At 40.8% G+C, this 576,716-nt stretch overlaps 1 protein-coding gene across 7 annotated transcripts; it reads right to left on the bottom strand.

Annotated features, from left to right (window-relative positions):
* Window positions 1–76,214: 76,214 nt before the first annotated feature.
* On the bottom strand, window positions 76,215–469,660 carry EBF1 (EBF transcription factor 1). 7 transcript variants are annotated; one of them, XM_059917603.1, is made up of 16 exons: window positions 469,497–469,660; window positions 467,167–467,323; window positions 466,540–466,603; window positions 465,861–465,916; window positions 455,122–455,195; window positions 445,576–445,644; window positions 218,419–218,500; window positions 201,524–201,641; window positions 174,180–174,310; window positions 155,360–155,486; window positions 109,827–109,915; window positions 93,213–93,278; window positions 92,077–92,254; window positions 91,233–91,412; window positions 87,244–87,438; window positions 76,215–78,600 (listed from the first exon to the last, which is right to left on the bottom strand). In XM_059917603.1, the coding sequence occupies exons 1-16, from the start codon at window positions 469,628–469,630 to the stop codon at window positions 78,569–78,571; spliced, it is 1,752 nt and encodes a 583-aa protein (XP_059773586.1). In that variant the 5' UTR covers window positions 469,631–469,660; the 3' UTR covers window positions 76,215–78,568. The 7 variants fall into 7 exon arrangements, with proteins under 7 accessions (XP_059773586.1, XP_059773585.1, XP_059773584.1 ...); XM_059917602.1 differs by having other exon boundaries at window positions 174,180–174,313; XM_059917601.1 differs by having other exon boundaries at window positions 201,500–201,641.
* Between the last annotated feature and the right edge of the window lie 107,056 nt (window positions 469,661–576,716).

Consider the following 576,716-nt stretch of genomic DNA (forward strand, 5'->3'; position numbering starts at 1 on the left):
GGTTACTTCTAAGTTCTGGCAGTTATGGGTAAATCTGCTATAAATATCTGTGTGCAGGTTTTTGTGTGGATATAAGTGTTCAACTTTTGGGGGTAAATAGCAAGGAGTTCAATTGCTGGATCCGCTGGGAAGAGTATGTTGAGTTTTGTAAGGCTGGTGGGCTTTATATCTTATGAACAATGTACATTATGTAACTGATTGCAGTTCCCTTTTTGCTTTGTCCACTTGGAAATTCAAAGCCGACTTTGAAGGCCAGCTTTAGTCAATGTGTACCGATGCGTGTTTTTCACTTCTGGCATTTTATAGTTCTTCCTTTTCTTGCCATGATGCTTTTTTATTTGTTTTACTCTTACTGCATTTTAACACGATGCTTTTTTATTTGTTTTAACTCTTAGCACATTTTAACATGCTATTACATTTTGCATGCTATCTTTAATTTTATTAATTGGAAATGAGAATCTAATAAATTATCCCAGTAGAGGCAAAGTTTTTGGGAGTGGTTAAGAGATTAAGACACCCTGGCTTCAAATGCCAGTTCTACTATATACTACTTGTATGACCTTGAGTAAGTTCCTGTACCTGAGTTTCTTCATCCATAAAGTATGATAGTGATAATTTCTACCTCAAAGAATTGTTGCCAGTATTAAAGGAGATAATCTATGTATGTTATTTTATTATTTTTTTGGTTTCAGCCCCACCCCACCCGCACTTCTCCTACCCAAATCCACTGACTTAATGCCCTGGAGAAGGTTCTCTCAACCTCCATACCACTGACATTTGGGGTCAGGTAATTCTGACCTATGGGGGTTGTTCTGTGCATTGTAGGATGTTTCGCCACCTTCATGGACTCTACCCACTAGATGCCACTAGCACCCCCTCAGTTGTGACAACCATAAAATGTCTCCAGACATTGCCACATATTCCGTGGGGAGCAGAATCATCCCTGAGATGATTGAGAACCTCTGCTTTAAAAGTCTCGTGCTGTCATTTGTTGTTTCGGACCACTTTTCCTCCAGTAATTCTCTATGTCAGATCACGTTTACCCAGACCAGTGCACATGTTGTTGGGTTCATTTATTTCTTAAATCCAAATTTAGTGGCCCACTTAGAATCCTGTTCTCCACTAATCATAGGGAAACATTTATTGAGCACCAGCAATGGACTTTGTCTTTGAGGAGACATCATCTGGGGAGGAAGTTGGGCCGTGTATGCAAACCACTGTGACACATCCCAGTGACTGCTGAGGCTGGTGACATGCAGACTCCCCAGGCCTACACCGGACTTTCAGAATGAAAATGCACGACACATGCTTTGACACAAGATTTTTTTTTTTTTTATTTTGGTTGACATTTCAATTTATGTAAAATATTATGAGTGTATACAAATAAAATAAGTAGGTAAAAGTTTAATGAGTCATCCCTTTGAAAGGAGCAATTACATGAAATTGGAAAGTGCTTGGAAAACTGGGCTATATGGCAGCTCTCTGAGGAGGGAGTGATTAATTTTTCTAGAAATAGGCAGATAGCCCAATTCATACTGAAGCAGTGATAATTGATAAGAGGTTAAAGTTATGTCCCTTCCTGATACCATTTACATTTTGATGTGGGGCTGGAATGTGCTAAGTGCAACTGTGAGTAATATGGAAATGACACTTATAGAAATGGAACCTGAACATATTTTGTAAACAAACTGAAAGCTATTGGGGGGATGGACTGGGCAGGGAATGTTCTTTTTAGCAAACAAAAACAAAGGAAAGCACACCTTGAAAACAAACAAATGGAAGCAAACAAACCAAAAAAAATTCTGGGTCCCTGATGATCTTGGGGATTTTTGCCATGACCAGCACTGGAGTGAAAGGAGCTTGGATAGAGTCAAATAAGATATGGAGGCGATTCCTAAGAATAAGGATGATGATAGGGAATGTATGAGTTAATGATAAATGGAAAAAAATTTTGGCAGTGTTCTTCTTAATTTTTATTAAAAAATAAATCAAGAAAGCGTGACTTTGGCAAAAACTTTCCTCCCTGCACTTTTCTCTTTGCATTCCTGGCTACTCACCATCACACAAATGAAACCACCCCTTAAGTGCATAGTAATATAGAAGTTTACTGAAACATCCTAGAATTCATTGTTTTTTTATCAAGCTTGGTGCTGCTAATCACCAAAAGTACTTAATTGTAAAAGTTTCCTCCTGACTATGACTGTGCTTTATAAATGCCTCATTTCCAAATTCAAGTATCTCCAAGTATATACTAAGTGCGTTGATGTGGATGTGTCTCTTCTTTCTGATTATCACTGAGGTTGTGGTCGGTTTTGAAGATGGAGGGAAAATGAGAACGAAGATGAAGTGCTTTCTGAGAAAGGGCTGAGTTTATGTTCTCACATCAGGCTGTACCACAGAAGTTACAAAGACCCCCCCCCCCCACCTGTGTACAAACCTATTTGCCTTCGAGCCTAAAGAGCCATATAATCCAATATAAGGACTAGGTGAGAAGGCACTAATACAAACCAGAAATTCATTCTCCATGTGTTTTCTGAAGCTCAACTTTGTACAGTCCCATGAAAAACAAAGATACTTGCCCAGTGTGTATAATAGGGTCATTTTAAGGACACATTTGTTGGACTTCACTCTTTTGGCATCTGTTCAGGACAGCTAACAAAAGTCAGTTGTCTCTTACCTTCTCATCACCCCCTCAGCGCTCCCCCTCCCCGCAACAAATCCCTAGCAAATTCCACTTGCTGAGTGTCCTCCTATTAGCATAATGGTGTGTGTTAATTTGGAGAAGAAGCATGTGTTTCCTATAAGAAAGTTGTTTTAGGTCTTTAAATGTCTCTGTCAAACACTTTCTTTTTGTTTGGAGAAATAATTACAGATCAGTACTGTTGAAACCAAAACATCAGAGAAATTGCCTGTCCCAATGTTTCTAATTTGGTGGATGTCTGCTTAGTGAATGACAAAAGTTTAGCTTGGCCATGCCAAGAAAAACACATCCAGTTTGACCATTGCAATTGCTGACTTGGTTATAAGGGATGACAGTCACTGCACTTTGGTTGTTTTCCTCACGTCCCAGTGAAAGAACTCTCCTTCTACAGGACAGATCTGTTCCTGTGACTCCAATAAAAACAGACAGCTGGTAAAATGGTGACGTGAACCATGGTTGCGTTTGGATACCATTTTTCCCCCTTTTTAAGGAGGCATCTTATGTTGGCCCATAAATACTCAGAACCACCACATTGATATCTTAGCTGATTTCTCTTCTCTGTAAACATTTCACCCTAGACTTTTTCCAATCCCAGACCTGGATGTGGTTTTGTCATAACTGTCATGGCTCTACTGGCTGAAGTGAGAAATATATCATTTTGAGAGACTTGTACAGCATAGCATTTAAATGGACGGTATATTCATGGGATAAAGGTGACAAGGATGTACACACGCACACACATACATATGTATGCATATAAAACTTTCTTTGGGGGCTTCCCTGGTGGCGCAGTGGTTGAGAATCTGCCTGCCAGTGCAGGGGATGCGGGTTCGAGCCCTGGTCTGGGAAGATCCCACATGCCGCGGAGCAACTCGGCCCGTGAGCCACAATTACTGAGCCTGCGTGTCTGGAGCCTGTGCTTGGCAATGAGAGGCCCGCGCACCGCTATGAAGAGTGGCCCCCGCTTGCCACAACTGGAGAAAGCCCTCGCACAGAAACGAAGACCCAACACAGCCATACATACATACATACATACATACATACATTAAAAAAAAGAATGTAAGCAGACAAGAATAGCATTAAAAAAAAAAAAAAAGAAAGAAAGAAAGCCCTAGAATTAATTATAAAAAAAAAAAAAAAAAAAAAACTTTCTTTGGGAAATAGAGAAAATTATAGAGCAGAAATAAAAATCAGTCACAATCATAGTGCTGAGTGTGTATTGGAGACAGTAGAGAGTGGGTCAAAGGGAAGTAATAGATGGTGATCCAGGCCTTCCACCCCTGCTCCTACCAGCACAGTTTCTCTCCTATTTGGTGTTTCGTATGATGGAATCCCACATGAGGTTTTGTATCAAAGAAAGTTTCTACTGCTGAAAAAGATAAAAGTTGAAAAACCACTTTCAAGTCGCACATGGAACAGTCTGCTGACCATAATTATGAACAACACACAACAACCTGGGTGAATCTCATAAGCGCAATATTGAGAAAAGAGGCCAGGCAAAATAGAGTATGAATTGTACGATTCCACTTATACAAAGTACAAAATCATGCAAACTAGTCTATGGTGTTAGAAGTTAGGACAGCGGTTAGAAGGGAGCATAAGTGGGCGTGCTGTAGGGTTCTGGAAATGCTCTGTTTCTTGATCTGAGTGCTGGTTTCATGGGTGTGTTCAGTTTATGAAAATTCATTGAACTGCACTTACATGTGCATTTTTCCTATGTATGTTTTACTTCAATAAAAAGATGAACACACATACACACAGCCAAAGCTTGGCTACTAAGGTAAGATAGTCATGTATTTTGGAAGTTTACTGAGACGAGGAAGGCTTCAGGAAGATCCACCGGGAAGAGGCAGGTGGAAAGAGAAACGCCGAGATGCGGTGGTCTTTAAAACAAATATGTGGCTCTCTAGGATAGATAGGGATGGGGCTGCCATGTCTGCCCTCCACACTGAGCCTCTGGTACAACCCAGTCTCTGAGGTTCACTCTCACCCATACTTCTGAATCCCAAACAGATGTTTACTGTGTTGACCCATGGCTGTATGCTGGACAGATAGGGCATTCAAATCGAAAAAAGATATATCCTCCTCTTAAAAATCTTGCATTAAAAAGTTTTGGTTTATGAAAGCAACAATTTGGAAATAGCCTAAATATCCAACAATAGGGGATTGTTTGATTCAATTACCTTAGATCCATACAGCCATATAGTAGCAGTCATTAGAATCAATGTTTCATAAGAATATTTAATATATTTTTATATTAAATGTTCTTTTATAGAGAACATCTAAAATGTTCTCTATATTTGTTGGGAGAAAATAGGTGAAAAAAACATATTTTATACTATGATAGCCAGATATGTACATGTAGCAAGAAAAACAAAAAAACAAACAAACAAAAACCTGGAAGGATATGCACCAAAATGTTATCATCTAGGCATGAGACAATGATGATTTTTATTTACCTTTCTTATATCAATTTGCTAAATTTGTCATCTGGAACATGTGTTGTTTTTGTAGTACAGAAAAATTATGTTTTTTAAAAATAAGAGTCATTCAGTTTAGGAAAGTTAGGCAAAATATAAATATTAAAAAAAGTAATTCAAATTCCAGGGAATAAATAAATGCCAGGCATAAGTATTGACATTAAATCTTGTGAGCACAAAGAGGGAGCAAATACTAAGAAGTCATCAGAGGCGGTGGGACTTCAGCTGAGCTTGAATTCTGATATCAGCGATGATAGATAGCATTCAGGCAATGCTTGCCCTCTGCTGAGAATTGCTTCATTAGGATTTTCCATACATTACCTCACAGTAACTTCATGATGTAAGTGATGGTATTTCTCCATTTTTTTAAGATGAGAAAACCATTTAGAACAGAGAAAATATCTCATAATCAGTCTCATCATAGAACAGAGAAAATTACCTGTCCTAGATCCCATGGCTAGTAAGTTTCACAGCCAGTGTTACTAGAATCTACTTTTGTCTAATTCAAAAGACTACTTTCCCCACCTTGCCTTGTTCCTTAGAAGGAGAAGCAAAACTCAAAAAGGTTACCTTTCTTTGTTTTCAGTCAGTGTGTATGTTTGGGGGTGGGGGAAAGTGATGGCGACAAAAAATGGAACCACTCAAGCAAATAGCATTTCCTCCACCTAATAGCCTTTCTGCCTGATAGTAAGTTATGGGTGAGGAAAAATGGGAAAGTTCTTTCTCTGTCTAATTCAGCATAGGAAATCATTATGCAGAGGCTCTGTTGCCTTTTTCAGAATAAAATGTAACATGATACTTTAGGTTTAACTTTGAGAAGTGTACAGCCAAACTTTCTGGGTTTGTTGATATATGTTGTCTTCCAAATTGTCTGCACTCCATTACCTGATTGGAGATGCTCTGCTCTCAGATGGCTTGGAGTTCGTCCTCCAAGTATCTGTAAGAACATCCTGGACCTATTTATCAGATTCCTTGCTAGTGCTACAAACAGAAGGATCTTTAAAAGGTGCAAAGATTTTATGCAGGTGGTAAATCTAAATCCATCAAAAATAAGTTCTCTACCTCTCTGATGAAATGGATATACAGAATGTGAGAGGTGTATGAAATGCATTTGCTCTTATGCACCGTCCACCTGGAGAAAAGAACTAAAATTCTGAGTATTCCTCTAAACGGATATGACAATATCATTTGATGTATACTAGACAAGTTTAGATGTTAGATCTTAATTTATATTTAAGAATAAGCTTTCAACTTTATTACATTTTTAAGGAACCCCTCATATATATAGTTTACCAAAACGTAGACTGGAATGACACTTTTTGTGTCTTTTGTTTACTAAATTGCAATGTCAGGATAATAAATGCTGAGGTTGGAGTATGTGTGTGTTTCATTTCTCTTAGGGAGTTCTGTACTTCAAGGGCTTTCCTCTTCAACATTGCAGATAAAACACTACATCACACTCTTTAGTGAAAGAGACACTTTCTCCTTCAAGATGCCTGTTCAGCTGTTCCACAGCTGAAGAGCTGGGGAGACTTAAAATTACATTCCTTTTCCTGCCATTAAAAGGGAATGGGGGGAGGAGTGAGGACAAGAAACTTGCATCTGGTTCAATTTCTTTGCCAAATTCTTCATTTAATTGTTTTGTAATTTGAAGAAAACCACAAGTGACAAGATGAAATTGCTAGGAATATAAATACGGAATTTAATTGTTCATGTCAGAATTTCAATTCCCAAACCATGGTAATCCAAGTCGCAGTTTTGGACCAACAAACAGGAAAAGCATTGGAGACTGTTGCTGAGTTTTCTGAGCCCCCATGATTCCACCTCCCACACCTCCCCACCCACACCAAGTTCATGTAAAGTCCTTCAATCAGGAAGAGAGAGGGGAGGAGGGAAGTTCACTCCTCTTACCTGTATGGATTTGATCCTAACAGCTGGGATCCAAGATTCCTCAAGAAAAGCCATCACATCGAGTCCATGATCCAAAATAAAACATCATCTAAGTGTTAAACACTTCATTGATAAAAGCCTATAAATTCAAAGAATCTTTGATAGTAATGAGGTTCTTCTAAAGGGGTGCCTTTATTTTGGTTTATGACATAAACTTCCCTGGACCAAGGGGCAATTTAACCCAGTTGGAGTTATTCTTGATTTTAAGTTAGGAAATGTATGTTACTCTCAGCCACCAAGCTGAGTTTGCTTCTCTTGTTCCACTGCCTGGAATAGCGTTACATTGGTAGTATATGCTCAATTCGTATTTGTTGACTAAATTTGTTTGATGAGCAAATGCACAGTAGAATGAGCCCTAGGGTTTTATAAAATAGTTGAGTAGACAAGTGTCTCAATTCTCTATGTTCTTTTCAAGTCTTATGAAGTCTCCAAATTCTAGCTTACCGGATCTGTATCACATTCCCTTAAAGCTCTGGTTTGGGCTCCATTAAAATCTAACAAAGTTATTGGGACTAAGATGCTATTGACTTAGAATGGTTTAATTTGCCATCTAACTCAGATTATTTTATTTTTATAAGCTTGATCTGTATTCAGAAATTGCAGGGTCTATTCTAGAGTCAAAGGGGGCTATGTTGGGGGTGGACGTACCTCTATGTGTCTACAGGCCAAATGATTTCTTTCTTTGAATCTGAACCTTGAAAGGAAAGATTAGTTCCTAATCTTAGCTCAGGGTACTATTTTATAAGATAGTTTGCGGGAGTGATTGGTTATGCTATACAGTGAAGCAATTTAAATCCCTTTTATGTAGACATATTCACAAATCATAGAACAAAAAAGTGAAAAGAGTCACAAGAGAGAAAAATCTAGAATTACTCGGGTCATGTACATGATTAAGAAAATATATTATAAAGGGACTTACTTATCCAGAAGATTCTTGTGAGATTTTAAAGGACAGTGAATTCTATATACGTACTTTAAAACACTTTCTTTCAACAACAGATAGTAGACATGACTCATTACTTGATGAGATATGGAAGAATCTTAAAATTTATATAGTTTTTGCTTCAAGAAAAGTACATTCATGATTTTCCCTCTTCCTGATAATAGTGGGAAAATCCAGGAAAATCTTAGTTATCCATCCCATGTAGTACATATTAGTGGCTCTCAATCTTGTTTACATTGAATCCCACCAACCTATCAAAAATCTTGGATTTATCATGACAGGGAAAAAATCTTTTTTTTTCCTAAGTAAGAAAAACTCTATTTCAACAGCAATCTTGTTATATTTTTAAGGATGTCAAATACTGTACTAAAAAGTACTGTCAGGAATGAGTTGTGTAGTTCTGGCTTTAATACTCAAATAAATGAAGACAATGGTGCATTGTTTCTTGAGTTGCATTATGATACTTATACCAAAGATTTTCTATAAAATTTCACCATATGGATTGTGTATGATGATAATAGTTTGGTAATTAAGGTAAGTCAAAAGTTGCAAACTTTGGTGAGTGACCACTTATTTGCTTCTCAATTCATCCCAATATACCATTATCTTGAAAATTAGTGCTATAAGAGGTGCTACAAACACCTCCTCCATGCAGCCTTTCCAGATTAGCTCCATTAACCATCTGAGAGGTTTTCAGATAGAGAGAGCTAATTGGTTTGTCTTGGGTGATATACTTCTCTGGTAGGGCAGTAGTCATCTTGAGGTATCTTTCTGACCACAGAGCCATCTACTTCCATGTTATTCTGGAAACTGCCTATTCCTTTCCTTCCTCCAAGAAGGACCCCAGCAGCCATTTCTGTAATGAACGACTATACCCTCACTGGCAAACTGGGCCAAAGCTGGCCATGACGCAAGCAGGGTCATGTGGTTCTCTTTCTTGGAAATCTATAACTAGGACCAAGAGAAGATAGAGTCAGCTTGTCTGTGTGGCTAGAAGTCAACATGTAGACTCAAATTGGGGGTGGCCAAATTCAGCCACATGTACCTGAGATGCAGAGATAGTGAAGAACAAAACAGAGACAAAGTTGAGAGAAAGGGAGAGATGGAGAGAGTTCCTTTCAACTTCCTAGTTCTATATCCTGAGATGCAAGCAATTCCTGCCCTTGATTTCTGTGAGACACCTTTTTATCTCATAGCAAATTCTCTTTCTTTTGCCTTAAACTGGCCAGGAATTAGCTCTTGTTACTTGCTGCTTTAGTGTCCCAGTGAATTCAGGTAATTTGCCCTTGGGAGGTTTTGAAAATATTGGCCTGACTTCTTCCATTTCACTTCATGGTCTCTAGGACCAGGTGTCAGGCATCCTGGGAGCATCTTCTGAATGCTCCAATAGCTTGCTTCAGGGATCTGTCTTCAGCCTGTGTTGCCATGAGGGGTGGGATGGAGTGGGGGTTAAAACAAAGGGATTTCTCCATAAGTCCTAATCTCGCTGGGAACCATCTCAGCTCTTCTGAGCTGCCTGGTCTTCTTGGAGGAGGATTCAAAAACTATGCTTTGCTTGATGTTCTCACGCTTCTCAGTAACAAGTTTATATATGAGTATATTATATATAATTTTGAACTAGGACATTGGTGGGAATCTTACGGCAGACATCTTCTGATGAATTCAGTGCCAGCTGCCAATTTTCAAAACTATGTTTTGAATAGATTTAGTTACACTTTGTGTAGAAGCCAATTTTCCTTTATTATATTTCATATTTTGTAGTTTGACTTTTAATTTGCTTCAAACTTATTTGGAGAAAATGCATCCTTGGCTTTAGAATGAAAGTCTTGCAATCTGCTTAATCTTGCTGCCACCACTTAATTTTTTTTTTTTTTTGGTTTTTTTCTTTTATTTAATTTTTATTTTTTGAATTTTATTTTATTTATCTTTTTATACAACAGGATTTTATTAGTTATCTATTTTATACATATTAATGTATATATGTTAATCCCAATCTCCCAATTCATCCCCCCCCCGCCGCTTTCCCCCCTTGGTGTCCATACATTTGTTCTCTACATCTCTGTCTCTATTTCTGCCTTGCAAACTGGTTAATCTGTACCATTTTTCTAGATATCACATACACGCATTAATATATGATATTTGTTTTTCTCTTTCTGACTTACTTCACTGTGTATGACAGTCCCTAGGTCCATCCATGTCTCTACAAATGACCCAATTTCCTTCCTTTTTATGACTGAGTAATATTCCATTGTATATTCTTTATCCATTCATCTGTTGATGGGCATTTAGGTTGCTTCCATGACCTGGCTATTGTAAATAGTGCTGCAGTGAACATTGGAGTGCATGTGTCTTTTTGAATTATGGTTTTCTCTGGGTATATGCCCAGTAGTGGAATTGCTGGGTCATAGGGTAATTCTATTTTTATTTTTTTAAGGAGCCTCCACACTGTTCTCCATATTGGCTGTATCAATTTACATTCACACCAACAGTGCAAGAGGGTTCCTTTTTCTCCACACCCTCTCCAGCATTTGTTGTTTGTAGATTTTCTGATGATGCCTATTCTAACTGGTGTGGGGTGATACCTCATTGTACTTTTGATTTGCATTTCTCTAATAATTAGTAATGTTGAGCAGCTTTTCATGTGCTTCTTGGCCATCTGTATGTCTTCTTTGGAGAAATGTCTATTTAGGTCTTCTGCCCATTTTTGGATTGGGTTGTTTGTTTCTTTAATATTGAGCTACATGAGCTGTTTATATATTTTGGAGATTAATCCTTTGTTGGTTTCTTCGTTTGTAAATATTTTCTCCCATTCTGAGGGTTGTCTTTTTGTCTTGTTTATAGTTTCCTTTGCTGTGCAAAAGCTTTTAATTTTCATTAGGTCCCATTTGTTTATTTTTGTTTTTATTTCCATTACTCTAAGAGGTGGGTCAAAAAAGATCTTGCTGTGATTTATGTCAGAGAGTGTTCTTCCTATGTTTTCCTCTAAGAGTTTTATAGTGTCCAGTCTTACATTTAGGCCTTTAATCCATTTTGAGTTTATTTTTGTGTATGGTGTTAAGGAGTGTTCTAATTTCATTCTTTTACATGTAGCTGTCCAGTTTTCCCAGCACCATTTATTGATGAGGCTGTCTTTTCTCCATTGTATATCCTTGCCTTCTTTGTCATAGATTAGTTGACCACAGGTGCATGGGTTTATCTCTGGGCTTTCTATCCTGTTCCATTGATCTATATTTCTGTTTTTGTGCCAGTACCATATTGTCTTGATTACTGTAGCTTTGTAGTATAGTCTAAAGTCAGGGAGTCTGATTCCTCCAGCTCTGTTTCTTTCCCTCAAGATGACTTTGGCTATTCGGGGTCTCTTGTGTCTCCATACAGATTTTAAGATTTTTTGTTCTAGTTCTGTAAAAAAATGCCATTGGTAATTTGATAGGGATTGCAATGAATTTGTAGATTGCTTTGGGTAGTGTAGTCGTTTTCACAATGTTGATTCTTCCGATTCGAGAACATGGTGTATCTCTCCATCTGTTTGTGTCATTTTTGATTTCTTTCATTAGTGTCTTATAGTTTTCTCAGTACAGGTCTTTTACCTCTTTAGGTAGGTTTATTCCTAGGTATTTTATTCTTTTTGTTGCAATGGTGAATGGGATTGTTTCCTTAATTTCTCTTTCTGATCTTTCATTGTTAGTGTATTGGAATGTAAGAGATTTCTGTGCATTAATTTTGTATCCTGCAACTTTACCAAATTCATTGATTAGCTCTAGTAGTTTTCTGGTGGCATTTAGGTTTCTCTATGTATAGTATTATACATAGAGTATACATACATAGTATATGGTATATGTATAGTATATAGAGTATACTATACATAGACATATAGTATGTCATCTGCAAACAGTGACAGTTTTACTTCTTCTTTTCCAGTGTGTATTCCTTTTATTTCTTTTTCTTCTCTGTCATGGCTAGGACTTCCAAAACTATGTTGAATAACAGTGGTGAGAGTGGACATCCTTGTCTTATTCCTGATCTTAGAGGAATTGCTTTCAGTTTTTCACCATTGAGAATGATGTTTGCTGTGGGTTTGTCATATATGGCCTTAATTATGTTGAGGTAGGTTCCCTCTATGCCCACTTTCTGGAGAGTTTTTATCATAAATAGATATTGAATTTTGTCAAAAGCTTTTTCTGCATCTATTGAGATGATCATGTGGTTTTTCTTCTTCAATTTGTTAATATAGTGTATCACATTGATTGATTTGCGTATACTGAAGAATCCTTGCAACCCTGGGATAAATCCCACTTGATCATGGTGTATGATCCTCTTAATGTGCTGTTGGATTCTGTTTGCTAGTATTTTGTTGAGGATTTTTGAATCTATATTCATCAGTGATATTGGTCTGTAATTTTCTTTTTTTGTAGTACCTTTGTCTGGTTTTGGTATCAGGGTGATGGTGGCCTTGAAGAATGAGTTTGGGAGTGTTCCTTCCTCTGAAATTTTTTGGAGAAGTTTGAGAAGGATGGGTGTTAGCTCTTCTCGAAATGTTTGATAGAATTCACCTGTGAAGCCATCTGGTCCTGGACTTTTGTTTGTTGGAAGATTTTTAATCACAGTTTCAATTTCATTACTTGTGATTGTTACGTTCATATTTTCTATTTCTTCCTGATTCAGTTTTGGAAGGTTATAGCTTTCTAAGAATTTGTCCATTTCTTCCAGGTTGTCCATTTTATTGGCATAGAGTTGCTTGTAGTAGTCTCTTAGGATGCTTTGTATTTCTGTGGTGTCTCTTTTAACTTCTTTTTCATTTCTAATTTTATTGTTTTGAGTCCTCTCCCTCTTTTTCTTGGTGAATCTGGCTAAGGGTTTATCAATTTTGTTTATCTTCTCAAAGAACCAGCTTTTATTATTATTTTATTGATAATTTGATTAATTATTTTTTTGATTAATTACTTTATTGATCTTTGCTATTGTTTTCTTTGTTTCTATTTCATTTATTTCTGCTCTGATTTTTATGATTTCTTTCCTTCTACTAACTTTGGTGTTTTTGTTTGTTCTTCTTTCTCTAGTTCCTTTAGGTGTAAGGTTAGATTGTTTATTTGAGATTTTTCTTGTTTCTTGAGGTAGGATTATATTACTATAAACCTCCCTCTTAGAACTGCTTTTGCTGCATCCCATAGGTTTTGGATCTTTGCGTTTTCATTGTGATTTGTCTCTAGGTATTTTTTTATTTCCTCTTTGATTTCTTAGTGATCTCTTGGTTATTTAGTAACGTATTGTTTAGCCTCCATGTGTTTGTGTTTTTTACATTTTTTCCCCTGTATCTGATTTCTAATCTCATAGCGTTGTGATCAGAAAAGATGCTTGATATGATTTCAGTTTTCTTAAATTTACTGAGGCTTGATTTGTGACCCAAGATGTGGTCTATCCTGGAGAATGTTCCATGTGCACTTGAGAAGTGTAATCTGCTGTTTTTGGACAGAATGTTCAAATTGTAATTATCAATTAAATCTATCTGGTCTATTGTGTCATTTAAAGCTTGTGTTTCCCTATTAATTTTCTCTCTGGATGATCTGTCCATTGGTGTAAGTGAGGTGTTAAAGTCCCCCACTATTATTGTGTTACTGTTGATTTCCTCTTTTATAGCTGTTAGCAGTTGCCTTATGTATTGTGGTGCTCCTATGTTGGGTGCATATATATTTATAATTGTTATATCTTCTTCTTGGATTGATCCCTTGATCATTATGTAGTGTCCTTCCTTGTCTCTTGTAACATTCTTTATTTTAAAGACTATTTTATCTGATATGAGTATTGCTACTCCAGCTTTCTTTTGATTTCCATATGCATGGAATATCTTTTTCCATCTCCTCACTTTCAGTCTGTATGTGTCTCTAAGTCTGAAGTGGGTCTCTTGTAGACAGCATATATATGGGTCTTGTTTTTGTATCCATTCAGCTAGTTCGTGTCTTTTGGTTGGGGCATTTAATCCATTCACATTTAAGGTGATTATCGATATGTATGTTCCTATTACCATTTTCTTAATTTTTTGGGTTTGTTTTTGTAGGTTCTTTTCTTCTCTTGTGTTTCCCACTTAGACAAGTTCCTTTAGCATTTGTTGTAAAGCTCGTTTGGTGGTGCTGAATTCTCTTAACTTTTGCTTGTCTGTAAAGGTTTTCATTTCTCTGTTGAATCTGAATGAGATCCTTGCTGGGTAGAGTAATCTTGGTTGTAGGTTCTTCCCTTTCATCACTTGAAATATTTGTGCCACTCCCTTCTGGCCTGTAGAGTTTCTGCTGAGAAATCAGCTGTTAACCTTATGGAGTTCCCTTGTATGTTAATTGTCGTTTTTCCCTTGTTGCTTTTAATAATTTTTCTTTGTCTTTAATTTTTGTCAATTTGATTACTATGTGTCTCGGCATGTCTCTCCTTGGGTTTATCCTGCCTGGGACTCTCTGCGCTTCCTGGACTTGGGTGGCTATTTCCTTTCCCATGTTAGGGAAGTTTTCGACTATAATCTCTTCAAATATTTTTTCGGGTCCTCTCTCTCTCTCTTCTCCTTCTGGGACCCCTATAATGCAAATGTTGGTGCATTTAATGTTGTCCCAAAGGTCTCTTAGGCTCTCTTCATTTCTTTTCATTCTTTTTTCTTTATTCTGTTCCATGGCAGTGAATTCCACCATTCTGTCTTCCAGATCACTAATCCGTTCTTCTGCCTCAGTTATTCTGCTATTGATTCCTTCTAGTAAATTTTTCATTTCAGTTATTGTATTGTTCATCTCTGTTTGTTTTTTCTTTAATTCTTCTAAGTGTTTGTTCTTTAATTCTTCTAGGTCTTTGTTAAATATTTCTTGCATCTTCTTGATCTTTGCCTCCATTCTTTTTCCGAGTTCCTGAATCAACTTCACTATCATTATTCTGAATTCTTTTTCTGGAAGGTTACCTATCTCCACTTCATTTAGTTTTATCTTGTTCTGGGGTTTTATCTTGTTCCTTCATCTGGTACATAGTCCTCTGCCTTTTCATTTTTTCTGTCTTTCTGTGAATGTGGTTTTTGTTCCACAGGCTGCAGGATTGTAGTTCCTCTTGCTTCTGCTGTCTGCCCTCTCACACCAATTGATTTTTGACCACTGTTTTTACAGTGATGGCTACCTTTTCTTCAGTGTCTTGGTGAATTGAGGATTATGAATCCTGGTTTTTTGGGGTTTTTTTTGGTTTTTTTTTTTTTTACTTGGCCCCATAATTTAAAATCTACTACTTCTCTCCTTAATGAACAGTTAGGTTGAGAGTCTAGATTAGTGGTCCTCAAATTGTAGAACATATCGAAATCACCTGAAGACCTTGTTAAAACACAAGTTGCTGGTTCCGACCCCAGAGTTTCTGATTCAGTATCTGGGATGGGTCCTAATAAATAGTGTTTCTAATATGTTTCAAATAGATGTATTGCTGCTAATCGGGACCACACGTTGAAAACCACTGTTTAGAGTATGAAAGGAAGACCTGCTCTTGGCTCTCCAAGATTTGTGTTACACAAATCACCAACTTTTGATTTTCTTTAGCCGCTAAACCAGTATCATCATACAAAACCCACCAGGCTAAATTTTATTGAAAATGCTTGGAATTACCATGGTGTAACTCAAGGGTATAAGAAGTTTTATTAGGATTATTCAGAGAAACAGAACCAATGGGATATTTATTAATTTTTATTAATAAACCAATAGGATATATACTTATTAATAAAAACTTATTATAAGGAATTGGCTCATGCAAATATGGAGGCTGAGAAGTCCAAAATCTGCAATTGGCAAGCCAGAGACCCAGGAAAACCAGTAGTATAGTTCCATTCTGGGTCCAAAAGCCTGAGAACCAGGAGAGCCGATTGGTGTAAGTTCCAGTCCAAGTGCAAGAGAAAACCAATGACCAGCTCAAACAGGCAGAATAATGTCCCTCTTACTCAACCTTTTTGTTCTATTCAGGTATTCAGTTGGTTGGATGAAGACTATCCACATTAGAGGGGCCAATCTGTTTGGTGTATGGATTCAAATTTTAATCTCTCCCAAAGCACCCTCACAGACACACTCAGAATACTGTTGGACCGTATGTCTAGGTACCCCGTGACCTAGTCGAATTGATACATAAAATTCACCATCACAGGAGCCATTGTTTTCATTTATTTGAATATTAAAACCAGAACTACATGATTCATTCTCAACAGTACTTACTACTGTAGCTCTTGGTATCATTAAAAATTAAAAGTCATGAAATATACAATAAGGTAGTTATCAAAATAGGAATCTTCATATTGAGAAAAAAGAAAGACTTATTTGTTTATATCATGGTAAAAGCCAAGACTTTTTATGTTTATTATAGACATTCTTATGTTGATTACAACCAGTTCAAAGCTGTTATGGTAACTCTATCACTATCCTTCATGTACAAAACTATATTTTCTTGAATAGGAAACAAAAGTGTGGAATTGCTTCTAGTTTATACCAAGAATTTCACTAACCCTCAACCTACTGTATTTATGACTTTTACTGATCCAGCTGTAGAATTGTGTCTATTTAAATGCTTCTACTTCCTCACACTCCTTTATTTTGTGGGGTGGAGAGGTTTTTGAGGGTCAAAATATGGCTAGCCCTCGGGAAAATGTGATGAGTGTGAACATCATGGGTATAGTGAGAGAAAAAAAGGCTGAGATCCACTGCCTCATGAGACCAATTGCCACTTTTCTCCCCTTGGATTTCACAAGCTTTTAATAGGAATCATTACTTATTCTGAATGATCAGTATGTTCCCATTGTGGACATGGCAGTGTTGCCAGGCAACATGAAAATACAAGTGATGGGTCTTAACACTGTCACAGATGATAAAGACATAGGAGTAGAAAGAGTCCCAAGTACTGCAATCTAGAACCATTGCCTTACCAAAGAGGTGATAGACCTGGGGGCTGGAGGCAAAGATGGAGGTGAGGGAGATGGAGGGCCAGGACTGTGAGTCAGAAGTTGCCAATATCCACATCATTTTAACTGACGCTGAGGAGCATGGGAGGCAGGATTCTAGGTCCAGCCATCCAGTTCTGAAGGGAGCAAGGATGACTTCAGTAGGCCTCATAATTCATTCATGCACTCCTTCCTTCCTTCCTTCAGTGAAGAAATATTGAGTCTTTTTTGTGTCAGGCACTATGCTGGGCCCTGGAGATCATGAGATAAACAATCCAGAGATGGTCCTGCCTACCCAGAACTTACACAGTAGCAGGGAAGACAAGTCAGGAAGGATTAATTATCCAGTAATTGATTTAATTCCATTTCTGCTGTTATTAATGAGAAATATGTACAGAAGTTTGGGCAGTCAGGAAAGGTTTCCAGGAAGAAGCAAAGCTGTTTAAGCTGAGGCTTAAAGGAATGAGAAGAAATTAATTAGTTTTAGAGGAAAGGGCTGCAAGGAAGAGGAAAATGATGGGAGAGTGTTCCAGGTAGAGGAAACAGCAGGTATGAAGTGCCTGAAGTGGGAAGGAGCCACCAGGTGTTGGTGCATGGATGCAGGGGCTGGATCTCACCCCCTTCGCCACAGTCCTTGTGCAGGTTGCAGTCTACAAACCTACAGTTACCTTGGTGCTATATTATGATGGCAGATTCTCTTTGCTTATTTTATTTGGCATCTCAGTTATATTTCCTACCAATTAACTGTTGCTTTCTTCTTGAAACACTTTCTTCCCCAGGTTCACATGACCCCACACTCCACTCGTCTTCCTTTTACCTCTGCTAGTGCTTCCTTCTCAGTCAGCCTCAGCATGATGGTGCATCCCAAGGTTCAGTCTTCAGACCTCCTCTCCTTTATATTGACATGCTCCACTGGGGCTCTTTCCTGGACCCAAGACTTTAAATCTCAGTATTGTGATGATGTCTTCATTATTATCTCTGCCCTGACTTCCCCTTGGAGCCCCACATTCTTGAGTCCAACTGCTTATGTGACATCTCTACTTATGTATCTAGTACACATCACCTCATACATAGCATGAATTAAACACATCTTCATTTCCCTTCAAACCTAACTTATGCCTTTCCTATATCCCTCCCATCTCAGGAAATGGCACTTAATTCATGCAGTTGTTTGGGTCAAAAACCTAGGTGTTATACTAGAATCCTCTGTCTCTCTCCTTTTTTTTTTTAATGCCACAGTAACTCCATCAGCAAGTCCCATCAACTCTACCTCTAAAATATATTCCAGATTTTTATCACTTCTCACTATCCCTACTTCTCTCATCTTAGCCAATGCCACCATGACCTTGTACCTGAACAGAGCAGCAGCCCTTCACTGGTCTCCCTGCTTCTACCTTGTCCTTTAAAATCTATACTCTATCAAGAGATTAGGAGACTGTTTCCTACAGTTATACAACTCTCTAATGGATTCTTATTTCAACCAAAATTGAATTTTTACCAACATCTACAAGGTCGTATTTGGTGTGTCCCCTGACTACCTGCCTACAGCTCTCAACTCCTCCTCCTATTCTTCTCACCCTCATTCTAGGATCAAGTCACACAGGGGTCTTTTTGTTTATTAAACTCATTGTGCTTATTCCCATCTCAGGGCCCTTGTACTTACTCTCTTCTCAAAGAACATGGTTCCCCAGATATGCTCACCCCTGTCTCATCTCATCACTCAGGCCACTGCTCAGGGAAGATGGTCTTCAGTAGCCTTTCCCTCCCCACAGTCATGAGCTCTCCCAGGACTTGCTCTTATTCTCTTCATAGGCTTAGCATAATTGGGAATTCTTATTTATGTTACTTGTTTGTTTCTCTGGACATCTTCCTCTAGTATATAAGATTCCTGAAGGCACATTCTTGGCCTAACTAGTAACTCCAGCACCTAGAATACTACCTGGCATACAATAGGTGGTCAATAAATAATTAGGAGTGAGTGAAGGATAGAATTTCTGCTACTTGAAATGATAACAATCAAGGGCCAATACATTAAATTCCCAGACAAATGGACAGATGAATGTCTGTATCATATCTAGATTGGAATGTATGGAAAAATAGGTAGTTTCTAGGCCTATGACCATACTTATATTGTAAACTTAGGCAGGGGTTGAGTGTACAGCATGTGGCTGATACTTACAGTTAGTAGCTCCTTGGAAGCGAGAATATTGAAAAAAAAAAAAAACAGGTTCTTTAGGTCAAGGGACCTGAATTTTAATTCTGTCTCCTATTTTTGCTATGCCAGCTTACAAATATTTCTTAAGCTATATCATCAACTATGCAATAGAAATCATACCACCTGACTTGCAAGTCTGTAGTAAGGATTAGCCACATGTACAAAAAGGCATAATATGAAATCTGGCACATGGTAGATGTTTAGTAAACCACATTGGGCCTGGCAGTGACATTGATATTATGGCTGTCATTTGACTGAAACAATGAGAGTACTGTGCCTAACCTAGTCAGTGTTTCCTCCTTGCCCTTGTATTCACTCTTTTTGATTTCTCTTTGCCCTTTCATGGCCCTCCTTTCCCTCAAAACTCTATTCCAGACTCTTCCATGTCCTTCATCCGTCAGTCTATCTGTCTCTACATTCTTATCACCTATGCATGGAGGTATACACTCATTTATTTGTCCATTCAGTATACTCATCAAATATTTATTGAGTGCTTACTTTATGCCAGATTTTAGGCTTTAGCAACAAACAGAAGCACTTGAAGTTATCATACTGGCTCAATAATTTAAGCTCTTACGTAATTAAGGGTCAAGATTAGTACATTTAAGGAGTAGGAGCCAAACCTTATGGCATAGTATCTGCACATAGCAAATACTAAGTAGATATTTAATGACTTTGAAGACTGCTTAGTGTAGTAGCAAGTATAGGGGATTTGGAACTAGATAGACCTGGGTTCAAATCCTAGCATTACCACTGGTTTTCTGTGTCACCTGAAATACATCTTCACTTTACATCTCTTCCCACCAGCACGGATGATGCCTTCCTTATGCTCTAAGGTTCAGCTCTGGGAAGCCTTCTCTGACCCATCTCACTCCAAGTTAGTCCCTCTCCTCTGGACTTCTGAAATTCTGGGTACCTCTGTTTTAGCATTTATCACATCTGGGTTGATGTGTCTATTTCCACATCACATTTTTAAGGTACTTAAGGAATAGAAAAATCATATTTGTGTTTCTATCTCATCTCTAACATAGCACACACAGTGATTTGCCCACTGTCCTTTTTACATTGCCCCACTCAGTTTGCACACTTCACTTGCCCTGGTGTGTTAGTTGTTTTGGAAATATTGCTGAGACATTACTTGAGTGTTTGACCTTCCTAACTAAAGTATCAGCTCTCCAAGGACAGGGCCCCATCTTCTCCACCTTGTTTATCACTCCTGCCGACCCATGCTCTGCTCTGGTCTGTGTAAATGTCCCCTGTCCATATTGTTGACCAAGTGTTGAGAAAGTAACTCTCCAAATGTTAAATCCTTTAAAGAGGTCAGCAGAATCCTTATTTTGCCATTTTCCTTGTTCTTTGATGACAAAAGAATCCCCCTAGAATTTCTTCTCTGCTGTTCACTTGCCATCAGCCCCAGATGACCTCCTCGAAGGCACAGCCTCTGTAGGTAAAAGGTATTTGTTCATCTTTATGAATGTCAGTCTCTTGACATTCATGGTAAATAGACAAGTTCTCAGTCTCTTGACATTCACAGCAAATAGACGAATCCTTCAGCAAATGACAGTGGTCCCCAGCATCTCATTAAAAACTCTTGGGGATAAACACTCAAGGGTAGTCGTTGTTCAGGCTCAACTTTCAAAGGCTTTGTAATGTGTTTACCTACAAAAAAAAATGTATACCGTCACCTGTTACAGCCTCAACAGCAGCATTTTTAGAGCCCTCATCTATATTTAAACTTGATCTTGCTTAGTCAGGAGCGGAGATGTTGCCTGCCAGCATTTCCAAACAGCAAGAAAGACACAGCAGCTTCCAGTATAACGAGCACAGCTCATGAGGGCTGCTTCTTTGGTATTCAGTACTGCATCGGTTTGCCAGATGATGCTGATCTTATGCCATTTTGATGACTTTCTCTCCAATCTTCAACAGACTCCAGGGCCTTGGGCTTCCCAGTGGGTCATTTAAGCAACAATCCATTCATTATTCGTTACTGAATTAACAAATATTTATTGAGTAGTTACTGTGACTTGAGCCCCACCTACTACTTTAGAAGGAGATTGTGTAATGGTTAAGAGCATGGGTTCTGAAAGCAAATTACATGGGTTCAAGACCCAGAATGTCCCACTTATTAGCTGTGGAACTTTGGGCAGCTTATTTAACCTCTCTGTACCACAGTTTTTCCATTAGTCAAAGGAGGATAATAATACCTTCTTCATGGGTTGTTGTGAAAATTAAGACTTAACATCTAAAGTGCTTAGAACTGGGTAATGATGGCTGTTGTTAGTTAGTATTACTATTATGTCTCTGGCCCTGAACAAGGCTCCTGGAATTACAATGATGAACAAATTTGTTAATGTTCTTGCTTAGAGTCCAATAAGAGAAATTAATAAAATAATGATGCTAATGATTGTATACAGTAATTAGGATAAGCATATATTGGAAAGGAATGTGAGGGCATAATCACAAATGAATCTGTCCCGAACTTGAGTATTAGGTCTATCTTCTACCTAATCTACAAGCAGTAAATTTGTGCTCTACATAGTCTACAAGCATTAGGTTTGTATTCTATGTAATCTGTAAGCATGTACCGAGGTTGCACAAGTGGAGACAGAGTGGTAGGCCAGGAAAGAGAGAAACAGAAGAGCTATAAAGGGTTTTTAAAGCCATGTTAAAGATTTTAGTCTTTATCCATTTGGGAATAGAAATTCACTGAAGGATTTTAAACAGGTGGGGACCTGGTGTTTCATTTGTGTTTGAAACTAGTATTCTGGCTACACCTTAGAAAATGGATTAGAGAGGTGCCCGAAAATAGATACGACGAGACTGCTTAAGTGACCATTTTAATGATCAAGGCAAAAGACCAGGGTAGCTTGGATTACAATGGTGTAGGTAGAGATGGTGATAAATATAGACTAGATCCTTCTCATGTTGCCTGGTATCTTCTACCCTTGGAATACCAGTTCTGCCTTTGCCGAAGGTGATGGAGTAGTTTACTTTTGTAAACCCTCTACTAGAATCTAAATATTACCAGGTCTCCTAATGGGAGGGACAGGCCACCAATCGATATTCAAATGTTCAGAAATTTTTTGTTCAGATGCATGGAATCTTCTGGTGGTGCTGAGAAGTCAAAAAAAATATGTATACATGTTCAGGGGAAGAGAAGGAGAAGACTGTTGAAAGAAATTATACATTCTCTTGTCATGCAATGAAAATAAAAGTGCTCCAAGGAAGTGTGTTAAATGACTTTTCTAAGAATGGATGAACTTTTTGGGAGGTGCACAGCCCTTTGGCACCTCCAATGGAAAAGCTCATCTCCCTGGATATGGCAAGACTTTGCTCTTGCATGAAAGCAGATTTTGGCTAACATTTCACAGGCCTGTGTTGACAGTTTTTAGATAGGAAATTTTCAGAGACAGAGGTTTGGAAAATGGGTCTTTAGCCAGAGAGCCTAATGGAGGAAGAAAACATTTGGAATTAGATTAGAACATCTCCATTTACTACCAAGAAATGGAGACAGGATAACAACTCTTATGGTACAGGACACTGACATGACAAGAGGGAGAAAGGATAAACAGCCTAAATCTTGTTGAGCACTATATGCTAGGTTCTTTGCTTACCTGGTGTTTATTTAATCTTCTTGACAACACTGGGATATTTAATGGTATCTTTTTTTTTTTTAATGAAGAAATTTAAGCTTAGAAAACTTAAATGACTTGTTCAGTGTGACTCATCTTGGACATATAGGTAAGACTTGAACCTTCTACCATCTGGTCATCAAATGCAGTCTCCTTTTACTACATGAGACCTCCGTGTTTATGACATTGTTTTCCCAATCTTCATTGGCTTAACTGGGCTTCTCTATAAGGACTTTCCCCCTCATTCCTCTCCTGAAAGTATAAATAGCTCCCTTTGTGGAAAGTGAGAGAGCAAGACAAGTAAGAGAGGAGAAATCAACAACTGTCCTACTTTTCTGTTTCTCCAGCACCAAAGCTTAATGCTGCATGACAAAATACTGGAAGAAGGAGGAGAAAGATATTTTTTAAGAAAGCAACGGTAAAACAGGTTGGAAACCTCATCATCCACCAATAATATTTCATAGCATTGAAATTGGCACCAGGTGCTACTTTATGGGGGTTTGATGGATTTGCTAAAGGGAACATTGGGATTAAAATGGGGTGCACCATTTCTTTTATTTCCATAGGGTCTCTACCTTGTGTCTCACACAGGCCCTCCAAGGCCCAGCCTCCTTTTGCTAAGGTTCTTGTCATCAGAATCATTAACAGTGGTCTCCTCACTGGGTTATTAGTTGGGTGATGTGGAGTACCAACATTCTCTGGAAGGAACTAACTGCTTGAGTCACAGGCAAATGCCATAATCAGATCTCTAACAGCTGTAGTGAGGATGTGTTGGCAAGTTATATTGAAATTCTAGGATAAATTAAAAAAATATAATTCCAGCCCATATGTCTGAGTCTCAACCTTGTACCCTTTTCTTGATCTTTTTCCTGTTCTACGTTAATGAGAAGATAGTTCTCTCCTCCTCTGCTTCTGTAAATCACATTCATAATTTTAGCCATTTCATTGCCTCATCTGTATTATTTGTGATTTTAAATCAACTTAATTTTTTATACTTAGTTTCATCCTAAACATATGAGACATGAGATCAGTAGTAGTTATATTTTTCTATATGCATTAGTATAAATGCATAACTATTTTCCCATTTACCATTCATGATAGCGTCCCGTTAAATGATCAGTGATATGTATACTATATTGGAGAAATTTCTTGTACAGTAAAAAGAGGTCAACTCTGCCACTTAAAGGCCATGTGGCTTCAGTCATGTTTTTTCCTTTCTTAACATCAGTCTCTCCCTCTGCAAAATAGGAAGGCTTCTACCTGCCATCTAAAGTTGGGAAGTTTCAGTGAAAGAATCAGTTATAGCTAAAATTTATTCAGTTCCTACCATGTACCAGAGACCATACCATGCCCTTGATGTGCATATTTTCCTATGTAATCCTGACCATGATCCTAAGAGAAAAGTACTACAATCATGTCCATTTTATAAATGAGGACTCTAAGGCTTTGGGCTGTTATGCAACATGCCCAAGGTTCTCCTTTCATTGAGTGGTACAGTGAGAATTTGTCCCCTGTTCTGCCTGATACAAAGCCCAGGCTCTATCCCATCAGTGTGTCTGGCACCGTGCTTGGCACCAATAAGTGCAGAATAACCGTGTACTCCTTTCCCATTGTGTGGCGATACCAACTCGTGTTGTTCCATCATGGGTGCTAGATTCTTGCTGGCCAGAGCTGCCTTCTTCTTCCCCCATGGCCACCAGTACTGTGTTACACAGAGTTGATGCTCAAGGGCTATTTGTGGATGACTTAACCGAAGGCTCTAGGATCCCAGTGGAATCACCTCTCACATTTGCCTTGAGGAAGATGATTTTCACATCTCTCTAGTGACTCTGGGATGGCATGGTTGTAAACAGAAATGACATAAGCCCAGAGCACTCACCAGCTGATGGAGTCTGAGAGTCTCGTTCCCTAGTTTTTCCCATTAGATGAAGACTTCAGTCTCCAAAAAGAAACTTTTTATAAACATTTTCTGTTATGTACATTTTTCAGAGAGAATTAGGAATCAAGATTAAGTTTTCATAGGGAAGTCAGGAAAGATTGCATTTGGGTGCTTGGTGTCTGAGGAAGGATAAAGGCCAGTGTGGGGATGAGGAAAGGGTATGCTCAGAGGAAAGAGACTTTGCTTCCTTTGTAATTCTGCATAGAACTCTTCCTCACTCTGGCTATCTTCACTCCCCTGTTATAACTAGTTATTAACTTTTTATATATTATGATCTGATCTGATGCAAGCTATTGGCCCTCTTCCTAGGAAAATGCAAGCCCGTGCATACACGAGTTTGTACACAGTTGCAGGGACTAAATGGACCCTCCTGAGAATCTGTGGACCTCCCCCCATGCAGGTTAATAATGCCACAAGTTCTGGAGACTTAATGAGGTAATCCCCTCAGGGAAAGATAACAATCCTTTTGGGGTATCTCCTATGATATAGAATACTTGGTGTTTGTTTCTTAGGAACTAGAGTTCTTAGGAAGCATTCCAAACAACAGTCTTCAGTTATGACATTTTCATTAAAAAAGAGTTACAATAACACTAGAATTTCTTGCTTTGGACAATATACCAATATCTTTTTGCAACATTTAAACAAGAAGAGAAGAAAGGATAACAAAAAGAGACAGAGAGATATGGCATATCATCTATTATAATTAAACATCAAAAATCTGACCATTTAAAAATAGTTTTCCTCTGTGTACATTGATGTTCAACATAGAAATGATGGCATTGTTGAAAGAAAAAACTCAACTAGCTCTTACAAAGTACTAGGCATTATTCCATGTGCTTTAACTAATATATTGATATATGATCTTTTTACCTCTTCCTCCATGAAATCTACCAGAAAAGGAAAATATTTTCTTATTCCTAGATGGACAGAATCCAGGGTGAAGGAGGATTTAAAAGACTCCATTAAAATGACAGAAGAGTTTGTATTACTTCATTGTTATGATACCTTATTATGTAAGTTTTTATATCTCTAGGGACTTAAAGGGATCTACTTAACTGGCCACTCAGCAGAGGGGTCCAAGAATTCCTAAGTCTCCGAAGTTCATCTTGGTGGCAGCAAGTGGGTTAACTTTTCCAAAGGCCCAAAGTCTCCTTTAGAGGAAACTTGTGAAACAGAATGCCTTGCTTACCCTTATTGTTCTCTAGGAAAACTCTTGTTTTCCACCTCGGTTGGTATTTTGCAAACACTTTATCCTGGAGACACTGGGGGCCATGGGGAATGGAATGTTGCCCATGAGCCAGATATTTGTAAACCTTAGCTCTGAAATGTGGCACAATACCACAAACTGTCAAGTTGTGTAAAAACTAAAGCAAAGACAAAAACAGAATGTAATATTTACCAGATGAGAGTTTTGTGTGTGTGTAATCTTGCTGGAATTTTGGGAGTATCCAACTCTCATACATTTCAAAATGAGCTTTGTGTCCCACCCCATCCCACCCTCACCCCCAGTTTTTCCCTCCCGCACAGGGAAGGAGAGTTGTGAAGTGAAAGGCTTCGTCCGAATAAACAGTGAGCTTGATATAGCCCTCTGCAGTTAGCTATATATTGAAAGATGAACAAGAGGGTTTTGGCCCCGTCGCAGAGGGAGGGTCCTGAAAATATTATTTCTGGAACAATTTTCAGAATTAATGCAAAACAATGGGATATTGTGTGTGTTGGCAATTTTCATTCAGCATAAGTGATTTAACTGTATGTTCATTAGCTTGTCCACAATTTTCATTGTACAAAATAAAACTACATTCAAAGGAGAATTTCCAGTCATGTGGAAGAAAATATTTTTTCCACATGACTACTGACATCATTACACTGTGTCATCTGACACAAGTGAACAGCCTAAAGAAACCAGTAGAAGATACCCATTTAAAGGAATTTAGTTTAAAAAGAATCAGAATGGGGAGAAATGGGAGAATTTTAAGTGCATTTGAAACACAAGCCTTCTGAAGAAGCATCAGGTTATTTGGGTTTTAATTTTGAAAGTAGTTTGAAGAGTTACATCGTGAGTTCCCACTACCAGCGGGTACTCTTTCTGTTGAGAGAGGAAGTGAGAAATTTGATTCAGTGGCTTCATTACGACATGTTTGTGAGTGCTGAGTCTAGGCCAGCAAGCTTGTACCATGTTACCTCTCCCCTACTACAGCTGGTTAGATCAGGGGTAGAGTCATGGCCCAGGGGATCTGGTCCATGGATTAGGTTATGACTAATCCAGTTCTGTCTTTCTTTTGAAGATCTGAACTAAGAGACCCAGTGCCTGAGATCAGACAATGACAGGTTCCTAAATTGAAAGGCCACATTCAGATGGGAAAGGGAAGAGAGGAGGCTTTTTCAGCCTGTTGCAAGCTAGAGGATTAGCAGAGAAAGCCAATCTGCCCAGAGAAGTGGGAAGTTTGATCAAGTGCACAGAGAAAAGGATATAAGATGACGTGTTCCCAGAAAGAGAAACATGGTAAACATAGATGGCTCGAAAATGGATGGTTTTCCATTTCTAGTCCATCTAAGACCCAGAAATAGGTCACTCTCCTTTGTTTAAGCTAGTTACGTAGGTGACTTTCTGTAACTAGAACTCATACAGGTCCTTCTTGTACAGATTTAAAATTTTTATATACAGTGGTGGGGATTTTTAAAAAATTGTTTACTTGGTTTATTTTTACAAAAGTCTCTTACACCTTTGGGTGACACTGAGGTGCAGCAGAGTCGGTGTAAGAAATGGGTTTGCTGGGGAAAGCGTAGTGGCTGTGCTTGGCAGAAATCTGTGTGTAATAATCGTGTATTGAGTGGAATTTGTACCATGACACAAGTAAGGTGAGAGTACGGTGGGCTGGCAATTGAAACTGCTAATAGCTACATTCCAATTCTACCATTAGATGGTTGATTTCAATTCTTTTTATCCAGCTGTGTTGAAGTAAGTGAAACTGTAAGTGTTAATAGCAAATTAAATGAAATAGATACCGTACGTGTGCATTATGGGAACCATAAACTCCGTAACCTTAGCAGAAGATTCTAGAGGAGGAGAAAAAGATCCCTGTGGTATGCTAGAGAATAATTTGAAAGAAACTACCTTACTTTCAAGTCCCCACTTCTGACTAATGGAGGCTCTGATGACAAAAGATCATGCTGCCGCTTTGGAAGGTCAAGATTCTAGTTTCAAATTGCGATTAAAATGGATTTCTGCATCACCAACCCCTCCCACACCTTACCTAGCACCTCCCTTCTCCCACCCGGTGCCTGGAGTTCTCATTTATCATGTGGCTTTCCCAAATACTGAGCTGAGAAGTAAGGGTTTTTTTGGTTTTGTTTTTTGTTTTTTGTTTTTCTTAACAACTTTAGCACACACATTAACAGTGAAGACTATTGGTTGACACATGTGCTGCGAACCTTGCTAAGCACTTCACATATATCTTATCTCTTTAAAAGTCACAGCAACCCCAGATGATGGGCATTTCCTGATCTCCTTTTGCAAGTGAGGAAAATGATGCTTCCAGAGGTCAGGTTACATGGCCAGAGTCACACAGCTCTAAGTGCCAGGGTTGGTATTTCCCCATATGTGACTGCACAGCTCCTGTTGTAAACAACTAAGCTCTTCAAATTACATAGTTGTGTGCTTGAATCTTGAAAGGCCCAATCTCAGGGTCACCTCTGATACTAGATATTTTCCCCTAAATGACCAAGAACCTAGATCAGAAAGCTATAGATTCTTCAGTTGAGAAAAGACTGGTTTTCAGTTTAAGTAGTATGGTTTTTCATGTGCTCGCTAACATGAAATGATCTTGAAAATTCTTTTCTGTATAAAAACAAAATTCACCCCTTATTGTATTATCTGTGGCAGCACATTGAGTCAACATATAATAAATGTTTTATACATTTTAACTACAAAGGTTATTCAACTTCGTATAAATTAATATACATACCTTTAGACTTCATGCTTTGAGACTGTCTTATTGTCAACTCCCATTTCAAGAGACCTAGAACAGATGCACCTCCTGCATAAATCTGTGTGGTAGCAAGGCTCAGGCAATAACATAACAAATGAACAGAATTCTTTGGATTTACCTGCTTTATTTCAGGAATTATTAGGAGAGATAGTTGATCTCTCTTAGGATAAATTGAGGCTATTTTTGGAGACCATTTTCCAGAAAAACACAAAGATCTCACATTCTGGTTTCCAGTTTGTTTTTAACCTTATACCAAATTTTCATCTTAAAGGTAACATCAGGATAGAATTTAATCTATAAAACATGTCAAAAATTTTCCCTGAAGGAATAAGGTAAGGGGCAGCAGGTGGTATGGTAGGGAAGGTTTCTAACTGGCAAGAGGACATTGGCCTTGGAGGGAACGATAATTGCTATTTACCCCACTGGCTGTTCTCCAGTAAGACATAAGGTCTTGCATACTATGTCCTTCTGAATTGAAAACTATTGGTTTTGTTGCTGTGCTAATACAGAAATGGGAGTCACAATTATGCAAATAAATATTTGCTTAATGTAACAAATTGTTCTATTTTGGCTCCTTTAACTGTATGGTGTGATTTTTTTTTCCTTTGAAAAATCAGCTGACATTGGAAATAAAGGAAATGTAATAATTACCACGGGAAATATAGTTTGAAGATGGCAAAGGAGCCAAAATAGCAGTTGTGGAAAAAGGGAATCAAAATCATTTGATGTTACCAACTGTACTATTAATAGGGCTCCAAGGAGAGGAAGGAGTGAGTGAGTTCCCAGAGCTATTAAGATTCCACCAGCCCTTCTCTTGCATTCAGCAGTCCCGCTGGATACCTTTGATTGTTGGCATGGATTCAAAGCATGGAAGTGTACTTCGCTTAGAAATTCTCTCTCACACATGCAAAGAAGAATGGGGGATTAATGACTACGACGCCTAAAAATGGAAGTCTCAATACAGCACTAAGCGAGTATAGCAAATTCGTTTACAACATTCCCCATACATATTTAACCCTATTGATCTCTTCTCTCCAGCCTCTTTTTTTCCTGTTTCTTATTTTCTTTCTTTTTTTTTTCTTTTCTTCTTTAAAGAGAAAACTTCATCTGATCTGGCAGAGAATGACAAACCTCCAAAGTAGGTAGTTTGTATTCTAATGACAAATGTTATCCTGGGGCAGCAAGCGGGGCCTGGATGTACACACAGAGAGAGTTATCTAGTTATAACTGGGACAATGCCTGGTAAGGGGAGAGCTTGGGAAAGGTCTTCCATCAATGGCTGGGTGCATTTTCTCTTCTGGGGAGAGTCCGAGTCAGCAGGTGGGATTCTCTCCTTGCCCACTACAAAGGTTCAGGGGCATTAGCTAAGATTGCAGACCTCACCCTTATCGGAGTGGTCAGAATACGGTAACATGAGGCCTTTCTTTCTCTTACCAAACACAAAAACCTGTCCCAAAGAAGGCAATAGGAATCCCTTTGTGATTTCCGTGCTTGGATGGAGTTTAAGATGCTTCTCTGAATTCATGGTACATTCCAGCTTGGAGCTACCCTACACTCAAGGCTGGCTTATGTTGGAGTGGGATTTAGGGCAGGGGCAGGACAGAGATTTAAGGCTCCTGCTAAAACTATTGGGAAGGGAAAGTTTTGCTTTTTATTTTGTTGTGTTTTCTTTGGTCCATCACTCCCTGAATGACCTTGGACATGGAGCACGGATTGGAAGAATAGGGGCTACTTGTTTAACTTTAGGAGACTGAAGAGTGGGATAGAATGGGCCATGAATCGTGGTTATATACACAGCCTCCTAAATGCTAACATGCAAACACATACATAGTATATCATGGGGGAAATAAAAATGGGCCATGATCTATGTGTATGATATCTCTTTCTTTTAAAAAAAATGCAAAATATATGTATTTTGAAAAAAAAATATGTTTGGAAGGTAGTAGACCAAAATGTTAACAGAGATTGCCTTAAAATCGGAGATTGGGGTAGTTTTACTTTTTTTTCTCTTTGCTTATTTATAGTCTCCCTTTTTTCCTAGCATGTTCAAGTGTATTATACATATATTTCCATTTAAAATTAAAAGCTAAAAATGTAAGACACCAAAGGAAAATAAAAATACATAGGGATTCCAAAGCTCAGGTCCTGCCCCTGCCTCATTCTGGCTGAGAACCTGTTTTCACATCCTCAGATCCACTTATAAAACAGTGATGGTAACTATACCCTCCTCACATTGTGGGCGTTTAATAATTTAATATCCACGGCAATGCTTTGTAAAGTATATACTAAGGAGTTGTGTTTACTAATATTTGGCATCCTTCTATTCGGGGAAGCCACGTCCTTCCTTAAGAACTGTCTGTGAGGCTCGTGTGTGGCTAAAGGGGTGGTGATTGTGTCCTGCCCCACGGGAAGGCCCACAGCCTCCAGGGCCCTGCCAGAGCCCGCTGGCTTCCATCTGGCCCTTCCTTCATCCTGGTGGGGGCAGTGGTATGGGTGTTTGGAGGGGGCGTGACTCCTGGATATCTAGTCAGAGAAAAATGGGAACCATGTAGAAACAGCTCCAAGATGGAATTGTGGCTGCAAAGGAGGTCAGACAGCCTGGAATTTAACCCTAACCAGCCTGAATCTCAGCTTCCTCATCTGAGAAGGAGAGACAGTGTAGTGGCTCACTCACCACATTAGCACAAGTAGTCAGAGTGAGAGAACGACCTTCAGCGCTTAGCAGAGAGCCTGGCGCAGAGGAGTGAGTGCTCGGTGAATGTCAGCTGTGCTGCTTTTTTTTTTTTTTTTTAACTTTTAATTTTGTATTGGAGCACAGTTTGATTAACAATGTTGTGTTAGTTTAAGGTGAACAGCAAAGTGATTCAGTTGCACATATACATGTATCTATTCTTTTTCAAATTCTTTTCCCATTTAGGTTATTATATAATATTGAGTAGAGTTTCCTGTGCTGTACAGTAGGTCCTTGTTGATTATCCATTTTTAATATAGCACTGTATACATGTCAATCCCACATTCCTAAATAACCCTCCCCCACACCCTCCCCCCTGGTAACCATAAGTTCGTTCTCTAAGCCTGTGAGTCTGTTTCTGTTTTGTAAATACGTTCATTTATATCATTTTTTTTTAGATTCCACATATAAGCGATATCATACAATATTTCTCTTTCTCTGTCTGACTTGCTTCACTCAGTATGACAATCTCTAGGTCCATCCATGTTGCTGAACATGGCATTATTTCGGTCTTTTTAATGGCTGAGTAATATTCCATTGTATATATGTACCACATCTTTATCCATTCCTCTATTTTTTTTTTAATTTATCTATTTAGTTATTTTTATTTTTGGCTGTATTGGGTCTTCATTTCTGTGCGAGGGCTTTCTCTAGTTGTGGCAAGCGGGGGTCACTCTTCATCGCGGTGCGCGGGCCTTTCACTGTTGCGGCCTCTCTTGTTGCGGGGCACAGGCTCCAGATGCGCAGGCTCAGTAGTTGTGGCTCACGGGCCCAGTTGCTCCGCGGCATGTGGGATCTTCCCAGACCAGGGCTCGAACCCGTGTCCCCTGCATTGGCAGGCAGATTCTCAACCACTGCGCCACCAGGGAAGCCCATCCATTCCTCTATTGATGGACATTTAGCTTACTTCCATGTCTTGGCTATTGTAAACAACAGTGCAGTGAACATTGGAGTGCATGTATCCGTTTGGATCATGTTTTTCTCCAGACACGTGCCCAGGACTGGGATTGCAGGATGATATGGAAGTTCTATTTTTAGTTTTTTAAGGAATCTCCATACTGTTCTCCATAGTGGCTGCACCAATTTACATTCCCACCAACAGTGTAGGAGGGTTCCCTTCTCTCCACACCCTCTCCAGCATTTACTGTTTGTGGATTTTTCAGCTGTGCTGCTTTTAATCCACTGAACAGTCTCTGCTAATGACAGTGCTGATGAGGGGGTACGCTTATTATTACAAGGTATTCACTAATAGTAAGAAGTATTGTAATGTGGAGCCAGGAATGCCTGGATGACATGAGAAGGTAATGCCCAACGTGCTGCATTCTTTTGATGTTAACTTTCCCATCTTACTGGTATTTGAAATGCAACAGGCTTGGTCCTCTGAGTGGCTTCAGGGTTTTATTATATTCTGCCCAAGAGTGTTTTCTTTGCCTGACTCAAGAGACTCGGGGAGCAAGTCAGAGAGGGTTGAGCTATTGCAGGAATGAATAAATAAAGCTGTAATCTGAACACTGTCCCCAACCGGTGCTGCAGGGCTTGCAACTCGTTCTACAACTTTGCCGTGACTGCCTAAGTCAGGGGTCCTGTCATTTCTTGGAATTCACTGTATACAGTGAGGCAGCATGGAGGTGGCAAGAGAGCCCCTTCCGAAGCCCTGGGATCTGTTTGGATCCTGGTTCCTCTGTCCCTTAGTGATATGTCCCTGTCCAACCTCTCAGCTGTTATAAGAATGAGAAATGATGCTTTTAAAGAGTGTAGCAAAATATCTACATATAATAGGCACTTAATGTATGTTTTGTTATTGTTAAAACCCCTCCTATTACAAAGCTGAATTAAGAAGGGAGGATAGTCCTGTCTATCCTGTGCTGTTCAGACAACCCCTAGTGTTGGGCTTTGCTCTGATCACCATCATGAGAGGGATCTAACACACTGGGTATAACACACTGGGTTCTGGAAAAGACCAAGGGGATGAGAGCAGCCAGTGCTGGGCCATATCATGGTAGTCTGATAAAAGGATACTTAGTCTAAAAGTGAGAAGACAAGAGACCTCTTTACAAAGAATAAGAGTAACAGTAACAATTAACATTATTGATCATTAATTATATGCCAGACCCTGTTCTAAATTCATTGCAAGCGGTAAATTTTTTAACCTTCAAAACAAAAACAAAACATTTGAAGCATAACATTATCACCATTTTTTTTTTTACAGATAAGGAAACTGGGTCGCAGGGAGGTTAAGAACTTGTCCAGAGTCACACAACTAGTAAATTTGGGAACTGAAATTCAAAGCTGGGCCATCTAGCTCCTCTGTCCATGTTGGGCCCCACTGTGCCAAATCCATTTCCATTATCTAGTGTGTTGTTAGGAGAAGAGAAATAAAACATCCTCTGCTACTCCAGGAGGTCAAAATAGGGCCAGTAGTAGAAACTTCAGGGAGAGAGATTTCATCCTAACCTAAGAAAGGTTAACAGTCAGCAGTAAGTCAAGGATTGGCTGCCACGTGAGGTAGTGAGTCTTCTGTTGCTAAAAGTATTCAAGTAGTTGTTGAACAGCCGTCCGGTATGGGTAAGCTTTGAGGGGAATTCTAGTATCTGGAAATGGCTTGCACTAAATTAAACCTAATTCTTCTTACAATGCTGAGATTCTCCTGGGCCTGGCCTAATACATTGCAGTCCTTTAATAAGAATTTCAGGAAATGAATAAGGTAAATGAATAAATGAATGAGTCCACTGATTTCATAAACATATCAGATCAAAGACTTACCTAATACTTGCACAGCAAAAATGACCTTTTCTTCCCGATGCCTAAAATGCTTAGTGACTTTAGATATTGTCAGTCAACAGTAAAGGTTATCCTCATATTGTAATTTTATATTTGACTGTTTTCTTTGCTATAATTGGATTTTAAAATCCTTGCCCACAGAGATAATGCCTTACCTAGTATAAAACAGAGCACATATTAGAGGCCCTAAATATGGTATTAAATGATGAAGTCAATAGAAATATGATTCAGTTCCAGGTAAATATTCTAGATGCTGCCAAGATGTCTTGGGTCAAAGATCCATTCTGAACCACTCCTTCATTCATTTACCAAAAGTTGATGATTTTGCTTACATTAACCTCTACTATGTGCCAAGAGCCGCACACAGAAGAATGAGAATGACCCTACCACCAAGGGAGGGCAAAGTGATAGATAAACTCATGGCGGAGAAAGCACAGGTGAGGTCCCAGGAGCCCAGATGAACTCAGCCTTGGAGGTAAGGAAAGCTCCAGAAAATTTCCAAGCCAAAGAAACTGGATGTTCAAACACCTGGAGGAGGAACACAGGAGGCATTTGATAGCTGATGTGTTCACTGAATATAGCTGATCTGTGGGGCTAGGTCACATAGACCAGTGGTTCTCAAAGCATGGTCCCCAGCCTAGCGGCTTCGGCATCATCCAGAAACTGGTTAGAAATGCAGATTCTCCGACTCCACCCAAGACCTGACTCAGAAACTCTGGGCGTGGAGACAAGCGCTCTGTGTTTTGACAAATCCACCAAGTCATTCTGGTGCACACTCAGGTTTTTTGTCCTCTTTAGAAACCAGGCACCTAAATAGGATTAAGCCAACTAAATCCCCCCCAACCCCTCCAGCACACATACACACATCTTGAATGAGATTATAGGTAAGGACTGGTAGAGTGTCACTTCTCAGAAAAGGCAAAGCTCTTCTGCCCATGGATCCTCCACAGCATTCTCTTGGTTGGGCAGAGCAGATGGTCCGAGGGGTCTGGAGCTGTAACGCACAATAAGAGGTTAGTACCTGCCGGCCCTGGCAGGCAGCCCTTGTGCCTGCTCTGATGACAGAACAACATGGAGAATTCCTCTTTGTTCTCACTGGGGTTAATGACGATCTGTGACTGATTTCACTGGGACCTTCAAAACTGGGGATCCAGGTCTGCTTCCTGGGTCTCCAAGGACAGCCCTAAGATTTGGGCTATAAGCCTCTGAAAAAACCAAAGAGACAGAAAGTGAAAACAAACATGGACATTTATTTTCCTAACTTGCCCATGGCAAACAGAATTTTGTTTAATAAACCATGAAATGATTCACAGAGGTCTGTGTATTATTCCATTGTGCAGCTGGCTAATGTAAAAGAATCTTTTCTCTTGGTCTTTCAAGCCATATACAATTCCCAGGCATGCCAATTTGTATTTATTTATTGGTAAGGCCCCTATCTGCCTTGTGAGTCCGTGGACTGGAATTTGCACTTTCAAGTGGACGTGGTAAACAAGAACCTGCAGGGCCAGATGAGCTGTTATTAACCTCAGACACTCAAGGCCCCCACCCCAGCCCAGGTCATCATCTGCATCAGTGGATAACTGCATCTCCAAGGTAGTCAATCTGAATATCAACATTAGTTCTCTCCAGTCTGACCTCCACACACAGCCAGAGTAAATTTTTTTTTAAATGCATATCTGATTATATCACCCACTTGCTCATAAGAATATCTTCACTGTATCTTCACTTGTATTCTTACAAGGACATCTTCCCACTGTAATTAGAATAAAACACATGCTTCTTATTAAGACCACCAGCCTTGCATGTGTGCCTTCCTACCTTTCATCTTCTGTCTCTGTGGCTCATTCTGCTCCAGCCACAATGACCTACCTCCTTGTTTTCAGTTCAGGGCAATTGCTTTGTTGTTTGCTGCCTCAGAACCTTTGCGTGTCTGTGGCCTCTGCTGTAAATGCCCTCACTTCTGCTCTTCACCCAGTTATGTTCAGTTCATTCTTGAAGTCTTATCTGAGCTGCACTTCCTCAGGAATTCCTTTCCCTCAACCCCACCGGACCTCTCAGACTAGGTCAGGCCCTTCTCTTACATATTCAAAACATTATCAATTGCAAGAAAGTAATTGTTTACTTGAATATCAACTATCCTCTTTCCTTGTGAGACAAAACTTCGTAAGAACAAAGACAACAATTGCTCTGTTCACTACTGCATTCCCAGCACTTGGCCCAGTGTGTAGCAAAGAGTAAGTTGTTAATCACTATTATTCAACATCATTGAATGACCCAATGAATGAACTAAGTCTTTAGAAGGATTTGGGATTTCTGAAGAAATTTAAAGGAAGGGAGATGTGTTAGACGTAGGGTGAAGACCATTCCAGCATAGGAGAAAGGTCAAATTCAAATTTCTAGGCAGAGGATTTGTAACTCAGAGGCCACAAAATGAAAAGTCATCATTTGAGAGTACCCACGTGTAGGCTCCCCTGTGCCCAGGAGCACAGCTTTGCAAACGGAAGGGAAGAAGTGGAGAACCCCGGCACAGTCATACAAGATGTGTCTTTTTACTAAAAGTTGGATGCGTTGTTGAAAACTCTTTATGGTTTTCCAAATCAACTCCGATTTTCAGAGTTTAGAAGCAAGAGCGTTTCCTCGTGCCATTAGCATTTAAAGGCCTTGATTCCCGTAATATTCTGCTTTCTAGAAACCTCTCTCCACAGACAATATCAAGTGTGGAGGCTCTGAGGACCTGGGCAGCTCTGGATTTAGAGTGAGGGGGTAGGGCAGTTGATGCAGCCTGTGATGTGGTTTCTCTCAGGTCTTTTGGAAGGGCCAGCTGTCTTATCTATTATTGCAGACTGTGCCAGTCAGGTGGAGACGTATATAAAGAAAGCCATCTACTTTCAAAGAAATATTAGTGTCTTGAGCTAAACAAAGTGTCAAAAACTCATCTTATCTCATTACACGCGCACACATGCACGTGCGCGCGCACACGCACAGTCCATAGGACTCCGTGTTGCAAGATGGCTTCCAGGCCGGACATGCCATCCACAAGGCACCTACATCACACAGTGTGATCCGGGTTTGACATATCCCTGTCTGAATCACTTGAGGGACGCCAGGCAGATATTCCATTTGTTTTCTCCCTTCCCAAATAGTTTTCTACTTGAAGCCTCAGTGTCTGAAATTCCTCCATCAGGTGGTCTTTCTTTGGGATAAAGTACTGCCCTTTCTGTGTAGTCTCTTTAAACAGCAAAGGCTTAAATTACATCAAATCAAGTATAAAATAGCCTGCCTAATATTCTGTATCTTGACAGTTTGAGTTACATAGATAGATGCCTCTGTCCAAAGTCAGTGAATATTCACTTAAGATTTGAGCATTTTATTTTTTGGAAAGCTTACATTAAAAGAAAAAGTAAACAGATATCATACTTTAGTTAATGGTATGCATGTGAAGTATTTAAGGGAAGTTGTACAGATGTCTGTAATTTACTTTGAAATATTTTTTTTAAATAAATAAATGGATGAATAGATAGAGGGACAGATATATGGCCAAAACCCCAAATAGTAAAACATTAATGGTATAATCTAGGTGATCTTTACATAGGTGTTCACTGTAAAATTATTTCAACTTTGCTGTATGAAAATTGTCATAATAAATTATTGAGGAAAAGAAAAGAAAAAAAAAAATAACCTGCTCAAGTTCCTATTAGAGAGCCTTGTATATACAAGTCACTCAGTAAATGGGAGCTGTTACGTGAGTAATGAGAGGACTAGGAGAGTGGTTTTCAACCTTGGCTGGTCTTTAGAATCAATGGGGAAGCTTTTCTAAAAAACAGATGCCTGGGCCCCCCTTCCCAACATTCTGACTTAATTGGTCTGGAGTGGAGCCCAGGCATCAGCATTCTTTAGTTTCACCCCAGGTGATCCTCCTAGGTGACAACGTTAAGAACAACCGTCACTCTGGCCTGCAGTGGTGACCGCACTGCTTTCCTCCTGAGGCTGATTTGCAGGGCACACTTTGCCTAGGATTGGGCCCAGACCCCCACAGAGAAAGGGAAGGGAGCGAGTTCCTCTAACAACCAAGGCCTGAGATCAGACCAGATCAGCCTATGTAATTCAAGAGTTCTGCCTTTGCCCTCTATCCGGGCTGTGGCTTCCCTGTTTATGACCCAAGTAGAACAAAAAAGGTAAAAATCACATCAATTATAAGGAGATCTTCTGTCGAGGTGAATGGCTAAAACAATCCTTATTACTTTTAACTTTGAAAAACAGACACAATAGCATCCATGAAGGGGAAGAATCTTTTCTGTTAACTTTTATTTGCCTTCATTTAATTTTTAAATATGTAGTAAACATGATTGTAGGGCTTCTCATTAACTGGGGTATCTTACAGTCATAATTTTTGATACACAACATTACTTACCAATTAGCCTGTCTTGTTCGTTTAAATTTCTTTGCTTATATTTTAATGGGAGCTAATGATGCCTTTGTTGACTTATTTAATGTTATGTAAATGTGGCTATAAACTGTGAAGGGTTTAAGCAGAAGCACTATTTTTGCTTACTCTTCAGATTTTGGAGTGTGTAGAATCCCCAGGAAACACACATATCAACACAATGAATGTAAGCTTACTGAGGAGACCAAATAATAATAATAATTTTTAAAACAAGCAGTGAAGGATGTTTAGAGCATGAGATTTTTACTTTCCTCTGGGTTAATTGTTTATTTGAGCATCAAAGGAATTTCAAAGTTAACTTCAACCAGTTTTTTTTCTTTTCTTTTTCTGCTCCCATAATCACTCAATATAGGCTAATCTTAAGACCATCTTCTAAGCTCAGGCAGGGAGAGCTGGGCTAGACAGGCTCTCTTGTTGAGTTTCATGAGCCTTGCTCTCAGTAGAACTCCATTTTCCCTTATGGCCAGCACATAAATATTTGAACGAAGACATGAATGAATGAATGGAAACTTTATAATTTCAACATACACATAGATGAAGCTTCCAAGATACTGGGTTCTCAATACTATGGCCTCTACTCCTCCAACAATCCTGTCCACTCCCCAGCCTCAACCACTCCCTTGTCATACCTGAGACTTTGTAACTAACAGTAACCAAACACCATCGTATTTCAATTTCACATGCTTTACTCTCTTCTTACTACTTTGTGACTTTCCAGCTTCCTTCCTCAAGTGCCCCAACTTCATCTTTCCACCCCACCAAGAACCCTGATCCGTTGATCCTAACACTTCTTCTCGGTCCCTTACCACCTTCAAGTTCTCTCTTCCCTCCTGCCCCAGCTTAAACTGCATAGTAAATCATAACAGTCACCGACTGGCATACATCCTTGAATTCCTTGCTGAACTTATCAGGTAAAAGCACAGGCCTGGTTAAACCTCATTCTCTTTCTACTCTGTACTTGCACTCGTGCTGCTGAACGTGGGTGGGGAAAATGGTCTCCCCAAGCTGAACGGACTCACTTTGGAGTTACGATCACAAATGTTATGTGGCTCCTTCTGCTGCCAGGCAAGCACAGTATACTTCTAGCCTGTCCTGCTCCCAGTGGGATTGAATTGTGTCATCCCCGCACCCCAAGTCATATGTTGCAGTTCTGATCCCCAGTACCTAAGAATGTGACTTTATCTGGGAATATTATTGCAGATGTCATTAGTAAGCTGAGATGAGGTCATGAGGGTGTGCCCTAATCCAACATGACAGATATCCTTATAAAAAAAGAAAAGTTGGACACAGACACATACACAGGGAGGGTGAAGATGAAGTTTAGAGATCAGGGTGATACTTCTACAAGCCAAGGAACACCAGAGATTGGCAGAAACTAACTGAGGAGAGAAGTGTGAAACAGATTCTCCCTCAGGGCCCTTAGAAAGAAACAAACCTGCTGACACCTTGATCTTGGACTTCTAGCCTCCAGAACTGTGAGACAATAAATTACAGTTGTTTAAGTCACCCAGTTTGTGGTACTTTGTTATGCAGACAGATATGTCCTTCTGTCACATCTTCTCTAACCTCAAATCGTCAGCATCTCTTCCCCGACCTCACTCTCCACCGATGACTGTTCTTTATTCTTCGCTGAGGAAAACAGAAGCCGTCAGGAAGCCCCACCTGCACAATACACTCAGCTATGCAGGAACATTAACTATGCACCTTTCTACTGAAAGCCACTTCGATGTACTACATGCCATCCTGCTGACCTCCTCAAGGGTATCACCCCAGCTAGTCTCTCCTCTTTGTCCTTTTCATCAACTTTTCCCGCTCGACTGGATCATTCTAATAGGAATACAAACATTCTGTATTTCTCCTATTTTTCTCTTAAAAGAAAAATCCTTCAAGAAAATGTCAAATCTCCTTTTGACTCCCACTTTCCTCCACCCATACTGCCTCATTTTGTTGCTCCCCTTTGCAACAAAGCTGCTGGAAGAAGTTACTCATATTCATTGTCTCCAGTTCCTCTCTCAGCTTCATAAATCCACTCCAACCAAGCTCGCATTGCACAGACATTTCTTTCTTCAGGTCACCAGTGACTTCCAGGCTAAATCCAAAGGTCACTTCATAGAACTCATCTTACTTGACTTAATGGCAGCATTTGACACAGCTGAGCAAACTTTCCTCCCAAAAACATTCTCTCCACTTGGTTTCTAGGGCAACACAAGACACTGTTGCTGCTTCTAGTCTCCTTTGCTGATTCTTCCTCTTCTACCTGATTTCCTCCTTCTAGGGTCCCCCGGGTCTCAGTCTTGGTTTTGCGTTTTGTCTCTACTACACTCATGCTCTTTTATCCTTAGCACAGTTCTCTATTCCAAACTTCAAACTCCAATGTTAGACTGCTAATTTAATGTCTCCGTTTGGATGTCTGATATGTCAAACTCAGTGCCTTTCAAAAATTAAATGACTCTTCTTCCTCTTCCTCTCACTTCTCCTTGTAGCCTTCCCCATCTCAGAAGGGATATAGATGTCCTTTCATTTTCTCAGGCCAAAAAACTTGGGGTCATCCTTGACTCTCCTCTTTCTCTCATATCTCATGTCCAGCCTCTCAGGAAATCCTGTTGGCTTCACCTTCACAATAGATTCAGAACCTGACCATTTATTACCACTTCCATGCCTACTGCTCTAGTTTGAACTTACCATCATCTCTTGATGGTGTAGTACTGCAATAGCCTAAATCTGTTCTTTTTAAAAATTGTTTAGCAGTTTTATTTTTTTGACGTATGGTTGATTTATAATGTGTTAGTTTTAGGTGTACAGCACAATGATTCAGCTATACATATATATTCTTTTTCAGATTCTTTCCCTTATAGGTCACCACAAAATGTTGAGTATAGCCTAAGTCTATTCTTAACACAGAAGCCAAACTGATTCTTTTAAAATATATGCGGTAGTGTCACTCCATGCAGAACCTAGCAACTCCATTTCGTGCAGATCAGAAATCAGAGTTCTTCCAATGGCTTACGAGGTCTTGCCTGGCCTGTCCCTCCTCTGCTTCTCTGGCCTCCCCTATTGCTCCCTCTGCTAATTTTTCTCTAGCCACATTCTTCTCAACAATCGTTCCTCAGTGTACCTGGAACCCTCCCACCCTAGGGCCTTCGTACCAATTGTCCCCTCTACCTGAAAAACCCTTCTTCCAAATATCTCTGTAGCTAATTCCCTTACTTTCATCAAGCCTTTGCTCAGATCTTCTCTTCCCAATCGAAGGCCCTTTTGAATATTGCAATCTGCTCTTCCAAAGCTCCTCATCACCTTTAGCATTCTCTTCGTTTACTTTTTTTCTGGAGTGCTTACCAACGTCTCTTATTAGATGTATTAGTTTGCTAGGGAAGCCATAACAAAATACCACAGACACGGTGGCTTAAACCACAGAAATTTATTTTCTCACAGTTCTGAAGGCTAGAAGTTCAAGATCAGGTGTCAGTAGGTTTGGTTTCTCTTGAGACCTCTCTCCTTGGCTTGCAGATGGCCACCTTTTGGCTGTGTCCTCACATGGTCCTTTCTCTGTGTTCACACCCCTGGTGTCTCTCCTTGTGTCCAAATTTCCTCTTCTTATAAGGACACCAAAGAGATTGGATGAAGGCCCATCCCAGCAGCCCCATTTTAACTTAATCCCCTTTTTAAAGGCTTATCTCCAAAACCACTCACTTTTCTCAGAATACTGGGGGTTAAGGCTTTAATATATAAATTTGGGGCAGAGAGGGAAACACAATTTAGCCTATAACACTAGGTAACTTACTTATTACATTTGTTCATTATTCTCTGTCTCAACTCCATAAGCCCCAAACATGGGAAGCTAAGTTCATGACCAGGAGCACCTTGTCTGTCTTGTTCCCTCCTGTGGCCTCTGCATCAGAAACAATACCTCATACAAAGTGGCCTCTTGATAAATATTTGTTGAATGAGTGAATGGATAGATGCAAGTCCAGGGTATTAAGAGTTAAGAAAAACAAGGGGAGGCTTTGTGGGTCACTTGGGTATAGGAGATCTAGGTTGTATTCCAGTTATGGGGTCTTGAGCAAGTAGCTTATTCTCCTAAGTTTTAACTTACTCATCTTCAAGAATGAGGGTTCTTATCTGCCTGTCTCACCACATGGTTTTGAGGTTCACATGTAAAAATGTATGTGGAAGTACTTTGGGATCCTCAATTCTCATTCATATATGAGTCATTTTATTTACCATGTGGCTAATAGTAATTATAATAGTAATAATGACAGCTGCCTTCTACTAAGTCCTTACTGTGTAACAGGCACTGTATTAAGTGTTTTACAGTCACTACCTTATTTAATCCTCATAGAAACCTTCAAGGTAGCTACTACCCTTTCCGTTTTTCTAACTAGGAAAACTGGATAATGGTCATGGAGCATTAAAAAGATGTGTTTGCTCTATGCTATTTGGCAGAAATTAACTTGACCGTTAGAACTTTAAAGAAGCGTGTGTGTGTGTGTGTGTGTGTGTGTGTGTGTGTGTGTGTTCATGTTAGTATTAGAAGTCTATCCTTCAGATGATTAACAGTAAAAATCAGAGATCTAGATTGGTGCTGTGTCTTATGACATTGTACTCTATAAGGTATTGTGGTGTCTAGGGCATTTCAAGAATGGCAGAGTCTCTGGTTTTTCATTCTTTTTCTTTCTTTTTTTTTTTAACTCTTAAAAAGGTAGCCACTAAACTAGAGAACTTAGACGCATTCTCCTCCTCTCTCTAGATAAATATAATCTACTGGCTGTCCTGACTACATATTTTTAATCTCTAAATGCCTCATTCCTTCTTGTTTGTCCAGCGTTGTAGCATGCTAAAGGTCTGCCGAGAGGGATTTGGCTAACCCTTGTCAGAACGAGAACCAGCCATTTGTGTGCAGTACAGTTAAAATTGCACCATTATACTTGAAACTAATATTATCCTAATGGGTTGAGATAGGGGAAGAAGGTTGCTTAGAAAAGATCGTAAGTGACTTAGCACTGGTTTCTCACTTCCAATGATAATGTTCTTCAGAACTGTGTTTTGAACACATTATTATAGATTTAAATATTTTAATATTCATTTATTCTAATTTTCCTTTTGATAGGTGCCATCTCCGTACTTGCATTTCATCAGCTCTGACTAGTGACACCACTCTGTTTAATATCTTCCTTGGTCAAATTTCTTGCGATTTGGGGACTAGATTTTAGCTTCTTAAGGAGGTTTCAGCAACTCCTTTGTGGTTCAACATTTAAAACTCAGATACTCATCTAAAATCCTTTCACAAGGAGTTACTCAATCTAGAGCTTATATAAATGTCCTGGGATACAGTCTATTGGAGATATTGTCAATATTTGCCCTCAATCACTACCTAGCTCCATTTTCAGTTGTGTTTGGAATTGAAATAGAAGTCTTTATTCTTTCTTAAGTGTCAGTTTGGAGTATATTCTAGGCAGTCAGTAATTTCTGCACAAGGGAGATGCCAGCCCTGAAAGGGAATATGAAACTCGCTATGCTGGCTAGTGTAGGTACCGTAAGATCCGTCTGCTCTAAAATACACCCCCACAGGCCCCCATGATGCCTGGGTCTCCTCATCTCTGCCATTTGTCTATAATCACGTTGCCTTTAGTGGGTCCCTGTGAAATGCAGATGGCTTCTGGAAGAGTAATTTATGCCCCTTACTCATGTTAGCACATATGTGTGACTGAGGAAATGGGACACAGAAAAGGCAAGTTTTGATGAAGAAAGAAAATCAGGAAAATAACAAGCCCAGAAGTCTTTCTGAAAAGGGTAGGACCCTGGATGGTTCCATAGGGACTGAAGGTACCAGTTAAGGGCACTGAGTTCCTGAGCATGAGGCATTCCTCGTAGACTCTGCGGAAGGGGAAAGGAGGAGAGATGAATTGATGTCCAGTTTTGTCTCTGCCATAATTATACAAAGGCCCAGTCTTCCTCACACACCCCTCTTACTCACAGATTTACTCCTTTACCCCAGGTCTTCACCTGACTGCCTTTTTATCAGCAGTCAGGTCCTACCTCGAATGTCAGCTTTTAAAAGAGACCCTCTCAGACTATCCAGTCTAAAACGGCAGTCCCCAAATTGTGTGTCTTATCTCAGGATGCCATAAAAAAAAAGTTCATACATTTATTTTCCCACAGATCTGGAGGCTGGAAGTCTGAGATAAGGATGTCAACATGGTTGGGCTCTGGTGAGGACTCTCTTCCTTTCTTCCAAGATGATTACCTTCCCGCTGTGTCCTCATGTGGTGGAGAGAGACAGAGAGAGAGAGAGAGAAAGCAAGCAGAGGTCACAGGCTTGGTGTGGGGTCCCAGAGCTAGTAAGTGTCAGAGATGGCATTTCAACCAGAGAAAATCTGTGTCCAGGACTCTTACCCTGAACTACTACACTCAATTCCCTCAATACCATGGAAGTTACAGAGACTGGGATCGAAAGAATGAATATGACTGAGTCTGTGAAGGATTGAATATTTAGCTCTTAGTTCTTTTAGAAAATTGAGAAGATTAGATAATATGGAGCAAGGGAGCAGAGGTATAAGGAGAGAAAGGAAAAGAGAAGTATGCCTGTAGTAGAGGGAGGGGGCAGCATTCATCTTCTGTGACATGCAAGGGGACTGTGCCAACATTTACCCTCACTTGGTGATGGTCAACACTGAGCTTCCTGAGCTTTCTGTCATGTGCAAAGCAGACAGCATGGTGTGGTGGGGAAAACATTTGTTTTGAAACTGGACAGATATAGGTTCTCATTGTGACATATGTAAGCCATGTGACCATGGGTGAGGTCTAAACTCACTGATCTTATCTTTTATCATCTATAAAATGTGGACAATGACATTTAAAAATTTGCTGCGAATGTTAAATTAAAGCACATGTGTATAGAGCTATCCTTGGTGTATGGTAGATGTTCAATAAATTCAGCCTCTCCCTTAACCCTATGGATTTTTTTAGGCACATTAATATACATTTCAAACACCTGTACCCTCTTAAAGCAAAACATAGAGAAGCCAATAAAAATAACAAAATAAATAAAAGCCAAACTTGGTTAACAGTAAACTCATAGGAACATTTATTTCTAGATCTTTCTTTTTCTTTTTTGTCTGAAAGTGACAGGTCGTTATACTAATGTTGCGGTTGTTTGTTACTTAAAGAAAATTTTAATAAGGATAAGGAAATTATACTTCACTTTTAGTTCTCTTTTGACATGTTTCCATGGATCTTTAGATTGAAGTAACAGTCTTATAGCTAGAAAATGGGCCTGCCAGTGACTCGATCTCCCTCCTTGAATTATTTTGTGATCTTAGGCACATCCATTACCTCTTCCCTGGCTGAGATCCTCCCACAAATTGGAAGACGGAAAATTTATGGGCATGTAATAGAAGTAGTAGAAATACTGAGTATAAAAATTCCTTGGAAAAATTATTCTGTACAATCGTATGTTGGGCAAGAACTCAGACACCTTTTGGTCCTGGGTCTCCTCCTGGATCCTGGCTCATCCTCCACACGTGTACACATTTGGAGGATGAGTTTGTCGTGCATCTGTGAGTGCTAAGGTGAGAGAGGCAGAGGTCTGAGGACGGAGGCAGAAAAATTAGAGGAAAGGAGAGGCAGTTTTTCAGTTCAGCAATTCTCGACTCTCCAGAGCTGCCGTCGGCCCCCAAACCGAGGAATCACCAGCCATCACTAAGCCTTCCCCGTTTCTTTTCCCCCATTCCAAGCTCATGTATCCTTGGCAGGGCCGTCAGGAGGAGGTGAGGCTTGCTTGACCCATGAGCCAGACACTTGACGCCAACACTCCTCACCTCCCAGCCTAGGATGCTCCTCTCACTCTTCATAGATTTGAGCTGGAACTCTGTGCCCCTCTGAAGCGATAGTAAAGTCATGTGTGTCTGTGTGCTCAGGGGCACTTTTTTGGCAAGAAAGTCAATTTCGCCTTCCTATCCTTCTGGGAGTTTATGACTCCAAAAGATCAAGGGCTCTAAATTTCTACTGATTTCCACTGCGTGATCTCTTACCCCCATGGTTTTAACCACCATCCTTAACTTAACTCTCAGATACTGTAAAGGTGTCTCCATCTGCACCTCAAAACTCAATAAGGCTTCTTCTCCTACACCAGATGTTCCTTGTCCCATATAACTTCCATGGTACTGCATTGTCCATCCTTCTGCGCCATCTTCCTCATTCCGACATCTGATCAATCACCAATCCTAGCAATTCTTTCTCTGAAGTTTTCCTTGAGCTGGTCCCTTTCTCTCTGCCTTGAACACCGTTTCCCTAGGGCAGGCCTTCACCACCTCTCACCCTGACAGGTACAACCGTCTCCCTCCTGGTCTTCTCTTTCTGCCCTAAATCTATCCTCCTTATTACAGCCAGACTCTACCATCTAAAACGTGGCCTGACCACATCACTACCCTGTTCGCACAACTTTCTGGGCCTTCTTGGACCAAGGCTTATTCCTATAAAGGTAAACAAGACCAGCCATCCTGCGTACCTCTTCATTTCCATTCTTCCCATGTCCCCAAGTACACATCACACTCAAGTCAAACAGCACAACTCACTGTGACCCCCGTGCACCAGCTGCTCCATGCCTTTTAGAACCCTGTCCTCTTCCCTTGGAATGCCTTGCCCTCTGTTCTTCATTCAAGAGTCTGTTTTTTCAAGTCACCTTCTCTCTGCCCAGACGGACCACACTTTGTGCTGCCAGAGCCCTCTTGGGTACCAGTATTACCTAGACCAACCATGGTATGTGTAGGAAGCTATCTGTTGCATGTTTGTGCCCCCATGAGACTGTAAACTCCTCAAGACCCTCATCCATCTTGAGCCCAGTGCCCATCACATGGCCCGCCCTTTCCCTGCTACTCAGCAGCACCTACTGAATTGAAGTTAGTTCAATGCAAAGAAGGTAGTTGTGCTTGTAAGTAATCATACTTCCATATTCAGCAGTGCAGAAAAGTGAAAACTAAAATAGTTGCCTACTTATCATTTTACTTTACTTACTCATGTTTAAAATGACCTGAAAGTTGCTTATTTTCTGTTTTCCTATTTCTTAATACCTGCACTAATATCTCCCATACATGCTAATAGGAAATAAAGAGCTATCTATTGAAAAAAACCTCTTTGATAAATACCAATCACACACATACCTAAGCAATCAGTGCCATTCCATGACATTGCTGGGGCCACAGTTTATCCCATGACACTTTATACTCTCCGTCAGAATCTGCTCACACAATTGATAGCAGTCTTCCAGAAATGATTGTCCACATTCATAGGTAAATGCCAGATTCTGAAGTCAGAGCAGAATTTGGCCGATGAAGAGTCCAGAGTTGTTCTATGATATGCACTCTGAAACCTGTATGACCAAGGCATTAGTGGCCCTGGACAAAGATCCACCATAGAACTCGACTTCTCACTGATGAATGAGCTTTTGGAGAGCCTGTGAGCCCTGAGATGAATGTGCAATTCTGTAAGTAGGGCCATTTCACAGGAGAAGATGCCCACAGCTTCTATCATATGCTCAAAGCGGCCCCTGAGACGCCAAAGTTCATGAAGAATTTAAGAAAGCTGTAGATCCTTTTCCTGTGATAACTTGTTCTGTTTATGAGTATTAATTCTGGGTGGTGGTGGGGATGGTGGTGAGTGGGTGGGGGATACAAAGTTGAAGCAATCTGTTCTTCATTGACCAACTTATGGCTCATAAGTGAGTAATCAGCATAATCTAAATACTCTAAAATGAACTATTCTTTTGGGCTCAACAAAATGCTTTTTAGGTTGAAACCAATCAGTAGGAAATGACTGGTGTTTGTTAGTGTTTGAGAGGAGAGACCAGATTCTTTGCACATTAGCATTCCAGTTGATGCCAACATAAACCTCCAGACCTCCAAGTCACAGAATGTGTTATTGTTTTCATATGAGTGAATCTGGGACTGCTTGTGAGTCCTGTTTCCATCCCGTACTTGAAAAATGGAGCTCCCTGTTTCCACAGACTCTGGTGACAGAAGTAACAAAACAATCCTTCTGAAGGTTAAACATGCAGAGAAGAACATTCTTCCTCAAGTTGGTGTAGTCCCGGCTCTTGTTTCCATTTAATCGTGGAGTTGAGAGAGGACAAACTCTGATTTGACAGCCATGTAAGCTAAAAAGCTTGACTCGTGGAACCCAGCCCACACGGCAAGGGGTCCTTCCTGCTCATGAAGGAAGCTCCCCCAGGAAGGACATGATAGTTTAGGTCTGTTTGGCATTTTTCTGAGAGTGCTGTAAGATATAATTTTCTAGTGTACTGCCTCTTATATAACACCAATTTTCCAGGACCTCAGAGCATGTTATTTCTGTGTGCAGAATCTTTGGATTCCTAGGCTAAGGAAAATAATGCCAGGGACTCTCCAAACACCACTGCACTTCCTGAAATGGGTCCGAAAGGAAGAGGGCCAAAACTGGAGGCATTTGTTTGCTGCCCCCCTTCAATTTTCTGTAGTAAATGTGGTGCTAAGATTCAAGCAGGGAAGTTCAATAAACCAGAGTTTGAGCCCCAATGACACTTACTAATTGTGCCCCTGAGGGTATTACCTAATCTCCTTCAGTCTTAGTTTCATAACCTGTAAAATGGTCTGACAATTATATGTGTCTCATAGGATTGGGGGGAGGATTAAATTCTCAAAAGGCATATTGAGTTGATATCAGCAACAATGGAGTAATAAATAAGTCTTAGGCTTCCAAAAATTATCTCCTCCACAAAAGCAATGAGAAAATGGGCAAAAATTGTCAGAATCAATTTTTTAGAACTTGGAAATTAATCAAAGGCTTACAACAATCCAAGGAGCATTTATTAAAGAATTGTAATTGCATCTCAGTAAGGACAGAGGCTTTTTGGCATTTTAGGTTGCCCTATTTCCATATCACTCCCACCCACCTTGAAAACCCACAGCCCATTAGAGTGGTGAAAACCATCAGCCAGGTAGAAACAAGGAGGTAATATGGTGTTGGAGCTCCTTCAAACCTCATTTCCATTCTTTGTTCTATATGGTGTTTCCTTGAAGACCTCACTTGGGAGGCTGTCTTTTTTTAACCTGACTCGGTGCTTGCCATGTAAAAAACCTTTTCCCAGGGAGCATTTGTATAAAAGAAATAGAGTCAATTGATTAACATCGCAGCTGCCTGAAGAGTTGGATAACAGAGTAAACAAAAGCTAGGGTCTAGCTCTCAAATACTGATGGTGGAACAGTAAATTGGTACAATCACTTCAGAAAACTATTCAGAAGTATCTATTAAAGCTGATTGTACCATGTTTATGACAAAGCAGTTCCGTTCCTAAGTATATATCCAACAAATAGGTTTATGTATATTCACACAAAGACATGTTCTCGAATATTCGTAGCAGCCCCGTTTATAGTAACCCCCAAATGAGAACTATACAAATCCCCATCAAAAGTAGACTGTATAAGTAAATTGTAGTATGTTCAGACAATGGAATATTCTACAACAATGAGAATGGGCAAACTCGAGCTAAATACAATAAATTGGATGTATCTTATAAACATGATGTTGCATGAGAGAAGCTAGATACAAAAGACTTTATACTGTATGATGTCATTTACATAAAATTCAAAACAAGCAAAACCATTCTATGCTTCTAGAAGTCATAATAATACAATTGGGAGAATTATCAGTGACTAGAAAAAGGAAAAAGAGGAATTCTGGAGGTACCAAAATATCCTATTTCTTGACTTGTATACATTTGTGTACTTCCTGAAAAATGCATCAAGCTATACATATGATGTGTGTACCTTTCTGTATGTATGTTATACATATATACTCCATTCAAAGATCTCTGAATACAAAGAAAAAGGCAAGGAATGAATAGCCATGGTCCCACTAACCCATTAACCCCAAATGATTATGGTTAGTATTATAGATTATGCTTTTCCATTCCATGTTTATGCATACTTGAGTACATGTGTTCTTTTTCCTACAAAAATTGTATTGTACTATATTCCCTACTTTATAATCTGATTTTTTTCTTAATAATATGCTACAACCGTCTTCCAGTGTCAATATGTAATATTATTGCTGGAACATATCCAATCTTACTAAACCAGTCCCCTATTGTTGGGCATGATGGTTGTTTGTAGACTTGACCTTTCATATGAATTGTTAAAATATATCATTGATGAGTCATCGTACTCATTTCTATTTTTTTTTTAACATAAGAGTAGAATTGCTGGTGAGGAGGAATGCAATTTTGAACTTTTTAAAAAGCCTTTAGTACGTGTTTTAAAATCATCCTCCAAAAAATACCGAAACTATACTCCAATCAAATTTTATGGAAGGAGCCATTCCTTTGCCAAGATTGGGGATTATGATTCTTTTTCATATTTTCCATTTTACTGGGCCAAAGAAATTATATTTTGATTTATTGTTTTTGTAATTTTTATTCCTGTAAGAAGTGAACATTGTTTGCATATGTGCATCAGCCATTTATATTTCTTCTTTTGTGAATTGCATATTATGTACTTTATACATGTTTAGAATATCAACCCTTTGTCCACTCTGTATTTCAAACATTATTTCCCAGTTTGTTGCTTGCTTGTTGGTTTCTTTATACCATTTTGGGGGTACAAGGCAAGTCTGTCATGATTTTCCTATAAATTATTTATTTAATCATCTTTTCTTAATTATTGTTTTATTTTTCACATTTCGTCTGTCTATAGTTTATAGAGTATGGTATGTGGAGTAAGATAAGAATATGACTTCTTGTTTTCCAGTAAATAACCATTTCTCTTCATTTACTGAATAATCCTTTCTAGAGCTGACATATTGTAGAAAGTATTTGCTTTTTATTCAAGGACTGAGGAAGAGAAATTTAAAAATCTTAACAAACCCTAAAATTCAAAGAAGTAGTTCTCTCTGAAGATTTAATATTTTATTTAACATCCTTGAAACAAAATTTTGCTTATCAGCATTGCAGGTTGGTTACTGACTCCTTAGTCCCTTTTGTCTTTATCTGTTTAGGATATTAACTCTTTGTTTTCTAATATATACATCAAACTATGTTTCAACCTACCTCTGTCCTCCTGCTTGAGAAATAATAAACTATTAGGAACATTCCTAGGATCTGATTATAGATAAATTTGAACATGCCAAAACAAATACAGGAAGTCCTGTTTATTTCCTTCATAAGTGGAATGCCAGCCATATGCCAGGTTCTTCATAATATATACGAAGTACTTAGAACAAAGTATACAAACTACTTAGAATCCGTAATTAATTACCACACAGCATAATGAATTTGTTGACCATCAGTTATTCATCAGACTTAGGAGTATGTTTGTTTGAGCACAGCCCTAAAAGTGATTGTGATTATTCTATGCATAGCTTTCTTATTTGTTGCTCATGAATCATAGTCACCATCTCTTTGTTCAAATCAAGCAATGTAACCACTGGTCTAGGCTCAGCTTCTTTACTATTAGGTTGCTAAGGGAAAAGAAGGAGGAGGAGGAGGAGGGAAGGGACTGGTAAGGAGGGGAGGGAAGGAAAAAGAAAAGAAAGAAAAGAAAAGAAAAAAGAAAACTTCAAACTAGATAAGCATAAAAGGTGGTTTATTTATTTATTTATTTATTATTATTATTTTTTAATTTATTTTTGGCCTTGTTGGGTCTTCGTTTCTGTGCGAGGGCTTTCTCCAGTTGCGGCGAGCGGGGGCCACTCTTCATCGCGGGGCGCGGGCCTCTCACTGTCGCGGCCTCTCCTGTTGCGGAGCACACGCTCCAGACGCGCAGGCTCAGTAGTTGTGGCACACGGGCTTAGTTGCTCCGCGGCACGTGGGATCTTCCCAGACCAGGTCTTGAACCTGTGTCCCCTGCATTGGCAGGCAGACTCTCAACCACTGCGCCACCAGGGAAGCCCAAAAGGTGGTTTATTAATGCACGTAGGTGAAAAGTTCATCCTGGTCAGACCAATGCATTCACATAATACCAAGAATCTGTCTCTTTATAGGCTTTAGCCCTGTTTTCTTCACCCTTGGCTTTTCTTTCAGATAAGACCTCACCAAATAGTAGCAAAGGTGGTATCAGCTGCTCTGGGGTTTTAGCCTCCTAGGTTAGCAATCTCCCCAGGAAACAAGAGCGCCTCTCTCCCACTAGCTCTGTCAAATGCCCCGGGTATGATTCTCATTGGCCCACCAAAGGTCCTATGCACATCCCTGAATCAATGACTATGGCTAGAAAAGAAAGGGGTGTACCTAGTGGTCACATCTGTGTCATGTGCCCATGATGTGGCCTAAGAGTAAAAGTGATATTGGTTCTATTGACAGTTTTGTTATCAGGAGGAGGATGCTTGCAGACAAAGCAGGTACCCTAGAACATTCTGAATAGTTGACTCGGGCATTTTTGCTTTCCTGTCCCCAAACTGCAAAGTACTGCCTATGGTAAAAATAAGAAGAGCTCTCTTACAAAGGGACTTTTGAGAGAGACTTCCTTTTAGCACTTAATTTCAAAGAGGAGAGACATGCCTTCCACATCCTCCTTAGCTACAAACATTGGAAAACTTATAACATTGTTTCCTTGCATTTTGTTTTGCCATGTGCCATTGACTGTCACATTTCACAAGTTAAGAAACATGTTATTTCTTTATTTTGTCAGTCTTTGGTATTCTCTGGAGAGAAATTATGCTTCTCTGTTTCAGTGGAATAGATTTAATCTTGTTTGTTTTGTCTCTAGACTCACCTAACTCCTTGTCTTTCACAGTCAAAGGTTTTCCTTTTTCCTCTCTTGGTGAAGAGGTGAATATGTCCCAGATTCTGGAAAATATGGATTTTTAAGTATATCACATTAAAGACTTTCCAGTGTAGAAGGAAGTTGCCCTAGAAATGTTATCTCTTGTTCTGGTATTGTTTGGAATTTGCTCTGTCAATACAATTATTCAAGAACTCTAAAGGAGGCATTGACCTTGTGCTTTGGACTTTTCTATCACTCTAGTCATACTTTGTCTGCAGATCTCTTGCTAATTCTCCCATATATTAAACATCCACCTTCTTATAACACAACTTACATTGTATATATATATATATATATATACATTATACACCTGAGGTTGAGGTTTGAGGCAAATCCTTAGAATGTTTGTCTTTCCAAGTAATTTGCCTGATTTTATGGGTGGGCTCTTGATCAATAATGGGGATCATTTGGGGAATCCTGGTTATGTTACAGAAGAGGAAAGCAGTGGACCAGCTGTGTGTTTTACTAAATGTATCCCTGGTGTGTTTTTATGAAGATATTTGCTTCCTATCACTTAAAGTGTAAGGAAGTTTAGTCGTTGTACATTAGGCTTAAGCTATTTTTATCTTCAAGCTGCCTTATTATTTATTTGCAGGTTATATCCTATATATTGCAAATTCTTCTCAGCCAACTATATATAAACACTGTATCCAGGTATATATTGTTTAGCACATTAAATTATCATCATTAATAATTACATACATTAAGGTCTTCACCAGCTGTCTTTGGCTTCTTGTTTCCCTTTTCCAAAGCTTTGTTCCCCAGTGCACCGTCCATGGAGCACGAGTTCTGGAAGATGCTAATGAGTGTTTCCAAAAAGGGGTTGGCGTTCCTTGCGCAAATATATTTGGAAAAGCCCAGATGAGACCCAGTGAAGCCTTTATTATGTCATTATTAGTAATACATTTTTACTCTCCAAACAGGTTACTCTGTGTGCTTCTTGCACTTATGGGAAAGAAGCAGGTCTGACCATCTCCTGAGTGAGACTAACGACCCATGAAATAAAACTTGGGAGGTGCGTTCTGGAGCTGTATAGCCAGTGTCATCGTTCCCTTGATTTCATCCTTACATTCTGACCTCTCTTCCTTCTGGAAGGGCTATGATTTGACCCTTCAGGATTCCCCAGAATGCTTCATGGAGGACATCAGTGGAGCAAAAATTGAGTCCCCTGATTCATAGCCTCAGAACTGCTCACCAGGAACTTACCTCTGTTTAGATTCCACTAAATTCCCCTGAACTTCATCTAAAAATATGAAAAGGTGAGGGCGTAGTCTGGTGGGTAAGAATTTATGGAACCTTTAAACCTCGCTGTCTATACAATTTGATCTAAATTAGTATATTGAAGCATTCTGAAGAAATTCAGTTCCTCTTTGTCTCACCTCTGAGTCACAGCCAACTGAAGGGACAAAATCAATTGTGAGATCTGCCACAGATATTTTGGCACTAGCACTCATGTTGTGGTGAGGTGTGCTTAGAATGTTGTCATAGAGTGAATTCTTAACCTTAGTAAGTGCGTATTGAGAATAATTTCTTATATGCCCTGAATTAAGTATTGGAAAAAAGAGAAAATATATGTAACATAATTCCTGCCCTCAAGGGGAAGGTAAGACTCACACAAATGAATGCTGTACAGTATAAAATGGTATGTTGTTAACAACCAAACTGAATATAGAATAGACGCTTGACATTCAAAAAGGGTAAGTCCAGAGACGTATGTGAATCCCCCAATATGTAAAATATTGTTATAAGATGCATGGGATAAGAACATTACTGAGCGAATGCTGATTAGAAGGGCTCCCACACAGGAGGAATGGCAGTTTAAAATCTCTGCCTCAGCCAAATGACCAGTAATTCTGAATTGGACGTTTTGGAAAGTTAGCAAATGGTTGAACAAGAATGTTAACTATGTGAATGCCAGCCATCTACTGTAATCATGCCAATACATATCTTATGCATGATAAATATTGTGAATAACTTAGAAGGGAAGATGATCATTTTGGGGGAGAAGTATCAGACTTCAATGATGAAAAATGGAAGTCAAAATAGACTCTGAAATATTAGTAGAATTAGGAAATCAGAACAACAGTATTCCCGGAGAGGACTGAAAGGAAATGAGGTAGGTCTGAACTCTATCCTAGGCTAGCAGTGGTCATTGGGAAAGCACTTGTAGTGTTACAGGTAATCCATATCCTCTTAAGCTGGTGCCCATCCTTTGACCTCAGACCACTATCTATCGTCTTCCCCTCCATTACAGCTAATCTCCCAAGGTCTGTGTCTCATCTTCCCACCCATATTTTGCCCCCAGGTCCACTGTCCCCCCGTATAGTTGTGCAGATTGCACACGATGTCATATCTAAGGGAACATAATTTACATAGTCGACATCACTAAGATTGGTAAAACTATTATGACAATTTTTCTTCAGATGACAGTAAAGTATCCACTTGGAGCAAAATTAGCGCATTACAGTCATTTTCTGACCCATGGAAATAAGGTATCTTGAAGGAAGAGGTGTCATTCTCTAATTTGCACCAAGGTACTCTATGGGCAATTGGCAGGCTTTGCTTGTTGAGCGGTCAGAATCTTGGACATATTTCCATGGGGTAGTAGTCTAGACTCTCCAGGTTTGTCAAAGAGCATGAAGAAAATAGAAAGCAGCCCTTTGCCTTTATGCACAGGTAAAGAATATTTCTCAGTTTTTGTGTTGTTCCCAAAAAAGCTTGGAAGATCAAGCATTGTGTGTAATCATCTGGGCCTAAATTGCTGTCTTATATCATAGATGAACAAGTATTATGTATTATCTTATTCATTACTATTTTCATGGTTTACAAGTTGTATCCCCGTGCACATTTTTTCTTCTTTTAAATTTAGTACAACTTTGGAATTCTTCTGTTCTTTGCCTAGCCGTGAAACCTCGTAGTGAGAGTGACTGCTAAAACGCAAAAGCATCTTGCTGTTTGTACACCTTTAAATGAGGTATTGCTTATCACCCCCACCCTGTGCCAGCCAGCTACATTCAACACAGTCCACTGTGCATTTGACGACCAGTGGGCAGACTCTAGGTCTATTTTCCAAACGCATATTCACCAGGTGACCAATCTGACAAGTTATCAAGTCACCAAATACTGTCAGACAAATGCCTTAAACCAGGTCTAAAAGACCAGCCGGACCCTTTTGCCACAGGCATTTGGCGGAAACCGGTCTAAGTCCATTATAGCCTATGTTGTCCTGTTGTTTGGTGCCTCTGAATCTTCAGAATGAAAACTTCTTTTCTATTTTAAATTAGGAGCACTGTGCATGTCGTGAGTCCAGATTTATATAAAAGAATGAGATTCCCTTCTAAGGATTTATTTGGGTCCAGTCTACTGAGTCTCCATCATCTTTTAGTTCAATGATTTGTTAAGCTAGCTTGAATAAATGTGTATTTTGTGTGGTTCAAATTTCAAAAGTCTCAACCATTCAGGCACAAAGGGTATCTATGCCTTTTAAATGCAGTTCTATGCTAATTTGCATCCTTTTTTTTTTTTTTTTGGTGGGCTTGATTTGTTTTCCAAATGGTGCCTTTACATGCATGTTGATTTTCACCAATCTGACAACTTTCCTAATTGCTGAAACTATAACTTTGAAAAAAACAAAAAAAATCCTTAAAGCCTTTAGATATTGGTTCATGCAGTATGAATTCTGTAAACTCTACAGTGTGACAAATTGGTTATTCAGAATTGCTCATTTGGCAAATTGGTCTATTTCCCATGAAGCAACTGTCCAGAGAGCTTCCCAGTAGCCCCTCAATGCCAATTCACACACATCCTAGTGCCCTCATATGAAAATGAGGCCCTTCCTGGTAAGAGCTCTGTTCTGCAGTGTAGGGGTGAGGGAGACAGCAGGACAGGCTGTGCCATCTCTGTTGCTGCAGCACGGGTCCCTTTGTCGCCACTGTGGCTCATCACTAATGTGCCCAACATCGGCGACACAGGTCTGCTTTCTTTCCTCTGCTTTCCTTGTGTCACTTCCAGCACCAGTCGTTGCCACGTGCTTCTCAGTTCTCAAAGTTTGAAGGGCCTCTACAGCTAGTCAGAGCTTCTTTATTTCACTTCAACCAGCCAACTTGTAGTGATGCTTTGAGGGTGATCCCCAATGTGTCCTTTAAAATACTTTTTATTTGCTGGATGTCCAAGGGCTGAGTTTTCTTTTGACTTTTGTTTCTTGTCTACTTGGGAGTTTGTACCTGTAACAAAGTAGCAACAAGAGTCCTAGTAATCTTGTCTCTATACCAACTAAAGAATTAATGTGCAGTAAAGCCCCTGATCTGGTGGTGTTAGAGTAATGCTCAATAATCTAGAATTCTGGCTATACTATAGTCATCATAACCATTACATATGGATTATCATTTTTCCGGGGCATAAAGAAACAACATGCAATTTCCTGGAAAATTAGATCAAATAATTGTACCTTTGGTAGCCCAGAGCATACTTTTAGAATTTATGAGGCTTCAAAATCCTTTTTACTTCCATCAATTTTGAGTTAACCATAAAAGTATGGAAATTGTTAAGGGAGAGGTTTAACTAATAGGATATTGAATGATAGAATTTGTGATGTGCTAATTTTCCTAAAAGTGTCTGATTCTTTAAGATCTCTAGTCTGTTTTGTTGGGGGCAGGGAGAGTGTGGGTAGTAGGGTAGAACTGGGGAAGAAAGAAAGAAATTGTAATTTCTAATCAGAGCATAAACATGATTACAGTTTCAGGGCCTTTGCTTTGCCCATCTGCGTCACATTCATAAGGGCAGTTATTCCACTGAATAAACTTGGGGCTTTTCCTCTCCTGTCTTCTGTTGGGGGAAGTTCAGCCATCTTTCTGGAGGAAGAGCCAGAGCTGAAGGAAGTGCCTGAGATCCTCTGGAAAAGCCCACACCGGGCAGGTTGTAACAATTAGTTCCTGGCTTACTTGGCCACAAGTTAATTTCTCTCTCCAGAGACTGAACTTCCCTGACCATTGACAGAAACCTCAGGACCCTCTGCCTAGCCCTTTGGTGCATTCCCAGCAAAGCTCAGGGTGCCTGCGTCTCCCAGTTGGCAATGTAGACTGTGTTGCTGTCAGAAATGGCTCAGAGGAAGATGGGGGTGTGATTAGCTCTAAATGAAGTTCTAAACCACTGGTACATGAAATGAAACTATTTTTTTTCTCTCTTTCTTCTTCCCCTTTCTTTAACCTGAGCTGCTGATGTAAGTGGCTCTAATTTACTTTCCCCCAGAAAACAAAGCAAAATAAAAGGCGGAATGGCAAAAAGATCCCTTTGCGAAGTGTAGCGCTTCTGCTCCTGATAAAAGGGAGTCATTTGCAGCTTTCATGGTGTCAGTATTAATTTCCAAGCAGTCAAAGCCACAGCTAATTTATTTACAGAACAATCTCCTTGCCCAGGAGCTGGGCTGGTGAGGCAGCGGTTTCTAGCCTCCAGCTTTGTTTGTTGACAGGCTGATTTCCCACAAGGCCGTTTCCACCTGTGTTTCTGTTGTTTTTAGTGCATGTCTCCCTTTCTTCTCCCCCTGCCACCGCCTCCCCGATGGCTGCTGAAGGGCCTTCTCATCTCCGGTCTCTCTCATCCACTTCCTCCCTCCAGCCCCAAGGCCTTCTGGCAGGGCTTTGCAGTCACTCTGCACTTACCCAGAGTCTCTGCTGGTGAAGTCCCAGGGGGCCCCGCATTTCTTTCTTTCTTTTTTCCCTTTTTTTGTTTCAAGGACAAGATTCAAAAGAGCCTGCTACACACAGGTTGTAGGGTGCACCTTCAGATGTGCCTTCAAATAGGGGCTGAGAAATTTGAATATTTGTGCTCCTGGAAATCAGCCTGTAAAATTGTCCCCCAAAGCCCATTAAATTCTGCAAAATCTCTCAGCTTTGAGGGCTTCGTTATGGAGTCCAAATGGGGACCCTGGCACCTCTCTGCCAAAGCATTCATCTCCAAAGATGCCTACAATTGAAATTATAGAGTGGCTTATTTGGCCTCAGCTCGTTGCATATCAAAGGGTGGGAGGGCAGGAGGGATATGCTTCCGCAGAGCAGTCGAGATGCTTGCTGCCTGCCAGACCCAGACAGGTAATAGATTGAGATGTTTAAAGCACATGTCTTGTGCATGCACGTGTGCCTGCCTCTGCCATTTTATAGCTCTGTCTGCAGGGCGGCATGAAAGAGGTGAGGCATGTTTTAAAGTTAGTGATGGTGTCACGTGGGCACGGAGTGGGAAATAGGTATTAGGTAGCCCATTTTCCAGACTACATATTTGCTATATCAATAAGGAATATTGAGACCCAAAGAGACATCGTCGTAGCTATATAACCTGCACCAAATGTTGCCACCTTGGACCCATGAGGCACTTACTGATTAAGAAATATCAGCGGAAAATGTGCCTTGCACTAATTTCTCAGCCTCTGCACAGTATACGCTACCTATTTTGTGCATCTTTCTTGCAATTGCTATTTTTCCAGATTTAGAGGTATTGATTAGTTGTTTGTGTTTACAGATGTTGTGTTTAAAATAGCCATTTATTTGCAAAAGGAAGGAAGCCAGAAGGAAAAGCACAAAGCTTTGTCCTTTTGGAACCATACATTTCATCTGGAAAATTATAAAGAGCTGGAGGCCTACCAAGGGGAATTTTGTTCTCTTCGGTGGTTGAACAGAAGAGTGTAAGAATAAAAGAACTGGCCTGTGGTTTCCATTCCCCCCCAGTAATTATGGAATCTAAACTAAAAAAGTTTCACTTTGCTAACAGAATCTACTTTACCTCCCTGCCCCCCTCAAACTCCTGCATCTTCTTTATTCAGATTATTTTCTCCCAAGTCTCAGATTTGTTTGCTTACAAGGGCTGTGGGATTCCTGGAGTCTGAAGGTTCAGCCATTTCTCACTTCTCATTCCTGAGCTCTCCGTGACCAAAAGCTCTTCTATTTATTTTGAAAGCGGAAACAATGTCATTTCATTCCCTGCATGCATAACTCCAAGATGCCTGAAAGAATTTTCTCAAACTTTCTACTCACTCATCTTTGGGCTGAGACTCATCTTTGGGCTAAACAGAAAGTTTGGGCCCCAGAGGACAATTTTTCCGAGAAGCTGGGAACAGGTAGAGGCAAAGTCGAGTGATGAAACTCATCTGACAATTGTCATCTCCCCTCTTTGTGTCTCTGGTCTCATTCCTCCCTGTCTCCTGGGGATGCCTTGCTTTTCTCTCCTCTCAATAATGTTAGCAGTTCCTCACTCCCTTCCCCTCGCCTTGTCCTCGGGGATGAAGCAAAGGCTTTAAACCTGTAAACTGTATAAATTTTCTCCAGAATCAACTTGAAACTCAGTTTAAATTGGATGGAGAGGCTTTGCTGATGGAAGTGGCAGCCACGTACCCACACATGTCTGATCCAGCACCCGTGCTGTCGGGGCTGCAGTCTGATCACGTGAGCTAGCAAGCTCCGATGTCTGCAGTCTGGAGTGTCTTGTGTATATTGTTATGAAGACTGTTCCCCTTGCAGACTGTGAGAATGCGGCAGGGTGCTAGGTTTTTCCTTCCTTACCCAGTGGATACTGTAGCTCAGGGTCCGTGTTGAGATGCTGAGTCTCCGATGCCGTAGATGATCAGAGGCCCTATGGAAATGGGCGTAGCTGATGCAGCTTGACGTCCATGCCCTCAGATGTACAAGAAACAGAACTCTTCCTTTTTCTAAACTAAGTTTTGGTTTCACAGACGATTCTACTGATGAGGCAGAAACCTAATCTCCGTCAAGTTGGGGTTTCCTTAGTCCCTCTTCCCCAAGGGTGAGCTTTAGGTCTAGGTGATCAGCATGGTTCCCAGAACTTAGGCAGGTCAGCTCAGCAGCGTTCTCAGCATCTTGTCTGAGTTGCTGTGGCCTGTGTGGTCCTCACTTGGAATCCAGGCTGGTTGCTGCTGAGGCATCCCTTGTTTTATTCAGTCTCATCCCCCAGCCCTTTCAATTCACGCGTCTGCTCCTGAGGACCGGAGTGCTGTTGGGTGACCAGGTTTCTCACTGAAGCATGGAAATCCCCACCAGGCTGTGTAGACCACCTGCCTCATGCCCCACTGCCCACTCTCTCTCCAGGGGTCTTGGGGCGCTCTGAGGAAGCAGAGAACAGAGCCCTTCTCTGGGAGCCCTCACATTTCTGCCTCGACACATCCCCTCCACCTCTCCTTTTCCTCAAGTCCAGAGGAACTTTCTGGTCTTCAGGGGAAGCCCAGTTCTTCTGGAGCCTCCTTGCTTTACTCATGATGGCTTTCCCAGACATTGTGTGAATGCCTAGAACCCTCTTTGTAAGGGCTTTTGAAACACAAAAGCCTGAAAGAAACTTCTTTTTTCTTTGCTTTGAATCCTGTCACCGTCATTTTAAGAACCTGCGACTTGGACTGTTGCGGGGGAATGATATGGAGAAGGGAAATCTGGAAGAAAAGAAAAATGTGCAGCCACTATAAACCAGCTATCCCCCCTTTTTTAATATTCCTTGCAGCTAATTAACCAGCTTAATTCACCTGTCCTTTGTTTAGAGACCGTTTAAATAACTTTTCTATCGTACCAAGAGCCAATGACAATAGTGTACATAGTTAATGCTGGTGACCAGGATCATCTTACTAAGTAGTTCCTTTTAACAGTCTTTCAGATCATTTACATGGCAGGTTATAGTCTTTGAATTAGCACTGTCATGAAGAACATGAGCTTTGGAATCAGACCCAGTACTGCACTTACCTAACAGGTCAGTGGCCTTATGCAAATAAAAGAACTTCTCTAAGCTTCCAGGTCCTTGGGTGAATTACATTAGTGTTATTAGGTGATGTAGATGAACTAAGATGTGCACAACACCTAGCACATAGTAAATATTTATTATTCATCTTCTATTTCTACACATTGCCACTGGAACAGATTACTTCTTATGAGAGCAGATCTGTAGCGTAAGAGCTCAGAATATGAAGTGAAATGGAATGAAGGTGGTAATTTATAGCCAAGATTAAAGGGTGGCAGAGAGAGAAATTCTTCTGGTCATCTCACTGGATGAACAGACTGATTGAGAGGAAGAACAGTAGATCAATTTTCTAAGTTAATTTTTCTTGAATTTATATCCCATCCGTTTAAAATTGGGAATGATAAGAATGTATTACATTGAGTAGGGGATGCTGTTTGTCAAATTTTGTGGTTGAAGTTTAAATTTTCTCCTGAGCTCCCTAGAAGCCAAAGTAAAAAGGGAAACACATTATATAGTCTACATTATTAGAAGGGAGAGGCATATAAAAATGTCATGAATGATATAAGGGAAATGAAAACTTCTTCCTCATCTTGACCTTATTTTTATTTTGTCAGTCTGTGGACTAGAGCGATTAAAAGAAGTTGGATAGGGAGAGGCATAGAAGATAGGTTACAGAATTAAATTTCTCTCTCTAAAATGAATAGAGGCCAACTCAGAAAAAAATTCTCCTTAGATCTAGAGCTATTTAAAATAAAAAGAAGAAGGAGGAGAAGGACAGACCGAGCCTCAGAAAGTCTCTCAAAAGCTTTGGAGGGCACTATGCTGCTTCATGAACTCCACAGGAGCCCTTTCTAGCATCTTTGCTTAGAGGTGCAGCCTCGGGGAAACCCCTGCCAATTATCATACAGTACCAGTAAATCCTGGGAAATCAAGTTTTAATTCTTGATCCACTTAGGCAAGTGCTGGGCCTCAGTTCTCTATGGAAAAATAGTAGTCATAACCTCTGTCCTTTTTTTATTCCCAGGGTAGGTTCTTTTCTACTCCCCCTAAAATACTTCCTGACACCTATATTGCACCAGGCACTGTAATATACACTGAGGATGCAATAGTGAGCATGACAGACATGGCTTCTGTCCTTGTGGTACCTACATTCTAATGGGAGAGACAAGCAAACAAGCAAACAGACAAATAAAATAATCGGAGCTCGGGCTAAGTACTGGAAGACTGAAACATAGGGCTTGAGGTAGGAGCTATCTGGACTGGAAAAGGGTTGAGATTTGGGAGATTCAGGGATAGTCCATTTGAGAAAGTGACATGTTAGCCAAGACCTTAAGGATAAGAAGATAGCAGATATACAAAGAGAAAGGAAAAAAAAAATCCTTCCAGACAGAGGAAAGAGCAAGTTCAAATGTCATATAGTGGGAAAGAGCATGGCATATCGCTAGAGCAAAATGAGCAAAGGGGAGACCTGTACGAGATATGTTTGGAGAGATAAACAGGGCTCCTATCCTGTAATGCTCAGTGGCCAGAAGAGGCAGGTGTTTCCTTCTAAGTGTGATGGGAAGCTATTGAAAGGTTTTAAGATGGAGAATTACATGGTCTGATTTGGGGTTTAAGCAGACCACACTTGCTGCTAATGGCAAGCAGAATAAGAAGAGATGCCGAGGGGCAGTCAGGAAGGGCCATGCTCTCTTGCCTTGAAATAGCCGCAAGCATTCCCTAGTGTCCAGACTCTACCAGGACAGCTTCTCTCATAGCTGGACCCAGTGCTGGGAAGGAGGAGCCTAGATTTGCCTGTTTGCTAATTAACTGCTCCTGATCCCTCCAGGGAATTCTGTCCGTATATTAGATCATTGGGTAGATCATTAAACTGACTTCAAAAATTAAGAATTACATGGGCTTTCTAAAATTGACTTATTTTAATATTTCTTGGATATTATTTTGTGAAAACCTCTCAATGAGAAGAGGACTTTTTAAATTCAGCTCTTCAGCTTTAAAAATTCCTGCGACAGGACTTCCCTGGTGGTCCAGTGGTTAAGACGCCACGTTTCCAATACGGGGTGCACAGGTTCCATCCCTGGTTGGGGAAGTTCCGCATGCCATGTGGCATGGCAAAAAAAAAAAAAAAAAAAAAAATGCCTGTGACAAATCTTTGTTCTCACTGCCCCGGAAACTAGGGGAGCACAAAAAGGGAGTGAGAACGACAACTCTCATACTAGGGTGGAGATGGGGGGGTCTGGGGCCAGCTCTGCCCTTGATATATGACTTTAGTCTGCCCCTTCCTGAGTCTCTTCGTCTTGTAAGGGCATTAGAAAAATTATCTCTAAGGCTATCCCTTCAGCTCATAAAGGTCTATGATTCTTTGGCCTTGGGTCAGAGCAAAGATCGAGGTTGATCATTAGCAACTGATTTTTCTGAGTGTGAAACTAGTAGCAAATAGCGGTCCTCTTACTGTGTTTCTTTGGTCCCTTTTTCTGACACCCCATTTTTGGGTTTAACATGTCCAGAATCTCCTTTGAAGGCAATTAATTTTCAATCCCTTCCTTCCCACCCCCTAATCCACCAAATAAAGGTGTTCAAAGGTGGTTATATGGGCGATAGTCTTTGCTTGGGCTGATATGTGAGAAACACACCCTGCGTGTGTTTCTGGGGCTTCACTTGCTGGTTTCTTCATTCTGCTGGACACCTTCTGCAAAATGTGATCCATGGCATGAGTTCTTTTGCCGTTCCCACTGCCCACAAATCAAGCTCTTAATAGCCCAATAAAATCATGAGATTTGGGATTTTAAAAAGTGATTGCATTGCTCGGATGCTAATGAGACACATATATCTGAAACAATTGATTAAAGACTGTGGAAAGAAGGTCTGGACACAACATGCAAGGTGGCTAATTTACAGAGGCGTGGAGCATTGCAGATAACAGAATGTCAGGCACCTTTACTTCAAAGAAATGTATTTAAAATAGCCTGCTTTTCCTTACGTATTTTCCCATGAACTATTGGGACACCAGTGGAGTGAGTACAAGCAAGAGGGCTAAGTGATTCTCCCATCAGGCTCCTTCTGTCTGCCAGGTTAAAGCCAACAAATGTACCAAGCTGGCAGGCCAAGTGTCTCCAGTATGTTTCTAGAATGTGTTGTGCAGTCGATAATAAATAACTCCTAAGTTGTGTGATTACATAATGATAGCCACGTTCATTCACCTGTCTATCAAAGGAACTATACTTGAGTTTGAGCTCCTTTCCCCTGGGCCCGTGAAGCGTTAGCTTGGAGTCTTTAAAATTCCTAGCAACCCTGGGCTAAGTGCGCTGGGGTGGAACGTAGTCCCTTTTGCTTAGTAATCCATTAGTTAATGGGTGTGAGCCCGTCAGCTTTCTATTTATTCCTTAAGCCATTAAGGTTCACCTGCTGTGCATGAGACTAGACTTGACAAAAAAGAGTGATAGTTGAAATAAAATAAATATCAAGCCTTACAAGATCTGATGGGTATTGTTTAAAACATAATGGGCTTCATGGAAAGGTAAAGGTGAACCAACCATTACGAGTTGACACGTAGCATCCTGGGCAAGATGCGGCAAACAGAACTCTTCCTTGGTTCTAGCCCAGAGGTGCTCACTAGTGGAGGAGAGTTATCAATATTTGAGAACTATCTTCCAAGTGCCCCCCAATATTTGTCTGCAATGTCTACCTAAGTCTCTTGGAAGCTGGTTGATAAATTTCTCAGTCAACCTTTCAATGGCTTTTTTCTTTTTCTAACAACCCTTTAGACAAAATCCAGACTCCTTACCACATGGCTCTTTGTGATCTGGGTCTTGCCATCTGTACAGCTTCATCTTTCACCTGTCTTTCCCTTGTTCCAGCCACAGTGATCTTTCTCAGGTCCTTTGCACATGATACTCATTCTTCCTGTAATGTTCTTTCTTGCCTTATTCATCCTTCAGGTCTCAGCTTGAACACCAGTTTTTCAGAGGAAGCTTTCCTTGATGGTTCAAAGAAAGTCGGTCTTTAGATGATCTCTTGGTTTCCTGTCCTCCTACATGGCCCCTAGAAGGGTTTAACATACTGCATTTAGTCACATATATATTTTACTAAGGTCTGCCTCTCTTACTAAATGGAAAGCTCCTTGAAGCAAAGACCATTTCTGGCTTAGCTCGCCATGGTTCTCCCAGCACCTAGCATACTGCCAGTTGAATAAAGAAACCAATTCAACCTTGAGAGATCTCCATGGACAAAAAATGCAGAGGTACATTGACAGCTATTGAGTAAGATAGCTTGACATTTCTTGGGTTTTATTCCTTACAGTTAAGGTTTATTTTGTGGTGCCTAGTTTTGACTTCATCAGTTTCCATCATTATCTCTAAAAATTATCACTTTGCCCTATATAGACAACTTTATCAGCAATTTAAGATGGATATACTGGAATTAACACCGTGGTCTTCTGCTCATCACAAGTCAGTCTAGAAGACTGTCTCCCAGATTACTTGTTCTCCTGAATCATTACTTGGAAATGATTCCACTTCCTGCTTTTGTCCAGAAATCACTAAATCAGAGTCCATACGATATGGGTATTCCCAATGAGTTATAACTATCTCTGATCAAAGATGCCCTTTAAACTAATGATACCAGTATTTTGAAGGGTTACTGAAGGCAAAAAACAATGTCTTCATAATATCCCCAGTGCAGTCTAAGCTTGTGAGAATTATAGGCTCTTTGAGAGAGAAAGGAACTTTAAATCAAAGGGCATCTATTCATCATTACTATGTGTCAGGCATAGTTCTAGGCACTCGAATATGAGGCAGTAAATAAAAATATTTACAAATAGACAAATATGTAAATGGGCTAATTCCAGAAAGAGAAAGGGGCTATGAAGAAAATAATAAGTGGTGATGTCAGAGAGGATGACTAAAAGCAGCTGCTTTAATTGGGTGTTCAGAGTCATTTAGGTTCATACGGTCCAAATTCTATGCAAGAGCAGGAATTGCTGTGTCAGCTCTTGCCACAATAATGCTGCCAGACCAGAGCCATCTGAGCATGCCCCATGGCTTCCATTTACATCATATCCATTGACATTCCATTGGTCCAAGCAAGTCATATGGCTAACCCAACATCAATGGGTTGGGGTACTATACTCCACCCACATTCTGCCTCCTTGAAGTAGATTCTTAGACAACTATTTTTTCCACAACTCTTGGCTCTGCCTTCAGGAGACCCTTTCTTTTTCATTTATTCTGTAGTCATTTCTGAAAGGGTTTTTCCTTCTCAGTAACTGAGAAACTTTCTCAGCCTGCTTCCTGCCTGTTAGAAATGTGAGTGACTCAGATGTCTTTTTACATCTCTAATGGCCACAATCTCTTCTAATCCAGCATGGCTACATTACTGCCAATACAACTGTCTCAAAAACTGAGTGGACTGTTTATGTATTGAATTCCACTGAATTCTGTTCACTGAAGCCATACTCATAATTCTTGTCAAAAATGCCTTTCTTTTTAGAGGTAATTGTGCTTCTTAATTTGGGCACCTCAGGCTTCTGTGTGATCTTTCTGGGAGGCTCTTCATCCAGCTGAAGGAATCTGCTTAATCTTTTCAGAGGTCTTAACAAAGACTATGGTGGCCACATTCTTGGTTTAGACTATGTTCCTGAGCTGTATCTTAATGGCTATGTCCCTGTTTTGGTCTTTTCCTTTAGGCTGTATTTTACTTAGAGGATATTTTACTGGATGAAGAGTCTAGAGATGAAAAACAGTATCATCTTCCAACACAGCATGTGCCCAGTTTTCTGAGTTCTCTGTATTCTTTCTTAATTGTGTTTGTAAACTGGACCATTTTTTTCTGAGCTCATCTCTTTCATGTAGCACCTTATCAAATGTGGCTACCTGCAGCCAGCTCAGGCTTTTAATATTTCATTTCCAAATCTCCTTACTCCACTCCCGGTCTCCTGTCTAGATTATCTCGGGTACTCCCTTTACTGCATGTTTTACTAAATTCTTACTAAATGTTTTCTCTGTTGTATAACACAGGTCGTGATTCTCCCAACCTCCCATTGGTTCCTCACCACCCACCACTGAGTTTTAAACTAATTTTTTTTTTTCAGTTTTTTCTTATAACTGCACCCACTTCTAGGCTTCTATTTCAGTGTCAATCAGCTATTGCCACAATAATGTCGCCTAACAAATCACTCCAAAGCTCAAGGGTTTACAACCACAGCAAGTTTTAATTCTCACCCTTGCAGATTTGCAGGGCAGTAGATCCAAGGAACAGCTGATATTGTCAGCATGGCTGGGTGACTCTGCTTCCGGCTGAGGGTCAGTGAAGCTCAGCTCTGAGATGTCAGTGGCCTCTGGTCTGTTCTGTGTGTAGACACTTCAGGATCCAGGTTGACATTTCAACAGCTTTCTGGAGGAAGCTGTCCTCCTGGCAGGTCTCTGGAGTGTAAGAACCTAGTCAGAATTCACAATCACATCTACGGCCTCTGCCTGTATCATGTCAGCTCATGTTCCATGGACCTCAGCAAGTCACATGTCCAAGCCCAACATCAGTAAGATGAGGAGGCAGACAGCATCCAGGCCAGTTTCCCTCACAGGGCTCTTCTCAACATGTAATTATATGTTTGCTTATTAATTTGCTTTTTTTGTGTGCTGAATTATTGCCCACATCCAACTGCTCTTACACTCATTTCCTAGCATAATGACTGGCACTTACATATTAGAGTGAGTGAGCAAAGAAGGGACAAGTGATTTCAAGAGATTTCTCGTTCTGAGTGCAGATAGGCTCCTAATAGTCCATTCCATAACTGTGTTAATCGTGTCTAAATTTCATCTAATTTCACCTAAGCCTGTTTCATTTATCTTTTTTGAACTATGAAAGGGCTTAGCAGGTTCACACGTCATGAAATGACTTATGGATGCCAACGTATAAGAAATATTTCTTTACTCTCTTCCTTGTGTCCCCGAGTTACCCATCTCAGCCTTTGTCTTGTCTCATCCTCAGCATCAGTGCTAGGTCCTTGCCCTGCAAATTTATTGCCCAGAGTCCCCTTCCTTTGACATATGACAGTATTCAGAATGATTCTTCTTCTTTCCTGTCTAGAGCTCACTGGTACCTACTGTGGTACCAAAGTATAATGATTTGGGGAATCTTTGTTTTTCTTGTACTTATGGCAAGCATCAGCCACAAATCATCTTCTGGTTTGATTTGGGATCTGTTGGGATAGTTTTTTCTTGTTAAAGGAGGAATCCTTTCTTGAGGTGGCCCTTTGGATGCCAGGGATACTATACTGTTAGCTTTTAAGTAGGAAGGACTTGCAAGAACTTTTTTAAAATCAAGCATATCCATCATAATGTTGCATATAATATCAAGAAATAGGAAACAACTTAATGTCTATCAGTTTGAAATCAGTTAAACATATTATGATATATCTATCTATCTGTCCATCCATAGACACACACACACACACACACACACACACACACACACACACAATGGAATCACAATGTCTAACATTGACAGACTGGCTAATATGTTCCAGGCACTGAATGATAACTCATTATGTGGCTTATTTAACATTATCTTCTTAGATACCTTTTAAGATAAATACTCCTATTATCAGTTCTTTTTTATAGATGAGAAGCTGAGGATTAGAAAATTTGAGTGACTTCTTTTTTTGAAGTCATTTTCAATATCTACTGATTATTGGGTTAATTCATTCCATAGACAGAGTAACTGTTGTGCCCATATGTCTTAAATAAATGGCCTTCAAGGTCCAGCAGGAACCCTCTGTCCTCATACAAAGTTGGTGAGTAATTCAGTTTTAGTTGAGGACAATTACACCCCTGTTTCATGACCGTTATGAGAATTTAATAAACATATTCCATAAAGTTAATAGAATATCACCTCATGTAAAAATAGGCCCCCAACAAGGGAATGCTAGGTGCCATTCATACCACCTCCCTGATTTTCCTGGACATGCGCTTGTGCCACAGTATACTGTGCTTGTGGGAAGAAATGGGAGCTCAGTGTTGGCCTTTTCAGTTGAGCACTTTGGGCTGTGGTGGTTTCTAGGGCATGAAGTGTAGGGTAGGAATGTTTACCTTTGAATTATAAAGAGCAATATTGGGGACCCCTAACCTTTCATCTGGTTTCAGCTGCTTTTAAAGGATTAAAGGAAATTTCACCACATCCCTAGAATCCCATGCAATAAATCCATGGGGCAAGGCAGGAGTAAAGGTAAAGAGAAGGAGAGAGTCTCCCCAGAGGTGTACCAGAATCAGTAAGGTAATGGCTCTGCTTGAAGAGCTACCAGTGAACCGAACACTGATCAGGACTGTTGCATAGACAGAGAGGAAGGAAACCATGTCGGAAGGCAGGAAAAAAGGACACGACAGAGGAGGGAGATGAACTGAGAAGGGGGAGCATTCTGTAGGAAAGGCTCGAATGGCACCAGTCCTCCACTGGGGGTGACCTGCGTCTGTTTGGAATGCTGTCTGCGCTGCCCCCAGCTCTGCCTGCTGACTCCTGCTCCTTCAGGTCTTTGCTCAAACAGGAGCAGATCCATGACTCTTGCTCTATGTGCTCATGGCTCCCTGTTCTTGCCCCTCAAAGTATAACACACCAAACATTATTAACAAGGAAGTGTTTATGGACTTTCCCCTCTCCCAGCTTGCCAAAGGAAATCATGCTTGGCCAGTCCAATATCTCCCCTTTCCCCGGCTCTGCTAAAGAAGAAAGATTTTCTTGCTGGAAGAAAGACTTAATGCAATGAGAGAAAGAAAATAATGCATTGAGAGAGATGGGGAAAGTGAGGAGGTAAAAAGAACAATCACGCAAACTCAGAATAGACTTTTGTCGGATGGATTGAGAACAATAGTGTCTGAGTAAGGTTAGGAGTAGGGAAAAGGATGGTAGAAGAAAGAGAATTTTAGTAGGTATTGCTGTGGACTTCACATTTAGGTTCTTTTTAATGGCCTTTAAGGGATTTGACTAAGGGATCCATTTCTTTTTAATTAAAGGTGGGTGTTGAAGTAGGCTTGAATGTGTGCAGAGATAGAGCCACATGCTTGCTCAGATATATTAGGGTTACAGCAGCATTTATCACAGTATGAAATGATGTTCCTGTGATTCTTTGCTTCATATCAAAGAATTCTCCTTAGGTAGTAATGGGGGAAGGAAATGGGTCTATTTAAGATACAGTCAAACCCCAGCCCTTAGCACAGTGCTTGACACAGGGAAGGTCCATGGTAAGAATACACTGAGTAGACAAATGTGTGAGAGAAGGCATGGCTATTGGTTCTAATTCATTTCTCCTTGCTCTCCCGCATTTTATGGCTGTGACTTTCCTGGAAGAATCCCACCCAAATCTATGTTATTGAATGAATCAACTTCAGTGGGACTCTCTCCTTTTTGTTGACATTTTGTTGACTTTTGTGGAGTACTGGATTCTCCTTATAGCATAATTCCCTGTGCAAGATATTTCCTGCAGAGGGTCAACTCTCAGGCCTGTGGTTCATTCCAGGGCTCGGAACGTTCCTTCTTAATATAGAATGTGGAAATTCTACAATCAGTGGGAAAAAAGTATGCCAAGTAGATAAAAATCAGTCCCACTGTAGCATAACTCTCCAGAGAGAAGAGAGAAAACTGCTTGATGCTTGAGTTAAAAAAAAAGTAGCAAAATATTTCCAGTTCCGGAAACTGAATTTCATTCCTAATGTAAATATAGAAGCCTCTGGAGAAGAGGATCATACTTGGAAGAGGGAAGGAAAGCAAAGGGAACAGTAGGAAGGGATTTCACCATCAAGCTCCGTAGCTCAATAGCAGGGAAACAGCCCAAATAGAGAAATCGACCATTTCTTTAATAGCGGTTGCCTCAGTCAGAAAACTGAGTTTTATCTTGACTTCTTCCTCTCCCTCAATCCCCACATTGCATCAGTCACCAAATCCTAGTGGTTCTATCCACTAAATATTTTTTTATTGGGATGTACTTGACGTTTACCATGGCATAAGTTTGAGGTATACACCACGTTAATTGCAATATGATTGCCACCATAGCACTAGCTAACACCTCCATCTCATCACATAATTATTTCATTTTGCGGTGAGAACATTTAAGACCTAGTCTCTTAGCAACTTTGAAGTATACAATACAGTATTGTTGACTATAATCACAATACTAAGTATGTCTAATCCTATCTATTTTCCTTCTTTCCATTTTTCTAGTCCAAGCTATGCATTTTTGCCTTGCCCATGGTAATGGCCTCCTAATTGTTCTCTCTTTCCCCTCTGCCTCTCTCCAATTCATTCTCTAGGTAGCTACAAGGATACTTGTAAAATATATGTTTGATCCCTTGTTTACAGTGTTTAAGACTCCCTCCCCACTATTCATCCTTGCAGCAAACATCTATTGTAATATGGATAATAAGAGAATAGAGATGAAGAAGAAGAGAAAGACACAGACACCTCTGTAGAGAAGACTTGCTATAAAACGGAGCAGAAGGATGATGGGCAGACTGAAAGCAAAGTGAGGTCAAAGAGTTTTTTCTTTTTCTTTAAGATGGGATAATATGTGTAGACTGATTAGATAGCAATATTGAGGAAGAGGAAATGGAGATGTTGGAGGGAGAGGATGATAATTCAGGAGCAACATTCTTGAGAATGTGAGTGATTTGGAGCCTGCTAGGACAGGCATGGCCATGAGCATGGTGTGCCAGAAAGAGTTTACTTCTCTGGACATCTATTTAAAAATGAACTTTTTGATGAGGGCGTTTTGGCAAGGCAAAAGGAGATTTTTCCAAAAAGTGATCTGTATATTTAACATTGACATGGCTGCTGTAGGATACAGAGTTTTTTCACAATTATATATTCCATTTCCCCAGATTCCTATTCCTTTTGATTAATTTAATGTTGTTTTTCTCCTACAGCCAGCTCCAGAGGCATTGAGCATGGCCTTCTATGCCCTGCTTTCCCTTACCTGCCTGGGGAGCGTCTATTTGCACCCCTCAGGCAGGCCCTTCTTTGCAGCCTTCCTTGACCTAGTTCTAGGACTTAGCAGTAGGACCCTCAAGTCAAGCTGGGTAAACATCTCCTTTAGTAACTTGTCTTTTGGCCAGATGTCCCAAACTGACATTCTTAGAGGCTCGTGGACTTTCTTTTTTTGCCCAATGCAGTGTTTTGAAAGCACCATTTTTGGATTAGATGACAACATTTAAAAAATGAGAATTTCACTGCAAAAAAAAAAAAAAATTCAATAATGTATCTGGCATTCTTGAAAAATGAAAGATGGGCGTCACTGGGGCCACATTCCCATGTGGGAACAACTGCCTGGAACAAGCGAGGAGTTCCTTGTCTGCTCTTACCCCAGCTCACCCACTTCATGGTTTGCCAGCAGGGTCCCTGTGGACAAATACGGGGCATTGAGTTTATGAGCTATGCTTGAGGCCCTGCAGGCCGGACCTGTGACTGGTTTGTCTAGTGCATCCTAGCACCTAGCGCAGTGCCAAGCACATAGTAGGTCCTCACTACGTGTTCTGAATTGAACTTCCCAAGCTCCACGGTGCCATCCTGCACATTTGCATACTCTACAGACACAGTCTTTCTGTTCCTGACTGGGCCATATCCACGCCCAAAGCCCAGATCCTTACCTCTGCCCTCATTCCCTCTGCTTAAGGTGCCCACGCCACCTGCTTACCTCATCCTTCACATATCATCTGAGGTGTCACTTTCTCTGGAAACCTTCCCCAACCCTACAGGTTAAATCAGATCCCACTGTAATATACTTTCAGAGCATTCTAGACTTTTTCTTCATCGCCATTATCGGTTTGTTAGTTTAGACTTGTACGGTGGCTTAATGTCTCCTTGCCTCGCTCAACTGTAAGATCCGTGAGGGCAAGATCGGTGTTGCTGTGCTTGTTATAGAATCCACCAGGCCTCACCTGGTGCCAGATGTACAATAAACCCTCAAGGTCTTCGTGAATGAATGGATGCTTCCAGGAAATAGGCCTTAAGGAAAGTAGAAACCAGTATGTAGAGGTGTGGATGTCTATTTTATTCTGTGGAGCATTATGACATGACTTTCTTGCCCTAAACATTCTAAACTGCTTTGAGTATAGATTTCTCTTGTCTGAGATTATGAGTGTCCTGCGGGCAGGGGCCTCTTGTTCATTTTTTTTTAATCTTCTGCATCTAGTACGGAGACCTGCGCCTGATACAGAATTCCAAAAATGTATATTGTATGACCAAACTAATCAACATAGATCTCTTTTAAAGAAGAAGATAGTAGCTTCTCTACTTATTAACTTATTCATTACACTCTTTCATTGCCTCAGATTGGGCTCTATCCAGAGCAAAAGTGTATCAGCAATGCACACTACAAATGATTGTGATGGTGGTTGTAGGACGACCTATTAGCTCTGGTCATCAAGTTTCTGTTGGTCCATGGCCTATTTGCTGAGTTTTCAAGGCATTTTACAAGCATCATTAACCTTATTCTGTCCAATAATTGCAAAAGTAGGGAAAGCATTGAATGTGCAACTGGAAAGGCTAATGATGATGATGGAACTTAAAGTGAAATCGTTTTACAGGAGCAGGGACCTATTGGGTGTTTGTAGAATGTTTGACTCCAGATAAATTTGGTTTTATCCAACAGGAAAAGTGTCTTATCCACATGGGGTTTAAAACTATAGATCATAGAAGGTTCTGTGTTCACACATGCCTCCTCATCAATGAGCCAGGGCACATAATTAATTGATTAATTAGCAGCTGTATGTGAAGAGCTTGGTTCAGACTTGTAGCACGGAGGATGGCTTTCCAGAGTGGCCAGATCCTGGATTCATAATTCAGTCACTTCCGGGGGATCTCATTGCTTGCCTAGTGTAATCCTTGGGGCTTTTGGCCTCTCCTTGGGCCAGTATGGGCACTGCGCGTCCAGCTGCTGCCAGCAGAGGGCAGCAATACGCTGTGTGTGTTCAATTTGCATCCCAGATTAGCAAATCCCCAAGGATTGACAAAGAGGGAAAGTGGGTGTCCCCAGACTACTCTTGCTGCTTTTCTCTGGGTGTCAGCACTGTCCTGAGTAACTGCAAACACAGACCTTTTACATTATGTTGGACTCGGACTCATCTGAAATAGAGAAATGAATACACAACTAGGAGCTGCCATCACAGACAGGAAGTAACTTTAATTAAATATTGTGAAAGTTGAAAAGTTTTTACAGCTTGAATGTTTGCAAAAAAAAAAAAAAAAATTATAACAATCTCTACAGTAGTTAGGTTCTCTAACAATTGAACTGTACAGTGTGTGTCTATTCCAAAAGTTTGATAAGAAGGTGAAAGGTTAGATTTAGAGATGACTTCATTAAGCTGCATCCTAGTACAATGTGAGGCCAGGGCATGTCCTGCAATCCAGTCATCCAGAAGCTGTATTCCCCCCCCACCCACCCCCCCCACCCCCGAACTGAAATCTTAATTGAATTCGCTATCTCATTTTCTTCTTAAAGCCATATTCTGTATTTAGGGTAACATCTTTTACTTGTAAAAAGTTCTGTGTAGAAGAGAGAGGGTCAGAGGGCCAGAACGTCTTTTCATCTAATCAATATCAATAGAGGCAACAAAACACAAATTATACACATTTTAAAGGCTCTTTGGACTTTCAAGAAAAGTTCTAACCACTACACATGGCTGACAGTGGGTGGCGTTTGTTGTCAAGGTCTGAGCCCGACACCTCACCGGCTGACCGGGGTCCTTCACAAACAGTTAAGGGGCTCACCAGACAAAATATGGCTTTAAATTATACACATCTTCAGGCCAGCGCTTAGCACACGAATTCGGACAACCTTTCTGAGTACCGAGAAGCAATGCGTCCACTTTGCTTACATTTTCCAGTTTTATTATTATTATTCATCAGTATTATTATTTCTCACCAAGAAAAATCAGCTTTGCTCCCCTCCCTTCCCTCCCGCAACACCCCTCCCCCACCCTCACCAACCCATAAAAATCGCACTCTGACAGTCTAGTGAAAACCATTGCAAAATCCATATGGGGGCATGCACAGTTGCAGCATTGTTGTAAATTTCTTGCTCTACTAGAAAAAGTTACATTGTCTTAAGGTAACAAAACAGTTCTTTTGTGCTTTTCGATTTCTTTGTTTTTTTTTTTTTTTCTTTTTTTTTCTTTTTCTTTTTTCTTAGAATGTTAGTGATGACTGACAGTTCTGGTGCACAGTTACAATGTACAAGTGAAATGAATATGATTTGCATTGTTAAGGCATCCAATCTGCTGGTTTATATTTATGTGAAAGACAGAGGAAATATACAAGCAGACTTAGGAAAGAAAGTATGTTCATTGATTTCTATGAAGTTTCTCCCCGGAATTTAATGCACAAAATGCGTCACTCCAAAGGGAGAGGTTCCATGCATATTAATAGAGTAAAACAGCATTAGGGTTTTTTTCTGTAAGCTTCCAAAGCAAAGGATACATTTTTTTTAATCTACAGAACTAAATGCTACAAGAATAATATGCTACTATTTTTTGCCATATATTGGAAAAAACTTCTTAACTTACAAATAATACAAAAATAGACAATGGCTTTTGGGTGAAAATTAAAAAAAAATTAAGCATGGTTTAAAACAATACTAAAAATAACTATAAATGAAATGTTTAAAAATCACATTGAAACAGCTAATATAACTATAGGTGGCCAAACAAATACGCACTTTTCACATAGCAAACATACACAATAAAATAAACTGGGAGTTGGAGGAAAAGCAGGAAGGGGAAAGCAATGTACAAATTCCAAAGATAAATACATTATTTATACGGATATCTTACAAAATCCCCTTTAAAACAAAAAGCCTTTTAATTAACTTTGCAAGTATGTGCAAGCTAAAGGTAGTGAGCTTTTTTTTTCTTTGCAAAATATGCAGTAAAATCTTTTTTTGTGATATTGAAAAACTGTCTTAAGACATTAAAATGTATAAATAGAACAACAACTTTGGCAAAAAATCACAAAAAATCTACAGTATTTATAACTACATACAAAACACAACAGCAAAGAAAAAAATATCAGGCAAATGCATCCTCAGAGCTTTGCTGCATCTTTGCTATTAATTCCTATTTTTAAGAACACTTCCCAGATAATGAGAGCAAAAATTCCCATCAAACAGAAAACCATGTTTTGGAGGTCTCAACCTTCTTCTCCTTTCTCCCAGTTTCCTTTTATTCTTAATTCCAAAGCACTTAACCTGTCGTTTCAATCTACTATGTTACAAATGGTAAGGGTCGACTGATAGAGGCGCTATCTCGAATGGGAAATCTGAAATACCTGCCATGTTGCTTTTGTCAGCTTTTGAAGGATTGGTATGAATTCAGCATTTAGGATGAGTAAACTTTAACCACGTAAATGGCGGAGTGTAAGTGGGCTTTTGGTTTGATAACTGGAGGGCATTATGTGGAATTCTGTGCCTGACCCTGTTCCATGAAGTCTCAGAGGAGATTCTCACACAGCACGTGTGCCACCAAGCTCTCGAGAGGCCATCGGCTTCCGAAGAAGTTGACATAAGCAAAAGAGAGAGAGTGCTGTCAGGTCTAAATATGCAGTTTTAAGATCTGTCTAGAGGCACTGGATTTTTGAGTAGAAGGGGAAAATGTGATCACTTACATCACTTTTTAACTTTCCAGGCTGCATTTATTTACACAGTTACTTAAGACAACAGTACAAAGGAGAGAAATAAGCTTGCACTGCTAAGGGGTGGCATGTTAAGTTAGATATTGGAAATGCACTGTCCGAGTAACTACCACTTGATATGCTTTAAGGCGCAAAAGCCGACCCTTAGTTTTCTAAAAAATCTAACTGGCATTCCTATTCTGTCCCATACAAGCTTTTTTTTTTTTTCTTTTTTTCTTTTTAAACTTTTTTGTAAATATCACCATTTCATTCTCCTTTTACACAGCTTTAAAAACATCATAAATTAAAACATGGAGTCTTATTTATAGTGTCCCTTGTATACAGCTTTATGGTTTATAAAAGACAAATGATTGCCGAGTTAAGCTTTAAAAAAAAGAGAGAGAGAGAGAAAGAAAAAGAGGATTTGCTTTTATCAACACAGAATAAATATATCCCCCCAAGGACTTGGGAGGTACAACTGTAACCAACACCCTGCATTAGCAGATCCCTTCCAATTTCAGTATTTGCAAGGTCGGTGATATTGTTTGTTTAAAAATCTGCAGTTATTGTGATTCCTCTTAAAAAGGCCTGAGTTAAAAGTTCCACTCTGGGACTTGTATCAGATTACTTTCTGTAGCAGAATCCAACCTCTTCATTAATAAAATTCTTCAAGGCAATTCTTTCACATGGGAGGAACAATCATGCCAGATATCGCTGTGAAAAGAGAAGACAAGAGTAAATGGTTTTGCATCCAAACTTCTCACTGAAAGAGAGAGAAAAAAAAAGATGGAAAAAAACACCCACACACCACTATGTTGGTTGAATATTAGCCACACATGTGCTTTCTCATCTTCCCTGGAAGGAGTTTTTGTTATAAAATATACATGTACTTTATTAAGAATGATAGTATGTCCGCATGTGTATGTGTCTTTAACAGAAAAGAAGATCCTAAGCAGCCCTCCAAATCTGATTTCAATTTTAAAACATAACTGGAAAGTCACATAGTTTGCATACTGCTGGGAAAGTTGCAGCCCAACGCTTGCAAAATAGTGAGAATTTTCGGTTTGTCACTCTTTTTTTCCCCCTCCCTTTCGCTTCCAAAATATACAATAAAAAACTGGTCCTTTGTGACAGCCAGTAGTTTCTACCACAACCCGTGGCTCTGCCTGTGCTCCGTGTCGGCACGAGGACGGAGGCCCAGAGCAGCGATCTCAGTGACTCCATTTAGGTCCTCAGGCCTGGGGGACGGGGATACTGGCTCCAGAAGGCGTTGTTCACTGGAGGATGCGGACGCAGGATGTCTTCTATGCCACTGCGTCACTCAGGGTTTCTGGAATGGTCTGACCATGTCCCTAGAAAACTGTAGCCTAGGAAAGCTAAAGAGAGCTCCTAGGCAAAGGGAAGGCCGTATGGGATAATCAAAAATCTTGCAAAGCCGAGAGTCAGGAGCCCACGCACAGCGGTATTTAGAAAAGCGTGGAGTCGGACGGCGTTCCACCCCTGGCTCTTCTGCCTGCTGAGTATGTCCCCCGAGCTAGCTGCTTGTCTCCTTGAACCTCTCTGCTTCCTCAGCTAGAAACGCAGTGTATCCGTATTTGCAAGGGCCGCGATGTTGTTAGGGTTGTTGGAGGTTTAAATAAAACAACCAGTGCGAAGTGCTTAGCCCGGATCAGCTCCTAGTTAGTTAATAGAGGTGGGCTGCTGTTATTTTTAACTTCTGCCGCTAAATGAGCTGTGTGACCCGTGCGAACTGCTTAACTTCTCTGGGCTTGTGTTTCCTCATAGCAACTAGGTACCATCCGATATGGAACACTTCACAGGATGGGTATGAGGAATAAAGGGATGAGTGCAGAGTTCCGGATGGCAGCTTTGAAATATGTGGAGATGAGAGCGGTGCTTACATTAGAAGCAAGAGGCAGCAGCCATCTTTGGCTCCCAACGATGGCTTAGCATCCTGTCAGGCAGGGAGAGGAAGTCATTGCTTTCTTTTTGTTGGCAATTCTAAATTTAAATGAGTGTCCTTGTCAGTGGTGACTGCATCTAGGAAGTGACCCTCTAAATTTCCCAACTCTAATGTCTGCGAGAATGTGCCTTTGTTTTTTTTTTATTCTTTTTATATTTTATTTTTGGCTGCGTTGGGTCTTCGTTTCTGTGCGAGGGCTCTCTCCAGTTGCGGCGAGCGGGGGCCACTCTTCATCGCGGTGCGCGGGCCTCTCACTATCGCGGCCCCTCCCGTTGCGGAGCACAGGCTCCAGACGCGCAGGCTCAGTAGTTGTGGCTCACGGGCCCAGTTGCTCAGCGGTATGTGGGATCTTCCCAGACCAGGGCTCGAACCCGCGTCCCCTGCATTGGCAGGCGGACTCTCAACCACTGCGCCACCAGGGAAGCCCTGTGCCTTTGTTTTTAAGCGAGCCCCAACTACTGCAAATCCTGCAGTAGACGTCGGAAGGCCAGGTGAGGCTCTGAGCCCCGTGCGCCCCACGTTCCTCTGCTGCCCCTACCCCAGCCCTGGCATTTTCAATTCAATTTAAAAAAAAAGTATTTTGCCAAACAAACACTTTTTCCGTTAATTTTTAAACCCATCTGTATTCACAAGGAAATTTAATCCACATGTTTCTGATTCATTTACACGTAAATCATCCAAATGTTGTTTTGCAAGAGCCGTTTCGCAGTCCAAAAGCTCCTGGAGTCTTTTGTGTAAGCCATCCTAAGCCATTTTTCTTAGAAACAGGAAGTGTCACTTGCCAAATGCAGACCAACTTAAACCCCCAAAGATTTGGGATCCATTGGAGATGCAGTCCCCTTAAGAGTCAAGTGAGCCCTGGATTTGACTGAAATGGGGAGCTGGGTATTTCAATCCAAGCCTTGAGAATTCAAGACGCTGTAGCTCCAAAGGCAAGGGGGAGGTAGCGGGGGTAAGAGGGTCTTTGCCGTGTGACATCTCAGCATGGTCCTGCCTCCCTAAGGATCTTTTCCTCCAGGCTGGAGGTGCGTCCAGGCACCTTTACTAAAGGCAGGCCTTTCCGTGGGAGTTCTAACCCTCTGGCAAAATATGTGTGTCTCCTTATGCCTTCCGCCAAAATCTACTCCGTGTGCCTGGCGTTAAAGGGCAGTCTCCTGTAGCATACATCAGGCAGCGTCAATAAGATACAAAGTAGAAAACTGACCAACTTCCTGCTATTTCAGTCAGTGGACCCAGCCAAAATGTATCAACTGGGCCCTGAAAACATCAGGATTTTTTTTTTTTTTTAATTAATTCTAGATGACCAGAATTTTTTTAAAAAAGAGCTACTCAGTGTTCTGGTACCTGAATGGTGTGTTAGATCAATTAGATTAAACTAATTCTATCAGGGCCAACATTAAAAGCTATAAAGCAAAGCTAAGTGATGGGCTGCCAATCCACAGATAACTGCTTCTTAGTCGGGAACACAGGAGTCAAAAACTCCAGCACCTTGAGAGCCCAGGCTGGGATCACAAGTGAGGAAGGTCCCCTCCGTGGGGACTGAGGTGGCTCAGCCCAGGTCTGCCTCCTACAGGGTGGGTGGCACGCTAAATGCTCCCCCCGTGCTGCCATTGCTGGAATGCTTGCTCACAGCCGCCCCAGCTTTCGAATTACTTCTAGAGAAGGTGGAGAGGTGGATTTTTTTAAAGATAAAATAGCCCAGTCTATATGTGTTAGCAAAAAGTTAAAATTAAAACCAAATAAACAAGCATACATATCTGGGGGTGTCTAGGGGTGGCTGTGGTCTGCCCCCAGTTTCCTACCTTTCCTTCGTTGGCCTTCAGATTCCTCTGGGGGGTCTAACAAAAGCCAGGGAACCTCTCTCCAGAAGAAGCCCCAGAGGTACTTAACACCCAGAGTTTTGCACGTAATATCAGGGGGTTACAGCTCCCTAAATCTCATCCGTCACTTCCTAAACTCCAGACGCGGAACCCTCACTGATGAGTAAATTTTGGGAAAGGAGCTCCCTTTGTGGCCTCTGAATTTAGGCGCCTCTAAAGTGGCCGTTTAATAAAGAAACCTCATTGCACGGCTGCAGGGAAGCTCCCGGAATGTTAGAAGCTGTTTTTCTTGTATCCGTGCTGTAACCCCCAAGATTACTTACATGGGTGAGAGGGATGGGTGTTTCAGGCTTAGAATGTTCCAGAAAGGCCACTGGCACACGCACTTGGCCCAGTGGGGCCCGTGAAGATTTCCATGAGGACACGACAGTCTCAGAGAGTAACATGTGCCAAAGACATCACAAGACGCGGGAGGCTCTGCCATTCCCCTGGCTGCTGGGTGAGCACGTGCCCTGACCAAAGCGCAGAAAACTACTGGCTTGAGAGGCAATGCATTTTTCAGTGTGATAAGAACAAAGACAAAACGGAAAGTTTTGCCGAGCTGGGAGAGTTTGGAGCGAGAGGGTGGAATGTGGTCTTCCTTGAACCACCATATGTGTAAGAAAGAATGAGGAGCTAATCAGGAACAGAATGGGGGGAAGAGCTTTTGCACAAACCGAACATGTGCGTGGAGCGAAAGACAATGCCAGGAGATTTGCTACCAGGCTGCAGAGAGTTGGGTGAGGCCGGCCAGCCTGCGCTTCAGGGAGGTGGGGAAAGAAAGCAGCACAGCGTGCGGACAATTTTTGTGAAATCACTCTGGCCTTTTTAATTCTTCACTGCGGAGGCTGTCTGGGACATGGTTAGGCTTTCAACTCCCCACGTTGGGGACAGGTCCAATGGCATGGTGACAGCATTCTTGGGGCTGCCTGTCTCTTGATTAGTGAAGTCCTTTGAGGCCTGAAATTGCATAGAATCCATGCTGTAGGGGCACAGCTTTAGGAGAAGGGAAAGGATGTCTCCAGGACGACAGCTGAGCGTACGAGGTGACTCAGGTCTTTGGGCTCTGAAAACAGACACACCTGGGGACTCTAAGATCAGGATTCATCAATGACGTTCTCTAGATAAGAATGGAAGGGGATTTCTCTGTGTTTTTATCTTTAACTTCAAAATATGTCTGCATTTTCCAAAGTTTTTCATGGGATGTTCACTGGTGTTAACATTCGGAAAAGTGTTCTGTGGGCAAAGAAGTGCAGAGAAGAAAATGGGAGACTCTTTTTTTTGCTTAACCGCAGGGTGTCTCAGAGCCTTTAGTTAAACATACGTGCATTGTGACTCCAAGACAGTGATGCAGTAAACACCATCTTCTAGGTTTGTTTGACCATAACATTTTCTTTTTCTTTTTTTTTTTTAACAGAACATCTATGGGACCCCAGAAGTACTGAGATAGAGTTGCTTTGTCCTAAAAAATTTCTCAGACGGATGGTAAATCGTCAAAGGTTTTAGCTACCTGGGAGAGAAAACCAGTTGGAATCACAGTAGAAACTGTGAATTTTAAAGTATCAGTAAAAGAATGGAGCTTCTGACTCCCAGGTAGGGACCTCCTGTTCAGGACCCCTTCTCCCTGCTTCTTGGTGCCTGTGCTGCAGAAGGGTGCACAGCCCCCTACACGTGACTCTGGCTCAGGTTATCCTAGATCCTGCTGCTTGAAATGCTCCTCCCCCGTCTCCCTGGTCCCAAATCCTACTTGCCCTTCACCCAAGGTCAAGTTCAAAGGCCCCCTTCTCCACTACGCTGCTCCGAACTCTCCCTCCTCTGCACTTCCACAGCTGGGCATCCAGCCTCTCCCAGACAGACAGATCTGCTTTCTTTCCCGTGGTGTCATGTTTCCCCTAACACAGGAAAAGCTTTTAAGGTCAGCATTTTCTGGTCCACATGGTCCTAGCCCAGTGGCTTGACTATGACCATTTCGTTTAGCACAGGGGCTGATATAGTAGTCAGTCGGCCTGGGATTTAACCCCAGCCTCCCCCTATGTGCTAGCTGCATAACTCTGGATGAGCCATCTTGGCTTTGTCTCAGTTTCTGCATCTGTACAATGGGGACAGTAGACAGACTATACCTAAGACTGGTTGGGAGGAACACATGAGACAGTGAAAAATCCAGGCTGGGAAGAAGCCCTCCCTCCCACGTTAGTGGCTGTGACCATTGTCATCACCATCATGTGAGACCACAGTGCGTATCTGTTGGGGAATAAACATGAGTGCTGTCACCAGAGGAGGCTGAGAAAGGGCTGCTGGGGAAAAGGGCCTCTAAGGAGTTGGCTTAAAAAAAGAAAAAGAATGATGGACAATTAGCAGAGTGGTAGTTGGAGGTAAACAGACCTTTAAAACACTTAAAACAGCCTAAATGTGTCACCTCTAATCTTGTTTATGTGGTCAGTTTGCTTAACCAACTCTTCCTTCAGTCACTTGCCCTGTCTTAATGATCGCAATTCTGAAGGAGGTGGGTCCAAATGAAGCAGGTGTTACTTGTAACAATGAAAAGGAGGAGGAGGAATGCAACACTTCAGAGATTCTCACCCTCAATTCTATAACCCACCTGTGTCCTTTCTTTTCTTTTTCTTTTTTTTAATAGAAGTAGAATTTAGACAGCTGAAGATGAAGTAATTCTTTAGTTATGGGTCTAGCAGCCTCCAGTCAGAATGTCACTTTTCTCGGGGGAGACTCCAAGGCAAGAGCTCCCTGAAAACAGTGATGCATCACACCCAAGTCCGCAGGGACAGCGTGCAGGGGACAGACGTGTGACCCCAGGTGTGTGGGCCCTGCCTGGTGAGTGGGTGGTGAGGAGTGGAGTGGGCAGGAGGGAGGACAGCTTCCAAGATGGTATCAGTTAACGTGACTAACTTCTCTACTCATTCCTCCTCTGCTGCCACCTCCCCAAAACTAGGGATGTTTGATACATGACAGTATTGGAAAAACAAAAACCACCAGAAAGCATCTCCAGGACACATGCTCAACTAGAAGGAAAGGGCAGTGTCATCCACAATAGCAAATCCAGCACAAAGCGTGTCCCTGAGTCACACCCTAAACCCTCCCAGCTGTGAGCTGTGCATTAGAAACGTGATGGAGACTCAGCTGCGGATCAGAAGGGGGGAGCAGTCTCTGTACTTTCGGAATCTGTGCAGACATGGGTTAGAAATGCCCTGGGGGTGACAAATGCACAAACTTTCTATGTGTCCCTGTCTTGATGCCATTTCATCATTACTTAAGCGTACACACACACACAGACACACACACACACACACACAAACACACACACACCCCTACACCACCGCAAGTTCCCTAGATCCAGGAGGTTCTAAAATTCAAGCTGAGTCCCTATTTTCAGTCCCTTCCTCCTCTCTCCTTGGCCCACATGGCATGAAAAGACACTCGGCCTCACAGAACGGCTGCCCACTTCAGTCACCAGTGGCCAGTGATACGGCTGTGACCCTGCAAGAGCCGTGGGCCTTTTCTCCTCAAGCGCCAGCCCTCCACGGCGGATTACAAACCCCATTTATACCTTCATCCTGACATCAAGTCTGTGTTTAACAGGCGTTGTGATTGGCAGTTCAAGAACGGTAGATTTCTGCTTTCCATGGGTTTTATCCTTGTTTAAACCCATTATAAGTTATGTTCGCTTAAGCATTATATTCTCAGTTTGCCAGCTGGAGGTGTACTGAGCGTGCCAAAGCATTATTTTTCGCGGAAAAAGAGACTTGCGTGAATGGGTGGCTCCCCTTTGTGGGGTGGGCATTTCCTATCACAAGTAATACTGCCCGAAATGTCGTTCCACAGTCCGATTATCTTCCTTTTCCCCCTAAGAAGATGGCTTTGCCAGTGTATGTATATTTCAGGGAGGGGGCAGGGGCACTGACCTTGGCTGTGCTGGGCAGACTGGCCAGCAGGTCTCTGAGGAGTGCCTTGCTGAGCCCTTATGGAGTCAGAAAAGGAAGCAGGAGCTCAGGTTCAGGAGTCACACAGATGGGGTTCAGTTTGGGCTCCACCATTACTAGATATGTGACCTTGAGCAAACGGGACCTTGATTTCCTCATCTATATAATGGGAGTAGCACCAACCTCACAGGGTCTTCAAGAGAATGGATGTAAGTTTGCATCCGTGTAAAGTGTCCTGTACAGAGTACGTGTATAGAAGTGTAAATAGACAGAGACGTAAGAAACAGGGCTGCCCCCGACCCCTCTCGACCTCCATGACTCACCTCCATCAGTGAAGATGGGTAAGCCGGCTGTGAAGGAAGGCTCCGTGGGGCGCTGGGTAGGCTAAGGGTTAGGGCATAGACCCTGAGGGTTTATATTCATCCCCACTGTTTCTGGCTATGCCTATGGGCAGGTGTTTTCTCTCCTTATGCCTCAGTTTTATCCTCTGTACAATGGAGATCATAATTGTCCTCATGTTTCATCAGGAAGTTGTGAGGATTAAGTAAGATAAAGCAGACTCAGTGCTTAGCACTGGTCAGTGCTCAAGGAATGGCAGCTGATGATCTTATTGATCTTACTTCCCTGCCAGCTGCCTTACGAATCCTGGATACATCCTGTTTGCCCCCTCTGAGCAGTAGAGTGCTTGGAAGCTGGAGGGAGGAGATGCACTCTTGAGCCTGTGTTTGAAGCCAGCCTCTGCCACCCACCTCTGTCTGAAGTCAAGCCATTCCATAACCTCGCTAACCTTTCACTTTCTCGTCTCTAAGGTAGGGGCTCTGAGTGCTGATCACACAATCCCACTGTGGGGAAGGAGGGAGGTCATGCAGGTCAGCACCACAACCCAGTGCCAGTAAGAAAAGTGTAAGAAATGGTGGGACCCGTTTTAAAAGGTTGGGTTTCTTCTCAATGAATAGAAAGGTCACCTCAAATTTGGTTACTCTGTTATTTTCCATATTCAATGAGGGGGAGGAAATCGAACAGTTTTGATATGAACCAGAATCCTCTAGTAGCACTTTGGGGTTTCTGGTTCCCAGTAGTAAGTCTTGGGTCTTTGGTCTAAGATGCTGTAACCTCAGGGCTCTGGCTTGGCCAACTCACCACCTCCCCATTATCAGCCCCACCAAATGTGCATGCTGACACAGGCAACAGGAAGGGAACCTACTTCAGGAGAAGGCCAGTCCCGGGAGAGACCCTGAAGTGGAGAACTTGCTAGAGTCCACAAAAGACTGATCTGATTATGGCGACCGCAGGGAATGAGAGAGGAAAGAGAAACGATGGCATTAGTAAGTAGAAACAGTATTCTCAAGCAAATCCCGGGCCTGAGCAGAATTGCTGGAGTTGGAAAGAGAACTGCTCAGGCAACTCCAGCAGAGGAGGGATGCCAGGGGGGTCAGGGACCAGGGCCAACGAGGGTGAACACAAAGGAACAGAATAGATGAGGGTGGACAGAAGCAGGCAGGCCCAAGGCCATTCCCCTCGCAACAGTGGCGCATCTGCTTCAGGCCCTGGGAAGGTGAGTCAGGGCGTCTGGTTGGCCCAGGTGGGGCCTGGGGCTTACCTTGCAGGCTGTTCCCGTTGGTGCTGGTGCAGGTGGGAGGTGGGGAGGTCTGGGGTCTGACCACAGGCGCAAAAGCACTCTTCTGTTTCACGGCTGAGACCATGTTGGCTGGTGAGAAGGAGAAGATGCCGGAGGAGCTGCTGCAGTTGGAGGGGAGGCTTGTGGAGGAGGCCATGGTGGGGCTGGATGGCACGACTAAGGGGCAATGGGAAAAGAGAAATCAGTGCCTCTCCTGGTGTCCTGACACAAGGCAGCTCAGCTCCAACCCTGACACCCATCCTTCTCAGGCCGCCCTTCTAGCAGGAGCCTTCCCTGAACTCTGAGGGTCTTGTCTGCTCTCATCATTTGGTACGCGGCATGTGTTTCCTTTTGTTGTAGGCCGACTATGTACCAGGCAGCGTGCTAGAGCATCCCAAGCCAGGAAACAAGAGCGCTCTTATAAGGGGTAGCGTACCACATGATAGCCTCAAAGGTGAGTATGGCCAACTCTGGGGAGGCAGGGAAGGGAGACCAAAGAAGGTTTCATGGAGGAGGTGTCAGGGGAAGCATTCCAGGTAGGGCCTAAACTAAGGTTCTAGCAAAGGGTCTGGGGATACAAGAGACAGGAGGAGGCCAGCCTGAGAGAGTGTGGTCACCAGTGGAAGGAGAGGCGTGAGGAAGAAGAGTGAGTTGAAGGCAACACGAGGGTTCCAGCTTAAGGCACTGGCAGATGGTGGTGTGTATGTGTGGCCTGTCTCCCCATGAAGCTACAGCTTCCTGAAGGATATGACTGTATCTTCATGCTCCACAAGACAGATAGAGGTAGGTAGGAAGCCAGGTGGATAAACAGTCTGCCACGTACAACATGTGTGAATAACGCAGGACTACAAGTCAAAAAGTTCCAAATTCTCTCTGTCCCCCGCGGAGCTGTACAGAGATGAGTGTGAACTAATAAGCAGCAGGATCGGAGCCTTATGTAAATACTCACAGTCTGGGAGTGGTGGGGACGTGAATTATCAATGATAGGAGACCTTTGGCAGTTCAGAGAGAGAGAAAACCTAGCTGCTTGGGGATACGAAAGAGTTTGGGTGATGCACGTTCTCCACCAACCACGGTCCTCTCTGCCTGGCCTTTCATTCATCTTTTGATAGTTGCTAATAATCTCAGGTCACTTTAGGAGACAGATTTTGAGCACATGAAAGCCCTCTACACTCAGGACTGGTGCCATCACACACTCACCTTCCATTTCCTCCATCTCCTGGGAAAAAGTATGAATCCTGTCTGATGATTTTCAGGCACTTAATTCAAATTCTAGGCACTTCCTCCTTTACTGTATTATTTTTCACATTATGTAATACACAAACATTATGTATTGCTTTATCACCTGCAAGAATCTTCACATCTTTTTCGTCTATGTCATTGGCCAAGCAAGCTTAAATTGGGACCTATTACATCCTTTTGACACCTGAGCAAACCCAGTGAGCTGGGACTCAGAAAATAGTCCAGCGACTTGCCCCAGGGCCATAGCTGGAAGGTGAGGCCAGGAACCAAACCCAAATGCAGTGCTCTTTCTACTAGGCTACCCTGCTAAGCAAACAGATTGCCATCAGACAGGCCCCTTCCCATGAGCACACCAGAGTCCAAATTGCCAGTTAGATGGCCTCGCCCTCGGCCTACTGGCTTTGGAAAGTTAGGGAAGTGGTTATCAAATTGGTCACAGACAGCCATTGCCATCGGGGTGTGGTGGGGGGAAATGACCCCGTGTAATCAGCCCTCAGCACCACACAATCCAGACGCACCGGATGCTTTATGGAGCAGAACACAGAGCCGCCATCATCAGAATTTTCACAAACATTTTCTAAACTGTACTTTTTCTTTTAATGAGACCAGCATTTTTATACATCTCTGAGGATTTGTAAATGTGAAAATACGCTCAATAATAACACCCATTTAAATTGCAAAACTCCTGCACTGGAGGTTTGATTTTTAAATATTCGTGGACTTGAAATCCTGCTGGTTCACTGAGGAAGGCAATTAATCTCCCTGGCAAATGCGATCATTATGTGTATTTAGAGGTGGGGAGTTTGGGGAGGGGGCGTTAACAGAGGAAGGGGTGAAATATAGTCAAGCAGTTCCATTTGTTATAACATTATTAGATATCAGCCACTATACCAGAAAGTGTGTTCACCAGTGGAATGTCTTATTTTATTTTTTATTCTGTTGGTTTGGAATTTTTCAACGTGAGTGGTTTATGAATAATTAAATATTATGGAGACAAAAATTCAAATCAGCTGGGCTTTGTGTTTATTGTTTTATTTGCATTTATGCAGATAAAACTGTCCCATCTGAGAGCCCATTTGAGAATTTAATACTATATTTGTGAGCACTGAGGAAATCAATTAATGGAAATTAAATGTTCGAAGTTTCGTAGTCTGACGGATGCAATCTCAGGCTCAAGTCGCTGGGTGTCTGCAAGGGCTTGGGAAGACAGAGCAATCCAAGCCCCTCAATTGAATTGCTACCACATAGCAATTAGGTTATTGATTTAATTAAGAATGCCACCTTTTAATTTTCAGGTCATGATTGAAGCATTTTCTGATTGAGTGAGTAGAAGGGAGAACACTGAAATGATAGATCTGTGAGAAACAATTTTTTGATGAATCAAAATCTAATGTGAAACTGGCCCCAAACATTGATGCTCAAGCAGACAGACGTAATATATGCAGATTATTAGGGGGAATTTTAAATGTTCAACAAGCTGCTGATTCCAAGCAGATCAAGTAGAAATAAAGAAATATAGAGATTTAGCACACACTGAGCCTACAAATTCACCCAGAAGGTAAATGGTCCTAAGTATTACTTTCAGAAATAACTTCTCACAAAGGCCAAGAATGATCTTTCCTTTTTCAACAGCCTAGCACACTCCACATTTCCACTATGAGAGAAAGCGTCGTTTTCCGTATTTTTAGCTGAGACTCTCGTTTTAAAAACATGACCATTCTTTCATTTAACAAACAACACAGCTGCTATCATCCCACAAAATTCTAAGAGTTTACGTATTTTATACACCGGAAGAGCCACCCACATTGTCCAAGATGAACTAGGTTTTCTATGTAAAAATCCTCAAAGGGCGAGCAAGAGATTGCGCAAACACAGCCTATGACATTTTATATGTAAAGAAAGATGCCAGTTTCCTGAGGTTCTTTAGATGCAATCTAAACAAACATTGCACAAAAAAAATCCTTTAAGCTAAGCTTCTTTAAGACAGGGACGAGACACCAAAGAACAATTTCTTGTGTGTGTGTGTGTGTGTAATTTGTTTTTCATCATGCCAAATTTTTAGAAAAAAATAAAGTGTGTTTTTTGATTTGTTCAGTTTTCGTTTTTTCTTTGTACATATCAAACACAGAGGGGAAAAAAATTTCCAAGCACTAAAAAAAGAGATTTTAAGAAGTTTGGATAGTTGTTAGTATGCTATACTACCAGCACCACTTAATATTATCATTCTGTCATTATGATTAGTACCGAGATTTGTTGACTGCATCTCCTATGGGCCAGGCCTCAGGACGAGCTCATTACGTGCATTATTTTATCCAAGTCTCACAACAAATGTATGGGAGCGGGTGCTGGTTCCTTCCCCATTTTACAGATAAAGAAAACTGAGGTTTAGAGGGGAGATGAACCTGCCCGTAGCCACCAGTCAGTCAGTAACTGGTAGAAGAAAGAGTCAAACCCAACTCCATCTGACTGGAAGCTTGGGTTCCTGCAATGACATCACGCTGCTGTTTTGGTTGCAGCCAAGTTCTGTGAGGGAGATGGGGAGGACGGTGAGCAAGGAGGGCAGAGATTCCTGCTGGGGACGGTGCCGGCTTTGGTCCCATCACCTGGGTCTACGCCTGGTGGGGCAGGGGTCCTCAGACTGGGGAGACCTGCACAGTGGGCCACACAGCACAACGCCCAGTTCTTAGAGCAAAAATGTGCAGAAACACAGGACACACATCTCTACTTACTGGCATAGGGCGAGTTGGCAGCTGAGCCATTGAGGAAGGTCGGGGAGCCGCCCAAATTGGACATGGCGGCAGTGCCGTATCCATTCATGCTCGTGGTGACCGAGTTATAGTTGGTCTGCTGAGGGGTGGTGCTCGGCACGTACCCATGTGGTGATACGCTGCTTGAGTTGCGGGTGAAACCTGAGGGGCGGGGGCAAAACCAAGGATGAGGGTAGCGTCCGGATGGGTGGCGGGTCTGAGAAGCTTGGGGAAAGGAAGGTCTCTGTTTCTTGCCCCATCGCCGCATCCTGAAGGGAAGGGGCCAGGTGATTCATGGGTGGATTGGTGGTGCTAGCTCCATGATTAAAATGGGAAGCGAGCAAAAGACACATTTCTCAGGAGATCATAGATACTTAGCGGGCCTGTGAGAAGTGGCAATGCAGGACCTATAACTTATCATTTGGGAACAGAAATAAATCCCAATCTAAGAGACATATCCTGGAGGTAACCAATTCCTATTCCCTGGGCGAGGATGATGTGCTTTGGCCCCTCCAGAACTTTAGTTCCAACCCTCATTGTGATCTCTCATTCCTGGTTTACAGTGAAAAGTCAAATGGTGAGATAACTAAATGCATGCATCCTTTCTAGCCCCTCCACCAAGTTACCAGACATGATGGCTAGAACCAAAATTCTACAATAGTATCTGATACACACAGACTAGGAATCTCCCCTTTTGGGGGGAAAAAAAAAAAAAAAAAAGAATTTTTAAAAATAAACGCTGTTTTGTGCCAAATAAATGGGGGTGGGGTAGCTTGAGGTTGGGAAGGGGCAGGGAAATGGGGAGGGGAAGAGTGGGGCTCCTGACCCTGATTGGTAGCCTGCGACGCCTCGGAGACATTCACAGCCAGTTGTCCACTGAAGGAGTTCACGCCCATCATTCCCGCGTGGACCGAGGTGTTAGTGAGGGCCGGGAGCTGGCTGTGGTTGCGGGGGACACTGTACAGGGCCTCTGCGATGTCAGCTGCTCTCTTCAGAATAATCTCCTGAAAAGTAACAGGAACATCCCCCTTAGCTGCCCAGATTCCCAGGAGTACCACGTTCCGAGTGTTTACTACAGGCCGTGCTTAGGGCTTTCCATGGTTAACGGCACTAACCTCTGCAGCCCTCTCAACCAACCTGTGTGTTCAGTCTCATCATCATCACGCCCATACCACGGATGGGGCAACTGAGGCTCAGAGAGGCCAAGACCTCACTTCAGGACACTTACCTATTTAAGGAGAGAGCTGGGCTGCATAACCCTGTTCGTCTGACTCTGAAAGCCCATTAACTCAGCCAGTCCTCTATACTACTTGGCAGTACAGGACAGCAACCTGGGGCTTTCCTTCCCCACAGGTAACACAGAGAACTCTGGGGTCACACACACACACACACACACCCTGCAACTCATCTCCCCAGATGAAGTTAAGGGCAAGTTTACATGATGACCTGTGTCCCTGAGTATTAATGGGACTGTGTCCCTTGGACACTGATTCAAGTGACACGAGAAAGGAAGGAGGATTTCTCAGACTCAGTTTCCTGAGCAAGTTGAATCAGATACATGGGGTTGCTCTACGAAATGGAAGCAGACAATATTCAGGCCTCATTATACTTTTTAGGAGAAGAAATTAAACCCCCCTTTTCCTCCTAAATTTTCTTGAAAACCTGAGAGGAATAAAATCAAGCACCGATAACTCTCTTCTTCAGTGATGAACTACATTCCCACAGAAGAGTCCTTTTAAATAAAGTCCCTTTTCTCGTAAGAAAACATTATTCCCTAGAAAAGGCGTTAAAAGATTTACAAAAGAAGAGAGAAGACTTGAATGGCCTTGCAACCCTTTAGGTCCGAATGACTTATACTCTGAACTCGTGCAAGAGCTTTTGTATTTTTCATACTCTTTCATTCCAATAAGGACTGCAGGCGCTTCTGTTGAATGTGGAAGGTTCTAGACCCAGTATGCTCACCTGGTTGTTGTGTGGCATCCCATACAGCGCTTCCACCAGATCTGCAGCCCTTTTGAGTATCACTTCCTGTCAAGGAGAAAAACAGATACAGTCCTCTGAGTGAAGGCAGGATGTCATTATCTTTTCACATGATCGCGTTCCACTTTCCTCTGGCCATCCTTTGCCAATGCACTGCTTTAAAAGAACCCCCGAATGGCGTTAAATCACCAATTTATCCCTATTCACGTACACACTTAATCAAGTCAAAAGGTGAGCATCATTGGTACTGCAAGATAAAATACATCACTATCACTCAGTAGTGTGCCATAAGCACGATAAAGCACTCATATGTTTATTGCTGAATACAATTGCGAGGTCATTTACTAGATTACTATGATGGATGTCAGTTGGTGCATGTTATGAATCCCTAAGATGTGTTTATTTTGCACTTAATTGCTTATTCCAGGAACCATGACCTTATCAGACAGGTCATTTTCAAGAGGTGTCCAATCAATCTTCAGCAACTAGAAGCATGTAGCATTAAACTTCTTTTGTTTATCTCCCTTGCATGGCAGAGTCATGATATAAGGGGGCGATGTAGTAAACCCATCTACTGGGGCAATGCACTGTTTTGTCAGAGGTTCTTACAAAAGAATTCTCCTGCCCCTGGAAGCTCCCTCTGCACCAATTTTCATGACTGGCAGAGTCTGTTTCTTTTATAGCAATGCTTTGCTATTTCAGTATTGTTTGTCATTTTCCCCAGTTGCTCATTCATTCTCCTTCTAGATACATGCTCCACTGTTCACTCCAGTTGAAGAAAAAATGTCTCCTTTTCATTGAGGTGGGCTTCCATATTTAGCTAGCATGCTTGTTTCTAATAATATAGGGCGCTCTACAAAAATGTGTGTGGTGGTAATGTTTTTTCATTCTAACCACAAGAAATCGTTCCCTCTTCATTCAGCCCTAATTTTCTGCAGATTCATTTATACTGGAATGTGAAAAGGAAAGTTAAGCTTGATACTAATAAAATGGAGGTTTATCAGAGAAGCAAACGTGAAGGCGTGGTGTGGTTATCAGAAGTGATTTGCAACAAGATATGTTTATAATTTTTTTGCTGTGGGTAAAGTTTCAAAAAGAAGTTTAACTTTAAACATTTTACACAATAGATTTCTGCATGGAGAAGCAGTGCTGTTCAATTTTCACATACTGCAGACACTGATCAGAAAATAGGGATATAATTGCATTCATTTTGCTGTCACCATAGCCTCTTCAAAAATTCTTGAACAACTCTTGAAATGACACGCTTTTAGGTACATATTAGCATTTTTCGATTTTAAATTCTCTATAAGATAAAATAGTTGTCATACTGCAGTAACTACTTATGACATATATAATGTCCTAAATTCAAAAATGAGATAGCGGGGTTTTCAGTTCTCAATAAACATTTATGCTTGCCTTAAGCTGCTAGACCCCATTTATAAAACAGTTCTGTTATTTTTCATATAAGGAGTGAAAAACATTATATAATCAATGGGGTTTGAATCAATACATCTGAAATAATTTCTTTATTTTCTTAATGCAAGCTACAAGATAATCTACCACTTTTTGTTTGCAGTGCTGTCTGACAACAGCAGTTAATAATTTACTATGGTATGGGCACAGTAAACCCTAGCCCCAGATCAAATCAGCTTGTGCTGCCTTCACTAAAACCTCACGGCTTTATCTGGCTCTTAGGAAAGATGAAAACAAAACAGGATCAAGTTAGTTTATTTACCAAAATTTGACTTCTCTGGGTCTATATTCATTTATTTCTTCAAATAAATATTTATGCCAGTGTTTGGGCTTGGCAGAGAAGGTATTTTTCTTTCATTTTAGGGAAAGAAAAATACAAGTCTCTGTTTGTCAAAAGCAAGATAAGGTGCAGTCAGAAACTGCACTTGCAAACTTCAATCTTGGAACAGTATCATTGAGGATTTAGAGCAGTGCTTCTTCTTTTAATTAATTTCACAGAACCAGGGAGGAGGGAAGGTAAACTCCACAATAAACTCCAAGATCTTTGACGTTTTTGTGCCTGAAAAATTCCAACTATCAGTGTAGGCTGTATATTTTAAACTAATATATTTTTGCTGATAACATTTTTCAATAACATAATCTACTTGTTCCTTTTTCTCCTTATTCAATACCCAGAGCTCTCATCACCATTCAATCCTCTGAAAATGAAGCTTGTGAATCTCACTTCCTAGAGTTGCCTCCTTCTTCAATACAAAGAGCCAGGACATGCTTTCTACTAGGCACGTTGCCACCGTAGGTGGGTCAGCAGCCAGCATTGCTTCAGACCAGCAGTCTTGAGGACAGTGCATGAACCTGACTTTGTGTCCTGGAAGTGACTCCCTTAAATGATATCTCGCCTATTTTAAAATGTCCTTCATCGTGGTATCAACTGTGGGGTTTAAGGGAGAGCCCACTTTTGGCTCAGCTTTGCCAATGTGATTCAGCTTCTATTAGTTATTTCTGCAAATGGGAAGGAGAAAGGAAATTTCTGGGTCCTCTATGAGTTAGTGCAGCAGACCTGCAAGGTGCTTGGATTTCGGTGACCAGAAAATTGCTCTCACCTCCATGTCATTACGCTCCCAGTGAACTAGCCCCCAAGCGTGTTTGTGTTGGGGATCTAATATATTGCCTTTCAATCAGAGCTGAGAGCCACTGAACACACAGACAGAACATGACGAGCAGGTCAGGAAAGCAATAAAGATTTTACAGAGCTGTCCAAGGTGCTAAATTTACTCAATAATGGGTTTGGCACCATAGTGTTAACCTCTCATTTACTACCAGTTTGAGGGACTAAATTGAAGTAGCTGACTTCATTTACCTTGAAATGTATATTTTATGACATTATGTAAGGAGATTGAAAGGGCACTGCAGTTTTAACAATTTAAAGGCTAAAGCATGTTTAAGATGAAACTTGAATATTTATTGTATATTGCACTTAAAGTATATAGAATGTTAAAATGTATTGATTAAATTTGTAAAAGGCATTATAAAAATGACAGGTAGTATAAAAGATGTATGCCTCTTAAAATCAAATTGATAGTATATGCTATCTCTTCGGTGGTCACAAGTGTAATTTTTTTGCAGTTTTATATGGTAATTTGAAAAATCTGTAATTTCACATTAGGAAATGATTGAGCCTGGGATGTTAAAGAGAGAAATTTCCCATAAGGGGACGAGCTGGGTGTTTCATATAATCTTTTGTCTCTGAAATTGTTCCTAAAGTCTTATTTGTTGCGACATTAGGAGGGAGCATTGTGTAAGGATCCTTCCATTCTAATATGCAATTTTAGTATTTCTGAGAAGGGAGAGCACTTGACAAGTACTAATATCTAATTTTTCAAAGCGTTTATTTGTCAGGAGAGATTTTCTCTTCTTTTCATAATGTTTAAAACGTCTCCCTGCTTGCAGTTTAAAACATGAGGGTAGAAATTAGACTCTTCCAAGATAATTAATTCTATCCTTGGATTAAAAAAAAATACATATCCGATTGGGGAATTAAGAAGACAAATACTAGTACCCTAAATATTGAAAAGCCCCAGAGTCTCCTTATAGAGCTAATGCTTGTTCTCCAACCTACATCCTGAGTCAGACTATTTTTCTTTTCATGGCTTTGGATTTCTTCTCTCTTAAAGAAAGAGAAAATGTATACTCCCTAAAAACAGCAACAACTCTTTGCTGACCTATTTTCTTTCTCAATTAAAACCTGTCTTTACCTGCCTTGCTATGACCATCGATTGATGATTATGTGAATGGGAATCTGGAGAGAAAAAAAAAAAAATGGATGAACCATACTAAATCTGCTTAGAGTTAGTAGAAACACTAGGAAGATTCAAGGATGAGTGGGGTTCGAGAAACAGTTCAAGTATAATTGGTACAAGTTTTACTATGTTTTGGAACCTTTATAATAAAAGAGCTGAATGGGCTACAAATGCAGAGAGAAGATTTGGCTTTACTTCATATGTTGCAACCCAATCAATTAGCAAATAATTTTAGAGCTTCCTGTTGTCCCAGCAGTCACACACCGATATTACTCTCCAGCACCTTTCAAGGCACCCTATCTTCCCAGAATTAAGGTACGGTGTTCTGTGGGGATTGCAAAAGATTTCCGCCACCATCTGGTCCTACCCTCTTTATCCAATCTCCTCTCCCTATACATCTGAAGAACTGCCCTCTATTCTGGGCTAGTTAGTCCTCCCCAGCCTAGAAGTAACATGTTGGGCTCCTTCCTATCTCCATACCTTTACTCATTTTGCCTTTACTTTATTTGGGAAGCTGGCTTCAGTCTGTGCCCATTTACAATATCTTCCCATCCTCTAGGGCCTGATAATGAAGGTGGTGCTGGTGGTGGTGGTAGAGTAGTGGAAAACATAACTTGTTTATGGAAAGGGAAACATTAACTCATTCAGTCTTCGTGGTGAGACTCCGTATCACCATTTGGCAGACGAGGAAACTGAGAGAGGTCCGCCAACTTGCCCTGACGTCACTCAACTAATGAATGGCTGAGCAGGGATTCAATCTCAGGCCTGTTAGACATCAGAGCCTGAGCTCTTCATAATTACACTATCCTATCAGAACTAATTCCACCTTCACTGAGACCCCAGCTCCTAACCTCTCTCATTCCTCTGAAAAATAGCAGTGACTACACCGCCCAGCACTGCACAGAAGTGGACGCTGTGGGGTCATTTTGCTCTGGTCTTAAATGTGTGAGTCTGCAAGCTCCACAACCAGACTATAGGCTCTTTGAGGTCTTAAGCTCCTTCTCTAAGACCCTAGCCCTATGTTCAGCAAAGCACAGCCCTTGAGAAATTCTTGTTGAGGAGCTTATTCTAAGATCATTACTGATTTTTAAAAGCGCATGCTTAATTTACATGAGGAAATGACCAAGTCATGTATTTGGCATAGTTTATAAAAGCAGAAGACTTAAATTTGGTGCTCCATTTGGCTCTAGACCTTTAAATCCAATATATAAATTCCCAAAGGTCAAGTCTTGATCACTGGGGGGTTTTCTAATACCACTTTTTTTTTTAAAGTGAATTTGCTCCTTCACTCCTGCTGGCTTGTACTTACATTTTAATTTTGTGATTAATATAATGAATCATGTCGGGTACAGACATTGTCTCAAGTTATAGGCTGCTAACAACATGAGGTTTGTCTTGATGTACATCAGCCTTTTATTAACTATACTCCTAGGCTCTTAGAAATACTTAGGTATTTGCACACTCTTAGGAACCAGGCAAATCATGTCTGATATGCAGACATGGCTAATTCACCTTTCCTTCCATTTCATGACAATAAAACCTCTGAGGATTATTCACCTTCCATGTGAATCTTCTCTGCAGCATCTGATCTCAAATGTGTTGCTAATAAGCTCATATTCACTGGGCCCACCTAGCCTTCCAGAGAGAATGGGAAGGCTGTCTAACCATCCAATACTGAGCCCATTTATAAACCCCGTTCCATGTTTTGAGTAATTCAAACCCAGATGAGCAGGGGAGATGGCCTGAACTTTCTTTCATTCAGAGCACATACAGACCAACTCATAAAGCCAGATGGGTACCCGTTTACCAACACAACATTAATTTCAAATCTCAGAATCAGATTTTGAGCCTCTTGGAACTGCCTCATAAAATTAAAGCCCAGGGATGCTTCTGTAATTTGGGAAGGCAATCTGTGCTTGGCTTTATGCTCTCTCAATTAGAAAATAATGTTTTGAGGGACGTAGAAGAAAACAGAAGCTAAACGTAAGCATCAATTATCAAAGTCAAGTTGACCTGGGTGATTCCCGAGAAAGAAGTACAATACTTTCCTGTCACTGCACATTTCCCTGACATCCATTTATCACCACTCTACTTTGCCCTATCAGGGGATTCAAGATACAGTGGGTTCAAATATCAGCAAAACAAAATGAAGTGGACTGGCAAAATCACTCCTGATTTAAAGTCGATAAGCACCTATCAATGAAATCAGCACTGAATCCGTTCACCTCCTCACTTTGGAGTTCACTATTGGGTCCAAATTTTAAACAGTACATTCAGCTTACTAGCCTTTAACTTCTAGCTCTTTCCCCACTTGCTTCTGAAAGTGTAGGTGACACTACTGATTAGAAAGTCTAAAAGCTGAAAAACTGATTGGAAGTTTCTGGCAGCCCATTTCCTGCAGAGCTGGATGTACAACGCAATAAATACTAGTTGACTGAGAGGTATTTCTGTGGAGGGTAGTTTTATGTCCCAACTTCCTTTGTGTTTATTCAGCCAAATGGAAAATTCCACAATGGTAGACTTTGCATCCTAAAAAATCATATAATGAGGGCAGTGAGGGAAGGAGTAAAACAAACCAAAATAATACTTGAGCACTGTTTAGCTTCCGATCCTCTGAGACATTCCTTAAATTTTTCATTTTTTCTGGTAATATGAACTTCTCGAAATAGAGCTCACCGCAGATCATTAGAAACCTTTATTGTCACACTTTAAACACGCTTTACTCAGAAGCCCTATGACTGAGAGGAGTCACTCTCATCTAGCATGGATATAATTAAACATGTTTCCGTTGAAAGGGGCATTCTCATTATGGCTAAGGACCACTTTAGAGTAAATTGAAATGGAAAGGAGGAGCATAGATGAGGTGTAGGTAGCAAGTGGTTATTTCTAGGGAGGCATAAAATGCCAAATGTGTAACAATTATATTTTACAACCCTGCATTCTAAAGACTTCATAGCATTTTATTATAGAAGAAGCTTCAGCTGAAGCTTACTGAACATTCTAGTGCACACTCATTGCCCATAGTCTTCAAAGAAAAATAAAATTCAAACCATAATCAAAATCTGCAGAAATTTGCAAAACAAAGGAATTAAATATTTTGAAAGGGTCTACTGCTGGTCACACAAGAGGCATCGAAAGTGTTCTAGTCTAAAGAAAATGCAGGGGCTTGAAGGGGGGGCTTCTGAACCTCCTCTAATTTTAAAGTTGATTTTGTGTTCAGATTAGATGACACCCCTCTTACTTCTCAGACGTATGATTATGTATCATCGTGCCACATGGCTGGAGACGCGCCCGAAAGCTTTGCCTTTGTTACAAACGTGGAAGACTTCTGAATCACATGAAATTAAGGTAGGTTGTAAGCTAACGCAGCTATATCAACGTAAGACATACTAACTTACATGACTGACTTGTACAGTGGAAAGGAAAAGGCTGTTTTCGGGCAGCTGTTATTGCCTCAATGGAAAAAAAAAAAAAATCAATGAAAGTGAAATGAACAAGAGATTTTGTCTGAGTTGCAGTTAATACCACTGAAGAGCTATGGATATTAAAAGGTCAACAAATAAATTAGCCAGAGTGTTATGAAATGAATGATTTGGCTTATAATTTTATTGAGTGAAAATTGTTCACTGCCCATTAGACCAGGTAATTTTTATCTGGTGCCTCAATTACTGTTCCGTAAGCAATAATATAGTTGTAAGAGCTGCTGATTCGATCGCGTGACCTCTGAGAAGCTGGCTAGGACAGCTGACTTTACTATGATGGATAACTAAGCTTGGTCTCCACGAGGTGCCAAACCTCCCTTTCCTGCAAGGGGATCTCATAAAAGAAACATTACACTTGATTCATTTTACCAAAATGTTCGACTTTTCAAGTGTCAGCAGTTAAGTATAAATTGTGAAGCCAGGTATTCCTGAGAAGAGTGATGACAATGGCTTTCCCCCCCCTCTTTTTGGTCTCCTGGCATTCTCTTCTAAATGGTGTCATGGTAATTGGTGAATGGGAGCCTGGGGTGCTTCCCGGCACAAATACAGTGAAAAATGGTGTCTGCACCCTTGTGAATATGACCTGCTTGGAGGTACAGAGCTGAACTTGGTAACCTCTGGCTGGCTCTTCTTATTCCAATTCATTGTACTGGTTTAAGACCAACGCTCTGGGTTAGATCCTGCTGAGTGGCCTTGGAAATCGACTTTCTGATCAGGATGAAAGTCTCTGCTTAAAGAGAAGGCTGTGGACAGAGGTGGCTTTTTCAGGGCTAGGTTGTAAAGTCAGCACATGAAACAAAAACTGCCTAGAGTCAAAATTACCCTTGAAACTCTTTTAAGTTGCCAAGGCCTGGGCTCTTAGAAACACAAAAGCCAGAAATTAACTACTTGCGTTTCTCTTTGTCTTTTGGCTGTGGCTTCCCTTTCCCTAGGGCGAAGGACAATAAATATCTAGTTTGAAAATAAAAGGACCACTGAGTAAACAAAGAGACTTATTGTCGTATGTATGTCCCTGTATGTCTGTGTATGTGTTTGGTGTGTGTGTATACAAATGTATGTGTATATTTATATTTTTGGACAAGTGCATGTAGTTAAACTTGAGTAAGTGATATGTGCAGGCTGGAACTATACTGGACTTTAAGGATATCTAAGGAAGGCAAAAATAGAGTTGCTTTTGGTTTCTTAAATTGTTGAACATCGTCAGTTATGATATGTACCTCCAGAAGAACGGTATCTGTAAATGATGATTCCCAAGGCTTTACAGATGGTCCTGACTATAACTGCAATTAAAATCCACTGCCTCAAGACTGCTGGGGCTCACTTCTTATTACTCCAGTGGTTAATTGAAGTGTTACTCGAGGCTGAAAATAGTAAGCACGGCCAGAGGCCTCCTAGTGTCTCTGTTTCTAAGGGCTTCGGTCTTGAAGAAGAGGATGTTGGGTGGTTAGGAGGAGAAATGAGCCCCTGGTTCCTCCTGTGACTTCTCCTTGAACTAATGAGTGATTATATTCAAAGCCCCTGTACACGGGGTGTGATACCAAGGTTAAACTTAGTCCCCCCCTTGTCAAGAGCTCAGTGCTAAAAGAATTTGAAGGAGGTTCCGGAATTCAGCTATTGGAGTAACTGTCATTACAAAGTCCCTACAGCAATGACTCTGGGGCTGAAGAGAAAGAAAATTATCTCCCAGGTTTGTACGTGTGTGTTTTTAACTCCTGCTGCCACTTTCCCCAGGCTAAGCCATCTGTGAGCTACCCTCAGTCTACGCTACCACCTTCCCCTTTCCCCCCTGGCCAAGCTTGAGGGATTTTAAAAAATTGGTTTACAAAATTGCCTTTTTTCTTAAAATTCCCTTTTCTTAATTCTAGGAAGCAGTGCTTAGAGATACTGGCTCTGGAGTCCAGTAGAGTTGGCTCAAATCCTTGCTCTGCCATTATTTTAGCATTGTAAATGCATGCCTCCGTTTCCTCAACTGTAAAGTACGGTGCAGACCAGCATTTGGCTCAGCAGACATACAGTGAGTGCTTACTGAACAAGAGGCAGCAATAATATTGATAACCCTCACTTATTTTCCAGAGAACTTGGGCAAATTATATGCATTCTTAGAGTCAATGCTTCGAGTGCTACTTGAGGTGCAATCCTATCTGCAAAACACTGGGAAAGATTCTGAACAGACTAATGGTGAGGAGGTCTGGTGAGGTAGAAAACCTCCCCTGACAGCTGTGTGAGTGGTCCTTTCTGAGCCTCAGTTTCCTCATCTCTAAATCGGGCATGATTCAATAATGACAGACTAACTTACTGCAGAGTCAGTCAATTAAAGATAAAATAAATAATCTAAAAAAAGTGAGAATTAAAACTTTCGTGGTGGTCATGGCCTTTTTAATGAAGCTATAATCTCACTCCCCAGAAAAATATGTGCATATGTGCATGCATGTGTGTGCATATTCATCACACACACACACACACACACACACACACAATTCTATATACAATTTCAAGGGTGCACAGAACTAGGCTAAACTCCCCTGACAAAAGAAGCATAAGTAGGAGGGGCTACCAAGCCCCTAAACTGAGCATATCATCAAAATGGGGAAGTGGAATTTGCCCGTGAGTTTTCTGGCAGATACGGAGGAGAGAGGGGGAAAAAGAACTGCATTCCATAGTGTGTGTTTTTGACAAGAAAATGCAGAGACAAAATGGTTTTGGGAATCAAACTCAAGCATGCTTTTGCTAAGAGCTGAATATACTGTATGATTTGCTTTTGTTGCTATATGTTTTTGTTTGAGTCGTTTTGGTTCCCAGATATAATGTTAGTAGATTTTCTTGAAATTAAAAAAAATAAATAAATGAATAAGACGAGAGAGCACGTCCAGTGTCACAGTGAGGAAGATAAAGATGTACGGTTTTTCTTTATCCTTTTCTGAAACCCTTAGTCATCCCCTTTTCTGCTAACAGGCAATGTGGTTATGCAAAAATTTCTTATTTGTATTTTCACTGATGCAACTGCAGGTTCTGAATTACGGATAGTCTTTGCATAAAGACTAAAACAATAAAAGCATAATTAGAATACGTGGTATACAGCCGACTCCAGTTTTATTTTGCCCCAGCTCTGTATTTATGATAAATCACTAACACGACCGCTCTTTAGGGAGGGTGATTTTGGGTCTCGTCTCTCCATTGAGCAAAAACAGTGCCTGTGACTCGAGGCTGAATTTCAATTCTGCAAGTGTACCGTGGAACTGAATAATATTTGGCACAATGCAGTGCACAACTGAGCCACTAAATGGCTGATTTACTAAATTATTATTAGATGAGCCCTGGCTGTTCCAAATGAAAGTGCAGTCACTGTCTTCCTTCGTGGTGTGTTCAAATTGTTCTGTGTTTAAATATTCAGCATGAGGCTAATGTGAACTGATGAACTGAGGCTATAAACATTCACTTTCAATACAGATAGAGCGACAGAGATGAAACATATCATGTGGCCTGCGGAGGTGAAAATGATTTATATTTAAGGATGTTGCTGCCTACTTCCATTACTTTAAGGTACTCTTAATTAGCATTAAGAGTTAGAAATGACTAATTCCCATGTACAGGAAGAGGAGGCTGGGATTTTTTTTTTTTTTTTTTTTTTTTTTGCACGCCAGTGCAGGAGAAGTTACCACGAGGAACTGCTGCCTGTGTCGTTGTTCAGAACCTTGAGTTTTATTCTTGGCGGGGTGCACCGCACCAGCAGTCATGTGTCTGCTGGGAGAACTATGGTGTCCGACAGTCAGTGTTTTTTCTCAACCCACGCAGAGGGTCTACAGTCCATCCTCACTGCCATCCATCCCTCTGCAATCCACCTCCCTTACCATCGCACCTACTACACAACCACCCTAGCACCTCACTCTCCATCTCACCAAGCTTCTTTACTGACACCTGCTGGAGTGAAGAGCAACCCTTTGCTCCTTGGGCAAAGATAACCCCCTCCCTCCTCCTTCCTCCCCTTTGAGGGCAGTTATAGGCAAGCACTTAAAATACTGTGATCACTTACAGTAGATTAGAATTTTTTATGGGTACCGTGTTGCCATAACAACACGAAGACAGCAGATGACTTAAGCTAAGCTTGCAAAGCAAAAGGCTGCTCATCTGGCAGTTAAAATGAATACAGTTCATTTCACAAGTTTCCCATATGGACTCTTAGTGTATGGTAATGAGGAGACCATATGGTGAGAGAAAATGCACTGAGAACAATTGGGTTCCACTGGCTGAGTGGGAAGTTGGGAGAGAAAACCAGGGTGAGAGATTCTGGTGCGTGTGCTCTCCGGGTTCAAGGTTTGCTTGAGGTTTGTTTGGGATGGTTGTTTTCCATAGGGGTTTCGCGTTTCTTAATCTGTTCCTTAATATGTCAGCTGTGCGAAATGACAAACATCTTGCAAATTTTGCAATATCATTCATCACAAACTGTCAGCAGTGTTTGCAAATCTGACTTGCAAGATCTTTTAAATGTGTTGTTCTTAAAAGGCAACAGTACTAAGTTTTTAGACAAAGTGCAGGAAAATTTAAGTACTTCTGACAAGCAGAAACATTAACAGTAATCATTTTAAAAACACTCGCATCTTTTGCCTGCATGTTTAGCTGTAAATAATGCTAGAACGTATAAAAGCTTTAAAGTAAAATGTAATAACTACTTTTTATTATGTTTCATAAAGGATAAAGAAAATGCTGTGTGTATGTGTTATCTATAGGTGCGGATGTAGGGAGATGGATGGTTCCCATTCTCCTTACTGCTCACCGAATTGGAAACTGGGGAGGACAGCTTGAAAAAGGTTCTAAAGTCAATTCTGTACTATACATGCTTCATAAAAGATGAATATAAATGCATTAGTTAGACGCGGTGAGCTAAATTAGAAGGTCAGGCAGGGCTAGGAGGGCTGAAAAATCGCACAACCAATGAGTGTAATTACTCTTTTTTAAGTCTATTAAGTGGTGTTGCTCTAGCAAGGCTCAGGGATATAGGACATGAAGAACAAGATAAAGTAATGTGTATTTATTACTCCCACTGGGTCAATTTACCAGATATTTTCAGCTCCATAAAGCAAAACACACAAATGCCACCTTTGTTACTCTTCTCAAACTGCTTTATTTTCTCTAAAAGAGGGACTGGCTCTGGAAGAAAAAAACACGTTTGCCCTGTGGAGGTCCCCACGCAAACCCCTCTGGGTGGGGAAATGAGAGAAAGCTGGTGCGTATTTGAGTAGGACGGGGCTGAGGTTAGGCGAGAGACAGGAGAGAGAAGCCAGTCACCTCAAGGCAGAAGTATTTGGGTTTCCAGACCCGGGAGGGAAATGGGAACTTGATGCACTGAGGCCGGAGGCCCCGGGTGTGAATCTCAGTTTTCCCACGTGCTTGCCGTGAGTGGTAGCATGCCACCAGCCGTCTGGGAACTCTGACCCTGTGAAGTGGGGAGTACCCATCTTGCAGGGAACAGTAGCCCCCATTTACTGAAGTCTCACTACATGCCAGGGAGACCTCGCTGCATACATTATCTCATTAACGCCCAACAGCCATGCTGGGGGGGCAGCTGCTTTACAAAGGAGAAAACCGGGGCTGAGAAGGGTGAGTCCCGTGCACGGAGTGGTGCAAGTGGTTTTCAAAATCCACGTCCGCCTGACCTGAGAGCCCACTCTCTTGGCCTCAGTACCCTTCAAAAACCTCAATAAAGCCGTGCCAGGCACATCGAGGGCATGACGCAAAGGTTACCTGCTCCCCGGGATTCACTGCAAACACACGGAATGCCAGCCAAGCTCGGTGCCTCTGTGCTAATGCACACTGACCACTCAGGAAGACAACTAACAAATTGAGAGGGGACAGAGACACCTCTGGCCTTCAAAACAGAGACAGCCCCTTGCTCAACGTTCCTGGATGGCCTCGTGCATGTCAGCATCTCAGCGTTTCTGACTGACCACAGCCCCCATCCCCCTCACCCCTACATTATACGAAAAGTCAACCTTTGCCCCAAAGTTGGTCACATGTTCCTCTCCCTCCTGCCAGGATCCAGAGAGGAAGGCACGTCTGTAGGACACAGAATAGCATGCTGCAGCTGAAAAACCTTAGCCTGCCCTTCTCCACGTGCACATGAAAAAGGAAACCAAAGCACATCTGGGGTTAGCATAATTACAGTATTTTAAATGTGTGTGTACAGCAACTATCACTGACGGTGGCTTTCAGGGACAAAATAATTTACAGAGGAGGATTCGGCTTGCTCCCGTTTTCTCGTTTGGTAAATAGGAATGATGTCTGCTTTCCCGACTTCTCTCACAAGAGTGGGCTCCAATAAAGCAACGCATGTACAAGTTCTTTGAAAAAGCACAAGCCAGTATACAAAGGCATATTCTTATGGAAAGCTGTCTGCTTGGTCTTTGGAGCAGTTTCATTTGACAGAATATGTGGGTGGTTGTATGAATCTAGCTTTGTCTATTCGCAAACACATGGGTTTAATAAAGTGGAGTTTGTTTTTTAAGGTGTGTGGTCCGTGGCTCACTGAAACACTCCTGTTTTACAAACACTGACCATGATTCTAAGAAAGGCGGAGCCCGTTTTCATCCCCCTAACAATGGACAGCGGGCTATAAATCTCCCAGGTCCACAGGAATACCTCGTGCTGGCTCCATCCGCCACTTCCTGACCCTGCTCTTGAACTCTCACTCCACCTTCGCGTTCGGAGCCAAGAGGACACCACTCTGATCTGAGTCACACAGAGAGCTTCCTGGGGTGGGCTCTGGCCAAAGTCCTCGCACGGTCCAGTGGCTGGATGCACACTGTGGACTGTTTCCTTAACACACAAACCCATTGTGTCCTTGATTACTCTTCCCAAACCCAGGAAAACGGGGCTGGGAATTTCACCATCAGGCCACCGGGGACAGAGTGACACGTGCCTGTGCTATTTGTTCAACATTTCTGAACGTGATGTGCAGCCGTGAAAATGTTATTAAAAGTAAATACACAAAACTCAACCATATATTCCTGTTTTCTCTCCTTTCTTTATGAATAAGAAAAGTATTGCTTGGTTCCTGTAGACCTCAACCATTAAACCAAATCTGTCTCCTGTTTTTCAATCAATATTTATAGAGTGGCAATGGTGGGCCAGAAACTATGCTGAGGCACCCACAGGATTACTTCTTTTTATCCTTATGTGATCCCAGTGAAGTTGGCACGATTATTTCACCCCCATTTTATAGATGAAGAAACCGAGACACAGAAGATAAATCACACACTCCACTGCTGACCTGAGTTAGGATTTCCTGCTCTGCAGAGATTGGGTAGGAGAGCTCTCAGAAGCCAGGGTCCCACTCTCACTCAACTGGCAAATAATTATAGCTACCTTCTGTTGACTGCTAAATACGTGATTAAAGCAACCCCAAAAAGTAGGAAGTATTACCATCTCCATTTGACAGAGAAGGAAACTCAGGCACAGAGAGGTTAAGAATGTGGGGGGGGGGAGGAGAAAGAATTTTGACCCAGACCACAGAGCTGGTCGGTGCCGTGGCTCTGAGTGCCACCTCACCCGGTCCAGCTCTCCAGTCCCTTCAGCAGACTCTAGGGACATCAAATGCCAAATGAAAGTGAAAATGGTCCCCAAATGGAAACAATGGGAAGAATCTGGCAATGCCCTCATGGCTTCTTCCCACCATTGGGTGGACACACATTATTTACATCTTCGTGCTATAAAATTACCGATTATTTTCCCATAGGAGATGCATGGGAATTGGGTTCTTGCCAGACAAAGGAACCTAAAGGTAATTCTCTCCATGGCACACCCATCTGTGGAAGCAGAGGGTCGTTCACTATTACTGTTAGATTCTGTAACTGCTCACCAAGAATAAGGGTGAAAGGGAAGGAGGTGTAAGATGAAGGCCCCTTTCAAAGACAAGGATATGTACAGACCGACACATCATATGATTTCTTCCTCAGGTGAAATGCTCTCAAGATGTTTTTTTAAGGTGAACAGCGCTCACTGGAAGTGAGGCTGTTATGGGAACTCAGGGTTGAGACTGAAGGCTCTGTGGGTCTTCCCCTGGGGTCTAGGAGAGGGCAGAATTTGCTTGTCACGGTTCTTCCTCTCTCTGGGCAGGCAGTGCCCCTTGCCCACCCCCCAGCCCCTCACATCTGTGCATCAGTTTCGGCGGGGAGGGGCAGCTTTCTCCTGGACAGGCCTGTTCTGACAGTGGTCCTGCCCCTTCAGTGCAGCAGGGCCCACAGGTAAGACGTGATGATGAAATGATCCCCCAAAGAGGTTCGCTGAGCTAGGAAGGATGCCAACTTCATTTTTATAAGTGTATTACGAGCAGATACAGACCTGGAAATGACATATCTCTAGACTTGCTGTGGCATGGAGAGGACCTTTCCTCTACTCATTTAATTTATACTCATTTTTACTTGTGTAGTAAATGAAATTTCATTTTGCTGTCAGTAAACAGTGAATGGTAGCTCGACCAATTCTGTTCGTTGAACTTCTTTAGCATTTAAATGTTCTCTCCTCTGAGTCCTCCCAGAACTTTGGTTGCACTTTTGTTAAATGTACCTATTGTTTTCTGTTATGTATGGCGTTGTATTTGGCTTTCTCTCCCACAGGGGGTCCGAGTTCCTTGGGCACAGAGATGGAATATCCCCAACATTGACGACAGGTACAGAATAGAAACCAATAAATGTGCATTTCCTTTTTTTCTGCATTGGCAATTAATAACATTGCTGTATGACATATATTGCTCTATCTTGAATTTGTGTCTAATTTCTCCCACTTGTGTCTTAGGTGGGATGCCTCTGGAGGGAACAGACTCATGTCTGAGTAGCCCTGGTGCAAGGTGTGCCAATATGCTTTCCTTTGAGCTCTAGCTGTTCTCCCCTCACCAGAAATAAGTAAAGATCCTCATGGGGGTAGAAAAGCAATGTTCTTTTTCCTCTTGAGAACTGATACGATATAATGATTAATAACCTGGACTTAGGAGCCAGGCTTTAGAGGTTTGAATCTCAGTTTAGCAATTTACATGCTGTGTGACCTTGGGCAAATGATTTAACCTCTCTTTGTTTGGTTATTTTCTTCTCTAAAATAGAGGTGGTAATTGCACCAACCTCAGAGGGTTTTTTAGAGGAAGATATGACATGATATAAGTAAAAATAAGTACAACATTACCTGGCACATAAGTGCTTGCTACTTTGATTATTGCTTACCTTATAATACTAAATACACAAAACACAAAAATATTGAGTTGATTATCTATGAACTAACTTTTATCGATGGCAAAGTTTTCTGCCAATCACCCCAGCCCGTGTTTCCAGAGGCCCCAACCCAAAGAGGAGGTATCCTACCTTTGGCAAGCGCTCAGGATCGCCAGGGTGCCGGGGAATAACCTTCTGTAACCTCTGGAAACCATAATCGATGGTGGGTTCATTGAGCGCTGCAATGAAGAAGTCATACAATTAGAACAATTTCAGGAAATAAAACAGCAGATGATTTGCAACACTTATGGCACAGAAATAACTGGGAAGTCCAAAGTTTCATTGATACTTCTGAATTAGATCATAAAGTGATTGGACAAATGATCCCTTTTGGTGGGGACTGACTCACCCAGAAGAACATGAGGAGCAGGTCCTAAACTCTGCTCTTCTGGCCAAATTCTATATTCCTTACAGTGTTGAAAATGGAAGGTAAAATGGAACTTGGTGTGAGGTTTCAGGATTCCCTTTAGTCAGAAGCTTGAGTTAAAACACTGGAGGGCTTGGCCAAGGGTATCTACAGTTATAAAGAGCAGAATTAAAAGTACTTGCTTAGCTACAGAATATCAAGTGGACCTCAGCTGATACAGTATCGCAGTGCCATCGGGAGCAATTAAGTGTGGTGGGGCAGAGGAGACCAGATCTCCTCGGGCCAGAAAACCTCTTCTACCCTTGGAAGAGTCCGAAAAGAGACAGGTATCGAAAATGCCCTTGATACGACACCCTCATATCTAAGATGAAAGACTGATTCACCAATATCAGTATTATTTCAGGAAGAGGCTAACCTCTATGGAGCACTAGCTCAGAGCAGCTGACTCTCCAAGAAGAATTTTTTTAAAAGACTAAAAGAAGAGCAAACCTGTAATAATATTTGGAGACAGTGGGCCTTCTTGTACCCATATCGACTATACCTTCTTCAAAGCATCCTACAATTCAACTCGATACAAACTGGACTCTGGTGTATCACTTTTGAAATTCCTCCCCAGGATATGAAATATCTCCAGCTTTGCTCGCCTGACCAGGAAAAGATGGCGGCTCCATCCTCCACCCACATCCTCCGTCTCCTCTAAGTAATGAGTCGGGCTTTTTCTTCTTTTCTTTTTTCATGTAACCAAAGTACTCAACCACATATTTTCTCCCATAAAAAGACAGTCTTTGACATTTAGCTATACATTTAGAAAACAGGTTGCCACATGCTTTACTTAAAATGCATTTCCATTAACCTAAATTTTAAAAGTAAGATTCATACTACTACTAACTTTAAAAAACTGTATTAAATTCAAATAGGTCCCAAGGCTAATGGAAGCAATTTGTATACCAACCCAAACTGATTGGCCCACTTTTCAAAATACAGGTATGATAATCTTGTGGTTTTAAAAGGACATTTAAATTGAAAGACTGTGAATTTAGTACATAATTATACCAATAGAACCCTTTAACTTGTCAACTTGTAAATCTAAAAGGCTATCAATCATTTCTAAAGAGGAAATAAACCTTAAAATTCCTTGATTGACAGTGCTTACTTTTTATGTAAGAAAAAAAAAAAAAAGGAGAAAAAAAAAAAAAAAAAGGCTGCATAAAGTGGCCAGAAATCCATTTACAAAAGTACATTGTTTTACATAGGTGAGTAAAAGCCAATAATTACACCTCCAAAAGACATATAAATCAGAGTAAGTACTTTTTCCTCACTTGTACATTTTAAGTTGGAGTGAACTTCAGGTAACTTTTTTTAAGAAGATTTTTTTTTCCCAAATGCAATGCTTGTTGAAGTTGTTAATAGAGTAGCCATTTAAGACAATGTAATCATTTTTGCAAATATGAGGTTTAGCCATTACCCCCACCTTCTCCCCACCCCCTTCCAAAGGGTAAACTTTCAACCTGTCTCTTGTGGAAATTAACTAAAATTACACCCAGGTGTACCAAATCTCTCTCTAGTGGTACATGAGTTAAGGCACAATATTTATTGTTCCTCCCATTTTATGAATTACTTTGTAAACCCTTGAGAAAAATTCTTTTTTCTCAAATTAGACTTGTAGAGAAAAAGCCATACAATTCTCTACACAGGGAAGCTGTGACTCATAAAATCCCAGTATTTAATAAAGAAATGCCCGAGAGTGAAGGAATGAGCACCCAGGCTAAGCTGTATATCACATCTATCCGCCACCCATAATGCTAATTGCCAACAAAGATGTTTAACCGTAAAAATAGCTTTAGGCAATTAAATGTATCATTTTAACACTTGAAGATATGATTCAGCATCCTGAAAATTCTAATTCTTGGTTTTATTTTTCAGTGTAAGCCACCAATAAAACTTGACTTGTTGACCCACCGCTCCAGTTGTTTGCATAATGAATTAATTCCTACTGTGTCAAGAAACCCATGGTTGTTAATTGAGTGACTGATGTATTGGGGGGAGGATATGTTTCTCTGACCATAGGAACAACTCACAACAGAATGACTGACATTCAGTATCCACAATTAAAAGAACTGATTCAAATATCATATGGAACTAATAGCTAAAGAGCTGAGGAGAAGTCATTCTGCTGCCAGAAAGAGTAATTGAATTAGATATATTAAACTCATTATTCAAAGAAAAATAAGCATCTAGTCTATGGAAGTATGCTATGTGAGAGGAAATATTTCAGTAGAGGGACAAAGGCTTTTAATTTATTTCCCATGCCTTTATGATTTGCTCTACACTCGTATTTTTTAATATATTAACCTGCCCTCGATCTACATATTGAATATTACAATGGCATTGTCTAGTGCTGTAAACAAAGATAACATTAAAGATATGCAAGCAAAGTTCGTTGTCTTAAATTCAAAGGTGCCTGATGATTTCTCTGATTGCAGTGACTAAAGAAAAAAACTAAACCAATTATTGAGTGAGAGGGGCCATTTGATAGAGATTGTTACTTTAAAAAAAAAACCCTGAAAACAGATTAACTGTCTAGGGAGGGGGATGGTTAAATTACGGCACACCCATAGGAATATGATGCAGTCCTCAAAAGCAATGCTTCTGGAAAAAAAAATAGGGAAAAAAATTTACTGGTATAAAATATATTGCTATGTCAAGAAGCAGATTACAAGAGCACATGTGCAATATGGTTACTTTTTTTTTTAAATGAACATATACAGAGAATAAAGAAAAGGTTTCTGTGTATAAACTGCCTAACAGTAGTTATTTCTAAGAAGTGAGTCTTGAAGTGCTTTTCTTCCTTCTCTTTATGCTGTGCATTGTCTACATTTTCCACAATGAACATATATTACTTTTATAATCAGAGAAAAAGGTTAAGAGCAAGAGAGTGTTTCCAAGATGGAATCTGACCTGCTTGTATAAAGTAATGACATAAGAAACTTTGCCTGAAAAAGGGTCTGTATACCCTTTAATAACATTGCCTAGGTTATTACAGACCATAAGAAAAATAAGTAGTATACGTTTGGCCAGTTGTATAAATATGTGACTATTCATAAACTCTCTGAAAATCAACAGAGAGAGTAACGGGGAGGAATCATAAAGAATGGCATATTTATTTTCATCAGTGGGGGTAGTCGTACCTTAGGGACATACATCTACTCTGCAAGAATGTAATATAAAGTTAATCCTTCAACAAAGTGACCTCATTGTATTCAAGCACAGGGCTCAGGGGGCACCAGAAGAAGAAGTGGGACTAGTCAAGTTTTTCCCCCTAAAACTTGAGACAATTCCGAGAATTCAGGAGAGAAAGAAAAAAATTTAACTGCACATAATTAACCACAAATAAAGCATGAGTATCTTAGGTTGTAAAAAGAAAAAACAGATGAAACTGTAAACTGCAAAAGGAATGCAATGATGAGAGCTCCTCGTGTCACCCTACTTCCACGCACCTAATCCACACTTTCAACAGGGTTTGAGAGGGTGTTCTCCTAAACCAGTTAGGGGTGGTAACGGAATAAGGGAGGCTCAGAGGTTTAGCAAAATCCATAATCCCAAAGAAGAAAAGCCTCAGTTTTTTAATCAGCATAATAAAATGGGACCAGTGAGGGCATTCATTCCACAAGATAATAAACTGTCCATTGACTCAATAATCATTTCTAGTGCCTACCAAGTGTTCAGATGGCACTGGTAGGAATTCACTGTTTTACATCACATAAGCCCTTAAAAATAAACTTTCTGAGAGGTGTACATAATCTCACCTCAGAAATGAACTACTATGATTGTAGAGTTGGAACCTGGTTCCAGCTCCCATGGCCAGGCTTCCCTCCCGCTCAGCAATCCATTCTCTTGCCTCCCTGATGGTCAGACGGTGGGTCACCACCACTGCTCCTCTTCTCTGACACTAAGCTCACACTACACTGCACAGGACCACGTGGATTTATAGAGTCATCAGGCTACTGGGGAGCCACAAAGATTTGCATTCAAGATGTCCCACACTGTCCTCTTCAAACTTAGAGGTAGATGCATATTAGCTGAGTAAGCTCAGTAGGACCTCATGGAGCTGTGTACATATCCTACAGGAGGTCCGAAACTTTCCTATAAATGCACAAAAGGCAAGATGAAATGCTTCCACACAGGAGCAGGCTTGTAGGGCAGACGTATCAGCTGAGATTTCAGGAGGGTCCTCTCACAGCTATGATAGGATACTGGGGAATGGGTATAGGGAGGAAGTAGGGGACCCATGCATGGGGCAGGCTCAGCTGTATCAAAGTCATTACTTTTCAAAAGGGAAAAGTTAATTAAATATTTTAAAAAAACATCAAACCACTTCATGTGGCCTTGTGTGGGGTCAGCTTATAAATGGCTTTGGGTTCTCACCCAGTCTCACAATCTCAGACTCCCCTAAAGGAAACCAGTAACTTTCCATACAGAACCAGTCTATGCAGAGCCCTTCCCCTTTGGGCTTCAACCAAGGTTCTGGGTCAAGACAGAAGAACTCTGGTTATACAAAGCTATCTACAGTGTCCAAATGTTCATGCGGCATGAAATGCTATATGCAAAGAAAATTTAGAATAATACAACTAGATTTTATGTACTACTAATAATGACAAGATTATAAAATTCATTCAAAACATCTGGTAATGGGTAAATCCTTACCAAATGTATATGTGAATTGTGGCCTTTTCATGCCTTTAGTCGTCTTCTTCTTTTTTTTTTTTTTTATCCACAAACACATCAAAGAAAGAAAATTCTCTTTAAGGGGATTTATTTGCAAATTAAAACCATGTAGTCAAGACAAATGCATTCTCAGTTATGAGAACTGATTTTTCCCTTTTCAGAGTTGCCTTTTAGAGAAAACACTCCTCAGTCCTCCTTAACTTCTGGAATACTTATCCCTGGAAACAATGGAAATGAAAGGCAGGACAGTTGTGTTCCCAAACATCAGGGGAAAAGTGGTTTGGGTGCCATTCCAACGTGAGCGCGCAGAGTTCCCCTGCTTTTATAGCTCAGTGACTCACTGCAGCGCTTTAACATATTTCTGGGGTTTTAATTTCCTTTTTTTAATGGTTATGTGACATGATGTCATTTTGACTGGAAATAAAAAGAAATGCAGATATTAGAAAGGTAATATTTTTATTCTATTGCCATTTAATGTCCAAACAAATATCTAGACTCTATGCCAAGCAATAAATAAAGCCTCATAGCAAAGGCAATGATAAAACCAGCACCTGGGTCTCCAAGCTTCCCTGGTGACTGACTATTCTATATTTGAACTAAAGGAATACAGCAGAGCATTTCCCTTCAAGGCAGATCCATTCTGGGCATAAGAGTTATTACATATGTGTTAGGCAGTCTTTTTGTTCCATAATGGCCCTATTTTTCCCTCAGTCACTAAATTAACAACCAGAGGTAAACAATAAAACAGCAAGTTATCTTCACGAACCTATCTTTAAGACTGACTTTAAAAGGTATAAACTGCAAAATCAACCAGAAACCTACACAAGAGCCAGAAATATGGTCAAGGAAGAAATGTGTTGCATTTCCAGCCATTTGGATGTTTCATTCCTCGCCTAGATGTTTAGTGCACACATGGTATCCCGGGTCATCTCTTCCTGGAAGGGATACACTTCCCTAAGAAACCTAACACCAAGTCCCTTGCAAGCAGAGCCCCTGCTTTCGGTGTGAAATGCTTTCACAGCCTGGCACCCTGCCTCAGGAAGGAGGTTCAGGAGAGCTTCGGGAAGAGGCTCACTGAACTGCAGAAAGCTATAACTGAACCAGAAGGGTGTCAGGATGAAGCCAACATGGGCAGAATTTACCAATACAGGAGCCAAAGGAACATTTCCAAACTGGCTTTCAACATGCTCTGACCTCTTATTTGTAGTTTTCAAACCTCTTGATGTGGAGCAACAACACTAAGATTCAAAAATCAAGCGAAGGACGTAATACTTCTCTCTACCGAAGGTACCATCAGAGGTATTGTTGGCTTGTGCGGCTACGTTCTCTTTACAGAGCCTGCAAGGTAAAGACTGAAGAGAGAAAGAGATCTGCAAAGTAGATCAGAGCCCAGGATGAAAAAATACAGGGGCTCTGGGAGAAAGAGATGGAAGACCCTGAGGACCGTCACTTGGAACGCAAAGGACTTGCGTATGTTAGGAAATTAATAACTCTTCCAGAAGCAAAAGCAATCAAGAGCAGGAAGCAAGAATTAAGAGTGACTCGCTTTTGTTTTTCAAAATGGAAGTAGCTTTACTGTGTTTCTAAGTCTAAAAGGAATATACTCTTATTGTAAAAAAAAATACAAAAGAAACACAAAGAAGGAAAAAAGCCTCATAATATATATACTCATATATAATCACTATTTATATTAATATGTAGGCTTTCGGGCATTCTTACAATACTGTTTTATATAAATATAGATTATATACATATTTATATCCACCTCATTCTTTTTAATGGTTGTAGCATATTGCAATTATATGGATGGCTGTAACTTATGCAACAAATCCCCTGTTAATGGGGATGTATTTTTTCCTCAAAATTTTCAGGAGAAATTCTTAGATAAAAAATATGTACACTTCAAGACTTTGGACACATATATTTTTTAACTATCCTTCCTAAAATTTATACCAATTTACATGTTGACAGGTTACTTTTAAAGGCATCTGCAAAAGACAATGAATTTTTAAGACTGTGCATCCTGAACTCAATTATTCTCTACGTTATAAGGACCTATGAATGTTTTTAATAGATGTTAACGATCACAATGATTACTTGGAGAAGTGTCATTTCAAATATACCCTGAGGTCATATAAGACACTCTTCCCAGTAATATCAAAGTGCTTTATAGACATTATCCCACTGAGTCTTTCAATATGCCCTTGACATAAATGTCAAAATTTATTACTCCCAATTTGAAGGTGAGAAACTGAGGCACAGAAAGAGCTGGCTGCATGAATCAGAACAAAAACCCAGTGCTTCACTTACTATGCCAAGATGACTATTTTATTTTCATATTGGTAAATCTCAATTTGCAGCATATTGACAAGTCCAGCTACCAAATCAATTAAATGGCACCTTTTTTACTAAATATCTGTGAAACAGAAATCCAGCACTAGGAGGAATCCTTGTGCCAGACTCCTGACTTCACAACGGGGGAACGATAACTTGGCCTGATTTCTTAAAGCTTACCATGTCAACAAGCACAAACCTGTTGGAAAGGCCACCCTGGCATTTTAAACTTGCCCCACAAATAATCAAGAAACTGTGCTTTCTGTCTCATCAACTTCTCCTTTCAGGTCTGAGCTGGGCTCTCAAAAGCTGATTTGTCTTTTGAGAAACAGAGACACATAATGCTGTTGAGATACATTAAACCAACTTATTTCATACCACAACCAGTTGGTATTTTCTAGAAGATCCTTGGTGAGGAGTCAATGGCAGAAGTGGAGCATTTCTTAAACAGACCCACTTTTGGCCCTGGAGGGTTATACTCTATCTAAAATGGGAAGTAGGTGAATGTACAATAATTAGGGAAAACTGTATTGCTCTCTAATTGTGATAAAGTTGATGAGAAAAGTTGCCCCTGTTACTGCACATGATGTGCTCTGTACAGCTTGGCCTTCCAGGATCCTTAATTTAGATTTCCAAATCTGATGCAAGTATAAAACTAAAATTAAATCCCTCAAGCAAACAGGAGCTTGAATATCTACAGGAATTTTTTTTTTTTTTTTGCCTTTCAATCTTTTTCATTTTGGAGTTTTTTTGTTTGTTTGTTTTTCAATTCATCATTTATGATTAGGTTTCAAAGCCAGATTTGCTCAATTGAATGAGAAGAGGATGGCTGTCGCTGTGTAATGGATGATGGTGTTTTAAGTATTGGAGGCCAACACACTCTGTCTTTCTTCTTTAACGTTCAAAGATAAATCCATCATTTTCTTCCCTACTGGCATATCTTCTGATATAACAAGAGTAATATTCCTTCTATAATTGTTCTTTAGATTTCTTCCCAAAGAGTTTTGACAATAACTGTTATCAAGGGGGTAAAATCACCCAGCCTGTCTGATAAACATGTTTTCTTGTGTTCCCACCCCAGCGAGTGCTTGACACTGTACTTTTATCATCCAGCGTGTGTTCAGAATGAGCTTAGAACAGCAATTGCCGGGAATAGGCAGGCGATAAACTGCATTGATTTAACACATCTTGTTTTCAATCATGCTTGGATTTTCTGAGCACGCATTTTTCCTGTACTTTGGCTTGTAGCTTTTATCTGACGAGCTGATCCCTTTTCACTGGAAAATGAAAAGGTCGCACAATAAGACACGGTTTACTGGAACTTGAACACGCACCAGGGAGAGTATTTTAGATAAATACTGTCAGACATAGTGGAGCTGAATTTCAACAACACAATTGTTAAACAACAATACTTATTACTCTCCTAGAACAAGCTACCAGCATCTTACGGCTCTCAGCAGGGAAGAGCACCGAGTCAGGCGCCAAAGCTGAGAAACCCTTCTCTGCACCTTTTGCTAACCGAGCACAGAGTTCTGGGCCGAGGTCCCGCTTGGGATTGTTAATATCATGGTCTTATGTGACAACTCAAAAAACTACTGCCACTGTCACAGAGCTGTCTCCTCTAAACCAGTGGGCAGGTTTCAGAAGAGCTGGATGATGAAGTTACAGCGGAGTTCTGCAGATAGACTGGGAGGGGAGAAAAAAAATCCCAAGAAAAGTGACATGAAAGTGATTCCAAATAATCCATTAATTCTCCTAACAAGACCGGAAAGTACTTGTAACTGGCAGATATTAGAGGACTAATTGCTTATTTGGGTATATTTTAATGGACTCAAAAGAGAACGTATAACAAGCATGCTATGTGGAGCGTTAACAGTGGTCTTGCAGATAAGCCTAGAGGTTTTTGCCAGCCTGAACTCCAACCTAAATAGCATTTGATATAAAATAAATGGAGCCAGCCTTCTCAGTATTGACCCAACCTAAGTGATTATTTTTACTGCATGTCATTAGCCTTCGACTCAGCCAGAAAGTCTCCTCTGCCTGAATGTCTGACACTGGAACCCTTCCCTTTATAGCCTTAACACACATTGTGAATATATCTCTATTCATTGTCTACTCCAGAGCTTCTTGAACTTTCTCTGTTCACAGTACCTTGGGTGCCTCAGTAATCTTTTCACAGAGCCCTCAAGCCAAAAGAAATGCCCAACAATTCCGTTTAATTAACTACTTAGGTCCAAACAGCTTAATATTGTTTATATCCTAACATCTTAATATTTATATCCTTAATATTTGTATCCTAACAACTTAGCAGCCATTTGAAAAAATTACAAAGAAATGGAAAGAAAAAATAATACAATAACACTTTCAATTCATCCTAAAATAATCACAAGAACCTACTCATGGGATGTGTGCTCCTGTTTAGCACAGTACAACTTCTCAAAGCCTGGAGTAAGATCGGACATCAACGCCCTTTTTTCTATTCCACGTTGATTTTCACAGGACACTTCCTTGAATCACAGCAACTGCTAAAAACTGAGCCTTGCAAAACTATGACACCATCAAAAGGAACGCAGTGCAATCTAATGTTGAGCTATGAACTACCTCAAACTAGCAGTTTGTCTGGTACCTGACAGACTTAAAGTATCACATGTTTCCCTCAAATTTAAAATACCCCACATCACCCCTGTATGTTTGAAGGGACACCTTGGTGCGTAAGTTTAGGAAACATGGATCTACTCAGAAGCGTAGAATCAACTAAATGCGAAGATGCTATGAGAATCCATTGCATTCATTCATTGTGTATTTTCTTGTACTATTAATATAATAAGAGCATCAGCTAACACTTCCTACGGACTTAGTATGTGCCAAGCACTTTACATGGACTAACCTATCTGATCTTTACCAAAACCCCAAAGGGAAGTATTATTGTTATGCCTGTTATACAGAGAAGGAAACTGAGGCCTGAAGGAGTTAAACATCTTGCCTCGATCCACAGAGCTAATGAGTGAAAGGCTAGAGATTTGAGCCCAGGCAGTCTGCCTCCCAAGCCCTGCTCTTAACCTCTTTGCTAGAACAGCCTAGTTAGGATAACCAAGAGGCCTCCAGGATAGGTCTCTAACAATTTGGACCTGCAGTACTCTTCTAATCCTTTTCTTGCTCCCAGTATACCCCTCTATGTGCAGTCTATTCTAATTCTTTTCTTTGTCCCAATTTATGTCCTACTCCAGCCCTCATCTGACTTCCATTTCTCTAACAGCCCACTTCTTGCCTCTGTTCCAACCCTTTTGGGGTAAGACGGAGCTAGATTATCATCCAGGCTATGTCACTGGACCAGCTATGTGCCTTTTGGAAAAGTCACATTCTTTAAGTCTCCTAATATGTAACGTGAAGATGTGATGTGATACTATTTGTATGATGCTTTGCACACAATAAATCCTCAATAGGCAGTTGTAATTACTAATAACAGAATACCTGACATGTGCTAGAAATGGGGAAGATGTGGGGAATACAGGATTAATTAGACATATTTGTACATTCCCCACTATCAAGAAACTCCAGAGTCTAGAGGGGCAGAAAGACAGAAACAGAATTCTACAACAATGTGATAAATACAATGTGAGGATGCAGTATTATAGGAGAACATCGGGCATGCTTCACTTGTCCTTGGGGTTCAGCCTTTCTTCCCCCTACTCACACTAACTGGAAATTACAATTCAAAGAATTCCACCACCTCTGATTCTCAAAAGTTACTCTGAAACAGAGCTGTGTCTGGAATAGGACATAACTGTTTTAAAACAATATAAATTTTGTGACAAAATGGGAACAAAATACAGGTGGGAGACACCTAATTAAACTGGGAATTTTTTTCCCCAGACTTGAGATGCTTTACATTGCTTAATTAATTCAATAAGATTGGACGCTTGCTATATATGAGGCCAAGTGCTAAAGGAAATGAAAAAAAAAAAGAGAAGTACAACACAGGTCCAGTTCCCTATGCTTCTCCAGCTGGAGATGGTTCCATCTGAAAACTCTCCTACGCACTGTGATGTGCCCTTGAGGAGTTTATTTATTTATTTATTTTTTGGCCATGCGGTGGCATTTGGGGTCTTAGTTCTCTGACCAGAGATCAAACCCATGCCCCCTGCAGAGGAAGCAGGGGGTCCTACTCACTGGACCTTGAGGAGTTTATAATCCAGGGAAGACAGGCCTATAATCAGCCACTCAAAAAGATACAAAACTATAGCATTACTAATGTAGTAATAGTACATTGCACAGAAGAAGGAAAAATAATTATCTGTACTGTAGCCAAGGAAACATATACCAAAGAGGTCATATCTGAGCTGGATGTATAAGGATAAGTAGGATTTTTCTACTGAAAAGGGTGGGAAAAGAATCCAAGGCAAAAGAAACAGCAAGAGCAAAGGCACAGAGATATAAAAGGACATGACGTGTTCAGATAAGATTAGCTATTCCAGTTTGGAAAGAGCATAGCTTATATATTGGGAGTAGGGTGTTGAAGAGTAACTGTGAGTTAATAGTATTAGCCTTGAGTGCCTTGCTAAGAAATTTACCTGGTAGGTAACAAGGGGCTATTAAAGGTGTTCCATATCATAGGAGAGATACAATTAGATCTATATTTCGAAGACATAACCATAGGAGTCCAGTAAAAGATGGATTTTAAAGTCAGAACTATCACAATAATCCGAATGGAAAATGAAAGACCAACTAATAATGAGGTGGTCATGTAGAAAAGGAGGAAAAGGTAGATTTCAGAGATATTTTAGAACAGAAATTACATGAATTTAGTAACATGGTAGATGTGAGGGGTTAGAAGAAAGTGGAGGATGACTGATATTTCTAATTTACCTGACTCGATGAACAGAGTGGCCATTTATCAGGATAAAGAATGGAAGACGAAAACTATATATGGGAGGAAAACTCATGAGTTCAACTTCAGACATGCTGAATTTTAGATACCAATAGGATATCCATGTGAAAATGTTTAGTAGGCAGTTGGAAATAAAGGACTGATATTCAGGAAGAAGATCAAGGATGGAGTTAATTTTATGGGTAACACTGAGATATAGGTAATAGCTGAAAACATCGGTGTAAGAGAACCAAGGACAGCGCTATGGGGAACACCAACAGTTAAGGAATAGTTTGAGAAAGACTCAGAGACAAAAAGAACAAAGGCAGGTCAAAAAAGTGGAAAGAATATCAGGAGAGAATAATGGCACTGAAGTCAAATGAGGAGCTTAAAATTGTCCACACTAGCTAGTGTAGCTGGGTAATCAACCAGGAGAGGTCTGGGGAGAAGCTGTCAAAGGAGACCACTCCAAAATGAAGACTCGTGAATGCTTTAACCCAGAGGCTCTGGTTTTCTTTTGTCTCACTCAATAACCCCCCAATACAAAGATCTGAACACATCAAGTAAGTAAGGGATGATGGCAAACCTGTTTGCCCAACTGAAGCTTAGCTAATCACAAGAGGCGTAAGAGAGAGGAGAGAACACTCAGCCCTGATTGGAGTCACCTCAGTCCTAAAGGAAAGTGTAGAACTCCAGGTGCCCTGAGACAAAAACTATGATGCGAAGTTCACCGCTAGCTTTGGCCAGTTTCTGTTAGTACAGTAGGAGGGGTGAGGATGATGGGATTTTCCATGGCTGTCGAGTTTTTCTGCTCCCGATCTTGATGCTTGTCTTTTAAGAAGTGGATGGAACCCAGCTGATTCCTCACAGCACCCCGGTGAGGTGCTACTGCTTCTAACCCACTCTAGGTCTGGACTTGTGAGCCAGGAGGACTGGGTCTCCTTGCCACAAAGTATTTACAAAATACATTTGTTTGTGTAACCAGAATTTAATCTTCTCCTTTGGATGTCGGTGGTCTTAATATTGGTCCCTGGTGACTTACAATCAGTAGATGTTTAGTTAAGCAATTCACTTGTTTTGGAGTAACAGTTATTGTGTGGGCAATGGGTATGTGGCCACTTCTGCAATAACCCCACATCTCCTGATGCAGTGAATGTTACAATCAGACATTTGTTGCTGTTAGATCACGAGATGCTGGAATCCAATTTTGAAAAGCAAGTAATAAAGCACCACATAAAAAATAATGGTGTAATTACTTCTTGGTCAGGTTAAACCTACTGTGACGATAAAAACCAAAGGAAGCAGCCAGCATCATAAGCGGGTTTGCTGTAAACTTGACACTGCTTCTGACCTTCAGCGAGCAAGAAGCTTGAAGCTACCCACCTAAGCCAGGTGCACAGGAGAATATTTATGTTGCATATCTTTACCAAGTCTCTGTTTAAAAGCACTTTAATGGGGCTTCCCTGGTGGCGCAGTGGTTGAGAGTCTGCCTGCCAATGCAGGGGACACGGGTTCGAGCCCTGGTCTGGGAAGATCCCACATACCGCTGAGCAACTGGGCCCGTGAGCCACAACTACTGAGCCTGCGCGTCTGGAGCCTGTGCTCCGCAACAAGAGAGGCCACGATAGTGAGAGGCCCGCGCACCGCGATGAAGAGTGGCCCCCGCTTGCCGCAACTAGAGAGAGCCCTCGCGCAGAAACGAAGACCCAACACAACCATAAATAAATAAATAAATAAATAAATTGTATAACTTTAAAAAAAAAAAAAGCACTTTAATGAATGTACCCCAGGAATGCCATGGCAGTTCTCAAGAGCTAAAGAGAATGGACCAGTCACTAAATTACTGACCTCAAGGCTTCCAGGTTCCCATTTGAATTCAGGCCCTCAAGAAAAGGGATTTAGAAACTTCATGGGAGAGCAATCACCATGCTGGTATAATTTGTTCTCCAAGTGTAGAAGAAAGTAAGGGGGTCTAATTGGAAAATGGACCACACTGTCTGAGAGGTGAAGGAAATTCTGGCTGTTGCTGTTGACCTATGAGCAAACACTGGTAACCCACTGATATGCACAGAAGAAACAAACCAGCCTCTGCTTTCAGGCTGTGATCTTTCACATCTCATCCCAAATGCTTGAGAGGCTTCCTCGATCCACATGAAATACCGTGGGCGGGTGGGTGTAGCGGGTGGGGGAAAGCCTTAGCCACAGTTATGACAAGAACTTTTAAGGATGCCATGGCACAGTCCATGTGTAAAGATATCATGATTGTTTTCACTTGCTGCCTTTCATTATTTCCAGCTCTTGGGAAAACATTGTTAATATCTTTGTTTAGGCCCTCTAAGAGTTGCAAATGGTTCTCCTAAGCTTTGTGAATTTTGAACAGACATTCCTAAGGTTTGTGCATTTTGAACAGACATTCCGACAGGATGCTGAAGACAGCATTAGCCCACTGGTAAAGCAACAGCAGGTTAAGTGTTACTAATGAAAGTGACTTCTATAGGTTAACTTCTCAATGACAGCAATGCGCACGGAAATGCAAGTACGCTTGTAGGCTGATGGTTAGAAATGGGTATGAGCTTTTTGCAGGGCAACTTGGCTATCTATGGGTGGAGAGGATGAAAGATTAAGTTTAGAGACTAAATCATCATGAGTTTGGAGGCGTCTCCAAATGGAGGCCCGGTGGCCACACAAACCACTTCTAACAACAGTATCTTTCCAAGCGGACACAGGCTCACAGCAGTCACACCAGCCTTGTCAGCCTTCAGAAATGCCACCTTGTGTTTCAAGAAGACGCTGTTCTTGCTCTGACTCCCCTGGACCCTCCTCTTCCTTCAAACTGGAAATAGAGCCTGAAATTCTCCAAACCGAATCTTCCAATTCTGTCTAAATTGATGGGTGCGATGAGGTGGCTTAAAATGAATAATAAATGAGAACAAGGGAGAAGAACTGACCTCCCTTCCATATTCTCTCTCTGCAATCTGCCTGTCCCATTGGAGGCTGGTGAACTTAGAGGAAATGAAAATACATATTTAACACCATGTGTGGAATTTACTTTGCCTGAGGCCACTGCGTCAGATATTGTTGCTGGGTTTTTCAGAGGGCTGGGGCATAGCTGCAGGGGCAGAGACTAGGCTTGATAAACTGCTGACCTATTCCCAGATGGAAAATTTTTATGATTATATTGGGACAATAGGTACTGTGACCCTTTAAGAACAAAATCAAACATACTGGATTGCATTTTTCAAAAGCTACCGAAACAACTTTTAGGGAAGAATACATTCTTCTAAGTCTCCTTTCTAAGTCTGGAATTAACAACTTGATCTTGATGCAGTCAGGTAGAGGGGCAAAAGCACATCCATTCAATCAACTTCAGAACTTTATTGCTGCAAAGATCCTTCCTTTTACAGCAAACACAACCAGGCTTGGAGACCCTAACTGATCAATGCAAGATCAAACTGCTAGTGAACAATTGAATCAGAAAGAAAAAACTCAAATGTTGGAACCTAATTCACACCAGGTCCCACATCAGTCCTCCATGTAAGCTTGATTTAAAATAAAAAGGATCATTTACGGAGAAGTAGTACTAGGCATTTTAAATTTAACTTATTTTTTTTCTTCAATGGCCCCAAAGGTAGGTATTCCTGTTTAACAGATGAGAAAACTGAGACGGTGAGGGGTGGGTAGGCAATGAAAAGACGTGTGACTGGGTTACATCTATGAAAAAAGACACCAAACCTGCCCTTTAGACAACATCCTCATTAAAAGATCCATCTCCTATAACTACTGACCATTTCAAAGCCAAATGGCCCTGCCATTTTATAAAATGAATACTAACTGCAAGGAAGGCCAACGAAGCCTCCCAGGATGTTGAAAGTATCATGGAGCACGTCTACAAAGTGTCCGCCTTTTTTTTTTAACTATTCCCAATCTTTCTTAAAGTCTGTTTTGCAAAGGCCCCTGGAATTAAAAACAATGTGCTCTGACTTGACCTAAATTCTTGAAATGGAAACGTGATAATAATTGTAGCCCATAGGAAATGATGCATAGTTAGAATGTACCAGAAGCTGTGCTCAGTACTATGTCAAATATCATTAATTCTTAGCCATCCTCATGAAGTCTGTTCCGTTATCATCACCATTTTTACAGATAAAGGAAGACCCTGAGAATGACAGAGATGTGATGGATCCTGCCCAAATTTTACAGCAGTAAGAGCGAACCGGGATCCAAATTTAGGCAGTCTCCAGTGCCCACCCACTTATTCACCCTTTACACTGGACCGCCCCTGTGGAAGCATTTAGCTAATACATTGGAAGGGATGATGTTGTCTTGCCTTTAAGGCACCATGGAAGAAAACAAACAATAAAAGATGTCTCAAGCAAAACTATCTGGTTTTGATTTGAAAGTATACATGTATACCCACATAGGCTACATAAAGACCTGACTCCAGGAAGATGTGAGTTTAAAAATGGAAACTTTCCAAAATGGATCACACCTAAGCCCAAAACCATTTTCTGTGAGGTGTATGTATGGTGGGGATGGTGGTGATGTCACCCATAAAAGGGATGAGAAATGACACACGCTTCTCCATTACCACCTTCCAGCTTGTTTACTCTCACCTGGCAAGTTTTCCTTAATCAAGGAACTTGAAAATTGTATGGAATCTTGAGGCAGCTCTGGGTAACACGGGTAGAATTCTGATATGCTTTTTTCATTAACTGCTCATACCCCAGAAAGGAGAAGGAAGCCTCTCTCCTCCTGGGTTGCCTTTTCACTGAAAAACTCATCTTAATTGAATGCACACACCAGTTAACTGTCTTCGAATTCACAAACCATTAATGCCCCATTTTCATAGAGCGTCATCTCTCCTTTCTGGCTTGTCGAGAGGCTGGCACTCTCCGGGCTGTGCTGCCAGGAATGTGAGATTCAGCAGGAATGGGGAGGGGACAGCAGAGAGAAGGGAGAGCACCAAGGCGCTCGTCTTCACCAGCAAACGAGCGTTCTGGGGCTGAGCAGGGGGAACAGCGGATAATGCTGCCCTTGCAAAATTGACATCCTTCCAGCACTGTTCTGTGTCAGCTGCAAGGGAATCACAAATAATGCCACTCTGCCATTCTTGGAATGCCAGTTAAGCAGGCTTCAAATGTGCCTCCGAGGGAAGACGAGGTTTGCAAATGGTCTTGCGGACGTAAAAAGATGGTTTTAATGATAAAAGGAAGGGGGAAAGAAAAACTGTTTGCACATTTCTCTCCGGAAATATCTGGTCTGTTTCAAAGTTCCACTTTTCTTTCTCTCTCCAGGGCAGGAAGATCTAAGCAAGGTCTTGAGGTGTGTCCCCAAAAGACTCTTGTTAGGTTGCTCCCCGTAGCACGGCAGGTACCCGTGGAAGAGACCCTGGATTAACTGCCCTTCTGTGCCAGGGGCAGCTGGTTTCTTGAGGCAGAATTATGCCAGCTGGATCTCTTACCGAGCGTGTAGCCTCTTGAAGTCAGAAAGGTGTGAGATTATGTCTCTGATGATGAAGATATTTACAATTAGACTTTGTAAGAGATATAAGCATATTTCTTACTGCACGGGGAACTATTTGGGCTCTAGCAACACTTTTTTTAAATGTCATGAAATTGTCAGAAACCACTAGGAAGACCCATTTCCCAAAATACGCAATGCCATCTTTTTAGAAAGCCTGATTTTGCTTTTGAAATAAACTCAGAATCTGACCGTGTTCCCCTTGGCCACGATTCTAAAATCAACTATGACTATAATTCCATGAACACAGAAGGGAGACTCCTGACTTGCCACAGCCTTGACCTTGGGCTTTGGTATTGAAGGTACCAAATCAGGTCTTTTGAATCCCAGACCAACCACCCTACAATGAAATCCACATTTGGTAGGAAATGATGTGAAAGTAGGGTTCTAGTACACCTGCTAGTAATGCCATTAGTTGTGACATAACCCCATAAGCTCCCAGACAGTTTAGGATTTGGAGAAAACAAAATAACAGTATTACATGAGGGAGAGAAACACACACTGAATTAACAGCAGTTATGGGCTTCCTTTACGTGGCAGGAATATTTTCTTGGCTTTGGGATTTAGAATGTGAACAAGGAAGGCTGGTCATGCCAATTCTCTGAGTTTCATTTGCCTGCCAGAATATTTAGAGGCCTGGGCAAGGTAAACTAACTCTCCCACGTCTGTGCTGAAGGCGACGTGCCACTGACTTGTCCCAATCTGAGTATTAAATTATCTTTCCTCATGATGACACCAACACTGAAACTTTATAGACAGCTTATTTTATAGTCAGCAATATGGGGCACTGGATTTTATTTCCCTTTGGACAATGCGATTGTGGTTAGCATAACACAGTGAATCCAACATCAACTCTCTGTCAAAAATAGTTTTATGAAGGCCAGAGGGAGGGTGGGCATACCAGAGGCACACCCAGTTGGAGATATATAAACATTGAAAGAGAAACTAACATACATTCTGTAAACAACAGAAGTCAAAGCTTTCTTGGGGTCATTAAAGACCTACATTTTAATATTCAAACAGTAGGATATTTACTGAAATATCAGATCAATTCTTAAAGGATTGCTGGCCCCAGGGGGGCTTATTTGTAGTCCCCTGTCCAAAGTCCATTAGACAGGGTCCCTGTCTTTAGTAGAGTGGATCCAAATAAATTCTAAGAGAGGAAATAGATTCCATTCTCTCTGTTTACTTTATTACTATTGATTTCTGAATTCCCTCCAATCTCTTTCTTAACTGAGCAGATAATATACATTTAGTACCACAGGTAATTATCCCAAATGAATCCAGTTTGCAGCTGGGTGATAAAAAAGAGAAGGGACACTGATAGATTAAACACTTGAACATTAAAAAGTATGGCTGATTGTATTAATATATACAAGAGCTTATAATATGCTCACATTATGGCTAGATATAGTTTCCTAGGCTAATCACAAATTCATTTGTACACTTAGACATATTTTACCTCCACTATTCTATATTTTATAGCATTATCGTAGAGTACAAATGCTAAAATAATAAAAACAAAATCATTTCAAATATTTTTTAAACTCTACCTTCTACAAAAAGGAACCACTTAAACAATGTTTTTAAGTATTTAAAAGGGATTAAAAATTTAATTGCCAGAAATGACAATGGTTTTTAAAGCATCAAAGATAGAAGAGAAAAAAAAAAAAAGATAGAAGAGAGAACAAGGAGTGTATCATTTTTAAAGTATATATAAAACAACTTAAATATCTAGCAACAGAGGAATGGATAAATAAATTTAGTAAACCCACACTGTGGGAGATTATGCAGCCTTTTAACACTATGTTTATGAAGAAGTTGTAATGCGTGGGAAAATGCTTAGTAGGCTATGTGAAAAAAACAGGATATAAAACTGTGTGTGTATACACATACACAGTATAACCACAAATATGAAAAAAATGTTTATATATATTTGTTACACATAGAAAAATATGACAGAAATATATGAAAATGTTAGCAGTGGTTATCTCTGGGTGATGGGCATCGGACAATGTTCATTTCTCTTACCCTATCCTGTTAGTCCCTAAATTTTCTGTAATTAGCTTACATTATTTCTATATAATATATACTATTATCACTATTATTACATAAATATATAATGTAATTACCAAACAAATAATAGAAAGATGGACAGATGGACAACTGGCATTGGATGGGAGGTTTGACCCATGTTTTGTTTACTCCTGGTTCAAGGTTATCTGGGAGCCCTCACATGCCAGGGGTATCTGTTCTGGCTCCTGTTTGAAAATGTACCCATTTATGGGTGAGTTTTCTACAGAGTCCTACCAGACTTGGGTAAGTATCGAACACTCAGGGATCATCACATTTTTAAAGAAGGAATATGGCTATATAGATATCGAAGTCCTTCTGAAAGACAGCACAGTGGAGCAGTTAAGGGGATGGCTTCTGGAGCCAGACTGCCTGGGTCTGACTACAGCTCCTCCGCTTACCAGTTGAGTAACTCTGCAAAATGACTTAATCGCTCCATGTCTCAGTGCTTTATATGTCAAGTGAGGACATCTCTACCTCATAGAGATGTTAGGAGGTTAAATGCATTAATATCTTTAAAACGCTTAGAACAGTATGACATGGTGTAAATTCTTAAATTATTTGTTAAATAAGTAAAATAAAATTTTGACTTGTATTAATCAGAATACAATTACAAAGGAAGAAATGGACAAAATACATGTAAAACATTTGAGTTTTTGTAAGTGTTTTGATAAGCTCATCTGGGGCAGGAGTGTAACGTTCTGTTGAATTAAGGTCAGTACTCAGGACTGTAGTAGTTTTACATGGTTTTTCCATACTTGCCAAAGATCTGTCCATCATCCATTTCTAGGAATGTTGGTGATGATATTAAGGTTCAATGGAATACTTACTATGTGCCAGTGTTGTTTGTAAAGCTTTGCTTGCTACTCTATACTTAGACTCTAACATAAGACTCGGAACTAAATAGGTGTAAAATAAATGTGTACTGAGTGAAACAGCCAGTGAATGAAGTACTTCACCCTGGCTGCATCAAGTTGTCCAAATATGGGCATATTTCCACATAGGGAAATATTAAGAACTAGAGTTGAAGTGTTAAATTTCTTAGAAAACTTATTTTTACTGTTATAATACGGAGACAATGAGATGGCATTATCAAAAGAGCGGGGTGATGAAAAAAACTATTTATTCTGAGAAAAATGTTGTAGCTCAGCACTCAAATGTCTTCCAGGATCCTTTTCCTGGGGCATCCATAAGGACAGAAGGAGCAGTGGAAGTGGAGGTACCAAGACAGCCATGGCAGCACCAATAAATAGAGATAGCATGTCTCACTGGCTCTGTGGTTTCTTTCCTACCAGGTAGTGCATGACAAGAGAATGTCAAAGCAACTGAAATCAGAGACAACACTCGAAATAACGGTATAGAACGGTCAATTTTACTGTAATAAATTTCCTTACTGAGAGAGGAAAACAACTATTTTTAGACACTGTCTATTGTTTTGTATGGATTTCAAAGTTACTCTTCATGCATCTAATTTCTAAATTCATAGTATAACTTTTAGCATTTTGTGGAGGTCTTGGCTCCAAAGCAGCAAAAGAGAAGTGAAAGGTCCCATGGTTGTCAAATCTTGATAAGTTCTCAGTGTCACTTTTTTCAAATGTGGAACTGCTCAAACCACACAGATAATTATAGATGACCAGATTGTAACTGTTTTATTGCTTCTTTTTCCCCATAAATTTTAATTTTGGAAAGTTAAGTGAAAAATGTGGTTCCAATTTTCTACAAATTGCACACAATTTGGTTTTAACAAGAAAATAGAAAGAAAGGGTATGTTCTTTAAAGTGAATTATGAACTAGAGTTTGTTTTCGCTTGCTCAACACCGCAAGAATAATAAAGCACAAAATTTAGAAAAGATGCCTTACAAAATGGAAATCATGAACTGTAGTAAGAAAAGCGTAGAGTAATTTTTTATCTAAACATGGTTTAAGCAATCTAACAGGATAATACAATTGAGCTAGTCTTTCTCCCTCTGGTGAAACAAGCTAAAGTTAAAAAGGAAAGAAAGAAAGAATGAAAGGAAACAGGGTAGAAGCCGACAACCTTAATGCATTGTATAACAGGAAATCTCTTAATAAGAAAAGGCTGTGTACATCACCATCTTATTCTCTCCAAAAGTGCCACTGACAACAGAACTACTGATACTGAAAACAATTAATATCGAAATCATTGGAATGCACACCTAGAAACAGAACAAAAGACGGGAAAGAGATTTTTAGTGGAAAGAAATTACAGCCATCTGCTGGGTTCTGGCTAGAATCTTAGAGTTAGACCAACATGCTTTCTGTATTCAAGGGAGCGGACAAGAGCTAGCATGTTAAAGACAGGAAGCCCATGATGTGTGTCTACCACACCAAAACTACCAGCTGGAAGGCAAACAGTGAAATCAATCAACCAGCTGTTTTTTTGTCCTTTGTGCCAAACTTTGGGTTGAATATATTCTTTGATTCCTTCAACTGACCACTGCTTTCATCTAATCCACAATGTAGACTATATCTAAGTATAAGGCAAAATATATTATTCAGATAATAAACTGCTTCATCACAATCCTCAATCTCCGTTGATCAAATTGCTCCAGGGCCCATGCTATGTAATAGCACCACCATGGCTTCCTCCAATTTCTACTTCCAAAAATGTTTACTTTCATACTGTGACCACCAAAGATCAACTGTGCTTTATTTGTATCCTATAAACAAAGCAGATCGAACCTTAACACAAGTACTCGGTGTAATGTTGTACCCCTAGGTATTCGTTTTGGGCCAAAATGTAGTATTTGCTAAAATTTTTCTATCTGGTGCTGAAGTTCCAAGCATAGAGTGCCTCTGATTGTTAGAACACCAAGTTCTGACTTATGAAGGTCCAGCTATAAACTGGGACTTGGCAAACTTGGAGTATTACTCATTGACTAATAATCCTATTAGTCAAAACTGCAAACTTCTGGTCAACTGCATATTTTACATATTACTGCACAAAGCTCTAGCAGAAGTTCACCATCCAAAATGTCCTTTGAAGGCATCACAATTTACAAGAGATGATTTACTCTCTTGAAATATAAAAGCTGAATTTTCCCATCCAGAAGTCAATAAATCTATGTGTTGGTAAAGAGGCTATTCCCTACCTGTAGCAATTAAGTTACGTAACCCTCAGGCAATGACTCTTCACTGTGCACAGACCTCATGTGTATCTCATTCCCCAGTGTTTGACTGATGATATAGTCTGATTGAAATGATGATGCAGTAAAATGGGAGGATTTCACAGCGAAATGCTCAAAAAATGCACAAAGCTAGCTAGAGGGGTATCCACAGAAGGGCATCTTGAGAGGGAAGCAAATGAGAAGGCTTACTCACAAACCAAGGCCGAGACAGTCTTCATTCACTCATTTATTCTTCCAAACATTTATCCGTAAGAACTCCCTCACCTGTGCCTCCCACTTCAGCCTTGTTTCCACATCTACAACATCAGATCAAAAACACCATCCTGTTTACCTGACAAGGATCCCCAGATATTTGGCTCTTATTTCTCTCTAAGAAAAAGTGTCTGGGTGACACTGGATGAAGGTAGGAAGCTCTGCTCACTTCAGTGCAGGTAATTGTTCTTACTCAAAATTGAATGCAAGTGAATGTTCAGGATTTTCCTTAACAAGATGAATAAAAGGAAAATACCCTAAATGCCCTCAAATCTCTCGGCGGGGGCGGGGGAGTAGCATGGAATAAGGGCAGGGAGGAGCAATGCAAACGATGAGCTTAGGAAATCATTTTTACATAAATTCTGGAATAGTGTAGAACATATTCTAAGAGGTAAAAATAAAGAGAGGGAGATGGGTGGGGCAGAATTTCTTAAAATATATAGTTTTCACATATAAAGACTGCCCATTTTTGAGATGCTGGAGCTCAATAACAAGGGGAGGAAGCAGGAGACTAGAATTGAAAGGAATCCTACACCCTCAGTCCCCTAGGCAAAACCTTCTCCCACTCCCCAGTTCCCTGGACTCCCAGGCTGGCTGCCCTCCCACCCCACCCCCACCCCCTGGCCATTTACCCAGATTTCTACCAGAGCATTTTATCAGTTTGATTGGCATCATGTGCCAACACAGCCTGCCCTCTATTTATTTTTGCTGTGCACTGGAGTCATATTTGGATCCCTGGGCCTTTGCACCATACTTTGCACATAGTTGGCATTCAATAAAAGGCAGAGAATGAAACTCAAGGGAACAGCAGACTTGTCTCTGCTTTAGGAGGTTAATTTTATTTTCCAATTCCTAAACCTTTCTTGGGATTAGTTAGCTGAAGGCCTAAAGGCAAGAGAAAGGAAAGGAATTGAGAGGGCATTTTGAGGTATTTGATGGACCTGGAATTCTCACAGAATTAAAAGCCTGAGACTTACAAGAGACCTAGCACAAAGCGAGTGTACGCTTAAGAGCTGAGCAAATGCACAGCACATCGGTAAGGGAAACAAGGAGGAGGGGAAAGGACTTCCTGGAAGATGGCAGCCATGGAGGGATGTCAGGAGACGCTGTGAAGACTGATGAGGGAATCTAGGACAGGGTCTGACAGTAGACGTGAACACTATACCCATATATTCAAACCATCGTTTGGTGAAAGATCACCTGACAATCACCTAAGACTCTAAATGAAAGGGTGTAGATCAAGACCGCTGGTGGCTTTTCTATTGAAAAAAACAAAGTGTGAAATCACTTTTTTTTTCCTTTTTTTAAGGTTCTTTTCCTGAAATTTCTAACCTGGACAAAATGTCTATGGTACTTTAACAGCTTAGAAAACTTAGGAGCAAACCTTAGGGAGTTTTGGAGTTGACCCAGAGTCCTAACTTATTGAGTGTGCTGTGCCCTGGAGGTGGATTCACACCACCCGGTCATGGTTGAGCCCCTCAGATCCAGGCTCTTTCCCTTTGGCCAAATCTCAACCACAGCTAAATTTTCCCAGCCTCTGGAGGCGAAGTGTTTGGGCTGCCTTCTGACCAAGTGTGAGATAGTTTTTTTCTGTTTATGAGATAGGCTACAGAACCTTTCCCAGGATAATCAGTCATCTTGACTGGTGACCCTAGGCAGAGGCAGACAGAACTGGGAGATCTAAATCAATGGATTTGTTTTGTAAAAATCACTTAACTCTACTGGGACAAATTTGATTTGGCTTTAATTTTTTTTTGCCCTTTTTTTAATTGAATGACTTATTCCTTCTTCAAGAGTTACTTTGAATATTTTGCTTGAACCCATTCCTAATTAAAAATAATCTCTTTAAGTATAAACATAATGGTTTTCTAATTTTCTTTTTATTCACCCATCCATCAATCTGTCCATTTAACAACTATTACTAAACTTTTTACTCTCTGCCAGGCATTGTGCTTGAGGTGATCAAAATGCAAACTCTATCCTTCCAGCTGTGTATTTTTCGTTCCTGAATAAATATTTGGCAAGTAAAGAAAATGAGGACCGAATGAACTAAGTCATTATGAGGGCAAGTCCAAATAGGAGAAACAAGCAGAGAAGAGTAAAATGTGCGCACGTGACACTGTCTGAACAGTCATACAAATTCTTAGGGAATTGGGCCACAGATTTAAAATGTGGGCATTTATTGGCCACTAATTCCTGTGGCCTTGAGGTTGAGGTTCTGGCCATTTTAAAAAAAACACAAAAAACCAAAAAACAGTTGATGGGACTTTTCTGTAAAAGTGATGACTTCTGACCCAGATGCTCAGAAAAGAAAATAAAGTGGGCTCTTCCCAGATACCCCATCACCCTCCTCCAGGGGCTGAGCCAGAGGCTTGTCTTCTCATGGTTAGCCTGGAGCAATGCTTGGCTCAGCTCTGACCCAGAGGCTGGCGTGATCCAGATGACAAGGCCACACATCTGCTCACAGAATTGGAAAGCCTCAGTAGGATCTAGGGCTTCAGAAGGCATGCATCCTATATTCTCTAAAGAGAAGGAGGGATGTGTGTTGCGTAACCCACAAGAATCATGACAGTGCCTCCCTAATTGTCTCCCTTTTAGGCTTACCCTTGCACTCTCATTTCTGCACATGTACAGCCTTCCTTCTACTGCATCAAGTAAGACCTCTAAGTGTCTCTCATTCTAGTAGTCACTGAGGACAGTATGGGATGAATTGAAATTTGAGAAAATCAGACCCTTTAGACTATAATCTCCATGAGGGCAGGGCCTGTGCCCATCTGATACATGGTATCTCCAGTAAGTAACATATGGGTGATGATTAAAAAGTGTCTGCTGAACGAATGAATGAATGAATGATCAGCACCCAGTGCCACACTTCATGTTACCTTTGTGGCTAAATACTGATGATAATGCTATATGCTCAGGACTCTGAGGCCGGTCTGCCTGTGTGCAAATCCTGGTTCTGCCACCTTCTAGTTGCGTGACCTTGAGCAAATTCTTAACTCCTCTTTGACTCAGGTTCTTCACGTGGAATGTGGGGATAATAATAGTACTTGTCTCATAGTGTTAGGTTTTTTTAAGAACAGATGTCTAAAAATATGTCATATGCTCAAAACAGTGAGTGGTGCATAGTAAGCACCTTTTAAGTGTTAGCAGCAATAGCTGTTGTTGTTTGTTAATGAGAATCGGGGGATTCATTCAGTCAACAAACGTTTTTTGAGCATCTACTCTGGGCCAGAAATAGTACTAGGCACTGCAAATACTCTGGTGAACCCAACAGAAATAGACTGTCAGATAATCAATTTACAGACTGAGAACTACTTAAAGTCATCAGTTATAAGAACTCCCATTTCTTGAGTCCTTAATGTGCACCATTTATAATCTGCTAAGTGCCTTACTCATATCATCTATTTATCTATCTATCTATCTATTTATTTATTTATTTATTTATCTATGGCTGTGCTGGATCTTCCATATTATCTATTTTATTCATTACAACAAACTAGTGAAGAAGATATGTTTATTTCCCCCATTATTCAAGATAAGAAAATAGAATTTTAAGTAGTGAAGTAACCTGTCAAAAGCCAAAAAGCAGGTCTGTTGTCCACTCATTCATTCAACAACCACTGGGTACCACTGTATTCAAGACTCCGTGTTGACAAGAGAGAACTAGTACACACAAGTAAAATCACAGTGACAGCCACAAGTTTGTTTTTCAAAATCAGCCTGTCTCAAATTAAAAGAAGCACACAGCAGAAAAGGATTATAATAGATGAGCTATGATATGACATTTATCTCTATTTATTTGGGACCATACTAAACAACCAACAGTTCATTTTGACAATCTGTTTGCCAACAAGCAAATAAATAGTGTTTTAAAACGATTCAAATACAGCTGCCATTTAAAAGCATCAGTGACTTTTAAAAAATATGATCTATTAGAAAAAGTAATCTTAGTGTTCTTTTTAATTCAGGCACTGCAGACGCTAAGTAATCATTGTTGCAATTAATTGCCTTCTTGTTGCTTGCCATTTTCCTTTCATTACAAGAAATTAGAGGGTAGAAGCAATTATACAATATATATTTATTCAAGCTAAGATGACTTGACATCATTTATTGTATTTGTACTTCCCAAACGTTGCCTGATTATTCTTTTAAAACTAAAATTCCTTTAGCTCCAAATGACTTAGCATACTCCCTGTAGTGACACACTTGATAATCATGACTCAAAAATGTGGAGCTGGAAGGGGCTGAGATAATATGTTGTCCCTCCCATATTTATCACCACACTTCCTGAATCATCCAGCTTCGTAATGATGATTTCTTTCCATTCTTTGTACTGTTTGGCAACTACGTGTTTTGTGAATACCTAAGAACGCTTGTAAATATTCTCTTTCCTTGCAGCCAATAAATCTTTAAAATTAAAAGACAAAGTTTAAATGACTTCTGCACTTCACCAGTGTCTCCACTAAATGTACCATACATCTTGCAATTTCAATATTCACAGTTTAAGACTCAGTGATGACTTTCTATCTTACTTTGTGGATAAAGAAGGAGGGGTATGCTTTGCAGTTTACTGAAAGCTATTTTGTGAGTAAGTCTTGATGGTTAGATGTTTTATTCTTTCTGCTGCTCCATCCTTCCCTCTCCATCCACCTTTATTGACACAAGGCATTGGCCTCTTGTTCCATGGAATTTTTTTTTCTTTGAGAGCCAGAAATGGAGAGACAAATATTATAGAAACAACAATTTCAAGGATCTGGTGCAATGACATAGATCAATGCTTATTGAAATTTCAGGAAGCTTCATCTGCTGAGAACATAGTCAGCCGGCATGGCTCATATTTCTAGATGATGATCACAGAGTGGCTGGGGGATGGGGTAGGGAAAGTGAAGCTTCTGAGCAAATGATAGCATGGCTTTAGCACTGGGGAAAATCCACAGAGGCTTAGAAACAAAATCATGTCTGGGTGATGCTGTGCAAGCTAGAAGAGATATCCATTTATATACTGTGCTAACTCTACTGTACTAATTGCTATTTAAAGGAGCCCTCCTGCCCCATTATGCTCTACCAGATCACACTTCTTATTTCTTTCATAACACTTCTACCAGCCTGACACTTATGTTATTTACTTCTTAACTTCCATGTTGTCTTCCTTCTCTTACTAGAATATAAGTGTCTTGAAGGGAAGAACCTCACTTTCCTGGGTCACAGAGCCTAAAAGATGCCTGGAAGGTAATTGGTATCAAAACTTTTTTATTAAATTGGTATTTGAATGTTATTCCACTCTCTCCTCCAAAATAAAATAAAATAAAATAAAATGAGAGCAAAATATTCACTACTAATAGGATAATCAAAGTCTAGAAAGAACCCGGACTTCTTCAGCAATGAAATACATTCTACCATTTTAAGGAGTTACAGTGATGACTGCATATTGTCGAGTTAATGTGTCAACATCTTAAACATTAGAGATAAATTTATAAATTCATGATCGGTGAATATGAATGTCAAAGTTTCAGGCCATATTAAAGATTTCTCTCAGAAACAATAATACTATGGCCTAGTCCAAAAATTGTCTTAAAATATAAAATGATGCCATGTCAAAGCAAAGTGGCATAAATGTATTGCTTTCAACTTAGTGACTTAACGAAGAAATACAACAGATGCAAACGTCTTCAGACAAGACAAGAATTCTTTCCAAATATGAGAGCCCATTACAGAAGATGAAGATCTCTTTGGTCCCTAAATGGACCACACAGCGTCGGAATTGTCATTAGTTACTATAAGGCAATGAAGAATTTATAAAATCAGAGCCAATATGTTATTAAGACCAGGCACAGTGGCTTTAAGGCAATATAGATTTCTGAGCTATTTATTTATTTATTATTATTATTGCGGGTCCCACTGTCCCAGCTGCAACAATCCCAACTCTGAAAGGCCCGTGTAACAAGGTGATAGTATCTGAGAAATAATGAGCTGAGGAATGCTGTTCTTTCTTTCAGAGCAATCTCAGGTGCGATCTTATACTGTAAGGACTGGATCAATACACCCAGCAGCAAACCGCTCGATACCCCCTGAATTATTGCTTCATTTTTCTTCTTATTATAGATGAGTTGTGTTATTATTTTCCCCAAATCAATATTTTACAACCTTTTTTATCCGTTTCTCCATAAATTTTGTGATTACTTTAAACTGGGAATGCCGGTACACTAAATAAGATGCAGTATTTGAAAGGGATGGAATGTACTGACATGTTTTTGTTTTTGTTTTTGTTTTACTCTTTTAGACACAATGCCTTGTTAAAAGGCACATCATAATCAATAGCCAAAGGAACGTTTTTATGGGGAAAAGTTTAACATAACCCTGTGCTTGCAAAATAAAAGTGCAAATCCTTTAAAATAGCAGCAGCCCAAACAACGCAAAGCTAAAAAACACAGAAGGAGGCACGATTGATCAGCACTTTGCATCTGAAATTTCATTCCTCATGCTTCGTCTCCCCTCCAGTTTAAGGGCCAATGCAATTCCCTTAAATTGTTTCTCACAAAGGAGATAACTCTATGCACCTTGGAGAGATTTAATTGGTTTCTATAGCTGTCCCCTGCTAAGTGTTTAAAACTTCAGCAAATCAAATCATGTAAACTCATACACTGTTCTGCTGTCCGTTTGCTCCAAGCTTGATTATTTAGCTGTTAACATTAGCAGCGCCCACACTTAAGGAAAGAGTTCGGGCATATACACCCTCCGTGAGCTCCGGGATGACTTAATTCTATGCTTCCTATGAAATAATGTGTGTTATTTGGCAGAGATGCTCAGTGGTAACTAAATAATCATTACAGTGCAGCCAGTGGTAATTACATGGTAATTCACACTGACTTCATAATAAGCTCTGTATTTTTCACTATATCCCATCTGAGGATGAGGCAGAATCATAGTCTTTCATTTCTTTTTAATGCCACCCAAAATAAAAATAAAGTAAAATCATTTTAAGGGCGGGAGGACAAGGAATATAACCGTGGTGAGTTAAGCTACAGATTTCATTAAAGAAATACTTAAATCCATGAAGTCTAATTAGACATGACATCCCAGAACTCACAAACAGTACTTCTAATAAACTCATTAAAATCTTTAGTGGCTTCTTTAGAAAATGGGAGGATATTATATTATAGGCTGTTATATTACATTAAGGTTTTATAATTGTATACGGCCTCTTCTCTTTTTATGCAAAAGGCTACGAAACTTTGTAAGAATAGTTCTGCTTAAATCAGTGAGTCTTAAACAACAATGTGCTTCTTGTAATATGTACTTAATAACGCAATAAACTGTCCTAAGTGGTATAGAATAAAAGGGGAAGCACTTTATTCTGACTGGCTGAAAGGTATCAGGATAAAGGGACTCAATTCCTTATAGCATTGCCGTGCGCAATTTACACTCAAATCTCCATTTACATATATATTATTTAATTTGGGCAATTATCAAGTCCTGAAATCACTTTTCCATTACAACCTGGACCCTTAGAAGGATTCACACCATGAATGCATCATATATAAGTATACAAAAAAGTAGTCAGAGAAGAAAGCAGTGGGAACAACTTTAATTGAATACTTATATTAGTAGATTAAATTAGGTCTGTTTTAAATGAGCCACCCTTAATTAGCTGCAGTTAGGAAAGTGGAATTAATATATTTTACTTTTTACTCTACTCATTACATTTAGCATCAATGGACAGCTAGCCCATTTTTGCTTTTCACCAACAATTGAGTGCCTTTTTGGGAAGGTCTGGAAAAAAAAAAAAAACAAAACTCATTTATTTGAATTCTAACATAAGCCCCAAGCAAGATTTAGAGCAGAATCCTCTTATACAATCTGGATATTTTTATGAACTGGGATATACCACTGATACAGTGATACCCTCCTTCCCAGATAGCTGCAGGACAGGCCTATAACAATTCACACGTTCATTCATTGTCAGCCAGTCAGGCAGCAAACGGTAATTGAAATACCTCACTGTGCCAGGCACATAGCAGAGATCTCTTCCCAAGCAGATTTTAATCTTGTCCCTGGTTACCATCATCTTGCAAGTATTTCCCTCTCATTGCCCCTAATGATGGTGATTTTGCCTCCAAGCCCACTTAGTAAGCGTAAGATCACTAAATGCAGCAAAGCCTGACACGTCTTATCTCCTCAAGGACTTCCAGAGAACTGAGATTTAAAGGCAGAGTGGAGGGTCCACAGATGTCCTCGTAAGTTCCTACAGGCACTAGACATGAGAATGTGGAGGGGACAGTATATTCAGGCAGACCCCGCCAAGTCCCTCTCTGATCTGGCCCTTGGGAAAATGACCGTCTAGTCCGATGAGGTTTCCCAATACTTTCTGGTGACCAATAGATGTCCTGCTCTTAAGCTGGGCTTTCACAAAAATATAGGATGAAGATAACGCCCTTAGATTGCAAGGCTCCACTTCATCAATGGTAAAATGGCACTTGACTTTCCTCTCGGACTTTGATTTACTCAGAGGGGAAGAAAAGCTCCTTCTTCTCTTGTCAACAAGAAGTCAAGAATGTAAACAAATCAGAACAGTGGTGTCCATGACACTTTTTAAAAAAACAGATCACATATTGGAGGCCCAAGGAATCAAACATGCTATACTATCTCACCCTTTCTTTGAAAGGTCAAAGATTGACGACCTTAAAGAATTCAAAACGAGCCTGCTAAATACTATGGTGATGTTGGTTGACGGATTTTTATATCCATGCAAAAATGTGATGTCTTTACATATTCATAAATATGGAAGTCCATTCACAAAATAATTAGTTAACTCCATTTATGTATGATTTGTTCCGGTTCTGTATACAAATCAATTATATGTCGGTCTGGGAAAGGCTCTTCCTACAGAAGCCTCAGTAGCCTCCTCTACAAAATGGGCAGATTGGTTCAGGACATCTCTGAGGGCCTTTCCAGCTCTAAAATTCAGATTTATAAGAGTCTGTTTTTCTCAAACCCTGTTCTGATAAGATCTGCCATTAAGTGAGCACTTACTACATGCCATGCACTGTGCTAAGCTTTTCACATGCATTATCTAATTGAATCCTCACAGCAATCATATGAGATATTATCATCCCCATTTTAAAGATGAGGAAACAGAGTCTCAGACTGGTTAAGAAGATAGCTAGATTCAAAGTGGGGTCTGTCTTAACTCCAGAGATCTACAGTCATACAGTTTCTTTATAACCAAATGAGCCTAAGGGGATACACACAATGTGGAGACAAGCCAAAGAAAAGGGCTCTGGTATAAAGATTTACCACCAGCTGAGTGACTTTAGCCAAGTCTTTTAAATTCCGTAAGCCTAGTTTTCATCTTCTATAAAGAAATCAACAACTTGGGTAATTAGGTTATCTTTAGGGCTCACATTTCATAAATTTATGGCTAGATTTTTCAATCATTTTTTCATACATTCTTCCATTCATTAATTTGACTAATATTTATTGAGTGTTCCCACTCTGTGCTAGGCGCTGTACTAGACACTGAGAATACGGAGGTGAACAAGACAGACAAGGACCCTGCCTTCATGGAGCTTATGTTCTAGTGAGAGACACAGACTGTGCACAAGTAAACAAAGAAATAATCCAGATTGTATCAACTGGTGGTAAGTGCTATGAATAAAATAAAACTGCTATGTATAATAAAAGTGCAATGCTGGAGAGGCAGCCTAAGACTCTAGAAGCCTCCAATCTAATTAGTGAATCATAACCGTAGAAAACTTAAAAAATGAAGTAAAAGTATTTTAAGTCCATTTGTAGATGTAAAAATATGAAATACCAAGAAGTCTAATCAGTTACTTGGAGTGATACAGATCTGATATCAGACCCATCACTAGGTGACCTAAATGACTCTTTTTTTTAAATTAATTTTTATTGGAGTATAGTTGCTTTACAATGTTGTGTTGGTTTCTGCTGTATGGCAAAGTGAATCAGCTATACGTATACATATATCCCCTCTTTTTTGGATTTCCTTCCCATTTAGGTCACCGCAGAGCATTGAGTAGAGTTCCCTGTGCTATACAGTAAGTTCTCATTAGTTATCTATTTTATACATAGTAGTGTATATATGTCAATCCCAATCTCCCAATTGGTCCCACCCCCTTCCCCCTTGGTATCCATACATTTGTTCTCTACCTCTCTCTAAACCTCACTTTTCATACCGGAAAATGGGGCTAAAAATACTTGTCCTTCTTACCTTACAAAAGAGAATTGAATGGGAAAGTCTTGGTCAACTGTACAGACTGCACTGAGGTAAATTTATTTAATTACACAGACATAAGACAAAGATGAGACACAGAGGCTCAATAGCCAAGCCTGTACTTTGGTCCCTGACATATAACTTTCTGACAAGTCACAACAATTTTTTAGCTTTGATGCCAATAATTTTATTAAGCAAAATTTCCAAGTCTTCCTCTGAGCCAGTGCACGTTTCATTTTTCTAGTCTTGAACAAATTGGAGAAGAATGAGACATACAAGCTTGCTCAGAACAGATTCTCCAGGGACACTTTCCTCCACCCAAACCTCCCAATAACCTCAAATAGTCGGCCTGGCCTCAGTGAGTATTTTAAAAATCAGCTAACACTAAAAGGAAACTATGTGCATGTGTAGAATGACTGGGAAGGCCTTATCCTGTGCAGATATTTAATGTGAGTATATTTTTGGCACTAAACAAAGGCCTAAATTAACTCCATATTAACTGGGAGTTGAGGCTTCCTGACACTAACCACCGAGGCTGATCCCAGGTGGCTCTTCCCCAGCAGGTCCGGCCTTCCACGCGTGATATAAAGAAGCAAGCCACAGTTGATGTAACAGGAGTTACACTTGGAGGTCAAAGAGCAGTGGGTATGAGGGGAAGCCTGCTCTTCTGTTGTTGTTTCTGCACATGATGTAGGGAGTCCCAGCTTCTGTCTACTCCCTCACCATTGAGAGGTTTGGCAGGAATTCTCCAATCTGACATTAATGGGATGGTTTCCACCTGCACTTTCAGTGCCCTGACTAATAGAAGATCCACTTAAGATCCACTTTATTCAAATCAAAAATACTATGTGGTACAGTATTCAGTTCACATCAAGGATCGCGTATGCCATAGGACCCACCAATAGGAAAGATGGATCAATGTGCTGACATATATGGAAAGAATACCCTTCTAAAAAAAAAGTCCCCTTGTTATATATTCGAATAATTTTAAAGTCTCTCTTAAGACAAAGTGCTTTCCCAATTATGTTATTTTTAAACTAAGTACTGTTTGGGGCATGAACCAACTATAATCCATGGTGATGCTTAAGAGGTCCCCTGAAGAAGAGAGTAAAAACAACAAGGAAGATTAGTAAACTTACATAAATGTAGAATTTTTCCTGGATCTCCCACCATTACAAATGTTTCTCAAAACAAGACTTTCAAAGATCAGCTTTAAGAACATTGCTGAAGTGGTTATGTTTGGAGATTAAAATATAGCAAATGGTTAGTTATGGCTTTGATAAAATTTTCAGTGAAAGCATCATGTACAGATTCAAAAAGAAGGTCTCAAACAACTAAGATAGAAGAGAATATGATGGGACTAAAAATGGCTCTGACTTTGATAATAAAAAGAAAAGCACTGATGTTAAAGATGGCTGTAATGAGTTTGAATAGAAGTGTAAACCCTAAAGGTGGAAAAAGTTATATTTGTAAATGTTGTAAATTATGTATGTGATTTTAATATGTATACTTAAATAAATTAACATGTGAAATACTATAAATAGACAACTGATAATTCACTGGTATCTATAAATATGCATATGGCTAACATGGTCCTAAAGCAGAAAACCTTTTGTTAGGAAAATGAGGGAACACCTTATATTAAGGTGTTATATATGCTCTATTCTGGCATATATGACGTTGAAAGTTCTGTGAAAGAAAAGATGTGGTTATCCAATGATAGGAGAAAAATTAGGTAAATTATGATGTGGCCACAAAATGGACTATTACATACCCACTAAAATGCATTTAGGAGGAATTTAAACTAATAGAGGAAACGTTTACTTTACAATTCAAATTACAAAGTAGGATACAAAATTATACACATATACTGTGATTCACTCTGATAAAAATACATAAGAGTTTATGAGAAAAATATTAGAAGAAAGACTAAAAAATATTAACAGAGGGATGGGATAATGGATCTCTTCATATTTCTCATGTTTTTTAAATTTTCTATCCTATATGAATATGCATGATGTTCATAATGATACGATTTGTTTAAAATATGTAAGGCTCCAGTTCCTGTCAGACCTCACCTGTTCTAGAAACACCCACACTCTCCCATCACTAACGATCTAATTTAGGGGATCACATAATTCCAAAACTGAGTAAGTGAAAGCAATACCCCAGGGGGTTTACAGCTGTGCAGGCTATGGTAGCCTTCGACCAGGGTCCAAATCCTGGCTCCTCCATTTATTAACTACAGAACCTTGGGGAAGGCACTTCACCTTTCTAAGTGTTTTTATCTTTAAAATGGGCCAATAATAGAGTCAGCCTTACACAGATTCTCAGGGGGAAAAAACATGCCTTACATTCTAGTAATGCAGACAGGAAGAAGATGGAGAAAGAAGATAGAGTGGGAAAAAACAGTATAGAAGTCAAGAGAGGCTGTTGGAAGCCCACAGGGTAGAGAGAGGAAAGGAGTTCAAAACTCTAGTGAGAAACGCTGCTATCCTGGGGAAGGTGGTTTGGGAGGGGCCTGCATCGCCCCACCTATTGTCATAAGTTTGGACTTAAGTTTCAGACGTAAGTGTTTTAGATGAGTTCTCATTTTTACTTATGGAAAGTACAGTAGTGCTTCACATAGTGGGGGAAAATTTACAGAATTCATTGACCCCCAGAGGTGGTTCAGGTAGAACAAACAGCTGTGTGTCAGGGAGTTGGTCCCAACCTCTGAGACTCAGGCCATCTGAGACAGGAGGCCTTCGGAGCTACTTACATGCAGTCAGTTGGGGTGGCTGATGAATCCCAACAAATAGGGGTGCCAAGAATGAGGGTATAGGACTAATGACCCTGTGCTATAGGTTTCTCAGGAACAAAAAGAGATGAGAACCCAGATTCAACGTATCTATGCTTTAACGAGAAGATGAAGATACATCTCACGATGAGATTCTACTGAAGTGCGAAATGATTATGAGAGACTAAAAATTGTTTTAAATTCATAATGCCCTGATGTTTATGATAGTTAAGTGAAAGAACAAATTAATATTATGTAAGGTATCACCCTATTTTGGTAATGACGCAGATAATCTGCATAGGAAAAAGACAAGACATATGCCATTAAAAATAATATGAACAGCTAACATGTATTGTTTATGTTTAAAGAACTGGCAGAAATGTGGGCAATTTTAATACTATTTTAGTTATTTTCTGTTGGTGTTTCCTAAATTATCTGAAATCAGTGTGGGCAACTTTGCAATAAAGAAAGAAAAACAAGTTTTAATGCTCTAGTGGGCACCACACCACTTAGTTAACAATGAACAGAAAGATGGGTATCCGTACCACTGTAACTGTGGACAAATAAAATAGAAAATCATCCTCCATCAAACATTTGGAATATATCTTAGGAAAGGAGAAAAAGAAAGAAATTTATTTTCATCTCCCTCCCACCCACTGCCCTCCGTTTCAAGGCACATAGTTTAAAAACTGAAGGGTTAATTTATCATGATGCTGGGTAAAAAACAAAAACAACAGCCTTGAAAAACTCCAAATAGTTTATTGGCTTTGAAAACCAAATCATGTTATATTATACTAAATAGATTAGAGGTTCAAGACTTTATAGTATTGCATTACCTTGGCAAGAATGCACATAAAACTCAGTTCCTACCTTTATTGTTAATAGCTTTCTAATCCCTGACTAGAAATTTATAGTTTAGAAATGGCAGCACATCTTAAAGATTAAAGCCATGTGACAAGTAGTTCATGTCCCTTAATAACCAAATCACATGCCTTAGATTGGGGAAGCTTATCTGCCTTTTCCTTCTATACGGTTTCATTGGTAGGAAACACTTTATATCCCTATTACATGAATGATGAATGGGACCGTTGGTTATGGTCTGTTATTTGCTTGGCTGTAGTCAATATGTTTTCTTTGGACAGGGATTTCTGTGATTTATCTCTCTCCTGGCCTTATCACTTATTAACTCTGGGTAGACAGGAAAAAGCCAAGGTTGTATATAAGGCCTAGTGGCCATTTAGATCTCTAACGTCCATGAAAATATCCCTTTTAATGATCCTGTTACACTAGCTACTCAAGTCCTGATTATACTCCACTCCAAAAAGGAAATAAAGGTCGTATTTCTTGGAAAGTATGTACATAAAATATGCAAAATAATATGCTTCCTTCAGACCAGCTTTATTCTTTGGAGAAATGGCTTTCATTTTATAGACGTCACAGAAGTACAGTGGGTTACTTTTAGTGATTCTTGTTGCTACTGTCCCCATTATGGCACCAACAGTGTTTAAGTTGACAAACGCCAGTGGGTTCAGGATCACCAATCACATCGACGTACATCAGATCAGGAGCAATCACATTTTGCGAAAAAATTCCCTTTGGCAGAGGAGAAGAGGCTTGGGACTTAGCCTTTGGATCACAAAAGCAAAAAGAATAAACATTCCCTCTGCCTTGAATTCTTTTCTTTGTGTGTAAATGGCTCATTTGGAGTAATATTTGAGACATGTGGACAGGAGCAGCCTGTTAATTTTTCCTTCTTCTTGGGTCTTTTCCAATTAGGACACTGCGAAGGCAAAACTGCTAGTCAAGTGTTCATTACACAGCCCTCCTTCAGCTGAATCCTAAGTGAAAACAATCTGATATAAAAGAAAACGCTTTCTTGCCTTCCTTTCCCCAATTCTTCCTGAGTTTGCTTAGGCCCGTCTGTATAACAATTAACATATGTGTAGAATATTACCCTTTACAAAACATTTTCATGCCCATTCTTTCATTGATACTCACAAGACCCTTCGGATGCCCAGAGAAGGAAGGACCCCACCGTCTATTTAGTGGGAGGAAGTCAAAAATCTGGGCCTGAGTCCTCCGTCCCCTCACCCCCACGTCCAACCCACCTCCAGGCCCTGTCCACTTTTCCTCTTAAATACCCCTTGAATCCTCTCACTATATTCCATCTCTACCCATTACCACCCAAAGTCAAGTCATCAAATCTCTTTCCCAGAATACTGCAATGGCCCCCTAACAGGTCTTCCAACATCCATTCTGGTTTCCTGTGCTCCAGCCAGCCAGAGTTTTTTGTTTTTGTTTTTGTTTTCCCAAAATGAAAGTCTGGTTATGTCCACCTGACCACTTAAGGATTGCTCTTGAGATGACAACTAGACTCCTCCCACTGGCTACAAGGCTTCATAGGCTTGTCTCTGCCCAATCTTCTCTCTCACCATTCTTTTCCTCTTTCACCATTCTCTTCCTCTCTCTTGATTTTCTCAGCTTCACTGGAATTTTTACAGCTTTCCAAGATGCCACGTTTCCTCCCATTCAGAGCCTTCTTACATGCTTCTCTCGGCTGGAGCACTCATTTTCTTTCCCCACCCCACCTGACCCCATCCTTCATCAATTGCAGGTTAACTCTTAATGATCCTTCAAATCTCAGCTCATGCATCTTTATCTGAGAGAAAATACCTCTAACTGACCGACTGGCGGTCCTTTGTTATATTCTTGTCTGAAACTCTGTTCCTGTTTTTCTGGGCACTTAGCAGGTTTGAAATTGTAAACTTATGAATATCCACATTCCCTCTTAGACTACAAAATCCCTGAAAAAAGGGGCTGTGTGTGGTTTTGCTCAACATGGTTTTAGAACACTGCCTAGAATAGAACAGGCAATCCACAAATATTTGTGAGATGAGTGAATGAAGTAACAAAAGAAAGTCATAAAATCAGAATTAGAACCGAGATCTTTTGATTCTGACTGGAACACCTAGAAAGAAACAATTTCCTTAATCAGATGAAAGCTGGCACACATGTAACACCAAACAAAATGTGCCTTAACAACCAATTCTTTGTATTTTGAAGAGAAACCTTCCCATTGTCTGCTTCTTTCTTTTTGCATTTACTTTTAGGGAGCATTCATACTGTACCAGGCACTGCCAGGAGTGTATTATATACATTTACTTATTGACTCCTTAGATGCAGGTACTGTTAAAATATCCTCATTTTACAGACAAAAAAATGAAGAGTATGTATAATATAGATCCAACCCCATTTTTTTTCTTTATCAAAAACCCCAGTGACTGTGTTCTCTACATGTAAGTTCAAGTTAAAAGGGATAGATTCTTAATTAACAGCTCTTATTTACATTCCCTGTCATCCAGAGCACAAAAATCAATGAGGACCCATTGCTTCTGGGCAATATGTCAGTCAATTATTAGAGAACACCTATTGCAAGTAAGATGTAAGTCAAGTAAGTCAAGGTGCTTCAACACAGTGGACAAAACAGTGTAAGATTAGGGAAGGTTCACTCTTCCCTCAAGCAGCTTGTGGACCTCTTGAGATGTGTCTACCTAAGATCAAAAGAAGAGAGCCAACAGTAGAAGGAAGTGAATGATGAAAGAGCCATCTAAGCACATGCAACAAAAGAGATCCAAGGACAGAGACTCTTCCAATTAATCAAGATGAGCCATAGGGAACATCAACGTCACCTAGTCCAATTGGCTCATTTTACTATGAAGAAACTGTAGTCTGGAGCATGTCAGCAACTTGTCCTATGTCTCATAGCCAGTTAGCAGCAGGGCTGGGACTAGAATTCAGACCTCCCTGATCTCAGCCCAGTGCCCTGGCCACTTGCTACTGTGGCCAGAGAACACCTCCGAGGGGAAATAGAGTTTGAACTGGAAGTTACAGGGGAATCACCATGTCCAAGGTTGCTAAACATGAAGTGAGCGTGAGGCATAGTGAGGAGACGGGTTTGAGTGGAGCCGAGGAAGCACCGGGCCCAGGGCATAGTGAGCTGTGAATGCCACGCCCAGGGGTTTGGGCTACATCTTACATACAGGGAGTAGATAGGCAAGGTTTCTCTGCAGGGACATGTTATGAAAGTGGCTTTTCAGAAGCTGAATCTGGCAATGAACTAGTTTAAGAAGACGCTAAAGAACAAGAGATTCATTAGGTGCAAACTTTTTCCCTAAAACTGATGACTTTGTTTATCCCCAGGATGGCAGCCTTCATTTGTGCAGGAGGTTTCCAAGAACTAAAAACACAGCTTTCTCCCTGAAACCTCTTGAACGGGGATTGAAGCTGATTATAACCTAAACACCTTTGAAGGGGGCTGGTGATAGACAGTACCCATGTTACTATGGCCTCCAGATCAGGGGTTGAAATTTGGGATGGAAATAAGAGAACAGGTGTGTGTTGTTCCTGAAAAAATCAACACCTGAGAACTTTATAAATCTGGGCTGCCTTTTTAAAATATGTATTGTTTGAGGTGGTTTCTAAGAAAATATTTGTTATATCAAAATTGTTATCGTCACATTTATAAATCTTTTTCTTGCTGCCTTATACTGTGCTCTTTGTATTTGTGGTTGATTGATGTTGCTTCTTTAATTTACCGATGACTACATTTTTGTTACTAAAATTCCTAAAGGACATTTCGTAGACCTCTAGGAACATGGTGGAGAAGATAAACAACACATATAAAATATTACACCATGGGAGGGACTAAGCAACAAATGAATGAATGAATAATTATAATGGTCATCAGTTATTAATAGAAACTACTACTATCTGGCTAAGTGCTCATGCTAGCTCACCCTAGGTGCTTTATACACATTTCTCTAATACTAAGAACAACCCCAGCAAGTTATTATTCCCTGTGATAATGTAAAGTTGAGGCGACTGTGGTTCAGAGCTATTGTACAATGTCCCAAAAATAACCTGTCTGGTAAGTGGTAGAGCTGAGAGTTCAAGCTACACCCCTCATCTCTTAAACCCAAAGACTCAATCACTATCTACATCATCTCCTTGGAAGTGAGGGAGGAAAGACTAAGGGGAAAGAATGAAAAGAGGGAGAAGGGAAGAAAGAAGAAGAGAGAGTGGGGGCAGAGGGAGAACATAAGAGGAATGGGGAGAAAAAAGGAAAATTCGAAAGACATGGTACATGTCATCAAGTTTCATGGAACATATTCAGCCAACATGGTCCCTTCTACATGCAAAGTAATTTGGGGCATGAGGTACAAACAAGAAGCATTTCCAGGAAGAATATTTATTTCAAAGTGGATTCTGAGACTAACATACAAGGATTATGTATGTTTCACAGGGGCAGGAAGCTTGGTGGAAAACGTTAAGAATAGGACAACCCAGTGGTAGAAGTGATTTGAGATGTGACCTACCCAAACATCTGAGCTGTTAGGTGATCATCCATTGGGGACTTTCACCAACTTTTGGGCAGTAGGCAGTATATAGCTCTTGGTGCACACCTAAGCTGGTCCAACATCCTGGTGGCCCATTTCTCCAGTCATATTTTTCCCAAAGTCAGCAGCCCCTCCAGTGGAGGAATAACTGGACTGAAGTTAAAAAGTACATTTGGATTTGGCCACCTCTTATGAGGAAAAACCAATTCTAAGAACTTTGAAGAAGCAACTAAAGGCTCCTGGGAGTCTTTTATCAGTTCCCAAGGTTACTTAAAGTTTAGTGGGAGAGATTACAGTTCTAAAAGATCCAAGTCACTTCAAGACATAACAACTGCAGGAAAGCAAGCTACGAGAAGAACAAAGATATTGGCGAGACCCCTTCCAGGGCAGTGGAGGTTTATGGGGATTTACTTCCCATTGGACTGACGGACCAGACACACGATTAGAGAGGGCTTTGAAAACAGTCCTGTCCTTAGAAAGGGTTTTTGTTTCCTCCTATTAGAAAACATGATTTAAAATGTAAAGTCAGCCTTGCTCTACATTTACATAAGAATAACTGGCCACAATAAATCAGATCAGGGATGCGCTACTGAGCTTTTTTGTTCTGATCCAGTTGGGCTTCACTTTGCTCCCTCACTCTGATTGGGCAAACACCAGGGAACCACACAGCTGGCAGCTGAGAACACCTCACGTGTCCCTGGTCTGAAGCACCAAAGATGGAGAGCTGCCCTCCTGTCCCTACCAGTGGAGCCAGCTTGCAGGCAATCTGTGTTTAGTCAGATTCTTTCCCCCCACCCCCAATAGTCTGCCTTTATTTGCATAGATTAGGCCAGGCTGTTCCTGTCTCAGTTGTGTGGGGTTTTTTTTTTCATCGATTATAGATTTTTAGGGACTTGCACATACACACACACAAACCCTCTCACACACACTCAGAAAACAACAGTGCCTTAGTTTGGGCTGTTGTTTTTCAGTCCTAGGACATTTCTTTTTCTCTTTTTAAAGGGAAAAATTCCAAGTGATATTCTACTAAGAAACAACTGTTAGCTCACCCCATCCAGAAAAGCAAGCCTCACATCTTGAAATGCCGTGGATGTTAAAGAAAATGAAATGTGAGCTTCTGTGGGTGGACGGAAGGGGAGGGCTGCAGGTTTCCAATGAGCTGAGCAGTTGTTCGGATATGAAGAACAGAGAGGATTTACAACCCATCCCTGTGCCTCCGCTAGAAAGTGGTGACAAGCAGAGAGGTAAACTGAGCAAATCACAGAGGCTTGGCAGCAGCGGCCATAAACACTTCATGATAATGATCAAGAGTTCCAGGTGTAGTTCAGAAATTAACAGAGACTCCCTTTTGCTAGAAATGGTGTAATGTCACAGTGACTGTGAACAGCCAGCTACATCAACAGGGAAGTTTTTGTACCAGTTTCTTTGAAAATTTTATTTTTCCAATGCAGGGAGAGGTGAGAGTCTCTCTTAGAATACTTAAAAAATTGAGTCTTCTTGTCTATTGCCCACAGTTCGAGGCAAGATCAGCAGAAGCATTTTTTCATACTTTAAATTTCCCACACACTTACACACGTGCGGGAAATCCTGGAGTGCACACCCAGGATTTCTCTCTCTTATCCTTAACTACGTTGCTAGACTTGCAAATCAGCCGCTTTTACCTTTGATCTTAATTCCCGTCTTATACAGTTTTTCCAAGATGTGATTTCTTAAATTGATGGCATTTTTTTTAATGGTTAAAAAAATTCCCAATAACGATGGGTCCCCTAGCTATTTTCTTTTGAGAACTTAAGTAATTTAATGGGGATGACTTTTTTTTTTTTTTTAACTTTTATGGCCAGGTGGCTCAAGGGGATATTTTGTTGAACACTGATTAAAAATAATTTCTTCTAAAGGAGTCCTGACCACAAAATGGAACCATTAATGGGCAGGGACGTTGTCACCAAAGCGGAATCATGCCTGATCGCCTCTCGTTCCTCCCATCACACGAGCATTTTCTTCTTCTTTTTCTTCTCCTTTTCTTGTCCTTAATGGCAGAGTAAATAAGCAGCCAGCGAGGCCTAAATGTTTTCGGCCAAAAACAGAGTCCAAACTCCGCAGAGAAAACATTTGGCCTCTGTGGTTTTGTAATATGTTCCAGAACACTGAGTTCAGTGAAGAACATTGTGAAAAACTCCCATCCATCGGAATGATGGTGGGGAATGTTACAGTATCAGAAGTTTCATTTGGTCCTTTTCCTGCAGGCCCATAATGAGGCTTGTAAAAAAAAAAAAAAAAAAAAATAGTGCTATGTGGAAGTTCTCATGGGAAAAATGAATGGCAAGAAATCCTAGCTTTAAAAGAAACAGCTAATCTGCTAGTTTGATTGTTCTTCAAAACTTACACTGAACCAATGAGCCTAATTAAAAACACTTGGCCTACTTCTATAAAGCATCATCGCTTTCTCTATGCTTCGTTTGTATACACCACAGAACTCCAGATAGACTATTATTTTTTCAAGTGCTCACTAACAAAGTGCTGACTTTGTTGGGATGGCTGAGCTAATTTCTTGAACTCAGTGTGAAACCTTAGCTAAACAAAATTGTGGTAATTTTCCTTAATTTGTAAAAGTGATTGGAGTGCAAACAAAATTTTCCTCTTGGGTCAATCCTATAATTTTCAATTAACTAAAACTAATAGGCAGGCAGGCACCAAACCTGCATTTTGTTTAAAGGACTGGGAGGCATTTCCAAGGGTCAGGATGCATTAATTGTTTTTATAATTTTGAGGGGGGTGGAGAGTCACTAATAAGCATGGTCGGTTTTGTTCCTAGTGTTAAAATACAAAAGGAAAGATGCTTCGAGGTAAAATGTCACAGCAAAATAAAATTTGTCCATTTAATTGTATGGTTATAATTAGGATGTGTTAGCAGTTATCCCTTCATGCTCTGGAGTCTCCTTGTGTGAAAGCAACTTACACTCTGTACTTAAGCTGGCCTTCTGGTCCTTTATTGAATGAAGAAGGAAACATGGGGCCAGTTTCTGGAGACAGCTGCCCAGAGATGACTGCTACTTAGCAGAGGACCTAGAATGTTACCACTCCCAGTGTGGTCCTTGGACCAGGATCATCCGCTTCACCTTCGGAGCTTGTTAGAAATGCAGAGTCTCAGGTCCCACCCAGAGCTACTGAATCAGAATCTGGATTGCAAAAAAGATCCCTCGGTTAGGGATCTTTTTGGTTCCCTAAAGATTGTTTGGTTTGCACACAACAATCTGAGGATCTCTTCAAGTACACACTGGGCACTCAGACTGTGCCCTTGATATATTTGCATAGAGAACATGCCTGGTTCTCTCCATGTGATGGGAGGAAATTCATATTCACCCTATAACTCTAGCTTCTTACTGCAAGGCGGGTCCATGTGCCAAGGCTGTTTGGGGTGGCAGGGGGAAGTCGGTGTGGGTGGGGGGGAGAAAAATTCAGCTTACAGGGAAAGAAAGCACCAATCCAGAATGAAATACGAAAATCACCAATTGTCGTTAATACAAATGCCATGACCAAGCTAGAAGAACGTCGTACTGGGCATTAAAGCACATCCCTACTCCATAAAGCAAACGAACCGCCACACAGATGGTTTAACATCCAGAGAGACTCAGGATTGTCGAGCACTCCTTTCCTCTTCCCTTATTTCTCATGCTGCTGCTTTAGGTGTCCAACCCATGATTTCAACTAGATCCTGTCATTCAACACGGACACCCAGATGAATTCTTAAATAATAATAGTAGTAGTAGTAGTAGCACCTCATTTGGTCATACATAGGGTGAAATGGAGAAAGAAAGTGGATCTTAAGAGAAAACAGATTTTAGAATAACACACACACATGTATACAAGATAGCGTCAAAGACCCACAAGGCCAAGGCAGCTCTGTCCACCATCTGCAGTAGTTCTTACCTGTGTAAATGAATCTTCCCGGTGTCCCTTTGCAGAACTGTTTGGATTTGTAGGACAATGTGACCTCTACAACACCAGGGATGTGCCGAGGAGGAGTCTGCACCCGGATGGCATGAGGAGTAATCAACTAGGGGGGAGACGTTTGGGAAAAAAACATTGTCACTGCATTATGTAAAGGACTCATTTCATATGTTTCTTATCAGCTCTCAATAAACATAGCCTTCAAACACATAATTAACCTGTCAGTGTTTAAATACAATCGTGATGGAACCTGTATAAAAGACACTGACGACAATATTTACAAGTGCTCTGAGCACAGCCATAACAACTTTATCTGAGTTTTCCTACACGGCAGGCACTCTGCTTCCTGGTTTGAAAAGTGAACCTGGCCTAATGAAATGATTTATCTACTACAGGATATCCTTTGGAAAATCTCTGTTTGAAGCAGACACCCAAATCAGAGCTGAGCTCTGCCACTCCTCTCCAGAGCTGGTGGGCCTGGTGTTTGAAGTGAGCCCTCAAACATGTGCAAAACACAGAGGTAGGAAATCAGTGGGCCAAGGTGCTCTGATTAGCTGCAGAGCACATGTAGGAAATGCCCCTGAAGACCATTTGGTGCATTAACTACCAGAGGCACAATCAAAGAGCTTTAAAGGGGAAACCCAAGAATGTGCCTCCCTGAAATAGCTGAGGGATCTAGCAGAACTAAGGACTGTCCATAAAAGGGAAATGGAAAGTTGGGGAGGGGGCTGGAGTATGCTCAGTGGTCCATTATGCAATGCCACGTGCACAATGAGGAAGGTCATTTCTGAACCCTGTTGGCAGCCAGAGTGCACTGCAAAGCAGAATTTATTTTTTAATACTCGTATCTTTGTTTATATAACTAAAATGTTATTAACGGCCATAAAACTGGCATTATCTGCTTCTTTGAAAACCCCAGCCCTGGTGTTTGACTGGCTGACCTCTGATGGTGCTGGACTCTGCGTGCTCTCTCTGTGGTGTGTGCAACAGCCCATTCGTTACTCCTTTCAGATGCATTTAGATCAGTGCTGCGGTACTGAGTCAGTATGCAATGGGTGATCACTTGAGTTTATACTAACTCATGTTTGTGCTGTTCTTATAACTTAGAAAGGGCTTTTGTTTCAATATGCAAATTCAAATGTTTTGCCCAGAGAATCACAGGTGACACCATGAGAATCCAGGTGACACCCACAAATGCCAGCCCCTGCGTCCTGCCTGGGTAAACTGTCCTAGCACAAAGTCCTGGCAGAAAGAATATAAGAAAGTTGCTATTGCTAAAATCCGCAAGTAATTTCTTTCATATGCTCTTTCTTGAAACATAAAGGTCATCTGCATAAAAATCATTTTAACTTAGTAGTTAGAAATGCCTATCCTCTTCCATAGAATGTGTGGACCCTTAGTTTATTTGCGGGAAATACATAGAAGATACTTCAGTACTATCGTGCTTATGTGGAACCCCTGGAGACTGAGCTCTCCATGGCTAAGTTTTTCAGACGGCTAAGGGTTTATCCATAAAAGCACAAAAAATATTTAAGATTTTGACCTTCTCATACCGAAATTCTTCCAAAATGCATTATATGTTTTCTAAAGTTAGCAAAGTATATATAATTTAATTTAGCCTTGATAAATCAAGATTTTCGTTTGGAACACCCCTTCTTATATCTTGTATCAAAGCTCTATTTATCTTAGATCTATATATCTTCTATAATACAGAAAAGCCCTAAGTGACCACTGAGGTATGAGGGGCTATTTTCCCCTGCACTAAATGGCCCTGGATACCTATGAGTTTTAAATTATTTCTATTTTATTCATTTTTTTTTGTCTTTTTTCCTCCTGGTGTCCTTTGAACCTTCTATACTGCTCTTCTAATCTTTAAGCATCGAAATCAGGAAATCAAGTTTACTATTGTATAGAGAATAGGAGAAGAAAAGAGGCTCTGGAGAGCAGTAAAAGATGATCTTCCAAAATCAAGTGCATGTTTAATCTCAACTGATCAGACAGTGTTTTTGCAATGTTGGGATTAACACCTGCTGAGTACCTAGGTTATCTACTACATTGCCGAGGATTTTACTTGCAAACACTAATTTGGTCAGATGTGTTTTACTTGCAAACACTAACTTTCGTCACTAATTTGGTCAAAATCGTAAGTATTTTTATCCCTTTTTTTCAGATGTGAAAACAGAATCATAAATTGTTAAACTGCTTGCACAAATCACCCTCGTTAGAGCAAATAAGAGCAAAAAAGTGACCCCAATGCAGTTCAAAAAATGACAGGAACAAATTCTTCCTATCTAACCATAAAAAAGAAATTGTTTATATTCATACCTTTAAACTTTTTAAAGGTAGTATCAAACTCAAAATTTTCAGATCCAAAGACTGTGTGTGTGTGTTAATCTACATGCTATATCCATTTTTCTTTTACTGCCTGGTCCTTGGCTATGTTTTTGATGGTGGAATTTGCCATATAGTTATATTCCAAATAAGTGGTATGCTTCTATCTTAAGAGTTACTTGGACTGTAGAGTAACATTAATTCACGATATTTTGGAGAACTTTCAGCCAGTTACAAAACACTTCACCTGCCCTCCTTTTTCTCAGGGGAAATACATTTTAAAAGATGGAAAGATATCAGCAGACAATTGAGACATCTTTTTAAGCATAAGAACTTATTACCTATGAGTTGCTACACTAAGAAACAAAATTCATGGGCCTTACAAATTGATTAGATATGACTGCAAAGAAACTACTAAGAGAGTGGGGTGTTGGCATAAAGTACTAGGCTCAGGAAATTGAAACAAATTTTCATTTACAATTTTATTTTCAGTTTTAATCAATCACTCTAACTAAAGCAGAGATTCATTCTTGAAATAACTATCCTTCACAAATGAGGTAGAATATGAATCATCATTAGAGAGTGAATTTGTTGATGTTTTCCTTGCTGTGGATGTTAGTCTGGGAACAGGCTCTAGCACTGACACGTGATACTGATGGCTTACAGAAGGAAAAACTTGTATCTAACTTCTGTCAGTTGAAAGCAGAGGCTTAATTACTAATCACTCAAAGAATTACAGTATTTATTACGGGAAGGAATGCTAGTAATCATTTAAAACTATCACTCTCATTTCATTAGTGAAGGACACAAAAGTCCAGAAAAGTCTAGTGGCTGCAAAAATTGACCCAACATCTTAGGGAAAAGACAGGGTCTAGATTTGGAAGTCTAGAACTCAAGACCCACCTCCAAACCCCTCCCCCCATCTCAGGATAAATTTCCCACATTGTTCCAACCTGGCTGAACTAAGGCAGCCCCTCTAAGTTACAGAAGGAGGAAGGGCTCTAGTAAGTCTAAATTTTCTGGACTTCCATCATTGGAATACCACTTTCTTAGTTTTGCCATATCTATAAACCACTTGTACAATTATGTACTTAAAAATTTTTAGTTGGTTACCTTTTTGTTTAAAGTAACTTATTTTAAAAGGAAGCTATATTATTATCGCAACTGGTATCCCCTGCCAGAATAAGAAGGAACTGTGGGTGGTAATCTTAAAGTTAATATGATGTTAGATCCTAGCTAGATAATGTTGACAACCTGCGTGGGTTTATTGAAAAGGGAGTTGAGCTAGTGCTGGACGTTACAGACTTGTTTGCCCCAAATGAGACTTTGTCCCTTAACATAAATCAGAAGGATTAAAAGAGAAATAAAAGGAAAATCACTTTCTCAGGATATGATTCAGTTCTACTTAATGTCTGTGTCGAATCCAAAATGGTCTCCTGTACAACCAGGGGGCACGTACCCCACACTTTGGGAAATTCTATTCTAAGTGATTAGAGAACAGATTCACTCTTTTGACTTAACTTCCTTAAATCACAAACCAAACGAGCTAAAAATAAATATTCTTCTGAAACCCTGTAGCATCTGACACTACTTTCTTCCTTTTTGGAAGTCTACACTTTCTTCACTTCTGTGACACTAATTATGAGACCTAAGACTTGCAGAGCATCTGATGGTTTATCAAAGCGCTTTCATATTCACTCTTTTAAAACCCATCCTTATGGGATATATATTCCAGATGAGAAAAGTTGAGGGTCAAGCAAGTTAACTAACATTATTTGAAACAGTAGAAGAAAACCCATCTCTTAGGCCTGTAAATAAGTGTTTTCCAGGGCTCCTCTCTTATTCATTGGCTCCTGTTCTCTTCATGTGCCAACTATTTCTTTCTGCCAACTTGTTAACTGTAGAAATTTCACAAGTCTTGTTCTAGATCTTTTTCTTTTTCACTCGCCTGACATTTCTTGAATTCACTCATTGGCTCAACCACCTCACCTAAACTGACTTCCAAATCTACACCTGTAGCTTTGATCTCTTTGGCCAAGCACCACATTTTTATGAACAACAGAGTAACAGAATCTCCCTGAACATGTCTTATTGCCACCTCAATCTCAACAGGGCCCAAGATAAATTTATCATCTTCCTACCTATAAATGTATTTCTTGCTCCTGTGTTCCCTCTCTCAGTTAAGGGAACACTCTCCTTTGAATCACCCAAAATAGAAAACTTAGGATCATCTTACTTTTTTTCTCCCTTCAACTTTTCTTTTAGTCATGTTGATTTTACCCTCCACTGAATTCCACTGGCCCCTTGCCTGCCTTCTTTATGCTGTTCAGGTTGTCACCATTTCTTACTCAGATGACTGCAATATTATAACTGCCTTCTAAATGGTCTCTCTCTACTTCTACCTTCTCCACCAGAATTATCTTCTTCAAATCAACCTCACCATGTCATGCCCCGACTCAAAACCTCACCTGCCCCCTTTGTGTATGGTATATAGTCCAGACTCCTTGGCATGGTAGGCAGGTGCTCTAAGGCCTGACAGCTGATCACCCTTGCTATTCACCCTCCCCACTCTGCCCTTCCACACTCTGAAGGCCATGTGGATACATGAAAACACCATGGCCTTGCCTAACATCTTTTCTTTGTTCATGCCATTTCTTGCCTAAACTTTCCCCTACTGATATTCTTCTTGTTCTTTAAGACCCTCACCAGATGCTCTCTCCTCCAATAAGTTTTACCTGATCCACAGTTACCCGCACCTTTGTAAGAATTTATATAATTATGGAATGTATACTACAGAACTTAGCATCCTATTTTACTTTGTGCCATAAAGATTTTCTTACACATCTTTTTCCCATTAGATGGTCCCTAAGATCAGCTACAGGGTCTAATTCATATCTGTATCCTCTAAAGTATTTAACTGAATGCCTTACATACAGGATATTTCCAAAATATTTCTGAAATAAATACTTGTGTAAATTAGACCAGAATTCCACTAGATGTTTGATTGCATTAAGCAAGCAATCCCTATCCATAAGAACCCACTATTCTTAACCTGATAATATTTAACCCTCATTCCCTAAGTTGCTCTTAAAATTAATTATCCAACTGGCCCAGCACTCAGGTCCCTGCATGAGACTACTGCTCAGATATCATCTAAGTGGTAAAAAAGAAGATGTCTAAAGGTCTGGGACTCATTCCAGTGAGAAGGGATAAGGCGAAACAAAGAAAAAAATGGTTAAGCAGTACTAAAAAGTGGGCCACAAAGGATCAATGCTCCAACAGCAGTGTTTATTTCTAGACTGATGACATTAGATGCGATACATCTCTGTCTCTCCTGATTCTTCCTCGTGTTTGTGTGTGTGTGTGTGTGTGTGTGTGTGTGTGTACTTCTGTGTTTATTTGTGTGTGTGTGAGAGAGTATGCATGTGCTTGCACAGGAAATAATAATCATATAAATAATTCTGGAATAAATAAATTCATACATTTACAGGTATTACTTTTATTATGAGAAAAATATTACCAAAATCAAAAGTAGAATACTATCAGTTTTGTGCAATATGTATTGCATGTGATTATATAAGAATTAGATATATATTTGCATGGAAGAAAGACCAAAAGGAAAATCATCAAAGTGTCAAGAGAAGTTACCACTAGATGGTAAAGTTACGGGTAATTATATTTTCCTCTGCTTACCTCCCTGAATTTTCAGGCTTCTCAACAATCAGAATGCATTAATATTATAATCAGAAGCAATCATTTTTAAGTGTGGTATCACAATGAAAGAAACACACATGGTCTCTGCAAGGCCCCAGAAGAGGCTGCCAGCACACTGAGGACCTGCCGGCGACAGCAATTTCGCTCCCTCCGAGCTGCCTGTGTGAACATTTTCTCTTCTCCAGACTCAGAGCACAAGAGCAGAAGAGTCCCGAGTGGTCGGCCAGGCGAGGCACGCTTGCTGTGGCCTCTGGGTACAAAGTGAAGCTGCTGTGACCGTGAGAGACAGGATGCAGACATGGGGGGCGGTGGGTGAGGCCTGTCCTTGACAGAGTGGGAAACAGGAAAGAGGAACGACTCCCTCTGTGGGTGCAGAGAGAAACATGAAAGATGCATAGGGTTGGAAGCAAAACCCCAAAGAGGCAGTCTGCAAAGCCTGGGAGTCCAGAAGAGGGGCACGGGAGAGAATAATTCTCCAAGCGGTTTTTATAAAAGTCTCTAGCAGGATCAAAAGTGTGACCCACGTGGTGGGTGAATGCGAGTACCTAGTATTTTAAAATATTAATGGAGACATGTTGGAGAATTCTGGGGGAAAACGACAAGTCTTGGGAATCACCTTCTTCTCTGAGCGCCAGTAGCACTTACTATCTGTATCCCTGTAGCTCACACTAAATGGATGGTGGTGATGACCTTGATGGTGACTTCAGCAGCAGTGACTTTTCATTGTCTTCTTACTATGTGCCACGTACTGTGAGAAACTCCTTCAGTGATTTCTGTCCTATAGTATTAGGGACAGGCAAGGGTAGTAGCTGGTTCACAGATGTGAAAAATGAATTTCAGGAAAGTTAAGAAAAATGACCAGGGAACCGATAAGAAGAATCAAGTCTGCCTGACTGATGACCACCATTATACAACCACAGCTGTCCCTCCCTACTACTGTTTACTGTTTTTCCATAATTCCTGGCACTTGTACTTTTCATCCTACCTCCACTGTTAACAGGGTGGAATGGGTCCTCAGCCTCTCCTGCATTCAAAAATGTTCTGGGAACACAGCAGGTCCTCAAAATAACCTTTCTCATTGGTGAGAGGCTGGCTGAGAATTATGTCCCAGCAAAACAAAAAAGCAATTCCAAGATAAGCCTTTACGCACGTTTTCCAACCAATGGAACTATATGAAATAAATGCAATTTGAAGTTCCATGCCACAAAGCCAAAAAAATAACTGGGATTACTAGAAAGCGCACCAGTGATTTTTCATTACCACCCTTAGGACTTAATATTTTAGCCTTAATCACTTTCAACACTAAAAAGTAAAAACAAAACAAAAAACTCCAAAACAAGCAAAGACTTAAAGAGAAGGGGTAAAAGGAAGGAAAAGTTAAAGTTTCTTCTGTGGAAAAAAAATTAACAGCTATGACTAGAAAAAAGGCTAAAGTGGGCACTGGTACAGTGGTTTTTAGGTATTACCCCTCCAAGAGTCTGGGTTCTAAGGTACACTGGTCCATTCACACAGTGTCACCCTCTGTGCCTCACTTTACCATCTTATCCTGCACCAGCTCCTGCTCTGTGGGAGTACAGACAATAATGTTAAATATGCTTTGTGTTTGGGTAGAGCTTCTCTAGGGACCCTAAAGCACTTTCCAGATTAATTTTTAAATTTATGTATTAATAATTCTCACAGCATTCTCCCTCCTCCTCAATTAGGATAATAATATCCATCTCTTTTGAGATAGGCAGGGGGTGCTGAGTGATGGACATAAAACAGACACTTAAATAAGGAAACTATAACATAAAAGCATAATTAAAGCTTCAAAACCAAATCGACTAAGGAGCTTTAAAGAGACACCACAGTGATGGTGACCACACAAGAAAACTTATTTTCCTTCCACGCCGGGGCATTCATCTTTCTGTAGTTAAACATGGTGTTTAAAAAATGTTATTTTCTGGAGTTCTTAAAGAAAGCTGAAATATGATCAGTGTATATTCTTGGGGACTGTGCTGGCTCTACCTACATATTTTGTCTCTATTCCCCCGAAGTGGATACAACATAAGTCAGGGGATGCCAGCTCTTCTCTCTCAGTGTATTCTGGTTTGTTCCCTAATCAGGGTTCTCTGGGTTTCGTAACCCAGATTTTTTTCATTCCCAAGAATTGCCTGTCTCAAAGGCAGTATATGATTTCTCAGGGAACGTGAGAGAAAGCGCGTGGAAGCATTTACTGTTTCACAAACATTCTGGTTTCCTTTTGTCCTTTCAAGAAAATAACAAAACCAATGTTTAGCAAAATATGTTGGGTCACATGAATTCCCAAAGATAAACTTTATGTATGAATGTCAGAGGAGACTTTTGAAACCAAAGTCCCAGGAATTGAGTTAAAAGGGGATTTAAAATCTACATTTTAACAGTCAGGAGTATCTCCTAACACTGTCTGAAATATCTCTCACATAGGTATTGACATAGACACAGATACATAGAAGAGAGATATAGATCTATTTTCCTATTGATTGCCTGCATCCCCCAACTAGAATATAAGCCCCATGAGGATATGAACTTGGTCTTTCTTGTTTTCACTACTCTGTTTCCAGTTTTAAGAGTGCCTGGGAACTAGCAGACATTCAATAAATACTTATTGAACATTGAATGAGTAAATACCGTGACATCATTAACCACCACTAATAATTAGGATAAAGATTCAATAACGTCCCTTATGAATCTACCAAAAAGATATCATCAGTACCACCCCATTCAAAAAATCTTTTTACTAAAGAAAAAAAATTATTTTAACTTTGCCCCCACAGACTTCCTGGTAGCCTCATTAAACATTCACCAAAATATACTACCCAATTCTTCTGACCGAGAAACTAGCCAGGTCCCTAAATCAATGCAGTTAATTGTACAAAACAAAACAGCAATAAGATCATCTTTCCAAATAACAGATCAGGGAGAAAAAGGCTAAAATAAATACATTATGCTTCAACTACCTTTGGTTTTGTGGGTTGATTGATTTATTTATTTTTCGGTAATTTATTTTTTAAATAAACTTTCTCCACCTCTCTTCCCAGGATGTAAATCTTGTGCCAATTGGGCACCATTAAAGACTGGATCCCATCCTGACCATCTGGGAGCTGGAAAAGCACTGGTGAGTTCCTGAGGTCCAGAGTATTCCAGACGGAGAGGACTGGACACCAGTAACGCCAGCCCCTGTGGTTTGAAACTGCACAATGGGCTCTTTCTCGAGGCTTGTTTTTCTACATTCAGTCAAGAAGGAATATCATTCCCTAGTTGGGCCTGGCTTAGGGTCCTGGGTTGCTGCTTTGTTTGTTTGAAAATTAAAATATAAAAGAAAAAGGAAGGCCAGATACATTTTTGGAAGGGGCCGCATGTCATCAAAGCCGGTGGTTTGCAGGGCAGAATCTTTGCCTGCAAAGATTAGGAATTAGGAAGAAAAACGTAAGAATCAAAAGGTAGACTAGCTGGGAATGAATTCACCTTTCACCAAAAAGTCTTTTAGGTTCTTTCGGAGCTCTAAGAAAAGGATATCAAAGCTGTAAGATGCTAAACAGTGACTCATTCTCACATTCTTCAGTGGTATAGTTCCTATTTGCATCCTATCTACAGTGATCCTTGCGCATATACTCAGTAACTCCTGATTTAACACATCCCTCCAGGAAGTGAGTTCTGCCGAAAACTGAAGCCAACCCCCTTTAAATACCCTGCCACCACAACTGCTTTCACTGAATTCTTTCGAGGATGCATTACACACATCATGCTGTTTCAGACAGAAGATATTGAATATAATTGCCATCTCTTTCTTGACTACTCAGGGCCACTGTCATTATGAACAGCCATTAACATGCTGCGCAGTAATATAGTTCTTCATCTGCTTTTTAGGTTTTCCTTTCCTTCCCTTGACATTAAGCTGTCACTTCTGCTGTCACTGAGCCTGCTTCTAACAACCCGCCTCTAGTTTGCTCCTTCTAATTTGCTATGACCTGGGAAAACAGATAACATAGTTGGTTTAAAATTACTGTTCTGGTTACCTCAAAGTCTGTTATTTTATATATTTACTTTTTTTTTTTTTTTTTTTTTGGCTCACTTCTGGTTTCATGTTGAATTTTGGAGAGTTGCGGTGACTAGGACACTCTTCTCTGGATAAATGAGCTTTCACTACCTTCTTTTTAGATGGTTAAAAAAAAAAGATGGCTCTGGAGTCAGAAAGATTTTGGTTCAAGCCCAAGTTTTGCAAACTACCAGCTGTGGGACTTTTGGAAAGTCACTCAACCTCTCTGGCCTTCAATTTCATTGTCTGGGAAGGGGGAAGGGCTAGTTATCTAGTGTTATTAAAGGATTTATTGAATTAACGCCTATAATGAGTTTAGGAGAAGGCCTCACTGGTATCAATCACTTAAAAAGTGTTAGTTTTATTACTACTTAATCCTCACCATAACCAACAGATTTACACTAAGGTATTTATGTGCATCCTTACTGCACAATAAATATATCTAAATATAAACTACCTAATTTTACATGCATTAACAAAAACTAAACTGCAGTCTATCTGGTACTGACACTATGAAGCAGCACTGAATATAACAGTTGCTAAAAAGTAGCATTTGTTTGATTGAATGAATGAATGAAAGGAGAAGCAGTGTCATTCAACACTATTTTGTATAAATTAATGCCCCTGAAGTGTAAGGCTCTGTGCTAGACTCTGTAGACTAAGCTGAATTCAGCATGGATCCTGCCTTCAAGGGAGAGGGCAGCCCCTTATGTCACAATAATCAAAGATAGAAAGTGATAAGAACATAAGATGGTACAGATAAGGCCATTAGGAATTTAGAAAGAGAAAATATTCAATATCTAGAGCTGTGAGGGAAGATTTCACAGACAAAAATGATTTTTTTCCAGATCGTAAAGGGCGGAAGGATGTGGGCACAGAAAGGATGGAAAAGCATTGTGGAAGGAGGAATGGCATAAACAAGACAAGAGCGCAGAGGTGAAAAAATCACTGCAGGCATAAAGAGCCGCATCTTTATCCAATCACTCATTGTGACTGGAGCAGAAGTTAAGATGAATGGTGGGTAAGGATGTTGAAAAGAACGGTCAGAGGCTTACGGGGCTGTGCTTGAATCCCAAACTACGGAGTTACGGCTTTAGGAAAGAGGAAGCCAGTAAGGTTGCATAAGGAGAAAGGCTTTAGGTCAGATCATCAGGGAGCCATTCCAGCAATCAGCATTGAGCACATGGATGAAATGAGCACAACACTATATAAATATTGACTTTCTTCATTAAAGTCACATGACTGCAGCCAGCTGTGAATTCTGTCTGTGATTCATGTTAAAATTAGAAACACATCACACTTCTGTGGTTTATCCGTTTTCAAGTTATAGGCACATATGTGTACCTCCCAAATGCACTGTAAATAAATAGCTGAAAATGTCAACCTAAAGGCGCTTTTAACTAACCCATAATTATCAACATAGAGGATAGACTTAAAGTGCCTTAGTCATTAAAAATAACAATATAGACTAGAGGATTTTAAAGCATAAGGTGAGCATGGTTGTAACTATGTAACTATATTAAAAAGCCCATTAGACTATTTTTAATCTGTTTTTTAAATACGCTGGCTCATTTAGAAATCATTCCCTGTGAAATAACTTGGACTTGAAAGGTATTCTTCAAAGTCATATTCAAAGTTTGATGCAAGTGATTCAGACTACTCCTTTAATTCTTTACAAATGAAGCTTAAAATTTTGCATTAAGCGTCTTCCTCCTAATAGATGATCAATAAGTACAGGTTGAATAAAGACTTGGCAACTTATGTATTTAGGAAAAAGTAGGCAATTAGGAATTATTTAAAACCCGTGCATTTAATAAACTTTGAATTAAACTTATACCTGTAAGCTTCAATATAGGTAAAGTGGATGACACAGCTATTTACATTGTACCCTATTTATATTAACAATTCTTGAAAGAGAAGATATTTGACACAATGTCTTTCTCCACCTTTCTTAATTTTTTTTGATTTTAGTGGAATTGTATCTCATATAAATGTGTTATACATAATAGTCGTTAGAGTTGTGATGCTATTATGTATAAAACTTGGAAGGGTTTGGTAAATATAAGGAAGTATGTTAAAAAACTAGGGAAATGTCACGAGAAATCCTGGTACAAGAGAAAGCTGAATGGGGAGTGAGGTTGGTGTCTGGAGAGCTGGGCTAAAATCCCAGCACTAACTAGCTAAGGCATTCTCAGGACAAGTCACTGCACCGGCGGGCGCTGGAACCTCTTTCTCCTCACTTTCGAAATAAAACAGCTGCAGTTGATGACTGGAAATGCTCCTCAAAGCCCTCAAAATTTTGTGACTCTACATGTGGTTCAGTAAAAATCAAGGCCGGATATAAGGCCTGGGAAACTCACAGTGGGAGCATGTATGAGTTGTAGTCATTCATTTTTTGATGTCACAGAGAAGCAAATACTATTTTTTTTTTTTTAATTTACAGTCCTTCCTCTGAGCTATGTGCACAAATGAGAATAGAAAGTAGATATGGAAAGGAAGAAGGGAAGAAATCAATAACTGCATTCCAAACCTTATTTTCCTACTTCTGGATTCAAGCAGCAAAATTGCTTCTCAGCCCCACAAACTGCCATTTTCCTGACTATGGTCACCCATAGGTTTCCCAAACAGTGGCTTCTTTTGCCTCCTGCCTGTCTCTGGGAATGCAGTTGAAGAAAACATTCATCTGGATGAAAAAGACAGTGTATGGCCCCTGAATGAGGCTCACTGGTTCATACAGTAATGTAACTCTGGCTTCTCCCATTTGAGCTAAGTGGTCCTGGCAATCTTTAAATATAGCTGTCCTACAAAATCACATGGTATCTAATGTCAAGTGTGCACGAACTAAAACCAGATGCAAAATATGAGAGAAATTCTGTTCAGAGCCTTGCAGTATTAGACAATAATGGCTCCAAACATTGCTGGTCTAATCTGAATAATACTCTGCAAATATTTCAGATTTTCCTACATCTACCCCAGCCCAATCACTTCATAATTGGGTTTCATGACTTTACTTCATTAACATGAAATGTAAATATACTTCAGCCATTATCAGTATGTCTTCCTGTAAAGTGATCCCTGAAAAAAAAGGTTCTGTGGTCACAAAGTTTGGGACATGCTGCATACTATGTCTTAGATAGTCAAAGTGCATATAAGTACCTCGAAAGCTCTAGGACAGGACCAGTGGAATTTGTCTGACTCAACATTTCCCACATTTACTGGGAAAAACCTCCCACCCCCATCTGCCATGGGGTGCCTATTAAAATCCCAAAGAACTGGTATATTCCATAGAACTATCTGGAAGATGCATTAGAGCAACATTGTGGTATAAGTCTCAGGTGTAGATCAGATACCAGAATCTGAAGTGTAGAGAGTGAAAATATGGACTGAAGAGATATCAATAGGGAGATCCAGTTTGGGGGCTAATTAAATCATTTTGATGAAGTTCAAAATAAACATGATATTGTATACTGCAAGTGTGTTCTAAAAGTGAAGAACAATAGTGGAAGAAGTTACTTCCCACCCATCCTCACTCCCACACTTCTTACTGTTGGGGGATTTTCAAGGGAGTGAATTCTAGATAAAAGGAATGACTAGAATTGTAGCTGGTTTCCAAGAGGATTTGGTCTAAGACCCTCATTTTCAGATGTTGAGATGGAGGTCCAGTGACCAACAATGACGAAAATGTAGGTGCTCTGACTGGACAATGGAAGGACCATAATTACTCTCTGGCTCCTAGCCCACTGCTACCCCGTGAAATCTAAATCCTTTCTTGGATGGTTGTCCTCCATTCCCGCCACCCTCTGCTCCCTGCCAATCCCACCACTGGACATTTTTTTACAGGCAGCTTAAACACCATAAGCTGTATAAATTCTCTCAGATATTTCAGTGACTAATTAAAAGGATTGTGAGAGCCTAAAATGTCCAGCACAGAGATCCACCTGGACGTAATAGAAACCTGATTGGTTATTCGAACAGTCTACCTCTGACTACACTACCCTCTCTGCCTTCTAGAACCTTGCCTGGAATTGTAAACCACAAATTTAACTCTAGATTGCATGAATATATTATGTAACTCTCTAATTTGCTACATGAGAACAAGCTATCTCTCTAAATAATATACCAGATCCCACAAAGCCTAACTTTAATCACGGATAGCACCTACCCCAGTGCTCGACACCAGCTGGTAAGCCAACCAGTACTCATTGTTTAGAAATTAGAGGAATTCAGAAGGAGATATTAAAATAACAATTAGCTCTACAAACCAGTAGCAGGAGCCCCTCGCCCCTCCAAATCACAGGTTGGTAGAAAAGCAAAAGCAATGAAGTACATGCGTATTCAAGAAAAACACTCAACCCACATTAAACATTAGCACACATCAACCCTGTTGGTTTCTCTGGGTTTATATATAAAACACTACAAAGATTTTTTTTTTTAAGTCTTCTGGTGTAAGACATGATAAGGAGTACAAGAGTATCAAGAAAATAATTTGCTTTGTAAAAAGAGAGGAGAAAGGGCAAGAAGCAATAAGGAAGAGTAACAAAGATGGCAAACCAAATTCACAGGAAAGGCCTGTGGCTCACCCCAAACTTGGGAGCTCACAGAAGGCAGCCCTGAATTAGGAGCAGGAGAGTGCCACCTTTCTTTTTCCCAACTGGGGGCAATCAGTGAGCTAAAATGAACTACTCACTTGCAAAAGATTGTGTTGGTAGGGGAAGGGCACAGATGAGGGTAAATTAAGCCAGCCCTATTTTCTCTGGCTCTTTTTTAAACTTCTTTAGCTAAAAAAAGTCTGAAATAATAGCATCAGTTGCTAATCTAAAATGTTGCCTCCTTGTCCTGGCCCACCAGCCTGCTTCCTGCGTGCTTTGAGCTACAGAGTGAAGAAATTGAGAAGAGATAAAAGGCTACTTAAAATGAAAAGTACTAGATCTCAGAGGTGGCATAACCTCAAGAGAAAATGTGGCCAGAGACAAATAATTTGGATAGACTGGGGTCCTACTCTAGAGAAGAGGCCCAGACAGGTTAACTGTCTTAAATATACAAGTAACTTAGTCATTCATATAGAAAAAGAAGAGGCTGTCTTCTGCCTCTAACACAAAGCGTATACCCTTTATAAGGGTAAATTCTTCCTAAAAGCCAACGGCTCCACCCACAAATTTACACAGCTAGAAAATGAAGGGACCGCTCTTCTGATTCTCTACATGACAAGTCTAGCTTACTTTGGGAGGTGATAGTAACTGTTAAGATACCATCAAGTAAAAGACATCAGTGGCAATTCCACCCTGGTCTGATATGGTAAAACCCTAGGGTAAAAATTTTGGCATAGGCTAAATCGTGGACGGTTAAAAAGGTGAGCCCTGGATTTGGACTGTCTGGGTTCACATCGCATCTCCACCAGTTGATAACTGAACAGCTTATTTAACTTCCCCAAGCTCAGTTTCCCGCTTAGTAAAATGAGAACAGCATGCTATACATGCTACACATGCGAGCTGTCACCAGGTTCACATGAGAGCCATGGCAAACACTTAGCATAGTACCTGGCAGGAACTAAGTGCTCAATGAATGTTAGCTAATATTAGTCATACTCTACTTTCACAGATATCTTCTCTTAATATTCACAGTTACCAAGTTCTGATTCTATCCAGTGGAAGCCTGGAGAAATGGCCCCCAATTGCTTTGGGCCCTACCAAAATAAAAGACACTAAATTTAATTTTGACTAAAAACAACAGTCATAGTTACTACTACTGTTGCTATTACTACTCCTACTACTGTACCACCTGGATTACTGTGCACGTCTTCTTTTCCTCTCTTCTTCCTGTCCTTCCTCACTCTCAAGATTCTACCTATTTGCTCTCTCATTAACTTGGGCTTGTATTTCCTTCGTAAAAACAGACATTGTGGTTCAAATCCCATCTCTAGCCCTATCTGTCGGTGTGATGGTGGGTCTCTGACCCTCTCTGACACTTGGTTTACTTATATGTATCTAATATGGGGCTATAATGAGAATCAAATAAAATAATACTCGTAAAGTGCCTACGCATGAAAACCCTTAGTAAATGTGAGCTACTTCTCAATTTCTCATCAGTATGCAATGGATTTGGGGATTTGGAGCAGTACCAGATTCTCTCCCTGCACTTAAAAAGAGAGAACATCATATCTGTCAAATAGCCTGGATGAAAATCTAAATTTATAAATAGTTTAGAATATTTACAAAAAGTTCACCTCTGCAAGACTCATTTTCCCAAATGTCAGGACCATCATGATGATAACAGGCCAAATTAAAGTCCTCCATCCAGACGCCCAACTGCTAATGCTGCAGGGGGTTTATTTATTTTAAAAGAATATCAGCTAAAACATTTTGGGAAACTACATAGTGGGCTTTCACCAGGAAAGAGTCATAGCTGATTTATGATATATCCACGAAGGAGAGCAGTTTGGGAGGAGGAGGTGGGCAAAGAAGAGCATGCGCCCTCCAACCCTCACCTCCCAGCTGGACCCCCCAGATCCATCACGAGGGGGCTTCTGGTACACTCAAGGCAGGGGTAGTGGAGGGACACATGAGGGAGGAGGACAAAGGTATCACCTCAGTGGATTTTCCTTTTCATGACTTGCGTTGATTTTTTTATATGGAAACAGATCCCTTAAAGCAATTTAGATAAATCTAAGGTAGAATTTAACTGCCCTTATGTGTTCCCCAAAAAGGGCAAGAAAGTGGGGGAACTGAGAGGAAACTGGGGGACCTTGACAAGGTGGAGGGAAAAATTAACAATTTCCTGATATGCTGAAGTCCTTTATTCCACATCCAACGTGGTGCACCTGGCCTAAGACAGGCACGAGGTTGTAAAGGGAGTGTCACACTAACCCCACTTATTCTCAGGGGTCAAGAATATGGCTGACTCTGAGCCCCACTTCTCAGGCCTCACTGTGACTGCTATGACCTGGATAAAAAGTTCATATTCTATTTATTCTTCCCCTCTTCTCAAGGTCCAGGACAAGCAAAAGAATGAGGGGTAGGAAGGGATGAAGACACAGCCCATGGGACCTGGGAATGGCTATCCTCGTGAGCACTGCTGTCTCCAGCAGCGAGGAAGAAACATATGCCATGTACGTGATGCTTCTAATGTTACAACCCAGTGTTTCCAACAAAGAATGGGGTGCAGTCAGCCAGGGGAATTCAGTCCACCTCCAGACCTGGGCTGTTCTAACTTGGACAACAATGAGTTTGGTGGACTGAGAAGTCCATTTCTGATTCAGCTTTAAGGGAGCTTTGATTCTCTGGCCAAGAGCATGCCGCTTGTTGGATGCATGGGAAAGACAAAGGCAGTGGCAGAACGGGCTGGCAAGGGGCTTGCTGGAGTGGCTTACTGGCAGTGAGGTGTGCACATAGAAGGCTTAAAAGGAAGGGCAGCCTCTGCTTTGGAAAGATAAATGTACTCAACTGTCACAGTCTTAACTTTCTGCTTATCTCTGTGGCCCCTCCAAAGAGAAAACACAATCAAAACATCTGGATGGGCTAAACAGTGGTGTCACGGGAGGACAACCAGAAATGGAAATAGAAACTCTAGCTCCAGAGTTCTAGCTCCAATTCTGCTACTGACTCCTTTGTGTGGCCACATACCTATCACTCACACTCCATGGGCTCTGGGTGGCTGCTTTGGGGTGATGTAATTACATATGTCTAAGTCTCAGTATGCTTATCAAGAAAAGATACACGTTAAGAGTATTTACCTTGTGGTGTAGAGGGAAGATTAAGATGATCTATGTCAAGAGCTCAGCACAGTGTCCAGAATATAGTAAGTCTCAATAAAGTTTAGCCATTCTATGAGCACTGGTAAAGTGTGTGAGATAAGTGAGCTCAATGGTCTCTTGCAGCTCTAACCTTGTTTTTACTCTAAACTTTGGGGAGATGAAAGAAAAGGGGCTCTGGGTATGCTGGCTAAGAAATCGAGGCTCAGAATTTAGAAAGCAAAGGCAACTTTGCCATGGCTTCTAAGGAATGGTGATACTGATGTTTTGTAATTTGAGCTAATGTTGATTATTGCCAGACAAGTCAACTTGCAGGTTAAAATAATGATCACAGTGCTTGGAAAGTACTGCACAAATAGAGCATAGTCATTTTCATATGGTTAAAGTCCCACAGTGAGATGCCTGGGAGGTATAAACTCCTAGGGCTGGAAAGAGCCCTGGGTTCTTCTAGGTTCCCCCGGCAAACCGCTCACTCTCTGATGAAGAGTCATTGAATAAGTCAAGAACCACCTACACCTGGATTATTACTGTCACATGAATGGTGATCCTTGAAGATGGTCCTACAATAGACTCCATCTACAAATGTTCACAGATTACTACCTTGTTACAGCTTGAACAGGGCTTTGCCTATATATTTTGTGACTTTGCATCTCGTTTCCAATTCCCAATACATAATAGGACCTCCACACTGTGGCTAGCCCATGAGGACAAATGACAAAACAGAAGCTCTCCTGGTGCTGATGGGCCAGTGGATGGAAGTCATTCCAGTAGAAAGTGATGCCTCCTGGTAAACCCAACCCATCTTTCCCAGTTTCCAGAGTTCTGTAGACCGGAGCTGGCCCACCCAGACTGCCATCTCTAAATTCTACACACTCTCTTAGAAATGCAAGTGTAGACAGTCTCCTCAACTAGACCAAGCTATTAGATATTAATGTTCAGACAACACCTACCTCACTCCAGACCAGCATGGTACCGAATATGACCTGTAACCCATCAAAGAAATTGTCCCCTATGATGATCACAGTCGCACCTCCCGTCGTCCATCCTTCACTCGGGCTGATGGCTTTGATACAGGGAGTAGCTGCTTTTCAACACACATGAAAAAGAGAAGGAGTCGGCTGTTAGAACCAAACTTTAATGATGGGAGACTTGAGGAAAAGAAAAAAAAAAAAAAAATCTTTTATCTTTTCACGAACGGAAAGTCCCTCAAGATCTCAGCATTTCCTAGTCACATTAGGACCTGAAACCTCAGGGTGCAATTTCAGCTTTTAAAAGCATGCTTTTCATTGTTTCTATTAAGATACATATATGTTACCCAAATCTTTTTCAAACCTGAAATCTTATGCAATAAAATGTAGAAGCAAAATTTAATTTATGAAATGCTAAGGATTTTTTTTAAATGGGTGATGTTTTAAAATACACTGGAAACCTCATAGAATTGCTTCATAATTAAATACATCTCCTGAAAAGAAAGCTCATAGATTTTTTAGATAAACATTGCTGTTTGATGGGAAGGGAAGAAACAGAGGAGGCTGGAGCAGAACATCATTCTTTTTCCATGCCTTCTGTCTGTACCACTAACAGAGCAATATTCCTGAATAAAAGTCACTAAGTTTTTTTCAATAAATGTCATGGATCCCATTTTATAGATGCAAAGTATGCAGGTCACTCAGGGTGAATTATGTAACCAAATAGCTGAGTCAGGGCTGAACCACAGAAAGTCCCATGACCTTTGCTTTGTTGTCATTCCCAGGCATAAAACCCAAGAACTGGCTTTTTCAAAACTTCCTATCTCCTTTCTTTCCATTATAAATGGCCCTTGGAGATGGGAAATAATTTGCAAATACTGTGATTCCAAACAGACTAGAGGTGGTTTGCCTGATGAGCATGGCGTGCTTTCAACAGAATTACTAGGCAAAAATGAAATCTGTCAGAGAGTACTTTTGTACCACTGAGGATTTTTAACTCCACAATGCCATGCTGCTGTTTTCATGATCACTTTTATGAAAAGGAACAAAGCAAAATTCTAAAGCAAAGGAGATATTGTCTAAGGAGAGAAAATGAGACCCTCCTCTTTAATAAAATGTTTATTAAGTACCCCAGACTGACTTTCCAAGTACTGAAGCCAATGAGAGCACCAGTTAATTTTAACAGGAAGAAACTGGCAAAAAAATTGTTGGACTTTGTCAAATTTGGCAAAATGTCATGCTTTAACTTTTGCAAGAAGAAAAGAAAATATGAAGCCCAGCCCGCTGGAACCATTGCTCACGTGCCACCACACAAACAAGCAGAATGGGTTTGATTTTGAGTCAAATTTATCTTATAAAACTGCACAGAGAAATTTGGAAATATCCAAACTAAACATTTCATGTTGGCTGAACTCACAGCAATGCATTTACAACTAAAACCGGGCAGTTCAGATGTCTTTTCTCTCCCCCACTTTCTCCTAAAAACAAAATAATTAATCAAGGAAATGTAAATGATTCATGGCTTGAAAATTCTTGTTCAATTTTTGACACATATAAAGGTTGTGATCAATGTTCCACAGGCATAGGACATTTTTGTAAAATCTTCCTTTAAAAGTAACCACGTTTAAATGCATGATTGAGTACTCCTAAACTAATGATAGAATATGATACATGATTCCAAGCAATTTATAAGAGAAATAAACTACATTTAACAACTATATAAAATTCTTAAAATATAAGCAGTTTGGAAACATTCTAGTTAATGTCTCAAAATCTTAATTCTTAATTTCTAACTCAGTATAAGTACTTAGTTGCTAGAGTGGAGTAGAAAAGGTATTACTATATCCCCGGATACTTCTGAGAAGAATAGAATATTGGTTTAACTGAACTGGTCTTGAAAGAGTCCTGCCTGATGGCAAAGTGTGGAATCCAATGGTATCATTAAATGCTGACCCTGCGACTGCCCTCATAAACCACAAAATAATCTTGGTGTTTATTATCTGTATTAGCTTTGGGATTTCTTTTAATTTTTTAAATTTTATTTTTTAATCACACAAGCATGTTCCTTTAGTTAAGTATGGACTCCTCCAGGCTTTCTCATCGTTGCACAAAAGGAGACACAAGGGCGTGTTGGTTTATCTTTGACAGACTCTCCTATTGTAAAGAAGTTATAATAACATGGTCAAGAACTGCCAATTTTATACTTGACCCCAGCTCTCTTTTTTCCATTTGTTATTTGTAGGATATAGAAGGCATGTAAGTACATATATGTATAGATGTGTGTGTATGTGTTCAAACATTTCCTAAGGAAAGTGATAATGTTTTCAACCATCCAGAAAAAAAGGTACATGTCAACTAGTTAGAGGTAAATGAGCATCAGGTTTCAAGAGGAAAACTGGTGAGGAAACAACATACGATACCATCTTCTTAGCTTTGGGGGAGGAAAAAAAAGCCCTGGAGGAAGTACTAAAGGAAAAGAGTGGCATCCGTGGATCCATCCTACCTCTATGCTCAACACAATCCACTATCCCTGCTTAGGGACTAAGTGCCATTCTCAGAACAAGTCAGTCGGGCAGCCCTTTCTAAGTTGAGACCTCAAAGGGTTCCAAAGGTGCTCCTATACCTCTGTGTCATAGCAGTCTTGAGGGGAAGCTCTGTGGCACTCCCCCATTGCGAAGGTTGGAAAATATGTAAAGGAATCATGGGCTGACCCACTGAGAGAGAGGCGTGAGGAAGGGATGTTACTGGCATTTAGTACCTGGAAGTCAAGGATGCTAAGTTTTCATGCATGAGACAGTCCCGCAAATGAAGAACCCTATAATGTCAATAATGCAGGGTAGAAAACACTGTGACTAGCTAAATGAATCAGGCTCAAGAGCAGCTGTTAAGAACTCACAAATCCATACAGGCCAAGGCAAGAAACACAAATGAATACAGCAGCTCAGGGTCTCAGAATAAGCATGGGATGGATGGCTGCTGACACTGAATTGGGGAAGCTCCAGCCACTGGTGTCCCCACACAGACACAGCCCCAGTGTGATCTGGTCTTCTGATCTTTCTAAGGAAGCCAGGAACCCAGATTTTTACGTGAAATTTCCCAATCTTTAAATGCTGGCAGCTAATTCAATATTTTTTTTTAATGTGTAGGCTAAACAAAATGTTTATGGACTTAAATTTAACTCATCGGCTGCCATCTTACATTTTTACCCTAGTCACAAACAAATCTGCCAGACTAAAAGCAGCCCAGGAAGTACTTGCAAACGTGCCTAAAATAACAAGTACCCAAATGTTCACTGCAGTATTGACAGTGAACAGTTTAAGAGTCTAGGTGCCCCCAATAAGGGAGTGATTAAATAAATTATAGTACATCCATACCAGAGGATATGTGGAGTGTCATTAGAATGGACAAAAAAAATTTTCTATAAACTGACATGGAAAGATGTCAAAATATGTCAGTAAGTAAAACAAAAATCAATTTGTAGCCTGATGAATAGTGTGATTCTGTTAATTTTAAAAATGATATCTATTAGCCTATATGCATGAGCGTGTGTAGGTATGTGTGAACAGGTATGACAGACAAAAGTCTGGAAGGATGTACACGAACTGTCCCCAGTGGGTCCATATGCAAAAGGAAGGTGACCAGAGAAAGGAGACTATTAAATTCTACTCTATAGATAGCTGTATGGTTTGAATTTTTCCAGTGAGCACATACTAAGGTAATACATTTTAATTAAAAAAATAACAGCAGAGCGTTTAATTCTGTGCAAGATAAAGTTTATACGTTTTAGAGCAAATTGATACTAATTTTTTTTTTTTTAAGCTCAGATGTGCTGAGTAACAGACCCTGAGCCTCCCCTTCCATCTTCTCTTTGGGTTTGTTTTCTCTGAGAAAGCTCAGAGAATATCTGCAACGACTTGTTTTTCTTTCATTCAGGATATCCAGAGAGATGCAGAGGGAAGATAGTTTATAATAGTCACGGTGGATGTGTTCGGTGAAATCTGAAGGTGAAAAGACTCATGAAAGAGTTCAATCCAGCCCAGGAGTGTAATAATCAATACAATTCTATCTCCAAGGAAATATTATGGAATGGGGGAGAGGAGTGGATTTGAATACAAAACCACTTTTACCGGCCAAATCTTGATTTAACTAATGAAAGAGTCTTTCTTCCTCACCAATGAATTTTCACACTCTGGGTCTCCACAAGGACAGTAAGCCAATTCCTGGTTCTAAATCTCATTAAAAATAAAAGTTTGGGTGTTTTTTTCTCTTTTGTTTTTTTTAAACCTCTCCTCCCACTCACAACAGCCACCCAAGTAAAGGAGATTTTTCCTTCCTTCAAACTATGACAATAACATGATTATACCACCACAGTTTAGCATAATGGCTCTGAAATGCTCGTGGCACGTTGCAGAGTTAAAGTGGAAATTATTAGGTAGCTCTTCTTTGTTATAATAATGATCACTCCACAAATAAAAGCTCTTCTCCCAAAGGTACTGCAAGGCGCAAAATGCTAATTCTGAAGATTATGTGTGCGCTTTTATTAAATATTACTATGCCCTGCCTGTTTGAGGGCTTCTCTGCTCTGATTGTTTTATGAGTACCATGTTAATGTCATTCCCATCTTGCTAGCAGCAGGCACACATTTTAGCGTTTGTATGAGAGTTGATCAAAGGCCACGTGCTGGGGGAATTGCTGAGAAAACACGGACAAGCGATAAAAATCTAACAGATTAATTGGTTTAAATTTCATTTCAGGGTGTTGAACTTTGGCTCGGAACTCTAATACTACACCGTGAGTCAGGGCCTAATTACCAGATTTCCAATTTGCTTCTGAACAATGGTTGCGGTGAGAAGGAAAAGAGAGGGTAGAATGAGGAAAAAAAAAAAAGAAAGAAAGAAATTGTTCAGGCTCCAGTACATATTTAACAACTAATGTTCTGTGTGCAGACAATTGCACCAGGGGACATTTGCTATCACCTGCTCTACTTCCAGAGCGTTTATATTTCCTTCCAATAGCCACGGACGGCAGAAGAAATCGCGGATGGCCTCAGCAGTTTGAAATTTTCTGATTTATACAATCAGTATTACAAGATTCGAATGCCTGCTCACCCACATGGAAGTATCAGGCTTTTTATTAGCGAGGTGAATTTATAAACTGGAATTGCCCCTCAGCCTCCAAAAGCAATGATCTATTTCATTGATAGAAAGCCAGGGCCTGGAGAACCATGTTTACCTCGGGGTTTATGGGGGGCCTTGGGAATAAGGGTTAATTGAGCTCAGAGGTGCCTGCCCATTGAGGTGAATTAGTGGTGTGTGCAGCTATCAACAGGGTCCTGGGGCTGCTCTTACTTTTGCCTCTGAAATCTCTTTGTACTGTGATCAACACCTCACTTGTTTGGGGTAGCTGTATAGATGACCCCAGTGCAGCATTTACCATCTCTTATCCCCAAAATGAGGCTTTTGTGACAGTCGATGTCCCATTACAGAAGCCTCACTAGAGATGTGTTGTTTGGCTCTTTTCTCCATCCCTGTATTTAAATACCATGGGGAAACAACGCTCGATCAGTTGGTAAAAGGTACAAATTTAGAAATGCTTTAATCCCACTCCAAATCTCAAAATAAAGTTCCACTGAAGTGGAGGTAATGTTATTTTCCATTTCCTTCGCATATGGTATATGGAAAAAAAAATGGAAACCCTCCTTTTCCAGCATTCTGTTAACCAGAACTCTCTACTACTGATGAACATTTCTACAGAGCAGATACTGATGCTTACAATGGAGGTGAAGATGCCAGCACCAGCCCTTAATGGCTTCTGAGTAAAGACAGAAAGATGCGATTATGTTAAGTTGATTTTAACATTCAGGGTATTATAGCATCTGAAAATGGGCCAGGGCTCCAGGTTTTCAAGTTCCACATCTACCACCCAGTGAGACCTTGAAGCAGTCACTTACCCTCTCTCTGAATCACCCGCTCTAAGCAGTAGTGGTACCCACCTCACAGACTCCTGGCAAAATGCAGAAAGTGCCTGCTTGGGTATTGCTGTTTTACTATGTTCCATGCACATAGGACGCTAGTTGCTATAATGACAATTACTGTCATCATCAGTTCCCCACTAACCAGAGTTTATTTACTAGAATACACCATAGTCTCACCATCGCAGATTACGAGGCGTATTGTAAAACTTCCCTAAGAAATTTCCAACCCAGTGACTTGCTAACATAGCTAAGCTTACTGAGGAGGTGGATTTGGCATCAGTAATTACAAAGTAGAGTTTTTTTTTTAAGGCTCTCATTAGCCTGGAATGAATATTAATGGCCATCTTTTCAGAAATGAGGAATTAACTTTAATGTTATTACCCCAAATTCTTGAGACTTGGCAGAAAATGTTGCGAAACCCATGAGCTCAGCTCATTTCTATGGGACACCTGTGACCTCATAGAATCTCAGGCCTTTCTCCCTTGCATCTACTTGATTTTGGTAAGGTTGTGCTTGGGAGCAAGCCTGTTTCAGAGATGGATGGGGACACAAAGTACCCCCACCTGGACTCAGTGCACAGTTATCTGCCCTTCCTGTTTAATTGGAACTATTATTTTTGCTGGGCTTTTCTAAAGTGAAATGATGATCTTCCTGACTGCTCACAGCTCATCAGCAGCAACACCTGCATTCTTTGATCCTGACATCCAGTAGCTGCTGGCCAGGGAGGAGGGCAAACAGAGGGTTTGATCCTCCTGGGAAACCTGGCCCTGTGTATTTTCACCATGTACAGGAAGTGAATCTATTCTGGGTTCACCCACCCTCCAACTGGAAGCCTTAGAACCGGTAGCAGTTATAATGCCTGACCTGAACCCTAGCACCAGAGGGTGCAAACTTCACTTTCAGAATGCTAACCTCACCACAGACTCCTAGTCAACTATTAAACAGATAAACAAATTTGACAGTTTCCTCACTCAAGATGGAGCAGTCTTTGTAACACTTATGCTCTTACTTTAACTTTACTAACCAGATTTATTTCTGCCTTCCTTTATTTTCTTTAGTAATTGCTTTATGCAGTTAAGCATTTTATTGTTTATTAGGGTTTTTATTTGGGTTGGTTTTGTTATTGGTCTGCATTTATTGGCCCATCCACTAGCATATCTAGATATTACTTGGCAAAGAATCACATATTATATATGCAAAAGAGCCTCCCTCCTTCTCTCCCCGCACCCCCTGTGTGTATGTGTGTGTTTGTGTGTGATGGTGTGTTTGTCACTCTGAAGAGAACTGTAACCCATGATATAGATATTTCTCAACACCAGATGCAATTAAATCTATTAAATATTAAATGAGGAGTTCAAGAATTTCAAGTGTTTTTCATCCTTTACTCCAAAGTGACTTCATTTGGCAAGAAAGCCCTTTGCTTTGACATTAATGGCTCTCTCAGAAAACAAGCGAAGGAAAAATTCATAGTTGCTCCATGGAAACATGGATCTAATATCCATCTACATCAAGGCAGAGTTAACCCAGTGGGGCTGTCTAGGTGTATCTAAACTTAGCAGAATACCTAAGTTCCAAACTATGCCATTTGCTAAATACAGAGCAAGTCCAAATCATATCTACTTCCTATTTATTTTGCAGATTTCTTATTCTGTTCTGAATTAGCAAAATTCCTCAACAATCAGTGGACACAGATCTGAACAAGGGAAGGACAGAAATCCTGGTACAGAAATCCTGGGGCAACAATCGTAATCCGAACATTCCAGGACAAGCACTTTGGGATTTCTGAGTTTGTCTATTTGTGATCCAGAACTTTGTGCAGGTTCACTACACAGGGTGATTTAACAATTTAACAGTGAAAAATCTTGACATTTTGATGTACCTGTAACTTCTAAATTGCACTTGAAAGACTTGTTGAAGGTTTTTTGATTTAATGACACACAACACAGCATTGTTTCATAATATGCAAAAATTGTTTGTTAAAAACATTTCAGGAGGGCTTCCCTGGTGGCGCAGTGGTTAAGAATCCACCTGCCTATGCAGGGGACATGGTTCGAGCCCTGGTCCGGAAAGATCCCACATGCCGCCGGAGCAACTAAGACCGTGTGCCACAACTACTGAGCCTGCGCTCTAGAGCGCGCGAGCCACAACTACTGAAGCCTGCGTGCCTAGAGCCCGTGCTCCACAGCAAAGAGAAGCCACCGCAATGAGAAGCCCATGCACCGCGACGAAGAGTAGCCCCTGCTCGCCGCAAATAGAGAAAGCCCGCGCACAGCAACGAACACCCAACGCAGCCAAAAATAAACAAACAAACAAATAAATAAACCAAAACACTTCTTGAGCTCAGAATTTTATAACTCAAAGAGGTGAGAATGTACTGCTTTCCACCTCAAGTTTGATCTGTCAAATCCAAAAGTAAAATGTACAAAATATTAATCCTAGAGCAGCTCACAGCAAATAATGCCATCAGTTTTTTTTTTCTTTTTTCTTGTTCTATGACTGTCACCCACCCCTTTGCAAAGCAACAGAGAAAAATTATCATGGAGGGTGGGAGAATCCTCAAAATGAATTATTCATGGATCCAATTGTGATATTTGTTGCAACAATAGTAAATTCATTTGCCTCTGATTATACAGCAGGTAAATAACTCTTTTCTTCCTGATGAGAACTTTCATGCACAAAATTATTTTTAGCCCAATTCTCCTGATTATCCTGTTATAAGAAAAGTTCTAGATATGAAAGTCAGGGAAGAAATGGAAATGAAAATCACTTTCCAAAAAAGGACACCCAATATTGGGAAAAGAGGACACCCGATTTTGTGAAAAAAGGAAACAATTTTCAGGTTAAAAAAAAACAAACAAAAACATGTCACTGCTTCTTCATGGAATCCTCAAGTCTTTATTTGCAAGCAATCTTCCTGGGCCTGGAAAATCATAAAGTCAAATATGAGCAAGTCTAGTGGAAAATCTGTGACGCTAATCTTGGCTGGAGCCGTATTTTTAACAGGCCTTGAATGTGTGTGCCGGATTATCCAGATGGTCATACAGGAATCGGCCTGATAGGATTAAACCTTTATGCTGAACTCTGCTCCATCTGTTCTCCAAGGTTTGCCTTTCCTTATCTGAATATGAATTTTTAGCCTCCTTGTGTCTGGGAGTCAGACTAAATTCAGCATTCAAAACAGAGATGTGTGCAGATAGTTTAACATTTCACTAGTTAGTCTCAGTTGACATCAGCTTGGTCTTTTTCTAGTAAATATTTTCGTGAAGAATTTTCCTAAGAAGGAATTTAAAGGTATGGAGAATCTACTTTTTTTGTTAGAGGGCTTTGTCTTACTTCTCCTACTGAATTCTAGGACTCATTCCATTCACTGTCCTAATAGGGGTTTACATTGATGTTTGCACATAAACATAGAAAAGCAAGACCTGTATCCTCTCTGCAGATCCGACTTTAAGAAGAGATGACATCTAATTCCGACTGGATGAATGATCCAAGCAGAATATATTCATGTATGTTTTGTTCTTTTTCTCCATTTCAAGAGGATTAGTATTAGTCACCGTTTGATAAAATTAGCTACAACAGCTGTTTCTATCATGTTCATTAGGTTTTCTATGTTTTTAAGGAGGCTTTCTCAGGGGAGGGGGTTTGTAATTCAGAGCTCCATCTTCAGTGAAACAGGCTGATGTTTGTTTTGCCCTCCTGTGCATCTATCCCTGGAAGCAGTGAAGTTACTCATTTCTCAGTTGGAAAAACTGGCTTGGGGCAAGTTGCCAATGGGCCAGAGCCTGGTAGATGGTTCTGGGGTTTCCAACCCTGTGACAAAGGAAAGGGGAGGGCTCTGACTGCTGGGCTCAGTGAAGCAAACCAAGGTGCAAACGAATAAATCAGCTGCATGAAAGAGGGATCATTCAGAACCCTACACTGTGGCTGGTTTATGGCAATGTGGTCATTAGATGTGTTGGATTTATGCTTGTGATGGAAACGCAAGACCCAACAGCCTGTGCAGCCCCAGCCCTAAGAAGACAGGATCCCTCTAGCAGTCTAGCAGGGCTCCATCGGCTTTCCATAGTCCCCTTGGTAACCCTAATTCCTGGCTCTGTGCCATCACGAATGGCAGCAGCAAGCAGCTAATCAAAAATTTAGGCTTTTCTACACATAGGTCTAGTTATTGTAAATACACAATACCCTTAACTGATGAACAGTCAGGGGGCAGAGAGCAGTGAAACTTCCCATTCAAGCTTAGGATGACTTAGGTTTATTGGTATAACTCTCGTAGAACATATGTATTTGGCTCCTTAAATGGACAAGAATTCTAGTCAGGTGACAAGGGGTGGTACCAAGTAGGTGATCCTAACTGATGAAGCCCACTATGAGCAATCTCTTGTAAACTAAACATGCTGACCAAACACAGTCCTAGCACCTATTCTCCACATTTTATCCTAAACAAGGACACTGCACTGGATATTCAATCCCATTACTTAAATCTGCTTTGCCCAATATGGTAGTTACTGGCCATATGTGGCTATTGAAATTTAATTTTTAATTAACAAAAATTCACTAAAAATAGAAATTATTTTCTGGGTCACACTAGCCACATTGGTCAAGAGCTACATGTGACTAGTGACTATCACAGAGGACAGTACAGATATGGGACATTTCCATCATCACAGGAAGTTCTATGGGACAGTGCTGATCTATGGTTCAAGCGTAAATAACTGAGCCTGTCACTGACAGAGAATAATCAGAGCTACCATTTATGGGGTGCCCTCCACATGCCAGGAACTGTGCTAGGAACAATTAATCTCTAATCCCTCCAACAGTGATCACAAAATCAAGTGCTCACAGGGCCAGGAAGGAAGGTAAGTAAATAAAATGGGCTAGGGGCAACACAATGGGAGAGGTGGGGAGTGTGGCCAACTGTAGAGTGTATCCCCTACCCAAGAGGGACACAACTTCTCAGTTTAACCTAATTGTTTCCATTTGAGAATGTGGCACTACCAGCCCTACCAGCTCTTCTGAATATTAAGAGAATGTGCACATCCAGATTTTCATACAAAACATCTTTTTTAATTGTAAAGCAACAAATACATAGTTTCTTAAAGCAACATGCAAACCAAACCTAAATATGACTTAGAGCTGGATTCAGCCCATGATCTGATCCATCAGTGTGCAACTTCTATAAATCCCTGGAGGGCCAATCATCTTTTAGTTATTAATTTCTGAAACTGCATGACTAATACTGCCACCGACACATCAAACAACAGACACAAACCACACCACTGTCAATTCTGTCTCTGATTGTTCAATCCCTCTCCCAGAACAACACAGAAGTCCCCAGCTAGCCCTCCTCCGCTGTGCAGAAGATTTTCTATAAGCAGTGTGGGAGACGAGCTCCGTGCTCCTGAAGGATTTCTATTGTCATCATGCAAGACAGCATAGATAGTGACTTTTTAAGGAAACTATGTTTTGAATGTGAGCAGCATCTCAAAATCAACCTTGCCCAACCTTTAGTAATGCACAGCTCTTGCTTTGTGCTTTTCAGAATAGTACTGCTTACATTTCTCTCCACAACCGAGGCTGCTACTGCTAACGTATTTGAGTGAACTTTTATTATTGAGAACCTTATCGTTTTGAGCCAGTTTCCTCTCCTCCCTGACACATTTGGTCATGCTGCACTCCAGTGTTTGTCATAGCACAGATGTTTCCGTGGTGATGATCAGTGACGTCACAAGCACCAGGATGTGTATCATCAAACTTATCCAGACAGAGGAGCAAAAAAGTGTGGGAGCTCCACTTCCATTTGAACTCCATGTTGGACTGACTCGGCCGCCTCAAAAATTACTCTTTGGAGTCTGGGCTGTTCTATCTGGACTGCAAAGGGCAAATACTCACACTTGCCTGTTTGTGATTCATTTCTACTATCAGATTATTAATTAGGTGCTAAATCCCATCTACATACCAAAACCCAGATTAACCTGCCTCTGATGCCCACTTTCAAAACAATACTGCCCTGCTCAGAAGCTTTCTGTCGTTTCCCCTTAACCTACAGGATCACAAGTCTGGCTGATTCTCCCCTTCCAACCTCATCCTCCACCTCTCCCAAACTGGAAGAAGGGCTCAGCAGCACTTGGGACAACTGGTTCTGGGTTCAGAAGGCCTCAGCTCACATTCCAGCTTCTCCACTTACCAGCCTGGGCAACTTACTTCACTTTTATTTTCTTTCTTTTTTTTTTTTTAATTAATTTATTTAATTATTTTTGGCTGTGTTGGGTCTTCGTTGCTGTGGGCAGGCTTTCTCTAGTTGCGGCAAGTGGGGGCTACTCTTCGTTGCAGTGTGCGGGCTTGTCATTGCGGTGGCTTCTCTTGTCGCAGAGCACGGGCTCTAGGCACGCGGGCTTCAGTAGTTGTGGCGCACGGGCTTAGTTGCTCCGCGGCATGTGGGATCTTCCCGGACCAGGGCTCGAACCCGTGTCCCCTGCATTGGCAGGCGGATTCTTAACCACTGTGCCACCAAGGAAGCCCCTACTTTACTTTTCTTATGCCTCAGTTTCTACCACTCTAATTGGGGATAATACTTAAAGAGACCCCACCTCAGGAGGTTATTGTGAGGTTTAAATGAGTTCACCTAAATTTACAGAGCTCAGCACAGAGGAAGAAATGAATAAATGTGAGACAGAAGGAAGGTGGGGAGGAGTTGCCAGAGGAGGAGGAGGAAGATCGGGAAGAAGAAAATAAAGATGATGATGGCGGACTCTCCAAATCCACTGTCTCCAAACACATTTGGAGCATTTCTTTTCAAGGAGGTTATACCACTCACTTCCACCCAAATAGTACTTTGCTGAAAGGCTGGTCTTTTGTGGGAAGCTGTTTCTATCCCAGTCTACAAAACACTAAACCTTCAGTGAACTCCTTCAGTTGTCACTTATTTCACTTTTTCTTGAACTTTTATCTTTGTATACAAACAGATGTGTGTGTGTGTGTGTGTGTATACAGCTGGGCATGTGTATATATATGCAAAACAACCCAACTATCAACACATCCCTTGAAGGCAGGGACCTCATTCATTCACAAACTGGATAGTCAGTGCTCTGCACTTAACCAATACCTGACAATTAACTAGCACTATTAAGTTTTCAAAGGGGTTGCCCATAATTATCACAATTAATATCAACCCCAAGTGATGGGCAAGGAGATGTTATTTTAAATTCCACTTTACAAATGAGGTAACTGAATCTTGGAGACTCACTTGAACTTGAAACCTTGAGAATCCATATTGGTTGATAAAGTCAGATCTTTAAAATACCCAAACTACCCTTCAATTTTGGTATTTATCTGAAATTTCTGCTCAGTTTCGCTAAAGTATTCACTTCGACCATGTAAACACAGCCAAAGTCCCATAAAATCTTAGTTGTGAAATTCCTTATTCCCAAGATAGAGGGTGGATATTTATTAACTTTACAGAATATTACTACTCGATTTCCAAGTAAAGTTATTTTCCCCCTAAGACTCAGCCCCACATATGAATTATAGTAAAATCTCTCTTTACCTTCTTCTGTTTCCAAGTTCAAACAATGGCATCCTAATATAATACCACAAGTGCCAATTTAAACACAGGAACACTGAAAATACTGCCAGACTTTGACGCTTAGAAGCTTTTCTACTGTTGTAAGTTGGGCTGCTAAAAACATGGTCAAGAGTCCGAACATCAAATATAAGTGATAGCAGCACTATGAGAACTTACATCTTTAAACTGTAGGGCAGTTCCCCGTAACTTTCATTTTCAACTTGGACATTATCCATCTCAGTGGTGCTCATTATAGAATTTTGCACATATAAAGAAAATAATAAAAGTTTACTGATTAAATAGGTTATCCTAAAACAGTACCTTAATAACATTTTCCCCAACTTGTTTTTTTTTTTTTGAGCAACAAGGATTGGATTCCACAGGCTTTAGCTAACCAAACCAAGAAGAGTTTCTAGGTTTCTGCCAAAGTTGAAAGGTAGAGGAATCTGAGGTCTGACTTTATAGATTTGTTGCACATAACAGTTACTGGAAGAGCACAGCTGGCGTGGTGATTCAGCCAGAAGATTTTAGCAAAGAATGACCCATGGACTTCCCTGGTGGCGCAGTGGTTGGGAATCCACCTCCCAATGCAGGGGACACGGTTCGAGCCCTGGTCCGGGAAGATCCCACATGTCGTGGAGCAACTGAGCCCGTGTGCCACAACTACTGAGCCTGCACTCTGGGCCCACGAGCCACAACTACTGAAGCCCACACGCCTAGAGCCTGTGCCCCGCAACGAGAGAGGCCACCGCAGTGAGGGGCCCGCGCACCGCAGCGAAGAGTAGCCCCCGTTTGCCGCAACTAGAGAAAGTCCGCACACAGCAACGAAGACCCAATGCAGCCAAAAATAAATAAATTAAAAAAAAAAGAATGACCCAAACTCTGTTTTCCTGCTCTACTAGGAAATGACAAAACACCCTGGAACCGCTGGCACTCATTTCCCTCCCCCACAGCCCCACACATAACACACCTAAAAGTATTCGCCTCCAAACCAGTGTGTAGGAGCTGCTCAGCCTGCTGCCTTACCGACTGCGCTCAAAAGAGAAGTAGCCAAAGGATAATAAGGAATGAAAGAAAGTTCTCAATTTGTACCAACCACATTAATTTTAATCATTCTTCTAAACAACAGCCAGAGTCTACTGCTATTTGTATGTCTTCTGACATTTTTATTGCTGTGCCACAAGGTGGATGAAAGAAACTGATGTGTTGAGAAGACGGCCCAAACCTGGCGCTGTCCCTGCCTCTATTCCCCATGTTCTCCTGCTGCACATCGCTCCCGAACTACGGGGGAAGAATGTGGGTTTGAACAACTGGCGTCCTGCTGATTGCAACTGTCAATTAAATAAGCCAGTAACACAGGAGCGTATGTTCACACATAAAATATTAATTGCACAGATTGGGGTAAAAATATATTAATACTTGGGTTCCACTTTCATGCTTAGTGGTCAGATAAGTATTCGGCCAATTCAGTTCTATTTCTGCGCCCCACAGTCTCGACAGTGTTACTTTTGTGTTTCACTTTTCTTTGCCTTCTCTGGTTACCGTCTGGTTTCCCATGTTGGTGCCTTCATTATGACTGACCAGCAGCATACGTTTAAGCAGGATTTTAATTACTAGGTCATCTCCTAGCCAACTTGCCCAAGGCAGGCTGGCAGAAAAGCCCTACAATCCATGCCTTAGACTTTCTCTTGCTCCTCTCCAGGTAAATCTCTTTTTTTCTGAGGACGCTAGAATCATGCTGATGGCATCATATTCATCTGATAAAGATGATGATCACCTAATTTCTATAAAGTTTCATTTCTGTCCACTGAGTATTTCAAGTTGCAGGGCTGGCACAGAGTGGTTGAGATGGGGTGCCTGATAGCGTGACGTGATACCAGGATTTTTTTATCTTAACCCAGAAAAGCACCTTCCCATATATCACTGCACATGCCAACTAACGTACCCTGGGGATTTAGCACAGATCTGGCTTTTCAATTTGCCTTTGAGTAACGTCGTCAATTTGCTTCAATTGAAGCAGGAATTATATTACATGATCAAATGGCAGGAGAATTTCTCTCCACCTCTGAAGTCCAACGTGAGGGAATCAGCAATGACTAAAGAGTGGGAAAGAACAGTGGTGATGGCCACCTGCGTCAGCTACTTGGAGGTCCAAATGCTGCAGATACAAAAATCTGACTCATTTTTTTCTTTTTGGCCGCAACCAAATTTTTGAAAGATGGCTTCAGTGTCCCTCATTTGCTAAATGGAGAGAGTAATAGTAGTGCCCTCCGATGGTGGTTAAGAGCATTAAAAGAGATGATATAAAGTGCTCAGCATTAAACCTGATGTTAGTAAATGCTCAAAGGCTGCTATCATAACAGCAAAATCACCATCAATCGAAACACTGGTCTAAAAGTTAGCATTTTACTGGGCAAAGAGTTCTGTTAGCCTGTGATTATGAAAACACATTGGACCCACTTCTCCAGGTCAAAGAGAAAGCAACCTATGGGAAATTTCCAAATTTATTTTCTCAAAAATGGATCTAAGACCTAAGCCACTTTCCCATTTAGGTCTCCCCTAAGCTTCTTCTTTTTTTTTTTTTTTTTTAACATCTTTATTAGAGTATAACTGCTTTACAATGGTGTGCCAGTTTCTGCTTTATAACAAAGTGAATCAGTTATACATATACATATGTTCCCATATCTCTTCCCTCTTGCATCTCCCTCCCTCCCACCCTCCCTATCCCACCCCTCTAGGTGGTCATAAAGCACCGAGCTGATCTCCCTGTGCTATGCGGCTGCTTCCCACTAGCTATCTATTTTACGTTTGGTAGTGTATATATGTCCATGCCACTCTCTCACTTTGTCCCAGCTTACCCTTCCCTTAAGCTTCTAATATTTTGTTCCCATGTGGAATTTTGGATATGCTTTCCCCTCTGCCTAAATTGCTCTCTCCTCCTTGCTTGACGAAATGCTACTCCTTCCTTCTTATTTTAAATTTTAAGTGTCCTTGATTCTTCAGACTTGGCTGAGTTCCCTTGTTTAAAGCTCCCTTAGCAGTCTGTATTTCTCCTGTAGAGTGCTTACCATCATTTCAATTTAAGTAATTCTATGTGCAATCATTCGCTTTACGTCGACACATAAATATGCACACACACGTGACTGTATACCTCATAATGTCAACAATTGTGGCTGCCTTGTTCACCTCTGCATCTCTATTGTCTAATAGAGTAGGCAGTCAGTAAATAATTGTAAGTAGATGAGTGATTGAATGCTGAACGAATAAGCCAACGAACTAAAGAAGAATCATCAGAGTTGTTAACATATTAAGGCATTAAACAGACTAGCTTAAAAAAAGTTGAGACGTCTTCCAGTGGTTATTAACTGCCACTACACCCACACTGGGCTTCCTCACTGGATAAGGCAGTGGCTCTGTGGAATCGGGTTTCCTATGCTGCTCTGGTCCCCCTTCTAGCAGCAGGCACTCCATTCTCATGGGGGTTAAAATTAGCACCAGTAAGCTCCCCCTGCACTGGGCTCTAATCATGCAAGGGCCCAGGTGGATCTTGCTGACAGATGTTAAGGTTAGAAGGAAGGGTAGCAGCCAGATGAGAAAACAGAGCCACCCCCCTTCCGGAGGTACCAGCACTTCCTGTCTTTAGGCCTGGCTGGTTCCTGCCTGCCCCTCCCCTCCCCCATGCATCGGTTTCAACACAGTTGCTGCTCTTTCTGTCATTTGAACTCAAATCCTATCTTGGAAATTGATGGGCGATTCTGCCCCTGACAACACAATGTCAGCTTTGCTCAGCGTCCAGCTGGTTCCGTATATATTATCATAATGCGCTGCCTGGGTGGACCCTGGCTGGCTGATGCTCTCCCTTGACTCAAATCCTCCTTTCCACACTAATTTCTGCTCTCTGACATGCAGACACTACTTGTTTAAAAATAAAAACAGAGGTAACAGCTTGGGAGACATTTTGATTTTCAAAATCCTGTGAGGACATTAAGTCTATTCTCATGGTAAACTGAGCTAAAAAGGTTTTCTATTAAAAAACAATATTTGACTCATAAAAAAAAAAAAAAAAAAGTGTTTCCCAGGGTCCTACACTGTTTCCTGGTGACATGAAAAAAGTATTACTTCTCCCAACCCCTAAGCCCTCCAAAACAGTGTTTCCCAAGCTTCAGTCCTGATTTTGTTCCATCCTCTACCACTTCCTCTATGACTTAATTAACATTATAGTTGCTATTTTTGTTTACATTGACTTACTTTTTCTTTAAATTCAATCTTGCCCTCAGCAAGAATAGCTGTGAGGTGCTTTGTGACCACCTAGAGGGGTGGGATAGGGTGGGGGGGGGGGAGGGAGACGCAAGAGGGAGGGGATATGGGGATATATGTATACATATAACCGATTCACTTTGTTATACAGCAGAAACTAACACAACATTGTAAAGCAATTATACTCCAATAAAGACGTTAAAAAAAAAAAAAGAATAGCTGTGAGACCACAACTTGGGAGAGCTTCGTTTTTTTGATTTTTTTTTTTTGTTTTTTGCTTATGCATTAAGATAGACATAACTATTTTTAAAAACTTTTTTGAATGTTTTTTTTCACTCTATCACCTAACTGCATGGGAAACCTAGTATAAAAGCTCACTGCTAACCATCAAGCGAATTCAACACTACACCATATCAGCTGAAGGAATTCGGAGAGCAGAACGCCGGGTGAGAGCTACCTAAGGCACAAGTGGCTGTGTATGCCACACTGTGTGGTTTTTCCAGGCCTCCTGGAACTCACTGTCAGTCTCTTGCAGAAATGCCCAAGGCAAAAGGAAGTGGGCCTCAGATCTGTCCTGTGGAGTGAACATCACCTTGGTATGTTGGTGGTCACTCACCAAAGTGTGTGTATAGCAGCTCAGGAGATCAGCTGGGTTCAAACAACAAATCATCAGGGCTTAAAGGGCTCACCAAGCTCCCTGTCCCCAACCCCACTTAATAGATGAGGAAACTGAGGCCCAAAGAAATCAAAGTACATAGTGGAGGTCACGTGGCAAAGTAGGGACAGTGATCTGTTTTCATATATTTCTGCATGTATGAATGAAAATGTTCAAACAAAGAAATGTTTCAAACCCACTCCTGGTCAGTGCCCCTAAATATCTCATCTTAATAAGATTTATGACCAGTACATAGAAGCTCTCATTTGCATATTCACATCACTTGAATCCTTTGATATTCTCCAGTAAGTAGAAAGTAATTAGGAAGAGGCCCTTGGCTTGAAACAATCAATTATGCAGATAAACACGATTGGAATTATGATGCTTTTGTAACCAAATAAAAAACAAAAAATTAGGCTTAAAAAAAGTTCTGTCATTTCGGTCCAAAACATAGGCAGAAAGCACCATTCTGTCACCCCACCCCCTCCCCTGACACTGTGTGCTTATTAAAATAAGTTAGGTGTGGTTCAGTCATTTATTAGGTCACACAAAATACCAAATACTGGAAGTTTCCCACAGTTGACAGGTTTCTCAAGAAATTCATAGAAGAAAACTGCCTCCCTGAATCCGTCTCCGTTTCCCATGGTCCCTGTGGCATGAGGTTTAGTAACCCTTCAGTGCCCTAACAAGGAGACTGTTAGTATCTTAACTGTCATCTAACTCAAAATCTCACACTTTCTCCTGGTCTCCTTTTTCTCTACCTTGTATGCGTGCCAGGGAGTCCATATGGTCAGCAAACGACTTCTAGATGAATTAGAACATCCTTGCAAATAAATAAAATATTACAAGTCTCCCTCTTATCTTGCGAGCCCCATGGAAAACATACTAGTCAGCAAATAAAACCAGCATTTTCTTCATTTGACTACAGCCATGAGAAAAATAGGCTGTTGAAGGGAAATGAACTCTAAGGTAAACATATACAATATGCCCATTAGAAACAAAAAAAGATATATCTGGGCTAACTTTTGAAAGGTCTTTTTAAGATACCAGCGAAACTGCCTTAACTTGTATTGAGGAAAAATAAGAACAGTAGGATAAGAGATGCAAAGAATACCAGCATAATGTATAGAGCAAGCAGTCGAAAGTACAGACTCTGAAGCCAGGCTCTCTGGGTTTGAATCCTAGATCTACTACTTATTTGCTGTGCAACTCTGGGAAAGTTACTTAACATCCCTTTAGTCTCATTTTCCTCATCTTTACAGCAGGGTGCCCACAGCACTATGTGCCCAGCACAGTCAGGACTCAATGAGTGTTTGTGTCATTATAGTTAGTACCACTATTCCACAGAGCTCTGTGGTTAGGTAGACCTGGGGTTGACTCCCAGGTTCAACTCTAATTGTGGCTTTGGGTAAGTTATTAATCTCTCTAAATCCCAGTTTTCCCACCTGTAAAATAAGGATAATAATTGTTATAGCTTATCTGACTTGTTGGAGATTTGATGACATGATATAAATAAAATGATTACCACAGTGCTGGCACATAGTAAATGCTCCATAAATGTTAGCTGATAACAGTCTCCAAATATCAACAACAGCAATAAGAAGAAGAAAAAGAATACATATTACTACCTGGCATGGTCACTGTTAAGCAGGGCAGCAAAGTCTGAGCACTATTTCTCCTTTGTCGGCAATGCTGTTGGTGGTGTCACATTCAAATAAAGATAAAGTAGATCACCTGCTTAGCAGTGACCTGTGGCTCATGAACTCTTTAATCTGCCTGATGCCGAGAGCTTGCTGGCTACCAAATCCCCAGTGTTAGGATTTCTGGTGTCACCTGCTTTATGGATTACTCAAGGGATACTTTGAAAATCAGTCTTCGCTTACATCCTTGTTCATTATCTTGACTTCTTGCCGGGTCCTTTCTATTGCAAGGGAAGACAAAAGACACCTTCCCCGCTGCTCAAAGAAAAAGGCCTGATTTGATGCTTGAAAATCTGGGGCCTCCTTCCTCTATTTTATGACACATCTGGATATTCTTAACCCTAATGTTCTGTTCTTGCATCTGTCTTGCTTTTTCAACTAGGAAAATCAATTGATAAGATGTAACATGCCATCCTCAGTAACAAAAGATGACATCCGTATTTTTCTGCTAAACTAGACCCTTCACCAAAATGCTCTTACCTAAGTGGGGCTGGCTGGAGTTCTGCACCAACACCAGTCCTGTAAAGGGCCATTGTCCAAATGAAAAGCTCTGAGCATTCATCCTCTGCCCTTGGGTTTTGAAGGTGCATTGCATTTCTGTCAGGAAGTTGGTGAGATTTTACAGACATTCTTCTCATGATCCTCAGAATCCCAGAGAGACCCCTGCAAGCCTAGGCCAACCGGAATTGGAAAGCCATGAGGGATGGACCCCATGCCCTCTGACATCTGTGCAACTCCTAAAATCCATACCTGCCGGCCAGCATACCATGGACAAGAGCAAAGAGCTCTAAATGGATTTGGACGGAAACTAGCAATGTGAGCGTAAGCAGGTGACATGCTCTCTCCAGGTCTGTTTCCTTCTCTGGAATATGAAGGGGTGTGTTAGATGACCGTCTGTACTTCAGTGGCATGTTTCTCTTTGTTGTTTAGTTTATTTTCACTTGTCCAAGTAAGTCTCTACAAGTTCAGAAAGTAAATTTCTAAGCTACTTATGAAAAAAGAAAATTAATAAGCCAAAACCATCTGGAAGAAGAACTCTCCAAATGTTGGACTTTCTTCTTATTTTGAACACATGCACTATTAATAGAATGAGAAGTGATCAGGGGGACAGCTCCAGGGCACAGCCAACTCCGTCCTGAGCTTCCAAAGGCTGGCAGGGAAGGGCAAGGTTATAAGCCACTCAGAGCAATCTCGCCCTGGGCTTTTACGGCCCACTAGGAGTCTGTGTAATTGACACTGAGCTCTTAAAAGCCTCCTGTGGCCCCCAGAAGTGACGTTTCACAACTGTCACTGACCACGGCCTGAGCGTCCACACAGGCCTGCGTGATCTGACCCTCAGCAGCTTCCCCAGCCTCGTCTCCTGCCACTCTCAGTGGCCAGAGCAACAGGAACCATCACAGGCTGCTTCTGGTTCCTTGAACTCACCTAAGCAAAACCGTCTTTGCACACGCTATTCCATCTGCCTGGAAATTTGTTTCTGTCCCCTTGTCAGGGGAAAACTTACTCATCTCTTAGGTTTTGGCGTAAATGAGATTTCCTCAAAGAAGTCTTTCCTGACACCTCACTCCTCCTCACTCCTTTTATGGTCCCCCTTTCATACACAAGTCTGATGAGTTAGTTGTAAGTTGTGTTTAGCGTCTTTCTTCTCTATTTACATCATAATTTTGTGAAGACAGGGACTGTATCTGCCTGGGGTCCTGCACCTAGCTCCCCCTCTGGCATGTAATAGATGCTTAGTATGAAGGAATGGAGGAAGGAATGATCCATTACCGACATGACATAAGAATGATCTCTTACTGACACCTAAGAAAGGGCTATACTAGAAACAGCCAGGGGATTTCTCTGTCCTCCTGAAGACCTGTTTCTCCAAAGGCACCTCAGGAGGTATCAGATGAGCAAAGGCACGCGTCAATGGCTTCAGTCCAGAGCACCAAAAAATAGTGCATGCTAAAAGGTCTAGAGACGGCCCCACCCAGCTCTGAGAAAACATACAAAAATTGAGGGCAGCGAAGCAAAGGGACCTTCCCAGAGTCACACAGCTAGTTAATGGCAGTCAGGACTGGGATCTAGCTCTCCAGTCAGACAGCCAACCCTCCTCCTATTAGATCCAACCGACACTTACTAGCCACTTCTTAGGGCCTCATCACAAAGAGGGGAGGAGAGGGAGTCACTTGTTTCTTAGGAATCTCCATGCTGTCTCCCAATTTGGAGTAATCTCCCCAAGCCTGAACTGTCTTTCTCCACATGTCCAGAAAACAACAAATGTAAGTGCAGCTGGGAGTCAATGGGGCCGGATACCCAGGGGCAACCAACAGAAGCAAAAACTGCTTCTGTCTGGAGCAAAAGGATTAAAGAAGGTCAAATGCTAAAGAGCAAGAATAACACCATATTGTCAGGGGCAGCTGGAAGGGGCCACTACAATGGAAAGGTCAGAACTGACTGGTGGTGGGGAAAAGCTGATTCTATTTCTCTACTGCTGTACTTACAGCAAGGAGACGGGCCCAGCAAGTCTAACACCACTCTTTATTCCACAAAGGATTTTCAGTTTGACCAAACTCCACTTCTGTTTTATTTTGGGATCCTGGCACCATTATACTTCACATGTCAATCTTTGTAATTACTGCGAAGGGAGATTTAATTCATTCGTATCTGATGCCCACAAAGCTAAATTTCAGTCGCTTTCCATTTTAAAAAGCGGGGTGTTTTAAAACATCTATGCTTGAGCCAGGAAACTAAGTCCTCAGGTCAGAACTCATGAACAGTAAAATGTTCATCTCCTCAAAACTCTGTGATGACCTAGATGGAGGGGGAAACGGGAGGAGGGAGGTCTAAGAGGGAGGGGATATAGGTATACATATAGCTGATTCACTTCACTGTATAGCAGAAACTTACACAACATTGTAAAGCAATTTTACTCCAATTAAAAAAAAAAGAAAAAAAAAGTTCAAACTGTTTCTCAAAAATAAAATAAAATAAAATAAAAACTCTTGATTAATACAGTTCTACTGATTTTTCAAATAAATATGAAGGTTTGTACAAATTCATAACAATTAAAAAAAAAACCCTTGATCTGAAGAACATCAGATCAGGGCCTTAACCCCACTCCCAGAAAGGGTGCTGGCCAGGCTCCCGACCTGCTCAGATTTTCCCAATGATCCTGGAGCAGGCAAGTCCCCCAACAGTGCAGAAAGGAGAGAGAGAGCGGAGGGAGGGAGGGAGAAAAACACATGCACGCCAAAAAAAAAAAGATGTCCCCTAAAAAAAATTGAGCATTTAAACCGCTTGTCAGCCGGCTCCCTAACAAAGCCAGTAGTGTATTCACAGGCATTTGCATAAATGCTGCCGGTGAGTTCACCATAGCTGCTAGCGCTAATGGTCCAGAAAGTAATTTAGTCACTTCTCCCGGCATTCTATGTCAGAATGATGAGCACCAGCACTTTGCCTTGTTGCATATTAGATCATTGGATAATAAAGTGTTAGCGCATGCAAGCTGACAGGGTCCCTGCACTATAGCTTTTGAGGGCACCACTTCTTGCCACAGGGGGAAGAAAAAGAGAAACTGACGCCACGGTAGGCCTTGCCTTCAGGTAAACACAACCTGAAACTCAGAAGAGCAACGATAGTACACTCCGCAGGCCCTTTGAAGATCCCCAGCACACAGGCCCCGGAGTCTGCCCAAGTGATGGGAAGGCGTGGGAGGGGCACACAAGCCAGAGCTGTGCACTGACCGTCGATGGGGTCAGCTCAGCGGCTCTGACCCCAAGTCTACGCTTTTCCAAAAATCACAATCCTGAGAGCAGTTAGCTTCTGGGGCTGCCTCTCTCCACAACTGTACGTCTTCTACAAAGCTGTTGCTTAAAGAGAAAAACCTCACTGGCCTAAACTCGCTCATAAACATCTAGCCAAAGGAAATCTCAGTATTTATGAATGAAGAAAAAAATAGGAGGGAGGGCAATCACCACGAGATCCAGCGTGCCAGGATTCACCCTCTCTGGACCACACCAGAGTCTATGAAATAAATCCACCTTTGTCAACTCTCCTACTTGAAATACAGGGACAGTTATTCGAGCACAGAGGTCTGTGAGTCCATGGGTCACACAGGGAAGAAGGTGTGAATGTAACACGTGGTCACTATTTCTCTTATATGCAGAAAGATGAGCCACGGAAGAGAAATTTCCTCCAACCTTCTGACAAGCGTGAGATAAACAGAGATGTGCAGAATAGCTCAAAATGATTCAGGCTACCTGTAAATGAGATGGTAGGGAGCCCAGAAGGAGGAAAAACAAGACTTCTACAGGTCACCTAGGAGGTGAAAATACTGCACGCAGTCTCGCTGTGGGGCAGCTGTGTGAGGTGGGGTGGAGGCGGGAGCGGCCGGGGAGGGCTATGGCTCTGTGAGTCTTAAACAGGGTATTCTTCAATGGCAAGATGAAGCATTACCATGTCCCCAAATTGATGCGAACTAGCATCTAAGTCCACTCCCACACATCACCAATGAAGAGCCCATAGTCACTCTCTGCTGAGTAGATATTTATGCATCAGCGTGAAGCGTCTAAATGAGTGGGTGGTTATGTGTGGTTGGTTGATTCATTCTGCAGAGAAGCAGATTTCCACGTTATTGTCATTACTGAGAACCTCAAAGTGTCTGCCTTTTTATTCTTCTGGATAGACGTGAAGTCAGATTTTGGTGAGAGGGAGGCCCCCTAGCTGAAGAAGACAGGACACACCCAAGTCCCCAGTGATGGTTAACCATGAATAAACAGTGAAATGTCATCATTTTCTTGAGTGACACGCTAAGAAGAACATGGCCATTTGTGGACTGGTCACCTGTAGCAGAGGAATAAAATGTTGTCTTTAAAACTTAGAATGAAATGCTAGCCCAGCTGAAATATTAATATGTTCATCTGGAAGGGAGAATATTTGAGCTGGGAGGCAGCTTAGCGATGTTTTGATCCAGAGATCTCAAAATGTGAGCCTGTGGCTGTCTTCTACCTAAGTGACTTTCCCCCCTGTTCCTCGCTTCAGGGGCTAAAACATTTGTAATTAGTTACCAGCAATTAAAAAATAGGAGAGTTTTACTTCTGGTCAGACTGGAGCATCTGACCCCACTGGGCTCTCCCTGCCCTCGGTGACAACTGCCTGGGGCTGGGGTCGGCAGAGCATGAACTTGTCCTTCTTCCGCAGTCTCCACCCAGCCCACTTCCCCTGTGCACGTGACCTGCCCCCACCCAAGGCACACATTTCTTTTTTTACCCCCTACAGATCATCCCTTTCATTTTGCCAAGAAGGAAACGAAGGATCCCAAAAGGTAAGTCGACTTGTCCAAGGTCACACAAAGGCCAGAAATGAAGCTCAGACCTGAATTTGGTTTCCCGGCTCCTATTTCAAGGCTCTTTTTCCTCCGCATCATGATGTCAAATAATGTTTCTGACCGCCAAGCCCTAGAGGCGTCCTGGCTAGCAGGTTGTTTTTTTACTGGTTTGTGTTGGGATTTTTTTTTTTTTTGGTGGAGGGATGATTTATAAGGCATCGTGTGCTCTCCTACGAGCTTCCCAAGGGCAGGCATGGGAGCTGGATGTGGTCTGGACTTGGAGCACATTTTGAAACTGTGAATCCATGACTGTTAGATACCAAACTGACAGTCAAGTCTGTTCCCAGACAGGACAGTAACTGACCAGTCATAGTTGAAAACAAGAGTTTAGCTTTTAAGCTAGTACTGTCCAAATTGTACCGACTGAGTATTTACCTAGTTTTTCCTTCTTCCTTTCACCTAAATATCTCTAATCATACAATGCCTGAAGTGACTCCAAGGGTATTAAAAGGCAACATTACTGTAAAGCGAGGATTAGAATAATTTTAAGTACAGAAATGGAACTAGGAATGTAATCATGAGCAGGTGTTCCAAATGACCTCCTGCAAAAAGCAATATCCATACATCTCAGTACTAATGAAACCATAAAGAAGCAGCTTTTGAAAGACGATGGTTTACTTTAAGAAGACTGTAACACTGGATTGGTAAAGAATCCTTTCTAAGAGTGTTACATCTGGCTAATTAATAAAAAAGTACAGTTTGTGTATTCCTCAATTGCAGGGGAAAAAATCAGGCAAAATGATGACAGTGGTGTGTTTATTAAACTGGGACGCTGACAAGGAAAGGAGTTTTCTACCTTATGAACTATATCACAGACAGCTCATGGCCCATCAAAAAATCAGACAATCGGGTGGTAGTTTGTGTGATAGTGTTTTTAAAAGAATCTGGGTGACCTAGCAAACTGGCAAGTGAAGTGGGGAAATGAGTTAAGAGTTTAATTTGAGGAGACTGGAGAAAATCTACCATGTTGATTGATATCCAGTAGAATCTCAGTCACTGTTTCTTGGATGGGTCGGTGGGTGGGTGGATGGATGGATGAATGGATGAACAGAGGGATACATTATATACACATGCAGCACAGAAACATTTGGACATATGCTAAATCCAGCCTATAGTTCCTTTGAGTGGCATTTACTTTCCTTGGTTCAAATTTTTGCCAGACTTCCTGCAGTCCACTCAAGGGTACAACTCATTAGCCATAAAATCAAGACAAATGTGATTTCTCCCCACCAAATTCTACCTACATAAAGCAGACTGTATCATGTGGTAATGAGGGTAGGGGTGTGCACAGGGCATGGGAGGGACATTTAGTTTGGACTTTATATTCAGAAAACACCTCCAACCTAGACTTTGGACCTTATCTCCAAATGAAGTTAAGTATGTAGTCACAGAGCTACACCAGCAGGACTGTAAAGACAGTGAAGTTCATTATACAACCAGGTCAACCATAAACTTAAAATATATCATGATTTTTGTTGCCCTGCTTTGGCCTTTCATTATTTTTTAATCAAGTGGGAGCTTAAAATAAAGCAGGGGTCCAGTCTCCCTCTGTCTTTCAACCTGAAGGAAGGATGTGTCAGCCATTTCCAGGGTAGGGAGCTATGCAACAAGAAAGGCTGGGCCTCAAAGACATCCTCCTGTCTTTAAATACTCAGCATCAATACTGTTCAACAGGACATTTGAAATTTGAAAAGGGGTAAAACGTGTGGTGGAGTTGTAAGAAAGAAACCAAATAAACGCACAGTTAAAGTAGCAATGCCAACCAATGAAAATGATTCGCCTACCATGTTCCAGATAAGAGGGCGTACCTTCCGAGGGGTCAAGCCTCCGAGCCCTCCGCCCGTGCTTGGAGTTATTATGGACAAACATATTATCAGAGACTGCCAGGACATGGCCATCCACGTTGACTGTCGTAGACACCACGACCTGGAGACAGAAGAGAGAAATGAAGGAACATTTTAATATAAAAGCATGGAGGGTAATAAACTCAAGTTAAATAAATAACAGCTGGGAGCTGAAGAAAATTGCATAGCTATTTCACATAATAACTGGTGCTTATGCTGTACAAGTCTAACAAGAGGAGCTATTGATGAGTGGGTCTTTGGCATGGAACGCTTTTGATGCAGTTTTAAGTAAAATTGCACAGTTTATAGTTATACAGCAGAAGGTACACTGTTAACCATAATTTTAACAGGAAGATCTTTATTAGCATATTTTTTTACACAAGGGTGGTTGTGTTTCACCTAAATTGCCCTTCAGTTTAGACACTGAAGCAGATATCACAGTTGATCATGCAAATAAAAATCTTTTGAATCTTTAAAATATTTCTCCCCCCGCCACTGCGTCAGGGTTAAGGGGATAGAGAAATGAAAAAGAGAGGTTTCAGTGAGAGCTGGGATGAAGCTTTCTCTCCCGGGTGTCTTTTTGGGGTTTCTTGTACTTTTTTTCTTCCCACATTAGTTTAGTTAATCAGACATCAGACCAAAGCCCACCCTCACCACCATCACCACCACCACCCCCCCAAAATCCACGCGAATCAAGGGACTTAGAGCTGTGTTTCAAAGCCAAAAAAAAAGAAGAAAAAGAAAAAAAAGGTAGCCCTGGCCCAAGGTACATTCAACTACTGTGGCGGTCTCATAAACTGACTGAACGGAGTTTGCCGGAAGGGACAGAGGCAAAGGTGTTTTCTCAGAGAACTTTGACTAAAACACTGAGACGAAATGACCTACAGTTCTCCTTATATTAAATGGGTAAGAGGATTAAAACCCAAGCCCACAGAGATATGTTTATTCATGTGACCTCTTACAACCAAATATAATAATTGTCTGTAATTGCACCTTCAGCACCCACCTCATGCTCTGACATGGGAAACAGCAATCAGCCGGCTCCCGTTTAATCCACCTATTATGTCGACTAATTAACTTTGCTCCACAGTTTATTTCTTCCTCCATTATCAGCCCCTGTCAGCCGCAAGCACCCTGCAGCACAGGGGGGACCTCAGGCTCTTTGATTGATCACCGATAGATTGACATGTAGATTAATTTAATTAGAATCACCTCACTTGAGAAATGAAAGACAATGGCAAGAGGGCTAATAGATCTGCTCTCATAATGAGGCGAACCTCCAGAGCCAAGGCTGAGGTTTTCTGATTTATTTTTGCTCAATTCCCCGGTTGCTTGGAAAGACTCGTGCTTTAATTGCTCTTGGTTTTGAGACGCCTAAGCCCCTGAAGAGGTGAAACGTTTTACAAGGACTGGCACATACTGAGGCCCCAGTTTCTGAGGAAGACTTTTCTCCAAGTTGGGGAAAGGGGACCCTGACTTCTAGAGCCTTGTGCAATGCTACGATTTCATCACCTGAGTTGGGCAGAGGGGAAAACGCTAGGCCTGGGAACTGTAAGCCTTGCCTGGCAAAGCACCCTGCCCCCAGTCCTGTAGACCTCCACCAATGGTTGCCATACTTAGAAGTTCCACTGTCCCCCTCTTTGACCTAAAGGCATCCTGGCAAAATACGGCGGATTCCCTTCCCCCTTGCCTTCAAGATGGCAACCAAATATTTTGTTGTTGTTGTTTTCCTTCGGGCCCTGCCCTCTGCGGACCCAAGGCCCTGCTCCTTTTATCAAGGCTCTAGTGCTTCTCAGGCCCATGAAGCAACACTGTGGTCATCCTGCCGCGGGGTCTCCCAGGGATGACTGGGGGGAGGGCTTCCGTGGGATCCCCTCCACCCTCCCTCAGGGTCCTCACCTTGACCCCCCCAGCAGGACTTGGACCCTCCCCTGATTTTATTTTTTATCTCTATTTTGTTAAAATGCAAAGTAAACAATTAAGAGAGTCCATTCAGGGACTCAGGGTATTCTCTTTAGTCATTGTGAAACCCAAAATTCCAGCCAGGGCGAGTCATTCATGGAAGGATGCAGTAAGTTTGAAGCAGCAGTTTGCAAAGTGGTTTTTCTCTTTCTTCATGATTGATCAACCAGATGTGACAGCCTGAAGTTTCTGCGTATGTCTCGTCAATTGTAGGTTAATTTAAAAGAAGAAGGAGGAGGAGGAGGAGGAGGGAGAGGAGAAGAAAGTTCTCTATTCTTTTATTTTCAAAAAGTACTGTGAGTGGTGGCAGAGTCCATATTATTTAAAGCAACGGAAACTCACTTTTCTTTTTAGTTCAGGAGATGACTCCGTGGGACATTTACAATTATATAACGGAGCTGGGTCTTTCAGAGAAATTTTGATTTACTGCAAGACCACAATTGAGTGGTCACTGGAGTCGTTAGCTGAAGAAACTATAAAAGGAATGACAAACGGTGTCTGTTTGCAGTGTCAGGAAATACAGAAAGTGGTTATTCTAGATGTCTGTCTTAAGAAAAAAAAAAGGCGATGACAATCCACCATGCACCTGTAAGACTGAGTGCTGCAGGCTTAAACTATTCAGTATCATTTAAAGACACTGTCATCTAATTCCTACATTGAACAAAAATATCGAAACGGTTAAGGAAAAAAAAAAAACAAACTACACCCTATATGTTTTTATTCTCTTGGTAAGAGAAGGATCACCAAGACCACATGTGCAGTAAGATCATTTCATTGAAAGACCAGTTACAATTGGAGAAAGATGATACAGAGAACCCTCATGCCTTTAATTTCTAGAAAATAAACACCTAATATGTTCCTCAAAAACTCATAACACAACACATTTTAACTTCCCTAACGCGAAATAATTTCTCTCATTCCAATTTGGAAATGATCAGGATATAGTTAAGTAAAATAAATGCTGCAATTATTCCATAGAGCAACTTGTAAATAAAAAAAAAAAAAATCTAATGGTGAGATGCAAAGGGAGCACTGAAAAGTCCTTTAAAAATAAGCCTATAGTGGGAGGGAAAAGGGCCTTTACAGTTTAAACACAAGATTAATGAGGTGCTGACACATTCATGCAGGCAAGGGGACAGATGGACCTGCCAAATCTTCCACCTTCCCAAATTGTGTCAACAAAACCCAGCTTGAATTTGAGACAGATAAACATGGAAAATGATTTTACACTTGGACTCGACCACCCCTTCCCTTTCAACCTCCTTCCTTACTCCCCTGACCCAGGGTAAGATGAGGAACAGGTATATTTAGAATTTTATGGTATCTGTTATAATTAAAACTTTACTCTCTAGAATTGTACTAATACAGTAGTCACACATGTGGCTGTTTAAATTTAAATTAAGTAAAATTTAAAATTCCATTTTTCCCAAGTTTCCATAGCCACATTTCAAGTGGTCAGTAACCACATGTGGCTGGAGGCTACTATAATAGACGGCAGTTATAGAACATTGCAGAATATTCTACTGGACAGTGCTGCTATAGAATGGTTTTGAAATAAATTGTTCCAACTTATTCATGAGGATGCCCAATTTATTTCTCCTGAAATAAGTATTAAGCCAGGTGGACATGTTTAGGGTTGTATACGTATATATTTTTATCCCTGTAGTTTTTGGAAGTAAATTTCTGTTTGGGGGAGGGGCATGGCTTTTTAGTTTAGCAATCCAGAGATGTGCTGATGAATACCCAGTGTGTTCCATGGTATCTTCTGTTTGCATCCAACCCTCCAGGTGAGGGGATAAAAAGGGCGAAGGGAAGTCCACAGGTACCCACAGACTTTGGAGATTTTACAATGAAGTTTCTGACTTCTTGGCTCATATCAGTGGTTCAGAAATTTGCTCTGTTATATCCTGGATCTAAATTCCCTGGAGGTTATTATTTTTACTCTCTACCCCCATCTATTTAGAATTAGAAAGAATTCAACACAAAATTTATGACTTTTGACTTTCAATCTTTCCTAGCTGATGTGTCTTTGGTCAGGTAACTTAACCTCTCTAAGCACCAGTGTCCCTGACTCTCAAATGGAAATGATAATAGTACCTAACTCATAAGGTTACTGTGAGGCTTATATTATTTAAAGTGGTTAGCATGGTTCCCAGTTCTTATAGAGCAAATGTTAGCAGTGGTAGCATAGTTGTTGCTTTGTTGGTGATCTCGTCAAAAAGTTCAAGAGCCTATAAACTGTTATTTTAAATACAAGGCTACAGAAATTATTTCTTCTACATTCACTGCTTTATCAGTTTAACACTGAAATCTTACAAATTTAAAGACCTTCATGCTCATGATATATAATTATATAATTTAGACCTCTTGTGAACTGCAAGTTTCAATGGTTTATGTAATTTTGCTTCCTATAAACCATCTTCCTATTGGCCTTTTACATTCTAGGCTTGAAATGAAATAAAACCTTACAGCTTTGAAAACAGTCCATAAATTTTCTGCATCTTATCAATGCGGTCTAGTTTCCCTAATACTTCATTTGAATGAGGGGTTCTCTGAGAGTTTTCTTATTGGTAATTATTTCCTTGCTATCATTCCTTAGGTTGTCCCTCTTCCCTTCCTATCAAGCCAGAGACCTTGTATGTCCCAACTATATTATCTCAGATTCATGAAGCATGAGCAGATTTTCAAAAAGACACAAGCAGTTAAATTCAGTCATGAGTGGCAGATCACATTAACAAAAGTAGCAGCTCATGTGGAAGAAGGGGTTAGGACAGAAGCAACAAAAACAGTTGAAATCTGTATCTTTAAATATTTCTAGAACAAATACAGCACCGGGAGAAAATTAAATCATAAAAATATTTTCACTGTTTAAATTTAGAACATTTTGGTACGCAGTACGTCTCTCTAAAATATAACCACTTTAGCAACTTAATTTTGAATAATGATTTAAAAATTATAAATCTTGGTTTTCAATGCTAATATATGATAATTCAGTGTAAGGAAATTAGTGCTAAAGTTGGTCTATTACATGGCTTCCTTACCTCGGGGTTTAGCTTATTCTATGTTTGCATTAATTCAAAGCCCTTAATAATGAGGCATGAAATGCATTGGCCAGAAGTACATGAAATAAAAAGGCATTAAGCAACATTCCATGGAATAATACTCGGCAATAAAAAGGAACAAGCTATTGATACATCTGGATGAATCTCCCGAGAATTATGTCAAGTGAAAAAGCCAATACCAAAAGGCTACATACTGCATATTATGGGCTGAATTTTGTCTCCCACAAAATTCATATGTTGAAGTCCTAACCCCAGAACCTCAGGATGTGACTGTATTTGGAGATAGGGCCTTTGAAGGGGTAATTAAGTTAAAATGAGGCTGTTTGGGTGGGACTTAATCTAATCTGATTGGTGTCCTTATAAGAAGAGGAAATTTGGGCACACAAGGTGTTCATGCAAAGAGGAAAGACCATGTGAGGACACAGTGAGAAGGTGGCCATCTGCAAGCCAAGGAGAGGCCTCAGAGGAAACCAAACCTGCTGACACCTTGAGCTGGGACTTCCAGCCTCTAGAACTTTGAGAAAATACATTCCTGTTTTTAAGCCACCTGGTCTGTGGTATTTTGTCACAGCAATCATAGCAAACTAGTACACTGCATGATTCTATTTATTTATTCTTGAAATAGCAAAAGTTTAGAAATGAAGAACAAATTAGTGGTTGCCAGGGATTAGGGACAGAGGGAAGGTGGATGGGGCTACTATAGAAGGACAACAGGAGGGATCCTTGTGTGGACAGAAATGTCCAATATCTTGACTGTGGTGATAGATACACAGACCTACACATGATAAAATTTTATAGCACTAAAAGCATACACACACAGATGAGTACAAGTAAAACTAGCGACATGTGAATAATATGGATGGATTGTATCAATGTTTATATCCTGTATGAAGACTGTATAGTACAATGTAATATTGCTCAATAGTTTTGTAAAATATTACTATAAGGGTAGTCTGAGTAAAGGATACACAGGATCCCTCTGCATAATTTTGAACAACTGCATGTGAATCTACAATTATATCCATAAAAAAAATTCAACTAAATAAAAGGCATCGGCAACCAGAATGTCCTTCAGTAGGTAAACGGATAAACAAACTGGTAATCCATAGAATGGAGGATGATGCAGCAAAAAAAAAGGAAATGAGCTTATACTACCCAAAGCAATCTACACACTCAATGCAATCCCTATCAAATTACCAATGGCATTTTGCACAGAACTAGAGCAAAAAATTTTACAATTTGTATGGAAACACAAAAGACCCCGAATAGCCAAAGCAACTTTGAGAAAGAAAAATGGAGCTGGAGGAATCAGGCTCCCTGACTTCAGACTATACTACAAAGCTACAGTAGTCAAGACAGTATGGTACTGGCACATAAACAGAAATATAGATCAATGCAACAGGATAGAAAGCCCAGAGATAAACCCACACACATATGGTCACCTTATCTTTGACAAAGGAGGCAAGAATATACAATGGAGAAAAGACAGCCTCTTCAATAAGTGGTGCTGGGAAAACTGGACAGCTACATGTAAAAGAATGAAATTAGAACACTTCCGAACACCATACACAAAAATAAACTCAAAATGGATTAGAGACCTAAATGTAAGGCCAAACACGATAAAACTCTTAGAGGAAAACATAGGCAGAACACTCTATGACATAAATCACAGCAACATCCTTTTTTGACCCACCTCCTAGAGAAATGGAAATAAAAACAAAAATAAACAAATGGGACCTAATGAAACTTCAAAGCTTATGCACAGCAAAGGAAACCATAAACAAGACAAAAAGACAATTTATGGAATGGGAGAAAATATTTGCAAACGAAGCAACTGACAAAGGATTAATCTCCAAAATATATAAGCAGCTCATGCAGCTCAATATCAAAAAAACAAACAACCCAATCCAAAAATGGGCATTAGACCTAAATAGACACTTCTCCAAAGAAGACATACAGATTGCCGACAAACACATGAAAAGATGCTCAACATTACTAATCATTAGAGAAATGCAAATCAAAACTACAATGAGGTATCACCTCACACCACTCAGAATGGCCATCATCAAAATTCTAGAAACAATAAATGCTGGAGACGGTGTGGAGAAAAGGGAATGCTTTTGCACTGTTGGTGGAAATGTAAATTGATACAACCACTATGGAGAACAGTATTCAGATTCCTTAAAAAACTGAAAATAGAATTACCATATGACCCAGCAAATCCACTACTGGGCATATACCCTGAGAAAACCATAATTCAAAAAGATACATGTACCACAGTGTTCATCGCAGCACTATTTACAGTAGCCAGGATGTGGAAGCAACCTAAATGTCTGTCAACAGATGAATGGATAAAGAAGATATGGCACATATATATATAATGGAATATTACTCAGTCATAAAAAGGAACAAAACTGAGTTATTTGTAGTGAGGTGGATGGACCTAGAGTCTGTCATACAGAGTGAAGTAAGTCAGAAAGAGGAAAACAAATACCGTATATTAACGCATACATGTGGAATCTAGAAAAATGGTACTTACGGACCCAGTGGCAGGCCAGGAATAAAGATGCAGACATAGAGAATGGACTTGAGGACACGGGGTAGGAAGGGGAGGCGGGGATATAGTAAGAGTGTAGCACTGACATAAACATACTACCAAATGTAAAATAGATAGCTAGTGGGAAGCAGCCACACAGCACAGGGAGATCAGCTTGGTATTTTGTGATGACATAGAGGGGTGGGATAGGGAGGGTGGGAGGCAGGCTCAAGAGGGAGGGGATATGGGGATATGTGTATACATATAGCTGATTCACTTTGTTGTACAGCAGAAACTAACACAACATTGTAAATCAATTATACTCCAATAAAAATGTATAAAAAATAATAACATTTAAAAAAAAGGAATGAGCTATCAAGGAACAAAAAGACATGAAGGAACCTTAAATGCAAATTGCTAAATGAAAATAGCCAACCTGTAAAGACTATATACTGTATGATTCCAACCATATGACATTTTGGAAAAGGGAAAACTATGGAGATAGTAAAAAGATCAGTGGTTGCCTGGAGTTTGGGAAGAGGGAGGGAGGGATGAATAGGTAGAGCACAGAGGATTTGGGGGGTGGGTGGGGAATGAAACCATTCTATATGATACTGTAATGGTAGATACATAACATCATGAGTTTGTATAAACCCAAAGAATGTACATCACAGTGAGTCCTAGTGTAAACTATGGATGTTAATTAACAATTAACAATATTGTGTATCAACATTGACACATCAATTGTAATACATGTATCACACTAATGCAAGGTGTTAATAATAAGGGAAACTGGGGAGGGGGTATTAAGGGAGTATTTGTGAACTCTCTGTACTTTCCCCTCATTTTTCTGTAAACCTAAAACTGCTCTACAAAATAAAGTCTACTGATCAAAATTCTACCCTCTACTTCACACAGCCCACATTCTACATCCAACCTGTCTATTGAACTACTCTTTATAGTCTCCTCCAACAAGTCACAAGGGACCCAAGAGATCAGCCAATCTAGTGGCTTCCAACGACAAGTTTTCAAATGTTGTACTGGGGAAAACATTTCAGAGAGGGCATCCTAAATTCATCCATAGTAAGGATGCATACCAAAACATTCAGTAACCTTCCTTTATTGATATGGGATTATAAAAGTTCTATGTGGAAACACGGTTATCTCATGCACATGAGAAGCTCTAAATTGGCAGTTTCACATGGCTTTGACTAATTTTAAAATAGAGATTGTGATTCTTACTCAATAAATGCAATTACATTGAAAAATATGTCACCACAAGACGTTTGTAGGATAAAAATCACAAAAGGAGTCCTTAGTAGTTATGATACTGCAAATTTGTCCAATGCCTCCTTTTACAGCTTGGAAAACTGAGGTCCAAGAGACTTAAAAACATCCTCAAGGCCATAAGACAAATTAAGAGCAGAGGCAAACCTGAAGGGAAACTTTAGACTCCAGGCCCACTTCTCTCCCCCACAACAGCTTCTGGCCTCTCAAGACAAGCTCCTGGCTTAGGCCCTCTCTCCCCTGCCTCTGGTCTCTTCCAGTACACTTCGCTGCGTCTATCTGGCTGACCACACTTTAGGTATTATTTACATAAAAAAGGTCTGCTGCAGTTGGGTCTTCATTAACTCTGTCCTTTAAAATATCCTTGACTGATATGAAACGAGATATTCTCTGAAACCAGCCTGATTGTTAGTTTCTATCTGGTTGAAAGAGCCCAAATAACTCATTAAAAATTATGGAGGACGCATGAACCTACAGGATGTAACAGAGTGGAACTGCAGGAGTGAGGGAGCGAGTAGCTGAATTAAATCCGCCCTTTAAGGCTCAAGGCAAAAATCGCTCTTCTTTTAACAGTAAGACAAGAACAGACACTTCTAAATCCTCAGATTCTTGTGCTAGACTAATTTGGACTATTGGAAACTAGACTCAGCTTCTGTCTCCTGAACTGTGACACACTGTAGACGTAAAAAGCTCATCATTGATCTGAACCTAGTTTCTCTCTCTGTGGATCAGGATACTTTTGATGACTCTTGATGGTGTCATTGGCATTTAACTGGTGCTCTCCATTTATGTGTTCCCATTGGCCATTTTAAGTAGCAGTAAGCCCAAACATACAGAACTGCCATACGTGCTCTCTGCCGATGGGACCATGGCACACAGGTATGGAAACTGGGAGAAAGAAAGTAGCATATTAGTCATCAGCTCAGTTTCCAGGGTCAGACAGTGCTGAGTTTGAACCCCGACTCCATCATTTACTAGTCTGTAACCTTAGATAAGTCATTTAATCATAGGAATAAGTGTCAGGCATTATTCTATGTACTGGAGAAGCAGCAATGAACAAGACAAAGTATTCGCCCATCAAGAGCTTAGTTCCCATTGGGAATCAAAAAGCGTTTTCAGACAATAAATAAATAAGCAATGAAAGCAAATTTTGGAATGTGAAAAGTTCCAAGAAGAAAATAAAATGAGGAGAGGGGGCTGACGCCTAGGTGGGAGCTACTTTTGAGTGGATGATTAGGAAGGCCTCTCTAAGGAGGTGACATGTTAGCTGAAATCTGAGTAATAAGAAGTATCCAGCCATTCAATGATATGGTGGGAGAATTTCCAGGGGGATGGAATAGCAAGTGCAAAAATCCTGAGGCAGGAATGAGTTTAGTATATTTGGGGAAGAGAAATGATGGAAGAGAAAGGCAGCCAATGTACCCGTTTGGAGGAAAGTAAACAAGGGGAAAAGGGTAGAAAAATAAATAAAATTATACATGTAAAACACTTAGTACAGGGTCTCACACATAATAAGAGCTCTATAAGTTACAACCTAAAAAGTGGAAGAATATAAGAATACCTTCTGTTGGTAAGTCTCAGTAAGTATAGACATCCTCAGAACCAATATCCATTGGCAACACTGATCAAACCAAACACTTTTACATCTATCGTTTAATGTATTTTACATTTTTTTCAATAGCAACTGTACTTAATGTAGGAATTTATTTCCTCCTAGTGAAGAGCTACCACTCATCAAATCCTGTTCATAAGGATTCCTTTTCAGTGATGCATATTTTCTGCCAAGGCCCAGCATAAGGCTCATGCCAAGATACATATTTGCCCAGTAAGCTGTAATGGTTTACTACATCAGGTTGAAAATCCACCATTTGTATTTACCATGTTATGTGAATTAATCCTGTATTCTGAAACTATCATTAGAGCTGCTTTCAGTATAATTAATCAGCATGGTGCATCTTGAAATTATTCTGTAGGAAGAGAGTGATGGCAGCTCGGGCCCCTAGCATTCTGTTGGTAAAGAATTTAATTGCAAGATGTGCTGTTTGTCAAAACAATATAAGACAGGGGGTGGGGGAGAGTGGGAGAGAAATAAAAGGGATAAGAATATTTCCTTCTTTATTTAAGCGCCTTTAAAAGCAGACCGAAACTGCAGGGGTTGGGCATATATTTTAAGAATCCTTTAATCATACACTGCAGGCTTCTGAATAAGTAACGAGGATTCCCCAAAATTTATAGAATTCACCCAAAAAAGGGGGGCAGAGAGTTGCCTTTTAATGTCATTTACCATGTCATCATTTTTGAAAGACCAGACATTTTTGGTGAGAATTTGGGAAGAATAACCTAGTCATTTCTCCTATTTCCTACCCCCTCACTCCAAATGACTCGTAAGTGAAAGAAGATTGTTCATCTCCTCAGATAAACGTGAGATAAACATGAATTGGGATCTTGCTGTTCTCTCTGCTCAGAAAATTCTTTTGGCTCTCCTCAGGATGAGTGATTCTTATCCATTACCTCTGAGCTTAAAAGTCCCCTCTCCTCAGAAGTTTTCCCTGGGCACCTGCTTTAAAGTAGGTTCCCATCCCTGATCCCACACTGGTATTCTCTCTCATAATATCCTGTTTCACTTCCTTTATAGCAATAATTAAAAATTTTAATGATGTGTAATTATTTGTACACAGCATAGCAGCTGATGGTAATCATTCCTTATATATCCATTTTCTCTTCTTCTTGGGTGGTACAACTAGACACTCTCAGGTTTCTCTGTGGTTACACATGGCCGTGTGACAGACTTCTAGCCAGTAGAACGTGGGCAGATTTGACGAGGATCACTTCGAAGACCAGGGTTTAAGAAGTCCACGTACCCCCTGCATGCACTCTTTACCCTTCAACTGGATGGATGGAGACAACGAGATTCTAGGGAATGGTGGAGACACAGGTCCCCAAACTACTTCATGTATAAGATCTGCTCACCAACCAGGAATACCTGCCTTGTACCATTACGTTAGCAAGAAATAACCTTCTCTTGTACACGAGCCATTATATATTCTTTGGTCTATTTTTTACAGCAGCTAGTGTTAACCTAACTAATAGACCCTGACTAGAATATAAGTTTCATTAGGGCAAACACTCAGTCTTTTTTGTTCATCATGGTACACTCACCACCTCCCATGTCAATAAATACTACTGAGTGCAGGCATGCAGGCAGGAACAAAGATATCTTACATTTATGTTCACATGTAGCTACAGAGCTAACATTTATACACAGAGAGAGATTTACATCCTATGGAAAACTTTGTTAAAGAGATAAGATGAACCTGGAAATTTACTTCCCAGTCTCCAGGTATTATGGTATCTACTGTGATGACAGCTTGTACCCAATTCTTGTTCCTCCCCTCAACACCCCACTCTGCCAGCCCCAACAAGGAAAGCTATTGATAAGGATTTAAATCTTAACCTTGAATTGTCTAGCTCCTGTCAGTTAAAAACCAGACCTGTGACATGGCTTTAACACAGTCCTTTGACATTAGCATGTTTTTAGTGTCAAGATGAAGAAATGGGCTCATTTAGTCACAGTGAAATTCTCCCTGTCATGAGCTGTCTTCATTCACAGCTTTTCCTCCTTCTCTCTTCCTCCCCATGTCCCCACACCCGCCAGAACTGAATGAAGCCTGTATCCACTGTTGTATTTAAGCAAGTTTGTTACCCTAACCACAGCCTGGGGATTTCAAAAGAAAACATCCATTATAAAAAAAAAAAAAAAAAAGAAAAAAGATTGTACCAGATTCTCTACAAGGTTTATTCCATACGGCCTTAAAGTATGAACACAGCCGAGCTCTACAGAAAGTGATTAATTTCTTGAAAACGCTAAGGTCACACTAATTGACATGACCTGTGTAATTAAGCAGTCTCTGTTTACACACCAGAAGCTCAGTCGCTGTGAGTCTGAGTTTGCTTGACAGAATGTCTTTACATGTCAAGAGATCAACAACCTTTCTTATGTCCTCCTCAGTCACCTACACAGGCCCGTGATTGCTGTTCAGAGGAGACATGTTCTGGCATGGCTGCATGAAGATCAGGCTGGCCTGGTGAGCATACAAAACGGGGTGAGAGAAAAAGCGGCACCCACGACAGGTGGGGGGAGCCCACTGAATAGGCAGAAGAGTGCCTTCTCACTCAGATGTCTCCAGGCCTCGGGTTTTCAGTATAACGGGGAAAAGTCACATCGAGATGAAAAGAGTAGAAAGGAGTTTTCTCCTGCCAAAATGACACTCTCTCACTCCCCCCAGCCCCTGCCCAGGGCAACAGTGACATCAAAATATTTGAAACCAGCTTCCCAATTAGCGTACTGTGAGAAAAATGATGGCAATCAACGCCTATTCATAGGAAAAGTTCCACCAATGTTTCTAGGACACACCTCTGTCAGCCAGGGTAGCTGCAGGGAAGACTAATCCTCCCCTTCTTGGTTTAGTCCTAACAGTTGGGAACTTCAGTGTGATTTCCGAACAGAGTTCTCTGAGCTGTCAGGGGCCACCGGACTCAGGCTTCATTTGGTGAGGGGTCTTTCTTGCCCTGGAGAACTGGCTAAAACCTCCATTGATTAGGTGAAGTGCAGGCAGTTTTCAGAGCAATAGCTTCTTTCTCTAAAGTTCATACGAATAAACACTGACCAACACTGTGGCTCTGATCAGAAACAGTGCTCAAGTTCTTCCCCTTCCACACAACTCTGCGCACTGCTTGATGAGCTTTGCTGGCATCCCAGTGTCCTTCATGCAGACGGTATCCTTAGGTTCTATTCACAGCAAATACCCCTTTTGAAAATGCTCCTCAGCTTTCCCAGGATTCTAACACATATTCACGGGTAGCCACTGGGGCTCTCAGATGTCGAGAAACCTCTTTACTGCTTCACTAAGTATTGCCTACAGGCTCTGGACAAGTTATTTACTGTCCCATGACACTAGAGAACATCTGAGTCAGACTGACTGGGTTGAATCACTGCTTCACTACTTAGTAGATGGGTGACTTTGGGCAAATTGCTTAACTTCTCTAGACTTCAGTTTCCTCATCTGTAAAATGGGAATAATCCCTATTTGCACATTCCTAAACCCTATTTGCATATATTGTGAAGATAAATATGATAACTCATGTAAAATACTTAGCACAATACCTCTCACATAGTGAGTACCCAATAAATGTTAGCTTCATCATCATCATTACGGACAATGTCCATGGTCATACATCAAGGTACACACACGGACACATATAGTTATACATATGTCTACGGAACACCCTGAATGCAGACACAAATGTAAACAGTCATCTCTCCAGCACTTAAGGCAGTTAGGAATGAACCCAGGAAGGGAACACAGGAAGAGAAGCCAGCTTGCGGTGGAGGCTTACGCACAAAAAAAACGAGGCTGACAATGGAGTTTAGGGCTCATTGAGTTTAAGTTGCTGGATATTTCCAGGGAGAGTCAGAGGTCATCAGGTATAGGACTAAACCAGTGATTCCCAACCAGGGGCAATTCTGCACTCCCACCCCCACAAGGGGACATTTGTCAATGTCTGGAGACATTGTGGTCTGTCATGACTGCAGTGGGGGGATGGTCTCTCTACTGGTATCTAGTGGGTAGAGGCCAGTGACATCTACTAAACATCCTATGATAAACAGGACAAATCCACCCCCACCTCCAAACAAAGGATTATTCAGTCTAAAATGTCATTTGTGCCCAGGCTGAGAAACCTGATACTGAACTAATGACCCAGCTTTAGTTTATAGCAAATATTCTCTCCAAAAGCTTACATTTATATTTGATCATGTGTAAATTAGTTATGCTTACAAAATACTGTCTTTTGTGAAATCAGCAGAATCATCATTTTTACTCCATTTTACAGTTGAGGAAATTGAGGTTTTGCAGAAATCTAACTCATGCCTCCTTGACTCAATAGCCCTTATGCTAAACAAAGAATAACTATTTTGTCTGTAAAAATAAAGCTTTCTAGATACTCTCAAAAATAATAGACTGAGTTGGTTCTCATCTCATCCAAGAGCTACATTCCTATACTTCAAAGCTTTCAGACATTTCACTGGCAGGTCCTGTGAGGAAAAACACACAAGGCCCCAGAAGTCTTACACACATACTCTTTTAGATTCCTGGTGTCACCAAAGTCCATCTCTAACTCTTCTGCCCTGAGAAGCACAGCAAAGTTGATCCCAGTATTCATAAGGCATCACACATGTCTACTAGACACGTTTATTACACATCAATTGGTTCGTGCCTGGATATGCCTTGTTCTTAATCTAAGTTTGGTCAAAGGAGATCTATGGCCCATTTCAAGGCCAAGGTAAGTGACAACACAGTTTATACTGAAACCTAACCTCATGTTCCAAGGCACTTAGCAACACATACTTAATAGCATCACATGTTTCACCAGCAAAGCTGACTCCAACTCAATGCAAAATGTCCTGGGTGGGAATGAAAGCACCCAAGTCTACCCACTTAGTCAGAAGCTCCCCAGGAGAAACATTTTCCAGGACACTAGGAATCTAGGGATTCTCCCCATTTATCTGTCAGGACAAAAGGTGGCAAGGCCAAATGATTTCCAGAACTGCTTCAGAATCTCAGGAGAGAATGTCTTCTTTCTAATGAATTTGTTCTTTCATGAGACTACTGAGTCTCACCTATTAAAAATAATCATCTTGTGGGAGGGAGGGAGACGCAAGAGGGAAGAGATATGGGGATATATGTATATATATAACTGATTCACTTTGTTATAAAGCAGAAGCTAACACACCATTGTAAAGCAGTTATACTCCAGTAAAGATGTTAAAAATAATAATAATAAAAATTAAAATAAAAATAATCATCTTGGAGACTAAGAGATCTTGACATCCAAAAATCAGTGCCCAGAATCATCCCTTCCCTTTCTCCCATCAGAGAATATGCAGCTAAAATTTGTCAAGATCCTCTCAGAGATCATATATTTCAATCTACACTTAAAGTGGACTAACTATACCTAAGAACATACCTTAAACACCATGCTATTTTTCACTGACAGACCCCATGGGCATCCATAGATGAATCATTACTCTGGTGGAGAAACTAACATTGACCATGCAAATAAGTTAGTCATAAAATTAGACGGAGAGCAACACAAGGGTCTAGAACCTTGCTACTCAAAGTGTGGTCCATGGCTTTGCCATCGCTTGGGAGCTTGTTAGAAAGGTAGAATTTCAGGCACATCTCAGACCTCAATTAGCATTTTAACAAGATCCCCAGAGGATTCTCAGCACTTTAGGGCTTGAGAAGCATGTATCTAGAACTTAGCAACCCTTCCTAAAACCCAACCACCATGTCTGTGTCTTGGAAGTTAACACATGTATTTTCACATCTTTTTTCCTTTAGTAAATGTATAGTTATATGAAGTTGACATACCACTCATGCTTCAAATGGTGGCAGATATGACTGATGCTTGAAAACATTTACATGTTGCTGTACAAGGACATTTCTGAAACAGACTGAGTGTCACCCATACCGCCCTAGATATGCCCTGCTTCTTCAGGGGTCCATTTTTAATAGATAATTACTGACAACAATTTCCAAGATTGGAAAAGGAAAACAGAGAGAAAGGAAGGAGGAAGGTGACATCATTCCAAAACAGCACAAAGCTCCTATTTACCAGTTTTCTACCTGTAGAACTTTCGGCAAAGGATGCATCATTTTGTATGTACTTCACTTAACCTGCAGTGGTTTAAGCTTATGAGTCCATTTGGGAAGCCAAACTAGGCTCAAAGGGTAGCATTGCTTCAACCAGTGAACGCAGGTGGCTCAGTCCTAATTCTTCTCTAATAAAAACAACAACTTCTAGAGTACAGAGACCTGGGGACCCAAAGTCTCACCTGCTCTGCACCTCTGGGAAAACAATGATACTGTTTCTTCTCCACCTAAGACTTTTTTACCCTCTCCCGATACTCATGTCATTATTGAGGTATAAGAAAGACAAGACAGACCCACCTGGAATCTCCGCATGTCACGTGGGTTTCCCGCATTCTTTAGGCAATTTTGGTTACACTTGAGGAAAAATTTCAAGAAGAACCTGTGAAGAAACAAATTATCACGGTTAGCATTTCAGTCCTGACACAGAAGGGAAAAAAGTAGTAAGTCACTTCTGGGTCATGCATTCTAGTCTCTGCACGTTTCCTGAAATATTCAGAATGATGTTAGAGCCAGTATTTTGTTTAAAGCTTTAGCCTTTGTTTTGCATCCAAGCTGGACCTTCTTTATGAAGAGAATGCTCTCCGTGCTGCCAACAGATGTCACAAAAGAATTAAGCCCCCAAGGAAGTATGTTCACTCATAAAGAGGGTAAGTCTTCCCCATAATTTAAGGCAGGGTCCAATTGAAGATAATTGCCTGAGAATTAGTCATAGTCTCCAACAACAACATGTAATTTAAGCCCCGTAAATTCACAGATGATGAACCGGCAAGATACACGCTAGATGAATGTAAGGAGATGGTAAACACTTTTTATCTTAGCATCTCCAAATAAAATATTCTAATTAGGAGTACTTATGAGAAGTAGGTAAGATTCACATACTGACTGAAGTCCTTTGGCTTCTTGAACATATCCCATATGTTTTCCTTACGTGCATGCTATAGACAAAAGCTATTTGTGATGGAAGGAGGAACGTCCTGCCTCACTGCCACCTTGATCTCTGAATTGATTCTAGAGTGAGATCTATGGGTTTTACTGGCTAGGGTGACCAAAGGTCCAAATTTGCCAAGAATAATTCTAGTTTACACCAGTTGTATTAGTGTAAGTATGAACAGTACCCACTTTAACTTTCAAAAGTGTCCTGGTCTGGGTGATAACTTAGATGAGTTATTTCTATATTTCTCAGCTGGCAGTTGTTAAAGTTCATCACAGAAAGGCAGCAAGGATCAAAAGTGTCCAGTTAGGGCATTCCTGTTGGCCACCTACAATTAAACCTCTCCACCTGCCTATGTTTGGGGAAAGAAGCATTTTAAAAGCTGCCGAAAGTTCTTCATTCCTTTTTACTTTTAGTGCTGTGAATTTCAGGCCCAAATATTTCCCCAAAATGTTACACTGCATTAAAATGTTGATTAGTTAAATTCCCATAGGAATTTTCTTGTCTTCACCTTTTCTCCACTTCAAGTCTACACTGGAGTAAAATCCCTACTTCAATACACATAATTTGTGAAGAACTATCACTCCAGGATGCCTCAGTCCGGTCTTAGCTCTGAGTACAAAGCCTATCAACCAAATAACACCTCTGTAATGACAGCATAGCACAAAGATGCACCAAATTCAGCCAATTTCTGAAAACCAAACTGAGAAATATCCCAGCAGAATCTCTCTCCTCCCTGGTCTCTTAGAATATGCCAAGAGGGAAGTATGGCGTGGGAATAACTCTTTGAAGAGAGACAATGACTTTGTCAACCCAAAAATAACATTTTAAAATGTAAACATCTTCCTGAAATGGCTCTTTCAACATCATGCAACACTCAACTGCCCATCAGTAAAAGCTGGCTTCTGAACAATCCTTCATCCCTACTTCCAGGTTCTTTTCACAGAGGCCAAAGTTTATCAACATTTTGAACAAGACAAATGACTCATGGAACACTGCTGAAACCCAACTGTGTAAAATGAAATCCAGCTCAAAGGCAACACTGTCATTCCCTAGCCCAACTGGCCAGTGCTGACTCCTGACTTCAGTAGTAGTCTGGGCGAAAGGAAAGGGGTTTGAGAGAGTGGTCACAATCCTAGGTGCCTTTGCACTGTCCCTTTCCTCTGAACTCTCAGAGGCAAATGCTGGGTAGTCCTAGTGATCACACATTGCTGTCAGACTCTGTTTAATGTGGTGGAGGTTGGGACCGTGAGTCTGCCATCTTGCTGGGGTTCAAGCCTACATCCAAAGACACCTGAAATGTGAAAACTGGCTGCTTCTTCCAAGCATAGCTGGTTGGAAGGGAATATTTAAAAGCCACCCAAACCCCAGGACAGGGTTGATTATCACTAAGTTGACAGTAAGAGTCAGCTTGGTATGATAGAAAAGCCACAACCCTTAGAAATACCCAGAATGGGATTCCCATCCAAACTCTGACAGGTACTGCTGTGTGACCTTGATAAATAGCTGAACTTCTCTGCACCACACTTTCCTTATCTATAAATTGGGTATAATACCAGTCCCTACCATATAAGGCAAGTGTGAAAATTAACTGCAATGATGCATAGTGTCTGGAACACAGTAAGCATGGTGATGGTGGCAGTAATAATAATCATGTCTTTCATGTATTAGGTGCTTACTTCGTGCTCAGAACACTAAGAATTTCAAATGCATTTTCCCAACTCAAGCCTCCTAAATAAACTCCAGTATTAATCCCATTTTATTGATGAGGAAACTGAGGTTCGGAGAAGTTAAATAAGTTGCCCAAAGGTTATTAAATGTGAATCAACTCAAATTTGCACAGAGCCTGTGCTTTTAACCATTATGCTATAGTAGTTTTAATAATAATAGAAGCAGTGCAATATTGATATTAATAGTAATTGTACCATTGACAGCAACTGCACTAATAATGGCAATTGCACAAATAAGTGTAATCATAAGACTAATTATTAGTACGATTATTTCCACTCCGTCAACATGAATATTGTGGAGGGAGACGTCGCTGCCTTTCTCCATCCAGTGGGCACCCGGCTCCCATTCCCGGTTCCCCAGGGTTGATAATATTTGCTGCCTGTGTGTGTTTAAGCCATTTGAGCCCAGACTCGACAGCCAGATTCAGGTTGTGTTAGAAGGAGCTGTCAGCACACCCTCTGACATCTTCAAGTCAGACAACTGCTAGCCCCCATGAGGGGGTCCATCTGGTGCCAAAATGGCTTTTGAAAGACCAGCAAACAGGACGCTAGCTCTGCCAGAGAGAAACAGAATCAAGGGAGCAGGGGATCTTCTGTCTCAGCGATGAGCCGGGGCGAGGCGCCTGTCACCAGCCCATCGTTAGCACAAAAGCTATGCCGGGCACACACCAGATCCCCATTACCCTAAGCAGCCCTGTCACTTGGCACGCTGGCAGAATCTCCTGCCCGCCCTCTCAACAGCAGACCACTAGCTGAAATTGAAGGCTTGACCATCTGTCGTGGGGAAGAGACGGCATCAACTGGTGCCTGGGGCCTCGCACAAGCCGTTATGTGGCAAAGACACTCTGAAGGGCCAGTTCTTTCGGAGAAAGCCAGCCCTACCCCAGGGGGAGCATCAGGAACTCTTTCAAAGTTTTCCCCCAAGTAGATGCCAAATGTCTGACCCTTTCGGATCACACTTCCTTAAAGGAACTGAGAGGAGTTAGAAGCAGGAGTTAAAAATATCCCCACCGAGACACGAAGTTAGACATGGTACACAAACTCGGGGGATGATTTATCAGGCTGTTTTTAAGGCATTTGTAAACCTGGGGGACACGTGCACTTCTGCTGGCCTATGGAGAAGATCTCAGATTCCGAGGGGGTGCTTTGAACAAAGCGGAGGTTAGTGTAACTCAAGACCTCACTTTTGTCTAACAAATTACCACATTTTGAGTGTCGGGTGTGTTTGATAACGTTGTCGGGGGAAAGAGTGTGCAGCCTTACCCCAACCGTGGGAAACTGACCTAAGGCAGGACAAAGCCCCTATTGACCCTTTAGCGTTCCAAAGAGTTCTATAAACTACAGGAAACAGCCCAACCAGGACCAAACTCCAGGATTTTTTTTTTGGGTAGGGGGGAGGAGTGGCGAGAAACCTGACACCTTTCTGTTAACTTTCGATACAAATAATATCTTGTGTTCATGCAGTGTTATATTATCCAAAGCACTTATATACCCAGAATCTCACTAAATACTCACAAAAGTCCTACAAATTAGGCAGGCCAGGAATGATCAACCCATTTGAATGGTAAAAAAAACTAAGACTCAACAAAATTAAGATATTTATCTACAGTCAAAACTAAACTAATACCCTATATTAGCCCAAAGGACTCATCATGGTATGAATTTTCTCCGTGATTTACAGGACTTTATAAGTGACCTAAACCAACACTGAGTCTATCTTCCTCGTCGTGCATATGGGAAAATTGAGACATCAGAAGACACGACAATACTCACACAGTTATAATCATTCTGAGAGATAAAACTATAATCCACATGTCCTGACTTCTAGTTGCATGATTTTTCCAATACAGTGTTAGCTTTCCAAAAGCCAACCCAATAAAAGCTCAACACCGGAGCTACTGCACTACTTAGTCTACTACCTCAATTAGGAAAGTGACAGTCATAAAACCAAAAGTGACATCCTATTGAAAGTTGTGTTTAAGTTCACCAATGAGGCTAATGTAGGACATTACCCATCGTTGAACATTAACTGAACCGACCACACACATTTGTAGAACATAATTGTTTATTCAGTGATTTCCTTGTGTCACATTTTACCAACCAATAGATATTCAGTATTAGGAGTAGCTTTCATGTGACAAGCACAGCGCTGGATACCAAAGGTACCACTAGGCTCCCCCAAAAGGAAAGTTGATGAAATTAGCCAACAGGATATGACCCATCCATACGAGGACGTAAAATAACAAAAAATTATCTCTGTATACCCAGCACATGGCACAAGACTCAGAACCTATGGGTTTTCAGTAAATATTTGTACAACTAAACAGAATCCAGGACCTCCTAAGGGTAGAAATGGGAACATTCTAAAATGAAGACAGCAGTAGAGTATACTGGACAGGAGCTTGGGTTAAAGATAAGACAAGCCTGGGTAAATTTCTACAATTCCCTGAACCTCAGTGGCCTCAATAAAACATGGGAATAACAGTACCTCCCTCTTAGCAACATGGTGTGGCTTTCATTGTAATTCTAGCTTTACTCTTTAATTAACTGTGTGACTTTAGAAAAGTTACTTATCCTCTCTGTGTCTCAATTTTCTCATCTGTAAAATGGGGACAATAAAAGAAACTACTTCAGAGGGTTATTGAGAATTAAATGAGTAATATATGTGGAGTGTTTAAATAGTACCTGGCATAGAAGAAGAGATAATTATTTTCATTATCATTTGTCCCTGGCCACTGCTCACTGCCTAACACTCAGAGATATTGAGATTTTTCAGGTACAGAAAGTATTCTTCTCTCTTTGAATGTTAAGGTTAAGAAAAGAAGCCAAGATCTATGTATCTGACGAGAACTATAGGTTTCATTGAGTGACCTACAGAAAGAAATAAAAAAGAAACCAAAGAGAGATAATAATGACTACAGCAGCTCTACCCAAAGGCCAAGACATAAAGGAGAGAGGTAGTAGCTTAAATCACAGAGGACTCCAGCTAGTCACAACTGAAGGGCATACACAGTAAAACCGCCCATTAGGCAACAGCTTATACATCGTTAATTATTATGCAAAGTGTTGCAATAGATCTGGGCTGAGCAGGTTGAGTTTTCACCTCCCCCACCCCAATTCTGAAAAATCATGTCTGGATGTTTTCAGCCGCTCTCATAATGTCCAGGCTGGAAAGGAACAGCATCAAGGCACACCTAAACTAAGACATAAAAGCCCCATTTGCAGTCTTAAGCCTCTCTGAACGTTCCTCTGACTTATGCCCACAGATGGTTATGTGGCAGACGATCCTTCTCAAAGATATTCAAGACACGGAGACTCACTCTGGCCCAGTGAAGGAAACAGCTGTGTGGAAACAACTGTGGGGTCCCTTCTGTGTGAAATTCAAGCTGTTCCCACACACACTCGCTGGAGGGTAGAGAGAGAAATGCCTCATGATTCAAAGGGCCTCTCTGGAGGAGTTCCTGTCATAGACTGAGCCATCCTCCTTGCTTTGACGACGAAGCGCAGAACTGCCTGCTCCAGGACCAGATCTACTGCCCAGATGTAACCAAGGAAGACTTTCCAGGAGTACAAGGATTCTCTCAAATTAAAAATATTTAACCAGAAAGCACCTATCCCTATCCAGACCGCCCGAGATGCCAGAGACTGTTTCAGAAATGCCATCACTACTCCATGGGAGCCCTCCATGAAGAGGTAAACACGAGTCCATGGCCACTGCCATGAAAAATAGATCTCCCTTCAAAACAGGGGACGAAAACAGCTAGAAAGAGAAAACTTTATTTTCAATGTCAACACTTTTGGGTTCCTAGTCCACAGGAAAAGTTGTAGAGTACAGTTCATGCATGTGAAAATATGATACCCCTAAGTCTGCCAAAATCCTAGGGATGCCACCAGGGCAGACTGAGGAGGCTGAACCTCTGCGAGGGCAAAGGTTTCTCACCGCCTGGCTGACCGCCTCTCCTTTACTGATATTCAAGTACGCTGCTGAGAGAGGACCTGCCTTGACTCAAACCCCCCCCCCCCCAGTTCTGTCTGAGAGATGAGGAAGGCAGGAAGGGGAGAACGAGGGTCACAGAGAGGCTTCTACACAGATGAGGCACATTCTCTCCTCCCTCCCCACAGTGGGAGGTGGAATGATACCAAGCTGTGGCTCTATCTTGGGGATCCCAGAGGGAGAGCATGTACTGCCCCTATTCTTGGCCACTGACTTCAAGGAGTTTACCTTTTCCCGTGGCCAAGGTCCCTCGGATCTTAGACATTTCTGCAAAGTGTTCTCAGCCTGAAGGGACGAACATGATCAACTTGAAAAGCATCCCTGACCTCAGAGCTCAAGCTGGGCCGTAATGGAAGGACATAACTAGCGGCGAGGATTTACCAAAAAGAAAGAAAAAGGTGTTTGGGATAGCAGAGCAGCAGAATAAAGAATTTAAAAATAGTTTTCAGTAAAAGGACCCACAACAAACAGGTCTCCTGGCGCTAAAAGTCAAATCTGAAAGGTGGGAAAAGCACCAGGAAAGTGAGAGGGGAGGACAAAATAACCAGTGGCCAATGGGGAAAGACTAAATCACAATTCTTTAGAAATGACATGGAGAAGGGAAGCCAGAGCAAGGGTGCTGTAGCTTACACCAACTGTTACAAGGTTAGACTGGAAATTAAATGAGAAAGCATCACACATCCAAAGAACTGTAGAACTTGGTGTGGCAGAGCAGGCGTTCATCTTCAGGGATATTCTTTTATGAAGATTACTCAAATGCCAAGTGTTTCTTGCTTAAATGTATTAAGGTACAAACCCTGGCCCTGGGCAGACATTTTGAGTCACCCTAGTAGTTTGATTTGCAGCAGGAATGAGGCAGATAACAAAACCAAGTATTGTCCACTGACGGAGGAATGCATAAAGAAGATATGGTACATACATACAATGGAATATTACTCAGCCATAAAAAAGAACAAAATAATGTCATTTGCAGTGACATGGATGGACCTAAAGATTGTCATACTGAGTCAAGTAAGTCAGACAGAGAAAGACAAATATATAATATTGCTTATATGTGGAATCTAAAACAATGGTACAAATGAACTTATTTACAAAACAGAAATAGAGTCACAGATGTAGAAAACAAACTTATGGTTACCAAGGGAGGAAGGGGGGAGGGATAAATTGGGAGATTGGGATTGACATATACACACTACTATATATAAAATAGATAACTAATAAGGACCTACTGTATAGCACAGGGAACTCTACTCAATATTCTGTAAATGACCTATATGGGAAAAGAATCGAAAAAAGAGTGGATAGATGTATATGTATAACTGATTCACTTTGCTGTACAGCAGAAACTAACACAACATTATCAATCAACTATACCAATAAAAATTAATTAAAAAACAAAACAAAACAAAAAACAAACCCAAGTGTTTGTCCTTCTTGGGGCTGGGCATAGACTGAGAATGTATTTGTCTTAAACTGTTTCCATTACAAGGATCATGATCTGCAGTGAATCACATGGCACAGAGTTCCTGCAGACCCAGGGATAGGATCTGAGACAGGCATTTCTGGTCACTGGTGCAAATCCTTCCCCAGGCTGGAAAAGATGCAAGTGCAGTGGCAACTTTGTTTCAATAACAATGACCCATCCCACAAAGCCCGGCCTAAAAGGTGAAGTGGGAGGAGCCTCAACACCTCAACTTAGCAGGTACTACAGCAGACACATGAGTATACCATGTACAAGACACTGTTCTGAGTGCTTTACATGTATTAATCCATTTACTCTTCACAACAACCCTATGAAGTACTATCTCAATTCTCATTTTATAGATAACACTACTGAGGGGTTATGAGATTTGCCCAAGGTTTCCTATCAAGTAAGTGGTAGAGCTGGGATTTGAATGTAGGCAGTTTGGCTCCAAAACCCACATCCATGAAACTATGTTCCTTTGTATGTTATATATATGATAGATATTATGGGACTACAGATCATTGACCATATCTAGCTATTCTCTTATCAGCATCATCAAATTCATTCAAGATTACAGCTGAAGTCACCATACAAATTTCTGGTATTGCCACCAGAATATTCCCAATTATAAATGTTAATGTGTTTCAGTTTTGCTTATGCACACCGTCGCCTATTTCAAATGCATTTTAACCACAATTAATGACCAGTGGGTCTGGTAATAGAGTAAAACCAAGTTCAGAGAATGATGGCCAAAGCAAAATCAGTGTAACCTGGGTCTCTTGGGAGGAGTCAGTGAATATCACCTTAAGGATTTAGTTATACTATCTGTGGTTACCAGTTTCACAAGTCACTATCTTTGAATGTCTTTCTTGCAGACAGAAAGCCACAGGTTGAAAATAAAAGGCTTTTAGTACCCCTCTGTTTAATACCTATGTGTATAAAATTTTAAAGCAGACTCATTTAGAATCTGATGTTACAATTTCACTTTTCCTCCTAAGGACTCTAAGAGTTTCGATATTAATTTCCCCTGTGGAGGTGACCGACACCAGAGAAAGATCAAGAAGTTCAAATCCACAGTAACTGAAACGTGAGGGTTTTTTGAACACCCAAGTCACTACTGTTTTACAAGACTTTATGAACTATAAATGTTCAGTGTCATTCATTTACTCAATCAATAAATATTCCCAGAGAGCCTAACATGTACCAGTTCTTCTCCCTTAATACCAACTGTACTAAGATCACACTGACTTTGGTTCAAGTTTTTCTCCAAAAGAAAAAAAAGAAACTTTTATTTTTTAAGGAAACCACTTAAAAATAGAATTTCCAGGGGAAAAAAGTGGACGCTGCAGGTGATAGGGTTTGTGAGTAATTACCAAGAAAGGTTGAATACTCATAAAGTATTAATCTGTTGTGAGTGTTCCGGCCATGGCTGGATCAGGGGATCGGTCAAAGTCCCTAATAATGTCAAGATTTTACCTTTCCAGGCACATTGGTCCCCTACTCTTTACCTTCTTGCATTCTTCGCTTCAGTCACGTCGAGATACACCCTGCGCCCTGAACATGAAGTTTCCTTCCTGCCTTCCCCAAAGGCTGGATTCCTGGATCTGAAATGCCTTCCCCAACCCCACACCATCTCACCCTCCCATAATCCTACTTATCTTCCAGGTGCAGTTTAAATGCACTGAGCCCAAGAACCTCAGCTAGAATTAATCATTCCCTCCTCCACTCTGCTACAGCTCTGGTCACACTCCGTCTTCACATTCTGTACTCCAGTCACTTGAGTAATCATCTGCCCCCTCCACAGCACTGCAGACACCTTTACAGTGCCTCTGTCTTCCCCACAGCACCAGGTACAGCTGTATTTGGAAAACAGTAAGTAAATATCCGACTTGATTGATCGTTAGTATTAATGGCAGTTAACTTTGAATTACAGCACAAAGATGACGTCTTTCTTTTTTCCACTTTTTTCTCTGTTTTCTGAATTTCTTCTGAATAGGCATTACTCTAAGAAAAGACAAACAACTTAATTTTTGTAAAAATGGAAGTGAATATCATTCAGAATAGAACCTAGGGAATGCTGCCCCCATTTTGCAATGGATAAATTAGGAACTAAAAATGATGAGTGTCTTTGCCAAAGTCTTTATGCTCTAAGATATGCCAGTTGACTCAAATGAGAACACCTAAGAGCTATCCATCTCATACTCTGTAAAATGTAGATCATTTATTAGTTTTTCATATGCATAATTCATAAAAGAATATCAACTGGGCAGATTCCACACCATTGGTATCCTCAATTTCCTACTTTAAAATTCCTCAACATCAAAGTTTAAAATATTTTATTTAAGTTAAACTTGCCATTGGTCTTAAGGCATTTAAGCATAACCCAAAGGGACAAAATGTCATGTAACTAATAGTATGAAATGGATCACCTCTCTTCAAAATTCTACATACCCTCCTGATGACTTCATTGAAACCCAGTGGTTAAAGCTCTTGGTGATTTGCTATCTCTTGGTTCAGCCTATTTCTTTAAGTTATCCATTAAATTATTCAGTCCCTCCTTCATTAAGTATTAACTAAGCACCTACTACGTGCCAAGCTCAAGCTCAGAAGACAACTTCACCCCTGCCCTTATAGAAGCTCATCAAAGTGCAGGCCACCTATGTCAGAATTATCTGGTAATCTTGCCCTGGTGGGAGTTGGCTAGGGGGTAAGATACTCAGATAATTCGGATGTACACTGAATGTTGAGCCTTGATATCTAATTTATTTTTTAAAGTCAAAAGTCATGTCAATACCATGTGACAAATGCAAAGTTATACAGCAGAAATAGTGAACTGCACAGAAGGGATGGACATCTAATCATGTGTCATTGAAACCAGGTGTAAAAACTTATGTCAAATCACCTCTGAGTAAAAAGAAAAATTAAATTCATTCACCCACCCCACCTCCTGTCCAATATAAGCCACCGAGAAAGAAAGGAGTTCCTGGTTGCCAGGGAAAGCTGATACTTGACAAATTTTTGCTTCAAGGAAAAGAAATAAGCTCATTTTTCTACCAAACAGGAAAGAAAAGATAAAGGCATCAGCTGAAGAAGCTGTTCCCCAAGAGAGAAGCAAGAAGTCTTGCTAGGATGAAAATTATTTCTAAGCCTATTTAAACCTCAACATCCCTTTTTTAAAAATCTCACTCCCCCTGTCTGTTCACTTTTCTGGACACATCCTTCCTCATCCCAATCTCAGCATCATTCTGTGTTGCCTCCCATCCTCCAGGCTCACACACCATTGGGGATAATGAATTTAATTTGAGCAATGGCTTTCATTGAAAAAAATCACTGCATTCCAACATGCCACACAAGTGAAGTTCAGACAAAAACAAGTGACTCCTTAATTTGGATTTAAAGCTCAGGATCAGTCTCCAAATAAAAATGACCAGTGGGCATGATGCCCACAGAGCACTGACAATAATCTCATGAGCTCCAAATTATTCCAGTTTATATTATGGGCGATCCAATAAGTCTGTGTGTTCTAGTTCATAAAAATATAAGAAGAAATTTATCATTTTAAAATCATAATGCAAAATAGAGTCTGACATGTTATTAAGCACTATTTCTCATGATATCATAAGGATGCTGATGGAATATGAAACTAAAGCAATATTGTAGATGAACAATGACATAATTGAGACTTTCTGAGGGTGCTTTGCAGCTCACAGGTCACACTCCCTTGCCCTCCCCTCCCAACAAGTCACTCTTAAACAGCTTCAGTTTAAACCAGAAACACTGGAAACAAAACTCCAAAGAAGCTTTTATCACAAAAATTGGTTGATCATTTAGTAAAATGGGACAAGAACTTAGAAATTATCTAGTCCATATATTCTTAATCTAGAGTCAATGGATGGTCTACATATGGCTCTTGAATACCTGAACATTGTACCCAAAGTTTTATCCATACTTTTTTTTCTGTAGAATGGGTCCAGATTGCAGAAGGAATCAGTGAGTTGATTGCACAGAATCCATTTTCCCCTATTTTTGATAACAGTCCTCCATGCTTCTTTTGAAAAACTTCCTTGTTCTCACCCAAGAGTCCTTGTATTTCATCAGTATGAAGTCATTCCACACCTGGGCCACAGCGGTGCCTGTAATCCAGGCCTGACCAGTCATGGCATCACTCCCCCAACTATATGACTGCTTTAGAGATGAGTTTGTAATCCAAGTCAAGCCAATCAGGCCCAATCCAAGCTAGCTGGAGGACTTTTGCCTGAGTGGCTCAAAACAGAGATGGGCTCCATTCTTCTTAGAGTTGAACCTGGAAAAATGTGAGGCTGTGTGTGCTGGAAAATTCTATTCTTCGAGATGAAACCATAATAGAATAAAATCCACTAGTATCCCACCTAATAGAGATCACAGGACAAGGAAACTCTGCTAGGCGGGGAGGAGAGAATGTAGAGGAGTTCACATCATCCGATGCCCTCCAGGAAAGGAGGAAAGTGGAGATGGAGATGTTGACAGAATGATGAAGCTGAGAAGGTAGCAAAAGGAAGGATCCCCCAAAAAAGTATACGTGAAAGAGAGAGAATATTCTACTCTATTGAGCCCTGGTAACTTTCAGGCTGTACAATCTCAATATGCTATGGCCCCCTCTCAACTCTCTGTCCAGATAGATAGATAGATAGATAGACAGATAGACAGATAGATAAATCTCTCCAGGCAGGTAACAACAATGAGTGAACTAGGCTACATGTAACACCTCAGACAGTACCAAGAACTGTAGTAACTGAAGAGAGGATGTCTGGTCCACGTGGGGCAGCCTCACTCTTCTCCAGCTAACTGACTCCACGGGGGAACTTGGGGGCAGCGTTGCCAGAGCTTCCCATTTCGAGAGAAGCTGGAAATACATACTAAGTGTGAAGTCTGCCAATCTTCCAGACAATATAAGGGCCAGATATCACAGATCTGGGAGTGGAGTCCCAGTTTGCATCTCTTGCTCTAAAGTGTAATAACCAAATTAGCAGCAAGTCATTTGTCTGTGAGGCTAGGTCAGGGCTTCTTTGGGCCCATTTTTTAATTTAAAAAAGTAATTTAAAAAAAAGGAGCCCTGGGCTTCCCTGGTGGCGCAGTGGTTGAGAATCTGCCTGCTAATGCAGGGGACACGGGTTCGAGCCCTGGTCTGGGAAGATCCCACATGCCGCGGAGCGACTAGGCCCGTGAGCCACAATTGCTGAGCCTGTGCGTCTGGAGCCTGTGCTCCGCAGCGGGAGAGGCCGTGATAATGAGAGGCCCGCGCACAGCGATGAAGAGTGGCCCCCGCTTGCCGCAACTAGAGAAAGCCCTCGCATAGAAATGAAGACCCAACACAGCCATAAATAAATAAATTAATTAAATTAAATAAATATTTAAAAAAAAAAAGGAGCCCTGTGGTTCCACTAAATGGGACTCTCTCATAATAAAAAAAAAGTAGTTTTTGCGTTTGAGGTAATGGCATGTTTTGTTTTGTTATTTTTGAGAATCCTTGTCACCTGAAATCCAGATGTACTCAAGCTTGATTTTCTCCCAGACTTTTGGCAGCTGACATGTTGGGTGATGGGAAAAGTTAGGAAAAACATCTGCACCCAGAAGCACATTTACCAGTATGAGGCTGCCCACGGACATGAATACAGACACAGGGAAAACCGTCCACGCCCACCTGTTCAGAGCTGGATTTCCTAGGGCACTTAATTCAATCAGAAGCAGTAAGTTTTATTAGCATTTTACAACCAATTAACCATGCGGGAAACAAAACACCTGACTCGGTGCCTTCCTCCTGGCTTCTGAAGAGTCTGTGGCCTGGAAAGTCAGCAGTTTGGAACAATGTCTATGGAAGAAGATATTACCAACCCGGTACAAGCAAGTTTTCTCCCTTCTTACATTTAATGGGAGGACACATGAGTCTGGGCGGCCTCACTAGCATGGGAATCACTCGTGATTTCACCTAGATCCCCCATTTCACTCAGCAGGTGCCAGGCACTGGGCATTTACAGGGATCATTCCAATGAATCCTGACACTCCCAGACAGTTAGGTCCTATTAATGGCCCCATTTCACAGGTGAATATACTGAGGCCAGAGAGGTTGGTAAAAGAGCACAACATCTCATCCAGGCTGTAAGTAGCAGAACCAGGACCTGAGGCCAGGTTATAGTTCATAACAGAGAGCAAGACTATAGTGTAGGGCTCACTGCCTACACGTGGACCAAGTTAAAAGTGAAACTATATGATAAGAGTGGGCTTCTGTTATTTCCAGGGATAAATCTCCTTAGATGAAAAACAGGTATTCAAACTTGTGCTAAGGTCTACTAGCAATAATTCTTTGCTAAATCAATAATAAAAAATAATGGTATACTTTTTAAACTATGCTTCACTTGAAAAATCATCTCTTTTCTAACTTTTCTTGAATTGCTCTTCAAAAAAAACTCTTGAAAGATGTGTTAGGGGATGGGTAGAGTTGCCCCCATTTGATGGATTAGTCTACTGAGGCTCAAAGAGGTCAAGTGGTATGGCCAAAGTCACTCAGTTGCTTAGTGGCAGCCTCTATTTCGACTCCAGCCTTGGGGTCTTCCTTTTACTTCCACAAACATGCCAAGCTCTTCCTCACTCTGGGCCCTGGAATGACCTGGCCCAGTTCTTTCTCATCCTTTAGATCTCCCTTAGACATCGTCTCCCCAGGGATGACTTTCCTGCATCCTACCTCTGTGGTTCCCTTCAGTCCCCATCACTGTCTTTTTTACCCAGAGCCTAGGATAGGGCTTGACATCGTGCACTAAAATATTTGGGAAATGAATGAACAAGTAATGAATGAATAAATGCCTGGGGGAATTCCCAATTTTCTGATTCTCCTAATTTTTAATAGGGATAGATTGGGAGTTTGGGACTGACATGTACACACTACTATATTTAAAGCAGATAACCAACAAGGACCTACTGTACAGCACGGGAACTCTACTCAATATTCTGTAATAACCTAAATGGGAAAAGAATTTGAAAAAGAGAAAATAATTTGAAAAAGAATAGATATATGTATATGTATAACTGAATCACTTTGCTGTATGTCTGAAACTAACAAAACATTGTTAATCAACTATACTCCAATACAAAGTAAAAATGAAAAAAAATAATAGTGACTAAACAAAAGGATTTTCTCCCCATCACTTCCAGTTAGAACCCTTTGGAGGGTGACAGACGAAAATGAATCCTGCCCCAGAGATATTTAAGGGTCATCTGCTGAAAGGAGACCATGATGTGACCCCCCCCACCCCACCCCCAAATGCACACACTTGATCTTAAATGTCTTTCCCAGTTGACTCAAGGCTAGCTTCTTAATTCTGGTGGGAAGACCCACACCACATGGTGGAGATAAGAAAAATGGTGATAAATGAATAGTTTTCCTTACTAATGAAAAGCACAGCATCCTCAGAGTTAAGCAGAGAAGTTGTGGGTGGGTGCTAAAGGCTAAAGTTGAGGTCCCTAATTCTCCCTGAGTTTTCATCTCCTTCTGGGGTGTTCCTGAGATGGCTACCATGTGTAACAAAGAGGCCCCTAACTGAAACCTGACAATTCCCCAACCCCAACTCAGGCTAGGAGCTGTGGAGGGCGGTGGGTCTGCTTGAACCCCGTATGTGTTCTCTCCCAACCAAACAGTCCACTTCCAGAACATTTCTCTGAACCCATAGAGAGTTTTGAGTTTTCTTTTTTTAAAAAAAAGATGGCTCTTCCCTTACAAAGATAGTGATGATGATAAGTTGTTCTCAAAGGGAACCGTCTGGGAAGATATGGGATTTCATGTATTCTTCCTTGAATTACAGGATCAAGTGTGCATGCACTCTCTACTGCGATGATTCTTAACCATGCCTCAGAATACCAATTTCTTTCGGATCATGGTTGATTTTTTTTTTTAAGGGAAAGAGTGCTCCAAAGTAGCCTAATTGAATATTTTACCAAATGTTGGGTTTTAGAAAAATAGTAGTGAGTAAAACATAGCTGATACTTATTGAGTACTTACTATGTGCCAGATACTGTGCTTAGTACATACTTTATTTATTTTTAAATTTGATTGAAGTATAGGTGAATTTACAACGTGTTAATTTCTGCTGTACAGCAAAGTGATTCAGTTATACATATATATATATATATATATATATATATATATATATATATATATATATATATATATATTCTTTTCATGCTCTTTTCCAATATGGCTTATCACAGGATATTGAATATAATTGCCTGTGCTATACAAGAGGACCTTATTGTTTATCCATCCTATATATAATAGTTGGCATTTGCTAATCCCACACTCCCAATCCTTCCCTCCCCCTTGGCAACCACAAGTCTGTTCGCTATGTCTGTAAGTCTGTTTCTACTTTGTAGATAAGTTCATTTGTGTCATATTTTAGATTCCACATGTAAGTGATATCATATGGTATTTGTCTTTCTCTTTCTGACTTACTTCGCTTTAGTGTGATAATCTCTAGGTCCATCCATGTTGCTGCAAATGGCATTATTTCATTCTTTTTTATGGCTGAGTCATATTCCATTGTTCATATATACCCCATCTTCTTTATCCATTCATCTGTTGATGGACATTTAAGTTTCCATGTCTTGGCTATTGTGAATAGTGCTTCTATGAACACAGGGGAGTACACGCTTTATTTTAATCCTCACAGCAACCTGACACTCCTCCATCCACCCAGTCACCCTCCATCCTTGCCCCAACTCTCCAGGGAAGAAAACAGCTGAATGACAAAGAGATTAACTTGTCTTCCAATGGACAGCTCCTGGCAAGTATAGACAAGATTTGAACACAGGGGCTCACTAGGCAGCCTGTGCTCTAAGAGCTGGAACAGAGCTCTCCAGGCATATAGTTTCTCTGCGCTCCTGGAGGACACAGCAGTCAACATGCACTGACAGCTACTGTATTTCTCTCTGTCCATAGACACTATGTGCTAAAATCTGTGCAAATGCTTATCTGTTTTTGAAAAATTTTAAGCTTCCTTCTGTTGTTGAAGCACCCCTCTCCTTCGCGATCTGGACCAAACTTACCCCTGTAATATTCTTCCTCCCATTTTGCACCTTCAAGCTTATGTGGACCACTTCTCCTTCCATTCATCACTCTCTCTGCTTTGCCAACTCTGCACCTTTGCACATGCTATGGCTCCTCCTAGCACACTTCCTCTTTCCCTCTCCCATCCTTTCTCCCCTGAGCAACTAGTCATCATCAGTCAAGACCAAGTTCAAACATTACATGTATTAGGGCACTGCCCTGACCCTCCCAAACCAATATCCCCAAACTCTCTCCTTTGTGCTCCCACCATAATTATAATGTTGCAAACAATCAAGTTTCATTTCTCTGCTGCCCTAACACAAGTTCCCACTCATTCACCATGACATCAATTTTTATAAGATTCAAGTCTTGAAGATTGAAATTTCACCAACATCCTAAGTATAATCTTTCTGGTGCTGTTAATCATTGAACTAGAATCCTGCACTGGGCTATTTATACTCTGAATTGCTCACATTTCTTCCCTTAGGAACTAAACATAAAAGCAAGTACAAGTGCTTTGTGTCTCAAGTAAGACAGTCCATTCACCAACAGTCTCGGGTCAGTGTTGGGTAGTGGTTTTCTATACTAAACACAGAGAGTGAAGAAAAAAATCCATTTAACTCTGATTTCTTGCTTTTTGCTAGAAAGCTTTATAAGTCGCTGCTTGGTCTCACCTAGTAGAAGGGTCACTGCTTTAGCTGGGATTGTGACAAGCCTCTCCAGAATTAGAGTACTTTATTATCGCATTAGTACTGGAAAAAGTCACATAATTAACAGAATTTATCCTCATTTACTCTTTAAAACACTAATATTCAATCTCTCTGGCTCTGTTTAATTACTTTCCTTAACACAACTTCTTTTTCCAAGTTGACCTTTCCTGGGCTTATCTACAGAAATGTGTTAAAACTTTTTCTCCCTCTACTCCATTTAAACTGCTAGACTTTATTCATTTGAATAAGCATAAAAGGTGCACCAGGGTCTGTCATAGTTCACACGATGCCTTTGAATTAGCAGCCATAACGTTGTCATACTTGTGTGGAGATCCTCTGTTCAGAGTAAGTGATGACAGCCACCAGAATTACTGTTAATTGTAATATGACACTCGCATTATACTCAGCGCTTTCTAGTGGTAAACTAGCATTAGTTCAGGTGCCTAAGAAATTCAGAAGCTGAGACACCACAATTCTTTAAAGAGAACAGCAGACCTGCCTGTCACATGCTGCCTTCTTCAAGACCTGTTGGCTCAAGAGAATGAAGAGGATGGGAGGAACACACACACACACACACACACACACACACACACACACACACACGCATCAACATAAAGTCACCGTTAGATAACAAAGTCATCATCAAATAACAAATCTGGAAGACACTGAGCTTGCTCTTTCTCTCTCCTGATTTTGTTCTTTTATGCAGCAAAGTAGTAGAGAAATCAAGGTTTAAATGACATTTAGTAGAGGCTGAACTCCTGCTCCCTTTTTTCTGAAACACAGATAAAAAATTGTGCCTCTGTATTTCATATTGAGATGGTCTACAGCCTTGTCAGGAAGATGGGGGCTCAGAGGGAAGGAGAGTATCTTTGCCTTGAACAGATCTTTCAGTGTTACGGTAGTTGGTTCACTTCTAATGGACGGTAACCCCTTCCTGATGAGGTCAGAGTGGGGCTGGATGAGTGATGGGAGACAATGGATAAAATGGACAGTTGTCCTGGTTCCTTGGATACTGAGTTCTAGGCATAGAGAATACAGACAGACTTCTGCCTGGGACACATCAGTAACTTGGGACGTCCACAGCAATCATCTTCCACCTTGTTTGTTTATCAAGGGAAGAATCAGCCCCAATTCATTTTCCCTACAAGATACCCATCTTGGTTGGAATGTGAAGAAATAGCAGATGAGAGGTCTTCCTCATCTGCCTTCCATTTTAGCCAAGTGCCACACGGGAAACTATAGTGGCCTTTATCCCAAAGTAGAATAACCTTGTGAGCCCACAAACATGATACGACCATGTTCGCTGGGAAATAAAAGAGTACTCTCCAACCTCCAAGCTTTAGCTCCATTGTTCCTCTGATCTGTAATGTCTTTCTCTCCCTCTTCAAGTCCCACCATCCTTCCAGGTCTTGTTAAGATTCTTCCCCTTCCAATAAGACTGCCCAGATTCTCCCAATTTGGAGTTAATGTCTCACTTCTCCATACACCTAAGGCATCCAACATCTGTGTCTTTCTCATGGCTCTTCCCAAGGTCATTTTATATTTAGGTTATCTATGCATGAATCTGATTGGTTCACTTGGCTGTGAACATCCAGGAGGGTTATGAGTGTTGAGACTTTGCCTAATCTCAGTGACCACGTTTGGGGCCATGCCTGTCTGAAACGAATTCAGCCAAAGCTGCCCTTCACTTAACCTTTGGTCAAGCGTCTCAACATTCCCGGAAAGGTTGTTATTTCCCACCTGCAAGCCCCTGCACATACTGTTCCCATTGCATGGAATTCTGTCTACTGAAAGGATATCAAATCCATCCTTCAAGGCCAATGCCAAAGCCTCCTTAATCACATTGGCCCAAATAGCACTAAGTTAGCACAGCCTTTGTTTATATCACACTGGTCCCTTAGCTTATCTGCATTTACATTTTTTATCTACCCAACTAGATCACAAGCATCTAAGTGGAGAGATTATGTTTTATACAATCCCTTATCCTCCATAGTGCTCAGTAGAATCTTGTTTGTGCATCACAAACATCCACTGTACAGTGAGTGAACAGACATTGATTGAATATTTACTTCAGGATCTCCATAGAAATAAGACAAATATTGATAAATAAACTACTACAGTACTGGCAATAATACTTCTACTTCTGCTACTACCATGATAATACCGTGATTACTATTATCTGTGTTCTTATTAGAATTACTATTATTTGAGTGCTTACTACGTGCAAGGTAATTTGCTGAGCACGTTACTAATATTATCTCATTTAATTCCCACAACAACCCTAAGGTAGCAACTATTAAGGTAGATGGTATTAATAGTCCATTTGTCTGAGGTCACAAATATAGTAAGTGAGAGAGCCTGGGTTCAAATCCAGGTCTGGCTAAGCTCAAAAATCATGTTCTTGCTTACTACACAATTTGTATCCAGCTTATCACTATTTGGAGGGTACTCAGGATGCTTGTGAAGGGTACTTTTACTCTGCCTGCCTACTCACCCTGGCTCTCAGGTATAGGAATGAGGATTTGGAGTATAAAAGTGGTCCCATTCAGAGTTTGGAGACAAGGTGCCATGATGTGGAAGGTGGTATCCACCGGCAATGGACTTGGCTGCCATCTTTGCATGGTTCTCTTTGGTGCAACTGTGTGCTTTTCACTTTTTAGAAGGACAAGAAAGTCCTCTCAGCCTCTTAACTCCCTCACTGCCATACTTTCCTCGGTCCACGTGGTCAACTTGAACTTTAAAAGGGCTACTGCTTAATGCTTTGCAAGACAGACGTGTGACATTTCTGACTGCTCAGAGTCACCTGTTCCTGCTCCCCTTCAGCCCTAGCCCATGGAGCATCTTCTGTCTCAGGGAATAAACACCTTGGCCTCAGAACCCTGGCATTGCCATCATTACATCTACCTTCAACGCCCCGCACACAGGCAAACTCAGGGCCTCTCACCCTCAGCTGCTTCACCATGTCAGTATCACAGGCAGCGGGACACGCATTCCAGAGCCGGGTGGATTAACCTCCAAGATGACACTCAGTTTTAGCTTTAGCCTCCCTAAATCCTCAACAAAAACTTTAACAGCCAGCTCTGATTTAGGACCTTAACTGTAAATCTCCTCTCTTCTCATGCACTCACTAAAGGGATGAGTAGAATCAATTCAGACCTTTTCTAGTCACTTGTCTCTTATGTTTCCTGGAGGATTCAAGGTAGCAGGTAAGAACTTTCATCATCGTGAACCTCAGTTAAAGGCAAGCCAAAAAAGAGACAAGAAAAAAAGAAACTGGAGGGTGGGGAGAAACATTATTAATGCCTTCTTTTACACGGTAAGCACAGAATATGAAACATGGGTAGGATTTTCTGAAAATATGTGAAGCAACATCATTCACTTACAGAAAGCAAGCCAACCTGCTGGAATGTTAAAAACAGCAGTAACTGAATTTGGAGTCAATTCTTAGAGCCTTGTTGATTGGTGACTGAGCCCTGGCGTGAGAACAGATCTCCTTTTCACTCAAGTGAGGATCTGCGGGGGTATTTTCAAAAGTAAATAAATGGCCACAAAGAACAAAAAAGATCAGTAAAAAATTGAGTCTCTCAAGAACATCCCTGACAAAATAAACCCCATGTTTATGTATACTCCCTCAATTGGCCTGAGTCAGAAATCTCCTCTGCAACTTAAAACCAACTGCACAGGAGTGGAGAGAAATGTCTGGAATTAGCTTAGTCAAATGCTGCCTTAAATAAATGCTGCTCTGGTGCTTAACAAGATGCTAGGGCCAAAGCAGTTTTAGTTTGACCTTAGAAATTCCCACTGTCTTGCCATCATGCATCACACTATCTTTTTTTTTTTTTTTTGGTTATATGGCATCTGAAATGTAGATTCCTCTTAAAAATTCCAGTTTAATATATTTTAAAATAGTATCTAGCTTTTTCCTGATTATAAAAATTGAGTTATTGCTAAGAAAAAAAGTTTAAATACTCAAAATAATAAATTAAAACCACCTCTATCTCATCTTCTCCCAATCTTTTCATGTATATACAACTTTTATAATGCTATATAGATTTTATATCCTTTTCTGGTGTCAAATAATCTTCAAAATGTGATTCTTTTTCACTCTATAATATTTCATCATATACAGAAGATATTCAACAAATCTCCTATTATTTGATTACTTTCAAGTTTTTGCTATTATAAATATACTTTGGTAAACATCCTTGTACATAAAATTTTGCCCACATATTTGAATATTTGCTTATAGTTTCCTAGGACAAGAACTGCCAAGTCAAAGTGGCATATTGTTTGAAAGCAAGTATAAAGTGGTTTCATTTGACAATGTTGACATGAGTCAAGGTAAATCGAGATTCAGCCAGACCAGGTTGGAGAAACTCTAAACAGTGGCCCTTGCTGTGCCCAGTGGTCCAGGAGTCTCCAGGCATCCACGTTTATAACAAACAAACTAACTAAACACAGTGAATATATTGCATATCCACAAGTCCAACCTGTTTCACCCGCAGCCACAGAACGTGTGGATACCCAGGACAACATAGTCAACATCTGGAGTTATAATTAACCACAAATGGAGGCGGCCGAAGAGAAGCTCTCTATCTGCCACCAGTGCTCATGCTGGTCTCACTCAGCCTGCTGCAGGGCTGAGAAAAGGATTCAACTAGAGCAAAGCAAGTCACATACTGAACATGGTCAGCGTTTCCACCAGGCCCATGCTCCCACCAAGACGCCATATCCAAGAGCAGGGTGAGAGAAAGCCCATGTTAAAAGATCTCTGCTTAAAAACTGAATGGAGTCATATGCTCTGGGAGAAACTGCATCCTTTGTAGAGTAGGCATCCTATTGTGAGTTAAGGTTTTTGGAAAAATTCAAAGCAAGCGACCTACAATATGGTTATCATTTTCTTAAAATCATACCTGGAAACTGTTCAACAAGACCATCCCATCAGGAACAGCAGTCATTTGTTAGACTAACGTTCTCCAACAAGTGAATTTCTCCAAGACCCTGCCTCTGATTTCTGGAGCTATCTTGTTTATCTGAGCCATCAGCCTCAAATATAACTGATATTATGATGCCTTCTCACTGTCTCATGGAACAAAAGCTACCATGTATGACCTGGTGTCCAGCAACGCGGTCAGCTCCATCTCATCCCTTGTCCCTTATATTTCCCTATGCTACAAAACTTGATGTCTCCTAAACCCTCTGAGCTCTCTCAGGCCTACTTAAATGCTCTTTCTTCCTTCTGACATGGACCTCCCACCCCTTCCAGCCCACTCCTGATCTAGAAGAATCCTTTGTAGCTCAAGAATTACCACAAACACTACCTCTCTGTCTGAGAAGCCTTCCCAAGTTCCTCCAGGCAGATATGCAATCTCCCACCGCAGGGCTCCCCTGGCACATTCCTCCAGAACCATGTCTATCACATGACTCTGACACTCTCTACTTACTTGCTGACCTCCCCAACTACACAGTAAATATCCTTGAAGATAAGAATCAGGTTTTCTCATCTCTGTATCCTCAGAACCTGGGATAGAGTTTATAAATAGCTGCTTAATTCTGCAAGAATAATAAGCATGTAGGTAGCATGATAAAATAATGGAGGTAGCATGATAAAACGCTACCTACACCTGAGAAAGAACTAACACCAGAGTAAATGAGCTGAGGACACCAGAACATTCTAGCTGTGACCTGTGTGTACAGAGCATCATGACTTATTGTAAAGAACCATATGCTGGAATGTTTGCAAAATCAAATTGTACTAATGAAAAACATCCATAGTTTCATACTATGTGGCAATAATCTTAATATTCATGAAATGGGGAATATCATCGGTAATAAACACCAATTCTGTAAAGTGTCGTTGGTATAATCCAAACTTTTTCTTTGGTGCATTCTAAACATATTTTACATAAGTGATGCCAAAATGTCATGCTGATACCCATGAACCTGAAGTTCACTGGCAGTAAATGTAGAGAATTCCCACAGAGTTACTGAGGGAGCAAATTAAACCCATTAACTTGGGGGTTATCTTAGATATGAAGAGAGTACTGGTTATAAACCGACCAAGAGCTGATACTGAGGTCTTATAAAATCTCAAACACTCTCTTGTCTTTCTGATAAGGCAAAGAAACAAGGGGAACTACTGTAACACTGAGATGCTCACAGGCTGCAAGAATGAGCAAGAAATATAGGCGTTATCTAGTACAGCTTCCAGCTCAAAGAAGGAATCCCTTCTCCAATGTCCCAGCCAAATGATGCTCTGGCAGTTCTATGGCTGTCCTGGGAGCTGGAGATGGTCTGCAGAGAGGGGAAGTCTCCCTCCCCTCATGGATTTGACATTCTAGTGTGGAAGAGAGACAAAAAGCAAGTTATTTTAAAAACCCACAAGTAAACAAGATAATGTCAGTTACTGATTAGAGCTATTGGAAGAGAAAAGATGAGAAGTGATTGCTGATAGACAGGGGGTAACTTTAAAGAAGGTGGTCAGGGAAGGTTTCAGAAATGATATTTTGGCTGAGACCTGAAAGATGAGGATGAGCCATGCCAAATTCTAGGTGAAGAGCATTCTTGCAAGTGCAAAGGCCACTGAAGAATAGTAAGCGAGGAAGAAAGTGATAAGAAATGTCCCAGAGGGAGCAGGATCTTTCAAGCTGTGACAGAAAGCACCCATTAGGGGGAGGCTGGCCTTCCCATCCATGCTGGATAGCTCTGTGAGGAGGCTCCCTCTTCCCGAGAACTGAATTCTCCTGTCATTCACCTTCAGGAATTTCAGTTGTAGCTTGGGCCCAGAGAACAACACCCAACTTTCTTCCTCAGGATAACCCTAAAATAATTTCACCTGACCACTCTATCATCCCAGGCCTCTTTTCCAAATAAACAAACCTTATTCTTCTACCAACTTAGGACAAGGTTCCAAATGCTTCACCATCCTGCTCATCCTTTTCCAAATACTCTCTCATTAGACGACATCCCTCCTGAATTATGCCATCAGAACTGAGCAGGCCCCCAAAGTGTTAGGGGCAGCGAGCAGGTTGGCTAAGATACGAAGTCAGACAAACTAGGTTCCAATCTGGGCTCTACCGCTTATCAGCTGTGTGACTTTGAGCAAATCATTTAACCTCTCTAAACCCCTGTCTTCTCATGCATGAAATGGGAACTAATATACCTACCTGGGAGGATTATTGTGAGGACTAAATAAGAGAATATATATATATGTAAAGTCCAAAGGGCCATGAATGGCATGTAGCAAATGCTCAATAAAGTTTACTATTACTATTATTACTTATTATTATTATTATTATTATTATGGGGCCTCAGTCATTCTCCATCTTGGTCTAAAATCTGTATTTGTCCAAATGCAAGTTAAATATACATTTGTTCTTTTTTTGCTTTGTTTTGTTGTGTTTGCATTAGGGATCCAGGGAATGGGCTGGAGGTTAGGAGCCATGTGAATGTAGACTGGACCTTTTCCCCTTACGTCTTTTGCATATAATACAATAGCCCTAATCTGATCACAGTAACGAAGAAAGACCCATAAAGAGCTAAACCATAAAATTGGGATGCTTCTAGATCCCAGTTACTGTAGGAAATATAATCCTGTCCATATGACTCAGATCATGCTGCATATACTGAACAGTGTTTGGGGATCACCTTCCCGGGACTAGAGAAAAGTCTCATCCATCTTTTCAGTCTTCATCAGAGCCCACACATCAGTCCTCAGTAAATACTGCTAAGTGTGAAGGAAGGGCGAAGTCAATTAAAGGTCTACGTAGACTCAAAGGATCACATTTGCTCTCAAAGCTCTCAAAGGGACCCAAATGAAACATATCATCGGCACAGAAACGGAGGCTCAGAAAGGTGAAGGGACTGGCCTAGAGCCGCACAGCCACCTTGGCTCAACAATGGGACTCTTAATTAATCTCTTCCCAGAAAACCATCCTGAGCAAACCAGTCACAGACCTGAATCCTGGACAGGTCCTCTGTCCTCTTTCAAAGCCTTCCAGCAGTAATGTCCTATGAGGCAGAGAGAGTTGGGTTTCCCCATTTCCATGGTGTGTATCCCTAGCTCATCTGAACTCAGAGTTCCTTAGGGAGTAGAAAGTCAAGGCTGGCATCCTCCAAAGCTGCACATCTCTCTCACCTAAGGAACATCATCGGTTTTCTCTTGTCACAACGCTTCCAGCCTAATATTTGACAGCTCCGATAGGGTACTGTCCAAACATTTATTAAAACATTTTAAATGATGAATATATCCAATTATTACTATTAATGCAGCTAATACTGACTAATGAGGGGGAAACGCAGGAGCTGGTGTCCCGCAATTCATTACCCCTGCCTTGTCAACAATTCAAAGCCCGAAACCTAATCATCCATACCGGGCCCTGTTATATTTCACACGTCACTTTTAATAAGTCACTCAGTGCCTATAAATTAATGTAACATGTCGGCGTTTATGAGTGCGGCTTTGTCGCAGTTAACAAATGATGTTCTGGGCCAGTCTACAACAGCTAGGCAGTGACGAATGATGGAAGATGATTTCTTTCCAAACTATAAACTATACACTGGGGACACCAGTAATACATATATATATATATAGCTACATATTACACACATCTAAACACACACAGACATACCCACACAAACTAACAAGGCACACAGACACACACACAAGCACAAATGTGGAATAAATGTGATGCATAATTTGTGGTGAGGAGCTGAGTAATAACCCCTGTTCTTTCTTCTCCAAATATTAAACATGCAGCACTGGGAACCATGACAGTCCCATAAATGTGGTCAATGTCAACTTCAAATTTGTTGTAAGTTCTGGTCTATCACTCTTGGCCAGGTTTCAAGACAACCTGACATCCTAACTAATGATGAAACCCCAGTGGTGTTGATGAAAAGGGGAGGGTCGATGTGATGCCAAAGATACCAACAGTTAGAGGAAGAGTCTGCATTTTTATGGCAAAACTGATGGTCATTTGGTGTTTGGGTGGGGGAAGGTACTTATTTGCTTCTAAACAGACCTGAATAATTTATAATCGCCTTCTAAACCATGACTTCATATTTCACAAAATCATTAGTATATAATTTGGGTCTACCTTGACCTTCATATTTGTCATCTAATTCAAGATTCAAGAAGAGAGACAATGTTTCTTTAACTGGTGTCCCTTTTTCATTACTTTGCCCATGTCCAAGGCAGCTCTGGCAATGAGGGAAGAGCCGGATCCTCATACATGTGGGTTGAGCACTATACACAGTGATAAAAGTCCGGGGAAAAGAAGACCAGGGGTTTCCGTGGGAGTCAGTCTACATTCAAGACTGCAGCTTTGAGAGCTGAGTCCTTCGTGTAGACGACATCTCTCTCCACCTGCCTTGATTTTGGAAAAATGTAACTCTCCATTTTTTGATGAGTACTACAACTTGCATATGGTTAGATTTTTTATTTTTTTCTTTCTCCATGACATCCTATCTAAACCTCAGAAACTAATTGTCATAATAGACATTAAAATGAACAAAACTGGAAAAATTATGTACTTGCATAGTTTGGAATGGATCCTACAGGGTCCTCATTATACCTCCTCTTTGACATGTTTCCAAACCATTATCTCTCAGAACCCATTTCCACTTATTTTTTTCTACTTGCTTACAAGATTCAGAAGATACCATTATACCTGACTATACAAAGCCTATGAAAACTTTTTTTTTAAATTTCCCCCTGAAGGCACAGTTATATGTGTACATTTATATCTGGGAATTCTCTATGTGGTTTTTGTCCCAAGGATTTAGCTCAAATACAGTGGCCAACATTTATAGTATAGTTGTTCAAGAAGCAAGCAAACAACAACGACAACAACAAAAAAGGCTTCCATAAATGTTTTGCCATATTCCCCCATTCTACCATTAAATTAATAGTAATAAATAAGAGCTTTAACTTGAATGTCTAGACAAAGATTCATATTTTATAAACTCAAAGTTTATAAAGACTTTAATTTTGGGTGTGACTGAGAGTTTAGTCCTTCTCATCTGGATCCAAGAAACATAAGAGAGCTAAACATAATGCTTTTTTTTTTTTTTTCTTAAAAATATCACTCAGAAATGTAAAGGAAACTAAGAGAAGCACAGCAAAAATGTCCTCATTACATATTTATTACAAAAGAGAGTTGCACTTGGTCTGCTGGGGACCACATTGGCCAATTTGTTTCCCTGGGGTCTGGGACTGTCTAGTTCAAGTGTTAACACCCTTCACACACCCTAAACAAGTGGAGAGAAACTGACAGTGATGCAAGGGCATTGCTCTTTTGTTATTTTTAAATTGGGCAACGTCTGGTGCTCAAGAAAATGGTTTCAAAGTACGGTCTGGGGTCACATACAACACAGCCAACTGGAAGGACTAGTGCACAAAGTTGTGTGATGACTTGGTGTCCCCAGTTTCCTGATGTTTGCACAACTTTTGGGCAGTAAAGATGGTAAAAATGCCGCATAGCAGACAAGAGCCATGGCAATACCTTGTTGGGGGCAAGGGGTGGGGATGGCATAAGCAAAACTGGAGACATTTGCAACATGTGTGGTGTTGAAAGCATTCACTTGTAACCTACTCTTGAAAAGATTCAAAATAACTTCATAAAACAAACTCAAAGTGACCAAAAGAGGTTTTATGTTCCCTCGACAAAGAGAGTTGGAGAAAGAAAAGAAGGATGATGTGTACTCTTCCTTGGGAAGCCTAAAGAGTGAGGTATTCAACTATTTCTCCTTCCAGGGCTGGTGTCTTCTGGGGTGTGTCAGAATGAAAAGGCACTTGGGTGTTTGGGTGTGTGTATGGGTAAAAATGAGGCAGAAATAGAAGACACTAGAATTTTAGGCACTGTGTGGAAAGAAATGCAGAACGCCGTCTGCTCTGGCCGCTCTATAAAGATATCAATCCAGGAGGAGACAGCTGAAAAGCACTTTTCCCAGCAGAGGTCTTCACAAGGGGCAGCAAAATCCCACAGGGAATAGGGACAATTTGCATAACAATATGCTGTTGCTTATCTGGGGACCCAAGGGATCAGATCCTCATAGAGAAAAATCCACAATTCTGAGTCCAGCCCATTGTAGAGACGAACATTGTTGTTCAGTGTGTGGGGGCAGAGGAGGGAGGACCCCCCCCTTCAGCATTACTTTGTCACAGGAAATCAATGAGACCCTCATGTTTCCTCTTCTCCAAAGCATTTGTTTTTCTATATTGGTGGTGGGTGGTGTCCTTTTTCTTTTTCCAGCTTTGGTACAGGTCCTCATAGGCACTTCCCATACTCCCCCCTCCTCCTAATTTTTGTTGTTTGTTTTGTTTTTATCTTTGGGGACCCACCTAACTCCAAAGTTCCCCCATTCCCTTTTTGCTTCACTATCCTGCCTTTTCATCCAGGCCAGTGAGTTGGACTGGTGCATAAGAAATTCAGTTCTCCATCTTGTGAACTTGGGAAGATTATCTTTATTCTTTCATGAAGATGAGTGGAGGGTCCATTCTCTGCTGCTCTAGGGGACACCAGTTTGCTTGCCATTCTTTTGAATTTGAAAGAGGCATGTCTCAGGGTGATATTTATCCCTGCTGTCTTGTTTTGGGAACCAGGTAGGGAGGCTGTTGAAGAAAGCCAAGAAAATCCAGAGAATGCAAAATTCTAATTCCACAAAATGCCAAATACTCATAAAGAGCAGGATTTCATGCTCCAAAGCTGCTACTGTTTATCAAAAAGCAGTCCACCCGGTGTCAACACAAAGTTTTTTTGCCAAAGCACCTTGGCAAGGGCTAGATATAGAGGGCCTGAAAGAGAAGAGCACATGTCCTCCACTCCAACTAAAGATGAAGTAGGGGCTTCCCTGGTGGTGCAGTGGTTGAGAATCCATCTGCCAATGCAGGGGACACGGGTTAGAGCCCTGGTCTGGGAAGATCCCACATGTTGCGGAGCAACTAAGCCCGTGCACCACAACTACTGAGCCTGCGCTCTAGAGCGTGCAAGCCACAACTACTGAGCCCATGCGCCATAACTACTGAAGCCCGCATGCCTAGAGCCCGTGCTCCGCAAAGAGAGAAGTCACCGCAATGAGAAGCCCGCGCACCACAAGAAAGAGTAGCCCCTGCTCGCTGCAACTAGAGAAAGCCCGAGCGCAGCAACAAAGACCCAACACAGCCAAAAATAAATTAAAAACAAAGTAAATAAATTTTAAAAATAAATAAATAAAATAAAGATGAAGTAACGTTTGGCCATATTACTAGAAATATGGTGTTCAGAACCGAGGTGATGTGAAGATTCTGCTCGACTCTCCAAAGCGCTCAGTACACCTGGAGTTCCACATCATTTCTGGACGTCATAATTTAAGATATAGACAAAGAGAAAAGTTTAACAATGAGAGGCAATAAAATTTCATTTAGTACCTACTATAGACCCTGGATGATGGTAGATATTTTCAAATATTATTACCATTTTAATTATGAGAAATCTGAGGCTTAACCACAGAGCCATGACCCCACAGCAAGGTAAGTAGCTCATCCAGAATCTAAACTGACATCTGATTGACCTAATGGTCTAGCTCTTTGCACTCATGTATGTTTAGCATAGAGTGGTCAAGAGGTCAGAGGACTCAATTCAATGCCACAGGGAGAAAATCTGAAAGATATTAGACACTTAGTCTAAAAAGAGAGAAGCGTTATCATTAAATTTCAAAAGTCTATTTTTCTTTATAAAGGTAATATAAGCTCGTTAATGCAAATTAAAAAATACTTGAAAAATAATAAAAATCACCCAAAGGCAAATAAATAAATAAATAAAAGAGAGAAGCCTTGATGAGACAGGAAAGCTGTTTCTAAATATGTGAGCCATTTGCTCTGTGGCCGAAGCAGCAGATCTATTCTTTAAAAGTCCATAAGACAGAATAAGGACCAAAGAGTGAACATTTCATCAAGCAGATTTCTCTTCGACAGAAGGAAAGAATGCTCCAAGGGTGAGATGGGCTGCCTTATGAGATGGTGGGTTCCCCATCACTGTACATGTTCAAGAAAAGACCAGACACCACTTGGCAGAAATACCAGGGAAGTGAGGGGCTCATCGAGCTGGTCATTCATTTCACTTCAAGTCATATGAGTCTAAGACCAGCAGAAGTTTGGAGAGTTTTAACCTGTGACATGCAGATGGCTGCTGAAAACAGATTAAGATATCAGAGTCAAATATCAGAGACTTTGAAAGAACAAAGTTCTACAATTCTTCACGACCTTCCTCCCCTTATTGATTAAATAATGTTCTAGATATACTTTGACTATCTTGGAAAAATGCCATTCAACTGCATTAAGACAACTGTTGCAACAGATATATTTACATAACAGAACAGAATATACGGAACAATCAGAAGAGGGAGGAAATAGCGAGAGAGTCCTTCCTACATATGGTCACATGTCTATGGAGGCAGAAATTAAAAGTTTTCAACAAGCAGTCTTGTTTAAGTTATGACAAATGATGTTCTGACTTCCTAAGGGAGCCAAGGATCTGAATTCCATCTCCATAGATGTGAACAGTGAATGATGGAACCATAAAAAATTAGAACAGATTGCTTGGTGGACTTACTGAATGACACATGGTTCACTGGCAGCAGAGTTGGGGCCACAACCTTCCTCAGACCTGGCCTTGAGGTACAGGACATTTTTCTACAACAATGCACCAAATTCATCCTTTTAAAACTGAACTCAAGAGGGAGGAGATATGGGGATATATGTACACATATAGCTGATTCACTTTGTTATAAAGCAGAAACTAACATCCCACTGTAAAGCAATTATACTCCAATAAAGATGTTAAAAAATAAAATTGAAAAAAAACACAAAACCTGAACTTCAAGGAATCACAAGGCCCGAGCTTGGAATAGTCAGAACCAATGGGATAAAAGCCTAAAAGAAGACAGACAGTTACCAGAGCAGGTGCAGAGGTGCTTGGTGGAATTGCAGCCGTGGTTTTCCAAAACACAAAACCTTGGCTGAGAAAATTTTAAAAATGCTTCACCACTCAATTCTGTTGCCAAAACACTAACCAGTACCCGGGAGGGTCAGTCATCCCAGCCTCAAGATAGCCTTAAGCCTCTTCTGCCTTTAGACAAGACTCCCCTATCTACCCAAATAGAAAGGTTTTGGTCTTTTCTGATTCTAAGAAATGAGAAGACATTCACATCTGAATTTTAATAATTAATTTTAAAACCTGCTTAGCATACAATTCAGTCTTGTCAAGTGAATTGCCATGAGCTCCTAAAGAACTATATAATTCATTCCTCAGCCACCCCTCAGTGTACAGACATAGGCATTTACTCCACAGGATACACTGAGCAGATGAAACAGTAATCTCTTTTCATCTTCCATCATACTTCACTTTTCTGTGTGTAAATTTTAGGGAAATATTAGTTAATCAGAGCCCTGCTATCTAGCACTAATTCAAGCACAATGGAGACGTGCTAAGCCACTAGACATGCCAGGCGCTGTCCCTGGGCACAGGCCAGAAGTCTTCCAGAGCACATTCTCTTTAGATAACAAAACAAGCTAATATTCTGGCTTTATTGAGAAATGTAGCTTGTCCAAGGGCTCTTCTATAAAAAATTACACTGATTTCCTACACTCGTATCAACATTAATCTATAAGATCCACTGTGGTTTACGACAACCTCTCTGAGCCCTAAAAGCCCTCATTCATTAATGATAGTCAATTTCACCCCGGCACTGTCTTACTATGGTGGAAAGGGGACTCCTGCACCCTTAGAAACATTTTTATCCATAAAGGTGGATCCTCAGTAACAAAGAAAAAATTGAATAGCACCCTATTTAGTTAGTAGAACTTTTACTGTCTAAAAACAAAGACAGTTGAATTGCAAAAAAAAAAAAAAAAAAAAAAAAGCCTTCATCTCACCATCATATCAATTTCTCTTTTTGCCCATCACTCAATCTTATCCTTTACTTTGGCTCTACTGAATCCCTAGCTCTCTGGAACGATTCATCACTGCCTTGGCATGATCCTACTGTCCTCTAAACTTCAATCACTCATAAAAGCACTTTCATATTTTTTGCCATTTTTACACATTACCTATAATAGTATTTATTTAATACTTTATGGATATTGACTCACCTCTTTTTTACTCCCAATAAATTTATTTTTAAATGACACTTTTTATTACCATTATGAATGAGAACCAATGCCACTTGCCTTAGATAAAGGGAAGTAATACAGATAAAAGTCAATAAAAACAAAACCAAAAAAATTAGCTAAACTTTGGCTAGATACTGTTTCCTGCCAAAGCATATTTATTCAAAAGGGAGATGAAGCAAGTGTGAGAGAGGTGTTAAAGACAGATTAGCACCAAACTGATACCTTGGCCCAGTTAGAAGGACTAAAAGAAATTTTACATGGAATTATTTCCTCCTTACCTGATTTAGTGTTATTAAAAGCTAAGTTTGGGTACCACTTAAAAATCACCTGGCTGCCAACGTAAAATCATCCCATGTACCAGCAGCAGCCTGCAGGTATACTTGAGAAATAGTGAGTTAGCTGATACAGGTGTGGGAAATGCACATCACACACAGAAAGGAGGGCAACCTGTGTGATGGAAAGAAGGCTGGAGGGAAAAGATTGATCAGTTGTGGGAGAGGAGATGGAGGAAAGTTTGCTACATGATTTGTAAAGAGTTGGAAGTTCCTAAACCAGCAGAAAATTCATGAGTTTCCCCTGGTGGAGGAGAGAACAAAAATATATCAGCAGTAGGTTATGAGCTGCCATGAATTTCTCTGTTTTTCATCTTTAAACATGGAAAATGATACTGAAATACTACAAAAGTACACTCTGTGGTAAATCTGGCTTTTGATACTGATTAACATTAGCATGTACTTTTGAAACTAAATTACACACAGAAAGAAAGAGAGAAGAGATACAACCACCATATCTTCCCACCCTAGAATAAATTTCAAAACAGTATGATGTATGTGGAATAGAGATCAAGTTGGCAGAAAAGGGAAAGGAGCATTAGGAAGGTAAAATAAATAGGTGCAGAGAAACTGTCACACAACCAAATTGAGGATCAGTATTTAATTAGGGACAGCAAGCTTGAAAGCCTCCTTGTAAATGTCTACCTAAACCAACCACATGTTGGTTAACACTGAGACACACAAACTGATCAATAGTACAAAACAAAAGGGCTCAGGTATGCATGTAGAGTCATACATCATTTCAATAAATTATGCTGTGTGTAAAGACAGGTTTTTTTTAGAACAATCATTCTGGGATCAAGAGCTAAATCATTTCAGCCACATCTTGATTTCTGCAAAACTCGGCAGGAATTATGAGGCTTAACAGCATCCTGACAATTAGCATATTATAAATACAAAAATGATATATTAAAGGGAGAGGAGGAAAAAAAGGCCAGCGTTTTACACCTACAGTAATATAATTCCACTACTTAATGCAAAGTAACAGGCCTCAGAGTGTTTGGGATCCTCTTGTATGGTGTTATCTTCTCTATCAGTAAATGAGACTATGTGAACAGTACAACCTATAAATAATTCAAGGTCTGAGATGGCAATTATAGAACCATGCACAACTAGCATGAATATTTTATGAAGGCTAAAACAGCCCTCAGAATGAATCATGGAGAGATGAACACACACACACACACACACACCGGGCAGTTGTGGCCAAATTGTATTCCAAGACAAGGCTTCTCTTTGATCCCTGGCACACCTTTATTTTACAGAAAGAGTGCCCATAGTTATATATTTTTCCTTTCTCGAATTTATTTCTTAAAATCCAAACACAGAGGAATGGAGGAGCAGACTTGCCAATAGGGTAGAAGAGCTTGAAGTAGAGGAAGAACAAGCCATTTTTAATCTGAACTTGTGCAGAGAATTCTGAGTGATTTTTTTTTTTTAACCTCTCCAAATGGACTCTACAAAAACCATAGAGTTCCAATGCATCAAAATTGAAACTGAAACCAGTATCACTTCTTTGTGACTCAAGCAAGAACACATCCTACACGAAAACTTCCCTGGTATAAATAAGCTTTTATTTCTAATTATTCCTTGAGGGATACCTGTAATTCCTGCTTTCACTACATTTATAAAACAAAACAAATATTACTGAGCCATAAGCCTGAGCAAACAAGGTACTATATTTAAAGAAGAAGCCCAGATGTCATACTTTACTAGGAAATGAGCAAAACCACAAGTCCTGTGCTGCTTCTGTAACCAAAGGATGTGCACAGCTGAAAAAATGAAATCATAAGAATTCATGTCCTGTCCTGATTTCTCTATGCAACGTACTTGCACTATCTGAATAAGAGTTAATATTCATTTGAATTTTGCAGAGATTAGTATTCATCTTTTTCACCCGTCTCTTATTTACACATACCCAGATAATATCCATGTGGTTAGAGAAGCACTACTGCCTTCCTTGAGTCAATTTTGCATAATCCACTTTCTTAATTACGACCTAAAACTTTTCAGGCTTTTCCCAGTTCCTTCATACAAGAGCTCTAGATTTCTGGTACTTTTGGTATGAATGTGGGCATTTTTCACCTGATTACAACAAAAACAATGGACCTTGAGAACTCTAGGACCTTATTACAGGAAAGAACTTCAGAGATCATCTGGCCCAACTCCTTCACTTTGCAGATGAGAAAAGTTTAGCAGCTAAAAAATGTTCCAGAGCAGCGGTCCCCAACCTTTTTGGCACCAGGGACCGGTTTCGTGGAAGACAGTTTTTCCGAGGACGGGGTTGGGGGGCTGATGGTTCAGGCGGTAATGCGGGCGATGGGGAGCACTGGGGGGCGGCAGATGAAGCTTCGCTTGCTGGCCCGCCGCTCACCTCCTGCTGTGCAGTCCTGTTCCTAACAGGCTGGTACTGGTCCATGGCCCGGGGGTTGGGGACCCCTGTTCTAGAGCATCTTCAATATCACATGACTAGTTGAAACAGTAGGACCAATAATAAGATATAAGAATATTAGCCACAAAAAGAATCAGTAACAACGTCAGGTATTTACAGAGAGCTTGCAAAAAGGCAGGCACTGTGCTTTGCAGGTTCTGTCTCCTTTAGCCTCTCAATACCTCCAATGGGTAAGTACCATTACTGTACCCATTTAAAGATGAGGAAACAGAGGCTTCAACAGGTTAAGAGTATCTTCTACCCTCAATCCCATGACCCTTCCCATCGGCCATACTCTTCAGCAAGCTACTGCTGAATTCTCTCCTTAAGCCTCAGCTATGAGAAACTTTAGGACATAGAACCATTGATTTTTACCAGAGACTTCCTAAGTGTGAGACACAACGTGTTCCATCTTACTGTACCTGCTGCTTTGTAGGACCTCCGAGGGCAAAAAAAAAAAAAAAAAGGATGTTGCTATAACCTGCACCACAAGAACGTCAAGAAAAACAATACCTTTCCATAAAATATTTGGCATTCCCCTATTATTCAGTTTTAAATGTCTGAGCCACTGCTCCTCTGGGTGTGCCCCTCGTGTTGGATTTGAGGCATAACTATAAAGCCCAAAGCTATAAACTGAGACACCACCTACCACAGCAGCCGATAGGCAGGCTAGTATTGTGTTTTAATAGCCCTCTTTGGGTTTTATTAACGCAAAGGAAATAAAAGTAGTATGAGTCTCCCTCTCTCCCTGCTCATGCCCAGTTCTGGATTTTAGTGTCAGGAGGATAACAGCCGCAGGTCTTTTTACACTAGTGCCCTAATCTGCTATAAACAGAATTATCCTGTTTGCTATTTTCTTTTAGGTGCTCACTCCAAAATATGCCTGGATCTAGACCACAGTTCAGAGAAATACACTGTGATGTTGTAAGAGTGTAAGGAATAAAGTAAACCATTGGCTTTTGGCACGTACTTCCTTTAAGCCTCTCCCTGTGCCACCTCCTTTTCCCACTGCACCCAGATTTCACTTCAGAGCTTCCATCCCGCACTTCCCAGCCCAAGCCTGAGAAGATGTTCTGAAAAGGAAACCCAAGTAACTGACTAAAAACCACTCTCTGGACCCTTGCCTCTTTTCTTCCTATAGACTCTCAGCAGCTGGAGTGTCATTTATTATTTACATGCACCTGAATGGGTTAATCTTTTCTTTTCTTTATTTTGACAACCATGTTTATCTTTTGAAAAGGCTAGCAGAGGCACAGTGTGGCACTGCAGTGCTAACTGCTAACACATGGGCTGTGCTGTATCTCGGCAAAAATTTCTTTCATACTTGTGCAGGCACCTCCGCCAAGATCAACACCATGAGTTTGATTTTCTTCATCATGAATTGACAGCTTATTTATCTCCATGGAAGAACTTTTTAAGCCCTTTAGTCACCCAGGCAACTTAGGAGGCATTCAGCTGACTGTTCAAAAATATTATTATAGCTTCATAAGAAATAGAGACTAAATAATTTCATTCCGATTAGGCTGTTCTCCCTTTAAAGAGACATTTTGGTGACCCTGAGTTATGACGATAACCAAATACTACAAACACATGTGCACACACACCCTTTTTAATTGATACTTTATTTGGAAGACCTTTTTAGACCTAAGTCTATGCTGCAAGTACAAAGTTTGGTGATGATACACTCTTTCCATGGATTCCCTTTCCAGTAATGCTCAGGAAGCCTCATTAGAATAATTAGAAAAGAAGTCATTTCCGTTTGTCATATCTTGCTATGGAAATAATAGCTTCAGATGCCCGTAAAACCAACAAGAAATAGAACTCAAATGCCAACCCCTGAGTCACAGTGGAAAAGAACATAACCCCACGTGGCTGCTGTATGGAACCCAAACCAAGTGCAACTCTGTCGGGCAGCTCTCCCTTTCTGAGGGAGCTCACTGCTGCTCCTGGAAGAAGTTTAAACAAACGTGCAAGCAGAAAACGACCCAGAAAATACTAATAAATTGAGTACGCAAATGCAGAATCCCAAAAGTATTTTCACTAGTAATAAGTCACCCGCAATTTTCCAACTAAAAGGAGTAGCATATTGACCTGTTATCGGGTGGGGACAGATTTGTATGTATAACCATCAGCAAAAAAAAACCCTGTAAATGAGCATGAGAAACTGACATGGGGAGACAGAGAGGTGAGAGAGCAAGGTTTACTGGATAGATTGGACTGATTTCTGACTACAGAGCCTCCCAGGTCTTAGCTGGTGCCCCAATTCTCTACGAGAACATCTCCAATTAAGACACCAGTTTCTGGTATTGACTTCCACATAACAATAGCCACAAGAGAAAATATTTACTGCATGCATACTGTGGGCCAGGTGTCCTGCTACATATGCTTTATCTCATTGAATCTCATTATGTCATTTCATCCCCACAACAACCCTATAATGTAGGTGCATACTATTATTGCCTTCATTTTTCAGTGAGGAAGCTGAAGCTCAAACAAGTTAAATAATTTGCCTAAGAGCACCCATTTCTACTATTAGCCAGCCTAAGTTTCTTCCCATACTCCAAGAATCCAATAAATGGAAGAAAAACATAGATTCCCATCATTCCAAATCTGAAACTAAAACACAGTTTTTTCTGTCCAGTCTATATTCTATGATTCACTCTTTCTGGATTTCTACCATCCTTTCTGCCTTGTTATGATCAGATATGTCCCTTCTGTTGCCTGAATGTTTTGTGTGTAAATATCTGACTAGGATGGTTGGTCTGTACAGTATGAAACCAGGCAATTAAATGATATCAATGGTCATAATGGTGAACATATAAACTGGAGGCACCTCATATGTCTTCAGTGTGGTCAAAAAACATTCAGTCTTACATAGCGTTTGTAAGTACACACACCCAAGGGAGAATTGCATGCATCAAGGTGAGTTTGGCAAAGAAGCTGTCCCGAGAGAGGCAAGTTCAAGTGGAAATGCCCTTGTGTACTTCTACCTGAGTGTTAATGAATGGGAGAAAAGAAGGACACAGAGCAAATATTACAGAGACCCAACAGGAAGAAGCTTATGTAGAAAAGCACATCACATGAAAGGCGAGGCTGAGAAAAATAAAATCACGTTCAAAAGTTGCAGGGAGTTTGAGTTTATTAATGAAGAGAGAAAAAAACAGAGAGGAGGACAATCTAGCACTTGATCAGCGCCAGTGGTTCTACAATGAGTTGCGAATATGAATAATTCCTACGGACTCAATAAGATTGTGAGACACTTGAGGGCAAAGACTGGGCCACGTGCCTTCTTTTCTCTCTCCTGAACGAGGCTCCCTGGAACATTAGGGCAGGAAAGGCAGTTAGAGATTCCACAGTACAATCACCTCGTTTTACACACGAGGATATGGGGGTGCGGATGGGTTCAATGACTGTCCCCAAATCACACAACTAACTAGTGACAGGAAGCTCAGCCACCAACAAGAATCCAGGCCTGTTGACTCCTTACCCTGTACATTTTCCAGACTGCCCTGCTGCCTCGATAAACACTCCCAAGCTCTGGGGGCTCTGAGAAAGGACAGAAGAGAGAGTCTGGTGTACCTCAGGAGTACAGAGGTCCTCCACCACACTGTCCCTGCCATCCAAGCCTTGCTCAACAGGGTTTCAAACAAGAGAAACTGCAGCTCTGGAAAAATGGGTAAGGATACCGTGAAAGCTCAAAGTTAACGATCTTTAAATGAGGAGGGCTACTTGGAAATGTGGAGGAAAGAAAAGTTTGAAGGATTTATTATCAATCTGGCCATAAAGACAATTAGGTAAGATGTAACACATGCTGTTTGTAAATATACACACTTGTATATTGCCACGTTTGTATGCCCAGCGCTGTATTAACATATGTACATATTTGTTCAACAGAATCCTTCAAAGTCCTCTCCCTTAGAGTCACTTTCAGACATTTCTCAAACATGATGCAGATCAAAATGCAATATACAAAGTCAGGTAATGTCCCCGGCATCAAATTAAAATAGCTAACTGGCCAACAGATGGCAGCTAAAGCAAATCACTTGCCGATTTAAATAAGAACAGCATTCGGTTCAGTTGCGCACATTTATCTGGACAGAAGTTGACTGCTAAATGAAATCAACTTCAGAGCCCAGTTGCTTGTAGTACGAAGGGGAAATTACAAAAAACAAAAATGCCTCCTTTGTTCCTGGAACCTGGGGTGATTCACAAGCACGGACATCCCCAGGTCTACTGATTTTAAATCACTAAGGTAGAAATGTCATTCACCCAGGAGATTATTGATTAAAATAAAGAACAGGAATGTTTTCTGCATGAACCTCACTTCTGCCGGCAATGTTACATCGTTTAGATACTGAAAGGAAAGAAGAGGGGGATAACAAAACAGCAGAGAGAGGAAGTTTCAGAGCAGTCACATACTAGGAATAAATAACACAAAGAAGCTTTCTGGCCTGAGGATAGAGGCAGAGGTTGGCATTATTTTACATTAGAAACACTTCGTATTCAAAACGGTAATTGATAGCAGTGAAGTGTTGGGGAAAAGAGCCACTTGCGCGCAGGCAGCCTGCCCTGCCAATCAAACTCAACCTTTCTTTGAATGAATAAAAGCTTCATTGCCCTATTATGCTGATACAGTCAGACAGGACTAAAGTAGCCTGTTTGTCAAGTTTATGTGCACTGCCCCAAGCTACTTAGATTCTGACGCTTAAATAATTCCCTCAAAATCGGCCATGATTTTGGATACAGTTCTCTTTTTTTACCAGCACAGTATAAATTTTACCTTGGAGTTGACCGGCACTGGCTAAAGATGGGGGAGGGGGCGCAATTCTCCCTCGTTTTAGTAGCAGGAGGGCATTTGGCTGTCTTTTGTTTAGAATCCGCAGCACTGAAGTGTTCCGCACAGAGTGTGTGTGTGCTGCGGGCTGTCTGAAGCCGGCAGACATTTGCCAGATTCTGTATTCCCAGCTCTACAGGAAGTCAGTGTAGAGAAGTGTCTCCATCGCCTCTCTTGTCGTCAGGGATTTGGGGTAAATAGCACCAAACCTTGCCTGCTACTAAGTGATCAATGAACACTGAAGGGCCTGGGGGGACTTTTGCTTCCGAGGTCCCAATCCTTCTCTGCCTCCAGCACCACATCAGTGCTTTGGGCACCAGAAGGTTATACAGCGCCCCCATACCAGCAATGCAGGAATCCTGAGGAGGGTCTTTAGACACTGAGGGCAGCAGGGGCCCAGGAGAGCTGAAAAGGAATCTGTCCCCCGTGCCTTCACAGGCCTATGTGCCCTTGCCTTCCCAGTTGCCTCTGCTTAAAAATGCATGTGACAAAACTGCTTTGTATTTGCAAAGAAGGAGTCGTGGGTAACAGTGAACAGCAACTGGGTTGGAAATAGATTTATCAGGCTTCAAGGATTATTGTTTGCTGAGAGATGGTACACACATTACTATTTCACAGTTCAGCTATGACATTATTAACCTACTGTGCAAGGATTTTATTGCCAGATTGGTCCATTTATCAAAAATAAGAGAAACTCAAAACCCCATAAGGAAGTTAACATTTCAGTCAGCCTTGGCTTTCACTTAACGCCATTAATCTATTTACGTAAGAGCAAGAAATGTTCATTTAGTAACGTCTCTCCGTTTGGTATAAAAGCTGCAAGATGGTACTGGATGCCAGCATGTGAATGTCATGCTCATTGTCACAGGAAAAATGAGTGTCTTCTCCTTAAGATGAGTTGGAGTCCCCAGAGCCTGCCACATCTTCTGGGTTGCCATGTGCTAGAAGCTTGGTGCTTAACCAGCAAAGGGCTAAATCCAAGTATTGAAACATTTAAATGCTCAAGCTGGAAAGAGAGGTGTGGAGAAAGGTGGACACTCCTAATTATTTTGTGACAATACACAGACAAAGATATACCAAGTTTCTTAAATGAAAAAAATTCTTATCCAACCTTATCACAGCAAAGAGCCCTTATAATAAAAAAGGACAGGAAAGTGGTGGCAAACAACTCAATAATTCATAGAGATGCAATTGATTTTGGACTACAAAGATAGCGGTCTTTTGACGTATCTTCTCCAATAGGAGGTTTCACTAACACAGGGATATTCGTGGAGCAATACACACGACCATGTCACACATTGTCGAGTACCCAGCACTACATGTACACCCCAAGATGTCACATAGCCTTGCTGTTCATGCTTGAATCTGCATGACGGTGTTAGAAATTTACTTCTCTGTGGGTAAGGACACAGCCCTTGAAAAAAAAAAGGAGGTGGGCAAAATGACTCTGTTTCCACTCCTCAATCTTTTCTGTTTGTTTTCTCCTTCGTTCTTTTTGTTTTATTATTTCTTTACAGAGAAGACAATCCACAAGCTCATAAAATGCCTGCAACCACTAACATTGATCCTATCAATCTTTTTTTCTTCAAAAAATGTGATGTTGGAAAAAGTGAAGGTAGGCCATCACAAAATAGAGGGACACTCATTTATGGTAGGTATACGTGTATGTGTATATATAAGTACATACATGTATACATCCTCCCTTCACTTTTATATTTATACACACACACACATCAGTGTAGATAAACATGCTCAAGCTATATGGGTAGTTAAAAAACATTCAGCAAGCCCTACTGAGCTCCTCCTATAGAAAAGGTACTGTGTTCGGCCATGTGATATGTACTCCATCAATGGTAGCCTTGAATCAGTACCAGTAACTGTGCTCAGTATCTTAAAAAATTACTGTATTCAATCCTCATAACAATCCCACAAGAGTAATTAGCCCCATTTTACGAATGGGGAGGCTAAGGCTGGGTAGGTGACGTAGCTTGCCCAAACCACACAGCTGATAAGCTGCAGAGCCTGAGTTCTGCCTGCCTCCAAAACCTGGTAACCCCTGTGGCATTGTGTAAGGAATCAGGGAGGACACTACAATAAAGAAGACGTGGCCCCTGTCCTGGAGGAGCTCACAGTCTGGCAGAAAAGCCACATACACCATGAACTAACAAGGCGGAAACCAACCAGCTTCATTTCAGCAGGGTAAAAAGTTAGGGGGTAGCTCAGCACTGACTGGGAGCAGAGGGGCCTTCCTGGAGACTGTGCACTTCAGCACATACACACATCCCACCTTCCTCTAGGACAAACCTGCCACAACAGCTACACAAATGCCCTGTGCCTCTGAAAGTTTCTGGTACAACACTGTCATCTGTTAACATTTTCTCCCCTGAATGTTTATGTCACTGCTCTAGTATTTTCAGAAGCATTTGGTTCATGGAATAGAATAGCTGCAGTGATACTAAATCAAGTCTCATCCATTTCAATTATTAGGAGTCAACCTAGGCAAATATGGTAAGTGAGGTGCCATCCACATTTGGGGCTGATCAAGCTGGTGGATAGTGGTTCTCTTGGGTCTGTGATAGGGAGAAAATCAGCTAATAACACCCAGGCTTCAGGGGAGTTGGAAGAGCAGAAATGGCACACATAATAATTACTACCGCCATGTTATCGGAGGTTTATTGAGCACGTGTTATGGGCCAGACGCTCAGCTAGCATTTTGCCCACATCTGCTCATAAAATCCTTCTAACTCCTCTGTGGGCAAGATACCGGCTCCTTTACAGACAAGGAAACAAGGCCCACAAAGTCTGGGCAAGTCCCTTACGTGCTGCACTGCCGAGTGGCAGCGCTGGGACTCAAACCCAGGTGTGCCAAGCTCCAAAGTCTGTGTTCTTAATCATTATTCTCTGCTGCCATGATGTTCTATATCTTTTTTATTTTTCTCTTCCTAGCATAGTAAAATGTCAGCAAATGTGTGCTTGAATCCAGTGGGTCTACTATGCAAAGTACGTATTGAAGTACTTCTCCCCCTGTGCTGTCCCCAGGACTCCACAGCCCCCACTCCACGCACAGTTTGAAGGAGGTCATTCTAAGGCAGGAGGAAGAGAGGAAACAGGCCTAGGAAGCTGGCCTTACTGCAGCGCTCAGTGGGAACAGAAAAGAGTGCTGCCGCCGGTGCCCAACTCTCCCGTCCTGATCCTTAAATGGGACCCATCAAGCTTGCCTTCCAGATTATCTGAAAGGATATAGCTGTTATCTGTGCGGCCTCTTAGAAGAAAAGTCATAATCTGAGGTATTTCTGTCATCAGCGTGTGGCACTGGAAAAGCAGCAGGGACCAGTAGCAAAACCATACACTTTAGAAACCCAACAGACGTGTGTTGCGTTGGCAAATCAAGTGCTGGTCTAAAGCCAGATGCTCTGTGTCTTCCAGCAATACTCATCAATAACTGACAAATTCCACGCTATTTTCTGAAGTATAACATTCCAAGTTAGACGGATGGGCATTCGCTTTGCATTGGGACTTTCAAGTCCAAAAGATTCACAAACACATTCCTCAAATTCAAGCATTTCTGTTCCGATTTGGGGATAGAGGAGGGTGTTTGCCGTGGGGAACTCCAATCCCAGAGCCTATGTCTATCTGAAACTAAATTCAAGTAAATGATGTTTCTGTTTCTCTTTCAAAATAAAAAAAAATTTAACCCTCATCCAACATCTTTATAAGGTAGTGTTGCTTAACCACTAGGAGATTAATTATAGCCACTTTGGGAAAATGAATACTTGTTTGAATTCCAAAATATAGAGAGGATGGAATATTCTCTTTACAAAAGAAGACTTTGCATTTCAGAAGGAGACACCATCAATGTAGAAACCTAGATTTTTCAAAGATCCCAATTTCAAATAGCCTCTTTCTCGTACACTGGCTGGCAAAAACAAGTTAGTACTTAATAAACATTTGTTTTCAATGACTGAGCAAATGAATGTCTTCTGTTCTGTTCTCCTAATAACTTTTCATGGATTTATAAGACCACACGTCCCCATTTTGATGTGATCACTATGATCAACAAAATTAGCAGGTGCATGTATTTCTGCTAAGTGATAACAGTCAGGCCAATGATACAGCCTTTATTAATCATGTACAAATTGAAATTTACCAAAATTTACCATAGTTTAATTTCCCTAGATTTAAAAAAATAAAAGAGGTTTCAATTTATACCTAGTTTCCTCAGAACCAGCCATTGTACCTATTAAAGTATACCTGTAATGTTGTAGAATTAGTGAGCTTTATGTTCAGGCTTGTCTCTGGAATATCCTGTTGATCAGAAATGGTTTTAACCTAATTTTCATATGTACTAACTTAGATCAATATCCTTATAAATTTTTTGAGACAACTCTGAAGAAAAGCTTATAGGGAAATTACCTCTTTGAATAACCACCTTCATGGGCAGACTCTACCATCATCCCAACCAGCTCCTCTGTGGTCAGAAGCTCCTCTTACATTCCTCTGTTTATTTTCACTCTAACCCGGTACTCTAGAAGTGATTTTTCACTCCATTTTATATCGTCTAGTGGGATTCACTTTGGTGGGAGATCAAGTTATGAAATAATATATTTAAAGCTTTTCATATTTATGATTCAAAGGGGAAGAAAAGTCTAATCTTGAGCTCTAAAATGTTTGTCAACAAATTTCCAAGGTCCAAGGTGAAGAATTATTTCTGTTTTGCCTCAATATGAACTGCAAAATTCAAATGATTAACCTTACTACTGGGTGCTCTGTTTCCAGGGGAAAGGGGAGAATAATTTCTCTGCTTAAATGTCTAAATTGGACTGCATGGAGGGGTGTTGGCAGGTGAGGGCTCAGCAGAAGTCACATCCTTTTGCCCTCAGAACCTTACAGATTATTTATTTGATCAAAAGAGAGCCACAAAGACAACATATATTAACAGTTCCTACTTCTGAGGGGTTTTTTTTTTTTTTTTTCCATTTTTCTCTCTTGGTTGAAGAAATAAAAGAGGCTCTTAAAATTCACTCTTTTTTTTCTTCTGTGTATGTAGAGTGTGCAATCGATGTCTGAGTTAAAATCAAAATATCATAGTATTGACTATGGCTCGCATGTAACATGGCAAATAAAACGTAAGTGGGCCTAATTGTTCTCATAAAAAGTTCTGTACATTCCTAAGGGGCAAGACCATGAACCAAGTCTAGAGATATGAAGCTAATAAATCTGCATAGCTACAGAAAGTGTTCACACCCGATGTGCTAAATTTGTTCAGTGAGTTGGCAGAAAACATTTTCTATGACTATATCTTCTCAATTTAAAATTTATACCTCCACCGGATCCCAATAAAAATTGACAAATTATATTAAAGACCATGGAACTGGTACTGATACATTTCTGAAGAGAAAAGTTTGCAATTGGAAAAAAAATAGTAACCAAAAAGGTTTGATTTCTGTCTCTATATGAATTTGCTTCAGTGTATTTCTGCTAGTCCTCCTTCACCTCTCCCACAATCAAACTCTTCTCAGGCCTCACCCACTGCAGAAATAAGCACCACCACCTCCACCTATGAACCTAAGATTCTCTTCCTCCTTCTTCCTCTCCACTTTCCCACCAGATTTTCCTCCTGCTGCCCTACCCTGCATAGATGTGTCCTTCTCCTAATCAACACAAGTAGAATTTTCTTTCTTCTATTTCTCCCACCAATACGTTGAATAATTCTCTTCCTTTGCTGCCCTCTTCTCACCAATGTCTCAAGTCATCAAATTCCCAATGACTGTGTTAGAGCCTTTCTCCAAGCGTGTACCTTACTGAGCAAGATCTGATCGCATCACTACCAAAAACTACCTTGATTTCCCAGGACCTCAAACCTCACCTTTTAGAAAGTGACCGGCATTCTGTAATGCTAATTCAAACGCTTAACACAATAAGCCTGCCTGCCCATGGAAGGCATTCAATAAATACTTGCTGAATGAACCACTAGTATCCAAATCAATAGATGGCAGCGGTGGTGGCGGGGTGGGGGTGGGTGGATTTGCAAGCAGAAAATGGCTGAAAGGAAGGATGCTGGAAAATTCTGCTAAAGATAATATTTAAGCTTAGCTTTTCAGTTGGAACAGCTGAAGGTATTCACATGGTCTTTCTACTTTGATTTCTTAAGGTTAAATTTTTAAAGTGAATTTGTTCAAGTCTCAGTAATTGCTCTATTGCCAAATGTTGTATACCCAAAGAGGGGAGCAAACCCTCAAAAATGTTGGCAAAGATGAGTTGAAACCTTGAGAATAAATGTATCTAAGGCAATTATGATGCTGACGCAAGAAAAGAGAAATTTAACCTCTGCTATCCCTAATTCATTAGGGATAGTTGGCATCCAATGATTCCTAGAATTTAGAGCTGAAGAGTCTCATCAATTACTTGCTCAAACACTCCCATTTTGTAGATCCAAGACGCTGATGGATAAAGGGAATTCGTGAAAAGACACAGAGTGAGCTACTGGCACTCCCAAAGCAAAATCTAGGTCTTCTCTACTCACTTTTGTTACTCTTCTTCTTCTGTTAATTGGATACAGTATATTCGCCCTTCTAATTCCCCAGGTTGTTGTGAGAATGAGTAGAAAGAAAATATATATGCTAGATGCAAAAGAACGTTGCAAAGCAAAAACTTTCACCCAAGGAATATTATAAGGGGTCAAACAACATTGGATTTTTCCCTAAATGATGTACTTATATAATTTTTAAATTGTTTAATCCCTGCTGTTCAGGTCACAAAGCCTTTACTCTTTGTAATAATAATGACTCTTTTCCTACAAAGAAAGTCAAAGATCATCTCCATTTGCTCATTCATTTAAAAACCCTTATCCCACATGTGACACCAAAACAAATAGCCACCAGCCACTTCTTTGTGCTTCTCAGAAGTGTGCAAACTTCCCAACAAGCCCATATTAGTTTCTTGTTTTATTTCTTTTCTAAAGACACAGGAAAAAGGGATATCATATCCCACTCCTGGGCATATATACAGAGAAAAACATGGTCTGAAAGAATACATGCACCCCAACGTTCACTGCAGCACTGTTTACAATAGCTGAGACATGGAAGCAACCTAAATGTCCACTGACAGAGGAATGGATAAAGAAGATATGGCACATATATACAATGGAATATTACTCAGCCATAAAAAGAATGAAATAATGTCATTTGCAGCAACATGGATGGATCTAGAGATTGTCATACTGAGTGAAGTAAGTCAGACAGAGAAAGAGAAACATCGTATGATATCACTTATGTGCAGAATCTTATGATAAACATGAACTTATTTACAAAACAAAAACAGACTCACAGACTTAGAAAACAAACTCATGGTTACTGGCGGGGAGGGTGGGAGAGAGGGATAGTTAGGGAGTTTGCGATTGACATGTACACACTGCTATGTTTAAAATGGATAACCAACAAGGACCTACTGTACAGCACAGAGAACGCTGCTCAATATTATGTAACAACCTAAATGGGAAAGAAGTTGAAAAAGAATCACTTTGCTGTACACCTGAAACTAACACAACATTCTTAATCAACTGGATTCCAATACAAAATAAAAAGTGATTTAAAAAAAAAAAAAGACACGGGCCTTTTTCCTGTCTAAGCCTGGGACTCCTATAGAATTATGTTACATACCTCAGTCATTTCTTTCTCATTGTTACAAATGGAGACAAGTACTGAAAGCAGCATTATAGTAGTTTCCTCCAGGTTACTGTATATTCAATACTTCTATTTATACTTTTCATTTTGTCTGCTGCCTTTGTTTTTGGTCCCTCCTCCTGCCCCTACCAACCTGCTATTGAGTCTGGTGTCAAACAGATGAGAGTTTTATATTCTGCAGCTGAAATTATGCCATTTTCTCTTGACTTGGGGATGGATCACTCTTGAAGGTGTAGGTTTTCTGTTTAACATTTTAAAATAAAACTTGATAAGCTTTGATGGCATTAACTCTGCCCTCCTTTTAGCCAAACCTTCAGGACATGATTTAGTGCCACTTAGCGTCACTGCTGTTTCTCTGCAACCTGGGCTAGTGTGTATCTCATTACGGGCATTCAAAGGGCGACTATTCGTTTCCTCCCCCTGACTGAAATGTTAAAACGTTAAAGACAAATAAAATACCTCGAATTTGGAGTACAAGACAGACTTTCTGTCCATTCAGGAAGCTAATCCCCAAAACAAACTAGTACATTGTAGTCTCTTTTCCACAAAAGAATCACAAACTACTCTGAAGTCAGGGGACATTAAAGCTCATCATTTCCCACTGTTCACACTCAGTTTTGGGCTTGTGCTTGTCTTTGTTTGAACACAACCATGGTTTCTGATTTGGGGGGAGTGGAGTGGCACTTTTTAAACCCCATGTCTCCCTCTTGCCACTGCTTTATTTTGGCTTTTTAAGACCCCATTCCTGTGTGTTGCCAACTTCTGAAGTTAGAAAACTCAGTACAATGAAAATTGATTTCAATAGGAATTACATACCCATAACTGTGGGAAGGAGCTCAACCTTCTCCTGTGGTAGCAAAATCCTCTTCCTTTCTTATTGATACATATGTGTGCATTTTCCCCCTAATGCTCATTCTCTGCAAACAAAAAATAAATCTCCCCAGCAGCTCTCCCCTGTTATTTTTTCTTTGGAATCAAAGTGGACTCAGTGCTAAAGCCTGGCCGTTGTCAGAGCCACCACTTTCCCAAGTCTCATCTTTGGGCTAATCGTTTTCACTGGTATTTTTCCTTCTTAGGGCCAGCTAAATAGTGCATTTGTGTGTGTTTGTGTATACGTGCGCTTATATATGTGTGTCCATGTATGAATACACATGTATATATGTGTACTTATATGTGTGTGTTTATGTGTATGTATGTATACACTGTACATTTGCTTTTACACAGTAATTTGCTATTCTTGGCTCAGTAAATTCTCCTTGGAAATGTCCTGAATATTCAACTCTCTCTTACTCTATAGCTTTCCAATTCTTATGGACTAGGAATATGTAGGGGGATTTTAGTTTCCATTCTTCTTGCCTCACTGAAAAACAAATGAAGCAAAGGGCAATATTGGCTTTATTTTTATTTTACTTTGAAATATTTGTTTGTTTGTTTATTCATTTGTTTATTTTTGCCAACTGGTGACTATTCAATCAAAAGTTCCCCTTATTGTGTATATACAGTCAACCTAGCCTTTACTGATTTTATTCACCATTATTGTGATTGTGCAACATACCAGGGAATATTATCTTCCAAAGAACCCCCTCCATTTTCTTCCTACACGCACACACACACACACACACACACACACATTTACAGTTCTGCCTGATACATTTAATATTCTGTTCAATACTATTTCCTTCTTCCACCTATATACCATCTAATTCAGCATGAGTGATGAATATTATTTTCCCATTTCACAGGTAAGAAGGAAAAAAGTTACGGTGGAAGGATCAACAGACCTCTCAGAACTTGGCCAAGGTTGGAATCTGTTTCTTTGGTGTATAAACAGCTCTCAAAATTCCCCATATTGATCAGAGCTTATGAGATGACTTTCCCTGATATCATGATTTACAAAAAGAAAAAGAAAAAAGGAAAAGAAATGGGGCACTCAATTTCTATTCTTTATTATCCTTGATTTCAAGCTATAATGATTTTGCTCCATCAGCATGAATTCCGAGGTCTCCTTTTACCTCAATTTTTTCTAATCCTTACTTTATACATAAGGTTATTCCTTAGGTTTTATTTCACCAGCCTGACACTTTTCTTCTTTGCTGATCTTTTCTAAACAGTTCATATCCCACAATATTTATTCTTCTCCCGCACACACCATTCATTTTCATTACTCTTCCATGATTTGGCTATACCCATCATTTCTGAAATAGAGAATGCCTGAACTTCTTTGAAAATCCACATGTCAAAACATAATAAAAAATGTTTTCATTGCTACATTGTTTTAGAAAAAATGAATGGCCTGCTCAACCACCAATTCGAAATTTATATTCAATTTGGCGAATATGTATTATTAAGCCTTTCTCTCCCTTTCCCTGGTTGTAAAAGACTCGACTCAGTGGTCTTGCATGGCTGGGATTAGGAGTTAAGGCATTCCTTATAAATCAGTGTAATCTTTACAACAGGACATCGCTGTATTGCGAATTCCTCTCTGTATTGTGCATTTTCAATTATGTTACATGTTTCTACTTAGTAAGCCAGCTTAATTCTACCCTGTGTCACAGTATTAGAACATGTCCAGGTTGGAAAAAGGGACAATCTTACTTCTCTTGTAAGTTGTTTAGCCTTTGGCACTTATAAATTCCCCCAAAACACTGGGGAAATCCCTTTTCCTTGCTTTTAATATGTCTTTAGATTTATTGCTCGAAGAATCTGCTCACTTAATCCTTTGCTGAGGCCAAGGTTCGTCAGCATTCTAATAAAGGTTCTATGAGGAGGAAGGAGGAAAACAGAATCACAAAATCAGGTGTCCAAAGAATGCTTCAGACTTAAAACGAATTTCCAAGTATATTCTCTAAAGAAAGGCAAGAATAGGCAGGAGGCTTTAAATTACTCTGCATAAATCCAGCCCCATTTGTCTTGGGCTTTACTCCTAGACAGTGCAGCCAGGGCAGGCAGCAGGACAGAGCCTGAAGGGCCCTTCAGGGACCAAATTACCGCTTTAAAATGGGGCTCATGTTCCAGGTGTAGGACAATATTATCTGAGAAATGTGGCAGAGATGTGGTGTTCTTCAAAGAGCTCTGTTAAAACATTTAAAATAATCAAAGCTTATGTCATTTTAAAAAGGCGGAAGGATTGAGAAGCTTCATTTAAAATGTATTTTATGCACTTCTGGCCAAAATATTAAAAGTTCTGCAAATCACCAAAGGAATAAAGTCACTACTAAAAAATTAACATGCTTCTAAAATGCCACTTCCAAGTTCCAGGCAAGAGTGATGGGATTCACAGACTATTTATTGTATAATGAAACAATCTTTAAACTTCCCCGTACAATTCTGAGGCAAAAATATAATACTGGGAGAATAAGTATTAGTTGAATCAAATCAAATCTGATTTCTGTTCTTTTTCCAAGCTTGAGTTAGGGAAAAGGGTATTGAGGGTTGTTTCCTTGGTTTTTTTAAATCATCTATATTCACAAACATGAGAAAACATAGGACAGAGGGCAGAGAAGTAAAAAAAGTAAAATTCTCCTAACACCTAAATACAACTTAATCCCTTTCTGATTTTTTTTCTCCCCTTTTTTTGCTCATACCTCTTAAAACTATCCTGGGTTAAGTCAAGAGGCAGATTATTCTCTGTGACATGAAGAAGGTCCCAAAGCGAGAATCATCAGTCCATCCCTTTCTAGTTATTTGCGGATCTAGAGAGTGATCCATCCTTTAAAGCTCAAACCTGATATCACCTCCTCCATGGTCTTACTGGCAGGATTAGTTGTTCTTTCAGCTTCACAGAGAGGAGCAGAGAATGTTGTAGAAAGAACATGGGAACTCAGCCATTTACCGTGTCAGAGGGGCAGGTCATAGAACTTCCCTAAATTTTCATTCCCTCATGTAAAACAGAGCTCGTGCCTACCCTACCGATTTCAATAGACTTTTGCAACAATCAGATGGGCTAATGTATACAAAAGCGTTATAAAGAACAAATTCCTCCGCATCTCTAAATCCACAATCCCCCATCTGAACCCCTTTAAGGAGCCACATATGTTTCACAATTCAGAATTCTTTAGATTTTAGAAAGGTAATACAGCACATATACTATACATACTGTATAGTATGTAACACTCCATCAGTGAAATGTATGAATATGAACACTAAATGTAATAAAATCATGAGTACCAAAATCTATTTCTGCCTATAAGAATCTTGTCCAAATTTCCTCATTTGCCAATTGAAGAAAATAGATTCTCATTTTCTTTTATAGGACTCTAAACATCAGTAATAAGTCAGATGCCAGTAGGAAATGTTGATCATCAACATTATTCACTGAGTGTTCACTATGAGCAGAATACTCTGCACAGCATTTTGAAAGTATACAAAAGCAGAAAAAGTAATATTTGGAGGATGATATAATAACTTCAATTAACATTTACTGAGGGCTTACTATGGATCCTAAGCATTTTACATGTGTTACCTCATTTAACACTCACAACTATAGTGAGTGTTATGCCCAAACTGCAGATGGGGAGACTGAGGCTTAAAGAAGGGAAGTCAAGTGCCCAGGTCAGGGACTGAAGACAACGCGATCATTCTAGTGGTGGACCACCAATAAATAAGATATTTTCTGAGAGCACAAGGGTAAGCAATTCGAATGGGAAGGAGGGACCTAACCAAGGTAGGTTCTGAAGTCTATTATAGCCAGAGCTACCCAACCTGTAACCTGGATCCCCTGAGGCAGAGGTGGAAACCTCTCCCAGTTGTAAACATATCTGAAGTTTGAGTTCCCCAACCAGCTGCTGACATGCAACTTCCAAGTTCTAAAAATAAAACTCCCGAGACCAGCCACATTATACTTTTGAAACTATGGACACATATAAGCATTTCCTCTCCTGAAATATGTTCAAGGAAGAGGAGGAGATTCAAAGAAGATGGGAAAGAAGAGAGAAATTCCAAGTATTCTACACAACAGATAACAAATGAAAGAAAAATTAAGGGCAAAGGTAGGCTGAACAAGGAAAGATCCTTTAGACATGAAGACAATAAAAGGAGAAAATAATATGTATTGTTTACCCTTCACAGACGGCAAGTTTCAAATCACTTGCAATCAAAATAAAATGTTCCTTAATCACTTGAGGATAAAGAGCTTTTGAGGACTATGGTATGATTCTATGTGGAGGATTATATTATTCCTTTATCTACTGTACAATACTATTTGCTACACTGATAGTAAGTAGGTTTGGTTTTTTTCTTTATCTATTACAGATTAGGTAGTAAGTATCCAGAGGGCAGCAGCTCTGCCCCATACTTTATTGTATCTCCTTAGTCTTTATACGAATTTCTGAAAGACTAAATACCCAATAAACATTTCATTCAATAATAATAGTCATAGCTACCATTTCTGTTGACTCATAATGTCCCATGTGCTGACTGTTTTTCTTAATTCTCTCATTTAGTCTTGTTTAAAGGGAGTGTTATTATCCACAATTTCCTGACGAAGAAATCAAAGCTTAAGAAGCTTGAGTAATTTGCTCAAGACCACACAGCTAAGTGGCAGAAGCTGGGACTTAAAGTGTATGATTTCAAAGTTCTTGCTTCTCTGATGTTGTGCATATGTGTTGTACATATTTACACACATAGGGTACATTCACATGGATGGTTGCTTTGTTTTCCATCATCTTGCCACCTTCTTTCATGACACCATCAAAACTATAGCCAAAATAACTCTAATAAGCCTTTAAAAATCTTTTGTAGAAAAAACCCAAAGGCTTTTTGATATCTCATCTCTGTCCTTGGGGAATCAGGAGAAACCTGGATGTTTCCCCTCTACCCAGCCTAACCAGGTGGCTCAGTGAGAGGGTCAGAGATGTGCCCAAGGTCATACAGTCAGACAATAATGGAGGTCAGGCTAGAATTTGTGTTCCTTGACTTCGGCCCAATGTGCATTTAACTCGAGACATTCTGAGCAGTTGGTTTGTATTTATTAAGGATCTACTAGCCACTCGGTATTACTGTAAGACAACTAAAACTGCTCTTATTCTCATCTAGTTCAAGAGAAGAGCTCTTAGACACATGAAATCAATAAATGAACTTCTCAAGTTGACAATACTAATCACATGCAACAAAACTTCAGAAGAGCCATCATGCAAAGGTGGAAATGGCAGTGGCCTAGAGCCACAAGACTTAGCTTTGTGTCTGCAAGTTCTGTCCCCATCTCCAGGGCTGTTTTGGCCAAATCACTTTCACCTTCCTCTTACAAGATCAAGATGATGAGCTTGGGAAAGTAGAAAAATGTCTCATCTCAACCAGTGAAGAGTGGTGTGAGCTTCAGCAATGGAAACTGGGGATATTAATAGTACCTCCACTGGGCTGCAGGAAGGAGGAAATGAGACGATATACAAAAGTCGACAGACAAGGTGTCTAGAGCGATTGACAAACACTACCCACTACAATTTGCCATTGTAAGGTCATTGTCAATTCCGAAACCGTGTGAAAGGAAATGTTTTGCCAGAGTCCAGTTCCCCAGAAGACTCTAACCTCTTGCTATTTAAGGACCATGACTTTTAAGTTCACCCTTGGTCTTCGAAACATTAAAACAATATTAAAAATGGTGTTATTGGGCTTCCCTGGTGGCGCAGTGGTTGAGAGTCTGCCTGCCAATGCAGGGGACACGGGTTCGAGCCCTGGTCTGGGAAGATCCCACGTGCCGCGGAGCAACTAGGCCCGTGAGCCACAATTGCTGAGCCTGCGCGTCTGGAGCCTGTGCTCCGCAACAAGAGAGGCCGCGATAGCGAGAGGCCCGCGCACCGCGATGAAGAGTGGCCCCCGCTTGCCACAACTGGAGAAAGCCCTCGCACAGAGACGAAGACCCAACACAGCCATAAATAAATAAATAAACAAATACTTTAAAAAAAATGGTGTTATTATTATAGAAAGTATGTCATCAGCTACTAAACACCAGAGACGTCCATCTTGGGTCTGATCGGCCCCTGGTCTTTTTTGATATCTCTAGGTGCTCTCCTTTTACCAATATTTGCATTGGCAATGGTTCCACATCATTACTGAACATTTGACATCAGACTTAAGAATTTCTGACACTGGCAGAAAAGTTCCTGCCCCTCACTATACTTTCTCAGAAATTACTCATTGTAGTCAAATGTGCCCAAGGCCTTGAAGCACATGAGGTGAATCACCAACCAGAATCAGAAGTCCTTCCCACCACGGAGCCTTGAGGCATTTGCCCAGTCTTAGAGTGAGATGTTTCTTTTAATTTTCACAATGTAGCTTTCATTTTTTCATACAACCCAATACCAGAGGTTTTTCTAACTGGGACATTTGTCAGCTTTAAAAGGATAGAAGACAATGTTGAATATAAATTGACATCACATTTTCATTTTCCCCACTTCTGCTATTTTCAAAACCTCAGACTTTCCACTAGTCTCACTGCATTCAGTTGAGGCTGAATCCCCACATTAAGCAGTGGATTATCTTTTTTATCTCTCAGGAAACTAGCTTTTTGGTTCCAGAAGCAACTCTAATCAGCAGAAGTTGCTACACACTAAGACAATGAAGCCTGAGGAAGGACCCACATTGCAGAGCAGTGATAGACTGTCTGAGGGGGTCGCCTATCTATCAGTGAGCAATTATGAGGCAGAAAGACATTCCCGAATGGTGGGAATCACATGAAGCAGTAATCTCATCTGCAGTTTAAGAGTCCTTTGTGTGTGTGTGTGATTTTGATCACTCTCCTTTTATGAGGGCCGTATGCACAGACTCTTGATTGCTTCTGCAATGGAAAAAGAAGAGGATGTCCCTCTGAATCCCAATGATCTGCTTTGGCCAAAATCAGACACCAAAGCTGTTAATAGGAAGAACACTTGCAATACGGGAAATCCTACAATGTAAAGACCAATGCGGTCGGTTAGACACTCTCAATACACCCCCAAGTTGACAGAAGATGGCACTTCCCACTGACAACTACACAGCTAAACCTCTCCGTCCATTCTATTTAGACTAAAGAATAAGAAAGGGATATTTAATGGAATAATTAATACATTCTGGGTGGTCAGAGCCATGTGTTTTAGGACAGCCTTTTCCACGAGGAAGGTGCAGTTTTGTGGGCAAATGTTTTAAGCCCCTTCTCCATGCCCCCCGGGCCATGTCACACCATACAAAACTGTGGGTGGGAGAAGATGGATTGCTCATTGCCCTCCCACTCTGTGGTCCTTTTGGATGGCATCATCGGACCCAGATGACAAGCCGGGAGGCGAGAGGCTTCCAGCAGCAGCATCTGGCCCTCTGGCAGATGGTCAGGCCCTCAGGTTCCCAGCTTGGGTTCCCTCCAGATGTGTCTCATGCTTCTTCTGTTTGTGAGCGTCCTCCCTCCCCTGCAGGGCATTTTTACACAAAGTCATTTTAGACCAGAAGAACTGGCAGGTTCTTATCTGAGAAGCAGATCTTATGTTTTTCCCACTGGGGTTATATTTTGCTCAAAGACGTCTGGATCCAATGGCATATATGAATATAGTATCAGACCCACCTCCCTGGAGGCCTGAGTGCTGAGCTGGGGGGCGGGGGGAGGCTGCAGAAACAAATCATACTGTGCCCTTACTCCTCCATCACCTTCTACCCCAACGTTTTCTTTCCTACTCAAATCAAATTTTAATTAACACTAAGGGCAGCTCAGACGGGGAAAAATTGAGAAACGAACTGTCTGTCAGCTGGGATGAGAGAGAGCTCTCTGGGTAGTTCTGACTTGATGATAATATGAGCACTGGGCTTGGGAACTGGTAGCATGTATCCGACCCTTAATTTTTTTCAACATGACAGCTAACACCTGTTCCCCACCTACCTCGAGCTACTCCCTTGACTTATTCCCCAGTCACTGCCTTGGCAGGACTAAGGTGACTGCTCCCAAGTTTTGGTGATAATCACAATAACCACAGAAATATCAACTGTAACAGCAATTGCCATTTGTTAGACACCAGGTACTATGCAAGGTACTTTACATGCCTTAGTTAATTTAATCCTCACATCATTCCTATAAATCTATAGAAATCCATTCTACAGAGGAGGAAAGTAAAGTTGAGAGAAGTAAGGCCCTACAAACAGTAAGTAGAAGACCTGGGATTTGAACCATGCTCTATCTGATCCCAGAGCCTGTGTTCTTTTCCTTCTACCACAACCACCTCCCCCCAGATACCACTTAGAGTTTATCAAAAAGAATTTAAGAGTCCTCATCTGTCAACTGGATAGTGGAAAAGCCAAGAATCTTTACACTGGACAGAACCTTAGAGATTATCCAAAACAGTGCTACAAATGGTGCTAGAATGTCCCTTAGATTCTGCTTGTACTCATCCTCCAGTGATATTCTCGCTGCCCTCTAGGCAGTCCATGCCGCTCCTAGACTACTGAACCAGAAGTGTCTCAATTAATCAGAGCCAAATTCAACTTCTTTGTTCACCTCCACCATCTGGATCTGGTTCTTGCTCTTGGCAGTAACACAGAATAATTTCTCTCTCACACACCTCACTGGACCCACAGTTGAACCCATTCTCTGGTCTCCACTAGGTTGGCTATAGTCAACTAGTTCTCGCTAATGTTCCTCATATTCACCTATGACCACTAAAATTTACCGTCTGAAAAATTACCTTGGTTATTTATTCAACTTGCTTATTATCTGTCTGTCCCTGCTAGGATTTAAGCCCATGAGAGCAGGGATATTGTTTGCCTTAGTCACGGCTATACTTCCAGCTGCCACTAGATAAGTAGTCAACAATAAATGGGTGACTACATCTGTGTCTTCCGGCTCAAGTAAACTCATGAATCCACTCAATCATTTGTTCTTCTGTTCATTCATTTAACATCTAGCACTGAGCATATCCACCAATTGTGTGCCAGGAAAAGCGTTAGGTGATAGATTCAGTCAGTCAACAAGAACTTACTATTATAATAATAAAAATAGCTAACATTTATTAAGAGCTTACCAAGGTATATGTTGGGTACTTTACCAAGATATATGCTAGGGATATGATGCAGGTATTCTCTTAACTTCCTTTTTAGAGATATGAAAATGCAGGTTTAAAGAGGGTAGTAACTTGCCAGGTTTACACCAACATTAAGTAGTAAAGAGGTAACTCAAAACCAAGTTTTCTGATACTAAAATCCATGCTCTTACCCCTACAATATACGGCCCTCCATTGACTGGCAATAAAGGAGTGCTTGTCTATGTGGGCTTATTGGTTTGTTTGTTTGTTTTGCTATAGGAAAGGAGAAAAAATTCTTAGGAAGCTAACATGAAGGCCTCTCACAAATTAGAGAGACAATCACACAATGCAATCAAAACTCCACCTCTAAAAGAAGCACAGATCAATCACAGAGCAAAGGTATTGATGGGACTCTGTGCCCAAATCCTAAGCATACTTGAGTAATGGAGTGATCAGAGTAGGGTGAGGCCAAAAAAAGCTTCTCGTAGGAGCAGAGCAGATTTCAACATGGTCCCCAAAGACACAGTTGTTCATGGAGAAGAGCAGGCAAGGGTTCCAAATTGGGGGGGGGGGGGGAGGAAGCGATATTCTGACCCAAATCCCAGAGATGGGAGAGGTTCTATGGGAGGGTAGTGGGAGATTCTGCCAGGCTGGAGCGAAAGGGGAAAGAGGAGAGGAGAGGAGAGGAAAAACATGGACACCTAGAATTCACGGAAGAAATCTTCCTGAAACAAAGTAGATCTCGTAAGTTCAAAGAGCTGGGATCTTCAGTTAACGAAAGTTCAGGGGACAAATTAGCACCACCATTAGGTTGAGACCCCAAGATGAAGAGGAAAACACTGCACGGACTTGGCTGTCAGTGAGGAGAGAGAGCCCCTTCAGTGAGGAAGCCTGTCACATGGGACTGTGGTGATAATCCACAAAACTCCCCTTCCCCAGGCCAGCTCATTCATTTATAAATAAGAAGATTACTCACTGCCTACATGCATCAACATCTTTCTGCATCATCCTTGGGTATTTTCCCTCCACCTTTCCTGCATGTATGTCTCTTTTCTGTTTTCCTCTTTAAATGTTCACTGTGTCTGGGTCATGATGAGTTTTCCCTACCAGCCAGCGTCAATTAACAGTTCCAAGTTGGACCAGCGATGGTCTCTCTCCCTGACTTCTCTGAAGGGGAGTCCCTTGACTGGGGGATGTGGAAGGCACTGGCAGTGGGGGGGCCTTCATCCTCTGTCCTCCCTGTCACGAGTCTGGCAGACAACGGGCAAGGTTTGGGCTGTTAACTACTGTTCAGCTGGTGGGTCTCTTTCTCTCTTGCTCTTTTTCACTTAAAATAAATGCAGTCTGCTCACTTTCTAGCCATGAGCAGTGGCTGATTAATTTCCAAAGTGAGTTCAGTTTTAAGCCACTTCTACAAATAGACACTTTATTGAGTTGAAGAGTCAAGAAGGGATTGTTTTTTAATTGTATTTGATCCAAAGACAATGAGCAGCTTTACAATCTCACCCCTCTGCATCCTCTGATCCATTATGAGCACTATTCCCCCCGCTCGTGTTGACAGAGCACTTCATAATTTTCCATGCTCTTCTGCACTTACTCCTGGTATAATCATTCCCCACAGCCTGTGAGGCAAATTGGGCAGGTGATATTACCTCCACCTGCTAAGGTGAGACGTGCAAGCTCAGAATGAGTGTCAGAAAAGGACCCACTCTCACAGGAAGGGGGCCACCGCAACACCAAAACCCAAGTGCCTGACTCCCATCCCATTTTCCTTCCTGTTGGGTCACAACAACAAATCAAGGTGGGGGAACAGCAGTGTGATGCTCAGGAGCTCACAGAGCTGGTCTGAGTTCAAATCCCACCTCTGTCTCTTGGGGTTTCAGTTTCCGTACCTGTAAAACAGGAGACGTAGTAGCACCTACTCGTAGCACCTACTTGAGGGGGTAGGAGGAAACAATGAGGTGAAGCATGCACTGCTGAGGACAGAGCCTGGCAAACAACCCAGCCTCAACCACACAAGCTGCCCTCTTCATCTCTGCCACGTCACGCTGTCCATCACGGCATGTTTGTTTTGTCCTGCTACAGGTCCTAAACTGCAAAGAAGCAAAAGTCACAGACTCTGACCCCATGACCTTCATTTTATTTGGGACAGAGAACTTTCCTGTTTTCGCTTTTTTATTGACCAGCGTTTGAAAATCGGGAGATTTCATAGAAAAATCAAGGTTTCTCAAATTTCTTGGAAAATGAGATGTTCTAGCAATACTAGGTCCGCATTCCCACGTGGCAACAATTAGCTGGGACTCAGCAGGGACTCCACCTTTAGAGAGTGCACATGCTCACCAGTTCACCCCAGTCCCCACCACTCCCTCATGCCTGTTTCAAACCTCAATACTCAAGTCATTTATATTACTGCCTGGCTCAGGCAGCAATTGCATTTGTCTCTTCTCCAGCACTAAGACAATAGAGGGCCCTGCTACAGGAACTGCTATAAGATGGCCTAGAGCTAGATGGATGACTTGCACTTGCCGGCACTGTGAATTCTCATATTAACTACGGCATTTCAATGTATCCTCTTTATCACCCCAGCTTCTCACAAGCAAAGCTGAATGGAGGGAAGAAATACATTCAGCCCGTTTTGTGAGCAGAAAACTTTAACTGGAGTCAAACCAGAATAAGCTGAAACTAAATGAGGATCACAAGAGTTAGGCCTAGAGTGATAGCTTTTACTTTCTGTAAAAATCTCCCAATTTGCGCCTATTCACATGAACATTTCTGCTGTGTGACTCCAAACTGTCCTCAAAATATATTTTGTTACTTGGTAATCAAATTTGCTTATGCCATAAAACGCCCTAGCTCCTATGTGAATATTTTAGTTAAGCCAGAATTGAGGAATATTGACTCTTATTGGAAAATTAAAGGGCCTTGCGCTCTCTTAATCGTGAGATGAGTCAATTAAACGGGCAGTTTGTTGGAGAGTTCGGACAGTGGCATCTTGGCACCACAGCGTAACTGGGTGAGGATGAAGTCATTTCTCAGCTTTCCTTGGCAGAGTCTTTATTATTTACAATATTTACTTCAGGGAAATCTTGGCATGTGTCATATTTAACTTGCTGAAAAAATGGGCCCGTAAATGCGTATCACCTTTTGAACAAAGCCAAATGTTGTTGTACTAATTTGGTTCATGAAGTGTGTAATTCAGTTCCTTTGCACAGGGGCAACATTTGTCTTCTGCTTTTATTAAACTATCATAAAACAATTTTTCTTGCTCATTATTGAAATATGTGTCATGTCGCCAGGGCTGGGGCGAAGGGGATTTAATGACTCAAGTTCTAAAGGCGTTCCAGTGACACTTCCTCTCTGTTCTACTGTGCGCCACCGGAAAAATTAAGAAAACAAGGAACCTGTAAGGAAACCTTTGCCCTTTCCCCGTTTAGTGGGTAGCAGGAAGGATATGGGTACACAGAGGAAGGGAGAAAAATAAAGCAGTCATTTTTATGAGATTATTTCCACGAAACACATACCTTCATTAACAGGAGCTATTTATAAATCACTCTTGATTTACTTTTTCATTTCATTCAAGTATACTTTTAGTCCCTTTAAGGATAGCTGCACATAAACTTTGCCGCCAACATACCAGGTCCCAGCTTTGCCACCATGGGGAGGGTGATTCGGTGAGGAGAGAGGGGTAAAGGTAGAATCAATATGGCTCCACCCAAAGCTTCCCTCTTGGCCAGTCTGGGTGCTGTTTCCTGTTCATCCTGCCCCACCTGTAACAGCTCGCTTGCCTGGCGGCCTGTCTTTCTAACCCCGGCCATGCGGAAAGAAGTCACGTAGACTCTGGGTAAAATAGATGTGGCATTTTAGAAACCGATCATACACACAGAAAAGTATTCTTTTTCCAGGCAAACCGTTCTACACAGAAATAACTCCAAATTCAGTCTAACAAGACGTGCCACCATAGAGACTCTGTCACCTACCTGAATACACTCAGTATTCGTCATGTGTTGGAGGAGGAGGAGCGGGGTACAGGGGAGGAGGAGAAAGAGTCTGCACGCACCACAGACCTGCTGTTAGAGCAGACGCTGTGCTCTGGCCTTTGTCTCAGTGAATCCTGGCACCAGCCCTGTGAGGATAGTACTGTTACCATCCATCCCCATTTTACAAGTGAGAAGAGAGAAAGATGATAGAGCAAGTAGCTTGCCCAACTTCCTAGAGCCAGGAAGGAACAGAGTCTGAGTTGACACTACAGAACAATTTGCTATTTGATCACGTTTTGTTTAGCACCTGATTGAGTTATAACTTGAAGGGTTTCCAGGGCACCATGGGAAATTCAAAGAAACGGAAGAGACGCAGTCCCTGCCCTCTCATTCCTATCCACCAGCAGGGGAGACGATGTATAGATATATCATGCTAATTTTAAACAGGAGCTGAGTGTACTTTTCTCTCACATAACTCTGTAACCTCTGGAGGATGATTTATTCCTACAGATATCTCATTTATTCAGATACTGATGAGCACCTAAGGGCCAAGATTGCCCGGGATGAGGGGGCTCCCTGGAGCTGGGACTCTTGGTGAGAAAACCAAGAAAGCCCCAGGCAATCAGGGCAGGTCACCCTGATTTCACTAAAAGTAAGCCTAACTAAAAGCGCAAGGCCCTTTAATTTTCCAAAAAGAGTCAATATTCCTCAATTCTGGCTTAACTAAAAGTAACCGTGGCTAGAAACCAGAGGTACAATAGTGAACTAGACAGTCGTCAGCCCTGCCTTCAGCCAGCAGTTAGTCTAAGGGGGATTCAGACAGTTACAGAGTAAGGTAAATGAGACCAGGAGGGGAGTATGGTGCCCAGCAACAGCACAGACACACAGGATGCTATCAGTCCATTTCTCTTAGGTCTAAAAAGTCTTCCAAATAAATAAAATCAGAAACAAACAAAAAAAATGTGGCTTTTTCAAAGAATTGCAAATATACATTTATTAATGAACTTTAAAAGATGAGGCTGAAATTATGCACACTGCTTACAAATACTAGAAAATGCTTATGTATTTTAGACTTATTAAATGGTCAGTTGATATGTAGAGTCATTTTGTAACATATTTACTCATCTCTGAGATATCCTGTGTAAAACTGAGGAAATTGAAAAAGCAAAATTTTCTGAACATAAGCAAGAGTTCATGTTAATGTTACCAAAACCTTTCCATTTTCATGTGTCTCCTGGTTCCATTAGATGAATTGTTGAGTAATCAATATCATTTGTCATTTTAAATGAGTTAAGAGAATCAGTTCTCCTCCACCACCACTACCAACACACAAAATGTACTTTTTGAGCAATTATGACATCACAGTAGCAATTAATGTCAACAATATAAAAAATAACAAATGCTCAGGGATGTAACCAACCAAAACCAGCATAATCGTCCCCTGAATGGGTGTACACTCTTTTGTTCTCAGTGCATTTATCAGGTAGGCGGTAGATTCTAGAAATCACATCTATGGAAACCTCACCCCATACCACTACAATGAGTTAAGTAATTGAAGAACTTGAAGTCACACTGACTTTTTTCAAAAGTGTGACTAAATAGTTGCAGAAAAAGGAGTCTAAAAAAACATATGAGATGCTTATCTTCCCCCCACAGCCCACCAGGAACTTTTGGCAGATGAAAATTACTGAGCTGGAGTTTGGCAACTGATGAACAACACATAAATCCTGAAAAATCATGTCGGGGGGAACTTTGTGGCTCCTCTCACTAGCTCCATCTTTACTTGTAACACACATTACCTTGTACGCTTGCCAATTATTTCCCAAACTACTGGGGTGTGATACATGCACTATATATCCTTATGCACAAATGAATTATCTTCGTACACATTATCCATATTCCCTCTATGTGCGTCTATACAGATTTGCACGTGTATTATCTTTGCTCACAAAAGGCGTAGTCACAGATATATTATCCTAACATGATACCTTGGTCCGTGTGTCCATACATTCTAACTTTTGTCTACAAAACAACCCCCTGGCTAAACCCTCAGCTCTTTCCTTCCCCATCTTATCGAGCTCCTCTGAAAGTTGAGGCTTCCATTAACTCAACCCCAGCTACGAGGTTTGAGTTTCACCGAGCCGTTTCTGGTCCCCTTAAATTAACCATGCTGAGTCCTGCAATAGGGAAACAGCTTCCCCAGAAGCACAGCATGTATTGCAATCAGGTGTGCGTTGTTACTTCCACCTTGGCAGTTCCCAACTTCGTTTTAATTTAAATATGGCTAAGAGGCCTCAAGAAATGCAGATTTATACCCAAAGAGATGTGTTTGCACCTCCAAGCACAAATTATGCTAATCAGGTGGTCCAGCCAGAGCCAGGAAGAGGAGGTGTGATTATTTTCAGGAAGCCTCCATGATTGGCAGCCAACTCCTACTGAGAACCAGAACTGGTTGGCTCTTTGGAACCGCACAGTGTGCTTGCCTCCCTCCCCTTAACTAAAGGCTGCTCCATACTCTACCTGTCTGGCGGGGCCGTGGTCAAGCTGTTCCACTTGCCATGCATCAATGCCACTTTGTTCAGACTGACTGGCTCTCCTGACAGTGACCCTCCTGCCGTCTGTATTATTTAAAGGAGATTTATGGTTGGGTGTCTCGTGCTGTGAAACATGAGCTGTGACCCCCGGACTGGGAAGCCAGCAGGGAAAAACATTAATATTATGGCACACGGGGAAATGAAACTCATAGGCAGCAGCAAAAAAGAACAACGGAAATGTGAGATGGGAAATGTATGGACGTGTCATAAACTACACCGAATATTTGAGTTTCCTCTCTGATGGAGCCTGAAAATATGCTCAGGTTAGGGTCGTAGTGTTGTTGTTTTTTTTTAATTTTTAAAATTTGTTTGTTTTCTTGTGTTTTTAGAAATAAATGCCAAACAAGGGCTTATGTGAAAAAATACCCCAGCTTACTAGAGCACCAAGAACTCTGGTTGCATATTAAAGAGGACCAGATAATTTTATGACCATTAGGACCATTTGAAGTTATGCATACTAAATTAAGAGTAATCAAAACTCATGCTTCAGGGTACACTCTGATCATTGGTAGGGTCAGGAAGAATTCACCCCTCTTCTGGTACCCTGTTCTTTAGGACAAGTGGCACTAGTCATTATGAGGGGTTTTGCAGTTACAGATCAGCTAAGAAGCAGGGGAAAGACCAGGGCCCAAACCAGAAGAGCAAGTTTGAGGGTTTCTAATATAATCAGATGTATGTTTCCTGATGTCCCAAGTGCATATGTTTGAAATGAAGAGGGCTTACTATCCTAATGCCTGGGGTGTGCATCTAGAAAAGAGGGGGCTTACAGTCTCCAGGCCTTTCCATAAACCGCAAAGGCCATTTGTTCTGAGAAATATTTGAAGATTGGAAAAAAGATTGAGCTGTGAATAAGTCTGACATTTTATTACCAACTCTTAGCACTAGCCAGAAACAATCTGTCCTCCTTTGGTCTCAGTGTCCTAATCTGTAAAATGGAAACAAATATTCACCATTCCAAGCAGAAACAGGCCACCCACCAAGCAGCGGTCCTTCCAAAGATGAAAGGGACTATTCTGGCATCTAGCATAATAACAGTTTAATAAAATTGCCTTTTACATGTCGACCTATCCTCTTATCTTTCACACAAGCATAATCTGTCAATATTTCTCTTAGAAAAAGACACATTTCATTTCCATTAATAGTACTTAGAAATTCATGGAACTAAATGAGCATAGGGATATGTGGAGGGAGGTGGGGCACCATTAAATCTTAAACACACCTCTTACTTGGAAAATGTTCTTCAAGGACACCTGTGAGCTTTGGTTACTTTGGTGACATTAGATCCTGTACTAAAGAAACAGTATGTTTAATCTCTGCAGCAAAGATGATTTTTTTAAACCATATATTTTATTTAGATGTGATTTCCTTTGCTCAATGAAAAATTAATTGATGCATGCCCTCAGACTAATCTCATAAATACCTGGTAATCTTTTTTCCAATCTTCAAATATTTCTCAAAACAAATGGCCTTTACGGTTTATGGAAAGGCCTGGAGACAGTGAGCCCCCTCTTTTCTAGATGCACACCCCAGCAATTTGTGCAGGATCTTGAAAAGTACTGGAATGCCCCCAAACAAAGGCTGGCTGAAGCTTGCTGCAATGATTTAGTAGGAAATTGTAAAGTCCAAGATGTAGCTCCAGAAGGAAGCACTGCTGTCCTTATGTAATCTACAAAATTCTATTTCCAATTAGCTTCTGCTTCTGGGGAAGCTGGAGCAGGTGCTTACAGCTCAGCAGAGAAAACTTCCTTCTCCTAAGTATTATAGGCTCCTTTCTATCTTCTGTCACCAAAAGTGCATCCTGAAATTGCAGCAAGTGCCAGAAAACTTTCCCCAATGAGTCACCCATCTGAACAGGGAGTCTCTACAAATCTCCTCCCTTTCATTAAAGTACTGAAAACTAAAACGTAACATCCATTTTATACAAAATGCCTGGACCTTTTTAATTTACTCTTTTAGTGTTCAACCTTGCTCATTTATCTTTCTATGTTTCATGCCTAACTCAGTATGACTAACTAAAGCTGTCAGCTCCCAGAGGTCAGAGACACAACCATTTAATTCTTTCTCTAACCAGCATGGCAGTCCACTAGTTACAACTAGATGATGAACAAAAAGTGCTTGATGAAGATAGGGGTTTTATTAAACTGCCATAATCCCCAGGGTGGAAAGGGAAAGAAGACCCATCTTTTTTTCCATCTCTCCTAAAACCAATCTAAAATCTATAACTACTGCAACCTAAAAAAACAGGCATTTCCAGCTAAGATAGCATAGTGGATGAGCAAATCACGTCACTCAGCCCATCCCACCTTGCCCAGACCTACGAGTGCCTCAAGTAGGACAGGATACCTACTATTCATGCTTTAATCCTTAGCCAGGACCACTGAGAGCTAAGAATCTCAGCACCCACTCCATGAGCCCAACGTGGCAGTTAAAATGTAACCATTAAGCAACACTGACAAAAGATTAGATGATGCTGTCATCCCATTGGTATCCAATTTATTCTACTCTGACATGGTACAAAGTGGTTCTGCGTCAATAATGGTTAATAAATACAGCCGTACCTGAACGCTATCACCATTTCCATATGCTTTCACAGAGAGGAAACAGCTTTCTCTTCCATTTCTCCAAGTTCATTTCTTTAGTGGGTAATGACAGTTTCACCTCCAGATTCTATTTGACTATAAAGAACATCCACAGAATGAACTAGATGTTTGGTTCAAAAGCACCTGCTGGCCGCATAGAACAGGGAGATCAGCTCGGTGCTTTGTGACCGCCTAGAGGGGTGGGATAGGGAGGGTGGGAGGGAGGGAGAGGCAAGAGGGAAGAGATATGGGAACATATGTATATGTATAACTGATTCACTTTGTTATAAAGCAGAAACTAACACACCATTGTAAAGCAATTATACTTCAATAAAGATGTTTAAAAAAAAAAAGCACCTGCTGTTGACTGAGGGCTCATCTCACTAGTCTGGGCTGTACGTGTCTTATTGGGGGGCAGGGAGAATAAGTGCTCTTCCTCATGGATCCTTCTGGATGGACACATAGAGATCCCATTCCTGCACAAACACTGCAAATTTCAGACAGCCATTCTTTTTATCAACAGGTCCCAGTGACTTACCTGTCCAGAATTCAAATTCCAGAATGTAGTTAATGCTTGGAATTCCTATAATCTAGAGTTTTTCCCATTAAAATTTCATGCTACATAAAGGTACAGTCTTGAACTATTTTTTAATTACTTTGCAAGTCTTGTCTCCTTCAGAGTACTGTATTTTATAGAGCACTTAACATACAGTATATACCTTCCAAATTGGCTGGATCATAAAAAAAATCACCAGAAAATATCTGAGTATACAGATTCTCAAGCCTCATCCCAGACCTAAAGAATTGGAATCTCTTGATAGAAGGGCCTGGAAATGTGTATTTTTGACTACTCTCAGGTGATTCTGATGAACAGGAGAGTTTGGGAAACAGTCGGATCTCAGGGGATTTACACAACAGCCCCATGAAAAAGGCAGAGCAAATTTTAGCTCTATTTTACAGATATTAAAAAATGGAGCTCAGAGAGGTTAGTTCCCTCCACTGTGCTTAAAGCTACCTCATCAGCTCTATATCATGTTTATACATCACTTGCATTCCTATCCTTCCCTCTCTCTATCAGCCTCCATCAAATAATACGTAGCACTCTGTAGGTGACCTAACAGTTATTCTTGCAGATAGTAGGGACACTGACTGCACAGCAATTCCCGAGAAATTCTCTCCCAATATTTCCAGAGGATGCCTGGCATACCTGTGCCCACTCTCGATTCCTGGCACCACTTTTGGTCCACATTCTTATATAATCAACATCCATTCAATAGAGCCTCCCTCTGCTGAGGAATTAATCACCAGAAATACTGCACATGAGGATATAATATACAAAATATCTGTATAATACAGCCTCTTAAGCAATTATCCTATACCACTGGGTCACATTATGCAACTTAATATTTCCCATAACAAAAGTAGAGTTATGGGATTTTTTTAATGCATACGTTGTTAAGTTTTACTTTAATCATTTGTGGCATTCTTTTATATTATTTTACTATTGCATGTCAGTAATCAGTGACAATTAAATTTTTTAAACCTTGCATTGAAAATTAACTCTCATCAGAAAAAGGATTAAGACCAGGGCTTTCATGGTTCTAAAGCTGAACTAAGTGGAGGAAAAGATGTTACACAGGGGGGAAATTTCCCTTGACTCAACACACGCCAGTGGGCTTGAATGATTTCTGAGAATCTTCCATCAGTGTTTTCTCAAGTAGCCTTTGGTGGTCTGTTCTCTCGGTGTCATTCCTAGTAATTCTAGCAGGAGTGGCTGTACCCCAAAAAGAGGAAACATGGCTCTGTGTGCTCCCACTGAGATGTGGGGAGAGGCTGTGTGAACATCTGAAGAATGAGAATCAGACCCTACACCAGTTCTGGTTTATGTATTGCCTGGGAGGAGGGAGAGCGGCGGAGAGGGAGATCAGGATGGGTTTGGCAAGGCAGTGAGCAGGCCCTCCATCTCTGCCTCTTGGTCGCCTCCCAAGGACACAGCGCCTATTCAGAATTCGAGTTCATGGAGGCTTTTCAATCAATAACATATGGCCACGAAAGCACTAGTGCTATACAAACAGACTGAAATAAATATGCTCAGCAAATAAAATATCTGTATGTGAAACAACAAAGCTTTTAGTTTAACTGCAGAAAATGAAAAACAAGTCTACTTAAAACCAGGCTAAATGAGCAACCAGTTATTCAATGGGAGTTTTTGGAGATGAATGAGCTGGCAGATGCTTTAGTCAAATCATTAAGACCAGATATCAGTAATTCCTAAGGAATGGAGGCAACACTCACCAGCAACAACTTAATGTGGCCGGGGCCCCACAGCCTTTCTTTCCCCACTAGGACTGGTGCAAGGAACGCTGCTGGGACACACCAGCTGTTTAAAAAGCCAAGTGGCTCCTAGCACACCAGCTTGTTAGCCTTTATCTTACATGCATTTTTTTTTTTTTCCTCCCAGATTCATGATCTCAGATTAGGTAGGTGGTGGGGTGGCTCTAAATATACCTCCCTGTTACCCGAGACCTGGATCAGGGAAGGTGCTTATTAATATCATGGAGATATGATTTTTAATGATCTCTGAAAACAGCCTATATGGGTGTGAATAATGGCACTGTCTCATTGCATGCGTGGTTTGTGCTTTTGTCTCAGACAGGTTCATTTTTCACTGGAGGGGAAAGGTTCATGCCGCACGAGGGGGGTAACCAGTTGATGTTACAAGGCTGACTATTAGGCCCCTTGCTGTTCCACATGTCACAGGGAAGGACTCCAGCCGGCAACCTTAATGCCTACTTCAGCATCTTGAAGAAATTAATGAACACAGCTTCTATGGCAAAACATTTCAATCAACCCTTACCAGCTGTGCCTACATTTAAGAAAAAGAAAAGGGAGGGGGGGGAATGCCCAGGTTTATCAAAAAAGTTTCTTCGAAAGATCAACCGTGGTTTTGGCTGTGAGCAGGGATGTGGGAGGTGGGGAAAGGAAGAGCAGGAGTAAAGGTAGAAGGTTGCCAGTGCCGAGTGCCAAAAGATGTGCTCTGGCCCCTGTGTTTGTTGAACAAATTAAGCACGTTCTGGTTTTTCACCTGCTGAAGTAGCAGCAGTGCATATGGCCTAGAAGTTAAAAATAAGGAAATATGCATACATTACCATACTTAATAGACGACCCTCTCCATTTAATATGCAAATTTCCTGAAATATTACTGAATGCCGTCTGTTCTAAATGAATAAATTTGAATTGCAATTAGAATAATCCTTTATAATTAATGAAAACTGTCAATTTTAGTTCATAAGTAATTTGATTAACAGGATGATGGGACACTTATCAAGTTCACTGGACTGCTAGGGTATGAGAAAACTGACAGTGAAAATGGGGCGGGCCAGGCACTCAGGCTCCGCTGGAGTATTATCCTAAATTATTGATAACACAAGCTAATGAACTTCAGAAAGTGAACTCTGGGGGCCTCATTTAAAGGGACAGCATCGGAGGTTGATGGGCAGCGTGAGATGAAGATCTTTCAGAATGTGTCTTTGCTGGTATTTTTGGATCATAGGAAAATAAATGTTTAGAAATGCCAGGGCAAAAGAAAACATTGGCTTAAAACACAAATTTACCATTTCCAGCTGTTGCTGTAACAAAAGGAAACAATATTCAGAGGATAAATGTAAGAAGAGACAATCCAAAAACATGTGGAATGAAGTTTATGGTAATGCATCACAGGCGAAGGATATAGCCATAGCAGTGGGGCCGTCTCAATTTCCCTTCATTGTTTCTTTCTTCAGATAGACCAGGAACAAGAACTTTTTAACCAGTATTAACTGGACATTTATATGAAACAACTGGAGGAGGGGGACTCCTTGGAGGCACGCACAACTCTTAGCTACGAAACGAACAATAAGGGCACAGAAGGACCCTAAAGAAATAGATGCCCATTGCATTCTCAATGAGGAGGAAAGGAGGTAGGGAAGAGGGTTAATGTTACAAGAGAATGCTGGCATTCTTTTATTGTTGTTAATTAACATGAAGACAGAGTAAGTAAAAACAAGAAAAGGAGCTATAAAAAAACTTACTTTACCTTTTCCAGAAATTGATTCCAAAACTCAAAGCAAAAATGCCACTGGTATCAAGATTGGGTCTGCATTTGGGGGCTTTCACACTCACTGGCAGGTGAGAAAGTGTATTAAGAACCTTCTCTTGGGAGTCTCGGGAGAACAAGGGTCTGGTTTTCTTGATTCACAGCCTCCTGTCAGACCTTGCTCTTTCATGCCTTCCACACCTATAGCCCCTGACAACTACCGGTGACCTCCTTGCTGACAAAGGGGGCTCCAAATTTTGTTGATGTTGGCAGAATAGAGGCAAGTCACAGTTCTTTACTTCTATCTAGTTCTCCTACACCCATTGAGAAGTACCTTAATTCCAAGGATGGGAGTTATCTATCCAAAAGACTTCTTGTCCCTGAAAACTTAATCAGAATTCATGTGGGGATAACCCTGTCATGGTAACTCAAGACCATCAAGGAATAATTTTTCAAGAATAAGACTAGTTGGCTCCCAGAGCTTCAGGCTGGGGTGAGGAGCAGCATCTGTGCACAGCGCCTGCTGTCGCCATCTTGAATTGAGGCATCCTGGGCAGCACTTCTCCACAGGGCTATGCGCCAAACTGTCATGTTGCTCCCAGCGGTTCTTCGCTGGGAACACTAATCCCACGTGTTAGGTGTGAGGCTTCTGCACACAGCCCACTATAGGCAAACAAAACTAGGCTAAGCCCAAAAGAAGAGACTCAAGCCAGTCTTCAGACCCAAAGCACTGACTGAAGGAGTAGCTGGATCTACTTGAGGGCTACACATTGTGACAGAAAACATATAGAGTATGGATTTCCCCATTATTTTCCCGGAGGAATTTAAGTACATTTATATGACCGTGTGGCTGACAGGGTCTTGGTGCTCTGGCTGGGTGCCAGGCCTGGGACTCTGAGGTTGGAGAGCCGAGTTCAGGACATTGGTCCACCAGAGACCTCCCGGCTGCATGTAATATCAAATGGTGAAAGCTCTCCCAGAGATCTCCATCTCAACGCTATGACCCAGCTCCACTCCACTCAAAGACCAGCAAGCTACAGTGCTGGACACCTTATGCCAAACAACTAGCAAGACAGGAACACAACCCCACCCATTAGCAGAGAGGCTGCCTAAAATCACAATAAGGTCACAGACACCCCAAAACACACCACCGGATGTGGTCCTGCCCACCAGAAAGACAAGATCCAGCCTCATCCACCAGAACACAGGCACCAGTCCCCTCCATCAGGAAGCCTACACAACCCAGTGAACAAACCTTACCCACTGGAGGCAGACACCAAAAACAACGGGAACTATGAACCTGCAGCCTGCAAAAAGGAGACCCCAAACACAGTAAGTTAAGCAAAATGAGAAGACAGAGAAACACACAGCAGATGAAGGAGCAAGGTAAAAACCCACCAGACCAGAAAAATGAAGAGGAAATAGGCAGTCTACATGAAAAAGAATTCAGAGTAATGATAGTAAAGATGATCTCAAATCTTGGAAATAGAATGGAGAAAACACAAGAAACGTTTAACAAGGACCTCGAAGAACTAAAGAGCGAACAAACAGTGATGAACAACACAATAAATGAAATTTAAAAATTCTCTAGAAGGGATCAATAGCAGAATAACTGAGGCCAAAGAACGGATAAGTGACCTGGAAGATAAAATAGTGGAAATAACTACCGCACAGCAGAATAAAGAAAAAAGAATGAAAAGAATTGAGGACAGTCTCAGAGACCTCTGGGACAACATTAAACTCACCAGCATTCGATTTATAAGGGTCCCTGAAGAAGAAGAGAAAAAGAAAGGGATTCAGAAAATATTTGAAGAGATTATAGTTGAAAACTTCCCGAATATGGGAAAAGAAAGAGTCAATCAAGTCCAGGAAGCACAGAGAATCCCATACAGGGTAAACCCAAGGAGAAACATGCCAAGACACATAGTAATCAAACTATCAAAAATTAAATACAAAGAAAAAATATTAAAACCAGCAAGGGAAAAAAAACAAATAACATACAAGGGAAGCCGCATAAGCTTAACAGCTGATCTTTCAGCAGAAACTCTGTAAGCCAGAAGGGAGTGGCAGGACATAATTAAAGTGATTAAAGGGAAAAACCTACGTCCAAGATTTCTCTACCCAGCAAGGATCTCATTCAGATTCAACGGAGAAATCAAAACCTTTACAAACAAGCAAAAGCTAAGAGAATTCAGCACCACCAAACCAGCTGTACAACAAATGCTAAAGGAACTTCTCTAGGCAGGAAACACAAGGGAAGGAAAAGACCTACAATTAGAAACCCAAAACAATTAAGAAAATGGTAATAGGAACATACATATCGATAATTACCTTAAATGTAAATGGATTAAATGCTCCCACCAAAAGACACAGACTGGCTGAATGGATCAAAAAACAAGACCCGTAAACATGCTGTCTACAAGAGACCCACTTCAGACCTAGGGACACATACAGACTGAAAGTGAGGGGATGGGAAAAGATATTCCTGCAAATGGAAATCAAAAGAAAGCTCGAGTAGCAATTCTCATATCAGATAAAATACTTTAAAATAAAGACTATTACAGGAGACAAAGAAGGACACTACATAATGAGCAAGGGATCAATCCAAGAAGAAGATCTAACAATTGTAAATACTCATGCACCCAACATAGGAGCACCTCAATACATAAGGCAAATTTAACAGCCATAAATGGGGAAATTGACAATAACACAATCATAGTAGGGGACTTTAACACCCCACTTTCACCAATGGACAGATCATCTAAAATGAAAATAAATAAGGAAACACAAGCTTTAAATGATACATTAAACAAGATGGACTTAATTGATATTTATAGGACATTCAATCCAAAAACAACAAATTACACTTTCTTCTCAAGTGCTCATGGAACATTCGCCAGGATAGATCGTATCTTGGGTCACAAATCAAGCCTTGGTAAATTTAAGAAAACTGCAATCGTATCAAGTGTCTTTTCCAACCACAATGCGATGAGACTAGTTATCAATTACAGGAAAAAATCTGTAAAAATAATACAAACACATGGAGGCTAAACAATACACTACTAAATAACCAAGAAATCACTGAAGAAATCAAAGAGGAAATCAAAAAATACCTAGAAACAAATGACAATGAAAACATGATGACCCAAAACCTATGGGACTCAGCAAAAGCAGTTCAAAGGGAAGTTTATAGCAATACAATCCTACCTCAAGAAACAAGAAACAACTCAAATAAACCTAACCTTACACCTAAAGCAATTATAGAAAGAAGAACAAAAAACCCCCAAAGTTAGCAGAAGGAAAGAAATCATAAAGATCAGATCAGAAATAAATGAAAAAGAAATGCAGGAAACAATAGCAAAGATCAATAAAACTAAAACCTGGTTCTTTGAGAAGATTAAAAAAATGATAAACCATTAGCCAGACTCATCAAGAAAAAAAGGGAGAAGACTCAAATCAATAGAATTAGAAACGAAAAAGGAGAAGTAACAACTGACACTGCAGAAATACAAAGGATCATGAGAGATTACTACAAGCAACTATATGCCAGTAAAATGGACAACCTGGAAGAAATGGACAAATCATTAGAAAAGCACAACCTTCTGAGACTGAACCAGGAAGAAAAAGAAAATATAAATAGAACAATCACAAGCACTGAAATTGAGACTGTGATTAAAAATCTTCCAACAAACAAAAGCCCAGGACCAGATGGCTTCACAGGTGAATTCTATCAAACATTTAGAGAAGAGCTAACACCTATCCTTCTCAAAATCTTCCAAAATATAGCAGAGGGAGGAACACTCCCCAACTCATTCTACGAGGCCACCATCAGCTGATACCAAAACCAGACAAAGATGTCACAAAAAAAGAAAACTACAGGCCAATATCACTGATGAGCATAGATGCAAAAATTCTCAACAAAATACTAGCAAACAGAATCCAACTGCACATTAAAAGGATCATACACCATGATCAAGTGGGGTTTATCCCAGGAATGCAAGGATTCTTCAATATATGCAAATCAATCAATGTGATAAACCATACTAACAAATTGAAGGAGAAAAACCATATGATCATCTCAATAGATGCAGAGAAAGCTTTTGACAAAATTCAACACCCATAAATGATAAAAAACCCTCCAGAATGTAGGCATAGAGGGAATTTACCTCAACATAATAAAGGCCATATATGACAAACCCACAGCCAACATCGTTCTCAATGGTGAATAACTGAAACCATTTCCTCTAAGATCAGGAACAAGACAATGTTGTCCACTCTCACCACTATTATTCAACATAGTTTTGGAAGTTTTAGCCTCAGCAATCAGAGAAGAAAAAAAAATAAATGGAATCCAAATCAGAAAAGAAGAAGTAAAGCTGTCACTGCTTGCAGATGACATGATACTATATGTAGAGAATCCTAAAGAGGCTACCAGAAAACTACTAGAGTTAATCAATGAATTTGATAAAGTAGCAGGATACAAAATTAATGCACAGAAATCTCTTGCATTCCTATACACTAATGATGAAAAATCTGAAAGAGAGATTAAGGAAACACTCCCATTTACCAGCGCAACAAAAGGAATAAAATACCTAGGAATAAACCTCCCTAAGGAGACAAAAGACCTGTATGCAGAAAACTATAAGACACTGATGAAAGAAATGAAAGATTATACAAACAGATGGGGAGATATACCATGTTCTTAGATTGGAAGAATCAACATTGTGAGAATGGCTATGCTACCCAAAGCAATCTACAGATTCAATGCAATCCCTATCAAACTACCAATGGCATTTTTCACAGAACTAGGACAAAAAATTTCAGAATTTGTATGGAAACACAAAAAACCCCGAATAGCCAAAGCAATCTTGATAAAGAAAAACGGAGCTGGAGGAATCAGGCTCCCTGACTTCAGACTATACTACAAAGCTACTGTAATCAAGACAGTATGGTACTGGCACAAAAACAGAAATATAGATCAATGGAATGGGATAGAAAGCCCAGAGATAAACTCACGCACATATGGTCACTTTATTTTTGATAGAGGATTCAAGAATATACAATGGAGAAAAGACAGCCTCTTCAATAAATGGTGCTGGGAAAACTGGACAGCTAAATGTAAAAGAATGAAAATGGAAAACTCCCTAACACCTTACACAAAAATAAACTCAAAATGGATTAAAGACCTAAATGAAAGGTCAGACACTATAAAACTCTTAGAGGAAAACATAGGCAGAACACTCTATGACATAAATCACAGCGAGATCCTTTTTGACCCACCTCCTAGAGAAATGGAGATAAAAACAAAATATACAAATGGGACTTCATGAAACTTAAAAGCTTTTGCACAGCAAAGGAAACCATAAACAAGATGAAAAGACAACCCTTAGAATGGGAGAAAATATTTGCAAATGAAGCAACTGACAAAGGATTAATCTCCAAAATTTACAAGCAGCTCATGCAGCTCAGTATCAAAAAAACAAACAACTCAATCCAAAAATGGGCAGAAGACCTAAATAGACATTTCTCCAAAGAAGATATACAGATTGCCAACAAACACGTGAAAGGATGCTCAACATCACTAATCATTAGAGAAATACAAATTAAAACTACAATGAGGTATCACCTCACACCAGTCAGAATGGCCATCATCAAAAAATCTAGAAACAATAAATGTTGGAGAGGGTGTGGAGAAAAGGGAACCCTCTTGCACTGTTGGCGGGAATGTAAATCGATACAGCCACTATGGAGGTTCCTTAAAAAACTAAAAATAGAACTACCATATGACCCAGCAATCCCACTACTGGGCATATACCCTGAGAAAACCATAATTCAAAAAGAGTCATGTATCACAATGTTCATTGCAGCTCTATTTACAATAGCCAGGACATGGAAGCAACCTAAGTGTCCAGTGACAGATGAATGGATAAAGAAGATACAGCACATGTATACAATGGAATGTTACTCAGCCATAAAAAGAAACGAAACTGAGTTATTTGTACTGAAGTGGATGGACCTAGAGTCTGTCATACAGAGTGAAGTAAATCAGAAAGAGAAAAACAAACACCGTATGCTAACACATATATATGGAATCAAAAAAAAAAAAAGGTTCTGAAGAACCTAGGGGCAGAACAGGAATAAAGATGCAGACGTAGATAATGGACTTGAGGACACGAGGAGGGGGAAGGGTAAGCTGGGACGAAGTGAGAGAGTGGCATGGACATATATACACTACCAAATGTAAAATAGATAGCTAGTGGGAAGCAGCCGCATAGCACAGGGAGATCAGCTGGGTGCTTTGTGACCACCTAGAGGGGTGGGATAGGGAGGGTGGGAGGGAGGCGCAAGAGGGAGGAGATATGGGGATATATGTATATGTATAGCTGATTCACTTTGTTATAAAGCAGAAACTAACACACCATTGCAAAGCAATTACACTCCAATAAAGATGTAAAAAAAAAAAGAAGACTAGTCATAATAATACTAGTCATTTGATTTGATATAAAAAATAAAATAAACCCATCACATAATAATGATGATGGTGACTTTTTTTAAAAAACACTTCCAATTTACTTTTAAAATATTCTAAATGCCAGACATTGTACAAAGTTGTTTAAGTCATTAAACACTTAAGGGGACCCTGGCAGTACATATTACATCCATTTGACAGGTGAATAAACCAAGGCTCAGAAAGATTAGGTGCCTTGCAAAATGAATGAATCACCACCAGGACTTGGCAGAGTCAGGATTTGAACTCTGGGTCTGCCTGTCCAGGATTTGAACTCTGGGTCTGCCTGTCTCTGGAGCCTCAGCTGTTAACCTAATGTGTTTCCTAGGCCAATTTTCATTTCATAACAGTGTGCTTGGATGCTGGGCATATTGAATCATGCTATAGTTCCCCTCACTTTACAATCACATTTTCATTTCCTTGCTCTGGACCACCGTGACTGCTAAGTTGCCTGTGCCATTTCCAAGCCAGCTCAGCCAGTATACATCTGGAGTCATCGTCCCCCCTCGCAAGGAACAAGCAGGTCATTAACATTGTCTTTCGTTCTACAATGTGTGCTGAAAGCAACCCGTTAGCATCCACTGCCTCTCACAAAGTGTTTCTTGGAATCCATATATTTAGAGCTCAGTTTTCAAAGCATGACAGGCACCAGGTAAAGCTCATTCCTTGGACTCTGCCCTAGAGGCCTGTGCTGCCACTGTCCTAACTAGCCAACTTCGGCCCTGGGAGATGTGTCATAAAAGCTGTTAGCTCTTTGACACTCAATAAAAGAAACAAACACGAAACCAGTGATGTTCTTGGTTATTAAGCTCCCTATTAGACCCAAAGAAAATTAAGCAGCTGGTGGCCCTATGTCTCCACAAAATTAATATTAAAAACTCTCTTTGAGCCATTTAAATCCTTTGTACATACACTCCAAGCCTCAAGTGCCCTCATTCTTCCCAGCAGTACAAGCAATTTTTTTTTCTCTCCACCCCTGCTAGTCTTTCACATGCTTCTGGTACCCAGAGGATCTCTTTGTTTTTCCCTATAACTTACCCCGTCTGCAAATTCCCAAGATAATAACAAGAGACACCTATCTAGATATTAACCCCTCTGAATATTAGAGCAGGGAGGTCATTTAGAGATCTTCCAGCTCAATGTTTCTCAAGGTTTATATGCCACCACTGGTTTTAGATTTACACTTTTTTGTGGTTATAACATTATTTCTAAGTGTATTAGCAAAGAAAAACCATAAGCAGACACCAAACTTTTGCTTTCACAGATAGCACTGCCTAGCTCCAAACCTAAGTGAATATTTAGGTAAGAAGTGGTGAAGAGATTTTTTTTTTTATTATAAACACAAATATGGAGTAAATAATACTCTAGGTGCTACTCATCTACAGCAAACGTCACAAGGGTACTCTGTGAACCATAGAACTTCCAGAAAAACTGATCTAGCTCAAACCCCTCTTTTTCCTGGAGCTCAAAGAGGTGCAGGCCATGCAGCAAAGTAGAGGCAAGGCTGGAGCTGGAGCTCGGATGTCCTAGGGAGGTGCTCTTTCCTCTACCCAGGGATCCAGGCCTTCATTTGGTTCACTTGGGAAGAAAGGGGAAAGTGAACCCCAAGAAGGCTGCAGAGCTGCCATGGGGCACCTGAAGATGAGAGGACAGAGAGCAAGCAGCAGTGCCCTCCAGTCTCCTTCTTCAGCCAGAGCACCTCCACTTGGGTTAGGTTTAATTTGGGAGCTCCGTGTCTGATTTCATTTGAAGAAAAAGTTTTACAAAAGGTTTTTAAAAGGATTCCACTGACGCAATGATAAAAAATCTTCAAACTATTGGAAGCTCCTATATTCAGTCTTGCCGTACCATTCAACCTTGCTCATGGGGAAGCAAACTGGTCTCCATCAGCATGGTCCAGCTGCTCCCAAGATATGGCTCAAGGACTAGTTATGCTAGAATCTCCTGGGGTTGGCTGGGGTAATCTGTTAAAAGGCAAATTCCTGAACCCTATCCAGTCTGTTTGTAAGAATAAACTTTCTGGGAGTGAAGTCCCGTAATTTGCATGTTTAAGTAGCTTCCTAGGTGATCATACCCTGAGCTAAGACCTAAGAACCAGTAAGATGGAATGATGGATTACCAGCAGGGCTAAGAGAGAGAGATTGAAAGAAAAAACGTTAGTGAAAGAAAAAGAGATTGTGACCAAGGGAGAAAGCTGAGAAGCTGAGATTTAATAATTTTCTGATCCCTCAGTGGAATACTGCCTTTATGGTTAAGCCACCTTATGGCAAAATTATCTTAGTACTTATGTAACTAAAGCAATCTCTCACCCATGTATCCCCACCCTGACACTTAGCGTGTCCTTTAAACTGAGTTCCTTTCTGAAGAGAATGGTGTAACCATGAATTTATGACTTAATCACCAGATACCCAAGGGAGCATCCTGTGTGCTGGGTGAGGCACGTATACCAAAATAAAGATAAGCCGCTTCTCAATAGCAAGTTTCACTCTGGTACAAAGACAGCACATGCATTTGAAAATGCATGTTTTCTCCAAACTTAAGTTAAGGGTGGGCTTGTATACACAAATTAGTTACTGATAGAGTTTGTGTGGCCTTTCAGCTCATGCATTCATTATCAATGGAGCCAACACTCCCAATATACCATGGCCTAGAGCTCTCTGCAAATGGATGTTAAAAATCTTATTTGGTGAAAGAAAGAATTTTTTTCTTGGTAAAAAAAAAAAAAAAATCTGCATTCAGACTCCATCTGTTTACCACTTGTTGGGCCTGCAAGGATGTGCAGACACCCTCCAAGGCTGACATGGGTGGTCACCTCCCATAGAGCAAGAAAGAAACCCGCTTTCATTAACTGTTGGCATTTATGAGGATCTTATAATAAAATTAGAATTTTTTTAATGGCAGTTCAGAATAATAGCAACCTTGTAGGGGAAAATGGTAGTCTAAGTAGCCTGAGGGGGAACCCCTGAGAGGGTTCTTATCCCATGGTTAAGATCAACCACACTTGAGGGGCCAGTGAGAACAACCTCAGTGCCTGCCGTTCTTGGATCTGTAACAGGGGACATCGCCAAACAATGTGCTGGCAAACAATGGAGAAACACAGACACCAAATGGGGAAGCAGATCTTCCCTCAACCTTGAGAATGAGAAATTACTCCAATGCTTAGAGAAGATGTATTCCAACAACTGTGCTCGTTTTCAGAATAAAACACCAGTGAACTGGCCTGGGAAGAAGACTTGAAACAGAACTACATCTTCTCTCAACCAAAGGCTCATTAGTAGCATATGTGGGGACAAAGGACGAGAATGTCCTGGAAGCACGGGTAAGAGGGTTTCATTCATATATCAAACACCTACCAAATGCTAAGCCCTACATGCATCCATCATCCAATTTAATCCTCACAAAACCACACTGCGGTAGGTATTATTATCTCAGTTTATAGATAGGCGTGTGAAATGTATCAAGATTAAGCAAATTCCCAACTGCAGAGGTATTTGAAAACCGGACTAAGATATCTCAGCCCTGTTATCAATACATTGCACACAGCCCCACAGAAGTGCAGAAAGGAAAATCTAGAGGAAAAAACGTGTCTTTGAAAACATGCTCCTAAATTCCCCACAATGAAAATAATGATAGCTACAATTTCCTAGCACCTCTTATGCCATACATATATGACTTCATTTGATCTTCTCAACCATCCTATCAGGTATTATTCTTAAGTCACAGGTGAGGACACTGAAACCAAGAGGAGTTCAATTACAAGCTCAAGTTTACAGAACACCTAACCAAACTGGGATCTTAACCCAGATCTGTCTGATCCCCCATCCCCTGGGCTTTGGACCACATTATTCTGTCTTTTCCTAGGAGTGAAATCTTCCTTTTCCATTCTTTTCAACTGTAGATGATGGTAAACCGGAATCTTAAACTTCAACTATAAAGAGCCTAAAAGGAATGTGTTACTCCTTCAAGTACTTGCATTTTGTGCCAGCTGGACACATGGTGGGCCTGGACAGTCAATGTTCACTGTGAAAACTGGTGACGTGAAAGCCACGAGCATCAGGCAAACTCTTTCCCAAAGCCAGTGGAACCCCTGCGAGCCAATTCCATCTCATGAACTTGCGCCTTCTCCTTTGAATGCAGGCTATTCCACTGGTTCACTAACACCTACCTGGAGAAAGAAATGACAGAACTAGAGAGAATGGCATGAATACTGAGGTCCTTGTGTTTCAATTTGCCTAGAAATCTGTGTGTTGTTAAAACAAATGTAGAAATTAGCCATTTGGGAAGCTAGCTTGGGTACATATCTTCATCTGTCACCACATTTGGGAGGAAAACACTGCAGAATCATTGTAGTGTTTAAGCTTGTAGAGAGGGAAAAAAAGTCCACTTGGAAGCAAACTAATACTGAACACGTTTATGCTTTTGACCTCACAATATGGTAACTAACGATGCTTCTGCAAACAGACTTGGGAAAATAAATGGATGATTGCAGAGGGGAGAACCCCAAACGAGGGTGATGAGATTCATTTCACCTACGTTAGCCCTTAATTCTTAACAGGACAGCCAGCACAGATTCTATACAGCTTGCCTAAGGAGACAAAATCGAGCCTTATTCTGAATTCAAATCTGAGACCCAGTGCATGTAATACAGTGCCTTAATAGGTTTCCAAACTCTCATTTGGCCTCAGTTATACAACCAGCTGACACTGAAAATAATTAATGCCCTTTAGGACTTGCATCTGCTCCTATGGTTCCAAGTCAAGGTTTTTAATTGGGCTATTTTGGCATTTGGAGACAATGGCAAGGTGAAATAACCTTTCTTTAATATTTTTGAGGTCAGCAGATAGTCCTGCCAAAGGTCATCCTTCAGGTTCACAAATGACTCATTTGTATCACCTAATGCAATCTGTGACTTGCAAATTGCACTGGGATGTGTTAGCGTGCATTAATTAGTCCATGTGATGAATACTGAATTCATCATTACTAGCCAGAGCTTGTAGAGGTGTGCCAATACTTGTTTTGGCGGTTTGTGGTTGCTTATTTTTCTTTTACACTCCACTTCCAACCCTTGTCTGAGATCTTCAACACCCCAGGCTCAATAATTGGCACACTAAAATTAACCCTCTCACTACGGCACTGCCAGGACCTAGGAAAAGATGCACTGGCATAAAAATATTACAAAGCAGGAAGCAACCACAGTCTCCCTGTCTTTGGTTTGTTTAATCTATAACTCAGCATCAAAAGATGATTCTTCCTGCCCTTTATGATCCAGAGCAGTGCTAACCTTGAGAGAGAAACAGACAGACAGACAGACAGAGACGGAGAAAGACAGAGAGAGAGAGACTCTTGTTTCAAACACTTTGCCCAGAGCAGTGCCCTGAGGTGCACTGGGTCCTCTCAACTGCTTGGCAGCTACTGCCTATAATGAAGGCATTATTAATTTCAGTTTCAGGGGACGGAAAATCAGGATGTGGACACTGTATGGCTATACCATCTGTGCAGTTGACATATATTGATTTATACCTTCTTCCCATCTGTCCTTGACACTGTGCAGTCACAGAGGTCACAGTCTTCTCTTTTCCAGAATTCCCCCCAAATGCAACTTGCAACCCAGGATCCTCTCAATGCTATTGTGCACTTCTAAGGAAAACTGGGGGCAAAGTGTCTGCATCCGTCATCTCCCAGGTAGGTCTCTTGGACCCAACATAACAATAACCAACCACATCAAAAGGATGTAGGAAAACAACAGCTCTTCCACTTTGCTTTAAGACAGAGTCAGTGAGGGGCAGACATTTAAAATGGATCTTCCAGTTCTCCCGCATTTTCAGGATAACAAAGAGAATTAACGCATCACTCTAGAAGTTAGCACATTCACTTTCCACAGAAAGGTACAGTAGCCAATTAAGTTATACACAGTAGATCAAGGGGATTGGAAACGTAGACTTACAGAAAGTTATGAAGCTGAAAACCAGCAGGTGGGTACACCCTGTTCTACATTAGGGACACTGGGAGAAAAACAAAGTCTCCAGTTAATGAGATATTTGTGAGTGTTATGTTTCATATACATTTTTTTTTTTTTTTTTAAAGGGAACTATCTGTTTCTGTTATTGTCTCTTCAGGAGTGAGAAAGCCTGAGGCAGATTTCAGAGGGATTTTATTTCAAGGACTATTATTTATTTTATTTCACTTTTTTTCCTAACTACTCTCTGTCCAGGTGAAATTGGACACAACTGAATTCACAGTGGACTTTTTGAGGATTCAAGTGCCCACTTATATTTGCAAAGTAAGAAATAAGTGGCTAATTGCAGCCCAAGTGAACGGCTGAGCCTACAATTAACCAATTAGGTTGTCCGTTGGGGGAGGGGCGATTTGAATGCAGAAAGCCTCTCCAAGGCTTGAGCCGAGGCCTTTCCAACAGACTGGAGGAACCCCAGGAAGAAGGTTAGGAGCCTCTCCATCAAAGCAGAGCCAGGCTGCTCAGATTCAGAGAATTCTTTTTGTCAGTTTTTTCCTATAGCTCTAAAGTTCTCCAGGTCCAGGTAATAAGCACTGTATCACCCTCCCAAAGGGGGAAATTTTTTTAAAGATTTTAACAGGCGCCTGTAAACCTTCACATTCTAAATGAAGTAAATGTCCAACCTTGCCTTATCCATAAAAATCTCCTCCTCCTCTTTCCTTTTCTCATAAAATTAGAGATTAAATTTTCAGCCCATATTTATAGCTGAAAATGAATCCATCTTTCAGTTATTGCTGAGAGAAAATATTGCAGCTTTCAAAATATTTTAAGGAAATTTCCCTTGCTTTGGAGGGTGGATCTCAGATCACTCAGCCAATTTGATTTCAAAACAGGAAATTTCGTTTTGATTAAACTGTGTAACTCTGCTGAGCTTCTGCAATCCTGGGCAAGAAATAAAAGTGTTTGGGGAAGGGGGCAGGATTTGAAAATAGCCACATTATACCAAAGGGATATACTACTAGCTCCTTTAAGTCTGCTCTAGAGGAAATAGCATTAAATCAAGAAACAGTACACAAGTCACACCTTTCTTGGGCTTCAGATTTTCCCCATGTGTAAAACCAAGGACTGAACTAGTTCAGGTCCCTTTCAGATCCAAATGCCCATGATTCTGAATCTTAAACACACTTCATGAACCATGAACTGGTGATAAACCAGTCAAGCCTTGGCTTCTGGCTAGTCAAGGAAGATTCAAAAGCCGCTGCCTCTGAGCACAAAGCCAAACCAGGGCATGGCTTATCATCCTCGCCCCTTTCTTTTAGCCCTTTTGGCTTCAGCACCATTTTAATAATCATACTTGAAACTAAGTTCACACAGATTTGTGCTGTTTAATCGCTTGTTGTTTTAAACACTGGAGACTTTCCCTACAGCCCAGATGTGTCATTCACAGAAACACTGTCCCTTGTGAGATTTACAAGATAAAATCATATGTTCTTAGTTATCTAACTTTTTATCCTCCAACATTCTCCTACTGAGTTCACCCTGGTCCCCAGTAGCCTGCTAACATCTGCTCTGCCCCATGATGGGTGAATAAACAATTGGTGGAGAAGACAGCTTATCTGATGAACCATAGCTTCATTTTGCCAGTAGTTTTCTTGCCTTTTCACTGTGAACTCCCTCCGTCTCTCACGTAGGGGCGCTGCAGAACAAAGGTGGTTTTAAATGTGGTTTGCCTGTGTCCCTAAATATGCAAGCCTTTCAGGTTCTGCTAAAGCCACATCAGAAAGCCCTGGCAGAAGACGAATCTCTGGATGCCACCGGGCAGAAAAATCTCCTTCATTCGTTCAACACAGACAAGAGAAGCTGAGGGTAAATCCCTCTCTCCTTACATCTGCTGCAACAGAATGGTCCAGTGCTATGGTCTGTTTCATTTGCCATTCTCCTTGTAGCAACCAGAATTATCTATTAAAAAATGACCAACCTAATCACACACACACCCCTCCTCCCCTCCCCTCCAAATGGTTTCCACTGCTCTTAGAATGAAATACAAAACCCTCACCATTGCCTAGTCCCTGCCTACTTCTCTAAGCCCATCTCATGCCATTCTTGCCTAGCTTTCGCTCTGTTCCTGAAATATACTAAACTCCTTCCCACCTCAGGGCCTTTGCACATGCTGTTCTCACTGCATGAGAGAACTCCTCTCGTCCCCTAGCTCACCACATGGCCAGTTCTGTCTCATCAGTCAGATTTCATTCAGCTCAAAGGTCGCCTTTCCAGAAAAGATAACTTTGACTGCATCAATCCAAAGTAACTGCCACCCTGGGCCATTACTCAACTCTCTATTACATCAATATGCTTTGTTTTCCTTCAAGCATGTATCACTTTTATCTTGTTCAATGTCTAGCTCCCCCTGGAATGCAAGAGCTATCAGAACAGGGAACTTGCAGATCTTGTTCAACTCTCTATTGCCAGGAATAAAGCAAACATATAGTGAGTACACAATAAATATCTGTTAATAAATGATGCATAATTGAATAAATTAATGAAAGAGTTTAAAAGTGTTTTGAAACAAGGGGTGCTTAACTGGGGTTCATGGGCACCTGGGCTTTAAGAAGTCCTTGAATGCCCTCAAATTATTTGTAAAATCCACTATGTATATTTTTCAGGTGAGAGGTTTCAGTTTTCATCAGATGCCCAAAGGCTTTATGACTCCTGAAAGATAAGACATAGTGTGGCAGAGCCTATTAGTAATAGGACCCCTAATTTTTAGTTGGTCACAGAGCTTCCCTTTCTTTCCGACCCCCTGTGTAGCCATATGACTAATTCTGACCAGTGGGATGTGTGGAGAAGCGGTAAGCATAACTTCCTCAAGTATCCTATAAGGGAAGGGTCCTGCCCTTCTTCTCCCCTTCCTCTGGCTATGATGTGGAGACAAAGGCTGGAGCTCCAGCAGCTAATTTTGACCAGTAGGTGACCTGGAGAATTGAAACCATGCACAGCAGAGCAACAAAATAGAAGCCAGGGACCCAACACAATGGAGCACCACCTACCCCTAGACTATCTCCAGACTTCTTAGACAGGAGAAAAAAAAAACAACTTCTACCTTAAACTATTGTTATTTGATGAGGGTGTGGTGGGTGGAGATGAGAGGGTATTACTTGCAACTTCATTACTAATTAATTATCCCACTGTTTGCAAAGTAGGAGACGATGGTGCTCATAGAAGGGAATCAATATGTTAATACATGTGAGCAGACACAGTCCAAGATGCTGTTCCCAGTACTCACCTGTCCAGGAACTAAGTTTGGTGGGATAGAGAAATAAGAAAACGGATCCAGGTGGTACCATAGGAATTTCACTCAATAAGCCTCCAACTTGGAGGCTTACTAGAAAGCGAAAACATGAAAGCAAATAGTACTTATTTGATACATTGTATTTACACTTCCACCATTAAAATGTGCCTCTAATATATGAGTTACATTTCCAACAATAAAAAAAAATCCTTTCCAGAACTATCTTTCAGCAAAAATAATGAAGCCTACCTATGCATATTGTCTGTATTTCGACAATTATACCGAGGACTCTAGCTCATTTTTATTCAGGTCCACCTATGAGCAAATGATGGTGCTTTTTGTTACATAAATGCATCTATGTGCTGTCAAAATTTAATATTAATCTTTACATGTTGATTCTGAAGGTAATAATAAGAAATAATGACATCACCATACAAATTAGGATTATTATATGAAAATGCTCCAATCCTGTGTATTATTAGAAATAGCTAATCATAGTTAAATTATTGACCCATAGCAATGAAAATGCCCAGAACTTATTGTACATTATTTGTGTATAATAGATTGTTTAACAAATTTTGCCACAGAGACTTGAGTAATTTATTAATTGCAACTCAATCAGTATAACCACAAATAGAGGACATTATTATTTACAAAGAGATGAGCTAGTGGGTAAGCGGGCCTTCTTTGTTGATGCAAGAAACAATGAGAAGTAAAAGTAATCCAGATCTCTTCATGCCTCCCTCCACCCAGACCTCGGGGTTAATTTCAGGAGGCTACTCTCCATCTATGCAGTAGAGGTCAATGGCTGAGATGAGAGGATGGAGACAAAGATTTACAGCTATGTTACCTTGGGCAAGTTACTTAACTTCTTTGATCTTTCATCCTCCTCCACTGTAAATAGGGATCCACTAGTTCTTATCTGTAGAGATACTGGGAGCAGTGAATGGGATAATTTTGCAGTGTCTGGCAAATAGTTAAGTACTCATTACATGTCAGTTACCATCAATGACATCATCATCGTCATCATCATTCTCGGTGCTATTTTCTTAACTGGATTTCCTATAGTGAACTCAACAGGTTTCCTGGATTTGTTTTAGTTCACAAATCCATCATTTTGTTCTTCTTTCTGTCTCCTAGAGTCCCAAATGGTGCCTTGAAGCAGTGCTTTCCTCGTGGATGTCAGCTGAGCTTGGGCTGAAGAGTAACACTATATACACCAACTGGTACCCAGCTAATCATTTTCTGAGTTAGCATCCCTATCCATTCTAATAATACAGGAATTAAAATGGCTTCCAAACAAGAAAGCAATGCCTTCTTACCTCAATAACAGGCACAGCCCATATTAAGCTAAATGCCATTCTGGGTTCTTCCCAGAAAACACCGGCAGCGGCCAAGTTCCCAGAGGCAGCCTGCACCCAATAGATAAGATGAGGCAAAGCAAATTGCACTGGACGAGACAGATGACCCTGCTGGCTTGCACTGAGCTAACAGTCAGCAAGGCTATCACTTACTGATCACTTACTATGTTCCAGGCACAGTTCTAAGCACTTTGTACACAGTCTCTCATTTAATTCTTCTGACAAATTATATGAGAGTCTCTCCATTATTATTCTCTCTTTACAGTTGTGGAAACTCAGGCTCAGAGGATTTGAATAGCTTGCCTAAAGTCAAACACAACTAGAAAATTGCAGATCTTGGCTTCGTACCCGGTCGGCCTGACTAAAACCTATTTCTCACACACTATATTGTGATGTTCTGGGAAGTCAGTCTAAGCATTTCGACATTCATAGATTCCCACCATATTCTGCCAGAGGCCTCTGATGACAGTTTACAGAGGCAACCCACATAGTGGTTAATTAAGATCTCAGGATGTTGACATACCGGGGTTGAAACCCCAGGTCTGCCCCTTACTAGCTTGATCTATCTTTGACTCACTTTTCTCATCTGTAAAATGGGGATGACAATAGGGCCTACCTCACAGGAAGATTAAATGATATGTTGGAGTAAAGTCTTTAGCACACTGCAGGACACATAGTAAGTGCTCAACAAATAACTCTGTTGACATTATTCTCTCCATCCTTCAGAGATCTATTATTTAAAAATAAAAATAGAGTCCCTGTTACGTATATTCATCCTCAAAGCTCTCCTCTTCACATCTGGATGATAAAATGTATTTCTTAGGAAAAAGGATAATTTTTTTGGCACGACGTTCCCTATCTGCAATTACATCAAAATCACATTAATTGAGCTATAACACTGTCAGGCTTAGCAGCTGGAAAGCGCATCCATACATTCTAAAGAAAAGGCCATTAATTCAGCTCTCTACAGCGCGGCAATGAAATTGGGATGTCCGTTCTCCAGCGTGATTTACTGTCTTTCAAGCTGCTTAAGTGGGAACCTCCACAAAAAGATTTAAGTTAAGTGACTCTTGTGCTGCTCTGAAGCTCATTTATTATTGAATTAAGCATTCATTTCGTTTAAAGGGAATAAAGAAATATAGTTTTATTTGAAACAAGGTAAAACATTTAAAAGAAATCGGCTATTATGATCCAGGAAGCCAGTTTATATATCTGCAAATGATCTCACTCTGCTTATGCTCTGCTGAAAAGTCAAATGTAAACTCATAAATATAACTAATATGCATATAATTTGAGGCGTTTGCATGCTAGCTCATCCTTACTTTTCATACTTTATCATTCCTCTCTTTAAAAAAAATGTTTTTAAATCCAAGACCGTTAGGAAATGGGCTGGAGAAAATCCAGGTAGAAAAAAAACATACATTTTTGAAAGGTCTAGGTTTTCTTTATGACAGAGGGAAACACAGGAGGGAGAGGAGACCAAGAGGCAGAGAAATACATGTTTTAGGTTATCAGCCTGTGGCAGAAAAATCAAGGTACAGTAGGCATATAGTATTATTAAAAGATTTACAGCATATTGGTACACAGATGAATTGTGTGTGGCAGACAAACAGAGAATAATTCTCTACTGGTAGAGAAAGCACAAGTTCAGTGCCTAAATTATCAGCCCTTGCATTAGGCACTAGGCAACAAAGCCCCTTTAGAATTAGTAATCCTGTCTGTCCACTGTCTAGATAAAAGAGATGGTATATTTCTATATAATGTTTCTTCTTCTAAATCTCATGCAGAACAGCCAAGGGTAATATTCCCTGTACTAAGAAGTCTCCAAAGAACTAAGCACTCTGAACAAACTATATTTTCAAAAAATTCACTAGGACCCCTATAATGGTGTCATTTACACTCCAGTCACATGTGTCTACAGCACAAGACCCTTCATAATTATGTATATACACTATACCAGCTCACTGCCTCATTAGCAAATTATGTTGAAAATAGCATCCTGCTAATTAACGGTTATTATGGCATTTCTGAAGCTGAAGCTTTAATTATCACCAACCTAATGCTTGTGTACAGAGAAAAAAAAAAGCCCCCCCCCTTTTTTAAATGATCAATAAGTGCAAGAGATTATTATAAGGCAAATCTGCTGACAGCTGATTAATTTGTTTGATGCAAAGTTGCTGTGTGTTTCATATTATTTTATCGGAGTTGCAGGAAAAAGGTACATAATTTGCTTTCATTAGCAACCTCTGCGATTTATCATTAGAAAATGCACCCCCCACCTTTTTTTGTTGTTGTTTGTTCAATTCCCTCTGTGTTTTTGCCTGTACCAGCATCAAAGTCAAGAGCAGGAAGTTTTAATTAAGTGACACTAATGAGGTCGTTGAAAATGATACTTCAGCAATTCAGCATGCTGTTAAATGTGTTTATTCTATAATGTCATCAAAGGTGATTGTTTTCCCTCATAATAGATAAAATTCATTACCATTAGCACTGTACTTTTGAGTGTTAGAAATGCAAGTTAGGTGTATCTGTTGCATGTTTTTTCTCTTTTGCTGCCAATTAAAATTACTGGACCTAAAACAAAACTTTAGCAAGCAAGACTCACTCTGACTTGTTTTCTTCTTTTTAAGTCTCCCCTCTTTAGTCATTAACAGACCCCGCCAGGAAGAAACAGAACAAAAATGAGCATGCAAATGACTAATCAAGGAAAGCTGGAATCAAAGGGAGTGATGAGGAGTGAAAAGATGTTCCTCTGAGTCTGGCCACTGTGTCACTGATGTTGCTGTTCTGCCAGCACGGAGCTGCCCGCCTCGTGGCTGGCTGCCTCAGAAGCCCCACCACCCACGGCAGAGGCTGTGCCGCTGTGTCACTCAGCATTCGATTTGAAAAAGAATGAGGACGTTTTGGAGACTTCTTCCTCTAAAATGGTTTCAGCCTCCCAAGTACAATTTGGTTGTACGACCCACTTTGGGAAATTAATTATCACGCTGTGAATTTCCATGCTTCCTAAGAGCTGAAAATGATTTTTCACATTTCTGAGAGGTCTAAAGGGGGAAGCAGTAAAATGACCCCATTCTACAGATAGGGAACACTAGCAAAGTAACTCAGCCCAGGTCAGAGAAAGAGCAGGCAGGCAGGCATAATCCCTGTTCCTCTTCTTCTCACCAAGCTATACCACCTCTGCAGTTCCAAATATTCACTCTTGATTTTCTTAAGTTACTCAATTAATAGCCCATTTTCATATCTTGCGCAAATTTAAAAGTGCTACAAGGTTTCTGTTTCTCTTTTAATGAGATTGGCACTAATGACAAACCCTTCATCAAGGTAGCAAGTTTCACATCTTAACATGGATTTAGACAACAGTCATTATCTCCTACAGAAAGCTTTCCATGTCTAGAGTTTTTCAATGCCAAAGGAAACACATTCTGACCCACCAAGTTTCCTAACTTAGAGCAGTAACGATTCTTTCACAACAGTGCTGCTAATTCACAGCAAACTAAACAGACTCTGCACTTTTTTTTTTTTTTTTTTTTTTTTTTTTTTAACTGGCTGCCCAGCCACAGACCAGGACAAAGAGAAGTTAGGTGGACCTTTTCAAGATACTTATTTAACTACTGTGACTGAGAAATTAAATTTGCTTTTTCCTTCCTCACTGTATCCCTGGTTTGGGCTCGTTTGATTCTGGGGCAGGAGGCTGGATTAGGTGACCTCATGGAATGTCTCAAAGACTGTCTCCACCAAAATTATTAACCAATTCCCTAAAACATCTCAGGAAAATTAAGGATTCAGTACTGTGGAGCAAATCAAACTTTGACTTAATTTGCCATTTTTCAACCAGTTAGCTGCAGAGGAAGCTCAAAATGCTCTGTATGACATGAAAGTACAAGAGGTCAGCAGCTTTTTATTGGAGGGTTGAGCATAGGAAAAACATTAGAATGGCTCAGAAGTATTAACAAGGTGGTAAAAGCTCTAAATCCCTATCTACTGTACATTAATGAAACACGAGAACATACATCGAGAGGCTGAGGGGCACCTAATACTCCAGGAGGCTGGGAAGTGTTGAGGCAGCTTCTTAGAAGCGGGAGATCCTCATCTTTGAATTAAGGGAAGGATGTTTCTAGAAGAACCAGAATGCCTTTGCCAATTTGGATTTATTGTCTGGAATTTAAACTTCGATTTCCCTTTGTGGTTTCTCCACCTTAACTTTAGCAATCGCCCAGATGCTCCTCAAAAGAACAGCAAAGATGTAAATAAATGTTAGTATTCAGCACCAGTGAGGGTGCGGTGGGTGAGCAGTTTCTCCCAGGTGGGGTGGGGGGCAGTATCAGCCAGCAAGGCCTCTCTGGAAAGCACTTTGGTAGGGCATCTAGAGTTTAAAAACATTCACATCCCTTGATCCCATAATCACACTCCTAGGAATCTATCATAAGGAAATCAGAGATGCTCATCAAAGCACTATTTATAATAATGAAAAATTAAAATCTTAAATGTCTAACTTTGGCAGATTGGTTAAATAAATGATGATATATCCACATGATGTAATACTATGCAGTCATTAAAAAACATGTTCAAGGAACACATCTTAATAAATATAACAACCACAAAGAAGAGGGCTAAAGGCGTTAGGCGTTATATATATGGTATGTGCCCATATTTACAGATTTCAATACATCTATTTATATAAGCATTAAAAGCGAGTGGAAAATAAATACCAAAGTGCAAACAACGGTTATCTCTGGAAAACAGAATGAAAAGCAATTTGAATGTTTTTCTTTATACTTTGTATACTTTGTAAAAAATTAGTCATTTAAAAATATTAAAAGTAGAATTCGATAATCTTTTTCAGAATGCACCCATGGTATTAGGAATTTTATATAGTTTATTATATAAATTATAAATTATAGCTTTATATAATTTATGACACAATCAGTCTAAACACTTTTTTCTCTATTAACTGCATAACTGTTCAGCCCCTGAACATATTCAGCCCCTGAACTGTTCATATTCTCTGAGGAAGCTCAGAGAATATTGAAATGCTGGGAACTACTATTATGAGACTCTCAGTACAGCACTCCCAGAACAGGCCTTTAAAAGATGCCTTCACATTTTATAACCAGAGTAGTAATCTCCATTTGTATAAAGTGTCCTACAGATTTGTACGAGGCAAGACTGCAACATTTGATGTCCTAAATTGTTTGACAGAACTATCTGGGAGCCTCATGAGCGGATATTTTCCTTAAAGGTTTCATTTACTCCTCTTACAGTGACGGACACTTTTTTTTTTTCCTTTTCTTTTTAATTGAGGTAGAATTGATTTACAATGTCATGTTAGTTTCAAGTGTACAACAAAGTGATTCAGGTATATATATATCTTAAAGTATATGTGTATATATATATACATACACACACAAACACACACACTTTTTTTCAGATTCTTTTCCATTATAGGTTATTACCGATGATGGACACTCTTGTCTCTGATTCCTCGGAACTTCTGAAGCCACTCTCCAGTTAGGTTAAAGAAGTTTGCACAGGGCTAAGGACACATGCGGCCAAGGCTTATTTTTTGGCTGTGCTGCTGTTGTTGTTTACCTAACTCAGTGAGAAACTGTCTATATATATATATCAATACACACTGTATATTATTTAAATTTTGAAAAATAAAAATTCAAGCCACAGAAGGGAAAATGTTTTGATGTCCAATTAAATTTTTTTACTGAGATTGTTTCCCAAAGGAACGTTTGAAAATGTTTTCCACTAGAGAAAAGAGGGGAGAATCCAGCTACAAGGTGAATTTTACCACAATAGGCAAGCATCATCCTTCTGAAGGATAACATAATTACAACAAAAATGAAGACAGGGAAAGAAGTGCGCAACAAGCTACCTTGTCAGCTGGAGATGAGGAGATCAATATATTGTTTGCCGAACATTTCCCAATCACATTCTTAACACAACTGGATTTATGTGGGTTTGGGAGATGCTCAGAAAATAATACAGATTTCTCCCAACTGGAGAGTAAATAAAATAAATTTAAACTCTTCATCAAAGGATTCATGGATTGTTTGTTTGTTGTTTGTTTTAACCTTTCCAGAGCCGTGAGGAAGAGGAAAGAGCTGAGAATAAAGAGAGCCAGGTTTGCATCTTTATCCTGTTACTTACCCATTACTTTCAGAAAGTGACGGAACCTCTCTGAGCCAATGAATTCTAACCTGTTCGTGGCTTTTCTCAAATGGGGTTGAAAAGTTAAGTAACCTAACACAGAGCTGGAGAAACAGTAGGTGCTCGACATCTTTTGGGGTGTTTTTGGTTCACTTTGAATTAAACACACCAAAACAAATAAATTGTATCTGCTCATACCCCGAAAGGAAAGAACTTGAGTGAATACATTTGAAGAACAGACCTTTTAACAAGCACCTCCCTCTGCTTTACACCGACATAGAATGACGATCTGTAGTAACATCACAACATTTTAATGACTCTTTTTGTGTTTTGCTCTTTTATTGGATCACAGAAAAACAAACCTCGCCCTTGTTCAGTGTCTAAACTACAGATGAAAACAGACTATGGAGTCACAGGACATCTTTACCACGTTCCGCACACATACAAGTAAATGAGAATGCATGTGAGCTGGGAGTATGAGCGCATGTGCCGTATAATTACCAAGCAGTGGCGATGACACAGACCCTCCTGAATGCTCATGGAAGATGACTCACACTTTAGAGCCGTGTGTCATCTACGTGCACGCTGGCTCCTTCCTTCCTTCATTCAACCTCTGCGATGCAGCGCAATATAGTGCACTACACACACACACACACACACACACACACACACACGCTCACACACAGGAGCAACCTCCCCATTGCCAGACTGGATTAGCTCCTTAAAGTTACCTGGAAGATAGGTTATTCGGAAGACGGAGGAAAATAGAAGCCTCTGGGGTGAAAAATCTGGGACTCTCCCTTCCTCTTTCCCCAACTCTCAAGTTCAAAGGTCTTCCACAGTTCAAACAAACCATTCAAATGCCCAGGCCTTGCAATGGGCAGTGTCAAACACTCGGCAAGAATGAAGATTTAGGCGTCATACTTGAATTCAAACCCTTGCAAGCTATTTAATCTCTCAGAGCCCCAGTGTCCTTAGTAGGCTGTTATGAAGATCAAAGGACATAATGCATGTGGAGGGTTTAGCGCAGTGCCTGGCACACAGTATCCACTAAATGTCATTGCCAAAGAAGCAGAAGTAACACTTATACCCTGGTCCTGAGCTAAATGCATTATGTATATGACTGTATTCACAAGTGTACAAGGTAGATGCTATTATTATCCCCATTTTACAGAAGAGGAAGCAGCCTCACAGAGATTAATTTGGCCAAGACTCATTAAGAAAGTGATAGAACTAAGGTGAAACCCCAGAAGGCTGGCTCCAGATTGAGCTACTAATGGCTACACTATATATTTTTAATCTATAACGGTTGAAACTCTATTAAAAAGGAAAGTGGACACTTGTGTTCATCTTGAGAAATGATGGGCCCAGTTTTTGCCTGGCCTGTAGGGAGGTGATGGGCAGGCACATGCCCTTCATCTGGCTCCCTGACCCTAATCCTACTCCACTGACCAAGAGAAGATGAGAAGGAGGGATTTGCCAGAGGGATCTTGGAGGCAGCAGCTGGTCAGAGGCTGTGCTCCAAGGGCGCAGTTAAGGTGAACTCAGAGAACACAGGCCATGGGCACCAAGGAGCTGAGGAACATTCCAGAGACATGACACAAATGTGCTTGCTGCAGCACGGCCACCCCACTTGCCCACTGAGCCTCCCAGGAACCACAGGCACAGGTGCTGCTGTCCACTCCCAGATTAGCATTAGTGAACCCAGGACAGGCCAGCTAGTAGAACAACCAACATTCACTGCTGCAGGTTCTTGCTACACCCAGACACACACACACACTCAAACAGTTAGACAAAAAAGGGTAAGCAGGAGAAAAACTAGATCTATCCCCCTAAAAGTCTTTTAATAAGGGGGCAGCATATACAAAAAGGCAAAGTAACACTATAATTTTCTTCCCTTTAGCGACTCCATTAAAAATGGCCATGCTATCCCATCACTATAATTAGCCATTGCTTGGTTGGATCACACTTAAACAACAGAATAACTCTCACCCCAGAAAGTATAAAATATACCAGAACAGAAGTGGTGGCCATGTATTCATTTAAACAAATGTGTAATGAACACCTACTATGTGCTGAGTACACAAGACAATATCAACATGATACCAAAACTCTGCTAAATACCCAGAGGTTTTCCAAATACGCAGATGATTCATGTTCCATTTTTATTCAGCTATCTTTGCACTCGATGGCCATTTTCCTCTGCCCCCTAGTAGGATTTGGTCTAGTAGATGGACCGGCTGAATGTACATGATGCTACTGGATTCTTTAAAAAAAAAAAAAAATGGGAGAAGCTTGGTTTTCCATCCTCTGCCTGACACTGCCAATGATAAATAAATATCTGTGTGTGCTCCCAAGGTGCCTGACTGTACAAAATCCCGGCTGATCCCGTTCTTGCTGTTTGTCAGCACCAGCACAGGGATGATATCAGGCATGAAAGGAAAATGGTTTTGTATTCCCTCCCTCATGAACATCTTTCCTGCCTCGGTTTCCCATCTCAGCCAGGCATGAATGGCTGATCAGTATACACAGCACAGCAGACAGGAGAATGAACACTGGAGACGAAGCATCTCAATGCAACCTCAGCTCCACTACTCACCACCTGTGGGACGTCAGGTGAGTTGCTTTATATCCTTGAGACTTGGTTTCCTCCTTGGTAAACGGAAATCATAAAAGTAACTAAAGTTGTTTATGAGTTCATGAGATACACATAAAAAGTGCTTTTCACACTGCCTGGCATGTCTCAGTGCTCCACACAGGTATTCCTAGGCACCTACTACGTTGAAGGCACGTGCTGGGCACTGTGAAGGGCACCCAGATGCATCGGACAGTGATCCTTCCCACATGCAGGAACTCACGATCCACGATGGGAAAGGCAATCTATTCCGCATCCCTCCCGCTCCACAGTCCTCCCAGCCCATCTCCATCCAGCATCTGTCTGTGGTTGTGCACTGGCTTCCTCCTTTGCATGGGAAGCTCCCTGAGGGCAAGAATTCTGTCTCCAGGTTTTAATCTTGTTGGCCTTCCATTTCCCCCCAGCATGAGCCATAACAGCAAGAACAGAGAATGTGCTAGACAAATGTTTGTTGAATGGATATATGAACAAAATAGAGAACAGAAAGTGCCACAAAAGTAATCATTACAAAAGTGCCACAGAAATTCATAGGAAGGACTGATTACTGTTATCTGGTCATACCAAAGTGGGCGTCAGTGTGATCAAAGAAGGGGTGGTAGAGTAGCGAACCCGAAAGCTTGGCCTTGGAGAATAGGCTGGATTTAGTGAGACTTGTTGGGGAGGGTCATTCCCATCCCTCCATGGCTTAAATTCACACCCTCTCTGCCCTCCCTCAATAGTACAATGAAGTGCAGGTGCATGAATATCAGAGGACTGAGGTTTGGGTGGGGGGTTGGTCCCTAGAGTCAAATTCATTTTTCTTTGAAGTGCCCGGAGTCCTATCATAAGGGTTCACATCAGCTCTTTCTAAGTGATTTTTACATTCCACCCAGCCCAGTTTAGCATCATTGAGAAAGTCTGCCATATAAAAGATTAATAAATACTATGGTTAGGAAGCCTAGGATTCATTCTGGGCTCTTCAGTCCCCTGAAAGAAATAGGCAAATTGGACAGAAATAAAAGAAGGGAAGCCACAAGGATTAAAGAGAACAGCAGCAGGAGCTACTTATAAGGGTTCCCGCAGCACCAGCCAGGAATAAGCAAAGCTCAGGGAGGACACAAAGGACCAAGGATCAAATACTCTCCCCGAGCAAGGGTGTAGGCACACCGATGAAGAGAAAGAATTGCTCGGGGTCACGCGGAGGGGTAGAGCAGAGAGGGATGGGATGTAATTACAGAAAGGAAAACTTGGGCTGCAGATCAGGGCAACCTTCTTATGAGCAGGCTCAATCCGAGTGCGGAACAGCTTCCCAAGGGAGGTGGTGGAAGCCCCATCGCTTGAGGTGCATAAAGCCGCTGGACAAAGAGCAGAGAAAGACAGTGAGGAACAATCTGCCCACGCGGGGGGTGGGACAGGTGACCTCACGGGGCCGCAGGCTCCGCACTTCAATGACACGTCAAGATGTATTTCATCAGGCACCCACCGGCGAAAGCTGAGAGCACTGCCACCGCCCACCCCCCCTCGGCCATTGTGCTTTCTCAATACGCCACTCAAGAAACATTCCCATTCGCTTCAAGAGACCCTCCACGGCTCCTTGCTGCCAGCGAGAGCCGTGAGGATAATGTCTCGCCGTGGACTCGGCGTTTTCCCACTTGAAGGCAAAACGTAGCTTTGCAGGAGGAATTTTCTCTCTGGCTCAAGTGCCTTAGTCTTGGCTCCTGGAACTGGGATATTTTTGTTTTATTTTGTATGAGACCCTTTCAACTCAAAAGACACTCTTTATCCCTACTATGGGATCCTGAGTGGCCAATATAAAATTGAGATATTTTAATATATTCTCTGATTCGATTAAATGGTTCCCTTTCGCTTTCAGAGGAGAGTCCAATATTTCTAACATGGATTGTAGTGCCCACAACGACCTCGGCAGACTCACTTTCCATGCCCCTCCACCCCAGCATCGTACCCCTGTTAGGGTTTCTCAAACTACCTGTGTTCCCTCCTCCTCTAGGACTTGTCCGTGCTGCTCCCTCCGTCCCAAACACTCTCATGCTCTCCCCACTTTCATTACTATAGTCACCTGCTCAGGCTGCCATAACACAATACCACAGTTTAAGGGGGCTTAAACAACAGAAATGTTTCACAGAAATGTGAAATTCCTCACAGTTCTGGAGGCTGGGAAGGCCAAGATCAGGGTGCAGCATGGTCAGCTTCTGGAGAGAGCCCCCTTCCTGGTTTGCAGACTGGCTAGCTTCATTCTTGTTTATCCTCACACAGGAAAAGAGCACACTCTGGTCCCTTGTCCCCTTTTTATAAAGGCACTAATCCCATCATGGGGGCTCTGTCTTCATGATCTCATCTAAACCCAATCACCTCCCAAAGGTCCCACTTTCTAATACCATCATACTGGGAGTTAGGGCTTCAACATACAAATTGGGGAGGGGGACATTCAATCCACAACATTGCACTGATCCTCTTCCTTCAGGACCTAGCCTTAAATGGTAGCTTTGGGAAGCTTTTCCTGATCTGGCAAGTGTGGGCTAGGGCCCCTCCAATCAGCATCTGAGGTGTGCCAGGCTTATCTCTGTGGAATCACTTAATACAACATGTGTTAACTTGTCCTGCTTGCCCACCGGTCCACAAGAGGACAGGAGCTATGGCCATATCATACTCTGCTGTAACTTTGAGAGCTGGCGCACAGGGTAAATGAATCAAGAAGCATCACATTAAAAGGGGTCCATGGGTACTTGGTGCTCCTCACAGATTCAGTGCATACCTGAGTGTTTAACATACGTAGGACAAGGGCTGGGTCTTCTGGAAAATGCAAAGATGAGTAGAAACTCATCCTCAAGGACTTACGGACTAGGCAGGGAGAGAAGATACATATATAAATAACCTATATCCAAGGTACAAAGGTAAAAGTGGCTGTCAGACTTAGTGCTATGGAAATTCAGAGGCAGGACACACATTTCCAGCTGGGTTGGGGAAATGGAGTTGGGAAGACTTCCTAGAACAGGCTGGTAGACCATGAGATGTGGAGATGACCCAGAAAGCAGGTATACTAGATAGAGAGACCAGAGTAAGCAAAGGCACAGAAGCTGAAAATCTCTAGCACCATTGGCTCAAGAAGAGAATTAAACTGAAATTCAACTGTAAAGAAGCTATCTTGATCACAAAGTCTCTTGAACATCAAGTTTAGACTTTATTATGTACACAAGGGAGTGACACAATCAGACTTTGCTCTGTGGTATGACTTGGTAGAAAGTGGACATTTGAGCTATAATTTGTAAGGAAACCTGTAGTCTGCCATTTTTTAAGCAACCTACCAGTGTGAGCAGTCAGTATTCTTGGAGGGCCAACTACATCTGCCTTCCCGAGGGGAGCTGGGAGGCTATGAAATGGCCCCTTGCCTCAGAAATTGTCTACTCAACTGCCATTGAGGAAATCCATCCTTCTTAGATCTATGGACCCCAGGATCTTATACAGGAATACAGCGACCAAGCTAACAAAAGCCCTGGATTATGGAGTCTGAATATTCTACTTCAGGATTCTGAAATAGTCGCAGGAAATACACTTGCATGCCCTCTTATGGCTGTCCTCACTAAGGGCTGTGCCCAGGGGTTTTGTTAGGCCCCTTCCAACTCCAGTCCTGCTGTTTCATTTACCTGGTGGGCAGCTGCATGGCTGAGCTTGCCCTGGTACATCCTGGGAGGGCTTCCCTTGCCCCCACTTCTATGTAGCAGAATTGTCAGCCTCAGCCTCTGCTGGTGAGAGAACCACAAAGCAACTAGCTAAAGAGTGGTACAGCGATGGCACCTGCAACCTGCTTCACCTGGGAGAGGAGACAATGACTTGGAGACTGTGCCCAAGGAGGATGTTTACTCAGCCCACGCCCCTGCTGAAACCAAAAGGGTAGGATTTGCCAGAGAATGAGAGGTCCCACATCAGATGGGGGTGAGTCTAGAGAACAGTATTAAGTACAACAGCATCTATTGCCATTTGCAGAACTATAGGATTCTAGGCCATTTAAGCACACTAGTGTTATTACCCCAAGGTGAGAGACCAAGAAACCATAGCTTAGACAGGTAAAATGGCTTCCCCAAGGCCAGACAGCTGGCAAGTGGTAGAGCTGAGATGTGAACCTAGGTTCGTCTAACTCCAGAGCCCAGGATCTCAACAATTTTGCTAAGCTATTTGGTTGCTGTATTTCTTTGAATATTCTTGTGGAGACAAAGAAGACAGGCAGTTTATTAACCAGGCACCCTCTTTCCAGCCTTTTATCAGGGCAGGAGATAGAATGGGCTCTCCCCGCACAGCTAGTCTTCTGCCCCCCACTGGTCAAATAGGGGATGGGCTTTAATAGGAAGCGAATCCCCAGTCGAGGGGTCTTCCCTGTGGACTATCCCTGGTCTAAAACCACTCCAGATGAAAGAATGGCCTGTGGATGAGTTGAAACTGATTATTATTATAATCATTATCTGTGTAACATTTGGGCAGGAGATAGCTCCTGACAGTTTCTTGTGAGAAGTTATGTCCGAGCAGAATTTATTTGAAAATGTCAACCACCTTGAAGATCATTAGGGTAAAGCTCTTGGCCTCAGGAAAAGACAAAAGTGAAAACAATCATCTGTTGCTGCTTATAACCAGCTGTACTGGGGTGGACAGAAAATGAAAAGGATGAGCATATGGCACATGGGGGTTTTGTGAGCCATTCAAGCACCAAATCCTCAGGTTCGCTGTGAGTGAAGGAGATACTCATTCCAGACACACACATTTGTGAGGGGTTGGATCCACGCAATCAAGACTGGATAGGTCATATCAGGAACATGTCCAAATGCAGTGAACCTCTTCTAGTAAAATGAATTCTTGAGGCAGGAATTTGGCTATTCCAAGACAAAGCAACCAATGAAGCAATCCCCTATAGTCAACTTAATAACATTGTTCATCCATCTTGTCTCTCCGTCCTCTTCCTGGCACACTCATACACATACTATGTGGACAGAAACACACTCATGCACACATACATCATCTGGGGTTTCCACTGAATTATTCAAACTCAGCTTCTCCTCCCAAGTATCCAAGGATACCTTAAGAGTCTGGGAACCTTGGCCTATTTGAAAATAGTTTCCAGCTGATATTTTCTTTAGTACTTTCTGAGGTAACAAAAAGCATGTGACTATTAGAGAAAAGATGCATTTTGTAAATATGGAATATGTTTTTACTACCAATATTGAAAACAAGAAAGGAAGAAGTGGGTAAAAATTCAGATATTAACACATAAATCATTTAAGGAATTGCACTGAGAAACTCTGCTCTGTAAAATAAAAAATAAATATACTGTGCTATGTAAAATGCTTTCTTACCATTGTGAAGCAGTGTCCTTAGATATCACCAGATTTAGCACGTGTCACTGTACTTATGAAACCCCTATCTGGTAATATACAAGGTACAGCAAGCATAAAATCGTGAACTAGCTGTCAGGGGCTCTAGCTCTAGAATTAGACCACCTGCATTCAAATCCTGGCTCTACCACTGACTAGTCATGGTACCTTGGGCAATCGACTAATGAAACAGAATCACCTATAGTCAAAGTCTTTAAACCTCGGTAACTTCATTTATGAATTGAGGATAACAGCAATACCTAGAACCCCACAGGGGAAAGGCACTTATCACGGAGTCTGAGACATGGTTAGCTCTCAGTAAATGAGAGTGGTTCTTAAGCTTCAGTGGACACTAGGATTGGGTGAATGGGAACAGATTACCAATTATCATGAATTTAAAACAGGGGTTTTAATTTCACATACAAGGAAAGAGGGAACCAGTGAAGGTTTCTGAAGGAGAAGTGTTATGATAAGGAGGTCTTTAAGGAAGCACACACCCATGTGGTTTAATATACTATAAGGGAGAAATGCTGAGCGCAGTGGCTGTCTAGGAAGTCTCTGCAATAATCTAAGCCTAACACCATACATCTCTGGATCAGAATGTTAGAAAAGGCAAAGGCAAGGAAAGCGCCAGAATATTTTTAAAGAAGGAAGAGGAGGAAGAGGGAGGGAGGGGAGGAAAGAGGAGAAAAGAGAGGGGGAGGGAGACACAGAGAGAGAGGGAGAGAGGGAGGGAGGGAGGAAGGAAGGAAGGAAGGAAGGGAGGGAGGGAGGGAGGGAGGGAGGGAAGGAGAAAACACTGTTCTAGGTGACTGACTAGAATGACTAATTATGAGTCAGAGATGAATGGAGGGCAGTCATCTGAACAAACTGCATCTCCTGTCTTATGACATTAATGCAAAGGGTGGCCAGAATGACACACAGGCCAGTCATCACCCTAACTAGACAGTCTGTAGGGATCCTTCAGGGCTGGCCTCCAAAGTCCAAAAGTTTCCTGATGGCCCTTTGTTCAATTCATTTAGCAAGTATTTATTGGGTACCCACTATGTACAAGGCACTGCGCTAGGCTCTGAGGACACTGAAATGAAGAGAGACAACAAAACTGCTCTTTTGGAGCCTATGATCTATGTATAGATAGCTATAAAACAATTAAATTCAGAAATAAGTCATTAATTCCAATTGTGCTATGTGTTATAAGTGGCACCCTGATCAGATCTGTCCCTGTGGAAAGGCTTCTAAACAGGACAGGTCCTTTACTGAATCCGAATATAAAAGCTCCTACCTAACTTTCAGAATCAATGTGGCTTCTAGGATCAGGAGAGGCAAGCTGAGTAGATTTTACTAAGAGCGCGCTCATGCCTGTTCTAAGCAGCAGCCTGTATGCCTGGGAGAACTTTGAACCATCCCTAAAATCTCAGCTGAAATGGAAAGCAGAAAGGGAAGGCAGAAGAGCCTGGAATGGGCCGGGGGCGGGGGGGGGGGGGGGGGGGCGGAGCGGCAAGCAATGGAAAATTCTACACAGCACAATTGCTATAAGTCATGGCCCATCAAGTCACTTAGAATCACCTCTCTCATGATCTATAGAAAATAAGATTAGGTCAAATCAATGATAAAGAAAAGTACCTGAGAGTCACTCCACTCTGCTGTATTGTTGTATAGGGAAAGGCGTCAGTGCTTTATCATAGCACTCTTTCCTTGCTATATTCCTCGGAAAAGCACTGAAGGCAGCCACTAAGCAATGGAATTGTGTAAGGAGGAGAGACAAATGTATTTTAAATTCATCAGTTACTAAAGTCCTTTCTAATCTACGTCACGGCAACCAATAACCCCAGAGTTTGGGAGGTAAGCAGAAGGATTGCAGCCAACAGAAATTGTAAGGATGAGTAATCATGTCAGAGCAAAGCTATACCTGAGATAGACTCGGGATGAGAATCCTTTCCCTCATAGGTAGAAATGAGGGGTGGACAGTAGCAATGTGGAGCAGCTTGCTTTAAGAGCTCCTCACTGAAGAGCTAGGCATCCTCACTCCATTAAAATCCAACCTTGGCCTGTGAAACACTAATCCTCTCCATATTTTTCTCTAAAACTGAAACATGAAAAATATTAGCGTATGCTGAAGAACTTGTAAGGATCCATAAAAGAATAAATCCTTCATTCCTAGAGGGTGGATGTACTTCCTAAGCACTATTCAGCAGCCAAAAGTGACAGACTGCCATGGGGAACAGACGTTCCAGTTTTTCCTGTGCAGGGGGCAGGATGGAGGATGCAGGGTGGTGTCAGAACATCCCCAACATTCTCCAGGGTGGGACACTCACTCCCTTCTTTGCTCAGGGTGATCTGGGCTCTTCTCACACGTCTGCTTGTCTCTGTGATGTCAGGAGAGGCCTGAGGGCAGACCAATGGCAGCTTCTGCTCAGTCAAAGAATAGGATGCTGGTTTACTACAAGATATAAATAGAGCAACAAAGCCCCCCATGGAGGAATGTACATTGGAATTCTTTAAAAAAAAAGAAGTATGCAATTGGAGCAGGGGCATTACACAGGTATACTGAACAAGGGCCAAAACTGCTTAAAATGGCTCCTAAAAATATAAGTCTATCTGAGATTGCTTCTCGGGTGTGTTATTTTTATCTATTCCACTGGGATTAAGCATGGCCTAGAATCCCAGCTTGAAAGGGAAGAGCAAATTTTGCACTACTTGCTATCTCTCCGTATTCATCAGTACTCATCAGAAATCTGGATGTGCACCTAGAGGGGTGGGATAGGGAGGGTGGGAGGGAGACGCAAGAGGGAGGGGATATGGGGATATATGTATATGTATAGCTGATTCACTTTGTTATACAGCAGAAACTAACACACCATTGTAAAGCAATTATACTCCAATAAAGATGTTTAAAAAAAAAAAAAAGAAATCTGGTTGTGGACACCCTTGACACAAAGAAAGCACAATTAAAGCCTGAGAGGAGGCCAGTCTGAGCTCTGCCAGAGCCAGATGGACCCTACGTGGCTTCCTTCAGTCTCAAGCTCGCTTGGCGGCTCTGCCTTTGACTGACATGTGACATTCTTGTCTTCCTGGACAGAGAAGCCAAGCTTTGATGGTTATCGACATCAGAAAATGTCATGTCTGAATATGCTTCAGCTGGACCTTCCTCCCTCACTTCATTTCTTGTCTCCTGTCCTCAGTTTATTTTAATTATACAGTGAAAACTCTCAGGTATGGAATAGCTGCCTGCTGTATCACACCAGCCCCTAATTGTACTCCGGAGCTGGATCATGGCATTTTATCACCTTGCAATGGTAAAAGGCACATTTGCAACAGGAGTAGGTCATGGAATATTTTCTGTAAATGCCAATGGATTTCAAGGCCCCTCCTTTTTTTATACTAGACATTTGTGATTTCATCTGTGTGTGTAGGAGAATAGTAAGTTACATCTCCTCTCTTATACCTTTTCCTACTCTTCCTCAATTTGTGGATGAATATTAATATCTTGATCCATAATCACTTGTCTCTTATTAATCCACAAAAGCATTTGAGCAGATTTAATTTTTGTTTTACCATAGTTCCTATACCGTGATGGTGTGTCCATTTAGCATTCTTCTTGCTCTTTTAAAGCATTTTCATCAGTAACGGCATAGATCACAAGAGAGAAATTATATTCTGGCTTTTCCCGAAAGAGGCCATTTCAACAAGATAATTTTGCAGAAGACAAAACGTGACTCATGCCCAATCTGGACACAGCTGGCCACTGTGGGACTCTGGTTCAGATGGCTGTGTATGCAACAAATACAGGCTTTCCCCGTCGTGTGTGTTCAATAAATGTTCACTGAATGAGTCTCCCAACCATGAACGTGCTCAAACTCAAATGCACCCTACCCGTATTTAACCAAGAACTCCCATGCTCTAGTTGTCACACGTTGAATACGCATCCCCTAATTCACACTAAGAACAAATTCTCTTCTGGTAGCCACCCTTCCCCAGCTCAATCCAAACCTCGAGGAAAAAGGGTTCATGTATTCACATGGTTTATAAGTCATGCTCCCCACAGCAGTATTTCTCACTTGACAGATTAATGTTGTATCACTTTTAAGCAATTCCCAGAGGTGTATGGTGGTGCCTGGTCACAGATGTTTCCCTAATACTGCTAAGTAAAATGAAAGGCTTCAGGCTAACTTTCACAGAGGCAGTAGACTAAGGAGAAATGGATTACCGCTGCTTTTCTATTTCCAGGCCCAAAAGTCTCTAATTAACATTCATGCAATTGGCTTCTCCTGGCACTCCTACCTACTTCCCTTGGATGTTATTCACGTCAGGACTTGGGAAGAAGCAACGTTTTATGTAACAACCTCACTCATTAATCCTTAGTGAATGCACTCAAGAAAAGGTACTCGGGGCAGATGAAAGGTCCAGAGTCAGTGAAGAATAGCAACCTGTTCTTCACACTGCCATCTCCCAACAAAACTTCAGTTCAGGCAAATATTCCACCACAGTGGTCCAATATTTTCCGTTAACATCTGCTATAGTTCAGTTTTTATGGAACCAAAAAGGAGCTGATTCACGTGAAAAGTGCCCAGCCCTGTGTCTCGCAAAAAGGAGATGCTTAATGAAAGTTATTTTGAAACCTAAAAGGAAATACAAGATATCCTAAGAAATTCAGATGTTGGTGAAATAGGCATTGATCTGAGGACCATGCAGAAAGCAACAGAGGTATTTCCTCAGTGACCTGGCAGATACCATTCAGGTGTGACATCTTTGAATATGAGAAAGGAAAATGCTACAAATGAGTGATGTGAACCATCTGAAGTCTCATCATGGCTGAATACTGTGAGAGTGTGTAGGGTTAATTTGATCGAGTTTATCCAAAAGTCAGACATCCCTGACCACTCTAACCCAACCTCACTCTCACCTTGAATCCCCCATCCCAAAGTAGAAACCAGGCACAGGTGATGTCCAGTTAAGGAGAGCAAGGCCAGGGTACATAGCTCCAGCCAACCGCTGCCTTGTGGGAATGGAAGCCCTGTGTTGCTAGACCTTCCAACTTTTCGAGAGAAGATGGAAATTTGGATTTTTATATAAATCTCTTAATTTAAAAATATTAGTTCAAACTTAAAAAGAGATATAAGTCAAATAAAACACATCTGACTGTGGGCTGGACTCAATGCACAAGTTTACCATTTTGCAATCCCTGGACTCTTTGATTCATGTGGTGCTGAATCATACACCCTTTTGCATTATTTCACTTTTCATTTAGCAGGCTGTGACTTCCCAAATAGACCATAAACACTTTTGACCCTGACACACTTTTGGCTGGGTGGGTCTACGATGCTGTGCATTTACTAAACAGTGACTCTATTATATACTGCCATGTTGAACAATGGCTTCTAGCAGATGTAACATTTCTGAAACGAGAGAATGCAAAGCAAAAGAAGGAACTTGGCATCAACTTGAGTGAATGCTCCTCCTTCTTTTCTCCATTCTTTTTTCTTCCTAGCAGGTGAATGTTTGCAATGGTGATTTCTCATTTAATTGCTAAGTATTTCCAAGGCAGAGTAAAATCCATCAAGGACCAGACACGGCACTATGCTAATTCCCCATTTCTCTGATAATGCACAGATTCAATGGGGTCTTCTTCCCGCCAATGTGTGTTCATAAATGCCATTAATAGTAATGGGAGTCAAATGCAAAATATCACTGAGTAAGTAGGCCCTAGTGCATGAAATATATGCTCAACCACAAGGACAAGCTGCCACACAGCTCACTGCCTTGTACTGAATTGGGGGCCGGGGATTCTCTGATTGGGACCAAGATGGTGATAATGACAAATAAAAAGAAAAAAGCCAGTCCCTGTTCCCTGCTTATCCACTACCAAGACTATCCTTGACTTACAGGTCAGAGACAATGAGGAGCTTTGAAGCCGGGAAACAGAGACAGGGTGCAGAAAGATGCAAACTCCCGGCCTTGCACGGGAATTAATGAAACACAACTCAGCCAGTTCAACACCAGTGCCCTTTAGTCATCCCACCCACTAAAAGACACTGTTAAAAACCCGCCAGCTTTTATTAGCAGAAACAAATGAAGTCGACTACCGAGCACTCAGGAGTTTTTCATCCTGAAAGTCCAGGATGGCTTTGGCATAATAAAGGTCATATCTCCTAACCACGGTAATGTTCACACAGCAACCTGAGCTCCAGGCAAGAGCCAGGACGGCTTCTCAGTGTTCCCCCTGTAGAAGGTGTTGCCGATTAAACTATCACATTTCAAAGGGCTCCTTACAGTAAATAGGAAAGAAAGGAAAAAAGAGATCCAGGGCCTTTTGTTAGTCAAAAAGCTAGGGAAAGGCGATAATTAACCCATTTTTGTAGAGAAATCATTTGGACAAAAGTCAAGGGATTTACCACCCTGTCAATTGTTAAGTCTAGATAAGGACATTATATTCCCCTGCACAAAGGGGGACTGAGATGGAGAATGGAAAGTAGGCCACTACTACTACTTTACCTCACATCTGAAAAAGGACTTTTTTTGTCCTCCTGATGCAGTGATGGACTAAAGGATTTTTCCCCCCCTTGCACTAAAAACATAACTTCAGAGCCTGGTTTTTGCATTTTGTTAAATATTCAAAGGTATTGTGCAATTAGCATGTCATTAATGAATAATTAATTACAGCTAAAGCAGCCTTCAGATTTTTGCAGCTAAATTATTTAAACAGCAAATATAACAATACAATGCAATGCTTTCATTCGGTGTTTTGTTATTGCAGTATTTGAAAGGAACAGCAATATTACTTTGCATTAGATGCAAGAATTTTGTTCAACAAAACCTGTTCTTTCCTTTTTTTCTTACCTAAAAGTTGCTTCATGTGCCCTAAAAGGGAAAATTAATTCAATTCAGATTAGATTGCCTAAGAATTAATTAGCTGCAAATATCTGAAAACTGTGGCTAGGGATATACGGCTTAGATAACTGAAACTAAAAGAAAAAAGTAAACCGATTTAAACCTGTCCTTTAGAAGAACTTCTACACAAAAGTACCCTTTTCTAGATATTTGGTTACCACTTCTGAAGGAGGAAACCTGTTAAAAATCCTTTTGTTTTATTTTTTAAGCTAGTGGGTGTTACAGTCACCCCCAGCAAATAGTCAAGAGTTAAAGAGAAAGTAATACGTTGCTACTTGCAGACATACATCACTAGTAAGACATGAGTTTATATTTATAAGTTGCACAGCTGGGATCAGTTGACTTATCCATCTGTTAACTACACCAGTAAACAGTATGTCTAGGACCGTCATATCCTTGCATCCATCACAAATTCCTGCTTTAATTGTGTGTTTACGTGGCAAACCTCCGCTTAAGTATATTTTAAGACTGTTTTAAGCAGTTGTAATTGCTCCTTTCTTCTTCGTATTAACTCCAACACATTTTATTTACCATTATGACAGACCATGATTTTGCAAGCCTCATAGATAAATAAATGTCAGAGATCATCCTGCTCGGGAAGAGGCAGCAGAAACACAGAGACTGAGAGGGTTTTAACCTGTCTGGTCTGAAGAGCTTAGGCCTCTTGCACAAAAGTCAGTGCCTTGAGTCACAAGTTCAAATCTCAGGAAGGCTATCTCCTGAGCTCAGAAAACTGCCAACTATACAGATTGTTTTAGAAGAAGAGGGAGAGGAAGATTTGGGGCGGTGGGGGGGACTTAAACCACAGGCTGGAAAGATGAGATGCCACCCAAAGGAAACCCAAAGGTTTCCTTCTTTTCCCTTAATTAGTCTGCTGCCACTCTGCCAGCTGAATCCACCATAATTTGAGACTTTTGGGGTGAGGAGTTCCACGGTGGTGGGGGAGTGGATGAGCCAGTGGCAGAGGCTTAGAAGTATCGAGAAGCTCAAAAGTCAAAGGAGAGTGTAGCCCGTGGCCTTGCCGGATTTTCAACCCCTGGTTCTACAGCTGAGTTTCATAAGCATGCTAAAAGCATGGGCTTAAAAAAAAAAAAAGGCACTTTCCATAATTAGGGAAAAAAATATGCACAGTGTTCTGCACAAGAGGGGGGATTTTACTGTATTTTTCCCAACCTGCCTTTTACACGTATATGTATAGCAGGATGTTAAACTTCACACAACATTGTTAAACCACCTCTTGGGTTTGGGGAACTGAAAGTCTTATGTGCCTATGTATTATTGTACTGATGCAAAATAGTTAAACTTTTCTAGGTGATTAACCATCATTTTCTCAGGGTGTCCTCGCACAGCTTGCAGTTTCCAGCTTCTCAGTAAACGTTCAGATCGATACACGGCTAATGGGGGCGGGGGTGAGGACTGCAAGCTGCAGACCCTCCCGGAAGCTAAAGAGTCGCTCTGGCACAACCTAGTAAAACGACAGTGTGGCAGTAGGCAATTTACCCAGGCCAAGGAAGCTGTGGCTTGTCAAAGACATTAAAATCCAAATGGGCCAGCAGCGGTGCCAAATGTACTCCCAGGCCTTGCAAACACACAATCCAGACAAACCGAATTAACCTCAACCAGTTTATAATTAATTTGCTTTTGAAAGTCATGTCATGAGAACAAATGTGCCATCCGTTTGCAATGAAATGTTCTTAAGGGCACCCCTACTTAACAACGCCTCTGACAGAAGCGCCGTTGGTACTCGCTACTAACCTAACTAGGGGGTGAGCAGTGGAGAACAGATTCCAGGAAGCTTAACCTTTCTGTCAACCTAGTGGAATCTGGTAGCAGTGTGGTAGGTGGTGTGGCCCCGTGGCCTCTCTGACCTCAAATGACAGCTTCACTATGCCTGAGATGCTAAAATTAGATACGTAGTCCTCTAGATGAGGCACTGCCCTTTCTAAACACCCTTTTTTTTTTTTTAACATCTTTATTGGAGTATAATTGCTTTACAATGGTGTGTTAGTTTCTGCTTTATAACAAAGTGAATCAGCTATACATATACATATGTCCCCATATCTCCTCCCTCTTGCGTCTCCCTCCTCCCACCCTCTTTATCCCACCCCTCTAGGTGGTCACAAAGCACTGAGCTGATCTCCCTGTGCTATGCGGCTGCTTCCCACTAGCTATCTATTTTACGTTTGGTAGTGTATATATGTCCATGCCACTCTCTCACTTCATCCCAGCTTACCCTTACCTCTCCCCGTGTCCTCAAGTCCATTCTCTAGTAGGTCTGCATCTTTATTCCCATCTAGACAGCATCTTTTAAGTACTGTTTTTAAGATCAAAACAGTAAGGCACCAAGGCAGTAATGCTTCACGTGAATTTATTTTCTAGGACTTCAGAAGCCAAGGAACGTTAGAGCCTTGTATATATGTGAAAAGGAAACTGAAAAAAGGTAAAAGGGGCAATTATCCTGAATCTTAACATGGAGTATTAGGTGCCAAGCACAATTTTTTCCTGCAATCCTAAGGGATAAAAATTTACAAAGAAGTAACTACAGAGTAGATGATTTAAGTATAAGAAGGCTTGGGTTTTACAGCTAGTACACGACAGAGGCAGGATTCAAACCCAGGACCAACTCGACAGCCTGGGATCTTAGCCCTCTGGTTTTCATTCCACCGAGAGCCAGATCTCATTCCCCCTCTTTCCAAAGCACAGAGGCCAGAGTGAGACTTTAAGTGTGACTGCTTTTTAAACAAACTTGAACTGCACATCAAGATGAATTCGACCCCATCCCAACCCGTTTCTCTAGGAGGCTGTGCTGGAGAGCGTCTGCAGCTTAGAGTTCTGAATACACCTCACTGGAGCTCCCTTACAGGCACACAGCATTGCTGATCCAAAATGGTCTGTAACAGGCTGGTGTTCTACACCAGCTTTGGCACCAAAACTGTTTCCAAAACTCGGATCAACCCTCAAAGAGTGGAAGAGTGCTACTACTGAGGACAGTCCTAAGAGGGTGCTGCAGGTTCAACAAGCACCTGAGAGGAAGCCGACCCGCAAAAACACATTTGGCAATGACATTAGAAAGGAAGAGCCAATGTAGTCACAATGGTTATTCGTTCATTTATGCCACAAATATTGATTTCTTACAAGCTCCTGCTTGAATGTGCCAGACCCTGCATTAAGTTAATAAAAATATAAATACATGTGGATTTGTGTTTGTGTGTTTTTAAGATTTAGAAGCATGCCCCAAGTCACAAAGATAATAAATGGCAAAGCCAAGATTTGAACCCAAGTGGAACTCTAGTACACACAATCCGATCCACAATACTATTATTCCAACAAAACTGCAACTTTGCAGGGACACGTCACTGTCATGTCAAAAGACTTCACAGGTGAAATCCTAGGCTGCAGTTTCCTTTCACTGAGATGCAGCCTAATGGTCTCTGAACGTTTTCACCAGGAGGAGAATGACAACATCACCTCTGAAGGGACAACTGTGCCATTAAAAGGAGAGAAGAAATGAGAAAGTTCAAGAGGCATTTGGCCATTGGAATCCAAAACTGGAAATTTAACTGGAAGCTTAACTTCAGGACTTATCTTAAAATCCATACACACACACACCTTCCAGTCATTCTGTCTACAACAACCATTAAGAACTTGCTTCACATCATGACTTTAGTGTCTTCCAAGTTATTTCCAAGCATCCAAATAATCATTGATTCTTTGAAATTGACAATGCTTACTAAAAGAAGAAGTGCAAAATCTTGTAGAAAGATTCCAATGAAATGAACAAGAACAGAGGTTCTAGGTGTTAAGCATGCACTACCACTACCATTCCCTCTAATACCTCCACTGCTTCTACACTAATGAAAACACCAGTAGCTCCCAATTACTGCCTGAGCACCCTCTGCCATGCTCTCTGCTGAGTGTTTTACGTGCATTATATCATTTATTCTTCACAAGCACCCTCTAGGATAGGTAGTATTATCCTGTTTTACAGAGGAGAAAACTGAGGCTTCAAAAGTTTAAACATTACACAAATAACCAATCAAACAATAGGAGAACTATTTACCAAGCCCATCTGTAAGGTATTGCAAAGCTAAGCACGGTGGTGGATGCAAGAAAATACGAAATATTGATCCTTTTCATCAAGGACCAGGAATTCAAACTGCAAAGACCAAGACACATAAGAAAAGCAAACTGATGAGGCAGACCTGAAGAGGAAGTCCCAAGAGGGCAAGAGCCAAGTCTATCTTGTAGCAAGTTGGGTCCTGATGGCCTGGCAGAGTATCTGACCTATAGGACATGCTGAGTAAAAAATTGTTAATAAATATAGAAAATAGTAAGTGTCAAACAAGTATTTTAGAATTCCTGAAACCTAGTTCCTGAGAACTTAGTTAAATATGGTTAAGGAAAAATGCTCCTGATTCTGCAACTACCATTTTGAAGCCCCCTGACCCAAGGTGTTTCAGTGCAGGTTGAGCCCCAATTTGATGGCATGTGCCTCTTATTTTGATCAGATTTGGGCACCAAGGGCTTCGAAGGCTTAATCAGAAAAATCTCCATTTCTCTTTGTCCATATTCTGCCATGGACCGCTCCTCTGCCAAACATTTCATAGTTACCTTCAAGCCAAACAATATCTTGCAAGGGAAGTGACTGGCAAACAGCCAGCACCACTGATGCAGAAAAGTACCAACCTCACTCCCAGGCTTCAATGCCTTCAAGGAGACCCTGGAATGAAGGAGTCTTTACAACCACTCTGATTTTTTTCACTCCCCTTTTGTGGAAATATCTTTTACACAAGGCTTAAAGAAAAAAGGGAAAAATAAGAAGCAGCAGCAAAGAAAAAGAAAACCTGCCTTAAATGAAAAATTCCAATCTTGCCTTTGTAAAAACCCTCCAAGCCCCAGTCAGTTGCCCCTCCCCCTTTATCCAGGCCTCTGTGTTTCCCTGGCAAAGGGGTTAGAAAGCTGTTGAAAAACATTCTCCTGCGGTATTGAGACTGACATCTGACAGAGCTCCGTGGTGTCCTAACTTGGGTGAATTTAAATGACAAGCTTGGCTTTATAAGTAAGGGATCCTCTTTTACAATAGAACAGCATGATTGCTTCATGGTAGAGGGGGAAAAGGGGAAGAATCAAAGTTTTCTTCAAATCCCCAGTGGTGCCATTGACCTATCAGAAGGTTGTGACCCACTCCTGTTAATCCATGCAAATCAGATGCCTCCAATTTGTGCTACTGATTGGACTACCACACCTTTAAATTCAGGAAGCAGCTTTAGAGTGAGGTTCCTATCACAGAGTTCAGTTCACCTCTCATTTTTTTCTTCTTCAAAAACATGACGACAGCTGACTTCCTTTAAGTCCTGCCCTTGCTCAGTGAGGGAAGACTGTATGATGGTTTCCTGATTAGCATCAAGGCAAAAGCAGCATGTTTTTCATAGACTAACGCTATTACCTAAATTATAGGCCTGTTGCTCTCAGCATTTTCCCCCCACAGACAGGTTAATATACACATCCCACTGGTATTACTGCTTTGCTAACAGTCACCCAATCATTTTTATAATACTGTGGGGTAAAGGCCTGGTATTCCCTGGAACAAGCTTCCCATCCAGATGAGAGAATCTTATATATAAAACCAGAAAAGCGGTTTTCAAACCGTTCAAAACTTACCAACATTCCCCAGGTTCAATGCCATACGCCACTGGCATTTTAAACCAGGAGTAATTTCAAGCAGAAACATTCAGAAACAGGAAATTCAAAGGCTGGTATATTGGATATCAGCCGTAATCTGGCCTGTGTGATTCTCATGTCACTCAAGCTGTCCTGAAGTCATTCTGAACTGGTTATACAATGTCAGCGACCAGAATTTGTGTGAATCATATCCGAGGGGGAGAAGGAGGTATTTAAAGGACTTGAGCAAATTTTTATTTTCTGAAACTTGGAAAATTGATGTCTTAAAGAACCCCAGAAATGATAAGCATATATGAACAATAAATAACCATAAAAACCATTTTGCCTGTATTTCAGAAAATGTTATTCCCAAAAGCAAGAAAAAAATGTCAAAATAAACAGGAATAAGCCCAACCAAAAATATCAGAAGAATTCTACTTAAGGATATTAAAGACTTGAATAAATGAGTGTATATATTCATTCGAGGTTGGAAGACCAGATATAGTATAGATGTCAACTTCCCCAGATTTCAATGAAATTTTGCTCAATATCCTAAAGGAATTATTTTAACCTAAAAAATGATTCGATAGTTTATATACAAGAATAAATAAGCAGTAATAGTTATGAAAATGGAAAGGAATTATAATATTAAAAAATATTATATAGCTACAGAAATTAAAATTGTACAGTAATGAAATTAGACTGAACAGGCCAATCAATGGAACAGAATAAGAAGCCATGTGCCTACATGTCCTTAGTGAGGGCTGATATTCAAAACAGCAGGACTAACACCTGCATTGACACCAGCGGTTCAGTCTGGCAGGCATCACACCCACCCGCTTCAATGTGCCAGAAGAGACCCTTTAATTGATAAAGAAGGGTCTGAACTGAGGGGTAAGGAAGGGATGGGAGGCTCAGAGCAGCAGCTATCGACCAACCAGCATGGAACAATTTTAAGATTTTGATAAGGAAATGATTACTAGACTTAAGTTCATTACAACTTTAAATCTCTGAATGTGAAAAAAAGGAAGACCAATAACAAACCAGAGGAAAATACTTAAACATTGCAAAAATATTTTTGAAAGATAGACTCTGTGGTGGTTTTAAAATACGTCCTCCAATTCTTTAAGAGGTGCTGCTTCAAGAGATGGGATTTAGCTCTCCTACCTTGAATGTGGGCTAAAGTCAGTGATTTGTTTCTAACAAACAGAATATGGCAGAAGTGCAATATGTGACTTCCAAGACTAGATCATAAAAGGCATTAAAGTTTCCTGTTCGCTCTTTCTCAGGTCAGTCAATCTGGGGATGCCAGTCGCCATGCCATGAGGACATTCAAGCAGCCCTAGGAAGCCCACGTAGTAAGAAACTGAGGCCTCCTGCCAACAGCCTTGTGAGTGTGTCATCTTGGAAGCAGTTCCCCCAGCCCCAGTCAAGCCTTCGGATGACTACAGTTGGTCTTGAATTCATGTGAATAATAAATGTTTATTGCTTTAAACCTAACTAAAAATCCATGAGAAAAAAGAAGGAAAAAAAAGAGAAAATGAATAGTACATTCACAAAACATAAAATAGATAAATGAAAAAAACACAAAGAAAAATATTCAACCTCAGGAATAAGTACAAGATGCCAATTAAAATAGGAGTAAATAACATATTTCAACTTACTAAGTTGGCAGAGGCTTTTAAGTGAGGGTGGTCTGTTGAGGATGCCAGTAAAGCGAAATCTCTTAAAATGATGGTGGGAGGGCTTCCCTGGTGGCACAGTGGTTAAGAATCCTCCTGCCAATGCAGGGGACACAGGTTTGAGCCCTGGTCTGGGAAGATGCCACATGCCGCGTAGCAACTAAGCCCGTGTGCCACAACTACTGAGCCTGCGCTCTAGAGCCTGCGAGACACAACTACTGAGCTGGTGTGCCACAACTACTGAAGCCCACGCACCTAGGGCCTGTGCTCCGCAACAAGAGAAGCCACTGCAATGAGAAGCCCGCGCACCGAAATGAAGAGTAGCTCCCGCTCACCGCAACTAGAGAAAGCCCACGCACAGCAAAGAAGACCCAGTGCAGCCAAAAATAAATAAATAATTTTTTTAAAAAAAATGATGGTGGAAGTGTAAATAGGTATAGTCTTTCTTGAGGGGAATTTAGTAACGTACCAGAAGGCTTAAAAATATCCATATCCTTTAATTCAAAGATTACACTTCAAGGAATCAAACCTAAAGAAAACAGATTACAACCTGAAGATTTATACACAAGGCTGCCCCATTTTAACAATCTCAAAAAACTGAAAACAGGGCTTCCCTGGTGGCGCAGTGGTTGAGAGTCTGCCTGCCAATGCAGGGGACACGGGTTCGAGCCCTGGTCTGGGAGGATCCCACATGCCGCGGAGCGACTAAGCCCGTGAGCCACAATTGCTGAGCCTGCGCGTCTGGAGCCTGTGCTCCGCAACGGGAGAGGCCACGATAGTGAGAGGCCCGCGCACCGCGATGAAGAGTGGTCCCCACTTGCCGCAACTAGAGAAAGCCCTCACACAGAAACGAAGACCCAACACAGCCATAAATAAATAAATAAATAAATAAATAAATAAAATTAAAAAAAAAAAAAAAAAACTGAAAACAGCCTAAATATTCCACAAAAAGGGGGATGGTTAAATAAGTTATATCTATAGGAGGTAATGCTGTGCAATTATTTTTTTAATTATGAGATACATTAAAATATTCACAATGTCATAAAGTATTAAATGAAAAAAGCAAGATACAAAACAGTATATGTAATTCAATTTTATCAATACATAGAAAATATTCTGAAACAAACTGTAGAAACTGTTAAGAGAGATATTTTTCAAGTCTTTGGATAAAAAATAATTTTCGTTTACTTGTCCGTATTCTCTCAAAATTTTTACAAAGAACATGTTCTTCTTTTAATTAAAAAAATTTTTTTAATTTAAAATCATTTTAGAAGCAAGAGATAAATGACACGCTTACCACCCACCAACCAGTACAACTCCCATGTGTGGAAGTCATCTCTATTTAAAAAAAAAAATTTTTTTTTTGTCTAAGTTTCTGAGAGAGAGAGAAAGAGAGAGAAGACATTTTCAAGAAGAGAGGAAAATGGAAACCCTAAATCCTAGAAAGTCTTTTTCCAGATAAAACAGGAAATCCTTGATACCTGGAAATCTTTTGTATAAACTTGACTAGTGGCACAAATGCACTAATCTTACTTGCTTATGCCTTGCATCTGTGCCGATGCACCGACAAATGCTGAAGGTTGCCAGCTGTGACAGATTAGGACTAATGTTGATGGGAGCGCGGGACTTGGTTTAAGTGATTTGATAAAGCCACCGGCAGCTTGAGGGGTGGTATGCTCCCAAATATGTGACCAACATTGTCAACAACCAGCCCATCCCATACATGGAGCCCCCTTCTCAGATGTTTTGAAAATAAAATGGGCATCTCCAGCTTACCATCCTGTAAGCCCCAAACAAAACAAGCCATCCCACTAAACTCAAGCGTCTGAGACCAGGCCAATAATCTAACAGAGAGAAGCTGCTGGGAGCAGTGGGGATTGGGGCAACCGCAGACCATATACCCCATCTAAAAGGCAATAGCACTGCACCTTCCAGACAAAATGCTTCCCCAAGCCAAATATGATTACAGCTGCCCATCTGCAACTTTGAGTCTGCACACTCCCTGGGAAAATGTTTTGTTATGACTTTATAGAATCACAAAGACCTCAGTGCTATAAACCAGAGTGTCACTATAGTAAAGTGTTGTTTCATCAGACTATAACTTACCACATCCTATTCACTCTCCCCAGTTAACTAGCATTCTCTCTGTAATGAGCTCATAATCAGGAAAAACAAACAAACAAAAAAGCAAGCCCTTTTTAAAGCCCACGAAGGGACTCACACTGAAGGGCGAAGAACAATGAATTAGAAGTCTGAGGACCAGGTATGAATCCATCTGTGGGGTCACCTAGCTCTGGGACTTTGGGCCAGTTCATTCATCTCTGCGCCCTGTGTTTCCACTTCTTTAAGGATGAGGTTTGATCAGATTGTTGGTAAGTTCCCTGCTGACTCAAAGGGCCCACAATTCTGTAACTTAGCAAAACAAGTCACTGCTACCAAGAGTTAGTTCACATCCAGCCCAACTTCCTATGCCTCTTACATCACATCTCTACAGCCAGCCCATTATTTACTAAGGAAGACATAGAATTACTTTTCCACCAGCAAGGTTGGAAAAAAATTCACAAACTGCTCCACTTTCCTGGCATTCTGGCCAACAAGGTTTGACTATAATAATGTGTCTCTAACTTCTTGGTGGCCTATAGTTTGTATTTTCACTTGCAGACTGTGGAGGCCCAGGAATGAATGATATTCGCTGAAGAATATTATACTCAAATGTCTGTTCCACCACTGGACAATTATGGTACTCCACCAGGTTTGAATTTGTAAAGAAAGGTTCTCTGAACACCACTTTTGAGTCTTAAAAATGTTCAGAGGTTGACCGCAGAAAACAAACATTTTCCAACAGATCTGCAATGATACTTCACTGTTAACTTTCACAGAATGGCAATACAGGCTTCTTTGAAATTTTTTCTCTTACATCAGATTACAGCAAGAATATCTTTAGAACTGACCGCCAAGACAAGCCACAACTCAAGCTTAAAGAATACTCCAAAACCCATGACAAAGGCTTTTCTCTCCAACTGAAAACAACTCTCCAACTTCTTTTGATTACAGGCTTCTGCATACATGCGAAACATACTACAAAGAAGTGAAATCACCATGGACAACGCCAGAGAAACAGTGTCATTAAAGGTGGTAGTCAACTGATTTCTACTGTATCCAGGTAACTTTGTTTTGTAAAAAAAACAAAGCTATTGAACCAAGACATTACAGCTTGATGTAAAAAGGCACTATCCAGCTATTAACGAAAGAAGGTATATGATGGAATAGGGAACCAAAGAACATTAGAACATTTCCCTCTGCACATGCACAACTTACAAGACTGAAAACTCTTATCAGAGTTTCTTTCTTTCTTTCCTTCCTTCGGCATTTATTGATTTCCTCCTCTGAACTAGACACAGTACTTAGAAATAGGAATACAATAAACAACACTGCATGTTCCCTACCTTCAGGGGGCCCACTGGTGGGGGGAGCCGTATGGTAAGGCATCACCACACGGTGAGAAAGTGCTAGGAGAGAGGGCGGGGTGCACACTGTCCTAAATCAGTGGGTCCAAGAAGGCCTCTTTGAGCAGCTAATGCTGAATTTAGCCCTGAGGTTAGTCAAAGACAGCCAGATGAAAGCTGAGGCAAGGAGAAAGCCAAGAAGGACATACCAGTTATTGGAAAAAAACAGGAGCCAAGACAAAAGCCACCTCAGAGTGCATGGCGAGTTTATGTCAGCACAAGGTGGTCCAGCATAAGGAGAAGAGTGGCGAGAAATGAGGCCAAGAGGGATGCTGTATGCAGAGCTAAGAAGCTTGGTCTTTTCTCTCTGGGACAATGAGGAGGCAGACCGTCCGAGTGATGGCCAGTTTTAAGCAAGAGAGTGATTCAGAAGGGTTTTAGAAGGATCCTTCTAGCTGCTGCGTAGACAACAGATGGAGAAGAGTCAAGACTGAAGGCTGAGAGGTAGCCAGGAAGTTCCGATAGTGATCTGGGTGAGAGATGATGGTGAAGTCAATTCCATCAGACAAGTGCAAGGGGATGGAGAGGGGAGAACAAACGTGAGAGGTGGCTAAGAGGGTCCAGAAGCATGAAGGCGCTTGAACTGATAACCTGTGAGGGTACCTTTTCAAGCTCAGCATTCCCAGCTTAAGGCTACCCCAGTCCCAGAAACATCAATATCACATGGTCACTGACACCCAAAGAAGTTCTCTAAGCTTGGCAACACCCTAATAACTATATGTAGTCCTTTCAGTCCTTCAAACAGGTGGGGACCAACTGATACCTAAGTGCCCTGACTGTCACTTCTTTTTCAGCTAGCCCAGCCAGCGTGGTAGAGCGTTTACACTGGAGCAGCAACTTTTCATTTTTACTATACGTACGACATGACACCTGCTTGCAGGTAAAAAGGAATATGAATTTTCAAGTCATGGAAACACAACAAATCCTCAAGATGTGTAAGAGTGTATTTCACATTTGTCAAACAGACTGACTTCAGTAAAAAGAGATATCTTAAGACATGACGCATCAAACAAATAATCTGATGTGTCAAGATACTTAGTAACCAGACTAGAGATGCCGTGTTGTTTACCAAAATAGCACTGGACTATTCTAACTAGAGTCAGAAAGGTTGGTTTTCAGCTCTGGCTTGTCACCAGCTGTGAAGCTTTGTGTGTCTTTGTCTTAAAATGAGGAAGTTAGGAAAAAAGACCTTCAAGATTCTTTTCAGCTCAAAGATCCTAGGATCACCTCCATCTTATAAGGTATTTTAACTTGTGCAGCTGCAAGATCCTTATGACAGAGAGAAGCTCTGAAGTGGAGCTTTGAATCTCCAGTCCCCTTTGCAACTACAGCAATCCTCTTACATATTTTATACGTATTATTTGTTTAAAGGAAGGTTATTAAAAAAACCTTGTAAACTTGTGCTCAATGGATTTGCATATTTTCTTAAAGATCCCAGTTCATCTCTCATTCTCCTCTAGGAAGATTAATATCATCCAGAAGTTAGGGTTTAACAGAGAGTAAAGATTGCTCTGCAGCTTTGGATCTTTGCAATTGTTTTAAAAATCCATACGGTTAAATCAGTGATTCACAGATGCAAATTCTGTGTTTATCCCAACCTCTAAGCCTTCTGTGGCATTTGAGTTTATAACAGCTTTTGCAAATGTTGATGTAAGATTTGGGATTAAAGTAGGAACACACCACCTGTCTTAAAGTTGACATAAAAGTTATAAAATGGGATGTTACACTTTTTCTAATCCTTGTCTCTAACCAGACCCATATGTAAATTTCACATGGTAGCATTTAGTAGCATAATTAATCCCTACTTTATGTTATGAGTAATATTTCCTATTCCCGACCCTGTAACGTCCTTTAAGAAGATCCATGTTCCAATTAGACTAGCCCATCGGCACTCTTTTAATGAGCAGATTAATCATTCAGATGGGTACAGCAGTGTCATCACAGGTTTTAAATATGATAATCTACATCCTAATGGTGCTGCAAAGCCTTGGCTTAGAGCAAAAAAGGTAGACAAAATTGGTGAGAGTTTCATTTTGTTCTCTATCTGGGACAATGCAGGACACAGGAAACCTTGAATAATGCAGAGGGGCAGATTTAGGAAAGTAATCATAATTCAGTTACAACAATTATTTCTAGGGGAAGTCATATTTGTTGATTCCTTGAAGCACATGCTCATATGTTCAACTTTGATATGGGGAAAATTTTTCATGTTTTCTTGGCCAAACATCTTCTCTTTTAGAACTGTATTCCCAACTTCCCCTTCTAAGAAAGGCTATTAGGAAGGGGACTTCCAAATGAGAGCAGTTTTAAAATAATGTTAATTTTGGTCAAGCCTGACCCATATTGATCAAAAGGTTCCTCCAGAGAGGTATGAGAGGGGAAAACATGTCTTTCCAACTTGATGACTACCTTTTCACATAAGCTTATAGAAAACTACTTATTTTTCTCTGCCTTCATTTTTCCTCTCTACAAAAGCAGCATTATAGCCAAATCTCAGAGAGCATCAGTTCTCTGGGAAATACAGGGCAAAACCACTGAAAAATAGGCTCACAGAGCAAAATATCAACAAACTGGAATTCACGGTAAGTGAGTCACCCTGACGAAAAGTATACTCTTAGAAGGCAATTAATAAACCCAAGAAATGCAAACCAAACACATACTCTCTTTTCTGTACTTCTTAGGGTTTTATCATCATTACCCTGAAACCAAGCCCTCCTTTGAATTCTTACACTGATACCCAGTGAAACTTGTTCCCCCAAAGACAGTCATCTGGCTTGGTCTTGAAAACAAGTGCTAAATCATCTTCTTAGAGCAAGTCATAGTTACATTTTTTATACAAATAGCTGAAAGCCGATTCATTTGTACCTACAGCAAGGGTTAGCTGCCAAGAAATCTCCAAAGAGAACATAGGCTGACTTGAGGAGATAGTGAAGGATAGTAACTTAGGGCAGATGTCAAGTATATGATAAAGGAACATAATGGGATGGTGCTGTTAATATGCTCAGGGTAACCCCAGGTTCATGAGCAGCATCTGCAATAACAACCCAAGTTTCTGGATCTTCACAGATAAAAAGCCCTTTCAGGAAATAAGACATTCAGAGAGCAATACTTGAGGGGGGTTGGGGAGGACTGCTCTTTAGTGATAGCTTCATCCATTCAATTTAACAGATGCATATTGAGCCCCTAGAAGAACGAGGCACTGTGTACACAGAAGTGCAAGAGATACGCAGATCCCTCTCAGGCCGGTCCATATAGCTCTAGCTCTGTTGGGAAATACAAGAAGGAAAAACAATCTTATTTCAAAAAGTCTGAATTAAAATACAACTGTCTTGAATTGTGGACCATAATAAATACATATCTTATTGTAAAATGAAGCCCTTTTCTATGAGACACAAATTGAGGCCTCACTACCATCAAGATCCTTGTTCTAGGACAAATCTCTTCTTCAGTGTCATGCCCATATCCACCTCCTAGCGTTTCAGTACTTTCCCTATCAAAACCTGCTCTGAAAAGATTCTTACGCTAAAGTGCAAGTGTCAAGCATGTGTTTGGAAGGGGAAAGAGAGCTATGTATTTGGTCAGAATTCAAAAAATCAATATGCTAGAATTTCAGACAGCAGCAAGACTGGGAAAAATAATTTAGGTAGGGAAAGAAAGGTGCTGTGGTTTTGGGGAATAAGAAAGGGAAAATGTGTTTCCTGTCCCAATACCTTAGATTTATCACTTGGGAAGCTTCCTCAAGACACACATTAACCCTGCTTCTTGCACATGAAGTCACCACCATGAATAAACATGAATTCACCCAGTTTCTTCCTAGGACAATGATTCTGAGAAAACTCCAAAAGGGCCAATTTCCAAAACTCAGGAATTTAAAAAGTTTTGTGAACGAACTGTACATGGATACTCTTAAGAAGGATGGCTTAGCATCTGTCCTTGAGGGAAAATACTGAAAAATCTAGAAGACCCTCCCTGAAACGTGGATTTTAAGTGCAACTCAAACATGCTTGTCTGTTCCCCGGTAGGTTTAACTCATCCCTGTTAAGCACCACATCATGGAAAAACACATGTCAACAACTACCAATCATTGCAAAAAAATAATTATAAATTAGTTCTAGATGTCTAAGTCAGTACGATTCATTTAATGCTTCCACTGAGATCCTAGTCCAAGAAGAGTTAATCAAGCATAGCGGCTTCCTAATCAGAACAGTGAACTAATGATCTTATTTCTGAGTAATACCAGTCAGATAAAGCTCTCAAAAGGTAGTTAACATCACTTTGGTGGAAAGGAATGACAAGTGCAAGTCCTAGTAGGGGTAATGCATCATTCATGCCCCCTCTCATTCTGACATTTTAACGTTATCTTGTTTTACTGTGTCGGCCTAACACTGCCACTGCTGGCAAATTAAACTGTGAACTTACAAAGTGGGTGGCAATAAATACAAATTATGAGAGTTCAAAAGATGTCCCTGGAGGTGCACTGCTAGACACAGAATGTCTCTGGCTTTTCTGTCACATAGTAATAGATGAGAGACAAAGTAGAACAGGCATTTCTGGAGGCAGGAGAACAAAAAGAAAGAATTAACTAGCTGATGATAAAAATGAGATGAAAATTAAGAGAAAACACATGTTTCCAAAACCAGTTTGAAGACGACACACCAATGAAAAAGGGAAGAGGTCCAGAAAAACTATATAAACATAAAAGGTCTTATTATATACTGGTCTTTTATGTCAATGACATCAAAAATCTATTTTGAAACTGAGCCAGGTATTCATAAATTATCAAAAATAACTGCCAGGTATGCTGAGTAGAATTAACAATGAGAAAATTTGCACTGATGCCATGAATCTTGTTCAGCTTATACAGTTGTTAAATGAAACCTGAACCACAGGCCCCACCTCCCCTCCCAGCCCAACAAAGAAAGGAAAAAAAAGAGAAAATCACCTTCTTCTAAGTAACTGTGGGTGGACCAGGCGAGCATGGATGCCACTGAAAATATAAATATCAAGAGTTCCTCAGGAAGCAGTTGTAGGCCAGGAAAGGAGGCTCTCAGCAGTCTTAATTTTTGCAGGAATTCCATGTGCTCTCCTGGTTAACTCATCCTCAAGGGTTAATGGGTAAAGTCAGGGAGAAGAGAATGAACATTAAAGTGTTTCTAGAAAGTCTTCTGAGGGCTTTGCCAACTTCAAATGCCTACATTAAAAGGCAGAAACACAACTCAAACAAAAGAATCTGCCCCTTTTAGTCACATGAACGACAGCCCTAACAAGTACAACCAGAGATCAGATTTTTTAATATTGCCTAACATGGAGACTTTTGCTCCTAATTTGGTCTAGTTCCACTAATGAATCTTATGAAATATTTTATCTGCCTATTCCATGCCCACAACCCCCTCACAGGAGACTGGGAAATCATCGTTTCTTCCAGAGTGCAGATATCAGTTGGACCATATGCAACAGCGGTCTGTTTATTTTTCCCATAAGCCACCAGTTTCATAGAAACTCATTAGCATCACCTGTGTTAATTACACTAGCAAACCAATCAACAGCTCCTTCTTAATTAGGTTTTCTTTATTAAAGCCGGAAATTGCCAAGGAGACAAAAGTCACCTGGGGAAATTATGTGAAAAGGAGTGTTTATGCCAAATTACACACTAAAATAATAATAAAATAGCCCGGTTTGTTTACAGAAAAAGGAAACAATATTAATATTCAAGGTCACTGGCACACTCCTTATTAATTATTCTCGTTATATTAAATTGTGATCATTTCTGCTTCAAGAGGGTTGGCTTACAGAAAGGCTTTGTACTCGAAGTTGACTCACATCAGATTTTAATGGCTGTGGTCAGCAATTATGACTTGCTTATTCCATAAACACGAGCACCCACGGGTTAAAGCAGTTAATACTAATTTCATGAGCTCATGTCCCAACCGTAACTCAAAATACTGTATGTCTGTTAGTAAACCTAGAAAGGCATATAAAAATCTACTCTGAAAGGAAAAGATACACATGTGACTCTTGGAATTTGTAGTTCTCCTAAAAGAAAAAGGAAAAAAGACTTCCAACCATATTCCTCTCACTTTCCAAGAGCCTTTCATCAGAGGGGGGTGGTCACAGCACTGAGAACACAAAAGCAGCTTTTAGAAAGAGATTCTTTCTCCAAGGTTAGACTTATAGGGAGGTTCCCCTGGGACATTTAAACCAAGCCTGGCCAAAGCACTAGAAAGTAGATTGCAGGGAGCTTCCTGCTCTGGTTGTGTGGAGGTGGAGAGGGAGGGGCAATCCTGGGACCTAATAGGCCTTTTCATTTTCGATTGACTATAATCTTAAGTACACTTATCATGGACTCAAAATCTATCTTCAGAATAATAAAATCTGGGCACACCCATCTGTAAAGCGGGGATAACAATGCTTAACCTGATTCTTGCAAGAATTAGTTCATATTTAGAAAGTACTTTGATGATAAAAATCACTGAGTGAGTGTTATTTGTTCTTATTCCCATTGGTCCTGGAAAATTGCCTGTCCGGGAGGCCTGTGAATTCTGGTTCTCTGTGGCCAAAAGAGCAATTGTAAAAAGTCAACTAGATTTGGGAGCTGGACCTGTAAGAAAAGCAAACGTGGACTTGAACAAGCAAACATCAATGGAATCACTTTTCAGCCTCAAGCCCAGGACCCGACTGGGCTCAGTGGGCTGATTACCAGCTCTCAGTGGTTCCCTTCTTAGGGTCTTCTTGGCTTGACACACTCCCCACCTCAGGTCAAGGCATAAAGAAGCTGGCTGACTGTGCTGATGAATATTCACTGGAAATCAAGGAGAGTTTGCTGCAAGCCTCATAAGAACCTTTTTGTTTTCTAGAACAAACGCCACAGAAGATGACCAAAAGACCACAAACAGAGACATCACAAATGGTATCAAAGCCTAAGGAGATATAAACATCAGAAGATTTTTGTTGTAGTCTCTAAAGACCAGCGACCCAACACCTATTCAGTATTGCATTCAAGAGATAAGGCTCTGGACATGCCCTCTCTCCTCCACCTTGGAAAAGTGCCTAGAACCTTAAGTCGTAACTTTGGAATTCCTTCCTAGTGTTGTAAGATTAATATCAAAGATGAATATCAAAGGAATATAGCTAAAAAAGGGAAACAGAACAGGTAAACAAGTATTTGGATACGGATAGCAACCTACGTATTTCTTTTTCTTGGTCATCTTGCTAATTGACACAGTCATTTTTAACCTTCCTTTCAGAGATTGTATGGGTTCCTCTAGAGAATGAAACTTCAGTTTACACAAAAGCCAAGGTGTCCAGGCTGCATCTTCATGACTGACTGATGACCTTTGTGGAAAGGTGCCTATCAGGACAGGACACTGTTTAGCCTGCCCACCTCAATCTGCATTCCCAGCTGCCCTTTCTCCCTCCCCTCTCTTTCACCCTCCCAGCCGAACACCTTGTCACTCAGGCCTCAGCTGAGTTTGTTTCATTCACCTCACCCAGATAGCATACACACTGCATATTTGGGTACACAACTGTCACATCACTAGACAGTTTAGACAGAATTTTAGCAATGGGGTTATCAAAGCAGATCTTTAAAGGGGGCAAAGTATACGTTCCAAAATGCAGCTTTATGAAACAAGGTCAGCTTAAAAATCCTGTTAGTGGACCTGACACAGAAGCCATGCTAAAAAAAATGAATCTTGGGACTTCCCTGGTGGCGCAGTGGTTGGGAGTCTGCCTGCTAGTGCAGGGGACGCGGGTTTGAGCCCTGGCCTGGGGGGATCCCACATGCCGCGGAGCGGCTGGGCCCGTGTGCCACAGCTACTGAGCCTGTGCTCTGGAGCCCGTGAGCCACAACTACTGAGCCCGTGTGCTGCAACTGCTGAAACCTGTGCGCCTAGAGCCCGTGCTCTGCAAGCCCCTGCTTGCCGCAACTGGAGAAAGCCCACGCACAACAACGAAGACCCAACACAGCCAATAAATTAATAAATAAATTTATAAAAAAAAAATGAATCTTAAGTTGCAGTGGTTTTATTTAGGGTTTCATTCAGGAAACGCCAGGAGACCTCGAATACTCAATGCCCATTGCGGGAAATGCTTCCCTTAAGTTTAGGATCTACGTGCTTATTAAAGACTGGGTAGACATCTCCCTTGTTGTCTGAAAACCTTCCCATCTATCTGTCCTCCACCTTCAATGGCTTCCCATCTCACGCAGAGTAAAGGCCCAAGACCTTCATATGGTCCACAGGGCCACCAAAAGGGCCCCATTATGCCTCTGGCAGCATCGCCTACTACTCTCTCCCTCGCTTGTGCTGTTCCAGCCACACTGTCCTCCTGACTCTTCATCAGACCTATTAGGCACACTCTTCTCTCACCTCACACCGCTTGGTCCACCCTGCCTTCCCTTCCCCTGGCCAGGCTCACACCCTCTGCTCCTTTAGGGCTTTGCTCAATTACCAACTTATTCACTGGGGCTTCTTCTGGCCACTGTATTTCAATAACAATTCTAACCCCACCCCAAACGTTCCCTTTCCCCACTTCCTGAATTACTTTCTTCAGCAGAATTTATCATCGTTAGACGTCCGATGTATTTTGTTTGTCTGTCTGTCTGTCTCCCTGTCTCCCCCAGCGAAAACATAAGCTCCAAGAGGGCAGGGATTTTTTTTTTTCACTCTTTCATTCATGCTGAATCCCCAGTGCCTGGATGCTAGGATGTACTCAATAAATATTTGTTGAAAGAACAAAAGAACGAAGGAGGACAGGAAAAGAAGAGAGGAAGGATGTTATCGCTTACCTTAGCTTTCATTTCTCCTGCCATTCATTTCTTTCCCTCTTCCCTCCCACCTCCTTTCTCTAGAATATTCTTCTGCACCCTGCCACTCCAATCCCACCTCCTTCACCTGCTTAACCCTCACTCTTCTTTCACCACTTTCTCAAGCCTTTCCCTGGCCTCTCTAACCACGTCAAATCACCACACACACTCTCCTCTATCTCCACTAAGCCGACCCAGCAAATCAACCAAATATTCAGTGTCCTCTCTCTTTTTTGTTTTTTGGCCATGCCCGCATGGCTTGCAGGATATTAGTTCCCCAACCAGGTCTTAAATCCAGGTCATGGCAGTGAAAGCACCAAGTCCTAACCACTGGACCACCAGGGAATTCCTGAGTGTCCTCTCTTTTATGAACTTATCCCATTACAGATTTCTCATTTACGTGTGTGATTTTTTAAATTAATGTCTAGCCCCAGGCCCCACAGTCTCATGAGAACAGGACCCTGTCTATTATCATTATGCTTCAAATTACTAGCACCCGGAAGACATGCAATTCTATTTGTTGGTTGAATGAACTAAAAGTTTATCCTCTGAAGTAAGCATTAATTCATATACTATTCTTAGCTAAGAGCTCCATGAAAGCCTAATAACTCTTAACAGTAGTAGGAGTAGCAACCGTGGTCATTGTCATTGTTATCATATACAATGTCACCTTTTGATTCTTGCCATCTCACCCCATCTGATCTGCACCCTCAATTATTTGCCCCACCTTGCACCCTGAAGAAACCTGCAGACTCCCAGATCTTACAAACTGCAACCCCCTTCTTATTTCTAATGCACTTTGCAGGTGCTCCCATTCATTCACGCCTCCATTGTCGAATTTACCATTCTGAATGTATCTACAGGTCTACATGCTCCGCAGTGTTATAAATGCAGCTTATTCTCTTTCTGTCTCTAATTCCTAGCACAGTGACATATTCAATAAAAGTCTGAAGAAACAAACAAGTAGTTACTCTATTCTGACTGATTTCAAGTCTTCTGTGATTAGATGACAACCTATGATTCAGAGAGCCCCAACAAAATCAATCCCTTGTCTCTTCACTTTCACAAGCATGCAGGCTTGAGGAAGAAAGTCTGGCAAATCACCCAAATCTTTGGTAACCTATGTTCACTGTCTCAAGTAAGGGGAGCCAGCAGGTCTGATCTTTCACAGCCTAGAGTTTCTAAATTGCCATTTGAGAGGTATTTCAAAAATCCTCAATTCTGAACTGTGTCACTGTAATGATCTAAATTTTAATTGTTTTACATAATTTTTTCAAGTTTACTGGTAAGAAAAAAATTCTCATTGAAAATATACACAGCTTTGATATGGGGTTTTTTTGCAGACAATTTCTTGAATACACACACACACATTATCTCCCTGATAGGCAATAATGGTTCTTTAAGGAGCTGTCATGATCAATTGTAAAAATACATATTTAGAACACTTTTTAAAGTGTGTGTATTATAAAAATGTTTTAAAATGAAAACTATTTACCCAGAAGACTATAATGGTTCTGAAGAGTATTTTGTAAATCCTTATTTGAGACTTTAAGGGGAAAAAAAGATTTCTGACCTGGGAGATCATAAAGACTTCACTAAGCCATTAACATTTATTGTCTCTCAAGGGCTAAAAATGTTGCTGGGAACATGTTTACAGGTTAGAGAAAAAATACAGACCATGCTGCTGACAAAGGGTCTTCGATGCTCCTCTGTGCTGCCCCAAAGGCTGACAGACACCAGTCCATTATACTAACTAATGGCACACTTAGAAGAAAATGCCATCCAGAAGATATTAGCCCAGGGACCTTGACTAATGGGTACTGTCTAATGTTCAAAGACCCCATCAGCTCTGGTCACTGATGAGACATTCTAACAGTAGTGCATTAAGACCTTAGTGGAGAAAGTCACTGTGGGAAATCTGATAGGATGAATTGGGTATTTGAGGAGAAAACACTCTTTACCCCTCTCATCTCAAGCCTGATTCAAGAGAAAAGAGATGATTAATAATCACATGTAAAAATCTAGTCTCCTACACCTTCTGTATCTCCTTCCACAGTCCTGAGCAAGGAAAACACATTTGACTAAGAGCCCTCAGCCCTGGTACTTAGTACTGACTGTGTGCTGTGTTTACTAAGGCAGGAAAACAGGACACTTTCTGGTTAATAAGAAAAAAAAGCATTCACTTCAACGCTCCACTGGAAATTTTCTTAAGAGATGCAAGGGTCTGTCTGGTGAACAGCAGAAAATACATTGGATTGGCCCCAAAGTTGTGAATGCTATATAGTGCCTTCATATTTTTTGTCAACCCTTTTTAACAAAAGAGTTTTAGTTTTTGTAAGAAAAAAAGAGTTGGGGGATGCAATGAAAGAGAGGGGAGAAAAAGAGCAAGAAAGAAAAGGAAGGAAGACTGAAAGACATCGGTGATATTATATACTAAATGCTGGCCTGAACCAAAATATCACAGGTAACCTATAAACAGAAGTCAAAAATGGAAGGATGGAGAAACTTAACCAGAACCACATGAGAAACACTACTAGATATAAACAACTGGGGTGGAGGCTGACAGGGGGCTCGAGTTGACACATTTTTCACTTTTTACACTATAGAGTTCACAAATCTCTACCGGGTTTCCTCAAAAACCTTACCTGTTGGGTCTGAATGACCATCTGGGTTTGATTAGGACAGCAGTGCACCCCTGTATGGGCAAAACGAGGTCAGGGATGATTGGACTCGGCTTTACACCGAAGGAAGTTCAGTCCCTAATAGTTAATGAAACGAACAGATTTCCCTTCTTACACCTGAAATAACCTGCCTCCAGAGTCTGCCCAATATACTGTCTCTGAAAGCAAATAGCCCCGGCTAAGAGTACCTTCAAAGCCAAGCTTTCATTTATTGTCAAGACAGAATCGAATTGGTCCTTTTTATGTAACACATGAGTTAGGCTGACCTAGCCATTCGTACACAGCAAAGTACTGCTTCATTGTGTTGGTTTCATTCCCTTTCCTGTAATGTAACAAAAGGAATCTAAATAGTCAAGGGCACCTAAGCCTGTGATGAGAGTACTTAGCTCTCATCAGTGGTAATGGGACTTAAACCTAACATTTCAGACAGGATGGATTGCTTTGTCGGGTACTTTTCCTCTTTTTTTTCCTGAGCTTGATTTCACACCAGCTATGTTCACAAACCCATAATAAATCACTAGGAATGTAAAATACACTACACTTTCCCCCCCCCCCCCCACGTTGGCCTGGGTCATTTATCATTCTGCAGATTTCAAAAAGATGGTAGTGTTTTTATTGCAAAGGCCTTGTCATTACAGAAACTAGAAAAGAAAAGTATTGATCACAATTAGATCATATATTAGCAGCCTCTGGTGCCTGGATGGCTGAGGATTTCAAGCTAGATCATTCTCCCCTCTGTTAAAATTCTGGATAGCAAATTTCTTTTATGTTAGAATAACTAGTATAAACCCATAAAATGTAACCTAAAAATGTAATTATAATTGCCATGCCAAAAGCAAGCCAGTCAATATCTTCCCGATTCTAATAGTTTCAAGCACTATTACCTTAACGGTCTCACATCACAGTACTGATTAAAGAAACATTTTGTCTTTTTATCTGTATGGAACGGCCAGCATAATCACTGAAGCATAGAGAGCTAAAATATTTATTAGTGCTTATACATCTTGGTTCAGGCAGTGAATGTCAATTTAGGGGTGGAAAGTTACAACACAGCCCTCCATTCAATCCATTTTCAGGATCCTCTAGTGCTCCTTGGGTGGTCATCCCAAGCAGAGGAGGAGATCTTAGGATCTGTCCCTCCACGCGAACGAGCTCCTTCTGCAGATTTTCCCAAAAGAAGCTCTTCTCGGGAGCTTTGAAACTGGTCTCAAATTGACAGTGACTGTCGTGGACCAGTGTCAACCAACAGAGACAAGCCTGAAAAGAGACGCATTCAGTGGATGGAAAGCATGAAGTGAGGCCAGCTTAACAGCAGCCGGTTCTCCCACCCACACTTCCTATCCAGCTAAACAGACAAGCAAACAAAACTATTCATTCTAACTTGACTGATTAAAATAAACGCAATCTAAAATCTGTGAATCAAAACCTAGTCTTTTCCCACAGAATACCTCATCTATAATTTATATCTTGAAAGGTATCTATCGTCACATTCTAGCCAATTACCAAACGCAGAATTAGAAGGAACATATAAAAGGATTTCTCCAAGCTAGACGCTTAATATTGTTTCTTTCTCCAAACTGTACAATCGAATTATGTAGATTTGGAATGTAAGAAATATAAAAAGGTGTTGTAAAATGAACGGCATATTCCTGATCATTTCTCTTAGAGGTGAAAATATATTTTCTCCCAATCAGTTAACAGGAGGAAAATGTAGAGTCCTATCAGTTCAGAAGCATCAGCACAGTGGTCAAATAAAAATTTCTACCATGTGATGTGCACAATTAATTTTACAATTAAACTTATCCGTGTAATGTGCATTTCCAAAGCTAAATACAAATCGGGTGGAGAAAATCTGTTACGCTTAAGGATATACAGTCTGTGACTTGGTAGAAACTCCACATGGCTGCCCTCCCAATGGGTTGCTGAGGGAAAGCCTCTATTAGGACTTTTCCCCAGTTCTTAAGTAAACAGGGTAGCAGGCTCCAATCCACCCCTCCTTAGGGAAGAGGGAGCAGAGAGGAGACAGAGACACAGAGGCGAAGGGGATGGGTGCCCAGCTCCAGAATTAAGTGAGAACGCCAAACTTGTCATCCAGGGATGGCCAAAGGGAAGAGGCAGCATCACACCTACACAGTCTACCCATGGGTTAACTGGCATTTCTAATACTTTTCACCTAGTCTGACTTGACAGATGCCTAACCTTAGCTACTGAGTGGAGACAGGCTGATGGGTCTTGGCCATACAGGGGGAAAATTTTTGATGCTTCTCACTTATGACATGATTGATTTTCTTTCAGCGGCCCTTCACTTCGGGAAGTGGCGAGGGCTGGCTCACTGTGCCCCGGTGCGCCCTGACCCCCGACACGTGGCCGCTGTGAGGCTGGAAACCGATGACGGCAGAAACCTAAAAAATCAATAGGCCCTGTCAGTCAGGGGCGAAGCGGACGTCTTTTAAAAACCCAATCACGACATGTATTTGCTGCATGGTGTGGATCTACTGCACACTTGAGAACACACTGAATTTCCCCTTCCCCTTATTTATTTATTTGGCTCTGCTTTACACTTCATTTTACCTCTTTTGGGGAGGGGGGTTGGAAAGACCTTAACCTTTCAGGCAGTGAGGGAGAGGGAACAAGTCGTGTGGTAAGGTTGGTTCTTCATGATATTAACAGGAAAAATTCCCTGGAAACTATTTGAATAGTATGAAATAAATAGAGCCCCTTGTGGCTGCCAACATAAACAGTGACATCATTTTTTTTTTTTTTTTACATTATCTGGAAAGAATTTAGATATAAGACTTTTAAGTCTAAAAACACATGAGGGCAAAGCTGCTTAATAGACTTGGTTAAGGGAAGAGTATTGTTTCATTTTTCTTTTGGGGTTTCTTTAAGGTGAAAGAATGGAGGACACATACACACACAAACACACACACACACACACACACACACACACACAATAGTTCTCTGCTGGGGAATTAGAGCAAGCACTGCAAGAATCGCTCAGTTTCCGAGCAGGGTCAGCGTAATATTCTCCATTCAGTGTGGAAGAAATACCAAATATGCATCCTTTCTTTGGGAGACAGACAATGCAAAAGATGGCATTTAGCTTCTTCGTGATCTGGGGGTGGGGGATAAATATCAACTCTGACAAGCCAAAAAGATAAGAGAAATACCATCAGGTGAAATGCAGCCACATGGGGAAAGAAATTCCACACTCACACAAAAAGAAAAAAGCAAGTAAAAAGGGTCTGGAGACTATAGGGAAGGATTCTATTAGGTACAATTAAAATGTGTGTTATGAGAGCTATGTGCAAGTGTATTTCAGAATTTCTGTGACATGCTTTTCTTCTTTCTTTCCAGAAAAATAGGTGTATTATGAATCACCTTAAAATCCACCAAGGTAAATATCATATATTAAAAAGAAAGCAAATAAACAAAATCTGTGCCTGAATTCCCAAACTAAGCCCAATTAAAGGTTTCTTTATGGCTGTAAACCTGACAAGCTACAATTTCCCCCTGTTGCAGTGGGTGTGTGTCTTTTAATGTAATATTAATGAGCCAGGATGGAGGGTCATAAAAAGTGATAGGTTTTTTCGATGGTAAATTATAAATCGGTATTGATTTTTCCCGGCACTAATGCAGCCAGCTTATTGTAAGACACCACAGGCAAAGTGCACTTTATCAGATTAGACTGGGGCCGGTATCAAATATACATGAGAATAAGGATGCATTTGTGAGTTAGACTACACTTTTCTTCCCTAACAATGCATGAAATTTTTAAGGAAAAAAAAAAAAACAAAAAAAAAAAACCAACACCAGACAAGGATACTGGGAAATACAACATTTTTTTTTTCCAAAGCACAGATTTCCAGAATTGTTGCTCTTGGGACAATTTATTTCAAATTGAATAGAAGGCAGTAATAATACTAATGAAATTATAAATAGGTTTCTTTAAAGGCTGTTCTAAGTTTCTTTCGTTTAATTTGTAGCATAGCAATGAAAGGGCATACTTCTGCCCTCTCCACCAAGTCCAGCCTCCGGCTGCAGCATCATTCTTTTGCCCACCTTCTGCCCACAAGTCACTGGGGTGGACCACAGCGGACAAGAAAGTGTTATTTTTTCAAATGACTGAGGTTCCTCTCCGTTGGTATTTTATAGTCATAAGGACTTCATTAGACACTTCAGTGGAGATTTTAGCTCTTGAGAGAAAAGAGGAGCCAAAGAGAGCATAAGAACAGGAGAAAGAAGAGAAAATGACTGGAACCCATTTCCCTGGACAAAGATGTTATTATTTGTCCTCTCTCTCCAAACATGGGTCAGCCTCTGACTCACTCGAATGTCAACAGAGATGCAAGTCCTCACTCTGTGTGTTTGCCTTTTGTTCTTTGGAGAGACTTCTCCAGCTTTGTTGGGAATGCTAGCAGCCCTGTTTCCAAACACTTCCCCACTTCTTCCTATAACTGCTAGCACACTCTCTATCAAAATCTGCCGCTCTCCTCCCGGCACAAAGGCTGCGCTCCCACCACGTGACAGCAAGCCGTGCCCAGCTTTGAGGCCGGGTCCTCAGCCAAGATTCCTTCTGTGTCTCCACGGCGTGAACAGGAATTGGAAACCCGCATGCTCACCCCCAAAACAGTCTTTTTTAAGAAGTCGGGGAGAACATGTGTTTATTGACAGTTCATTAACAAACGTCAACCCCCCTGCAAGCTGTTTACTAAGGAATGTAGTGAAGTGAAGAAGTGTGAATATAAATAACTAACAAAAGAAGAATGGAGAGAAAATATCTCAGGGCTGTCCCCTTTTAATGTATTTCGAATCTGTTTTCTTTTCTGCTGGAAACATGACGCTACTGAAGGTATATCCAAGGCACCCAGGGCAGTAAAAACAATAGGTGTTTGTGTACTGATATCTAGAACATTTAAATAAAACTCAGAAAACCTGGGCTATGCCATTTCGTCTTATTTTTTTTCTCCTTGTCTATATCAAGAGATTTAAACATTTTTTTTTTAAAAAAGGAAAAATAAGCTAATAAGTTCCATAATTATAAAGTTACGGCTATAATAAAATTGCTTATTTCTAAAATATGAAGGATGTCAAAACCGCAGCAAAAGTTCACAAAAACCTGGCCCCAATCTTGAGGAGCGTAAAATCTAAGTTAGGGGTAAGCAAAATCAGCAAAGAATATATACTATTCAGTAAGGTGTTTCTCATTTGCTACATCAATACTCAAAGTGGACCATATTGAGTGAGGGTAGCTAACCATTTCCAAATGTTAAAAAAAAAAATCTTACTACAGTATCCTTGCATCAAAATGACTCCTGCAATTACAGAAAAAAGGGAAAGTGTTTTGAGACAAGAACAAATCAGGTAAAACCTAATAAAGCCAAAAGGAAATTAGAAAAATAGAAGGTTGTTTTCACGGGAGTTTAATCTTTTCACCGAAAAGTGATCTCTATCATATGTCAAATCAACATCTTAAAGATCCATTTTATAAAGTTATGAAAGTGAAAGCATACATTTTTGCCTATGCTAATTTAACTTTATTAGTGATGCCAAAACCCTCATTAACATTTTTCATAAAATCATGCAGAGGTTCTCTCTGCTTTAGGGATAAAGCTAATAAACAAATACATAAATTAGTGTATTTTAATTAAACGTTATCCCATGAAGTAATATTGTACACCACCATCTAATATGAGAAAAACTTTCTTACTTAAAATCCAGTACAATATTAAAATATTAAAACTCATTAAATATTAATTTAAGAATACTTTACAAACGTTCAAGTACTCTGAGTTCTGTATTTTTAAAGGTTTTATGTTGTTCTTGTACATATGATGTAATCCCTAAACTCCTAGCAAAACAGTGCAAGAAGCTAAGATTACTTTGCAGAACTACACTGATGGACTTAGAAAAATTGTTATTGTTTTGTTTTAAAATTTTTCATCAAAACGGTGTTGCTAGAATCTTTCAAAAAAAAAAAGGGTCCACCAGACATTTATAGCAAAACAGGATTCAATAATAACTTTAAGTCATTATTGTAAAGATCTGAAGATTTATCTCAGCAAGGCTCCTAACTGCATCATTTTAAATTGCATCCAAATCACTCAACAGACGCTGAGTGCCTACTATGCACCTAACATAAGCTACGCATGTGGGATTTAATTGTTAATGTATGGCTTGGGGAAGAGGATTCAAAATAAGCTACTAGCAGCCTAGACCAACCACAAACTAATTGAAACTCTGTAGTAAAGGGTAGATAGGTTTTAGAACACGCCTAGAAATGTCTTTAGAAATCCTAGGTCAAATAGATAAGTGCCCTGAGACAAGGAACTAATGAATGCAGATCGCTTGACATTTAGTAAATAACCATTAGCCACTACAGTTGTTACTAATAGTATTATTTGCACAGTAAGGCTCAATCAAAGGTGTAGATTGACCAAAGCTTAAAAACCCAGATGGAGAAGATGCACTTGGGCACACTTTCTACTCAAGTTAATCATCATTTATTGAGGGACTATTTCTTGTATGTCAGACACTGTGTTAGGCAATGAGGATGCAAAGATTAACAAGACTAAGCTACCTGAGGGCCATAACTCTGTCTGCCTTATTTACTTCTGTGTTTCCGGTTCCTAGCCATAGTGCCTGACACATTGCAGATACTCGATAAATATTTCTTGAATAAATGAATTAATAACCAAACAAAAATCCCTGTTGACAAAGCACTCACAGTCTAATTACTTTTGCCATACTTGGATTTTTCTATCACAAATCTAGCTGGCTCTTTTTGAAAACTCCTCCCTTGCTAAAAGCAATTTAATGAAATAGCTGTGATCCCTTGGTTTGGAGAATACAATCTAGTTGGTATTCAAGGGGAAAGATAGATATTGTGGTCTGAATAGGGCCAAACTTCCACCCAGCATCCTATGTATGAAGCTCCTGATTTAACCAGAATTATCCTGGAAGGAAATTCAACACAAAAAATGCTCAGAAATACTGTTTTGTCACCTCGTGAGGCTGAGCCTTCACAGGACCTGTCATGCACACTTCATCTGATAAGAGGCCCTGGATACACATCGTGGAGGCTCGGACTCCCTGACTCCCGGGACAGAGCTCTTGTCAGGAAAAGACCAGCTTTTCATTTCAATCAAATTACTGTGATGGCCCAGAAGGTGGTAAAATAGCACAAGGGTTCCCCTTTGGCAGCAAGCCTTCAAAAAATCGTATCTTTCATTTGGTTGAAATTCTTAGTAACCTGAAAACATGAAAGAAGAAAGAAACAATGGCCCCCAAGGAAGCATCTAGTGGTTTTTTGTGTATATAAGTTGTTTTGAAGAGGTACATTCACTCAGCAAGCTCTCTGAAAGTATGACTAACTTGATATTTCCAATATGACTAATTTACAGCCCGATCTGAACTCTGCTGCATCCACTTGTGGACGCAGGAGGCATCTTTTTCCGACGTTGGTGGAATGTTCTCTAGAGTAGTATTGATTGCACAGTGATGGGAAATGATAGGACAAACCTGAACTAATTAAGCAATAAGCTCAAAGACTACCTACCTTCAATACTGTTTGAAGGTACATTTAATTATTGCGTGGCTGCAACAGCACAGGGAAGAACATGCCACTTAGGTAAATGTATCAAAGAGTATTGACTGAATGACTAAGGCTCCCTATCGGTTCTAATGTCTTTGGGAAATCAAAGAGTATAAGAAGTAAATATTTCAATTTGTAAAGTGAATGCTACCACATGGGTGGGTGTGGGAGCATGGAAGGGGGAGGTGATGACCAAACCAGAGGTAATGTACTCAACCAAAACCTAGAATAAACAGGTTCCAAGCCTAGGACAGGTCATTTTAATAATACCTGAGAGCATTTTAGTACTTTATCTGGGCAGAATCTCATCCTACAACTTTGTATGTGTGACCAAATAAAGTAAAATGGAGAGAATTGTCTCTTCGAGTGGAAACTCAGTAACATAAAGTAGAATTAAACTGCTGGTTACTGTTATGATATTTGGGCACTTTAGTTAGTAGCTGATTTCCCATGAATCTCATAAATGTCCAAATCAAACTTGGAATCACAAAAGAAGGAGTGAAATATCTAAAGGAACCCTTTAGGGCCTGGAGCTCCTCTGAATTCAGCTTATCACTTTAGTGGAGACCACTGCCTACAAAGAGTGCTAATAATAATCTAGCCATGGTAGCCAAAGTCAGAAATGTTAATACTCTCACCTGGTTTGAAAACTGATTTCTATGATACTGTCCAAGATTTACTCCAGCTTTCTAACTTCTCTTCTCTAGGCTTCTCAAGTCTCTTGTCTGATGACCTCATTTTAAACTTCATTTTTCTATTTTGTGGGGACTTGACCCTTTTTTAGAGTATTTTTCTAAATATCACCTTTTTAAGGCAAAGAAAGAGGTACTAATAATGTATTCAGGGCGATTTTAGTGATGCAAGAACATAAGCATTAAATAGCACTGAATCACACAGTGAGAAAGTCTGTCCCTTTTCAGTTTTCTCTTTATTCTGAAGTCAGTGAGAGAGTATCCGCTGGGTGCTAGCATTTCTTGAACACCTAACGCTTGCCAACCTCCACGTTTAACAGCACCACTGGCAGGCAGCAGTGTCCAGCTAGAAGATCACAATGCTGCTTTCTCTCCCTTGCACGTATTCTGTGGTTACCTTCCATTTACTGCAGGTGAGGCCAAACTAGCACTTACTGCAGTACATAAAGTCTCCTTTTCAAATAAATTCAAGTTTAAAGAGTGAGTTGATGTAAATAAATTTATTTTTTTAAAATAGTACAGATGGTACAAGGGTATGGTAAAAATCATGGAAGAGGTACAAGAATGATGTTTGCAAGGAAACCCTGGCATAAGAGGAAGCACCCAGAGCTGAGAAACTGACAACCTATGCTTTTCATGATAGTTCTTCCACTAACCAGCTTTGCGACCATTTGGAAGTCGCTGAACATCACCTACCTTGATCATAAAGTGAAAGTGTTAGATCAGTGTTTTTAACCTGACAGTCCACAACAATCATCTGGGGATCTTTTATAAAATGCTGCTTCCTGGGCTCTACCCTAGACAAGTTAATTCAGAATGTCTGGAGACAGGGACTAGACATCAGTATTTGTTCTAAAGATTCCCAGGAAATTCTGATGTCAGGCCAGGGCTAAGAAACACTGAGAGAAACGATTTCTAAAATCTTCTGAATCCTAATAAGCCACTAGAAAGGGTAGAAGAAATGCAAAAGTCTGTTTTCTCCCTGCTTTTACTTTCTCTTTGTTTTCAAACCTTCCCTCTCTTTCAAAGTTCTAGATCCAAATATGCTTTCTGAATTTTGCTGATGTGACACCTCTCAAACCACCATTATCCACAAAAGCTACCGTTGAGCTGTCTTCCTGTTTCTCAGATCAGTAATAAAGCCATTAAAACAGAGGCGTCAGAGTTAAACTCAGGAATTCTGGACAACAATCCAGATTTCTAACTCCCAGTCCAGCATCTGGGAGAAGGCAAGTAAGAGGAAGGAAGGCCAAGGAACCCATGAAGTTCAGCTCCTGAATCTAAGTGCAGGCACGTCTGTGGGCAAATCCCCCCGGGAAATGTGGATCCTGCAGAAGCCTGGAGCATCAGCTCTAGGGCTGGCCTTCTCCATATGCCACTTAAGCCCCTTCATCAATAACTACTCACCCCAGGAATGGCATACCAGCAAAGCCATTCCGAGCAGCCTGGCTCTTCCGTCCAGCACAGCCCTCGGTTTCAGGGGGCAACGGCGTGATAAATGCTGAGCCACAAGCCATGCTGTCTCTCCCAGCCCCTATCTCCTTCCCCAGCTTGGTTAAGAAATCTCTCTCCCTGGTTTTCCCTTTCATCTCCCCTTCCTTGGTCTCCCCTTCCTTGGCTGCTCTCTACTTCATGGTATGACAGGTGCAAGAGAATGCTGATGACAAATAATGAAAAAAACTAGGAACAGGTATGATTTCAGGACTAGGTTTCTTTCTTTCTTTCATTTTTATTAAAAAGAGTCACTTCTATCTCGTCCCCTAGCTTTCCCAAGATGATTCTCAGGCAGGGGGCTCAACCTCAAGTGCCCATGGGAACACACAACAGGCATACACCCCTATGTAAAGAGAGGAGCTATACTCAGCAAAGGGGCGGTGGTTTCCAGGCAGGCATGTGAGCCCCTGGTTACATATTCTCCAATTTTATAAGAAAAGCCAGGTACACAGATTTGAATGTGAATCTTCTGATTTTATAATATTAACTTCTAATTCAGAATTTTAAATTCAAAATTTTTAAATTCAAAATTTTAAAATATTCTGCAGACCAAACCAAAAGCATCTGAGGGCTGAATTCAGTCAGGGAACCACACACATTTGGGGACTTCTGCAAGCCACGAGGTTGGGAGAGGGAGAGAGCAAATTCCTAAGAATTTAATCTCTCTCATTTCACTGGATTTGCCAGACTTGTAAGACTCTTGTCTGGACCCCAGCTTAGCAATTCAATCACTCACCATCCAATTAATTATGATTATTATTATTATTTTTATAGCTTTTCGTGTGTACTTCTACTAAACACCCCTATGAATAAGGTATGTTATCGTCACCATTTCACAGTAAGGAGGCTGAGGCTCAGAGAGACTAAATAACTCAGATCACACACATCTGAAATGTTAGACACATTGAAAGCTGAGGCTGTCTGCTTCCAGCACCCACATTTCTAACCCTGGGCTAACAATGAAGAGTCCCATCTTAGAACTAAGAGATCTCAAGAAACATCAGGGGAAACATTGGTCTAGTTGCGGCAATAAAGCAGACAGATTTTTAGTAAAATCCAGGCTTCCCATGTTCACTAACTACGTGCCTTTGGGCAAACTGCTCCACTTTTCTGAGCCTCCATTTCTTCTGTAAAATGGAGATAGCGTTAGTATTTCCCATATAGTCTGCTGGGTGGGCATTACATGAGATAATCCATGTAAAGGCTTAGAGCACAGTGCCTGGAGGATAATAAACACTGAACAAATTTGGGCTACTGTTGTTATTATTTTTATTTTCTTTACTATAAGTCATCACTCCTTATATTCAGCCTTCTACCCTAAACTTACAGAATCCTAATATTTCCTTGGGCTTTAAGAAGACTTCTAACTTTTTAAAGCCTTTTAACATCCATTATTTCATTTTATCCTCCCAAGAGCCTAATGAGGTAGGTGAGACAGGGATTACCTCATATGGCAGATGAGAGAATGAAGAAGGCACAGAGAGGTTCATTAGACTTCCAAAGTCACACAGCTATACATAGGCTCCATAATAACCCTGAGCTTTCTTCAATTACTGGACATTCAAGAAGGAACTAGGCAGGGAAGACCCCTAAAAGTAGAAACGTTATATTTGTCTTTGGGTGCCTGGAAGATTAATGGGGGTTATAATATAACTAACTGTCCAGGAAAAAAAATATAAGAGCACTTCTGAAGAAAAGTAAATGAATTGGAGTTAATATACTGAAAATCATGGTGATAAATACTTACAGAAAAAAATCACTAGAAGAAATGACTAACATGAGAAGAAGCTGGAATAGGGACATATGAAGAACTTCCTGGAAGACAGTAAGGGCCCTGGGGCCCCTTCTATGCATGTCGCAAACTTGCTAGACTTAGGAATGGTGCCCTATGGGCTGACTGCAGCAGCAGGGAAGGCACATCATTCTCCCCAACTCCTGTCTCTAGAGCACATCTTACACTCTGGGTAAGTGAAGTATTCTTTTTTAACGTCTTTATTGGAGTATAATTGCTTTACAACGGTGTGTTAGTTTCTGCTTTATAACAAAGTGAATCAGCTATACGCATACATATATCCCCATATCTCCTCCCTCTTGCGTCTCCCTCCCACCCTCCCTATCCCACCCCTCTAGGTGGTCACAAAGCACCGAGCTGATCTGCCTGTGTTATGCGGCTGCTTCCCACTAGCTATCTATTTTACGTTTGGTAGTGTATATATGTCCATGCCACTCTCTCACTTCGTCCCAGCTTCCCCTTCCCCCTCCCCGTGTCCTCAAGTCCATTCTCTACGTCTGCGTCTTTATTCCTGTCCTGCCCCTAGATTCTTCAGAACCATTTAAAATTTTTTTTAGATTCCATGTATATGTTGGATAACTGAGTTATTAAATACGGTATTCCCAGTATGGAACACATTATCTGCCCCATAGTAGGTGCTCATAGTAGGTGGACTGACTGATTGAATAAATGAATGAATGAATATCTCTGTCCAGAAAGATGGAAGAAGCTGTGAGCCCATCTGCAGTGGCCCTGGCCCATTCTGGCAGATGTCTTGTTATTTTACCTGCTCAATCCCTCCATCATCTCTTTGTAATTGTACTTTTCCTTTGGTGAACTGCCTGTGGTGCATTCTTTGTGATCATAGAGGAATTGATAGCCAAGTCAGGCCAATCCACTTCTCTCTCCTGAGATGCTGAATCTTGAGAAGAGTAGAACACAGGGGAGGAAATGGTAGGAGCCCAAGCCTTTGGCTGGTGGCATCCTGGGAGACCATTACTTCCTATGACCCAAATCCCAGGGCTACCTTACATACTCATCTTCCCAACACCTAATTACTCAACTCTTCTGACTTTTAAGCTTACCAGTTATTTATCCAATAAATCCCTATTGCTTTGCTTAAGTTGTCAAGAGTCCCCTTCTACTGCTTGTAACCAAAAGATCATGTGCTTTAGGAGGGAGCAGTTGAGTGGATAGGGTTGCTATTGTACCAGCTGATGCAATTCCAAGAGGCTTTAAATAGGTCCCATTGTTCTTCCCAAGTCTGTCTCCCAGAGCATATCAATAATATAAGTATAGAGAAGGGCACAGCCAGTTAGGGTTGCCCCTAGCTAATGCAGGGGAGAAAAACCTGCTTTAAATACTTTGCTCTATTTCTCTCGTTCTGGCTCAGAATTAGGCAAAATGGAGCCAGTGGAGTGACACAGAGAGAAGGGGAGAAAACCCTCAAAGGGGTCTTCTCCTTTCCCCTCACTCAGAGCTGGTGTCTCCCGTTGAACCAGCTCCTACACAATTCCAACAGAAAACCAGCTGGCAGCCACTGGTCCTGCCCACCACAGGCTGAAGTCCTCTCCTCTGCCCAGGAGAAACATTGTTGACATGTCCTACTTGTGATGCAGGCACTGCTCGCCAGCCTCTGAGACACAGCAGGAGACTGCTGACTTCCTGGCTCTCTGAGACCCAGTAAATCCTCCCACCCTCCCCAGCACCTAAGCGACACGAGCCTTCAATATCACGGTAGCTGGACAGCTGTAGTTTGCACCCTCTGCTCCAGCAAGAAACTGGAAAGGACAGATTGGGGAAGGAGAGCTTTCTGCAAAGTCTCCTCTTTAATCCCCAGGTCAGAGATCTGGGCTTCTTGGTTTTTAATAAAATGCTCAACTGGGCCTGAATGTAGGCTACTGGGATGGGAGATCACTGCTCTGATGCCAAACGATGGGCAATTTCTTGTCAGACTGTAGAGCAGACACAAATGTCTTCATGTCAAATGATGTATACAAATGGCCGTGAGGCTCTTGGAAACCCTCAGACAAAGTGCTTAGTCACGGCGATCACTGTAATCCACCTCCAATTAAAACCAAATGCAGGCATCCCTGCGATGGAGACAGACAGAAACTTGAAGTGTGGTGCAGGTGCAGCCCTGCTCACAAAAGTCTTCCTCTCTTTGTGTGCAGCTCCAAACCCAGCTCATAACCATGAGAGCAGAGTGGCTGTGAGCACCAAGAACAGAGGACAGAAGAGCTATTTCAAAACTTCCACTCAAGATGCTGGTAGGGCCTGTGAGGGGTCAAGTGTCCATCACAGCCATTCATTCATGTCCTCGCTCGTTCCAGACACTAAATTGATTATAATGGCATCCAAGACGTGCTATAACTCACTCCTTCCATCATTCGAGACAACACCTGTTGACTACCTGGGTTGCAGTGCTGAGTGCTATAAGGTACTTTATTTCTGGGCAAAGCTCTAGATGGCACAGCCTGTGAGGAGCTTATGGCCTTAGCAGGAAGATTTAACATGAAGGAAAACAATTAGAATGCAAGGTGGAAAGTGACAAGTGACACGAGAGATCCCAAGAAAAAACAGTAGATGGCCGAGGAGCCGTTGGAGAGGGTGATTAAGAAGCAGGTGAGGAAGATTCAAGGAGGAAGCAAAACATGAACCTCCTGGCACAGGATGGGAAGGATTCAAAACACAGGAGTGGGAGTCGGGGGTGGGTTGGGGGGTGGTGAGGGTACAGTCAAAGGGCAAGTTGTACAGTATAAAGTACATACTCGGAAAAATACCACCATGACAGCACGACGGTGCCCTTCTCCTGGAGTGGAGCATGTTGGGGGGACACCCCAGGTAAACCAGGCCTTGGGCTCATATCAGGAAGGCCGTGAGCCAACATTCAGCAGTCACGGCTCTGAGAAGCTAGCTGAAGTCCCCTCCTTGGAAAGAGGCATAATCAGAAGTGCACACAAAGAAGGCTTCCCCGGCTGCAGTGTGCAGGAACAGATCAGAGGAGGAAACTTTTAGGCAGGGAGACAAGTTAGAAGTGTAATGAGGCAGGCCTGAACTATGGTGGTGAAAACAAAGGGTAGCCACATGAAGACTGGCTCTCACTGAAATGTCACTAGTTCAGTCCTGGAAAACGAACCACCGGGCTTGGCTTTGAGAGGCGATGTGATTCCATCCAGAACTGGGCTCAAGTTTGCCAGCCTCAACTCAAGCAAAAGCTAGCCGTGTGACTTTCACCTCCCTATGCCTTGGTCTCCTTGTCTGTCACTCTCTGTAGTTACACCTAAGGGGAATCAGGGCTAGGATGGGCAGATGTGAATGTTCTTGCACTTTTTTGGAACAATTATAAAAACATAGGCTAATAACAGAATTATACTATTTCTATAAGGTGGTCCTTCAAGGCTTTGTATTTTCCTGGCTTCTATGTCAGAGATAATCCAACTCTAGACACAGGCTAATATCAATGAAACCCATCACGTTCCATTTTCCTGAGCACTGGTGAGCCAGGTGATAACAAGAGCCAATTATATGTATGAGAATTCCATTAATGGATCCTAACACTGAACCTTAGCCACAGGACATGCTATATGCCTCAGTGTCCCAGTCATTACAGAAAGAGCAACAGAGAAATAATGTCCGGGGTGGGAGAGAAAACCAGGAAATCTCAGTCCTGCTGTTTACTGTCTGTGCAAGTTGGAGCAATTTATTACTGAGCCTTAATTTCTCCATCTGTAAAATAGGGTTAATAATCTCTATCGCCTAATACTAATGAAAGTATAAAATAAATATGTATCACAGAGCATAGTGCCTGGCTCATAGTAAGCACTTGATAAATAGTAGCTGTTATTCATTGTTTTTTTTTATTGTTTACATCACAGGCATTGTTTCATTAATTTCAAACTACAACATTTTGCATATCCACTCTAGAATACCAGATGGCTGCTTAAAAATATCTGAATCGCTTATGAAAACAGTTTGAGACATTCCGTTGAATAAGTCACTGGTTTATTTAAAATAAGTCGAAAAATCTCATATTTTATGTAAGAGATGCCTTTGTAGAAATAGTCTTTTTAAAAACACTACCACATGTTTTGCCACTTCTTGACAAAATGTTTTTCAAGAAAAGGTGCACACGCGCACGCACACAATTATTCTGTTGTCAAGAAAATAGATCAAGCCTGAGATATTAACATTGCCAAAAGATGACAGTATTTGGCAAGCCTAAAAATGTTTGTCATATTAAAAGTATTTATGCAAAAGCAGAAAATAAACTATTCAATATTTTAGTCACTTTAGGTGATTCAGGCAAGTCATTAGGTTTTGGTTTAAAATGTTCTTGTAGGAAATTCACCCTTCTCCAACCTAGCTAGTTTTATCCTTCTGCCTATAAAACTTAAACTTTCGAAAGTTTCCTCTGTGTTACCTGTGGAGTTTTTGGTATTTGTACAACGCACGGGCTAAAAATGCCCCTCACCACCTACCCAATCCACCCCTGCTCCAATGTTTTTGCAACACTTTTTAAATTAAAGGCATTTACTAGCTCTGAGACCTTGAGCAACTTAACTAACTTCCCAAGACTCAGTTTCCTCTTCTAAAAATTTGGGTTGGGGGTAGAGTTGAGGGAGAATACGAGCCCTTCACCAGCTTCCCACATGGGGCTAAGAGAGAATGGATCTGAAAAATATTTTTGTTAATGGTAAGGCCATTTAAAGGGAAAAAAAAAAGCGAGGACCCATAAAGCCAAAGCTTATTCAACAAAGACTTTCCTCAACATTTTCCTTGCAGAACCCTTTAATAAATCCTTGTAAGGGCAAAAGGTGGCCCTTTTGCCTGAATGCAAGTAACTGTTGAGTTCATATAGAAGCAGGGGCCAAAATGCTCCCAATGGCTTTCCTTAATGATTTTTTTTGTCATCAGAATTAAAGAAATGTAGGCCCTTTTGGAACAATTTATGAATGTGTATCTTGTGAAGTTATAAATACATTTAGATCCATTTCTCTTCCCTTCTTATAAAGACATTGATGTGTTTTTTCTGACATGCCTCATGAACTCAGTCAATCACAAGTCTTTCTTAATGGAAACCACATGTCTGCCCAGAACTGTGTAATTATAATGCTAGGATTCTTGGCACTGCCAGGAAAAGGGGCATTGTCAAACCAATTAAAGTTTATTTACTTACATACCATTTCTGGATCAGAATGTTCTTTCTTTTATGCTGATGCTGAGAAAATATATATCTCATCAAGTTGTTGTAATTGTTTTTTTTGGACAGATTTACGTTTCTTACCAATTATATTCCTGGTTTTCAGTTACTTTGCATGTAACTAAAAATTTCTTTAAAAAGACATCTGGGAACAGTATCATGAGATGTTCTGTAAATAAGACTTTGCACATTTCACACCAAAATTACTTTGCTTGTTTATTTGGCTGCTGAAATGTAATTTTATAGGATTTATCTCCACTAAGGGGTATATTAAGAGCATTTTATTTAGACCTGTTAGGGAGTGAGCATGGCCTACAAGAAGGTCTGGGCTTGGTATCTGGCTCAGCTATTGAATCGATGGATTATCAAGGGGAAAAAAAGATTTCTTAAAGTCTCAGTATTTTCTGGCTGAAAAGTAGGAATAAAAATTCTACTCACAGAAGTAACAGTGTTAAGGGGAAGTACCATGGTTAGTAAGGAAAACAGTGGAATAAATATTTGGAGGTAGACACCAGCTAGCGGAATGGCCTTGGACGAGGCCTTCAATCATTCTGAGCCTTTTTTTCTTATCTGTAAAATGGGACTAATAATACTTATCCTATGAGCCTCAAAAGATTGCTCTGAATTTAAAATGAAATGAGAGAAAGCCTTGCAATGTGCAAAGTAACTGTCATGGTCCCTCTCTCTGATTCTATCAAGCCTAAGTCGAGAACCACAATCACAAACCAGCAAAAGTAAAACCAAAGAACAAACTTAGATTGTGGTCAGAAGCAAGGGACAAAACAAACCAGACTGAAAATCTCAAATTCCGGCCCAATGGGGAGAAAAGAGTCCATCAAGGAAATAAGGCTGACGTAGGTCAACCAGCAGACACATGAAAGACCTGCCTCTGAACATCTCCCTCCACTTTCATCATTGGAGACAAATGATCCCAATTTGCTGTCAAGGAAGATGGGAAGGTGGGGTAAGTTACCTGGGTTCTCGTCTCTCACTCTAATGTTGGCTCTCCCACTTCCCAGGAAAAAGGGGCAGAGAACAGGCATTAGGAAAGCCCCTCAAACCCTTTGTGGAATGGGTTTATCCAGCCTGCAGGTGGGTGTCCCTTAGAGGGGGGACAACACGAGGGACATCTCTCATCTCTTGGGTCCACCAAATTAAATGACTGTGAGTTCCTCTTTAATTTTCCCAACAATGATAGACAAAGGTGAAATTCTAAATATAGGAATAGACTAAAGCACAACCCAATTTTCCATAGGCATAATGAACAATCTGATTCCCACTATGCCTTGGTTACTGTTGTAGAGCGGCTTCACCCAAATCCAGCAAGTAAGCCAGCGTTAGCCTCTTTGAACTCTTGCCCTTAGAGACAAAGGACCTTTCAAATTACAAAGTCCACCATAAAAAATGTGAACGTGCCTTGCTACAGGGGGCTGTGCTAACATAACCACAGGCAAAAGAGTAACACAAACTGTGGAGTGAAGCGCGTCCCCTAACATCAGGGTCTACTCTGCCAGTGACAACTCTGGAAACATCACTTGAATTCCTTTTGAGTAAAGTACTGTATTTCCTGGACTCTAAGTCTAAAATTTTGTCTAACTTTAACACTTGTATCATATTAGCTTGATGCCTCGTAATGAGAATGACTGATCTTTCATTACCATTTTTACATTTCATCATTTGAATGGTTATTTTATCAGAAATTCATTTCTACCTCAAAATCTCAAATATACCATTACATTAAGAGACTCAATAAGGCAAACACACACACACACAATTTTGCTCAAATTAGTAAAGCAGAAAATTCATGAATGACTTTTTTCATTAGGTTAGAGTTCTTCACTCCAGATTAAATGATTAAGTTTGCCAGTTCATTTTGATTTTTGAACATTCAAACTAACAATGCAGAAAATTTAGGGTTGGTTTTTTTTCCTCATCATGTAAAGATCTTTAACTAAAAAGCGAGTTCTTCCAGCATATTTTGATTTTTGGAAGTGCATTCTGGATTTAACATTTCAAAAACACCATCAATTATATACATGAGAGGCCTGCTCTGGTCTCCAGCAATACACTCAGAGTGGACAGAGCCCTCTCGTGGGTGAATAGCCATGGACTGAGAGAAGTGAGGATGTTCTAGTTGGCTATCCCTCTGCATTGTCTGACAGGCACCCCCTCCCCTATCCTGGCCAAGCTTTGGAAAAAAAGTCAGCTTCTGTCTTGGAAATCCTCTCTTCCTTGATGCTAGAAGTAGGGGTATGGGAGAAAGTGGTATGAAATTAGAGTAAGGATATGCCAGGGCCTTCCCAAGCGACCAGATTTTCCCTCTCCTACTTCTCCCCAATATCCTATCTTCTTTGGATACTTGCATACAAGTGACGTAAAATAATCTGAACCTAGTTATTAATGGCATCTTCCTGGGGTCATGTTGTATTTAACAAGAGACTAAAATTCAATGTGGCATAGTCACTGAAGGGGAAATTTCTCGGCAGAGTGGTGGATCAATGATCGGAGGACTCTAGATAGGTTTGGCTTGGACCTGCTGGGATTGTGGCAGTGGGCATGCAAGCACCAAAAGAATCCTGTGACTGTATAAACTCCAAGTCCCTCTGAGCCTGCAAGTCTAGGAGGCAGAACCATATCCCAGGGCAGAGGAAGTTTCAACATCCCTCAGCATGGTGCCGAAGCAAGAGCCTAGATCAGGCATCACATGAACAGCACTATGACTCCAGGATCTGCCATTTGTGAAGCTCTGTGAGCTAGGATATAGTCCTCAACCTCTGCCTTTCTTGCAGGGCTGTTGTGAGGATTAATTGAACAGTTAAAGAAAGAACCCAGCACCCTGCCTGGCACAGGGTAGCTGAATGATAAAATCTGCGGTCCCCCCCGCTTCACATCACAGCACACAGACATTCTGTCCTACTCCACCTATGGGTAGTGTGGTCCTGGCCTGAAACTATGAGCTAAGAAAAATGATCTCATCTCTGGTCAGAGACACACAATGCAATTTTATTGCATGATGCACAGAGACTCCCAAAATGTGTTAGCTCAAACCTACTGATTCCAGGGGTGCAATGATGGGTCAAGTTCTGCAACAAAGAGGATTCAGCCTCCCTAAGGATCTCAGCCCTGCTTCTGGGAGTCTGGCCTCCAGCCTTCGAGAAAATAAATGGCTCTAACAGATTCTGGGCCCCAAATCCAACTTTAATTTACTGGTGACCTCATGGCTTTCAGGAGCATTACACAGGACTTATCTGGAATTCACTCTTTCCTACGCCCTTTTTTTAATTGGATAAATCTGATGATCATGCTGATTTCTTGGATCTTTTTATCTAGAAAGGAATTTTTCTGGAAGTACTTAGTATTTTTAATCAAATCAAGGAAGAATTTTATTTAAAAACTTGTAAGCATATAATTTCTTAATATACTTTCTTGGTAAATTAGTGATGGTTTTGACATAATTTTTCCTAATTTTTATGAAACATTTCAATTAACTTTCACTCTGTAGGTTAATCACAAAGATTATAGTTTAGATATTGGATGTGGAACATTATGATTCCTGTCTTTTACCGAAAAATAGTGTGTGTGTTGGGGCGGGGGTGTTTCTCTTACTTTCTCCAAATCTGCTTTCTAAAAGTGATTTTAAAATGTGAGCTTATTTTTAGCTATTTAATTCAATTCTGGATGTGAATTTATGAGGTAATGAGGAGGTCAAAGTCATGGAAAAATGATGGAAAGTAAGGCAAACTTTAATATAATTTCTCAAAAAAACTGCATTTTTAGTAAAAGTCTGCTTAAGTAGTCTTAGAGGAACTGGACATCTCTATCAATTATTACTGTATTTCTAGCTTAAAGGCAACAAATGTAAAGAATTATGATACTCAGGCCCATACCTAATAAGAGGAGACTCACATACTGCATGACTAAATATTTCAAAGCTATAAAACAAACTTTAAGTGAAATATGTTATACCTCCTCTCTTGATGAATATTCCTTCATAATGACCTAGAAGGCCAGGTTTGACTTTAGAATTCTTGAACTCTTCAAAGTTCCACTCAAGAGCTTGGTGACACAAAGAGACCAGCCCATCACATTAGCCCTCTTCTCCTTCCACCTCTGGCCCAGATCCACATCTCAACGGGCTTCATGCACCCATATGAACACTCCAGCCCTCACATCCAATCTCCCTCCCCATCCTCTACAAGCAGCCCTCTGTCCCCCGCTTAAGACTAGGACGCTCACACCCTGGGAGGGTAGACCTGGGTGAGAGAACCAGGAGGCCCTTTGGAATTGGGCTCAGGGCCTTTGGGGGTTCAAATTCCTGGGTGCCAAAAACTCTGAGAGTGATCTAGAGGGTGGGCAGGTTCCCGATGGCCCCATGGACCTCTCATCCATAGGAGGGTTATGGCTGGGGGTCAAATTGGGGCCCTCTGAAGAGCAGAGGACTCTCTTAAGTGGGCCTCAGAATGATACAGGACATTCAACCACACTCTGAATAAATGGAAACACTGGGCATTCTCTATAGTTTAGTACTAAGTATTTTACAGTTTCCAACTTTCAAAAAATTGCAAATGTATATTCTTAGAATTACACACCCTCCATCTACCTCTGAATCCCCCCAAATCCAGATTCCACCTACTAGGAATGTTTTTCACCTTTCCATATGCTGTTCTCTCTGCTGTAGATGGCCCCACCCTCCCACCATCTCCTTCCCTTGCTAACTCGTCTTCATTCTGAAAGATTCGATTCAGGGCAACTACCTCTTCTAGGATACCTTCTGGGACCTCATTTCCCATTGCTTGGGGACAGCCATTCCCCTCCTCTGTGCTCTCAAAGTATCTGCCTTATGTTCCTATATTGCATTCCATTTTACTAAACTATTAGCTCTATTAAATTATTAGCTCTGCACCCCTCATTCAGATCTTCTTCTGACCAGTGTTATTTATATTTGTATTACAGAGCCAAACACCTAATACATACTTGCTAAAGTGAATTAAACTCAACTCACGGTGGTCTCTTGTCATATGCAACCTTCCCGACAAGGCTTTCCCTCAACTTTCTCTAAAATAGCACCCTTACCAAGCTCTAGCCCCTAGCCCTACTTTATTTTTCTTTATAGCATTAACTACCTGACATTATATTAGATATGTATTTATCGTCCCCATTTAGGATGTGAGTTCCACAAGGGCAGGGACTTTGTTTATTTTAATGACTGCTGAGTCCACAGCACCTAGAATAGGCAGGCATTCAATAAATAGTGTTGGATAAGTAAATGAATGCACTAAACACATCTGAACTATCTCAGCTTTCTCAAACTTCACTCATTTGTATATCTTTTGCCAATCTACCCACCACTGTTATTATTATTTACTTAATAATTTTACTTTAAAATGATTCACTCTTTCATTTAAGTAAAATTATTTTCAAAGGAAACTATACATAGAAAACCAGCTAATTGAAGATAATCATAAAAATAGATGTAGAATGATTAAATGGAAAATGTCTGTGGGTCTCCTAAAATTATCTTACAGGCCAACAGTGGTACATAGGCTGGTAACTTACCCCACTTTGGGAAATGCTGTTGACTTGATCAAAGAGACCTTCGATTCCCGAATTGTGCCAGATTGCAAAGTATATTATGCATGCTTCTCACCTACTACTGAAAAATATCCACAACCTGAAAAATTTAGTGCGTATACCCTAAGCATTTCTCTGTCATGGAAGCTTCAAAGGCTCAGCCCAAATACCACGCTTCTCAGATTGCAGTGAATGAACCTCAAACACACACAAGAGTTTTTCTGTTTCATTTTCTCACTGAAAGAAAAAAAAAATTCTCACAGAAAAAAGAAACAGAATGAAAGACCCATATTGACAGCTCTTACCCAAAGACTCAACTCTGAGAGTTATCTATGTTGCAGCCTAAGACATAGACAGTTTCTGAGTCTGTGTAATGCCCCAGAATAGGAAATATGGCCAATGGTCATTCCAAACAATGGACGGATAATTTTTAAAAAATAGTAGTAATTATGATCAGTTTCCATAAAAATTCCAAATTTTCTTCACTTCAACAAAGTCAGGACTCTTCTTTAAGAGTCTTTTAAAATTAGTTGCTAAGCTTAGTTTTTTAGAAAATTCCTTACATCTAGTCAAAGGATCAGTCTTCAGACTTTCTCTCTCTTGGCTAAGATGAGATGTTTTTGGTTAAAGAGAAGAATATTTTTCAAGCATTTGTGAGAAGTTGGTGGTTTTTTGCCTCTTAAAATGCTACAACTATACACAAGTATTTTACATCTATTCCAAATAGCTAGTCTTCAGAATTGTAAACAGAGAATCAGTAAGTTCCAATGTTAACATGGTAAAAGTGAAAACTAAGTTCAGCGGTGGCTGATAGCTTCAAAAGTATGCTCTCCGCTGATCCGTAGTAAATATTTTTTTCTTCCTTATTTGAAATGAAGCACAAAGATTTAATAACAAATAAATACCTACCAACATTTTATTTACCATTATAGAAACATATGTGTATGAAAATACACATTAAAATTTTATTATAAGAATAATAATATCCAACTAGTTTCTGTTTTGCTGTCCTACTGTTTTCTTTTCCTGCTACAGAAAGTTGTTCTTACATCACCAGCATTTTTAAGAGACAGCACTGTGTAAAGCAGCTCAAAGGTGGTCCCATGGAACCCTGAAGGTCTCTGAGTCTCTTTTAGGAGGTCAAACCTATTTTCCTCATAATACCACTGTACTGACATTTGTACAGAATTGCAAAAGCAATGATGGATAAAGTGATGACAATGCTTTAGTGAGAATCAAGGCAGTGCCACCAAACCATACTCAACAGTCATTGTATCCTTCACCATCCAGTAAACACACACACTTGCACACACACAAAAAACATAAAAAACATTTCACTTAAAATGTTCTTGATGAAGTAGCAAAATTTATTAATTTTCTTGAATTTTATTAAAATATTAAATTATATTAAATCTCAACCCTTCTTACATCTTCCTAAGATTCTGTGAGATGAAATGGGAAATACAAATAGAGCGTTCTGCCGCATGCCAAAGTATAATATTCAGGTAAACTACTTGTGCAATTGTTTGAATTGTGAGCTAAACAGGTCTCCTTTTTTTGGCAGAACACCATTTTTACTTGTGAGTACAACTGACAAACAATGGTTATTCAGACTGGGTACTTGGCAAACGTCTTCTTAAAAATGAGCAAAGGGGAACTGTCACTTCATGGAAAACAAATGACAGTCATACGTTGCCAATGATAAAATTCAAGCTTTCAAGTGAAAATTAGAATTTTGGGAAACTTGTATCCCCCACTATGAGCTTGAAAGCTTCCTAATAACTTCTCTGTTGAGACTGATTTGGATATTAATGAATATGAATATGAATTTTCAATACTGTACAATAAAATGTCCTTCAGCTCAGTGAACATAATTCATCGGACCAATATTTTCCAAATAACCAATGCATGATGTTACAAAGTCATGGTGGATAAAAGATCCATTCAAAGTGAAAGATATACAAATGGGCTTTAATATAAAGAGTATAAAAAGTTCATTGGTTTGGTTTCAGATTGAACACGACAACTAACTTTTAAGAAACTACCACTTGTCAAAATTTTGGTATAATATCAAAGAAGAATATTCACAATTATTTCAAACTATTAAAACAGCCCTCTTTTTCCCAACTACGTGCATTGATAAAGCTGGATTTTCATCATATGCTCTACCCAAAATAACATATAGCAACCTAGTGCAGAAGCAAATATGAGAATGCCGTCTTCTATTAAGCCAGAAATTTTTTAAAAGATTGGTAAAAATGTAAAATAATTCCAGTTTTCTCACTATTTTTGTTTCAGAAAATAGAGTTTTACCCATTTTACAATATATTACTTATGTTAAAATGTATTAACTTTTGTTAATAGCAAACGTGGGTTTGCTACTGTCATTTTAAAATGAATAAATAAACATTTTTTCAAGTTCTCATTTTCATTTATAATACAGCCAATATGGATAGATATAAGCCACATAAACAAAAGTTCTTTGGAGTCCCAAGAATTTTTAAGAGTATAAGGTCCTTAGGCCTTAACAGTTTGATAAGCACTGGTGTAGCTTTGAAGAAACTGGAATCTGTAGTTAAGAGAGGCCCACACATTACAATTCAGCCGTGCATTGACTGTATGGCCCCTTGCAGAAGTCATTGAATCTCTCTGAGCCTCAGTTTCCTATCTGTACCAATAACAGTGCTCCTCCCCCTCACAGGGCTGTTATGAGAATTCCATGAAGTCACGGCTATTTGTCCCTAACACATCATGCATTCGTAATACTTACTAGCTGCCGATATCACCTTCGTCTTGTCTTTTTTGGCCAACTTATTAGGTTGACACTGGCGAAAGCTGTTCAGATGTTGAAAGAGAGGAGAAACTGCCCCTCAAAAGAGAGGTGAGGCTGGCCTCCCCTCATGGATTATGTGGCCACAAGGCTGTTCGGTCTGAGCCACAGTTTACCACAATATTGCCTGACAGAGTGATTCCACCAGGGCTCAGCTCTCTTCTTACCAGCTGGTGCTAGGAGAGAAGGAGCCAGGCAAGAGAGAAAAGTCTATCACTTCCTAAGGGCACCGAAGTCATTTTCATTATCAATCACCAGCTCGTACACACGTGTGTGCATGCGTGCATGTGTGCGTGTGTGCATGTGTGTGTGTTTAACCCAAGATGGATGCTCAGGGTGGAGTAAACCAATTCAGTTTTGTGATAGTTTCAGGGTTCAAATGCAGTTGACATACACCATCTTTGAACCTTTTGGCATGGACTTAGGAAAAGACAACTAGTCCTATAGAATGAGAGGAAAGATAAAAGAAACCCCCTTTTTGCTCATTTTCCATTTACCTTTTAAGTTCTGTGGGATAGGTACACAAACTACACAAATAATCATTTCTCAATTTTCCCCTATTACTTTTTTTCCATAATTTGAAAACATAAAACTCTTTCCACTGGCTGCCTTTCTAATTCTTCTTTCTACTCCTGTGCCAGTGCAAAAGGAACTGCCAACGAAAGTGCTATAAGCAGCCGTGCCCTCGCTGAAAAAGGCAATATGCCGTCAGCCTGACATATACCTCGCTTTTCCTCTCATTGTCCACACCGTGATTGATGGTGTAGTTCATTAATGTGGGACGATTGTCAGCTTTTCCTGAATAAATATAAAAAGAAACAAAGAAATCCCCACCCTTTTCAAGCCAGAGTGAATTATTTCCTATTTTCCAGGCTTAGGTTTAAGGATCCATAGGGCATTTGTCTCAAAGTAAATAATGAACATACCCTTTAATGGAAGAAATTTTAGTTTGGTTTCACGGTTGAAATACTTTATATTTATATATACATAAATACTTGATATTTATATATATGTAAAAAGGAGGAAGGAATGCTATTCAAAAGGATGGAGCAATTTTGGTGCCTAAAACTATACTTCCTTTCAAGCAAAACGTCATGTTTAGTATACATAGTCATGTAAAACGTCAGAATTATCACCTTGGGAAAGCTGTAAATAAAAGTGATCTGTCAGGTGCTGAACCACATGTGACAAGAATCATCAGGAAAGAGAGCGGTGAACTCGATGGATAGTTAGAGGATTAACTTACAGCTGGATAGGAAAGTTGATTAACGTCTATCCGCATCAAAAGGAAGCCTCCTGGAAATTACCAAAATAGATTTTCCTTTCAATTTCTGTACTCATAATGCAGGCTAGGAATGCTTTCATTGCCAGACACATTTACATGTATAAGCTGAAGAAAGGTAAGATGGTTCCCTCTTGGTCACCTTTGCCCTTTTATCAGGAGGCATTGCCTCTGTGACTCTTCTCGGCACTGGCATACTTATCTTTCTGCCTGTCTGAACTGTCCTAACTGGATCTTTGCTAACTCCGTTAGGCACAAGGTCAACAAACACCATTGGGTGTGTCTTGCTTTTAGCTTTGGTGTACAAAGAGCAACAACCAAAACAAAAACAACATCCTCGTACATGTGGTGCTCACAAGCTGATGAACACGCAGCATTTCACTCTGGGCATTCTGTTCCTGTACAGATTTTCTTCGGTGGTAATGTGCGAATGACAATAATAATTTATTCTGAAGATGTGCTAAATCTCTTGAGTTGAATCGTGAAGTATTTTGAATACCACTGGAAGGCATAGGGAACTGAGAACTGTAGAAAAGCTGGTCCTCTGCCACCACTTGGAGATCCACTCTGATCACAATAGAAGGTGATTATTGAGGACTAACCAGCAGACCCTGGATGATTTTTCTTCTTAAGATGACAGCTTGCCTGTGTATCATGTATTCTTTTTTTTTTTTTTAACATCTTTATTGGAGTATAATTGCTTTACAATGGTGTGTTAGTTTCTGCTTTATAACAAAGTGAATCAGTTATACATATACATATGTTCCCATATCTCTTCCCTCTTGCATCTCCCTCCCTCCCACACTCCCTATCTCACCCCTCTAGGTGGTCACAAAGCACAGAGCTGATCTCCCTGTGCTATGCGGTTGCTTCCCACTAGCTATCTATTTTACGTTTGGTAGTGTATATATGTCCATGCCACTCTCTCACTTTGTCACATCTTACCCTTCCCCTTCCCCATATCCAATCACATGTGCAGGGCTCTGTTTTCAGGAAGTTCTCATTCTTAATGATGTAGGTAAAGGGACCCAAATCCTAACAAGAGCTCACAGTTATTAAGCACTCACCACATGCCAGGCACGGGACTAGGCACAGTTACCTTCTTCGATCCACTTTCCAACTCTGTTAGGTCTCAACTACCATTACTCCCATTTTAATGATGAGGAAGACGGGGGCAGGGATTACGTGAACGGCTTATTCAAGGTCACATATGAGTAAGTGGGATGGCCAGGATGCTCACCCAGCCCTGTCTGACTCCAGAGCCAGAACCGTGAGCCACTAAGATACGTGTCTACTGATTAAGTCTGAAATGTTGGGAGAGTTTCTATCAAGGAAAGAGCAATCTCCACTTGGCTTTTAAATGCTTTATAAAGTGGTAGCCATTTGATTTCTCATTTCCTCCTCACTCTAACCACATTAAGTCAGCAGATAATATTATGCTCATTTTACAGATGAGGAAAAGAAAGTCCAGAGGAGCAAAAGCACTGTCTTGAGGTACAACAGCCATGACTGGAAGAGCTGGGACTGGAATTCGGGTCTTTCCTGTCCATTTTTTTGCTACAAAGTAGCAAAATGAAAAAGAAAATAAGTAAATCACTGAAGTGTATCAAAGTCACTTGGTGGAAAGGTAGTTGTTGTTGCCATATTTCATTTTGCAACTGCTTACCTTGTTATATAATAAATACAATGTTTCCCTACTAGCTACCAAGTGCTGTGGAATTCTCCAGATACACTGTCATATTATTTCAACGGCTTCAGTTGATCCTGGATTTTTCAGGAGGAGGGAAGGCTAAGAGTCCTGAGAAGTTTGAGGTAAAGCTAGCAAAGCTGCTTACAATCAACAGCCAGACTCAACATAATGTGACACTCTTCCAGTAAGTAGCCAGTCAGCAATACATCTGCCTGTACTTCTTAAATAGTCACCGCAACACTTCCAGCATGTCACAAAATAATAAAAATCAGTTGTGGGAAATGGGGGATTTGAAAGAGGGAAAAGCGCACTCCTACAAACTCCAGGGTTTACAGGTCACAGGGAACCAGAGACTGCAATACAAGGGCTCCCAGGCTTCACAGCAAATTAAGATGGATGTATTTTCTGGAATCTATCAGGGCAAGGCCTTGACACTCATTCAGAATACTCCACCAGGGAGGAAATAATCCACAAGAGCAGTAAATATCTCAAATCTCCTAAGTGTCCCTAACTGATAACGCTGCTCATCTTTAAAATTTGAATGAAACTTCATCTACTGCCTCTTTGACTTCAAGAACCCAACTCACAGTAGTTCACAACGTGTGCGCCTTCCCCTAAATATTATCAAGAGGGACAGTGTGCGCACTTTTTGCTTCTTAAAGACGTGTTGAGCTGTAGGCCAACAAGGAATATAATGAACCCACACCAATAATGTACATACGATGAATTTATTCTGTATTCCAAAGGATTCTTCCTTCCTACTTTCTCCCCAGCAAATTGAAAATTATATTTGTAACCTGATTTTAAAGCACTCTCAATGTGCATTTCTCAGAGCTATTAGCTGAGTTTGGATAGGGTTTTATATTTCTTTCCTGTACATTTATTATTGGGCATCCACGAGAGAGAAGAAATGAAAGATTAAGGGATATCAGAGTTGTGCCTGCTTTTGTCTCTTCTGCATAAAAGGAAATAGAACATCAACTTTTAAAATAAAACATTAAAAAATTATGAAGATGGAAGGCACCAGTTCCTTAACCTTTTCTGGCCTGTGGACCCTTGTGCGATTTTGATAAAAGCCTCGCCCTAGGAAAATATCAATTACTTAATAAAAAAATGTTCCATCCATTTTAAAAGTTTCACTGCCTCCCCTCAAAATCTAGTCTTGAATTGCCTATAGGATGATAATCCCTGAATTACAACCCCCAACACCATGAAAAATCAGTTCATCTAATTGACTTGTCCTGTGTACTAACAGTCATGGATGGCATTCACCATTTAACATTGAGAGTGCAGTGGCTATTTAAATTTTACTGGAAGCCACACCTCCTGACCCCTCTCTTCCTGTCTTCTCCACTGGATGCGTTACTCAGTTTATGCATGATAGCATAGAGGAGAATTGAATTAACACTGTAGAGAGAGCTGCTTTTGCATCTCTGCCACTTAAGACGCAGATCTTGAGAGAGGGGACTTCAGCATTAAGAGAAAACACTGTGCATTCTCAGGGCAATCAAACTGGAAGGGTCACACTTCCAAGAGATAACTGAGACTGAAAAGGAAGCCAAGCTCTTTGGGGAGCTGGGTGACACCACAAATGAATTATGTAATGATTTCCCCTAGGGAGTTTAGTGGGGCTGACACCATGAGTCCTTCACTATTGTCCCAGGGTGGTGGCAACTGTGTCCATTTTTACAATCTAATTTTACAACAGATTAACTTGGAAAAGACTGAATGGCGAAGAGGCTGTATGGGGCATATAAGTGGAACCAACCAACTCAGTCATTAGTGGGTATAGCACTTTTATTCCCCTCTTAGAAAGAGAAATACAACAAGAGCCATAATCATCAAATCACAAAGCAACCAGGGACTCCATTCCAAATAATACCACTTTTAATGCTGCTCAGAAGTTAGGTTTGCAATTTCACAAACTCATACAAACAATCATAGTCATGTCCAAAAAGGCCCATCTTGGGTTCTCAGTGGTGATGACTTCAAACACAGAATCGATTTGTCAGACTTATACCCAACCATACCCAGCTATGCCCAACCCATAAGAAAGTTTGGCTCCTAAATGAAGCAGGAAAACAACTCCAATTTCCATTCTCTATTAAACAGAAGGTTTCTGTTTAACTTGTTCTCTGCCTTATGAAGCCATAAAAATGAGTCTGACTTGCAGAATTCTATTTTTAAAAACTCCTCCTATTTACATATGCTTTACTTCTCAAAAGAATGTCACCTTCCTATTAATGCAACACTTAACAAAGGCAATGTGAGAAACATGCCATTGGTGGGGGCTTTGTTTCTTGCTTGCCATGTTTTGATTGGGATCTGTGTTAATTCATGTGCCCTCATTGTGATACAACTGAAAATCATCATTGTCAATACAGTTTCCTAACATTCCCAGAATCCAAGCAATTAGGTATAAATAAGTCATTGTCGGCAAAATAAAGAATGTCTTCTAATGTCTCAGATGAATAAAAGAAACAGCTGGAAAAGGAAGGGAGGGAGCACAGAGAGAGAAAGAGAAGGCAGACCCAGAACTTCTTTATGGAGTCCAAGTAAAAGGAAAAACTTTATATGCCTAAATAAAGACACCAAAAAAAATAAACACGCTTCGAAAATCATTATCCAATATACTTTTAAGCCAATTCCTAAAAAGAGCTTTTCTGAAATGCTTCTAGATAACTGTTTATATGTTAAAATCAACATTTAAATTGTGCTACAAAGCTTATTGTGCACTACATAAGCAGTCCTAAGACCTCTAGAACAACATAGCTTTGGGTTTAATCCACTGAAAACACACTCTCTGCACATGAAAATTTTGTTCGCTTTGGTTGGGAAAAAGTGAGGAATGTGCTTGTCTCCAAGTTAGAAGAAGGTCAAGAAAGTAGTTTTAAAATATATTCCTCCGTGAATGACCAAGTAGCCAGGGCCCCTTTGTGCACCTGAGAGGTTTGCCAGCCAAGATGCAGATTGATTCTTGAAAGAAACATTCATACCTTAAATATGCATTTATACTCCCCACAAAATGCACAGTTCCAAATTTGTTTTCAGAAATAGAAGTTCAGAAACGAGGGAGTTGGAAACAACATAAGTTCTGTTTGTTTAAGCCAATGGTAAGTATCATAAGATGTTAAGGAAAGAAAAACCTTAGCAATCAGACAGATCCCAGTTATATGACAAATGTTGGCATTGATTTTGCAGGTCATGTTCTCCAAATTGGAAAGCAACTTTCTGCTACAACATTCGATGAGGACAAAGATCAATTTAATAATGATACAGGAGACATATTTTATTCTGCAATCTGTAAAAACTGCTTCATGTTCACTACTTTTCAGAATACTATTTCACATAACAATTCATCAGATTTCCGCATATAAGAATAAGGGATTATTTCTACCAAAACAAGGAGGACCAACGAAACATAAAATAAATATACACTAGACGTATAAGAAGTTAAAGTTTTGACCCAGAGATTCTTTGTCTGGGAAACTATCCTAAGACGGAAATCAGAGTGGCAGTCAAAGATATTCATCACGATGACATTTATGGCCATGAAAAAGTGGAAATAACCTAAATATCCAATAACGAGGGGGTGGTTAATGAGATAGTAAATCACCACTGAAATATTTTCCAAATATGCCTGGATGACATAGAAAAATTCTTATGACATCATATGAATAGATGTTATATGATTCAAAGCAGCATATACAGATGGTCAGGTTTTATTTGTTTGCAGTTAATCATACTCATCAGTTTATGACACATGATAATCACTAGAATTCTTTTTCAAAAGTATATGTATTTTATAATATATATTTTATAACATACATGTACTTTATATTTTATAATATATACATACTTTATTCTAATTAAGAAACAGAAAGAGAGAGAGACAGATAAGAAATTTAAAAGAAAAGGAAAAGAAAAAAAGGAAATGTCTTCCAAATGCATATCTGTGGGTAGTGACACAAATGAATTATTCTGGTTTCCTTTTCAAACTTTCCCATATATTTTCCCAAGTTTTCTACAACATGTAATATCAGCAAAAGGACACTTGAAAGAAGTCAAAATGGCCTTTATCAGTTTAAACTCTAGCTAACATGATCTCTTTTAGACATAAGGAATGTAAAATGCTAGCAGTAGAAGTGATTTCCACACTGGGTTCCAGGATGCTCCAGGGGTCTCAGGACCATTGTGCAGCTGAGAGGGGAGACCCAGCCAGTGGAACGCTACCCCAGGCTCAGTCTCCTTGAGTACAGCAGCTCTGCCTTTATTTATTCTCTAGATGTTTCTAATTTTCTGTCAAATCAAACCCTCTTCAATTTATAGATGAGGAAACCACCACCCAGAAAAGTTAAGCATCTTGCCTAGGATCACATAGCTTGTTAGTGGAAGATCTCAGATTAGAACTCAAATATCCTGATACAGATTATCCCCTGTCCACGATGTGGTTCTGTCTGTACAAGAAAGAGCACATGTTTTCAGCCAATTGCTTCATAGTGGTAAGAGACCCACATAGAACCACCCAAATTTCCTTGTGCAACACCATCCCCCAAACCTCATGACTATACTTAAAAAAAGAAGCAAGCCTTGTTTAATAAATGCCATTGGAAGCCAGTTGAAAACGTCAATCTTGGTCTTAAAGCATCTTCCTTGAAAATGATCACTTGCCTCCTTAATCTTTAGAGTAACAAAATTCATAGTATGAATACGAAAAATGTGGCTGATCTATTGAGGACAGCTTCCTGTTATCCATGAGATAACCACTTTATACAGTACATATAAAACTAGCAAAAAAAAAATAGTTTAAGGATTAAATAGTATGTGATGTTAGTACAGCTGACACTTGCTTTTCCATGCAAAAGAAACATCTGGAAAACCTCAAAATCATTTCATTTTATCTTCAAATAATTTGTGGTTGTGTTTTTAAAGTACATCAGAACTTACTCCCATTGTAATTGTGCATTACTTAATCAAAATCTAAAATTCAGGCAATCTTCAAAATATTAATCATTGTACAAAAATACTAAATACACATACATTCAGATATTCAGTTAATGCTGGAATCATATTTAAATGATGATGCCTGATGAGCAGGCAAGTATATGGTCCAAAAGAGTAAAGTCTAATTATTGAAACAAAAGATTGAAGACATGCCAGGGCAAAGCGAGAGCAAATTTTCAATAAGGTATCTGACCAAAAAAATGTCATGATATCTTTGCAGATGAAATGGATATGAGAGGGTGGGTAGATAGAAACAGAGAGAGGAAATGCAGTTTGCAGGATTCAAATCTGGGTGAATAACCTTACCTAGAGAAGTTAGCAAATCTCTTTTTGCAAATGCAAAACCAACTTCTGCTCTTACGACACCTTCAATATCCTACCTGCCTATTACTCGCACAACGGTTTCTTCATGTGTTCTATTGTTCGAAAAATTATTTATCTTCTTGCAAGCAAAGAGGAAATGGTCTATGCTAGGTTTAAAACCCCGGAAAATACTCCCCAGAAGCATGACTAGTTTGCATCTTTTGGACAGCCAAGATCAAAGTGATTTAAAATGTTTATTTTTAAAGTAAACCATGTACACTGATCTTTGAAAAACCCCTTTCCCCTTTAAGAACTGTATTTGTCTCCACAACTCTTTTAGAGACATAGCAAGATCACACTCTATATTCAAGATGGCACTAGCAGGATTGTCACGCCCGATTTATCTGATACAATCTCAAAGTCATCCCTACAGAGAGCGGACCCCAAGGGGGGCAGGAAAATGAATAAGGCTGAACCAGGAGCGCTAGGGCTGCCATGAGCCCAGGAATGGGAAGATGTGCGCCACACGGCCCTCTAATTGAAAAAAGCTGCCAAGAAACAATACTGAGGGAGAAATCATAAACGCTATTTCTTGGGATCACTTAAGAAGGTAACCTTCATGGATCTCCAACTTCTGTTTACAGAGTAGGAAGTTACAACTTCAATTCCAGTTCTTTCCAAATTATAGACACATGCCATAAAATAGTAGATACCAAATGCCATGAGCCCTTGTGGGTGGGTGAGCCCCTCTCCTTTTCCTTTTCAAATCTGGAGGACAATTTGAATTGCATCAGGGTCACTGTATCTGAGGGCGTTTTCCCAGCCCCCTGACTTTATTTCGCATCTCACACACAACCCTTCTTTTATGAAAACCCAGCTTAAATATTAATGTGTGTTTTCTTAAGGAAGTGCAAGGCAAATCAACTTCCTGGTACCCAGGGTATCTGATTTCTAAAATGGTCTAACGCTGATTGTCACAGCTCCACCAGATGTGAAGGGTGAAGCTCTATAAAAACGGAAAGGCTGGCTTTCAGGCTCACTGCTGTGCGGGTCCCACGCCTCCCTGAGCTGCATCCTGAGAGTATATTTTTGTTAGCTGGCTGCCGGAAGCCCTCAACTGCCCGAGTTGTTTTGCGATCCTATAAGGACCTTCCCAGCCCTGCTGTCAGCCCAGACATTAAGACAGTGTTTGTGTTGGTAAGTTTTGGGGGCTGGTTAAAATAACAAGTATTATCATCAGCATCCCCGCTTCAGCAGAATAGAGTCGGGTGGAGTTCAAGAGCCTGGCTCCAAAGTTTGCTAAAAAGCCTATTTTGAGAAAACCTTTGTTCTAAACTCTCTTGTTTACCTCCTGCACCAAGAAACAATGTCTTTTGTTACCGGACTCCCCCTTCTTTGACTGCTGAGTTTGTTTACTGACATTTTCAACACCAGGCAATACAAAGAATATTTCCTCATATTAATTCCAAATGTCACAAAGAGCAAAATTTGGTTCCAAATAAGCCTGTCTAACTAGATAAGATGCCCTCAGTTAAGAAAAAATACAATGAAAATAAATCTTGCTCTTTAATGTGGACTGCATAACCTTAGGGATCCAATTCTTTGCCTTTCTTTCTATGTCATCCGGAAGCCTCCTGACTTAGCCTCGCTCTAACCAGACTAGGCTGGGCTGAAGTGACTCTAGTCTCTGCTTAGAAAATGCTGACTTGTGATGCAAAGAACATTAAACTTCCAGGTTAGCTAGAATCCGTGATGCTCACCAAGCAACTGCCAAGCATAAAAAAAAAAAAGTTGATTATAGAGAGGTCTTATAAGTTACCAGAGGATGACCCACAGATAATTTATTGATTTCCAAATTCACTTCTTCTGCAAATATTTGTTGAGCACCAGGCCAAACACAGGGGTCCTAGCGCTGAGCCAAAGCAGACCTTGTCCCTGCCTTCACTGGGCCTTCACTGGGCTTACAGGCTAAAGGGGAAGGCAGACACAAATCAAGTGTCACCTAAGAAGCATATCTTTACAGCCCAAGATGGGCACAGTGAAAAAAAAGCAGCCCAGTGTTATGCGTAAATACCAAGAAGCCTGCCCAACCCGAGAGCTCCGAGAGGCTTCCTGGAAGTGGGGTGTAAAGGATGAGGAGCAGGTAGGTAGGCATAGAGGGCGGGTAGGCCCTCCAGGCAAAGGGAGTAAACTGCAGAAGGGCCTTGAGGCAGCAGGGAGCTTGAGTGTGGTTGGAGGGCTGAGAATGCTGGGCCAGTGAGGCAGAGGGGCCAGACCACTGCCACTGTGGACTGAATCCAGATAGACTCATCCAGAGGGACACCACTGAAGGAGCTTAGCTTAGCACCCAATGCATTCCTATCTCCTGCATAACTTGTCAAGATCTGGTCCAAACTAAAGGTATAACACTCTGTCCCATGCACACCTCTCTAGCCCACAAACCTCCCAGTCAAAAGTGTTGCATTTTAATGATAGTCTTCCATGTTCCAAAATAAAAAATATAGAAGCCTCTGGTTTAAAAGGTACGTCTCTCTTTTAAGCCCAATCTAATATAGTGACAACCAGGACAGATCCAGATCCGGATGTAAAGTTTCACAATTAATCCCTTCCTTTAACGAGTAAATTCCAAAATTATTTAAAATTGTGGTTATATTGACACTCAGCTTTCCAAGCACACAATGTAAAATTAAGTTCTATAAGAAAAAGAAACCATCTGTGAGAGAATCAATAGAAAGAGAAGGAAAACCAACTTGACATTGTGTTCATGATTTCTTTCCCAAATCTTTTAGAGTTCACGATCAGTGAATATTACCACCTCAGCCTGACAAGAAAATAGATATTGAACTAAGGTCACAGGGTAGTCCAAAGATTCAAAAGTATTGTTTAAGAGTGATAATAGAACATGAAGGAAAAAAATGTAGAAAATAAGCATCTTTCTCTAGTAACTATGTTACCATATACACAAAACTAACAGAAATAAGGAAAGATCGGTCATCTTATAATTAAAAATAGCTATGATGTTTCAAACGATGCCAGCTATGGGAAACTACACTAAATGCTTTCCAAATAGCCTCACTTATTCCACATAACATCCCTGGAGTTAGAATCTACTATCATCACCATTTTCATTTTACAGATAAATTAAGAGGAGTCTTAGTGATGTGACCAAGGTCACTGTGGTGGCCAAAGTCTATTGCTGACCCCAAATATCTGTTTACTTCTTCATCTGAAGTAATAACATCTTCAATTTTTATCTGAGCACATGACTGCCCAGAATAAAAACTGTATTTCCCAAAATCCCTTTAGCTAGATAACCATGTGACCAAGTTCCGGCCAATGAGATGCAAACAGAATGCTGTATGTACTATCAACCCTGCCCTCTTCCTTCTTCCATTCTGCTACTAGGAATGCCGTTGTGACAGCCACGGCTCCACCTTGGACAGCAGGGATGAGACCACCCTCCAGGTGGTGGAAGAATATGGTAGAAGGAGCCTGGCTTGAGGGCTTATAAAGCAGAGCCTCCCCTGGGGCCTTGGACTGCTTACCTCCAGACTTCATTTGTGTAAGAGTAATAAACTTCTGCCTTATTTAGGTCACTGTCTTCTTTTTGTTTTTTTGGAGGATCAAGGCACTTTCCCTTACTTGCAGCTATACCTAACCATGGCTGACGTAGTCACGCAGAGAAAAGTGTGATACTTGGAGCAAATTATTTAACCTCTCTCAATTTTCCAATCTATAAAACAGGATGGGTAATACCTACCTCAGAGGATTGTGTGAATTACATGAGCTATGCTGTAACTGCAACGTTTAGCACAGTCTCTGGCAAATGATAAGCCCTCAAAGAATGTTAGCTTACCACCACCAAATTCCTTGCACAACACAACTCATGGTAAATTCTCAGTTGATGAATTTCACTGAAGTATCCATAACAATCACCCAAGCTCCAACATCCAGGTGGCTGTACTTTAAGTTGTAGGCCCTCTAACTGACACCATTGGAAGCTGCAGGGGCTCATCTTGGAGCTGATCTTGGACATCCTCCTAGAGATAACATGAATTTGGCTTAAGTGAAGCCAAAGCACCTGGCGGGAGCTGTAATGTCTGTGGGCCACTGAACCTAGGCAGCTGTAGGAGCCAGCTGGTTCCCCTTCCAGACTGCCTTCTGCTGCCCTCTCTACTCCCAAACAATGTCTCCCCTAGACTGGTCAGCCCTCCACTCCCCAGCTTCAGGAACACTGAGACTGCCTAAGCTTCCGTGGGTTTTCTCTGCACCCCACCAACCCTCACATTAAGAACACATTATTCTCTAAGCTCTGGAAACAGAGGCTATTTACCCCACATCTCTGTGTCTAGCCACCTGGAATCACACACTAAGAACTCTTACACATTTAGAAGAATTACATCTCAGGCAGGAAGTCAAGCCCTAAAGTTAGCATGGAAGGCAAAAATCGCACATAGTCAAAATCACCCTTGAAAATCATGTTCATCATTCATAAAGTACCACATATGTGGATTTGTATTTACAACCAACTAAAATTTGAGAACCACTGAGCTGGATTAAGGAGAAGTCTATATGTTCATATCTGGGCATTCAAACTATCCTGCCTTTCAGAAAATTATTAAAGCCCTCATAAGTCTGGGGATGGGCAGAGACTCTGACATGTTCCTACTTTCCTCTCTGATATCAAGCACATAAAAGCTCAATAGAGGCTGCTAGATGTGTTTCGTGAGGTGAGAATTAAATGAGATAATGTCTGTGAAGACATTCCGTACAGAACCTAGCACCTAGCAGGTGGATCAATATTTCCTGGATTTGAATCTAGTGCTTTTGCTTGATTAGATCCACAAACACACTGTTCTCTGAAAAACTGGAGAGAAGAACTGACCAGCAGCTTTCCCTCTTTCCAAGCTGGCGTTTCTAGCTGTGGCCCCACTGACCAGCCACCGCCCTTGATTAGTTACTGAATCATTTGAATCAGTTAAAATGTGAGCATCGTGTGACTCCCATGGTGATGCTGACAGCTTATCGGCACCTTGGGCAAATTTCAAGTGTTTGCTCTTTTTTCAATAAAAATAAGCTTTTAAGCAACACTAAGGCAAACAAAAAAAGTGTGATTCCCAGTCGTTCACCAATGCTTCTGAAGAACACAGGTACCAAAGGCTCTGTGCCCATGACTGGGACACCAGATGTCAGTGTCACCACTTCTGGGGCTCAGGCGGGGACAGCTGGGTGCACACCTGCCAGCCAGCCAAAACCTAAGCTAAGACATAAGATCCACTTTTAGCTCTATCCTTGGATCAAAACTGACCTGGCTGGAGGACTCACCAAAAAAGTAGCCCTTTCTTGATCTTTAGGTTGATCTAAGAAGAAAGAAAGCACTGCACAAGTGGAAAAATCTGTGGACCTTTACCCACAGAAAACCACAAACAGACTTAGAGACTGCCTTAGAGAAAGGAAACCCAGCTCAAATTCTCTAGATCAACCCGTCCACTAAAAATGGAATGCAAGCCACATACGCACACCACATATGTCATTTAAATTTTTTAAAGTTAAAATAACAAGATAAATTAATTTAAATAAATGTTTTATTTAATCCAACATATCCACAACGTTATCATTTCAACACATAATCAATATTTAAAAAATACTAATATATTTTACCATCTTCAAAATTCTGTGCTTATTTTATACTTACTGCATGTCTCAATTGGAACTAGCCATTTTGCAAGTGCTCAATAGCCATTATCTAGTTAGTGGCTACCATATTGGACAGTGCAGCTCTAAAAAAAAAAAAAAAAAAAAGGGACAAACAGGCCACCCACAGAATAATTTTGTTTTGGCTTTGACAGCGATTTAATTTTTTAATTGGTTGTCATCATTTAAAATCAGATTTCACATTAAAATACCAGTTCCTGGCTTCTGTTGAAAGGTCCTGTCTGGTAACCCTGGGTTCTGATGCTCCAACAGCAGCAAGCAGGTCGAGCTGACAAGCGGCTACAGCACTTCCCTTTAACAGGAGCATTGGCTTTCCAGTTACCAGAGTCGCGATCACTCCCTACTGCTTCAGCTCCTTACATTTCCTGCCTGGCCATACCCCAGTAGGCATACTAAAAAGCACCGCCACAACCTATGGAGATAACATCAAAACTACTGGCTTGTTTAATGTGGCGAATTTTGAAAAAGAAATATATTTATGTATTTGTACTTTATTTGTTTTCCTCCCACTTGCCATTTATGTTACCATGAACCTTGAATTTAAATGGGGTCATATACACAAAGAAGAAACAAATCCTTGCTTATTGATTCAGGAGAAGACGGAAATCAGCCTAGGGAAGGAAGTGATCCTGTTTACTCTGTTTTTCAAATAACTGAGGACATAAGACTGAAAAGGCTAAGAAGCATTAGAACACCTAATGTTATTCAAATCCATCACTAGAAGGACCTTGTTCTCTAAAAATACTAGCATAGATAAACATTATTCTCTCTGTGTTCCTTATTTCCCACATGTGGCTAATCACCCATTGGGTCTCCTCTCTGAGACTCATTTCCTCTCTCCACCAGCCCTGTCAAGACCTCCTGGCAAAAGGCCACAGCCCCTCCCTACACCTCTCACCTCAGCCTCTCCCCTTTTTTTCTCTCTCCCTCACACTTGATCAATATTTAAGAGTCTCCTACCTCTTTTCCCTGCTACCTGTTTTCTCTCCTTATCAAAAATCATCCAGGGACATCTAGATTTATTTCAAGGTCTCAACTGAAGGTTCAATTCATCCTATCAGCTACCCTACTGATTCCTTCACCTCAGGCCAATAATAACACTAACAACACAATTATAATACAGCGGCTTCAGCTGTGATGGGGGAGTTAGCTTCTAAAGTCAGTGTAGAAGATAAAAATTACATAAAGTCAAAATAAGGCTTGAAAGTCACAAATTACACATAAAGGGTGTTAGACATGCATTTACAATCTTCTATTGATGCATTAATATCCATATATATAAAGGCCTGATTATCAGCAAATTCACATCTAGAGCTCAATCAGAGGCAGGTACACTGTGAATGGAAAGGAGAATATTATTGACCCTGTTCTTTTCCTTTCAGCATTCTTTTTTATTTTTTGTTCAATCACACATAGTTGAACAAAATGGATAAATGCATGTGTGATGAAAATCGATTGCGATAATAATTTTATAATAGATACTACTGGCTTAGCACTTGTAATGGGCTGGGCTCAAACGAAACACTTTATAAATATTCTATCATCATCTTCACAAAAACTCTATGAGGTAGAAATCATTCTTTTTCTCCTCACTTTATAGCAACAGGCTTGGAGTGGTCAAATAACCTGCCCCAAATCTCGCAGATAGTAAGTAGCAGGGCTAGGAGTTGAACCCAGCTCTGTCCAAGAATCCCCCTTTTCAATAATAAAGCCAAATCTACAGCTTCACTCCTCCTGTCTTCTGACTGTAGCCTGAAAACACAGTAATATAGCTATAATCCCCCCAGACTGAATCTGAGTGTTCACTCACCTCCTCTCCACAAGACTACAGGCCACTCCAGATCTTGGACCTGTCCTTCATTCCCGTTTCTCCAAACATTTCTGTGTCTTCTCCAATCAGTGAGAGTCCAGTAAGTGTTTACAGATGGCAAGTGTTTAGTACCAAAAGTTCAGAAGACACCCAAACCAACCATCATTCCCACGACTAGAGAAAATTTTTTCAATGTTTATTATTTACAGTCCACTGGGGAAGAGACACCCCCCCTTCTCTCTCAAGACGCCATGAGAAAACACTTTAGTCAAACACCCCACCATTCACATTTTCTCATTTTCTTCTGTAAAAATTCTAAATCTCTGTATAATTTCCCACAACACTTAACAGGAGACTATTTAAACCAAGAAATGTCTTGTGGATATAAACGTCAGGCTCATGTAACTACATATGTCACACTAGATAACTAAATAATATCCTAGACTTTCTATGTGTATCTGCATAACAGTACTATAAACAACAAAAAAAGTAATAATTTATGAAAACTGATTTGCATTTCCAGATATAAAATGTGTAAAATCCAACTAATTAGCAAGAGTGAGGGCTGAGGTGTTTCTATAGCAACTATAAAAATGCTAAATTATTTTTTCTCCAAAGTGTTTTATATCTGCCTCATTAATGTTTGTTTTTCACATTTGTTTTGTGGATATTTCCAAAGTGAAAGGTTTCAAAGATTGCAAAGATTCTCTACTTTGTTGCAAAGTTCAAGAAGAGGGTTTCTCACTGGAAGTGTCTCATGTGTCAACAGCCATGTGCATGAAAACTGTATTTGGTTGAGCTTCTTTCATGCCAGTGGCTCCAGCCTTTGTTCTTAGCTTCCTCCTAAAGTCTCCTTTTCTCCTACCATCTCTGATTGTTTCTCAGTGTATCTCTGCTAAGGAGATGTTAACCTAGGGTCAGTTTTTCATCTTGCATCCTTTGCTGCCACCCTGATAGTTCCCAAAGCCCCTGAGCCAGGCAGGCAGTATCCAATCAGCTGAGGATGACAAACAGCCCTGAGGAATGGCTGGTGGAGCTTGGGCAGCGACCTCCACCTCTGCTTCTCAGCTTCCCCACCTGAAAATGAGGTGGATGGACAATGGCCCATTTCTAACCTTCTCTGGAGGTCTCTTTAGTGGCTCCTTGTTGCCTTACATGTCAGTCAAACTCCTGTGCCAGGATTTTAAGTCCCAAGCACCCCCAAAATCAAACTTATGGCCCACAATTCCCATGAGGCAGCAATTCTTAACCTTAGATCAAGAAATCAAATGATGGGCCCCAAAGAGATCATGAGTTCCTTGAATTCCTTGCAAACAAATTTTTATTTCAGTAGAAAGATGCATGGATTGAGAATTACTGCACTAGGCTCTAAGTTCCCCAAGAGTAGGACGATATCTTATCCATGTGTGTTCTCAGAGCCCAACCACAGATTCAACCAACTGTGGATTGAAAATATTCAGGGAAAAAAAAAAAAAATTCCAGAAAATTCCAAAAAACAAAACTTGAATTCACTGCACACACAGGCAACTATTTTCATAACATTTACATTGTATTTACAATTATTTACATAGAATTTAGACTATACTAGGTATTATAAGTAATCTAGAGATGATTTAAAGTATACCTAGCCATTTCTAGGGGTATGTGCGTGGAATATATGCAAATATAGAAGAGACTTGAGTATCCTCAGATTTTGGTATTAGGAGGGTGGTCCTGGAACCAATCCCCCACAGATACCAAGGGACAACTGTAATATATATGAATATACTGAATGTGGCAAACAATTTGATCTTATTTGCAATGACCTTTGCCTCCTGTCTGAGAAGACGGGTGCCTCTGCGTGCTTCAGTCTTCTCTCTTTTGTGCCTCTGGTGTTATTAATTCATGCTATGTTCATTCCTCAAGCTCAGTTGCAACTTTGAATTTATTTCCAAATTTCTCTTTGCAACTTCCTCACTTTAGTAAATTGAAACCAAAGACTAGGGCTCAACTATTCTATAAAATAATTCCCCTTGTTTGATTGGGTGTTGGGGGAGCTAAAATATCTTAACAGTTGAAGGAAACAATCTTGAAGGAAATTCATATATCCTCTCACCCCAATAGAGGGCAATCACATTCATAGGGGGAAAAAGGGGATAAATGTGTGCTGAAGATTATAAATTGCCTTTATATCTTAAGGACTTGGGTTTCAGACAGAATTCTTTTCTGACATTCAAATTCCCTAAAATCTGCTGAGTTCCAAACAGAACCATCGCATTAGAACAATGCAAGTAACTCTAACTGATTTACAGGTCTACCTGTGCACGTGCAGCCAGGCAAAAGGATGCTGTCACACTCAGTTCGTGAACACAGACAATCCCATGTGAGGGCCCACAGGCCATGTATGTGTGTATAAAGACAAGAGGGCTTCGCCCAAGAACCACCCGGCTCCACTTTACTCTAAGCCAAGCTTAATCAGACACTAATTCCCAGTCTTTTTGTTGGGTGTTATTTATACCTTCCGTAAAGCACACGGCATCACGGCTAAATGATCATGAACAATAAGGATATCCTTAAAGGACTGTGCTGTTGACAAAGAGCATATACAACCAACCCAGCTGGAAGGGATTCGCTTAGAATGCCCCTTTAGCAATAGCTGTAATAATTTAATACCATTAGTCTCCGTCTCAACTGTAAATGGCCTTAATGGACCCTGCAGTGTTTCTTCAGATTATATACCAATACTGAGGCGCAGCTTTTATGCTCGCATTACTGCTGCTAATTGTAAAGCCCTTGTGTCAGATACACTCGAGTGTTGCAATAAGTGTCTTCAGTTAACTTCTTAAGGGCACAGCTTTCAAAGGAGCATTTGTCAGCACGATAAAAGAGGCAAGAGAACGTTTCATCTGGTTTCAACGTCAAGGGGGGATCCTGAAGAATCTGATTGCCTCGCTCCTTACTTCTTTGCAATGAGCACTGTTGCTTCAAGACTTGTTAGCGCCACCTCCTCAAAGGATTTATTTTGATAGTTCATGAATGTGTTGTCACACAGCATAATTAAAGCTTACAGAACTATTATCAAAACACAGAGGAAATGTGCTCAGGGAGGCTGATGGCTACCCGGCCGCCTGTGTCTGCCGCTTCCCACAGGATGTGCGCTGACTGACCAGCTGGCTCCCAAGTTCTGACACTAGGCATATGGAGGAAAGTGAGGCCTCGGGGTAAAGTGCGCCGGCAGGCTCCAGTGAGCAATCAATTACAAGTAACAGCCAACCCCCTCTTGGTGACTGTATATATTCCCACCATCACACACTGCCAGCTTGCCTCTATTTTGAATGCAATAAAACTTGTAGGGAGCCGACTCATGTGAAACTCTTAAAGATATATGGTAGGGATTAACCATAAAAACGCTAATTAAGGATGGGCTGAGGAATTAGAGGACAGGCAAAAAGGCTTTCTGCCTTGCAGTTTGTATATAATGAAGGAGGAAAGGGACTGAAAGCAGAGTCTTTTCTGTTTTCTGAAGACGGGCCATGGGGGATAAAGGTACAGGCTGCTTCGTCAATGCAACATCATTTTCTCAAAGTGATTCCACACCTCAGTGGTATTCAATGAGTTGCAGCTGAACAGAGGGACAGATTAAAAGATGAGAACATGCAAGAACTTTTATATTCAAAGGTTTCTCTTTTTTAGCATGTGACTTTAAAAAATATTTTGTAATTCACTAAATAAAATGTGAAAAGGAATTGTGAAATGAAATCATTGTACTTCCAAATGGCCGGGAATTCGGCCCTTGCCTTCTCATCTCTTCCTTCAATAGAGCAAAGTTCCTGGACTTATTTCTCACTTTGGGAATTATGAAAGCTTGGGGCTATTTGCAGTAATAAAAAGCTGTTTCACTTGTAGAAAAGAGAACTCTTAAGCAAATATTAATTTATGTTCTATATCAATGCCAGAATTTTCTCACTCCCCAAAAAATTATACTAAGTTTGTGCAATTCATTTTATGCGAATAACTTTTGGCAAAAGAAGAGAATTAAGAGATCATTGAGTGCTCATTTTATCGTAAGATAGTTAAATGATCAATACAGTACAAAAAACCCTAGGAAACAAGAATTATGCCTGTTGTATAGATAAGGAAATGAAACTCAGACTGAACCAAGTGAAGCCTTCTGACTGGTAAGGAAAATGCTGAAATTCAAATCCAGTCTGTCTGATGCCCAGGTTATGCTTTTTTCCATCAGTCTTCCCATTGTGCTTCTACCTCAGAGTGATATCCATAAAGCTCACTACGTTGTGGGTCCTGAAAACATATCCTCAAGGAGTTAAGTCTTTGGAACAGGGGAACCCTTCCTCTACCATACTATATTTATAAAGTTCCATACGTGTATGGTGTGGAACATGCAGATAGTGATATAGGAAAGGATTATATTTGTTTAATTTTTACATTACTTTGCCTTGTACTCACAAAAACAAAATTCTAGCACTCTGTTCAAATTTATAGGGAAAGCCAGAAGCATCCTAAAAGAACAGTCACAAATGTATTGCTTACCATGAAACAGCATGAAGTACGACAGATGATAGGAAATTAATCCATGTAGAAATGATCAGGTCTTGCTTCCTAAATAAAACCTTCCAAAGTTAAACGTGGAGTTGGGGAAAGAGTGGAAAATGGGGAGAGAAGAGACGGGAACATGAAAAACAGGCATGTTTTCCTGACAATCCACAGCTTTATGAGTTTTTTTTGGGGAATCAAAATTCTTTCTGTAGGTTGCTACTGGGATTACTCAAGCAAGGTAAGATGAATTCTTGGTGAAAACAGTGGCTGAAAATAAAAATTTTATTTCCTAGAATGGAAAAGCCAACAATATTCAGACAAAATCTCTGTGACTTGGGCCACTCCTGATGCTGAGATCCTAGAAACCAGCACACTCCTCAACCAATGTCTGGAGTTCCAAAGCCTCAACAGCTCCAAGCAGAGAAGCCACTAAAGTCACTTTTCACAGACTTCCAATTGCCTGCTGGAAGATGCTTCGTGAGAACAGAAACCTCACCTTTCACAAACTTTACTGGCAGTTGACAACCCGGGACTGTAAAAGGGTAAGGCTGACGCTTCACCAACATGCCTACCAGAACTTAAACCTTGGAATAACTTGGCAGTTTTTCCAATTTTATGGCCTTTGACACTTTTTTGGCATTTCTCTTTTAGAAATTCCTTCACAGTCCTACTGCACACAAAACCAGACCAAAAACATCAGTACTCATACTTTATAATCTAATGCAACAAAGAACACTCATCCAAGTTGACCACCTGTTTGACTTCTAACATTTGGCTCTTTCCAAACACAGCTGCCCAAAATGAAGATTTATCACTCTCTCAAGGATATTCAAAGTAAAATGCTACAAGCTGAGGGGCAAACAAGGTTTAAAGAGATGAAATAAGCCCATGGCTTCCCAAAAGGGCAATTATTCACTTAGATGTGTAAGTGGGGTTATGCTTCTTTAAAAAATAAATACATCACATGACTCTTTGCACTTATGGTTTATAGAATCATCTCTAAGTGAGACTGACTACTAATCAGAAGTAGTCTCCATAGCCCATGGGTCTGGAAGTAATGAAATGGAGGCTGAGGGGGGGCTAGAATGCCCTGTTATCAACCACTTAAAACCGAGCCAGAACCTGGCACTTACCAACCTAGGTAAAATGAGCCATCTTGCCTCTGAAATTTCCGTTCTGGAAGCCTTGATGTGGTCAGTGGCAAGTGTCTGTGGGTCTGAAGGCAATTCGGCTACACAGTCCTCAAGACTTTGCACTACTTATAGGAAACGTACAGAAGACATGGCAAAATCCTTGAGCCACGGTATTTCCCCAGTCAGCTGGGCAAACTCAGCCCACATAGAAGGCATCTATCTGACCTCCCTTTCCAGGGCTGAGGTCAAAGGAGACTAAAGTGAATCACCTCCTTGCTGTAGTGGTTTATAACGGCCTCTCCTTGACATCAGGTGCTAAGCTACACTGAATCTGCTCTTCTTACATTTACACTCTCTGATTGATGTTAGAGAATTCTCCCACAAGGGAAGTGATTAAGTGATTTCCAGAGAGGAAAGGGGGCTGTTGAGGTCTCCAAGTGAGCATGCCAGATGCCCAAGGAAATAATCTGGGATGTCTCAGTGAAGAATTCCACATCTATTGCTCGAGTATGTGAGTTATGATTTTTGTTTTTCCCACACAGTGTATACATGATGTGACATGCTTTATTTATTGGACCTGATTTATCCGTACTGCTTTATTGTTGACCAGCTTTTATTTCTTCCTTAACCTTATTAACCCTTGCTAGTATTTGACAGCTTAACACCCTCCATCACTCTGCAACATTCACTCTGAGAACCGACGTAGAACTAACAGTGGCCTTTTTATTTCCAATCTTTGAGGTCACGAGCAGCTGCCCTAGCCTGAACCCTGAAAGATTTTTCTATAGGTAGTTCTCTTTCAATGGGTCGTCTCCTTAATGTATCTCTACAGGTCTGTCTGGATGTTTGAAATGAGATGTGATTCCTGCTAACTTTAGTCACTGCCAGCATACACCTTGGAAGAAGAGGAATAAGTTTTACCTTTGGAAAAAAGCCTTGAGCAATTCAAGTGAAACAACTTGGTGATTTTCTTCTTGGGCATTTTATCACTTTTCAAGTTACATCCAAGGAACGTCCATCTGGGGACACCTTTGATTGCCTCGAGAAAATCCACCAGTGAAACAAACTCAGAAACATCTATTACCTGATGTAAGTGTGAATGAAATAGAGCATGGTGGGTGAGATTTCCTAGCTCCGTTTTTCAGCCTGGATTGATTAACTCTAATAAATTCAGGGAGGTGATTTCAGATGATGCCCGTCAAGCTGGATCTTACAGCCTAGTTGTTTATTATTTCACACTGCCCTGGGCTCAGTCTTTGACATTCACCACCCTAAAAGGTCATGAAGTCAAATTCTACAGCCAGATTTAGTAAGTATTTTGGTGAGCGGTCTCTCTTGTGTTAATGAAGACTAGTTTTCTTATAATTGAGACTTAAGGAAGAAAAATTCCAGGATGAATACAAATAACCCCAAATCAGGAAATTCATACTTTTAAGTGGCCAGATCAGTGTAAGAACACTTGAGACCACAGGAGAAAGAAGAGGATATGGAGAGAAGCTAGTCAGTGCTTACAAATCAAGCAAACATAAGAGTTAACAACCATGGGGGCAAAAATAACATTTCCAACCAGCAAAGATGGCAAAACCTATGCCAGCAGCCAACAGAATCCATGGCCCATGTGCTCCATTAATGTGCACTCCCAGTCTGGCCACCATTGCTCCTGCCTTCCCACGGATTCTCCAGGCCTTGTTTCCCAGCACAGAAAAAAACCTGGAAGCTGACTCACAGTTCTCCATGCACTGTACAAGTCAGAACGACAAGCCTTAGGAGCCATCCCTATTCTCAAACTTTTCTTTCCCAAAGCTTAATGCAACTCTAGATATTGACACTGATGACATCAGAGCAGCAAATATCTTTTAGAACTTCTATCCAGGAAGAAAATGACATGATAGACAAGCATGGGGTCAGTGCCACTTTCTTCTTTTTCTATCCATCAAGCCTTCCTTTATCTGCCTTTATCTTCCTTTATCTTCCACACCTTCCCTGTGTCTCTAAGCTAAGAAGGAAAATAGGTATCTGCCTACAGCACACACAAATTCCCACCGCAGTGGAGGTTGGGGGGTGGGGAGAGGGATCCAACAAAATGAAAAGTGAAGAGAAAAAAGAAACAGGGTCTATTGCATTTGGTTTGGGTCTTGCCTAATTTCCTTTAACTCCACCCAGTTGGCTTTTCTGGCCTCAGGCATTTATCTGTGCATTTAGGGCATATTTTCATGACCATCCCGGATGCATCTGTCCCTCCATTAGATAAGAGGAGAGGGTATGCCCAGCCTTTCAGGAGGGGCAGTGCCACTGTCTATGTAGCCAGATTTTTTCATGAGTAAGAAATTCCTACTTGCATACTACTCCCATTCCTTATTCTTGGTAAACACATGGACATTATGCCCCTTCACTCGTTATTGATAACCTCCTCTAATCTATGGTCTATCCTAAACCAGTCCTAGCCCCCATCCCCTCCCAGTTAACCCTACTCCTCCAAGTCACCACTAGAAATATCACTTCTTCAGGAAGCCTTCCCAGACCACTGCTCATTCCCACATCAGGTTAGGCTGCCCTGACAGACCCTCCTATTGGCTTAACACCCAACACTTAATATTTATTTATTGTCGTTCTTCCCTACGCTACCAGACCTGTTTTCCAGGCCTCAGCATGTGAAAGAATCTAAGGGGAACTTGCTGAAAATGCAAATTCTCAGTTGTCTGTTCCCAGAAATTCTGATTCTGGCAGAGGCTCGGGACTCTTCATTTGACCAAAGTGAATCACACACAGGTGATCTTCAAATAACACTGTCCCAAAATGTTAACACTGTGAGGCTCTAGTCCATGTCTTAATCACAGTCATTTTCCCACCACTCAGCACCGTGCCCAGCATGTAGCTGGCATTCGATAAACAGTGATTTAAAACAAGGATGGGGGGCTTCCCTGGTGGCGCAGTGGTTGAGAATCTGCCTGCCAATGCAGGGGACACGGGTTCGAGCCCTGGTCTGGGAAGATCCCACCTGCCGCGGAGCAACTAGACCCATGAGCCACAACTACTGAGCCTGCGCGTCTGGAGCCTGTGCTCCGCAACAAGAGAGGCCACGAGAGTGAGAGGCCCGCGCACCGCGATGAGGAGTGGCCCCCGCTTGCCACAACTAGAGAAAGCCCTCACACAGAAACGAAGACCCAACACAGCCAAAAATAAATAAAGTAATTAATTAATTAATTAAAAAAAAAGAGTTCATGGTTAAAGTAGGAGATATTTAAAGAAATAATTATAAAACAAGGATGGGGCTTCCCTGGCGGCGCAGTGGTTAAGAATCTGCCTGCCAATGCAGGGAACATGGGTTCGAGCCCTGGTCCGGGAAGATCCCACATGCCGCGGAGCAACTAAGCCCGTGCGCCACAACTACTGAGCCTGCGCTCCAGAGCCCGCGAACCACAACTCCTGAAGCCCGGGCGCCTAGAGCCCGCGCTCTGCAACAAGAGAAGCCACCGCAATGAGAAGCCTGCGCACCGCAACGAAGAGTAGCCCCTCCTCACCGCAACTAGAGAAAGCCTGCGCACAGCAACAAAGACCCAACGCAGCCAAAAATAAATAAATAATGTTAAAACAATGACGTTCTGATTCTGGTTCCTGCTCCTCTAGTCCTAATTTTCCACCCTCACAGGGCAGTTGTTCAGCAGGGTGGACCAGCGCTGAATCTTGCACAGATCTTTGTAGCTCCTGAGTTGTACAAAGTACTTTCAACCCCGGCTTGTTATGCCCAGGGTTCCCCAGCTCATAGGAACCTTTCCTTTACTCTCTTTTGGAAGAATGAACTTCAGCCCATTCCTTTTCCAAATAAAGCTTGCAAGGGAAAAACTGACATGGACTTGGCAAATAAGGGTTTCTATTATTAAAAGCAGGTTGAAGTTGGGGCTCTGTGTAACTGCTTCCTAATTTCTGAAGTGTCTCTATTTTAAGTGTGTGGCTAGTGCTTGAAAAATCCCAGCAGGCTCTAGATGAGAGAGCATCCCCCTCATTAACACTAATGAGAGCCGGGCTCATGCACTAAAGGAAGAAAACATCCTCTGGGCCAAACCCAGTGGGTGGCGGCATGGGAACAGGAAGACTTGGGGTGGGGGAAAGGGAGAACACCCCTTAATTTCATTCTATCCAGGAATGTGGTGACAAGGTAGAAAAAGAGAAACCAATTAAAATGGACTTCTAGGCTAAGAAAGTCTAAGCTTCTGAAAAGATGCCATCAACATTCCAAGCAATTGAAATGGTACCATATTGGGGGCATGGGGGGAGGGGGGGTGAAATATTTATTTATTCAGCAGATATTTATTTAGCATATATAGGGCTAGGACGTAATAGTGAGGAAGAATAAAGTACTTCACATGGATTCTATAGCAAGAAGTGAAGGGATTATATAATTAACAAGGAAACAAGATATTCCAATGAGAGCAGGGACTTCATCTGTTTTGTTTACCATATTTCCTGTACCAAGCACCATAATGTGGATGCAATAAACATTTGTTAAAGAATGAATGGAGGGTTGGATGGATGGATGGTTTGATGGTTGAACGGAAAGAGGGAAGGGAAGGTGGGAGAAAAAGTGAACAAGAAAGACTTCTCTGAGAAGGTGACATTTGAGCTGAAAAGCAAGAAAGAGGCAGTTATGAATGCTCTGCAGGAAAAGTTCCAGAAAGAAAGAACAGCAAGTTCTTCAGGCATGAACAGGTTTGGCATGTCAGAAGGCAGCCAGTGAGGCCAGAGTGTGGTGGAAGCGGCTCAGGGCAATGGGGACAGGGGCAGGGTTGGAGATGAGAACACAAGTAGGATCATAACGAGGATTAAGGATGGAAAATAGTAAGCAGCTGTGATAGTAACTTCATCCATCCAACTAGCACTTTCAGAATCTCTGATACATAAAAGACTCAATGCCAGTTGCTATGGAAAATACAAAGTCTCCTTTACCTCAGTGGGCTCAGCCAGAGTTTTATAAGAATGAAATCTTAGGTATTTATTTTGCAAACAAAATGGAAGAATCAATCACATGTGTTTCATAACCCTAAAATATGTACAAGACATTATTTCTAGATAGCTATGATCTTTACCATATAAAGATTTAAAGCAATTGATAATCAAAATACTAAGATTCCAATAAAAAAACCCTCAATGAAAAGGAAATAAAGAAGTCACAAAAAACAACTTGAAAATAATAAATGCACATATGGAAAAAATGTCCAACCACACTAGTAATGAGAGAAGTGTATACCTATATTAAATCCAATTTTCATCTATTAAGTTATTAAAAAAGTAAATTTAATGATAAGGTACAATGTTCACAAAGATCTAGAGAAGTGATACTCTCACAAATAATCAATAGAGCTGAGCACTGGAAACTCAAGTTGTTGGGAGACAATCTGCCATTATACATTGAGAGCCATGAAAATGTTTATAAGGTCTGAAGAAGTAATTCTTCTTATGAGATTTATCACAAGCCTTTCAAAACATTTCCTGCAAAGCTCTAGGTTTCGGCCCTCAAGGTGTCTGGTGATTTTGAAAGGGAAAGAACGGGTAGGGTTTTAGATACCCTACCCCATGACAGCAGCACAGTTCTGTTTTATATTTTCAGGTTCTTGAATATGTAACAGAGTTTACTTAAAAAGGGAGTTTTTGATACTTAATTTTTTTAAAGAAATTACTATCTTAAGGAAATACCAAATTATAAAAATAAATATAATTATAAATATGTTCATCAGTATTATTTACATTAATAAAAAATGAAAAAAACCCCTCAATTTTCAAAAATAGGAAAACAAGTTATTATTCACTAAATATGGGATATAGAGAGACATGAGCAATTTTATATTTTTATATATCATAATCACTTTTATATACATATATAAATTGGAATTTATATATATATAGGAATTTAAAACAAAGAATACAAAATTGTAGTTATGCCATCATAACTTTCTAAAAATACACATGAATTAAAAGTGCAATATGATGAGTATTGTAGAATTGTGGACTCTATCTCTCCTTTTTATTTCTATCCTAATTTTTCCGAAATGTAGTTAAATTACTTTTATAACTTATTAAAGAAAAAATATTTTTAAATAACCTTGATGGGCCGGGGACTGGGGTTTTTTAAATTATTATTGTTATTATTATTATCATCATCATCTGCATCCCAGCATAAAGCAAAGGAGCTAGCAGAGAAGAGATACTCCACAAATATTGGTTGAATAAATAGATTTTTTAAATTGATCTGACTCCAAATAAAGCAGTAAAGAGAGGCAGGAGAGATTCCTTCTGGAGGGCTGAAGGGCCAGGTAGGAAAGGCAGGAAGAAGAAGTAAGAAGGGAAGTCAGGACTTGGAGATGGGCAAGAGCTGACTGGTCTGAGAAAATGAAGCCTGGGTTGCAGAAGCGTGAGGCACCTGGAGGACAATCGAGGAATATGCAGCTGAAAGGTGGTTTGAGCCCACAGGACAAATAATTTAGATTTGACTTAGGAGGAAGAGGGCTCCAGTGAATGTCTGTGAGCAGAAGTGACATGTTCAGACCTGGACTCGATGGGGACTAAAGTGGCTGTAGTGCTAGTGCACCGTGGACGGAACATGTGGAGTGTGTAGAGAGTAGGGCCCAGGAGATGGGGGGCTGAACTCTCCAACAACATGCCTGGAATCCACTAAGACACCTTATCTGTCCTTAAGAAGTCTGTACCTTAGAGGGAAATAGTAACTCCCTTCTCGCCTTCCCCATCGAAACCAGGCTTCCTTCAAAGCCCAAGTATGCATGCACGCATCCAACAATTAAAGCCTCGTCGTTTGTAACATGTGTTTATTAGCAGCCCCAAATGTTTCCTGTGCTATATAAAGTTTACCTTCGACCTCAACTGGGGAAGTGAAGGGTGGAGCTGGGAGAAGGGGAGGAGGCGTGGTCTGGGGCACAGTCACTTCGTGTACAATCTCCAGTTTTAAAATAATGCATTAACTCTGAAGCTCAAATCAAAAGGTTGCAAACTCGCATAAGGCACCAGTGATTTAGAGCTCCCTTCTATACACAGTTCAGCAATGCATGGAATGTAAAAATACATGGAAACCACAACACAGCAGGAATCTTGCAGTGCTGCTGGCAGAGAGCGCCGTTTCCCACACAGGCCCTAAATCTGACCCAGCGATGAAACTTTTAAAATTTGTAAAAATAGAACAGTTGGGAAATCTTGGCCACTTTTAGTTAAAATAAAAAACAAAACCACCATATTTGTGGGTGCAGTTAAAAATCTGCCATACTCCTCCCCTCTTTGAAGGAATTTTAATGGTTAAAAAAAGATTTTTTTTTTCCAAATGTCAAATTGTGTTTTCCTTTTAGGTTACCTAGTGAATACATTCTGGAATGCTCTAGAATATGTAATTGTTTGAGGTTTAGAATCTCCACCAAGACCAGTAACAAATATCCCTGCTTAATTTTCTAAAGAACAGTAGTAGTACAACTACCACTTATTCATACATTATGTGCCAGAATCATCTCCTATAATCCTCAGTCCTCAATTCACAACCCGGTGAGGGTAGGTACTATTCCTCCCACTGTACTAATTAAAGAAACAAAATAAGTTAATTAGCTCATCCAGGTACATGTGGTAGCCAGGATTCAAACCCAAGACCATCTGACTCTGAAGTCCAGCCTCTTCCCATTATATTTATTTCATAGGAATAAATTCTCCTCATCCACCAAAAACAGCTATATTTAGAAATCAAAACATACCAATGGATCCTTGACCAGCTCTTAACTAGTTTCCTTGGACTATTATGTAAAGCGGGCATAAAACAGAATGATATTTCTAATCTCTTACATAGATCTCTCACCTATATGTTATTATTCTTGAATATAGGCAATGCCTGAGCCTGATGGCAGAGCCCATGTTAAATAACAGAAGAATTCTATGAAGAGAAAAATCTCTCTTTCTCTCTCTCTCTCTCACACCACCCTGTCCTTTTAAAGCGTCTCACTAATATTTATTTTGGAATTGCTATAAACAGTATTATGACATTGGCTTCCTTAAAAATTTAGCATTCACGATTAGCACTTGAAATGAGCACATCCAGAGAACGCATTTTGTTCAGTGCTTACAACCAAATTAACTCAAGAGGCTATCAAGAGCTCTCAAGTCATTTCGTTAACTATGTTCTCCATTTAACTGAGCCCCACACAGAGAGAAGGGAGGGGAAGGAAAGCAAGACTTAAAATATCACTTAAAAAAAAATTCTGATATTCGGTTCCCTCTCTCTTTCCCTTCCCTACCTTCTCCACCCTCCCACATCCGCCCCACCCCCAAGCTAAATATAGAGACCAAACACTCAAACTCGAAGGTGAAATTCCCAAAGTGGTAATCAACAAATCATTTTAACATGGAACACAGAAATTAAATGCAATGCCCAAGTTCACATGGGCAGCCACATGGAAGATGCGAAATGGGGCACACCTGAACATGCTTTAGGAAGCTCTGCGCGTATTGTCCCTGCTTTGCGGCCGTCTCTTCCTTCCATTCCACAGCACAGGAAAGGCAGATTCTGAGTAAAACACCAGACACCAAGGCTTTTCCTACCATTAATCGGAAGGTTAGATCCTGGATACAGAAATGTTAAACGATCAACAAACATAAAGTTAGCACTGAACTCAAATGATTTTTTCCTTTCCCTTTCATTGAAGGGAGAGAGAAAAAAGAAAAAAAAAGCTTCACGTGGCTTCCTTTCCTTGACCTACAACAAATTCCATTAAACTTCAAAAACAATGCTTTGAGATGCTGGAGGATGCGGACAGGAAACTGAAGAAAGACTTTACACAAAAGTTAAAAATGTCTTTTTTGGAGGGAGGGCTGCGCGGCAAGGAACAGTTGAATCTTGACAGTGAGAGCTCAAGGCAACTGAGAACATGATGAGATTTGGATGTGACTGGGATATACAGCACATCAAAATGGGTTGACTCTTTAGTCAGAGTAAAAGAAATATGTAAATGCCTATAAATAATTAATGATGACCTCAAAGTTTACAAATTCATAAAATGCCCTACAGATTAAATTCCATCATATTTTCAAGTTACTTGAAATCATCTTTTTTGGAATGAATATCACTCATCTGTCCATGGTTGATTCATCTTTAAGACTGGAAGACTCTTCCTACCCACCCACTCCCAACACTCCTTCGTTTCCTGGAACAATTCATTTATGAGTATTTAGTATAACAGGATGATCTTCCAAAACTGACATAATAAAAATGGGCTTGGATGTCATCATCATTAGTAAGCCTGTTATTACAAAAATGTAGTGTTTGCAATGAAAACCAGGTTTATGTCTATATATAATCATTATGCATAAAGTTTGGGGCCCTTTTGAAACGACTCAAATGACTCAAATTCGAGATCAAAAAACTGCTTCAAAATGATATTCAGCAGTGACCTTAGGCTTATTTTGGGGAGAACTCAAACAATGCTTGTTTCATTCCAACTTATTGCCCCCCACCCCGAATGCAAGAAGGCTTAACCTTGATGGCAAAATCAAGAAACAAAGATACGGGCCTATTGTGCAATAATCAGCCCACATTTCAATGAATAAGTAATATTTCTCACAAACCCAAGTTAGATAGTGGATTTATTTAACCTCTTGGGGTCAGGTAATAAATACTAAGTGAATTATTCAGCCCAATGGCTAATCAATACAATTCCATGATATATTTTTTGTGTTTCATAAAAGGTTGTACACTAAAGGCAGTGAGCAATTATGGAAATTGGGCCAGAGCTCCTCTCAATTCCTCTCCAGCTTGAAACCCCAGCAGGCCACCTTGACAGCAAATCGATTAGTGCTCCAGTGAAGCGGCTCAGTGACCTCTGACCCGCCTCCAGCACGGCCTGACAGAGGAGAGAGTATTTTATATTTATTTTATTGAATTAACTCCATCTTGCCTGTACCAACGCTTTACACATGTTAGGCAGCAAGCTACAAGCTACTTCATTGTCGTTGTTTTCCACCGCCCTTGCTAAGCAAGCCCCGCCCCGTGCCCTGCAGATTTCTTTGTCCTGGTTTTCCTTTCACTTTTGGCCTCACTGTAGGATTTCAGTCTACCCTGAGACTCATGATGGAGCTCCAGGTAACGAAAGCCAAGAGCAAAGCACAGAATCCTCCGGCCCTATGGTTCCTACCTACCTGATCCACTCAGGATGGTACACTTTCCCCATTTTTTTCCCTAATAAACAAAGACCTGGCTCAACATGGAGCTTTGGAAAAGATATATAAGAGAACATCAAGGATTGAGGATATTTCCTACTAGAAAATCAAAAACAAACTAGAGTAAAGCAACTGTACTCCAATAAAAATTAGAAAACAAAAAACAAAAACACAAACAGAAGCCTTAGGTATTCTCTATTTTGGGCACTTAATTATATTACTGGCTCATTGAAGTCATCAAAGAGAGACAGACAGAGACAGAGGAGCCAAGCCAGCTGAGCTTAGGGCACTGTTTCATCAAGAGGGCAATAAATGCAAAGGCTTATCAACTACCAACAACTGAAAGCTTATGCAAAAGGGAAAATTCCCAAATCATCAAAAATTTCTCAGCTTTACTTCTGCTGTATGGAGCGTCAGTAAAAACCACCAAAACAAACAAAAAATAAATGCCAGGAAGAAGCTGAGAGTTCCAAGTCAGAAAATCCAGTTGGCAGTTCTGGGTATTCAATAATACCAAAGGTTAAATTATCAGCAGAAATCTGATGCTCTAAATCACAGGAGGGAAAGATCTTAGACCCTATTTGCAGGATGCTGTATAGAACAGTGGTTTAGAACATAGACAGTGAAATTAAACTACTTGGATTCTAATCACAATTTTTCTACTAACTTAGTCATAGACTTTGTACAAGCCACCTGCCTTCTCTAAGCTTCAGTTTTCCTCATCTATCCGTAAGATTGACCACAATAGTCTTGCACATAATAAGTAATGTTGGCTACATTATTTAACCAGATCCGCTATTTCATATGCGTAGGTAAGACATATTTTTTCAGTCTCATTTTATGAGTGGGGGGGGACTGAAGGATTAGGGTATCAGAATTTACCTTCCAGGCTATCGATCTTTCCAGTTTCATGTACACACAAAATACTGTGATAACCACCCACTCCTTAAAATCTCTCTCTTGGGTTTAGAGGACCTTGAATTTTCCCATTAAAGATTCAGTTCTTGGGTTGATCTCCCCGAAGATCTAAAATGGAAGTTCTCCTCCTCCTCCTTCCACTCAGTGGTGAATATCATGAAACTACTTCACTCTATTCAGAGTCTGGTCAGAAGAGACTTGGCTCCTGGGGAGTACTGGCCTCATGTGTGCAGAATGAGGGATGGAGTTTATGATGCAGGAAAAGAGACTGAAGAAAGCAGGTAAAAGATCAGAAGAGAAGGATTCCAGAATTGTGCTTCAACTGCTCCCTCATCTCATCAGGGACGGGACAGCACTTCTGGATACCTTGCTTCTGAAAGGAAGGAAGACAAAACTCACCTCTTGGATTCCCCAAGCTTCCTTAGCAACGAGAACCACTGTCACCGTCCCACCTGCCACATCAGACACCCTTAGATCTTCTTGCAAAATAGGACTGGGGTCCATGTTCATTTGCAAGAACTATTTCTATGCAAATGCCCTCACCTAGGCTCATGGGCAATGCCAGAGTGACAGGAGATGCTGGCTGCCAAGGCTATTTTTGAAGGACTTATCACAGTTCTTGGGAAACTGTGAAGGAAGAGTACCTTGATTTTTATTTTGTCCTCATCTTTCTTTGTTCCTTGCTATCCGAGGGATTCATGATCTCTTCTTATCTGAGTAGTCTATTCTCCCTTGACCCATGCCCACCACCACCATCCCTTTTGGTAGATAAAAAGGTAGACTCACCTTCCTCTTCCTTTGACCTACAAACCTCATGACAAAAAGTCAAAAAGCCACAGGAAGCAGTAGAGGGAAACCCACTCACCCCCACCCCCATCTTCTCTACTGAGCACTTTTGTAACAGCCCAGATATTTCAGACTTTTAGGGTCAACGAAAATAACTTTTTATGTATATATTCTCCAATCAAGACGGACCTAGCTAATCATACCAAAGAGATATATCAAGACTCAGGGTCAAAACAACTTAAACAAAACCTAATGCAGCGGTGACTCTAGAATACAACAGAAGAGGACTTTAAGTCATTATGTTGGGGAGTCTGCGGTGAGGAGAGTTCAAAAACTCATCTGGAAGCTAAGTTCCACAGCAAGCAAATGGTTTTTACTTAGAGTGTATGTTTATTTGAGGAGGTCTGGGAGGAACTGATAGAGACTAAGGCAGGCAGACTAAGACCCTACCTCAGAGCCACTCCTAGGGTTGCCAATGACCCAGTGACATTTGGTTTGTTTTGAGTTCCCTGACCTATTATATTAGCAAGACTATCAGCAACACTGTCAATGTTCCCCTCAATCTAGTGCCTGGGCACCTAGCTGCCTGTAAAAGTCTCAGACACTCTGCAGTGACTCTTACCAGGAGGTTGAATGGGACTGAGTAGAAAGATTCTGGTTCAGATGCTGGCTAGCTGTATGACCTTGGGCAAGTCTCCTCTTCTCTGGTCCCTCATCCATAAAATGGAGAGGCTATTTCCTTTGCATAAACATTATGTGATTCAAAGTGGTTTGTTTATCAGAATGTGTGAGAAGCCTGAGATGGAATGTTTACTTCCTTTGGAAAATTCTAATTTAACAGCCAAAAGAGTCTTTATTTTTTTTTTCCTGTGAAGGAATAAAAAGAAATGCATTCACTCAATCTGCTAACCCCAAAACCCAAACAAAGAGAGTCCGGGGTATAAATGAGTTGGCCCAGACTCCTACAAGCACTTGCTCACATGTCAGCTGTGTTCCCTGAGTCTTTTGGCAAAATAGCATGGCACATTCTTCCTGGTCCCACAGAAAAGAAAATCTTTCACACCTTTGTATAACTCTATGCATTAAATCATAAATTATTCTTCCCCTCTCTTCCACTTTCAGAATCTATACAAAAGTGATTACCTCAGTCACTCTTCAATATTACTTTCATACTTGGAAAATGCATTTTCAAAAAGTTATTTATTTTTCACAGCATGTCAGGTTGTTATATTGTACTAGTTAAAATAAAACTACTATATAAACTACTGTATACTTTTGCATGCATTACATTTCCCTACAAATGCTGTGAAGTAGCATTTTCACAGGTCTTAGGTACATTTATTTTAAATATTATATTATACTTTATTTTAGCACTGTTCCAGATTTTAAGAAAGTCAGTTGCTAAAGTAACTTAGCTATTAAATAACTTTCTTACTGAAGTTGCCCCACTTCAGAAGAAAAATTATTTAAATATTAAAAGTGGTCTTACCATGAAACTTAAAACCAACTCATACTATTATTCCTTCACAAGAGCTCTTGAAATAGCTAAAAATATCCCTTTGGATTTGATTCATGCTCACCTAAAAGCAAGAATTGGGCAGGGAGTGAAACACGTAAAGCATAAAATATTGAATGTATACAACCCAGCATTTCTAATAATGAGGCCCACTGGTTCTTTTTTTTTTTTAAATAAATTTTACTTATTTATTATTTATTTTTGGCTGCGTTGGGTCTTTGTTGCCGCGCACGGGCTTTCCCTAGTTGCGGCGAGCGGGGACTACTCTTCGTTGCTGTGCACGGGCTTCTAATTGCGGTGGCTTCTCTTGTTGCGGAGCATGGGCTCTAGGTGTACGGGCTTCAGTAGCTGTGGCACACAGGCTCAGTAGTTGTGGCTCACGGGCTCTAGAGCACAGGCTCAGTAGTTGTGGCGCACAGGCTTAGTTGCTCCACAGCATGTGGGATCTTCCCGGACCAGGGCTCGAACCCATGTCCCCTGCATTGGCAGGCAGATTCTCAACCACTGCGCCACTAGGAAAGTCCCAGCCCACCAGTTCTTAATGTATATGGTTAAGTTTAAAGTATTTCCTGGAGTGCCTCTAAATGATGACAAAACAAAACAAAAAGCTTTGCTTGAGGTAATCCTAAATTTTTGCCTGAACTTGTTTTCTGCTCAAACATAATATTAACCATTCTCTAAAGTGCCGTGATTTCTTTAAAAAGCCACCTCAATTAATAACTACACAGAAGGACATGGATCCAGGTGCTTTCATTGGCATTTGTACCTTTGACCACGGGAGCCCTCAGCTACGGGTGAGGGGCACTGGCTGCAGGATAATCTGCCAAAACAAAGCTGACCCTTGCCTATAAACCGAAGGAACTACGGCTCCACACTGATACCTCACTGGCTTAGGAAATGCTGCTCCTCTCCGGCTCTCCGAGTGGCTGAGTGAGAGGCAGAAAAAGGAAATGCTTAAATTTTTTTTTTTTTTCCTCGTGATGAGAACTCTTTTTTTTTTTTTTTTAATATCTTTATTAGAGTATAATTGTTTTACAATGGTGTGGCAGTTTCTGCTTTATAACAAAGTGAATCAGTTATACATATACATATGTCCCCATATCTCTTCCTTCTTGCATCTCCCTCCCTCCCACCCTCCGTATCCCACCCCTCTAGGTGGTCACAAAGCACTGAGCTGATCTCCCTGTGCTATGCGGCTGCTTCCCACTAGCTATCTATTTTACGTTTGGTAGTGTATATATGTCCATGCCACTCTCTCACTTTGTCCCAGCTTACCCTTCCCCCTCCCTATTTTAATACGTGAGTCTGCAAAGGTTTCTGAGCCCCGGCATGAAGAGTTTGAAAGCACTAGCTACTTTGCATCCATTGAGGATGACACCAAAATGGCTATCTATGATCTAGAGTACAGGTGACTCAAGAAACTAGTTTCTTTTCCTTTTTCTTCTTTTTAAGTCGAGTTGGGGGCTTCCCTGGTGGTGCAGTGGTTAAGAATCCGCCTGCCAATGCAGGGGACACAGGTTCGAGCCCTGGTCCGGGAAGATCCCGCATGTCACGGAGCAACTAAGCCCGTGCGCCACAACTACTGAGCCTGTGCTCTAGAGCCCGTGAGCCACAACTACTGAGCCTGCGTGCCACAACTACTGAGACTGCGTGCCACAGCTACTGAAGCCTGCACGCGTAGAGCCCGTGCTCCACAACAAGAGAAGCCACCGCAATGAGAAGCCCATGCACTGCAACGAAGAGTAGCCCCTGCTCGCCACAACTAGAGAAAGCCGGCGCACAGCAACGAAGACACAACGCAGCCAAAAAAAGAAAGAAACGAAAACAAAACTATAAAGTCCACTTGGCAGCAGCCTATCTTGAAATCTTTCAGAATTGCTTTAATCTTTCATTTTAGTTTTGTCTCAAGCTACACAGGATGTCCACCCTTGGTGCCCCAGAGGTCACAGGCAGTGAGTCCGTGAACAGGGAAAGCACGCTCAGAGAAATACGGAGAGAAAGAGTGGAGAAGAGAAAGCAAAGGTACTCCACATGTATTTTTAATACCACCAAATTTAGCTAAAATGCGCTCCCTGGTAGTGCTTTTAACTAACAAGCAGGCAATATATTGCACTGTAAAATGTTTTATTTTAACACCTTACAGTTTTTAGCTCTGTGGCCATTGCAGGTATATCCATTAAAAGCAACACAGACCATAAATCAGAATTCCACACCTTTTCACAGCATATGAATCTATTCTCCTGCCGGTAAGCACACAGCTTTCATTGATGCTGATGGGGGTGACATATACTTATGCAGGGGAGACTAGACCACTCTATATATGTGAATTTATGCTTTTAGACAGGTGGCTGTATGTAGACAAGAGACACCAATAAACAGATTTTACTGGAGCTGTTTAGAAACAGATTCTGTGCTACATATCTACAGAGGAACAGTCATCTTTTTCAAAGGGAAATACAGAGGCAAACCCTTGGCAGAGTCATGATCTACAGGTTCACTATACCACAATGTGGTACCCATCCTCACACACATCCGTGGTTATCTGAACTGAGCTTGACCAATCCTCGATGCTTTAATAAGCTAATAGTAATTCTGAAATTACACCTAAGCTTAACCCTCATTGCATGAAAACATAGCAAACACTGCATGGCAGAAAGCAGATGTTAACTTTTTTAATGCTCTGTGCAATATACATACCCACACAAACACAGGGTGTAGATTCTCAAAGGAATGGGTTTTTCATGAAGCATAAATCTTTTAGATCACCACCAAAGGGACTGATACCCTGACTATGAGGGAATATACTTCTCGTGTTTAAAAAGTAAATAAATACTAAAATAGTCTGTGTCGCATATGGATTCTGTGTGGTGATTTTATATATTTCTATTTTTGAACAATATTTCCTTTTATTTGCTTTCTGCATTTTAGTCACTTCCAAGGGAACCCAGGAATAATGCAAGTTGCAAAAACAGATGTAGCAAATATTAAAAAAAAAATAGGCAGCCTAAATTTCCATGATTTACAATAGATATTCACACCTGCAGAAAGGGTTGACATTCAGCATATGTATCTAGCTGTGTGTGATGAACAGAGGGCTTTTACCAAGATAAAATATCTATTTCGAAAGAAATAAACCAGAAACACACCAGCTCCCATCTTCAGCTTCTTCCTGTACTTCATTATAAAGTCAGCTTTCTAAAAGACATTGGAAGGGTCAATCTACTTTTATTTACTGCACCGAATATTGCTATGATTGACCCTGTCAACTGCATCTGTTACAGAGACCTAAATGCCATGACAATATTTAACTACTCACATTTGCTTGCATGGCTGTGGTAGAGAGAACCACAAAATACTGATCTATCCAAAAGAGAAAAAAATTAGAGAGTGGCACAGTGGAATTTATGAATGAGAGTGCTTTGGCTGCAAAGCATTCCCATTATAGCCCTCAGCCACCACAAAACTGCTGTGTAATTGGAAGGGAACTTTTTCCCATGCAAAGAAGCTTGCCGTCGGCGCCAACCCATCAGAGACAGCACGTTGGCATTAAGGGACACACACCTGCAGCCTCTCTCACTCACTGGGGCCTGGCCCTTGTCTGCACCCTCTGCTCACCAAGCAGAGAAAGATCTGAGAAAAAGCACAGATCCCAGAGGAATGGGCTGAGGGACTGTTAAACTCTTTGTCCATTGGATTTAGAGGTGAGGAAACTGAAGCTTGGAAAAGCAAAGCAAACAAGTCCCAGGTGCCCAGCCAAAGGCAAAGGCAAAGCCAGGACCAGAAGTCAGTGTTCCTCCTGCATCCTAGCCCAGAGTCTCCTCTCCTATACATCTAAAACTGACCCTATTTCAGAGTTTATTTACCTAAAACCATGATCAATCAATTCAAATTGTTATCCCAAATATCATTCTGGTTGGGAAACAATCAACTTCTTCCAAACCAGCGTAGGCATATCACTGTTTTCCCAAAGGAAAAAAAAAATTTTTTCTTTGTGTGTGTGTATGTCTTTGTATGTGTTTGTTTTTTGGTACCCAAGTAACAGAAGCTGTATTGAAGTTTAAAATAATTACTATATTTTTGGCCTTCCTTAAAAAAAAATCCATCTTCTAAACAGAATTATACCATAGGTCTCACATGTATTAATATCTTAAATTTCAAAAAGACTAAGTTATTAAGTTTAGTAGAGTGTTCTCAGGTTTTGATTTATTATTATGCTGCATAGCATAAGTGTTACATATAGTATTTTTTTATTTATCAAATAGTAACGGTACAAAAAAAAGTTAAGCAAGATGTCATGATAGGAAATTGCTTTAGGTTAGGTGGTCAGGAAAGGCCCCTTTAAAAAGATCTCTCTGGAAAGGAAAAGGCCTGATTTATATAACTCACATCTTGTCATAGATGAAATAATAGTAGTAAGCACCTACTATCTAACAGAATCAGGCATTTAAGGAAAGTACTATTTCTATAATATTTCTACAATACAAAACAATCCAGCAGGATAGATGCTGTTTTCCCTGTTTTGCAGATTAAAAAGCCTAAATTTCAAAGAGATGAGGTTACTCATCCCAGGTCACATGGCTAGTTAGTAGCCAAATTTGAAACCTTTGTCCATCTGATCCCAACATCCATGCTACTTCTACTGTGCCACGTGGAATTCTGACTAAAAGGAGCAGGCAGACATAGAGATTTGCTCTCCATTTGATCATCATGTCCTTGGAGCCACATTACCTGACTCCTTCCGTAAGTCAGATCCCCTCCGCCCTGGCATATGTGCGCACTTATATCATCCTCCTGCACCTGCCTTCATAGCACCTAACGTAATTGTAATCTCACCTTTGTTTATGTGATTCTTTGAATGACTGTCTTTCCCACTAGACTGTAAAGTCTATGCAGTGTCTCTAATAGTCTTTGCTTGGCACATAGTAGATGCTCACTGAATGAATGAACGAATGAACCACTGCTTCAAACTTACCCTTGCCTTGAGGAATTCAGTACAAAATACATAGCCAGGAGAACCCAAATTGCTATCACTGTCTTACTGTTCTAGCCAGATCTGACAACCACAATTTAGATTCAAATTATGCCTTTCATTTAAACATCTCAAAACAAAATAAAAATAAACAGCTGGAAATAGCTAACCAAAAAAAAAAAAAAAAAAAAGAAAGAAAGAAAGAAAGGAGAGACCAGAATAAGTCTAGAACTTTGCCAAAGGTCTTGATGGTAGCAACAAAACCATAAATGTCTCATGGCACTTCATACATCATGAGGGCTCGCAGATGGAAATGATATCAGTTCCATTCTCTGCTTCTGCTTCAGCTCACCAAGACACTGCTCCAGGAAAAGGTGAAGTGATTTATCCTGCATTCTGTCATTCAGAATCCTCTATTAACCAGCACTTGTGCAGTCACACTACAATGATAAATGATGGTCATAATTATGACCCTAATACACAGCAAGTCACCAAGGTATTCTCTGGATCATAGAAAAATGACACCAGGTGAGAAGTTCTTTAAGAGTTGAAACCTTGTTACACCATTCTCTCAGGGGCTTTATATAATACATAATTGTTGAATAAAACTATATTCATTATATCCATGCTATCATACCTGAAAGAGATATTCTGTATATGTCATATGAAGACATTATCTACTAACCAGAATGTTTAATTATATAGACTACCCATTCATGTTTTTTTCAGAGAAATTTAATTCACCTTAAGTGGAAAGTGATGATGATCTTAGTGGAGAGTATTTGGTTCCAACCTCCAATTTACTGAACAGCTAAGAAATTACTATATTGGGACTTTCAGAGAGCTGGAAGTGAATCAAGGTATTGTGGCTGGTGTTATTGTTGTTGTTTTAATCCACCAGACACTGCTGTCCAGATATTTAAATTCTGATGTAATGAAACAAACTAAAACTCTGCAAAAACTTTGATCTTTCCCAATTTAAGTGGGAGAAAATACATGTGAACATATACACTGCCACAGAGAGTATCCATGTAATGTAAAATTTAAAGCAAAATTATATTATTCCGGACTATGGGTCCCTGATGTTTTTATCTATGAGTCAAACAGGTAGCTTATTACTCATTTTTTATTTTGTCATTTATTCAATAACACTTGGTGTTAACTAAGCAGTATAATATAAAGAGCACAGTAATTAGCCAAATATTTCTTTATCTCGGGAACCCTCCTACACCATTGGTGGGAATATAAATTGGTGCAGCCACTATGGAAAACAGTATGGAGGTTCCTCAAAAAACTAAAAATAGAGCTGCCATATGATCCAGCAATCCCACTCCGGGGTATATATCCGGAAAAACTATAATTTGAAAAGATACATGCACCCTAACGTTCACAGCAGCACTATTTACAATAGCCAAGACATGGAAACAACCTAAGTATCCATTGACAGATGAATGGATAAAGAAGATGTGGTACTTATATATAATGGAATACTATTTAGCCATAAAAAAGAATGAAATAATGTCATTTGCAGCTATAAGGACGGATCTAGAGATGATCATACTAGGTGAAGTAAGTCAGAAAGAGAAAGACAAATACCCATATGATATCACTTATATGTGGAATCTAAAATATGACACAAAGGAACTTATCTATGAAACAGCTATAGAGAACAGACTTGTGGTTGCCAAGGGGGAGGGTGAGTGGGAAAGGGATGGTTTGGGAGTTTGAGATTAGCTGATGCAAACTGTTATACACAGAATGGATAAACAGCAAGGTCCTACTGTATAGCGCAGGGAACTATATTCAATATCCTGTAATAAACCATAATGGAAAAGAATGTGAAAAAGAATATATATATGTATAACTGAATCACCTTGCTGGATAGCAGAAATACAACATTGTAAATCAACTATACTTCAATAAAATAAATTTTTAAAAATATATATTTCTTTATCTCATCTGTACCTTCTCTTTTTTCTCTCATTCATTTGCATTTGCAAATTTCTAAAGTAACTTCTGCCAGGATTGTAAGGGAATTAGTTAATGTTTATAAACAAAACTACAGGAAAAAAAAAATATCCTCAATATACTAGAGCTAAAAACAAAGACTCCAAAGAAGGGGAAAATACTAAATAACCTTAGGACCTTACTAAATACATTTAATCCTTTGAATAACTGTATAAATATTTGACTGTCTTTTATTTATGTTTTCATTCTTTTTATTATAAAATAGGCTTTAAAAATTAGCCCTCTTTAAAAAAAAAAAAAAGGAATGAAACAAAAAAAAAAACCCGGTGGTTTATTATTTAACTTCCGAAAAGCCAACATCAAAGGTTAGACTTTTAGCCTTCAAGACCAGATCATTTGTAATTTCTTCTTTTTTACTATTTTTAAAAATGTTTTTTATGTGGAAAAGAGTCAAAGATCTCAAAAATTCTTATCCAAAGGCTTCTCTTAGCCAAGCTGAGCTGATGGGAATTACTCTTTTGTGCCAAAACCCAAAAAAGAAGCTGTATACATTCCCTCCCACCCTCCTCTTCAGCCCTCTCCTCTACACCCACCTCCCTTTCTGACTCAAAATGCAAATATTTATATTCTTTTTTCTCCTTGAATTTAAAGGAAGAAAAAAAAGAGTCCTAGCTGAATTGGAAGTGTGAGGCTACAATTTCATTACACAAAAGAAATGATCTAAAACTCCCAAATTTATTTAACAAACCCACAGTGTTTATTTAGGACTAGGGTGAGAGGTACTTCTTATTTGCATAGGTTATCCTGTGAATTTACTGCATGCATAACTTTAAGGTACTTAATGAGTGATCCAAATAAAAATGGAATTAAGTTGCAGACAATGATAGTAATGAAACTCAGGGACAATGAAAGAGGGTGCAAGTCCAAAGCTGTTTGGCAAAATCAAATTGTGTATCCTACAATCCAATTTCTATTGAAAATGCTGCAGCTTGAGATAAAGTTGTCATAAAGTCCTGTCAAGATAAAATGGACATTAAAAAACCATATTTAGATAATTTCAGTTCTCCCACCTCCCACCATAAAAAGGGATGGATGAGAAAATGATCCAGGCAGGTCACCTTGGTTCTCTTCTCCTTCACCCCTCACAGCCAATCTGACACTTTGTTCACTGCCCACTCCCTTCCATTCCTGCCACCAAGACTTCATCACCTCTGGGGCTTACTATCCCAGTAACTTCTTAGTTTGGTCTCCTTGCCTCTGGACTCCACTCTCTACAGCTCTGCTCATCCCTCCAAGTTCAACTCAAATATCACTTCTTCCTAGCTTTCCCTGGCCCCATACAGAATTAATCAGCTCCGATATGGGTGCTCCCTGATACTCTATTACACCATCTAACACATCTTATTGGTGAGCTCTCTGTTTGCACACATCTACACCTCTCAAGGGTATAGACATATGAGAGCAGGAAAAGCCTCTGTTTCACTAGCTTACGAGCGAGAGGATCTCGCACAAAAGAGACCCTCAGTAATCTCATTGTATCGAACCCATTAGCTGTACTGTGGAATTTAGCTATTCATTTAACTGTGCCGAGTCGTCCATGATGACAAGAATACTGCTAATTCAAACATGCTTCTACAACAGAAGTAGAATATGACACCTACCAAGTGTCAGGCACTGTACTGGGAAGGAATGAAACAGCCACAGCCTCTGGCCTCATGGAGCTTGCAGAACGCTATGCTGGGAACTGACCCAGCTGGAGACGTCAGTAAAAGTGCCTAAGAATCCAAAGAAAGGCAGCTAGAACCTAATGGATGAATTGAACTTAAGTTATCAAAAAGGGAGGGAGTGTCCCTGACACAAGCAATGGGCACAGCATATAAGGAATTTGGTCTTTATCTTAAGAGGAATAAGAAATCACTGATGGGTTCTAAGCTCGGGAAGGGCACTAACAGATGTCAATTCCGAAAAGCTTACTCTGGCTCCTGTGTGGAGGAGTGGATTCTAGAGAGGCCAAATGGACGCAGAGACACCAACATGGAGATAGGGCAGGAGTCCAGGTGAGTGATGGTAGGAGTGGGGATGATGCGGAGAGGACAGAGTTGAGAGATGCCTAGTGTGGCCGTGCAGAATGAGGGAGAAGGCAGCATCAAGGATAATTCCCAGGTTTCGACAACTGAAGGGACAGAGAAATCTGTCCATAATAGAAGGAAGATGACGCGGTTTGGGAACCAGAATTGAGAGTTCATGTTTGGACACTGAGTTCTTCAACATGGATTTTAGGTCCCCCCACTCCCCGTCTTTATGTAAAAATGGCTCCCTACAGTAGAAAACCCATACCTCTTATCATGGCTTTTAGAGGCCTTCACACAGTAACCCCGACCTTCTTTCCAACCTTCTTTCCCACCAGTTGCCATGCTATTTCCCTCCCCCAAGGAGTTTCCCCTTCCCAAAACTTTTAGGCAACTCATGGAACCTTATCTGTATTTCCTTCCCCAAAATCGCCCATCAAAACCTGCTTTCTAATCCTTGCTTCTTGGTGAGAGGCAAATGCTCAACATCTAACAGAGTCACCCACCCCAGAACGGTCTATATTTCAGGCTGAAGACACATAGCTCCAATAGTGTCTCATTCACCTTTTTATCTCCTGGACCTGTCAACAGATAGGGACCATATTTCCACATTCTGGTACCATATTTTTCAAAGTAAAATCACAGCATCTGGTCTGACAACATGAACACACTTGGAGGAAGAAGACAGACTAGCCTTCAGACATACAATAAGTACTCATCAAACATTTATTGAATATTTATTGAATTTGTGTGCTCATTGATGGATTCAACAAAGAATCACTGAATGCCTACAATGCCCATGCACACTGCAGGTGCTCAATAAAGAACAAAGTGTGGACTATTAGGCACCAGAAGCTTCCCTCCCCATAGGCTTTCCTACTCAGCCTCTGTAACAGATGTCTCTGATACCTGCCTCCCATCTTTGTGGTCCATTCTGATTTCAGCCACGTATCTCACCCTGACTTCATGCCATCACAAGAAGGCTTCCTTCTGTGGCAATGCGAACTCTGAGGGAGCTGCCTGGCCTGGACACAAGCACAGCCTACAACTTTCAAGGTGTCAGTGCACCCAGGGACAGCCCTCAACCTTGGGGACAGGAGCCAGGAAATAAAAGCCCCAGCCTCTTGTCTTTTGGAAGCATAATTCTAGGAGGCATATTTAATCTGCCTCTTCGGAGATCCCAACAGGATCAAACACCTATTGCCTACCCAGTGACTTTGATAATGCACCATTATCTTAGTTTTTCTTCTTTACCTGTTCTCCCTCTCCTCACATCCTGCTTCCTAGGATCATGCTCACATAAACTACCTGCATCCAAATCCTTGTGGAAGGTTTACTTTCAAGAGAAGTTCAAACTATTTGATAAGATAGCCTCTAATCAAAAGCAGCCATTTCAGTGTCCATGAGATACTCCAACTTTCACTCTGGCTAATGAATTCCACACTGAAAACAGGGCGAGGGCCATTCAGGAACTCTTCCAGTTCTGTTGTTCTATGAAGAGGACATCTGTGGAACGTTGCACTGAAAAGAGCACATGGTAAGTGCTAAATGCATGTTTTGCAAATTAAGTCCAGGTAAAAATACAGCTTCTTCACTATAGTAAAAAGGAAAGGTAGTAATGTATGTGGCTTCCCAAATTATTGGTTTTGTCACAACATTCCCTTGCATTTTTCAGTTTAATTTGGCTCTTTTTTCCAACCTTGGCCCAGCGCATTAGAACATATTTGTCAGTATATTAAATGCTACTTAAACTTCCCGAAATCATCTCAGAACAGTAAAGAAAGAAAGAAAGAAATAAAGCTTCTGATTGAAACATACTCAGCTATCCATTAGCATGACAAAGTCTGCATTTTATTTAGAAATTGCCATTAATAATGAAATGATGTATGATTTCCACTCCTGCAGCTCTTCCTTCCTTGCACAATCAATTATACATTTAAGAAAATACTTAGTGGATAGAAGGCTTCTCTAATTAAACATCACTTGAGGGAGCCTGTGAGATTCTTAAAGCTAGAAAAGCTCTCTTAAATATGTAAGATGGCAGAGGGAGGAAAACACTCAAAATGTTTTAGTCTTAATTAGAAAAACAAGCTTTTATGCATTCTGAACTGCTACATAAGAAAAATTCACATACCCACATATTTTTTAACCCAATAAAGACTTTGAGGTGAACTAACTATTCTGCAAAGTATAAATTCTTTCTCTCTTTGTTCCAGCTAAGAAGCCAGTATTAAATTGAAATTAGATATTTTGAGTGAGACTCAGCCTTAGAATTGCTGTCCCTTAGACAAAACAGTCTTTTCTGTCTAAATCATTGAGGATTTAAGATGGTTGGGTCTTGAGAAGTCTGGAAATTTTCCAAAGTTAGAATCAAACAGAAACAGCTAGCACAAAATTTCCCAGAAGGCAAAACAAGGATGGTTTTTCTCACTAAAATTATTACATATCACATCCTGTTGTCAGGAGGGGTGCTTATCTTGGGATCATCTCCAGTATGAATTTGCATCCCAGTTGTCCTCGAAAACTAACTCTCTCCAACACACCACAGCAGATTCACTCAATTTGGCAAGTCCTAACGCTTTCTCTTTCTCTCCCTCTAGAGGCAGAAAATGAAGCACTAAATAAGACTTGATTTCAAGGCATTAGAAATAAAACTTGGGATAAGCCACTCCAACAGGAAGAGAAAGCTGACCTTGAAAGAAGGCAAGGAGTGTGACAAGTTGTACAGAGGAGAAACAAAGGACAGTGGCTGAGGAGGGGTAGGGAGATAAAAGATGATGTACAGAGCACTGGCCCTCTCCCCTCTCACCCTCCTGTCTCCATCTACTTCTGCTTTCTCTCCTCCATATATCCTCTCTCTCTCTCTCTCCCCCTCCCATGTTCTCAGTCTCTCTCTCCCCTCTCTCTCTCTATCTCCCCCTCCCATGTTCTCAGTCTCTCTCTCCCCTCTCTCTCTCTATCTCCCCCTCCCATGTTCTCAGTCTCTCTCTCCCTCTCTCTCTCTCTCCCTCCATTGGTGGTCTCTGTATCCCTGACTCTTCCTTTCTGGCTCTTGTTCTCTCTCCAACTTTCCACGACTCACTTCCGCATAGGACCGAGGATCCATCCCTCCCTCCAGCCCAGGTGACCCCTCCTACAACAGGAGGCATCAGTGAGCTTCCTGAATGGGCTCTGTACATGGTGCCATGTCACCAGAGACAGCAGATGTCCCGGGACACCTCCTTTTCCCAGCATCTCTTTCCCCAGCACCCCTCGGCCCCAGGAACCTCAGTCACAGCTCTCAGACCTTGGGTCAGCGGCTCTGGGGCAAAAGCAACGTTCTCCCCAGGTGCCATAAAGCAGAATTTTTTTAATCCTTGTGCATGATTGAACTTCTAACTATTGATGGACTCCTTTCCTCATGCCTCCCTTCTTCCTGCTAGCCTGTCCCTCAGTGGGCCAGGAGCCCTCTTCCCTGGCCAGAAGCCTCAAGAGGAAATTCAGAAACTCAGCTTCAAGAAAGAAGTCGCTCAGGGAGTGGGGAGAGGGCACAAAGCTGGACGCCTGTGTTCTTTTTAATTCCACTTTCTGGCAAAAAAGAAAACCTCAGGTCGGACTTTAGAATCTTTGACACATAATTGGTAGCCAATTTTCCTAAGTGGCGAGTCAATTTTCTGCTTGTGAAATGTAACTTTACCCTGGTGCACACCAGGCCCCAGGGTTTTCAATGTGGCTTAACAGCAATTATATGAATGTTAGGAAGGGGGGAAGTGTTAAAGTCCCTACATTTACATTTTTTCGTGTTTTTACCTCTTAAAGGGATAGAAGACCTCTCCTAACCAAGGAACCCACGAAAAACCCACCCCAAGACGGACACAGAATATCCTGAGAAAGAAAGCCATTTAAAGCCACATCACAAAGGGTACCTCTTTTTTAAAATTCTCTCAAGTATTCAGACAAGTAACGGGGAGGCAAATAACAGTTAAGGGTCAGGGCATCCTTTGCCCGGTTCCCCCCCCCCCCCGAGCTATTTTCTTTGCTCCCACCCTTCCCTCCCCCCTCAACAAATACCCCGGTGGGCGGTGGCGCTCCCCCTGCGCGCCCGGCGGCCGGCGGCTCCCGCCACACATGTGCGACTCATGTTTCGGCTTTCACTGGCGACAAACTGGAGCCGGGGCCTTTCCGTTTCGGAGGAACTCGCTACGTGTCGCTAACAACAACACAAACACCGCGGCCTCTGCTCTGTGCTCCGCTGCCCACAGCGCTCTCGGCACCAGGCTGGATTTATAGCAAGGAGCCCCGACTGTAAGAAGTAATTCATGAGTCCCCACAATGCCACCACTGAGAGCACGGGTAGGGGGGAGAAGGATCCGCGCGCTCCCTCTCCCGGGCCTCCCTCGAGCCCATCGCCGATTTGCAGAGGTGCCCAGCCCCCAGCAGCGCAACACACGCGGTTTGTCCTCATTCACTTTGTTGTAATTCTTTTCTCTATAAGGGGAAAAAAAAGTAATCTCTGCCACCTCCCTTTTATCATAATTAGTTAAAAATTCACTAGTCTCGAAATATGTTCTTTTGTCATCAATAGCTGCAATAGAAAAGCCATACTACATACATATGTTTACAGAAACCTACATGGCGCACACACACACTCAGGCCCATAATACACTCACATGCAAAAAGAAAAAAAAAAAATTATATCGCTATAATGAACTTTCCTGGAAGACTTAATATGTTTGTTTCAGAAAGACATAATAATTTTAATAAAACCCAATCTGATTTGGGAAGCATCCTCCATGAATGAAGTTTTGGAAAGGTGAAAAGGAAAACAAAGTAACTGATGTTAAAAAATATTTAACAGGGAAAAATATACTATGTAAAAATTCCACCAAAAAAAGAAGAAATCATATATCCCGTAGATATAGGTTTATTGCTTCACAGCCCTGGAAAGCTCCTAAACTATCTCAAAGCAGAGAGGGAAATACTGCACATGAAAGCTACCATTTGGACTATCAGACTCAACTCCAAAAGATACAGAAAAAAACCAAAAATACACACATGAAACTTTGTACCAGATTCTGTATTAAAAGTAGGCTTGTCAGGTCTCATGAATGCCTCCGTGGTCTGTGGTTACAAGGTTCTGCATTCAGCCTTCAGCAAATCAGTTTGGGGTTTCTCTAAATCTGAGCCACAGCCTGTCAGGATGATACTTTGCAACACCAACCTTTTAAATCTCATATCTTTGTTTTTCTCCCTAACTCTCAGACAAATTGTCTTCAAGTTCCTGCCTGGGTCAGCCATTCCAAGCTAGAATTAAGAGCCAGAAGATCCTTTACCCTGAGAATTTGGAGCTGCAAACCTTTAGAAAAGGCCCAGGGAGGGATAATTGTTTTAGTGAAGCTTGCTGCCTCTTCAGTGGTCCATGAGACCCTGCTGAGCATGGCTGCTTACCTTTGGCAGTAACCCAGCGCAGGTTCAGGAAACCGTTTTGTGTTCCTGCCCTTAGCCTTGTGTCAATGAAGCTGGGCACATCTTTTCTGTGGTTGTAATTTAAATGAGACAACCAACTGCACAGCTGTCTCGGTCAAATTATGCAGGGCCATGTGGCCTTTCTTCCATCTTTAAAAAGTCCGGGGCACCTCTGACCATGTTTGAGGGAAGCCCAGGGGAGCAATGACCAACAAAAGGAATAGTGATTATGCCAGCAAAAGATGGAAATTTGCCTAAATGAATATATTAAAGGCTGCGCTCAGAAAATGGAAATGTTAGTTTTTAAATAGAGGCAGAATGGTGTCATGATTAAGACCCTGATCTTTGGGGTCTGACACAGCAGGGCTGGCATCCCGGCTCTACCACTTAATAGCTATGGTGACCTTGGGCGAGTTATTTAACCTCTCAGAACCCTAGTTTCCTCATCTATAAAATGGGGGGAAATAAAAATACTCCCAACATAGAGTTACTGTAAGGATTGAATGAGAGAATACTTAGCAAATATGTAGCTTAATAAGGGTTAGCTATTATCATCACCATCATCAACAGTAATTATAGGAATTACAACAATAACACATAGAACATGTAAAAGCCAATGCCTCCGGTCATCTGTACCCCAGAAAAAGACTAATTTTACTCTGCCTCTAGTCTCATATTTTACATATTACAGAACTACATCCTTGCCAAGTGGCAAATAAAACTTATTTGACTGAAGGTTCCTGTAACCTAAATTTTATTTTATTCTGTTTATACTTAATTTAGTGTTTTAACAGCTCTCTCTTTCTCTCTCCCTCTCTCTCCCCCTCCCTCACACACACACAATATGAGTATAAGAATATACACAGATACTTTCTACACCATTAAAAGCCAGCAGATATAGATACAGAAAATGAGTACACACACCCCAGAAAGAAAGGAACATAATTATCAACCTTTTTGGACAACTCTATTCAGTGATACTCAATTATGAATTGCATGGCAAAAATAAACCCTTTAAAAAACTGAAAGCACGGACCCATTGTATCTTTGCTCCTCGGGGCCCTTTAAAAGCTGAGGTCAAATTATAATCAGATGGCAAAGGATAAGGACCTCACCTCGGGGCACTTCCTTGGGATAAATGACCGGTTCTTGTCCATGCTGGAAGGGATTGTTGGCCCAAAGCACCATGGGGCCAATGACCCCCTTGCTGGTCATTAATCGTTACTGAATTCCCTGGAACCAAGGTCATTATCGCTAATATAAACTTAAATAAAAATTCCAGAGACATATGGATTTCTTTTAATAGTCTTATTTCTTTTGGTTTTTATAGGGCATTACTATAGAATTAATATTCTATACTTTAGCTCTGTAGTTGGTTTAACAATTGTTCTTGCTTAAAGGAAAGATTTATTAGACATAAAACAAGAAATGAAGGAAAGCAAACAAAAAACAGGAAAGCCTGAGAGGGCCTATTCTGTACCTGGAATTCTCAGAAAGTCATTATCCATGGGACTCACAAGTTTGTTTCCTTGAGGATCTGTCAAAATATTACAATGTTTCTATGAAAGGATTCAAGAATTTCACATTTAAAAATAGCTATAGGTACATGGAATCTTGTTCCTATCCTGAACAAAGTTTGTTTCTCAGTCTCTTATCTCTGCACATAATGACCAAAAAAAAAATTGTTTTCGAGATTTTGTGAGATTCTGATTCCTTTACACTTAAGGGATATCCACTGTATTCTCATACACAAGCACAGGATACCGGCAGAGCATATAATTTCATAGCTTCATTCTGAAGATATTCAGAGTTATTTGGCCTTAAAGGACATTATCCTCCCCAAAAGTACATATATGCTGACAATGAACAATTATTGCCTGAGCATGTGCTATGTGCAACTCACCATATATCTTCATACATATTCCAACATCTAGTCGGCTTCACCTGGAAGCCAAGTCTAAACCAGAAGAATCCGGTTAGACCACTCTGGGATGTCCTATAGGCAGCTTCTGCTGATGGCCTTTTGGGGTTACTATCTCATGTAGATGAAAGTGTCTGTCCATGTGCCTCACATTTTACAAGCCCACAGTTTTCGTTTTACTAGATCCCTTCCCCATCTTGCCCAAGTTACGCTACCAATAAATTTAAATATACCAACTCAATTAGCCTTGTAAGGTACATCATCTAAAGACCTCATCCCAAAGCCGCCTACCTTAATATAAGTCTTAGCAATAGATGTGGGCTGTGCTTACTGCCTTACCTTCTTATCACCTAGCTGATACCTAGGCCAAGGTAATAAAGGAGGAATAAAAGTTGGTTGAGAATACTGCTGGTTGTTTAATGCTAACTGTGAGGTTGCTATTTGTAGTATAGTATGTGATGCCCAAGCAAATGTTTAATAATAAGCTACTGTTCAATGTTACATATAAGAAATGACCAGATTTATAGGAGTATAGAGGATTAGAACCATTGAGAGAGAAGGAATCTTAAAGATCCTAAGTGTCCGATTCTCTCATTTTATAAATGGGAAAAGTGAAACCCAGAGAAGTTGAGACTTGTTGAGGCTCACATATCTAAATAACAGCAGAGGCAGTATTAAAAACCAGGTCTCTTCTCTTCTGGTTCAGCATTCTATACCAGGTTGCTTCTCATTTTCATCATAAATGAAAAATCCAACTTCAGCATGAGCAAGCTAACTTACCAGGCCTATAATAGAACCAAAGCATGCTGGCTCATAACAGAAGGACATTCTTGAATTTGGGTATCTTGAAGATCAAAAATTAGCACAGTAGGGCATTAACCTACACTGAATCTGATGTATAATGAATTACTTCAAATCTTACATTGGGAGTGGGGCAGGGGGCCAGGTGGTGGCAGGAGAAAGATGAATGATTCAATGGAACTGGTGGTGATCTGGAAAAGAGAAAGGGATTCTACACTGAATGCAATGTCTCTAATAAGTGAGTGCCCCGTAAGTGTCATATGGTACCTCCAGGGCAGTCCCCACTCAGGGATGGGGGCTACAATTTATGTCAGACAGTAGATGCTTCATGAACATTTAGTGAATAAATTAACATGCTGGTTCGCTTTTCCTATTTGAGGTCAATGAAATCAATGGGTGTTTGTCCTCATCACCTCTGTGAATGAAAACAAGAATATACCCCATAGTGAAACAATTTTTAATAGGTTTAGCAGGAATATTATTTCTGGGTTCCAACATCCAAATATTTGGGAGCACAAGCAAATCCAGCTTTTTTGTTTATGATAATTTGGGAACAAGAAAAGAAGATATATCTTTTTTCATCTTTTTTAAACTAGGGCATGGACCCTAAATAACCAGATAGTGGATGCAGGAAAGAAAGACATAGCTCTTGGCTACATGCAGTCACAGAGCCTAACCAAGACAGAAAACCTAAAATGCTTCCAAATCAGCCCAATCATTTATGCAGGCCAGATAGGCGTAGAATTCAGAGGCTGAGCTATTTGGTGCTTCCTCCTTTCCCCCATACCTTGAAGAAGTACAAAAGCTGCTGATTACCCACCCCTCACCCCCAGCTTACCTGGTGAATCCCCCTTTGCCTTTTGGAATTACTCTTTGGCAGCTCGGCTTCAGACTATGTCAGGGGCTACTTGTCTCTCTCAGCATCACATCCCAGACTTCTGCCCCTCCTTGGCAGTTCAAAAGGTGTGACAAACCTGCTCAGGCAACACTCTACACAAAGGGAGTTTTGAGCAGGGAGAAGTTCAATGTCCTTTTTTTTCCCCTTTCATTATGATTTCTTCCGATTTATATTCTATAATAATGCATTTCCTTTATTATTATTTCTGGAAAGGACAGTTTATTAAATTTGTTTAGGTTTAAATATAAGATAATTTTTAAATTAGGACTTACTTTGGAAATTGCCAAGTTCTATATTTATGTATGTCAGTACCTTCCAGACAAAGATAATAGAGACAACTGCTCATGATGAGACATCTAGAAGAGAAAGAACTTTTCTAAAATTCCTGCTGAAAGATGACTATTGATGAAATATAAACAGAAAATGCTATTTTTGCATAGTGTTATGACATAGCGTGAACAAGCACAGTTGCAAATGAATGAAATATGTGAGTTTTTAAAAAATAAGTAATATAATATGATGGGATATTCTGTGCTTCCTCCTCCCCATGACTGTTATAATTTCTTAGAAACAATTTAACACGTGCTCCTTGTATGTGTGGTGCGCCATGCTGGGCCTTGTTGGAGATACCGAGCTCACAGGTTTCCTTGGACCCAAACCCAGAAAATACAACTTATACCCTTCCCTGAGGCTGATCTCCCACAAGGTGAAATGGAGAGCAGAGCAGGACCCAGATGGCCCAGGGTAGTAGCAGAAAAGCCACTGGAATCAGAGCCAGGGACTTGGCTTAAGGTCCTGGCTCTGAGGCTAATTAGATCTCTGGGCAATGTTACTGAGCTTCTCTTGCCCCCAGCTTTCTCATCTGTAAAATGAAGGGACTGGACTGTAATCTCTGAGAGTTCATTCAGCTCAGATAGAAATCTCGTCTCTTCCTACAACAACCTGGATTCCTCAGAAGACCTGCCCTTGAGACCTGGGTAGCTTATTGATTAGCTTGATGAAGCTAAACTATTCATTCTCCATCTCCAGGAAATGGGTAGAAAACCCCCTGCTTATCTCACAGGGTTGCCACGGGAACTAAAATGATGTAGGCCAAAGAGTAGGAACGTAAACTGCAAACAGCCAAACCCATGTAAAATTTTTCTTTCATTCCCTCAGAGAGGTAAATGAGTGATAGAATTAAAGTGTTAGCCTTCCCAAAGTTATATATGTCTTAGTAAAGATCAAAAGATCTTAGCTAAAAGGATGAGGCTCTAACAGTAGAATTCCCAGCATCAGCCAGAGTTGGGTGGGAAAACCTTGCCTGCCATCTTAAGAGCTCTGCAAATATTCCTTATTGTTTTTAAACCCGGCTGTTTAATCAAACCTCAAGGAGACATTTCTGGTGGAGCTCACAGACTTGCCCAAACTACAAAGGATATCTAAACGGGGCAGGTGAAAGGGGGAGGGAGTCAGTAACTACATGTTTTGCTAATGAATAAAGATCCTGCATTTCATTGCTGGAAATTCTCATGTTATTTTAGGCCCATCAGCAGAACATAAAGCAAGCTTAATACACCATAGGATGCAAAAAATTCATAGTGGTGGTGCATACCCGACATGTCCCCAACTGAAGGGGACCCTTGGGAAATAGTCTACCCACAGACCTTCTTGAAACCAGACAGATGAAGCTGTCTACTAGAAAACCGAGATTCCCTTTCACTTTTCCACAAATTACAAAGTTGTTTGTGGGAGTCCCCGGAATCATTTATAACTGAGAACAAGAGAAGCCACCTTCAAACTCCAGTTTCAATAGACCTGAAATCCTCCTGGAACCCAAAGCATCTACACCGTTTGGCATCCCCGGAGAATATCAGCAAGAGATAAAACTAATCCAACCCAGTGGATTAGTGAAGGGCCACTGTAGAGCTTGGGCTAATTTCTTAGTAACATTCAGCCCCTGTCACAAATTTTCCTTCTGTGCCATTTCCGTGTACCTTAGAATTTGATTTCGTAATTCATACCCCGTTTTAAATTCCCACCTCTAAGGGAGCCTATAAGGAATACTGCCATGCTTGTGTCAAGGATCTTACAAACAGTTACATGGAAAGGACTGAGGTAAAGTTTCTTCTTCCCAGACTGGTGGGGCTGCATGCCTGGCTTATATGACCTCCAAATCCCCAATGGACACTCAAAGAACATGGCCACTCTGACCACAGTAGCCGCCACTTCAGTCAGCCCCCCTCAAACAACTTACGTCTAATTTCTACAATACCTAGGTGGCAAATGAAGCCCAGTGGGTACTTGTAGATACCCACTTACTTGTAAACCAAAGCTTGCTAAAACCACCGTGTCTGGGAAACTGAGCCATTCCCAGGCAATCTTCTCTGAGCAGCAGACAGAAATAAAAAGACTTGGGAAAAGGAGAAACAGACATGAAATGTAACACAGTTTCCTGAAATTCAGTATACCAGACTTCCATGACATGTCAAGGAATCAGAGCTAATTCCACCCTGATTATCTGGGGTATGTCATTATTAATGTTTCAGGAACATTTTTAAGCCACTGTCTATCAGCAATTTGATGAAAGAAAAAACTAACACCTCACAAGAAATGTTGAGAACACCGTGATCTGAAAGAAACTACTATTGGTAAACTAAACAGAACTCTAAATAAAGAAAATTACTGCTGTTAAGACGTACTGTTCTGAGAATTATCAGGAAGAGTACCGAAACACTAACACTACTGTATATAAGAAATTATTCAAGCACGCATTTGCGTAATTCTGCATTTTAATTTAACCCTTTGAAACATTAATCAAACCATGGCTAATTATAGGAATTAAGGAATTAAACGATGGAATCTTCTAAAAGATATTATTTAAAAGGCAGTTTATACAATTACTTGTATAGATGTTTGCTTTAAAGAGGAAAACAGTTCTACTGTAATGAAAAGGGTCTTAGAAAATTAAATTAACAAGGGGGGACCAGGCTGATATGAAACTAAATTAGCATCAAATGCAAATTACAGGGTACTTAATGGTAGAAACAGGTGCAGAGAAGAACCCTAAATGAGATAAATGAATAAAACATCCCTCTCCACAAATGTGGAAGCTGACACAAAGTCAATGATATGAATAATTCAGCAGCCTCCACACTGCTGTTGAGGTCAGCCTGCCCTGACCTTTGAAACAGGAAGTAAAATTCAGTTCAAATTTGAGTGACTGGAAATATAACAGTTATTTGTTTTTTATATTAAAAAACCCACAGAATTTTTTAAAAATACAGATAGAGGAAATACACAATAGAATTACAGTTTGAACTAAGGGGATATTACATAATCAAAGTAGTTGGTAAACAAAGAAACAAAAAAATCATTAGGTAAGATTTTCCACAAACCATGTTTCCATATGGAAATCCTAAAAATAAAACAAGTAAAAGCACATATATCAGTGTTCAGCTTACGGATCAAACTCCCTGTGAGAATAAATTTCTAAATTTTTATCCTTTCTTCACATTATTTTATTGTGTTAATGTCAATGTAAACAATTTTAAAAGCATGTTATAATTTTTTTAAAGTAGCCATATATTTTTATTAATAATGCAAAGTAATCTCTCACTTTTGTAAGACAAAATTTGGTTAAACTAGATTTTTAAAAGCCTTTATGAAGCTGCTCTTTTTTTTAATCCTTCAACCCCTGATTTAATAAACGTTGCATCCCCAAAATTAGGTTATCTTATAAAAATGCAACCCAGGTTCAAAAACAAATCATTCCCATAAGTGAATATCTACTGTGGTTTTACGTGTCTTTTATGCTTTTTTTCCCCTTCTTTGTATGCTTCAAAAGTATTTTGTACAGTTAACTGTGAAAGTACTTTCCTTATTTCAAATCGAATCTGGTGTTGCTAGAGATTAACATGGTATGACAACCAACCAATTTCTACAAGCTAGAAAGACAGCAAAATATATATGGTATATCACCCTCATCGTTATTTTACAGGATGGCATAAAAGATGTTTGATAATAGCGGTTATCTCTGCCCTCCAATTGGTTCTATTAATGGGACCCACAACTTGGCTATCTACCTTTCATCTATCTACTGTGCTTGTCAGATGAAAGATTATGTTGAAAGAGGAGCTTAATTTTATTTTCTAGATTTAGAGAGAGTTAAAGTTACACACACACACACACACACACACGGCATCTATGAGAAGTGGTAAACTAGTATACAGTATAATTACCACAGGAGGAAGTTTGAGATGTACTCCTTCTAAATCCAAGTGTTCGTTCGGCAGAAGCAAATTAAAGACGTGGGGTGTGTTTTTTTAAAAATTATTATTATTATCTTATTGGCTAAATCACTCCTCTGTCGACATTTAATAAAGGGTGATACACCAAACACTGCTGATTTGGGGCTTGGCGTAATGACCGACCTGAGTGAAGGTTTGTGTACAAAGTGGCTCCCCATTAAATAGGGCCCTGTGGAAGCAGCTGGTTCTCATTTTGAAACAACCGGTTTCTCTATCCCCAAGTGCTAAAGAAAATAATCCCTGCCATCTATGACTACACACTTTCACAGAGGCAGCAATGAGAATTTGATTGTGGAGATAATTAAAGTCATTCCTGGAACTTCCAAGAAAAAAAAAAAAGGAGGAAAGAGGTGGGATTGAAAGAAAGAATAGTCAATGACAGTGTTTAAAATTAAACTATGACAAATCATCTGGAGTGGAGAAGGAGGAGGAGGGATCCCCGCCCTTCACGGAATTCGGTGGAAGCAGCTCTCTTTTCTCTCCATGCTGCAGCTCCAAGGGGAGGCTGAGATGCCATTAGTCAGGGCCACAGCCCCCAGTGTCCGGCTTGGACGCCGAAGAATCAAAACACAGCCGGAGAAACTCCTTGTCAATGATGGCATATCACGATGAGATTTTTTTTTTTAAGTTTCAATCTTAAGTAAAATAGTCGGGGAGGAATCCATCTGGATTCTAGAACAAATAGTCATTCCGGCTGATCTGAAACATTGACATTATTTCAACATTAAGAGAAAACAAAAAAGCTTTGAAGAGCTTATTTTTTGTGTTTTAATACTGTGCTGCCCTATAAGAACCTATGCTCCGACAGCCTGATAGCCTGAATGACACTCGACTGAAGCTACATTCCCCGAACGCCTACAGATTTCATGGGCTTGGGGAAAACTAAAATATGTGTAATCTATCTGTCTGCACTATCTGCCTTTAACAGGAAGAAGAGAGGGGCTCAATGAGGACAATCCGAGGCCTCCCAATTAACCTGATTAGTTCAGCACGTTGCTCTCATGAATGACACCTTATCTTGAAAATAAGGGAGAACTTCCTTCCTCAAGAATGCGCAGGAGCCCCCAAAGCCACAAAGATGCAGCCTATCAAACAGTGAATGGCCTCTGCTTCTTCCCCCTCTTCCCAGCTCGCACACAGGTCAGGGAGACCAGCAGACACAGCGCCTGATTGGATTTTGTGTCCTAAGGACAGGAGGCAAGCTCCCATCTGCCCAGGTGGCCTTGGAGAAGGCTGGGAAAAGGGATGCCCTGTGGGCAACTTCAAGCCCCTTCTTTCAGAGTCAACCAGGCACATGATGGGATTGGGGTGGGGGACGGGGGGTTGGAGGGAGGGGGGAGATTCATTAACCCTTCAATCACCAGAGTAGCACATCAATATTATACCTGCCTGAAAGAAAAAACAGTGAACTCTTAAGTCTTCTAACGTTATATAAAACAAAGGCACTGCTGAAACATGTTACCTAACACTGATTTCACATTTGATATAATAATGGGAGATTACCAAGTTGCTATACAAAAATAAAGCTTTCCCCCCACACTCTCTGAAATCTGCTTGCTTGCAAAGGATACTGTGTGTGTGTGTGCGTGTGTGTGTAAATTCACATTATCGTGTGTAACAGACATACTAGTTAACAGAATATATTCTTGAAAATGTGCTTTGTGCGAATGTCAACAGCAGGGTTTTTCACTTGTCTGCTCTGTGATTTACTTGATCAATTAAACAGGCAATGAGAGGATTTGCATGGTAATCGTGTGAAGATTAACATTTTTAAGTGTAACAAATTTAATATTTTATCTTACATTTTCTGTTTCTCAACATTCTTTAATGGCAGTGCCTTTTCACTTTATTGTGTAGTTATAACAAGCCTGTCTTTAGGCAGAGAGATGAGACCACCAGATTCAACAACTCCATTTCTAGTTCCATTCTTTCATTTCACAAAAACATACTCTAAGCACCTGCTACACAGCAGTGAGGCAAATGTGCTCAGTGCTGGGGATACAGCAGCAACCAATACACGCAAACCACTGCCCTCTGGGGTTTACAGTCTACCTCCTAAAGAGTTTATCAGCCTCAGCAATACCAGAGGGAACTCAAATCAGAATTTCACAGCTGGAAAGCATCTTAGAGATCTTTTCATTCCAGCCCTTTTTAAAAAAAATAACAGCCACCTTCTATTGAATGTGATTTATGTGCCAGGCATTGTGCTAAGTGCTCTCCATGCATTATCTACTTATTCCTCACCACAACCCTATAAAGTAGGAACTACTACTCCTATCCCGGTCTTACAGATGAAGAAACTGGCGCTTAAAGAAGTGAGGCGATCTGACCGCAGCCCGAAGTTAACACTGGCAGAGCTCAGATTTGATCCCAGGCAGTCTGACTCCACAGCCTGTGGTCTTAACCAATGTGTAGACTGCCTCAGAGGAGTGCAATAAAACCACGGAGTTTGCCCAAGTTCAATACCACTGAGTAAGAGCTAATAGGCAACTTTGAACCCAGGGATATTTTTCCTCTGCACCATGATCTCTATCTATCTGAAATAACATTCTCCTATTTTTTTAAAAAAAATCAATATATTCTTTTCTACACTTACTATTCCAGTTTTTTTTTTTTTTTTTCAACTCTGAGGCACTAAAAGCTCCATGAGGGAAGGAACCATGAGTGTCTTATTCACTGTTATATCCCCAACCCTGAAGACAGTGCATGGCATATAGTAGACGCTAAATAAATATTTGTGGAAAGAAAAAAAAATGAGTAACTCCTCACCAAGAGGACTTAGTCACCATGATAAACTTCAGTAAGGTAATTTTGCTTATTAGAAAATACCATGGCGGGCTTGCCTGGCGGCGCAGTGGTTGAGAATCTGCCTGCCAATGCAGGGGACACAGGTTCGAGCCCTGGTCTGGGAGGATCCCACATGCCGCGGAGCAACTGGGCCCGTGAGCCACAACTACTGAGCCTGCGCGTCTGGAGCCTGTGCTCCGCAACAAGAGAGGCCGCGAGAGTGAGAGGCCCGTGCACCGCGATGAAGAGTGGCCCCTGCTTGCCGCAACTGGAGAAAACCCTCGCACAGAAATGAAGACCCAACACAGCCAAAAATAAATAAATAAAATAAAGAATTAAAAAAAAAAAAAGAAAGTACCATGGCAATCATCACATTAAGAATAACAATCCATATGGAATATATCATGTTCAGATTGCAAGAGCTGCCTGATTTCAAGCACCTAATTTGTGCCGAACTCTGTGCTAGGTATTTTAACCCACACAATTCTTCAAAATTGAGATGATTTTCCCATTTCAAAGATGAAAAAAACTGAACCCCATGAGGCTCAGGTATTGGGAATTAATAGTGGAGGGATTTGATTTTCTGCCAATGGACTCCAAATTCTAGGCCTTTTCCATTATACTCTGCCTTTTCCCAGGTTTCTCTTTGGATTAGTGCCTGTTTTTTCCCCTAGTGAAACACACAATGGTTTACTCATCAAATTAAATGAGGACACAAGAACTCAAATATTGCTCTAGCAATGGGTACAACAATTTATGTTATATTATTACTATTATTTTTAATCCCAGAGGTTAAGTGCCAGATCTACTAAGGAAACTGTTTAGGTAAAAAGGTTTAGATTGATTCATGCAAAGGATGAAATGTGGATACCAAGAAAAATAAATGAGGCTACATGAAATACTGAAAACAGTATTTTATTTCAGCTGCGCAATTGAGAAGGAAAAAGATCAGGCTGAGAGCTAGGACACCGATTTTCTAATCACTTGCTTTGTCACTAAAAAAGTTCCTTCAGCTGTGTGCCTCAGTTTACATGTGTGTAAAATGGAGTTAATTTGTGCCCTAACATTTGTGTGAAGAGAATTCTCTGAAATACTACCCCTTAAAGGTCACCAATAACTTTGCAAGTTCCATTCAGATGTAAGTTACTATTAAATTCACAATGGTCAGGCATTTTGTTTGTTTTGTTTTAAGGTGCTCATAGGCCAGGATTCAGACGCTGGTCTTCAAGAAAACATGCCGGATGGCCAGAAGAGGACATTCCTACTCCTATAGCCGCAGAAAGAAGTACTCAATTTTTTGAAAGATATTCTGAGATGTACGCCATACACCTGAGATTAGAATCTGGCTTTAAGAAAAAAAGACCGTGTAGCAAATACAAGTTTTCAACATTGTAATAGCTTCAAAGATAACTCTTAACCAACTTTCTTTTCTAAAAAACTTCCTAATAAATAAAAAAGAGACATCTCATTTTTCATCTTTGTTTTTGTCTTTGTAACAAGTGTGTGTGTGTGTGTGTGTGTGTGTGTGTGTGTGTCTGTGTACATGTGAGAGGAACCAAACCTGACACAGGTCCAGGGTTCTTCAAACTAACTTTTCCTTTTGTGAGGGGACTTCAACCAATAGTGCATCCAAGACTATCAAAAATGATGCCTTAAGATACTACTAACAGATCAGAATACTAATGAATGGAAAGCATATTCAAAATAGGGGGAAGTTATTGTTCTACTGAACAATGATAAATAAATTGCAAGTAGCATGATAGTCTGATCTTTAGACAGAAAAAAAAAAAAGCTTTAGTCAAATCATGGTTGCTTTGGGAAGGTGGAGGGCAAACAGCCTCTGACCATTAGCCAAGTTGTCTGCCTGCACTCTGCTGCCTCAGTCTCACCTCCAGCCTGTGTAGAAGGCACCGTCCAGCACAGGCAACACTTGGGGCACAGCAGGGAGCAAGGTCACACAAAAAAGCAGCAGCTACCATCATGGAACAAGATATCCTGATCTTTCATTTTGATCATTTCCAATTCATTGATTAAAAAAGAAAAGAAAGGGCTTCCCTGGTGGCGCAGTGGTTAAGCATCCGCCTGCCAATGCAGGGGACACAGGGTCGAGCCCTGGTCCGGGAAGATCCCACATGCCACGGAGCAACTAAGCCCGTGCGCCACAACTACTGAGCCTGCGTTCTAGAGCCCACGAGCCACAACCACTGAGCCCGCACGCCTAGAGCCCGTGCTCTGCAACAAGAGAAGCCCCCGCAATGAGAAGCCCACACACCGCAACAAAGAGCAGCCCCAGCTCTCAGCAATTAGAGAAAACCCGTGTGCATCAGTGAAGGCCCAATGCAACCAAAAATTAAATAAATGAATAAAATAAAAATAAATAAATAAATAAAAAGAAAAGAAAAAGTTATTTCAACCTGGAAATGCCATGTCATGAGTGTTCATACCCTACAGAAGGGCTCTTCTGACCTACTCACCCACTGCCCCACCAGATGTAGAGAGTATCAATATTTGGTCAATCAAGCAGAAAATGAGCAAAAAAAAAAGTTCTTGAGGGAGTCTTGATATTGATTAAAGGGGCATTTTTTTAAACCACCATAACGTTGACATGAACCAAAATTTGAGAATCTTGCCAAAACACTATACGATACATATAGTGACCATGTCCAGATTAAAAATGCACACGTGCAATGTGATTATTATTTTCTCTTTTTTCCCTCTCCTGGCATGGAAAGTGTTAAAGAAAACAATAAAAGGACAAGTTAAGTGTACAGGGTAGGATTTACTGGCATTTACTTTTAATCTATGGCCCTTCACTCTGTAGCTTATCGGGCCTCTGTCAGTCCTTTTTCCTCCTTTATATCTCATGAGGAGCCCCCCCATGCTGCTACTGAGAGACAGAGCCCAAGTGTCTATAAGCTTTTTGTCAGGTAAAAAGAGAAGAAAAAGGAAAGGAACAAGAGGAAAAGCAAAGCTAAGAGGCATCTATTAGATGTCACTAGGCTTTTGTATTCATGTCAATGATTCAGGATTAGAGTATTTGAAATAATCTTATTGAGAGGAATCAAAAGGCCCACCGAGTGAGAGGCTGCTCTGTAGCATATGGCAAAGGCACGAACAATATCTTATTAAAGATGTGTTGGCTAACACTATTACTTTATATTATATTACAAAACTATTGTGCCTCAAACAGTTAGCAGGATGGTATAGTTACCGAGTGCCATTTTAGAGGTTATTGTGTGGGATCAAGCTATATAATTTGCCAGCTTTTCTAGTTACATCTTTCCAAGTAGGGTTTGGAGGCAAGTTTGGACCTGGAACCAAGCACTTCACCTTCAAAAATAAAAATCCCCAAAGCACACTGAGGATCACTCTGTTCCCACTGAAAGTGGAATATATATTACATGGATGAAACACCAGTGGCATTCTCTTCCCCAGAACCAGTTTCATTAAGTTTGCATCATTTACCATATGTGACCCCCTCTCCCCCCATGAAAAATATGCAGGGTTTTTTTTTGGCTTGATTCCCCTCCTCATGAAAAATACACACACACACACACACACACACACACACACACACACTCAGCTTCACACGTTAGTAGGGTTAAGGCAATTAAAATTCTATTACAATAAGTACTGTAACGTTAAAACCTTCATTTACCTCTGGACAAAGGCTTGTAACTGGAGAAAGAGTTTGCGAGGGAGATTTATCTCCATCTACACACACCTTTAAAGGCAGCAAGCAACCAAAGACAAACCTGTACTGTTCACCATATTTCACTGATTGCAATTGGAGTATTTAGGTCACTTTTATATTGTCCCGGATGGTATACAATTACACGGTTTGTAAAGGGAGGGATGAGATGGTGGGAGGAGAGAGAAGGAAAAATTAATGGTCTATTTCAGATAATACCTGATGCAAATTAAAAAGACCAAAATGCCATCTCTTTATATGCATGAGCCTCTAAACAGAGTTTTTAAAATCTGGTCAATTTTTATTAAAGAGTTTGGTCAGGTGCTTGAAGTAAGGAAAAACAAGTAAAATTTATCAATGGAGAGTTGCATTTGGGGAGGGATTTGGGTTTTTTTCCCCATTCTAAGCAATTTATTTCAGAAAAGTAAAAGCATATTTAATATAATAATATATTCTCATCACAAACTGTGCAAAGTTGTTAGATGACACACAGAGGAGTTTGTAGTGCTTTTCTGTATTTTTCCAGAACTGTTACAAAAACAAAGTTATGATGACATGGGATTTTAAACCCACACCATGGGCTGACACCCAGGCCAGTTACACATATGAACTGTTGATTCTCTGAAGCTCCGTTAAATACATTTCTTGGAAGTTGCTGCCATTATTTCCTTTACAGGAAAAACACTGTTGTTCATTATACGGTGTCTGCAGTAGTATTATACCATGTAAAAGTACTTTGCATTATGATATATTGTCAGCATATTTGCAATCCATTTGAACGTATTCTGGTTGTGTATTTGGGAACAGCTGATAGCAAATGGAATATAGACTGCTATTAGCTGATTGTATTCATTATTTTCTTTTTTTTTTTTTGTATTCGTTATTTTCTTATCACAGTAGCAAACTGCACACAAGTGTACAGGCTAATCTCACATTCAGAATGGTATTATCTGATATGTGATAAAATTTAGAATGATAGTCTCTCACATAAGTCTCAACGCTAATAATCACATATGAATTCCCACTGAGAAAACAAATGTTTAAATACGGTAGGATTAATAAACAACCATAAATTCACGCTCAGTGTCAGCGCTGGCTTTTCACTTTTGGAAAAACATAAACCTCTCAAACCAACCAAGAGGACAGCAATTATCCTGCCTGCGGCAATTTTAAAGGGTGAATTCCTCCTCCTTTTATTTTAATGGAGCATTCAAAGTTAGGAAATCAGGCAATATAAAAGGCGTATCAGAAATCTGAGAAATGCATTGATACCTCTGGTTCCTTGAGCCCCAGATAGCTGTTTGTGTACCTTAGAGACTGATTATGTTTAGTGGTTGGTCCTTCTAAAAACTGATGAAGACCAAAATAATGAGTTGAAGGGTCAATGAAATAAAGCCATGAAACTCTAAAAGCCTCATCTGCAACTTTAATAAAAGTATGTTTATGTTCATGTTAGTTGAGGACATTTTTTACAGAAAATAAAGGAAAAATTTTTAGTGAATTTTTGGATTTAAGTTTGATTATAAAGGACAGGGAAATCATTTACTGTCGAGGGAAACTGATGCCTTCACCATCTTAGGATTGTAGATCTAGGAATTAGAATATAGCCCACCCTGCTCAATGTTTAAAAAAAAACTCAATTATATTCTAATTCTAAAGTTTTACTATTGTTTTCCTATTATACAAATGAACATATATGTTACATAAACACATCAGGATCGATTTAATCAAGAAATTAGCTTGGTGATAAGACAACACTGTGCTTTTCTGAAAAGTCCTATTACAGCATTTAAACCTCTTAGATGAAGAATGGATCTTAAATAAAATTGTTTCTCTGAACAACCCTGACGTAAATCAACAGGTAAAATGGCCATTCCAATATTTTCACTCCTGAACATTCTATTTCAGACAACAATCATAAAGAAAACCCGTTTAGTGTCACCTAAGTGAAAGTGATCTAGTTGTGAAAGATCTTTAGAAAATCCTAGAAAAAAACAAATATACACTTCTTTTGTTCTTTTTAGGAGACCCTTGGGTAAGTGTGGCCTGAAGAGCTAATTCCGAACAGGCTATATTCTTCATGTTACAAAATTCATGTATTTTTTTTAAATGTTGCATGTCAGGACTTACATCTCAAATGTAGATACAGAGATTCCTATAAATGGAAAAGAAAGACAAATCTGTTAAAGCTGCAATAAGCAAACCCAAAATCTTTAGAGGGATATTAGTTGGCAGGCTTTAAAAATCCATGTTTTTAATATTGGCCGTGAGGGACCCAAAACTCGCCAGTTACTCAGGCCACATTATATCCCGAAAGGACTATGTCTAAATTCACACAAGACAGGAGAAGATAATTTGAGGAGGAATTTCATCCTTTATTATTTCTATCTATTAAAAGAAAACAGTCCGCTTGTCAACTCTCATGATCCACAGCACAAAGAAATGAAGAATTGGGCTCTTATGTTCTCCCTTTATTTAGTGATCCAACTATTTCATCAATCACACTGATCTTAAATTGAAAAAACAAACAAACAAACAAGTATTGAGCCATCCCCTATCCTGCCCTACTAGAAGTAAGTGACACAAATCTGGCCGGAAACTTTAGGGCTCTATGGGAAAGGAATCCTATAGCATACTTCGGAGAAAGAAATGTTTTTGTAAGACCATCTGTATTCATCCATGTCATTGCTCAAAGGAAAATAAAGAGTTTTGTGAAGCAAATCTAGAATGCACAGTAATCCTAACTAACTAGATAAGGAATAACAGTCTGTACACTTAATATATTCAGTTCAAGAATTTATAAATAAGTTTCCACATACAAAATGGAAGTTTTTTTATGAATTCAGAAAAACTGGGTTCCCAATTCAGACTACCCTATGTGACTTTTGTCATTATCATCTTTTCTGATTCTTACAAAGTAAACCTAATTAAGAACCTCCCTCATTAGTCTTCCAGAAAAATTAGCCCAGCTTATGCTAATTACTCCTGCAAAATTTAATAAACTCGTTGAAATGGGAATAGCCTAATGAGGTTTTATTTATTGAACTAAGATAACTCCAAGGAAAAAGGTTAGGACACAAGGATATCCAATGTTTTAATAAAACTACAATTTATTCAATTTCTAAACATGAATTTTATTGCAAACCTTTTAAATTCAAATATGAGTTGCTATATGAATATGTTAAATCAATCTCCACCTTAATCCAATAACTGCAAGTCATTTTTTGCTTTTTACTTTAACAATAATTACCACACATAGCCCTTTACCTCAACGATAATGAAATTTGCTGTTATTAGTTCCTGGTCATCAGCTATTAAACATAACACATTTGACTTTTCCCATGTCTACACAGCCCAGATATCTAGATCATTAGGCACAGCCTGGTTTTTTATAATTCTCAATCAAGCCATTTGGCATTAGGCAGAAATACAACCTGGCAGTCAACTCCAGATGCCCACTTTGTACATTTACAGAAATTTTCCTCCAAACTTGTTTGAAGTGACTTGACAAATTGTCACAATCGTAAAAAGAGTTGGGGTCGTATTTTTCTTACTTTGTCACACGTTATTATAAAAGAAGAAAGTAGAAACACATTTTCTAAATCACAGTATATAACTGCTGATTTTGTTAATTCCACTTTTTTGATACAGTATGCCGACCTGATGTCCCCAAATCACCGGCAGCAAAAAATACAGCCAAAATTTATCACAGAAATAGCTTACCCTGTACCATTGCCGTATGACCAGAAAGCCTCTTCTATCAATCCTATAAATAGTTTTCCTGAATAACCACTGCTAAAAGTCTTTTGACTGATAAAAATAGCACTGTTCTTCCAAAATCTGAAGGACAAGCAAAGGGAACTAAAAATTATTGGTGCCCAAAAGGTGACTGCGTGTTAAACCGATGCTAAATCCTAACACAAGGATTGCCTGTACCCTCAGCTCTATAATTGCACGTTGTATGCATCTTGTAAAAACAGTTACTATTGCTACTGAATGCAGGCCCCATAACCTATTTTTACAAAATATGCAGGGATTCGCATCCATAAATCTGAAAGCAAATCAAACCCTAAGCACGTAACACAGATATTATGCAATCGGTAATACAGAATCAAATTGGAAACTATGAAATTCAAACACGGTTGTCATCATTTTTTTTTCCTTTGCAGCAATTTTATGGAATTGAAAAATCTTTTCTATTTTGCCCTTCCTTGTGTAAGTTCTTTTCCTGTTGTTATTCTCTTCGTTTGTTGTTAAAAATGGAAGTTTCACATATCAGCACAGACAGGACTGGAGCTTTTAAAACCTTTGGCAGACTGAAGGACAAATAAATTCTGAAAACTCAGATGCAAATAAAAATAGCTAAATGGGGTTGTGCATATCAGCTGGCATCACTGCTTGAAAAGACGGTTCATGGGAGACAGTGGCAACAGCCAGCAAATAAACATATGTTGGGACTCATGCAGATACCCTGGGTTTCAGCCGTTTTTCAAGAACTCCTCTCTTAAGAGACCAAGATTGGCCAACACCGTTTTCTACTTTGTCAAACCAAAAAAGAAAAAATGAAAAGGATAAATGTCATGAGTAATATCTCTAAAGCCACCGACAATATAAAGTGCATACTTATTTTGCCTAAATTGTTTGAACTACCCCAGCCAAGGAAAGGTTTTAAGTACCCTACTGGGACAGATGCAAGGCGGCAACAATAGAAGCCACACTAATGCAATCCAGGTAACACAATCCTGTTTCAAAAACACGGGCCGGGCTAATTACAGCGCTGCTGAGTCAAGTTTCTTATGCCATCGCAACCCACAGAAACAGGTCAAAATCAAATGTTATTCAAACCACAGTCATATCAACCTTCTATATCAGAGTCACGGCTTAAAACCAAACGAAGAACTTAAAAGCTTAACCCATTCAAAAGCAAAAAAAGTGTTTTCATTGCGGATGGCAAAGTAAGGTTCTTCTCATCATCTGAACCAAAAGAAACTGTGTGGCAGAACCAAATGTTGATAGTTTCAAAGTTTGGGGGAATATTTGGGCTGGTCCTTTGATCAGAACACTTTCTTTTTGATAGAAGAGTAAAATCTGCTTAAAATAACAAATGGCATTTTGAAGAGAGGTATTTAAGTGAAACAAACAACATAAAGGTTATATTTATTTTTTATCTTATTCATTTAAAGATTTATCTGCCATTGCAGAAAAAAGAAATTACATAATGGCATGTCTGCTTTTGTAGATAAACATGCTATGCTAATTCCATAGGCAGCACACAACTTCATTACACACTAAACCATTGATGTTTTTAACTTTGAATCAAAGATATTAATCCTCACGTATCAAGCAAAGATGTATGTCTTTGGTGAGTATTAGTGAAAGATAGTTAGTTAAAATATCTGATTGAAATGTAAGTTTTATAAAGCTACTTGGCAATCAAAATTGGGTTTAAGCCTGAAGAATCACATAAGTCAAAATCAACAACCAATGTTTTGTCACAAATTACAATAAAGCAAACACTTTTTCAGTCAACTGAAAAATGACAGAGCAAGCCTCCAAAAAGTAAAGAATTGGAAAGACAGATGGGTGGGTGGGGCAGGGGAGAGGTGTCAAAAATCATTATTACCAAACCCCAAAAGGGACTTTTGTTCAGCTGTTGATTTCCTCAATGAGGGATCAGTCAGTCTTACCTGTAAGACTCTTCCAGCTAACGGAGGGTGCTAGCTCTTGTCCTAGCTGACAACTGACAGTATCTATAAACCTTGAGGCCATTTAACTCCCAATGAGTAATGCTATGTAACAAATGGTTTATCATACATGTTTCCATACAATGAATTTCAATAATTAAAATGTAAAACGAATATTTGGAATGCAACTTTGCATAATCTGTGCACACACTGACTCAAAATTGCACCGAACAACTAAAACAGATTTATTGTTCTACAGTGATTTACTTGGTCATGTCAGATTAGTAATATGGATCTGTTTAAAAACACAATAATTAAGACAAGCAGGATAAATTAATCAACTACAAGGCAGCATGAGCTACAATCAAACACGGGAAATTACTGTAGAAAATCCTGGTTCACAGATCTCTTTAAAACTGCTTTTATGCATAAATAAAACCTTAAAATGTAGATGGATTGCGTCCAACAGAACTACTGTAGCTAAAAGTGATAATGATTCAAACATTTTTCAAATAAAAGTTAAATATTTATAAGCACCCAACCACATTTCATAAATCACAAACTATTATTATTTTATTTCTGAAGCTTCCTGGCACAGCGCGAGGATTGAGCCACAGAAAGTCAAGAAAGAAGAAAATATGCCTTTAGGAGCGTGAATCAGACACAAAACTGGAGCAATCCAAGAAAACAGGCCTCCAAAGAACATTCCATATGGCTTTCCCAGGAATCGCAATAGCTCGGCGCAGCTGAAGTCATGACCAACAGGCAAATTTCGGCCACATGCCTTCCTAACCCTCACCCATGAGCCGCGCAAGGCAGGTGTTTCATTATAATGAGGAAAAAGAACCGAGAGAAAGTAGAGCGGTCCCTACCTGTCAATTATCACTGGATCTGAGGGAGTCTCATTTCGGTTGCCACAGCTTTTCTTGTCACAACAGCGGCTATGGAGCAAAAGCAAGAGGATTTAGTACAACCATTACCATGTAAAATCATCATTTAGGCAGACAGAAGGTTCAAATTGCTGGGTTGCAAATGCTAGAATTACCACAAAGCCATACCTGGCAATCAACGGATCCCTGAGACAGAACGTTCTATTTGGGTCACCTATGGGTTAATGGCCAGGATTAACCTCTCCCTGCACAAAGGAGGGAGGGAGAGGGACTCCCACAGAGCGAGGACTGACAGCCCTAAGATGGGGTCTTCCCATCACTGCCCGCAGGACTGGAAGAGTTCACTGTGAAATGCATTATTATTACATCTACCCAATGAGAATATTCAGGGTTGTGGGTGGCTTAAACACTCTTCCCTCAAGATCACACTAATTGTGTGGAACGCGTCAATAATGAGGTATGAGTGATTTCTCCCCCTCCAGTCATTTTGTATTAAATGGATTCCTTTTTCTTCTCCTTCCTCTTTTATGGGAGACGTTTCCTTCAACCACAACCTTCCCCAAATCCTAAAACTATAACTGTTTGCTTTTGAACCATGTTCAGAATGTAAGAATAAAAGTACAACACAATAATTAAGACAAAGAGGCAAGATAAAAGAAAACAGAGATCCACACATCCTCTGGCTTTTGTGCCCTGCTCTGGCCACTGTGCAAGTTTCCTGGAAGCATTTAGGACAGTTGCTCCAAAGCCTGGCAAAAGCCCGACAATGGACGCTCTTTATTAGGTCAGAGAAAAGGCAGACGAGGGCAAGAAAAGCACCTACTATCAAAATCTCACCCCACGTGTGATCTTAAAGTTGACAGTTTTTTCTTAAACTGAGATGCTTCTAAAAAGTGAAAAAATTAGGGTTTTTGAAAACTACCCATGGTCAATGGAAATCCGTCCATCTGAGACTTGTTTGCAAATAAGAAATGTGTCCACTGGCCAGTCTATACCCAAGGGCACACTATAAAAGCACGTATTTGATCAGTCAAGGAGGTGAGGGAGTTATCCAAGCATTATACATTGCCTTGCACCACAAATAAAATATGCACTTTTCTCCCTCTCGCTTACACAAGCACGCACGCACACACACAAACATACACACAGACTCATTCGACTTAGTGAATCATAGAGCCTAAATTTAGAAGACTGCTAGAGAGAAACAAACACTGAACTTCATTTTCAGGACCCAGAAATATTACGCCTGCACAGGGAGTCTTTCAGCAAAGTTAGGAAGTCTCTCTTTTGGCTGTAACTATATCTCTGAAAAGAGAATCAGCTTCCATATTTGGTGCTCATTCTATTTGCTTCTCGTATCTTCAGAAAACAACAGCAAGAATTGTATCTCCTTTGTCAAAACCCCAGCTAAAAACCACGCCACTCCCTTAAGAGCCTTTCCTTTTCTGATTCAGAGGAAACTATTTCCTCCAGGCCTGAGTTCTGCTATACTAGTACCTTGAGGATAGAAAGCCCAAAGGATCCCAATACCTAAAATGAAGAAACAAGGGAATGAGAAGTATAGTCGTTGAAATGCATACAAAAAAAAAAATAATAATAATTTACAAACTAAACTCCATCCTCCCTGAACTCTACTCCCTTGCACCTACATCTCAAGGGCTTTGCCAGAAGAGCACAGTGGTTAAGCACATGGACTCTGGAATCCGAGCGGCTTGTGGCAGCTGGAGCAAGGTATTCCACCTCCTGGAGTCTTAGTTTCCTCAGGTGTAAAATGGGGCGATTGTGGTACCCACCCCTAAGTGTGAGGGCTCAGGTCTCCAAAAGCAGCCCATGGACAGAGCCCAGGTCTTTACCCAGGGATAAAAGCAATGCATGGGAAGGCCTATTTCTCCTTTCTATTTTCCATTTGTTCCTTTCTGTTTCAAAACAGCGACTGGGCAAATCCCCACTGGTCAAACCCTCACCATTGTCCTGCCTGGACTGAATGCCTTCCAGAGACTCTTCCAACTCACCTGATGATAATTTCAGACTAGAATCTACATCTCAAGACAACCTGATTCTCTCCCTCCTCGCTGTCATCACCCTCATCCAAGTCACTTTCACTTCTCGCTTTAACTCCTGCAGTGGCCTCCCACCTGGTCTCTCTGTCTCTACTCTTCACCCCCCATGACAGCCAGAGTGATCTTTTCAAAATGTCAATTGGACTGTGTAACTTCACCGCCCAAGACCTTTTAATGGCTTCCCACCGCACTGAGAATACATCTATGGCCAGACCACCTCCCAGTCTCCTGTCACTCTCCTCCAACTTACCAAGCTGCAGCCTCACTGGCCAACTTCAATCTCTCTAATGGGCCACGCTCAGTCTGACCTCAGGCCCAGGTCCGGGCAGGCCTCCGGGCCTGGACCGCTCCTCATCCAAGCCCTGCCTAGTTAGCCAGCCTCTACCCCCTCTTTGGGCCTCAGCCTCTAGGCTCCTTCCTTCCTCAGAGAAGCTGGCCCTGACACTTGATAGGTTCCTCTGGTTTTTCCTTTCAGGGCATGAAACACAAAGCAAATTATATACTTACATATATATTTGCATATTTTTTGTCACTGTCTCCTCCCACCCCCTCCCCTACTAACTCATATGCTTCATAAAGGAACACACTGTCAATTTTATTTACCTAATGAGTAGCATAAGGCCTGGGACAGAATAGAGAAGCTCAAATATTGGTTGGTGGATTGGATGACTTCATGAATGAATGTAATGTACTGGGGAAAATACAATCCAAGAAAACAGGAAGGTAGCAGATAGAGGAAGCCAAGCTGACCCTCTGAGCAGACACTGCTGAGGAAAGGAACGTTCACCTCCACCCCACCCCATACGCCAGACCACCTCCCCAAGCAAGGGCCACACTAGGCCTGAGATTTGCCCTGTGCCTTAAGCACTCTCTTCATCCCCTTAAAATAAAAATGCCCTGGAGTGCAGCCAGCTGAATCGAAGCACAGCCTAAGTGAGAACAACCCCTCTCTGCTGTGCCCCCAAGGGACCCAGGGAAAAAAGCAGATGCGAAGAACAGAAGTGTAGAAGGACTAATAGAATAGGAATAAAATAGGGATAATGAAGAAAGGAAAACAGACTAAAGGGCTGGAGGTCATTTATCATTTACAAAACCTTATACAAAGTATGAAAAATAGCCCAACAGGTTTCCTGCCTCTCAAGTCATGTCACTGCATCACGTAGTCATCACCCCCAAAACGGGATTCTTGGGCTCTGCTCTGCGTCTGGGGTGGCAACAAAACAGTGTCTACAGTTTAAGCCCACTTTTAAAATATACTCATATACACATATACATATATGTGTGTGTACATATATACATGTAAATATGGAACTGTGTGCAGCATTAAAAAGAACGAAGGTGGGTTTGTACACACCATCACGGAAAAAAGTCTACATCATATTATGACCTGAGAAAGCCAAGCTGCAGAATAGTATGTATGGTATGGTCCTACTTCTAGGAGAAAAAAAAGAAAGACTGAGAGAGAGGGAGGGAGTGAGGGGAAGAGACAAATAGTTTCACAAGCCAGTTCATACCCTCACTTCACTCAAATTTCTGCACAAAGTGACAGCCTGCAAAAGCCCTTCCCTGACTACCCCCAGAGCTCTCTAGCCCCTCATCCTGCTTCACTTTTCTTCCTAGCACTCATCACATTATATTTTATATTTGTCTTCTTATTTATTGTCTGTCTTTGAGTACAAGGGCCTTAGACTGTTCTGTTCATCCCTGAGTCCCCAGCAACTAGAACAGACTGCAGCACACAGTAGGCCCTCTGGAAGTATTTTTTGAATGAATGACTAGAAACTTCAAAGAAATAGCCTATAAGGAGTGGAATAAGTGAGGAAGTATAGAGGATATATATTTTGTTTCTGTATTCCTGCAGTCTTCTGCTTTGTATTGTAATATTATTTTCCTATTAAAAGACTAAAAATCAACTGCAAATTGGGGAAGGAAGGTCTTCCTTTAGGCTGAGCTGGCATCTAAGCCCCTGAAGCTCCCTAGTTCTAGCCCAGAGCCAAGCAGAGCAAGGACCTGTCTTCCTTCCTTGTGATGGTCTTTCTTGCCTTCTCTTTCCTCCCTTCTCCAAGCTGAACTGCTCCCTATGTCCCTCTACTGAACTCAGAAGGACTGAGAAAGGTGGGTACCAACCACCACTGTACACAAGGCAGGCATTAAGCAAGAGGACAGAATGAAGGGAGAACAGATTCACTTGTGTTTAAGGCAGGAGAGGTCTTGGGCTGAAACAATACAGTACATGGAACAACAGATGCAAAAGCACTTCAAGGGAAAAGTTACCAGGTTAACAGAAGAAATTACAGTGCTAATCATGTCCTCATTTACTGTGTGACTGATGGCTCTTCAGCCCTTCAAATGCTGTTCTTTAGACTCCTACTGTGTTTGTCAGGCACTGCACCAGGCACAGACCTGGCATTTGCTTCCTAAAGCAGGAATCTGTCAGGGGACTCGGAGTCTCCTCATTTGCTTTGTCACAGAGCTGGATTCCCACTACTTCACATCCCTTCGCAACCTGCAACCCAAGTGGCAGGAGAGCAATGTGGCCCATCACTGGAGTGGGGACCCAGCACCTGGTGTCCTACGTACACTGTGGACTCAAAACAGCAGCCCTTTCCCCAGCAAGATCATGCATCCCTCAGACAAGCTAGTCGAGGGAAAAGCAAGCTTGTGAGTTTCTTCCTTAGCAGCATGACACAGGTGGCATCTCTCTAGTGCACTGACACATGGCTTCATAAATCATGGCAAGAAACATATACTTGTTTCCTGGTCATGAGGCCTGCAGATCCTCATCTTAGGGACATGGAACTTCTTCCCATAAGTAGAGGCTCTCTCAAGTGGAGGAAAGCAACAGCTCCATCTATAAGCTTTACAACAAAAAGCAAGATTATCTTACCCATTTAGCGAAAGTGGCTAGAGAATGAGATATATGAGTTATCTGAATAGTCTGATTAATAGTAATAAGCTCATTCTTTCCCTCAGTTAACCAACATAAGTTTTTCCATTCTTTAAAAAAAGACACACTCCTTCTTTTCTCTTGAGTTGGTTTCTTCACTGTCCAGCTGTCCCCTTGCCAGAGTTGCCGTCACTCCTTGCCACCTGAACCCCATAAAAGCTGGCTTCTGGGCCTCAGCGCCAACTTGAATGTCCTCTCTTGAAGTTCACCAGTGACTTTCTGGTGCTTTTCTCAGTATTCAAGTTTATCTGGATCTCCCTACACTTACTACATGGATGGCTCCCTGTCTTTGAAACACCCTCTTTTTATTTCTAGGCTCTGTATGCTCAAGGTTCTTTTTCCTAATTCTCGAACACACTAAATAAGATGGTTGCCCAAGAACGTATCCATGGCCTCTTCTCTTTCTATTCACCCATCCTTGTCAATCCCATGTAAGCCCATAGCTTTACCTTGCACCTTTGAGAAAAGACCTCAGAAGTTGGTTATCCTTCGCCCTGACTCTCTGCCCAGCTCCAGGCCAAAGGCCCACCATCTGCAGACCTCTCCCCAGAGAAATCCTGCCTGAACTGCCAACAAATGGACCAAAACGCTCCTTCATGCACCCTCTAAAATCCAGGTCCTGTCTCACCTTCCTCCCAATCCCTGCAGCTAAAACCCACCGGCAAGTATGTCCTCCTTTCTCTGAGCAGCTGTGGTCCTTGGCCTCACCTCTTATCCCTGTCTACCCTTTCTACAGTGCTGTCTAGTTATCTGTTTTATGGGTCTCATTCTCCCAGGCTAACCTGTCAGCTCTCCTACTATAGGGGCCAGTCCTCTTTGGCTCTTCATTCCACTGTGCTTTGCACATAGCACGTGCTAAAATAATGAATTAAAATATACTTAACAGCACACCTAGAATGAACAAAGCATGTTAACATTTTAGTAGACACTTCCCTTCCTTTCAATATTCTCTTACCATCTTTCCCTTTGAGCAACTCTGTGCCAGGTACTTAACTAGGCACTGCAGATGTTGCTACTACTGCTCCCACTACTTCCACTGCTTCTATTAATATCAATACTGATACTACTGCTGCTACTATTAATAATGACAATAGACATTCGGCACTTACTATGTGTCAGGTACCATGATAAGCATTTATCGGGATTACAGCATTTAATCTTAACAACCACCCTATGAGAGAAGCAATAGTTTCTCCCCATTTCACACATGGGCAACTAAAGCAGAGAGGAAAACTGGGTAACTTCTTTGTCTTCAAGGAGCTCTTAGTCCAGCAAAGAAAGACAGGCCTTGGACACACAATTACAATGTGCTGCATGCTATGAAGGAAAAGCGCAGGATATCACAGGAATGCATAATAAGGGGACCTCGTTCAGGCCAACGACCGGGGATGCTTAAGTGGGAATCTGAAGGAAAAAATGAGAATAAACCAGCCAAAGAGGAAGGAAGAACAAGCCATATCAAGGGACCAGGCTAGCCCTGGGAGCTCATGGTCCACAATGTTAGGCACTGACAGTGGGAAAAAAATGCCTTCCTAAATACGGCACCCATCCCCTGCAATTGTCCTGTTCACTGGAAAGGGAGAAAATCTGCTTTGCCCTGCCTGGGGGGGCTGGGAACTAGACTCACCTACCAAGCAGAGTTCCTATTTTCCATTCACATTTTAAACACAGGATGTGGAGATGCATTTATAATCAAATGCTTTGTGGAATGAATCCTGCTTTTAAAAATCCTTCATGGGGCCATACTTTTTAAGAGCTTAATCACCAAGTATTAGCAAAATGTAATAATGATGACTGGTATAATAAATTCCAGTTTACAAAAATGCAGAACCTCTCCCAGAATTCCATGGAAAGAGTTCTATGCCATCAAGTCAAAGGGGTTTTGTCTCAAAGAGAGACAATAATAACAATCTCATGGCAGTAAGTCCTTGAGACAGCTCATGAAATAGGGTTACCCTCTCAACAGAACAAAACTGATTTTTTAAAAATTTGTAGCCACCTAATACACAATTGCCTGGTGTTTATTTTTTTATTTTTCTTTTTTCTTTGATGACAACAAAACAGAATCATCCCAAGCCCTTTCCTGTCGATCTAAATTCTCTGTGTCTCCTTCATCTGTAGCTCCAACATACTATAAATATACCTCTCTTGTGACATAAACACAAAGTTTTATTGTGCCGTTAGCCTTGATAGAAAGCACTGCAGAAAGTTGTTTAGAAATTAAATATCTAAAACAACCTATTTTAAAATCCAGGGCCCTCACTATTTCATGTCTGCAGTGAAGAAATTTCATCTTGGGGAGAGCAAGCTGTCTTTCACACCATATGGTTAATGGTGGTGCATAGCAATTAGCCAGGCTGATTAATGGTGAACAGACTCTAATTTTATGCTTATAATTGAGCCTGCATTTGCACCCCTGGTGCAAATTCAGCACATCCCAACTTCCACTTACAACCGGCAAGAAATCAAGAGAAATAGGATGGTGTGGAAAGTGAGAATTTTTTTCCTAAAGCCCCCTAAAGAGCATCAGATTTGCGATTTAAAAGACTGTTAGCCACACAATAGATGACAGGCTTGTGTAATAGGGTCATGGCGGCCTGGTAAACAAACAGTACCCCTTACACATCTATAGGCAGCCAGGAAAACCATCATCTGTAACATTAGTAGCATGACATTTTGAATATGGCTCTTCCCTCTTAGCCATGCGGTACAGACATCATTTGCCTTCAGTGGCTTGAGAATTTTATTTTTTGCTATTTTTATGTTTCTAAAAAATAGAAAGAACATCAGCAGTAAAGCACATCAACCAGCATCATAACGTACTTTGGACCAATGAATTTTAAGAACAAGAAAAATATAAATTGCATTAACAGAGTGTAGGCTTGTGTGTGAAAGGCATAATATAGCTTAAGTATTTTAAGAATAATTTCTAGCGTAGTCCAAACAAGTACAGATATGAGATACAAATCTATGATTTATAGATAATAGTTGGCCTATTGGTTGAGATCCGTCTTCCTGTCTCCTGTTTGCTGGAATCACATGGAACAGAATACGGAAAATTCATTCTAACAACATGCTAATTGTGGGAAGATAAAATAGAGATATGGCTGGAAAAATAGTAATACGAAGGAGGTCATTTTTTTTAACGCTTTTCAAAATGATTTTACTCATTTTATTCTGAAGAGTGCAGCTCAGCTTTAGCTGTGCAATTGTTGTATACAGTATAACACTAATTTTGCCTAATAATATCTTCTAAGAAATCCATGACCATAGTTTTGGATTTTGTTGCTGCTTTAGAGTTAGAGAAAAGCAACCTGTTTTCGGAACAATTAACAAGTTTTACAAATCACTAAAGTGAAAACTTGTGAAACTCCTGTATATTTTAGAATAATATATTAGTATGTTTTTTAAAAAGGAGAAAAAGAAATTTTTACATACATACATATTATAGATACAGAAGAAGTTACTACTTGGGACTTCACTAAGGAAACACATTAATCTCTTTTCTATTTTATTTCCACCTGTAGAGTTTTCAGATTGCTTTCCCCACAAGTCCGTGGGCAGCAAATAAACCCACCCATGCCGAAGCAGCAGCTGAAAGTCCTAAATGGTTTGGTCAGTAATAGTCAGGAGACAAGCATGCTTTGTGCCAGGAGAGCCTGCGTGGCTAACAAAGCAATTAGTAGCCCTTCCCTGATGCAGAGTGTCATCGTCATGCTTTATCCAATTACTCAGAATATATCAGAAGCAAAGTGCCAGTGTTATTTTATGAAGAATTAGAATCCTAAACTGCAAGTTAAAAGGCTGTTCTCTGGTTTACTCTCTCCCATGTGGAGGGCTGGCTGAGGCCATGGAAGTGAATGTGGTCTGCTTGCCTGGTTTCAAACGTAGCTTCAGACAAAAATAAAGATACTCATTTGTGGACCACATGAATGTTTATACCTTTCAGTGACTCATCTTTGCCATCCTTCCAAAAGCTCGCTACATTTAAGAAATGTTAGCTACATTGTCATAGTTATATAAAAGGTAACTAAGATTAAGAGATCAGATGTGGGGTTGGTGTGGGGAGGAATGATGCCTATGTACGGATGGTCACATTTTTAAGTGGAAGAATTAAAAAGGGGAACTATAACTTTCAAGTCTTATCCAAACAGAGGTTTCTGCTGATATCAATAGAACTCTTATTTTACTAGCAATGCAGTTGAGCACATATATTAACACTAAAAGGGTTATATTGTATTTTACTCGATTGAAAGGAAAACGGGGCAGGCACTGCTTTGTGCCCATTAACAATGTGATATCAAAATGGAAACGTATGTCTTTTAGGATGAAATCTAATGAATAATTGAGAACCACTGTGATGCCTGACACTTTACTACCAAATACTCACATCTAACACTTTTTAGATTGTCTAACAGAAGATAAACATATACCCAAAAATAGACCTGAATTCACCTAGATTTGAGATACAAATTCATCTTCTCTTTTCTAATTAAAGGGAAAGAACAAGGTATTTCTTACCTGCACATGATTTCGTGTGTGAGCAAGACTCGGCACATTTCTGGGTTCTTGTCTTGGCCTTCATACACTATGGCCTGTAAACAAAGGCACGATTTGAGCTAAGAATGGAACCAAGTAGCAGAGGACAAACTACCACAGTCGAGTTCTTGACCATTCACCACCGCAGCAAGGCCAATTAGCTTTCAGAGCCAAAGGCCTCACTGGGCTGATTGTTTTAAGACAGCTGTTAAGGATCAACCCAAATTGAGTGGAAGGGGATATGTTCCTCTTTGTCCCATCAACCACCTTATTATAACACACATCTTTGGATCCTTGTATGAGATGGGCTTCTGTCGTCAAGACAACCACAATTCTCTCTTCAATTCAAAATAAAAATAAATCTAATCAATGGGGAAGGAAAAACCCAGAAGGCTTAGCAGATTGAGATACTAGTGATTTAAAATATAGAAAAGCACATGGATTTTATTTTTAAATGATTCGTATTTGTCGCCTCATTTTACTACTTCCAACTCCAACATGTAATATTCTAGAGGTAAGTAGTAGAAAACAAGTGAGGGTATGGTTAATGAGTCCACTCACTGTCTTGAGATGATTCATCAATCAGGGGAAATCCTTCCTGCCTACAGCTTGAAAACATGTGCTCTCTGCGGTGTATAACCACCCAAACAGTAATACTCGCCCGCATATGCTGGGGGAAGGGCAGGGTTGGGGCGGGGGGAGTTAAGCCATAGTTATCTCCCTCAACTAAGAAGAATTACATCTGACTCTTAAAATTTGTTGGAGTCCCAAACCACCTCACCAGCCAAGATGTTTTTGTCTGTTTTTAGTAATATGTGTACAAACATTTTCCTTAAGGTCACCAGGAGGTTTCCTTGAGACCTCTGCTTACTGGAAGATCTACATGTTAACACCTGGGCCAAAGAAAAGCTCACAGCTATGGGTAGAGCAGTGCTCTGCATGGGGATACATTTTAACTAACTTAACAATGTAGCACTGCATAGTACTAATATAACACAGCTTCAAATTGTTAACAAAATTACTTTCACACATTCAGATAACTCTCAATTTCTTGGTGATGAAACTACTTAAATTAACCAGAGACTTTTTAGGATACACAGAAACTGCAGTAACTAACTTATAGTTGGCTGGAATGTGCTTGTTTATGAACCTGAGACTTTTAGAACTGTAAATGATGGAGGACAGCTTATGACACTATGTGTGCAGACCTTCAGAGCAGGCTCTGACTTTGTTACCTAACTCCATTACAAAACAAAAATTGCAACAAATTAAAAAATGACAAAAAGTACCTGCATAAGGAGAAAACATTTCTCTACCATTGGCCCATCAAAAGCATTTTTATGGTTAGCCTGTTATAACCCTATATTTTTTAATGTTTTATTTTGCCATAATTTTAGATGTACAGAAAAATAGTAAGGATATATAAAGAATTCCAAGATACTCTTTACCCAGATGCCTCAAGTGTTTACATTTTAGTAAATTTGTTTTATTCTTCTTTCTTTCTCTATTTTCTTTTCCTGAACCATTTATTAGTTAACTGCAGACGTGCCCTAAATACTTCAGTATGTATTTCCTTAAAACAAGGAATTATCTTACATAACCATAGCACAATTATCTGAATCACAAAATTAACATTGATACAATAATCTAATGTAAACATCTGAGACTCACCAAATACCCAATAATGTCTTTTATAGCAAACAACAACAAAACCAATACCAATCACTGCATTCAGTTGTCATATCTCCTTCAATAAGGAATATTCCTGAGTCTTTGTATTTCATGACATTGACATTTTTGAAGAATATAGGCCAGTTATTTTTTAGAACATCCTCAATTTGGGTTTGTCTAATGTTTCCTCAGACTTAGACTAAAGTTATGTAATTCAGGGCCGGAATACCACAGACATGACGCTGAGTTCTTCTCCCTGTATCACATCACACTGTCAACTAGTTCCACTAATGCCAGTGAACTCTGACCATTTGCTTAAGGGGGTGCCTGCCACCCATCAGAGAGCACAGCCAGATTTGTGTACTGTAAAGTTACTACTTCACTTTAAGTAATTCATAACTATCCTCTGGGGAAATCATCTAGATTATGTTAACATCATATTATGACTTAAATTTTCACCCATTAGTTTTAGCATGCACTGATGATGCGTTCCTGCAATCTTAAAAGACCTTTTAAATACCCAGGAAGTTGCTTTACTCGAGAAAATGCATTAAGTAAATTGAAAATGTTTTAAAAACCAAAACTTATATCTGCCTGCTTTATTTACTGCAATCACTGCTTTAAAAAATCAAAGAAACACTGTAAATAACTGATTAGATCTCATACATGGTGCTAAAAAATTCTATTATGCATTTCTGAGAAATCCTATTACCACTACATGTTTTGTGTGTTCTCTTAATACCCCTGAAAACCTGTTTCAACTTTAGTTTTCTGTCATGCTAAACTAATACAAATAACTTGGTGAATAAAATTCACAGGTATTAATGGGGTTTTCCTTCCTGTTTAAAAAAAAATTGGTTTTGGGAGGAGAAAGGAGTATCAATTACATCAGACCTTCTCATTTTGACTCTTTCTAGATAATACCAATATTATTTTTTACTGAGGCTGCTGGTTCCACTGAAATCAGTGGGCCCATGATGATACTGAATTAAAGATATGCTGCAGTGAAAATATGTTGATGCCCCCCCTCAAACAGTAGATGACCCATGGTCTCCCAGGTATTCCATGTTTTTGTCTTTGGTGACTGAACATCATTTGTTGAAGGCCCAGGGCCTCCGTAATACATCTCTACCAAATGTCAACCTGCCACTTCGCTTCTGGCAGCAGAGTCAAAATGGAGAATCTTCTCTACATCAAGCATAGGAAATTGAAAGCATGAGTTTGGATTTGCTCAGAAATAGTTAAACTCTGGGGACAGAAAGAAGCATGAAGTTTCTTCTGTCCCTTTCCTTGGGGCCTCAGCAGAACAATACTTCTCAGCACATAAACACAGATAAAGAAGTGATTGCTGCTTCTGTGACTTCTGAAATAAAAACAAGTGAAACAGAGAGTCTTCTCCCTCTCCTAAGGAGTAGAACTAAAATCCTGGAAATAGTGTAATCTAGAACCTCAGTGTAATAGAGTTAGCTACACAGTGAAACTCTGTCAAAGGCAGCTCCACCTCCAGCCTCGCCTAAGCAGTTTTTGTTACTGAAAAAGCTTGTTAAAACACACACACACACACCACACACACGCACCACACACACACACCACACACACGCACCACACACACACACACACACACACACACACACACCACACTATTATATAAAAGTATGGTCCAAGAAATCGACATTCTGATGAGATCCAACATAGGAAAACAGGATAAATCTATTTTGATGAATGTCTCCGATGTAGAGTGTCAACAATAAAACAGACATTTAAAAAATGCCTACAAGTTCTCCCTCCAGCTTTCACACATACCACATCTCTACCCTGTACATTTAGCACACACGTCAAGACTGGTTCACAGTTCAGCAAACCCAGACTTCGAGCCTAAAAGGAAAGGGGTTCTCTAACACCAGCTTAGGGAGAAGTTTCTGCTTGTTTTCCCAATTTAAATATGTGCCTCTTTGGGGTATGAGTGAAGCTCATTGAGGCCAGATCAATTGGGAGATCACAGAAGCATATAAACAGCACTGACTACTTTAAGTGAAACCATTTTAATAGACAGCTGGTTTAGGACCTAGACAATGGAACACCAAGAAGAAGGCTTATCTTCATCCTCCATAGTAAGTCATGTGTCTGCTTACTGGGAGGAAGGTAGTCTGCTGTGAGAGTGACAAAAACAACAGCGGTTTAAAGAAATCAGTGTGTTCATCAGGAGTAAGGATGGGAGGCCTGTTACAGAGATGGGCAGGAGGGGGAGAGAAAGCATATCAAATATATTATTTAAATAAATGAATTGATGGTGAAGCAAGTTGAGGTTTTAACCTAAGAAACAACAAAAACAACAACAAAATACAATATCAAATAGAAAACGATGTTTACATTAATCCTGCCAATGCAAATAAATCCCTTAAGGTGGCAGGAATGCTTGTACAGGAAAAAAAGTAAAAGAATAAACAGCACGAACTTCATCTCAACTTTAAAAACCTAGTGAAATTGATAAACAAGTTGTCAAAACTTGACATATTTGGAGCAAATTTATTCTTCTGATATACTAGCCTCCCTTTTCTTAATGTTCTCCTCTAATGAGCATAATGAAAATATCACAATTATTTTTAATACTCTGTTGACTTTCTGATTGAGGGTTTTTTCAAGAATAATTTTTTATAATAACAAAAATGAAGGAAAAAATAGGAATTGTTAAACTTTCACATCCTTACACAACAACAGTGCCAGAAGGTTTGCTGTGAGAGGATTAAATGCCATCAGTTTCAAATGCCCAATTACACATTAACCTATACCATCTTTGAAAAGAAATCAATCAACAGAAAATATCTGCCTTTGTTGCCACTGTTTTAGAAGGCATCTTGTGAATTGTGGTTCATCTCCACTTTTCTAAAATATCACTGGGTCTTAAAAGTTAATTGAAACTTACTATGGATAAAGACCACACAGTAAAACAAAAAATAGACAATGAACTTACACAGGGATCACACTTCAATGGGATGCCAAAAGAAATACAGAGAATTGAGCACAGTTTTCTTTGTTTACTTTTCTAATAATTTTAACTCTTTGCGTTCCATGCAAATATAAAATGGGCAAAGAGAATACTTTTGACTTTGGTTCATTAAAATCTGAAAGGTTTTTAGGAACAAAATGTTTTCATTAGGAGTCTTTCTTGGTTTACAAACCAACAATCAGAGCCTTGTCATCATTAATTTAGAAAGACAGAAAAAGAGAATGAAAGGAAAGAAAGAAAGGAAGGAAGAAAGAAAGAAAGAAAAAGGAAGGAAGGAAGGGAGGAAGGAAGAAAGGGAGGGAGGAAGGGAGGGAGGAAGGAAGGGAGGAAGGAAGGAAAGGAGGAAGGAAGGGAGGGAGGAAGGAAGGGAGGAAGGAAGGAAAGGAGGAAGGAAGGGAGGAAGGAAGGGAGGAAGGAAGACAGGTAGATAGGTTACCTATAACTAACAAAAACTCCTAATTTTCCATTTAAGTCAAAACAGTAACCTTGAAAATACATCACTCTTTTTTCCAAATACAAAATAAAAGGCCAAACCTAATTTGTCACCTTAAAGAATACATTCATGAATGTACAAAGTATCTCCTTCAACCAGAAGTAAAGTGTCCTATAAATACAGACTGTCAACACGACTTTGGCAGCAAATTACCAAGAATCAAAACTAATAAAAAAAAATGAACACCTACATTATCAACATTCTGTAATATTAATCATTACTTTCAACCACCAAGTTCCACTTCTTGCCATTTAAAAAGAAAGTGTTAGCTAATGCGGTTCGAGAAATTTCCAGTAGGTGAGGGAGCCTTAGTTAAAAATTAATCTGTGCCAAAGAAAACACTACAAATTTGACGTTTCATAAACAATTGTGTCAAACAGCAATCCAAAATTAATAGTGAAATAAAATAAAAAATTATTTTGCTTCAATTAGCAGCTTAGCTACTGGTGAACAAATTACAAATATGTAATTTAAGCTCAGCAGCTAAGCAGGCCTGTTTGCAGAACTGAATTAGGAAAGTTGCAAAGGAATGATATCATATTCAGTATGCTGTTCAGTTACATCACAGCACTGAATAAAAAGAGAATGTGTACCAAAAGCAGTTAGCTTCAGAATGCATCTTTTGTGTCTCAAAGAAATAAAATCTCTCATATTATTCAAACACCAAGATAAAAACTGAATCATTCTAACAATATCATGCAATATTTCTTTTTCTAACAGTAATAAAAGATATTTCATTCATATGATAACTACATTTACATCTATATTAGTAGATACAACTGGCTTTGTCAACTCAATGGGGTAATAATAGTAATAATAGTAAAATAATAAAAGCAGCTAATTTATTAAGCACTTAATGTATGCTAGTCACTGTTCTAAGCACTTTCCATGTATGAATTCATTTAATTTTCACAACTGAGCTTCCAGGTAGGTGCTACCATTACTTCAATTAGTTTCCAAATGCTTACATATTCTAATAACTAAGACCAACTCATTCTTGCTCAACAACTATATAAACAATTCACCAACATCCAGACCCTCCTTCATTCCTCTCAGCAATATAAGTAAAGACACAAGAACAGACTATCCGTGTAGTCATACAAGTTCGATAAATGCATCACTACTAATACGTTCATTTTTAATGCTGTTCAAACATTCACATGGAAACAGCTCTAGCGTAAATATCCCCGAACAAATGGCTGTATATTATCCAGGAGGGAGCAGTTGGACCGCCAGACTGGGAAAGTACTAGGCCATCTGGCTCCGGCAATCTCTCCAAAACCATCAGCTTTGTTTTCACCCCCAGACTCCAAACAACACATTTTCCACTGTGATGAGTTTACATTTTCCCAAACACAGGTCCTGATCATGCATAAAAATCCCAAACTTCTTCATTCCTCTATGTGCAAGGAAATTCAAATCACCTGCATTTTTGACATGTTACCAAAGAAGAGAGAAAGCTGCTAAAATATGGCTCCTAACTATAAACTTGCCCTGTCATTTTTTGTTTGTTTCCCCAAATATATGAAAGAACCTCTCTGCTGGCCTAGTTGAATTCCTTAGGAACTTATTGATACACTAAAAATGTGTTTATCTACCAATGAAGAACCATGAACAGAAAGGGTTGTTAATCAAATCTACGTAGCTGTGGCAGGATATGATGAAACAATCAATCGGAAAAAGTGCACTTGCATCAATAACTTAAAGTACCGGGAACATCAAAACAAATATATAAAGATTAGCTGGAAAGACAACTATGACAGCAGTTCTGATTATTGTACCTTAGACTTCCCACTGTGCTGGGACTTTTTAGGGGTCCCCTCACCATATCACCTACCTTCAAATCCATACACACAAGGATTATGTGACTATTATTTTTCCCTTTCCAAAAAAGAGCTTTGGTTTGGGGGCAGGGAATGTTTTGTTTTTGATAACTTTATGGAATTTGGTACTCTTTCTTTGAATTATAAAAATGTCCCTTTTTTCAAGGCAAGATGGTAAGAGGGCAGGTAAGTTAAAGGTTTTTTTTTTTTTTTTTTTTAAAAAACTATTTAAAGATAACTCACTGAAGCAATCACAGAATGTAATTATATCTCAAATACTACAGGAAATTCTGAACTGAGGCACATTAAAACTCAGACCTCTCGCACTGAGTTCATTTGAGTTTCTGCAGTAGATACCATTTCTGGATGCAACAGCCATAAACTTCTGGGTCCTACAGGCCTTTTTGCATGCTCACTAATGGAATACCAAAAACAGCAATGACAAAAAAAAAAACAACCTATTTTTAGTCCAGCTAAACTTGGTTTTGCAAAACCCTTCCCAAAAGCAAGCTTCTTATTTTCTAGTTGGTGGACAAATATTTTAAATATAACTATATCCTTAGTGTTTTATAAGAAAAGCATAGGGATAAGAGGGCTCAGATCCTTACACATTCACTTCTAATAAAGCTTTCCCTTTCCTGGTAGAGTCCAAAATTAAGAGTCATTACCCCAAGTAGTGTAATGAGACACTTTGTAAAGGTGTGAAATACTGTGTCATACCAATACATCTTGGTTGATTGAGTACATTTCTGTTTGATCTCAATGCTGCTAACTCCACCCAAGATTACGAACATTCTATGAAAATATAAAGTGCACAGCTAGTTTTGAATTTTGCTTGCCAAAGATTCCCTTCAAGTTTTAACCCCAACTTCTGAGTCAAAGATATGACATCACATACAGAAAGCTGCATCTCTGATGTGAAAAATGTTACGATAAATAAGTACCTAAGAGAAGACACTTGAACTCTGCTTAGATATTCCCACTGAAATTTATGATGTTATTAGAACTCATCACATCACTGAAATTATTCCATTCAGCACTCTAAATATCAAAATCCTGAGTCTATCTACTTGGAAGAATTTCACAGGGGAAAAAAAAGTAACCGTTTAATCGGTCACCTTATGTCAAGACTTACTTCTGATTGAAGGGGTCACTGCACACTTAACTAAAATAAAAAATTTAAGAAACTTAAAAATCAGACTTGGCATTTAATTATCACAGAATAATTTCAAGCTAGATGAGAATCCACTGTTTTACTCATCAAAGCTAAAACGTAATAATTATGTCACAGCTAAGGAAAGTCATGCTCTTCACGCTGATCTGCTTTTTGAAGACTATTGTATTAGCTGTGTACACAAGAAGCTAACCTACTTCCCAAACTCTTACAGCACATAATCAAGGAAAAAGCAACCGGATAACGGGCAGGGATTGCCTTTCAAAGTAAAAGCTACAGAGAAGGCATTAGACAACTATTATGAAAGCAAACAGGTATGCCTGGAAAAATCTTTTTTCTTGATATTTTTAGACTAAATTCAGATAATTATTACGCCTTTTTTTCAGGTCACTCCCCACCAAAATATATAATTGCCTACATTTATAATTTTAACTTTCAGCGAGATGTCACAGTATGGCAAGTAACTCTCTTATACCTGCTATTACTACACTATATCTTATTCTGGTCCCACTCCCACCCCCACCACCAATAGAATTTATGAAACCAAGCAGTCAAAGAATGCCTTAAGCTATAGCTTTTCTTAAGCTCTATGACCTTGTTAGTAAAATGATATTAGATGTATTGCTTTATAAAAATCAAGATTATTCTTCCACCTTAGAAGAGTGTGTAAAGTCAGTTCATCTCACAATGGGAAGATCAATTCTTGTGGCACTTTTGGTTTAAGGGGCCTAAAATAAAGTTTTGAGAGAAGTTATCACGTCAAACATGTCCTAATTTTGTGCTCCTTACAACTGTTCACTTCATAGAGTTGCTGATAATTTAATATTTAAGTGGCCAATGTTTCACAAGCAGACAGGTCTTACATACTGGTTTGTGGGGAGTTTTTATTCTTTAAAAAATAAACTCTAATAAGTACATAAGAAATATGTATTAGAATCATACTTTCCCTCTCCCCCTCCCATCTTTTTTTTCCTCTGATGGGAATGGCAGGAAAAGATACCCAGGGTATCAAAGACAATTTTTTAAAAACAAAACTCCACTTAAGACACTTTTGTTTTGATATCATTTTTTTAAAAAGTTACTGAAATAAGGCTTTTGCATTTTTTGCTTGGCAGGAAAAAAATTTAACAAAATACAGAGCGTCCAAATCAAAGGGAATTATCCTATGTAATGATCAAAACCAGTATAGTAATAATAATAAAAAACAATAATAATACCAAGAGTAAAAGCATAAATGTGTGTTTACTCTGAACAATCAACTAAGAAATAAAACAGATCTTTAAGAAAGTCAAATATTTTAGGCTAATAACTTGAAATAGTTTTCAAGAGATATGTATTTATCATTTTTAAAAATACATGTCATACCCTCATGTTTTTTACTTGGTTCACAATGAAATATGAAGGTAATAATTACAATTAGCTGTTATTAAATTGGTTCTTGCTGAGTAGATTTTAAAACTCTCAACAGCTTATTAACGTGCATTTTGTACAACATATTTAAGCCATGGGTATCTAAAAACAATTTTTAAGTATGCATGTATACTCTAATTTGAAACCTTCCAAGCCAGTATCTATGAAAACTACATCCCTTATTTTAAAGGGAATATTTTAAAATCGCAATCAAGCAAACCAGTTTTAACCCTCTCACTAAATTGGTGGTTAGTACACAATGGGTAACTTTTCTCTTTGTTCTGATTTCTTTCCCCCACCCAATAAAACTGTCTTCTTTTTTGTCACGAAATCCTCCAACTACCTAACCAGATATTTAATTCCTAAACTTTTTCTTAAAATTAAAAAGAAAAAATGTTCCTGCCCCTCGTAAAAACGTCAGACCTCTTTTCTGACTCGGCTCATAATTGTATCTTTTAAACCATAACTCAACCTTAATGTATACTGCTTGGCACCCGCGTGTTGGGAGCTTAAGAAAATGCCGTCTATGTACCTTTAAGACCACAAGCTCACTCATGCTGCCTGGCTTCTTGCCAAACTTGGAGGCAAAAGCAGGAGGATTTTTACAAAATATCTTCTAACAATTGTAGCTCCGTCTTCCAACACTACCACCACCACCGTCTCTTTTTTTAAAAATGTGTAGAGTGGGTCAAGTGCGCTCTCAGACCATCTCACCATTTCTGGGGAAGCTGCCTTTGCCCCTCACCCGCTTCCTCTACCTCTGCCTCCCGGGGGAGGCCCTGATGGTTTGGGTTTCACAAGTTCAGCCCGATCTGCACGAGGGTCTCTGGGCACCTTTGCGCCCCCTGGGGCTACCCGGCCGGGTCAAAGGAAGTTCAGTCCATATTCTCCCCACGCAGCACCCCGTAGTCTTAAATCACAAGGTCTGAATTTCCCTTATAAAGAAGGAACCGTCGAGCCATCTCCTCCACGCGGCGAGTCAACGTGCTTTTGGGCATTTGGAAGGCTGCGCTGAGAGCGCGGTCCGCCCTGGCATTGAGAGTTCGAGTCCCAGCCCTCCCGCTAAGGAGTAGCCAGCTTCTTGACTCTCCCAAATTTCGCGGCCGTAGAGTCACCCCGGCGGCGCGAATTTAAGAAACTTACTTGTTTTGTCATGGAGTCAATGAGGCGAACGTAGAAATCCTGCTCCGTCCTTATTCCTGGGGGAGGGGCGGGGGACAGGAGAATTAAGTGAGAGAGGATCTGCAGGAAACAAAGACTGGGGCTCCAAGGCTGATGGAACTCCGACTGTCCCGGAGAAGCACAGCCAGGACCCCGTTCCCCAGTTCCCGGAGAAGGGCCTCTGGCCCAGCCCGAGCGCATTTGGAAGGCAGCCCCACCCCCAAGCACAGCAGCTGGGAATAAGGCGGACCCCCACCTGGGTTCTCTCCCTTCCCATGGCTGGAGTCCCTCTGCGTGCTCTCCGGGAGCCACCAAGGCCCTGATCGCTCTAGCCCCGTGAACTCAAGGGACTTGGGCATGAAGTCTATGCTAAGCGGAGGAACCCGGCCTTAGGAAGGGGAAGAAGAAAGAAAGCAGCCCAGCAGGGGCCAAGGCGCCACACCTGGACCCAGGTACGCGTCCGCTAATGCGGCCGCCCTCGAGCCACTCAGGGCCTCCTCAGGTGAAACCTCTTCAGGCGAAACTTAGGAGAGGCTGGTTGACCCCGAGCATGGCGGACGACTGAGCTTTGCTCCGGGTTCTCGTCCACCTGAAGCTCCCCGCGCCCCTTACCCTCACCCGGAGCCCCGGGGTGCCGGCGCAGACCCGACGGGAGCCTCACCATTGCTGTAGAGGAGCTGGAGCCGGTAGTGAATCCCGTTATTGGTCTTTTCGCTGTTGGCTTCCTGGGTTGCAGCAGGACGCAAAGACACAAGAGACGCAGGAGAGAGGTCGGCGTGAGCTAGTGGACCGACTTCGAGGCAACTTTCCCCAAGCAGGGACCCCTGGCCTGGGAGACGGACAGGCCCGGGAGCAGCAGAAATTGCGGCCAACTGTGATCCCTCTGCCGCCCTCCCGACCCTTACTGCTCCCTCTAACTTTCTAAAAAATTCCGTGGGGCTCGCACAGGCGATCCCGTTCCTAGGGCCTGGGGGCTCGAGCTTGGGCCAGCAGAGACAGGAGCCACGCGTGGTCGCGCGGTCGAGGGCGGGCTCATCCCCAGCGCCCTTGACTCTGGAGTGCGAAGCCGGGCTCGCCTCTCTCCATCTTTGGGGACTCAGCACGAACTTTTTTGGAGCAGAACCTCAGGAACTAGGAGTCCGGGTTCGCCCAGAACGGGAAGTGGCTTGGGGGACCCCGCGCGGGAGTGTGTTATGGATGCTTTGCACTCGCGAGGAGCTCGCCTCCCGAAGCGCCTGAGCCTGCTCCCCGGCTGGGGGCGAGGGGCAGCGGCGCTGCGCCCACTTACTTTTTCCTTCTCCACGAACCCCACAAAGGCTGTCCTCTCGATCTCCACGGGCTGGCCCTGTCTGTCGTAGAGGGCCAGGACGAAGTGGAAGAAGTTGGATTTCCGCAGATTGGAAGGCGGCTGCTTCTCAAAGTGAGCCCGGGCCAGACCCACCCCGCTGCGGCCAAAGACGCACAGTTAGACGGCTAAGCGGGACAACAACCGCGACCGCTTGTCACCCCTTACACACGCGCGAACCCTCAAACACCTTCTCTGCCCCCAAAATGCCCTGTGGGCTCCCTACGCGCCCCCTCAGGCGCCCCGGGCCCACCCGGCGACGGGACATGCGTGCTCTCGCCTGCCCAGTCCTCCCCGCCGAGGACCTGCGCGGCCCCCCGAACTCGACGAAGAGGTGTGAAAGTTTAGTTTGGGTTTTGCGCAAGAGAGAAAACGCTGTACGCGTTTACTCCGACCTGACGCGCGCTGCGTGGGGAGGAAGAAAAGTAGCGGTGGATGAGGTGAAGCGCGATCGTGGAATAAAGCCGGTCGTTTACAACTTAAAGGGAGGGTGGGCATGGGAGTTGGTTCTCGCCACCCCTTCGAATGTCCCGTGGGCAGGTGAGAATGGATGGGGAACATGCTCAACTCCTCGCTGCAGCAGCCATCCTCCGGGAAACCTCATGTGCCGCCCCCCCCTCACAGCCCCCGGCCAGCCGCGGGTGCCCGGCCTCGGGAAGCCGTCTGTCCCCACCCCCCAAATAAAGCATGTGGAGAAAAAGGATCTGCGGGTGGAACTCAGAGCAGTCAGGAGTGGTCGCTGTGGGAAAGGGAATTGGGTGTTTTTTTAAAAGACCTGTCCTGACAAAGTTTCGGGGTTCCACAGAAATCCTCACACCCTTTCCAGAAATCCTATGGATAAGGGCTGACGGTTGAGCGCGCCCTCCCGGGGGCTGGAGCCTGGGGTGCCAGGGGCGCAGGGCGGCCACTGACAGCCCGACCTGCCCGACACAAGGGCGCGCGCACACACACACACACACACACGCACGCCCCCCCCCACACACACACTTTCGCTTCTAGCCCAGTTACCCAACTCACTCTCACTACCAACCACCCCCATCCTTATTATCATCGGGGATGGGAACAGTGTTGTGGACACTTGTCCCCAGTCCGGAGAAGATGAAGATGATGTAATTAGTCATCTTCATTCTTCCCCTTCCGCCCTCTCTGGGCCGGAGAGAGCATGGAGCCACCAGATCTCCCATTCCCACAAGCCCAGCTGGTGGCCTAAAAAAGGGGGGGACCATTTCTCACTTGGGACCAGGAGTCCCCAGAAAAGGTACTGAGGGTGCCCAGGAAAGTTCCCCCAGGTCAATCTCCAAAAGCAGTGCCTCTAGGCCATACAGCCTAGCATGCAGGAGCTGAGAGTGGCAGAGGGGCTAGAAGGGGCCATGGTCATAAATGGTGGGGAAGACTTTTAGGAGACATCAGAATTAAAGTTAGGAGTTGCTGTTCTTCGGATGGACCAAGAAAAACTGAAAGCTAAAGGGAGAGGGAGGGAGAACCAGAGAGGAGAAATAAGAGATGATTCTAGGGGGAAATGGAAAGAGAAAAGGGGAGAGAGAAGGAGTTAAGAGAAGGAAAAAGAGGAAAGAGGAAGAAAGGGTGAAGAAAGAAGAGGAAGGAAAGAAGGAAGAGGGAAGGAAAAGAAAGGGGGAAAGAAAGGAAGTAAAGAAAGGAGGAAGAAAGGAACGAAGAAAGGAAGGAAGGAAAAGGAGGAAGGAAGAAAAATGGAGGAAGAAAGGGAGGAAAGGAAGGAGAAGGAAAGTTTTTTAAAGGGGGGGAAGAAAAGAAAGAAGAAAGAAAAAAAGGAGGAAGGAAAGGAAGAACGAAGGAGAGAAAGGAAGGAGGAAGGAAAGAAATAGAGAAGAAAAGGCAAAGAAAAGAAAGAAGAAAGAAAGAAAGAAAGAAAAGAAAAAAAATAGGAAAGGAAAAGGAAGGAAAGAAAGAAAAGACAGGCGGCCTGAAAAGAAACAGCAATCACAGAGAAACACAGATATCCAACATCATACGGGTGAGACGCCTCTTCAGGCTTAAAACAAAATGAAAACAGTCACAGACCAGGCAGGGAAAAGTGCCGGTAAAGCGCGGGCTCCTCGCAGGCAGCTCCTGGCTCTGCGGCCGCAGGCAACCAAGACAGGGCGGCCGGGGAGCGCGGAGCCCCGGAGACGAGCAGAGCCGAGCGGCAGACGCAAGAGCGCGGCCCGGCCCCGCGGCGGCGGCTTCCGCTACCACCTCCCGGCTCTGCTGCTCGCGGCTTGCCTCCCCGGCCGCGGTCCCCGAGCGGTACTCACCTCTGCGCCGCCGTGTTGGCGTCCAGCACCCCGGCGCCCTGCATCCACGTCCGCACCGCGTTCATGCCGCTGCCCAGCGGCTCTTCCTTCATGCTGCTTCCACTCCGTTGGATGCTTTCCTGAATCCCAAACATGAAAACAACCTTTTCTTGTGGAAAATCTCCTCCCCCTTGAAAATTTGAAAAAAAAAAAAAAAAAAAAAAAAAAAAAGGAAAGAAAAACGCCAGCCAGAGATTTTTTTTTTTTTTTTTTTTTTGAGTCGTTGAACTCGCGCTAGAAGATCAAGGCGGGCTGGAAAGCAAATTTTTTAAAAATATAAACCTTCGCTCAAAACTGAGCGATAACCCGAAGAAAAAAAAAAGGAGAGAAAAAAGGAAGGGAAAATCCAACAAAAAGACCAAAATTAAAAAAATAGAGATGTATGCTTGGCTGTTGGGGGTTGTTTGGTTGGTTAATTTTTGGTTTGGGTGCTTTTTTTTTCTTTTTTTTTTTCTCTCTTTTTTTTTTTTTTTTGTAATGATCACAGGCCGGTGGAGGACAGGAGGGGCTGGAGTTTCCTTTTGTAGAGGTACCGTTCACTTGAAGAAGCAGGAAGAAAAAAAAAAAAAACCCTGATGGCAATTTAAGAAACAATAGACTCAACTCGCGCTGCCGGCTTTGCTACTTCAAGTGTCATTTTCCACAACCAGGCAAGTTTTTCCTCTCTCTCTCTCTCTCTTTTTTTTTTCCTCCTTCTCTCCCAACCAAAGATGTTTCTTTCCTTTCAGTGCCTATAGATGAGGAGGACGCTGGTTGCCATAGACAGATACACAAGAGAGGGAGAGTGGGGTGGGGGGAAGGGGGAGGGGGTAGGGAAAGACAGAGAGGAAAGGAGAGGAGAGGAGAGGGAGACAGAGAGAGAGGTGGACCCTGCTGAATGGAGATTCTGTTTTCTCCTTGCTAAAATAGAAGTGATTTGCAGGCTTTCCCTATGGAATCCAGTTTGACTCTCCCCAGAGCTAAACACAAGCACACTAACCCCAAAGGGAGGAGGCGGGGCCCGCGCGTCAATGACTCGCCCCTTCATTTGCATAACGTCATCCTTCCGCCTCGCCGCAGCCAATCGCGGCGCAGAAGCCTGCTGGCTCTCAGCGCAGGGCCACGCTCCCTCATTAACATCCCTCTCCGGGTGGCGCAGGGGAGCCGGCCAAAGTTCTTCGCAAAGTGGCGCGCGAAGGATCGCTTAGTACCCGTGTCCGAGCTGGAGAGGAGCGGGGCTGAGCTGGGCAGAGCCGGGCAGGAGAAGGGAGACAGAAGGAAGGGGAGGAGGATATTCTTCTCAGGGATTTGAGCTGGGGTCTGCATCCCGGCCATTGCAGTCCGTTAAGCATCCTCGCCGCGCCCTGAGCGCGCTCGAGGCGCACAGGCTGCGCCCTCCCAGGGCCGTGTCCTGCTCCGCTGTTCTGGGACGTCGGGGGCAAAAGTGGAGGAGACGGGAGAGCCCGGGCAGAAAAAGCAGGACGCACATGCCAGGTGCCCACCTCTTCGCTTTGAGGAGGGGGTGGTGGGTTGGAAAAATGGGTGTGTGAGATCGGCGCTGGGAGCTCGCGGACGGCACTGCTTCCACGCTGGGAGGGAGGGGTGGACCCTGGGCTCCGGCAAGCAAGGCGCTGTGGATCCCCAGGGAGTGGGGGAACCGGGCTCTGCCCCTAATCAATCCACTGAAACCCCTCTCGCTCCGCGGCTAGCCTGGAGACCGCCGGCGTTAGGCACTGTCCTCCCATGCTCACTTCTCTGGAGCATCCCGCGGGATAGGTAAACCACCGTTTACCTAACGAATGCTCGCACTGGAGCTGTGCCAGGCTGCGTTTTAAAATTTGCTCGGAATAAATCCCCACCCCCTCTTCCCCTCCCCACCAAATAGTTTTTTCCTTAGAGTAACTACCAAAGCAAAAACAACGTCTCTGATTAGTTATTTGGTGTAGGGTTTCTCTCTTCCTCATTCTTCCTGTTAAAATGGGGGGCTTAAGAAAAATGGGGGGCTTGAACAAACCTTCCCCCAACTTCGGCCTCTGCCACCTGTCAAGAAAGAGAGAGATCGGGGAAGGAGGGAACGAAGGGAGGGAGAGAGGGAAGAAGGGAGGAAGGAAGGGAAGACGAAATGATCTCCTTCCTCAGACCTTTCAACATATAAGCTTGTGGCTGGCAAAGGAAATAGCTAGATGTTTCTGGGTAACGTGCCTCATCATTTTTTAGCAGGTTGTAACCTCTAATAAGCACATGGTGAACTTCTGTTTCATTGCCCTCAAAGGAACTCCCCGACTGCAGCCAAGTCTGCTAAGGGCTCCTTTGGGGAAATTCTCTGCCAGAAATCCAGGTCCCCTTTCTGCCGGACTTTCTTGGCCCTTTGATTTAGGGAGCTCGTGGGGTCAGTGATGGAAAAGTACACATGCTCATGTTGAATGGAATGGAGACAGGCAGAAGTTAAACTTAGTGCTCTTGGCAGAGCAGGAAAGTGGGAGCCACTTTCAGATTCATAAACTAGTTGAAAGACTGTGTTTCAGGCCTGATGATACACGGCCACTGTCTTCAACACTGCTTTATCTCTTGTGCACAAAGCCTGCCCAGTCTCATACCATTTAATTTGGACCACTTAATGTGCTGAGCTTTTCCTCCCTGATACCATAATTAATGCCATTTCCTCCAAGAAGCTCTCGAGGAGATCTGTTTGATCCATCAGGATCCCCACACCACCCACCAGAGTTCCTGGCACACAGTAGATGTTCATGAGGGGTATGTTGGTGGAAACACTGGAAGGATTATAGTTTTGTGAAGAGGGAAAAGGGGAAGCCGGACATTCTCCATCTCTATAGAATTTAAGTGCACAATTGAAACTTGGCCTGCTGAAAATTTCCCAAAGCTCCAAGTTTAACCTCTGAGGCCCAAAGTGTCCCCAGAGCCAATCCCTTCCCCTTCCTGGACCACACCCTGCCTTCTCTGAGGGGATCCTTCAGAGAAGGGGGACCAGGAAGCAGAGGCCACCCTCCTATCAAAGAGTCCCAGGTAGCACTGGCATAAGACCGAGATCTCCCTCTCTTTAATTGCCTGAGCCTCCATTTCACTCTCCAGTAAACAGTGTTAGGACTCCAAGTTGAGTCTGGTGAGGTGCATACCCCAGTGATGGGGAATGCACAATGGGGCATCAGATCACTGCCAAAGGTGACAGAGAAACGAGAGACACAGCCATTCTGAACACCAGGATCAGTGACAGCAACACAACAGATGGATTTCTAGGGGGGTCAAGCAAATCTAGAAGCACTCTGCAAATGATGTGTTTGTGGAGGGGCCTGAAGCTGCGTGATCCAAAAGAGAAATTGGCCCAGAGAAAGAAGCCTTCAGCAGCCCAATTCCTGCCCCAGAGCCAGTACTCTCCAAGAACTAAATAAGAGGAAGGCAACCTCCACATCCACCAGGCCATGGGAGGAAAAATAAAAGGGGGCAGGTATCTTTTGATACGACCAAGTCCATTTGGCTATGCAGAGGCAGCAGATACTTCACCTGGGATGGTGAGTGTACTTTATTTTAATCAAGCAGAGTGTATTTGTAGTTTTTCTTCTGGGTATCCTTGTGCTTTCAATCTTGCTTTCTTACTCAGTAATAAATGTTTAAGTAGGAAGGAAGCTAAAGAGAAGGTGGAAAAGAGACAAAGAGGGTGATAGAAAACTGGGAACAACACCCAGGCCAGCAGAATGGTACCTTTTTGTGGATTTCCTCTGGTGAATAATGAACTAGCACTGGCAGTTTTAAACTTTGAAAAATCCCTTAAACGCTTTTCAGTCTTCCCTCATGTAAGGTTTGCACCACCTCCAGAAAGCAAAACACGTGTGTACAGGGGTGACTATAAAGTATGTACTGAGACTGTCTTCATCCTTTTTTACATTAGAGTCACATCCTCTGTGGAGAGACAAACTTGTATGTATAGCATTGCCCAGGCTTTGTAGCATATTTGTGATATGACTTTAGGGTAACTTATCAGGGTAATCACTTATAAGGTAAACCCTGCTTATCAGCTTAATCAAATGGGGGAAGGAGGAATTTTGTTAGAAATGCAGATTTTCAGGCCTTGTCCAGACCTGCAGAATTAGGGAGGAAGAAAGTAAGGGGTAAAGAACATGTACATGAGGAAAATGTACAGCAGAATGAATTTATATGTGGAAGGAGCAATTGGAAAGACTTGATATTTCCCCTGGAGTGAAGACTCCCTCAGGGCTTCTCAGAGTTTCTTCCGCCTGGCGGTGGGCGCGGTTTAGCGTCCACCCACTTCCTCTCAGTTGCTCCAGACAGTAGACGAGGCTGCCCAGCCCTCGGGGTCTCCCCGCGCCGGGGGTAACTCAGGCCCTGTGAGCAAGCCCTTCTCCCCACCCCGACCTTTGACACCTTCTCACTCTTGGATATCCCAACCCTCTTAAGGCACAAAGAGATCAATTCCGTTTCCTGAAGAGCATCAGTCGCCGCGGTAACTTCCGGGGAGAGCAAATAGAAACACACCCGCTCCCCAAAAGAGCGGAGACAAGATAAACACTGCCCAGCTAAGACTAGGGGGGACGTCCCAGGGAAAGAGGGAATCTTCTCCGCTAGTCCGCCCCCAGGAGGCCAGACTTGGGACCTGTCATTTAGAAAATTCCCTCGTTTCGGTCCCCCTTATGAAGACGCGCCCCCAGAAGGGTCGCCTGTCTGGGAAATGCCCCCTACCTTTTGCCGCTAGCCAGAGACCACTCAGAGTGAAACCGGAGGAAAGATGCCTCCTTCAAAGCTGAGAAGAAGGGAAAAGGGGAATATGGGGCGATGAAGGCCAAAGGCGAAAAGTCCTGCCGCACGCGGCCGGCTCCGAAGACGTCCCTCCGCGGCCTGGAGTCACGGGCAGGGTTGGACAGAGGCCAAGGCACTGCCCCAAAGAGGAGAGGGATATAGGTGGGTGGAGGGTGGTGGCCCGGGGCCCTGGGAAAGAGAGGATCTGAGCGGGGCGCAACTCCGCAGTGGCCCCTGAGCAGCACCCAGACGCCGGCGGGGGTGGTCAAACAACGGATCCCGGTCGCCCGCGGCAAAACCCTGCCCCTGCCCTCCTAATACCTCTACCCGTTGCGCTCCAGGAATGCGTGGGAGCAGGAGGCCACGGTTCCACCGGAAATCCGTCTGTCCTACCTCCTTGCTCTCAGTCCGCTCTGGCAAGCGGCAAAGGGAAGGGGGCATTTCCCTGGACCATGAACCCTGATTCCGACCCCCAGCGCTGCAGAGAAGCCCCGGTTTGCTCACCCAGTCTGGCTGATACTTCCAGACCCTGGGAGCGTGCCTCTTCCCACAGCACGGACAGGGAAACTGAGGCCTAGAGAGGGACAAAGTCACCCACAGAGAGCTAGGAGGTAGAAATCAGGCAAATAACACCGCTGGGGCTCTGGCTTGGGAGCGCTTAGTCTGCATGGGACGAGGGCTTGAGGCCAGGGTTTCGAACAAACCTTTCCCGGATCGATCCTGCAGACTCTCGGGTTTCCTCTGGGGCGGCCCCCAGATAAGAATAGATCCCATTTGTTGAAGGTTTTATGGGCATAAACTCACTGAATTCCCACAACAGACAAACAAGGCAGGTAAGATCACCCCTATTTTACAGGTGAGAAAACTGACGCTCTGTGATTAAAATGAAACAACTTGTCCACAGCCGCATTGCTAATAAACTCGCCGAGCCGAAATTTCTCCAGAGCCTATGCTCTGAAACTTGGATCCAAACCACTCACCCAGCTTCGGCGCTTATCTCCCCCATTCGCCTTGGTGCTTGCCCCCCATGGCTCGAAGACCCCTTTAGCTCTCGAGCCTGTAGGTATCCTGGATGAGAAAGGAACGTGGGCGCAAGTTGTCCCCCCGAAGGCAGGCAGCAGAGAGGAGGGTAAACGGTTCTGAAAAGCCCTAATACGCGGACTGTATGCGCATTCCAGCGGTCAGATACAGATGCCCGCGTCTCTCGGGGCCGCCAGCGGCAGGGCGCGCTAGGGTCTTGCCAGCTCCAGCCCTGGCTCTGCCACATTTGTTATGTGACCTCCAGTCAGCCGCTTCTCCCCAGCCCTAGCTGAAGTTTTAGAGCTCCAGGCGCACGCAAAGTCGCCTAATTGAAATAGACTAAATAAAAGACTGTGGGGATGCCTGGGACGCCCATCAGAGGGCAGAAATCTGGACACCTGTGGATGCGCTTTAATGGAGGAAGGCCGTATGGCCTTGGAATGACCATAGCTAAAAGCTGAAGTTACTCTGTGCAGAGAGAACACAGTTAGGGGCACTGCCAGAAAGGTCCCAGTCAAAGGCTGCCCCAGGGCACGACCTTACTCCTCCCCTGACCCTTCCCCACAGTCCTCCAGCCCGCAGGATTGGAGTCTCATCAGGCTGATTGATTCTGGAGTCTGAATGGCCCTCGATCCCCGCACGTAAGGAGACTCCAGGTTGGGAGAACAGGGGTTGCCGGGCTGTTTGGAAATTAGCATCCCTTCTGTAGTGCAAATCCGAAAGAAGGAAACTGAGGCCTTCGAGGATTTGGAGCAGAAGGGAAGGAGAAGGCCTGTTTGCTTAGAGGAAAGTAGAAGAGAGGAGGAGTTTAGCAGACAACCTCGAGATGCCCCAGTCACAGAAAGTTCTCGAGTGTGTTTTCTTTAACGTGCAATTCTCTGGATATTTACGCACCGCTCCGCGCTTGGAGGTCTTTGTTGGATGTGTGTGATGTGAGTGTGCAAATGTTTGTACAAACGAAGAGTGGTTGCATATCGTGGGTCTGTGCAATACGAGTGTGTGGCAGTGAGTGACATCGCGCACTTGGGTGCATGTGTGCGCGTGTGCTTGAGGATTGTTGCACACAACCGTGAGTACACGAGTGCATGTGTATAGTGTGTGCATGTGTCACGTGTAGACATTCCTCGTTTATGTGAGTGGGTGTGCATGTGTGTGCAAAAGCATCGTACACGTGTCTGAGCCGGAGCTCATATGTGATTCGTGTGTCCATATGTGCATGTGAAACCCAGCGAAGTAGTCCCCCAAAGATCTCAGGTCCAATCGGTTGAAAGGTGCAGGCAGGATGCGGTTGAGCGCCCCACGGCAGGCGTGGAAACTGTAGCTCCTTTGGCCTGCAGGTAGCAGGAGGTCGTCCACGGGGCGCAGGAACCGCCCAGAGGCTACACGTTAGCGCCCAGCTCGGCTCCAGGCGGGCGAGGCAGGTTCCCCCGGGGTCCACAAATTATCCGGAATGCGCGCGCACTGATCCCTGCTGGACAGTTCCGCGTTCTTAATTGCTTCTCGCGGACAGTTTGATTATTGATGCCGTGTGTCCTAAAAGAGACTGCTTCGGATTATCTGCGTATTTATTATCTTTATCACCGTCATTATTTGGTGGCTGTATGAAGATGGTGCCAAGCCCACCAAGACCGCCGTGCCCCCCCGCTCTCCGAGGCTGCCCTGGTCGTGCAGTGACCCGCGGGTGTCCGATTCTTCCCTTTACGTGGAGCCACAGCGCCACCTCGCGATCACCCTGACTCCCTCCCGTCACTGCTGCCCAAGGCAGAGCCTTTCCTGGTTCAGACCACCGAAGTTCCCACTACTGGTTTCCCATTCGCTTTTCATTCCTCTTGCCCTCACTAGAACGTTCCACTTCGCCAGAGCCTAGAGATTCCTCCAAACACACCTTTGCCGCCGCACCTTTGTACAGGAGCGGAATGCCTACACCCTTCTCCACCTGGAGAAGCTCCTCTCCCCTTGCAATCACCGGCTCAGGTTCACCTCTTCCGAGAAAACTTTCCAATCCCATTCTATAGGCAGTCACTCACGCCTTTTCCTGATTCGCCCAATGTTCATATCATATTGGACAGGAAATATCCTTTAAATGTCTCCCCGTCCTCCCTAATCAGGGAGCTCCTCGACAATGTCTGTTGTTGCTTATACCAATGACAATGACAAAAATAACAATAAAAGCTAGTATTTACTGAGAGCATATCATGGAGCATCTTATGCAATGTACTGTTCTAAACACTTGACTTTCATTATCTCATTTAATTTACCAGGAAAACCATGAAGTAAGCATCCGTATAATTTCCCAGTTTTCAGGTGAAGCTAGAGTTCCTGTCCAAAGTCGCACTGAAGATCCCAAACCAAGTCTGTTGGTCTGATGCCAGAACCCACTTTTCTTAACCTCTGTGCCTTGCAAATTTATTCAGCTCTATATCCACAGGCTTTAAGACAGGACCAGGAACAGAGTGGGCATTCATATATTTATGAATAAAGAAACCACTGCCAATTTAAATTCTTTCCTCTCCAGGACAGTTGGATTAGAAAAACACTGCAATTATCAGATACGTTAGTTGAAATGTTACCACAATGATTTATCCCAAAAGAGCATTCCACTGTTAACTAGATAGGTGACCTTGGTCAAGTCATTTCATCCTTAATTTCCTTGTTTGTAAAAGTAGGTTTGCTGTAAGGAATAAGTGAGGGGAAAATATAAAGTATTTGGTACAGCCCCTGGTACTGTAGTCAATACTCAATAAAAGTTTGCTATTTATATAATTAGTAATGATAGCTTAAGAAACTAAGGCACAAAACACAAGATCGACTTACCCCTATTCACAGAGAATTCATGGTACATCTGTATAAAATTATCTCACTATTATATGTTCATTTTCATCTTGAACATAAAATATGTAATAAAATATGTTTGGTTTACTGTGGTTAGGGTGTTAATGTTAACCCTGTTCTGTTATAAGATTTTAAGGGGTGGGGGGAAAAGATATAATTAAACAGTAAATCAGCAGACTTTGACTCTCACCCTTTCCTTTTGCTTTGTAGGTTTTTACCAAGAAGGATTTAAAGAAAGACTGTAAAGGTGCTTATTATTCTGGAAAGTACAAAACTCTATTTTTTAATTTTGGGGACGTTCTGGGCTAGTTTTTCCCCCCACTTGAAACATTTTGTTGCTAGTAATACACTAAAAGTTTAAAAATACGTATCTAAGAAAATAATTGTACCCAAATAAAAGAAACAAATGAAGCTTGTTTAAACATATTCCAGACCTTCAGACATTTCCCCAAAAGGCTAAGTTTTAAAGGTTCAGGGTGCCCTTGTAGAGTGACCCATTAAACAATTACTCTTATTAGCAATTTAAGTGAATATGAACTTTTCTGTCTGATTGGGCTCTAACTTTTCTACTGTCAAATTATTTTAGAAAGACTCTATTGATTGGTATAATCATGTCAAAGAAATGATTTCTCCTCAGAGAAATGAGTCTAGTAAACTCCACAAAAGGCATAAATGTGTCTCCCCATTTAGCTGGCCCACAATGAATTTCTAGAAACTTCATCCCAGCCCCACATTTAGTTTAGTTCACTTGTACCTGCTTCCTATTCTATGCAATACTAATGTATGAAGATGAAGAAATGGACTCAGGAAATCTTACCTGCCTCAAATTAATGTGTTAAGAGATTTTGTTGTATAGCTGACAGGTATTTTATTACCCCTGATAGAGGATTTGATTCATACTGATGGTGTGAGATGCTGGCTTTTTGACAGCTGGGTCACGTGCTGTGGGGCTGTGGGTCCTGTTCTGTTTATTTTCTTCTTTTTTTATTCCTAGTATGGTAGCCATTAGAGATGCTCACCAAAATTATGATTTTTCTTCTTCCAGGTGCATAGTAAGATTAAAGTATTCTGATCTTTCTGCATTTAGATGTGACCTTGTAATTTGCTTTGACAAATGAGGAATTAGCAGTATGTGTTATTTATAGGCAGAAGCTTTAAGAACCAGTGTGCAATTCACCAAATCCCCTTCCCCATGTCACAGCTGCTGGCCACCCCCAGATGGAGTTTCGCTCCACCTGCCACTCTTTGCAAAAAGTCAAGAGCCCTCCAACCCACAGTGGACTTTTAACGTGAATGGGAAATAATCTTTTGTTACTGTGTGTCCCAGAGATTTTTTACTGCAGCATAATCCAACCTCTCCTGACTAATATGCCTAGGAAGGTAGCTTATCTTTCTTTTTCTTTTTGCGGACAATGTGAAAATTCCCCTAGGATGAAAAGTACACTTCCACCTCTAATTAAATAGAATAATCAGATAATGAAATTATTCAATGAGAAATTGGTATCTTATTTTCTTACTCAACTCATACATTTCCTGTGGATTAAAACATCATTTTGAAAATTCTGAAATGGGGAAACAATTGAATTTTAGATAGGCAGAAAAGGAATCTCAAAATCATTGCTAGACCTTCACAAGAATTTCCAGTGGGCCCTTTGTCCACTTGCAGATACACAATGTAGGGAATTTTATAGGTTCTGATTAGAAGAGATTCTTATTAGCAATTGTATGAGGGAACAGAGAAACATTTCTTCCTCCACTGGGTTCATCTCTATAATTTCAGGTTGGGGAAATGGAAAAAATACTTGACTTACCAACTTGTGTTTAAGGAACATGATCTAGGGCAAATCAATTAACATTTCCAGACCTTACTTTCTTCATCTGGAAAATAAGAGTGTTGGACAAGACCATCTTAGGATGCCATCCAGTTCTACTAAACTAGAACTCCAAGATACTTGGGTGATTTCAGTTTTAGGAATCAATGCTACAGTAGTACAAGAATCTTGTTTCTATCCTCAGCACTATTTTGTGAGACATTTGTAATTTTTTTCATACTGATCCCCAACTTAAAGCTACTGCTTTTAAAAAAGATAGATAGTGCTTCTTTTCTTTAACCTCACATTTTTTTAATGTAGGAATCTGCTAGAAAATTGGACCATATAGATTTGGGGCCATGTAAAATGCTTTTTCATTTTCTAGCCAAGAGGAACATTCTGCTTTTTTACTGGAGAGCTCTTCTCTTCAGGTTTCATGAGCAGATCACCTAAAGAAATTTCTCGTGAATTTTCAGGAAATTTTTGTGAGAAAATATTGATCATGTAACAAGTGCTGTAGGGTGAAATCATTACTCTCTGTTCTTTATCCTCAGTGTGGTATGACTGATTACCAAAAGCAATACTATTACCTTCCTTTGGATAATAGTTTACAACTGAGAAGGAGGTTTCACATGAGTTATTGTCTTGACTCCTCTCAACAAACCATGCAAGTGACATTTCTCCCCCATTTCACAAGGGAGGAGCTGAGGTTGAGATTTGCCCTTGTCCCGTGGCTAGTAAGCAACCAGGTCTGGCTGTAACCCAAGAGCCACAGCTGCCCATGAAATTAAGAAAGCTGTCTGCAACTCTACCAGGGAATAGAAAGTGTTGAAATCAGGGCACAGGGTACTACTTGACAGAAAGATGAAGGATGCTTTCTGTTACACACATTATTGCTGTGAGCTGATTCCTGGTTTCTGTCTCCTCTGGGTACCCCCCAAAATTACAGTCCTCTGCTTGTAGTTAGGTGTGGTCATCTGACCTACTTGAGCCAGAGCATTTATTTAGAAGTGAGAGGACCCAGAGTAGTCACTCCCCTCAACCAGAGGTATTACCAAGGGTAGATCCATCAGTTGGGGTCCTGCTGTCCATGATCACAATGAGCAGAGGTCTTTGCCAATACCCAATAGATTTAATGTAAGCAAGTGATTTAAGCCACCGGGGATTTGGGGTTCGCTTATTGCAGCTTAGCTTAGTCTGTCCTGACTGGTACAGTTTCCTCATTCAAATATAACTTTTTTGTAAAAGAAAACTATCTCTGTGGGGTGGTCTTTTGTAAACTTGAGTCATATACAGTCAGCCCTCCGTATCCCTGCGTTCTGGATCCAAGGTTGGTTGAATCCACTGGATATGGAACCCTGTGGATATGGACGGCTGACTGGACTACACCATTTTACATAAGCGTCTTGAACGTCCTTGGATTCTTCTATTTGTGGAGTCCTGGAACCCATTCCCCTCGGATACCAAGGACGACTGTACACATACCTTTTAAAAAGAAAATATTCTCCTGGATCCCTCATGTTTTTATTTAAATTAATTTTACTATCTTACTTAAATATGCACAAGCATAAAACTAGGGATAAATTCTTTATGCATATGGCACAAACAACTGTGAAAACAAATTATAAAAATAATGAAAAACACCACAAAAGCAAAGATTTATAAATGAACAATAATAAAATGCTGGAAAACATTGTTTTGTGGAAACTAAATTGCCACTCAAATGTCAAGATGGTTCTGAGTTCAAAAAAGTAGGTTCTTTGAGGCTGGTATGTCTGTATAATTATGTCTGGTGTAATGTCTCAATTCTTCTACCATTTTTCTCTTTTTTTTGAACCACCATAAAGCATTCCTTAATACATGTGGTATAGGAAAAGCTTAAAGGAGTTATTTCAGCAGCAAATCCACCTCTGTCCCTTTTGTGCCAGCTTATGACAATAAAGAATCACTGTTGGCACCAATAAACACAAACTAAAATGTGAGGTTAAAAATTTTATGTCAGTACTCGGTTTTTTGGAAATTATCCAGATAAGTCTGACTATGCTTAACTTTTTTTTTTTTTTTTTTAAGATATTAGCCATGTATTTCTTCTTTTCAGGTCTTTTAAAAAAAAATTTTTTTTTTTATATTTATTTTTGGCTGTGTTGGGTCTTCGTTTCTGTGCGAGGGCTTTCTCTAGTTGCGGCAAGCGGGGGCCACTCTTCATCACGGTGCGCGGGCCTCTCACTATCGCGGCCTCTCTTGTTGCGGAGCACAGGCTCCAGACGCGCAGGCTCAGTAGTTGTGGCTCAAGGGCCCAGTTGCTCCGCGGCATGTGGGTTCTTCCCAGACCAGGGCCCGAACCCATGTCGCCTGCATTGGCAGGCAGACTCTCAACCACTGCGCCACCAGGGAAGAAGCCCTATACTTAACTTTTTAATAGTATCATTGAAATGAAAGCCCTGAGCTTTTAAATTCCTGTCAAAATCTAAGAAACTCCCCACTCTCCAAAATATATTGTATTTGCCACTGAACTGTACACTTAAAAATGGCTGAAGTGGTACATGTTATGTGTATTTTACCACAATTTTAAAAAAGTTTTTTTCAGAGAGACTAGTGCAAGATTCAGAGCAAGATATCCTGACTATCAAATCCCCACTCCCACTATTTTGATGCTGAGCAACCTTGAGGCAAGTTGCTTAACCTCTCTGAACCTCAGGTACCTCATCAGCAAAGTAGTACTGTACTCATTAAACAGTTGTTTTGAGGAACAACGAAGATAGAGGAAATGGAAGAGTCTAGCACAGTACCAGTCTGTGGCGAACTGCTATGTGTTTCCTCCTGGGCCATTGCCAAGACTGCATTTCTCAGCTTCCCTAGCAGCTAGGTATGGTTCCAACTGAGCTCTGGCCAATAAAATGTAGGTGGAATTGATGGAAGCCATTTCCAAATATAGTTTATAAAAACCTCCCACAGAATCTTCCACCCTTCTTCACCCTTCTGTGAGCTGAATCAGAGAATCCAAGAGAAGATTCCAATGCTATAAGGCAGGGCTTAACAAACTTTTTCTGTAAAGTGCTGAGAGTCAATACTTTAGGGTTCATGGGCTATATACTCCCTCTGTCACAAGTACTCACTCTGCCGTCGTAGTGTGAGAGCAGCTACAAAACACAGGTGATACATACAAATGGATGTGGCTGTGTTCCAATAAAATTTTATTCACAAAAAAAGTATTCAAATTTGACCCACGAGCCAAGTTTGCCGGCTCTGGGATGTTAGAATCACAGGGTCAAAGGCATCTGGGTCCCTAAAACTGCGTGAGGAAATGCACTTTAATACAAGCAAGAAATAAACTTATGTTAACTCATAAGAGATTTTAGAGTTTTGTCAGTGTTAGCCTACTCTGACAATTTTGGAGGAGGTCATGGAGAAGACGTGACTTCCTGTTGACCCTCGAGCTGAGAAGGGGCAATCTGAGGCTCCTAGCCCCCTCCCCTGTCCTTGAAATGTACATCTGCCCTCCGTTCCCACAGTGGGAACTGTTTTCAAGGACAAGGTCTTGAGAGAGCAATGTGTTGTTGAGACCATCTGGACAGGATACGTGACTGAATCCCATTATCCCAAATCTACCTAAACTTTTAAGATTCAGACGGGCACGTGCAGAGATCTACTCATCTTGCAGCTACCCAAGACAAGCCTCGTATGTAAGTTCTCCTGCTTATCAAACCTGCCACCTACAAATCTGGAGTGGTCTGCCTCTTTCTTCGGTCTCTCCTTGCCCTCCGTGTACAGGGGCCAGATTTCACCCGGGAAGCTCCTGAGGTTTTAAACCAACTGATATCATACCCAACCACATAAGTCCCTCTTCTGCCCTATGTTCCTTTGAAGACAGGGACTGTGGGTTATTCATCTGTCACAAAGCCTTCCCAATACATATTAGTGAAATTTAAAAAACACCATTAAATAGATAATCATGTGCATGGGGAAATTAACAGATGCAACAGCTATGACATTCAAAGTCATCTCTGTCCCCTCTCTCCATCCCATCACCCTATTCCGGGACACATATTAGTGTTGTTTGTGCCCCATCCCAGAAAACCAGAGACACCCATTTGGGAGACAGTTTGCTTGGGTAAAGTGAACAGAGCTTGGTTAATTGGTTCATTTTATGTGAACAGGTTGCTCCCTCTTACAATAAGTAAGCCCCTGGAACATATTGCAAAGTCGGCTTTCAGTTGTGGCTTGGCTATGATGTCATAGCATGTGATAGCCTGTCACCTACAAACCTGCCGATACCACCATTGTAGTTTGGTACTTTTACCCCTAATTATGGTGAGGGAGCCTGAGACTGCAGGAGATTAAAAAAACATTTCCAAAATCCTATGCTGGCCACACCAGAAACCCAGGCCTGTGTGAATCCCAAGCATCATGCTACCCACAGTTGGATTCTGAAACCTCTGGAATCATCCACCTTCCCTACTGGAAATGTATTTGTTGGGGAACAATTAACCTCGGGATGAGTAATTTGTCACCACTATGTGTGAGTTTCAAATTTTCCCATTAAAAGAGGAAAATGAGAAAAATATGTCCCAGATAACACAGAGAAAAATGCTTCATTGTCTTAATTGCCTTTCTATTTCAATCAAGGAAGGCATTTAATTATTTCTGAACTAGATTCAAAACTCTCTCTCAAGAATATTACTCTCCCCAGGTGAGTTAACCAAATCTGTGCAAAACATTTCTCGTGTCTGAATATTAAAATCAAACATTTATTGAGCACTTTTTATATGCCAATGACTAAATTCCTTCCACTTATGACCTCATTTTTTCCTCAGAGCACGTCCATGAGGTGGAAACAGTCCTTATTCTTCTCTGACAAGTGAGGAAACTGAGGCAGAGAAAGAAGAGAGCGTTTGTGTAAGTTCCAAAGGCCGTAAGTGGTGAATCAACATTCAGTCCCAGTCCCCCACCTCCAGACCACACTGCCCTCTCCCCAACTCTGCCCTGCTGACTCTAAAGAGAGAGATGTGCTTTCCCCTTTGAGATTCCAATTTCTGAGTAAATGTGCAAAATCCAATGTGGAAGAAATCACCCACGATGACTCGAGTCAGCTACTCAGGGGTCATTGAGAACCTCAGCCCTCCGGAACTTGAGGTGGGTCATCTAGAGGCTATGGAGTCAGGAAGGGCTGAGTTGGCCTGGCTTCTTGCCCAAGGAAAGAACCCCGTGCTGCTCCACACCACTGCCCTGGGCCCTGGAAAGGCCCCCACGACCTTCACTCAGGGCACTATGTTGACTTCAGCATCGCTGCTGGAACCCACAGGGAAAGGAAATAACTTTTCTATGATAGGTACTTTAAGGCGATTACTAACTCACTTTACTTTTTAAAGAATGAAGAACAATCAACTCACTCTAAAACTGAATGGCATGAACACATGTGTTGCATAACTAAGAAAAACAAATATTTTCTTCTGTGATGGATTGTGCCCTTCAAAAAGCATGTACTATAAAACAGAATAAAGAGTGGATTTTGAAATCTGTGTACTGCATCAGTAGGAAAGTTGACACTTGCAATTTTCACAAGGATTTTAAACTTTGCAATATAGTAAGCATAGGACAATTAAGAGTACACTTATGTCTTCAGAACAAAATGCTTTATAATTTGGGGTAAATTTTTTATAGTCTTCACAGTAGTCCTAATTTCAGTAACATAGCTATTTGAAAATATTTTAATGAAAATATTCTATTTCATTAACTTTGCATAAGAGCATGAATGAGAAAACTGACATTTTTAAAATATACAATACAGCCTGTATTCCTAATAAATAAGAGCAATTGTCGATTCCTTAACTGTGTGTCTTTGAAGGCTTCATTTCTCAAGCCTGATCATTTGTACAGATGAATCTATTTTCTCTCCAGTAAGTATGTTAACAATTAGAAAGACTGCTCAGCTTCTTGTATTAAGACTTGTGGAAATCATACAGCCTTAAGACATGAAAGCAGTTGTCTAGTAAAGACGTGAAACACATTCTTAAACAGCTGGAAATAAGTAAGAAGTCTAAACAAAGTGCATTTTCTCTTGTGCTTGTCCATGGCCATGTGTATAGCACTTCACAAGGATTTAAGCACCCAAATTCCATTATGTTCTGGGGATCCCATGCCAACTTGAACACATTTAAGGATATGAGAGACTAAAAACAACCATCATTCAGATCACTCCCCCCTGCACACAAACACACCCTGCACACACTGGTTTCAATACTTTCAACATCTCCTGAAATGGACTGAGGAGCCCAAACAGCAGTAGGTTGTTCCCAGGCCAATTTTTGGAGAAAGACACATAACCAGAGAGAAAAGTGGAATATAGGAAGGACTTATGCCTGCAAGCATTTCCGGTTCTTGTTGTTTTGGGCTTCTGCTCAGGGACTGCATGTAGGAGGGGCAGCAAAAGTCAGAGCACAAAGCCTATGAAAGGTGAAAATTTTTAGGAAACCTGCTCACTTTAAGCTGGGGTTTCAAAAAGCTGAATTTTCAACATCAGGGCAAAGTTAGTGGAAACCTATCCCTCTTTCCCCAAAACCGGGGGACTTTTGGGTCCAGACTGGACCTCAAGAGAACTGACACCCAGGGACTCACAACCTGAGTGGGCTAAGGAATCTCAAATGGTGAAAATGGTTTAAGTTGATACCCAAGTGGGAGTGACCCAGGTCCCTGACAGAGCGAACCCAAAGCTTCTTGGGGGGAGGAACACCTGTGCCAGGCCTTGCTTACCCTACCAGTAACTTTACAAAGGCAAAGAAGGCCAGCAGTCAAAGGTCAGCAGGAACAGAAAGAAGCACCCCTCCATTCTGAGATCCAGAAGAACCAAAAGGAAGCAGAAAAGCAGAAACACAGCTGCACTCTCCTTCGACATGGAGACTATCAAACAGACTAAAACATCACCTTCATTACCAAGCTTAAAGAATTAAGTGACAAACTTGAAAATACCTGCAGAAAACAGGTATATCATAGGAAACAGATTACATTATAGGAAACTATCAAATTTGTCATAGCAAATTTGAAAAAGAAACAAACAGAGCTGTTATAAACAAATATTAAAATAACCAATGTTAAAAATGCAGTGAATGGACACAGGCATATTGCTGCTCTAGTGCATTTGCACTGGAGGTCCTCCCTGCCTGGAAAGAACATCCCCCAGACATCCTCTTGGAAAATTCAGGTCCTTCCATCTTTTCGCAAAGGTCAGCTTCTCAATGAGGCCCACACTGACCACAACAGACATCTTCCCTCTCCCCACACACTTGTACTCTGAATCACCTTCTTTAAAGCATTTAGCAACTTCTAATATAAACACTTCCCTCATTTACTGTGCTTATAGTATACAGTCTGCCCCTTACCAATAGAACATATGCTCCATGAAGCCAGCAATGTTTGCTTGTTTTTACTTCACTGAGGTTTCCTAGATGCAAAAATACTGTGTAATATATCTGACACACAACAAATATCAGTTGAATGAATGATCAGTGTAGAGTACCTCCCTATTCTAGAGATAATATCTTTATTAATGTAACCTTAGGCCAAATGCTGTTGTGTGGCAGCTACAGCACGACAGCCACTCACGTTGACATCAATGCCACCTGTTCTTGATGTGCCTGCCTTTCCCTCCCTCCACTCAGCTCCCCACTCCCACACTAACTCTCCCTCACATTACAGCACACAGTATATATTTCTCTCTTCAGAAAAGATGAGTCTAGGCTTATGGGTCCTATTTTCTAACCAACTGTGAGTCTAAATTAGACTCTATAAATCCATGAGTTTGCACTGGAGCCAGCACTCAGATTACTAGAGCTAAGGGCAGAAAGAGGTGGCAGGTTGCAGAGAAGATAAAACAAATACAGTGAATGAGGGGCTTCCCTGGTGGTGCAGTGGTTAAGAATCTGCCTGCCAATGTAGGGGACATGGGTTTGAGCCCTGGTCCGGGAAGATCCCACATGCTGCTGAGCAATTTAACCCGTGCACCACAACTACTGAGCCTGAGAGCCACAACTACTGAGCCCGCATGCCGCAACTACTGAAGCCCGCGTGCTGGAGCCCATGCTCTGCAACAAGAGAAGCCACCGCAATGAGAAGCCCACACACTGCAATGAAGAGTAGCCCCCGCTCACTGCAACTAGAGAAAGCCCGCTACCAGCAACAAAGCCCCAACGCAGCCTAAATAACTAACTAACTAACTAAATAAATAAAATTTTAAAAATACAATGAATGAGATAAACAGCAGATTGTATAAAATACAGGAAGAATTAATGAACTCATTAATTAGACATATTTTAGATATGAAACTATCTAATTTTATATGTTAATTATGTATTATATAAATATATGTTAAACATAAATTAGAATAAACTATCCAGCATGAAACATGGAATAGAAACAAATTTAAAAGAGAGTAAGACACAAGGAGGGTACAGTGAGAGATCTAACGTGCATCTGATCAAGTCCTAGAAGGAGAGAATGAGGTAGAAGAAATGTTTGAAGAGAAAATGGCTGAGAATTTTCCAGAACTGAAGAAACACATTCATCTATGGATCAAAGAGATCCAAGGAACCCCATGTAAATAAATTTAAATAAATCTGCTAAGAAAGCAGATCCTGAAAGCTATCACAAGGTGAAAAAAAAATTGTAACTGTATTAGGTGATGGACTAAACATTATGGTAATCATTTTGCATCATATACAAATGTCAAGTCATTATTCTGTATGTCAATTAGGTCTCAATAAAACTGGAAGGAATAAATAAAACAAAAATCTGCAATTAGATGCATGATAGTAAAATGGCAAAAAACAAAGGTAAAGAGAAAAATCCTGAGAGTAAAAAAAGACAATTACCTTTAAAGGCATGGCAGTTAGACTGACTTCTAACCAATAGTCAACTATTTTCTCAATAGTAATGATGGAAGGTATTTTTCTGTTTTTCTCTGCCTGCCATTTCACTAAGCATAATACTCCCTAGGTCCATCCACATTTTGTTGCAAATGGCAGAATTTCATTGTTTTTATGGCTGAGTAATATTCCATTGTATTGATGTATATACATACCACATCTTCTTTATCCATTCTTCTGCTGATGGACACTTAGGTTACTTCCATATCTTGACTATTGTAAATAATGCTGGTATGAACATTGAGGTGCATGTATCTTTTCCAATTAGTGTTTTCGTTTGCTTTGGATATACACCCAGCAGTGGAATTGCTGGGTCACATGGTAGTTCTATTTTGAGTTTTTTGAGGAACCTCCATACTGTTTTCCATAGTGGCTGCACCAATTTAGAATCCCACCAACAGTGCACTAGGGTTCCCTTTGCTCCACATCCTCGCCAACATGTGGAATCTAAAAAATAAAACAAATCAATGTATATAACAAAACAGAAGCAGAATCACACATATAGAGAACAAACTAGTGGTTACCAGTGGGAAGAGGGAAGTAGGGAGGGGAGAGATAAGGGTATAGGATTAAGACAAACTACCATATATAAAATAAATATACAACAAGGATACATTTTAGAGCACAAGGGAATATAGCCATTATTTTATAATAACTTTAAATGGAGTATAACCTATAAAAATACTGAATCACTATGTGGTTGGTGGGCTGCACCCAGCAGGCCTGGAAGGCCTATGCTTGTCCAGCTCTGAGACCGAAAAGAGCCCGGAGATAGCAACAGAGACGTCAATGATTTATTGGATAGAGGATCCTACTCTTGCAAGGCAAAAAGGTGCTGGAGCAACAGCGTACCACTTAATGGCAAACGGCAGGTAGGACATGGGAGCCACCTTCGCTACTCAGAGGAGGAGGAGGCCACTGTTTATATGGGGAAGTGACGACAGGTTGGTTCATCAGTTACCAAAGTAACCAGCAGTTGCGTTACATCCCTCATAGCCCCTCAGATTAAAAATCCGAGGTGACGATGTTTCACTTTAATAAACAAGCAGGGGGAACCGTTCTGGCTTAAGGACCATAAAAATTTATGGAAAAAACTGAACGCCCCTTTTTTCGGGAAACCAAATATGCGGGAAATGCAAATCAACACTACAAAGAAGTATCGGGGGACTTCTCTGGTGGTGCAGTAGTTAAGAATCAGCCTGCCAAACCAGGGGACCCAGGTTCCTGCCCTGATCCAGGAAGATCCCACATGCCACGGAGCAACTAAGCGCATGTGCCACAGCTAATGAGCCTGCGCTCTAGAGTCTGCAAGCCACAACTACTGAACCCACGTGGCACAACTACTGAAGCCTGCAGTCCTAGAGCCCGTGCTCAGCAACAAGAGAAGCCACCACAATGAGAACCCCATGCACCACAACGAAGAGTAGCTCCCGCTCACCACAACTAGAGAAAGACCGCACACAGCAATGAAGACCCAGTGCAATGAAAAATAAAATAGATAAATAAATAAATTATATATTAAAAAAAGAATTATCAGCTCACAACAGTCAGAATGGCCATCATCACAACGTCTACAAACAAGAAATGCTGGAGAGTGCATGGAGAAAAGAGAACCCTGCTGCACTGATGGTGGGAATGTAAGTTGCTAACAGCCACTCTGGGTAACAGAATGGAGTTTCCTTAAAAATCTAAAAAATGGAGCTACAGAGGATACTGCAATTCTACCGGTGGGCGTATATCTTGGGAAAAACCAAACAACCACAAGACAGAAGCACCCCAAAGTTTAGTGCAGCCCTGTTTACAAGAGCCTAGACATGGAAGCAACCTAAATGCCCTTGGAAGGAAGAATGGATAAAGAAGATGTGCTACATATGTACAGTGGAATATTACTCAGCCATGAAATGAAGGAAATAAGGCCAGTTGCAGCAACTCGAATGGACCTAGATACAATCATACCAAGTGACATAAGTCAAGGAAAGAGAAATATTATATGATATCACTTATAGGCGGATTCTAAAAATTGATACAAATGAACTTACAACCCAGAAACAAAGTCACAGTTTTAGAAAACAAACTTATGACTACCAAAGGGGAAAAGCAGGGGTGGAGGTATAAACAAGGAGGTTTAAATCAGTATACATACCCTTACATAGAGAAAATAGGTAATCAATCAAGACCTACTGTATAGCACATAGAACTTGACTTAACACACTGTAATAGCCGAAAAAAATTATGACTGGTAAGAATCTGAAGAACAATATATAGATACCTCTGCATAAGTGAATCAGGTTGCTGTACAACAGAAAGAAATACAATATTGTAAGTCTGCTATAGTCCATTATAAAAATAAAGTTAAAGTACAAAAAAAGAAAAAAGAGACAGAGAGAGAGAAATTTTTACTGAATTCGATGAGGGGTGGTGACCAAACATGGTGTCACATCATCTGGAGCCAGAACTGGCTTGGGTCCCAAGGCTGGGCTGTCATGGCGCTGAGGGAGCTGATGACGAGGTGCCAGTAACTGCAGCCCCACTGGAGTTATACTGCCTAATCCCCAAGACATGGGTCCAATATCTCCAGGTACAGGGGAGCCAAGCTAAGCTAAACATGCCTGGGACACCCAAAGAATGGTGAACCCACCTGGAGAAGAAGAGATTTGAAAAGTCACCTTATCACCACATCTCCTGGTGGTGGGGTTCCCAACTCCAGGCTCTTTCCTTAGAGTCTCGCCAGCTAGGGAAGACAGCACCCTCAAGAGCCGATTTTGCAGGGCTTGGAAATTGTCCAGGGGATGAACGGTAAGGGGGGGTAAGGAATGAGACACAAGCCCTAGGGTGTTTGAACAGGCACAAGGCACTCTAATTTCCAGTCAGGAAGAGGACTTTCCCAAAGGCTCAGGTTACCCTGGTAACACAAGTGGGGTTTGAAGAAATCCTGCCGCCTTGTGGCCGTTTCCCAAAACAACAACTTGAAAACCAGTGCTCAGGGGCAGCAATTCACAAGGCATGCAGGGCTATAAGGGACACCAGCCCTCGAAAAATGTCTTGGGATAAATAATCGAAAAGGACTTGAAAAAAAGGCAGAATTCCGGAATTGGACTTCAAGAGCTACATTCCACTCGCCATTAAAGCATTTGAAAAGCTGCTCAACATCGCCAAAGATTGGGTTTGCCAAAAAGGGCATTTAACATATTAAAGGAAAAACCCATATGCCCTTTGTGACCAACCAAATATTTGGGAAATACAAATCAACAATACAAAGAGGTATCACTTTGCACCAGTCATAATGGCCATCCTCAAAAAGTCTAAAAACAAGAAATGCTGGGGAGGGTGTGGAGAAAAGGGAACCCTGCTTCTATGAAGGTGGGAATGTAAATTGTTAACAGCCACCCTGGAGAAATGTATGGTTTTTCCTAAAAAATCTAAAAACTAGAGCTACAAAGCATATGGCACTAACACCCCTGGGCTTATATCTTGGGAAAATCATAAATCGATAGGATGCAGGCACCGCAACATTTCGTGCAGCCCTGTTTACAAGAGCCTCGACTTGGAATCAACCTAAATGTCATTGGAAGGAAAAAATGGATAAAGAAGGTGTGATACTTATGGACAATGGAATATTACACAGCCATGAAATGAATGAAATAAGGCCAGGTGCAGCAACTTGGATGGACTTAGATACAATCATACTAAGTGACATAAGTCAGACAGAGAAAGAGATTTATCATAAGATATCACTTATAGGTGGAACCTAAGTCTGGATACATATGAACTAACTTACAAAACAGAAACAGAGTCACATATATAGAAAACAAAATTATGGCTGCCAAAGGGGAAAGGTGGGAGGGGGGAGGCATAAAACAGGACGTTGAAATTAGAATGCATACCCTTCCACAGACAAAAGCGGTAATTGATAAGGAGTGACTGTATAGCATACAGAACTCGACTCAACACACTGTAATCACAGGAAAAGAATATACAAGACTGGTAAGAATCTGAAAAAGAATATACTGATGTATCTCTGTAAGTGAATCAAGTGGATGTACAGCAGAAAGAAACACAGCACTGACATTCAGCTATACCCCATTATAAACATAAAGATAAATTACAAAAAACAAATAAAGACAGAGAGAGAGAGAAATTCTTATGTAATTCGTTCAGGTGCATGACCCACCTGGAGTCACATCATCTAGACCCACAGCTGGCTAGGGTCCTAAGGCTGGACACACGTGGGGCTGAGAGGCTTGGAGAGGATTTGCCAGCAAATGCAGTCCAATTGGAGTTGTACTGCTGGGTCCCCACTCCATGGGTTGTAAAACTCCAGGTGCAGGGAGCCAACTTACAGCTAAAACATGCCTGGGACACCCAGAAGATGGTGGACCGTTTGGTCGGGAAGACTTTGGAAAAGTCACCTCATCTCCACATCTCTTGGTGGTTGGGTTCCCCCCTCCAGCCTCTTTCCTAACAGTCTCCTCACTTGGGGAAGAAGCACCCTGAACAGCTGGTTTTGCAGGCTGAGATGAAGGGGATGGGGGGTGGGGATGGAATGAGACACAAACCCTAGGTGTTTAGACAGGCACATGTCACTCTAATATCCATCAGGAAGTGGAATTTCCCAAAGAATCAGGTTGCCCCAGTAACCAGATTGGGGCTTGAAGCAATCTTGAGGCTTTGGCTTGTTCCCAAAACAAGTTGAAAACGGGTGCTCAGAGACACTGCAATTCACAAAGCCTGCAGGGCTGTAAATGACACCTATCGCAAAAAAAGTGTCTTAGGGTAAGTAAAGGAAAAGGACTTGAAAACAAGGCAGAGTTGCAGCAGCCAGTTTTAAAGAGGTAGATTGGACTTCGCATTAAAGCACGTGAAAAGCTACTCAATATCGCAAATGATTGAGTTGGCCAAAAAGGGCATACGGGTTTTTCCTTAACATATTAGGGAAAAAGCCATATGCCCTTTTTGGCCAACCAAACGTGTGAAATGCAAATCAACTACAAAGAGGTATCACTTCTCACCAGTCAGATTGGCCATCCTCACTTGTCTAAAAACAAGAAATGCTGGAGAGGGCGTGGAAGCCTGGAAGCCTGCTAGGCTGATAAGGGGAATGTATATTGCTAACAGCCACTATGGAGAAGTGTATGGTGTTTCCTAAAAAATCTTAAAAACAGAGATACAGAGCATACAGCACTTCCATTCATGGAGGTATATCTTGGGAAAACCATAAATAGACCGGACACAGGCACCCCAACGTTTAGTGCAGCCCTGTTGCCAAGAATTTCAACCTGGAAGCAACCTAAATGTCCTTGGAAGGAAAAAATGGATAAAAAAGATGTGGTATCTGGGTAAAATGGAATATTACTCAGCCATGAAATGAATGAAATAATGGCAGTTGCAGCAACTCGGATGGACCTAGATATGATCATACTAAGTGACATAAGTCAGACAGAAAAAGATACTTATCATATGATATCACTTATAGGTGAAATCTAAAAATGGATACAAATGAACTAAATTACAAAACAGAAACAGAGTCACAGATATAGAAAACAAACTTATGGGTGCCAAGGGGAAAGGTGGGAGTGGGGGAGGAATAACCCAGGAAGTTGAAATTAGCATGCATACCGTTCCATAGAGAAAAGTGGTAATTGTTAAGGACTTACTGAATAGCATGCAGACCTTGACTCAACACATTGTAATCAGAGGAAAAGAATATACAAGACTGCTAAGAATCTGAAACGTAATATATAAATGTCTCTCTGTAGTGAAATAAGTTGTGTATTCCAGAAAGAAATACAGCATTGTAAATTAGGTATACTACAGTATAAAAATAAAGATAAATTGCAAAAAGAGAGAGAGAGAGACACTTACTAAATTCGTTCAGGGAGGTGACACAACCTTGTGTCACATCAGCTAGACCCAAAGCTGGCTAGGTACCTAAGGGTGGACACTCGTGGGGATGACCGAGCTAGTGAGGATGTGCAAACAAATGCAGCGCCATTGGAGTTGTACTGCCTTGTCACCACACCATGGGTCCCAAATCTCCAGGTGCAGCAGAGCCAAACTAGCAAAAACATGCCTGGGACATCAAGAGTATGGTGACCGTCTGGGTGGAAGAGTTTGGAAAAGTCACCCCATCTCCACATTACCTGGTGGTGGGGTTCCCCCTCCAGCCACTTTCCTTAGAGCCTCCCCACTTAGAGAAGAGAGCATCCTCAAAAGCCGGTTTTGCACGGCTTGGAATTTGTCTGGCACATGAATGGGGAGGGGGGGAAGAAATGAGACACAAGCCCAAGGGTGTTTGGACAGGCACATGCCACTCTTTTTTTTTTTTTTTTTAATCAGTCATCAGTTTTATACACATCACTTTATACATGTCAATCCCAATCGCCCAATTCAGCACACCACTATCCCCACCCCACTGCAGTTTTTCCCCCCTTGGTGTCCATACGTTTGTTCTCTACATCTGTGTCTCAACTTCTGCCCTGCAACCCAGTTCATCTGTACCATTTTTCTAGGTTCCACATACATGCGTTAATATACGATATTTGTTTTTCTCTTTCTGACTTACTTCACTCTGTATGACAGTCTCTAGATCCATCCACGTCTCAACAAATGACTCAATTTCGTTCCTTTTTATGGCTGAGTAATATTCCATTGTATATATGTACCACATCTTCTTTATCCATTCGTCTGTTGATGGGCATTTAGGTTGCTTCCATGACCTGGCTATTGTAAATAGTGCTGCAATGAACATTCGGGTGCATGTGTCCTTTTGAATTAGGGTGTTCTCTGGGTATGTGCCCAGTAGTGGGATTGCTGGGTCACACGGTAATTCTATCTTTAGTTTTTTAAGGAACCTCTATATTGTTCTCCATAGTGGCTGTATCAATTTACATTCCCACCAACAGTGCAAGAGGGTTCCCTTTTCTCCACACTCTCTCCAGCATTTCTTGTTTCTAGATTTTCTGATGATGCCCATTCTAACTGGTGTGAGGTAATACCTCATTGTAGTTTTGATTTGCATTTCTCTAATAATTAGTGATGTTGAGCATCTTTTCATGTGCTTCGTGGCCGTCTGTATGTCTTCTTTGGAGAAATGTCTATTTAGGTCTTCTGCCCATTTTTGGATTGGGGTGTTTGTTTCTTTAATATTGAGCTGAATGAGCTGTTTATATATTTTGGAGATTAATCCTTTGTCCGTTGATTCATTTGCAAATATTTTCTCCCATTCTGAGGGTTATCTTTTCGTCTTGTTTACAGTTTCCTTTGCTGTGCAAAAGCTTTGAAGTTTCATTAGGTCCCATTTGTTTATTTTTGTTTTTATTTCCATTACTCTAGGAGGTGGATCAAAAAAGATCTTGCTGTGATTTATGTCAAAGAGTGTCCTTCCTATGTTTTCCTCTAAGAGTTTTATAGTGTCCAGTCTTACATTTAGGTCTCGAATCCATTTTGAGTTTATTTTTGTGTATGGTGTTAGGGAGTATTCTAATTTCATTCTTTTACATGTAGCTGTCCAGTTTTCCCAGCACCACTTATTGAAGAGACTGTCTTTTCTCCATTGTATATCTTTGCCTACTTTGTCATAGATTAGTTGACCATAGGTGTGTGGGTTTATCTCTGGGCTTTCTATCTTGTTCCATTGATCTATGTTTCTGTTTTTGTGCCAGTACCATATTGTCTTGATTACTGTAGCTTTGTAATATAGTCTGAAGTCAGGGAGTCTGATTCCTCCAGCTCCGTTTTTTTCCCTCAAGTCTGCTTTGGCTATTCGGGGTCTTTTGTGTCTCCATACAAATTTTAAGATGATTTGTTCTAGTTACGTAAAAAATGCCATTGGTAATTTGATAGGGATTGCATTGAATCTGTAGATTGCTTTGGGTAGTATAGTCATTTTCACAATGTTGATTCTTCCAATCCAAGAACATGGTGTATCTCTCCATCTGTTGGTATCATCTTTAATTTCTTTCATCAGTGTCTTATAGTTTTCTGCATACAGGTCTTTTGTCTCCCTAGGTAGGTTTATTCCTAGGTACTTTAGTCTTTTTGTTGCAATGGTAAATGGGAGTGTTTCCATAATTTCTCTTTCAGATTTTTCATCATTAGTGTATAGGAATGCAAGAGATTTCTGTGCATTAATTTTGTATCCTGCAACTTCACCAAATTCATTAATTAGCTCTAGCAGTTTTCTGGTGGCAGTTTTAGGATTCTCTATGTATAGTATCATGTCATCTGCAAACAGTGACAGTTTTACTTCTTCTTTTCCAATTTGTATTCCTTTCATTTCTTTTTCTTCTCTGATTGCCGTGGCTAGGACTTCCAGAACTACGTTGAATAATAGTGGTGAGAGTGGCCATCCTTGTCTCATTCCTGATCTTAGAGGAAATGCTTTCAGTTTTTCACCATTGAGAATGATGTTTGCTGTGGGTTTGTCATATATGGTCTTTATTATGTTGAGGTAGGTTCCCTCTATGTCCACTTTCTGGATAGTTTTTATCATAAATGGGTGTTGAATTTTGTCAAAAGCTTTTTCTGCATCTATTGAGATGATCATATGGTTTTTATTCTTCAATTTGTTAATATGGTGTATCACATTGATTGATTTGCATATATTGAAGAATCCTTGCATGCCTGGGATAAATCCCACCTGATCGTGGTGTATGATCCTTTTAATGTGTTGTTGGATTCTGTTTGCTAGTATTTTGTTGAGGATTTTTGCATCTATATTCATCAATGATATTGGTCTGTAATTTTCTTTTTTTGTAGTGTCTTTGTCTGGTTTTGGTATCAGGGTGATGGTGGCCTCATAGAATGAGTTTGGGAGTGTTCCTTCCTCTGCAATTTTTTGGAAGAGTTTGAGAAGGATGGGTGTTAGCTCTTCTCTAAATGTTTGATAGAATTCACCTGTGAAGCCATCTGGTCCTGGACTTTCGTTTGTTGGAAGATTTTTAATCACAGTTTCAATTTCATTACTTGTGATTGGTCTGTTCATATTTTCTGTTTCTTCCTGGTTCAGTCTTAGAAGGTTATACCTTTCTAAGAATTTGTCCATTTCTTCCAGGTTGTCCATTTTATTGGCATAGAGTTGATTGTAGTAGTCTCTTAGGATGCTTTGTATTTCTTCAGTGTCTGTTGTAACTTCTCCTTTTTCATTTTTGATTTTATTGATTTGAGTCCTCTCCCTCTTTTTCTTGATGAGTCTGGCTAATGATTTATCAATTTTGTTTATCTTCTCAAAGAACCAGCTTTTAGTTTTATTGATCTTTGCTATTGTTTTCTTTGTTTCTATTTCATTTATTTCCACTCTGATCTTTATGATTTCTTTCCTTCTGCTAACTTTGGGTTTTGTTTGTTCTTCTTTCTCTAGTTGCTTTAGGAGTAAGGTTAGATTGTTCACTTGAGATTTTTCTTGTTTCTTTAGGTAGGCTAGTATAGCTATAAACTTCCCTCTTAGAACTGCTTTTGCTGCATCTCATAAGTTGGGTCGTCGTGTTTTCATTGTCATTTGTCTCTAGGTATTTTTTGATTTCCTCTTTGATTTCTTCAGTGATCTCTTAGTTATTTAGTAACGTATTGTTTAGCCTCCATGTGTTTGTGTTTTTTAGGTTTTTTTCCCTGTAATTCATTTCTAATCTCATAGCGTTGTGGTCAGAAAAGATGCTTGATATGATTTCCATTTTCTTAAATTTACTGAGGCTTGATTTGTGACCCAAGATGTGATCTATCCTGGAGAATGTTCCATGTGCACTTGAGAAGAACGTGTAATCTGCTGTTTTTGGATGGAATGTCCTATAAATATCAATTAAATCTATCTGGTCCATTGTGTCATTGAAAGCTTCTGTTTCCTTATTTATTTTCATTTTGGATGATCTGTCCATTGGTGTAAGTGAGGTGTTAAAGTCCCCCAGTATTATTGTGTTACTGTCGATTTCCTCTTTCATAGCTGTTAGCAGTTGCCTTATGTATTGAGGTGCTCCTATGTTGGGTGCATATATATTTATAATTGTTATATCTTCTTCTTGGATTGATCCCTTGATCATTATGTAGTGTCCTTCCTTGTCTCTTGTAACATTCTTTATTTTAAAGTCTATTTTATCTGATATGAGTATAGCTACTCCAGCTTTCTTTTGACTTCCATTTGCAGCACATGTCACTTTTATCTCCAATCAGGAAGAGGGATTTCCCTAAGGCTCAGGTTGCCCCAGTAACCACAATGGGGCTTGAAGCAATCCTGCCACTTTGAGGCCATATCCCTAAACAAGTTGAAAACCTGTGCTGAGGGTCACTGCAATTCACAAAGCCTGCAGGTTTGTAAATGAATCCTATCATGGAGAAATGTCTTGGGGTAAGTAACGGAAAAGGACTTCAAATCAAGGCAGAAATGCAGGAATGGGATTTCAAGAGGTAAATGGACTCGTCATTAAAGCACATGAAAAGCTGCTCAACATCACGAATGATTCGGTTGGCCAAAAAATGCAAATGGATTTTTCTTTAATATGTTGAAGAAAAAACTGTATGCACTTTTTGGCCAACCAATTAGGTGGGAAATGCAAATCAACACTACAAAGAGGTATCACTTCGCACCAGTCAGAATGGCCATCCTCACAAAGTCTAAAAACCAGAAGTGCAGGAGAGGGCATGGAGAAAAGGGAACCATGCTACGCTGATGGTGGGAATGTAAATTGTTAAAAGCCACTCTGGAGAAGTATGGTGTTTCCTAAAAAATCTAAAAAATAGAGCTACAGAGCATACGGCACTACCAATCCTGGGAGTATATCTAGGGAAAATCATAAATCGACAGGAAACAGGCACCCCAACGTTTAGTACAGCCCTATGTACAAGAGCTTCGACTTGGAAGCAACCTAAATGTCCTTGAAAGGAAAAAAATGGATAAAAAGGATTTGGTACTTATGTACAATGGAATATTACTCAGCCATGAAATGAAGGAAATAAGGTCAGTTGCAGCAAATTGCATGGACCTATATACAATCATACTAAGTGACATAAGTCAGACAAAGACGGATATTTATCATATGATATCACTTATAGGGGGAATCTAAAAACGGGTACAAATGAACAAACTTACAAACCAGAAGCAGAGTCACAGATTTAGAAAACACACTTATGGCTACTAAAGGGGAAGTGGAGTGGGGGGAGGCATAAACCAGAAGGTTGAAATGAGCACACATACTCTTCCATAGACAAAAAAGGTAATCGACAAGGACCTACAGTATAGCACATAGAATACGACTCAACACACTGTAATCACTGGAAAAGAATACATAAGACTGGTAAAAATCGGAAAAATAATACATAGATGTCTCTCTGGAAGGGAATCAGGTGGATGTACACAAGAATGCAACGTAGTATTGTAAATCAGCTATACTCCACTATAAAAATGAAGATAATGCAGCTCAATATCAAAAAAAACAAAAAACCCAATCCAAAAATGGGCAGAAGACCTAAATAGACATTTCTCCAAAGAAGATATACAGATTGCCAACAAACACATGAAAGGATGCTCAATATCACTAATCATTGGAGAAATGCAAATCAAAACTACAATGAGGTATCATCTCACACCAGTCAGAACGGCCATCATCAAAAAATCTACAAACAATAAATGCTGGAGAGGGTGTGAAGAAAAGGGTACCCTCTTGCACTGTTGGTGGGAATGTAAATTGATACAGCCACTATGGAGAACATTATGGAGGTTCCTTAAAAAACTAAACACAGAACTACCATACGACCCAGCAATCCCACTACTGGGCATATACCCTGAGAAAATCATAATTCAAAAAGAGTCATGTACCACAATGTTCATTGCAGCTCTGTTTACAATAGCCAGGACATGGAAGCAACCTAAGTGTCCAGCGACAGATGAATGGATAAAGAAGATGTGGCACATATATACAATGGAATATTCCTCAGCCATAAAAGGAAATGAAATGGAGGTATTTGTAATGAGGTGGATGGAGTTAGAGTCTGTCCTACAGAGTGAAGTAAGTCAGAAAGAGAAAAACAAATACAGTATGCTAACACATATATATGGAATCTAAGGAAAAAAAAAAAAGGTCATGAAGAACCTAGTGGCAAGATGGGAATAAAGACACAGATCTACTAAAGAATGGACTTGAGGATATGGGGAGGGGGAGGGGTGAGATGTGACAGGATGAGAGAGTGTCATGGACATATATACACTACCAAATGTAAAATAGTTAGCTAGTGGGAAGCAGCCGCATAGCACAGGGAGATCAGCACGGTGCCTTGTGACCGCCTGGGGGGGTGGGATGGGGAGGGTGGGAGGGAGGGAGATGCAGGAGGGAGGAGATATGGGAACGTGTGTATATCTGTAGCTGATTCACTTTGTTATAAAGCAGAAACTAACACACCATTGTGAAGCAATTATACTTCAATAAAGATGTTTAAAAAAAAAAAACTACAATGAGGTATCATCTCACACCAGTCAGAACGGCCATCATCAAAAAATCTACAAACAATAAATGCTGAAGAGGGTGTGGAGAAAAGGGTACCCTCTTGCACTGTTGGTGGGAATGCAAATTGATACAGCCACTATGGAGAACACTATGGAGGTTCCTTAAAAAACTAAACACAGAACTACCATACGACCCAGCAATCCCACTACTGGGCATATATCCTGAGAAAATCATAATTCAAAAAGAGTCATGTACCACAATGTTCATTGCAGCTCTGTTTACAATAGCCAGGACATGGAAGCAACCTAAGTGTCCAGCGACAGATGAATGGATAAAGAAGATGTAGCACATATATACAATGGAATATTACTCAGCCATAAAAAGAAACAAAACTGAGCTATTTGCAGTGAGGTGGATGGATCTAGAGTCTGTCCTACAGAGTGAAGTAAGTCAGAAAGAGAAAAACAAATACTGTATTCTAACACATATATATGGAATCTAAAAAAAGAAAATCTTGTGAAGAACCTAGGGGCAGGACAGGAATAAAGACACAGATGTAGAGAATGGACTTGAGGACACGGGGAGGGGGAAGGGTAAGCTGGGACGAAGTGAGAGAGTGGCATGGACATATATACACTACCAAATCTAAAGTAAATAGCTAGTGGGAAGCAGTTGCATATAGCACAGGGAGATCAGCTCCGTGCTTTGTGTCCCCCTAGAGGGGTGGGATAGGGAGAGTGGGAGGGAGATGCAAGAGGGAGGGGATATGGGGATATATGTATACGTATAGCTGATTCACTTTGTTGTAGAGCAGAAACTATCACAACATTGTAAAGCAATTATAGTCCAATAAAGATGTTTAAAAAAAATGAAGATAAATTTTAAAAAGAGAGAGAGCAAATTTCTAAGGAAATTCTTTCAAGTGGCGTTGAGCCACCTGGTGTCACATGATGTAGACCCAGAGCTGACTGGGGTCCTAAGGCTGGACACTCATGGGGCTGAACAACCTGAACTGGATGTGCCAGCAAATGAAGCCCCATTGGAGTTGTACTGCCTGGTCCCCACTCAATGGGTCCCAAATCTACAGATGCAGGGGAGCCAACCTACAGCAAAAACTTGCCTGGGACACCCAGAAGATGGTGGACAGTCTGGATGGGAAGACTTTGGATAAGTCACCTCATCTCCACATTACCTGGTGGTGGGGTTCCCCCCTCCAGCCTCCTTACTTAGAGACTCCCCACCTGGGGAAGGCAGCACCCTCAACGGCCAGTTTTGCACGGCTTGGAATTTTTCAGGGGATGAAGGGGAAGGGGGGGTAAGAATGAGACACAGCCTAAGGTGTTTGGACAGGCCCATGCAACTCTAATTTCCAAACAGGAAGTAGAAATTCCCGAAGGCTCAGGTTGCCCCAGGAACCAGAACGGGGCTTGAACAAATTCTGCCACTTTTTGACCGGTTTCTGAAACAAAGAGTTGAAAACCTGTGCTGAGGGGCACTGCAATTCACAAAGCCTTCAGGTTTGTAAATGAAACCTATCATCAAAAAGTGTCTTGGGGTAAGTAATTGAAAATGACCTGTAAACAAGGCAGACTTGCAAGAACCGGGTTTCAAGAGGTGGATTGGACTCGCCTTTAAGGCACATGAAAAGCTGCTCAACATCGCAAATGATTCGGTTGGCCAAAAATGGGCATATGCGTTTCTCCTTAATATACAAAGGAAAAACCCGTGCTCCCATTTTGGCCAACCAGACAGGCAGGAAGTGCAAATCAACACTACAAAGAGGTATCACTTTGCACCAGTCAGAACGGCCATCCTCTCAAAGTGTAAAAACCAGAAATGGAAGACAGGGCGTGGAGAAAAGGGAGCCCTGTTACACTGATGGTGGGAATGTAAATTGCCTACAGCCACTCTGGAGAAGTGTATGGCGTTCCCTAAAAAATCTAAAAAACAGAGCTACAGAGCCTACGGCACTTCCACTCCTGGGCGTATATCTTGGGAAAACCAAAAATCGACAGGACACAAGCACCACAAAGTTAGTGCAGCCTTGTTTACAAGAGCATCGACTTGGAAGCAACCTAAATGTCCTTCGAAGCATAAAATGAAGAAAGAAGATGCGGTATTTATGTACAATGGAATATTACTCAGCCATGAAATGAAAGAAACAGCGCCAGTGGCAGCAACATGGATGGACCTAGATTTGATCATACTAAGTGACATAAGTCATTCAGGGAAAGAGACTTATCATAAGATATCACTTATAAGTGGAATCTAAAAATAGCTGCACATGAACTAACTTACAAAAAAGAAACTGAGTCACAGATTTAAAAAACACACTTATGGCTACTAAAGTGGAAAGGTGGTACGGGGGAGGCATAAACCAGGATGTTGAAATTAGCATAGATACCATTCCATAGGCAAAATAGGTAATTGACAAGGACCTACTGTATAGCACATAGAACTCGACTCAACACGCTGTAATCACCAGAAAAGAATATACAAGACTAGTAAGAAGATGAAAAAGAATTTATTGATATCTCTCTGTAAGCGAATCAAGTGGTAGTGCAGCAGAAAGAAACACAGCATTGAATATCAGCTATACCTCATTACAAAAATAAAGATAAATTACAAAACAAACCCCAAAAAGATATGAGAGACAGAGTAATTCTTACAAAATTCGTTCAGGGTCAGTGACCCAACCTGGAGTCATACCATCTAGACCCACAGCTGGATGGGACCTAAGGCTGGACACACATGGGGCTGAGAGGATTGGTGGGGATGGGCCAGCAAATGCAGCCCCTTTGGAGTTATACTGTCTGGTCCCCACTCCATGGGTCCCAAATCGCCAGGTGCAGGGGAGCCAACCTACAGCTAAAACATGCCTGGCACACTCAGAGGATTGTGGACCATCTGGTCGGGCAGAGTTTGGAAAAGTCACCTCGTCTCCACAATTATGGTGGTCGGGTTCACCCCTCCAGCTTCTTTCCTTAGAGTCTCTCCACTTGGGGAAAGTAGCACCCTGAACAGCCTGTTTTGCATGGCTTGGAATTTGTCCGGGGGATGAAGGGGAAGGGAGGGAAGGAATGAGATACAAGCCTTAGGTGTTTGGACAGGCACATGCCACTCTAATTTCCAATCAGGAAGAGGAATTTCCTTAAGGTTCAGTTTGGCCCAGTAACCACCACGGGGCTTGAAGCAATTCTGCCCCTTTGTGTCAGGTATCTGAAACAACAAGTTGAAAACCTGTGCTGAGGGGCACAGCAATTCACAAAGCCTGCAGGGCTGTAAATGACACTTATCATTAAAAAATGTCTTGGGGGTAAGTAATCATAAAGGACTTGAAAGTAAGGCAGAATTGCAGGAATGGGTTTTCAAGGGGTGGATTGGACTCGTCATTAAGGCACAAGAAAAGCTGCTCGACATCACAAATGATTCAGTTGGCCAAAAAGGGCTTACGTGTTTTTCCTTAATTTAAGGAAATTAAGGAAAAATAGGCGGGAAATGCAAATCAACACTACAAAGAGGTATCACTTTGCACCAGTCAGAGTGGCCACCTTCACAAATTCTAAAAACAAGAAATGCTGGAGGGGCCGTGGAGAAAAGGGAAATCTGCCAAGCTGACGCTGGGAATGTAAGTTGCTAACAGCCACTCTGGAAAAGTGTATGGCGTTTCCTAGAAAATCTAAAAAATAGAGCTACACAGCAAATGGCACTAACACCACTGGGAGTATATCTTGGGAAAACCATAAATCGACAGAACACAGGCACCCCAACGTTTAGTGCAGCCCTGTTTACAAGAGCATCACCTTGCTAGCAACCTAAATATCCTTGGAAGGAAAAATTGGATAAAGTAGATGTGGTACTTATGTACAACGGAATATTACTTGGCCATGAAATGATGAATAATGGCAGTTGCAGCAACTCAAATGGACCTAGATAGGATCACACTAAGTGACATAAGTAAGAAAGAGGAAGAGATGATATGAGATCATATTATCATATGATATCACTTAAAGGTGGAATCTAAAACTGGATACATATGAAATAACTTACAAAACAGAAACAGAGTCACAGATTTAAAAAAAGATTATGACTGCCAAAGGGGAAAAGTGGAAAGGGGGGAGGCATAAACCAGGTGGTTGAAATTAGAATGCATACCCTTACGTAGAGAAAATAGGTAATCGTTAAGACTTACTGTATAGCATACAGAACTCGACTAAACACACTGTAATCACCAGAAAATAATATATAAGACTGGTAAGAATCTGAAAAAAGAATTTATTGATGTCACTCTGTAAGTTTATCAAGTGGATGTACAGCAGAAAGAAACACAGCATTGAAAATCAGCTATACCCCATTATAAACATAAAGATAAATTACAAAAAGAGAGAGAGAGAGAGAGAGAGAGAAATACTTACAAAATTAGTTCAGGGGCAGTAACCCAACCTGGAGTCACATCAGCGAGGCACAGAGCTCTCTAGGCTACTAAGGCTGGACACTCCTGGGGCTGAGTGTCTTGGTGAGGATGTGCCAGCAAATGCAGCCCCATTGGAGTTGTACAGCCCAGTCCCTACTCAATGGGTCCCAAATCTACAGGTTCAGGGGAGCCAACTTACAGCAAAAGCATGCCTGGGACACCCAGAATATGGTGGACCATCTGGGAGGGAAGGGTTTGGATAAGTCACCTCATCTCCACATTACTTGGTGGTAGGGTTCCCCCTCCAGCCTCCTTACTTAGAGACTCCCCACCTGAGGAATGCAGCACCCACAACAGCTGGTTTTGCAGGTTTGGAATTTGTCCAGGGGATGAAGGGGAAGGAGAGGTAAGAATGAGACACAAGCCCGAGGTGTTTGGACAGGCCCATTGCACTCTAATTTCTGATCAGGAAGTAGAAATTCCCGAAGGTTCAGGTTGCCCCAGGAACCAGAATGTGGCTTGAACAAATTCTGCCACTTTTTGGCCCGTTCCCGAAACAACAAGTTGAAAAGCAGTGCTCTGGGGCACTGGAATTCTCAAAGACAATAGTGTAGTAAATGACACTTCCCGCAAAAAAAATCTTGGGTTAAGTAAACAAAAAGGACTTGAAAACACGGCAGAGTTGCAGGAAAGAGATTTAAAGAGTTAGATTGGACTCGCCATTAAAGCACATGAAAATCTGCTCAACATCACCAATGATTTTGTTGGTCAAAAAGGGTGTAAGGGTTTTTCCTTAAAATATAAGGAAATATATTAAGGAAAAACGTGTATGCAATTTTTGGCCAACCAAACAGGCAGGCAAGGAAATCAACACTACAAAGAGGTATCACTTTGCACCAGTCAGAATGGCCATCCTCAGAAATTCTAAAAACCAGAAGTGCAGGAGAGAGCATGGAGAAAAGGGAACCCTGCTACCTTGATGGTGGGAATGTAAATTGCTAACAGCCACCTGGAGAAGTGTATGGCGTTTCCTAAAAAACACAGCTACAGAGCATACAGCATTTCCACTCCTGGGCGTATATCTAGGGAAAACCATAAATCGACAACACACAGGCACCAAAAAGTTTAGTGCAGCCTTGTTTACAAGAGCCTGGATTTTGGAGCAATCTAAATGTCCTTGGATGGAAAACATGGATAAAGAAGATGCGGTAATTATGTACAATGGAATATTACTTAGCCATGAAATGAATGAAATAAGGAGAGTTGCAGCAACTCGGATGGAACTAGATACGATCATACTAAGTGACATATGTCAGACAGAGAAAGAGACTTATTATAAGATATCACTTATTTGTGGAATCTAAAAATGGATACAAATGAACTAACTTACAAAACAAAAACAGAGTCACAGATTTAGAAACACACTTATGGCTACTAAATGGGAAAGGCGGAAATGGTGACGCATAAACAAGGAGGTTGAAATGAGCATACATACCCTTCCATAGAGAAAAGAGATAATTGACAAGGACCTACTATACAGCACAGAGAACTCGAGTCAACAGATTGTAATCACCTGAAAAGAATATATAAGACTGGTAAGAATATGAAAAAGAATTTATTGATGTCTCTCTGTAAGTGAATTAAGTGGATGTACAGCAGAATGATAAACAGCATTGTAAATCACTTATACTCCATAATAAAAATAAAGATAAATTACAAAAACAGAGAGAGAGCGCAAATTTCTTAGTAAATTATTTCAGGGGCGGTGACCCAACCTGGTGTCACATCATGTAGATGCAGAGCTGGCTAGGGTCCTAAGGCTGGACACTCGTGTGGCTGAGCGACGTGGTGAGGATGTGCCAGCAAATGAAGCCCCATTGGAGTTGTACTGCCTGGTCCCCATTCCATGCATCCCAAATATCCAGGTGCAGGGAAGCCAACCTACAGCTAAAACATGCATGGGACACCCAGAAGATGGTGGACCGTCTGGGCGGGAAGAGTCTGGAAAAGTCATCTCATATTCACATCTCCTGGTGCTGGGGTTCCCCACTCCAGCCTCTTTCCTTAAAGTCTCCACACCAGGGAGAGGCACCACCCTCAAAAGCCGGATTGCATGGCTTGGGATTTGTCTCAATGATGAAATGGAAGAGGGAGAAGGAATGAGACACAAGCCTTATGTGCTTGGACAGGCACATGCCACTCTAAATTCCAATCAGGAAGAGGAATATCCAGAGGGCTTATGTTGCCACAGTAATTAGAATGGGGCTTGAAGCAATCCTGCCGCTTTGTGGCCACATCCCAAAACAGCAAGTTGAAAACTGGTGCTCAGGGGCACAGCAATTCACAAATCCTGCAGGGTTGTAAATGACACCTAACCTCAAAAAATGTCTTGGGGTAAGTAATTGAAAAGGACTTGAACAAGGCAGAAATGCAGGAAAGGGATTTCAAGAGGTAGACTGGACTCGCCCTAAAGCACATGACTTAACGAAACAGAAACAGAGTAACAGATTTAGAAAACATACTTGTGGCTACTAAAGGGGAAAGGAGATGTGGGGGAGGCATAAACCAGAACGTAGAAATTAGCATAAATACTATTCAACAGAAAAAATAGGTAATCGACAAGGACCTACTGTATAGCACATACACTCGACTCAACACACTGTAATCACTGGAAACGAATATATAAGACAGGTAAGAATCTGAAAAACAATTTATTGATGTCTCTCTGTAAGTAAATCAAGTGGAAGTTCAGCAGAAAGTAACACAGCATTGAAAATCAGCTATACCCCATTAAAAAAATAAAGATCAATTACAAAAAAAAGAGAGAGTGAGAGAGAGAAATTCTTAAAAATTCATTCAGGGGTGGTAACAAAAACCTGGAGTCACACCATCTAGACCCACAGCTGGATGGGACCTAAGGCTGGACGCTCATGGGGCTGAGCGGCTTGGTGAGGATGGGCCAGCAAATGCAGCCCATTTGGAGTTATACTGCCTGGTCCCCATTCCAGGGGTCCCAAACCCAGAGGTGCAGGGAACCCATCCTACAGCTAAAACATGCCTGGGACACCCAGGGGATGGTAAATCCTACTGTTGGGAAGGGTTTGGAGAAGTCACCTCATCTCCACATCTTTAGGTGTTCAGGTTCCCCCCTCCAGCTGCTTTCCTTAGTGTACCCACTTGGGGAAGGCAACACCCACGAGAGCCTGTTTTGCGTGGCTTGCAATAGTCTGGGAGATGAAGGGGAGCTCGGGGGAAGGAATGAGACACAAGCCCTAGGTTTTGGGACAGGCACATTCCACTCTAATTTCCAATCAGGAAGAGGAATTTCCCATATGCTCGGGTTGCCCCAGCAACCAGAGTTGGCTTGAAGGAATACTGCCTCTTTGAGGCTGGTTCCCAAAACAACAAGTTGAAAACCTGTGCACACTGCACTGAAATTCAAAAGCCTGCAGGATTGTAAATGACACATATCATCGAAAGATTTCTTGGGGTAAGTTATCAAAAAGGACTTGAAAGAAAGGCATAACTGCAGGAACGGGATATCAAGAGGTAGATTGGACTCGCCATTAAAGCACAGGAAAAGCTGCTGAACATCCCCAGTGACGCAGCTGGCCAAAACGGCGTATGCATTTTTCCTTAATATATTAAGGAAAAACACATACACCAATTTTGGCTAACCAAACAGACGGACAATATAAATCAACACTAGAAAGAAATATCACTTCACACCAGTCCGAATGGGATCCTCACAAAGTGTAAAACCAGAAATAGAGCAAATAGAGTGGAGAAAAGGGAACACCGTTATGATGATGGTGGGAATGTAAATTGCCAACAGCCACTCTGGAGAAGTGTATGGTGTATCCCGAAACACCTAAAAAACAGAGTTACAGAGCATATGACACTTCCAATCCTGGGTATATATCTTGGGAAAAACATAAATCGACAGGACACAGGCACCCCAATATATATGCAGCCCTGTTTACAAGACCTTAGACTGGTAAGCAACATAAATGTCCTTGGAAGGAAAAAAATGGATAAAGAAGATGTGGTACTTATGTACAATGGAATATTACTCAGTCATGAAATGAATGAAATAAGGCCAGTGGCAGCAACTTGGATAAACCTAGATGTGATCATACTGAGAAACATAATTCAGATAGAGGAAGAGACTTATCATAAGATATCACTCATAGGTTGTATCTAAAAATTGATACAAATTAACTAACTTACAAAACGGAAACAGAGTCACAGATTTAGAAAACACAGTTGTGGCTATTAAACCAGAAAGATGGTGTCGGGGAGTTATAAATGAGAATGTTGAAATTAGCATACATACCATTCCATAGGCAAAATAGGTAATCCATAAGGACACACTGTATAGCACATACACTCGACTGAACACACTGTAACCACTGTGTGTTTACACAATATATAAGAGAGGTAAAACTCTGAAAAAGAATTTATTGATATCTCCCTCTAAGTGAATCAGAGGGATGTACAGCAGAAAGAAACAGCATTGAAAATCAGCTATACCCCATTCTAAAAATAAATTAAAACAACAACAAAAAAAGAGTGAGAGTGAGAGAGAGAGATATTCTTACAAAATTCGTTCAGCGGCTGTGATGCAACCTAGATTGACCATATCCAGACCGACAGCTGGATGGGACCTAAGGCTGGACACTCGGGGGCTGAGAGACTTGTTGAGGATGGGAGCAAATACAGCCCCTTTAGAGGAATACTTCCTGGTCCCCACTCGATGCGTCCCAAATCTCCAGGTGCAGGGGACCCTTCCTACAGCTAAAACATGCATGGGACAGCCAGAGGATGGTACACCGTCTGATCGGGAAAGGCTTGGAAAAGGCACCTCATCTCCTCATCTCCTGGTGGTCGGCTTCCCCCCTCCAGCCTCTTTCCTAAAAATCTCCCCACTTGGGGAAGTCAGCACCTTCAACATCCTGTTTCACAGTTCGGAATCTGTCCGGAGGATGAAGAGGAAGGGGACAAACCAATGAGAGACAAGCCATAGGCATTAGGACAGGCACATGACACTCTAATTTCCAATCAGGAAGAGGAACTGACTAAAGGCTCAGCTTGACCCCAGAACCAGAATAGGACTTGAAGCAAACCTGCTCTTTTGTGGCCAGTCGCCAAAAAAACAATTTGAAAAATGTAGCTCAGGGGCACTGCACTTCACAAAACTGCAGACTTGTAAATGATACCTATCATAGAAAAATGTCTTGAGTAAGTCTTCTAAAAGGACTTGTAAGCAAGGCAGAATGGCAGGAAAAGGATATCAAGAGGTAGATTGGACTCGCCATTAAAGCACTTGAAAAGAGGCTGAACTTCGCCAATGATGTGGTTGGCCAAAAAGGGCGTATGCGTTTTTCCTGAATATTCAGGAAAAACGCATACGCCCTTTTTGGCCAACCAAACAGGCAAGCAACGCAAATCAACGCTACAAAGAGGTATCACTTCCCAGCAGTCAGAAGGGCCATCCTCACAAAGTTTAAAAAGGAGAAATGCAGGACAGGGCGTGGAGAAATGGGAGCCCTGTTACGCTGATGGTGCGAATGTAAATTGCCAATGGCCACTCTGGAGAAGTGTACTGTGTTTCCTAAGGAATCTAAAAAACCTAGCCACAGAACCTACGGCACTTCCACTCATGGGCATATATCTTAGGAAAACAAAAAATCGACAGGACACAGGCACCCAACATTTAGTGCTGCTCTGTTTAAAAGAGCCTCAATTTGGATAGAACCTAAATGTCCTTGGAAAGAAAAAATGGATAAAGAAAATGTACTTATGTACAATGTCATGTTACTCACCCATGAAATCAATGAAATAAGGCCAGTTGCAGCAATTTGGGTGGACTTATCTACGATCGTCTTAAGTGACATAAGTCAGACAGAAAAAGACACTTATCATAAGATATCACTTATAGCTGGAATCTAAAAATGGTTACACTGAACTAAATTACAAAACAAAAACTGTCACACATTTAGAAAACAAATTTATAGCTGTAAAGGGGAAAGCTGGGGTGGGGAGATGCATAAACAAGGAGGTTGAAATTAGCATAGATACCATTCCAGAGACAAAATATGTATTCGGCAAGACCTACTGTATAGCTCAAATAACTTCACTCAGCACAGTGTAGTCACCCGAAGAGAATATATAAGACTTGAAGATTATGAAAAAGAATTTATCGATGTCTCTCTTTAAGTAAATCAAGTGGTTGTACAGCAGCAGGAAACGCAGCATTAAAAATCAGCAAAACCGTATTAGAAAAATAAATTAACAACAACAAAAAAAAGACAGTGAGTGAGAGAGAAATTCTTACAATAATCATTCAGGGGCTGTGATGCAACCTGACTGACCACATCCACACACACAGCTAGATGTGACCTAAGCCTGGACACTCGTGGGGTTGAGAGACTTGGTGAGGATGGGCCAGAAAATTGACCCCCTTTAGAGAAATACTGCCTGGTCCCCATTCCATGCTTCGCAAATCTCCAGGTGCAGGGGACCCTTCCTACAGCTAAAACATGCATGGGAAACCCAGAGGATGGTACACCGTTTGATTGGGAAGAGTGTGGAAAAGGCACCTCATCTCATCTCCTGGTGGTCAGCTTCCCCGCTCCAGCCTCTTTCCTAAAAATCTCCCCACTTGGGGAAGTCAGCACCTTCAACATCCTGTTTTGCACAGTTTGGAATCTGTCTGGAGGATGAAGAGGAAGTGGGCAAACCAATGAGAGACAAGCCATAGGTATTAGGACAGGCACATGTCACTCTAATTTCCAATCAGGAAGTGGAATTGACCCAAGGCTCAGCTTGCTCCCGGAAGCAGAATAGGACTTGAAGCAATCCTGCTCTTTTGTGGTCAGTTGCCAAAAAAAAAAGTTGAAAAATAGAGCTCAGGGGCACTGCAATCCACAAAGCTACAGACTTATACATGACACGTATCATCAAAAAATGTCTTGAAGTAAGTCATCGAAAAGGACTTGTAAGCAAGGCTGACTTGCAGGAAAGGGATTTCAAGAGGTAGATTGGACTCGCCATTAAAGCACATGAAAAGCTCCTGAACTTCGCAAATAATGCAGTTGGACAAAAAGGGCGTATGCGTTTTTCCTGAATATATTCAGGAAAAACGCATACGCCCTTTTTGGCCAACGAAACAGGCAGGGAATGTAAATCAACACTACAAAGATGTATCACTTCGCAGTAGTCAAACAGGCCATTCTCACGAAGTGTAAAACCAGAAATGCAGGACGGGGGTGGAGAAAAGGGAGTCCTGTTACGCTGATGGTGGGAATGTAAATTGCCAACGACCACTATGGAGAAGTGTATTGTGTTTCCTAAAAAATCTAAAAAACAGAACTACAGAGCCTACGGCACTTCCATTCATGGGCGGATATCTTGGGAAAACCAAAAATCGAAAGGACACAGGCACCCCAACGTTTAGTGCTGCTCTGATTACAAGAGCCTTGACTTGGAAATACCTAAATGTCCTTGGAAAGAAAAAATGGATAAGGAAGATGTGGTACTTATATACAATGGAATATTACTCAGCCATGAAATGAATGAAATAAGCCCACTTGCAGCAACTTGGGTGGACTTAGGTACGATCATTCCAAGTGACATAAGTCAGAAAAAAGGAGACTTGTCATAAGATATCACTTATGGGTGGAATCTAAAAATAGCTACACATACACTAAATTTAAAAAGAGAAACTGTCACACATTAGAAAACACACTTTTGGCTCCTAAAGGGGAAAGGTCGGGTGGGAGAGGCATAAACCAGGAGGTTGAAATTAGCATAGATACCATTCCATAGACCAAATAGGTAATCGACAAGACCTAGCGTATACTTCAAAGAACTGCACTCAGCACACTGTAGTCACCAGAAGAGAATATATAAGACTTTTAAGAACCTGAAAAACAATTTATTGATATCTCTCTTTAAGTGAATCAAGCGGTTCTACAGCAGCAGGAAATGCAGCAATAAAAATCAGCGAAACCACATTAGAATATAAATTACCACACACATACACAAAAAGACAGTGAGAGACAGAGAAGTTCTTACACAATTCGTTCAGGGGCTGTGATGCAACCTGCATTGACCACATCCAGACACACAGCTCGATGGGACCTAAGGATGGACACTCGTGGGGCTGAGACAGTTGGTGAGATGGGCCACCAAATGGAGCCCCTTTACAGGAATATTACCTGGTCCCTATTCCATGCGTCCCAAATCTCCAGGTGCAGGGGACCCTTCATACAGCTAACACATGCATGGGACACCCAGAGGATGGTACATAGTCTTATTGGGAAGAGTTTGGAAAAGGCACCTCATATACTCATGTCCTGGTGGTCGGCTTCTCCCCTGCAGCCTCTTTGCTGACAATCTCCCCACTTGGGGAAGTCAGCACCTTCAACATCCTGTTTCACACAGTTTGTAATTTGTCTGGAGGATGAACCGGAAGAAGGGTAACCAATGAGAGAGAAGCCCTAGGTGTTTGGACAGGCACATTCCACTCTAGTTTCCAATCAGGAAGAGGAACTGACCAAAGTCTCAGCTTGCCCCCGGAACAAAAAGAGGACTTGAAGCAATCCTGCTCTACTGTGGTCAGTTGCCAAAAAAAAACAAGTTGAAAAATGGAGCTCAGAGGCGCTGCAATCCACAAACCTGCAGACTTGTACATGATATGTATCATCGAAAAATATCCTGAGGTAAGTCATCGAAAAGGAGTTTTAAGGAAGGTAGACTTGTAGGAAAGGGATTTCAAGAGGTAGATCGGACTCGTCATCGAAGCACATGAAAAGCGGCTGAACTTCGCCAATGATGCAGTTGGCCAAAAAGAGCGTATGCGTTCTTCCTGAAAATATTCAGGAAGAATGCATACGCTCTTTTTGGTCAACCAAACAGGCAGGCAATGCAAATCAACACTACAAAGAGGTATCACTTTGCAGCAGTCAGAAGGGCCATCCTCACAAAGTGTACAAACCAGAAATGCAGGACAGGGCGTGGAGAAAAGGGATGCCTGTTCCGCGGAAGGTGGGAATGTAAACTGCCAAGGGCCACTCTGGAGAAGTGTATTGTGTTTCCTAAAAGATCTAAAAAACAGAGCTACAGAGCCTACAGCACTTCCATTCATGGGCGTATACCCTGGGAACACCAAAAATCGACCGAACACAGGCACCCCAATGTTTAGTGCTGCTATGTTTACAAGAGCGTCGACTTGGATACAACGTAAATGTCCTTAGAAAGAAAAAATGGAGAAAGTATGTGGTATTATGTACAATGGCATATTACTCAGCCATGAAATCAATGAAATAAGGCCAGTTGCAGCAACTCAGGTGGACTTATCTACGATCGTCCTAAGTGACATTAGTCACACACAAGAAGACATATCATAAGATATCACAAATTGCTGGAATCTAAAAATGGCTACACATGAACTAAATTACAAAACAGAAACTGTCACACATTTAGAAAAAAGACTTATGGCTGCTAAAGGGCAAAGGTGGAGTGGGGAGAGGCATAAACGGGAGGTTGGAATTAGCATAGATACCGTTCCATAGACCAAATACGTAATTGACAAGACCTACTGTATAGCTCAAAGAACCTCACTCAGCACACTGTAATTCACAGAAAAGAATATATGTCTTTTAAGATCTGAAAAAGAATTTATTGATGTCTCTCTTTAAGTGAATCAAGTGGTTGTACAGCAGCTAGAAACGCAGCAATGAAAGATAGCAAAACCGCACTAGAAAAATAAATTACCAAAAAAAAAAAGACAGAGAGAGAGAGAAATTCTTACAAAATTCGTTCAGGGTCTGTGATGCAACCTGGATTGACCAAATCCACACCCACAGCTGGATGAGACCTAAGGCTGCACATTCTTGGGGCTGAGAGAGTTGGAGTGGATGGGCCAGCAAATGGAGCCCGTTTAGAGGAATACTGCCTGGTCCCCATTCCATGTGTCCCAAATCTCCAGGTGCAGGGGACCCTTCCTACAGCTAAAACATGCATGGGACAGACAGAGGATGGTAGACCATCTGATCGGGAAGAGTTTGGAAAAGGCACCTCATCTCCTCATCTCCTGGTGATCAGCTTCCCCCCTCCAGACTCTTTGCTAACCGTCTCCCCACTTGGGGAAGTCAGCACCTTCAACATCCTGTTTCGCACAGTTTGGAATTAGTCCGGAGCATGAAGCGGAAGGGAGCGAACCAATGAGAGACAAGCCCTAGGTGTTTGGACAGGCACATGCCACTCTAATTTCCAATCAGGAAGAGGATTCCACCAAAGGCTCAGCTTAACCCTGGAACCAAAATAGGACTTGAAGGAAACCTGCTCTTTTGTGGCCAATCCCCCAAAAAACAAGTTGAAAAATTGTACCTCAGGGGCACTGCAATTCACAAACCTGCAGACTTGTAAATGATACCTATCATAGAAAAATGTCTTGAGCAATTCTTCTAAAAGGACTTGTAAGCAAGGCAGAATTGCAGGAAACGGATTTCAAGAGGTAGATTGGACTCGCCGTTAAAGCACTTGAAAAGCAACTGAAGTTCTCCAGTGATGCAGTTGGCCAAAAAGGGCGTATGCGTTTTTCCTGAAAATATTCAGGAAAAACGCATACGCCCTTTTTGGCCAACCAAACAGGCAGGCAATGCATATTAACACTACAAAGAGGTATCACTTCGCAGCAGTCAGAAGGGCCATCCTCACAAAGTTTAATAACCAGAAATGAGGTACAGGGCGTTGAGAAATGGAACACTGTTATGCTGATGGTGCGAATGTAAATTGCCAACGGCCACTCTCGAGAAGTGTACTGTGTTTCCTAAAAAATCTAAAAAACCGAGTACAGAGCTTTCCGCACTTCCTCTCACGGGCATATATCTTGGGAAAACCAAAAATCGACAGGACACAGGCACCCAACATTTAGTGCTGCTCTGTTTACAAGAGCCTTGACTTGTATGGAACCTAAATGTCCTTGGAAAGAAAAAATGGATAAAGAAGATGTCGTAGTTGTGTACAATGCCATATTACTCAGCCATGAAATCAATGAAATAGGCCAGTTGCAGCAACTCGGGTGGACTTATCTATGATTGTCCTAAGTGACATAATTCAGACAGAAAAAGACACTTACCATAAGATATGACTTATAGCTGGAATCTTAAAATGGCTACACATGAACTAAAGTACAAAACAAAAACTGTCACACATTTAGAAAACAAACTTATAGCTGGTAAAGGGGAAAGGTGGGGTGGGGAGAGACGTAAACCAGGAGGTTGAAATTAGCATAGATACCGTTCCATAGACCAAATAGGTAATCGACAAGACCAACTGTATAGCTCAGAGAAGTGCACTCAGCACAGTGTAGTCACCCAAAAAGAATATATAAGACTTTAAAAATCTGAAAAAGAATCTATCGATGTCTCTCTTTAAGTGAATCAATGGTTGTACAGCAGCAGGAAATGCAGCAATAAAAATCAGAGAAAGCTCATTAGAAAAATAAATTACCACACACATGCAAAAAAAGAGGGTGAGCAAGAAATTCTTTTTTTTTGAATTTTATTTAATTTATTTTTTTATACAGCAGGTTCTTCGTAGTCATCAATTTTATACACATCAGTGTATACATGTCAATCCCAATCTCCCAATTCATCACACACACACCCCCACCCCGCGGCTTTCTCCCCTTGGTGTCAATACGTTTGTTCTCTACATCTGTGTCTCAATTTCTACCCTGCAAACCGGTTCATCTGTATAATTATTCTAGGTTCCACATATATGTGTTAATATACGATATTTATTTTTCTCTTTCTGACTTACTTCACTTCGTATGACAGTCTCTAGATCCATCCACGTCACAACAAATGACCCAATTTCGTTCCTTTTTATGGCTAATATTTCATTGTAGTATATGTACCACATCTTCTTTATCCATTCATCTGTCGATGGGCATTTAGGTTGCTTCCATGACCTGGATATTGTAAACAGTGCTGCAATGAACATTGGGGTGCATGTGTCCTTTTGAATTATGGTTTTCTCTGGGTATATGCCCAGTAGTGGGATTGCTGGATCATATGGTAATTCTATTTTTAGCTTTTAGGAACCTCCATACTGTTCTCCATAGTGGCTGTATCAATTTACTGCCCACCAACAGTGCAAGGGGGTTCCCTATTCTCCACACCCTCTCCAGCATTTCTTGTTTGTACATTTTCTGATGATGCCCATTCTACCTGGTGTCAGGTGATACCTCATTGTAGTCTTGATTTGCATCTCTCTAATAATTAGTAATTTTGAGCAGCTTTTCATGTGCTTCTTGGCCATCTGTATGTCTTCTTCGGAGATATGTCTATGTAGGTCTTCTGCCCATGTTTGAATTAGGTTTTTTGTTTTCTTAATATTCAGCCGCATGAGCTGTTTATATATTATGGAGATTAATCCTTTGTCCGTTGACTCATTTGCAAATATTTTCTCCCATTCTGAGGGTTGCTTTTTCATCTTGTTTATGGTTTCCTTTGCTGTGCAAAAGATTTGAAGTTTCATTAGGTCCCATTTGTTTATTTTTGTTTTTATTTCCATTACTCTAGGAGGTGGATCAAAAAAGATCTTGCTGTGATTTATGTCAAAGAGTGTTCTTTCTATGTTTTCCTCTAAGAGTTTTATAGTATCCGGTCTTACATTTAGGTCTCTAATCCGTTTTGAGTTTATTTTTGCGTATGGTGTTAGGGATTGTTCTAATTTCAGTCTTTTACATGTACCTCTCCAATGTTCCCAGCATCACTTATTGAAGAGACTGTCTTTTCTCCATTGTATATCCTTGCCTCCTTTGTCATTGATTAGTTGACCATAGGTGCGTGGGTTTATCTCTGGGCTTTCTATCTTGTTCCATTCATCTATGTTTCTGTTTTTGTGCCAGTACCATATTGTCTTGATTACTGTAGCTTTGTAATATAGTCTGAAGTCAGGGAGTCTGATTCCTCCAGCTCCGTTTTTTTCCTTCAAGACTGCTTTGGCCATTCGGGGTCTTTTGTGTCTCCAAACAAATTTTAAGATTTTTTGTTCTAGTTCCATAAAAAATGCCATTGGTAATTTGATAGGGATTGCATTGAATCTGTAGATTGCTTTGGGTAGTATACTCATTTTCACAATATTGATTCTTCTAATCCAAGAACATGGTATATCTCTCCATCTGTTGGTATCATCTTTAACTTCTTTCATCAGTGTCTTATAGTTTTCTGCATACAGGTCTTTTGTCTCCCTAGGTAGGTTTATTCCTAGGTATTTTATTCTTTTTGTTGCAATGGTAAATGGGTGTGTTTTCTTAATTTCACTTTCAGGATTTTAATCATTAGTGTATAGGAATGTAAGAGATTTCTGTGCATTAATTTTGTATCCTGCAACTTTACCAAATTCATTGATTAGCTCTAGTAGTTTTCTGTTGGCATCTTTAGGATTCTCTATGTATAGTATCATGTCATCTGCAAACAGTGACAGTTTTTCTTCTTCTTTGCCAATTTGTATTCCTTTTGTTTCTTTTTCTTCTCTGATTACCGTGGCTAAGACTTCCAGAACTATGTTGAATAATCGTGGTTAGAGTGCACATCCTTGTCTTGTTCCTGATCTTAGAGGAAATGCCTTCAGTTTTTCACCATTGAGAATGATGTTTGCTGTGGGTTTGTTTGTCGTATATGGCCTTTACTATGTTGAGGTAGGTTCCCTGTATGCCCACTTTCTGGAAAGCTTTTATCATAAATGGGTGTTGAATTTTGTCAAAAGCTTTTTCTGCATCTATTGAGATGATCATATGGTTTTTCTTCTTCAATTTGTTAATATGGTGTATCACATTGATTGATTTGTGTATAATGAAGAATCCTTGCATCCCTGGGGTAAATCCCACTTGATCATGGTGTATGATCCTTTTAATGTGTTGTTGGATTCTGTTTGCTGGTATTTTGTTCAGGATTTTTGCATCTAGATTCATCAGTGATATTGGTCTGTTATTTTCTTTTTTTGTAGTATCTTTGTCTGGTTTTGGTATCAGGGTGATAGTGGCCTCATAGAATGAGTTTGGGAGTGTTCCTTCCTCTGCAATTTTTTGGAAGAGTTTGAGAAGGATGGGTGTTAGCTCCTCTCTAAATGTTTGATAGAAATCACCTGTGAAGCCATCCAGTCCTTGACTTTTGTTTGTTGGAAGATTTTTAATCACAGTTTCAATATCACTACTTGTGATTGTTCTGTTCATATTTTCTATTTCTTCCTGATTCAGTCTTGGAAGGTTATACCTTTCTAAGAATTTGCCCATGTCTTCCACGTTGTCCATTTTATTGGCATAGAGTTGCTTGTAGTAGTCTCTTAGGATGCTTTGTATGTCTGTGGTGTCTGTTGTAACTTCTCCTTTTTCATTTCTAATTTTATTGATTTGAGTCCTCTCCCTCTTTTGCTTGATGAGTCTGGCTAATGGTTTATCAATTTTGTTTATCTTCTCAAAGAATCAGCTTTTAGTTTTATTGATCTTTGCTATTGTTTTCTTTGTTTCTATTTATTTTTGCTCTGATCTTTATGATTTATTTCCTTCTGCTAACTTTGGGTTTTGTTTGTTCTTCTTTCTCTAGTTGCTTTAGGTGTAAAGTTAGATTGTTTATCTCAGATTTTTCTTGTTCTTGAGGTAGGCTTGTATAGCTATATACTTCCCTCTTAGAAATGCTTTTGCTGCATCCCATAGGTTTTGGATCGTCGTGTTTTCATTGTCATTTGTCTCTAGGTATTTTTTTATTTCCTTTTTGATTTCTTCAGTGATCTCTTGGTTATTTAGTAACGTATTGTTTAGCCTCCATGTGTTTGTGCTTTTTACATTTTTTTACCTATAATTCATTTCTAATCTCATAGTGTTGTGTCAGAAAAGAGGCTTGATATTATTTCAATTTTCTTAAATTTACTGAAGCTTGATTTGTGACCCAAGATGTGATCTATCCTGGAGAATGTTCCGTGCACACTTGAGGAGAAAGTGTAATCTGCTGTTTGTGGATGGAATGTCCTATAAATATCAATTAAATGTATCTGGTCTATTGTGTCATTTAAAGCTTGTGTTTCCTTATTAATTTACTGTCTGGATGATCTCCACTGGTGTAAGTGAGGTGTTTAAGTCCCCCACTATTATTGTGTTACTGTTGATTTCCTCTTTTATAGCTGTTAGCAGTTGCCTTATGTATTGAGGTGCTCCTATGTTGGGTGCATATATATTTATAATTGTTATATCTTCTTGGATTGATCCCTTGATCATTATGTAGTGTCCTTCCTTGTCTCTTGTAACAGTTTTTATTTTAAAGTCTATTTTATCTGATATGAGTATCGTTACTCCAGCTTTCTTCTGATTTCCATTTGCATGGAATATCTTTTTCCATCCCCTCACTTTCAATCTGTATGTGCCCCTACGTCTGAAGTGGGTCTCTTGTAGACAGCGTATATATGGGTCTTGTTTTGTATCCGTTCAGCAAGCCTGTGTCCTTTGGTTGGAGCATTTAATCCATTCACGGTAATTATCCATATGTATGTTCCTATGACAATTTTCTTAATTGTTTTGGGTTCATTTTTGTATGTCTTTTACTTCTCTTGTGTTTCCCACTTAGAGAAGTTCCTTTAGCATTTCTGGTAGAGCTGGTTTGGTGGTGCTGAATTCTCTTAGCTTTTGCTTGTCTGTAAAGCTTTTGATTTCTCCATTGAATCTGAATGAGATCCTTGCTGGGTACAGTAACCTTGGTTGTAGGTTCTTCCCTTTCATCACTTTAAGTATATCATGCCACTCCCTTCTGGCTTGTAGAGTTTCTGCTGAGAAATTAGCTGTTAACCTTATGGGAGTTCCCTTGTATGTTATTTGTTGTTTTTGCCTTACTGCTTTCAATAATTTTTGTCTTTAATTTTTGCCAGTTTGATTACTATGTGTCTCGGCGTATTTATCCTGTACGGGACTCTCTGCGCTTCCTGGACTTGCGTGGCTATTTCCTTTCCTATGTTATGGAAGTTTTCGACTATAATCTCTTCAAATATTTTCTCTGGTCCTTTCTCTCTCTCTTCTCCTTCTGGGACCCCTATAATACTAATGTTTTTGCGTGTAATGTTGTCCCAGAGGCCTCTTAGGCTGTCTTCATTTCTTTTCATTCTTTTTTCTTTATTCTGTTCCACAGCAGTGAATTCCACTATTCTGTCCTCCAGGTCACTTATCCGTTCTTCTGCCTCAGTTATTCTGCTATTGATTTCTTCTAGTGTAGTTTTCATTTCAGTTATTGTATTGGTCATCTCTGTTTGTTTGTTCTTTAATTCTTCTAGGTCTTCGTTAAACATTTCTTGCATCTTCTCGATCTTTGCCTCCATTCTTTTTCCGAGGTCCTGGATCATCTTCACTATCATTATTCTGAATTCTTTTTCTGGAAGGTTGCCTATCTCCACTTCATTTGGTTGTTTTTCTGGGGTTTTACCTTGTAGCTTCATCTGGCACATAGCCCTCTGCCTTTTAATCTTGTCTATATTTCTGTGAATGTGGTTTTTGTTCCACAGGCTGCAGGAATGTAGTTCTTCTCACTTCTGCTGTCTGCCCTCTGGTGGATGAGGCTATCTAAGAGGCTTTTTCAAGTGTCCTGATAGGAGGGACTGGTGAGAAATTCTTACAAAATACGTTTAAGGGCTGTGATGCAACCTGGATTAACCACATCCACACACACAGCTGGATGGGACCTAAGGCTGGACACCCCTGGGCCTAAGAGACTTGGTGAGGATAGGCCAGCAAATGGAGCCCCTTTAGAGGAATACTGCTTGGTCCCCATTCCATGCGTACCAAATCTCTGGGTGCAGGGGACCCTTCCTACAGCTAAAACGTGCATGGGACACCCAGAGGATGCTACACCGTCTGATCAGGAAGAGTTTGGAAAAGGCACCTCATCTCCTCATCTCCTGGTGACCAGGTTCCCCCATCCAGCCTCTTTCCTAACAATCTCTCCACTTGGGGCAATCAACAACTCCAACAACCTCTTTCGCACAGTTTGGAATTTGTCCGGAGTATGAAGCGGAAGGGGGTGAACCAATGAGCGACAAGCTATAGGTACTTGGACAGCCACATGCCACTCTAATTTCCAATCAGGAAGAGGAAGTGATCAAAGGCTTAGCTTGCCCCCGGAACCAGAATAGGACTTGTAGCAATTCTGCACTTTTGTGGCCAGTTGCCACAAAAACAAGTTGAAAATTGGAGCTCAGGGGCACTGTGATTCACAAACCTGCAGACTTGTACATGATACGTATCGTTGAAAAATGCCTTGAGGTAAGTCATTGAAAAGGACTTGGAAGCAAGGCAGACTTGCAGGAAAGGGATTTAAAGAGGTAGATTGGACTCGCCATTAAAGCACATGAAATGCGGCTGAACTTCGCCAATGATGTAGTTAGCCAAGAAGGGCGTATGCATTTTTCCTGAATATATTCAGGAAAAACGCACACGCCCTTTTTGCCCAACCATACTGGCAGGCAGTGAAAATCAACAATACAAAGAGGTGTCACTTCTCAGTAGTCAGAAGGGCCATCCTCACCAAGTGTAAAAAGCAGAAATGCAGGACAGGGCATGGAGAAAGGGAGTTGTGTTACACTGAAGTTGCGAATTTAAGTTGCCAATGGCCACTGTGGAGAAGGGTACTGTGTTTCCTAAGAAATCTAAAAAAACGAGCTACGGAGCCTATGGCACTTCCACTCATGGGCATATATCTTGGGAAAACCAAAAATCGACAGGACACAGGCACCCAACGTGTAGTGCTGCTCTGTTTACAAAAGCCTTCACTTGGATACAACCTAAATGTCCTGGAAAAAAAAAATGGATAAAGCAGATGTGGTACTTATGTACAATGGCATATTACTCAGCCTTGAAATCAGTGAAATTAGGCCACTTGAAGCAAATCGGGTGGATTTATATATGATCGTCCTAAGTGACATAAGTCAGACAGAAAAATACACATATCATATCACTTATAGCTGGAATCTGAAAATGGCTACACTTGAACTAAATTACAAAACAGAAACTGTCACACGTTTAGAAAACACACTTGTGGCTGCTAAAGTGGAAAGGTGGGGTGGGGAGAGGCATAAACCTGGAGGTTGAAATTTGCATAGATACCGTTCCATAGACAAAATATATAAACAGCAAGACCTACTGTATAGCTCAAATAACTTCACTCAGCACACTGTAGTCACCAGAAAAGAATATATAAGACTTTTAAGAATCTGAAAAGAATTTATTGATGTCTCTCTTTAAGTGAATCAAGTGGTTGCACAGCAGCAGGAAACGCAGCAATAAAATTCAGTGAAACTGCATTACAAAAACAAATTATGAAAAGAAAAAAGACAGTGAGAGAGAGAGAGAAATTATTACAAACTTGGCTCAGGGGCTGTGATGCAACTGGATTGACCACATCCAGACCCACAGCTGGATGGGACCTAAGGCTGGACACTCGGGGGCCTGAGAGACTTGGTGAGGATGCACCAGCAAATGGAGCGCCTGTAGAGGAATACTGCCTGGTCCCCACTCCATGTGTCCCAAATCTCCAGATGCAGGAGACCCTTCCTACATCTAAAACATATATGGGACAGCCAGAGGATTGTACACCATCTGATCGGGAAGAGTTTGGAAAAGGCACCTCATCTCCTCATCTCCTGGTGTTCGGCTTCGCCACTCCAGCCTCTTTCCTAACAATCTCCCCACTTGGGTAAGTCAGCACCTACAACATCCTGTTTTGCACAGTTTGGAATTTGTCCGGAGGATGAAGCAGAATTGGGGGGACCAATGAGAGACAAGCCCTAGGTGTTTGGACAGGCACATGCCACTCTAATTTCCAATCAGAAAGAGGAACTGACCAAATGCTGAGCTTGCCCCCCGAAGTAGAATAGGACTTGAAGCAATCCTGCTTTTTTATGGCCACCTGCCAAAAAAACAAGTTGGGAAACAGAGCTCAGGGGCACTGCAATTCACCAACCTACGGGGTTGTAAATGATACCCACTGTCAAAAAATGTCTTGAGGTAAGTCATCGAAAAGGACTTGAAAGGAACTCAGAATTGCAGGAAAAGGATTTCAAGAGCCAGATGGGACTTGCCATTAAAGCACATGTAAAGCGGCTGAACTTCGCCAATGCTGAATCTGACCACAAAGGGCGTATGCATTTTTCCTGTATATATTCAGGAAAAATGCTTACGCCCCTTTTGGCCAACCAAACAAGTGGACAATGCAAATCAACACTACAAAGAAGTGTCACTTCACATGCCTCAGAAGAGTCATGCTCAAAAAGTGTAAAAACCAGAAGTGCAGGACAGGACGTGGAGAAAAGGGAGCCTTGTTACGCTAATGAGGGGAATGTAAATTTTCAATGGCTACTCTGGAGAAGTGTATTGTGTTTCCTAAAACATCTAAAGAACAGAGCTACATAGCATACGGCACTTCCACTCATGGGCGTATAACTTGGGAAAACCAAATATCGACAGGACACAGGCATCCCAACGTTTACTGCTGCTCTGTTCACAAGAACCTCGACTTGGGTACAACTCATGTGTCCTTGGATGGAAAAAAGGGATAAAGAAGATGTGGTACCTTTGTACAATGGAATAGTACTCAGCTATGAAATCAATGTAATAAGGCCAGTTGCAGCAACTTGGAGGGACTTAGGTCTCATCATTCTAAGTGACATAAGTCAGACAGAAAAGAGACTTATCATAAGATATCACTTATCGGTGGAATCTAAAAATGGTTACACATGAACTAAATTACAAAAGAGAAAGAGAGTCACACATTTAGAAAACACACTTATGGATGCAAAGGGGGAAAGGTGGGGTGGGGTAAGCCATAAACCAAGACGTTGAAAGTAGCACACAAATCGTTCGCTAGACCAAATATGTAATTGACAGGACCTACTCTATAGCTCAAAGGACTGGACTTAGCACACTCTATTCACCGGAAAAGAATATATCTGACTAGTAAGAATCTTAAAAATAATTTATTGATGTCTCTCTGTAAGTGAATCAACTGGATGTATAGCAGCAAGAAACACAGCATTGAAAATCATAAAATTATAAAAATTATAAAAGTATAAAATTAAATAACAAGAACAAAAAAAAGACAGTGAGAGAGACAGAAATTCTTACAAAATTTGTTCAGGGGCTGTAATGTAACCTGGACTGACCACATCTAGACACACAGATGGATGGGACCTAAGGCTCTACACTCGTCGGTCTGAGAGGCTTGGTGAGGATGGGACAGCAAATGCAGCCCTTTTAGAGTAATACTGCCTGGTCCCCATTCCATGGGTCCCATATGGGTCCCACCCTGCTGGCTGCTGTTCCTTCTGCCTCAGTCAGTCGCTTGGGCTGAGGGAGGAGAGGGGGACGAGTGCAGGATCCAGCGTGAAGCCCAAGTCTGTATTCCGACCTTATTTATCAAGGAGTGCCTCTTCCCTGTCTTCCCCAAGACGGCTCCCAAACCTGATGTGCACCAAGGAGGGCTTGAAGGATGAAGGTGCAGGGGACCCTTCCTACAGCTAAAACATGCATGGGACATCCAGAGGATAGTACACTGTCTGATCGGGAAGAGTTTGGAAAAGTCACCTCATCTCCACGTCTCCTGGTATTCAGGTTCCCCCCTCCAGCTCCTTTCCTTAGAGTCTCCCCACTTTGGGAAGGCAGCACACTCAACAGCCGGTTTTGCACAGCTTGGAATTTTCCGGCTGAGGAAGGGGAATGGAGGGATGGAATGAGACACAAGCCCTAGACGTTTGGACAGGCATATGCCAGTCTAGTTTCCTAATCTGGAAGAAGAATTTCCCTATCCTTCAGGTGCCCCAGTAACCGGAATGGGTCTGTAGAAATCCTGCCCCTTTGTGGCTGCTTCCCTAAACAACAAGTTGAAAACTGGTGCTCAGGGGCACTGCAATTCACAGACATGCAGGGTTGTAACTGACACCTCTAATGGAGTCATTTCTTGAGCCAAGTATTCGTAAAGGACTTGTAAGCAAGGCAGAATTGCAGGAAAGGGATTTCAAGAGGTAGTTTGCACTCGCCATTAAAGCACATGCAAAGCTGCTAAACATCGCCAATGATGCAGTTGGCCAAAACGGCTGTATGCGTTATTCCTTAATATATTCAGGAAAAACCCTTACTCTCTTTTTGGCCAAAACAGGCGGGCAATGCAAATCAATACTACAAAGAGGTATCACTTCGCACCAGTCAGAATGGCCTACCTCACATAGTGTAAAACCTGAAATACAGGACAGGGCGTGGAGAAAAGGGAACCCTGACAAGCTGATGGTGGGAATGTAAACTGCTAACAGCCAGTCTGGAGAAGTGGATGGTGATTCCTTAAAAATCTAAAAAAACAGAGCTTCAGAGCATATGGTGTTTCCACTCCTGGGCCTGTATCTTGGAAAAAACATAAATTGACAGGACCCAGGCACTCCAACCTTTATGCAGCCCTGTTTACAAGGGTCTCTACTTGGAAGCTACCTAAAAGTCCTTGGAAGGAAGAATGGATACAGAAATTATGGTAGATATGTACAATGGAATATTACTCAGCCATGAAATTAATGAAATAAGGCCATTTGCAGCCACTCGGAAGGACCTAGATACATTTATACGAAGTGTCATAAATCAGACAATGATAAATATCATATGATATTACTTACCAGTGGAATCTAAAAATTGATACAAAGGTACTATCTTACAACACAGAAAGAGTCCCAGACTTAGAACACAAACTAATGGTTACCAAACTGGAAAAGTGTGTTGGAGGCATAAGTCATGAGGTTGGAATTAGTATATACATATTTACAGAGAGAAAACTTGTAGTAAACATGGACCTGCTGTAGAGCACTTGGAACTCTTCTCAACACACTGTAGTAACCTCAATGGGAAAATAATTCTAAAAAGAATATAAGTCATCTCTGTATAAATGAATCATGTTGGTGTATATCAAAAATGAACACAACATGGTATATCAACTCTATTCCATTATAAATTTAAAATTGAATTACAGAAAAGAAAAATGATCACTAAATTCGTTTAGTCATGGTGAACGTGCTAGTGTCACATCCCTGGACACAGACCCAATTTGGTCCCAAGGCTGGACTGTTGTGGGCCTGAGGACCTCGGGAGGATATGCCAGCTACTTCGCCCCCTTGAATCTGTAGTACCTGGTCCCCTCTGCATGGGATCACAATCTCCAGATCTAAGTGTGCCCTCATACTACTAAACCAACCCTCTGACACCCAAATGATGGTGGACTCTCTGGGCTGGATGACATTTGGAAAATCACCTGGTTTCAACATATCCTGGTGTTTGGGTTCCGACCTCCAGACTCCTTCGTTAGGGTCATCCCACTCTGCAAGACAACACCCTCAACAGGTGATTTTGCAGGGGTTTATACTTGTTCGGGGGATGAAGTGTAAGGGGGAAGAAGGAATGGGACAGAAGCCCTTACATGTTTGGTCAGGCACATTCCACTCTAATTTAAAACCCAGGAACAGGACTTTCCCTACATCTAAGGTTGTGTCAGTAACCAGAGAGGGACAGTAGAAATGCTGCCGCCTTCTGTTTCCCATAACAACAACTCTACAACTGGACCTTATAGGCACTTCATATTCATAATGCCTGGGGAGCTGTAAATGACAACAGCCCTCAAAAGATGTCTTGGGATAGGTAATCGAAATAGACTTCAAAACAAGGCAAACTTTCAATAACCCTGTTTCAAGAGGTAAATTTTACTCATACTGTTAAAAAAAAAAAAGCACATATGACGATGCTCACCATTGCTTTATGTTAGACAAATGCAAATGAGATGTACAAAGAAGTATCACCTGGAACCACTCAGAATGGCCATCATCACAATGTCTACAAAGAAGAAATGCTTCAGAGGGTGTGGAAAAAAGGGAAACCTACTTTTCTTTTTTTCTTTTTTTGGCTGTGTTGGGTCTTCATTGCTGCACGCGGCTTTTCTCTAGTTGCAGCAAGTGGGGGCTACTCATCGTTGTGGTGTGCGGCCTTCTCATTGCGGTGGCTTCTCTTGTTGTGGAGCACAGGCTCTAGGCACACAGGCTTCAGTAGTTGTGTCACGTGAGCTCAGTAGTTGTGGCTCATGGGCTCTAGAGCACAGACTCAGTAGTTGCAGCCCACGGGCTTAGTTGCTCTGCGGCATGTGGGATGTTCCCGGGCCAGGGCTCGAACGTGTGTCCCCTGCATTGGTAGGCGGATTCTTAACCACTGCGCCACCAATACTGCGCTATTGGTGGCAATGTCAATTGGTAACAGCCACTATGGAGCACAGAACGGAGGTTACCAGTAAAAGGAAGTGGGAGGGATAAATTGGGATTGACATATACACACTACTATATATAAAAGAGATAACAAATAAGGGCCTACTGTGTAGCACAGGGAACTCTACTCAATACTCTATAATTACCTGTATGGGAAAGGAATCTAAAAAGGATTGGATATATGTATAACTGATTCACTCTGCTGTGCAGCAGAAAGTAACACAACATTGTAAATCAACTATACTCCAAAAAAATTGAAATTGAAATGAAATGAAATAAAATAAAATAAAATGGAGCTACCAGATGATCCAGCAAGTTCACTCCTGTGCGCTTATCTGGAGGAAAGCATAAATCAAAAAGATACATCTTCCCCAATGTTCACTGCAGCACTATTTACAATAGCGAAGACATGGAAGCAACCAAAATGTCCATCAACATACGAATAAGTAAAGAATATTTGGTACATATATATAGTGGAATATGACTCAGCCATAAAATAGAAGAAAATAATGCCAATTGCAGTAACATGGATGGACCTAGAGATGATTGTACTAAGTGAAGTCAGACAGAGTAAGACAAATATTGTATGATATCACTTCTAGGTGGAACCTAAAAATTGATACAAATGAACTAACTTACAAAAAAGAGGCAGACTCACAGACTTGGAAAACAAACTTATGGTTACCAAAGGGGGAAGGTGGGGGGATAGGGATAAATCAGGAACTTGGGGTAAACATACGAATACTACTATATATAACATAGATAAGCAACAAGGACCTACTGTATAGCACAGGGAACTCTACTCAATATTCTGGGAATACCTTTATCAGAAAAGAATCTGAAAAAGAATGAATATATGCATATGTGTAACTGAATCACTTGCTGTGCATCTGAAACGAACACAACATTGTAAATCAACTATACTCCAATAAAATTTAAATTAAAAAATAAAGAAAATCACCTATATTTCAAAAGAAAAAAAGAATTCCCATATATTTTTATGGCTTGATAGCTTACTTTTTTAGTGCTCAATATTATCCCATTCCCAGAATATATTAATACTATATCATTTCATTCACCTATTGGAGGACACATTAGTTTCATTCACATTTTGGCAATATTGAATTAGGTGCTAAAAATAACCATATGCAGTTTTTGTCTGGACATATGTTTTAAACTACTTTCAGTAAATGTCCATGAGAACACTTGCTGGATTGTACAGTAAGGGAATGCTCAATATTATAGCAAGTGTCAATCAGACTACCAAAGTAGCTGTATTATTTTTCATTTTCACCAGTAACAAATGGGAGTTCCTATTGTTCCAACAAATTACTAAAGAATTTGTTCTTGTCATTGTTCACATTTTAGCCATTCTAAGTGTTATATAGTGGTATGTAATTGTATTTTTTTAAACATCTTTATTGGAGTATAATTGCTTTACAATGGTGTGTTAGTTTATGCTTTATAACAAAGTGAATCAGTTATACATATACATATGTCCGCATATTTCTTCCCTCCTGCGTCTCCCTCCCTCCCACCCTCCCTATCCCACCCCTCTAGGTGGTCACAAAGCACCGAGCTGATCTGCCTGTGCTATGCGGCTGCTTCCCACTAGCTATATATTTTACGTTTGGTAGTGTATATATGTCCATGCCACTCTCTCACATTGTCCCAGCTTACCCTTCCCCCTCCCCATATCCTCAAGTCCATTCTCTAGTAGGTCTGGGTCTTTATTCCCATCTTGCCCCTAGGTTCTTCATGACATTTATTTTTCTTAGATTCCATATATATGTGTTAGCATATGGTATTTGTTTTTCTCTTTCTGACTTACTTCACTCTGTATGACAGACTCTAGGTCCATCCACCTCACTACAAATAACTCAATTTCGTTTCTTTTTATGGCTGAGTAATATTCCATTGTATATATGTGCCACATCTTCTTTAACCATTCATCTGTTGCTGGACACTTAGGTTGCTTCCATGTCCTGGCGATTGTAAACAGAGCTGCAATGAACATTTTGGTACATGACTCTTTTTGAATTATGGTTTTCTCAGGGTATATGCCCAGTAGTGGGATTGCTGGGTCATATGGTAGTTCTATTTTTAGTTTTTTAAGGAACCTCCATACTGTTCTCCATAGTGGCTGTATCAATTTACATTCCCAACAACAGTGCAAGAGGGTTCCGTTTTCTCCACATCCTCTCCAGCATTTATTGTTTCTAGATTTTTTGATGATGGCCATTCTGACTGGTGTGAGATGATATCTCATTGTAGTTTTGATTTGCATTTCTCTAATGATTAATGATGTTGAACATTCTTTCATGTGTTTGTTGGCAATCTGTATATCTTCTTTGGAGAAATGTCTGTTTAGGTCTTCTGCCCATTTTTGGATTGGGTTTTTTGTTTTTTGTTATTGAGCTGCATGAGCTGCTTGTAAATTTTGGATATTAATCCTTTGTCAGTTGCTTCATTTGCAAATATTTTCTCCCATTCTGAGGGTTGTCTTTTGGTCTTGTTTATGGTTTCCTTTGCTGTGCAAAAGCTTGTAAGTTTCATTAGGTCCCATTTGTTTATTTTTGTTTTTATTTCCATTTCTCTAGGAGGTGGGTCAAAAAGGATCTTGCTGTGATTTGTGTCATAGAGTGTTCTGTCTATGTTTTCCTCTAAGAGTTTGATGGTGTCTGGCCTTACATTTAGGTCTTTAATCCATTTTGAGTTTATTTTTGTGTATGGTGTTAGGGAGTGTTCTAATTTCATACTTTTACATGTACCTGTCCAGTTTTCCCAGCACCACTTATTGAAGAGGCTGTCTTTTCTCCACTGTATATGCTTGTCTCCTTTATCAAAGATAAGGTGACCATATGTGCGTGGGTTTATCTCTGGGCTTTCTATCCTGTTCCATTGATCTATATTTCTGTTTTTGTGCCAGTACCATACTGTGTTGATTACTGTAGCTTTGTAGTATAGTCTGAAGTCAGGGAGCCTGATTCCTCCAGCTCTATTTTTCTTTTTCTATTTTTTTTAACTTATTTATTTATTTATTTACTCTTGGATGTGTTGGGTCTTCGTCTCGTGCGAGGGCTCCCTCTAGTTGCAGAAAGCGGGGGCCACTCCTCATCGTGGTGCACGGGCCTCTCACCATCGTGGCCTCCCCTGTTGCAGAGCACAGGCTCCAGACGCGCCGGCTCAGCAGCCATGGCTCACGGGCCCAGTTGCTCCGCAGCATGCGGGATCCTCCCAGACCAGGGCTCGAACCAGTGTCCCTTGCACTGGCAGGCAGACTCCCAATCACTGTGCCACCAGTGAAGCCCAGCTCTATTTTTCATTCTCAAGATTGCTTTGGCTATTCGGGGTCTTTTGTGTTTCCATACAAATTGTGAAATTTTTTGTTCTAGTTCTGTGAAAAATGCCAGTGGTAGTTTGATAGGGATTGCATTGAATCTGTAGATTGCTTTGGGTAGTAAGAGTCATTTTGACAATGTTGATTCTTCCAATCCAAGAACATGGTATATCTCTCCATCTATTTGTATCATGTTTAATTTCTTTCATCAGTGTCTTATAATTTTCTGCATACAGGTCTTTTGTCTCCTTAGGTAGGTTTATTCCTAGATATTTTATTCTTTTTGTTGCAATGGTAAATCGGAGTGTTTTCTTAATTTCACTTTCAGATTTTTCATCATTAGTGTATAGGAATGTAATTGTATTTTTAATTTGCTTTTTCATGGCAGTAATCTGGATTATTCTTCTGTATACTTACATGCAAAGTGTCTATTTTCTATGGTGAGCTGTCCATAAAGTATATTGGTCCACATTGTATTTAGGCTGCTTTCATTTTTTTCTACCCAATCTGTATTTATTTTATTTATTTTCATGCCTTATTGCATTAGCAAGGACTTGGAGTAAAATATGGAAAAGTAGTGATGAAAGGGGACATCCTTGTTTCTACCTGAACTTAATGGAAAAGCTTCATGTTTTTTACCATTAATCATGATGTAAGATAAAAGTTTCCTGTAGATTTTTGTTATCAACTTGAGAAAGCTCCAGTCTATTTCTTTAACTGAGAGTTTTTATGAAGAATGGGTGTTAGATTTTTTCAAAGGTCTTCTGAATCTACTGATATGCTAATAATTATCTTTAGGGTGTTGATATGATGGATATAATTATTTTATTTTAGAATGTTGAACCAGCCTTACATACCTGGGATTATTCCCTCTCATTCAAGATATAAAATTCTCTCAAAATATTGTTGGATTCGATTTGTTAATATTTTGTTGAGGATTTTTGTGTTGATGTTCCTGAGAGATATTGGTCAGTTTTCTTTACTATTCATATGTTCTTCTAAGTTTGGATGTTGTGGTTTTAGTCAGACATTCATCTGGGGAGATTCTCAATCATTTTTTAAAAATATTTTCTGTTCTTTGTTATCTTTATTCTCCTCCTACTATACCCATTATGTATAGGTCATAGCATTTTTCATTGTTCCACAACTATTGATTACTCTGTTCTGTTGATTTCTTTCCTGCCCATTTTCTCTGTTCTTTTGAGATGTAAAGGTTTCTCTTGATATGTCTTCAAGCTCACAGATATTTCTCCTCAGCCAGCTCTTTGACTGCTAAAACAAAATACGAGAGACTTGGTAATTTATAAACAACAGAATTTTTTTTTTCCTCATAATTGCTGAGGCTGAAAAATGCAAGAACAAGTTACCAGGGGCTTCCCTGGTGCACAGTGGTTAAGAATCCGCCTACCAATGCAGGGGACATGGGTTCGATACCTGCTCCGGGAAGATCCCACATGTCGTGGAACAACAAAGCCTGTGCACTACAAATACTGAGCCTGTGCTCTAGAGCCAAAAAGCCACAACTACTGAGCCCGTGTGCCACAACTACTGAAACCCGAACGCCTAGAGCCTGTGCTCTGCAACAAGAGAAGCCACCCAATGAGAAGCCCACGCACCGCAACAAAGACCCAATGCAGCCAAAAAATTAATTAATTAATTAATTAAAAAAAGAACAAGTTGCCAGCTGACTTAGTGTCTGATGAGGGACCAATTTCTGGTTCATAATGTGGGTCTTCTCGCTCGGCAATAAAATCATGTAATGGGCATAAGATCTTCTGTGTGCTATATTTATTAGGTCACTAATCCCATGTTTGAGGTCTCTGGCCTCATGACCTAATCACCTCCCAAAAGCCCCACCTCCTAATACCATCAACATGGGAGCTGGGTTTCAAAATTTGAAAATTAGAGGTACAAAATGTTTAACAGGGACCACAGAGTTAATGGATTTTTCCTTTCATGTTAAAGGTTTTGCACATTTATATTTATTATATAACCCCCAAACCCTTGTTCGTTTTTAAGATTCTTTTCCCATATAGGCCAGTACAGAGTACTGAGTACAGTTCCCTGCACTATACAGCAGGTCCTTATCAATACTTATCTATTTTATATATAGTAGTGTGTATATGTCAGTTCCAATCCCCCAATTTATCCCTCCCCCACTTATCCCCTGGTAACCATAAGTTTGTTTTCTATAGCCATGACTCTATTTCTGTTGTGTAAATAAGTTCATTTGTACCTTTTTTTTTAGATTCCACATATAAGCAATATCATATGATATCTGTCTTTCTGTGTCTGACTTGCTCCACTCAGTATAACAGTCTCTAGGTCCATCCATGTTGCTGCAAAACCCTTAATTGTTAAGGATAACTCAATTTTTTCCAGTATTATCAGCAATTCTTTCTGGCAGACATGTGATAACACTTTTTAAACAGGGATATTGAGACCAAGGCTCTTGACCTGCAAACAAACAAAACATCATTCGTATAGTGAAAACTTTGAACATCAAAGGATGAAAGCACTTGGTCTAAATCCTTTTGCACCCACTGCTGACAGAGGGCAGAGGAGTCTGACTCACTAACCATCCTTATGTGCTCTTCTTCCTAATGGGGTATTCCACTTAAAACTTAAAAGAAGCAGGAATGCATCATGGAATACACCAATCTCTACTACAGATTCTGAAGCAGCAAAAAAAAAAAAAAAAAAAAAAAACAAACATGATGAATCCATCCAAAGGGTTCTGTCTACATTGTTACAGTAGTTTCCCTCCCACTGTGAACCCTTTTCAAACCCTGTCACTTGAACCTGTTTTTATTTTTTCAACAACAATAATGTTAATCTGGAGTCACATGCTCCAGTAATATTACATTATCCCTTGTGCAAGTATGTAGGGATTTGAGGAGCTATGGGAGGCTATCATGAGAGGTTGCCTAGAGTAATTAGGATATTTCATTTAATGTTGGCTCTTTTCCCTAAGATGTCTGCTGCCCTCTTCTTTTTGTAGCTACTAGCATTGAGAAAGTGACCAAGATAAGGCCCTTCTCTTTTACTGCCCATGAATGCAGCTGTGATTAACCCCACAGAACTTGGTGCTTCCAGAATCCCCTGAACCTACTGACCCTCCATGCATGGCATCACATAGAAAAGGACGGTGATGTGTATACTTGTATAGAGCATGCTATAAAATGTTCGATTCTTCCCTTCCTCATAATTCCAAAGAATACATTTCTTTGGATTTCTGCTTAATGCTGCTGGAGTTGGTACATAAGTTGAGGGAGGTATCACGGCACAACAAAAGAGAGGGTAACTGCACAGAAAATACAAGCAGGTACATTTCTGTGTAGTTTCAAGCAGCTTATTTGCTATATCAACCATGGTGACATGTTGACCCGTCCTCTTTCTACTAGTGGTACAACAAACAAATAAATATAGAGGCTATTTAGGCTGCTTGTTTTATCCCCACCTCTCACAATTGATCTGCATTCACATATAGGGCAATGAAGGGCCCTTAAATACCATCTTACTCAATATTTGAGAACTAGAGAATGCCCAGATTTTTCCAGGGATTATTTTCATATTCCCCAATCAGGCCTATGAAGGAATCTTACCTATTGTGTTTACTGAAGTCATATCTCTGACGGCATCCCATCATCACCAAAACTGGAAAGAAATTTGAAGGGTCTTAGATTTTACCATATTTGAAATTACAATATTTTAGCCTGACAATTTTTTGGATTTTAGAAAAAAATATTTTAAATGAGACAAAAAATCATTTTTATGACACAAAAAGATAACAATAGTTTTATATTTTTATCTGTTCCACTTGCACACAAAAGTCTCATGGGGTTATGTAAAGCAGTCCTGCTGGGTGATGTGCATGGTGCAAGTATGGATTAAAGCTTAGGAATCTTAAGCTTCAGTCACCTGAAACTTTTAAATTGGGATGCAAGCAATCCTGTCTAACATTTGAACAGAGCAAGACACTGTCCTTATTTTATTTGTCAGGTAATTAATCTGTCTTTTGCCCCAAGGAGAGAAACAACTGGCATCTTCCATCAATGTGTTGTACAAAAATCTTTGAACAGAGAGTGCAAGCAGAGGCTGATACAAGATGTGAAGAAAAAAAAATTAGAGACCCTTGTGGCATTTTCTCCTAACTTATTGCAATCTCCCATTTAAAATGTGGGAATAATCAATCTTCTGAGGAAAAAGGCCCAAGGAAGGTTTTTGCTTTTGTGGAATAATGGGATTGCTAAAGATTTCAGGAGACAAGAAGAATTAATGAGAATGACCATGAGACATCAGAGAAAAGTCAGATCCATGGATGAAGTGATGTTTACACCTGTGATTCAGTGAGATGTAGGAGCAAATGAAAAAAAAGCTGAATACAACATTTTCTGAATAAATGTAACATTTTAGCTGTCATAGAAAAAATTAATTTTCACTATGATACAACATATTTAGTTTAGAAAGTTAACTTAAAGCTTAATAATTAGATTTATTGAAGAAACGAAAACATCTTTGTGGTTTAGAATAATGTGCTCTGCTACAGATAAGAAGACTACATAAATAAATAGAAATAAGTCTAAATAAATAAATAAAGAGGAAAATAATAAATTAGATGTTATTAACATTAAAAACTGGCACTCATATAAAGAAAGAGAAGGAGAGACAGAGAAGAACTCATATCAAGCATATATTAAAAACTCCTAAATAAGAAGTCTTCAGATGTTGGAAAAAAAAAAGAAGTCTTCAATAAGAAGATAATGTAATAGCAAAAATGGGGAAAATATACTAAAAGATATTTCTAAAAAGACAGTACAGAATGTTAAGTAAACATATCAAAAGATGCTTGGCTTCTTAGTAGTCAATTAAATGAAACAAAAGTGATACCTGGAATTGTCACTCACCAACCAGAAAGTTCAAATGAAAATGACAGGTATTATCAAGTTTGACAAGAATGTGTATAATCCTTGAATCTCATTCACTGCTGCTGAGGATGAAAAATCATACGAATATTTTGAAAATATTTAGAAGTATCTAAAAGATAAACACATGAAAGCTATGACTCAAAAATTTTACTACTACATATATACTGAACAATAATTTATACACATACCACCAAAGCTCAAGTTCTAGAATTTATATACCAGTGCTATTCTCAATAGACACAAACTGAAAATCACTCATATTGTAATACACATTGGAATAAATTAATTAATAGTTAAATGTTTACACTATGGAATCCTATGGAACAGTGGCAATGCATGATCACAACAACAGGCAACTATATAGGTATATTCACAAACAACATAAGGAATAAAAAAGCCCAGTCCAAAAGTGTTTATACTGTGTCATAACATTTATATAAAATACAAAGTACAGGTAAAGTGATCTTTTTCTTAGATACCAGAACATGATTAAACCTTAAGAAGAGTCACTAGAATGGGACCAGGGGGCCTCTGAGTGTCTGGCAATTTTCTGTGTCTTTATCTAGAAGCTATGTATAGAGTGTATTCAGATGCTGAATTTTCTGAAATTTGTCATTTCCTTACAAACCGTGCATCTTTTTAGTTGTTTTTTATACATAACAAAAAGTAAAAAAGATAGACTAGGGAAAGTAATTATATTAGCACTTTAATATCCATGCTTTTCAAGGTGGAAGTGAAAGGTATTAAATAATTGACACTGTGATTATTTCTTAAAAGTAAGCTGAAAATTTGAGATTAATAGATAAGACAAACTTCTTCATATATAATCCTCAAAGAGGAGGGATATAAAAGAGTATTATTTTTTTTTAATTTAATACAGAATAGTTAAGATAGAAAATAATGAAAACAGACTAGGTTTAAAAAAGAGCACACTGGACTTCCCTGGTGGCACAGTAGATAAGAATTTGCATACCAATGAAAGGGACAGGGGTTCAATCCCTGGTCTGGGAAGATGCCACATGCCACAGAGCAACTAAGCCCGTGTGCCACAACTACTGAGCCTGCGCTCTACAGCCCGCAAGCCACAACTATTGAGCTTGCATGACACAACTACTGAAGTCCATGAACCTAGAGCCCATACTCCACAAGAGAAACCACTACAAGGAGAAGCCTGTGCACCACAACGATGAGTAGCCCCCGCTCCACACAACTAGAGAAAGCCCTGTACAGCAACGAAGACCCAACGCAACCAAAAATAAATAAAATGAAATCTTCTGACTTCTGAGATGACTCACTCACGTGGCTGTAGGTAGGAGACCTCAGTTCCTTGCCACATGGATCTCTCCTTAGGGCTGATTGAGTGTCCTTATGACGTGGCAGTTGGCTTACCCCAGGATGAGTGATCTAGCAGAAAACAAAGCAGAAGCTGCAATGTCTTTTATGACCTACCTTTGGAAGCAGCCCTTTGTCATTTCTGCAATGTCTTATTAGTTAAACAGTAAGCCCTTTTCAGGTGCGAGGGGCCACACAGGTGCATGAAGACTGGGAGATAATTAGGGGATGATTAGGGCCATCTTGGAGGCTGGCTACCAAAGTGGCTGACTAGCCGAAGACTGAATTTTGTTTTCTTCACTTCTGGAGAGAAAATGGTCAGTGAATCCCATTGGTGGTATTTGAGATGTACCAAAGCTACCTCTTGCTCTCACCCCCAGCCATGTGGCTGACAGGGTCTTAGTGCTCCGGCCGGGTGTCAAGCCTCTGCCTCTGAGGTGGGAGAGCCGAGTTCAGCACATTGGTCTACCAGAGACCTCTGGTGCCATATAATATCAAACGGCAAAAACTCTCCCAGAGATCTCCATCTCAGTGCTAAGACCCAGCTCCACTCAAAGACCAGCAAGCTCCAGGGCTGGACACTGCATTCCAAACAAATAGCAAGACAGGAATACAGCCCCACCTATTAGCAGAGAAGCTGCCTAAAATTATAATAAGGTCACAGACACCCCAAAACACATGACCGGATGCAGACCTGCCCATCAGAAAGACAAGATCGAGGCCCACCAACCAGAACAATGGCACCAGTCCCCTCCACCAGAAAGCCTACACAACCCACTGAACCAACCTTAGCCACTGGGGGCAGACACCAAAAACAACGGGAACTACGAACCTGTAGCCTGGAAAAAGGAGACCCCAAACGCAGTCCCCAAAGACAAATGATAAGACAGAGAAACACACAGCAGATGAAGGAGCAAGGTAAAAACCCACCAGACCAAACAAATGAAGAGGAAATAGGCAGTCTACCTGAAAAAGAATTCAGAGTAATGATAGTAAAGATGATTCCAAATCTTGGAACTAGAATGGAGAATATACAAGAAATGTTTAACAAGGACCTAGAAGAACTAAAGAGTAAACAAGCAACGATGAACAACACAATAAATGAAATTAAAAATTCTCTATAAGGAAACAATAGCAGAATAACTGAGGCCGAAGAATGGATAAATGACCTGGAAGATAAAATAGTGGAAATAACTACTGCAGAGCAGAATAAAGAAAAAAGAATGAAAAGAATTGAGGACAATCTGAGACAGCTCTGGGACAACATTAAACGCAACAGCATTCGAATTATAGGGGTCCAACAAGAAGAAGACAAAAAGAAAGTGACTGAGAAAATATTTGAAGAGATTATAGTTGAAAACTTCCCTAATATGGGAAAGGAAATAGTTAATCAAGTCCAGGAAGCACAGAGAGTCCCATGCAGGAAAAATTCAAGGAGAAACATGCCAAGACACATAGTAATCAAACTATCAAAAATTAAATACAAAGAAAAAGTATTAAAACCAGCAAGGGAAAAACAACAAATAACATACAAGGGAATCCCCATAAGGTTAACAGCTGATCTTTCAGCAGAAACTCTGCAAGCCAGAAGGGACTGACAGGACATTTTTAAAGTGATGAAAGGGGAAAAGCTACAACCAAGATTACTCGACACAGCAAGGATCTCATTCAGATTCGACAGAGACATTAAAAGCTTTACAGACAAGCAAAAGCTAACAGAATTCAGCACCACAAAACCAGCTTTACAACAAATGCTAAAGGAACTTCTCTAGGCAGGAAACACAAGAGAAGGGAAAGACCTACAATAACAAACCCAAAACAATTAAGAAAATGGTAATAGGAACATACATATCGATAATTACCTTAAATGTAAATGGATCAAAAGCTCCAACCAAAAGACATAGACTGGCTGGATGGATACAAAAACAAGACCTGTATACATGCTGTCTACAAGAGACCCACTTCAGACCTAGGGACACATACAGACTGAAAGTGAGGGGATGGAAAAAGATATTCTTGCAAATGGAAATCAAAAGAAAGCTCGAGTAGCAATTCTCATATCGGACAAAATAGACTTTAAAATAAAGACTATTACAGGTGACAAAGAAGGACACTACATAATGATCAAGGGATCAATCCAAGAAGAAGATATAACAATTGTAAATATTTATGCACCCAACATAGGAGCACCTCAATACATAAGGCAAATACTAACAGCCATAAATGAGGAAATCGACAGTAACACAATCATAGTAGGGGACTTTAACACCACAGTTTCACCAATGGACAGATCATCCAAAATGAAAATAAATAAGGAAACACAAGCTTTAAATGATACATTAAACAAGATAGACTTAACTGATATTTATAGGACATTCCATCCAAAAACAACATAATACACTTTCTTCTCAAGTGCTCGTGGAACATTCTCCAGGATAGATCATGTATTGGGTCACAAATCAAGCCTTGGTAAATTTAAGAAAATTGAAATCATATGAAGTATCATTTCCGACGAGAAAGCTATGAGCGTAGATATCAATTACAGGAAAAAATCTGTAAAAAAAATACAAACACATGGACGCCAAACAATACAGTACTTAATAACCAAGAGATCACTGAAGAAATCAAAGAGGAAATAAAAAAATACCTAGAAACAAAGGACAAGGAAAACATGACGACCCAAAACCTATGGGATGCAGCAAAAGCAGTTCTAAGCGGGAAGTTTATAGCAATACAATCCTACCTCAAGAAACAAGAAAGATCTTAAATAAACAAGCTAACCTTATACCTAAAGAAATTAGAGAAAGAAGAACAACAAAAAAAAACAACCTAAAGTCAGCGGAGGAAAGAAATCATGAAGATCAGATCAGAAATAAATGAAAAAGAAATGAAGGAAACAACAGCACAGATCAATAAAACTAAAAGCTGGTTGTTTGAGAAGATAAACAAAATTGATAAACCATCAGCCAGACTCATCAAGAAAAATAGGGAGAAGACTCAAATCAATAGAATTAGAAATGAAAAGGGAGAAGACACAACTGACACTGCAGAAAAACATAGGATCATGAGAGATTACTACAAGCAACTATATACCAATAAGATGGACAACCTGGAAGAAATGGACAAATTCCTAGAAATACACAACCTTCCGAGACTGAACCAGGAAGAAATAGAAAATATACACAGACAAATCACAAGCACTGAAATTGAAACTGTGATTAAAAATCTTCCAACAAACAAAAACCCAGGACTAGATGGCTTCACAGGTGAATTCTATCAAACATTTAGAGAAGAGCTAACACCTATCCTTCTCAAACTCTTCCAAAATATTGCAGAGGGAGGAACACTCCCCAACTAATTCTACGAGGCCACCATCACCCTGATAACAAAATCAGACAAATATGTCACAAAAAAGGAAAACTACAGGCCAATATCACTGATGAACATAGATGCAAAAATCCTCAACAAAATACTAGCAAAGAGAATCCAACAGCACATTAAAAGGATCATACACCATGATCAAGTGGGGTTTATGCCAGGGATGCAAGGATTCTTCAATACACGCAAATCAATGTGATACACCATATTAACAAACTGAAGGATAAAAACCGTATGGTCATCTCAATAGATGCAGAAAAAGCTTTTGACAAAATTAAATACCCATTTATGATAAAAAGCCTCCAGAAAGTTGGCAGAGAGGGAACGTTCCTTAACATAATAAAGGCCATATATGATTAACCCACAGCCAACTTGTTTTCAATGGTGAGAAACTGAAACCATTTCCACCAAGATCTGGAACAAAACAAGGTTGCCCAATCTCACCACTATTATTCAACACAGCTTTGGAAGTTTTAGCCATGGCAATCAGAGAAGAAAAAGAAATAAAAGGAATCCAAATTGGAAAAGAAGAAGTTAGGCTGTCACTGTTGGCAGATGACATGACACTATACATAGAGAATCCTAAAGATGCTACCAGAAAACTACTAGAGTTAATCAATGAATTTGGTAAAGTTGCAGGATACAAAATTAATGCACAGATATCTCTTTCATTCCTATACACTAAAGATGAAAAATCTGAAAGGGAAATTAAGGAAACACTCCCATTTACCACTGCAACAAAAATAATAAAATACCTAGGAATAAACCTACCTAAGGAGACAAAAGACCTCTACTCAGAAAACCATAAGACACTGATGAAAGAACTCAAAGATGACACAAACAGTTGGAGAGATATACCATGTTCTTGGTTTGGAAGAATCAACATTGTGAAAATGACTATACTACCCAAAGCAATCTACAGAATCAATGCAATCCCTATCAAACTACCAATGGCATTTTTCAGAGAACTAGAACAAAAAATTTCACAATTTGTATGGAAACACAAAAGAACCCGAAGAGCCAAAGCAATATTGAGAAGAAAAACAGAGCTGGAGGAGTCAGGCACCCTCACTTCAGACTATACACAAAGCTGTAGTAATCAAGACAGTATGGTATGGGCACAAAAACAGAAATATAGATCAATGGAACAGAGAGAAAGCCCAGAGATAAGTCCATGCACATAGAGTCACCTTATTTTTGATAAAGGAGGCAAGACTATATAATGGAGAAATCACAGCTTCTTCTCTAAGTGCTGCTGGGAAAACTGGACAGCTACAGGTAAAAGAATGAAATTAGAAGACTCCCTAACACCACACACAAAAATAAACTCAAAATGGATTAAAGACCTAAATGTAAGGTCAGAGACTATCAAACTCTAAGAGGAAAACATAGGCAGAACACTCTATGACATAAATCACAGCAAGATCCTTTATGACCAACCTCCTAGAGAAATGGAAATAAAAACAAACAAATGGGACCTAATGAAACTTAAAAGCTTTTGCACAACAAAGGAAAACATAAACAAGACGAAAAGACAACCGTCAGAATAGGAGAAAATATTTGCCAATGAAGCAACTGACAAAGGCTTAATCTCCAAATTTTACAAGCAGCTCATGCAGCTGAATATCAAAAACAAACAACCCAAGCCATAAATGGGCAGAAGAGCTAAATAGACACTTCCAAAGAAGATATGCAGATTGCCAACAAATACATGAAAGAATTCTCAACATCACTAATCATTAGAGAAATGCAAATCAAAATTAAAATGAGGTATTACCTCACACAGGTAACAATGGCCATCATCAAAAAAATTTACAAACAATAAATGCTGCAGAGGTGTGGAGAAAACAGAACCCTCTTGCAGTGTTGGTGGAAATGTAAATTGATACAGCCACTATGGAGAGCAGTATGGAGGTTCCTTAAAAAACTAAAAATACAACTACCATACGACCCAGCAATCCCACTACTGGGCATATACCCTGAGAAAACCATAATTCAAAAAGAGTGATGTTCCACAATGTTCACTGCAGCTCGATTTGCAATAGCCAGGACATGGAAGCAACCTAAGTGTCCATCAACAGATGAATGGATAAAAAGATGTTGCACATCTTCAATATACAATGGAATATTACTCAGCTATAAAAAGAAATGAAATTGAGTTATTTGTAATGAGGTGGATGGACCTGGATTCTGTCATACAGAGTGAACTAAGCCAGAAAGAGAAAAACAAATACTGTATGCTAACACATATATATGGAATCTAAAAGAAGAAGAAAAAAAAAAGTTGTGAAGAACCTAGGGGCAGGACAGAAATAAAGACACAGACATAGAGAATGGACTTGAGGACAAGGGGAGGGGGAAGGGCAAGCTGGGATGAAGTGAGAGAGTGGCATGGACTTATATATACTACAAAATGTAAAATAGATAGCTAGTAGGAAACAGCCACATAGCACAGGGAGATCAGCTCGGTGCTTTGTGACCACCTAGAGGGGTGGTATATGGAGGGTGGGAGGGAGAAGCAAGAGCGAAGAGTTATGGGGATATATGTATATGTATAGCTGATTCACTTTGTTATAAAGCAGAAACTAACACACCACTGTAAAGCAATTATACTCCAATAAAGATGTTTTAAAAAAAATAATTAATTAACCCCCCCAAAATTAAATCTTTAAAATAAATAAAAAAATAAATAAGAGCCCACAATAACATGGTAACTCTAAACCTAAGTATTTTCAGTACTATAGTAAATGTAAACGGATTAATATCTCCTATTAAAGTGTAATTTTTTATATTATGTGCAACTAAATTTATATATACAGGTAAAATAAAAGAATTAAATTAGAAAGGAGAATACATTCCATGTATTTAAAAACAATAAAACAATTAGCATATAATATGCATCTTAGATAAAGTAGTCTTTAAGTTCAGAATAGTTTGTCATTATTGTAATTAGTATTATTATCCCAATTTCTTAAACAATATTTCAATACTTTTTCTATTTGAAAAAAATATCTTAATACTTTTTTCTTTGCTTTTTTGTGGTCTAATACATGATAAATATTTAGGTGTTAACATAATCTAAAAATGTATGTTGTTTTTTTACAACCAACAAAAACTGAATCAAGAAGAAATAGATAACTTGAACAGACTGATCACTAAAAGCAAAATAGAATCTGTAATTTAAAAAAACTCCCTTCCAACAAAAGTCCAGGATCAGATGGTTTCACAGGCAAATTCTACCAAATATACAAAGAAGAACTTACACTGATTCTTCTCAAACTCTTCAAAAATATTGAAGAGTAAGGAATACTTCCAAAGACATTCTATGAAGCCACCATCACCCTGATATCAAAACCAGATGTGGGGGACTTCCCTGGTGGCACAGTGGTTAAGAATCTGTCTGCCAATGCAGGGGACATGGGTTCGAGCCCTGGTCTGGGAAGATCCCACATGCCACGGAGCAACTAAGCCTGTGCACCACAACTACTGAGCCTGTGCTCTACAGCCCGTGAGCCACAACTACTGAAGCCCACATGCCTAGAGCCCATGATCTGCAACAAGAGAAGCCACCGCAATGAGAAGCCTGTGCACCACAACGAAGAGTAGTTCCCACTCACCGCAACTAGAGAAAGCCCGCACACAGCAATGAAGACCCAACGCAGCCAAAAATAAATAAAGAAAGAAATTTATTTAAAAAAAAAAACAAAACCAGATGGGGACTTTTCTGGCAGTCCAGCAGTTAAGATTTCTCCTTCCAGTGCAGGGGGTGCGGGTTCAGTCCCTGGTCAGGGAGTTAAGATCCCACATTCCCCACAAACAAGAAACCAAAACATAAAACAGAAGCAATATTGTAACAAATTCAATAAAGTCTTAAAAAAAACATAGAGAAAGACACCACCAAAAAAGAAAATTGCAGGCCAATATCTTTGATAAATATAGATGCAAAAATTCTCAACAGAATATTAGAAAACCGAATCCGACAACACATTACAAGATCATACACCATGACCAAATTTGATTCACCCCAGGGCCACAAAGTTGTTTCAACATATGCAAATCAATCAACGTGATACACCCCATCAACAAAGGAAAAACAAAAAACACACGATCATCTCAATAGATGCCGAAAAAGCATTTGAAAAACTTCAACATCCATTCACGATAAAAACGCTTACCGGGTTTCTCTGGTGGCGCAGTGGTTGAGAATCTGCCTGCCAATGCAGGGGACACGGGTTCGAGCCCTGGTCTGGGAAGATCCCACATGCCGCGGAGCAACTGGGCCCATGAGCCACAATTACTGAGCCTGCGCATCTGGAGTCTGTGCTCTGCAACAAGAGAGGCCGTGATAATGAGAGGCCTGCGCACCGTGATGAAGAGTGACCCCCGCTTGCCACAACTGGAGAAAGCCCTCACACAGAAAACGAAGACCCAACACAGCCATAAATAAATAAATAAATAAATAAAAATTAAAAAAAAAACGCTTACCAAAGTGGGTATAGAGGGAACATATCTCAACATAATAAAAGCTATTTATGACAAACCCACAGCCAATATAATACTCAATGTTCATAAGCTGAAAGCCTTCCCGCTAAAATCTGGAACAAGACAAGGATGCCCACTCTCACCTCTTCTCTTCAACATAGTATTGGAAGCCCTAGCCACAACAATCAGACAAGAAAAAGAAAAAACATCTAACCAAATGGAAGGGAAGAGGTAAAGTTGTCATTATATGCAGATGACATGATAATATATATAAAGGAAACCCTAAAAAATTCCACACAAAAACTACTAGAACTGATAAACAAATTCAACAAAGTAGCAGGATACAAGATTAACATACATAAATTCGTTGCATTTAAAGAAAAATTATTTTGGCTGCATTGTGCCTTCATTGCCGTGCACAGGCTTTCTCTAGTTGTGGCCAGTGGGGGCTACCCTTTGTGCAGTGGGTGGGCTTCTCATTGCAGTGGCTTCTCTTGTTGTGGAGCACGGGCTCTAGGCATGCAGGCTTCAGTAGCTGTGGCACACGGGCTCAGTAGTTGTGGCTCACGGGCTCTAGAGTGCAGGCTAAATAGTTGTGGCACACAGGTTTAGTTGCTCCATGGCATGTGGGATCTTCCTGGACCAGGGCTCGAACCCGTGTCCCCTGTATTGGCAGGCAGATTTTCAAACACTGAGCCACCAGGGAAGTCCCTGGTTGCATTTCTTTACACTAACAATGAAATATCAGAAAGGGAATGTAAACAAAAAATCCCTTTTAAAATGGCATCAAAAAAATAAAATACTTAGGAATAAACCTCACCAAGGAGGTGAAAGATTTATATGCTGAGAACTACAAAACATTAGCAAAGGAAACTGAAGATGATTCAAAGAAATGGAAAGACATCCCACGCTCTTGGATAAGAAGAATTAAGTGTTAAAATCGCCATACTACCCAAAGCAATCTACAGATTTAATGTGATCCCTATCAAATTACCCATGACATTTTTCACAGAACTAGAATAAATAATCCTAAAATGTATATGGAACCATAAAAAGTCAGAATTGTCAACACAATCCTGAGGAAAAAGAACAAAGCAGGAGGCATAACCCTCCCTGACTTCAAACAATACTAAAAGGTTACAGTAATCAAAACTGCATGGTATTGGCACAGAAAGAGATATATGGATCAATGGAATAGAATAGAGAGCCCAGAAATAAACCCACGCACCTATGGTCAATTAACCTTTGACAAAGCAGGCAAGAATATACAATGGGGAAAAGACTGTCTCTTCAGCAAGTGGTTTTTTGAAAGTTGGACAGCCGTACACAAATCAGTGAAGTCAGAACATACCATCATACTGTACACACAAATAAACTCAAAACGGCTTATATGCTTAAATATAAGATATGGCACCTTAAAACTCCTAGAAGAGAACATAAGCAAAACATTCTCTGACATAAATCATACCAAAGTTTTCCTAGGTAGGTCTCCCAAGGCAGTACAAATACAGTAAGTCACCTACATACGAACCTTCAAGTTGCAAACTTTCAAAGATGCAAACGTCCATTCACATGTCCAATCATGTAAGTTAGTTCACGTGTCTGGCATACATTGTCATGTGCGTGCATCCTCTATAAGTGGTTGTGCTTTTGTGTACTTTACAGTACTGTATAGAATACAGTAGTGCAGTGCCTTTATTTCAAGTTCAAGATGTCTGGAAGCAAGCATAAAAGCAGTGGTGTTGTAGTTGGTACTGCTAAGAAGCGCTAAGCGATAATGATGGAAACAAAAGTGAAAATAATTGAGAGAGTGGTGCGAGGCAAAAAGATGTTAGACATCTCTCATGCTTACAACATGAATCATTCAACCATTGGCACGATTCTAAAGAACAAAGACAAGATCATGGAACATGTGGAGTCGGCTGTGCCAATGATGTTGACAAAATATCAAAGAAGCATGGAAAAGTGATGGAGGAGATGGAGAAACTTCTCAGTGTGTGGATGCAGGATCAACGTCAGCTCTGAGTCCTGCTCAACTTAACGCTGATTCAAGAGAAAGCTAAAAGCCTTTATGAAGACTTGAAGAAGAAACACGGCAAAGAATCAGAGGGCACATCTTTTAATGCCAGCCATGGCTGGTTTCATCAGTTCAAGGCTAGAGCCAACCTTCACAATGTAAAAGTAAGTGGAGAGGCAGCAAGTGCAGATAGGGTAGCTGTCCAGGAACTTCATGAAACACTTTAAGAAATTATTGGTGATGGTGTGTATTTACCCAAGCAGGTTTTTAATGTGGATGAGACACATCTGTACTGGAAGAGGATGCCAGACCGAAGTTACATCAGTAACTAGGAAAAGTTGATGCCGGGCTATAAAGCAGCAAAGGATAGGCTAACTGTTTAGTGGCAATGCTTCTGGTGATATGAAGCTGAAGCCTCTCTTCATATCACTCAGAGAACCCAAGAACCCTTAAAAACTTAGCCAAGGGCTCTCTTTCTGTTGTGTGGAAGCATAACACCAAAGCCTGGATTACACAGGCCATTTTCCAGGACTGGTTTTTCCACCACTTTGTCCCAGAGGTAGAGGAATATTTCTTGGAGAAGGGCGTCCCAGCAAAACATTCTTTTGCTGCTCGACAGTGCTCTGGGTCACCCCCCATTCATGGATGACTTTCATACCAAAGTCAAAGTAGTGCATCTGCCACCAAATACTACATTGCTCAACCAACCTATGGACCAGGGAGTTATAGCGACTTTCAAGAAATATTATTTATGTCACACTTTTTGTCAGACAGTAAAGGTGAGTGACAAATCAGGAACAACTTTGGGACAATTTTGGAAGGACTGTAACATTTACAAAGCCATAAAAAACATTGACTTTGCTTGGTGTGAGGGTATGGCGGTCACCATGAATGGGGTTTGGAAGAACCTTTGCCCACAGTTTGTTCATGATTTTTGTGGATTTGAGAAGGTAGATCAGAAGTCCGAAGAGGTCTTCAGCAACGTAGTGACCCTCAGCGAGAAGCTGGAGCTAGATCTGCAAGAGGACGATTTCATTGAACTCCTTGCTGTGCAACATGAGGAGCTTACTGATGGAATTGGAGGCCCAGAGAAAGGATGAAGAGGGACAGGAGGAAGAAGAAGTAACTGAAGAACTGAAGAGATTCACGACACAGAAAATGGCAAGGGGATCTTCTTTATTTAAGGAAGCACTGTTAGCTTTTGAGGCACAGGACCCGAACCTAGAATGGGACCCAAAGGTGGCAGCAGCCATTCAGAATGCAATCCAGTGCTACCTTGTCATCTTTGATGAGAAAAAAAGAGCTACTACCCAGACACCAAGGCATCATTTTTTCAAGAGGGTAGATAGAATTAAATCCAGCAAGGAACCAGAACCTGTGCCATCAACGCCACGCATGAGTGAAATTGCAGCTTTCCCTCTGTCTCCTACTGCTGATAATCCTTCACCTCTACCATCTCCCACCTCCTCTCCCTCCTCCAATCAGTAACTCATCTCGCCTGTTCCCTCGATGCCAGCCCGAGTATCCCAGCTGTTGTACTGTATTACTGTACTTTTCAAGTTACTGTACTGTAAGATTAAAAATATTTTCTTTATTTTTGTGTTTGTTTTTTATGTATTGTTGGTGTGAAAAGTATTATAAACCTATTACGGTACAGTACCATATAGTCAACTGTGTAAGTTGGGTACCTAGGCTAACTTTGTTGGACTTACAAACAAATTGGACTTACAAACGCACTCTTGGAACAGAACTTGTTCATATGTAGGGAACTTACTGTAAAAGCAAATAAGAAACAGGAACTAATCAAACTTATAAGCTTTTGCACAACAAAGGAAACCATAATCAAAATGAAAATACAACCTATGGACTGGGAGAAAATATTAGCAAATGATGAGACTGACAAGGGCTTAATTTCCAAACTATACAAACAGCTCATACAACTCAATAACAAAATAACAAATAACTCAATGGAAAAATGGGCAGAAGACCTAAATAAACATTTCTCCAAAGACATACAGATAGCTAATAGGCACATGAAAAGATGTTCATCATCACTAATTATTAGAGAAATGCAAATCCAAATTACAATGTGGTACCACTTCACACTGATCAGAATGGCCATCATTAAAAAAATCTACAATTAACAAACGCTGGAGGTGGTATGGAGAAAAGGGAACCCTTCTACACTGTCGGTGGCCATGTAAGTTGGTGCAGCCACTATGGAAAACAGTATGGATGTTCCTCAAAAAAACTATAAAGAGAGTTGCCATATGATCTAGCAATCCCACTTGTGGACATATATCCAGACAAAACTATAATTCGAAAAAATATATACAACCCTATGTTCATAGTAGCACTATTTATAATAGCCAAGACATGGAAACAACCTAAATGTTCAATGAAAAATGAATGTATAAAGTAGGTGTGGTATACATATACAATAGATATTACTCAGACATAAAAAAAAGAATGAAATAATGCCATGTGAAGCAACATGGATGGACCTAGAGATGATCATACTAAGTGAAGTAAGCCAGAAAGAGAAAGACAAATACCATATGATATCACTTATATGTGGAATCGAAAATAGGACACAAATGAACATGTCAGCGAAACAGAAACAAACACACAGATATAGAAAACAGAGTTGTGGTTGCCAAGGAGAGGGTGAAGGAAAGATTGGGAGTTTTGGAATAGCAGAAGCAAAGTATTCTACATAGGATGGATAAACTGCAAAGACCTACTGTATAGCAGAGGGAACTATATTCAATATCCTGTGATAAACCATAATGGAAAAGAATATATATATATAACAGAATCACTTTGGTGCACAGCACTAATTAACACAACATTGTATAAATGCTGGAGAGGGTGTGGAGAAAAGGGAACCCTCCTGCACTGTTGATGGGAAAGTAAACTGATACAACCACTATGGAGAACAGTATGGATGTTCCTTAAAACCTAAAAATAGAACTACCATATGACCCAGCAATCCCACTACTGGGCATATACCCTGAGGAAACCATAATTCAAAAAGATACATGTACCACAACGTTCATTGTAGCACTATTTACAATAACAAGGACATAGAAGCAACCTAAATGTCCATCACCAGATGAATATATAAAGAAGATGTGGCACATATATACAATGGAATATTACTCAGCCATAAAAAGGAACAACACTGAGTTATTTGTAGTGAGGTGGATGGACCTAGAGTCTGTCATACAGAGTGAAGTAAGTCACAAAGAGAAAAACAAATACCGTATGATAAAACATATATATGGAATCTAGAAAAATGGTACTGATGAACCTAGTGACAGGGCAGGAATAAAGACACAGATGTAGAGAACAGACTTAACGACACGGGGAGGGGGGTAAGGGGAGACAGGGACATAGTGAGAGAGTAGCACTGACATATACACTACCAAATGTAAAATAGCTAGTGATAAGCTGCCGCATAGCACAGGGAGATCAGCTCAGTGCTTTGCGTCCCCCTAGAGGGGTGGGATAGGGAGGGTGGGAGGGAGGCTCAAGAGGGGGGGATATGGGGAATATATGTATACATATAGCTGATTCACTTTGTTGTAAAGCAGAAACTAACACAATGTTATAAAGCAATTACACTCCAATAAACATGTATTTTAAAAAACCACAACACTGTAAATCAACTACACTTGAAAATATTTTTTAAATGCAAAAAAATATTTTAATGCAAGTTTTTGTGTGTGTGTGTGTACCACAGGCTCAATACATAAGTTCTGTCAAATTGATTACATTGTTTTTCAAAATAAAGAATTTTTGATATTTTACATCAGCTTCATAATATAAATGCAGAAAAACTATATTATTTTTTTCTTAAAGTTCAGAAATAGCCATTTTGCTCATTTGGTATACTATAAACCACTAACTTCATTAAAAACGGATTACTGATCTCTTCTTTCCAAAGAAATATTTCTCCACTCTCACAAGTTTAATAGAACGTTCCGCCATGAAATGACTTCCCACCTTAGAGACACGAGATTTGCATCCTGAAATCTCTTTCTCGCAAAAATGTCCAATTAGCATCCTAGCATTACAGAAATGTTTTACAGATCTCAAATTCCATGCAACTTTACTCAAGACATTATGTATTTTTAAATTATCAACACTCACCTGAGGTCTTTAAAAATCAACAAAAACATAATTTTGTGTTCTCTTTCATTTATTCTGGTTCTAAGTGGTCATTTCTAAATGAAAGTATTTAAGTATGTTAACATCACCTTATAACAACATATTTCAAATGACTACCGTCTCTCCAAAGATGAAATGTGAGGAGCTCATAATTAGGCTCTCCAAAGATTTATTCTATGAATCTGTATTACCCTTCTGCTGAACTCCACACTGTTCATTATTCTCTGAGAATATTATTTTTCTTGTATGGCCATCTCACATGCTGTTTCATTTCATGTAGATTTTCCTACAATATTATGCCTAGTTTATATCTAAGAAAATGCATTATTTCAGATTGATAATTATAGACATAAAGACTTCTGTATAATTCCCTGATTGTTTCAAGAACTCCTTTTTTTTTAATACCTAGATTCTGACTCTCTCCACAAAGCATTACTGAAATTGCATTTACATAAGTGTCTACATATTAATCACACAATTATGCATTTACAATTGTATTCTGATTTGTCGCTAATTATGGAACATAAACATAACTGTCTTATTTACCACCCTCTTGTAAATCACTTTAATATTTGCACTTAGGAGTTGAAACAGAATGGCTAAATAAAAACCTGAAGAATATGCGAATACAATTTATATATTTCTCATAAAATTAGGTAATTATCTAACTCTTATCCTGAAAAAAGAAGAGCCCAGATACTCTGCAGGCATGATACTCGAGAATGTAGGGTCTTTCAGCAGGAAAACGTGCAGTAATCCATGTGGCAGAGTTTACCTGTGACCAGCTGGGGTTAGAGACCTATGCATTCCTTACATGCAACATATCAGGAGTGGAAAAAGGGAATTTGTCCGTTGTGGCAATAAGTATAATGAAGATTTATAGCAGGTCATGCTCATATATTCAACACAGGTACAATCAAAATTTTACTCAATTCTGATAAATCTAAGTCTGTATCTGTTACCTTGTCTTTAACGATGAAATGTCAGAACTGACTTAAAACAAAAAAAATGTGTTTTGTTGTTTGTTTTTTTTTAATTACGGTCATGGTGAGTAAGACATAGCTCAGAACAGCTAATGTGACTTAGTGATTGTCTCATCAGGAAATACAGTTTCTACTTCCTTGTTTATTCTCCACATCCTGTAGTAAGTAAAGTTTCAATGAAAGATAAATCTACATGGCGTGGCGAAAAGAAAAGAAAACTTACATGTGTTGATAAGATCATTTTAACAGGTTTTACCACGTATGTCAGTGTTTCTGGGGATGGATACAAGCCAGAGCTCCCTGCTCTGATATTTTCACTGACGTCATTCCCCTTGATCCTCAATTTGAAAGTGGTTAAAAATGTTTACTATGTTTTCTTCTTTAAGAAATTAAATAAAGTATGCTGTCTAGACATGATCCTCTAATGATTTTCAGTCAGTGGTCATCAACAGAAGAAAAGCATAAAAGGATGACAGTCAGTCAGGTAAGAAAATTCTCCCCAAAATCAGAGCTTCATCTTTAACATGCAATCAAAGGCTTTCACAGGTTCTGCATCATTCTGCAGCCAGCCCTACCATATAGGACTGGCTCTGAGAATCTCACATCAGATGACTGACCAACATGTCATAGTACACTGATCTGGTACAGATCCTGCCTCTCTTAATGATCTCCTGCAGGGACGTTGGAATATTCTAGGATGTTTCCTGGAGCCCTCTACTCTATACAGGTACACTTCCAAGTAGAAACAGAAGCTTTGATTCTCACTGGGACCCCTGCTCTGTCCAACCTACCTCTCTAGAAATATGATGTTCTAATCTCTCCCGATTAGAACATTTCAAGGTCCCTCCCAGTGTTAATTTAGTAAAGGTAAAAGAGAAACAAGAAAGAGGCAAACTATTCAAGGAGCAATATATAGGATTCCTTTAGTTAATGCATTTATCTGATATACCCAAATATTGAGAAATATAGATTCATTTCATAATGGTCAAGAAAAGAGGAGGAGGAACCTCCATTCCAACAGTATATATAAAATGGAAACAAAATTGCATAAGCTCCAGCTTAAGCTTAGCTACGAGGTACTAACTCTTCTCATAAAGAAGGAATAGTTCTCCATCATTTGAAGCACACTGAGGACTCAGACAGCTGGACACTGAGGGTGTAGTCTCCTCACTAGAATTCTGTACCTGCATCACAGAGCAATGAAACATTCCCAAACAATTATTAAGGATGAGGTGGGGAACCGAAATAAAAAGATGAATCCATAGTCTGCCCTAGCATCTGTTCTGCTGGATATTACCACCACCTTGGCCCAATATGACTTTCCCACTTCTCTCTGGGCCTCGCTACTTTCCACCTCCATCCTCTCATTATATCTTACCTACACTTGGAAACGACTCTAGTTTTTCCACTTATCTTTATCAACAAGTAATCCAAATATCAACTGCGTATATAACTCCTTAGAAACCTCAGGTCTGACTCAGTAATCCATGACCTTTGAAGTCCAAAGTTTTCCTAATTCCCTTTATTATTTTTTTTCTAATTTCCATGTACTTACACTCTCAGGACCTCCACTGTTCTCAAGTTCATCTTCCCTGCAAAATCTGTCAACCTAGACATAGACTTAAGTACCACCCTCTAATTATCTCCTAGGGAATCTAGTTTTTAAAAAAGCCTCAGCAAGCCTTATGGACTTTATTAAAGACTCTTTAAGATAACCCATGGGAGATAGCAGTACACCCATAGATATATATTTAATACACCCTCAGAGTAATTTTTTTTATAAAGTCTCTTCTGGCCAATGAAGACTCTCAGCTCCTCTTCTTCAACATATGCAGTGTCTCACCCTTCTGATTACTCTCTGCTCTATCCCAGGTCCACTACCTTTCCTTATATTACATTCTTTCCCAAATTTTTACGTTGGTAAAATCAAATAACATAAAATATAACATGGTAATTATTATAAAGTGCACCGTTCAGTGATATTAAATACATCCATATTATTGGGCAACCAACATCACCATTTATCTTTCTAATTCTTTTCTATCTTTTAAAACTGTAACTGTATATCCTTTAAACATAACTTTCCTTTTTGTTCCATAAGCACCTGAAAAGCATCATTACCTTCCCAATTTCTATGGTTTTGACTACACTAAGTACCCCATATAATTGAAATAAGTAGTTGTATTGTTATGACTCACTAAAAGTCACAAAAATGGCATTTTTGGTAGCTAAATTTCCTCAAGATTCATCCATGTTGTAGCATATTCCTAGATCTTTTCCTTAAGACTGAATAATATTGGATTATATGGGTATATCACATTTTGCTTATCCAGGAACTACTGGATGGACACTTAGATTGCTTTCATAGTTTAGCTACTGTGATTATTACTGCTATAAACACTGGAGTACAAATATTTCTTTAAGACCCTGATTTCAATTCCTTTTGGTATACCTCATAGTAAAATTCCTGGATCATGTAGTAATTCTATTTTTCAGTATCTGAAAAATTGCCATACTGTTTTGCAAAGCAGCTGTATCATTCTACATCCCCAGTGACACAGCACAATGGTTCCAACTCCCTCACATCCTCACAAATACTTGTTTTCTGCTTGTGTATGTGTGTGTGTGTTTGCGTGTGTATGCATGCACACAAATACATAAACATGCGTTTAGTGATATGGAGCATCTATTCAAGTGCTTAGTCATTTGTACATCTTTTTTGGAAGAACCATCTATTCAAGTCTTTTATCCATTTTTGAATCAGGGTGTTTGCTTTTTGTTGAGGTGTAGGAGTTCTCTGTATATTCTGAATAGAAATCTCTTGTCAGATAGATGGCTTTCAAATATTTTCTCCCATCTTGTGGGTTGCCATTTTATTCTGTTTACATTTCTTTGATACACATTTTTTTTAAATTATGTATTGCAAACTGTTTATTTTTTTGTTAGCTGTGTCTTTGTTGTTCCTTTGTTTCATACTGAGGAAAACACTGCCAAGTCCAAAGTCATGAAGCTCTTTTCCTGTGTCTTCTTCTAAGACTTTTTATTTTATTAGGTCTTATATTTAGTTTCTTGATACGTTTTCATTAATTTTTGCATATGATGTTAGGTAAGGGTCCATCTTCCTACTTTTGCATGTTGACAACATGACTTCTCAGCACCATTTGTTGAAAATACTATCATTTCTACTTTGAAAAGTCTTGCCAACTTGTTCAAAAATCATTTGGCCATATATCAGGGTTTATTTCTGGGTGTTCTATTCTATTGGTCTTGAATAAGGGAGAAAATAGTATAACCTATCCAGGTTAATGAAAAACATAAAGAAAGACCAGGACTGAGAATTCGAAGGGCAACATAAAAGAGCAGGAAGTAAAAGACAGTGTGAGAGAAGATCTTCTATTTGTGAGTTCATGGAAATATGATCATGCTAAAACCATTAAAAGCCTGAATTTGAACAGTACAGTAAATGTTTTAGCAAGAAACTTAACACTTACTCATCTCTGGGAAAAACAGTATGGACATAAAGATAAACTACACACAAATATATTAAAAAGGAAAGAGTTTTCATGGTGTGAGAATACTGTGGGATTTTAAACACAATTTACTTCTGTTCTACCATTGTCTCTAAAATTTATCAAAGTGTATATACAAGCAATTCAAATTCTGGTAATGTCCTTCACAGTTTTATATATGAACTTCAGCAGACCAGTAAATGTACATTCATAGTAGGACTGTTTCCTAAACCAAAAACCAAAAAACAAAAACTGGAAAGACTAGAGTTCACTTTGTCAACACACATACATATGCAGTGATGGTTAACGGTCCAAAAACAGAAGGTGAGCATGGGTGCAAGAGGTTAATGCCCAGGCTGGGGTTGGGTGCAGAGTTTGAGGGTAACACAGGTAGAAAAGGCTTTTGTCCTATCATTGATTTTTGAGGTATGGAAATTCACAGGTCACTACCTTCATTTCAAAATGAATGAATGCACTATTCAATTTTTTAAAACAGGCGAAGTAAACATGAGTGATAATAAATTTCAAACTGTCAGTAATTAAATAAGATACTAAGAAAAATTAAATAATATGATTTAAGAATGAAGTGGAGAGATTGTCCAAAATGGTAGCATTCGAAGACCCAGAGCTTGATGCCTCTCATGGGCACACCAAAGTCACAACTCTTTACAGAACAGCAGTTGATGAAAAAGGCCAAGACCTAACATAAAAGATGTTTTATAGCTAAAGACATAAGGAAGGCACCTCGACAAGACAGGAAGGAAGGGCAAAATCTCAACAGAGTCAAGACCCATACCGCCAGGTGGGTCGCCCACAAATGGGAGAATAATTACAATTTCAGAGATGCTCCCAGGTAGCAAGGGGTATGAACCCAACATCAGGCTCCCAAGCCGAGGGATCCTCTGAGGGGAAAAAGAGTCCCTAGAAAGCTGGGCTTTGAAGACCAGTAGTGCTTATTTTCCAGAGAGCCAGAGGGTTGTGGGAAATAGAGATTCCACTCTTAAAGGATGCTAACAAAATGCCACATGATCCGAGAATCAGAACAGAAGCAGGAATTTGAAAGGATCCTGGGTCACACCTACCTCCTGATCTTGGAGAGTCTCCCAGAGAGGCAAGAGGCAACTACAGCACAGCCTCAGGGACATAGACACTGGCAGCAGCCATCTGGGGGAGCTCCTTCTACCTCGTGGACACTGGTAGCAGCCAACATACTTTCAGAATCTTCCCTCTGTCTTTTTAGCCTCAGGACCTAGCCCTACCCATTTCCACCAGACTACAGACACAAGTACTCGGATGCTGCAGGCCAAGCAACTAACTGAGCAGGGGCATAGCCCCATCCACCAGCAAACAGGCTGCCTTCAGATCCTCTCAGTGCACAGCTGTCCCTGGACATGGGTCCAGCCACCAAAAGCCCCAGGACCAGCCTCCACACCTCAGTGGACAGGCACCAGCCCCAGAGTCCCTGGCCCCTCTGACAAGTGAGCCTGCTCTGGCCTTGGAGTCAGCCTCACCATCAGCAGGTGGTAACTGCACAGGGACTGGATGGAGCTTGGACCTACCCAACAGCAAACCTGCTCTAGAAGTGGGATCAGCCTCTTACACCAACAGGCACACACCAGCTCCAGGAATACCACAGCCCAGCAGCCTGTGTGACCAGAACACTCACTTGCAGGCCAGAAGCAGCCATGGACTCAGCTGGGTCCTGACCCTGCCCATCAGAATGCCAACACAAGATTTGGGATACCCCAGACCCGGCAGATAGCTGTGTCAGGAACAGTGTTCCAACACTAACTTTGTGACTCCTGGGCCCTGCAGCCAGAACTGAGGACCTGTCTCTTCCTCCCAGTAGCCAGCATAGCCCCAGGACCAGCGACTGGGCACTAGCCCTGATTATCACCTGGACTGCAGTTCTACCCATAAGTGAACCAGCACTAGATTTGGTGTCCCCCAGAGTTGTGCAGCCAGCTGCCTTATGATTTAGTGCCACCAAGCAGCACAGACAGCCTCCATACAAGGCAGAGCCTGGCAAACAAGCAGTCTGGGGGCAGCCAAGCCAACCAGACCATCCACAGTAGTCAGCCCACCACAACAGAAGAGCCCAAGCAGCCCACATAGGGCGTAAACCTAGAACATAGAGTTCTAGTGACCAGGGGAGAATGGGCTGCTGAGACACATAGGACATCTCCTACAAAAGGCCACTTCTCCAAGGTGAGGAAATGTAACTAACCTACTACAAGTTAAGAACAAGCAAGTTAAGAAAAATGAGGTGACACAGAAACACGATCCAAATGAAGGAACAAGATAAGAACCCAGAAGAAGATCTCAGTGAAGTGGAGATAGCCAATCTACTCAAGAAAGAGTTCAAGGTAATGACTGTAAAGATGATCAAAGAACTCAGGAGAAAAATGGAAAATCAGAGCAAGAAGTTAGAAGTTTTTTTAAAAACAGTTAGACTATTAAAGAACAACCAAAGAGAGATGAGGAATACAATAACTGAAATGAAAAATACACTAAAAGGAAACTACTGTAGACTAAATGATACAGAGGAATGAATCAAAAAACTAAAGGACAGAGTACTGGCCATCACTGAAGATGAACAGTAAAACAATAGAATAAAATGAAATGAGGAAAGTTGAAAAGACCTGTGAAACAACATCAAGTGTACTAACATTTGCATTATACTGGTCCCAGAAGCAAAAAGGAAAGAGAAAGGGGTGTAGAACATACCTGAAGACATAAAAGCTGAAAACTTCCCTAACTTGGAAAAGAAAACAGACATCCAAGTCCAGTAAACAAAGTAAGGCCAAAACAGGATCAACCCAAAGAGGACCACACCAAGACTCATTGTAATTAAAATGGCAAAAAAGTAAATATAAAAAGACACTATTAATAGGAGCAAAGGAAAAGCAACAAGTTACAAAGCTGGGAACTTGCATAAAGTTATCAGTTGACTTTTCAGGATAAACTCTGCATGCCAGAAGGGAGTAGGATGGTATATATTTAAAGTCATGAAAAGGAAAATCTTATAACCAAAATTACTCTACCCAGCAAGGCTCTCCTTCAGATTTGATGGAGAGATCATAAGTTTTACAGAGAAGCAAAACTAAATGAGTTCAGCATCGCCAAACCAGCTTACGAGAAATCTTAAAGGGGCTTTTCTAAGTGAAAAAGAAAAGGCCACGACTGAAACATAAAAATTATGAAAGGAAACTTACTAAAGGAAAAACATCATTGGTAAAGGCAAATATTCAGTAAAGGTGGTAAATCAACCATGTACACAGCTAGTAGGAAGGATGAAATAAAACAGTAATAAAATCATCTATATTCACAACAAGAAGTTAAGGGACACACAGAACAAGTACATGTAAAATATAATGTCAAATTCTGTAATTGTGGGGGAGGAGAGTAAAAATGCAGGGTTGTTAATGTCCATTTGAAATTAAGAGATCAGCAACTTAAAATAATCATACACACACACACACACACACACACACACCTGAAAGAAATTCAAACATAATATTAAAGAGAGTCCTCATATCACAGATGAAGGGAATAAAAGGGGAAGAAAGGAACACTGAAGAAATTAAAGAGGGATTCTAAAAATACCCAGAGACAAATGAAAATGAACACACAATGATCCAAAATCTATGGGACACAGCCAACGCAGTTCACAGGGGGAAGTTATAGTGATACAAGCTTATTCTTAGGAATCAAGAAAAATATCAAATAAACAACCTAACATTACACCTGAAGGAATTAGAAAAAGAAGAAAAAACAAAACTCAAAGCTAACCAAAAGAAAAATCAAGAAAACAGTAACATATGCAATCACATCAAAAAGAATAAGATATCTAGGAATAAACACACCTAAGCAGGTAAAAGACATGTACTCAGAAATCTATCAGCCATTGGTGAAAAAAGTTGAAGGCAACACAAAATGATGGAAAAACATAGCATGTGCATGGACTGGAAGAATTAATACTGTTAAAATAACCATACTATCAAAGACAATCTACAGATTTAATGCAATCCCTATCAGAATACCAAAGCATTTGCACAGAACTTGAAAAAGTAATTTTAAAATTTGTATAGAAACACAAAGACCCCAAATAGCCAAAACAACCTTGAGAAGGAACAGAGATGGAGGCATCATGCACCTTGCCTTCAGACTATACTACAAAGCTACAGTAATCAAAGAGGATGGTACCAGAGCAAAAACAGACACAAAGATCACTGGAATAGAACAGAGATCCCAGAAATAAACCCACACACTTATATTTAATTGATTTATGACAAAGCAGGCAATATGGAGAAAAAACTGTCTCTTCAATAAGTGGTACTGGGAAAACTGGTCAGCTACATGGAAAAGAATAAAATTAGAATATTTTAGCACACCATATATAAAATAAAATCAAAACTGAATAACGACTTAAATGTAAGACCAGAAACCATAAAATCCCTAGAGGAAAATACAGAACATTCTTCAACATAAATGATAACAACAGTTTTAGGTTCAGTCTACTAAGGTAAATAAAACAAAAGCAAAAATAAACAAATGGGACTTCACTAAACTTAAAAGATTTTGCACAGCAAAGGAAACCAAAGACAAAATGAAAAGACAACCTGCTGAAGGAGAGACAATATTTGCACATGATAAGAGGTTAACACCAAAAAGATGACCAATCAAGGGTTAATATCTAAAATACAGAGAGAGCACATACAAGTCAATATGAAAAAAAAAAACACCCAAAATCTTTTCTAAAAAAATGAGAAGACCTAAATAGACATTTTTTCCAAGGAAAAAATACAGATAGACAGCCAGAACTCACAAAGATGCTAAACACAGCTAATTGGCAGTAAAATGCAAATCAGAACTATGAGATATCACCTCAGTCTTGTCAGAATGGCTGTCATCAAAAAGATCACAAATAACAAAGGTTAGTGAGGATGTGGAGAAAAGGAAACTCTTTTACACTGTTGATGTGAATGTGAATTAGTGCAGCTACTGTGGAAAGCAGAATGGAGGTTCCACAAAAAAACTAAAAATAGAACTACCATAATATCCAGATATTTCACTCTTGGGTATATATCAGATGAAAACAAAAACACTATTTCAAAAAAATAATTGCACCCAAATGTTCATAGCAGTGTTATTTTCCATAGCCAAGATATAGAGTCAAACTAAGTGTTCATCAATAGGTTAGTGGATAAAAAAGATTTTTTATGATGACTTCAACAAAAAAATGAAATTTTGCCATTAGCAAGAATATGGATGGACATGGAGGGTATTATGCTTAGTAAAATAAGTCACAGAGAAAACAAGCATGGTATGTTACCACTTACACGTGGCATCTAAAAAATTGAATACAACAAAAAAACAAAACTCACAGATGAAAACACAGACTAGTGGTTACCAGCAGGGAGAGATAGGGTGGAGGAGCAAAATAGTGGTAGGAGATTTTGAGGTATAATCCACTATAGATAAAATCAATAATCTACAATGATGTACTTTATAGCATGGGGAATATAGCCACTCTTTTATAATAACTATAAATGGAGAAGAACCTAAACATTTATGAATCACTATGTTGTACCTTTGAAACTGATATAATAATGTAAATTAACTATAGATCAATAAAATATAAAGTAAGAAACAATAAAGGGGAGACAGATTATTAGATAGAAATCAATTAAATAAACACAAGTTTTGGAAATCAAGGAATTAAAAAACATGTAAGACATAACATTAGAATAGGGAGAGAAGAAGATGGCGGAAAAGTAAGATGCGGAGATCACCTTCCTCCCCACAGATACATCAGAAATACATCTACACGTGGAACTGCTCTTATAGAACACCCACTGAACGCTGGCAGAAGACCTCAGACCTCCCAAAAGGCAAGAAACGCCCCACGTACCTGGGTAGGGCAAAAGAAAAAAGAACAAACAGAGACAAAAGAATAGGGATGGGACCTGCACCAGTGGGAGGAAGCTGTGAGGGAGGAAAGGTTTCCACACACTAGGAAGCCCCTTCGCGGGCAGAGACTGCGGGTGGCAGAGGGGGGAAGCTTCGGAGCCACGGAGGAGAGCGCAGCAACAGAGGTGCGGGGGGCAGAGTGGAGAGGTTCCCGCACAGAGGATCGCTGCCAACCAGCACTCACCAGCCCGAGAGGCTTGTCTGCTCCCCTGCAGGGGCGGGCGGGGGCTGGGAGCTGAGGCTCGGGCTTCAGTTGGATCACAGGGAAAGGACTGGGGTTGGCGGTGTGAACACAGCCTGAAGGGGCTAGTGCGCCACAGCTAGCCAGGAGGGAGTCCTGGAAAAAGTCTGGAGCTGCTGAAGAGACAAGAGACTTTTTCTTCCCGCTTTGTTTCCTGGTGCACGAGGAGAGGGGATTAAGAGCGCTGCTTAAAGGAGCTCCAGAGATGGGCGTGAGCTGCGGCTATCAGCGTGGACCCCAGAGATGGGCATGGGATGCTAAGGCTGCTGCTGCCGCCACCAAGAAGCCTGTGTGCAAGCACAGGTCAGTATCCACACCGCCCCTCCCGGGAGCCTGTGCAACCCGCCACTGCCAGGGTCCCGTGATCCAGGGACAAATTCCCCGGGAGAATGCACGGTGCACCTCAGGCTGGTGCAACGTCACGGTGGGCTCTGCCGCCACAGGCTCGCCCCGCATCTATACCCCTCCCTCCCCCCCCGCCTGAGTGAACCAGAGCCCCCGAAGCAGCTGCGCCTTTAACCCCGTCCTGTCTGAGCAAAGAATAGATGCCCTCAGGCGACCTACACACAGAGGCGAGTCCAAATCCACAGCTGAACCCCGGGGGGCTGTGTGAACAAAGAAGAGAAAGGAAAATTTCTCCCAGCAGCCTCAGAAGCAGTGGATTAAAGCTCCACAATCAACTTGATGTACCTGCATCTGTGGAATACCTGAATAGACAACGAATCATCCCAAATTGAGGCAGCGGACTTTAGAAGCAAGATATATTATTTTTTCCCGTTTTCCTCTTTTTGTGAGTGTGTATGTGTATGCTTCTGTGTGAGATTTTGTCTGTATAGCTTTGCTTTCACCATTTGTCCTAGGGTTCTGTCTGTCCGTTTTTTGTTTGTTTGTTTTTTGTTTTTTTTTACTTAATTTTTTCTTAATAATTATTTTTTATTTTAATAACTTTATTTTATTTTATCTTACTTTATTTTATTTTATTTTATCCTCTTTCTTTCTATTTTTTCTCCCTTTTATTCTGAACTGTGGGGATGAAAGACTTATGGTGCTCCAGCCAGGCATCAGGGCTGTGCCACTGAGGTGGGAGAGCCAACTTCAGGACACTGGTCCACAAGAGACCTCCCAGCTCCACGTAATACCAAATGGCAAAAAGCTCCCAGAGATCTCCATCTCAACACCAAGACCCAGCTTCACTCAATGACCAGCAAGCTACAGTGCTGGACACCCTATGATAAACAACTAGCAAGACAGGAACACAGCCCCATCCATTAGCAGAGAGGCTGCCTAAAATCATAATAAGGCCACAGACACCCCAAAAACACAACCAGATGTGGACCTGCTCACCAGAAAGACAAGATCCAGCCTCATCCACCAGAACACAGGCACTAGTCCCCTCCACCAGGAAACCTACACAACCCACTGAACCAACCTACCATTGGGGACAGACACCAAAAACAACGGGAACTATGAACCTGCAGCCTGCGAAAAGGAGACCACAAACACAGTAAGATAAACAAAATGAGAAGACAGAAAAACACACAGCAGATGAAGGAGCAAGGTAAAAACACATCAGACCTAACAATTAAAGAGGAAATAGGCAGTCTACCTGATAAAGAATTCAGAATAATGATAGTAAAGATGATCCAAAATCTTGGAAATAGAATAGACAAAATGCAAGAAGCATTTAACAAGGACCTAGAAGAACTAAAGAGTAAAGAAGCAACGATGAACAACACAATAAATGAAATTAAAAATACTCTAAAAGGGATCAATAGCAGAATAACTGAGGCAGAAGAACGGATAAGTGACCTGGAAGATAAAATAGTGGAAATAACTACTGCAGAGCAGAATAAAGAAAAAAGAATGAAGAGAACTGAGGACAGTCTCAGAGACCTCTGGTACAACATTAAACACACCAACATTCGAATTATAGGGGTCCCAGAAGAAGAAGAGAAAAAGAAAGGGACTGAGAAAATATTTGAAGAGATTATAGTTGAAAACTTCCCTAATATGGGAAAGGAAATAGTTAATCAAGTCCTGGAAGCACAGAGAGTCCCATACAGGATAAATCCAAGGAGAAACACGTCAAGACACATATTAATCAAACTATCAAAAATTAAATATAAAGAAAACATATTAAAAGCAGCAAGGGAAAAACAACAAATAACACACAAGGGAATCCTTATAAGGTTAACAGCTGATCTTTCAGCAGAAACTCTGCAAGCCAGAAGGGAGTGGCAGAACATATTTAAAGTGATGAAGGAGAAAAACCTACGACCAAGATTACTCTACCCAGCAAGGATCTCATTCAGATTTGACGGAGAAATTAAAACCTTTACAGACAAGCAAAAGCTGAGAGAGTTCAGCACCACCAAACCAGCTTTACAACAAATGCTAAAGGAACTTCTCTAGGCAGGAAACACAAGAGAAGGAAAAGACCTACAATAACAAACCCAAAACAATTAAGAAAATGGTAATAGGAACATACATATCGATAATTACCTTAAATGTAAATGGATTAAATGCTCCAACCAAAAGACATAGACTGGCTGAATGGATACAAAAACAAGACCCATATATATGCTGTCTACAAGAGACCCACTTCAGACCTAGGGACACATACAGACTGAAAGTGAGGGGATGGAAAAAGATATTCCATGCAAATGGAAAGCAAAAGAAAGCTGGAGTAGCAATTCTCATATCAGACAAAATAGACTTTAAAATAAAGACTATTACAAGAGACAAAGAAGGCCACTACATAATGATCAAGGGATCGATCCAAGAAGAAGATATAACAATTGTAAATATTTATGCACCCAACATAGGAGCACCTCAATACATAAGGCAAATACTAACATCCATAAAAGGGGAAATCGACAGCAACACAATCATAGTAGGGGACTTTAACACCCCACTTTCACCAATGGACAGATCATCCAAAATGAAAATAAATAAGGAAACACAAGCTTTAAATGATACATTAAACAAGATGGACTTCATTGATATTTATAGGACATTACATCCAAAAACAACAGAATACACATTCTTCTCAAGTGCTCATGGAACATTCTCCAGGATAGATCATGTATTGGGTCACAAATCAAGCCTTGGTAAATTTAAGAAAATTTATGATAAAAAACCTCCAGAAAATAGGCATAGAGGGAACTTTCCTCAACATAATAAAGGCCATATATAACAAACCCACAGCCAAAATCGTCCTCCATGGTGAAAAACTGAAACCATTTCCACTAAGATCAGGAACAAGACAAGGTTGCCCACTCTCACCATTATTTTTCAACATAGTTTTGGAAGGTTTATCCACAGCAATCAGGGAAGGAAAAGAAATAAAAGGAATTCAAATTGGAAAAGAAGAAGTAAAGCTGTCACTGTTTGCAGATGACATGATACTATACATAGAGAATCCTAAAGATGCTACCAGAAAACTATGAGAGCTAATCAATGAATTTGGTAAAGTAGCAGGATACAAAATTAATGTGCAGAAATCTCTTGCATTCCTATACACTAATGATGAAAAATCTGAAAGTGAAATTATGAAAACACTCCCATTTACTACTGCAACAAAAAGAATAAAATATCTAGGAATAAACCTACCTAAGGAGACAAATACCTGTATGCAGAAAATTATAAGGCACTGATGAAAGAAATTAAAGATGAGACAAATAGATGGAGAGATATACCATGTTTTGGATTGGAAGAATCAACATTGTGAAAATGACTATACTACCCAAAGTAATCTACACATTCAATGCAATCCGTATCAACCTACCTATGGCATTTTTCACAGCACAAGAACAAACAATTTCACAATTTGTATGGAAACACAAAAGACCCCGAATAGCCAAAGCAATCTTGAGAAAGAAAAACAGAGCTCGAGGACTCAGGCTCCCTGACTTCAGACTATACTACAAAGCTACAGTAATCAAGACAGTATGGTACTGGCACAAAAACAGAAATATAGATCAATGGAACAGGATAGAAAGCCCAGAGATAAACCCACGCATATATGGTCACCTTATCTTTGATAAAGGAGACAAGCATATACAGTGGAGAAAAGACAGCCTCTTCAGTAAGTGGTGCTGGGAAAACTAGGCAGCTACATGTAAAAGAATGAAATTAAAACACTCCCTAACACCACAGACGAAAATAAACTCAAAATGGATTAAAGACCTAAATGTAAGGCCAGACACCATCAAACTCTTAGAGGAAAACATAGACAGAACAGTCTATGACATAAATCACAGCAAGATCCTTTTTGATCCACCTCCTAGAGAAATGGAAATAAAAACAAAATAAACAAATGGGACCTAATGAAACTTACAAGCTTTTGCACAGGAAAGGAAACCATAAACAAGACCAAAAGACAACCCTCAGAATGGGAGAAAATATTTGCAAATGAAGCAACTGACAAAGGATTAACATCCAAAATTTACAAGCAGCTCATGCAATTCAATATCAAAAAAACAAACGACCCAATCCAAAAATGAGCAGAAGACCTAAATAGACATTTCTCCAAAGAAGATATACAGATTGCCAACAAACACATGAAAGAATGTTCAACATCATTAATCATTAGAGAAATGCAAATCAAAACTACAATGAGATATCATCTCACACTGGTCAGAATGGCCATCATCAAAAAATCTACATCAATAAATGCTGGAGAGGGTGTGGAGAAAAAGGAACCCTCTTTCACTGCTAGTGGGAATGTAAATTGATACAGCCACTATGAAGAACAGTATGGAGGTTCCTTAAAAAAACTAAAAATAGAACTACCATATGACCCAGCAATCCCACTACTGGGCATATACCCTGAGAAAACCATAATTCAAAAAGAGTCATGTACCACAATGTTCATTGCAGCTCCATTTACAAGAGCTAGGACATGGAAGCAACCTAAGTGTCCATCGACAGATGAATGGATAAAGAAGATGTGGCACATATATACAATGGAATATTACTCAGCTATAGAAAGAAACGAAATTGAGTTATTTGTAGTGAGGTGGATGGACCTAGAGTCTGTCCTACAGAGTGAAGTAAGTCAGAAAGAGAAAAACAAATACTGTATGCTAACACATATATATGGAATCTAAAAAAAAAAAAGTCATGGAGAACCTAGGGGCAAGACAGGAATAAAGACACAGACCTACTAGAGAAGGGACTTGAGGATATGGGGAGGGGGAAGGGTAAGCTGGGACAATGTGAGAGAGTGGCATGGACATATATACACTACCAAATGTAAAATAGATAGCTAGTGGGAAGCAGCCGCATAGCACAGGCAGATCAGCTTGGTGTTTTGTGACCACCTAGAGGGGTGGAATAGGGAGGGTGGGAGGGAGGGAGATGCAGGAGGGAAGAAATATGGGGACATATGTATATGTATAACTGATTCACTTTGTTATAAAGCAGAAACTAACATACCATTGTAAAGCAATTATACTCCAATAAAGATGTTTAAAAAAAAGAATGAACCTGAAATATTGTATTTTTCTCTTGATGATTCCAAGGAGAGACAGCTCAAGTTTTCTAAATCATAAGAAAAACCAAGTTATAAATATGATATTCTGAGCCAGAGATGAAAAAGCAGTTCTTAGCACCCCCTCCTCATGTCATATGATGGGGATTTAAATCCATCAGCTGCTTCCCTAACTCACGTGACTTGGCTTTGAATAGTAAGAAATGCAGAGGTATAAAAATGATGTTCTGAACAATAAATGGAAAAACAACATTTTAGAAAGTTTTTTTCTCTTCGAATGGACCATTCATTGCATACAGAATAAAGGATTCCCTTGTGGATTTCTTGAACTGTAAACCCATACAAGGTCTCCATTGGCTTGATTGACTTAGTTTTTTTGTTTTTGTTGTTGTTGTTGTTGTTAACATCTTTATTGGAGTATAATTGCTTTACCATGTTAGGTTAGCTTCTGCTGTATAACAAAGTGAATCAGCTATTCGTATATATATATTCCCACATCCCCTCCCTCTTGCGTCTCCCTCCCACCCTCCTTATCCCACCTCTCTAGGTGGTCACAAAGCACCGAGCTGCTCTTCCTGTGCTATATGCAGCTGCTTCCCACTAGCTACCTATTTTACATTGGTAGTGTATATATGTCCATGCCACTCTCTCACTTCATCCCAGCTTACCCTTCCCCCTCCCTGTGTCCTCAGGTCCGTTCTCTACATCTACGTCTTTATTCCTCTGCAGCGACTCGTGCTAGGGACGGATACTTCCTTTTATGCTCAGGGAAATCCCCTAGTTTGAATATGATTTGAGTTTGATCCTGTGAAACCATCAGAACTTCCCACCAGAGATAAATGAGGAGATTCTGGCCTTTATTAGTATGCATGATGAACACGGGTGTCCTGGCTGTACTTGCCAACCCTCCTATTTTACCCACCTATTTTTATCCACCTTCCTCCCTGTGAGTACCTTTGACCAACCCTGAGTTCAGACTCCTGACCTATTACAGTGACTTTGTCAGCCTTTCTTTAAAAATGGTCAGGTAATAAAACGAATTTAACCTAGAAGCAGCAGCTCAGTAAGGGAAATAAAGTCATCAGAAGTTATCTAATCACAGCCACAGCCATCCAGGGCTCTGTCTTACCTGCTGGGTCATAAGAATGGGACCTTCCTAAACTTGAAGGGCCTCCAATCAAATAAGTAAAGGTCTGCTCACCTCTGGCTCTTGGAGGGATGGCTAGGCACTCTACCCAGTGTATACTAACTGCAAAACACTGTCATGGTTGTGAAACACCTATGTTCCAGGAAAGCTTTTTGGGGTGCATGGGGAAGGTTTCTTTTAGACATCAAGCAAAAAATAAATCACCAAGCTCTTTGAGCACAGGGGTTCTTAAGAGGGCAGTAGAAGGAAGGAATGGGCAGAAAAGACGATCTCTGAAGTGAAGGCCATTTTTCCAAAAGAGTAGGATTTAGTCTCAGTTTAAGGAGAACACTTTTAAATAGCTGGGACAGCTCCAAACTGCAGTTTAGGGAACGAGTGCTTCAAAAGAACAGTGCTTTAAAAGTCCTGGCAAGGCAGCAAGAGGATGAAGAGTTGGTTTTGCATAGTTTTGAACACAGGAGTAAAGAAGCAGAGGCATCTCTGACTAAAACTCACTGAGATCCTATGGCATCAATGGGTCAGTTGCAGGGGGCAGGGGGTGGGGGTGGGGATATTTCTCTCTCAAAGTCTCCCAGGGCAGACACCCCTCCCTACCCCACCCCCTACTCCCTTCACCCTTCGTCCCTCCACTCTTGGGTGCCCAGGGACAGCACTTCTTAAGCTGGAGCGCTCAGGCACCATCTCTGCAGTCTGGATACTTCCTGGAGCCTGGCAAGTTCTGGGACAGGAAGGCAGGTCTGCAAGGCCGCTGTGGTGCAGTCGGACCTGGAGGCCTGGAGAGGAACTGGAGCCCTGAAGCCCACCACGTCCTTGAAGCCGAGGGAGGAACACATCCTCCTAACAGTACTTCTCAGGGGTCAGCGTGCTCCCCACCCGACGGTGATCCATACTCACTTGAGGCAGCAAGGACTGCCTCTAACTGGCCCCCTCGATTCCGCCTTAAGGGTCCTCGCACATGTGTGATAGCGCAGGCCCCGGATCTCTCTAGTCAGCTGAGGTCAGTGCTGCCGGGGTCCCTCCAGTCCCATCCTCCATCCCCTCCCTTTGGTACTTTATCTAACAGAAGAAAGAGCACAGAGGAATTGGCTGAATCAAGGGACCTATGAGCCTGTGTATGAGTTTGAAGACCGAGAACCTAAGGCGCAATTACATATTATTGGAAACTCTTGTGGAGTGTTGGGGGGGGAGGTTAGGAGGCTGAGAGGCTGAGTCGACCTGGTGAGTCCAGCCCCAGGACACCACACAACCTCCGCCCCCCCCTTCCCTGCCATCAGACAAGTGGTGCCGCAACTCCAGCCGGGACTCTGCACTTCCCCCTCCCTGATTCTCCAGAAGAGCAGGTGGCCCCCCTCTGAGGGCAGGGGCAAGACAACGGACCAAGTCCCCCTGCACTAAGGTGCTACTGGAATCTCTTCCTGAACAGCAGTGCTGGCTTGGAGCGAACCCGTGCACCGCCAAACTTGGTCTCGTCCTGCAGCTGAGGGACACAGGCTTTAAGTCAGCTGCCTTGGCTTTAAATCAATCAGTCCCCCCTTTAAGTCAGGTGACCCGACTTGAAATCACTGTGTGCCCCTCAAGCCTGCAACTTCAAAAGTTGGGAACGTCACTTTGATCCCAGCACCTCACACAGCTGAATGCACACTGTAGTCACCCCCAAGCCTGGCTTAGAGGCAGGATATAAGGTAAGGGGATGGGCCGCACACATGGTGAGGAGGGTGCACTTCATGTACCAGAAGGGTCCAGGTACTCTGGGTACAGCAAGCAGTGCACGGTACAGCAGCTCCCTGGCAAAGCTGGTGATGCACAGGGGGAGCAGGCACACCCAGGCACGCAGAGGTTCCAGGGTGAGAGCTGGGGCACAGCCAGCCGGGAGGGCGTGAAAGCCGAGGATCTGAGCCTTCTTGAGAAAGACAGACACAGAGGATGGATGAGAAACAAAGACCAGATGAAATATGGATTTGAAAAACACATGCTGCTCTTGAAATTGGGGTGGGGGGCACCCCAGATTTGAGTCCTCTTACTCCCCAGTTGCTAGTGCTTTGGCATTTGCCCAATTGTTTATAAAATGTGATTGATAATATCTAACCCATAGAATACTGCATTTGTAGTGGTTTTGCGTGTTTATGTTTCTATAGTGGAATAATCTTTTCTACAAGAAAAATGTGTATTATCTGAAATAAATTAAAACCCCTTTTTAAAAAGTACTATATCGGACTTCCCTGGTGGCGCAATGGTTAAGAATCTGCCTGCCAATGCAGGTGACATGGGCTCGAGCCCTGGGCCGGGAAGATCCCACATGCCGCGGAGCAGCTAAACCTGTGAACCACAACTACTGAGCCTGCATGCCACAACTACTGAAGCCCGCACGCCTAGAGCCAGTGCTCCACAACAAGCGCAACAAGAGAAGCCACCGCAATGAGAAGCCCGCGCACCGCAACAAAGAGTAGCCCCCACTCGTCGCAACTAGAGAAACCCCGTGTGCAGCTACGAAGACTCAATGCAGCCAAAAATAAATAAATAAATAAATAAATAAATAAATAAATAATTTTTAAAAAGTCCTTCTGTACATGTATATCCTTCTGTACATCTTCTCTGGGAAGAACAGAGAAGGAGTGGGAGAGTGAGGAAGACCCATACTTAGTGCACATCTCTCATGCACATGCTCTGCTGGCTCAGATAGTTTTATCCCCACTTTTACAAAGGAGGAAATAAGCTCAGAGAGGTTTAGTAATTTTCCCAAAGCCAAACAACTATTGAGTGGCAGAACCAGGAACGAAACCAAGTCTGTTACCTTCAAAGCCTAAGCCCTTATCACAACAAAACTCAATTAATATTTACATTTATCGAATTAACATTGCAACCTGGTGATTTCTTGGCACAATCCTGAATAAGAGTGAGAGAGAAAGAAATAGCATTGTTCATATAGTCAACCAAATTTTTGGAGCAGCTGCTAGATGCCTGGCCCTGTTTGGGGTTCAGCAGTGATCAAGGCAGGAAGAGTCATGCTTTCATGAAGCATGTAGTGGGGAGGAGAGATGGGTGCAACTTGGGTGAGGGATTTCACCTTGCTGGGCCTCTGTTTTCTCATCTGGAAAACGGGATGGGTGTTCCTCATTTTCTCGGATTGTCCAGCCCTCACATTCTCTGATTCCTTAAGAAGCATTTGTTTTCCTGTTTCTTTAAAATTCAATCAGGCCATGAGCTGTGATGAATGTTGTTAGCTGCTCCCCAAATCACCTCTATTTCCACCCTTTTCCTGTGATCGGGTCTTTCCCCCAACATGACTCACAATCAATAAAGTCACAGAACCTAAGGGGCACCCAGCAGAAAAATTCCAACCCTGGCTTCTCAGGAGCTCTGCGGTCTACCTGGCCAGGTAAACTTAACTCACCTGGCACAAGGTGGCCATCCCTGGTTTCACATCAACATGATCTCAGGCACAAACCTCCTTGCTTTTGCATTTTGTCTTTAAGTTACTTGTTGAAACAACTGCACAAATATGACAAAGATATAAAATCAGGCACCTTCTGCCCCCAGTGCCTACTAATAAATGATTTTCTGCCACTTTAATGATAAAGATAGAACATTTCAGCATTCCCCTGCCCTTATTATTTTTCATTTTTGTTGATATTTCTATTGAATACATCTTTCAATATTTTAACAATGGAACATTTATTTAGGTTGTTCCAGACTCAGCCTTTAGTGGTAAAGGTTTTGTTGTTATATTTCTATTATGTTTCCTTTAAAAATCATTATCCTGTTTAAATGGATTAAGTCAATTCTATAGGCATTTATCTTATGATATTGATGAAATTAATACATAGAGGGCAGTAGTACAAGTTGATTGGACTTGAGAACCTCTATTAGCACAGTTAAATATAAATATTATATATATATATAAACCAAAGTACATGCTGAGTGAAATTCTCCTACTCTTTTTCACTGTCTGCCCCTCAAGCCTGTGAGAAATGGAATATTTCTTGCCATATCAGTAAACAAAGGATGTCACAGTCATCAGTACTTGCAGCCCTCCAATGTGAGCCGGTGGGCCCTGGGGAAACTCAGGATGTGCAAATACAGAATACTGGTCCCAGAGAGCTGAGGTGCATATGAAAGGAATGATTTCAGTGAGCCCAGACTCTTGCATCTTCCCATACTTAGAAAAGCACTAAATTCCTTAACTTGGGATATTTGGTTTTCCTTAATTAACAATCATCTTTGGATGTTCCCCATTACCTGCGCCAGTCCCCTGCCCTGTCCCCTCCCCCTGGTACTTTAGCTCAGGGAGGAAGGGGCTCAGAGGGACTCGGCTGAATAAGGGGCCTGCGCGCCTCGGGAGGAGTTTTCAGCCGCTTTCCCCGCAGTCGGGAGGAGGGGCGCTGACGCTGCAGCTGGACCCTGCGCCTCCCTTGCCCCGTTTCCCCTCAGGACGCTCAGGCCGACCCCCTCCCCACGCCCACCAGGCCCCGCGAGCCAGGCCGAGGGCAGGGGCGAGAGGAGGGACCGAAGTTCCCGGGGACCAGACGCTGGAGGCCGCTCTTTCTGCACAGCAGCGGCGGGTGGCAGCGAACCCCTGCCCCTCAGAAGCTGGTCTTGTGCTGCCGCCCGGGCACCGGACCAGGCGGAGGGTCGGCGCCCACTTACCCGGCCCGCCGTCCCCGCGACTGTCATGGCTTCGGCCGCCGGGGCACCTCCAGAGCCGGCAGCCTCAGTGAGGTCGCCCTCCCCTCGGGCTCCGGGGCACTTCAGTGACGGCGGAGGGAAGAGACCCCGAGCCGCGAGTTCCAGCTCTTCGGAAACACGGGCTCCGTTCTGGGCGCAGGGGGTGGGACCGCTCTGCCCCGAGGCCTTCCGGGAAGGAGGGGGGGCGCCGGGGGAGGAGCCGCCAGGAGCGCAGGGCCCCGTCGGGGGTCCTGGAGTGGCGGCCCGGCCTGGGGTCCCCGCCCACTGTGGCCGCAGCCCAGGCCTTTTTCCTGGAATCCTACACAAAAAAGTTAGAAAGATACACAGTCTATAGTAAATATTCACAAATGATTGTTGCTGCTGTGCTTACTATTCTATTAAAGGTGTAAAATCCATAAAACACTTTAAGTTCAGTTAAATATGAATTTTTACCTTTCCTTATTATCTCTCTGCTATTAACAATTGTGGTTAATGAATCAGAGACTGTGGCATCACTAGTTAAAAATGAGCTTGTTAAAAAAATGGAATTCAGGCCCACGAGAACTACTGAATCAGGATCTGCACTTTTACAATCTCCCCAGTGTGCTTGTGTACCCATGAATAGTTGAAAGGTACATTTCTACCTTGAAAAGTCTTTTCTGTCTGAGAAATACACACATTTTTTTCCAGTTTGACATAAATAAAACACTCAAAAAATGCATATGCCTGTGTTGACCATCATTTTCTAATTTCTTTTCCAGTTAAGTATAGTCTCTATACTGGTTTTGTGGACCACATGCCATACTCTTTTCTTTTCTTTTTTTTTTTTTAATTAATTAATTTATTTATTTATTTTTGGCTGTGCTGAGTCTTCGTTTCTGTGCGAGGGCTTTCTCCAGTTGCGGCAAGCGGGGGCCACTCTTCATCGCGGTGCACGGGCCTCTCCCTGTCGCGGCCTCCCCCGTTGCGGAGCACAGGCTCCAGATGCGCAGGCTCAGTAGTTGTGGCTCACGGGCCTAGCCGCTCCGCGGCATGTGGGATCTTCCCGGACCGGGGCACGAACCCGTGTCCCCTGCATTGGCAGGCGGATTCTTAACCACTGCGCCACCAGGGAAGCCCCATACTCTTTTCTTGTAGTTAGAAATAAGGTAGAGAATGTTACTTTGTAAATAAATAATATATATATATATATATATATATATATATATATATATATATATATATATATATATATATATTAGTGGATAATTCAAGACACTCTTCTAAATTTTAAAACAAGCTCTCTTAACTTGCTGTTTCCTTCTTGGGTCACATTATGAACTCTTCCCATGGCCACATGGCCTGTGTACTTTTAATTTCAGGGACTGCTGGCATTCCAGGATGTGGCCATAGATTTCTCTCAAGAGGAGTGAGAATGCCTGGACCAAGATCAATGGGAATTGTACAGGGATGTGATGTTAGAGAACTATAGGAACCTCCTCTCCTTGGGTGAGGATACCTTCCTTCCAGAATTCCTTATCCACCCACAGAGTTTAGAGTCTTTCATTTGTAGAATGTCTCCTGGAATCTTCTGTTTCCTACAATAGGGTTTCAGATTGCAACTTTTCAGGAAAGATTGGGAGTTTGTGGGTATTTTTTTTTTATTCTTTTAAAATTGCAACCTCCCTTTTAATATACTTTGTAACTGCTTGGGATGTGTCTATAAGAACTGTATGCTTCTGTTATAGTCCTTACAATATTTTATTGTCTTATTTTCTGTAACAATTTTCCATGGATTCTTTGGGTTTAAGGTATATTAAAAGGGAGACTGCGATTCTGGGACTTCCCTGATGACGCGGTGGTTAAGAATTCACCTGCCAATGCAGGGGACACGGGTTCGATCCTTGGTCCACGAAGATCCCAAGTGCCACGGAGTAACTAAACCAGTGGGCCTCAAATACTGAGCCTACGTGTCACAACTACTGAAGCCGCTGCACCTTGAGCCCGTGCGCCATTTATTTTTTGGAGAATAAAACCACC

Source organism: Balaenoptera ricei, chromosome 3, assembly GCF_028023285.1.
Source record: "Balaenoptera ricei isolate mBalRic1 chromosome 3, mBalRic1.hap2, whole genome shotgun sequence".
NCBI classification, from domain to species: domain Eukaryota; kingdom Metazoa; phylum Chordata; class Mammalia; order Artiodactyla; family Balaenopteridae; genus Balaenoptera; species Balaenoptera ricei.

Excerpts from the sequence above, each read along its gene's own strand:
- EBF1 (XM_059917605.1), bottom strand. The coding sequence starts at position 469,630 with ATGTTTGGGATTCAGGAAAGCATCCAACGGAGTGGAAGCAGCATGAAG. Across the intron at positions 455,196-465,860 it reads TTGACTCCATGACAAAACAA|GCCATAGTGTATGAAGGCCA; the intron begins GTAAGTTTCTTA and ends CTTTGTTTACAG. Across the intron at positions 87,439-91,232 it reads TGCCAACTCGCCCTATGCCA|TCGTGCCATCCAGCCCCACC; the intron begins GTAAGTAGAGAT and ends ATTGCCCCTTAG.